The sequence below is a fragment of the Rhineura floridana genome, chromosome 9 (genome assembly GCF_030035675.1).
Source record: "Rhineura floridana isolate rRhiFlo1 chromosome 9, rRhiFlo1.hap2, whole genome shotgun sequence".
In the NCBI taxonomy this organism is placed as follows: domain Eukaryota; kingdom Metazoa; phylum Chordata; class Lepidosauria; order Squamata; family Rhineuridae; genus Rhineura; species Rhineura floridana.
In genome coordinates, this window is record NC_084488.1 from 100,578,759 (window position 1) to 100,983,751 (window position 404,993).

Consider the following 404,993-nt stretch of genomic DNA (forward strand, 5'->3'; position numbering starts at 1 on the left):
AATTTAGCATTTGCTATCATGTCAGTGAAAATGTGCATAGTGGTTTTAGCATCTGTTGCAGGTCACAGAGATATTAAGTCCCTTTTCCTAGAGGCCGGGCTAATTTTGTAATGGATGAATGCAGTTTTTCCAGATAAGGAAGCTACAGAGACAGCATCCTTATCTAATGATTCTGATTTTCTTTCCAGGTTTATTAAGCTAAATGTCACTTCCTTTGGCAATTCCGTTTGGCGCTGGTGGGATTGGAGTGGGGGGAATGTCCCTTTTATTAGGATAAAACATTGTTGCATTGTTTAGTTGAGCTTGTGTGGTCTCCACATGGCTATCCCACAAATATAAACCCAGGAGATTGGGGATGGAGAAAAATAATTCAAAGAAGTAAACAAGGTAATACAGAGCAAAGTTGCACAGTGCTTACTTTCATTCTCCCTCCATGGTTTTTGCAAATCATCCTTTCCAAAAATAAATCCCAAACCACACATCAACCTTTAACCCCTCTTTCTGTGAGAGAGCATTGAACACTATGAGCGCTGAGAAATACGAAGCTCCTGGGGCTAATATTACGGCATCTGTGTATTTGACTTCCTTCACTGAGAGATGCTCTTTCCATCTATCACTGAAGAGTAAGAGTAAGAAGACCAGGCATTTGATACCTGCCTAAAGCAAAGGCAAAGGCAAACCTGGCAGCAGGATGGGAGCAGGGAAACAGCAGGGAAAGAACTGCTGTCCAGTCTGTGCTTGGAAAGAGAATCTTGTTTCTCAATTTTTTGCATCTCGCAGCTGAACTATAGCTGTGTTACCTAGAGTTTGTGCTAGGGGTGGTCTTGGGGTCTTTGTCTTTTTTGTTTTGCTCATCAGCTATGGGAAAGTGTTTGGTTTTGATCTTATTGCTGTATCTTCTATGCAATTCCATTTTCTAATGAATTACTATGACTAACAGAGCAAAGTGCTAGCCATTGCATTTCTTTGTATTGCTGTACAGTGGAAGTGTAGTTTACTAGTTCAGAGTGTGCCTCTGTCCCTTTTCTTCCCTTTTTTTCTTCTACCCTCTGTTTGTAAATGCCTGCATTTATTATGTCAGCCTGACATGTACAAAGTGTAAGAAAGAATTTTTAAACAGGTTATAAATTATATTTATAAGCAAGTGAAAAAAAAATCCCATGTGTGTCCTTTCATTTAGTTACCAGAGAAAGCATATTCTGCTGCCTTTGTCTGCAGGAATTTCTCTTCCACACACAAAACTGTGCCTCAGCCTCCTTTCCAGCCTAAGGCTACCTTCAGACTGGCACTATCGTGGCAATGGAATTCAATCACACGTGAGTCGGGGAGGAAAGTTCCTTTATACATTGAAGCTCTAAAGAGCCATTGGCCTAGTTCAGCCTTTCCCAACTAGTGGGCCACCAGATGTTGTTGGACCACAATTCCCAACTTTCCTGACCATTGGCAATGCTGGCTGAGGCTGATGGGAGTTGTGGTCCAACAACATCTGGTGGCCCACTAGTTGGGAATGGCTGGCCTAGTTCCATAAACCCAAGTACTCTTGTAGTTTACAAGCAGCAGTACTTCCTGTGTAACAGGGTAAAGCACAGGGCTTATGAAGTGGCATAAGAATCCACTGTTCAAGGGGGGGTGTTAAATCCTACTGATCATGCTTTAGGCATTCCAAGCATTGCCCCACGCAGGGAGACATGGGATGTTTTCAGCCATGGTCAACTGGTGCTAAAAAAAAAAATCTTCCACTCCAAAGATGGTTGCTGGGTAAGGGCATAAATGGTGTCAAAAGTCAACAAAGAGTGGGCTTTTCTCGCTAAATGAATAAAGCCCCAAACACATCATTTCTAAGTATTCGGGATCCTGCCCCCCCCTTCAAATATTGAAAGGAAAAGAACCAATGAACCAGACCAAAATTAAAACTCAAATAATCATTCAGCTAAGCAAAACTTTGAGGAATAAGCCTGAAGTGTTCCCAGCTATGAAAGTTTCAGGCAAATGTAAGTAACACGCTGAGTGGCACAATGATGCCCAAGTCTCTTAAAGGCACATACAATATTTTACATAACATGTCAGTGGTTATACAAAGGAAGAAATGCAATAAAAGGCACACTTTTCTGCAAATGTGGCTGCCAACACAGTTCTTTTGACCTCCTTCCCCTGAAACTTGTTTGCAACTCAGAACATAAACAAGATCTGATTAAAGCTGGGGCAAAAATGACCAGCTGATTTAGACAGTAATGACTAAAGAAAGCCTTAGGCACTCTTTTTCCAAAAATGTGCTATTAAAAATTCTATTTTTATAAAACATTCAGTTCATAATCCTGCGCTGACTTACACATGAATAGATTACCATTGGGATGCAGAACATAGATGAAAAAGTCACACGTTAAAAAAAAAGCGAGTTGTGTCAACTTATTTTACACACACACACCCTTCCTGATCCCACTAGAGAATTAGACATTTGATTATCAGTCAGGTCAGCCCTCTGGAATCCCAAACAACACAGATTCTTTTGAACTCCTTAGAAATCTTTTTGCAACTTGAAAGACACCTGCTTTTTTATGCATTCAAATGTGTTGCTTTGTTCTGTTTAAATCAAAGGAGTATAAATCGGAGTTAAAAGTAATTGTTTTGCTATGCTGATCTGCAGCTGGCATCCTTATTATAGCATTACAAAACTTCAATTTTTCACTTGGCTCCATTTAAATGCAGTAAAACACTGGAACATGTGGCCTATTAGATGCAATGGAGGTACAGCCCCTATGGGATAGAATGTGGCTCACACCATACCTTTACAGCACATTTAAAGCACATGGTATTCCCCAGAGAATCCTGGGAACTGTAGTTTGCCTCACACAGCTACAATTCCCAACACCCTTAACAAGCTACACCTCCCAGGATTCTTTGAGAGGAGCCATGTCCTTTAATGTATGGTGTGGATGTGATTACTGCCAAGTTCCTATAAAATTGGGGTGGGGGGTGGAAGTTTATCAAGGTAGCAATGGCAGTGTGCTGGAGATGAAACTGCTTTCTGGCATCTGAACTGATTCCGTTTACTCTCATACACCATCTGCAGGAATCAAATGGACCTCTATGTTTTAATATGACAGAACAGAACAGCTCAACCTGGCAGGCCACAAGGGATGGCTGGTGAGTTACTGTGGACTTGGTGGGCCACACATTGGGCAGGACTGTGATTGATATATTATCCTGCCTATCACAGTGGGATCTTGCATTAATATTCGAGCAGGTCATGATTTGGACCAGGATGATCTACAACAGAATCTAGTGCTACTTTCAGCATTGAACTCTTGACCTTCAGAAGTGGTGATAATAGCGAACAGCATTCTTCCAATCAGTGCAGTGTCCTCATCTTTCAGTAGCTGGCCATCCCCACAAACAGGATGAGGAAGGATGAAGAGGCCCAACCCCTCCTGGTGGGTTTTGGACAACATTTTGGATTACAAAACCCATCAGCCACAACCAGCAATGCAAATGGTCAAGGGTGATGGGAGAGTTGTAGTCTGCAGCATCTGAGACTCAGAGGTGACATGTTGGCCATCCTTGTCAAATAATGTGGCTTTTAAGCAATATCACCTTTTCTTTTGTAGAGAAAGTTGTTGTGGCTCAGCTGCCTCAGATGGGATTACAAGGGGACAGCTAATGCACACACATTCATAGGTTTGCAGACCTGCACACACTATATGACATTACATGGTTTCAAAGTGGGGCACAGCCCTAAAATTTACTACCATTCCTAAGCTACAGAAACCTGTAATGGCAACAGCATTACCAGCAGAGCATGGTTTAGAAATGAGGACCTCCTTTACAATAACTTCTCATAAGGAGCAGCTTTTCCACGTGTGTCTAAATTCCATAGCCACCATTCTGCCTTACCCTATATTTTCCTGCTGTACTTCATGAAAGGGCTGATGTTCAAAACTGGTGTCCCATTATGTCCAAAGGCACCATTGAAAGCTCACAATGGACTACATTATAGATTACATTCTGACATTGATCTATATGAGGAACTTTCTCCCTCAATGCAATGGTGTTTGTACATGAAAATCAATGGAAGGATGCAGCCAATTTGAATGCAGATAAACCAATAAGCTGTTGTCTCTGGAGGCTGTATGTGTGTGTTAATTTGGACAGTGTGCAAGGGTGAAGTGAGTATGCAAAGATAAGGTTGGTACACAGTGAAAATCCAGTGTCAACCTCAAAAGAAATTGGGATAAGTACCTACTAACCTCTCTTACAGGGTTGTTGCCAGTGTTGATAAATGTAGATTATCACCATGGGGAACTACCATAGCACAGTGGTAGACTATGTGCTTGGCGTGTAGATGTCCCCCTAGCTTAATCCATGATAGCACCATCTGAAAGGATCGCCCCAGGAAGTGATATAAAACACCCACTGCCTGAGACTCTGGAGAGCTGCTGCCATTGAGTAGACAATACTGGGATAAATGGACAAATCATCTGACCTGGTATAAAGCAGCTTTCTTTGAGACAATGTTTGTAAAGTCACAGAAATGTATGATGATGATGATGACGACAACACTCTAAGTAAATGTGATAAATAGGACTGGCATCCATTTTTCCCTCTAACTAACAAGCTGTGTGACTTCAAAAGATGCATAACTGGCAAAAATGCAGCCAGTGAAGGATTTCTCATCATTGCATCTCCAGGAAAAGCCACATATGCTTTGGAAAGAAAAAGGCATCACCCTCAGGATGAATATTCCTCCCATCCCAGCACAGACACACAAGATTAAAAGTGGCTACAGCAGCAGAAGCATTGAAAAAGTCTGGGAAACTAGATCTCACTGCTTTGAGGGTTGCCTATGTTGATTTGGCATCAAAATAGTTTTGATGTTTTTCTTTGGCATCTTAGGCACTGTTTTGTCCACTGAGTAGACTGTGCTCCCATAAATCAGAAACGAAGCTCACAGGTTGTGGTCAAAGCACCAAGGGGACTGGCAGGATTAAATGCAATTGCAATAAAATATAGATGTAGAGGTTTGTGGGAAGCAGCAATCAATTAAAGATACACACATAAAAGATCCACTTAGAACCCAGTTTGAAATACATAAAACTCTAGTGTTATAACCTAATGCTAGCTTAACCCTGGCTTTCTCCTGTTTTGCACATTGGACTAAAACCAAACCATCCTACATGGGCCTAAACACAGTGTCTCCTTGCCAAGTTCTTTTATTTAGTTAGATGTCAAGTCTGTTCGTTCTAGTTAGGCTAGATTGACAAAATTGTGGAAAGGAACCAGGTAAGTCAGAGATCCCTTACTTGCCAACTAGTTGCCACACAGAGCAAGTTGGGAAGTATTAAAAGTGCTCCCAAAAGGTGCCATTCCAGTGGCCACTACGCTGTGCAGTGTTGATTATAGAAGGGCATATAACTCATGGAGTGAGCACCCTGCAGCATTGGTACCAGAAATGGCTCAGCTGGCTAGAGTCTGTGGCACCCTGGCCAAGAAACCTATAGCCCTGATCATGCCATAGAAAAGGGGTGGGAGACTTTTTTGGCCTGAGGGCCGCATTCCCTCATGGACAACATTCTGGGGGGCCACATGACAGTGGTGGGTGGGGTCAGACGCAAAAGGTAGGTGGAGCAAAGGATACAGTTCTTCCCTTTGTACAGTAGGTTACATTCCAATCACACAAATCAGAGATTTCACCTTCTATTCACCCACCCATGCATCTCTCCACCCAGTCCAAGGACATATTCCAGCAGGCAGATGCACTTGAGGATGGGGTGTGGCCTGGGAAGGGGGCATGGCCTGAGGACCCCAAGAACAGGCCTAGAGGACCAAATTTGATCCCCAAGCCTGAGGTTTCCCCATTCTCAAGAAGGGGACCTTGTGAGTCTGGAGATGTTGTTGGGACTCTACCTGCCATCAGCCCCAGCCAGCATTGCAAATGGTCAGAAATGATGGGAGCTGTAGTCCACCATCATCTGGGAGACCACAAGTTTCCATGCCTGCCACAGAATTAGGCCTACACACTTGCCTCTCCTGACCTGGCTCAGTAGACTAGAGGTAAAACCACTGTACTTCTTGGTACTTATTAAACCTGGCAAAAGTATTTGTGCAGTGTTCTGTCTGCTTGCTAAATGAGGGCAATTTTAATAAGGAATGTAGAGTCTGACATAGCCAACACACCTGGGGGTGCCAAATAATGCTGGGAATTTCAAACAAGCTAAACTATTTAAAAAGAAATTGTATTTTTTTAAAACAGGGCACTGAAAACATTTAGGGAATGTGAAGACAGACATATACCATTTTGAACAATTGCAACACAGGCTTGTTTTTACAATTACAGTATTTACAGACTGAATAAGGCACTGGTTCTCAAAAAAGAACACAAATCAGTATCAAGAAAAAATTACATTGTCAATCATTCTTCAAAAGAAATAGCTTGTGTTGTGCCAGCAAAGGGCTAACAGTTGCCAGATTATTGTTCTCCTTGAACTCTTCTCTTCCCAATATCACTGCCATTAAGATAACCTCATTAACTACACATTTTAGTACATCTTTCCCTGAAAAGTTCTCCTTTTAAAATTCTGTTAGAAGTTATTTCTCCCTCGACTAGTGTTTATATTGAACTATTAACTCTGACAGATATTTGAAGGCCTCAGATACGGCGAATTCTGAGAATAATGACCAACAAAGACATCATTTTTTAAGGTTCACAGCTCAATTCACTACTGGAACAGGACAATTACCACTTGGCAATCTTCGTGAATAACTATGTGGTAAAAATCAAATATTAGTGCTAAAACCAATTTGCAACATTGGCTAGGGATGTGTTCTGTCATCTTGAACAGCTACATTGCAGAATTTGATTTTAGAAGGGCTAACATAAGAGATGGGGGGGGGGAATGGCCCTTCAAGTCTCGTAGTAAAACTGAAGCCAACAAAAATGTTATTATGCCCTTTTTCATTCCAGTGCTAATGTTTCCTTTTTTCATATTCCACTGTCACTATGAATTGTCAGCAACATGTTTTCATAAATAAATGTTTCATTTAGTGCTTTATCATCTGTAATATTTTACTCTTATTCCACATAATGGAGTTTTTCTAATTCCCAACTGAAATACATATACTCTCTGAGACAAACACATTTATATATATATATATATACATATATATAAACCTGAACTTCTGAACAGATTTTTATACTAGGCTTATGAAAACTGGCATCTTAAAATCCCTTCAAGAACCATAAAAGAACAGCTTTGCATTTTGAAATTATTTGGAAATTCAGAAACTCAAAAATACTAAGACCTTTTTATTGAGGCATAGTGAAAGAATCCTCTTCATGTCTTCTGTGGAGTCAACCTCAAGTTAAAAAAGGCCTAAAACATAAGATAGGGTTCTAAAAGTAAAGAAAAGGAGGAAATTTTATTTTAATATACTGTAGCTTCTCCTTTTGTTGGAAAAATAGTACATGTTAAGACACTGAGCTGAATAATGGGAACTGCCTTGGTCCATATGTTGCTGTTCAGCTTGTAGTGATGTAATATGACTGGTTTCCTGCAATCTTAAATTAGCCTCACTGCACATTCATACTCTCCCTCTTTCCCCTTGTTAAATCACTTTTGGGAACGGTAGTAGTATCACAAACGTAAGCTGTGAACTGGGCAAATGCTTCACCACAGACTGAGCTGCACACATAACCTATCTAACCACATTTTTGTCACACTATCAGGATCCTATGACTTGGCTGCAAATATTGTATGAGAGAAAATATCCAGCTTTCCTCACAGGGATCTGATTTACATGATCTCCTCAGGCTACACCATCTTTAAATTTGCCACGATTAGCAGATCTTGTTATTTTGATAATTGTCAAATGCAAGAAAAACTTCCCAAAATATAAATGGGGATGCACATTGCAGAGGACGGGACATGGCAATATAGACTTGTACCCATCGTGTGATTTTTAATTTACCTCAGAGCAGGGATGGGGAACCTATGGTCCTCCAGATATTGCTGAATTACATTTCCCATCATATCTGACCATTGTCTATACTTACTGGGGTTTATGGGAGTTATAGCCTAACAACATCTGATTGGGCCACAGCTTCCCCATTCCTCCCTCAGAACATTTAATAATTCGTTTATTTTTATTTAAGCAACTCTTGTTATTTCCATTGGGCTTCATCTAACTAGTGCCTTTGCACAAGAGCATGGGTGTTTAATCCAATGGGAGGTTCCAATCTACTTATGGAAGAGGCCATTTTGCTAATTCCCTGCCTTGTCTGCAGCCCCCAGCACCCCAAAAAACTGTTCTGGAGGACTCTTAACCTTCCAGAACATTGGGTGGTGGTGCTGGGGGATGCAGGGAAGAGAGGGAACATGCAAAAATACACCCCTTCTCTATCAGTGGACACCTCCATTGGGGAAACAGCACTAGGAAGGCCAATTGGATTCTGCCCATTGCGTTCTATTTCTGTTGGGAAACCCCAGCTTCAACAAATTCCTATTGTCAGGTTGTGCTAGTGGGTATCAGGGCAACTTCATCGATTCAAATGAAAGTGCAGTTGGTTACAGCAACATCATGGGTTAGAATATGGCCTTCAATATTAAACTGAGTTTATATATTATACACAGTAATTTTTTTGAGATGGTATGTGAAGGGAGAACCTGTGGACTCTCATTTATAATACAGTGAGAGTTTAAATGGGCTTTCCCCCCTTCTTGGTCCCAGCCATGTCATAAACTCTTTAGTGCTATGCATTCTCAACTCCCATTAGCTAATCACCAGTCAAGGCAGAGGTGATTTGTGATGCCAGCTGTCAAGACACAAGGCACCCAAGAGAAAGAAGAGGACAGCTTTGGAAGAAACCAGGTTTGTGCATGATTGACTCTGCTTTGGAACAGAAATGTTCATGTAAAAACAACTAATGGCTTCAAAGTCAAATTGCTTTCAGAATAAATTACCCCAAATCAATGAGAATCACCCATGCTTACTGAATGCAGTAGTAAGCCTATTCAAGTTTTGAAGTATGTGGAGGGTTTACTACCAGAGGGATCAACGGCAGAAATTCTTTCGTATTAACCAAAACTGTCCTCTTAGGCTGCAGTCTTAAGGTGGTGGTGGTGATAGGGAGAAACCAAAGGCGGCTGAGCCATCTTATCCCAAACCTTACAGGTATGGCAGAAGTGAGGGAGGAGGAACACTCTTTTACAACTTTTTTCAAATTTAAAAAACAACGCTTTTCTGATTCCAAGGGAAGGAATCAGAGGAAGAATTTTAGATTAGCTCCTGAGTGGATCTGTATCTCTGCTCAGTTTCTGTGTGTCTCAAAGTGGCTGAGATGGCTTTGGATTCTTCAGTTCCAAGCTGTTTCATGGTCCTTTCCTGGAACATCCCCAGCCACCCCCAGCATGCTCCCTTTTTGGCCTAACAAGGTCAGAACTCCAACAGCAGTTCAGCCAGGGTGTTGGTGGTTTCCGTGGTGGCAGGGAGATGGGCTCCCACTTGCCAACACATTCTCTGGCCTCTGGGGCACTCTTCTTAAATTTTTATGTCTTAAACATTTACATCTACGAGGGTATATATCTCTCCATTGGTATTTCTCTCTCAGGTTCATGACTTTAAACTATTAGTCAATCTCCTCCAGCTGCAATATTTTGCACCAAATTATTAACTGCACACAGTATGCTCTTTCCACATTGTTTTAAAGTTCTTACATATATGAACCTTGCAGAGAGGGAAGCCTGATTGTTCTATCTGTGGAATCTAGCCTATTTTAATGAAGAGGGAGCAGTGTTATTTCAGCTTACAATGACTACTGACCCCATTGCTCTGAGAATCCAAAGGTGCACAGTGCCCTCTAGGGGCACAAACACTCAGCTCTTCAAATCTACAATTAATTTTCAAAGGTGAGAAACAACCCAGTACCACACAGCTTCATGGTCAAAATTCTATTGAGAGTTACAGAGTTTTGTCTAAAAATTCTCTATGAAGGATATATGTGTGCAACAAAAATTTCTAATTTTAGCTGCAATGCATATTTTGTTAGCTGTGACGCTACAAATTATATATATATTACCCCATTTATAGTTCTATTATTTTTAAATGTATTGCTTTAAAACAACAACAATGTAGTAGCTCTAAGGCTCCATCTACACTATACATTTAAACCAGTATGATGCCACTTTAAATAGTTACAGCCTGTTTAAACAATCCCAGGAACTGCAGTTTGTTAAGGTGCTGAGAGTTTTTAGGAAACCCCTGTCCCCCTTACAGAGCTACAGTTCCCAGAGTACCCTGGCAAGAGGACTGTTAAACCACTCTGAGAACTGTAGCTCTGTGGGGGGAATAGGGGTCTCCTAACAACTGTCGGGACCTTTAACAAACTACAGTTCCTTTGGGGGAAACCATGGCTGTTTAAAGTGGTGTAATACTTAAATGTATAGTGTAGATGAGGCCTGAGAAAGCACAAATTCAGGAGATCCAGGGAAGATTCTAGAGGAAGGACAGAACTGAAAGTGCCCATGTGGTGCACATACACCTGTTTTGGATGCACATGAAACTTTGTCAAATTTTGGAGGGCCTGGCAACTGTCTTTTTGGGAAACAGAAGAGCCCCAAAACTCCTTGTGTGTACACAAAACCTAACAATTCTCTCTAGCTGAGCTTAAAACATTAATAAAAACAAAAACATTGTCTTGATGCTTTGACCAGAATTGCAGAGGGGAAAAACTGAGGATTCAATACTTCACCGGTTGTTTTTTTTTAAGTAATAATAAAAAGAAAATGTTCTGCTCCCTTGGCTCTGTGGGACTTCTTCAAATTTGGGCAACAGCAGAATGAATCATCTAGCCAAATAATCCAATGCATAAAACTCTCTTCACAAACTTTCTCAATTTCTTCTCTACAGTAAAGGAAATTATATTTTTAAAGTTCACATAAAATAAGCCCTCTTTTTCAAAACAATGCTCACCTTCATGGATTTAAAGTTTTCTGAAAGATAGTTTTCTTTTACCCTTCCATTATAACTTACCATTTCCAGATACATCTCAAATACAGGTCAATATTCTTCATTTTCTTAATTATCTTAAGGAAAAAGGGTTGTAAATGCAACTTGGACAGAGGCTCCATTGATCAGGGACTTTGCTGGTAAATTAAAAGTTAGTAAGTGTAATTCCATATTTTACCAAACTCTAATTCACATTAATTTCAAAATTATTGTTTTGAGTGTAAAAAGCCAGGAAAAACCCCACAAATAATAGAATGCACAATTCTCCAGGAGCATCCCTATTAAATCAGGGATGGAGAAAATGTACCCCCCCCAGATGTTGTTCAACTCCAACTCCCATGAGCCCCAGCCAGTATTGTCCTTCCTTCAGGGATGATGGGAATTGTAGTCAAACATCGGGAGGGCCACAAGTTTCCCATTCCCACATTAAATGAATGATTATGCTGGCTGGAGCGGAGGGAAGCTGTAGTCCAAAACATCTGGAGGGCACGAGGTTGAGGAAGACTGCCCTAAGGCTTGTATTCACTGAAATTAATGACTATGTTAGGACCATTAATTTAATTGGGTCTATTTTGAGTAAAACCCAATGGCTTTGGACAGAGCCTACTGTTTCTGGAAAATGCCCCAAATCATAAATTATAGGTGGGGAACCTGCAGCTTTCTGGATGTTGCTGAACTTCAACTTCCATCATCCCTCACCTTTGACTATCCTGGCTGTGGCTGTTGGGAGTTGGAGTCCAACAAAATCCAGAAGGCCACAGGTTCCTCACCGCTGCCGTTAATGGCAAAAGGAGCTCGGTATTATTTGAGTTGGTTTGTTTTGACCTTTCTTCCTTGTTTTTTCACATTTCAGGTTCCTTAAGGAAATCCCTTTAACCTGAAATGGGAGGGCTTATGTAAGGGATACTCAGGGAGAATTGTGCCTTTTGTGTGCAAGGAACAGTTTGGCAGGAGTTTAAGTGATTTCCACCAGGAATGCAGCCTTCATATCAGATGCCAAAAATCAAACATGCCCAGATGATAACTTATATTTCTATTCTTTTTTCCTATCATTTCACAACATAGTGGGTTGTCTTGGAGTGCAACAGTCTTTTCTATCAACAGGAAATAATAGCCACTTTTATTCTTCAGATGCAACTTTGTTTCACTCTTCCCCCTTCAGAGCAACAATATAATTCTTTTCTTGTACTTTGTATTTGCAAAGGCTCATTTTTATGAAAATTAAACAGTCCAAATAATAATAATAATAGGGGCTTTCATAGAAAGCAGCATGCACAATCTTGAAGCAGTTATCGATTCTGTTTCTCCCACCACTTCCAAAAGAGGCCAAAGGTCTTCTCATCTGGTAGCAGAGGAGCCAAATGTGCTTGATTGAGCCACGTGTCCTCCTGGAAAGGTTTTTGCACCAGTGTGCAGTGTGCGTTCAAGGTTTATATTTGTGAAGGATTTGCAATTCCTCTTCCTGTCTCTTTGAAACATAAAGGAAAGTCCATTTTTCTGAGCTTAAGCAAAGAGGTGCCTTTTGTCAGCTGAATCAGAGTTTAATGTCCTGTGACTCTGACATTTTGGCAAGTGTTTTCTTTACACGCAGAGCTGTGAGCCGAGAAGCGGGGTTGTGAGCCCAGCACTCTGTCATGAGTTTGCCCATTTGTCTTAGGCACTACAGAAAGAAACATAGATAGATATATTACTCAATGGTCTCATGTTGGCTGAAAGTCAAGCTTGCACTTGAAAGACATATTAAAAACACAAAATTAAGGTTTATTTAACTGAGAACTCATACTGAGTCTGGAATGCTGGCCCCTTGTACTGTCAACACTCACAGACCCTACGTAAAGGAGGGCCATGCACAATCACACCGTCCCAAGGCACACTCCAGCTTGCTGCACATCCACTTGTTGGAATGGACAAGTACATGCATGTATAACTTCTGCTTGTTGTGCAGTAGTCAAAGCAACAAGAGCCTTGTCAGAAAGAAAAAAGTTGGTAACTTAGTACAGATGAGCTGCTCTCTTACTTGAGGTTGTGCTGCTCCACACTGCTCAACTTTGCCCATTTTGAAGTCTCACCGTCACTCCCCCCCCCCAAAAAAACCCCACATAAGGGCCTTACCTAAGGCCACTAAGGTGAAGTCCTGTTATTGGTGCAACTTTGGAGCCATTTCCATGAGACACAGTTCATCACTGCTCCAGTAGATCAAAATAAAGGAACTGAGCAGAGCTAACGACAGGGGAAGGTACTATCACTTGCCCCATCCATCTGGTTCCTCCATTGAGAAGTTCTTAGAGCTAAGTGCAGGCACCTGCACCAGAAGGAAGTAGCTTCCACACAATTAAAATAATCGGGGTCTAAATACAGAATGAACCAGGCTTTACATATAACTAGTCGGGATACAAGAAGAGCCCTGCTATAGCAGAGGAAAAGCAGATGGTGAGGAGAAGCCAGGGAGGCATCCTCTCAGCGTGCAGGCAGTCTGACTGGCAAGTGAGCCAATCAGACCGGAAGTGCCATCGTGGAGAGAGAGCACTGAGGATGCGGCACTGCTGAGCCCTACACACTCAAGGTAAAGGTGGGGCAAGAGATACATCAGGTGTGGGTCCCAGCCACCGAGAAAGGAAAGGGAAAACAGGAGCTGGCAAACCAACACACATGAAAGGAAGCAGGAGTGAAAGAGGTGGCAGCAGAGAGAGTGAGGATGGATGGAAGGCCATGAGCCTGGTGTGAAGGAGAGAGTACAGATGAGATAGTGAGAGCGGGTGGACTGGACTGGAGGACAGAAAGGGAGAGTGAATGTGTGAGTGGAACAAGTGGAGGAGAAGGAGGAGGAACAAGCAGAGAATCAGGTAGTAAACAGGCAAAACCCAGGGAAAATAATGAGACTGGAATAAGACACTGGCTAAAGCAGGAATAAAGGAAAGGAGCATCACCTGGGGTGAATAAAAGGGGATGGCAAGCTTTACCAAAGAGGGAGGAAACAGATAAAGGAGGAAAGAGATTTGTAATGTGGTCTAGTGGTTAAGGTATTGGACTAGGACCTGGGAGACAAGGGTTCGAATCCCCACACAGCCATGAAGCTCACTGGGTGACCTTAGACCAGTCACTGCCCTCAGCCTCATGAAAACCCTATTCATAGGGTTGCCATAAGTCGGAATCGACTTGAAGGCAGTACAGGGCAGCATACCTCAGTGGCAGGAGTATAAGTAAACATAGCTAAGCGTGTTTACCTACTGACGAGAAGAGCCCTCACCATGCAAGAGACACACTGGTGCTCTGAAGGCACTTGGGACCCACAAGGAATTAAGGCAGAAATCCTCACACTGATCTAGTCCAGCATCCTGTTTCCCACAGTGGCCCACTAGAGGCCTCCGCAGGTAGGATTCCAGCACTCTCCTACTGCTATTCAGCGGCATACTGACTCATGGAGAGAGATTTTAAAGCTGGCTTGAATGGCTATAAACAACCAGCAGCCTGCATTACAAAGAACAAACACACACCCCTCCAGGTTTTTCTCCTTTCCACACCACTAATGAAGGGAAGAGAGCCATGCATGTATAGCCAGCTCAGCAGCATTTCAGGTAGCCTGAGATGTGTGACTTCACCGTCATGCAATTTTAAATTCTGGGTGGAGGAAGTGTCCAAAATACCAAATTTTCTCAATCTGCGTTGGTATATCATTCTTTTCTCATTCTGTTTTTTTAAAAAAACATTCCCCTCTGCAGCCCTCCCCTAAACACTCAAGATTGTTTACAACTCTTGCCATTTAAGTCTTTTTTAAATCTAATTGCAGAATACTTAAGCTCACCGTCATGCAATTTTAAATTCTGGGTGGAGGAAGTGTCCAAAATACCAAATTTTCTCAATCTGCGTTGGTATATCATTCTTTTCTCATTCTGTTTTTTTAAAAAAACATTCCCCTCTGCAGCCCTCCCCTAAACACTCAAGATTGTTTACAACTCTTGCCATTTAAGTCTTTTTTAAATCTAATTGCAGAATACTTAAGCTCACCGTCATGCAATTTTAAATTCTGGGTGGAGGAAGTGTCCAAAATACCAAATTTTCTCAATCTGCGTTGGTATATCATTCTTTTCTCATTCTGTTTTTTTAAAAAAACATTCCCCTCTGCAGCCCTCCCCTAAACACTCAAGATTGTTTACAACTCTTGCCATTTAAGTCTTTTTTAAATCTAATTGCAGAATACTTAAGCTCACCGTCATGCAATTTTAAATTCTGGGTGGAGGAAGTGTCCAAAATACCAAATTTTCTCAATCTGCGTTGGTATATCATTCTTTTCTCATTCTGTTTTTTTAAAAAAACATTCCCCTCTGCAGCCCTCCCCTAAACACTCAAGATTGTTTACAACTCTTGCCATTTAAGTCTTTTTTAAATCTAATTGCAGAATACTTAAGCGAAGAGTGCTATTCCCAAATCACAGCTGTCTCCTATAATAATAGCATTACACTGTACCACTTAACAAGATTAATGATCTCTGCATAGCATCACCATAACTGTCGGCAGATTTGTCTGCGGTACATCAATTACTGGTCTACTGATTCCAAAACACAATTTTACTTCATTATAAATTCTCTATGGAAAGTGTTCAGGCAACTTCCTCCCTCCCCTTAAGAAAAATACCAGTACAGCTTTGAAAAGCAATTTCCTATATTAATTGACAAAAAGTGGGTATGAGAGACGAAGACTAACACATGCGCTTTCAAGACCCCTCCCCCTCAAAGATTTTTGCAGACACTAGTAGCCTATTGCTTGGGCTTGTAAAATACCATATAAAATATTTTTGCTGGGCTTTTATACACTACATTGTAGTGTGCTGGCATTCCACCAGCTCTTCAACAGTCACCTATTTAGATGAGCATGTCCCTGATCTGAGCCTACTGTTTTAATTGTTTAAATTAGAAGCTTGGCAATTCATCAGTATATAAACTAAATAATATAATGATAATGACATCAGGAGTGGTGAACCTGTGTCCTTCCAGATGCTGCTATACGACAATTCCCATAATACAGCCTTTCCCATCGTAATTCCCATCTTTCCTGACCATTGGCAATGCTGGCTGAGGCTGATGGGAGTTGTAGTCCAACAACATCTGGTGGCCCACTAGTTGGGAAAGGCTGCCATAATACAAGGGATGTGGAACAGGATCCGGCTAGTCAAATCCTGAGCTCCTCCATCCCTCCGCCCCCATGGGCTACTTTGACAGGAAGATGGAGCTTCTCACTTGCCAATCACCTGATGTCACCATGGCATCAGGTTATTTAAATTCAAAGGAAATAATTATTTCCTTTCTTCCTTTGCATGTGTGATTTGAATTCAAGAATTATCAAAGTGAAATTCTCATGGGTGGGGCACAGGGTTTTTGATACATGCACCTTACTTTTGAGGTGGCCAAGGAGTGTGTTGCCCTTTCTTTCATTCTTCAAATCCTCTCACCAATGACCTGCACTTCACAGCCTTCCTGGGTGCCCATGCTTCAGTTAAAGCCCAGGGGAAGAAATCATGATGTAAGTCTTCCTAAGGGGCCTTTTTCAGATCAGGAAACAACAGGCAGCCAGGGAGATTGCAGAGAGCTGCAGGAACATTGACTGGAAAGAAAAACACAAGCCACCAAACCACTCTCAGGCACCTCAAAACATTGCACCCACCATAGTTCTCAAGAAATTCTGAAGTGCTCTGAGCATGGCAGAAAAATGGAAGGTTCTTTCACAGAGGACAAAAACTTTTGAGAAACTGAGGAACAGACTTCAGCACAGCTGTGCTCCATATGCAATCCCATGCTCTCTTTAGATCAAGCTAGACCACGTTTTCTACAATCTAGTGCCCTTCAGATGTTGATGGACTGTAACATCCATCACAACTGATTATTGGCCATGCTGGCTGGTGATGATGGGAGTCATAGTCCAACAACATCTGTTGGCTCTATCTAGAACAGCCTTTCCTAACCTTTGGGTCCCCAGATGTTGCTGGACTACAACTCCTATCTGCCCCAGCCAGAATGGTCCAGCAACATCTGGGAACCAAAAGGTTGGGAAAGGCTGATCTAGAAGGTTACTGACAGGTCCTGAGAACAAATTAACATGTAAAAGAATGAGTTGTATACCCTGAGTGTGAGCCATAACTAGAGCTTGGAAAAGTTACTTTTTTGAACTGCAACTCCCATCAGCCCAATCCAGTGGCCATGCTGGCTAGGGCTGATGGGAGTTGTAGTTCAAAAAAAGTAACTTTTCCAAGCTCTGGCCATAACACATCCACAGAGCCTCTCTCACGAGGAAAAGGTATTTAGTGGAAGTTACTCCATCCAATAGCCTCTTGCAAATTGTGACAATCTTTGAGGTGGTGTATAAAGCAAAGAGCTGATGCACATTTAATATATTTAATGTGCGTTTAAAACATTTTAGTACTCTCACTAAGAAACTGTAGTTATAGATTAATATTTTGACATTTTTATCTGCTTTTTAATGATGCAGATTATAAATACTGGTCCTGGAGTATTTACTTCCTACATCAATAAAATGAAATCAATCAAAACTCTAACAGCCAAATTAGATGTAACATTTGTCTCATGCATCTATGTGGGGTGGAAAATTTTCTGTTTCGTAAGTTCATTAATAACAATGTACGGATGCCAACTGCAAATACAATATTAGGCAAACTTGGCAGCTTCAAGGTTTTCAGCTTTGTTTACTAAATACAATAAAATAAACATACAAATTAGATAAATTTCTAGGGCATCAGAAACTACTTTAATGCAGACTGAAAATTTCCTGAGGCAAATCACCCTAGGCAAATTAACCTAATTTGAACAGCAACAAAATTCCAGAAAGCCCACATCAATGGTTATGTGGTTTAGGCTTGCATGATTTTTATTTCTTTTATCAAATAGCTGGTGCGGATGGGGATCAGCACTATGGCACAGGGGTCGGGATGTATGTGACAGGCATGGCGGGGAGGACTGTGATAGCAGCATCCACCAACTATTTCTGCCAACTTTATCTGTACTGCCTGGTTTGCAACGGTTTTTAGTGCCACTTCTCCATGTGGTTTGGTACCCAGGAACGGAAAGGAATGCATGGAGAAAAACACACACCTCAAAACAGGCCAGCTTGCATGTGTGAGCTGCTCCTTGAATTTCATCTGCAAACTATTTTTAGCTTTCATTACATTATTGTGGAAGGTAATAACCTCAGGAACCCAAAACACATGTCAGTCACAGGCTCACATCTGGGTAACAGGTAACCTCCGTGTTTTCAAAAATGAGGAATAGCCACTGCTTCTTTGTCCCAGAATCCTAGGTGATGCCCAACATCTTGCAAACACTTGCTCAGTCTGCTGTCTCTGTCTTGGAACTGAGCCTAAAAGTTGACCTTGTGGGTATAACATTGACTAATTTTAAAACTTTTTGGGTTTCCCTCCCCACCTTCTGCTTCAACATCTTTCCTGATGAAGAGTTCTGAATCACTCAAAAGCTTGCCACTATTACGTTACACATTGGTTGGCCCTAATAAAGGAAGTGTCCAACTGGAGGGTTTCCCTCCCCCTTATGGACCAACATGGCTCTCCAAGGCTTCTCAAAACATTCCATTGTACATTGATGAAACAGCAATCAATATTTTCAAAAGTGTTTAGCAATGACTTGACTGAAGACAAAACATATTCCATCTGTAAAGGCAGCATCCTATAATATCATACCTTTTCCCTCCTTAAATGGCCTGATTCAGTTTTGACAAAACTAGGCTGAAGGGGGAACAATTCCCTGCCCAGCTTTGAAAGTGCTGTATCCTTACCTCATCACTGCTCCACCTGTTGGGAAATGAGGGCCGTAATTTCTTGAGACATACTATTTCCCTCATGTCTTCATAGGAGGGGTCACTGGGCACAAGGTCATGGTATGGAAGCTGATATTCTTCAACTATACCTGGAAAACGTACCATATCCCAGTTGTGTTAGTTATTGTAACATGTGGCTTTAAGAAATCTGTCAGAAATCCAAATGAAGAAGTGCATATTGGATGAAGCCCAGTGGAATGTGGTAGTGCGAAGCAGCCAAATGAGTGCTGAATCCATTTTAGCACAAAGTTCCACATACATTTCTACCACAAGGCAACTGAAAAATGCCCTCAAAAGCAAGTACCTTGAGATGTCACAGAATTGCCCCACAAATGTTCAACTGGCTTAAAACTCAGGCTACCTGTAGGTATCTTTCCCAACAATTTCTAGTGCTTAATTTATAAAACTCAAAAGCAGGCTGGAATTACACATGCTCGAGGGCACTTTCCTAATTACATTTTCCTAATGCTCATGGTTTAGTCTTGTCATTGAAAACCTTAATGACCTTAGTCTGTCCTCAGTTTCTCTGCTGTCAAGGTGCTGACAATAAAAACTAACTTTCTTCTTGAAGTACCTTGAGACTAGCAGATGAAATCTCTTTATTGTCATTCTTAGACAGATAACAGAAAGCTTTGCAAACAGTTACACAGCAAACAGCCACAGGAGATCTAGTGCAGGAAAATGAAAGAATGTGGAGGACCTGGGTTTAAAAGTGCCAATCTTCCCAGATCTGAAATTAATTTGATACAAACAGCATCACTCCACCCCCCTACAGTCCTCCTAATGCTACCTAACACCTGCTAATGCTGATCTTTCCACACTTAAATGTACGTGATGTCCTTTTTAATAATCATGGTACCTAAGCAAAATCAACCCCCTATTTTTCTACATAAACAACAGGAGCACTCCTATTTTTAACAGGAATGTTCATAACTCTGGAAGTGCCTACAAATGAGCTCCAAATTCCCATTACAATTATGAAACATTGTGTCTTTAAAAAAGACTATTAAAACAGAGAATAAATCTTTGCAGCTAAATGAGGACTTATAGGAACGGAAAAATAAGTCCCAGCAGAAGGAAATGGGAATAAATATGTTCAGTGCTACCAATTCTTTAAAATAGATGGTTGTATCTATTTTAGCACAGAAGTAGAGACATGTACCAGCGTGTAAGGTATTTACCTCCTGAAACACATCTCCTTGCTATTTCCCAAAGGATGAGCCCAAAGCTGTACATATCAGCCATGATATATGACTGGAAGTGATTCCGATTCAAGCTTTCATCCAGGACCTCAGGAGGCATGTAGCGCTTTGTACCTACTCTGGTGTTTGCAGGTATATCCACCTCATTTGTATCACTGAAAGATAAAAAAGTAGAGGGGTGTTGAAATACGCTGAGTTCGATATGAAGAGGGTTGTTGGGGGAGTGGAGATCCTAAAATTAAATCCATCTATGAGCAAAGTTAAAGAAAATCTTAATAGAAATTATTCTTAGAGAAAGCTTTTTAACTGTTAACCAAGAACTCTTAAAAAAAATCACAGCCTGGGGATATATTCAGCATTCAAATGCATACCGACAACAGTGATAAAATTCAGCAGGGGCTGCTGGTAACATCTGTGAGATTTAATTAGCATAAAGGTTAGACTCTGATGCCAAGGATAACAATCAAGTTTTCCTTAAAGGCTATTTTCTTAGAAGAATAGTGCGCGTGTGTATGTGTTTGTTTGTTTATTAGGTTCATTTTAGAAAATCCCAAATCGATTAACAGAGGCTTTTGTCCAGGGATAGCTAAGCCTTTTGCAGCCTGAGGGCTGCACTGATGGTCAGCCAGCCAGCTACCCCTCTGAAGGCCACATGCAACTGGCAAGGACAGTGTGTATACACATGTGTAAGCACACAGACTGCAGAAACAGCACACATCCACAGACTATGTACACTCACCACACATGCACATCCACCACACACAGAACACACCCAAACAGCATGCACACATGGAGTTACACACTCACACACCAGCAGATACTGTCTCTCATATAGACACACACACAATCAGCATTTCCAGCCCTCCCCGCACCAGCACTGGGGTGAAGATGGCTGGGAGCACTGCAGATCATTCTGCACAATGCAGTGCTGGGTGAGTGCAGGTGCAAATGCTGCCCTTTACTCTTAAAGAGTAGGCAGAAGTCGTTATCTCCCATCTTAGTGCTCTGGAGCTTAGTACTAAGATGAGATCCTGTCAAAGGAGCAAACAGAGGGATTTTATCTCCTGATGAGCTCAGAAGCTACAGGGGCGGCAGGCCACTCACAGTTATTTGGCAGGCCAGATGTGGCCCGTGGGCTCTGCCTTAGTCATTAAGTAAACCAAAAAAACGGGGCACTGAAATTAACTCTCTTGAGAGATGGACCTATACAGAAGAGACTTTATGTTCCTTAAGAACACAGGGAGAGCCCTGCTGGGTCAGCCCGAAGGCCTGTCTAGTCCAGCATTCTGTTGTCATGGGAAGCTCACAAGCAAGGCATGAGTGCAACATCACCCTCCAGCAAACTGGTATTCAGAGGCATATTGCTTCTGGTGCTGGAGATACTATATACTGTAGCTATCATTACTAGTAGCCATTGATAGCCTCATCCTCCATGAGCTAGAGGGAGCCCCAGCTGACAAAGCGTCAAGGCGAGTTAAGCAGCAGAGCGAGTTCGGCAGCAGGGCGAGGAGGCCAGGGCCCCCTACTCTGCCCGTCTGTTCCCTGACCTCAACTAAACCGCAGTCTCCAACCCATTGACGTAATAAACCTTAAACAAAACTATGCAGGTAAGAAGCCAGCAGGGGTGTGGGGGCTTTCCAGTGTTTTGCACCGCCTGCAGCATGTACGACTATCTGCCTGTTGGACAGAAGTCGTGGGTGTGCTCTCGGTGCAATGAGCTCCTGGCTCTCCGGGAACGACTTCATTTCCTTGAGGCCAAGGTGGCGGACCTGGAAAAGCTGAGAGAGGCAGAGAGGTGTGTGGAGGAGGCCTTCAGGGACGTTATAGCTGTGTCCCACTCCAACGATGATACCTCTCCTGCTATCATGGAGAACGATGGTCTCGGGGAAGGAGAGCATCCAGCTGAGGAAGAGGGAAACGATCCCCTAGAAGGGACCCATTCCTTGGGGGATGAGCAGCTATTCTCTCGGGCCGAGGATATATCTCCAGGGGGTGGAGGGATCCTTGTAGTGGGTGATTCGATCATTAGGAACATAGACAGTGGGGTGTCTGATGGGCGTGTAGACCGCAAGGTGTTTTGCCTGCCTGGTGCAAAGGTTGCGGATATCGCCCGTTGTTTAGATAGTTTGGTAGACAGTGCTGGGAAGGAGTCAGTGGTCGTGGTGCACGTTGGCACCAACGACATGGGGAAATGCAGCCGTGAGGTCCTGGAAGCAAAATTTAGGTTGCTAGGTAGGATGCTGAAAGCCAGGACCTCCAAGGTGGCTTTCTCTGAAATGCTACCGGTTCAGGACCAGCCAGGCAGGTGGAAGGGTTTGGATTTGTTAGGCACTGGGGAACATTTTGGGACAAGCCGGGCCTGTACAAAAGGGACGGGCTCCACTTGAACCAGAATGGAACCAGACTGCTGGCACTTAAAATTAAAAAGGTAGCAGAGCAGCTTTTAAACTGACTGAGGGGGGAAACCCGACAGGAGCTGAGAAAGGTCCGGTTCGGAATAAACCTCCCCCCTGGGATAAAAACCAAAGAAATGATGAAATTTTAAAAGGGGTAGGCCTAGAAGTAGGCATTGTGAGAGCAGGGGCACAGGATATAAATTCAGAAGAGCAAAATTACCACAGGCCTAACCACAAGTGCCAAAGACACTTGAAGAGAGACACTGCTTACAAGTGCCTGTACGCTAATGCTAGGAGCCTGCAAACCAAGATGGGAGAACTGGAGTGCTTGGTCTTAGAGGAGAGCATTGATATAGTGAGCATAACGGAGACCTGGTGGAATGGAGAAAACCAGTGGGATACGGTTATCCCTGGATATAAACTATATCGGAAGGACAGGGAAGGACGTATTGGTGGCGGAGTCGCTCTATACGTGAAAGAAGGCATTGAATCCAGCAAGCTCGAAACCCCAAAAGAGGCAGACTCCTCCACAGAATTGTTGTGGGTGGTGATACCATGCCCCAGGAGGGACTTAATACTGGGAACGATCTATCGTCCCCCTGATCAAAATGCTCAGGGAGACCTTGAGATGAGATATGAAATTGAGGAAGCATCCAAACTAGGAAATGTGGTAGTAATGGGTGACTTCAACTACCCGGACATAGACTGGCCGCATATGTGTTCCAGTCATGACAAAGAAGTTTCTAGATATTCTAAATGACTATTCCCTAGACCAGTTGGTCATGGAACCGACCAGAAGGACGGCAACCCTGGACTTAATCCTCAGTTGGGACCGGGACCTGGTGCGAGATGTAAGTGTTGTTGAACCGATTGGGAGCAGTGACCACAGTGCTATTAAATTAAACATACATGTAACTGGCCAATTGCCAAGAAAATCCAACACGGTCACATTTGACTTCAAAAGAGGAAACTTCACAAAAATGAGGGGATTGGTAAAAAGAAAGCTGAAAAACAAAGTCCAGAGGGTCACATCACTCGAAAATGCTTGGAAGTTGTTTAAAAACACTATATTAGAAGCTCAACTGGAGTGCATACCGCAGATCAGAAAAGGTACCGCCAGGGCCAAGAAGATGCCAGCATGGTTAACAAGCAAAGTCAAGGAAGCTCTTAGAGGCAAAAAGTCTTCCTTCAGAAAATGGAAGTCTTGTCCGAATGAAGAAAATAAAAAAGAACACAAACTCTGGCAAAAGAAATGCAAGAAGACAATAAGGGATGCTAAAAAAGAATTTGAGGAGCACATTGCTAAGAACATAAAAACCAACAACAAAAAATTCTATAAATACATTCAAAGCAGGAGACCATCTAGGGAGACAACTGGACCCTTGGATGATAAGGGAGTCAAAGGTGTACTAAAGAACGATAAGGAGATTGCAGAGAAGCTAAATGAATTCTTTGCATCTGTCTTCACAGTGGAAGATATAGGGCAGATCCCTGAACCTGAACTAACATTTGCAGGAAGGGATTCTGAGGAACTGAGACAAATAGTGGTAACGAGAGAGGAAGTTCTAAGCTTAATGGACAATATAAAAACTGACAAATCACCGGGCCCGGATGGCATCCACCCAAGAGTTCTCAAAGAACTCAAATGTGAAATTGCTGATCTGCTAACTAAAATATGTAATTTGTCCCTTGGGTCCTCCGTGCCTGAGGACTGGAAAATGGCAAATGTAACGCCAATCTTCAAAAAGGGATCCAGGGGGGATCCTGGAAATTACAGGCCAGTTAGCTTAACTTCTGTCCCTGGAAAAGTGGTAGAAAGTATTATTAAAGCTAGATGAACTAAGCACATAGAAGAACAAGCCTTGCTGAAGCAGAGCCAGCATGGCTTCTGCAAGGGAAAGTCCTGTCTCAGTAACCTATTAGAATTCTTTGAGAGTGTCAACAAGCATATAGATAGAGGTGATCCAGTGGACATAGTGTACTTAGACTTTCAAAAAGCGTTTGACAAGGTACCTCACCAAAGGCTTCTGAGGAAGCTTAGCAGTCATGGAATAAGAGAGGTCCTCTTGTGGATAAGGAATTGGTTAAGAAGCAGAAAGCAGAGAGTAGGAATAAACGGACAGTTCTCCCAATCGAGGGCTGTAGAAAGTGAAGTCCCTCAAGGATCGGTATTGGGACCTGTACTTTTCAACTTGTTCATTAATGACCTAGAATTAGGAGTGAGCAGTGAAGTGGCCAAGTTTGCTGACGACACTAAATTGTTCAGGGTTGTTAAAACAAAAAGGAATTGCGAAGAGCTCCAAAAAGACCTCTCCAAACTGAGTGAATGGGCGAAAAAATGGCAAATGCAATTCAATATAAACAAGTGTAAAATTATGCATATTGGAGCAAAAAATCTGAATTTCACATATACGCTCATGGGGTCTGAACTGGCGGTGACCGACCAGGAGAGAGACCTCGGGGTTGTAGTGGACAGCACGATGAAAATGTCGACCCAGTGTGCGGCAGCTGTGAAAAAGGCAAATTCCATGCTAGCGATAATTAGGAAAGGTATTGAAAATAAAACAGCCGATATCATAATGCCGTTGTATAAATCTATGGTGCGGCCGCATTTGGAATACTGTGTACAGTTCTGGTCGCCTCATCTCAAAAAGGATATTCTAGAGTTGGAAAAGGTTCAGAAGAGGGCAACCAGAATGATCAAGGGGATGGAGCGACTCCCTTACGAGGAAAGGTTGCAGCATTTGGGGCTTTTTAGTTTAGAGAAAAGGCGGGTCAGAGGAGACATGATAGAAGTGTATAAAATTATGCATGGCATTGAGAAAGTGGATAGAGAAAAGTTCTTCTCCCTCTCTCATAATACTAGAACTCGTGGACATTCAAAGAAGCTGAATGTTGGAAGATTCAGGACAGACAAAAGGAAGTACTTCTTTACTCAGCGCATAGTTAAACTATGGAATTTGCTCCCACAAGATGCAGTAATGGCCACCAGCTTGGATGGCTTTAAAAGAAGATTAGACAAATTCATGGAGGACAGGGCTATCAATGGCTACGAGCCATGATGGCTGTGCTCTGCCACCCTAGTCAGAGGCAGCATGCTTCTGAAAACCAGTTGCCGGAAGCCTCAGGAGGGGAGAGTGTTCTTGCACTCGGGTCCTGCTTGCGGGCTTCCCCCAGGCACCTGGTTGGCCACTGTGAGAACAGGATGCTGGACTAGATGGGCCACTGGCCTGATCCAGCAGGCTCTTCTTATGTTCTTATGCATTTATCTAAATCTGTCCAGGTTGATGGTGATCATGCCATCTTGTGCTAGTGACTTCCACAGTTTAATTATTCACTATGTGAATAATTCACAGGTTCAGAGGAGGGCAACAAGGATGATGAGGAGACTGGAAACAACGTCCTATGAGGAGAGACTGAAAGAACTGGGCATGTTTAGCCTGGAGAAGGGAAGACTGAGGGAAGACATGATAGCACTCTTCAAGTACATGAAAGGTTGCCACACAGAGGAGGGCCAGGATCTCTTCTTGATCGTCCCAGAGTGCAGGACATGGAATAATGGGCTCAAGTTGCAGAAAGCCAGATTTCGACTGGACATCAGGAAAAACTTCCTAACTGTTAGAGCCATACCACAATGGAAACAATTACCTAGAGAAGTAGTGGGCTCTCCGACACTGGAGGCATTCAAGAGGCAGCTGGACAGCCATCTGTCAGGAATGCTTTGATTTGGATCCCTGCATTGAGCAGGGGCTTGGACTCAATGGCCTTATAGGCCCCTTCCAACTCTACTATTCTATGATTCTATACTTCCTTTTGTCTGTCCTCAGTTTTCCAAATTCAGCTTCACTGGGATGACCCTGAGTTCTAGTATTATGGGAGAGGAAGAAAAACTTCTCTACCCGCTTTTTAATACACTTCCATCATGTCCCCTTTACTTGAGTTCCCCCCCCCACTAAATCACCCAAACCCTTCAACCTCTCATCTTATGGGATTTGTTCCAGCCCTTTGTCCATTTTGGTTGCCCTTGACACCACATTCCTTACATGAGCCTTAACTGAAAATCTCAAGGTCTCCCTCATTCATACTGCTCTATTTGTATATAATTGTATCTGATCCAGCTGCATCAGCTTCTAGGGCTGAAATGCAAAGGGCTGTGTTAGCCAAGTCCAAGGGCTTGCATCTCCCCAGCAGACCACAATTCTGTATCACTCCAGGGATCAGCAATCAACCATTTGACTCCCCCATGAAATTAATTGGATTTGAACATGTGCACAGACCATTACTCAAAAAATCTTGGGTTTCCCCCCCAAATGTTTTACTTGAACACTGTAGCAGCCCAATTCTACCCTGATGCCAGTCCTCTCCAATCCTCCCTGCCAGTTCTTCCCCATTCCCCAAGGAAGGGGAAAAATCCTTAGTTTAAGGAGCAGGGGATGAAGAGGCTCTGAAAAGAAGGAGAGGAGGGTGCAAAGTGTCAGGTGAAGTCAGCTAATATGTGCCTTGCCAGCCCCATGATCTCCACCTGCATATGGTAGAGGCAGGTCAGGGGTGCACAGGAACATAGGGTGTTGCCTTATGCGATGTCAGACTATTGGTCCATCTAGCTAAATATTGTCAACACTGACTGGCAGCAGCTCTCCAGAGTTTCAGTCACGAATCTCTCTCAGCCTTACCTGGAGATGTCGGGCATGGAACCTGGGACCTTCTGCATGCAAAGCATGTGCTCTACCAATTTGCTATGGTCCCTGAGCCAACAAGTTGCCCTCCATATGTCCTGGACTCTAAATTCCATTAGTCCCAACTAGCATGGCCAATGCTACCCCTGTTAGTAAATGTGCAGTCCAAAACTGTCAAACCCCTACTTCCTGAAAATGTATAGTATTTAAATTACATCCCCTCAAAAGTGGCAAAAGAGAGCTCCAGAGGACACAAATGAATACTGGGAAGCAGGGCTGGTACCAGGGGTGACTGGGCGCTGAGTCACCAGCCTGCCCCAGGCTCACAGTGTCCGCCTGTATACAGCACCTACCTCCGCCACTGTGGTGAATGCTGTGCACGCGTGCCTGCCATCAACCAAGATGGTGAGGAGAGCTTCCCTAAGGGGCTGATGCCTCTGCAGCTATCTTGATTGATGGCAGGCATGCACACACAGCGCACACAGCACTCACCGCAATGGGAGAGACAGGAGGGGCACCTGTGTGGTTGTATGGGGGGTCTAGGAGCTTCCTCTCTGCAATCCGCGGCAGGTTTGGGAGCTGATGCTGCCATGGATCACGGAACAGGAGCGTTACCCTCCCACTCTAAGGAGGGGCCCCTTGGGGCCCCTCTGGGCTGCAGGGGATCTTGTCCAGGGCCCAGCCTGGCCACCATCTGGAGTAGGCTCTGCTATGTAGGTGGATGGATATTTTCAGGCCAGTGTAGACATTACAGTTTAGACAAAACTGAATTCTTGCAGTTGATCTGCCTTTACATTCAAATCTAACAGTAGTTGATCCTAAGTCCCCAGCTCAATTTTCACTCATCAACTCTCAGATTTGTATTTTTACCCTCATTCCTTCACAATAAGGAGATTGCCTAAGTTTATTCTATTCATACCCCACCCTACTCTATCAAGTCAAGGTGGCTTACAGCAATCTCATCAATATCTGTCTTTAGAGCTCACATTACAGGATACATGGTAGAAGACATTCAGACTAATGATAATAAGATTCTGAATGATAACTAATGATTCTGAATAAGCATCTCAGTGAATACATGAAAAGGTCCTCAGCTTGGGTTGTATAAACTTTGTCCCCTTCTTGGCCAGTCTAGCAGAGATATAATTCCCAATTCCTTTTCTGTTGCAATAATCTATTGTTTCCTTTTCTATGGCAACATGTTCACAAACCTGGTTTCACTGAGAAGTCCAATATTTTGCTCACCTAATAAATTTAACTGCCAAACCCAGGTCTGCTATACAGCAAGTTCCATTTTTTTTCACCAGAATGTTTTTACTTTTGAGGTCCCGGTGGGCAATTGCTGGTTTGCCTTGAGTGCTGAAAATTTCAGTGTGCAAATGGCACAACCCACTGACAGAGGAATATGCCAACTTTAGCATGGCTTTCGTATCCAAGGTAGTAGATTTCAGGTAGTCATACAGGGATCCATTCTCATGGTAGTCCGTGATAAGATACAGCTGAGTCCAAGACCCTGTACCTTTAATGTCCGCAGCAATGAATCCTACAAGAAAAAATGAAGACAGGGCTGTTCAAGCATCACACGTGCTTTGAAAGAAGGTACAAAGTCAATTTCTTTTGCATTCCAAGGTGAAGATATTCATACAATTTACTTATAGCAAGTCTGATAAGTCCTCAGAACTGCTACAACTCCACATTCCTCTTCACATAACTGCCTCTGATGTTGTAGTGAACTGATAAGATCATGCTGATTGGGTACTTTCTGTGGCTGATCCAGAGTACCAAGCAAATCTTTACCCTGAGGGCATTAGTTATACTGCAAGGTCCCTCTTGTGGAATGCCGTCCCAGGGAGACATGCCTGGAGGCATCTTTATCTATTTTAGGTGCCAGGCAAAGACTTTCCTCTATACCCAAGGTTCTGGCACTTAATGTGTAGGGTATCAGCTATTGGTGGCCTCTTTTAGTGGGATGGGGCCTGTTAAGACCTGTCCTTTTTTATTGATGTGTTCTTAGATTTTTATTGGTTGTGTTTGTTTCAACTGGTTTTAATGTAAGTTGCCTTGGGTCATGTCTGTGAGGACAAGTGACTAACAAATATAATAAGCAATAATAAATAAATGCAAGGGACACTCCTGACAAAACCTGACCACACTCCTCAAGGCACATGAATTCAAACTGAAAGGCAGGGTCTGAAATCCACATCCAATTTTGAGAATCTGAACAAGGATTCAAAGTTCATTCCTATGTTTATAATTCTCTCAGCCTTTCCTTGAAATTGTGGAAATTAAAATGCAGAATGAAACTCATTCGCCAGGACTGAAAATTCAGGTATTTTGGAGTTTGAAGTTCAAGGCAATATCCAATGCACTCAACCTATTCATGCAAACAAACTCCCCCTCCTCCCACTGCACATGCCCTCAAACTCTTTCCAGATCTGCTCTGGAGGCTTAGGGAAACTCCCAGAACAGACTTAGGGTGTGCATGTGAGGGGGAGTTCTGCTGCACAGGTGAAAATTCTTGCACTAACAAATGACTAAGCTGTACTTTGGATACAAGCCTGAGTTTTTATAATTCAAATTAATTTCAGCACTGGGACAAAATAAATGCACTATAAATTTTAATGGAATTAGCATGCACTTGTTAAAGACCACACATGTGGTCCTAAAATTTGGATACATTGATTCCTTTAGGAAGACATCTCAGCTCAGTTTTTTATGAAAAGTCTAAGCTGGAATTTGGAGGAGAATTGCTATGCAGGGTGTTTTTTCATCTTGGTTATGAAAGGGCTAGGCAGCAACCAGGACTAAGAAGAAACCAGGTTGTTGTCACAGAGACGAAGCCATTCCTATCCTTGACTTGTGGTACATTCTTTTAAAACTCCAGAATAATCTGTGCTTAGTTAAAAAATACAGAAATCAAATGTGAGACACCTTAAATTGCTGGGACTCTTGTTTTTAGTTAGTGCCACTCACCCAAAATGTTTTCATGCCTCATCAGAACTGTCTGATAGATTTCCGTCTCTCGGAACCAACTGGCTTCCTCCGTGGTGAAGAATACTTTGACAGCCACCTTTTCTCCTCGCCACTTCCCCATCCAGACCTCTCCATAGCGACCTTTACCAATCTGCTTCACCATCTGAATCTGCTTTGCTATAGTCCTTTGCACCTGTCAGTGACAAGACAATGGTGTTATAATAAAGAATACCTGCAGCAAACAGTTCTCATGGATAGAAAGCATCCCCGAGGACTAGAAGATGTCAGCAGAGGGAGCCCAGGGCCTGTCCATACACCTGTATAATCTGCAATGTAATTGCTTTGTGTCCTCATTAATTCACCGTCGTCCATATGATGTTGCAAGCTAGTACAGATTTTCACGTTAACAAATCCGCATTAGAAATAACCCCCAAAAAACAATAAGCTTTTCTGAACTGATAATCAGTTGCATTAATGTCCGTGGGCTCGGACGCAATGCCGCAGACTTTCCTGCAATAGGCTGTCCATGGGCGTTCCTCCGTCATATACCAAGCCCCGTCTCCTTCCTCCCACCCTCTGTCCACGCCTCCTCCTCCTTTCTTACAGTTCAGTCCTGCTTCTGGTAGTGAACTTGGGGTACTTCTCCCTTTTGCGTCTGTATCTTTTTTTAAAAAAATACTACTATTTTACGATCAAACGTAAAATCAAATGTTTAACTAATAATGAAAAAATGGAAATGGTCTGCCTTCAAGTTGATTCCGATTTATGGCAACCCTTTGAATAGGGTTTTCATGGTAAGCGGTATTCAGAGGGGGTTTACCATTGCCTTCCTCTGAGGCTGAGAGGCAGTGACTGGCCCAAGGTCACCCAGTGAGCTTCATGGCTGAGTGGCGATTCGAACCCTGGTCCCCCAGGTCCTAGTCCAACACCTTTAACACTACACCACACTGGCTCTTTCATTCCTCCCCACCCCCCCACTTAAAAGCTGTTTTGCGATGTTACACAAATTCATAGAAAACACAGAGTTTAAAGGAGAAGGTTTTTAACTGAGCTTCCTTGGGCTGATAGGGGGAAAGAGGGGGAGGAAAGGAGCAAGCTCTAGTACTTTAACATGGCATTGATCTTGCAGCCGATCCAGCAGCAGGCAAAGCCTCTCTTTTCCTGCCTCAGCACTGCCTCTCCTTTAACGTTTAGCTTGATGAAGTGTTATGGAGACCTTGAAAGCTTGTTCAATCTCTTGCCACAACTTGGTCCATTCAAATAAAAGCATTGCATGATTGCTGGATTCTGGATTTTTTTTTCTTATGGACCACCAGGACTACCCTTATTTTCCTGCATATTAAGGTAAGATGCCACCCTAGTCAGAAGCAGGATGCTTCTGAAAACCAGTTGCCGGAAGCCTCAGGAGGGAAGAGTGTTCTTGCACTCAGGTCCTGCTTGCGGGCTTCCCAGGCACCTGGTTGGCCACTGTGAGAACAGGATGCTGGACTAGATGGGCCACTGGCCTGATCCAGCAGGCTCTTCTTATGTTCTTATATAGTGATAAGTTTACTAATTAGTCAGTACATTAGCAGAAAATGAGTTGTTGTCCTTAACTCTGAAAATCAAGCACCTCTTAGACATTAACCAGAGCAGTGTTCATGCAGACATTGACATTACAAATTTTAAGCATAGCTCAGAGGTTTTAGATCCCTGTTGCTTGCAGTTCCTCAAATGTTTACTGAGGTACCTCTATGAGAAAAAGGCAGAAAAAATGTCCCAAAAGAACAATGTGCATCTGCTGGAGAGAATTAAAATTAGAGTTGGAATTTCTTAGATGAGATTTTTCTGAGAAAATATATGAGATGTTGCTTTTTCTTACCTCCACCCCTCCTCCTAGCATAAAAAGATCACTTTGCAACATTTTCTCTGACTATTCTTCACCATTTCTTATGGTGGCTGCCATTCTCTACCACCACCATCACCACCACATGCCCCAGAACAAAGTTGTTAAGGATGCAACAGAGATGCTGCTGTTTCCCCTTCTAGAGGCAATAAGAAAACACTCTTAGGAATAAAGAAAGTTGTGGTGCTTAGTTGTCCTAAGGATATAGTTACACTGGGTGATAAGATGGTTTATGTGCTACATTTTTCAAGAAATAAAGCAATCTTGCTGACAACAGCTTATGCTCAATCAACTTCTGTTCCAACATTTCTGAGTTCAAATGTGAATATCCTTTGTTTTTATGCTGTAGCTTGAGGTGGCTAACCTGTGGCCCTCCAGATGTTGTTGGACTACAACTCCCGTCTCATCCATGACCGCTGCCCATGCTGTAGACAGAATACCTGCTGTAGATAGCAGTAAAGCTCTGTGCTTATATTTATATCTTAGTACTCTTTTCTCACCAGAAGAGGGAGCCCAGAACCACTTCCTGAGCTCTGAGACTGTTCAATAAGGTCTTTCAAGGATTCTCCAGGTGGAATGTAAGTCTCGTCTTGTTCAAGCCCGATACTGTACCGGGGTCTGCTTTCTTGCCTTTTATACCTGCAGTTTTATATGAAAACAAACATGGGTGACTCCATCACTGGGTGGTCGCAGACATTACTATTTGAGTCTGTTTAATTCTCCATTAGTGTAGCACGTTAAAACTCTCTAAAGCTTTTATGTTTCTCGTTTATTTTCAGCAACCTCAGTAACAAAGTACTACTTTCATCTCTGTGAATTTGTGCTCAGTCCATTCCAATTAGATATACAGCAGCAAGGGATTTTTTAAACACACACACACTTTTTCTGTACTTCAATGCATACTGAAACTAAGGCCCCATCTGTCCTATACATTTAAAGCAGTATCATATCACTTTAAATACTCATGGCTTCCCCCAAAGAATCCTGGTTTGTTAAAGGTGCTGAGAGTTGTTAGGAGATCCCTATTTCCCTCATGGAGCTGTAATTCCTAGAGTGGCTTAACAATCAATTCCTCTTCCAGGGAACTCTGGGAATTGTAGTTCTTTGTGGGGGGGGAATAGGAGTCTCCTAACAACTCTCAGCACCCTTCACAAACTACACTTCCCAGGATTCTTATATCTGTATAGTGCAGATGGGTCCAAAAAGTGCTGGTTGGATGTTTTTCCCGATCCCAACCACCGCAGTCTGTCACTTTATAATATCTAATATCCACCACCCTAACCTGGTGCCTGGTACATGTTTTGTTCAGCTACTGTAGCATTCTCCAACCTTTTGCCCTCCAGATGTTTTGGACTACAGCTGCCATCAGCCCCAGCCAGCATGGTCATGTTGGCTGAGACTGATGGGAGTTGTAGTCCAAAACACCTGGAGGACATCAGGATGGGAAGGCTGAGCTAGTAAGATGGGACCCCAAAACTAGTATGTATGTACCTGTGGCAGACCAGCACCACCATAGCCAGCGTGGACTGGACTGGCAACGTGAATTCCTTTCAACACTGGGCTCTGGGGGTGCCAGAGCCAACACCATGCAAAGGGCATGGCTGCCGAGTGGAGAGTTGCCCTGGTGCAGAGCGCTGATGTTAGCAAGGACTTCTACCTAGTCAGTCACTGTGCACTTACAGAATACTGGCTGTGGCACCTCACACACCCCTCTACTGAAATCTCCTCCTTCCTTTATCACCAAACAGCAGCTGCTGGTGGTTTTGCCTAGTGAATTGTATCACCAGCCACTTCTGACCACAACCATTTTAGGAAGACAGAACCATAGGAAGCTGCCTTATAACGAGTCAGACCCTTGGTCCATCTAGCTCAGCACTGTCTATGCTGACTGGCAGTGGCTCTCCAGGATTTTCAGGCAGGAGTCTCTCACCGCCTACCTGGAGATGCCAGGGATTGAACTTGGGTCCTTCTACATATAAGGCAGATGCTCTCCCACTGAGCTACAGCCCTTCCCCATAGTTTAGTTTGTTTAAGACAGGAGTGGACAACCCTTTTTCTGGGCAACGATGAGCATATTTCCTTGGGGGGTAATCTGTTGGGAGCCGCACGTCAACTGTAAGCAGGGCTGAAGTGATTGGTGGGGATGGCCAGAGCCAAAAGTGAGTAGTATCATTCCCTTTTCTCTCTTTCTGCCATCTCCCCCCAAAAACACACACATGGATCTTCATAAGAAGATCCCTCCATGATCAGGCCAGTGGCCCATCTAGTCCAGCATCCTGTTTTCACAATGGTGACCAGATGCCTGTGGGAAGCCTGAAAGCAGGACTTGAGGGCAACAGCACTCTCTTGCAATTTCCAGAAACTGGTATTTAGAAACATACACCCCCATCTAGGGGGATACCAGGACAGGGATGGGTTCTTGTTGCCAGAAGTATTGAACCAGTCACTTGGAGAGGGCTTTCGTTTTGAAAATAGGAGACCCCTATTCGCCTCACAAAGCTACAATTCTCAGACTGGTTTATCAATCAATCTATTCCCAGAGAAACTCTGGGAACTGTAACTCTGTGAAGGGATTAGGAGTGTCCTAACAAAGCACCCTTAACAAACTACAGTTCCCAGAATCCTTTGGATGAAGCCATGGCTATGTAAAGTGATATGATGCCACTTTAAATGTATAACGCAGATGGGGCCATAATGAAGTTCAAAGAGAGATGGAAAATTAAACAATGGAGCACCCACAACTTTGGAAACAAAATTATATTCTTTATGAATGAAACTATGGGCGTGTTTTTTAAAAAAAGCACACTGTGTTTAACATACGGTAGGGGTTTGGAGCCTACTGCATATGGCCTATCAGATGATGATGATATTTACATACCACCTTTCCTCCATGCAGCTCAAGCTGGTGCACATACATGGTTCTCCCCCATCCAATTATATTCTCACAACAGCCCTATGAGGTAGGTTAGACTGAGAGACAGTGACTGGCCCAAGGTCACCGAGTAGGCTTCATGCTGCAGAGATTTGAACCCTGGTCTCCCGGGTCACAGTCCAATACTCCAACCACTACATCACATTATCCCTGCTTTACTTTAAAACACCAGTCCAGCTCAATTTTTCTTTTTTCATTACTTTCTAATGGAAACCTCAGGCTGTGCCAAAGAAGCTATGAAAACAAAGCTCTTTTTCCCCATGTAGTAATCTCAAAGTTACTAGAATACAAAACATTTTCTAAAAAAAAAAAATCCCAAACCAATAATTTTATCTGTACAGGTCATAAACTCAAAATAGGGATGGCAGAAAGAAACAGCCTCCAGAAAAATGTTGAGCTTTGTCATACTTACCTGAAGTAACAGAATATGATGATAAGCACTAGAAGTACACTACAGACAGTTACTGAAATGAGTAGGGCCTTGTGGTGTATACTTCCTTCTGCCAAACCTAAAATAAAACAAAAACACTTTTAGCAGGTTGACATTAACTGCATTTATCCAGCTTAAGCATTTATACCCTGTGTCTCCAAATGTCTGAGGTGGCTCGCAAGCCTGATTCAAATAATAAAAACAGAGCAATTAAAAAAAAAAGAAAAAGCTATCATCAACAGCAGAATCTCACAAGGGGATCTGCCTTGGCTTGGAATGGCTTGAAAATTGTCAGGAGTGTCCAGGGCAGTGGGGCAGGGATGTAGAGGGTGGGACAGGGGGGCAAGGTTGAGAGTGTGTGGGCACACTAGTTTTGCAGTGCAGCTCTGCACTGTCCTGGTAAATGGTAGTGAGGGCACTGTCTTTAGGCCAGCTACACACACACACACATATCCTGCCCCAGCATGTTGTCCGCTCCTGTGGAATTTTGTATGCCAAACACAGTCAGGTACATCAATTTCTGAAATTAGCCAGCATGCCTAATGTGGATAAGACACCGGGATATTTGGGGGAAGCAAACTTCTCTGCCACAATTGTGAATTTCTATATCTGCTAATATATCCAACATGCATCTGGTTACTTGGGATCAGAAGCTACTCTTTTGGCCTGACCATCTTCCACGATAAAGATGACCAGACCTTAAGCTGTGAGAACTCTACTCTTATTGATTTCTCCTGGAATAGGAGCTATTGCATTTCAGCTTTACCAGAACGATACGACAAGGAAGTTCCTAGGGGACTCTTAGCTTTCCGCTATACACTTTTTATTTCCAAGCTCCGGTTTCTTCTTCTATTTTGGCCGCCAAACAGCAACATCTCCTTCTAGCTTGCTTCTAATATATGAGAGACTGGCAAACAATGTATCTCCTGTTTGCTTCAGGTTCAATGTTTTAACCTAACATTACCTGCTACTAGCGCATTAGTGGCATAAACATTCAAGAGACTGCTGTTGCTTTTTGTAATCCCTTTTGTAAGGGGACACTGGCAACTGGGAAAACACAATAGCGCTGTATTCTCGCTAGACCAGCAGATTTGTACCTGAGCTATCACTCCAAGTAAGGGGGTCTGGAAACTGAGAATCCACCAGGGAGATCACTTGTCCCTATGAAGCAAGAGACTGCTACTGGGGACAAACTAGACAGAGAACAAACGCTCCATATCATTGTTAATCAGGCCTATATTTTCCTAGTCATTTCTCTCCAACACACATGACTTGTGATAGTTTTAAATATGTTGCAGCCTATCTGCAAAAAGATAAAAAGAGCTTGAAGATGAGAGAATAAAGGGCACACACCTGAGAACAGAGTGGTGTTTTTTTTTCTTTTAATGTACAATTGCCATTAATTCATTGGATTAATGATGCAAAATTAGGACTGGGGAGGAATGAAGGAGAATTGCCTCCAACATTTCTCACAAACCTTTGGTACATTTCTGTGCTATAATCACACCCAATGTGATGATATTTTGATGAGGAGTTTGTCTAGTTTTGTTTCAAGCTGAAGTTGGAATTCCAAAGGGATGGAAAAATTCCTGGCCAAGGTTGCAACCCACTTGGAAGTTTTCTTCTGCAAATCCCAGCAAAATTAATAGGAACTTCTCCTGTGTAATCCTCATTCATTTCCTGGTACATTATGACCCCTTTGTTTCACCTTCCCCTAGATTCACAGCATTCAAGCTTACCACAGCAGCAACCTGAGGCCTGGTGACTCTGGGTTGTAGTGCACATATCAAACTCCATCCTTTCCTCAATCATCACTAACCAGCTCATTCAATCACCAGCTATAGAGGCTGGGAGCCAGACATGGTGGCACCAACACTTCTGCTTATAAGGGCGTTAAATCAGTAAAGACGGATTTCTCCTCTCATCTTCCTGTAGTCTGCCTTTTCATTCGGTTTTCCAGTAATATTTTTTATTGTTTAAAATGGCAATGGTTATATTAGGATCTGATTATTTTTCCTGCTTTCTTAATAAGCAGACTGCCTGACCTGTACAAGGTCTTCTCATACTCATCAGGACGTTTTATTTTATTTGCCAGGCTGGGTGGAAGCTATTTGGAATTGCGAACAGCGATTGTAGCTGAACTATTGCTGGGTATTTGTCTTCCTTCCTGAAAACTAAAACTTTCCTTGCCCCCCAGATGGGGTAGTTTTAGCTCCTTATTCTGAAATATCCAAGTCCACACAACTCCTTCATTCTTTCATGTTTCCGAAAGTGATCTTTCCCCTTTCTAGCACATTCTAGGCATAGAAAAGCATTTTCAGAGAACAATGTTCCCACTTTTGCTGGCATCACCCCTGTGCTTGGGTTAATTTGTAGTTCAGCCACCTCTGACCCATAGCTGGAGGGCCTCCTTAGACTCCAGCTTCCTGTGATATGTGACCCTGGTCACAAGACTCCTGAATCGGAAGAAAAGCTTATTCTATTTTTCACATGCCAACTGTAAGACAGTTGTGTTAAAGAACAATATTTGGAAAGGTAGTTTCCAAAATAAGGAAAGGGGTGACAATGAGATTTTCATTGTATCTTTTCAACTGCAGGCTCTTGGATAGTCGTCTGTCTTGAATTTATGTAGAATTGAGCCAAAACTACTAGCTGTTTCTCTTGTTAGCATCAGTGGCAGTGCTGAAAGTGACCTCTGTAGAGCAATTTTGCAAACTTTCCTTGATAAACTGAAAATTTATTAATTTAAGCTGCAATCCTAACAATGTCTACTCAGAAGTAATCCCACTGAATTCAATGGGGATTACTCCCAGTTAAGTGGGGTTAGGATTGCAGCCTTTTTCACATATATACAGCCAAATCAGATTAGCTATGACACATCATTTATTTATTTTATTTATTTATTATTTAATTTATATCGCACCTTTCCTCCCAGTAGGTGCCGAGGGCGGCACATCATTACATCACCCCATTTGCTGCATGATCCCTCATTGGGTAGATCCTGCATGTAACTGAGCCACCAGGGAGAAATAAGCTGCACTGGGCAGGGGGCAAAACCATGCCAATGCAGCAGCAAAAACCTTAAAAGAGCCCTCATGAATCTGACCAAAGGCTTATCTAGTCCAGATGCCTGTGGGAAACCAAGAAGCAGAACATGAGGTCTGTAGCAATCTCCTTTTGCTCTTAGCAACTGGTATTCAAAGGAATGCTGTCTCTCATGGAGGAGATAGGAAGATATTTTTTGACTTTTTTCCGCATTGCCCAACCAGATGCCTGTGGGAAACCCAAAAGCTGGACATGATAACTATAGCACTTTCCCAACTCTTGCTCTGCAACAACTGGAATTCAGAAGCATATCACATACAGCCATCCTGACTAGTAGCCACTGATAGCCTTATCTTCCATTGATTTAATCCCATTTTAAAGTCTTTCAAGTCAGCGCCATCACATCTTTAGGCAGCAGATTCTATAGTTTGATTAATGTGCTGTGTGAAGAAGTACATATTTTGTTCTGTCCTGAATCTCCAACCATTCATTTTATTAGATCTTTATTAGATAGCCCCAGGTTCTAGTATTATAAACAAGAGGGAGACAAACATCTCTCTATCAAGTAAACAAAAAGCACCAAACAGCATTTGTTTTGGGGGGGAAATCACAGTTCATGTGTTTTCAGGGGTAAATGTCAACCTCAAGAAAAAATAGTTTTCTATCAGAATTAGAAAATGTGTTATATTTAGATAAACTCAAATTCAAGCCTATTAACCAATCAGCTAACTGGATAAAATCAAGTACTAACATATCTCATGATCGTGCTTTTAGCGTATGTAATGGGAGGACATTTTTTTCTTGATTTTGTAGCATCAACAAACTGTTTATCTTTGAAAAAATCTTAGAAATGTTTTTGCTGAATAACAGCACACACAGAATGCTTACATTACAAATATTACCACTGGCATGGAAACACTTATTTGCAGTTTTTGGTTTTTTGAAAAAAGAGCAATATACAAATAGGAAATTAAGATCTGCCTCTTCTGTTACCTCCTTTTATCAGTGGTGGCAATGTAGGGTGAAGATCTTTGTTACAGTAATCCTGGTCTGTGCAGCATTCGATTAATCTTCTTGGCTGGGACAGTGGAGTGTCCTGCAATAGATAACAGTTATGAATAGCTTTGTCCACATCCAATATGCATTAGAAATGCTGAACACTTTCAAATGTGAAAAACCACGTGTGTGCTATACTTCAATGTGCATTTTAGAAATATGTGGACTAAATTCAAGGCACTTGTTTTTAACTAATATAAATCTAGACTTAGGATATAGTTTAAATAGATACAATTTTTACCATGGGTGGTATTTAATGCTAATCCTACTCAGAGTAGACCCACTGAAGTTAATGGGCACAGAAAACTTAGGTCCATTAATTTCAGTGGGTCTACTCTGAGTAGAGTTTGGCTGACTATAACCCCAAGTCTTTTTTGGATGGATGGCAAAGCTTAAATTTGGTATTTAGAGAAAGCAAATAGTGCTGTCCTTCTAGGGCAATACAGCTTCAGAATATAAGTGGGGAAAGTGCATTACTGAAAGCTTTTCCACTGAAACATCCTTGCACAAGGAAAGTTAGTATGTTAGGGACAACAGCTATAGCTTAATATACTTTCTGCTAGCTTTCTATGTGCATGGAAGTTTTTTAACAAAATGAAGAACTCCAATATATTACTTTTGAATCTGAAATGGTACAGTACTGTGTGCTTTTTCTGAACAAGTAAATTGCCTCTGAGCCAAATGTAGGAAAGGAATTTAGAAGAGGTGTGAGCAACATATGGTATAAAAGCTATATCCAGTCCTGCAAACTATTAACATCTAGAAAACTAATTTCTCCACTTTTTTTTAAGCATGCGGGCAAGTTGCCACAGGGTGGCAATATGGGACCACAATGGTAGGGACAAATGTCTTGGTAATCTGGGAATAGCATGTTGACCTCATGCTGACTATAGACTGACCTGGTACAAGGCAGCTGCCTATGTAATGGGGGTAGGAGGCTGGTAGTGGGAAGCTCCTGCACAAAAACCAGCAAGTGGGATAGGGAGGGAAGATGTAAAGAGTAGCTGAAAAGGGCTCACTACTGATCATATTTCACTTTTATTAAAACATTAAGGCTGCAGTCCTAAACATCTTACAAGAGAGTAATCATCACTGAACACAGTAGATGTACTTCTGAGTAAACATACATATGATTGTGCAGTAAATATTGGGCTGTAGTCAACTAAGTCCAACTCAGAGTTGACCCACTGAAATTAATGAACCTAAGTTAGTCATGTCTATTAACTTCAATGGGTCTACACTGAGTAGACCTAGCACTGAATGTACCTAAACTCTTGAGATGGGCATTGAAATAAGTAACATTGAAATAATTATGAACCCATTCTTAAAACAATGTCTTTATATGTGGGCCCCATTATTTGTGATGGAACCCTACTTCCAAGGAAGAGGGTGTGAAGTTGCAACCAGAGGAAAAGTTACAACCAGAGGATCACTGCTAGACTTTCTAATTTGTTAGTGTTCTTGTGATCTAATTTAACCTTTCCTCATGAGATGCATCACTTCTCAAACACAACAATTACACAGGGTTTTGCTTGTCTTTGTTGATGAGCCACTGGGAAGATTTACAAAGATATTGATAGCCTGACCTGCATTGTAGCAACAAACTAGCAAGTAACAAAGAGCCAGTGTGGTGTAGTGGTTAGGGTGTCAGACTAGGACTGGGACCAAGGATTGAATCCCCACTCGGCCATGAAGCTCACTGGGTGGCTTTGGGCCAGTCACACTCTCTCAACCCTATCTCACAGGGTTGTTGTGGGGATTAAATGAGGAAGGGGAGACCCATGTATGCCACCTTGAGCTCCTTGGAGAAAAGGTGGGATATAAATGCAATAAAATAAATAAAATAAAGTATATCTCTATTCCTAACTATATCTAAGCTAGGGATAGCCAATGAGGTGCCCTTGAGATGATGTTGGACCTCAACTCCCATAATCTCTGGGCACTGGCCAAGTTGGATGGGGGACCCCTGTTCTAGGCTGACTCTTAGCTAAAACAATCAAAAGACCAAATTTAGTTCAGAGCAAATTCTTACCCGACACTGGAAGTCAGAACCCTCTAACCCTATACAGCCCGTGGTGAAAGTCTGCCCTCCAGAGTCCTCATCTTCTACCATGGCAAAACAAAAGCCATCAGTACTGAATGGAGAGAGGAAAAAAGAGAAAATATTCATTTGACCAGAAATTCTCATCATTAGCTTTCTGTATCTTGTTTGTAATTCACAGATCATCCTACTTTGAAAATCACTCAATGAAAACCAACAAAAGCTTTATTAGATTTAATTGGCATGATACATGGTACATGCTATGTGGTTGAGCCATTATTTGTGGTCACCACTAACCCCTCCCCTTTTCCAAAACCTATGGCACACTTGGAGGACTTTTGGGATGAGTGTTCTGTATGGGTGCCACTGGCAGAGGCTCTTGTCTCACGGACAGCAAACAGCAAGCAAGACTATCTCTTTGCTCCAAAGCCCAGTTCAACATGAGATTAACTGATGAAATGCTATTTATAAGCCACTTTGAGCAACTACTTTGTTGAAAGGAACATTGCAGTATAAACTTTTAAATGAAAAATAAAAAATTAATAAGCTACACACATTCCTCCCATCTCTCCCACTATTGTGGGTGCTGTAATCCAACTCTGGCCAGTGTGGCACCACAGCTACCAAGTCCTTGTTGGTACACCATTACTGTATTTGCATATCACATTTAATCTCAGTTTAGTACAACATCAGCAAGCAAGCAAGAGTTGCAGCAAGCCTCAGGCCCATGTGCTCCCCTCTGCTCTCCTCCTCTCATGTGCCTAGGAGTAGTTCAGAAGCTTCCACTTTTGCTAAACTGTGGTTTGTCATGCTGTCTGGATCAACAAACAACATTAACTGTGGTTAGTTCAGACAAATCAGCTTAAAGCCACAGTTAATGAATCTGGCTAGTTTAACTAACCATAGTGAAGTAACTAAGCTGGACAGCCATCTGTCGGGAATGCTTTGATTTGGATTCCTGCATTAAGCAGGGGCTTGGACTTGATGGCCTTATAGGTCCCTTCCAACTCTACTATTCGATGATTCTAAGATGCTAAGATTAACCGCAGTCTGCATCTGGACAACATGTCAAGGTGAATCAAAAGAGCAAGCATCAAACTCCTCCATCTAGCTCAGGAAGGGGACGAGTCTGAGGCTCACTCTGGCTTGTTTCTGTTCATTAATGTGCTAAACTATGGTTTAGTGTGACATGTCAGGCAGTGAAAAAGCAGTTTTTAAATGTCAAGGTTTGGATCTGATTAGTTAAAGAGCAAACTGAGGAAGTATTTCCTCAGGGCTCAGCCAGCAGAGCCTATCACACAACACAACTGGACTGCAAACCCAGCCATCACACACTGTCTAGGGAAGAAGGTCGGGTTGCACACATTTCATCCAGTCCCTTCTCTTCTCCTATATGCATTTCCAACTATCCAGGTTGCAGAATGAGAGGAGGAATGACATGAGGGCCCCCTACATGTGCCAGAAAATCCGGGAGAATCAGTTTTCTTGTTGTACTGAATTTTGGAGGAAGCAGAAGCTTTCTGGAGCAGATACACTTCCTTTGGGAGCTCCTCATGGCTCTACTGCTCCTTATTTTTAGATGGACAAAGGCATCTTTATTCCAGCAAGACTTGCAGATAATGATGATGATTGGCATTTATTGCCAGCCCTTAACCCAGAGATTGCAGGGCAGGTTACAATAACCTTATAATAGTGTTAAAAACAATTTTAAACAACCAGACTCTCAAAATAGGGTGGTTCCTAAAAATATACGTCTCGGGTATCAAAGGCCAGGGTAAAGAGGTGCGTCTTCAGCATTCCCCTAAAGCTGTACAGTGAGGTTGTCAGTTGATCAAGTTGATAAACATGCTTTTTATGCTGCTATTGCTTTTTAGACCGATTATAATGTCCTTTAAGTATTGCTGCCCTTCTCATGTTTTATTATTGTTTTTATTCCTATTGTAAGCCATCTTGAATAGTTTATAGATAGTGTATATATTTAGAGAATAAATATTAATAAAATAAATACACATTAGCCTACTCCAAAAGTCACACATCAGAAACTTCACAGATAAGAGGGTATCTCTGTGTTCTGTGGAGCCTCATGAGAAGGCCAAGAGCACACGCACATGCACACGCACACACACACGGTAGTGGGATAACCAATAAAATAATTGTATGAGGTTTTTACATGTTGCATTCAACAAGTGTACAATTCACACCACTTTGTATACACAATAGTTGAGTTGTGCATTCATACAATTATTGATATGTAGTGTTGAACAAGTGCAAAGTCTGTGTCCCTGCATACGTGAACTGTACAAATCAACAAGTGACACTCATTCTTACTTGTACATGTGTAGGGGCAACTTGCTATCCAAATCCTATGCAGTTTATTCAGAAGAAAGTCCTGCTAAGTCAAACTGAACCATCTCCAGGTAAGTCTGCATAGGATTACAGCTCTACTGTATGTGATGATTGTACATTATTGAAGAGTTCAAATATAAAGATGGATGCTAATTTTTAAACACTGTGATCAGGTGAATTACATTCTAGGGATGTCTGTTTTCTGAGTTTTCTCTTGAAAAGATTATCCGTTTTCTGCATGATAATATCATAGTCCAGTTGCTGTTTCTGAGCCTGGGTAATTCCTCATGTTTACTACAATGCTGATAATTTCTCTTAAACTTTTAGTTTTTCCCTCCTCTAGCTTACCAACTGACAATTGTGCTTTTATCTTACACAATATATCTTGTGATGCAGCCACTCTTATCCTCAGTTCTAACTTGGGATTTATTTGTAATTATTGTCTGCATAAAAATGAAGGCATTCATATTTTTACCTTTTGTAAATACACCACACACTTCAATATGTATACTCAGAAGTAGTCAATTCCTAATTACTTCTACTGCACTCTAATGCAATGTATTTGGGTAATTCAAGTATGACAGTTGTTCTTCTGGGTACCAACCATTATGACTTCATTGCTCAAGAGCAGGAAAAGAATGATACGAAGCATTGCCAAGAAGAGACTGAAAGGCATCCATTAGAGTGGAATATTATATTATGTTACATTTTATTTATTTGTATGGTGCCATTCATCCATATCTGTCGGAAGGCAGAGCTGGGGTCCCAATCCTGGGGAGCTGGATCCCGGAGAGTTGGGAGAAGAGTATTCGGATGGATGGCAGAGGGAAGGGGGAGGAACTTCCCCCCTTTGGAGCGAAGACGAAACAGAGGAACTGCCAGTGATAAGGTCGCTTAGCAACGGGGAGCCTGAGCCCTCCCTGGACATTCTCACGCCTCCCCCTCTTTCAGGCTCAGAGCAAGAGGGGGAAGAGGGAGGGCTGCTCACAGCCGAAAAGCGGGGAGGCAGTTTACCATCAGCCCCTCCCCTATCCCCCATCCTGGAATCGGAAACTTCAGAAGAGGAGGGGGTGATGCTTCCCCCCTCACCGCGCACACGCAGACAGCTGAAAAGACAGGAGAGAAGGGGAGGAAGGCGGGCAGTACCTGAGGGGCAGTTAAGGAGGAGCGAAAGATTGCGTGCCTGTTTGGCCCCTTCTTAAAGAACAGGCGGGAAGAAGTCCCTTGCTCTGTCAACTTTCTCCCAATGCCGCAGGACCTGTATCCCTGTATTGATTCATGAGAAAACGCAGTCTTTGTTTGGACATTACCCTAATAAAACACGAATTAACTACAATCGTTGGTCTGGTTCCTGAGTCACATCCTGGGCCTGACAGCTTGACAGAGCCACCTAAATCACCCTCAACGCTCTCTTCACTTGACTGGGACAAGATGTCAAAGGGAGCAGCGGGGGGGACGAACCCCACTTCTGAGACGGAAGAAGTGGAACTCCTGAGGACTAAGGTAGCTGATTTGCAGACGGATGTTCAAGCCCTGCTAGCAGCAGTCAAGGCGCTGAAGACGGATAATCAAACCTTGAAGGCCACGATAGACCAGATGCGAACAGCCCCTCCAGCTGCCGTAGTAAAGGTTCCCATTGGATTGCCCTCAAAATACGCGGGACAAAGTGATCAGTTGGCTACCTTCGTGGCTCAATGTGAGTTATATCTGGATGTCAGGCACACGGAATTTCCAGACGATGGGGCTAAAGTAGCTTTCGTGATTAGCCTCCTGGAGGGAGAAGCTGCAAAATGGGTGACTCCGTATCTCGTGAGAAAGGATACTGTCTTAGGAAGGTACAGAGGATTTATACAGGAGATGACCGAGATGTTTCAAGACCCGCAAAGGGCTGAAACAGTAGCGCGGCAACTAGGCGCTCTGAAGCAAGCTAAAGGGACTGTTTCCGAGTACACTAACGCTTTTAAAATTCTGTCCCAGGAAATTGGTTACAATGACGCCGCCCTGATGTTTATGTACCGGAGTGGATTAAATGCTGAAATCCTGGATGAGTTGGCCAGGACCTCCCCCCCCCCCGCTGACCTACCAGGGCTCATCCGGCTATGCCTACAGATAGATCACCGGATGGAAGGAAGGCGCCTGGAAAGGAAGCAGGAGGTCCCGAGATATTCAGCCTCGGCATCCCGCAACAAGACCCTTCCCACTGCAGGGATGGCAGGTAATGAAACTGAGGGACAGGGAGGGGCTAGGCCAAGACTGTCGGAAGAAGAAAAGGAAAGACGACGCCGGGAACGTTTATGCTTTTATTGTTCAAAGCCGGGCCATGTGGCCAGAGACTGTGGACTGAAAGGGGGGAAAGCCGAGCCGTCGGGAAACTAGAACACCCAGTCCACGTGCAGGCCGGTGGAGTAGGGGCAGCGTTGTATAAAGGCCCCCCAACGATCCAACCTCCCTCAAAGGGGGTGTTGGTCTAGCCTATTCGGATTACAACTTCCAGAGGAGTGGTGTTTAATTCCACTGCCTTAATTGACAGTGGAGCCTCCGCAAATTTTATTGATGCAAAGTTAGACAAGCGTCATGGAATTTCCCGGTGGAAACTGGACGCTCCCCTAGCTGTGGAGACTATCGATGGGAGACCCCTGAAGTCAGGAGGGGTGACACAAGCCACGGAGGAAGTGAAACTTCAAATCCCTGGGCACGAAGAGTTCATTTCGCTATACGTGTCAGATCTCTCGAACTTTGAGGTGATTCTGGGAATGCCCTGGCTAGCAAAGCATGAACCCAAAATAAGTTGGAAGGAGGCGGTGGTGTGGTTCACCTCACAGTATTGCCAGGACAACTGTCAACCTGAAGGAATCAAGAACACCTTAGCGGGGGCAGTGCAAGAGATCAAGCAAGTGACCCTGCCGCCAAAGTATGAAGAATTCAAAGATGTGTTTGATGAAAAAGAGGCAGAGACTTTACCCCCCCCACCGCTCTTACGACTGTGCGATTGATCTAGTGCCAGGAGCCAGCATCCCATCAGGGAGAATCTACTCTCTCACAGAGAATGAGAGGGAGGCCCTGAAGGAATTCCTGGATAAAAACCTGAGGCGAGGATTCATACGCCCCTCACAATCCCCTGCTGGAGCGCCACTATTGTTTGTGAAAAAGAAGGGGGGGAACTCAGAACCTGTAACAACTATCGCGCATTGAACCAGATCACCATCCCCAACAGCTACCCGCTGCCCCTGATCTCAGAGTTGCTGGACCGACTGCGCTCTGCAAAAATCTTCACGAAGTTGGATTTGAGAGGAGCATACAATCTGATCAGAATGAAGGAGGGAGATGAATGGAAAACAGGATTCTTGACCGCTTACGGACAGTATGAATACCTGGTCATGCCGTTCGGGCTTTGTGGAAGTCCAGGAATTTTTCAAAAATTCATGAACGACGTGTTTAGAGACTTGTTGGACACGTATGTAATCTGTTACTTAGATGATATCCTGGTGTTCTCAAAGAACCAGGAAGACCACGACCAGCATGTGAAGACGGTGTTGAAGAGACTGAGAGAAAATCACCTGTATGCTAAATTAGAGAAATGTGGATTTGACCTCAAGTCTCTAGACTTCCTTGGATATCGAATCTCAGCGGAAGGCGTGGAGATGGACCCAGGGAAAGTAAGCTGCATATTGGACTGGGGCCAACCTGTCACCAAAAAGGATGTACAACGGTTTTTGGGGTTTGCCAATTATTACAGAAAGTTCATTCCAGGGTTTTCCAAATTAACAGCTCCTCTGACTGACTATTTAAGGGGGAAGAAGAAGTTTCAATGGACAGAGAACGCCACCAAGGCCTTTGAGGAGCTGAAGAGAAGGTTTGCTACTGAGCCCATTCTGCGCTTTGCTGATCCGAACCGCCCTTTCGTAGTGGAAGCAGATGCTTCAGATTTAGCCATCGGGGGGGTCCTGCTACAATTAGACCAAGAAGGGAAGGAGCTGCACCCCTGTGCATACTTCTCTCGGAAGTTAAAGCCTGCAGAGAAGAACTACACAGTTTGGGAGAAGGAGCTGCTGGCCATCAAGGACTCTTTTGAAAACTGGAGACAATACCTAGAGGGGACCTCTCATCGAATTGAAGTGCGCTCCGACCACAAGAATCTTGAAAGCCTCCAAACAGCCAGAAAGCTGAACCAGAGACAGATAAGATGGTCCCAGTTCTTCACTAGGTTTAACTTCCAGATTGCTTACCATGCCCAAGCCAAAAACCAGAGAGCGGATGCCTTATCCAGACAGCCACAATACAAAGAAAGTGAATCCGAGGACCAGCCTCAGTACGTAATCCCGCCAGAGAAATTAACGTTGGGAGTATGCCAGCCTTCATGGGAAGAGGAACTCAAAAAGGCACAACAAGAAGATGCAGACATGCTAAAATATCAGCAGGAGACGGGACAAGGTCAAGACTCAGAAGTAACCTTTCACTGGAGAAATGGACTGTTATGGTTCAAAACCACCAGATATGTGCCAGAAGGGGAATTAAGGCTCAGAATCCCACGCCAGTGTCATGATTCCATCACAGCGGGACACTTTGGGATTTACAAGACCATTCAGAACGTGGCCAAGGACTTCTGGTGGCCTAAAATGCGTCGGGATATTGAGAGTTATGTAAAGTCCTGCTCTGTCTGTCTGCGGACAAAAACACAAACAGGGACACCAGCAGGACTGTTACAACCGTTGCCTGTCCCACACGAACCCTGGAAGGACCTCTCCATGGATTTTATAACTGATCTACCCAAGTCCCAAGGAATGACAGCCATCTTAGTAGTGGTGGATCTACTTACCAAAATGGCACACTTTCTTCCTTGTGCAGGGGCCTTAGAGGCTAAAGAAACGGCCAAGTTATTCATAAAAGAAGTCTACCGGCTGCATGGATTGCCAAACAGCGTAGTCTCAGACCGAGGAACTCAGTTCACAGCCAAATTTTGGAGAGCAATGTGGAAACAGTTGCAGACGGAATTAAAACTCTCCTCCGCCCATCACCCCCAGACAGATGGGCAGACGGAACGCTTGAACGCCGTTTTGGAAAGATATTTACGAAGTTATGTGTCCTATCAACAGACTGACTGGGTATCATATTTGCATTTTGCAGAGTTCGCCTACAACAATTCTCTGCACTCCAGCACTCAACAAACCCCGTTCTTCGCTAATTATGGATTCCATCCTAAAGTCTTTCCAAGCAGCTCAGAAGGAATGCTGGTACCGGCAGCTGAGAACTTCCTTAAGGAATTGCAAGCGGCGCAACAGACACTGAAACAGCAGTTAAACGAAGCCAAAACGGAGTACAAGCGAGTTGCTGACCTGCACAGGAAGGAGGGCCCCCCCTTCAACCGGGAGACCAGGTATGGCTGTCCACCCGCTTCCTCCAGATGCCGGGCAAATGTAGAAAATTACAAGACAAGAGGGTGGGTCCTTTCGAAATAGAAACTCAAATCAATCCCGTGGCGTACCGACTGAAGCTGCCTGACACGTTTAAAATACATCCTGTGTTCCATCGATCCCTCTTAACGAAAGCTGCCCCTCCCAGTGAGTTACGGCCAGAGGAACCTCCCGGAGCTCCACTCCTGGTAAATGAGCAGCTTGAGTTTGAAGTTGAGGAGATCTTAGATTCCAGGATCAGACGCCACAAGCTGCAGTACTTGATTCACTGGAAAGGCTATGGGGTGGCTGACAGATCATGGGAAGATGCAGCTGATGTGCATGCTCCAGAATTGGTAAAACTTTTCCATCAACGTTTTCCCCACCGTCCCAAGCCAGACAAGGGGAGGGCGGCACAGCCTGGGAGGGGGGATGGTGTCAGAAGGCAGAGCTGGGGTCCCAATCCCGGGGAGCTGGATCCCGGAGAGTTGGGAGAAGAGTATTCGGATGGATGGCAGAGGGAAGGGGGAGGAACTTCCCCCCTTTGGAGCGAAGACGAAACAGAGGAACTGCCAGTGATAAGGTCGCTTAGCAACGGGGAGCCTGAGCCCTCCCTGGACATTCTCACGCCTCCCCCTCTTTCAGGCTCAGAGCAAGAGGGGGAAGAGGGAGGGCTGCTCACAGCCGAAAAGCGGGGAGGCAGTTTACCATCAGCCCCTCCCCTATCCACCATCCTGGAATCGGAAACTTCAGAAGAGGAGGGGGTGATGCTTCCCCCCACACCACGCACACGCAGACAGCTGAAAAGACAGGAGAGAAGGGGGAAAGGCGGGCAGTACCTGAGGGGCAGTTAAGGAGGAGCGAAAGATTGCGCGCCCGTTTGGCCCCTTCTTAAAGAACAGGCGGGAAGAAGTCCCTTGCTCTGTCAACTTTCTCCCAATGCCGCAGGACCTGTATCCCTGTATTGATTCATGAGAAAACACAGTCTTTGTTTGGACATTACCCCAATAAAACACGAATTAACTACAATCGTTGGTCTGGTTCCTGAGTCACATCCTGGGCCTGACAATATCAATGAACAAGGATAATTGCGGAACACAGCAAGAAATCCATGGATAGCAATTAACTTTAAAAACAAAAAAGATACAATCAACTAATGGTTGCCAGTGAAATCCTGAAAATGAGCTCCTCCAAGAGGAGAGAGAATACTTTCACACTATCAGACAAAGTAATGGAGTAGGCAACTTAGTGACAAGCAGATGCCCTAGACTACAATTTCCATCAATTCCATCCAGCATGACCAATGCTCAGGGGTGATGAGACTTGTAGTGTAGATCAACTGAAGAGGACCGGGTTGCCTATCCCTGAAGTCACACAGAGGAACAAACGATGGGCAGCAACCAGTCAAGGATAGGCGTTTTTGAGTTGCAATTATTTTAATGCAAATAAAGTTAGGCAGGAATTTAATACTTCCCATGTTGTCTGAACTAGGAAACTGAGGTACAAGAGATCCCAATAAACCAGGATCAGAGAGAAGGAGAAAGGAGAGGGGAAAGGAGTGAACATTCAGGCATTCACTCATTCTCAGATTAAAAAAAACATGGTTTATTGGACAGATTATTACATCTGAACTGAAATGTGTCTGATTTAAAGAAAAAAATGCCCACAATTTTTGATAGCTTGAACTGGGGGAGGTGGGGAGAGAGATAAAATATAAACATAAACTTAAACCTCAACCCATTTTGCATCATGTTCTATTACAGTCCACCTTTTGAATGTGATAATTAAGAAAACAGAGATTTGGTGTGTCATGTTTCCTCTGCTGAGAGTCATTTTTTGCAGCCAAGGCAAACACCTGAAAAATGTACTTTGTAACAGAAATGCTGAGAGATGGTGTTGCTGAAGATGCTGTTTTAATTAAAGATTACCTAGTCCAAGGAGTGATCTTACCGGAGACCTTTACAAAATGTCACAAGAGAAGGATGTGGGCCAGCCACTTTGCTTTGCAGCTGTTTAAGCAGATGTCCTTACTGGAGAAGGGCCCACTTTTCATATAAATCACAGCACCTTAACTACTAAATTTGGTTAAAGAACCTCTTTCTCAGCCTAGATATTCAAATGGAATCTCAGAGGGCATTTCTCCTTCCAAAAATACTTATACTAGCCTTGATGGCTCCCTCAAGTATCAAAGGTAGTATTCATCTGTATACCAGTCACTGGGAATCACAAGTGGGGAGTGTGCTGTTGCACTCAGATCTTGCTTGTGGCTTCCTATAGGCATCTGGTTAGCCACTGTGAGAAGACAATGCAGTACTAGATGAACCTTTGACCTGATCTAGTAGGGCTCTTATTATGTTCTTACTGTTCATACATTCATGCCTACTAAATAGCAGGTTTGTGCTGGACTGTCCTCCATTCTGATGTAGGGTATAAATGCCACATAACTTTATTCATTCCAATGTACATAAACTGTGCTTATGTGTAAACATACATACAATCACACCCATATATTGTGATGTCAGGATTACATATATCTAGAAAAATAAAAATAAATGGAATTAAAGCTCACATTACAAACTGTACACTAAATGCTGGAAGTGAGGAACAGCCATAAATGGTTTGAGTTGCATCCCAGTGCACCACTGCACATTCAGCATAAAGACTTTTATGAATGTGTGAAGAGGCACAGTGCAATGTCAAGCTCACTAGTTCTCCCCTTCCCCCTTTTAAATTCACACAAATAATTCTTAACTGAAACAAATGAATGACATTTATTTATTTTTTTAAAGCGAACATCTAAATTAATTTCCAATGGGAGAGATGTACAGCTGCAATTCAATCTGCTACAAGCATCAAAACATTACATGCACTAGCTAATGTTTGAAGAACACAATCACTCAGCCTTGTTAGTCATTCACATAATGAGACCTTCCATGAAGGTGGTTGCCAAGTCCAGTGCTCAGAAAACTCTGTGACACAATTGTATTTATTTATTTACCACTTTTATAATCAATTACTGCCACAAGTGACCTCGAAGCAGTTTACCCACATCAGTACAAAAACAATTAGAACATAAGTCACAAAACACAATTAAAACACCAAAAAGATCATTGTAATCAACATAAGAATATCAAGGGAGACAACAGCTGAAAATAATCTAATCATGGCATCCAAAGACTTGGGGAAACTGTAAAATCTTTACCCTGCAGTGAAATTCCAACAATGTTGTGACCATCCATGCCTCTAAGGACAGAGATTTCCATAGCAGAGGTGCAACTAGAGAGTCTGCTCTGAGTCACTACATAATATGGGCTATACCCACTGGTGGGGCTATAAGCAGAACCCCCTGGTCAGTCTTAGGGCTTGCATTGGTTGGTATGGGGACAGGTGCTCTGAGTAATAACATGGTTGATTCCCATATTATGGGCGATAGTCCTACTCATAGCAGACCCACTGAAATTAACAGACATGACTAATATAAGTTCATTAATTTCAATGGGTTTACTCTGAGTAGGCCTTAGTTGAATGACAACCCTAAGCATCCTCCTTTCACTTGGGATGGGAAACATTGTTGTGAGAAAAACGGCAACTAACTAAAAAGATTAAACCTAAACAAAGCCTAAACAAAAAAAGGTTAAAGCAAGTGCCAAAAGGAATATAGAATGATGCCATCTCCTATGACTAGAGAGGTGATCTGTTGACCTGTGATGGTTCAAAAGCATTCCGTCATCCCAACATGGTGGTATCAGTTCATGTTTGTTCTTTGTCCACTAGACACTGCTCTTACGGATCTGTTTTTTTACTTGCAAAAAATATTGATATTAATATTGATATTTTTAAAGGAATATTGATAATTTTAAAGGAAATATCAATATTTTGAAAGGAAATATTGATAAAGGAAATATCAATGAAGGAAAGGAAATATCAGTAAAATTATCATTAATATTGATATTTATTTTATTTTATTAGTTGATTTATTATTTGATTTATATCCCGCCCTTCCTCCCAGCAGGAACCCAGGGCGGCAAACAAAAGCACTAAAAACACATCAAAACATCATAAACACAGACCTTAAAATACATTAAAACAAAACAACTTTAAAAACATTTTTAAAAAGCTTTAAAAACATCTTTAAAAAAGGGTTAAGAACATTTTAAAAAAAACATATTAAAAGTAATTCCAACACAGACGCAGACTGGGATAGGTCTCTACTTAAAAGGCTTGTTGAAAGAGGAAAGTCTTCAAAGGTGCCGAAAAGATTAGAGATGGCGCCTGCGTAATATTTAAGGGGAGGGAATTCCACAGGGTAAGTGCCGCCACACTAAAGGTCCATTTCCTATGTTGTGCAGAACGGACCTCACCTGCAGAGCGCAGTGATCGACTGGGTATGTAAGGGATAAGACTGTCTTTCAGGTATCCTGGTCCCAAGCTGCATAGGGCTTTGTACACCAAAACTGGAACCTTGAGCTTGGCCTGGTAGCAAATGGGAAGCCAGTGCAATTCTTTCAGCAGCAGGGTGACATGTTGGCGATACCCTGCTCCAGTGAGCAGTCTTGCCGCCGCATTTTGCACCAGCTGCACCTTCCAGACTAACCTCAAGGGCAGCCCCACATAGAATGCATTACAGTAATCCAGCTTGGAGGTTACCATGTATGGACAACAGTGGTCAGGCTATCTCAGTCCAGAAATGGTCGCAGCTGTCTTACCAGCCGAAGCTGGTAAAAGGCACTTCTAGCCACAGAGGTCACCTGGGCCTCTAGCAACAAAGATGAATCCAGGAGCACCCACAGACTACGGACCTGCTCTTTCAGAGGAAGTACAACCCCATCCAAAGCAGGCAACTGACCAATTATCCGAACTCGGGAACCACCAACCCACAGTGCCTCCATCTTGCTAGGATTCAGACTCAGTTCATTGGCCCTCATCCAGTCCACCAACGAGTCCAGGCAGCGGTCAAGGGCTTGCACGGCCTCTCCCGATTCAGATGTTACAGAGAAACAGAAGCTGGGTATCGTCAGCATACTGTTGACACCACACCTCAAAGCTTCTGATGACTGTTCCCAAGGGCTTCATATAGATGTTAAACAGCATGGGGAACAAGATGGTATCCTGTGGCACCTCACAGCACAACTGCCGGGGGCGGAAAGATAGTAACCCAATGCTATTCTCTGAGAGCAACATTGGAGATAGGATCAGAACCACTGTAAAACAGTGCCTCCAATACCAAGCTCACCAAGTCGCCCCAGAAGGATACCATGGTCAATGGTATCAAAAGCCGCTGAGAGATCAAATAAGAATAACAGGGTCGCACTCCCCCGTCCTTCTCCCAATAAAGGTCATCCATCAGGGCGACCAAGGCCAATTCAGTCCCATAACCAGGCCTGAACCCAGACTGGGATGGGACAAGAGAACTTGAACTCAAGTTCACCCAAGAGAACTTGCAACTGCTGAGCCACAACCCTCTCAATCACCTTCCCGAAAAAGGGGGTATTTGCAACTGGTCAGTCATTGTCACAAACCAATGGGTCCAGGGTGAGCTTTTTCAGGAGTGGTCGGATCACCACCTCTTTCAAGGCACCCGGAACCACTCCCTCCCGCAATGATGCATTGACCACACCCTGGATCCACTCGGTCAAACCACCTCAGCAAGCTTTAATAAGCCAAAGAAATGCAAGGATCGAGAGGACACGTTGCTGGCCTCATCATGGCAAGCACCTTGTCCAAGTCATCAGGCCGCATCAACTGAAACCTTTCCCAAGTAGTTGCAGCAGACGTTGCCCTGGACACCTCATGGGGGACTACAGTAGATGTGGAGGGGGCATCAAGACTGCTACAGAGGCAAGCAACTTTGCCCTTGAAATGCCTTGCAAACAATTCACAGTGGGCCTCCGAATGGTCTAAAACTTCATTTCCATATTTGAGTGGTAAATTTTTTTTAAAAAGTTTCAAAAATAGCTGCAGAAAATCGCTACATAAAAACCTGATCCACAATAGAGAATAAGCGAATTGATGGAAAATCTGGTACCAAGTCCGAATTGGGCAGAATTCTAACACATCCCCACCTATGACTTAAGAACCAGATCCCAGAGAAAAGTCAAATGTTTATATCAGCCTAAGTCAATATAAGAAACCCATCTTGTCAACGTTGCACATGCAGGGAGCTTTTGTATTCTGAACTAGTACAGTACAGACACATATGACTCGTTATTGGCTTCCAGGCACCTCTTGAAGACCCTTTTATGCCAACAAGCCAATGCAGATATATAAACTTTCTTGATTAGCCGCTCACAAAATGATTGTTTTGCATTGCTTTTATGGTGTTCTGTGGTTTATTGTGCTTGGATATATTGTCGTGCACTGCCTTGATATTTTATGAGTTGACAGTATATAAATATTTGTATAAATACTAGGGATGTTGCCCACCAACCCCACCCCAACCCCTATACTCTTATATCTCACCGACTGCCCCAGACGAATTCATTAAACCAGGGATGGGGAACCTTTTTTGCTCCCACCCTGTGGGCCAACTTTAATAGGTAGGTGGGTGGGGCAACCACAATGTCAGTCACATGATATAACTGTAATGTGACATGATTGACACCTGTCAAATGTGGCCTACTGGGTGGGAGCACAAAAGGTTTCCCACTGCTGGTCTAATGAGTTAGTGTGTGGGGTTTAGACCTGGCTAAGCATCCCCCCACTTTTCCCCCTCCACTTTAGTGTGGTGTGGTGGTTACAGTGTCGGCCTACGACCTGGGAGACCAAGGTTTGAATCCCCATATAGCCATGAAGCTCACTGGGTGACCTTGGGCCAGTCACTGCCTCTCAGCTTCAGAGGACAGCAATGGTAAACCACCTCTGAATACCGCTTATCATGAAAACTCTATTCATAGGGTCGCCGTAAGTCGGAATCAACTTGAAGGCAGTCCAAGGCCCCTTCCAGCTCTCCCCTCTAGAGGTGGCTAAGCTCCCCCACTTTCCCCCTTCCCCTTTAGAGCTGGCTAAGGCCCCTACTCTCCTCCTCCCCTTTAAAGGTGACTAAGCCCCCCCCACTTTCCTCCCTCCTCTTTAGAGCTGTCTGAGGCCTTCCCCCACTTCCCCCTCCCCTTTCGGACTGGTCTGTCAGGAACGTTTTTCCACAACTTGCCTGAGCTGCTGCTCGCTGCCTCCTCCAGTGCTGCAATAGTCTGCAGCGCCCTCTATCTGTTGGGTTGCAAACTGCAGCGCGATGGATTCAGGGCTTACATTTTTATTTATATAGAAACAAATATGCCCTTGACTGTTTGAACCTGCTCTTAGTTTCAAGTATTCATGAATCAATGCTGTAAATCAGAATCCTGTTTTGCAACATTACACTATCTTAACTTGCAAAATATTGAAAGGGTATCAGGATAGTGAGAGAACGCACATTTCTTCACATCAGTTATGCACCCACAGTATGATACATAAGGTCAATTGTTCAAATTAGCTGACCTATTCTGCAAAGCAGGGGTGGGAAAGCTGTGGCCCTTCAGATGTTGCTGGACTACAGTTCCCATAATCCTTAACCATATTTCACCCTGGCTTGAGCTGATGAGAATGGATGGCCACAGGTTCTTAAATTGGCTCTTATGGTTTAGGTTTGCATGTTCATTAGGTTAAGAACCTTTTAGTTTCTCAGACCACTTTTGACCCAGATCTATGCATCCTACGTGTTGTTATATCACCACCATTCTGGAAATATGTAATAGAATCCCAACACAATGTAAAGCTTGTTGTGTATACGATCTAACAGCACAATACTAACCACATCTAGTCAGAAGTAAGTCCTATTCCAGGGGTTCCCAAAGAGTGGACCGAGCTGCACTCAGGTGGTCCATGGCAGAAAATTTTATTTTTAAAAAAACTTTAGCATCTAGCAGAGCACATTACAATTGCTAAAAAGAGGTTGGGAGGGGGGAGTTTGGGAACCACTGCCTTCTTGAATTCAATGGGACTTGCCCCAGGTAAGTAGGGTCAGGATTGCAGCCTAAACCTTCCAAACTCTACTTGTCTTATAAACCTATCCAATATACATTTATGGTGTATTGTTTGGGGGCAGGGTGGAGTGGGTAATTAGTCCACAGCAGAACAACACAGCTGCTGAACCCATAAAACCAAGTCAGAATAGGCTAAGCAGTCAAAATCTTTCTTTGGCTGTGCAGGCAACCATAACCCTTTGAAGTCTACAAGAACCATAGGAATGTAATAAAGCACACTGAGTCAAAGGCTAGTTGCTCAGTTTGGAAAAAACGTATCTGATTCAGTTCCTCTGCTTAGCTTAACCTTATCCTGTTTTCCATGAATGAGAAAACTCAGATAATCTGGATCTCCAATCTTACTATGCATGTTGTAGTTGGCATCCAAAAGGAAAGCAAAATCTACAATTCAATGCTCAAGATTCTACAACAAAGGCTCTTACCATATATGGAGCGAGAAATGCCAGATGTCCAAGCTGGATTTAGAAAGGGAAGAGGCAACAGAGATCATATTGCAAACATATGTTGGATAATGGAATGGAGCAAGGAATTTCAGAAGAAAATCACCCTGTGCTTTATAGATTATAGCAAAGCCTTTGACTGTGTAGATCATGAAAAACTATGGAATGCTTTAAAAGAAATGGGGGTACCACAGCATCTGATTGTCTTGATGCGCAACTTATACTCTGGACAAGAGGCTACTGTAAGGACAGAATATGGAGAAACCGATTGGTTCCCCCTAGGAAAGGGTGTGAGACAGGGGTTTGGACGAAGATGCAAGAGGTGTGAAAATTGGAAGGAGAAATAAGATATGCAGATGATATCATACTACTAGCAGAAACCAGTAACGATTTGAAACGAATGCTGATGAAAGTTAAAGAGGAAAGCACAAAAGCAGGACTACAGCTGAACGTCAAAAATACTAAAGTAATGACAACAGAAGATTTATGTAACTGTAAAGCTGACAATGAGGACATTGAACTTGTCAAGGATTATCAATACCTCGGCACAGTCATTAACCAAAACGGAGACAATAGTCAAGAAATCAGAAGAAGGCTAGGACTGGGGAGGACAGCTGTGAGAGAACTAGAAAAGGTCCTCAAATGCAAAGATGTATCACTGAACACCAAAGTCAGGATCATTCAGACCATTGTATTCCTGATCTCTATGTATGGATGTGAAAGTTGGACAGTGAAAAAGGCGGATAAGAGAAAAATCAACTCATTTGAAATGTGGTGTTGGAGGAGAGCTTTGTGGATACCATGGACTGTGAAAAAGACAAATAATTGGGTGTTAGAACAAATTAAACCAGAACTGTCACTAGAAGCTAAAATGATGAAACGGAGGTTATCATACTTTGGACACATAATGAGAAGACATGATTCATTAGAAAAGATAATAATGGTGGGAAAAACAGAAGGGAGTAGAAAAAGAGGAAGGCCAAACAAGAGATGGATTGATTCCATAAAGGAAGCCACAGACCTGAACTTACAGGATCTGAACAGGGCAGTTCATGACAGATGCTCTTGGAGGTTGCTGATTCATAGGGTCGCCATAAGTCGTAGTCGACTTGGAGGCACATAACAACAACAACAACAACAACAGAGGCTAACATTCTGTCAAATTTGATTCTCATCTAAAATAAACTCCAACTTAAAAAAATGAAAATCAGAGATAAAAAATAATCAGGAAAACAAAATCTAGTAAAGAGAGCTACAGGAAAACACAAATTAAGTTTTGGGCTGTATTCAATTAAGACCCACTGAAATTAATGACCCTAAATTAGACATGTCTATTAACTTCAATGGGTCTATTCTGAGTAGGACTAGCACTGACTACTACCCATTAAGATGTAGACACAGTGCAGAGCAATAAACATTTTGAGCAATCTGGAGTACAGTCTCAATGAAGATGAGACCATTTTAACCGCTCCTTTGGACAGCTCCTTGAAAGTTCAGACTAAAACCCAGAGGGGATTCTGCTGTCCCACTGACATGGGGCCACAAGCTGCCACTGCTTACTAGGTCAAAGCAAAACATTTCTTTGCAAGATAGTTAACTCACCACTGAGAAATCAGGGATTTGTGTTTGTTTCTGTTGTTTTTTTCAAAGATGTAAGCTGTTTGAAAAAAATCAGGCACAAGGCTTTACAAATGTAGAAGAAAGTTCGGGTTAGGAAGAAGGAAAAGTATTAAGTAGGAAAACCTACTAATGAATTAGCTAGTTTTAAAATAATGTGCCAGTGTAGTCTGACTGGGTGTGTCCCACCCCACCACAAAACACATTAGAAGCTGTTCAAGGCAGTGATGGAATACAACAAGTAAGAAATATTTGTCTTCATTTAAAGTCAGCACAGATGTATATTTGACTCTTTCTTCCCAAATTGAGAAATCAGGAGGTCAGCCTTCAAAATATGTACTCCTTCCATGAAGCCCTTGTATCTCCTGTCCATTTCCCCAGGTCATGCAGTCTAGACCTTGAATGAGAACTGCTGCTTCTACCATGAAGTAGTTGGAGTTGGAGTTGGAGGCTCCATTCCTTCCTGGCTCTCAGTCATGTTCTGAGCCAAGCAGGTGTTTCCCTGCACTTCCCACCCCTCCTGAGAAGCCTCATGGGCAGTTAGTTTGATGTTCCTGCCTGGCTTGCTGTCTCTTCTACTCCTGTGGCCCTGGGAGAGATGAGGTGAGGGTCTGAGAACTGACCAGCAACCCAAGCAGCTGCTGTGAAGACCTCCAGTCCTGGGACATGGATGTCCAGATCCAATTGCTTCTCAGGATCATTGGCAGTGTGGAGATTTTCTGGAGGGCCCTGCTTCCCTTGCTCTTTATATGAAGAGACTGCAGGTTTGACCATTACACTTTCCTCTAGTAACTTCCTTAACCCACCCTTACCAGAATTATGTGACTCACCCCACATTCAGAGTTTTGCCATGTGGCAAAGAATGTTAAAAAGATCCAAACTGAGTTTGCCACAAAGTGGGTAGATCCAGATGACAAAGTTAGTACAGTTCTGAAACTTTTAGATATACCTGAATAATAATTCAGATACATGCTTTATGACAAAGTAAAGAATGCAGCTAGCTCTCTAAAATGCATAATGCCATTGCTGAAATTCTACACATTTCAGTACTTTAAAGAGAATGTAGTATGTGTCTTGACAACATAAAAGCTTTCTTACAGAAAGATGTTCATAAAGGACTAGCAAATAAATGTTCCAGGTGCACAACATATTAATAGAAGCGGTTAAAGTTTCAAAAGGCTGAAGGCTAACATACCCTTTACAAGCCTAGGTTTAGGGAACCCTTTCAACAGCTTTCACCTCTCCTGGAGAAAGGTCCTTGTTAATCAATCAGTCCTCCAAACACCTGTGCACTCAGCCGCCACCTCCTTCAGATACACTGACAGTATTTACATATCCTTTGTGGTGATGTAAGGTAACAAGGAAACCCAACACCACCGCCCTGAAAAGCTACCAGAGTCCATGTCATTCATACTGAGCCCAAAATACACACATGAAACAAATCACTTCACCCTTCTTCTGAAATTCAAGGTGCAAAGCAACCATTTGGGGGACCAAATTACTAGCCAGCCACTTTGTGGCACTTGGAAAAGAGCCAGGTATATTATGTAACCAAGTAAATATTTGCAGTTGGATAACTTTTAATGTTTGCACTCTTCAGAGTATTTATTCCCCAGTTGTGCTATGAAGGATCACAAAAAGAATAGCTAAGGTTTACCACCTTATCTTACATGAGGGCTGGCAATTGCTTAGAGATCTAGAAAAAAGAGTGAACACCTTTTTAAGGCATTAAAAAGGTGAGATCAGAAATAAGTGATCCGCATTTTAAAGCACAATGGCATTCTAAATTTAACTAAATGTAGGCGTGTAGCCACAGTGAATTATGCAAGAAAATTATATAATGGTAATATCCAGCTAAGTCACACTCAAGAGTAGACACACGAATACATGGACTTAAGTACATTTATTTTGATGAGTGTGCTCTGAGTATGACTAACATTGGATATCATTCACAGACTGATAAGACAGTAAAAGATGAAGAACTCTCACACAAATAGATATTTCAAATTCTATGACACAAGTTTTGCAAGCTCTGTAAAGTTGTTTGCTTTTCGTAATTCCAGCCACAGATTTTGCTTTAACCATATAATTTCGAATGGCTTTTTTAAAATTATAATTGGCATGATGGTGTTACTTGTTGGGAGACAGACAAATGGGGCCATTTGAAAGGTCTCCTAACCAATATCTTAATGGAAGTAACAGCATTTATGAAAATTGTATGCTTAAAAGGTGTCCATGAAAAAATGGCCTTTTTAGCTTAGTAGTTAGTTAAATACACTCATGACCAATAGTAAAAAGAAAGGCATGTGATCTTATTTATTGACAGACTAGGGGATATGTAACTATGTATGTAGCACACATAGAATCCTTCCAATTGTCTGGATCTTAAGTGTGAAAAAGAATGGACTTTATGGACTTTTTGCATTCTCTGTCTGTGTGGAAACTTTATCTTGCATTCAGTGTGGGATATGCATGAACTGAGTATGGCTTTCAGAGATAAGAAGTGAGGAAGCAGCACTCTTAAAACCCCTAGAATCCCTACATCAGAATGGGAAAAGGTGTTTGTTTATTTCATTTCATTTACCCATTCTTCCATCATGGAACCCAGGGCAGTGTATGTGATTGCCTGTTGGTCACCCAACCAGCCACTGACCATACCCAGACATGCTTGGCTTTAGCAAGGTTGTAGCCTCATATGCCTTCAGACAATTTCAAAGGATCAGGCTACACGTTATGTTAAATGAATAACTTGGTAATAACTGATTCATTTTTTTAACTCTTAAAGTGGAGTGGAGAAGAGGAGAAGATAAGGATTGGGACTGCTTTTAACCTTTTTCTCCATGTCATGGTCCTAATCAACTGTCCCCAGCTGCTATGTGACACAGGAGAGAATATGTCATTGGCACCAATGGCATATTCTGTCTCATGCAAAGTATCGGGGGGGGGGATTTTCATTGAGATTATGGTGCAGGAAAGAGTTTGCTCCTCACGGACCTAATCCTGAATCCACCCTCCTACAGCTGTTCTTTAGAGTTAAAAATAATAATAGTGCAATATGTCGTAGTTTGATGTTGCATGATTATTATTTTGGTCTATTTGTAGTTTGGTCTAAAGGGTGCAACACTAAAAGGGTTTTGAGAAAAGTGTAAGGTTAATAATTGAAACAATGAAGGAATGAACATGGAATGGTGGTGCAGGAAATCTAGCTTGGCATCTTACCAACAGTCTATGTGGTCTACCATTTTGTTTCCAACAGTAGTCAACCCATGGAACATGAAAGTTTGTATCAATGGCTACTAGTCATGATGACTATGCTCTGCCTCCATAGTCAGGGACAGTATGCTTCCAAATACCAGTTGCTAGAAACCACAGGAGAGGAGAGTGCTTGTAGGCTTCTCACAGGCATCTGGTTGGCCACTTTGTAAACAGGATGCTCCACTAGATGGGCCACTGGCCTGATCCAGCAAGCTGTTCTTATGCTCTTATGGACAGTGAGTGACACCATTCAAGGGCTGTATCAGAAACACGCGATGAAGTCATGGAATTACCCAAGCTTGAGGTACCACATAATTAATGGGTGGGGAACCCATGTGTGCTACTCTGTATAAAATGTGCATACACTTTGTGTCAAAACCTCTCTTGCAGGTGTGGTGGAGGACCCAAAAATAAATCTGTGGCTTGTGGGCTTCCCATGGGCATCTGGCTGGCCACTGGGAGAACAGGATGCTGGACTAGATGGGCCACTGGCCTGATCCAGCAGGCTCTTCTAGTGTGCTTATGTACTTCAGTAACTGGTATCCATGTCACTGCAGCTTCAATTAGCTATCATGGCTAATAGCCTTTGAAAGATCTTTGCCTAATTTGTATTTTAAAACCATCTAAGCCAGGTGACCTTGGATGGCCACTGCATCTTGTGGCAGCAGATCCCATTGGCTGTGGAACTGTGTGAAGTATTACCCCCACTCACCTGCAGGTGTTGTTTTTTGACTCTTCAGGACAGTAGTGATGGCAATAACAAAACAGCTTCTTCTGGGGAGGAGCAGCTGCTGTGCTCCCACTATCTTCCTTCCTGGTTTCCATGTTCACTTTCCCGGAACTCCTCAAGGGCCTGCTGTCTAGGAAGTTTGCTGCACAAGAAATTGAATAAAATAAAAGTTAAGTTGGTAGGCAGGGATGCCAAGCTTTTCTTTCTTTTTTAAAAAAAATACTTTAAAACTGAGATGATCAACAACTATGCACTTGACCAAGTATGGGCTATTTTTTTGAACGAAGGGCGGGATACAAATTTAACAACAACAATGACGAAACATAACTTTATACCAAGTCAGCCTTATACCGAGTCAGACCACAGGTTCATGTAACTCACTCTTCTCTACAGTGACTAACACTGACTCTCCAGAGTTTCAGACAAGGGTCATTCTCAGAATCTGGGACCTTTTGCAGATGCTCCATCACATAATCCCCAGAAAAATCACATCAGAGCCAGAATATATTTGTAAAAAGAAAGAGAGTGGCTGCAGCTGATGGGAGTCGTAGTCCAAACATCTTAAGGGCACCAGGTTGCAAAGGCTGAGTTAGGTTATTAGTGCCATGAAGGACTACACGTGTACATTAGGCTGTCAGATGTGTTACTGAAGGATTTTTTAGGCTAGTAATGTCTGAATTTGGTAGCAAGATACTTTAAGACCAGGTGCACTCCAGATGTTTTGGACTGCAATCAGCCCCAGCCAGCAAGGCCAATGATCAGGGATTATGGTATTTATAGTCCAACAATATCTGGAGGGTCCCCAGTTGTCGAAGGCCGCTTTAAGGCTCTATTTCCATAAATTAGGTAATAAAACATTGTATATAAGGTTTTCCACCCACTGCTAATATGACTTCATACAAGAATCTGGTAAAATTTTCTTCCTGAATCTGAGATACTTTGGCACCATGATAATGATATCATTTAAGATATTTAAGTTTTTAAATTCTATTTTATTATAGATACAAATTATTACAACCCCTATAAACAGAACATTGTTGATATTCTCAAATTTTCAAGTTCATATTCTATAATAATTCTATCAAATGTGTCTAAATACATCAGTTTTTACATCTTGAATATATACTTGTTTTTAATACTCCATTAATTTTATCCAATTAAGATATCACTATATTGATCTTTTTGTTTTTCATAATAATTCATTTGGCAAAGTCCTTCTTGATTCTCTCCCCTTTTTTTAATCCAGTAAATTAGCTTTGCTAATTTGATCCATTTCCAGCATTTGATTTCCCATTTTAGTCTTGCTGAGGCTTCCTCCATTTTCCAAAACTGTGCAATTAGAACTTAGTCTGTCATTAATATATAAGAAGCTAATTCTTTTCCTCCTTCTGATCTAATATTGTCTAAGTAGCAGAGTAAAATTTTAACAGGTTTTGATTGAATCTGTAACTCCGTTTTATCATTAATTCTTTTAAAAAATCACTTTCCCCCCCAAAGATTCCAAAATCTTTGTAGTGCTGGACAACTCCACTAAAGAAGTAGCTTATCTAAGAACAAACCTTGGCTATAGCTCTGGGTTTGTCTGGAGTGAGACAAACCATGAGCTCTGGTTAAAGATGTAACATTAAGCCAAACTATGCCTTAGCACCAGGTTGAGTGGCAGCAGGAGGAATGGGGAAGGAGCAAAGCCGCCACAATTTTTGCTCTGAGTACCCATACGCTGAGGCTTAGCCATGGTTTAGATTAGTAATACATATGAACTGGTCCACTATAAAAGTTCAGGCTACAAGAAAAACATGTTAGTGTCAGAGGATCTAATTTCCAGTTTCCACACCTGGAAGAAGATATCAAATTTGTCCATGTTTTCACAGAAATCTAAAAGAATTCTCAGTATATATGGAATATGAACCATTAAATTGCATCTAGCATTTAGAATCCCTAGTTTCTGTTGAAATCAGCTCACATTTTTTGTATGTGTGGCCATGAGCAAGTTAGCATCCCACTAACTAGGACTAAAAGATCTAAAAGCAATAAATAATAGTATTTAGGTAGCAATCGTAGTACTAGATAATACAAAGCAATGCTAAAGTTCAGTTATGTACATCTGGAAATAATATATGTCAAGGCTGCAATTCTAAAGGGGTTTTTTGGGGGCGGGGGGGGGAAGAGAACCAAAGGTGCTTTTTCCATCTTACTAAATATTCAACTGAGCTTTTTTGCCATCAGAGCAAAAATGAGAGGGAAGGACATTCTCGTAACTGGCACCTTCTAGCCTTCCCATTAGGTTTAGCGGTGTATGGCTGGTCAGGGTGATTTGAAATGTCTTAGACTATTCCAATGTCTAAATACATCAGTTTTTACATCATGAATATATATGTAGTCTACAGAAGACAGAAAGGCCTTTAGGATGAGGTATTTCTGAACATATAGTTCAGTTTTTGCTGGAAACCTTCCCTTCCCCTACCCCCACTTGCACCAATACAGGGCACTGTAACAGGTGCACAATTCTACGTGTGTGTGTGTGGGGGGGGTTAATGTATAAAGTTTGGTATTTTAACGACTTTAGATGTTGAGTGCATATTATCTTCAGCCTACATGCAGTGCTATTTCTTTTGTAGTACCTCTTTTAGAAAATAGTTCTCTCTCACTAGTATTCTTGGATTAGGATATTTTAAAATCCACTTTACACAGGGCGATTTAGCATCAACAGATGTTCACTTTCTGGGTCAGTGGAACAGAGCCTTTTTAAACCAAGTCCCTCTTTTTTTCAGAAAACATGCACAAAGCTGGGATTGTGACTGTTATATAGTTATTCATGGACAGAGAATGATGTTTTAAAAATGTTCTAGAAAGAGGTTTCAGACATCTGTCTCAAGATGCAACGAAGTTAAATAACCAATATTAATAGCAAAGAAGAATAAAAATACCAGGCTGTTTTCATCTACCACAATACTTTTATAATAACGTTTTCCATCTTCTGTGGCTGAACGAATAAGCTACTTCAATTTTAGTTTCAATTTCTTTTTTCTCATTCTCAAACACACATCCATATACAGAAACTAAGGCTGCAATCCAAAACATACTTACCCCGGAGCTTACTTCTGAGTAGACATGTACTGGACTGCAGCCCAAGTTACTAAGTTCCTGTTCTTAAATTATTTAGTTACAGGGTTATTTTTAAAATGTTCCAAGCAGAAGCTGTGAATAATACACAATCACATGTAAATAAAATAATCTGGGACACAGTCTGGCCAATGTTAAGTCACGTTTAAGTCCCTTGAATTTAAATGGGAGAGTTTGAATTGTAAAGTAAATGTCTGCAATTTAAATTCATTTATTTATTTTAAAGCACTGATACACTGCTTAATATTTCAAAAATCTCTAGGCAGTGTACAGTCTAAAAAGCAAACAATATATCACACAACCTAAAAATAGTAAAACAGCAATATAAAAAACGCATAAAAGCATATGCAAGCAAATAAAACAGAAGATTCAAGACATGTAAAACAGGGTCCAGTCTTACAAGTTAGGGAAAGCATGGGCAAAATCAATGGCACTTAAATGTACTTAACTTTGGCTTAATCCTGCCCTATTATAATCGTATTCTTGATTATAATCCTAATGCTGAACACCTACGTTTCAGTCCCTGAAGTATTTCCTTTTATTGTACAACATCAGGAAATATCCCACTGTAGTGGTAAATGCACAACAGCACAATCAACAGCCTGATTATATCTGAACAAGTCAAATTACATCCTAAAAATGACTGTTTTTTATGGGAAAGGGAAATATTAACTGTTTTAACTCCCTATATTTTTCAGGCATCAGATAAAAGAACATCCACAGGATATTTTTGGCAAGCAATCAGTGACAGAACAGCAGCACTAAAAGGAAACTGCAATCAATTATGCCTCTGAAACCACAGCCCCAGCCTACTGTATAAAGCAGTTTTGAGAGGGACAGTAAAAGAAAAGGTTTTACTGATAATGTTTTACTGGCAAAGATTATGTGCTGAATGAGGTACAGAACAGCTACCTCTCTATAGCTAACAGAATGACAAAACTGGGAAAGGGTCTTAAGAAGCTCCTCTGTTTTCAATACTGTTGTTTTGGTTTTATTTGTATTTTTGTTTGAATGGATACAGATATTGTTTTTATATCCCAGATAGTGAACACCACTTAGAGATTTTTCAAATATTAAGCCGTTTAGAAATAAAGAGGGGCACTGCATGTTGCTATTCAGAGTGAAAGTGACCGAGATGAAATAAAAGGAAGATGGAAGCAATACAATGAAAAACTTTACAAAAGAGATGCAAAGATGACAGATTCATTCATGGAGGAACTGTATGATGAAGAACCAGAAATTTTAGAATGTGAGGTGAAAGCTGCTCTTAAAATACTTGGAAGAAACAAATTACCAGGAACAGACAGCATACCAATAGAGTTGCTACAAGCTACTGAGACTGAATCTGTCCAAATTTTAACAAAAATTTGTCAACAAATATGGAAAACTAAACAATGTCCCACAGACTGGAAGCGTTCAATATATATCCCAATTCCAAAGAAAGGGGATCCCAGGGAATGCAGTAATTATCAAACTATTGCCTTAATATCCCATGCAAGTAAAGTAATGCTCAAGATTCTACAACAAAGGCTCTTACCATATATGGAGCGAGAAATGCCAGATGTCCAAGCTGGATTTAGAAAGGAAGAGGTACCAGAGATCATATCACAAGCATATGTTGGAAAATGGATCAAGCAATTTCAGAAGGAAATCACCCTGTGCTTTATAAATAACAACAAAGCCTTTGATTGTGTGGATCACAAAAAAATACGGAATGATTTAAAAGAAATGGGGGTGCCACAGCATCTGATTGTCCTGATGGGCAACCTATACTCTGGACAAGAGCACTGTAATGACAGAATATGGAGAAACCGATTGGGTCCCCATCAGAAGGTGTGAGACAAGGGTGTATTTTATCACCCTATTTGTTTAATCTATATGAAGAATATATTACACGGAAAGCGGGATTGGACCAAGATGAAGGAGGTATGAAAACTGGAGGGAGAAATATCAATAATTTAACATATTCAGATGATACCATACTCTTAGCAGAAACCAGTAATGATTTGAAATGAATGCTGATGAAAGGTCGCCATAAGTCATAATCGACTTGAAGGCACGTAACTAACAACAAAATGTCGCAAGTGGGAAATCAGCAGTCAAGGATCTGCCATGCTTGTGGGGCAGTAAGAAAAAGTTCAATAAGAGAAAATCTTGATTAGAGTTGTGTTGCTCTATTGTAATAGGGATGAGGGAACTTTGGCCTTCCAGATATTGTTGGACTACCACTCCCATAATCACTTGACCATTGGCCATGCTGGCTGGAGCTAATAGGAGTTCAACAACATCAAGCGGGGCACAGTTTCCACATCGCTGAATATAGGATATAAAATAGAGCTATAAAGCAGAACATAGAGCTTTAGCCAACATTGCACAAGCAGAAGGTGTCCCGGTCAGAGCCGGAAGGACAAGGCTGGAGCATAGGTGCAAGTAAATCTCGTTTTATTAGAGTAATGGATACATCAAAGGCATTGCGCTTCATAGAAAACCCTGCGCTAACTCACTATAATAATAATAATAAAAAATTATTTCTAAGCCGCCTATCTGGCCGAATTAACGACCACTCTAGGCGGCATACATAAAAATTAAAATACAACATATAAATACAATTATAACATCAGTCTCTAATTAATCAACCCCCCCCACATCTTTACAAAATAAAACCAGATTACCCAGGAGTCCCATAGGCCCGCCTAAACAGCCAAGTTTTCAATCCTCGGCGGAAACCTACCAGGAAGGGAGCATGGTGAAGGTCATATGGCAGAGAATTCCAGAGGGTGGGGGCCACAATTGAAAATTCCCTCTCTCTGGTCCGCACCAGCCTAGCTGTTTTAACTGGTGGGACCGAGAGAAGGTCTTGTGAGGCTGATCTCATCAGGCGGCATATTTGGTGATGCTGGAGGCGCTCCTTTAGATAAACTGGACCGAAACCATGTAGGGCTTTAAAGGTTAACACCAACACCTTGAATTGGGTCCGGTAAACAACTGGTAGCCAGTGCAGGTCTTCTAGCAATGGAGTGATATGATCACGGCGGCGGCTGTTCTTAATCAACCGTGCCGCCGCATTCTGTACCAGCTGTAGTTTCCAGACCGTCTTCAAGGGTAACCCAACGTAGAGCGCATTACAGTAGTCTAAGCGAGAGGAGACCAGGGCATGTACCACCCGTGGGAGCAGATGGACAGGAAGGTAGGGTCGCAGCCTCTGTATCAGATGTAATTGATACCAAGCTGCCCGGCTCACTGCCAAAACCTGAGCCTCCATGGACAGCTGGGAGTCAAGAATGACCCCAAGGCTGCAAACCTGGTCCTTCAGGGGCAATCTTACCCCATTCAACACCAGGTCAATATCTCTAACCTTCTCTTGTCTCCCACAAGCAGTACCTCGGTCTTGTCGGGGTTCAGTTTCAGCCTATTACCTCCCATCCATTCGCTTACAGACTCCAGGCACTTGGAAATAGTATCCACAGCCAACTCTGGTGAGGACTTAAATGAGAGATAGAGCTGAGTGTCATCCGCATATTGGTGACACTGCAACCCAAATCTCCTGATGATGGCCCCCAGCAGCTTTACATAGATGTTAAATAGCATGGGAGAGAGGATAGAACCCTGTGACACACCACAATTGAGAGGCCAAGGGTCTGAAACCTCATCTCCCAATGCCACCCGTTGGTCCCTGTCTGAGAGATAGGAACGGAACCACCGTAAAACCGTGCCCCCTATTCCTAATCCCTCCAGGCGATCCAAGAGGATACACCATGGTCAACGGTATCGAAAGCCGCTGAGAGATCCAGGAGGATGAGGAATGAATGTTCTCCCCTATCCAACGCCCTCCTCAAATCATCCACCAGAGCGACCAAGGCTGTTTCAGTTCCATGTCCAGTCCTGAAGCCCGATTGGAATGGATCTAAATAATCTGCTTCGTCCAAGTGTGTCTGTAACTGTTTGGCCACCACTCGCTCGATCACCTTGCCCAAAAATGGTAGATTAGAGACTGGGCGAAAGTTGTTCAGCTCTTGGGGATCCAAGGAGGACTTTTTCAAGATGGGCTTTATTACCGCCTCCTTGAGGGCAGATGACAGTGCACCCTCTTCCAAGGAAGCATTTACCACTGCCTTGATCCCTTCTCTCAGTCTCTCTTTGCAGCCCACAATGAGCCACGTGGGGCAAGGATCAAACAGACAGGTGGTCGGCCTCACAGTAAAGAGCATCTTGTCCACTTCCTCAGAGGGAAGAGGCTGAAACCGATCCCACCAGACCGGATTGCAACTGGCCATCTCTGGCCCACTTCCTGTATCCACGGCATACGGAATCGTGCTCTTCAGGCACTCGATTTTATCAGCAAAGTGTTTGGCAAATGCGTCACAGGAGGCTTTAGAATGCTCCATGGGTTCCAGTGCAACTGGACCGACCAGGCTTCGGACCACTTGGAACAACCTCCTGGGACAACACTCTGTGGATGCAATAGAGGCAGCAAAGAAATACCTCTTTGTTGCCTTTGTTGCCACTTGGTAGGCAGCTATTGCTGCTCTAACCAGTGTCCGATCGTCTTCGGAGCGAGATTTCCGCCACCGGCGCTCTAGTCGTCTCACCTCCTGCCTCAGACCCCATAAGCGTGGTGTATACCTAACTACACTCTAGACATTCTCTGCAGCGTGTGAAGGAAGTTGACTCAACGACTCCCCACTTTAAGCGGCAAGCTTATGAAGGGAACGTTTTCGAACGTAATCTCTGACTCCTACGTAATTCCTGTCTTTGCCCTGTCCGTTTCTCGCGGCGGCGGGAAAGCGGGGACAGAGAGCGTGCTTCCAACGGCTCATCAGAAGACACCTGCTCCTGAGCAACAGGCTCAAGATCAGGGGGCTGTGCCACACTGGAATCCTCCTGGGAACTGCTTGGCAAGGGAGGAGCTGGCACTGTCTCTGGAGCTTCCCCCAACAAGTCTTCTGCATCAGCTGGGGGTGGCGCTCTCTGTTCCTCTGAGAGTGCGGTAACCGTGGGAATTGGCTGGTGTGCAGGCTGACCCCCTCCCGCAAGGTCCTGTCAACAATTCCCAACTCTGCTTCAACTCTGGCGGCGGAGGCACCTGAAACTCATGCCTCCCCCTTCCCTGTCCATTCTGGTTTAGCTGAGGCTCAACAGAAGGAAACTCATGCAACCAATCTTTTCCACACCCTCCTCATCTAAACAAAAGCTTCTCCTGAGCATCAAGGCGAGCTACGGAATTATTGTGTGTTATGTCTAATTAGGCAGTAGTGGGAGGCGGGATGGTTACAATTCTGCTGTTGCAAATTGGTTGCGTCAATTATGGTAGCTTTCTTTAACAGGATTTCTGGTTTATTAATGTTATTGTATTTGTGAACCATCTTATCTACTGTTTTTTCAGAAGCTAGGTAGGCTAAAAACATATGATCTGCAATTTGGGAGGGGGGGCAGAGCATGCACCAGAAAGAGAGTGAAGGTGTGTACCAGTTTGACATAGAACTTATTTCAATGGCAGAAAATGTATCAATAGCAAATAGCAATTAAATACATGAAACAATAATAATCAGCTTGAGGTCTAGCAGCTGCACTATATAATTTACTTGATTGATTCCAACCATTTACAACATTTACGCTTTCCCAAAATACATAGCACATGGTAAGCTTAGCTGTGGTGGAAGCATGTTGGGTTCTAAATCTTCTGACAAGAACACAGAGGAATCCAATTAGTCTTTTGGCAAGCCACAAATTCAGGGGAGGGAAACTTTGTCATTGATTAGAAAAAAAATGCTGTGTTATCTATTTACTAACAGCATACTTTGATGACCATGCAGTTATAAATGGGGTAGAAATCCAGGTTGGTTCACATTTTAATGTGAACCCACCTAATTTGCATCTCCCATAACAATATGCAAACTGAAATGCAGATATTGTAGAGAGCTGGAAAAAGTCCAGAAAAGGGGAACCAAAATGATCAAAGGGATGGAGCAACTCCCTTATGAGGAAAGGTTGCAGCATGAAAGCTTTTTAATTTAGAGAAGAAGTGAGTAAGAGGTGACATGATAGAAGTGTATAAAATTAGGAATGGCATGGAGAGAAAGGAAAAAGGTTTTCTCCTTCTCTCATAACACTAGAACTCAGGGACATCAAATGAAGCTGAATATTGGGGGATTCAGGACCGAGAAAAGACAGTATTTCTTCCCATAGCATATAGTAAAACTATGCTTGCGGGCTTAAAGTCTGCTTGCGGGCTTCCTATTGGTATCTGGTTGGCCACTGTGAGAACAGGATGCGGGACTACATGGGCCATTGGCCTGATCCAGCAGGCTCTTCTTATGTTCTTATCGTTCAAAATTCACACTTCTCCCAATTTTGCAATGCAGTTCTCCAATCAAAAAATGTCTGCAAGAATGCATATTAGGGGAAAGAGTGCATAAAATGCATATATTAGTGAAAGCAGCATACAAAATGTATGATATTACGTAAACCTGCTTGCAAAAATGTTTGTATTAGGCAAAATTAGATTAAAATGTGTACATGTACATACTGATTAATTCTTGTGAGGGCTTGATTTTTTAAAAAAAGATCACAGTGGAAATGTGAACCAACTGAACTTAAGATTGGAAAAATGAGAAAGTCAGAGAAATGACAGGTTAATCCATCCCTAGTAGTGGATGGGAAGAATCTATGGGAAAATGTATGTTTGCTTTTAGACACACAAAGTAGCACAAACCTTTCCCTTTTACTTTTAATATCCAGAACTGGAGGAAAGAAATCTCACAAATGAGATATGAAATCAGGCATAAAAATAGGAAGATATTAATGGCCTGATCTATAAAGCCAGCTGAGCCTGGCCACTTGGAAATTTAAGCTGATTCATGATGAGGACTGTTCAAGGCATTACTTTGTCCTTGTAATGAGGTCAAGTACTGAAACTGAGAGAAGATCTTGGGTTTCTATGTTCCCTTCTCCATCCCTCTATTCTTCCTCTTCCATTCCCTCAACACTGGGAAAAGGTAACTAATGAATAAGAAGAGCCTACTTTTGTTTGAACATGCAATCTTCTTCACCCCGCAAAGTAATATCTGAAATGGTCATCATGTTTCTTGTTCCCCAACTGTCCCTATCTGCTCTATTGCCAAGAAAATCACTAGCTCGCTTCAAACACTGGGCTTGATCACAGGAAGGATATTTTATTTATTTATTTGTTTGTTTTATTTATTAAATTTCTATACCGCCCCATAGCCGAAGCTCTCTGGGCGGTTCACAACAAGCAAGACAGCAAAATACAATTAAAACCACTTACAGAACAGGATAAATGTGTGAAGGAGCCTGGCCACAACCTCATGTCCCCTGCACACTGGGAACACTCTCTCCTTCTCCTGTCCTTCATGCAAGGAGCAAGGGGGCTTTTATCTGTGTCCAACAGAACATGGCTAGAAACCTCCATGGGACTGGAAAATCTGTCCTGTTATGGTTCCGCAATTTTGAGGAGGCTTCTAACTGCTCAGTGTGCAAAAGCCAGAGAGATGCCCACATCCCTGGGGACATTGTGGGTGCCAACTGTGTGACAATAACAGAAATGCAAGATCAATATGCTTAATAATGTCATCTTAGCCTCATAGCTCTTCAACATACTTCTGTTATATGTCATTCTCCAGACATGTGTCCATGCCTGATCTTTTTTGTAAAAAGCCACTGAACTTCTCCCCCTTCCCTGCAAAGAGGATAAACTCAAAAGCCCATTCTTCCTTTTTTTCCCCTTCCCTAAAGTATTTTGTTAAGATAAAAAAAAAGCTGACCTATTCTATTTACATTCAATTTCCGTAGGTTTGTGATATTTTTGCCAGATTCCTGCCATGGATGAGAATCATGTGACAAAGCACTAAACTACTGCTGCTAAGGGGCTTCCATTAACAAAACAGAGCACCGTATGTTGGGTTAATCCTGCACCTGTGATCTGTTATTCAGCACTTAAAGAAATGCAACTGAGGCTGCAGTTGCCCTAATACAACTCAGCTGTTGGCCCCCACTGCCCCCCTAGAATTCTTTTGGTTGTAAAGCTGGCAAGCAATAAACAGTCCAACAAGGCACACATGATCAATACAGAGCAAAAAGGTGAAAGGAAAAGGAAAGCCTAGATTAGAAAGAAAGACTGGCTCACTGCTCATACAGCATTTATTACCATTTCCAGATGGGTTAAAACTGCTCATTGAACCAGTATGTCATATATCACCCTACAGTCTTCCAAGTCCAGACCTCTTTTGTGCCAAAACTTTTTTGATTGTTTTTAAGTGACATTTTTATGGTGCTTATATATCAGTATGATATGCCAAGGTAAGTCGCAATATTAGCCTGTGCTGCAAATAGGTATTCAATAAGGGGAACATAAGAAATTACAAACAAGAGGTATATTTTCATCCTGTGTTCCAATATTGCATGAATATTTTCCAACCTATAATGCAGGATCTAACTCAAGCTGACTACTTCCTGCATTTAATACAGACTATGGACAGATCCTAATACCCAATACCAATGTGACTCTTTAGCAAAAAAATATAAGGTGAAGTAAGTGGAAATGCACATACAGGGCTGTTTTTGCTTCCACAATTGACCCGTTATGCCCTTCAAATGTAGCTGAACTCCCAGCTCCCACCAGCCCCAGCCAGTGTGTGAAAGGTCAGGGATGATGGGATTTATAGCGCAGCAGCATCTGGAGAGTCACAGGCTAGCCACCCCTGTTGCAAGTCACATCGGCAGGCAGTGAAGATTATTCTGTGTAGACCAGGTGTGGAATAGAAAAATATCCAACTGTATGTTAAAGCAAGTGTGGGGAACATTGTGCTGTCCAGATGTTGCTGAACTATAACTCCCATTAGACCCAGCAAGCATAGCCAGAAATGACTGAAGCTATAGTTCAGCAACATCTTGGGGAGGCATAGGTTCCCCACACCTGTTTTAAAGTATCACTGCATATGGGTCCTATTACTCTTATAACTAACTATATTGGTCTCTCCAACAGAAAATTTCAGCAGTATAATAAGCTATGCTACAGTTTTTCAAACAGTGTAAGGAAATATGACAGAGGCAGGGTTGCTTGTGGTTTATATAGTCATCTCACTGTTGTATTGACAAAACTTTTTTTTTCAAGGTTTTGTAATGCTTCGAAAGCATGCAAAATGTTTGACTAGAAATCACAGAGAAACAAAAGGGGAAAAATGTATGCCATTGAGATCAATGATGCTGTAAACTCCACTTTCAAGTACCTTTGAAAAATAGTGTTTGTCTCCAGCCTTGGGGTTTCTTTCTCAAAAAAGCTGATGTAGCTTCAGATGCATTCCCACATACTTCTGACCCATGGACCCTGTACATCTATCCACATTGCAGTTGGGAATAGGTACAGTTGGAGTAACAAAGGAAACAGTCAAGGGTGGTGTGACTGCAGAACTGAATCTAGAATCATGATTCTCGTTGCAGATCCACTTACACATTTTGTGTCCACACAGCCAACATCACAGTTTATCTGTGTCACTGGTACTTGTTAACACGTTCGTGCAGCATACACTCAAGTGTCACTAATCCCTTGTGTGCAAATGATGCGTGCAGATTTCAGAAACCCTGTTCAAACGTGTTGGTGGATGAATTGATCCCGTATGACAGGGGTTCCCAACCTATGGTCCACGAGCATCCTTCGGTGGTCCATGGCATGTCCGCATTAAATATTCATATTGATTTTAATTGTATTTTTATTGCATCTTTTGTTTCTTATACTGTAACTGTATTACCATTTGAATTAAATTTGCAATTAAAAATCTTGCAGCATCTAGCACAGCACATTACAATTGCTACCACAGGCAGAAAAATAATTAATTAATCTGCCAGAACCTTGAGCAATTTTAATGTGGTCCATGGTGGAAAAACTATGGGGACTATTGCTGTGCGAATAAGGCTGTGCATGCCCACTGCAAAGTTTAAACTAAGCCTTAGCCAAGGCAGAAGTCAGAGAGCCCTTCCTTCAAACACAATTGCAAATGGCAAAGCATCCACATCAGGTAATTTTTTTCCTGCTTTTATTGCATTAGCAATGCAAACTTAATACAGAGAGTGGGTGGTTGCAACATGCCACCATTTTAAAAAAGTATTTACAAGCTTAATTCATGAAGGATTTACAGCATTTTTTTTAACTAGAGGTCCACTGCATATACCATATTTACAAAACAACTACACCATGAAAATAATTTAAAATAGTTTTAAAAAACAATACAGACAACAACTAAAGATAAGGTTATTGAACCAGAAATGTCTTCTATTGTTTTTGAAAGTAGAGATAGTGGATGCCTGTTGTACATTAACAGGGATGCCATTCCACAAAACATGGGACAGGCACACTGAAAGCCCTGCTCCGAGTTGCATGGAAAAGGCTCTTGATAGTGTTATGCGTTTGGGGGTTGAGATGGATAATTTCTATGAGGCCCCTTCCAGACGCTGATTTGGAATCCTGTGCCTTGGGGTGAGAAACCTACTCTGCTGGTCAGATGAGTTTCTTTTGTTAATCTAATAAGAGTGGCCAGGTGGGTTAATGGGTCTATCAGGTGCCCATCAACTGGTGAATGGGCCAGAGAGATTCTTTTGTCATTGAAACTCTTCAGGAGAGCGTCCCCCCTCCTGGCCCCGAGGAGAGGCTTGTGTTTTGAGTTATGTCTGAGAAAGGCTAGGGCAGTGGTTCTCAACCTTTTTTGCTCCATTCCCCCCTTTCACCATTGTTCAGAATATAATTCCCCCCTTCCCAAGATAGTCTCTCATAGTGTGTTGACGTCGCAAGTGACACAGAATTTCTTGGAGCACTTTCTGGTCTTTAAATAATAATTTAATTTTGCAAATGAAAATAATGCTGCATGTTCAAGAATCGATTTTAATCTGTGACATTCAATAAACTTTATTGAATGTCGCAGATTAAATTAAAAACAAACTACAATTTTAAAGATTGTACATAATCTACAGGACATCACACTTTGCTGAATAGTGGTCCCAATTCCCCCCCCCGGAACCCTAAAATTCCCCCCGGGGGGGAATTCCCCCCTTGTTGAGAACCCATGGGCTAGGGACTGGAGGCAAGCAGAGAGACTGGCTTTCTGCACCATGGCTTTGGGGTGTCTCCTGTAAACCTGATGGAAAAGCTGAATATTGCACTGCTGATGCCTTGAACCCACCCATCCTAAGCTCAGGTTGGAATGTGTGTAAATAAATAAACCATATTTGATAAAGACACCACAGTCCTCACTGACCTTCTTCTCAAGGAAACCAAACCCTGGGCGATCATAGGGACATCTGGAAATCTCACCGCTCGGAGATTGGGGTGGCGCACAACACTGGTGTGAAAAGTGGGATTGAGTTTCCTGGAAGAAGCATTGGGAGCAAGGTGTGCCAGAGTCAAAATGGGGGAAGAAACAGCAACCCTCCTGGAACAGATAAAATTGATGTTCCAGCAGTATAGCCAAGGAGGACCAGCAGCAAAAGCAATGGGACCGGCAGCAAAGGCAACGGGAGCACCAAGAGGACCAGCAGCAAAGGCAACAAGAGTGCCAAGAGGAACGGGAGCACTGGCAATGAATGGGGAAGACCACTGGAAGCTTCTTGGGAGAGGAAAGGGAGACCCTATGTGAGGAGGTGAGAGCCCTGCCTGATCAACCACTACAAGGGGTCGAGAATGACCCAGGAGTCAAGCAGCAGAACACCCAGACTGGGGTGTCTAAAGAGATCCAGAAAGTTGATGGGCAGCTGGAGGGATTGGACTGTAAGGAGTTGCAGTCAGAAGCAGAAGAGGAAAAAGATCCCTTGATTGTCCAGGAGCCTGCCAGGGGGGAAGACAGCAGGAAGCTGGAAGTAAAGCCCCAAGAGTTGAAGGAGGACAGGCTGGAAAATGAAGAGGAAGAGGCCTCAAAAGAAAGTGGGGTAGAGGCTGGAGAAGAGATGCCACTAATAGTTAAAGAAGTAATGCAGGAGGAAGAAAAGGCCTTGGAGAAAGGTGAACTAGAGGATGGAGAAGAGCAGCTGTTAATGGATTTCTTCACCCCGTGTGTGCCAGCTGTGGAAGAGAAAGTGCATGAGGAAAGGTTGGAGGCGTGTGTGCAAGGAGCTACCAGAGCCTGGAGAAATGGCTGTGCAAGAAAAAGTGCAGGAGAAGCCTGAGGTGGGAGTGCAAGTCCAAGAGGAGCTCCCAGTGCCTGGAGAGAGGGTGAAATAAAATCCCCAAGTGACTTTGCCCCTTGGGTGCCCCATAATGGTCTTATAGGGTGGGATGCAGCTCCTATGATAGGTGCAGACCCTGGGTAAATTGCAGCAGTGAGAGGCACCCAGCAGGTTTGGAGGGCAAGAAGCACTAGAAGGGTTACCTGTCTCTGTATGGGCTCATGATTCACACTGGAGATGGCGAGGAAGGACAGAGAAGATTTCTTTCTGCCAACCTGGGTGGGCTAGGCCAGCTAATCCTGAAGAAGATGCCCCCAGATAAAGACTTGTGGCAGGACTTTGATTTGGAGTTTGGGGCAGGAGATGAAGTGGACTGGCTTAAAGACTTTTCCCAGAGCAGAGAGTAGGAGGAAAATGGCTACAGTCTGCCGTGTGTTGATGAGGAAACAAATCTGTTCCTGGAGATGAGTCCCAAGACCCTGCAGGCAGCAGCAGGGATCAGCTTGGACTGGCAACTCCATGAAATCCCAAGACAAAGGGCCATGTGGGCAACTGCATGGTTTGGGGGTGGGGGTTGTGCTTATGGGACTGTGTACTGATTTGCTGTAGGAATTCTTCTGATTGTTTTAGTATTGCCTTTTGAAATGCTGTTGATTTGTGCTTTTTGCATGCTTGTGGGGATATGAGCTGTTTAATGATTTTTTAGAAATTATGCCGATAGGTTTTTGCAATAAGATTTTCATGTTTAAGATTTACAATTCTGTGTCTGTTGGATTGTGGGTGTGTGTACAACTGTTTGGGGGAGCAAGGGAAAATGTGCATGTGGTTGCAGGCTGCTGTGCTGCAGTGGCACAAGGCAGAATAAAGGAGCTCCAGTACAGAGGCTGTAATATAGCTTAAACATGTCAGGAACTCACTATCTTGGGCACTGCCAAGGATGAGGACTGGGTGAGCGGTTTGGATGCAGAACTGTGACTGGGAGCTCCAAGAAAGAAGAGGAAACTAAAGAGAGAGCTGCTATTTGAAAACTTTCTGTAAAGGAATGGATTGTTTTGTACTTGTGTGGAAACGCAACTGTACTAGGACCATGCTTCTAATGATGTATATTTCAATGTCTTATTAACCTGTATCTGTTATTTCTTCGTAGGAAAAGCTGTTATTCTGTTGTTTGCAGGTCTGGGACAGACTTTTGTCAGGGAAGGGGGTAGTGTTATGGGTTTTGGGGTTGAGATGGATAATTACTATCGGGCCCCTTCCAGACGCTGATTTGGAATCCTGTGCCTTGGGATGAGAAACCCACTCTGCTGGTCAGATGAGTTACTTTTGTTAATCTAATAGAGTGGCCAGGTGGGTTAATGGGTCTATCAGGTGGGCCAGAGAGATCCTTTTGTCATTGAAACTCTTCAGGAGAGCGTCCCCCCTCCTGGCGCCGAGGAGAAGCTTGTGTTTTGAGTTGTGGCTGAGAAAAGCTGGGGACTGGAGGCAAGCAGAGAGACTGGCTTTCTGCACCATGGCTTTGGGGTGCCTCCTGTAACCCTGATGGAAAAGCTGGATATTGGACTACTGATGCCTTGAACCCCTCCATCCTAAGCTCAGGGTGGAATGTGTGTAAATAAACCATATTTCATAAAGACACCACAGTCTTCACTGACCTTCTTCCCAAGGAAACCGAACCCTGGGAGATCGCAGCGACCCCTGGAAACCTCACCGCTCGGAGACTGGGGTGGCGTACAACAATATTTTAGGGACTTCAAGTAGAAATTATCCTGCAGAACATTATGTCCTACTTGGTGTATAAGATGGTCTCTGAAGTATAGGCCCTTACTGTATATGTTTGTATCAAAACTCTGAATTTGGCCTTGCATGTAGCACACTGGCAGCAAATACAGATCCCACAGACAAATTGTTATATGCTGGTGGTAGTCTGCCACTGCAAGCAGCCTCACCACCACTTTCTACACTAGCTGCAGCCTTTGTACCAACATCAAGGGTAGCCCCACAGAAAGTGTTACAATTTATAGAATCACAGAACTGAAAAAGTACAAATAGCAGTCAATTATATCCCTGGCTGTGACGTATTCCTAAGCCTTCCTCCCCCAGGAATAAATCAAACAAGACCACAGTGGGCCACAAACAAAGTTCAGGTGCGGGGGTGCTCATAAAGCAAATACACAGAAACAAGTCAAGTTGACTTTGCAGAAGATGCATTGAATTACATCCAATGGTGTTGCTCAGTTGACGGTAAGGCTTTGTTCAGCAGAGCAGGGAAGGGAGTGATTTTCAGTTATGTTTCCTCCAGGCCCTCCTCCATACCCTGCCATATCTGTTCTGGGGGGTCCCCCAGCCTTTTGGGACAGATTTAGGAAGGATGGGGGGGCTGCAGGGGAGACAGGGAATCACTGAAAATTGCCTCCTTCCCTGTTTTATTGATGGAAGCCTTACCAACACTGTTGGATACAACCCAACATTGTTATTTTTTAAGGTCAGTGGTCAAAGTGAACTGGGGGGAAATGCCTTCCTGACTTCATATATATCAATCAATCAATCAAAAGCTGAGCATAAGCTAAAGAGTAATTTAATTGAGTACACTGTTAGGAGACTTAAATTCATGTTCCTTATTTTTCTGTTACTTATTTTTTATCTTTTAAAAAAATCTGCATAGTCTTTGACAGTAACCAACACAACGTCTGTTCCAGTCAAAGTCGAGCTTTTACCAGGCTCATTTGATTGTCGTGGAAACACTGATGTTTAAGTCTACTACTGAAATTGATGTGGCCTGAAGTCTGAAACTCTGGTCCAGTTGAGCACAGCAAATCAGTATTGTACCTATTTAAGCACTGGGGGGCTGTGCCCCCCTGCCTGCTCTGCTCGACATCCCCCTGCCAGCTCCACCAGGATATGTTCTACTCTGGTGGATGAATCAGGAATGGATCATTCTGATCAGAGCAGAGCAGAGGTGTAGCTGGGGCCAGAGTACTAGCTGGCAGGCAGGCAGGCTTGCTCTCTCACTCTTTTCTTGCTACTGAGACAGGATACCTCTGACAACTCCACTTTGATCAGTTCCCAGTCTCTGGGTGATGAGGGTTTTGCCCCTTCCCTTCTCAGAACTACCACTTGGAGGCCTTGGCCCGATGAAACCACCGCCGCATTGCAGAGAGGATGGAGAAGACTCCAAGTCTTGCCTAAATGGTTGCTCAATGACTGGCACGGCTGCCAGGAATCTATTCCAGAGAAGCTGCCTATCCTTTCAACCAACCTCCTTATCCTTATTATCCTTCCTCCTCTAATCTACTATATGGTGACTGCATACTCCCCTCACCCTATATATATATATATTTAAAAGATTCCTTGCACTACTTTGGTGAGGAAATTGCCACTTTTTCCTTCACTCCTTCCCTTCTTTGTCATTTGCTTCCCATGGGATCTGCCTTCTTCTCTAATCCTGGAGTGAGATCCCAGATCTGCTGCCTGAAGAGGAAAGACCCTCCCTCCCTGAGCCAAAGAGAAGAAAAGTTGCAACCTCATACCTGTTTCCTCTCCCCTTGCCTTCCGCCGCCACCACTGCCACCACCACCCCAAAAAAGCAGGAGCAAAAGGAAAAGAGGGTGTGTGTATATATGCAAGTGTGTGGTGGTGGATGAAGGGAAATGTTGGTGTCTCCGTCTCCATGGAAATGATGGAGGGACTAAAGAGAAAGTGAAGCAGCAGGAGAGAAAGTTTCCTTGCCAGAGCCTAGACTGAGTCACGAGTGATGCTCCTAGAGCAGCTGGGGTAGCAGGCTGTGCTGGTGCTTCATTTTGTTTGCTGAGATTCCTCCTGGGCAGTGGAGGCTCTGTAGCATCCCAGGAAAAGGAGGAGGAAGCAGAAAGAACAGCAACAAAGCAGCCTCTACTCGCCCACCTGCACCAATGTATTATTTTAGACAGGAGCTTGCCCTCATCTGTGGCCTCAGTGCCAAAGGGCGACACCCACTTCAGCTTCCTCCCTCATCTTACGTTCCCATAGTGATAACCAATATCATGTCCAAACTCAGAGCCATGGCCATGAAACATCCCACCCACCACCTTTAGAAAATCAGGAAACAGTGTGACGACAATCTAGGGCAAATATAATATAGAGATATGTTATGCTATGGTTTATTTTTAGGCTATCTTTTGGCCAAAAAGGCCCCCAAGGCGGCTTACACACAAATAGAACAACACAAATACAAAATACAAACAAAAACAGTACAATTTACAAAAATTAAAGCCAACAAAATCCTAGCATTTCTAAAAAGCAACAACAGCTAAAAACCAAAAGCATTCATCTTCCTGGTAAAGGACAGTCCCCAGAAAAATGTCACTAAGAGCAGGGGTGAGGAGGCAAAGCAGATGGAAAAATGTGCCCCCTGATGGTCCAGCACAGTCTCACCCCTGCAGCAGTACCTCCCAGTCTCCAGCTCCTCCTGATAAGGTCCAGGCAGAGGGGTGGGGCAAGGCAGGTGAAAAAGCTTGCCCCCAGACGGTCCCAGCACAGTCTCACCCCTGCAGCAGCAGGATATATATAATGTATATATTATAGTTTAATTACCCTGATGTGTACAGCTATTTTAGCAATGCTGGCTTGAACTCAGCCTTGCCTTCATGCTCATAAACTGAACAGTTCAGTGACAGTAAGTTAGATGTGACCAAGGACCTTATTCAGCTCCTAATTAACACAACAGAGCAATGAAAGCCCTGCCAAACAGGCGCCAACAAATACAAACTACTCTCATATTGTACGGAGGACTTTTTCTGCAGAGTTCACGGTCTCCTGACTTGTTCTAGCTGCAAACCAACAGATCAGTAGTTATGTCTAGAAGAGTCATGAACAAATGTGTTGACTCTTCTCTTAGGAACTATTAAACTACAAACAGTGCCCTGAAAGCTACTTATCTGCATTTTTAGAATAAACAGGAGAAGCCATTCACTTTAACAGACTGCAAGAAATAAGCTGCAGACTGTCAAATCATATAACATTTACATTTGTTTTAAAAAAAGAATATTATTTTTAATTAATGCAGTCTCAACCGACAAAAGCATAATCAACAAAAAAGATGCATATGCCATGACAATTTATTTAGGATATCTGGAACAAAAAGTGCAAATAGCAAAAGTACAGAATGGGTTTCAAGCAAACACTATGTCAAGGGCACTTAAAATGTACAAGAATCTGACATGCATATCTCAGTTTGGAAATGTTAAAATGTAAATGTACAGAGAGTTCACTATGCTCTATGACCTTGTTTGAAAATGGGGTCAAAATATAGGACCAGAAGATAAATGTCCATGCATTAATTTTCAGAAACAGTCTTGTCTAATCATTTGCACATACTTGTTTTGAAGACATCAACCATTTTTTCAATGCAACCTAGTAGTCTGAAATTTAACTCACTTTAGTCTGATTCTATTACACCTCAAAGACATCCAAAGCTGAGAGAAACACCCAACGCCTGGCCTTGGCCCTCTGATATCCATCATTCACACAACCACCTATCCATGACAAGCACTGAACTGTTTCTCCAGAGTGTGTGGAAGGTTAGGATGTCTCAAATGGAATGCTACATGTTTGTAAGAATCTTTGACTGAGTGCATAGGCCTATGGGAACCAGGAAGATGTAATGTGACAGCCACAAGATGGTATTGGCACTTTGACAGTAAAGTCACTCATCTCTGCCACAACCTGTTAGTACAGGTCCCACTCAGGTGCCCAATCCAGGTCTATGGGAGCAATTTCAGTTGTTGAGGCCTGAAGATGTAGACAAGACACTTTGACCGACCACATGCTCTAATCCCGCTTTCTGTATGATATGTTCTGCGTATAGATTAAATAACAAATTTAAGGTTCTTTTATTGATTTATAAACCCCTAAAAAACTCAGAACCAAGTCACCTAAGAAAACATCTTCTCCCATATGGATCTGCTCAGGCACTAAGATCTGCAGAGGAGGCTCTGTTAACCATGCCATGGCCTACAGAAGTTTTGTTTTTCTACTGTGTACATCAGATTATTATTATTATTATCATTATTGCCTGCTCTTCACCCAAAGGTCCCAGAGCGGGTCACAACAGTTTTAAAATACATCATTAAAAACACCACATCTAAAATCATCTAATATCACATCACAAAAAATAGGATAGGTCCTAAAAATATGCATCTGAGATGTCAAAGGCCAGGATAAAGAGGTGCATTTTCAGCATTTGCTGAAAACTGTACAGTGAAAGCACTAGATGCATCTCTGTGGTGAGGGAGTTCCACAACTTAGGGATCGCCACAGAGAATGTCCTTTCCTGGGCCAGCACTCCCGAGCTTCTGAGGGTTGAGGAACTACCAAAAGGGCCTCCTCTCTCAACACCTGAGAGGATCTGTAGGGAAGGAGGTGGTCTTTCAGTTATTTGGGACATAAGTCATTTAGCACTTTAAACGCTAACGTGAACACCTTGAATTTGGCAAGGAAATGAACTGGTAACTACTACAGCTGTTTTAAAACAAGGGTTATGAGATCCAAAGAGAACCCTAGCCAATAATCTGACTGCTGCATTTTGGACCAGCTGAAGTTTCTGAGTCACCTTCAAGGACAGCCCCACACAGAGCATGCTGCAGTAATCCAACCTGGAAGTTACCAGAGCATGGAGTCCTATGGCCAAGTCATCTCTGTCCATAAGGGGCTGAAGCTGATGAACCAGCTAGAGCTGGAAAAGGGCACTCCTACCCACTGAGGCCATCTGACCCTCCAGTGACAATGATATATTCAGGAGTACCACCCAGCTGCAAATCTACTCTTTCCAGGTAACAGCAAACCGATCCAAAACAGGCCATCTCCCCACCTCCCAGACAAGGGAACATAACACCTCTGTCTTTTCAGGATTCAGCCTCAATTTATTGGGCCACATGCAGCCCATCATTGCCTCCAAGCACCAGTTCAACATCTCAACTACCTCTCCTAATTCAGAAGGAAGAGAGTTAGAGCTGGATGTCATCTGCATATTAAAGGCACCTCTCTCCAAATCTACTAAATATAGCTCCCAGTGGCTTCATATAGATGTTAAATAGCATGGGGGACAAGATGGAACCCTGTGGAACACCACAGGATAGTTCCCATGCGGCTGAACAATAGCCTCCCACAACTACTTTTTTTGAAGTGGGGGTATCAGTGGAACCACTGAAGCACACAGCCCCCAACCCACACCTCCCTGAGACCCTCCAGAAGGATTATGCAGTCAATAGCATCGAAAGGGGCTAAGAGATCAAGGAGAACAAGCAGGGTTCAACCAGGTGACCAAGAGGGTTTCAGTGCCATGGCCAGGCCTGAAGCCTGGCTGGAACAGGATCCAGGTAGAAAAACAGGATCATCATGCTAACAATATTACCAAACATCTCCAATGAAACATCAGCACACAAACCCAATAATAAAACAGGGGGGAAAGCCAAACTTGCAACTGGAAGACCTACTTTTACAGTGACAAAAAAACTCAAAACATTTTTAAAAAATGATGTAACATACATCTTTTTAGCAATAAACAAACAAATAAAAACCCACACAAAGCCCCCTCTCTAATTTCAGGTGTCAGGGTCTTTTCAATGGAACATACAGGTTAGAAGAGAGAACACACAGGTGTGAATTTTGTCAGTAACTGAAAGCAACCAAGTTAAGTCTGGAATCTGATCCAGCCACCCACACATTCCGGTGGGCATTATAAAACACTCCCTGAAGGAATATTACACTAATACTGACTAATTTTCACAAACACCTCTGATCGCTTTAGACCTCCCCTCCCCATTTCTGTGCATTGTGCAAAGCTGGTTCGGCTGGTAAGGTGGTTCTCGGCTCTGCCTGCTCACATAAAAGCTTTTATGTTCTTTTCAGGTCAGCTCTTGTATACATACAATGCACAAAAAAAGGTCCATCCTACACTACTCTTTCTTACATCTCGAGACACAAAAATTCAAGAGTTATGTTCTCATAAATTAAAATGTATGAGAAAAAGGCTTCAGAAATGTTGCCATGTTGTCTGCAAACAATGACAGGTTCCAATGATATCCTTCACTGAACAGACTATGTTGGCCTGGGCAACAAGATTTTCAGTTGCAAACACACACATACACATGAAATTTGGGAAAGGGGGAGCAAGTGAAAAGCATTATGTGTAAAGGTCATTCTCCAAATTAGAGTCTGACACTGCTATCCTGTCCACATCTACTCAGAAGTAAGTACCACTGAGTTCAATGAGTCTTACTTCCAGGTTAGGTGTGTATAGGATTGAAGTTTGAGGTATTTATATATTGCAGCATCTTGAAAATCCAACAATACCAAAATACACCTGAAGTGGGCAAACAAAAATAGTCAAATAATGCATCATAAGGGAAGGGATGATGGAGAGAGAATAAAAACCCACAGCTTTGAGTCAACTTCACCTTGAGAATGGAAGATTCATTTCTGGTCTAAATGTTTTACCCATTCATGAATTTATCATGCCAAAACATATTTATCATGCCAATATTTCTCATGCCTAAACATGATACCACTGAAATAAACATGGCAGCCCTCTGACTTCTTTCCCTAGATCTGTATGTTATGCTACACAAAAAAATAAATAAAAAATTGATGGTCATTTGTGTCATATGCTACACTTTTCTTCCCTTCAAAATATATTCATTTCTTTGCCAGGTCTACTTTTCTATGGCTGCAATACTAACCCCATTCTCCTGAGAGTAAGACCCATTGATTTTAATGGCATTTACTTCTGAGCGGACACAGTTAGGATTGGAGCCTTATGTCCTCTCCCCCACCACCATTCCCAGTAGAATAAGCCAATCTGTATCATTATCATCATAACATATTAGCTGCTTGTTACACAAAAGTATCTCTAGGTGACTTACAATTTTTAGAGCATAAAGCATAGGTTGTTAAAAAATTATAATAAAAACATGTAACAGCTTAAACATGTAAAACATATAAAAATCCAAAAACAACCATCCAATAAATCATTAGATTTAACAGCCAACAACCACCATCATCAAAGTCCATTAAATGCCTGGGGAAAGAAAATTTTACCTGGTGCTAAAAATATGTTAGTGATGGTGCCAGGCAGACATCACTGGGCAGAACCTTCCATAAATGGGGAGCCACAACTGAAAACGCCCTCTCCCTTGCCATCACCTTCTGAGCCTCCCTCAGAGTGGGGACCAAGGGAAGGACCTCAGATAAAGATCTATCCATGTAAGTTCATATCAGGAGAGGCATTCCAAATTACAAACAATACACTCACCTCTCCACTTTATTTTTACATTGACTATTACTTTATTCAAACACAGTTTAAGGATTCCTATTTTATTAGTAACTATCCATTCTCAGGTTCTGGTGCTCCTTTTGTGTTGCAGGGATTAAAACATGCCATTTTCTACCCACACACTGCCAACCTGGCAAGGATTAAGGTGTCCCTAGCTTTCTGCTCTCTTTTAATGTGCCACCCATCATTCTTGTGCTGTGGGAAGAACCAGAGAGCTACAACTTGGCCCAGCTCTTTATAGCTGCCAGAGCTTTCTACATTTCACTTGTGGCTGGAACTTTCTAAACTCATCAATTGATGGGACGTATTTAGGGATGCTTCATGATGCCATTTTTTATTTTAAAAAATCAGTTAACAAATATATGCTTCAGTTTATTTCAGACAATGCACCATCAAATTGAATATAACTAAATATGGTAGTTATCACAATATGATAACTAAAATAACATATGGATTTGGCTTTCCATAACAGCAAATATTTAGTCCAAATGAAATAAAATGTAACTTATCCTGAGGTTCTGAATGGAAGTTATGATGCAATTGTTACTTCAAATGGAGGATTGTTTTTATTATTTTTAAAGCTTTATTTTTTCTCCAAACTCTGGCTTTTAGATTTTCTTCTGTTCTCCACAGAAAGATATTGTTCTGTGACAGTGATTTCCTTTAAAAACAGCTGGCTAGACCTTAAAATAAATACTGAATAATGAGAACTAAGTGACTAAAGCAAATGCACTTCATGGTGGCAGGTTGTATAATTTCAGAGAGAAAGAATAATATTTCCCAAAGCTTTAACATTTTCAAAATGAATAAAATACTTTATGCAACTGGTGAGCAAACCTTGTTAAAATTAGAGCAGTGTGCAAATGAAAGTGATATAATATGCATACTGTCACAGACAAATAAATGCAATAATTGTTGAACATTTTCCAACATATAGTGCAGCCTTCGCCAATCTCATGCCCTCCAGATGTTATCGACTTCAACATCTACCACCTGTGCTGGCTGAGGCTGATGGGAGTTGTAGCCCAAAACATCTGGAAGGCACCAAGTTGCCGAAGGTTGATATAATGAAAGAAGACTGGGAAAAGAAAGAGGATAGCATCACAGTAATAAATCAATTTATTAATGTTCCTAAAATGGATGATTAGCAGCTAGCTGCAGTAACAGTTGCACAGGATGGCTGCTTATGCCACTGAGAATCTATGCTATATGGGTGGGGGGGAAACAGGACCAAAATGGAGTAAAGCCTGTATGCAATCATTCCCTGTGAGTTAAAGCAGCGGGTGGAGAACATCCAGCTCCCAATTTGGGAGACTGTTTCCCACAAATTACACTAACCTGCCCTACAGGTGGAGCAGGTACAGACATGGCTACAAAGGAACAATTGGAAGCATGAAGTTAGCTTCTGATTGTTCTTTTGCAACCACCTGATTAGCACTGAAAGCAAGCCTTCAAAAGAGATTCCTTAAACTGTCAAGTGCCAATCAGCTGATTGATGGTTACAGTGACTTTCTTTGAACTTTGACAGGTGTCAGTCACCTGATGGAAGTGGGAAGGATTTAGGATTCAACCCACCAGCTGGATCCATATTCTCACCCCTGGTTTAAAGGAAAGAATATGTTAAATAATATGCAGGAAAACTGTGTTTAGGGGGTTGCCTATGAATTAGCAAAAGGTATAAGAGAAATCATAATCATGTATGTCCCTTCTGACATCCATTTTTTATATTGACCAATCTAATCTAAAAATACATATGGGAAATATACAAAAAGCAGACCTTTAGTGTTGTGGCACCTACCCTTTGGAATTCCCTCCCCTTGAATATTAGGCAGGCACCATCTCTGTTATATTTTCAGGGACCTACTTGCAACAAGCCTTTTAAGCAGAGACCTTATCCCAATCTGTGCCTGTGTTTATTATTTATTTATTTTATTAATTAGATTTTTATACCGCCCTATAGCCGAAGCTATATAGCCGGTTCACAACATATAAACATCCAATACAATTAAAACATTATTAAACAACTAAAAATGCAGAAAAATTATACCAAAAACCAAAACATAATTAAACACATAGACGAGTACAAAACTCAATACTAAAATATTAACTGTTAAAAAAGTATTAAACTGGTAAAGACGTTAAGATGTTAAATATTAAAATAATTATATATTAAATGTTAAAATGTTAACATGCCTGGGAGAAGAGGAAGGTTTTTACCTGACGCCGAAAAGATAGTAACGTTGGTGCCAGGCGTACCTCATCAGGGAGAGAATTCCATAGTTCGGGGGCCACCACTGAAAAGGCCCTTTTTCTCATTGCGACCTTCCGGGCTTCTCTCTGGGTCAGCACCCGGAGGAGGGCCTTTGATGTTGATCGCAGTGTACGGGTAGGTTCGTATCGGGAGAGACATTCCAACAGGTATTGTGGTCCCAGGCCGTGTAAGGCTTTATAGGTTAAAACCAGCACCTTGAATCGAGCCCGGAAGCATATAGGCAGCCAGTGCAAGCGGGCCAGAATCGGTGTAATATGATTGGACCTCCGAGTCCCTGTTAACATTCTGGCCGCTGCATTTTGCACGAGCTGTAGCTTCCGAACCATCTTCAAAGGCAGCCCCTTGTAGAGTGCATTGCAGTAGTCTAATCTAGAGGTTACCAGTGCGTGGACAACTGAAGCAAGGTTGTCCCTGTCCAGATAGGGACGTAGTTGGAATTGCTTTTTAAGATGTTTTAAAAGTACTTTTAAAATATGTTTTAATATGTTTTAAAGACATTTAATATCTTTTAAAGTCTGTTTTTTAAGATATTTTAGAGTGTTTTAGTGTTTTTGTTTGCTGCCCTAGACTCCTACTGGGAGGAAGAGTGGGATATAAATTTAATAAATAAATAAATGGATTTATAGGAATGGTTTTATGGGGGGGCTGGAATATATGGGTGGTATTCAATGCTAGTGCTACTCAGAGTAGATCCAGTGAAGTTAATGGACATAACTGTTTTTTTTTTTTACAATAATTTTTATTCAAATTTTCATAAAACAAACAAAACAAAATCATAAAACATTCAAAGACAAAAAACAAAACAAAACAAAAATGATTAAACAAAAAAATAAAATGTTGACTTCCCATTTGTCGCAGATCAAATCAGTTATAGGTCTACAATATATAACAATCCTGTCTCTTAAATTATATTATAAAATCACTTTCCTCCAGTAGTTATCTTAATTAATCATCAAATCTCATAAACATTACTTTATTCTTTCCACAAAAAGTCAAAGAGAGGTTTCAATTCTTTAAGAAATATATCTATCAATTTTTCTCCAAATAAACATGTCGATTAATCCATCTCGTTAATAATAATAATAATCTTATTGTCATAACCATAGTCCAAATAAACATATTGATTAATCCATCTCATCAAAATCTGTTAGGTCCAATAATTTCAATAGCCATTATTCCATTATCCCTATTAATTCCATCTTCCATCTTCAATAGTCCTGTTAAGTCCAGTAATTTCAGTGTCCAATCTTCCATTATCAGTATTCCATAATAATCTTGCTGTCATAGCCATAGTCATATAATAAGAGTCTGATGGGAATTTCCTCTATCCCAAATATTTTCTTGCCATCAATTCTGAATAAGTTGCTGAAATATTGTTGTAAAGTCATATCTCTGTTCTTCTTTTTTACAAAATGCACTGGCTCATCTCTTGAGAGTTTTTCCATTGTCACATGGCTGCAGTTAATTCCATAGATTTTCTCTATATCAAGCTCCATCACGTCATTCCAGTCCACAAGATTATCCAAGCCATTGATAACTTTATCTCTAATATCTTCATTAATTTCTTCAGAGATAACGTTAAATTCCAAACAGTAGATTTTATTTCTAATATCCATAAACTCCAGATCTTTTTCCAATTCCACATTTGTTCCAATCTCCAGGGCTTGTATCTTCCCTTTATTTTTTCTTTTCTCATCTCTGATCTCATTCTCCTCTCTCACAGGATCCCCTATTTCTTTAAGCTCCTGCGTCATTTTGCTCAGTTCCATTTTCAGCTCCTTACTGCCCTGTCACAGGGTTTGTTTCGTTATCTCAATCTCATCCATTATTTTCTGAAACATAATTACTTCCAGATTCTCAGCCACTTTCTTGATTGCCATTTTTAAAACCACGAAAACAAAACAAAACAAAAATAAAGAAGAACCACTTCTTATTTCAGCAACAATTGGGTTAATATTCCAGGCTTGATGACATCACAGTATAAACAGAGCAGCCTGCCTTATCTCTCTATGTTCAAGAATACAAAACAAATTTAGTTCCCAGCATCAAAACAGTTAGTGGCGTCGTGAAGAAGCAGATTCATCAAAATAAAATAGACCAAAAAGAGAATAGTCCCAGACAATATAATGTTCCTCGGAATAGAAATCCCTCTTCTGTTTATATCTTTAGAATGCACTTCCAGGACAGCTTTTTGCAATAGAAACAGAGATAAGCTGTTAATTTCGTGAATAACAGAGAAGAGTTATAGCTCACCCAGAAGTTCTTTAAAGCTGATTCATTTGACAAATCTCTTTTTGCTGCAACAATTTAAACCAAGTAAAAAAAAGAATAGAAAGAAGGGTGCTTGCCTGTTAGTCCGTTTTCTCTTTGAAGAAAAGATAAACGTATCGCATTAATCAGATAGAGCTTGTTCGGAAGTCCGTCCGGCATTGCTGGCTGGACCTTTTCTCATAAATTAATGAAATCCAGTCCTCCCAACAAAAACAGGCTTTTGAGGTTGATCTCTACGTTTCTCCCTGCCCGGGAGAAATTTCATCAGTCAAAAAAAAAATGTTCTGACTGATTTATATCTGAATAAGCTTCTTTTGAGGCGGGAGCCCGTCTCAAAAGCAGGCACAAGCGAAGTCACCCTTCCCGGAAGTCGTTAATGGACATAACTGTTGTAGGTTTCATCAATTTCAATGGATCTACTCTGACTAGGAATTAGTTTAATGCAACCTTGTGAAGGGAGGAGTAAATGGGAACAGGAGGCATGAGAGGCTGATGGCCAAACCTTGATCAATATGTCTGAGGCCAGAAACAACAAGAAATGAAAATGGCAACGAAAGGGCATAAATTTGTACTGAACAATGTATCTTTCTTATATGTGACTGGTGCACTTCCGAAGAGACTTATTCTGTGAAGTAGCCATGTCAAGGACATAGAAAAATGGAAATGGAAAATGGACTGCCTTCAAATCGATCCCGACTTATGGCTACCCTATGATTGGGTTTTCATGGTAAGCGGTATTCAGAGGGGGACATAGAAAGTGAAGATTAATTCCCTGTCCAAGCTGTGCAGACAGAAACTCTAGAGGGGTAAAAGCTGATTATTTAGTTAGCTCCAATCCAGAGAAAACCATATCCCCTCAGTTTGTTTTACCTATTCAAGTATGGTTTTGTATGGTCTTGACTGGCCCAGAACAGCAAATTGTTCTGCAAATATTCATTTCAGTTTGATCAGTGGTTTTCTCAAACGAATTAGCTATTTTAAAAATCAGTGACAGTGCTTTTATTCAACTTTGCCACCCTCAAGGGCATTAAAAGTTACTCTAAGTTCATATGGACCTGACTCTTCCTTGATTCTTTTTTACTTTTCCCAAGAGAAAAGAATGAATCCCACCAGTTAAGCCATCTTTTTAGGTTATCTTTTGGCAATCACAATCATTTCCCCACCACTACCTCACTATGCTTATCCTGACACAGTTTGAGAACAGTGAAGAGAGAGGAGGAGGAGGAGGAGAAGAAAAAGAAAGTTGTTTATTTTGTAAAATACATTTGTCTTCATGTTTCTAGTTACTTCTGGTTGATATTTACATCTTAACACAACTCCTTGCACAGATCACAGAGGTAGAATCAGAGTCTGTTTCATTTCAAAGCAAAATATGAAAAACAGATGGCTGAAGTAATAAGCACGACAATTCAAAAACCTGCAGCAAGTGTGACTAACCTTCAGCAAAATTATGGGGTTTTGCGATTCTGGACTCTTTTGAAAAGAGAACGGTGAATCACATCAAAGAGATGCTATACTTTCTGAAATGCAAAAATAAATCAATTGCAAGAAAGGTTTTTGGTAGCTACCTTTGTGGCTAGGTCATCTCTGTATTTTGCATACAAAGACCATTTGAGGCAATATACTTGTTTCACAGTATACTTAATGCAGTTATGTGATCACATGTTTGAATGTTCTGTGGTATGAAATGTTTGCTGCACATAGAAAACTACCACACCAGGGAGATTGTCAAGTTAAAACTCTTTTCCTCTAGCATACTGTCTTTCATGGGGCAAGGTTCAATTTCCTATCTCAATCCTGCAGTGGACGACTGTGCCACATTCTTTGTCCATATTTATCTGAGTAGTATTTACAGCAGGGGTGGGCAAAAGGCAGATTAGGATCTACTGGTAGATCTCTAGATGATCTGCAGTGAATCATCAGCAAGAATTTCTGAGTCCCAATTGTTTAACAATAGCAGTAACAAAATGAACACTCCCACCTAAATTAGCATTTGGATATGACCATTTTAGCATCATAAGCTTGGAAAACATAATGTTGGAACTAGCCTTTAGGTCAACTGGATCAGCCAACTTTATCATTCAATCAAGATCTACTACAAGTATGACTAAAAACCGTATTTCCTCGACACTGACCCAAATCATTAGGCATCTTATTAATAGATTATAAAAATCACTTACTGAAAATCTGGAATTAGGGATGAGGAAAAAATCAGTATTTCACTGAGTAATATTTGAGGAAGGTATTTTATCTCAACACAAAAAAGTAGAAGAGTTTATGAATCCACGATCCTTGACAGAACTGATACCTCATAATAAAAAAGTAATTGCCAGCACAACTGTCTGTCTTGATCCTCAATTCACCTGGTAGGAAAGACTAAAGCTCACTTTCATCACCCTTCCTTCTTCCTTGCTAAAAGAAGATATGTTATCATTAATGAGAATAATCAAGGTATCACTAATATTTGTCAGAAAGGGAAGAGATAAAGACTCTGAGGAATTCATGAAGGCTTTGGGGGATTTCCAGCTGGTATGGCTATTGTTTCTGTTGAAGCTCTGTGACACACAGGCATGACTTCAGAGACTGACACAATTGGTCCCTAGCACCTTCTCCACTGAACACAGCCTATATGACTCCCTGGTGTACATCTGAGATAGGGGTAGGAGACAGCTATAACACAGGAGAAGACTCATAATTAGTCTGATCAGAAAAATGAGCTCAGAATTGAGTTTATACTGGGGCAGAGAGAGCATTTCTTTACTTACCACCAATCTGCCTTTCTCAGTGTCATCCAGTGGAGATTTTCTTACGTGTTTCTTTTGGCTTTTGCAATCTGGCCCAGAACAGTAGATGATATGGAGGAATAATCATGTTTACGGGACAAGTTGAGGCCAAAATTGCTTGCATGCCATGGAGATGCCTAGAGCCCCATCTGGTCCAATTTTATTGGACAACTTTCCATTTTTAAGCCTGAGGACAAGGTGATTGGCAGCCTGGCTGACCACTTGCATGCTTGACCCATGATCCTCTTGGCTTGATACATATAGCAGTGTCCCAACTGTACCCTGCAGGTCGTAAATACCTGTCAGAGACAGGAAGGTCCCAGCTTCCTCATAGAAAGCTAAGATAACCTGAAAAAAATCTACCCTGGCCACAGGAGATATGGACAACTATCAGCCTGTGGCTAACATTCCATCCCTAGGCAGAATACTTGAATGGACAGGTGCTGGACAACTGCAAGCACTCCTGTATTAAACCACTTTTCTAGATTATTTCAACTAGGTTTCAGGCCTGGTTTTGGCATGGAAACTGCTTTGGTCACCGCATGAGATTACCTTTACCAGGAGAGAGACATGGTGAGTATGACCCTGTTAATTTTCTTGGACCTTCCAGTAGCCTCTCATTCTGGATCAGCTGCCCAAGATTTGTGTTGCAGGTACTGCTTTTCTGTGGCTCATGCCAAAAGTTTGTGCTGATGGATTTCTGTTCAACTTCTTGGCATTTACGCTTCAGGATCCTGAAGGATCCTATTTTGTTCCACTTGTTGTTTACTATCTGTATGAAGCCACTGAGTGAGTATATCAGTAGTTTTGAAGTGAGGTGTTATTAACATGTGGATGACACCCAATGGTATTTCTGCTATTCATCAAATTAAGGCAATGCAGAGGGAGGGCTAAATCAATGTCTGGACATAATGAGACAACAGATGAAGACTAATGAAATGAATCTCCATCCAGAAAAGACAGAGATGCTTTCAGTGGGTGGTTCATCTGCCTGGTTCAGTGATGTTCACTGATCAGGTTCGTAGTTTTAAAGTGCTTTTTAAAATCTGTTTTTGGCACAATTGACCCAAGTAATCTCTGTGACTTGGAGTGCCATTTATCAGCTTAGCCTGATGTGCCACCCAATTGTTCCTAGACAGTTATCCAGGCTCAGATATCCACTTTCCATTTGGATTACTGCATCATGTCATATGTGGAGCTGCCTTTGAATATGGCTGCAAGATTACTAACTGGGATAAGGCAATATTTTATTATGCCAGTGCTTTGCCATATTCACTGATTGTATTTCAGTGGACTGATGATCTTTTGTTAAAGCAATGGGTGATATCCAACTGTACTAGTCAATGGCTATGTTCCACCTTCACTGTCATAGGCAGTATGCTTCTGAATACCAGTGGCTGAGAATCACGGATGGCGAGAGCACTTTTGTGCTCAGGTTCCACTTCCAGGCTTTCTGTGGGCACCAGATTGGCCACTGTGAGGACAGAATGTTGGACTAGATGGGCCCTTGGCCTCTCCTTAAACCAAAAATTCACTTATTTCAATGGATCTATTTTGAGTATGACTAACATTGAATCTCAACCAATGTGCTTTATGAGATGAACGTAAGCTGTCTGAAGTAAACACTACTGAGTTAAATGAAGCTTATTCAAAGGAAACTATGCATAGGATTGCAGTCAAGCTGATCCTAATAACCTGGGAATTATGTTATGTACTGCTGTTCATGAGTGTGCATGTAATAATCAATCAACATAGCTGCCTGCCTTTTTGGACTTTTTTTTTGTAATGGGGCAATGGGGACTGTTATGAGCTCCAGCGCTTCACAACGATATCAGTCACACTCACTCACCTCACTCTGTCTTCACTCAAATTCTAGTAATCACTCTCCTAAGTAAGAGTAGATCAGAGTCATAATGATTTTATGCTGTAAGTCATTTTGGAATAATCTTTTGTGTGTGAAAAGCAACTAATAGAAATCTCTGCTGTGCCCTGCAATCTGGAAGGGAAATGATGTGAGCCAAAATATACTCTCTCGTCTGCATGCATGCTTGTGGGAAAATAAGCTAAGTGTTCTATGAAATGTGGGAAATGGGGGTAGGTTGATTTTTTTTTTAATATGTATCCATTTGTTTTTCAAAACGAAACATGCCTTTTGTGGCCCGTAAACTCTATATTCTCAGTTATTTGGTTAGCTTTAAATGAAGGCAGTGTATTTTATCATCATAATGCACTTCCATTCAGGCAGTGCCTTTGACACTCCTGAATGAAATAACAAATTTACTGTATGCCATTTGGTCAGCCTCTGAGCAAACCCAGCATGACATTTACAGATCTATTTGCTCGTAGACCAAGAGAAACTTTATGGAGCAAAACTATTGCTGTCCCAGAAACAACCTTGTGGCAGTTCAGAGAAGTGGGTGTTTTTAAAAGAGTAGTAGCTGGCTTCATTTGTCCCAGCCTCTGGTGCCATGATGCAACCCAGAGTACTAAAGAGAAGTAAACTATCCACATTGTTGTTGTAAATTTCTTTTTCAGACTAGCTTCCAAAATCCTTTTTTCCCTTTCGTTTTGTTTATCATTCAAATATTCTAGTGGTCCTGCAGGAACCCTTCACAGGAATGGTAGCTGAACATTTCTATTTGAGGAAAATCTCTCTGAGATTTATATCCTCAGAGTGGGAAAAGTCTTGTTGAATCTAAACAAGTGCTGCTTGAAGACAGCAACATCTAGCACAGTTAGTTTCAGGAGTTTCAGTGGCTTCCCCACCACAGCCCCATGCTTCAAGAACTTACTGTGTAAGTATGATGGGAAAGAAGTTCACTGCTACACTGTGCCATCCACTTAAAGTACAGATAGAGAACCTATGATCCTCCAGATGTTGTTGTACTACAGCTCTCATCATCCCTGACAATTGGCCATGCTGGCTTGGTCTGATGGGAGTTGAAGTCCAACAACTTCCAAGGATTCCCAATTTCTGACTTACTGCAGGCTTACCATAATTGGTTCCTCACAACCTGGAGGAGGGAAAATGGTTCCTATCTAACATAACATGACTATCACCAAAGTGGCTGCTTACTTTGTAATACCCATTTAAACTGAAGAAGTTCTTACGTAAATTGCAAACTAGACAAGATTCAGAAGCCATGTCACAGGATTTCCTGATATTTCCAGAAGAATAAGAAGAACTGGGGCCCCAGGGTTGATTGGGCATATGGTGCTGTGGTTGCAGAATTAACCCTTTCTCTTAGAATCATTTTCCTGAGCTAAATCACACATGCATGCAGCTGAATCCAAGTTGGTGCCCATTCCTACAGCTTTTGATAGCAAACTTCATAGTTCAACTATGCACCATGGCTTGTTCTGAAATGTTCCAATGTTTAGCTTCATTGGATGATCCCAGATTGTAGTATCATTAGAGAGGGAGAAAAACTCCTCTGTGTCCACTTTCTCACCATGCACAGATAAGACTAATTCACAGAGGATAAAGTTATCAATGGCTGCGGGCCATGATGGTTGTGTTTACTATCTCCAGTATTGGAGGCAGTATGCTTCTCAACGCCCCCACGAACACAAGTACGGAGAGTCAGGTCCTGCTTGTGAGTTTCCCATAGGCATCTAGTTAACCATGTGAGAACAGGATGCAGGACTAGATGGGCCTAGGAACATAGTAAGCGGCCTTATAATAAGTGTCCAAACAATGGTCCATCTAGTTCAGTATCGTCTATCCTGACTTGCAGCGGCTTTCCAGGTTTTCATGCAGGAGCCTCTCCTGGCCCTACCTGGAGATGCTGAGGACTGAACCTTTGCATGTACAGTAGATGGTCTACCACCAAGCTATGACCCTTCCCCCAAAGGGGGAAGATCCAAAAGGTGTGATCCAGCAGGGCTCCTATGTTATGTTATTATGTTAAATAAAGAGGTAGAACAAATGCCACCACAGAACACATACGTTTTGCGGAAAACTGGACGACGTTCTCAGAATATTGTCATGGGAAGTAAAATGAGTGATGTGGATCTAAAAAGACAGATGCTATGATCGAAGCTCAGGAGCCAGGAATTCTGATTCTCTCCTAGAAGGAAGCTCTAGTTCTTAATTCTATACATATGGAGACATTTGCTGCAGTTACTCAGTGGAGATAGGAGTGCTACTCTGTACACTCCTCAGAAGCACTTCATCATATATTACATCATATCTGTAAATACATAAAAGGGAAATGGCCAAAGATGGGCAGGTTCATGCTTAACGGATGTGGTTAAAAGAAAAGTGATGAGGCTACAAGACCAGTGATGCCTAAAAAGACTTTTTAAAAATACTTACAACATGGTTGCTGTGTAACTAAAATGTCATTGTGAGGAAAAGATGGCCATTTTTCTCTCATTTCTTTTCTCATACTGTGTTTTAAGAAAGCAACACAAAATAGCTCCAGACAGCTCCTGTGCACAACCATTTATCCACTCCAATACAATCATTAGATTTGTCCTTTTAATTTAACAAACATAATTACCCTTAAGATTTGTGTAGCGTAATTGGATTTGCATGGCATTGTATTTATTGGCCACCATTGCAATCTTCTGTGATTAATAGTGTTCACCATGGAAATAGTTTCCTCTTTACAGAATAGCTATGAGTGACTACATTTTAAAATTGTGATTGTGCAGTGCACAGGGGTAGTGAGCAAAAGTTAAAAGGGGGGGAAAGAGAGGGTCTGGGTTACAGGATTTGGTTTTATGGTGAAGAGATTTGCTAGAATGCATCTCCATGTGTGTAGGAAGGAGAACATTTTCAAGTACTAAGCATGTTACAGTCAAGTCAGATATCATGAATTGTTGCTCTTTTCACACTGGGTTGTATCTAATGTTAGTTCTACTCGGAGTAGACCCACTGAAGTTAATGGACACAACTAGCTTAAGCCTATTAATTTAAACTGACATACTCCGAGTGGATCTTAGTCAGATACAATCCACTGTTTTTCTGCCACCAAGAACTTTACATTCATATATGAAACAAATCAAGGATAACTACATGACTTGGAAAATGAGTTGCAAGCAACAATGGTCCCCACAGAAGCTTGTGGAACAGCAACTGTGGCAGAGAGAACCATGCCCTTTATAGTAATGGGACTTAACCTGTAGTAGACCAAATACATGGAAAAAGGCACTGCCAATTTTTTATGAGAAACATGGTGTTGCATTGAGTGCCACGCAGAAGCCCCTTTTTAATTCCATTTCCCACTGTCTGGAAAATGGTAAGAGCCCCTACTATGGAGGCAACCTCTATCTTACTGTGACATTGCTATCTGCTTTGAATAATACTCCTATTTATCCAAACATTTGAAAACTTCAAAAGCCTTTCAGAGGTTTCTTATTGAGCATTTTATTTATATGATTATTTACTGGGGAGATAGCTCTTAGTACAGGAGAAATTCCCATATCATTGTTCATTGATACTTAATGCATTAATTACAGAAGTGTCCTATCTGCTGGGGATGACACACACATAAATGGGCCACCCCTTCCATTTCATCCCGTGATGGCAACCCTGTGAAATAGGTTAGACTGAGAGATAGTGATGAGACCACATCACCTAGTAAGCTTTATGGCTGAGCAGGAATTTGAATCAGAGACTCCCCATTGGCAGTCACAGGAAAACAGGAAAATGTCTTATACTGAGTCAAGCCACTGGTTCATCAAGTTCAGTATTGTTGACAACAACTGAAGCAACTGAGAGGTTGAACCTGGGACCTTCTGCACACAAAGTAGATGTTCTACCACTGGGCTGTAGCCATTCTCTTAAAAGAAGTGCAGGTTGCACAGTACTGCAAGTTCCTTGCTATCTCAGAATGTTTATTTTTTGCAAGGTAGCTTCATTTGAAATGTGGTATTGGAGGAGAGTTTTGTGTATACCATGGACTGCGAAAAAGACAAATAATTGGGTGTTAGAACAAATTAAACCAGAACTATCACTAGAAGCTAAAATGATGAAACTTAGGTAATCATACTGTTGTACGCCTCCCCAATCTCTGAGCGGTAAGAACTCAGGGGTCCCTGCACTCATCCAGGGTTTGGTTTCCTTTAGGAAGAAGGTCAGCAGAGACTGTCTTTATGAAATATGGTTTATTTACATACATTCCAACCTGAGCTTAGGATGGAGGGGTTCAAGGCATCAGCAGTCCGATATCCAGTTTTCCCATCAGTATTACAGGAGGCATCCTATAGCCATGATGCAGAGAGCTAGCCTCTCTGCCTGCCTCCAGTTCCTGTCGTGTCCAGGACTGGACTCAGGAACCAGACCAGTGGGTGAAAGCAATTCAGTCTTTATTAAAGTAATATCCAAACAGAAACTACGTCTTCTCATGAAGCAACACAATAACACGTGTCCAGCAACATGCAAGAGAGTTGACAGAATAAGGAATCTCTGCTCCCCCTGACCCTTATAAAGGGGGCTTTCTGGCACGAATTCGCTCACTCCGCCTCAAGGTGCTCTCTTCCACATCCCTCTTCTCTCTCCCCCTTGCTCTCTTTTGTTTTCTCCGGGTTCGTGGTGAAGGGGGAAGCGCTGCCCCCTCCCCTTCTGAGGATTCTATCTCTGGTATTGGGGAAAGAGGGGGTGGAGGCCATGCCCATCAGGTGGGCTTTTCTCTGGCTGAGGAGGGAGTTGAATTCCCCCTCCTTCCGTTTCTAACTGCTCTGATTCGGGAAGGGGGGTGAGCGTGGGAAGTTCCTGGGAAGAGTCTGTGTCTGTGTCGGCTAGAGTTCCAAGGTCTCTACCGCTGGGCAACACCAACTCTGGGAAAATGATCTCCTCCCCCTCCTCATCCTCTGAAGTGCCAGGACCCCAATCCTGCATCCTGACAGTTCCCAGGCATTCTCTAGACAAATCTAAAAACACTCAAAGCACAAACTTCTGCTAGCCGCCAGGAGGGGGGGAAGGCTCTCCTGAAGAGTTTCAATGACAAAAGGGTCTTCCTGGCCCATTCACCAGTTGCTGGGCAACTGACAGACCCATTCTCCTACCTGGCCACTCTATTAGCTTAACTAAAGAGAGACTCATCTGACCAGCAGAGCAAGTTCCTCATTCCAAGGCACAAGATTCCAAATTAGAGGCTAGAAAGGGGACCCACAGGGATCATCCATTCCAACCCCGTACTCATAACAATACTTTGGTCACATAACGAGAAGACATGATTCACTAGAAAAGACAATAATGCTGGGAAAAGACCAAACAAGAGATGAGTTGATTCCATAAAGGAAACCACAAAACTGAACTTACAACTTCTGAACAGAGTGGATTACAACAGACGCTACTGGAGGTCGCTGATTCATAGGGTCACCATAAGTCGCAATCGACTTGAAGGCACATAACACACAGCTTCTTAATATTCTTCACTTGAGTATTTTAATATATTCGTATTTCCTAAATGCACTTATATTCTAAACAGTAGCATCTCTAGGACTTTCAAAATTATTCCACTCAGTATATAACATTTTAAAATAAATTACATATGTTATCAATCTGACTAGGGCAGTAGCTCTTCTACTACTCAAAATAATCCTCTACTCACAGTGGGTCACAAACCAAGATCAAGGTACATGTAATTTGCATTCATTAAGTGACACTCCTATCACTTTCACTCATAATTGCCTTGTCCAAGTATATGGCACATTGTACTTCTGTACCATTCAACAACTAAACAAACATTGTAGATTTTTGACTCCCCAGTGTTGGGCAAGAATGCAAATAGAGATTATCTCCCTATTATTCTAAGCAGAATAAGAGAATTCCTCTTTGATTCAGATATACTGTCTGCAAAGATCACATACCCAAGGGCTAAAGTAAATGCAGGCATGTAGGCTGAATAAGAAGTCTAATACTGTCAAGCACACTTGATTGGTCCAATACACCCAGGACAGCAACCAAAATAACCACTAGTTCAGGAAAGCAGCAGCAAATCATTTGTTACCAATTAAATGTGCAAATTATCTGTAGAGCAGCAAATTCCCATCCTAGCCAGCTGGCTCAGTAAGGAATGGTATCTGAGAATCCAAGACTTCAGAAAGAAAGGAGCAATTCCTCACTTAAGAAAAGTGTTTTGACTCCTTATTTATTTACTACATTTTTATTTCCCCTTTAGGATGCAAACATTAACATGGTGAGGGGTTTGAGAGTGGCGAAGAAGCTGAGAGCAATGCTGTCAGGAGTCAAGACCAAGAGGCTTTCTCTTACCATGAAAACCCTATGAATAGACTATCCAAAATGCAACATGAGATAGTGTGGTAGATGAGACCCCCAGGTCAGATGGAACTCAGCGAGCTACTGGGGAAGAACAATGGACATATACGAGTAGCACTGTAACTAATGATGCCACTGGCCTCAATGGATGACTGCCGAAACCCTTAAAATGGTTAAAGAGAGAAGGAAAGAACCCTAAATGCAACTATACAGTGACTAGTACGTAGGGACAAAGAGAACTATCACAATAGTTATTGTATAGAAATAAAAGAGGACAACAAAAAGGGTAGAACTAGAGCCCTATTCTAAAAGATCAGAAAGGGAAGAGGTACCAGAGTTCATATCGCAAACATACACTGGATAATGGAACAGACCAAGGAATTTCAGAAAAAAATCACCCTGTCCTTTATAGATTACAGCAAAGCATTTGATTGTGTAGATCACCAAAAATATGGAATGCTTTGGGGACTTCCGGGAAGGGTGACTTAGCCTGTGCCTGCTTTTGAGACGGGCTCCTGCCTCAAAAGAAGCTTATTCAGATATATCAGTCAGTTTTTTCTTTTTTTTTTTGACTGATTAAACTTCTCCCGGGTAGGGAGAAACGAAGAGATTAACCTCAAAGCCTATTTTTGTTGGGACGACCAGATCTCATTAATTTATGGGACGAGGTCCAGCCGACGAAGGTGGGACGGATTTTCAACAGCAAGCTCTATCTGTTAAAGCGAACGTTCATCTTATCTTCTAAGAGAGAACGCACTAACAGGCAAGCACCCTTCTTTCTATATTTTTCTTTTACTTGACTTAAATTGTTGCTGTTTAAAAGAGATTTGCCAGATTGATCGGTTTTTGACATCTCACTGGGGAGCCGTAACTTCTCTCTGCTACGCACTAATTAATAGCTTATCTCTGTTTTTGTTGCAAAAAGCTGTCCTGGATTTGCATTCTAAAGATACACACAGAAGAGGGATTTCTATTCCAGATTTTTATTTTGAAAAATATTATACTGTTTTGAGACTACTCTCTTTTTGGTCTATTTTATTTTGACGAATCTGTTTCTTGACGATTGCCATTAATTGCTTCGATCCTGGGAACTGCATTTTGTTTACTTAACTATTGGAGAGATAAGGCTGTCTGCTCTGTTTATACTGTGATGTCACCAAGTTTGGAGTATTAACCCAATTGTTGCTGAAATAAGAAGTGGTTTTCCTATATTTTTCTTTTAAAATGGCAATTAAGAAAGTGGCTGAGAATCTGGAAATAACTATGTTTCAGAGAATAATGAATGAGATTGAGATAACGAAAATTGAATTGAGTAAAATGAAGCAGGAGATTAAAGATATAAGGGTCCCTGTGAGAGAGGTGACCCTGGAAGGGGTCCCTGTGAGAGAGGAGACCCCGGAGATTGGAATAGGGGTCCCTGTGAGAGAGGAGACCCTGGAGACTGGAATAGGGGTCCCTGTGAGAGAGGAGATCCCGGAGATTGGAACAAACGTGGAACAGGAACAAGATTTGGAGTCTATGGACTTTAGAAATAAAATCTATTGTTTGGAACTCAATGTTATCTCTGAAGAAATTAATGAAGATTCTAGAGATAAAGTTATCAATGGCATGGATTATCTTCTGGACTGGAATGATGTGATGGAGCCCAATATAGAGAAAATCTATGGAATTAACTGCAGCCATGTGACAATGGAAAAACTTTTAAGAGATGACCCAGTGTATTTTGAAAAAAAGAACAGAGATATGATTTTACAGCAGTATTTCAGCAACTTATTCAGAATGGATGGCAAGAAAATATTTGGGATAGAGGTAATTCCCATCAGACTCTTATTATATGACTATGGCTTTGACAGCAAGATTATTATGGAATACTGATAATGGAAGATTGGATATTGAAATTACTGGACTTAACAAGACTACTGAAGATGGAAGATGGAAAATGGAACTAATAGAGATAATAGAACAATGGCTACTGAAATTACTGAACCTAACAGATTCTGATGTGATGGATTAATTGAAATGTTTATTTTGACTATGGTTATGACAATAAGATTATCATAATTAGTAATGAGATGGATTAATCGATATGCTTATCTAGAAAAAAAAAATTGATAGATATATTTCTTAAAGAATTGAAACCTCTCTTTGACTTTTTGTGGAAAGAATAAAGTAATGTTTATGAGATTTGATGATTAAGTAAGATAACTACTGGAGGAAAGTGATTTTATAATATGACTTAAGAGACAGGATTGCTATATATTATAGACTTATAACTGATTTGATCTTTGACAAATGGGAAGTCAATATTTTACTCTTTATTTTTTATTTTTGTTTTTTTTTTTTTTTCTTCTTTTCTTTTTTTTTTTTTTGTTTAACTATTTTTGATTTTGTTTTTTGTCTTTGAATGTTTTATGATTTTGTCTTGTATGTTTTATGAAAATCTGAATAAAAATTATTGAAAAAAAAAATATGGAATGCTTTAATAGAAATGGGGGTGCCACAGCACATCTGATCTGATGCAGAACCTATACTCTGGACAAGAGGTTACTGTAAGGACAGAATATGGAGAAACCAACTGGTTCCTCATCAGAACAGGGGTGAGACAGGGGTTTATTTTATCATCCTATTTGTTTAATCTATATGCAGAACATATCATACGGAAAGTGAGATTGGACCAAGATGAAAGAGGTATGAAAATTGGAGGGAGAAATATTAATAATTTAAGATATGCAGATGATACCATACTACAAGCAGAAACCAGTAATGATTTGAAACGAATGCGGAGAAAAGTTACAGAGGAAAGCACAAAAGCAGGACTACAGCTGAATGTCAAGAGGACTCAAGGAATGACAACAGAAGAGTTATGTAACTTTAACGTTGACAATGAGGGCATTGAACTTGTCAAGGATTATCAATACCTTGGCACAGTCATTAACCAAAAGGGAGACAATAGTCAAGAAATCATAAGAACGCTAGGACTGGCGAGGACAGCTATGAGAGAACTAGAAAAGGTCCTCAAATGCAAAGATGTATCACTGAACACCTAAATCAGTATCATTCAGACCATGGTATTCCGAATCTGTATATAAGGATGTGAAGGTTGGACAGTGAAAAAAGTGGATAAGAGAAAAATCAACTCATTTGAAATGTGGTGTTGGAGGAGAGCTTTGCAGATACCGTGGACCATGAAAAAGACAAATAATTGGGTGTACTGGTTTCTGCTAGTAGTATGGTATCATCTGCATATCTTAAATTATTGATATTTCTCCCTCCAATTTTCACACCTCCTTCACCTTGGTCCAATCCCACTTTCCATATATGTTCTGCGTATAGGTTAAACAAATAGGATAAAATACACCCCTGTCTCACACCCTTTCCAATTGGGAACCAATCGGTTTCTCCATATTCTGTCCTTAGACACATAATGAGAACGAAGGATTCATTAGAAAAGACAATAATGCTGGGAAAAACAGAAGGGAGTAGAAAAAGAGGAAGACCAAACAAGAGATAGATTGATTCCATAAAGGAAGCCACAGACCTGAACTTACAAGATCTGAACAGAGTGGTTTATGCAGACGCTACTGGAGGTTGCTGATTCATAGGGTCGCCATAAGTTGTAATCGACTTGAAGGCACATAACACACAAACATTTTTATTCTTCCAAGGAGCTCAGCAGCAACAAAATTGGTTTCCCACTAACAACTAGCCAGGTGGGATTTAAATATAATTCTCTTAGCTAGCCAGAGAAGTGCTGGCTGGCTCAAAATTATACAACAGAACTGGTTCAAATATAATATCCATGCCTTGAGCTGATGCGCTTCTCCACATGTGCTCAGACTCTCAGTGCAGAGTTCTCATCCAATCAGATAGTCAACTATGGTTTACTGAGAACTTGGAACAAAGGTAGAAACCCTGGAAGTGTGAGGGAATTAAGGCAAGGGAGAGCACAGGCATGAGGTGTTGAGGCAGGCTGCATTCAGACGGCAGTTTATTCCATTTTCCCAATGTTTCTTCACCTGATAATTTCTGCACTCTAGTTGATCTTTCACATAATGTAAAAGCCACTTCTGGAAATCCAGGAGAATATAATGGAAGTTTAGCACTCATTTCCGTTGTAATTGCTTCCAGGGGGAAAAATCTATTTGCAATCCCATTAACCCAGACAATTGTGGGAGTAAAGTGACAAAATCTGGGGTGCTATATTGGCATCCAGTACTTTCCCACTATTTTCATGGGAGAATCGTGGAGGAACAGGCGCACATGTATGGAAATTGTGGGGGAGTAGCAACATGTACAATGACGTTGTCATACCATGCCCACTGGTATGAATGAAATTTAGCATGATGTGTCAGGTATATTGGTCAAAAAGCCACAGTTTCATAATGCAACAGGTACAGCAGTGTGAATGGAATATTAGAAATTAGGACAGAAATACTCCCATTATAATCAGTACAACTAGCACAATAAGCCCCATGTCTGAATGCAGGCTGTGATTTAGTTTCATTTCAGTTTTTAAAAAATTAATGTGAGTTTATTGCGGATATTGGATTGAATCCAGTATTTCACATATGGACTGGATCTTTCCCTTCTCTTTCTCCCCACCCCTACTGCCCCCATAATCCTTGAAAATCCTGTCCAGGTACCAGCAGATTTTATAATCTGTGTTATCCAGGCCTGATATGTGAGGGGGAAGCCACCAAGAATTAAATGGAATACTCTTGTGCTTCGCTGTGTAAGTTTCCTCTGCCTGATTTTGGGCAATTCATCCCTGCCCCATGCAGCACCATGTGATACAGACCATAATGTTTTGTAGGTCCCTCTGACCACTAGGAGAGGCTTTCCAGGAGATATACAGGCCAGTAGGGGAATATCTGCCTTCCACTCATCACAACACTGGATGCAACTCTTTGTTTTTAAACTTGTTCCTAGTCCTTTGGGAATCTTTGATTAATAAGGGAGGAAGAAACATTTTAAATAAAGAAATAAGCTAAGAGGAATCTCATTCAACTCAGGCCTGTCCAGTCCACATTCACCACTGTATCACTATATCAGCTGGCTTTGCAAAATCATTTGTCATAAAATCACACACACAAAAAATTACTTAAGCAGCCAAAGATAGCCTGCAACACTAAGGAAGTCAGGAGCTGTACACAAATCACAATGAAATATAGCAAATCTATACGAAAAGAGATAAAATAGAAGCTGTGCCAGCCAATATTCCTTAAGATTTTTGGTTATAATAATTTCTTTTAAAGTTTCAGTACCAAGCATTTGAAGTTAAAGAAAATACTGTATCCAGAAACACTGTGTGATAAACATACAGCTTGCTTTGCAAAGAAATACAGCTGAATGGCTTGGGCCTTCTCCAAGGCTAATTTATTGCATGTCTAAATATAAAGTAGGTTCCCTTGACAGAGGACTGTGTAATGTCTACTAGACAAAAACCAGCACACACTGTTAGCTAGACAGACAGGGCGATGGACAGAAATGACTTATTCAGTGCCCTACTGGCTGGCTGCCATTCTGCAAATGGTACAATTATGAAATATTTGAGAACATGACTTCTCATAAGATTAAATCTGGAGTTGTTTGTGATAAATATACAATATTGACAATAACTCAGCTTGGATACCAAGACCATAGCCATGAGATGTTAAATTGCACATCTTTTGCAAGCACAAAAAGGTACAACTCATAATGCATAACTTAGCCAGGGATCTCTAACCTCTTGGGGCCTAGGGGCACACTGGGCACCACATAACACCAATTTCACAGAGGAAAACAAGCAGAACACCTACAGACACCCCAAAACAAACAGAGACAAAAAAACCCAAACTTCCCCCCAAAAAAACCCTCTCAATTAAACAAATAAAAAATTGAGAGTGGCCAGGGATCTTGGAAGGTGCCTAAGGATGTGATGGTGACAATGGGGGCATGTTGGGGACCCCAGGCTTAGGCTGCGTCTTATCCTCCAAAACCAGCAAATGGTTTAAGAGAAAATTAAATTCCTGAAATATTGGACGCAGGCTGCAATCTTTCAATTGGCTGTGCATGGACATCATACTGAACTATAGCTGACTCGCTTCAAACAAACCTGTCATTAACATTAACCAAACTTTGCTGATTTAGGTGACACAACAAGCTGTGGTTAAGCAATAGCAGACACAAAAGATTCTGAACTCCTCCCCACAGCTGTGCCAGAGAAGGAGAGGAGGAGTGTGCAAACCCAAGACTTACTGTAGATTATTTCAGCTTGCTGATGTCATATGAAACAATGGTCAAGTATGATGTCTGAATGCATCCATTGCCTTTCCCTATTGTTGATGATATAGACACTGATACTGAGTTCTATCCAACAAAATCATTTCATTAATGCAAGGACTACCACCTGTGTAAGAGGACTTTCTCACCCTGGGCACACCCCACACCTTCCCCAAATTTGTTCTGGGAGTTTCCCCAACCCTCCAGAGCAGATGCAGGGGGGCTTGAGGTTCATAGGGAGAGGAAGTCCCATTGCGCAGTCATACATGCTTGCATTAATAATAATAATAATAATAATAATAATAATAATAATAATTACATTTGTATACCACCCCATAGCCGAAGCATTCTGGGCAGTTTACAACAATTAAAACATTAAAAATATATATACAAATATACAAATTGAAAACACATTTTTTTAAAAATAATTTTAAAACACATGCTAAAATGCCTGGGAGAAGAGGAAAGTCTTGACCTGGCGCTGAAAAGATAACAGTGTTGGTGCCAGGCGCACCTCATCAAGGAAATCATTCCATAATTTGGGGGCCACCACTGAGAAGGCCCACTCCCTTGTTGCCAAACTCCCAGCTTCCCTCCAAGCAGGCACCCAGAGGAGGGCCTTCTATGTTGAGCGTAGTGTACGGGTGGGTTCATGTCGGGAGAGGCATTCCATCAGGTATTGTGGTCCTAAGCCATGTAAGGCTTTATAGGTTAAAACCAGCACTTTGAATTGAGCTCGGAAACATACAGGCAGCCAATGCAAGAGGGCCAGAATCGGTTTTATATGTTTGAACCGTCTGGTTCCTGTTACCAATCTGGCCGCTGCATTTTGCACAAGCTGCAGCTTCCGAACCGTCTTCAAAGGCAGTCCCACGTAGAGCGCATTGCACTAATGGAACAATTTTGTTGGATACAACCTTACATGAATGAAGAATACTAACAAAGTATTGCAACTGAAAACAGCCATATGGCAAGAGTTTTGCCTAGGACTATATAGACTGGGGCTGAATGCAGAACAATATGCTGAAAACAATTAACAAAACAAAAGCTCATGCAAAATCTTTCTGAATATATCTGAATCAAGGTGTAAATTCGTTAGCATCAGGAATATTACTACAGGATAGGATGTCAGATTATAAAACAAAGCCCTTCAGATCAATAGTGGAATTTATGAAGATTGCCATGTTATTCAACTGATGATTGCAGTCATCACATGATAGCTTGCTGATTTAAAGCTTTCATCACAGGGCAATTCACAACATATTGCTATGATCTTGTATAAGCAGAGACCATGCCAAGATGGCAAATAATGTTAAGACACAGACCTGTATTTTGTTCAGATCCATTCAGATGAATGGATAGATACAGAAGTAGAGCTGTTGCATTACAAGTAGACCTATAAGCCCCATCCCAGCAATGACAGAGAGTGGCTACTCAAATTTCAATCTCTTTTCTTTTTATGGTGGGCTTTTCTACTCTGAGAAATCAAAATTGCTTTTTTTTAATGTGTGGGATGGGAGCACAACAGAAACAAATACAATGCATTTTGAGCATTGCTGAAATGCTTTGAATATATTTATTTATTATTTAATTTATATCCCACCCTTCCTCCCAGCAGGAGCCCAGGGCGGATCATTTAATTTAATTGTAACATGTGTCTAAAAAGTTTCAGTGACAATAATCCTAAAGTGTAAACTCCTAGAGATTTTTCCTTGGTGTTTTCAAAGAGGACACTGCATTCAACATTATTCTTTGGAAGGAGAATACAGGTGTTTGAAACAAACAACCAGTCTAAACTTAGCACTGTAACGCTGATGGTTTTTGAAATCAGTTCTAGAGGCAATTCTGAGAAAAGGCTTCAGCTTTGTTTATATCTTTTAATCCACATTCTCCACTCCATCCCAAGCTGCTGACAGGAAGAGTCCATGTTTTGCTTAACCTCAAATTACTCCCACAGAAACAGTGAAAAGAAAATATGAAAAATACAGGAGGTGGCAAGATGAGGGTGGTTTTTCCTTTTTATATAAGATTAACAACACTGTGCAGATAAGAAGTGCAGTTTCATCCCTACTTCATTACTATTCATCTTCCTCCACAGAAAAAAAACTTTCCCACTTCTGAGCCATATATCAAAGCCAACAGCTCTTATATAATAGAAGTAAACATTGCACTTTTATGGGAAATGCATTCAACTAACAGCCTGTTCCTTCACAGGACCTATTTGTATATGTTCAAAACCCCATATACAGAATCACAGGAAGAGGGATAACCACTATGTTGTAGGAATAATTCCACAAGCCTCTTATAAGCTATTACTCTGAAACAAAAGTGAAAATCTTGACATAAGACAGCTTAAGAATTTTTCTTATTAGTTTATGAAACAGCTGCAGCACTGGGGGACTCGAGACCTGTCCTGGGAGCGAGTATCTGAGCATTTGGGTGCTTGCTTGCTCACTCCTCTGGGTTGCTGTCCCTTGAGACAACTGAAGTCCCTGGTAAGTGCTGCAAGGACTATGACCCCCTGCCCGGCCCTGACTCCAGACAGAGGGTGCAGTCTATCTTGCAGCCTCTTGCATCAGCTTCTGGCTGGGTCAGGGAGCATAAAAGCTTAGCTGTCCTTAGGGAGTCCTGAGGGCGAAGGTGCTACCCCTTTCTATTTTTTTTTTAACCAATCTAGAGGAGCTTGGTAGTGGGAAGGGTGTATGGCACATGTGTAGTTCCTGCGCAGGGTGAGAGCCTGTCCAGTGAACTGAACAATAGGAGAAAGTCGCCAGATGTCTTCAGAGTGACAGTCTGCAACTGGTAAAAGGCTGGCCCTCCTTGGGTGTGAGACGGGTAGATGTTCCCTGTGTGAAAGATATTGAGTGGGTCTGACTGTTCCCAATTCTCTAAGAGGCCTACTTGGATAGCTGGTTCAGGTAGGTTTTGTTGGTTGGCTCTTGTTGGGTCCGTATCGTGTTTAGGAGGAGACTTAGCAAGGAAGAACATGGGTGATGCCACCCCAATCTCACTAATCATGGGTAGAGGGAGGTATAGCCATGGGGAGGTGGTGAACTACCGTAGAAGACGAGGGCAAGGCTATCTACACCTTGTTCCTTGCTCCCACTCCTATCATGGATGGGTTCCTTGTTGTTCATCTCCTGTGCTCACTGGCCTGTGTGTGCTGTTGTTTAATGCCAGATTGGTACACAATAAGACCACACTCATCCATGATTTGATCATGAATAAAGGTGGCGATTTGGTGCGCATTACCGAAACCTGGTCCAACTTTGACCTGATCCAACTTTGCCCACCTGGATACTCAGTGCAACACCAGCACAGGCTGCAGGGATGGGGGGGGGAGGGAGGAGGAGTTGCTGTGGTCTACAGCACTTCCATCTCCGTCATCAGGAAACCACTCTGTCTTGGAGCTAGCTGTGAGGGCCTGCACCTAGTGTCGGGCCAAAGAGACAGTAAACTAGGGTTGCTGCTGGTGTACTGTCCACCCTGCTACCTGGCAGCTTCTCTGACTGAGCTGGCGGAGGCCGTCTCGGCTGTGGTGTTCGAGGAGCCAAGAATGATAGTCCTGGGTGATTTCAATGTCCATGCTGAGACTGCCTCTAGTGTTCCAGCTCAGGACTTCATGGCCTCCATGACGACCATGGGGCTGTCTCAAGTTGTCACTGGTCTGCCACATAGGGTAGGGCACACCCACAACATGGTTTTTGCTCCAGGTGGAGGAAGGGGTGGTCTGGAGATAGGGGGTGGATGTTACCCTATTGTCATGGTAAGACGACTTCCTGGTAAGGTTCAGACTTATGGCTCCAATCCACCCTTACAGGGGTGGTGAACAAATTAAGATGGCAGCCCCCAGAGACGAATGGAATCCACAGGATTTGTGAATGCCCTGGGGAAGTTCCCAGTATATAGAGCAGGTGATCCTGTTGAAGCCCTTGTCATGTTGTGGAACAGCGAGGCACATTGGGCTCTTGATACAGTTGCCCCCGAGTACCCTCTCCAGCACTGTGGAGGCCAGTTTACACCTTGGTACACCAGTGAGCTAAGGGCAATGAAACAGGCTGGACGACAGCTAGAGCACAAGTGGTGAAAGATCTGCTGCGAGGCTGATAGGGCATGAGTAAAACATCATAGCCATGCCTATTGTGTGGCAGTGAGGGTGGCAAAGAAGGCCAACTTCTCTGCCACCATCGCATCCTCAAGTAGCTGCCCAGTGGAGCTTTTCCATATTGCCAGGAGTCTGTTGACATCAGCTTCAGGAAATAGAGTTTTAGACCCTTCAGAGGCCCACTGTGAATTGTTTGCAAGGCACTTTGAGGGTAAAGTTGCTCTCCTCATAGCAATCCTGATGCCACATCCACATCTACTATAGTCCCAAGTGAGGTGTTCAGTACAGTGTCTGCTGCAACTTCTTAGGAACGGTTTATTAATGCCGCCTGATGATGTGGACAACATGCTTGTGATGATACAGTCAGCAACGTGTCCCCTCAAACCTTGCCCTTCTTGGTTTAATAAAGCTTCTAAGATTTAATCAGGAAACACGCATGCAATTTTCCAGCTTTTCTCTACAATTATGAAGACACAATGTGTAAAAATATGCCTTAATCCTCAGGATATTAAACTGTTAGGTATAAATCAGATGGAATCATATCTCCATGTCTTAGAGACATGCAAATTATAGGTCCCATCTGCACTATACGTTTAAAGCAGTATTATATCACTTTAAACAGTCATGGCTTCCCCCAAAGAATCCTGGGGACTGTAATTTGTTAAGGGCACTGAGAGTTGTTAGGAAACTCCTAATCCCCTCACAGAGCTATAGTTCTAAGAGTTCCCTGGGAAGAAGGACTGACTATTAAAGCAGTCTGGGAACTGTAGTTCCGTTAGAGGAATAGGGGTCTCCTAGCAAATCTCAGCACCCTTCTTCACAGTTCCCAGGATTCTTTGGGGGAAGCCATGACTGTTTAAAGTGGTATGATACTACTTTAAACGCATATTGCAAATGGGGCTATAACCAGTCCCAAATATAGAATACAGCCTGGTGATATAACGCTGGCTGTACTGCCTGAGGGCTTTCAATTCTATTAATTGAGATTGCAGTGAGAGGATTCCCCACCCCCACTCCACCTACTCTGTTGTATTCGTTTAATGAGGTCTCCCACTGGTGGCAGTACATTTGAAACCACAGAGACAGATTTTAGACACACACACACAGACACACACACCCCAACCAATCTTGAAGGCTGACAAGTCAGAAGTGAAAGGCAAATCTTGTCATTTCCACTAATAGCCTTGTAAAGACAAACCGCTGGACCATTTGCACCACATCTTTAATTAGCTCCTTAAACCCTTTCAAGTATTGAACACCAGACTTTAAAAGCTCAACCACAGAACTAGAGTGCACATGCATCCAAACCCATGGCTAAGATGTACACTCACACTACTAGTAAATGCACAGCTTGGAAATCATTGTACGAGCTCCGTGGTAGCAATCAGCTTGCTAAAACAATTTCTCCAGTGTTCACAAACAGATTTTATTTGGGGCGGGGGAGGAATAGCAGTGCTCATATGAAACCTAAGCAGGCCATTGTGGGCGATCCACATACCAAATTACCAAAGAGCGCAGGGGGAGGGGAGAACACATTAATAAAACACTGAAAATAATCAATGCTGCAGTTAAAAGAGTTTAATCTAAATAATATCTGATTAGGCAGAAATGGATTCCGCTAACAAAGGGAAAGAAAACACTTGCTTGGGTTTTATATTCTAGAAGGGGAGATCTGTATGCAAGTTAATTTTATACATTGCAATGCTCTAAGGAAAAAATCCTTCTTCTACTAATATGATGTTTAAAACAGTTGAAATGGTGAACTGTTGTGATTCTGGACAACTTGCTTGCTACCCCCCCGCACAACCCCAACCCCCCAAATATATGCATGGCCATAGTTTCTGAAAGCTGTTCAAGGCAGACTGCTACATGGACAAAGCTGTTAGGAATGCACAGACTAGGCTGTTTAAATGCCAACTGGGTATGTTCCTATTGGGAAATTATGTGACAAAGAGGAATACAGGAAGCTGCATTATACTGAATCAAACCACTGTCCACCCTGACCGGCAGCTGCTCTCCAGGGGTTCAGGCAGAAGTCTCTCCCAGCCCTACCAGAAGATACTGGGGACTGAACTTGGAACCTTCTGCATGCAAAGCAGATGCTCTACCACTGAGCTATGGACCTTTCCCAAAGATTTGAAGCAGCTACTCAGGAATGAATCCTTAAAAGATTTGAGCATAGGCAAAATGATGAGAATACCTTGTTAAACCCAAGCAGGCCAACTAGGTCTGGATGCAGTAATGAGGGGGCAGTAGAGGAACAGCACTATCCTCCCAGAGGCAGCAGTGCTGCTGCTTGCTAAAATGGGGATGAGATGGGGCAAGGCAAGGCTTGAGAGCCTTCTATTGGTGGTGGCCCTGCAGGGTTGCACACACACCTGCAGGACTACCAACCACCACCACCACCTAGAGCTCCCCTGATTTCCCCACTATCTCTTCCCTCCCCCTCCCCTTACCATCCTTCCAGCATCAACAGTGGCATCTTTCCAGCGGCAACAGCACTGCCGCTCCACCTCCGGTACTGCTACTGGGGTCTGGTCAGTGCCTGGATGGGATTCTGCCTAGAACATTCTGTATGCCACTCTGAGTTCCATGGAAAAAATATAAATATAATAAATATAATAATAATAAATAAATAATAAATAATTAAATAGATAATACATAAATATAATCAATTTGTTGCCTCTATTGGCCACACAAAGAAGGTTAAACCCAGTCTTGGTTACACTAGTCAAACAGCTGCCACCAGCTGTATTCGGACTTCTTTCTACCTCACTTCACAGAAGAACTGTTGTAAAGCCACCAAAACAACCACCAGTTGTTGGAAAGAAATAGACTTTTGCTTAGAGTAACGCTTTGCAAATGAAACCCAGCCAATTAGGCAAAATATCAGTTGGATCCACAGTGCATGGCTTTGATGGGCTAAATTAAGCAGAAGAAAGAGGGGACATAGTAATGAAAATTAAATTTGCTAGGAGGATGCCTTTAAGGGGGAAAAAGACACTTTTTTCTACTCAAACAGGTCAGATTATAATGGAGAGTTTCACATGTGTTTTCTGATTGCTTTAGTTTCATGTAACCGGCTTAAAGATTCCAGAAGTCGTAGTTACTGATACTAATCACTATTAGTGTTATAAACTATACCCACTATTAATTTATTGTTCAACAATACAGCATCTCAGAATCCAGCCTAATGCAGAAAATAATGGGATAATGGGATGCATAAATTAATGCTTAAACAGGATTTTGCAAGCTAAGTTGCCAAAGCATCTTTACCCCTTCTGGAGATCACCCCTTCCCCTCTGTCCATGAAGGCAAGCACAGAGACCTCTAGAGATCTCTTCAACCAAGAAGATGCTAGGCTCAGAACCAGGCATAAACTCTGGGGACCAAAAATATCCACCTCAAAGAAGCAGCAGGAATTGAAAATCACTGAAGCTTTCTCCAGCTTGGATTAAAATCTAAGCAGAAAAAGAATTCCTGCTTTATATCGCCTGCATCCATCCAGCCCCCACTCCTTGAAATAACAACTTCACCTCTCCTCTCCAGGGGACCTCTCCTGGCTAGAAGTAGTTGTGAATGGAAGCCAGTTGTCACAGATTCCTATGTATCAGAAAATCATAGAATAGTAGAGTTGGAAGGGACCTATAAGGCCATCAAGTCCAACCCTCTGCTCAACGCAGGAATCCAGATTAAAGCATGCCCGACTGGTGGCTGTCCAGCTGCCTCTTAAATGCCTCCAGTGTTGGAAAGCCCCTTACATCCCTAGGTTATTGGTTCCACTGTTGTACTGCTCTAACAGTTAGGAAGTTTTCCCTGATGTTCATTTGAAATCTGGGTTCCTGTAACTTGAGCCCATTACTGAACTCTGTTTGTCTTTGAAAGACTGCTTCAACCACAGTGGGAAAGAAACCAACCTCCCCGTCAAACTGTACTCTTGTCCCAAGGGTTCTCTATGGGGGGAGGGGATTCCCCACTACCAGACTCAGTTTAAATAAAGTGCAGTGGTCATCACAGCTTTCTTCAGACAGTTCTAATATGCGTAGGGAGACTTCATGGATACAAGAGGCTCTCCACTGTAGATATTCACTTTCCACCTCATGAAAAGCAATGAAAACAGGTATAGAAGGGAGAGGCAGAACTAGCACACTCATCAAGTCTGCCCCCCCCCGACAACCCATATCAAATATGTTATAACTAACCCACATACAGTAATACCTGAAGAGGGCTCACATGATGGGCCTTTTGATGCTTGCTCTGCCTTTGCTAAACACCAGCCACAGGGGTTCGGATCCCAATAGGGACTATAGAATGGTGGGGTCTAAATAAGCCCACCATGCCACAGTCCTGCTCCAGATCAGGAGCCCCAGAGGCTGTGATTTAGTAAAGAAAAAGGTAGCACACAAGGGGATGCTCCTGGTGGAGCCTACAGTGAAGCTGAAAACCTACCTGTCCCCCCATTAGAGGTAAAGTCTACACCAAGGCAAGCAGTGTTGCATATATATCTATGTTGACTGACTGATGAATTAATAAACAGAAGCTCCGTTCAAAGTTAGAATAACATATTTGGCCTTTTCTAGATGGTGTTCCATGCCCCCTAAAGCAGGTGTGGGGAACCTTTGGCCCTCCAGAGGTTATTGAAGTACACTTCTCATTATCCCTAGCCATTGCCAATGCATGCTGCGGCTGAAAGGAGTTGTAGTTCCAACAACCTCTGGAAGGCCAAAGATTCCCCACCCTGGTCCTAAAGGGCTAGGTTTGCAGCTTTGATGCTGCTACTAGATCTGGCCTTACCTTTGGAGGCTCAAGTTGCTTCTGTGGCATAAACTATTTTTCTTCTGGTACAGCTGGTGCATAAGTTACCACCCCTCCTAGATAGAGGTAGACTTGACCTCTGCTATTCACACTCTGGTAACATCTTGTTTGTGCATAGTACATGGGGCTGCATTTAAAACCTTCTTGGAAAATTCAATTAGTTCAAAATACAGCTGCTACATTACTGACTGGCAGCAGCTGAACAGATCACATATTCCTAGTTTGTGGTTGTACATTTCTGAACACAATTCAAAGTTCTGGTTTTGATATCTTTAAAGTCCTAGAAGGAGGCTGCTTAAGGACTGTTTCCTTTTACATTAATCTGACTGACCATCAGGGTCTGCTTCAGAAGCCTTTCTCTGGGTTCTCAGTCTTCAGAAATTAGGTGGGTGGCTCAGAACTGCCTGGTACTGAGCATGATGAGTTTTTCATGCCCAGTGAAAACCTTTTTATTTGCTCAAGGCTTTTGGATCTTTTCACTGCAGTTATTTTCTTCGGAGACTCTCAATGGGCTGATGCTTTTATCTTTCACACTTTTTATACATTTTATGGATTTTATTTGTTTTGTATTTTAAACGATTAGCAGCTCCAGAGTTTTTAGGACCAAAGGCTGGGATATTAAATTCCTGTGTTAAAGAACAAATAAATATACTGGAGTATGCACAAGAGTGGCACTACCTCGTATTTTGAAACTGAATTGTAGCACACTTGACAAAAAGAATAGCCAAGAGAAATAAATTAGCTAGTGTTTGAACCAATACAGAAGATTGGGCTATGGATGAGAGCAGGTTGTCCTATATAGGTAAGGCAAAATAGATTATACACAAGTACAGGACCACTCTATAACCTTTTGCTTTGTGCCATAAAGGGAAGCCTACAAGACACCTGCAAAAGGATAGCTAGGAATTAAATTCAGGAAAAGATAATGAGTTGATAGAACGTTAATTATAGCAGCATAACCTTGGAGCAAGCCCTTTGTGCTCTATACCTCCTCTTCTGGGAATTGTCTCCATCAGCTGAGATATGCAAAACATATTGCAGCTTCAGCTTCTAAACATTTTCCCCAAGGGGCATACAGTAACTTCCAACTACAGGAAGGAGTTATCGCTGTGTTAGCTGGGGGGGGGGGAGAGGTTTCCTTCATAGAGTCGCCATAAGTCGTAATCGACTTGAAGGCACATAACAAAGATAAGTACTTGGGGTTTCAGTGTAATTTACATTCATTACAAGTGACACATCAACACCTAACCAGCATCACAGAAAACAACATCTTTATTGAACTTTTTCTGAATTGCCATTGGAAAAAGACTTTCCAAATAATGTAGCTAGAGACATACTTCTAATAAAGTGTATAAATTAAAATATATCATTTTAATGTAGTCACTTAATACAATCCATACAAACTGATTAAATAAATACGTAGAGAAAAAAATGTTACATTTTGCTGAGCAGTTAAAATGCAGCAATTTGCAATTATTAGATTGTAAATATGCAGCTTAATTTTTTGTACAGTTACTATTTTTTTAGGTGCTTGATAAATAATAAATCTGATTCTTAACAAATATGGACAACTTCATTTTAAGGCTAAAAATCAGGGTGAAGGCACACATATTACTAGTTTGGAACATGTCTTTGGAATATACACTTTTTTCACAACAAAAGTGGGAGGGAGAGAGGGATGAAAAAGGATGCCAAGTTTGTGTCACTTGTCCCTCAGGTAAATCACAAAAGAGATAAAATTTCAAGCATCTGTAATGCTCACCACAAGCTGTATTTATAACTGGAAAATAACAGGAATGCCATGGAATAGGTATAGTGCAAAACCTTGGGGCTGCAGTCTTCAAGTCAATAACTGCAATCCCATTGTCTTTTCAGGGGACTGCTACATTAGAAGAGACTGCTGGATCATGCCAATGGTCCAGGTAGTCCAGCATCCTGTTCTCTTTGTGGCCAACCAGATGCCTGCGGGAAGCCCCCAAGCAGGACCTGAATACAAAAGCATTCTCTCCTTCTGCATTTTGCAGCAACTGGTATTCACAAGCATACTGCCTTCAACCATGAAGATAGAACATAACCATCACGGCCAGTAGCCTTTGATAGCCTTACTCTCCATGTTTTTGTCTAATCTTCTTTTAAAGTAATCCAAATTGGTGGCCATCACTGCTTCCTGTGGGAACAAATTCCAGTTTAACACAAGCTGTGTGATGAAGTACTTTCTTTTGTCTGCCCTGAATCTTGTCCTGAATCACCGTGCCTATCACGGTATTAAAAGCACACACATATCTGGTTCACACATCACAGTAAGCTAAACTATAGCTTGCTGGGACCACATGCATGTGTGGGCAATGTATTTCTCCGAACCCTGGGGCTCCCCCAAGCATGCTGAAAACTTACTTCTCTCTTGTATCTTAGTGGCCATTTTGGCCACAATCCTTATGGCATTCAACCCCGTAAAAATTGTTATTAGAAAAAGCAATACTCTGGACCACAGTGATGCCACTGCAAAATAGAGCCTATTGCATAATTTCTAGCTACGTGCTTGCTGGCATCCTCAAAAATTCTAGAAAGATTTGTGAAGGACGAACTCATAGAACCTTTTTGCCTAACCTATACCAAACATAATGGTGTTATAATTTCTCATGCTGTACCTATTAGCCTTTTGTTAAGTAATGCCAAATGAGATTTTATTTGATTTTTTGCTGATTGTTATGGAGGCTGCAGATCACTATAATTCACTTTGCTTACATATGTAGAGACTTCAGACCACTATAATTCATTTTAGATTTATCTTTGTTGAAATGAATTTTGTTATTTACAGTTCAAAGCTCTGGGTATATTCAAAGCTAGTCCTACTCAGAATAGTCCCATTGAAGTTAATGGACATTACTAACAGGTTCACTAATTTCAATGGATCTATTCTGAGTTGGACTTAGTTGAATACAACCCTCTAATTTATGAGTACACAATTTAATCCTGTCCTATGGTTGCAGTTCCTCCCATTTGAAATCATTTATGAATCAGAATTCATTTGTTTATTTATTAAATGTATATCCTGTCCTTCCTCCCAGAAGGAGCCCAGGTAGCATACCCAGGTAGCTCATTGTTACTCATACCTGTCCAACATGATCAGTTATTCCCTTGCCCCCTGACTTTTAATCAAGGAAATGTAGCAGGGAAGAGAGTTCATACCACCATAGGTCTGAGCCAATTCCCCACTCCATTTCCTAGAGCTGCTTTCAAAAGAAAGTAAGAGAGCCAGAAGAGGCAATCACAGACTTTATAGCATCTCAGTTACTATGGACCTTGAACTGTGTATGTACCAGATTTCAACTTTCTACCTGGTTTGAGAGGACCTAAACCAGGGGTAGCCAATGTAGTTCCCTCCAGATGTTGACTCCAACTCCCATCAGCCGCAGCCAGCATTGCCAATGGCAAGGGATGATGTGAGTTGTAGTCTAAAACATCTAGAGAGCATCATAGTGGCTACCCCTGGTCTAAAGCATTTCAGAGGAGGGAATTGTCTGGTTTGGACACTGGAATATTGTGTACAGTTCTGGTCGCCTCACATCAAAAAAGTTAAGAGAGTTGGAAAAGGTTCAGAAAAGGGGAACCAGAATGATCAAGTGGATGGAGCAACTCCACTATGAGGAAAGGTGGCAGCATTTGAGGCTTTTTAGTTTAGAGAAAAAGTGAGTCAGAGGCAACATGCTTGAAGTGTATAAAATTGTGCATGGCATGGACAAAGTGGATATAGAAAAGTTTTTTTCCCTATCTTATGTTAGAACTCATGGACATTCAATGAAGCTGTTGGAAGAATCAGGACAGACAAAATACCTCTTTATGCAGTGCATAGTTAAACTATGGAATTCACGAGAGGCAGCGATGGCCAACAACTTGGATGGCTTTAAAAGACAATTAGACAAATTCATGGAGGATAAGGCTATCAATGGCTACTAGTCATGATGGCTGTGCTCTGCCACCATAGTCAGAGGCATTATGCTTCTGAAAGCAGTTGCTAGAAGCCGCACGGGAGGAGAATGCTCTTGCACTCAGGTCCTGCTTTTAGGCTTCCCGTGGATATTTGGCTGGCCACTGTGAGAACAGGATGCTGGACTAGATGGGCCACTGGCCTCATCCAGCAGGCTCTTCATATGCTCTTAGCACACTAAGCTTTCAGTCCTGGCTTAATAAGAAAATACACCCAAGCTTCATGCAGCCTCTTTCCTGTTGCTTTGCTCTTCCCTTTATATGAGTGGTAAAACCACAATCTGTAATTATAGGATAAACTTTGTCCAAATATTGTGGTTAAGGAAAAGAGACCTTAACCATGATCCCGGCCCCATCTACATGATACATTTAAAGCAGTTTCATACTACTTTACAGTCATGGCTTCCCCCAAAGCATTCTGTGAGCTGTAGCTTGTTGAAGGTGCTGAGTTGTTAGGAGACCCCTGTTCATCTGAGAGAGCTACAATTCCCAGAGTTCCTTGGGAAGAGAGATTTATTGTTAAATCACACTGGGAATTGTATCTCTGTGAGGGGAACAGGAGTCTCTGAACACCTCTCAATACCCTTAACGAACTACAGTTCCCAGGATTCTCTGGGAGAAACCATGACAATTTAAACTGATATGATGATGCTTAAAATGTATAGCGCAGGTGGGGCCTCAGCAAACCTTGGCTTAGCTGCTGTGCCACACTATGTAAGAACAACCAGGAAGGAGCAAAGCAGTTAGCTCTTTGGGAGCCAGCACATTCATGAGGTCTCAGTAAGCAATAGTTTGTCTTACCATTACATGTGGCCTGGAAACCTATGTCCTCACTGTGGGAGGCTGTGTGGATCCAGAATTGGCCTCCACACTCCCTTACGGACCCACTGTTAAAGACCTTATATTAGAAGACAATCTTACTCGGCCACGAGTGATTGCCAATGAATGAATGAATAGTTTCATCCTTCTACCCCATGATTTCCTGCTGTAGAAGGGACACCTCTTCTTTTAATCTGAAAATGCCTTGGGGAATATTTTTAGTCTCTCATTTTGTTTTCTTTTTTGAGTGAAGCAAGTGAAAATATCTTAGCCTGTGCATGCACCAAATTTCAGGCTTCTATGTCACCAGGAAATGCCCTAACAAATTTGATAACCCCCTCTGCAAAGGAAAAAAACAAGTGGGAAAGATGTGTATGGTGGATGGACATAGATGTCTATTGTATGTTAGACAGAATTATTTCTACTTCAGATTTGATTTTGTATTCCTTTATATTTATTTTACTTTTACTCATATTTCCCACTTGGAATATCCTAATAAGACAACAAAATTCCATTTCTTTGGGTAGAGAGATCGTCAGTGTTTGTGTTTCAGCTGTCCACTGCAGGTTTCCTGCATAAATCTCTCCACGCCCTTACAGATGTTCATATCTTAGTACAGATCTGTTTCCCTTGAGGGTCAGCCAAACCATTAAGAATCCATGTTTTAAGGTGGGAGGAGCTGCTTAGCATCAGGCAGTGGAATATAATCTATATATTCAAAATTTGTTTAAAGCTTCTTTAATTTTTCCAAAGCCACTCCTCAACTTCCTCAGTAACATCAGAACATTTTCTTCCTAATAGGTCCTCTGAGATTAAAAAGGAGCACCTGTGCTTGTTCCATAAACTTTTCACACAGAATACGATCTATGCTTACTTTGAAAGAAGTTATGCAGTGAAGCTTACTTCCTGGAAAATGCTCTAGGACGTAAAAGGAACAAAACAAAGCAAAAACACTGAAAATTTAACATCTCTCAAACTAGCATCACATCCTTCAGAAGGGGCAACTGCAGACATATTTCCCAAATTACAGAAGCCCATGAAGGGGATTTGGGACACAATCCTACATTCAGTATCTGTTTGCAATAGGATTTGGTGAAAGCCAGTGCCATGCCAGCAGAATGCCAGACACACTGCTGCTACAAAATAAAATACATCAGCAGAACACTATGCTGGAGGAGCCTTTCCACCAGCAAAGATACACTAGCAGAATGGCTGAAATAGAGGGGAGTCATGTGTATGATAGGGGTGGCACAGGAGAGGCAAAATCCGATAACACCTTTAATCCACAACCACAGATTAGCATTAGTGAGCCTTGGTCTCTATGTCCCTTCACCCCCTCTCTTCCTCCAGCATGGCTGCAAGGAGATCAGAAGTTTCTACTGCTGTTTTAGATTATCCACAGTTTAGTGAGTCATCTCAACCGTAACCTGTGGTAAACGTAAGTACAGTTAGTTGAAGCAATTCGGATTAATAAACTATGGTTTATTTCAACAAACTATAGTGAACATTAACCACAGTTGTCTGAATTTTGGTAACATAACAAGCTACAGTTAATCTTAAACGGAAGAGGAAGCCTCTGAGCACCTCTAGCTGGCTGTGCCAGAGGAGGAGGGTGTGATTCAAAGGCTTACTGAGGCTCCTTCTTGTAACCATGGTTTAGAATGGGGTGGGCAACTTTTTTTCTGAAGAGTTGTATTTCTTTTTCCCCTTAGGTGTAACCTGTCAGGGGGCACATGGCAGCACTGAGCAGAGCCAGAGACAAAAATGCTCTGGATTAACTAATCTAGGATAAAGAAAGAATTAGATTAGAATTCCCAATCCTATGGCAGCATACTCAAAACTAAGCCCCACTGAGACTGATGGGGTTACCCTCAAATGTGTATACAGAGGATTTTTAAAAATAGAGTTATTTTCATGGAAAGCAAGTGAAAGTAACAGACTTTAGTATAAAGGTACACACATATATGACAGAAGCTTACCAATTTGTTCTCAAACATATGGCAGAAAACTCTTTTCCCCAAGCCATACAATCCTGATTTTTTTTAAAAAAATCATTCATCAATTTATTTTTATCAAATAAAATACTGCTCCTTCCAGTCGTGACACTGTATACCATGGATGGGAAACCTGCTCCCAGGGCAAAATGTGGCCCTTCAGGCCTCTTTATTTGGCCCTCAGCACTTTTCTTGGGCTATACCCTCCCACTGCCACCCTCTTTAAGTGCTTTTGCCTGGCTAGAACATGTCATTCAACTGTGATAATGCCTCTTGATTGTCTGGAAAGAAGAGGGAGAGGGAGAGGGAAGAAAATTCTTACTATTTGCATGGCTGGAATGTAACCCACTGTACATAAGGGTTGTATGCATTGCTCTGCCCACTTTTGCAACTGGCCCCACTAAGGATGGGGGAGAATATTCGCTAAATTGGATTTATTAAAATCCACATTGTTTTCGGACTGGCATTGATTTCTTGTGGCGGGTAGCGGCTGTCAGCAGAGAAATCCATTCCGAATTTTATGTTATTGTCTTTTTAATCAGCTTTCCTCTTAAGTTGATGCATTCTTAACTTAACTCAGTGGAACAAGTGCCTACAGCATAAGCATTTTCATTAGCATTTTTGCTGGCAACTATGTTATTGTTTTGCTGGAGGGAAAACCCGCAAATTGGCAACTACGCAAACAATCGGGAACAAAAAATGGCGGATCGGTATTGAAAGCCAGACTGTCAGAATTAAAATGGATAGGAACCAGCTACCAACCCCCATCCCTAGGCCCCTCCCAACACTGGTATGCAGCCCTCAGAAGGTTGCCCATGAGGGAATGCACCATTGGGCTGACAATGGTCCTTCTCCCCTGCTATATAGGAACAGGAGGAAAATGCTTCTAAAAGCCAGTAAAAAAGAGGAGAAAAGGAACAGGAAAGACATAACTCTAATGGGATGGGAGAAGGTAACAGCTTCATGTCTACTGGCAACCACATAAAATGAGGTTGGGGGCCACTGGTTGCCCACCTGTGGTTTAGCATTACCTGTGAATGCAGACATTTTGTGAGCTTTCACCTACATTCTCAAGAGGTATAGTCCAGATACCAGTTTACTATGTTATCTGACGATTATGAGAGGTAAGCCACAATAAGGCACACTTAACTCAATGATCTTAGCAGACTTGCATGTGTTTAAGAGTGGTCTAGATTTTTAAATCTAGGACCTTTAAAATAAAAAAAAAGATTACCAACATCATCTTCAACATCATTTGAAACAACAAGAAATGTCAGGTTAAGTTACCCATATATCTTGTTCTAGTTAATCAGCTAACTTTGAGTCACCTGACCTAAAATAGTTCACAAAAACCTAACAGTATAACAACTACCATTCTGTCACAAATATCCCCTTTTCAGCAAGATACTCAGGAGGGTTGTGGTGATGCAGTTGCAGACATTCTTGGGGAAAACAGATACAGCAGGGCCCCACTTTTCAGTGTTCCGCTAATAGGGCGGTTTTCAATTACAGTGGACCCCCACTCATAAGGCGCTTGTTCCGCTTTTTCAGCATGACACGCTCCAAGAAGGGCACCAGGTGCCATTTTATTGTCAGTGTTCCACTTTTTGGCAATTTTCGCTTTTCGGCGGGGGTCTGGAACCTAACCCACTGTATGAGTGGGGCCCTACTGTATCTAGATTCATTCCCATCTGGATTCAGACCTGGGTTTCGGACTTGCTTGGCCTTGGTTACCCTGATGGATTAACTTTATTGGGAGAGAGACAGGGGAAGTGAGACCCTGCTGCTGCTCTCAGTCTCTCATCGTCTTTTGATACTTTTGATTGATCATGGTATCCTTCCAGACCATCTATGGGAAATGGGTATCAGGGCATTGTTCTGCAGACAATCCTAGAAGATAGCACAGGAAGAGTGTTTCTGGCTTTTGAGCTATGGGGTGCCACAGGGCACTATATGGTCTCCAATGCTGCCACAGGGCACTATATGGTCTCCAATGCTACCTGACATCTATATGTTGTAATTGGAAGTAGTCATTAGAGATTTGGAGCAAGGTGTCATCAATACGGTGATGATACCCAAGTATATTTCTCTGTAGTATCTGAACCAGGAATAGCTAAGCAGGTCCTGAACCAGTGTCTGGATGCAGTGCTTGGCTGGATGAGGACTAATAAACTGAATTTGAATCCTGACAAGACAGAGGCTGTGTAGCTGGATGGTTCCCAGGTTCGGGAAGTTTGTAAACTGGCTGCCCTGGATGACATCACAGTCTTCCTGAAGGACTAGGTGCATCATCCAGAGGCGCAGGTGTCCTCAGTGGAAGGCTGCAGCTACTGCAGAACATTACTTGTGGGGGCAAACTACCAGCAGCATATAACACCTTGTTTTCAGGATTTGCACTGGCTGCTAATTTTTTACCAGACCAAGTTTAAGATTACACATAAGACCCTACACAGCTCAGGACCAGGTTGCTTGAGAAGCTGCCTTATCCCTTATATTACCAGTAGGTCACTCTGTTGTGTAGGAGAATTTCTTTTTAAAATCCCAAAAGTATCAGAAGCGACAGTAACTCATAGTAGGGCTTTCAGTGTGGCTGCCCCTACTTTGTGGAACAGCACCCCTGTTAAAATATAAGAAGCACTCACTATCTGTAGTTTCCAGAAACAACTGAAGACATTTTTGTTTTGACAAGCTTTCCAAATGGATGAAAAGAGTCTCTGCCTTAGGTGCTCATTTTGTATTGTTTTTAAACCAGTCATTAGATTTTTATTGTATTGCTTTTTAAACAATGTACCTGTTTTATGGTATGTTTGTAAATCGCCTTGAACTGAATGTAAAATAAGATTTATAAATTAATAAATAATAACTAGAAAGGTTCTGGCTTCTGTCAGAGCATACTTCATCCTCATAACTGAACTGTTATTAAACTTATTTCTTTATATCAGTTTCTCTTAAGTCCAAAAATCCCTCTGTATTACTCCTTCTGGTGAATGTCAATTTATACATTTTTTAAAAAATCTTGCCAAATACTTATTTCCTGTGCAGTTCAATAATTAATTTCTCTATTCACTTTCCCCTTTTTAAAGTGAGCACCTTTTCATTTCTTCTAAGCAAACAAAAAGTAATTATGCTGACTCATGTTTCTGAAACAATCATTTATATTCGACTCAGCACCCTTCTAAAAAAAGAAATCAAGTTATTAAAAAAAAGATACTGAAAATGACCTTCAATACATTTTTCTGCTTCTATGAACTTTAGAACATTATCACTCTATTCAAAGCAAACTGCAATGTTCATCAAAGGGAGTGAAAAGAAGAAAAATGCATAAGTAGGGGTAAGCTTAGCATACATCCACTTCTGAATTAAGTTTTCAATTCCTCTGCACTACCTAATGGTGTTGTACACACGGTATTAACTTACCAAACTTTTCTTTTACGCAAAGCACTGGTGGCTTTGCAAACTCCAAAACTCTTCTGCTATTCTGCCCTACACTCTTCCTTTCACAATAGAAAGCTAGATGCTATCTTCAGTTCATCAGCACCCTGTCAGAAAGAAGTACATTGCACAACATTTTATCTTCTTACCCCTGGTGTGCATTGAAAGCAGCATGAGCAGGGAAACGTGAAACTGCCAGTTTGGTTCTTCCAGCCAGTTCATTGCAAAAGCAACAGAAAGACTGATTTGCTTGTGGTTTAAATCTCCCGTTTCTTTCCTTTCCTTCTTTCACTTCCAGCCTTCTGCTCCCCCTTTTCTCAGATCATCGGATGAGTCTTGCCAGCAAAGCCTGGAGAGGGAAGGTGAAAGACAAGCCTGTTACAAACTGGTTCTGTCACCACATAGTCCTCAACTGATCACCCTCTTGGGGAGGACAACAAAAGGGCAGCGAGACTCCCAAACTGGACTGGATTCCTGAGACAGGAGCATGGACTGATTGCTGCCCACACAGGAAATTTGTGGAAACTTAGAAGCTGCAGCCAGAGAGAGAGAGAGATTTCAGCCCCTCTCTTATTTTTCACACGTGCACAAAACAAAGCCACTGGATTCTCAAGGTTCTCCCTGGATAGGAAGAAGCTACAAAACTGCCAGGCGTTATCAGGAAAACAAGAAGTGCAACTGTCATTTCTTCAGTTTGAATGATCTGGTTAACCATTATTAACACTGAGCAACAGAAGGTTGTGCAGCTTCAATATTCAATAACTGCATTAATTGTGGGGTTTTAAAAAGATGTTTAGTTGGCTTTTCATTTCAGCCTGTTCCTGAGGACCCAAGACAAAATAAAAACGTGGCATTTGAAATAAACCAAGACTTAAATCACTGTAGTCTGCTCAGCACCAGCCATAATATGGGGCAGAAGGCAGTGGCCACATCAATCTAGATCTGAAGTGAAATTAAAGGGTGATCAGTAATATATTTATTTTCTATTATGGGCTTTCTGAAAAACAAGATAATTTAGACTCAATGTGGATCAGGAGCAATTATTCATTTTAAGCACAGCCCACTGAAAGCTCAACCACACTCCTGAAGGTGCCACTGCCAACGCAAGATCTGGATGCCTGCCAACCTCTCCTGCAGAACATGATGGGCCTTGAAATTCTCACCATCATTTCTGCAAGCCTCCCTGTTCTTTTCCTTAAAACTCTGCATGAAAGGCTAGGGCAGCCCTGGTCCTTTCCTAAAGACCCAACATCAATTCCTATCCTGTTGTAAAGGACACATGCTGATGATTACTAAAAAAATGTACTTTTCAAGGACTCCTAGTCTTTACTAAAGATTCAGAAGTGCTAGGAAATTTCACATGGATTTGGGCACTCACAATTCCATTGCAGGGCCTAATGAAGGCTGCTGCAGCAGCCAGTCCCTTACATCGCAGCTGCCATAGCCAGGTAAGTTTCAGCAGTAAGGAGGCCACTAGGATAGCTGGTGTTGAGGCTGAGGTTGAACTAATTATGAGCCATTAAAGCTCCAGAGAAGTTTGAGCTTGGCACAAAACTAATCTGTAAATTCTAAACTTGGGAAGTTTGAACTTCACAGGTTTGATCTTCAGGTGCACCACTATTAGGCTATAATCCTATCATCTTTTACTGGGAGGAAGCCCTTTTAAACTCACTGGGACTTACTTCTGAACAGACATGCAGAAGATGGCATTGTTAGGTACTAAAAAGTCTTGGACCAAACCTAGTTCCACTTTGTAGGAGTGGCTACTAGGCTCTTACAGTTATCGCACGATAACACGTCCTTTTACTTCTGTAGCTTGAGCCAGGGCACCCACTGTGGCAGATTAACCATAATTCCAGTATGAAAATATGGTAGTACAGAAAGGGAAGAATTAAGCATTTCAAATAATAATTTATGAGAGAATACTACAAAGTTCTGCCCTATATTTCTGTCTGGAATGAGAACTATTATACAAAACTTTTGTTACATCCCACTAAAGCAGCAACGACAGACATAAACAGCAGGCCACTGTTAACAGCTTCACTCAAATTAAATTTCACTCGTTTTCTCTCCTTTCCCGTTTCCAAACACTGATCTCATATGGCCAATTAAAGCCACCCAAAATAGTTTGTAATTATACAGTAGATCAGCTAAACGTGGTATTTTGTTTCAAGAAATGATTGGCTTTGTCACACCATGAAATAATGATCCTCCCCACTTCCCTTAGTTATTCTTCTATGGTTATTATTTTATAAACACACATACACACAAAATATTATATTAACATTGCGTTGTATTTGAATGTATGTGTTCCTACATGACAAAAAGTTTACCCACTTTTTTTGCTCAGCTTAACTATATATTGCCATGTAGCCTGCGTGTCAAACCCAGGAAGTTTATGGCACAATAAATGAGGTCTGAGTTACAGCCTAAGTAGACTTTAAGGTGTCATAAGATTCTGTTGTTTTATCTTACATATTTACTGTATATTTTCATATCTTCTATGGATAACTTCCAGGTGATTTTTTATTTGATCAAAGAAAGGTTGGAAGCAGCCCTGTAGCCAGCCTTCCTTGTTAGGTGGGACAGCCACATTTCTAGGTGAAGCATTTTGGGGGGAGGGAAGTACCTCCCCCACACACACACTCACTATGGAGATATGTGAGGGCCAGGCCATGGGAAGGGAAAGGCAGTGACTTTCCCCTTCACTTCTTCTCCATCCAGAGAAAGTGTTAACTCGCATAATAGAAGTCTGTTTCTGTGATGGAATTGCTTTTTAATATGTTTGTAAACTTTTTTAAAAAACAATGTTTTTAAAACTTTTTTTAAGATGTCTTGAAAGCTTTTTAAAAAATGTTTTTAAAGTTGTTTTGTTTTAATGTATTCTAAAGTCTGTTTTTATGATGTTTTAAAGCGTTTTTAGTGCTTTTGTTTGCGGCCCTGGGCTCCTGCTGGGAGGAAGGGTGGGATAGAAATAAAATAATTAATTAATTAATAATAGGCTATGTAAAGGTCACATTAACTAAAAAAATTAGTATGAACAGCAAAAATGAAATGACTGGCGTATTTTTTGTTTCTTAAGAAAAAAGGATGTTAACAATACAGTGAAAAAAGTGATACCAAAAGGTGTAAAACAAAATAGTTTATGCTACAACTAAGAAGTTAAAAACTAGCACAGAGCTTGTTTTCTCAAAAAAAAAAAAGTTTTCATCTTGCATCATGACAACACCAGTACAAAAAAACAGGTTTAGAAACAAAGACCACATTACAATGAAACCATAGTGAAGCATTTAGGGAGAGTGGTGTTGAGCAAAATATGCAGAATTTTCTTGTTGAAGTCAATGAGACTCCTAATTTTGTAAAATATTCACCACACAATAGACTTCCTTTCATAAACTTATAAAAATGTTTGGTTAACATGCAAACAAGTTTTCTGAATGATGGATTCACAATACATCTTTTAAGAGAGAGAAAATGAGCTTTAGATATTCCTTCTTATCGGACAATCAAGGGAAAACTTTTTAACTGGTTGCTAACTAACCAATTGAAAACTAATTGTAGAAAGCAGTTAAAAACACCTCATGCTGAGCTGCACTGGAAAAATCAGAAATGAGGTCTGAGTTACAGCCTAAGTGTAGTGTACACGGCAGTGTTTCTAGGGCTGTTTTAATCCTTTGCCATCAAGAAAATGAAGAACCAAGAGCCACTATGATTGTGAGTATAGTGAGTGTTAAAACGTTAAAGGGTAACTGAGGGCAGGGTTTTTTTTCCAGATCACTTTATGTTATCTCTTTATTTCACCCTTTAGCAATCAGCACCCAATGCTGCTCTATTCATAATAATAACTGCAGAATAAACAAACGCTTACGTCTTACTGCAGGCAAACAAGCATGTTTTTCTATCGCTGGTTGGGCAGAGAACACAACTGAAACTGAAACTGAAAAGCAGAGCAAAGGAAAGTGCAAGGGGTCGAGTCTAATTCTGCTGTTTAGTTCTTCAAGGGTCAGGCAGTTTTTTCAGGATCACTGAAAACTGGGGTGATGTGATCATGAAAAATCCACCCACAGTCAGGGAAAGTCTTGGGTGAGAAGATTTTGGGGGGCTTTCAGATGAGGCTTTTGTTGTGCCCTCCCCCTGCCTTACTCACTGAATTTTTCAGAGGATCCCATTCTTAAATTGCCTCTGTTCTTAAAACATGCTTTCATTCTTTAAATGGAGACTGCATTTGTCTGTTATGTCACAAATTAAAAACACAAAAAACCTCTAATTCTCTCACAAGACTCTCAATATTTGATGTTGACTTAAAAAGCTTAAAAAGGTAAAAAAAGCAGCCAGCTTGAAAAGTTAAACCAGGTGGAAAGGGCAGCCCACACTGACCCAAAATACACCAGCCAACAACTGTATACTGATAGCCATAAAAGAGTATTCAAAAAACAAAATATATAGAATATATTTCTGTATATCACACAAACCAATATTTGCTATTTTATGCTTGTCGTGGTAACCTCTTCTTCAGGCACTTGTACCCCAAATTGCTTTACTGTTCCTAAGAACAATGGTTCCCTTTGTGAATAAGGTCTTATAAAAGAGCCTCCAATACCTTTCTTAGTATTATAGGAGAGACAACTTATTTTGAAGAAGAGCCAGCAAGAACCATGAATAATACAACTCTATTTTATTTATCTATCCCTAATACAGAAAATACTTTCCCTAAGAATGATTAAAAGAGCATTGATCAGGTCTTACAATATAAAAGTATACTTTACCAAGCCTGGGTCTCGAACTCGCAGCGAAGTTAGAGAATGAGCCCCCTTACATTATAAGAAGCTCCTTATATACCCCTCTCTCCTATCTAAAAACTACCTGAACATAATAACTTGTTACAACATAGGGCTAACAGCTTTCCTATATATACAAAATAATCAATAAGACGTTGGTTTTCCACCTAGTAGCCATTAAACCACTAAATTTAAAAAAGTTTTACTTCTTAGAGTGCGATCAAGCAATTGCTGCCATACAAAGTTCATCTTGCGATTTTTTGTGCAAAGCTAGCCTCATGCTAAACACCAGCTGTTTCCTGCCTTTCTAAAGAGTTGCTTCCTTAAGCTGGACCACATTATTTCTTCTTGTGTCTGGAGTTGCTGAAGCTGTTTTTTATATTTCTTAACACACCAACCCTTCGGGCAGGGGGAGGAGAAGACAATCTGGCTCGATTAAAGATCATGCCCGGGGTCATATATGCTCCAGCTACATATCTTCGAGATATGCCAAATCTGGGATTTGTATTGGGGAGAATCACAATAGATCCTGGGGCGGGGGGGGGTCTGATTAACCCACACCTGCATCTCTGATCTTTTTACTGGCTTATTTATTAAAGCAGGACAAGTTTCAGACATATTTTTACCACTCTCCCGTAACAATGCCATGTATACATTATGCGAAATAATATTTTAAAAACCACAGTTTTGCAGAATCACAGTACAAAAGGGCTGTGGCTCTGTCATAGGGCACATGCTTTGCATGCAAAAAGGCCCCAGATTCAATCCCTGGTGTCTCCAGGTAGGCCTGGTTAAGACTTCAGCCTGAAACCCTGGAGAGCTGCTGCTAGTCAGTATCAACAATACTGAGGTAGACCAATGGTCTGAGTATAAAACAGTATCCTATGTTCCAGGTAGTGGGCTCTCCGACACTGGAGGCATTCAAGAGGCAGCTGGACAGCCATCTGTCGGGAATGCTTTGATTTGGATTCCTGCATTGAGCAGGGGGGTTGGACTTGATGGCCTTATAGGCCCCTTCCAACTCTACTATTCTATGAATCACCAGGGCCCTAAAAAATAAACTTAACTGAAAGATCTCATTCTGAAGATGACTCCAAACATTTGACACAAAGAATAACGTAGCCATCATAAGAGTGGAAAAGAAAGAAAAAGGTAATGTGTGCAGGCATCTGATTGTCCTGATGTGCAACCAATACTCTGGACAAAAGGCTACTTGTAAGGACAGAATATGGAGAAATTGACTGGTTCCTGATCAGGAAGACAGTGTGAGACGGCTGTATTTTATTACCCTATTTGTTTGATCTATATGCAGAATACAGAAAGCAGGATTGGACCAAGATGAAGGAGGTGTGAAAACTGGAGGGAGAAATATCAATAATTTAAGATATGCGGACGATACCATACTACTAGCAGAAACCAATAATGATTTGAAATGAATGCTGATGAAAGTTAAAGAGGAAAGCACAAAAGCAGGACTGCAGCTGAACATCAAGGAGACTAAAGTAATGACGAAAGAAGAGTTAAGCAACTTTAAATTTGACAATGAGGACGCTGAACTTGTGAAGGATTATCAATACCTTGGCACAGTCATTAACCAAAATAGAGACAATAGTCAAGAAATCAGAAGAAGGCTAGGACTCGCGACAGCAGCTATGAGAGAACTAGAAAAGGTCCTCAAATGCAAAGGTGTATCACTGAACACTAAAGTCAGGATCATTCAGACCATGGTATTCCCGATCTCTATGTATGGATGTGAAAGTTGGACAGTGAAAAATGCAGTTAAGAGGAAAATAAACTCATATGAAATGTGGTGTTGGAGAGAGCTTTGCGCATACCATGGACTGTGAAAAAGACAATAATTGGGTGTTGGAACAAATTAAACCAGAAGGTAGAATGTTGAAACTGAGGTTATCATCCTTTGGACACAAAATGAAAAGACAGGATTCACTAGAAAATACAATAATGCTGGGAAAAACAGAAGGGGGTAGAAAAAGAGGAACGCCAAACAAGAGATGGATTGATTCCATAAAGGAAGCTGCAGACCTGAACTTACAAGATCTGAACAGGGTGGTTCATGACAGATGCAATTGGAGGTCACTGATTCATAGGGTCGCCATAAGCTGTAATCGACTTGAAGGCACATAACAACAACTACATGTTCTATTCATGTTTACTGAGGATTAAGTGTGCAGAGCTGTGAGGAGAGACCAATGGAGACAATCCAATGCTGCGGCTGTGCAGCCCTGATCTTGCAACCACTCTGCCCAGTCCCATTCCAATAATTGGCAATGACACTGCTGTTGGGAGGGCTGCTGCTCCTGTTCAAACATGTGGTGTAATGGCCGTCGTAAACCATTTCCACGGATGGCCACGATTAATGTTGCAGAGGTGACAATCATTAGGATCACCTCGAACAGCAGTTTGCAAACTTTTTTCCCCATGAACCACTTGAAATTTGCTGAAGGTCTCAGCAGACCACAGAAATGCTGTGGATCACCAGAATTAAAGCTCATAGACCACAGGTGGTCTGTGGACCATAGTTTGGGACCCCCTGAACTGGATCAAGCAGCTACTATCTACACCAGGGGTAGCCAATCTGGTGCCCTCCAGATGTTGTTGTACTTCAACCCCCATCAGCCCTAAATAGTATGGTCAATAGTAAGATGACGGGAGTTGTAGTCCAATAACATCTGGAGGGCACCAGGTTGGCTACCTGTGGCCTAACCAACACAACACCTCCTTTGGAGCTGTTAGGGATGTGGGATGTGGCTCTGACTGATGAGAGAAGTAACCATGCAGCCCCCATGATCAAACATGCATAGATTACCCCTAAATTATAGTAGCTATGATATAGTGAGCTTTCAACAACAACCACATTACAAGGATAATGTATGAACTGCCCCTAAAACTGAAAATTTAGTAAACAGATAAATCAATCATATAATGTAAAGTGAACACACACACACACACACACTGAGTGCTGTTCCTCAGGTCTGCCCTTTCTTTCTGAACAGGTGTAATTTGGCATGTTTGTACTAACTAGCTTAGGAACCTACTTGTGGCCCATCTTACAACATTTTTCATGTCACAAAACTGATTCTATTACAGTTCTTAATGTATCCTGAACATGTCTGCTTTGTTTCAATGTCATGTGAATGTTTCCTAACAGAACTTACTTGTCAGTATATGCAGTGCTAGCAAAAGGTTGGTTTATCAATCACTGACAAACTGATTTAAAGAAGGGGCAATATGCTCATGAGGACCGCTTATGCTTCTAGATCTAGACCCAGCCTAAAGTTTAAGACACAAGACTGGAATGAAACTTCATTTGGGTAGCAGCAATTTCTTATGGCATTAAACTTCTTACTTATGGGATTCCAGTAGCATGTAAAAAGGTAATGCCACTGAATCAGAACCTATGACAAAAAGCATGCTAAGACCACCTCTGAATCCATCTTTTCTCTGAGATAAGAAGGAACATATACAGATAGTTCTGACATGATACCAGTAAGCATCCTTGCCTCCTTGGTAAGGGAACTGAGGTTGCTGAGTTGCAAGATGTTAAGAGAATTCTGTTGGGAGGTTCAGATTTTACTCAGTTTTATTTCTGTTTTCATAGCATTGGTGCAATTAAAAAGTCAGATTGTATACAGTATCTAAGTGAGTATTGAGGGTCCTATATGAGTCAACAACAGTGCGATTCAAACTAACTAAAGTGTGAAACTACTATGATTATGCCAGATTTGTAAGCAGATCTCAAGGCTTTCAGTTTTCCATTTGATAAGTAAATTAATCCACATTACATTTTCCCACTGTATAAGGCTAGCACAAATACTATTAAACCCTGCATGGAGGTAAAGTGTTCAAGATAATATAAATATGAACAGAGAAGACTGTCACTTATTTCCATAGTTTGGAAAATGACATCATTGTTTCTATGCTTGTTAATCTAATCAGCCATGTAACTCTAGCTTTCTTTTTAATTGCTGATCATCTTCTCATGCACTTTCTTGTATTAGAACGCCACTGACGCCATTAGGTAAAAGCAGAAAACCAACAGCCACACATCATAGATACAAAAATAATAGGAACAATAAATGAAACAAGAAATTCTGCTTTGCTCACTTTTCAAGCCCAAACAAGCTACAGCAATACTAACTTTGGAAAGATGAACAGTTTATGATTCTCATCTAAAAGAAAAAAACCCTTCTCTTTAAGTAGATGTTAGGTATAAAGGAATAAATGGTTGGTTTTGGTTGTTTTAAAGAAAAAATATAAATGGCTGGAAAATGAGACACCGAGAAATGACTGTATGCCAAAAATTCCTCTAGACTATTATTATTATTATTATTATATTACAACATACAGTTCACTCCATATACATTAGCAGTGTTCAGAACAGCCCAGTCATTACAAGGCTAGTTGCATTATGTCAATGTTATCACAACCCACAGGTTGATATCCGTGTTATATACAGAAGAAAGCAAATTGCACAATATGTATATACTCTGGTTTGTTGGCCAGTTGCTTGTTTTAGCAGAAAGATGTAAACTTTTATTTTATTTTTATTTATTATTTGATTTATATCCCACCCTTCCTCCCAGGAGGAGCCCAGGGCGGCAAACAAAAGCGCTAAAAACACATCAAAACATCATAAAAACAGACCTTAAAATACATTAAAACACAACTTTAAGAACTTTTTTAAAAAAAAAAGCTTTAAAAACATCTTTTTAAAAGGGTTAAAAAACATATTGTTTAAAATAAAAAAAAACATATTATAAGCAATTCCAGCACAGACACAGAATGGGATAGGTCTCAACTTAAAAGACTTGTTGAAAGAGGAAAGTCTTCAAAAGGGGCTGAAAAGATAAGAGAGATGGCACCTGCCTAATATTTGAGGGGAGGGAATTCCACAGGGTAAGTGCCGCCACACTAAAGGTCCATTTCCTATGTTGTGCAGAACGAACCTCCTGATAAGACAGTATCTGCAGGAGGCCCTCACCTGCAGAGCGCAGTGATCGACTGGGTATGCAAGGGATAAGACTGTCTTTCAGGTATCCTGGTCCTAAGCTGTATAGGGCTTTGTAAACCAAAACTAGAACGTTGAACTTGGCCCAGTAGCAAATGGGTAGCCAGTACAATTCTTTCAGCAGCAGGGTGACATGTTGGCAATACCCTGCCCCAGTGAGCAATTTCGCTGCTGCATTTTGCACCAGCTGCAGCTTCCGGACCAACCTCAAGGGCAGCCCCACATAGAGTGCATTACAGTAATCCAGCCTAGAGGCTACCAGTGTGTGGACAACAGTGGTCAGGTTATCCTGGTCCAGAAACAGACACAGCTGTCTTACCAGCCAAAGCTGGTAAAAGGCACTCCTAGCCACAGAGGTCACCTGGGCCTCTAGCAACAAAGATGGATCCAGGAGCACCCACAGACTACAGACCTGCTCTTTCAGAGGGAGTACAACCCCATCCAAAGCAGGCAACTAATTATCCGAACTCGGGAACCACCAACCCACAGTGCCTCCATCTTGCTGGGATTCAGACTCAGTTCACTGGCCCTCATCCAGTACACCAACAAGTCCAGGCAGCAGTCCAGGGCTTGCACGGCCTCTCCCGATTCAGATGTTACAGAGAAATAGAGCTGGGTATTATCAGCATACTGCTGACACTTCGCCCCAAAGCTCCTGATGACTGCTCACAAGGGCTTCATATAGATGTTAAACAGCATGGGGGACAGGATGGTACCCTGCGGCATCCCACAGCACAATTGCCAGGGGGTCAAAAGACAGTAACCCAATGCTATTCTCTGAAAGCAACATTGGAGATAGGATCGGAACCACTGTAAAACAGTGCCTCCAATACCCAGCTCACCAAGTCACCCCAGAAGGATACCATGGTCAATGGTATCAAAAGCCGCTGAGAGATCAAGTAAGAATAACAGGGTCGCACTCCCCCGTCCTTCTCCCAATAAAGGTCATCCATCAGGGCGACCAAGGCCAATTCAGTCCCATAGCCAGGCCTGAACCCAGACTGGGATGGGACAAGATAATCCGTTTCATCCAAGAGAACTTGCAACTGCTGCGCCACAACCTTCTCAATCACCTTCCCTAAAAAGGGGGTATTTGCAACCGGGCGGTAGTTGTCACAAACCAATGCGTCCAGGGTGGGCTGTTTCAGGAGTGGTCAGATCACCACCTCTTTCAAGGTGGCTGGGACCACTCCCTCCCACAATGATGCATTGACCACACCCTGGATCCACTTGGTCAACCCCCCTCGCAAGCTTTAACAAGCCAAGAAAGGCAAGGATCGAGAGGACACGTTGCTGGCCGCATCATCGCAAGCACCTCATCTATATCATCAGGCCGCATCAGCTGAAACCGTTCCCAAGAAGTTGCAGCAGACGTTGCACTGGACACCTCACTGGGGACTACAGTAGATGTAGATGGGGCAATAAGACTACTACAGAGGTGAGCAACTTTACCCTTAAAGTGCCTTGCAAACAATTCACAGTGGGCCTTCGAAGGGTCTAAAACTCCATTTCCTGGAGTTGATGTCAACAGACCCCTGACAATACGGAAAAGCTCCACTGGATGGCTACTTAAGGATGTGATGGAGGCAGACAAGTGGGCAATGAAAAAAGCTAGCCCACTCCACAATCTAGTTAAACTGGAATACTTTACTTTCATTTCATGTGTTTGGAAGGACTCTGTGTGCTGCTGCAGCTGTCGCCATTTGCCCACAACTTTGCCATATTCTTTTCTTCTGCTCCAGGTATATAAAGGGGAGGGACTGCCTGAGGCAGCACCTCAGCATGCACCTCGGCATCGCGCAAAGTGAGTCGTCTTGGGGTCTGGAATCCATCACCCGCCAAGAAAAATCCAGCTATAAGTGCTGGAGAGAGAAGGTAAACCAATGAGTTGTTGTGATTGAAAGCCTGCCCTTCTTTAGGGTGAATATTTGAGACTTGAATGGTTTTTGTTCCTCACTTGAGGGATGAGGGAAGTGTCATTGCCTACTATGTTGGAAAAAGTGGTTTCTATACTCCCAGGGTGAGAGCCTGGTGGGCATAGTTTCTGCCCCCTTATTTGGCTGTATGTAGATTTGACTGGTTGTCATGGTGATGTTCATGGTATGTACATGTGAGTACGCTGTTTTTAGGATGTGAGGTTGAATTATGTGAGTGCTTGTAGAGTGTGATTTGAGGTATGTGTTGGTTTAGAATGCTGGTATGTTTAAATACGAATGTGCTGATCTTGTAAGGGTGTGTCTGAGTAAACTAAACTATTTTTTTATTTTTCCAACGGTAGTAAGACAACATTCTGTTATAATAGGGGCCGCCTGTTTTAATTGTTTTGTTTTTTTATTATACTGTGATTAAGAAATGAGCTGATTTGTTTAATCTATGATGTTTAAAAATAAGCTTGTTTTAACATGTTTGTTTTTCCTTGAAACTTAGGGAATATTCTGTTTAGTCCATTATGTATATTATGGTTTTTTATTTCTTGTACTTAATTTTATATGCAATGTTTATATTATGTTGATACTAAAGAGGATGTTTTGTTCAGTTAACTGTATTTTATTGATTTTTTTGTAGTTGCTGTTTTAAGATGTTTTGACTTCTTGTATACTGTTTAGAGTTTTATTTAAATATAAGCGGTATATAAATGGACTAAATAAATATCCTGCTCCTGAGCACATATCCTTGAAAGGAAAGGGCTAATTTAAATGGGATACTCTGTGTGTGCATATAAGGATTTTTAAAAAACCTTTTGTGTCAATCTGTGTGCCTGGCATCTCTTCTAAACCAGTCTGTCTTGCGTAACACATGACATTAGCACATGCCAGGAATCCGTGAACTGGGGCAGGCACTGGACTGCTGGGCTAATGTTGCACGTTAGTGGTCGAGGGACCATTGTATACATGAATGGATGCAATGGATGATAACTTGTCCTTGCGTGCCTGGCATCACTTTTAAATCAGGTCCACACAAGACAGTGGAACATCTTTCTGAGAACCTGAGATTAGGATCACAGTCTAAACAAAAAGTACTCTTAGTCTCTTCCTTTGTGGATCTGACTGAAACCATTCAGTAGTTACCCAATCATCATCAAAGCACTTTCATAGAGCTTTTTTCTTTTCTTCTTCAAGAAACCAATCTTTTCTCCCCAGTCCATTCCCAGCTTGCAACATTCCATATCACAGGCCAGGAGCAACCGGTAGCAGAAAACTCGCTTGAGACTCCCAATGAAAAGACTAACACTCTGTTACAAATAAACAATCCAATCACCCTCACCACTCCCAGAGCCCCCTTGAACGAGCAGTATTATATTCCAAGCACGTATTCCCTTGCCTTTCAGAACTGTGTCTCTCCCCCCCTCCGCCACCCTCAACCTTCCAAGATGAGGAGAGAAAATCCCATAACTTTTCCAAAGCCTGCAGAGGATGATTTGTGTTCTCGCTTATGGGGTATGACTGTCACTGTTGATCTGCTTTCAGGCCTAGATTACATGTGATAAGGGCTGACCTTATTTGAGTATTCACACATTATGCACTCATGGAGAGCAAGCTGGGGAAACAAAAGTCCCTCAGAAGTTCTGTGCATCAATCAAGCTCACAGCAGGGAAGCTGCCAAACGTTTCTTCCATTTAACTGACAAGAGGAAAGGAGAGTCCAAGGCAGACTTAATAAAGTTTAAAGCTGTGCCACAGTAGACTTGGGGCCCATTGTTCCCCCCCCCAAAAAAGTGTGTTTTCCAACAAATTTTCTATAGTTGCTATTGGCAACAATGTCTTCAAGAAATTTAGCATGGGGAAAGTAAAAGAATAGGCAGAAAGGTGTATGCATGCGCTTCTTCCTCTAGCAGTTTTCTTTAATATCAGCCAATTCCCCCCAAACCCACAACATACTATTATTAAAATGCTTTGACAATTAAAAACATTTTCATTGTTTTCCCAATATTCCATATTTCCAAGTTACAATGTGTCTGTATCCCTTTATCGTTTTCTCTGGCTCATCTCAATATTTCACTATTTTCTTTATAGGAAGCATACAGAAATCTCTTTTCTGACTCTCACAATCCAATCCAGTGCATCTTTACACAGAATGAAGACTTATTCCCATTAGAGTGTGGAAGTAAGCCTCACTGAATTCACTGGCACTTATGTCTGAGTTTCATTAAGTATATATTGATAAAACCATTTGGAGACCTACTTCTTTTATATATTTATATATTTGCTAGTATCTTCTCAACATATTTTCCCTCTTCTCAGATTCCATTGGACTTGTCCTTTGTAACAGGGCAGAATAAAGCGTCTGTTGTTATGACAATTGTTTATCACTGACAATTTCATCAGGCAGAGCTTATATTACCAAAGTGGCACTAATGGAAAAAGCTACACTAGCCAAAATTCTCATTCCTAGATTTTAAAAGCACAGGATCCCTGTCCAGACCTAACTTTCACACCTCCCAACAATTTAAAAGATGAAACCAGAAGATAAGTTTGTAACATACTTATTTTCACACAAATGATCTTCATCATTCTTTGGCCCCTTACACAATGCTGAAAGTTCTACACTATCAAGAGTAGCCTGTCTGTACAGTTTTAAAAACCAAGAAAGAGATGGGGACGGGGAGAGATAAAGGTATTTTTATAGGCTTCCTATCAAAGTTCTGTGAGTAGGGATATCAGTGAGGCAATACCTGGTCAGCCTTGTCACAAAAGACTTTTTGATAGCTTGTAACATTCAGGCAATGAACCTCCATGAGCACAAAGGATTGCCAGGGGAAGGGGATCAAGGTGTTTGTGCATGGAAAGAACAATATATTGCAGTTTAGACAGACAGGAGAAACACAGAGATCTACATTTTAAGATGTGTAAGCGTCTTAGGGTCCTGGCTGTCTCCTTACAGATTGACTTTGGCTGTCTCTTGGCTCCACCTATACACAAACTGTGCATTTTTAGAATAAATATTACAAACCAACATAAGCCTCCAGTGACTCCTCCCAAAGGCACCCAAGCCTGGGTAACCACAGCATTCCTGAAACTTTCCTGGAACTCAGAGAAGTGGGGTGACCATAACAGTATGTTAGAGAAAACATAATTTTCCTACAGTATCTTATCTACTATTATTATTACTGTAAGGTCTCCAAGTGACTTACAACAATTTTAAAAACAAAACAAATATATCATACTATATAAAAAAACCCAATAAAACAACAACACCCCCATACAGCCACAGGGTGTTGGCAGGGTACTAACAGCAGCTCACAATGCACAAATCTGATACATTATATAGCGGGATGTTTTCTGCATGACAATTTAGAGAGTTCATGAGCACGCTGCATTTACATGGATGCACATTACAGACAAGGTGTGTCTGTCACCCCCACTCACAGAGATGCTAAGTAGGGAATGACAAATCTAGTAATCACAGTAACAAATTTATAACAAGGCTTCCCCCAATAGGCAAAAATAGGGACTAAATAGGAATTTACTTATCACGGATTAGTTTTAAAAAAATTGTAAAAACAGAATATTGGAATGTACCTTTGCCAAACGTATGGCCCTGGACTGATATGAACTTGAGAATGTACCAAAAGCTTTACTGTGGGTCTGAAGCCAGAAGGAGGGTTTAAGTCTCTGGGAGAGGATTGACAGAACAAATATAGAAAACTTAGTCAACTGAAAACCAATCTAGGATGTAAAAGTACAATGTTTACAAAGAACACTTTAAAACACAACTGTAAAACAGTTTGTTGGGTTAGATATTAATTTTATACACCTGCAAAAGGAACACACTTTTTAAAATACCCTGTTCCTCTATTACACAATTTCTCTCGCCTGTCCTCAGTTAAACAGTGCAGCTGCTGGGTTTATGGGTTATTTTTTTTTTAAAAAAGTTATACATGTGTGTTTTTGTGAAGGAACAGCCTGTGATAATCTCATTTAATCCCTTTCTAACACTTTCCAGTTCATACAAAGATTTCCCTCAGCCTGAGTGAGTGCAGCCTACTTGGGCTGTTTAAACAATCTTCTAGGAAAAGAAGTTTTTAAAAAACTTGCAGAGCACAGCATCTCACTGTCTGACACAATGCAGAGAAAACAGGACTTAGTACAAAGTGTTAAGCTCAAACAAACAGTGATGCAAACACTCTCTTCACCAGCCTGACTTATAATACAGGATTAAATGTATAATCTGTAACATCGTGTGTGTCTGTGAAAATACATAGCAAGCAGTAAGTAAACCTGTGAATCATTTCTTTTCAATCAGGGTGCATTCCTAAAATTATTCAACATGGATTAGTTCCTCATTTAATGTATTTGCACTTTTGACTACATTCTACATAATCACAATGGTTAAAGAAAAACAAAAAAAGTACTCTTTCAAATGCTTATTTATATGCACCCTGATGAAGTGATTCTGTTAGGGGCCCTCCAGATTATCACTACTTTGAGTCATTCAAGTGCTTCTGTTGTTGTTGTGTGCCTTCCAGTCGACTTCAACGTATGGCGGACGTATGAATCAGCGACCTCCAATAGCATCTGTCATGAACCACCCTGCTCAGATCTTGTAAGTTCAGGTCTGCAGCTTCCATTATGGAATCAATCCATCTCTTGTTTGGCCTTCCCCTTTTTCTACTCCCTTCTGTTTTTCCCACCAATATTGTATTTTCTAGTAAATCATGTCTTCTCATTATGTGTCCAAAGTATGATAACCTCAGTTTCAACATTCTACCTTCTAGTGATCGTTCTGGTTTAATTTGTTCTAACAGCCAATTATTTGTCTTTTTTGCAGTCCATGGTATGCACAAAGCTCTCCTCCAACACACATTTCAAATGAGTTGATTTTTCTCTTATCCACTTTTTTCACTGTCCAACTTTCACATCCATACATAGAGATCGGGAATACCATGGTCTGAATGATCCTGACTTTAGTGTTCAGTGATACACCTTTGCATTTGAGGACCTTTTCTAGTTCTCTCATAGCTGCCGTCGCCAGTCCTAGCCTTCTTATGATTTCTTGACTATTGTGTCCATTTTGGTTAATGACTGTGCCAAGGTATTGATAATCCTTGACAAGTTCAGCATCCTCATTGTCAATTTTAAAGTTACATAAATCTTTTGTTGTCATCACTTTAGTATTTTTGATGTTCAGCCATAGCCCTGCTTTTGTGCTTTCCTCTTTTACTTTCATCAGCATTCATTTCAAATCATTACTGGTTTCTGCTGGTAGTATGGCATAGTCTGTAAATCTTAAATTATTGATATTTCTCCCTCCAGTTTTCATACCTCTTTCATCTTGGTCTAATCCCGCTTTCCGTATGAAATGTTCTGCATATAGATGTTAGGATTGAATTTAAAACCCCCAGTGCCTGAAAAAGTATAAGTTCACTTGTCTTACCTAAACCAGCTTGGGCATCATGGGAAATAGAACCAAAGTGGCCTTTATTTGACTTCTGATATAAAATGTCGGTTTATTTCCTGGTGACCTGACCCTTACCTACATTCCAGTGGCTCGTATAATAAAAGCCGGTTTAAGCTGGAAACTTCCCTACTATGCATTTCTTGTATCACATCTATGCCTATAACCTTGCTTAGTGTTACAAATGTGCCTTGCATAGAAATGTCAAAAGCTGTTCCACTGTCCCACAATCCTTGACTTGTAAAACCCTTTGATATGTAAGCAAAGTAATATCATGTCTGTCTCCAGTTTAAAGGGGCGCCCGGTTGCAGCTGGGCCTCCCCTCAATGGTTGCCTTTGTCTGTTGCTGCATAATGCTTATCTCAAGGACATGCGAAGTATGCAGACAGAGTCTGAGAGATAGTCTTAATGTTTCCACTTTTGTCCTTCCCCCTGTACCCCTTTACCTCCTTACATATGCCCCAAAGCTATAACATTTAGCAATTGCTTCTTTTGTATTTTATGACGTGAGACCGATATTGTAAACTTCGGGGTAAGCCTATATAAACCCTAGGACACCAATAAACGAGGTTCCCATGCTGGCCTGCTTCGGCTTGTAAGTATTGGGTCCCCTTTGCAAAGGAATTGTCTTGTGTTACTTGATCTCTGATAGTGGGTTCATTTGCACTCAACTCCGCACTACCGGGTGTAAGCGAGTTGGGGTTGACAGGACGACTTGCGTGTTGGGTTTGGACCTAACATAGATTAAACAGAGTGATAAAATACACACCTGTCTCACACCCTTTCTGATTGGAAACAAATCGGTTTCTCCATATTCTGTCTTTACAGTAGGTTGAGTATCAAAACAATCAGATGCTGTGGAACCCCCATTTCTTCTAAAGCATTCCATAGTTTTCCATGATCTACACAATCAAAGGCTTTGCTGTAATCTATAAAGTACAGGGTGATTTTCTTCTGAAATTCCTTGGTCCATTCCATTATCCAACGTATGTTGACAATATAATCTCTGGTACCTCTTCCCTTTCCAAATCCAGCTTGGACATCTGGTATTTCTCACTCCATATATAGTAAGAGCCTTTGTTGTAGAATCTTGAGCATTACTTTACTTGCATGGGATATTAAGGCAATAGTTCAGTAAGTACTGCATTCCCTGGGATCCCCTTTTTTGGAATTGGGATGTATATTGAAAGCTTCCAGCCTGTGGGCCATTGTTTAGTTCTCCATATTTGTTGATAAATTTGGTCAAAATTTAGACAGATTCAGTCTCAGCATCTTGTAGCAACTCTATTGGTATGCCATCTGTTCCTGGTGATTTGTTTCTTCCAAGCATTTCCATCTTCCAATTACTTCCATCTTCCTTTTATCTCAGTCAGTGTGTTCCCCTGTTGATTATTCAACATCCCTACTCTTGGTTTAAATTTCCCTTTCATTTCTCTAATCTTTTGGAATCGGGCTCGTGTTCTACCTTTTTTGTTGTCCTTGTCTATTTCTGTACTATCACTATTGTAATAGTTCTCTTTGTCCCTATGTACTAGTCGCTGTATTATTGCATTTAGTGTTCTGACCGTGTTTCTGTCTCCTTTTGCTTTCCTTCTATCTTTAACCATTTTAAGAGTTTTGTTACTCATCCATTAAAGTCCTTCTCTCTTTTTAACTAGAGCTATTGTCTTTTTGCATTCTTCCCTGATAATGTCTCTGACATCAGTCCATAGTACTTCTCATTCTCTGTCAACTAAGTTTAAAGTCTCAAATCTGTTCCTTATTTGATCTTTATATTCTTCTGGGATGTTATTTAAATTGTATTTTAGCATTATGATTACTTTGTCGTTCTTCTTTAGCTTTACTCTGATTTTTGATATTACCAGTTCATGATCTGTACCACAGTCTGCTCCTGGTCTTGTTTTTGCAGAAAGTATGGAATTTCTCCACCTTCTGTTATCAATTATATAATCAATTTGATTTCTATATTGACCATTTGGTGATGTCCACATGTACAGTCATCTTTTTGGTTGCTCAAAAAATGTGTTTGCAATAAATAAATTACTGGCTTCACAGAATTCAATAAACCTTTCTCCTGTTTCATTTCTACCTCCTAAGCCCCATTTTCCCACAATTTCTAGTTCTTCTCTGTTCCCTAATTTTGCATTCCAGTCCTCCATGCTTATCAGAACATCTTGTTTTGGTGTGTCATCAATTCCTGTACTTCTCCATAAATATCTCCAATTCCTCTTCTTCTGCGTTTGCCATTGCAACATAAACTTGTATGATGGTTATGTTAATAGGTTTCCTGTTAAATCTCATTGATATCACTTGCTTCAGACCTTGTGTTATATCTCCTAATTTCTTTTGCTACATCACTTCTCACTATCAGAGCAATCCCATTTATTCTTTATTTCTCATTTCCTGCATAAAATATTTTGTAGTTGCCTGATTGAAAATGTCCCATTCCCGTCCATCTTAATTCACTCACACAATGTTGATGCGTTCCATTTGCTTGACAATTTCTAACTTTCCCTGCTTCATGCTTCTCACATTTCATGTTCCTATTGTGTATGTCGTACAACCCTGGACTCTCCTTTCACATCTGTGCGCATCAGCCTCTGGGCTTCCTTTCGGCTTTGACCCAGGTGCGTCATTAGTCACAGCGCTACTCGCACTTGTCCGTTGTTCTTCCCCAGTAGCTCACTGAGCACCATCTGACCTGGGGATCTCATCTTCCAGCACCATCTCATGTTGCACTTTGGATACTCTGTTCATAGGGTTTTCATGGTCAGAGGTGGTTTACGCATTGCCTTCCTCTGAGTCTGGATGCATCTTAGTCTGGTGTCTCAGCTTTGACCATTCCGCCTTGGGTGACCCTGCTAGGAGTCTAGCCTCTTGGTGCACTTAAAGGGGATGAAAGCTAAAAAAAACAAACTCTGCACTTTTTGCAGTTAGGAAAGTAAGAGGAAATGCATTGAGAAGTATGGGATAGATGAGTAATTATTGGGTAGATGTGTAAATACCCATCAAGCAAATCAGGATGAATACAAGATAAATTATCACTGTTGCATAATCACCCCATAAAGAAATCAAAACAAAGTGCTCAATAAAAACCAACCACCCCGTAAACTTTATGCAACCAAATCAGGATGAATGTTCAAGAAACAGGTTATCTGGAGGAGCCCTCAGTAATTAGGAGAAAACCCTGGATGAGTACTTTGAGTACTTTATGGTGTAATCTTATGTATGTTTGTGCAACAATAAATCCCAATACAGTGTGTTCAATAGGATTAATCCCATGTAAGGGATGTTTAGGACTGCAGCCTTAGTCTGATCAATCATTCAAAATGATAACTCATATGCTGGTCACACAGAAGAGAAACACCTACAGCAAATGTGGAAATGCCTTTCATACTGCTGGAACAGCAAGGTTTTATTTATTTAGGTCCCACCTTTCCTAAAGGGATCTATGTTTAGGCTCTTAGGGTAGCGACTAACCCTAGGTTAGCCAGTGAGCTTCTTGGCTAAGTGAAGACTGGAACCTTAGTCATTCCTATTCCTAGTCCAACATTCTAATCACTACCCTACAACCGGCTCTCATGTTTTACAATATACTAGGTTATTGCATCCAGACACCGACACGGCTCCAATGCAAGTCATAATCCAAAACCCCACATACAAAACTCTTCTTCACAGGAAACCAGTCTGAAGGATATTTCAGTCTGACGCCAAAGCCTACACTTTAAACATTTTAAAATTTACTGGGCCCAGAAAAAAGTACTGGCTTGTTCTGTTTGTTTTATGTTTGTTTAAATCATTGAGAAAAGTGTGATGTGAATGTCTCTTCTCTATAAAAATCAACTTGCACCATTTGTTAAGCCACACACAGGAGGCAGGCCACCTTGTACAGGAAAAAACAGATAAATAGCTGCACTCTCTAAATAGAGGGGAAATATGCACAGAATATACTTTGGCAGCTGCTGCATGGTACAATCTGCTTGTAATATGTATACATATTTAAAATATGAACCCGAGTCAAAACAAGGCTCACTAAAGCCCTGCATCCTGTTATGTCCCAAAGTGGTTTTGCATCTGCATGCAATCTTTACAATCTGAACATTCAAGTGAAATCGATTTAGCTTCTGTCTACTGAACTGGGAGTGGAGTTACAGGTCCTGACCTGGAGAGTGCACCTCTTGTTTTAACAGCTCCAGTGTTGGGGAAATAGGAATGTTTGGAAACAACATATTCTGCTCTAATGAGGCAGGAGATCCGTCTGTCTGCCATGCTTCATTTCCCGCCATACCAAGCTGAACTTTACCTACTAGCACAGTAGGATGCATGAACAAACCGCTGCAGCATCAGGGTGGGAAACACTATCCCCAAATATAAGAACGTAAGAACATAAGAAGAGCCTGCTGGATCAGGCCAGTGGCCCATCTAGTCCAGCATCCTGTTCTCACAGTGGCCAGCCAGGTGCCTGGGGGAAGCCCGCAAGCAGGACCCGAGTGCAAGAACACTCTCCCCTCCTGAGGCTTCCAGCAACTGGTTTTCAGAAGCATGCTGCCTCTGACTAGGGTGGCAGAGCACAGCCATCACAGCTAGTAGCCATTGATAGCCCTGTCCTCCATGAATTTGTCTAATCTTCTTTTAAAGCCATCCAAGCTGGTGGCCATTACTGCATCTTGTGGGAGCAAATTCCATAGTTTAACTATGCGCTGAGTAAAGAAGTACTTCCTTTTGTCTGTCCTGAATCTTCCAACATTCAGCTTCTTTGAATGTCCACGAGTTCTAGTATTATGAGAGAGGGAGAAGAACTTTTCTCTATTCACTTTCTCAATGCCATGCATAATTTTATACACTTCTATCATGTCTCCTCTGACCCGCCTTTTCTCTAAACTAAAAAGCCCCAAATGCTGCAACCTTTCCTCATAAGGGAGTCGCTCCATCCCCTTGATCATTCTGGTTGCCCTCTTCTCAACCTTTTCCAACTCTAGAATATCCTTTTTGAGATGAGGCGACCAGAACTGTACACAGTATTCCAAATGCGGACGCACCATAGATTTATACAACGGCATTATGATATCGGCTGTTTTATTTTCAATACCTTTCCTAATTATCGCTAGCATGGAATTTGCCTTTTCCACAGCTGCCGCACACTGGGTCGACATTTTCATCGTGCTGTCCACTACAACCCCGAGGTCTCTCTCCTGGTCAGTCACCGCCAGTTCAGACCCCATGAGCGTATATGTGAAATTAAGATTTTTTGCTCCAATATGCATAATTTTACACTTGTTTATATTGAATTGCATTTGCCATTTTTCTGCCCATTCACTCAGTTTGGAGAGGTCTTTTTGGAGCTCTTCGCAATCCCAGTAGCTTTAATTATACTTTCTACCAGTTTTCCAGGGACAGAAGTTAAGCTAACTGGCCTGTAATTTCCGGGATCCCCTCTGGATCCCTTTTTGAAGATTGGCATTACATTTGCCACTTTCCAGTCCTCAGGCACGGAGGAGGACCCGAGGGACAAGTTACATATTTTAGTTAGCAGATCAGCAATTTCACCTTTGAGTTCTTTGAGAACTCTCGGGTGGATGCCATCCGCGCCCGGTGATTTGTCAGTTTTTATATTGTCCATTAAGCTTAGAACTTCCTCTCTCGTTACCACTATTTGTCTCAGTTCCTCAGAATCCCTTCCTGCAAATGTTAGTTCAGGTTCAGGGATCTGCCCTATATCTTCCACTGTGAAGACAGATGCAAAGAATTCATTTAGCTTCTCTGCAATCTCCTTATCGTTCTTTAGTACACCTTTGACTCCCTTATCATCCAAGGGTCCAATTGTCTCCCTAGATGGTCTCCTGCTTTGAATGTATTTATAGAATTTTTTGTTGTTGGTTTTTATGTTCTTAGCAATGTGCTCCTCAAAATCTTTTTTAGCATCCCTTATTGTCTTCTTGCATTTCTTTTGCCAGAGTTGATGTTCTTTTTTATTTTCTTCATTCGGACAAGACTTCCATTTTCTGAAGGAAGACTTTTTGCCTCTAAGAGCTTTCTTGACTTTGCTCGTTAACCATGCTGGCATCTTCTTGGCCCTGGTGGTACCTTTTCTGATCTGCGGTATGCACTCCAGTTGAGCTTCTAATATAGTGTTTTTAAACAACTTCCAAGCATTTTCGAGTGATGTGACCCTCTGGAATTTGTTTTTCAGCTATGTGTATATATACACATAGGCCATCTCTCTCTCTCTCTCTCTCTCTCTCTCTCACACACACACACACACACACACACACACACACAGGGTGGGAAACACTATCCCCAAATATACATACACATAGGCCATCTCTCTCCCTCCCTCTCTCTCTCTCCCTCCCTCTCTCTCTCTCTCTCCCTCCCTCCCTCTCTCCCTCCCTCCCTCTCTCCCTCTCTCCCTCCCTCCCTCTCTCCCTCCCTCCCTCTCTCCCTCCCTCCCTCCCTCCCTCCCTCTCCCTCCCTCCCTCCCTCCCTCTCCCTCCCTCCCTCCCTCCCTCTCCCTCCCTCCCTCTCTCTCCCTCCCTCCCTCTCTCCCTCCCTCCCTCCCTCCCTCCCTCCCTCTCCCTCCCTCCCTCCCTCCCTCCCTCTCCCTCCCTCCCTCTCTCTCCCTCCCTCCCTCTCTCCCTCCCTCCCTCCCTCTCTCCCTCCCTCCCTCTCCCTCTCCCTCCCTCCCCCTCTCCCTCCCTCCCTCTCCCTCCCTCCCCCTCCCCCCTCCCTCCCCCTCCCTCCCTCTCCCTCCCCCTCCCCCCCTCCCTCCCCCTCCCTCCCTCCCTCCCTCTCCCTCCCTCTCCCTCCCTCCCTCTCCCTCCCTCCCTCTCCCTCTCCCTCCCTTTCCCTCCCTCTCCCTCCCTCCCTCTCCCTCCCTCCCTCTCCCTCTCCCTCTCCCCCTCTCTCCCTCTACACATATAAAATAGCAATAACTCTTATGTGGTTGTTCCATTCTTCTCCCCTCCAGGATTACTTCCTTTTTCTCTAGTTTGCTTTTGATTGCATCCATGTATTCTGTAATAACTTGTCCATCTCTGATTTCTGTAGCAGGGCGATTAACACAGGGTTGTATTCAGCTTAACCCTACCTAAAGTAGACCCACTGAAATTAATGAAACTAAGTTAGTCATGTCTACTAACCTTAATGGGTCTTCTCTGAATAGGACTATCACCGAATACCACCCATAATATTTAACAAAAAACTCAAGTGAAATCCAGTAAAACTGGTGACTACTTATAGTACAGGTATAATTCATACACATTCTGTTAAGGCCAAACTCAATGTGATAAGGGCAACCATTTGGATTTTCTCCATGTGCATGACCCATTGAAGGCTAAGACAAAACCTTACCTTTACAACCAGTAGACCTTCCCTTGAGTTGTCATCCCCCCCCACCCCACCCCAAATGTCCTTACAACAATGTTATGTCATGATGTATCATCCTTCCAAGTTGGCTTCCAAGTGAGGAAAGAGCACCCCCCCCGGTAATCTTCATAATCTGGCCTTTCTTTCCTTATGCATGGAAATTCCTTACTATATCCTCTCTGTATAGTTTGGTGCTTTCATCCCACCCCTTCACCCCAACTAGCCTTAACAGTGTTATCACAGAGTCTGCCAGTACTATCACTTAAAAATAACAGTGCTTCCAGTTAAAAATAAGGGAGTCAAAGGTGTACTAACGAGATTGTACTAAAGATAAGGAGATTGTATAAAATTATGCATGGCATTGAGAAAGTGGATAGAGAAAAGTTCTTCTCCCTCTCTTATAATGCTAGAACTCGTGGACATTCAAAGAAGCTGAATGTTGGAAGATTCAGGACAGACAAAAGGAAGTACTTCTTTACTCAGCGCATAGTTAAACTATAGAATTTGCTCCCACAAGATGCAGTAATGGCCACCAACTTGGATGGCTTTAAAAGAAGATTAGACAAATTCATGGAGGACAGGGCTATCAATGGCTACTAGCCGTGATGGCTGTGCTCTGCCACCCTAGTCAGAGGCAGCATGCTTCTGAAAACCAGTTGCCAGAAGCCTCAGGAGGGGAGAGTGTTCTTGCACTCGGGTCCTGCTTGTGGGCTTCCCCCAGGCACCTGGTTGGCCACTGTGAGAACAGGATGCTGGACTACATGGGCCACTGGCCTGATCCAGCAGGCTCTTCTTATGTTCTTATGAGAAATTTGATTTAATTCACATTTAAAGCTGAATCTATTAAATTCGCACTTTCTGAAACAATATATGAACTGAAACAGAGCCATCCTTCAAAATTCACATTTATCCGGATTTTGCGAAGCAGTTCTGCAACCAAATAATGTTTACAAAAATGCACATATTAGGGGAAAGTATGCATAAAAATGGATATATTAGTGAAAAGAACATTAAAAATGCATTGTACTATGATAAATTGATTTCAGACATGAGCACAATAGTCAAAACTGCAACAAAATGTATGTGTTAAGAGAACATTCACACTAAAATGCTGAAGAATCTTCATGAGGATTTTTTTTAAAAGCAACTTGCTACAGAAATGTGGAGAACCACATTTAATATTGGAAAAATTAAAAACTGAGAAACAAAACTGAGAGATCCTTTCATCCCTACTACTACAATCAGTAGTAAATCTACATCTGCCTTTCTGTAATGTGTGAAATAGCCATAAGCCTCCTCAGTAACCCATTTAGCACCAGCTTCCCTCTGCCCAACTCTAGCATCTTTTCAGCACATCCATATACTGGATTCCCATTTATCACAGAAGGAATCTAAAATGGAGGGGAGAGGGAGGTCAGATGAGGAAATTTAAATCCCATCACTAATCCAGTCACTAATCCTTTGAGGACTGCATCTTTTGCCAGTGCTAATTTGGGGGATATTCTCCTGGTGATAGTTTGAGACAGGACGGTGAATAAAAGGTCAGGAATGCCATGCCTTGATGCTGCAGAATAGTTTTGCCAGCTGAATATCTTCCAAGGATTTATAGGATGTGCTCTCACGGCTGGTATGCAAAACTACCACTGGAAGTGCTTCCTTTTCTGCGAATTGCAGAGTCACTTTGTTAGGCTGGTGCTAATTCTGATCTCCTAGCAAACCCTAGGAATTATAATACTGGTTCTGCATGTGCAGTACAAAATGTTCTTATATCACGCAGATCTCCCCACATAAACCAACTATCTTCTCTAAGAAAAGAGTGGTTCCTGTTACACAGTGCCAATGCAAACAGAGAATAACTTCAGCAACAAACAATCCAAGGAAGAAAATCCAGTTTTAATCCTCTTCTTATAATACACCTGTGGATACTGAGTAACTTGCATTCTATATTTGTCCATTTTTGAACTTCTATAGCAAGATTCAGGAACGCCACTGGGATTAAGGACAGAGCCACATCATACGTTCCTGAAACATGGAACGTCTTGTCCAAATGAAGAAAATAAAAAAGAACATAAACTCTGGCAAAAGAAATGCAAGAAGACAATAAGGGATGCTAAAAAAGATTTGAGGAGCACATTGCTAAGAACATAAAAAACAACAACAACAATTCTATAAATACATTCAAAGCAGGAGACCATCTAGGGAGACAATTGGACCCTTGGATGATAAGAGAGTCAAAGGTGTACTAAAGAACGATAAGGAGATTGCAGAGAAGCTAAATGAATTCTTTGCATCTGTCTTCACAGTGGAAGATATAGGGCAGATCCCTGAACCTGAACTAACATTTGCAGGAAGGGATTCTGAGGAACTGAGACAAATAGTGGTAACGAGAGAGGAAGTTCTAAGCTTAATGGACAATATAAAAACTGACAAATCACCGGGCCCAGATGGCATCCACCCGAGAGTTCTCAAAGAACTCAAATGTGAAATTGCTGATCTGCTAACTAAAATATGTAACTTGTCCTTCGGGTCCTCCTCCGTGCCTGAGGACTGGAAAGTGGCAAATGTAATGCCAATCTTCAAAAAGGGATCCAGAAGGGATCCCGGAAATTACAGGCCAGTTAGCTAAACTTCTGTCCCTGGAAAACTGGTAGAAAGTATTATTAAAGCTAGATTAACTAAGCACATAGAAGAACAAGCCTTGCTGAAGCAGAGCCAGCATGGCTTCTGCAAGGGAAAGTCCTGTCTCAGTAACCTATTAGAATTCTTTGAGAGTGTCAACAAGCATATAGATAGAGGTGATCCAGTGGACATAGTGTACTTAGACTTTCAAAAAGCGTTTGACAAGGTACCTCACCAAAGGCTTCTGAGGAAGCTTAGCAGTCATGGAATAAGAGGAGAGGTCCTCTTGTGGATAAGGAATTGGTTAAGAAGCAGAAAGCAGAGAGTAGGAATAAACGGACAGTTCTCCCAATGGAGGGCTGTAGAAAGTGGAGTCCCTCAAGGATCGGTATTGGGACCTGTACTTTTCAACTTGCTCATTAATGACCTAGAATTAGGAGTGAGCAGTGAAGTGGCCAAGTTTGCTGACGACACTAAATTGTTCAGGGTTGTTAAAACAAAAAGGGATTGCGAAGAGCTCCAAAAAGACCTCTCCAAACTGAGTGAATGGGCGGAAAAATGGCAAATGCAATAAAATATAAACAAGTGTAAAATTATGCATATTGGAGCAAAAAATCTTAATTTCACATAAACGCTCATGGGGTCTGAACTGGCAGTGACCGACCAGGAGAGAGACCTCGGGGTTGTAGTGGACAGCACGATGAAAATGTCGACCCAGTGTGCGGCAGCTGTGAAAAAGGCAAATTCCATGGTAGCGATAATTAGGAAAGGTATTGAAAATAAAACAGCCGATATAATGCCGTTGTATAAATCTATGGTGCGGCCGCATTTGGAATACTGTGTACAGTTCTGGTCGCCTCATCTCAAAAAGGATATTCTAGAGTTGGAAAAGGTTCAGAAGAGGGCAACCAGAATGATGAAGGGGATGGAGCGACTCCCTTACAAGGAAAGGTTACATCATTTGGGGCTTTTTAGTTTAGAGAAAAGGCGGGTCAGAGGAGACATGATAGAAGTGTATAAAATGATGCATGGCATTGAGAAAGTGGATAGAGGAAAGTTCTTCTCCCTCTCTCATAATACTAGAACTCGTGGACATTCAAAGAAGCTGAATGTTGGAAGATTCAGGACAGACAAAAGGAAGTACTTCTTTACTCAGGGCATAGTTAAACTATGGAATTTGCTCCCACAAGATGCAGTAATGGCCACCAGCTTCGATGGCTTTAAAAGAAGATTAGACAAATTCATGGAGGACAGGGCTATCAATGGCTACTAGCCATGATGGCTGTGCTCTGCCACCCTAGTCAGAGGCAGCATGCTTCTGAAAACCAGTTGCCGGAAGCCTCAGGAGGGGAGAGTGTTCTTGCACTCAGGTCCTGCTTGCGGGCTTTCCCCAGGCACCTGGTTGGCCACTGTGAGAACAGGATGCTGGACTAGATGGGCCACTGGCCTGATCCAGCAGGCTCTTCTTATGTTCTTATGCACACTTGTGCAAATAGTTCAATGCAGTGAAAAGTCATTGCACATGCAATCTGCTCAGGACCTGATAGCAACATTTAGAATTGTAAACTGGGGTTCCCAAGCTGTGGCCTACAGACCACCAGCAAGCTTCATTCATATGGTTCATGACATATCTGTGGATCTGCAGCTGAAGACAGAAGATGGCACATCCACTGCATTAAATATTAAAATTGGTTTTAATTGCCTCTTTTATTTCTTAAATTGTGTTACAATCTGAATTCTATGGAATACAATGAAATACAATATTTAAGAAATAAAAGAAGCAATAAAAATACAATTAAAAACCATACACCATTTAGCACATTACAATTGCTACAACAGGCAGAAAAATCGTTTAAGTAGTCCAGCAAGACCTTCAGCAATTTTCAAGTGGTCCATGAAGAAAAAAAAAGTTTTGGAACCACTGTCCTAGACCAACAGTGCCTCTGAAAAGCCAGTGCCTGTTTGGTCTGGAGTGGTTACAAAATGGGCAATTCCATGGAGCTATCTTTCTTTTTAGAAAGAGGCTGCTTGCAAATACAGTTAAAGTTCCCAATTCAGAAACACACCATCACACATGCTGACTGTTTGATTTATTAAACAGAATTGACTAAGCTGAAAAAGTTTCATAGAGTACATATAAATTGCACTTTTAACACTTGGTATGCAAAATTAATACTAACATATACATGAAGAATATTATTAAATGATGTTAAAAGGCAAGGAAGTAAACCCAGAAATATCTGTGTTATACATTACACACAGATGAAATGTCCTTTAAGTTTACTTTTTAATTGATTCTGCTTTGGTTAACACATAATTCAAATCATTTGTTGTTGTACATTACATGTTTATATTTAATCTGTAATATAGCTTAAATGGAAAAGTCTAAATATGCTACTTTCAGACATTCAATACTGTAAAAGATTAAGATGGATCAGTGGTCTCCCTTGATGTAACACAGCTTCCTATGTTCCTATGCTTTCTAAATTAACATGGTTGTATTCTTTTTATAATCTTGGATAGCTTAGTTGTAAGAATTCATTTGAAGTGTTCTCAGCATTGAACTTACCGAGTGATATTCCTAAAAATAAATTATTTATATATTTGGGTACGTTTTAATGAATGAATATTTCTATACAGATTTTCTAGACAGCAACAGAATTTTCAGCATATTTGGCTGTGACAATTCCAAAATGGGTGATTAACCAGCAAACTCCTGAATGGTACAAACACAACAGCAATAACCTGTCAAAATTCATGAGCCCTTATTACGCATTACTTTTAATTAAACAAAGAGATTATACAGACGCTGCTGACAAGGATGATCAAAACATAATGGCACCACCTGCCCCTTGCAACCTCACTAATTAGTACAGAATCTGAGGTGCCAATTAACACAGAAAAAAGAGAGGGGTCAGCAAACACAGTTCAAGGCCACCAATTTCATGCAGAGCACAAATGCTGTTGCTGCATTACTTGGGGGGGGTATGTAGGGGTTAACGTTTCAGTCTGCTTAAGGGTTAAATATCTTCTGTGGCATAACACATTTTCTTTGCTTCTCCAATTTGCTTGGAGTATTCGAATCCCCACACAGCCATGAAGCTCACTGGGTGACATTGGGCCAGTCACTGCCTCTCAGCCTCAGAGGGAGGCAATGGTAAACCCCCTCTGAATACCGCTTACCATGGAAACCCTATTTGTAGGGTCGCCATAAATCGGGATTGACTTGAAGGCAATCCATTTCCATTTCAAGCAAGAAGAGTTACATTTTCCTTTCTTATCCATCCACCATTCCACTCTCATCTACCTTTTGGAATGAAAGCTCTTCACTGCATTTTGAATGTTTACCATTAAAAATTATTTTTAACAATAGTGTATCTCATGAACTGTCTGGATGCCGCAACTCCTTTCTGTCTTGGTTTAAACTGACCACTCCTCTTTAGATGGCATCCTGTTACAAGAAAAATAGTGCAACAGCAAATCATAGTCAATGAAGAGCAAAGCACCACTGAAAGCAACCAGCTCCCCTTTTCCATCTCCTCCCATGTTGATTTCTGGCTTTCAGTGTTGTTCCTTCCACTGTACCCTTTGGTTTCATTCAAGTGTTTGCTGCTATTCAGATGGGTTGGGCTGGGCATGTGTGACAACATCTTAAAAGATGTAAGCGCAGAGGTAGGAAGTGCAGTTGTGCTGTCAGAAATGGATGTTGAGCCTTCCCTTTCTGAAATGTCTGCTACTGTAGTAAAATAGTCCTTCAGTGATGCATCTGTAGGTCCAAAATATGTGATGGACGCAGTCCTGTGAATTGCTGTTAGTTACCAGCTCTTGGACCACTGCAAAAGATAAGGCTTCAGGAAGAAGATACCTTGAACTGATTGTTGCATTCTGGCATTTTTCTAAATTAGCAACCCTTGCACTTCCATGCCTTTCCCATTTATTAAGAGAGGACCTGGCATTCATATCTTTAATAAGTTAACAATTTTGTAAGTTAACAATAACAGCAGCAGCAACAACAGCATTACTAGTATGGGCTTATCTACACTGTGTGTTTGCTGCTAGTCACTTCTCTTAATCTACATCATTCACATGATGTTACTGGCAAACAGAAGCTATCACACAGTTTCCCCCCTGTAAATATGTATTAACCCAATCCGCTGATAATACAAAAGGTGGAGAAAAATACGTCTCCACTCCTCTTCACTAGTGGTTGCAGATGATTTGCTTGGAAGTGTTCAGGTAGTTGTTACTTTTTCATACACCCTTTTCCATGCCCACTATATCCTCCCCTTTCCATGCCCACTATATCCTTTCATTTTGTTCGCTGTGGGTTGACAAGCAATTTCTGGCTGTTCTCCTCAGTTCTGCCAGCTTTTTTATGTTACTGCAAACAGCCACAGGGGGCATTCTACTGACAGTGTCCTACAGCTAATTACTGCAACCTTGCAGCCCTGCTTCATAGTAAATGAACTACACCTTTTTTTTCCCCGTTTCCCCTAACTTGTGCACAAAGGTGTAATACTGCTCAAACAAAGGTTTGTACTTTCAGCTGTATCAAATCAAAATAAACTTGTCCAACTAATTTATTTGTAATTGCTATGCTGGGTACCCGTTTTAACATATCTGAAGGCAGATGATTATCTGGTGATGCATTAAGAGACTAGCCCTTCAACCTCAGCTTGCTGGGGCACTTAAGTAGCTTTTGTGTAGATGAAAGTTGAAAAATTATCAATACCTCATAAGCAGAAATAATAGCAGCAATATAAATAAATTTAAAAGTCACAGATGTTTAGCACAGCATATTACTATTGTTAAAATAGGAATAAAATCTCACAAAGACCATTGGCAATTCAGATGAGTACAGTAGGAGAAAAAGTTTCAGAACTCCTGATCTAGAGTGATTATGCTAATTTGGGGTCCTCCACCTTGGGGTGTAAATGGAAGGAGGTGTGTTCTTTCTCCACCCCCGTTTTGCCCACCATTTTTGGATTTTTTTCAGGGATTTTTTTTAAAGGAATCTACTGCAGCTGGTAAAATAAACTGAGCATGCTTGGTTCCCTAGCAATGAGAGGGAATGGAAATGTAAAATTAGAGGGAGTGGTAATTAGGAAATTGCATGATTAGTCCCTCATAGAGGAAGGACTGGTTGTTGAACACTCACTGCAGAGGTTCAAACAGACAACGGAGGTAAAAACAGTGTCTTTAGTATGAAGTAATGCTCCTGAGTGGATAAGCCAGAACTGTGAGAAAGCCTTTTTCATTTGGATTACTTGCCTAGAATTCTAGGAAGCTTATGAAATCAAGTGTTAAAGAAACCATGGTCAAACTTTGGGTCTAGATCTGTTAATGGTTTTATTCAATGTAATTAAGGAAAATGCATCTCAAAGGACAAAATCACTGGTAAAAAAACTTACTGACTGCTGCTAGGAACATATGGAGAAAACACTGAGGAAATCCCCATTCTCCCTCAGTTTTGGAACAGTTAATAAGATGTCTGTGTAGCTGAACTGGATAAACTGATTTCTCCAATTCACAGACCAGAGGCAGTGCTACAGGCACTGCAGACAAATGGACAAACTTTGTAGCTTGCTGGAATTTGTTCTTCTAAGGCTGTAATCTCAGTCAATTATTTTAATTTTTCATTCAAGAACATTTTTCCTTCAGTTTGTCTATTCTAATTATTGTCAAGAATAAATAAAAAACGGACCACCAAAACATGAAATGCCTCTTTTATTTATGTTCTCTTCTCTTCTAGGCACTATGTCTACATACACACATACCTCTAGAGCAGGGATGGGAAACCTATGGTCTTGCAACATGGCCAATGATAAGAAATGGTGGGAGTTGTAATACAGCAACATCTGCAGGGCCAAAGGTTCCCCATTCATGTTCTAGCAGCTTGGGAGCTGCTTCCCTGTGAGGTGATTCCATGCCACCAGATCTACTATATATGCTAAACTGGGCCAACTCAAACTAAGCATCATCTTCCCAGCAATGTGATGGTCATCTGGAATGAAATCATCTGAAGATGGCTGAAATAGGGATGCAGCAAGCAGGAAGGCATATTAACAAAAAATGAGTAGAAAGACTAAAAGAAAGAGACAGATAGACAGACACCTAGAAATGTCACAGAACCAGCTATTTCTCAGACAGTAATCCAAACAGGACTTGGAAGCATTTATTGCTGAGTTAGGGTGAACAAATGCCTTGCCTGAGGGTGGAGCCATGCTGGAGCATAGGTGTGCTCTTTGCCTTCCATTCTGCAGTTTTGAATGGCATACAACAGGAACTGCACAACCCAGAGGACTTCCAGTTCAAGTCCTGCAAGATCCTGACAGTTGGCTATCCTAACCATATCAACACATGAACTCATATATCTCAAAGGCCCATCCTATCACACCAATTTCTAATTACGTAACATCCAGGTTGCAGAAGGGAATGCAAAGAAGTCTACCTACACCCCCCCAATTCTGCTAACAAGGCACCTCCCTATGCAATATGGTGTACAAATTTATAGCATCACTGTGAAATTTACATCACTGTTATCCTCTGGATGAAACTCAGCCGATAATCACCAAGGTCTGGTTTATTATGAAGTATATGTTTATGCAACAATGAAACACAAACTTCTTTCAAGGGGTAATTATTAGCATGATTTGCACAACCTTCCAGCCAAAATCTAAGCCCACCTCATCGTTTCCTGAAGGTCATTCAACAGATGTTGAGGAAAGTAACGGCCTGCTTCCATTTTCCCAGTTAAGATCAGTGTTAATACCTGCCTTTTCCCCAATGTCAATAATTATTGCCCTGAAGGGTGATTTATTTAGGCACCTTTCAGCGGCTAGCCAAGCATATGTGCATAGAACTGAAATTCCCATTAAATTCTGCACAAAAAGTTAAACTTGCAGTCTTCATAACTGGTGTTGCCTCTATTTTGCATTTACTCCACTATCACATTTAAAGCCATTTAAATGTACCAAAGTCATTCCCCTAACTCATCTGCAACAGAAGACTCGTTAATCAGCTCTGGAAGTATTCTCCTTCAGAAAATGCACAGTTTAAGTGAATGAAGGCAGCTACTTAACATACAAAAATTTAAAAATTCTTAGGTCAATTTATTTGTTATTAACAGAAAAATCAACTCCAGGGATGCATTGTTGCAATTAAGAGTAACATCTGATAGTTAAGTCTACTTTTTTAAAAAGGCAATATGATGATGATGAAGCAAATAGGCACAATCCCCACAAATGTTGAATGGCCACTCAAATGAGAGTGAAGCATGTGTACTACAAACATTAGTAAAGTTAAGCACAGATAACTGTGGTCAGAACAGTAACCTAAAAAACAGATATTCACACTGCTTTGCAATGTACAAACACACCATAAAAAACCATCTTTGAGAAGATTGCAGTTTCAGCATCCATTGCCACACAACAACCCACTTTGGATAACTGTTCTTTGCTGGAAATGGCTAGCATGCTGAACACTGCAGAAAGCAGGACTGAACTCCCTATATATCAGCTGATGTATGGGAAGTTCAGTCCTGCTTTCTGCAGCTGCACCTCTATCTGCCCCACATCTGATGTCACATATTCATTCATTCAATTTGTTAGATGCTCATCTGGCTGGTTACCCAGCCACTCGGAGCGATGTACAATACAGCATATAAATAATCATAATAATAAATAGCCACAGGCTACTCACTCCCTCAACCAGGGGTGGTCAGTCACTTTTACTGTCCTCAGGTGTGGAACAGGCAGGCATGGCTTGGGGAAAATGGCATTGCAAGCCAAATATGCAAGTCTGGTGAGCCTAACTGTTAAAACTGTATGACAATTGAACTAATTACCTAGGGAGATAGTGGGTTCTCCAACACTGGAGGCATTCAAGAGGCAACTGGACAGGCACCTGTCAGGTATGCTTTAATTTAGATTCCTGCACTAAGCAGGGGGTTGGGTTAGATGGCCTTATGGTCCCATTTCAGCTCTACGATTCTATAAGGCTGGAAGTTCCCCTCCGCTGATAGAAAGTGTTATAGGACAACCTAAGAGGGTTGTCCTCTGCAAAATAAGAGATGGCCACACTATTGGGAGGCAAAGCATGTGTTGTCAGAAACAGGTCCTTCACTGAAATGGTACCATATATTCAAGTGGTGAGGAACCTGTGGCCCTCCAGATACTGGACTACGACTCCCATCAGCCACACCCCAGGGATGACAAATTGTCAGGAATGATTATGGTTGTAGTCTAACATCTAGACCACCACAGGTTCCTCACCCATGATATACACATTTCCCAATGAAATTTATCTGGCACCTACCATTGTTAATGTTAATAGCCAGCCAAAGGCTCTTCTAGTATCTCATGGCTTTGGTTTGATTTCTGCTTAAAAGCCTGATTATGCTCTAACTTGCTATGACTTTGCTGCCATCTTGGTGTATTGTTTTTTGCTCCTGTTGAATGTTATGCTTTCATCGCTTCATTTATAAGCTGTTTTAAATGTTGATATCGAATATTAATATTTTTAGTAAGCTACAATTATTTTAAAATTACCTAATTTATTACATAGTTATTGGAATGCTTGGAGTGATAAAATTAATCCCAAATGTTCATTAGAATCCAGAATCCTGTAGCTAAACAGAGCCTATTGGTATACTTCAGGATAGAATTCCTCTTATCAAATGGATCTTTGAGTGGATAATAAAATAATTTATCAAGTGAGAAATACTGATAACCATTTTCCAGTTCATTTGCTTCAAGAGTAGCTATGTGATGCTGGTGGCCTTCGACATTTAATTAGACACGCCATGTTTTTTATGCTCTACTAATTATATAAATTGCAACCGATTATTTTCTTCACAGTGAAACAAACTTTCAGCAGCTGTTAAAACTCTAATGGAGTGAATGCTTTGTATGATTGCCAAATGACTTTTCTTCTTCAGTGGTGAGGGGAAGGATTTTTATTTTTTTCACACTCCCACCATCATTTTATATCTTACCAGAACGGCAAACCCTGCATTGATCTGTATAGTGCATGGGAGCCTAGGAATGGGTTAAAATATTTGTTTTGGCTGTAGCTTTCTTTCAGACTCAACCGCATGTAGAATTCCAAGGCCTGCTGTGCCAGCACACAATTTTCTTAGAGAAAGGCCATTCAACTGTTGTACTAATGCAATGGCACACAACTAAATGTATTACTGCAAAATTTGGACAGGTATGGAGTATGTGGAGACAGGATTTACGTACTACAAGGTACCATGGTAGGGGGGTGAAGTGTATGTCTGAATAACCTGCACACAGAAGCAGACTCTACTGTGCCTTCCATAGTAGCCCTGCTGGTGGTGTCTGAACACCCAGTATTATGCTTTGTCCTCACTGCAACAGTGCATCACTTATTCCTCCAGGAGTGAATAGCAACAATTCACTTATATACAAAAAACATGGGGAAAGTTCAAGTTGAATGCTATAACTTCTCATTTCCCCCAGTGAACCCACCTGTCATAGCCCCAGTCTGGCTTCTGTTTCTTGTCCACATAAGAGTGTGACAGAGCATGGGCAACTTTTATAGTTTTCAGGCAGCTGTGCCAGAATTTGAATTGTAGGTGGCATCTTCATTTTCTCTTCTAAGATTTATTGTACAGTACACTAGTAAATGTAACTGGCATTCTACAAGCATACATGCACTCCTGACTTCCAGGAATCCCCTTACTATCAACATATTGTTAAAAATGTGAAGGAGAGAACACCACCCATATCAAGCTTTTCTAATTTGGAGGCTGGCTGCCTCTGCAAATCTGGCCTGGTTCACACATGTGTGAGCACCAGGAAAGGAGATTGCAACCATTTCACTACCCCATCCCGCCCCCAGTAATTTTGCTCCTGAAGTCATGGCTTAAGCTAGTGTATCATCTGAACTAAGGCCCATAGTTTAAACACTCCCAGACAAACCATGAGCCATAAACCATAGAACAAACCTTGGTGGTTTGCTCATGGTTTGTCTAGAGAGAGCTAAACCATGAGCTTGGGCTTGGGCGGCTTGCTAAGCCAAATCATGGCTCACAACACAACACAGTAGCTACCCAATCAGAGAGTAATGATACAGCTGTGATCTCGTCTCCAGGAGCCTGCATGCATGTGCTACGCCAGGCCACCTCCCTTAACTGGAAGCTGATCTGAAGCTCCTCAAATCAAATATTCTCTCCCCTACCTTGGGTTATTCTCTGATTAGGGGTGGGGTGCTGATGTTATGAGGTACGCTCCATCGCCCAAGTTTCAAGAGTCACAAAAATGTCAAATTTTCTGACTTTCTATAAGACACCACACATCATACAACAGCAACTTTAGCATGCAAAACTGCAGATTTGTGTGGATTGACCATGCTAAATCAGATCCAACTGTCAAATTTATTTTCATTTTTATCATGCGGGGGAGATGGACCCCTAACACGTTAATGAGGTCCTTTGGTGTAGTCTCAGGCATCTGTACTCAAAGTTCTGAAGCTGAACTGGAAAAGAGCTGTACTTGGGCCCTTGAAGGGTTATCGCCAGTTGGAGCAAATAGCACTTGATAGACTATTGATCTGACTCTATATAAGGCATGTCTTTATATTCTTAAGGGTGTACCCCTTATCTAAAAACTGTCCTATAAATGTCAAGCTGGCTTCATCACAGCATCCCACTCAATTCTAATTTGACACAGGATGTGTGGTAGAAAGACCCTGTTCAGGCCTCTGTCATCTATATTTACTTTTGAAAGCTTTCTTCCACCAGCAACATTAATATTCATATTTTCATTAATGTGTTCTTGGCAAGAGGAAGGGGCTCTTGTAAATTTGAACAAGATGGTCCCATATATTTGTGGGAGTGAGAGGGTCAATGACCCGTATCGTAAGTCTTGACATTTCCCTCTTTTCTCATAGAAATCTCAGTATGTGGTTTTTTTTGGGGGGGGGTACTTTATACTCAGTAGCTGAAGCAGCATCTTCACAGTGAATTTTATCCCACTATTCTGTGATGTCTATACTTAAAATATGCTAAATGATGGACAGATGACTGAAAGAGTGCTTCTACAATGAAAATTAAATACTGCTGGCATGACCACCACTTTAGTAGGCTAGTCAGTGTTTGTAATAAGCATATTTTCACAGCTGTATAAACACCCAAAAGTTACTAAACAAACTCCCCTCTCTTCTGCAATATTAATACAAAAATAAATGAAAATAAATGCAAAACTTCTCAACAGCTTGAGCTAGTGTAGTGCCGAAAAAATCCCACTTTTTTTTTTACCATTCTTCAACAATTAATGAGAAATTTAATTAAAAATTATCAAAGGAGAGAAAAATTAGGTCAAATTCTCATAGGTGGGGTGCAAGGTTTTGTTGTATGTGCCTTACTTTTGAGGTGGCCAAGGGGTGTTTGTGAGTACCTTTGTTTCCTTCTGCCTTTGGGGTTGGTATGGAAGCTGCAGCTGGTGCAAAATGCAGTGGCGAGACTGCTCACTGGGTCAGGGTATCGCCAACATGTCACCCTGCTGCTGAAAAATTGCACTGGCTGCCCATTAGCTACCAGGCCAAGTTCAAGGTTCTGGTTTTGGTGCACAAAGCCCAACACAGCTTGGGACCAGGATACCTGAAGGATTATCTTACCTCTTGTATACCCAGTCGATCATTGCGCTCTGCAGGTAAGCGACTCCTGCAGATACCATGTCCGTTCCACACCACATAGGAAATGGACCTCTAGTGTTGTGGCACCTACCCTTTGGAATTCTCTCCTCTTCAATATTAGACAGACTGTTATCTTTTCAGCACCTACTGAAGACCTTCCTCGTTCAACAAGCCTTTTAAGTAGAGACCTTACCTCAGTCTGCATCTGTGTGGGAATTGCTTTTTAAGATGTTTTTAAAGTTGTTTTTTAAAAAAATATTTTAAAGATATTTTGTTTTAATAAGTTCTTAAATATGTTTTGTTTTCATTTATTTTAAAGTGTTTTGTTTTTGGGAATGTTTTAAAGTGCTTTTGGGGGTTTTTGGTTGCTGCCCTAGGTTTCTTTTCGGAGGAGGGATGGGATATCAATTGAATGAATGAATGAATAAATAAATAAATAGATAGATAGATAAATAATCTCTCCAATGGAATTATTTCTATTCTGCAGCCTTCCTCAGTGCTCACCTTTCTTGCAAAATCCCATGAAGTTTTCTGCTGGGCTTTCCTGTAGGCACAGGAATCTGGGGAGGCAGCCTACTATGCACATGACAGCTCTCTGTTATTTTTTAAAGTGAAGTCTTAAAGAAATCCATATAGAAATATTGTTTTCAAAAATTAAAAAAATATAAGGACTTCTCTTAAAAACAAAATTAGAAATTACGCCAATCTCAGGCATTTGATAGCCCACGTCCTAGCTTCCTGCCCTTCAATTAAAGCTCAGAGGAGGATGTCTGAGGCAACTCTTTCAATGAGAAGAAGTCAGAGAAGGAAGGGCAATATGTTCCTGAAAGAAATAGGGACAGCTGTCTAAACTCTGACAAGCCTTGGACTGTGACACTGGCCTGGTTCACATGTAACGCTAAGCCAAACCATGGTTTAGAATGAATGAGTAAAAATGTGGGCTTCCAGAGACGTCATTGTGGCTATTCCACTCTCCCACCCAACATTTTGCTGCTGTGCACATTCTGCTATGGTTTAGCTAGTGTGTTGCTCACACCTGAGCTTGTGGTTTACCTATCTCTAGACTTTGGATACTATATCCAAAGTTTGTCCTATGGTTTATGGCTCATGGTTTGTCCAGGAGAACTAAACCATGAGCCTGGGTTTGGTTGACATGTGAAGCCAAACCATGCCTTAGCTCAGTGCAGCACAACAGCAGAACAACCGAGGAGCAAATCTCCTCTTCAGGAGCCCACTTTTTTGCACTAAACCATGGTTTAGGTTAGCGTGATATGCAAACCAGCTCATTGTCATTATTATAAAGTAAGCTTGCTTTCATAAAGGTTGTTACTGCCCTTAACCATTATGGATAAGGAGGACTGAAGCTTTAAACCAGTGGTCCCCAACCTTTATGAGCACGGGACCCCCTTTATAAGCTTAAAAAGATTCATGACAAATTCCCCCCCACCGCTAACTGTAATTTTAGTGAAAAAATGGTGCGTGGCAAAATAACATCTCCAAATATCCCTTTCCATAAAAAGCTCCCTGCAGACAGGGAGGTGTTGCTTTCTTTGTTTAATGCAAAGGTTTAACAAATTGGTCCAAAGGTCCAATCAAAGGTCCAATCCCCTCCCCCCACACATACACATAATCTGAAGATGTACAGTCCTGTCTCCCAACACCAGCGGGTTACAGTGTTGGACTAAGATCCAAGTTCAAATCCCCACCCAGCCATGAAGCCCACTGGGTGACCTTGAGCCAGACACAGTCTCTTAGCCTGACCTATCCCACAGGGTTGGTGTAAGGATAAAATGGAAAGGGGGGGGACTATGTGCACCACTTTGAGCAACTTGGAGGAAAGGTGGGATATAAATGCAATAACAATTAAATAAATAAATACATTTCAGCTGCAGTATATGGACCCCAGCCTCAGGCAAGTTGCTGAGCTTTTAACAACAACAACAACAACAATAAAAGGTGCAGCAATGTGGTAGTGGTGGGGATACTAGATTGTGAAGACAAAAGGGTGGATAGATTGAGTAGGGGTGTTAGTGCTTTTAGGCCTTGCGGTGATCATCAGAACTGATGACTTGGTTAGCATGCACTTGGGGAATGAGAATGGAGCAGAAGACAGATCAGTGTGCGCACACACACACACACACACACACACAAACACACCTGCCCCTCCATGTGTGCATGCATCCAGGCACATGGGAGGGGAGAAGCCCTCAACTGCCGCAGCATCTTGGAGAGAGAGATTGGGGAAGTGGATTGTAGATGGAAGAAGAGGGGGATGCTGGCACACACAGCCTCAGAGATGGGGGACAAGCAAGTCCTGAGCTTCCTCACTGTTCCTTGGCTCCGTCTGGGCCGAAAGCGAGATCTGTGAAGCAGTGAAGCAGGAGCCAAGAAAGGCAGGCAGGCTGGCTGCCAGAAAGGAAGGGGAAAAGCAGCGTTTTCTTGCAGCCTTGCTTCTTTTTGCTTCATGAGAAGCCCTCTCCTCTCGTTCTGAGTAAGGGCATCGCCAGCAGCAGCAGTGTGAGGAGACAGGAGTCAGTGATAGTAATTCCCTCTTCTTTCTGGTAGCTCTACCCTCAGCCTACTTTGTCATCTGCCCTGACATAGGTAGATGCCTGCACTTGGCGTGCCTGAAAGGCGCTCTGGCACTTCAGCAAAAGTCCTACCCAGCAAGGGGGAAATGTCGTCTGCAGTGGCACTGGGGAGCAGACAGTGTTCAGAGAGTGGAGACTTTTAAAAATAAATACATAAATAAATAATTCATTTCTTTAATGTTTGCGCCCCCCCCTCAAATAATGCAACATTTTCCTTGTTATACTGCAATATGCTTATTTTATCTCTTGGGGGCCTGTCAATATACACTTAGATTGTGAGGGGAGGGGGGGGAGAATGTAGAATTTGCTAATTTGTTTATTGAGATTTATTTATTTATTTTTGGCTGAAGAGCAGGATAAAAAGAAATAAGTAAATAAATAGAATTTCACCCAGCTATTCAGTTGGGATAAAAAAGGTGTACCTGGAAACCCCCTGCCAGATGCTTCAAGATAAGAAATTCAGCCAGAGTATTATATTAGTTTCTGCAAGTAATATAAAGAACAATGGAAAAAAGGTTTCAGATATTGAGATGGCCTTAAAATTATCATCATGCCATTCGTCTGAATAGTTCAGCATATATTTATTACTAAGCAGCCAGATGCAGTACTGAAAAGAGACCTTAATCCTTTTAAGCATTGGGTCTCTTCATTACAAATGATTTATGATAGCTAAGAATTAAAAAAGAATACCATACTGCATTTGCAGCATAAATAGTCACTGGCAGACAAGCAGATAGTATATACACTGTACCATGAAAAACACACTGTACCTAGAATTATTCTCATTTGAACTTCACCTTTTCTGTCCTGATGTATCAAATAACAGCTCTGTTACTATAGCAACCTTGGAATATCTGTATATGATCAGATTTATCCCAGTAATTGCCAGCACAGCCACTATATACGTAACCTCCCTGATAGTTTTCCAGAGACTTCTGAAAACCATCTTGTTCCGGAGAGCCTTTGGGAGAGACTGAAGGTAGAGCCTGTAACTGATTTTATTCCCCCCCTTTTTTTTAGTTTTTACCTCTTTAGTCCCTTTTAATATCGCTCCCCTATATTTTTAACTGTATTTTATCTATTTTTATCTGTTTTAATATTTTTGTGATTTTATTGGATATTATTTTATTGTGAGCCACCCTGAGTGACCTGTTGTAGGGTAGATGAGCAGGATAGAAATATTTTAAACAAATAAATAAAACATATCATATGAAACTCAAAAGCACTATGTGTGTGTTGGTTAATTCTAATATGCAGAAACAGAATCCAGCAACAGCTGTCCAGAGAAATGGACGGCAGCAAATACATTCTACAATGACTTGGAGATGGATTTTCCAAATTCAACACTGTGTTTTGCAGAAGGAAGTGTGCTTTTTGGTTCTCGAGTTTCACCACCCCTGGCTGGTCTAAACTCTCCTGCTCTCTTCAATGATTGTGCCCATTCTGCCTTGCTGTCTCTTACCCCTGGAACTCTGTCCCAGAAATATCTCTCTTTTCCTTAAATCCATCCCCAACCTCTACCTTTTCAGTGTTGCTTAACCCCCTTGCCCCTATCTTTCAGGCCCTGGCCTAGCTGTGAGAAAAGGTATACCTGGTCAGGGGTGGGATGACAAGATCAGAAGAACAACAGACATGGCCATGGAGAGGCTGGAGGTCAGGGACCAATTCAGGCAGACAAGGATCAAATGGCCAGAAGTAAGTACAGCCTCAAGTCAAATATAAGATCAGTTTCTAAGGCAGCAGTAGAAGATTGAGGGTCAGAAACAGATTCAGAGGCAGGTAAGGCTCACAATCCAAGGCAAGAAAATGCAACAGAAGTGAGACATAGACAACTGGAAACAAGAGGCAAGACTGAGGGAAGAGGAGAATACAATTTCCCAAGCAGGGAACTTTTGTGAACTTTTGATGCCACAGAGGCTAGGCCACTTTCTCTGCCTTAATTTGTCCTTCAAGCTCAATTATATGTAAAATAGAATTACCAGGAGTTCAATATTTGACTTTCAATGACTCCAAGGTAAACTTTCCCAAGTTAATTGGTGGCTCTTTCAACTGCTGCCTCTACAAACTCCAAAGTTAAGCTGTGTATACACCTTCTGGCTCACACTTAGAAGATCTTTAATTCACTTCATTTCTCTTAAATCTTTAGATATCATCTTTTCCACAGCTTTGTAGAGCCTATGTGAGGTAATAGCCATTTACATTTATTTTAAAAAATAAATAAAATGACAAGTTTTCACTTCAAATGCAGGCACAGGACAATGCACTAGAGAGAATGAGAAAAGATGGGCCTTCTACATGTGATCCCTGCTTGATCCCAATGAAATCACAACCCCCCTCTAGATTCCAAAGAAGCTAGGCTGAAATGGAATAACACTGAAATAACCTTTGGTTCTGACAACAGAAAATCCTGATATATATGTCAGAAAACCCTGATGTATATATATCAGAAAACCACAACAGATTAAAAATCCTCATTTACTAAACATTATATGCCATTTCCAAAGCTACACTAGCATGGTATAGTAGTTATAGGGCTGTGCACCAGATCTGGCCAAAACCCAAAGCAGCCCAATTCAGGGGATCCAGGTTTTGCATGAGTCAGGTGGAGATAGCCCAGATTGCTGAAGGTCACATCAGGTAGCCCAGAGTGATCCAAGGCTGTCAGAGGGCAGGGAGTCAGGCAGGAAGGAGAGGCAGGTATGCGGCAGGAAAAAGCAGAAGCAGCAAAACGGCCTAAGAGAGGAGAACCTACCTGCTGGCTGCGTCTTCCCTGGACAAGGCAGGATGGAGGAGTGGATGCCTTTGGATGCAGGATGCAGGGCAAGGCCAGGTGCTCCTTCACAGGCAGCTTTTCCACCCAACCTCTCCTTCTTTCCACCCAACACCGGCTTCTCCTTCCTGCTTGACACTCTGGCTCCTGAAGCAGCATCCTGCAGGACCAAATCCCCCCACTCAACATCTGTTGAGTGGAGGGTTCAATCCTGCAGGGTGGGGGTGTCATTCAGAAGCCCCCATCCTTGCAGGAAAGGTGCTTGTGAAGGAAGGTCCTGCAGATTCAGCTCCCCAAAAAACCAGGCCTTCCTGTGGCTCATTCTCAAATCAGGTTGCCACAGCAACCATCTGGGCCTGCTACTACCAACTGCAGCTGAGCTGCAGGAGGCCAGCAGTACTGGATGAACCAGGCTCTTGCCAGGGAGAAGAGAGGTAAGCCCAGGCAGTTGCCATAGCAACAGGGCCTTGGGAATGGGCTGCAAGGCCTGGCTGAGAGGTATTTGGGGAGGGGGAAGTTGGAATTCAATCCCAAGGAGCACTTCATCAGAAGCTCCTTCCCTGCAGAGACATCCTGCTCATAGTTGGAGCAGGGGGGCAGGAAATGCAGCATCTCTTTCTCCCCCCCCCAATTTGTATAATTTTACCACAAGTAAAGTTCAGATCCTACAGGGAAAGCAGCAAGGCTTGCAGCTCGAGCTGAGGCAGGTTGAAGGTTGCACAGAGAAAGTGGCAAGGCTGGAGACAAGGCAGGTTGCAGGTTGTTTTGGAATGGGAGACAACAATGCCTGTAGTTAGTTACCTGAACCAGTGCGGGGTGATAGACAGAAAATGTAATCCCTGTCTTCCTCTCACTGACTCGCTTGCGTAACTAGTTCGTGCGGGTGAGTCTGTGTGTGAGAGCCTCTCTTCCTCCTCCTTCTCAGACCACATTTTCTTTGTTCTCAGCCCACATGTAAAGATATGCCATCCTGAGCTCCCTCTCAGAGATGGTTTTGTATGCTAGAAGTAAATAAACCTTTAACTTTCTTTCTCACCTTTAGTAAACAGAAGTGTCAACAGACTGTTTTGCTGCAGCTGCTGTATAACTTTGCTGACTTTGAATAGGATGAAGGTTGCTGGCCTACAAAGAGTTCCAAGCCAGCAACTTGCTCCAATAAATGTTGGGAGCATACTGCGGCCTTTTAAGCCTCGTCTCCAGACAGGCTCCACCCCCTGAAGAGAACGTTTGGGCCTTAAAGGGCCAAACCTCTGGCCTGAAGATGGGCATTTCTCCATTTTCTTGCCTCCGTCCTGGTACACTCCCTGTATATTTGTTTTTTAAACGGTTGATTTTATCTATAAGTTTATTACACTTGCCTATTTTAAAGTTTGATTTTATTTATTGGTCTTTTCTGATGAATATTACAAACTGTTTTAAATGTTTTTTTTCAACTAAGCAATATATAAATATTGTTAAATAACTATAAATCAAGTTTTAAAGTACAGCATGTAGATGTGATATTAGCACAATTCGCAGAACGCTGGAGTTAAAAGGGCAAAAACTTAACTGGTAGGGAAACCACTACTGACTGGAATTACAGCTGATTTTTCAAACAGTAGTTTAGTTCAGCATTAACTTCAGCAATAAAGGAGTTCATTTTTGTAACTCAGGGAACATTCACTTCAGTAGAGATGAAACTATTTTTTTCAGGCTTAGGAGAAAATCAATTGTGTTCCTGTGCACTGTATAGAAATGCTGCATTTGAAAAAGATTCTCTACCCTGTGCACCAGGCTAACAGAAATAATCAGCAGTACTCTCTCAATTGCAGGAGAGGGGAAACTGTGGCCCTCCAGTCGCTGAACTACAACTTCCATCATCCCTGGCCATTGGCCATGCTTGTTGTAGTTCAGCAACATATGGAGGGCCAAAGGTTTCCCCACCTCTGCTCTATCGCATTTCTAGAATATCATTCTAGAATATTACACCTCTGCTGATCTGGTGCAAAAAGGCAGTACCACCAACAGGCCCAGAATTAAATCAGAATCAAACATCCAGTGCAAATGTATTCAAGGGCATAATTTTAATTTGGGGTCATGTTTTACCTTATTAATTCATACATTATTTTTGAAGTTTTGATACTGTAATCTCTCTCAAGCCTTTGGCAAACTAAGGTAAAATAATAACCTCCTTCCCCCACTCACAAAATAACTGATCAACATAAAAGATGGATTTAAAACAGAGTAGACCCATTAAAGTTAATAAACATGACTAACTTAGGTTCATTAATTTCCATGGGTCTACTCTCAGTAGGCTTTAGCTGAATACAACCTGAGTTTTCTGGCACCTTGAAAAAATGGAAATGAACTGCATTCAAGTTGATTCCAACTTATGGCAACCCTATGAATAGGGTTTTCATGGTAAGTGGTATTCAGAGGTGGTTTACCATTGCCTTCCTCTGAGGCTGAGAGGCAGCGACTGGTGCAAGGTCACTCAGTGAGCTTCATGGCTGTGTGGGGATTCAAACCCTGGTCTCCCAGGTCATAGTCCAACACATTAACCACTACGCTACACTGGCTCTCTCGTGAAACTTTCAAGACTAACAAATGTATTATATAAAATTGTCCTGGTTTGATAAATGCTCCCCCCCCTTTTTTCCCCCCAGTCTTAAGGTTTCCATATTGAGGGCTAAATCCACAATGGTAAAATGCCAAGGCACTTAGAAAATATCCTGCTGATTATTTTTTATTCTTGGGTGTGTGAAAATAAAAATTCATCAGTTCTGCAACTGGTTAGCCTTTTTCTAATTCTAGCCACTAGAGGGAGGGTGTAGAATTTGTTTAAGCCACAAATAAATACACTTTGCTTTGGGGTTTTTTAAAGAAGGTCAAATAAATGTCACCAAGTCTAAAACATTGCTTTGGACTTAAATTTAGCCTGCAATTCTAAGCACACTTAATTTCCATTAAAATCTAATTTGCCAAACAGCAAAAGCAAAACAGAAAACAAGGTAAAACAGCAAAACAGAGGAAGGAGCATGGAGGAAGGTAAACAAACAGACCAGGGCTGTACCCCAAAAACACCCACTTGGTTGCATGACAAGCAGCTCTTAAAACTAAATGAGCTTTACATACAGCCTTGGTAGCCCCTGCTCAGAGGCGAAGTAAGAAGCATCACAGCACTCATGAAAGCCCATGCAGGCTCATAAAGAAACTTTGTGGATAAGAACATAAGAAGAGCCTGCTGGATCAGGCCAGTGGCCCATCTAGTCCAGCATCCTGTTCTCACAGTGGCCAACCAGGTGCCTGGGGGAAGCCCGCAAGCAGGACCCGAGTGCAAGAACACTCTCCCCTCCTGAGGCTTCCGGCAACTGGTTTTCAGAAGCATGCTGCCTCTGACTAGGGTGGCAGAGCACAGCCATCATGGCTAGTAGCCATTGATAGCCCTGTCCTCCATGAATTTGTCTAATCTTCTTTTAAAGCCATCCAAGCTGGTGGCCATTACTGCATCTTGTGGGAGCAAATTCCATAGTTTAACTATGCGCTGAGTAAAGAAGTACTTCCTTTTGTCTGTCCTGAATCTTCCAACATTCAGCTTCTTTGAATGTCCACGAGTTCTAGTATTATGAGAGAGGGAGAAGAACTTTTCTCTATCCACTTTCTCAATGCCATGCATAATTTTATACACTTCTATCATGTCTCCTCTGACCCGCCTTTTCTCTAAACTAAAAAGCCCCAAATGCTGCAACCTTTCCTCGTAAGGGAGTCGCTCCATCCCCTTGATCATTCTGGTTGCCCTCTTCTGAACCTTTTCCAACTCTAGAATATCCTTTTTGAGATGAGGCGACCAGAACTGTACACAGTATTCCAAATGCGGCCGCACCATAGATTTATACAACGGCATTATGATATTGGCTGTTTTATTTTCAATACCTTTCCTAATTATCGCTAGCATGGAATTTGCCTTTTTCACAGCTGCTGCACACTGGGTCGACATTTTCATCGTGCTGTCCACTACAACCCCGAGGTCTCTCTCCTGGTCGGTCACCGCCAGTTCAGACCCCATGAGCATATATGTGAAATTAAGATTGTTTGCTCCAATATGCATAATTTTACACTTGTTTATATTGAATTGCATTTGCCATTTTTCTGCCCATTCACTCAGTTTGGAGAGGTCTTTTTGGAGCTCTTCGCAATCCCTTTTTGTTTTAACAACCCTGAACAATTTAGTGTCGTCAGCAAACTTGGCCACTTCACTGCTCACTCCTAATTCTAGGTCATTAATGAGCAAGTTGAAAAGTACAGGTCCCAATACCGATCCTTGAGGGACTCCACTTTCTACAGCCCTCCATTGGGAGAACTGTCCGTTTATTCCTACTCTCTGCTTTCTGCTTCTTAACCAATTCCTTATCCACAAGAGGACCTCTCCTCTTATTCCATGACTGCTAAGCTTCCTCAGAAGCCTTTGGTGAGGTACCTTGTCAAACGCTTTTTGAAAGTCTAAGTACACTATGTCCACTGGATCACCTCTATCTATATGCTTGTTGACACTCTCAAAGAATTCTAATAGGTTACTGAGACAGGACTTTCCCTTGCAGAAGCCATGCTGGCTCTGCTTCAGCAAGGCTTGTTCTTCTATGTGCTTAGTTCATCTAGCTTTAATAATACTTTCTACCAGTTTTCCAGGGACAGAAGTTAAGCTAACTGGCCTGTAATTTCCGGGATCCCCTCTGGATCCCTTTTTGAAGATTGGCGTTACATTTGCCACTTTCCAGTCCTCAGGCACGGAGGAGGACCCGAGGGACAAGTTACATATTTTAGTTAGCAGATCAGCAATTTCACATTTGAGATCTTTGAGAACTCTCGGGTGGATGCCATCCGGGCCCGGTGATTTGTCAGTTTTTATATTGTCCATTAAGCTTAGAACTTCCTCTCTTGTTACCACTATTTGTCTCAGTTCCTCAGAATCCCTTCCTGCAAATGTTAGTTCAGGTTCAGGGATCTGCCCTATATCTTCCACTGTGAAGACAGATGCAAAGAATTTATTTAGCTTCTCTGCAATCTCCTTATCGTTCTTTAGTACACCTTTGACTCCCTTATCATCCAAGGGTCCAATTGTCTCCCTAGATGGTCTCCTGCTTTGAATGTATTTATAGAATTTTTTGTTGTTGGTTTTTATGTTCTTAGCAATGTGCTCCTCAAATTCTTTTTTAGCATCCCTTATTGTCTTCTTGCATTTCTTTTGCCAGAGTTTGTGTTCTTTTTTATTTTCTTCATTTGGACAAGACTTCCATTTTCTGAAGGAAGACTTTTTGCCTCTAAGAGCTTCCTTGACTTTGCTCGTTAACCATGCTGGCATCTTCTTGGCCCTGGCGGTACCTTTTCTGATCTGCGGTATGCACTCCAGTTGATCACCATCAACATTTGTAGGAGCAAGGTGTTAGAGGTTTTACGTAAAAGTATTTGAGCTGGACTTGGGCTAAACAGCAAAGGCAGCATTCTCTTGGGGATAGTTTTTGCTTTTGCACTGTTACTGATTTGTAAGCCACCAGGAGAACCTATGGGTGGGCTAGGGCACAGAAGAGCATTTTGAAAAAATGAATACGTTTGGAGCCAGTAATGAATACTACCCCCAGCCACAGTCAGATTGGACATAAGGGACTGCCTTGTATTGAGTTAGACTATTCATCTGTCTGACAGTAGCTCCCCAAGGTCCTAGGCAGAGCTCTTTCCCATTTCTATTGCCCAAGATAATTTGGAATCATGAACATCAGGCCATGAAAAGTGTATGCTCTGTCTCTCTGCTACTGACAGCCAGTGTGGTGTAATGGTCTGATTGTTGGGCTAGGACCTGGGACACGAGGGTTCAAATCCCCACTCAGGAACTTCAGTAGGTGACCATGTGCCAGTCACTATCTGTTAGCCTAACCTAACTCATAGAGTTGTTGTGAGGAGAAAATGGGGAGAGGGGAGAGCCTTGAGCTCCATGCAAGAAAGGTGGGATAGAAACATACTATTAAATTAATCAAATGATCTTGAAATTCAATCTACAACTTCTGACATTGCTGTCTGCTCCCAAGTCACCTGGGAATATTATTTTTAAAACAACGCACACTCAAAAGAACTTTAAAGTCATCAAGACCAACAGGCTGCATTTTGGGAAATCCTCCATCTGCCCTCCCCAACAGATGTTTTACTCTATATAGTCAAATTAAAAGAGGCTCCAAAGAGGTGAAAAATAAATACCACACAAAACGTGCCTGCAGAACAGATAAACTCCAGGTGGCTTAACCTGAAGGACTTCCAACATGGTGTACATTGGCCAGTCTCTTACGCATCCTTTTTGTGACACACTGTAATCAGAAAAGTTTGAGCTAAATTTTTATGGCTGAGAGAGATCTGCCTGGGTGCCAAACCCTGAACTAGACGTCCATCAAATCCAGTGCTGCCCTGACATGGTATTATCTAATAACCAGTCAGGAGACAGAAATAACACTGTTTTTCTAAACTTTAGCTAACAAAGAACTATGGGGAAAGGGCACCCCCCTACTTTAAGGCTCACCTTGTCTCTCCCAATGCTTATGCTTCTACTTCCTCCCTCATCAATTCTTCATCTAGCTATTATTTTCGCTACTGTATTTTATATGCTTGGAACAAAACAAAATTCCTCAAAGACTTCCCATTAATAATTAGCTAACTAAATTGCTCACTTGGTAATGAGATTCATTATAAATTGGAGTGGGGGGGAACGGGGGGGATTAAATAGCCTTCAAAAGGTTTTAAGAGAACTCTGTGTCCCAGGTCGCTCTGTTTCTTCCAAACTATGGCTTGACTTGCCAGCAGAGTACAGACAATAAACATGTAAATCACGTTTCAAAAGATTGGTAAACATCAATAGCCATGCAAATGACTGCAATATGGAGAGGCACATAATAGAATATGGCTACTTCTCGTATTAACAGCACACAACTATCTTTGGTCCATTTGTCATACCTTGTTAATTAACAGTGCAGTGTGGAAAGCCAGAAAACAAATGATGGTGGAGAAGAAGGATATTATATAACAGCTGGGAAGGTAGGCATAGCCAGCTAACCATTATGGATACTGATATGTAATTTTCCAAGTCAAGGCACAGGGACAATGTGCTTGTTAATTAAAAGTCATACTTTACACTTCACACTTCTAGAAGTAGGGAGATATGTAATAAATAACTGCAACGCACTGGATTATTTCAGTTTTCCACAAAAGCAGAAGGTGCTGCTTCAGTGTTCTGGCACCGGGCAAAGGATATGCTGACCTTCAAGGGGCGGGGTGGGGGGAGGTTTTAAACATATGGTGTTATGGTAACATGATCTGGACTGTGAAGGATATAGAAAAATTAGTATAGTTAGACCCCTGCTGAGAGAGAAGGCTATTCTCACGGGGCAATTTATCATAAACAAGCCAAAGCCCTGGCCTTGTCAGAGTACTCATACTTTAAAGAAGAAAAGGTACCCTGTCAATTTTGTTTTCCTGGTTGCCTGTGTGAACTGAGCACCTTAAGAACACCTTCCTCAATTGCCTACCCTGCACCTTGAGAAACAAACAAACTTTCAAAAGTGAGCAGCAAATTAGAAGATAAAGTCATTTCCCAAAACCTTCTGCCTCTAAATTCAAACAAGATCAGATCAAAGAATTATTTATTTAATTATTTAATTTGTATCCTGCCCTTCCTCCCAGCAGGAGCCCAGGGCGGCAAACAAAGCACTACAACACTTTAAAACATCATATGTTCACCGCCCAGAGAGCTATTGCTAGTCGGGCGGTATATAAATTTAATAAATAAATAAATAAATAAATAAATAAAAGCAGAACTTAAAATACATTAAAACAAAACAGCATTAAAAACATTAAAAAAACAACCTTAAAAAGGGTTAAAAACATTATTTATTTATTTTATTTATTTATTGTACTTTTAGACCGCCCTTTAGCGACAAGCTCTCAGGGCGGTGTACAACAGAATAAAACCACATTAAATACAGGTGAGTGTGGGTACAATACAACTATAAAAACATTTTAAAAGCAAGGTTAAGACAAAGATTAAAATAAAATTACAATTAAAATTAAAATGCCTGGGCAAAGAGGTAGGTCTTTACCTGGTGCCGAAAAGATAACAAAGAAGGCGCCAGGCGTATCTCGTCAGGGAGGGCGTTCCATAATTCGGGGGCCACCACTGAGAAGGCCCTAGATCTAGTTATTGCTCTCCGGGCCTCCCTATGAGTTGGGACCCGGAGAAGGGCCTTCGACGTCGAGCGTAGCGAACGGGTAGGTACATAGTGGGAGAGGCGTTCCACCAGGTATTGCGGTCCGATGCCGTTAAGGGCTTTATAGGTAAGAACCAACACTTTGAATCTGGCCCGGAAACATATTGGTAGCCAGTGCAGTTGGGCCAGGACAGGTGTTATATGGTCAGATTTTTTAGTCCAAGTAAAACATATTAAACAATTCTGACACAGATGCAGACAGGGAGGCTTGTTGAAAGAGGAAAGTCTTCAAAAGGCGCCAAAAAGATAGCAGAGATGGTACCTGCCTAATATTCAAAGGGAGGGAATTCCACAGGGTTGATGCCGCCACACTAAAGGTCCGTTTCCTATATTGTGCAGAACGAACCTCCTGATAAGATGGTATCTGCAGGAGGCCCTCACCTGCAAAGCGCAGTGATCAACTGGATATATAAGGGGTAAGACAGTCTTTCAGGTATCCTGGTCCTAAGCTGTATAGGGCTTTGTATACCAAAACTAGAACCTTGAACTTGGCCCAGTAGCAAATGGGCAGCCAGTGCAATTCTTTCAGTAGCGGGGTGATATGTTGGCAATACCCTGCCCCAATGAGCAGTCTCGCTGCCGCATTTTGCACCAGCTGGAACTTCCGGACCAACCTCAAGGGCAGCCCCACATAGAGCGCATTACAGTAATCCAGCCTAGAGGTTACCAGTGCGTGGACAACAGTGGTCAGGCTATCCCAGTCCAGAAACGGCTGCCGCTATCTCACCAGCTGGAGCTGGTAAAAGGCACTCCTAGCCACGGAGGTCACCTGGGCCTCTAGCGACAAAGATGGATCCAGGAGCACCCCCAGGCTATGGACCTGCTCTTTCAGAGGACGTACAACCCCATCCAAAGCAGGCAACTGACCATTATCTTGGGAACTTGGGAACCACCAACCCACAGCACCTCCGTCTTGCTAGGATTCAGACTCAGTTTATTGGCCCTCATCCAGCCCACCACCGAGTCCAGGCACCGGTCCAGGGCTTGCACGGCCTCTCCCGATTCAGATGTTACGGAGAAATAGAGCTGGGTATCATCAGCATACTGCTGACACCTTGCCCCAAAGCTCCTGATGACTGCTCCCAAGGGCTTCATATAGATGTTAAACAGCATGGGGGACAAGATGGTACCCTGCAGCACCCCACAGCACAGCTGCCAGGGGGCTGAAAAACAGTCACCCAGTGCTATTCTCTGAGAATGACCCTGGAGATAGGATCGGAACCACTGTAAAACAGTGCCGCCAATACCCATCTCACCAAGTCGGCCCAGAAGGATACCATGGTCAATGGTATCAAAAGCCGCTGAGAGATCAAGTAAGAATAACAGGGTCGCACTCCCTGTCCTGCTCCCGATAAAGGTCATCCTCAGGGCGACCAAGGCCGATTCAGTCCCGTAACCAGGCCTGAACCCAGACTGCAATGGGTCAAGGATTGTGCCAAGCACTACTGGATGTTTATAAGTGATTATTTTTGGTAGCATTTGAAGTAGAAATGTAGTTAACACTTTTGACAGCTTCAGTTTCTTAATTCAATGGCTCTCAAAGCTATTGGGAAGGGCCTCCCTAGGAAAATCCAAATAGTTCTTGCTAGGAGAGATCTGACCCCCATCCCCAATTTCCTCCAATGTGGGCCTTGATTTGTCCATGCCAGAGTGACAGCAGTCTTTTTTTTAATAAGTACAATGCAAAAGGGATATTTCCTACCCGCTCCAGTGATATCTTAATGACAGGATCACTGAGATAGCCCTTTAACTTTTTTTTGCTCACCAATAACCACTGAGTTCTTGTGCCATGGTTGGTTAGTCTCTCTCTTTCCCTTTAATTTTCTTTTCCCTGAATTCATATAAAGAGGAAACTTCCAGTTGACTTTCTGTTGATCCATGCCAAAAGGGTCATTGCTATTTATAGTCCTCTCATAATCACCCACATGATTTGACATCATATCATGAGGTTTCCTGCCCGCCCCTCTTTTCCATCATTGGCTGAGGCCAGGGAAACCCATGATAACATCACATCAAGTGATAATTGCTACTATATGTTACCAGGGATCCGAGAAGAAATTGTCTTGGGGATACCAGTGTCAGCATCATCTCCATCTTCCTTGTAATTTGTAATTCTGCCCGAAAACATACCTTTGAGAAGAAGAAGAAATATGGAATAGGCAGAATGTGATATTTAATTACTGCCAAAACTGGTATCTCTAACTAGTACCACTTTCTACATGACTAGAAGGAAAGTGACATATAAGTTTTAAAACTGCTATAACTATACTCTTGCTTAAGGAAGATAGGCATTGTTATATACTGGCTAGTTTTTTGCCTATGTTATTTTAGGAAGCTGCCTCCTATTAGCTATTAATGGAGCTAAACATTTCTAATTTAAGATTCTGAGCTTGCTGACAGTCTTGGTCCTTCATTTTATCTCATTTAAAGACCTGCTTTTTGTGTGACAGAGAACAGCAAATTTATTTAGACATTGGAGTGAATGAATGAGGGCTCAAACTTCCCGCAACATCATATTAGGAGAACCAAAATTATTCCAATGGGTGAACAAGTGAGCACTTTTCACTGTTACGTGTGCTTTGGTTCCTTTGGAGTCGAAGGGGTGGCAAGGCCCTAGAGTATTCTGGACTACATTTCCCATGTAGGGTTAGTGTATTAATGATTAATGCTGCCACGCACCCATAATTTTGTAATGCTATTCTTTTCTTTTCTCTCAATAAATGAAAGCTTTGCTTTAGTCTGGTTCGGACCTGCATTTTTTGGGTTATACACATACTGTTTAGGCACATTTCAGGGCACAGTGCTTGTTTTATCTCTAGCAAAAGATCCCCCTCCTCTCAAGGAGGTGTGTTTAATGGGACACATGGGTGGTAGGTTCACACACTCAGGTTCCCAATAGACTCGTGTCTTAACATCACTTAATCAAATGCACATACAATTTCTGTGTGTAGGGAGGAACAGGACTGTGGCAGCAAGCCCTTTGCTTGACTTCTGAGTATTTATGGTCCTAACTTACATACAAACTGTGCATCTGTAGGCTTTATGCTCATGGCTCCTGACCAGGGCCGGCTCCAGGCATGCGGGGGCCCTTGGGCATCAGCTTGCCCTGGCCCCCCAGTCGGTGGGTGAGCGTACGCGTGCACGTGTGCGGCCCCTCCATGCGCCCCCCACAGCCCCCCACCTGTCTAGTCTTTACCATTGCCCTTAATGAAGATGGCGGCCGTGGTTTCCCTAAGGGGAATGAAGCCTCCGCTGCCATCTTTGTTGATGGCACACGTGCATGCTAAGCATGCACATCTCTGCCATCAATTAAGATGGCGGCAGCGGCTTCAGTACCTTAGGGAAACCATGGCCGCCATCTTCATTAAGGGCAATGCTAAAAAGCCGGCTGACAGGTAAGTGGGGGGCGTGGGGATGGGCGTGGATCGTGGAAGGGGAGTGGAGGGCCCCTCAGGGGCTCCTGTAGCTCTGGGGCCCTCAGGCCAGTGCCCAACCTGGCCACCCTTTAGAACCGGCCCTGCTCCTGACTGTGCATATACAACCTACATGTGTACACTACTAATGATCTACTGACTGTCAGTAGTCTGGTGAGTCTTGCTGTTGTAATTCCACTCCCCTCTATGCATGTTCAGAACATGTACATTTCATTGAATGAAAAGTGCTCATGATGTGTCCCAAGAATATATCTGATGCATCATCACTGACAGCCAAACTACTAGATATGATGTAAACTGCATGAATGCAATGAATATGCAGGTTTCTTAAAAAGATAAATAGCAGCTGCAGGGGAGCCAAAAATGGTGGCAATGGAGAATTGCTTCCCTATATCAGGACCACTGCAGTGGGAGATTCCTGAATTAAACTCCCTCTCTCCATCCCCTGCAGTCCAACTGCTGCTCAAACCCTACCCCCCAATTCCTGGTTTACAATTGTTTTTTATACTTAGAAGCCTATTTTGGCATTAAGCCAATTAATTAATTATAAAACATTACAAAACAAATATTCCCATTAATTGCATTCACACAATTAACAGCATCATCTTCATTTGTTGGTCGTTTCATACCCAACAGTCTCTAGGCGACTTACAATGTCTTGCCCAGCAGAGAGAAGCAGCTCAAAGGTGTTGTAAATAGTTTGGTGCCGAAGGTGCCTTTACAACCACTCCTAATCTTAACAAGAGACACAGGTATTCAGATATTTCTTGTCTTATCTGGTAGCTTCAGGAAAGCCCTTATTCATGCAATGATAACAGTCTCTGCAACCACACCTTATGTAATAATCTAATCTTACTAGCACCAAAAATGGAGTGTTACTGGTGGGCAGATTATAGATATACATACTTGGGACCTTGCATGCGGTAAGGATTTTTTAAATGTATTCTGCTGAGGGACAACACAAGTGACTTCCACATGCAGTTATGATGCCTAAACTTCATTTATTTATTTATTTATTAAATTTATATCCCACCCTTCCTTCCAGTAGGAGCCCAGGGTGGCAAACAAGAACACTAAAACACTCTAAAACATCATAAAAACAGACATTAAAATATACTAAAACAAAACATCTTTAAAAACATCTTTTAAAAAAAGCTTTAAAAAATCTTAAAAAGCATTTCTAACACAGACAGACTGGGATAAGGTCTCTACTTGGAATGTTTGTTGAAAGAGAAAGGTCTTCGGGAGGCACTGAAAATATAACAGAGATGGCGCCTGTCTAATATTTAAGAGGAGGGAATTCCTGTTAGAATAAACAAACTTACATGTTCCCTTGTAAAAAAGGGAGATGTTCCCTTTAAGGGATATTTTGGGGACTATCCCTATGTACCTGTTTACCATGATGTAACTTCCTAATGGGTGGGGTTAGTTACCTGGCTTCCTCCTCCTTTGTCTTGGATATTAGCAGATTCCTGCATATCCACCACTGCTACTATTTTTTACCTCCGGGAGAGGCAGCATGAAAGATGCTCTCTCCTGCGAGCATCATTACCAAAGACTAAAGGACTCCTAATCTTTCCATCTAAGCTAGAGCCTATGTTTCCTGAACATATGAAAGGTCGTGAGTAAACATTTTTTATCTTTTTACCTAAGAAGATTGTGTCTGTTGTTATTTGTGGCTGAGGAAAAAAGGCGGGCTGGTTGATTCTCACTCTACTGCTTGCGTTTATATCTCTGCTAAGAAATAGGACCATGAAACTGTTCCTATTTTATTTTTAAAATACCAAACAATTCCAATGGGATAAGATGATCTTTCAGATATCCTCGTCCCAGTCTGTTGTACACCAACCTCAAACATGGTACACTCCAATAGTGGGAATTGCTAGCATCCCCTCCAATTAGGCAATGGTCGGAGGACATGACTATCCTAGCTGCATATGAGAAAATTTTCACAAATGGAGCAAGATGGACAATTATCAGACTTATGGGCCCCTTATACAGACATGTTTGCATAAGGTGAAATGAAAGACAGCCTGTAAGTCAGGATAGTCCACTGAGGATACCTCCCCCCCACTCCCCATGCACACTGATTGTTCTCTTTCATTCGCCCCCCCCCCAATCAAGAACTTGTCAGAATGGTTCGGAATGGTTGCTGGTAACATGGCTCTGATGCAAAGAATTGTGGGGATTTCATCTTGTGCAGGAATGAGCCTCTGAGTGAGTGTAAAATCCTAGTTGTTTCTCAGCTACAGTTAATTAGGAGGCCTGGGAAGAGACATCTGATGAGAGCCTGATACCAAGGTCAAACTGGCCAGAGAGGAGGATGGGGCCTGTTAGGAGTGAAGACTGGAGAAGCGTTGAGAAGCATTACCTCACAAGAAAGCCCCCTGATTGACTAAATTAGTATGGTCTGTTACTAGGGATTTTTCCTTAAGTACAGGGGGTGAAACCTATAGCCTTTGTTCCCCTGGGTTCCATCTAGACGATTGATTACCTGAGTGGGGTTCCACTGCCTTTCACTACTCATGCTATGCCTCTCTGGGGAGAGGTGAGACTTTGCAACAACTACCTCTTCAGTAAGTAGAATAGGTTGGTTTTGTTATTTTGGTTCATGTCTGAACTCTGTATTTTACCTAGTCCCTAGGTTTTAAGGAACTGTTTTGCTGCTATTAATTGTGCACTTATATTTTATTCAATAAAGCTACTTCTTACCCATGTGTGTTCTTTGCAGGAGGGGAAATTTGGCTCTGAATCTTGTATCTTGGCCACTGAATACCGTGTGTTGGGTTTGCCTGGGGCTCCAGGACAAGGAGTGCCCGTTTGACTCTTTTCTTTTGGAATACCTGGCAGAACTATTTCTTGGCTCTGGGTTTCCCCTGACTCAGAGTGGCTAACTAGTTTAAGGGGTGGTGTCAGTCTACCTACACTGCAGGGTTTGTGTTGGCTTGCACAACCTTGGCAAGGGGAGATATTTTGCCAGGATTAATTGCCCTGGGTTAGGAATTGGGTCCTGAGATTGCACGGATGGCCTGTTTGGTGGCCATAGTGCATGACACACCCCCTCGGTATTGTTTTTCTGTATAAGTGTATAAAATGACAAAAAAACCATCAAAAACTATAAATAAAACATATTATGCCAACAGTAAAGATAATTCCTGTGGCCTACATACAAAGCAAGTAATATCTATACTATTGTTCATATTTGTAATTTTTATTGAAATTGTTTTAATGTGTTTTTTTTAAAACTTTGTTAACCAGTTGGAGATTTATTTGTACCGATATACAGTAGAAAAACATACTGTATTTCAATAAATAAAATAAATAAACCTGCCCCCATAAACAGACACCATTCCCAGAGCCACAATACAGGAGAACCTCACCATTATTATAAGGTTTTAAGGGAGGCTGTTCACACTCAGTTCAAATGTTTATGACAGTACAATTCTATACTTTTTTACTCACATGTAGGTCCCATTAAGTTCAATGGGGCTTATTCCTTGGTAAGAGGATGTAGGATTTCAGCATGAAACATCAATGTAAAAAAAAAGAAAAAGTTCCATCTTACTGATAAAAATGTGGCAAGGGACCATTAGAAACCACATATTTAATCTCCCTTCCTTAAAAGAAAGTAATGCATTCAGAGTAAATGACAGACACAAAATTAAGGAAAGCCACGCCAGTACCACCCCCAGAGCTATGCAGTTGGTACACAGGCACAGCAGCAACATAAGCGGCAGCCTTGGCACACAGTCTTGTTTGAGGTTTCTTAATTTCAATTTGCAGATAAAAATAGCCTTCACTTCATGGAATTTTTCTTATCAGACTATATAAACTAGCAATCACCCCTCACTCAAGCCAACATTTATTGTCTTTCCACTTTACACCATATGCATTTTCTGTTAAAACTCTCCAAGTCCAATTTTGTTCTTTTGGTTTAACAATCATAGGTTGCCTGAGGCAACCTTCTGTGGGCCAAATGAGACATAATGTCTAGATTTAGCATGCGGGGGGGGGTTAAAGTGCAAATTGCATCAGCTAGCATCTGTGGGCCAATCTGATCATTAACAGGAACACACCAGACATGGAGGAGGGCTTTAACCCTTCCCTATAGTAGTGGTAATGCTGATACCGATGGAGGATTTCTTACCAGGCAAGCACTACTTTCAGAGAATTCAGTTCCTTCTCCATGCGTGCTGTAGTCCGGTTAATTATATGCCTCCTCCCAACCCAAACTGATAAAATTTGCATTTTAAGATGCAGTTAATGTTAAGTCTACTTTGGCCCTGAGTTTATCACATTTTTGAAATAGTGGCTTCCTAGTTCACCCTGTTAGTCATAAATGACACCACATTTCAGATGCTAGAACCCCATTATCTGAAAGTAGATGCCATATACATTTCTGACTGGGAAGATACAAAAGCATCCCCTTGGCCACATATAGATGCATGAAAACGAGGAGCTCAAATCACTTCCTTTTCTTCTTTTTAAAGTAACTAATGAGTGTTGTGGCAAATGGAAACTGATAATTAAAAATACTTGAAAAGACATGCAATTTCTATGCTTGTGTATGTTGTCACTGGAAAGAAAAAGTTTAACAGTAATTATCATGCTTTCCCGGTATTCTTTATTTAGGGCTTTCCTAATATATACCCTGAATTGTGCACAAAAAAACTGCATGCATGGTGAAGGGATCCTAAAGGCTACATGGACATATATTACTATATATAAAATTTCATTTTATGTTTTACAAAGACCATTTCTACTGACTCATCTCCCACTCCTCCAGTGTCAATTTGTACAAGCAGCCTTGACAGACAGCACAAGGCAGAAGAAACTACACATGGTAAAAGCAGATCCATTTGTTTAAATCTGATTGTGCCCCCAAAATGTATTAAAATAGGGAGGCATGTGCCTAAACTTTAAAGGAGGAAGCTGAACCCTCCTTGCACCCATCACTTACAAATGTGAAGATATTTCCTCAACATGTTTCTCCCTATTAGGAACTTACTGGAGCTTCGCTGAGAATAAAAGGGCCTGGGGAGGACATTATGAGTTTAACACTATACTTAACTTGTTCCACATTTGCATTAAAAATCAAATAATAGATAACTCGCATTTATATGTGTTGTGTGTAGACCTGGCTTTAAGCAAACAGGCCACCATCACATGTAGCTTGAGTGGTACAAGTATACAGGCAGGCACGGACTCACACCCACTGTATTTCATTTCAACTCTAGGCTGTTTAAAATGGGTGTTAGAAACCACTTACAGGTACACCTGCACATATTCAGGCAAAGGACTGCCACTGCAGACACTTGAAAGCAGAAAATTACAAAGCACACATAAGTAAATGATTTTCAAAGATGACAGCTTTCATCTGTAGTAACATGATGGGGAGTCATCTCCTCTTCCTAGTGCCTTAATGAATGGAAGACTAATGTTTTATCCATCTTTATGTAACTTACTCACAAAGACAGCCACACTCATAACCCAACAGGCAGTGCTAACCATTGACCACCGGGCTTCAGTTTATTGCTGCACAGCTCTCAAAAGGGCACTGCATGTAACGAGGGAATGTGAAAGGTGAAACTGAAACTGCAGTTACGTACCTTTAAAATCCTTCTTTTACCCCGGGATTCTCCTTTGTCATTGGAACAAGACTGCTATGATTCACCATCCAAAGGCAGGTTAAACCTGGTAGGTGAAAACAATGACAACACTTTGTTGAAATGCAAACAAACTCAATTTAAAAAGAAATTCAAAACTCTGCCACCAGTCCAAGCTCCCTTTCAGCCCACGCTTGCTCTCCCTTCCCTTCTGCATATGTGTGTCTCTCTCTCCCCCTTTCCAGAATTGCTACGTAGTGGTCTATAAATATTGGCCCCGGCACTTGCCTGCTCCTTTACTTGCTCATGGCACAGGTCTGTGTTACTGTACACCATGGTATTACTGGGCTGAAGTCCTCAGCTGCTCAGACAAAGCCATGAATTGGCTCCTACCCTGCAGCTCTTTGCCTGCCTGGAAATACCATTTTGCTGCCAGCCTTACAGATGCTGTTGGTCTTTCCTGGAGGCTCTGATCAGGCACAGACGGGTAATAATGAGACTTGTCTGAAGAAACAGAGCTTTCTCCAAACAGGTGGAAAAGGGGGAGGAAGGGGAAAGAGGCGGGGGGGGAGGAAGGGGAAAGAGGAAGGGGGGGAGGAAGGGGAAAGAGGAGGGGGGGAGAACTACTTTTGTTTTGGCTAAATTGCCTGATCTCCAACCCCTTTTATGGCTTTATACATCTAAATATTATTCAGTTACTGAATAAAATGGATGTCAAAAAATTTCTGGAAGGGGATTCTTTAAAAGCAGCCCCTTAAAGAGGAAAGATGAGCTCTATAAGTGATTTAAAAAGCATGCAGACTTTCTTATTTATGTTTTTGTTTATTAGATATATATCCCACCCTTCCTCCCAGTAGGAGCTCAGGGTGGCATTCACTTTGTGAATGGCAGCAAGACACAATGACCGAGAATCAAGGGAATGGTAATAAATCCAGTGAAACCATGTTTAGCCATATTTGGGCACAGAAGACTAGAGCCATGGAAGACTGGATATCAGCAAGTGTTGTTGCCATTGTACAACAAAGACAAAAATACAGGCTGAATTTGGGTAACTGACAGCCCAGTCCAATGCATGTCCATTATTGAGTTCAATGGGACTTACTCTCCAGTTAATTGTACAGATAAGGGATTGTGCCCTCCAGATGTTGTGTATAACTCCCATGAGCCCTGTGAGGCCAATAGGCAAGGATGATGGGAGTTGCAGACCGAAACATCTAGAGGGCACCATAAGTCTGGCCTAGAGTTTCCAGTGACTTCACCACTATTCCAACGGTTACCCAAGACCTGGCTTGGGCTCCATCTGTTACACATTCTGGCCAGATTGAATAACACATCTTGCAATTAACTCTGAAACTGCAAGACAAATATTTCCCCTATTTCTTCCTGGCCACTATTTCAATCAATGATTGAAACGGGTCAAATGTCCTGTGTACTGAAGCTGCCTTGTACTGAGTCAGGCTTTTGGTTCATCTTGCCTACTGCTATCAGTTCTTCCTCGCAGAGATCTCTGTCACCTCCTACCTGATTCTTTTTAATTTGGGGAAGAGCCATAGCTCAGTGGCAGAGCATCTGGCTTGCATGTAGAAGGTCCCACATTCAATCCCCAGCATCTCCAGGAAGGGCTAGGAGAGATTCCTGTCTGACATCCTGGAGAGACACTGCCAGGAAGTATATACAGTACTGAGCTAGATAGACCATTGATCTGACTCAATATAAGGCTGTTTTCTACATTCCTAACTGGAAATGTCAAAGACGGAATCTGGGACCTTTTGCATTTAAGCATGAATCTGCTCCACAGAGTGAATTCTTTGGTTTCTTCACACTTACCAGCAAAGTTGAGAAACCTATGGTCCTTCAGATGATGCTGTGCTACAGTTCCCATCATTCCTGACCACTGATCAGGTTGACTCAGGCTGATGAGAGTTAGAGTCCAACAGCATCTGGAGATCATCATGTTGGCTACCCCTAGTCTAGATTAGGGATCAGGAAATGCCACTAAAAGAACTTACTATGAAAAGTGTTTCTCCACTGTCAAAATAACATCTTAAGTAGGCCTTGCTTTCACTGAAGCAAGCACTGGCAAAATTTCTATTTACTTCTGTAACAGAATTGGATACTTATTGCTTTATAGTAATTGGAAATCTTCAAATGAGTGCCAATAACTGACATGTTATTAATGAAGTATTGAAATCTGTCTATGAATACTACTCAATGACTCCACCGGAAAGGACTTTAAGACCAAAAATGCATGTATATTTATCACTGAGAAATAAAGTTTCAATTTTTAACAGCACATATATCAGGTTTAGTTGAAAGCAACCTGTATGATTAATTAAGTTACTGGCTTCACACTAAACTATGGCGTTACATGAACAAGCTGCATACAAACCAGGGATCATGGCTCATAACAAACTCTGGTTAGTTAAACAAGCCAGATCATAAACCAGATTTATAATCCAAAGTTTGAAGTTGACTTATTTTTAAACCTACCAGAGTTTGTTGTAAGGCAGGAGTCCTGTTTGCATGACACTACACTATAAGTCATCAGTCTTTGAAAGTGAACTTAAACCTTGATGAAGTCTTTTTCTCAGATGCACAGGGGGGAGGGGAAGCAGGCAAGCTTGGCACTATGATTGGGTTTGCTGCTGTCGCCCATGTAGCACTTAACAATGCATTATGTATGAATACAACCATTGCAACCCTTAGCTAGTATCTGTCCAGAGTTTTAGTGCAAATCCCATTATTTGTGGGTGAATAAACACAGTTCTTACAGCAACCAATGCTGCCAGAGGCATGAAGCATTTAATTTCACTCAACATCAAGGGTTTTTTTTCTTTTAAATAAAAGAACTGGAAAAGGTTGCTAGCTTGGATCTTAACTAACATACACTTCCAAATTTTATTATTTATTTAGAAAATGTATAAACCCCTTGATCAAAAAATTCTCCAAAAAAACAAGTAAAATTATAGATAAAGCATGTCTAAAATCCAATAATATCTGTGTTGTCTTATCTGTACCTAGGTTAATTTTTAGGTTAGTCAAAGACAGAGTGACTGGCCCCAGGTCACCCAGTGAGCTTCAGAGATACTGGTGATTTGAACCTGGGTCTTCCCTGTCCTAGTCTGATACTCTGACCACTACATCACATTGGAAAGTACTTGTGTCATGCCTTTGAGATCCTGTAGGTTTTGGCAAGGAAAGTACACATCTGTAACAACTGTGTAACAATCAAAGCCAGTCTTGTTCCATTGAACTTCACTGGGAATGAACCAGCATCAGTTAAGTATTTTGGCTAAATTATGTTGTAAAATGTATTGTTGTAATATCAAAGGGAGTATAATAAATACCCAAGTATCTCATATGGGAGTCTTTCTATAACATATTAAAGTAATTTAACTAAAGCTATAATACTACATTTTGGTTTGAGGCTTACTTCAACACACAACAGTAACAGAAAGTAAAATGCAGCTGAAGTAACATGAGGCAATTCTTTCTAATTTTTAATCAATACCTACAATATTGTTTTCACAAGATCAGGCCGTTAGTTCCAAGTGCTCTTGTTTGACCAGCCCAACTGAAAGCGGCCATTCTCACTTTCTTTCTCCTGAATGCTCTCATATTCCTCAAATGGTCTATACATCTTTGCTTCATCAGAGTACTTGGCTCTCTGTTGACAGTGTTGCCTCAGCAACAGGGCTTGTAGCTTTCTGGAAGTCAGGAGCCTTACGATAATGACTTCTCTTAAAGCAGCCTTTGCTGATCTGGTGCCATCCAGATGTTTTAGACTACAACACCCATCAGCCCCAGACAGGACAGCTGGCTGAGGCTGCTGAGAGTTGCAATTCCAAACACCTGTAGGGCCCCAGTTTGGCAAAGGCTGTCTTAAAGAGCTGGAGTAATAAGCCCAGAACAGTTGTCTATAAACTCTGTATCACTGGGTCGTGACTTGAACAGATTTACAAACTCAACTATAGTTTGTTAAGGGTGCTGAGTGTGATTAGGAGATCCTAATTCCCCTCACAGTTACAGTTCAGGGGGCGGGAGGGGAGGGGAGGGGAGGGGAGGGGGAGCACATCCCCTGAACTGTAACTCACCCCCCACCTATTTTGCCCACCTAGAAATATACTTTGCCCCTTCTGCCCCTCCCATTTTTTCTTGGTGCCATTGCCAGTTCAGAGTCCCCTGGGAAAAGGAATTAATTGTTAAAACACTCTGGGAACTATAGCTCTGTTGGGGGACTCCTAACCACTGTCAGCACCCTTAACAAATACAGTTCCCAATATGCTTTGGGGGATGACTGTTTCAAGTGGTATGATACTGCTTTAAATATATAGTGCAGATGGGGCGTGAGTCATACTTAAAATATATCCCATTCTGAGTGTGAAGCAAAAATAAGCAATTAACATTATACTGAAGATCAATCCAATCCAATTGAGGAGCCAAACACATATTAAACTTCCTTCCTCATCAGCCATCTACTGGCTTAATCCCATCCAATAAAAGCACCCTAAGATAAGAAAGTCTGAAGGATGCTGAAGTTCATCTGTTGTGAGTTTCCAGTAGGAAGGAGTCCCAAAATGTAGAGAAGCCAGAAGATTCGGCAGCCCCCACAGCCATGTTAACATTTATCTAGCCTACTTTATGAAGTGTTTTGTTTAAATTACAGTGTGCTTCTTTTACTTGAATTGGTTTTACTTGTTCTTATAATTGTATAAATGGTTTTACATGTTTTTAATTGTAAGAATCTATTGTTGTAAGCCATCCTGGGACTTTATGGTAAATGGTGGGGAAGAAAACTTACAAATAAAATAAAGTTTGAACCCAATTTAGATTCACTTCCTTGTCCCTCTTTTTAAATTGATAGCCACTAGTGATTTTTTTTTTAGGGGGGTGTACACACACATGCATCCATGTACGTGAGACAGAGATGCAATTTCATTCAAAGCCTCCCACAGGTAGTTCATTTTATTATGGAAATTTGATGTCCACTAGCAGCTGCATGTCTGCCTGCTCTCCCAGCTGCATAATTTTTGTGGGAAGTCACCGGACTTATGGCTAGGGATGGGGAGGAAAATTAAACAATGATATGCAGAGAATGGGTATCACTTAAAAGCAGACTAAACATTTCAGTTAGCATCAAATTCTTTCTAAGCACATATTGCCAGTCAGGCAGTCAAAGATGGATTCATCTGCAAGAGTAAAATAAAGCACAACTTAAGAGTCAGAATCCTTGTTAACCCATTAAAGAGTAGCAACACTCTTGAATGGTTATAATTTACAGAGTTCTCATAATAATTCAAGTTTTGCCAAGTTGTAACGCTCATCACTAAGAAATATATATACAGGACGTGCTATTACAGGACAATATGGGTTTAAGGGATATCTGCCTCAGTTTTGATATTTGTAATTCTTATATAAATTATCATGGAAACAATAATAGTATTGTCTTAATGGGTGAAGAGGTATGCAGATCACGCATGCACATTTATCACTTGACAAGTGCAACATCAATTGAAAAAAATACGTCAGAGATCAAACATTGCAGACATAAATTTCATAGCCCCTGAGACACATCACTCAACTACAAGTTGCCAAAAGTTGAGCAATTAGGTCATGTGCAAGCATGCAAGAACCAGTCTTTCATGTACTGGAGAAGATTTTTTAAAAAGAGGTTTTTTTAAAGGTGGAAGTCATGGGGGCATGAGAATTTTATACATATAATTATACACACATATACACACATGGCAATTCGACCCATGGATTTGCAAAAAAATGAGAAAAAGTTACTTTGAAACTTATTTAAAAAGAAAAAAGTGATGTTTCTGACTTAGGCAAGAGAAGCAGAAAAAGTACACTTTGTACAGTGTAAAAAGTAGGCTTGTGCATCCGTTCTGGACAAATCCTGGATCCAAAGCTGAATTAGGCTAACCTGGAATTTGTTCAGAGTGAATCATGGCAACCCTGGATTGGATTGGGTCAGGTCCACTTGGAGCAATCCAGAGCTATCAAAAGCGGGGAGGATATTAAGGTGCAGCTTCTGAGATTTCTCCTTAAAAAAGCTTGCATGCTTGGAGTAACCTATTTGCAGACGGAAATATAGTGTGCATTAATGCTTTTGACTAACTATATGAAAAAGGTTTTCAAGGCAAAGTCATATAATTTGAGACTTAGAAAGAACCTTGGAGGTGATCTAGTCCAACCCACTGCTCACTGCAGGAATTTTGCAACTACAGGATTCCTGCAGAGGGCTTGCAGCCACTGCTAAAATAACTCTAGTGCGAAATAACAGCCCACCACATCTCAAGGTAAGTTGTTCCACTATGAAACACGCTTACCTAGGAAATTTCTCTGTACTCTTAGCCAAAATGGACTTCCTTCCAATATCTACCTAATGTCCTCCGGAACAACAGAGAACAAGCCTGTCCTGTCTTGACATGACAGATATGACAGATATCTGGAGGCAACTATCAAGTCTCCCCTTCAATCTTCATTTCTCCAGGCCAAACATGGCCAGCTCTTTCAGCCATTCCTCACTTGACTTGGTTGGTTTTCAGACCCTTCCCTATCTTCTCCTCCTCTAGGTTGCCTATGTCCTTCTTAAAATATGGTGTCCAGAACTTGACACAGTACTCCATGTTATTCAAACAAGCACAAGAGAATGAAGGATCAGCAACTTGGGTCTTGCAGGTCATAGCTGGCTTGCCAAACTTTCTCTGTTTGCACAACACTATGACTATTAACTTCTTTGTGGGCCAAGTACTGAAAGGCCAAAGCTGTTCCAGGGGAGGGTAAAGGGGCTTATGGGCCACATGTTGCCAACCCTGAAGATTGACAGATGACATAAATAATACAATGTCTATCAAGCTTACAATAAGGGCCTTTAGTCTCAGCTTACACTGTCAGGAACTCACCAGGGAGGAGCTCTCCAAGTTCTTGCTATTGCTGAGACACAGCAGTGCAGCTACTGGTAGGGTGCTGGCCAGCTTTCCCATAGTGAAATGCTCAGTATGGCTATCTCCCTCTCAGACTAACAAATAATAATGCAATTATTTATGGTGTTATTTTGCCTAATTATAACACTAGAACCCAATTTCAAATGTTCCTTTCTGCTGTGTCACAGAACTGTGTTCTTTTCATCAATATACTGCCACGTCACACTCAATTTCATTCATATCAGTGGGTGTGGTGTGGCATAACAGTCAACGTCATCTGACATGTCATCCCCCATCCACCCTTTATGCACAGGCACACTTCTAAATTTTATTATGTGAGTGGTGGCGGTGGCATGATCCTAATAAAACCCCCAACTCCCAGGATTTTCCAGGTTAACGGGGTTGCAAATGGATTTTTTTCTGGAAACAATTAACACGGAAAGGAGCGTTAAACTTCCACTTGATTCCACTAGATATCGAGAAGTGGTTTTCACATATGAAAGATCACATAAAATGTGAAACGTAAGAGGTAAGGAAATGTCAGCAAAATGAAATAAAGTGAAATAAAAGTGCTGTGTGAATGCAGTCTTAAGACTGCATAGTACTGCATATGGGAGTAACTTAGGAAATGGCCTTATATATACCAGATAAGCCCATTTGTCTATCCATCCCACTATTGCCTAATCTGTCTGGCAGGGGCTCTCTAGAAAGACACACATCACATGCCACCAGAGATCCTTTTGACTGGAGATGTCAGAGACTGAACCTGGGGCATCCTACATGCTGAGTATGTGCTTTAGCAGTGAGTTACAGTCCCTCTCCAAAAGGTAACTACGAAAATACTTTAGAAGAAAGCCAAACTACTAGATGTTTAACATTAAGATCAAATGTTGTGATGTTCTGAATTAATACATTTACTATCATTCTAACATCCTTCCAGCAGGGGACTGGATTAGCAACTTCCATATCAACAGCGACCTTGGAAAAAAAGCCAGTCCCTATGGACCAAATAATATTACTATTGACCCTTTTTATGACTCCTTGGCCAAAAGCTTGCTGAGTCTTGAGGCAGTCTGAGTAGTTTTCTGCTAAACTGCTTAATTAAAAAAAAATCCAAAAGATAAAACATTGAACTTGAAATCATATTTCCATCATTATTTATTAGAAAGAACAAACCCAGAAGACTGCACTTCTGTTAAAACAATACGGCGTGCTTAGAACAAAAGCAGATCTCTATTAAGTAGGTGACATGGCACAGCAGATGGCTGACAAACTTTTCTCTTAACGTTAATACCTTTTCCATTTTCCAAGGTGGTCTCTGAAATTAGTAATAAAAATGCATAAACTGAGATTGACAGTAATTTCCACATTACATTTTTAATACTGAATATAAGCAAGTCACTTATAGCAGAACAAGAGAGTACAAAAAATGTAGGGTTACAGCCCAAACCAGGATCCTCATGTCTAGTTGTCCCCCATTCCCCCATAACATCTAGTGAAACTCACTATGTGAGTTTCATTCTGTGAGTTTCTCAGGGTCTAGGAGTGATAGCTAAATGCAGAAAATCTCACAGTGGGCTGGTTCACACAGTGTCTGCAGGAAGAAGGAGAACATCGCCACCCAGGGAAGGAGAGCCTGCTGTTGCTGCTGCTGTTGGAACACCACCTCCACCACCCTTCCCAGTGGGACTGCTGCCTGGCAGACGTGCCTCCTGCAGGACCAGGTCCCAGGTACCCAGCCAGCTGTGACTAATTTCCATCACCTGTCCCTCTTTGGAGGGATACATAAGCCGACTGGCTGAGGTGGCCTGGGAGACCCAGGGCCTGCAGGAAGAAGGAGAACATCGCCACCCAGGGAAGGAGAGCCTGCTGTTGCTGCTGCTGTTGGAACACCACCTCCACCACCCGTCCCAGTGGGACTGCTGCCTGGCAGACGTGCCTCCTGCAGGACCAGGTCCTAGGTACCCAGCCAGCTGTGACTAATTTCCATCACCTGTCCCTCTTTGGAGGGATACATAAGCCGGCTGGCTGAGGTGGCCTGGGTTTTTGTCTTTTGTTTTGTTTTGCTGCTTCTTTTTTTTTGGGCAGGGGGTTGTTTTACTGTTTTTACTGTACCGAAGGAGAAGGCCTGCCTGTCGGCGTACCGGAGGGAGCTATGTGTAGATCAGAGGGGGTTAGTGTGGGGGGGGATGGGGGGCCACAATATTGAAAGGCTAGGCGGCAGATTCTGTAGGGGCGTGGGTAGCAGGCCAAGCCAGCATCGGGAAACTAGGGACAGATGCTTAATATCCATCCCTTGTTCCGGGCCTGTTTACCACCAGAAGATAACTGGGGGAAGCAGAACTCCATCCAATCTTCGATTGCTGTTGTGTAACGCCAGGTCTGTGGTACAGAAAACATCACTCATCCAGGATATGATCCTGGATGAGGACGCAGACCTGGTGTGTATTACGGAGACATGACTGGATGAGGCCTCAGCTCCTATACTTGAGGCCATGTGTCCAGCCGGTTTCCGATATGCACAGCAGCCGAGGATTGGTAGGCGGGAAGGGGGAGTGGCAGTTATCTACCGGGAATCTTATTGTTTCGCCAGACCCCCTCTCCACGAGACCAAGTTTGTTGATTGCATGTACTGGAGGTTGGGCCCAAAGGGCAGTTTAGGGATTCTGCTTGTGTACCGCCCACCCCGCTGCGCAGCAGAATCCCTGACTGAGGTGCTCGAGGTAGTCTCGGCTGTGCGATTGCTCTCCCCCAATCTTGTGGTGATGGGGGATTTCAACGTACATGCCGAGGCTGTCCTCACAGGAGCCCTTCGGGATTTCATGGAAACCATGACTTCCTGGGATCTACACCTTAGTAATATAGGGCCTACCCATGTAGCCGGTCATGCTCTTGACCTTGTGTTTGTCTCGGGAGGGGAGGATAGTGCTCTGAAAATGGGGGTGAATTCTTCTAACCCCGTGTCATGGTCAGATCACTATCTGGTGAATATAGATCTCTCGATGCTGCACGCCCTCCGCAGGGGACAAGGACCTATTAGAATGGTCCGCCCCAGACGCCTGATGGAGCCCAAAGGATTCCTGAATGCGCTGGGGGATATGGAGCTGACTGAAGGTCGCCCGGTCGAATCCCTGGTGATGGAGTGGAATAAGGAGATCGCCAGGGCGGTGGACCGGGTGGCTCCGAAACGTCCTCTCCCCCTGAACAGAACTCAGACAGCACCTTGGTATACACCACGGCTGCGGGGTCTGAGACAGGAGGTGAGACGACTTGAGCGCCGGTGGCGGAAATCTTGCACTGAAGACGATCGGACATGGGTTGGAGCAGCAATAGCTACCTACCAGGTGGCAACAAAGCCAGCAAAGAAAAATTTCTTTGCTGCCTCTATTGCGTTGGCAGAGTGTTGTCCCAGGAGATTGTTCCAAGTGGTCCGAAGCCTGGTCGGTCCAGTTGCTCAGGAACCCATGGAACATTCTAAAATCTCCTGTGATACTTTTGCTAAACACTTTGCCGATAAAATCGAACGTCTGAAGAGCACGCTTCCGCTCGCCGTGGAGACAGGAAGTGGGCCAGAGTTGGCCAGTTGCATTCCGGTCTGTTGGGATCGGTTTCAGCCTCTTCTCTCTGAGGAAGTGGACAAGGTGCTCTGTACTGTGAAGCCGACCACCTGTCTGGTTGATCCTTGCCCATCATGGCTCATCATGAGCTGTAAAGAGAGACTGGGCGAAGGGATCAAGGCGGTGGTGAATGCATCCTTGCAAGAGGGTGCAATGCCATCAGTCCTCAAGGAAGTGGTAATAAAGCCCATCTTAAAAAGAGTTAAACAACTTTCACCCAGTCTCTAATTTACCATTCTTGGGCAAGGTGATTGAGAGGGTAGTGGCTGCGCAATTACAGACACACTTGGAGGAAACGGATTATTTAGATCCATACCAATCGGGTTTTAGGACTGGTCATGGTACGGAAACAGCCTTGGTCGCTCTGGTAGATGATATGCAGAGGGCATTGGATAGGGGTGAATACACCTTCCTTGTCCTCCTGGACCTCTCAGCGGCTTTCGATACCGTTGACCACGGTATCCTTTTAAACCGCCTAGAGGGATTAGGAATAGGAGGCACTGTCTTGCAGTGGTTCCGTTCCTATCTCTCGGATAGGCAGCAACGGGTGGCATTGGGAGATGAGGTTTCAGACCCTTGGCCTCTTCATTGTGGAGTGCCACAGGGTTCTATCCTCTCTCCCATGCTATTCAACATCTATGTGAAACCGCTGGGAGCAATCATCAGGAATTTTGGGTTGCAGTGCCATCAGTACGCAGATGACACCCAGCTCTATCTCTCCTTTAAATCCTCACCGGAGTTGGCTGTGAATACCATGTCCAAGTGCCTAGAATCTGTAAGTGGATGGATGGGAGAGAATAGGCTGAAGCTGAACCCCGACAAGACTGAGGTATTACTTGTGGGAGATAAAAGGAAGTTAGGAATTACTAACCTGATGCTTGATGGGGTAAGTCTACCCCTGAAGGACCAGGTCTGCAGTCTTGGGGTCATACTTGACTCCCAGCTGTCCATGGAGGCTTAGATTACAGCAGTGAGCCGGGCAGCTTGGTACCGATTACATCTGATACGGAGACTGCGTCCCTATCTTCCTGTTCACCTGTTCCCTCAGGTGATACATGCCCTGGTCTCCTCTCGCTTAGACTACTGCAATGCGCTCTACGTGGGGTTACCCTTGAAAACGGTCCGGAAATTACAGCTGGTACAGAACGCGGCGGCACGCTTGATTACGCATAGCTGTCGCTGGGATCATATCACCCCAGTGTTATTAGATCTTCACTGGCTACCAGTTGTCTACCAGGCCCAATTCAAGGTGTTGGTGTTGACCTTTAAAACCCTATACGGTTTCGGCCCAGTATATCTGAAGGAACGCCTCCAGAATCACCGATTGTGCCGCCTGACAAGATCAGCCTCGCAAGACCTTCTCTCGGTCCCACTGGTGAGAACAGCTAGGCTGGTACGGACCAGAGAGAGGGCATTCTCTGTTGTGGCCCCCACCCTCTGGAACTCTCTCCCTTTCGATCTCAGACATGCTCCCTCCCTGTCCAGCTATCGCCGAGCCTTGAAGACCTGGCTGTTCAGGCAGGCCTACAAGATTGGGACAGATTAATTTATGTTCTGAATTAATGAATGGTTTTTTAGCTTAAAATTTGATTATGTTGATCTATATGTATTGTTTTTATTCTTGTTGTTCGTCGCCTAGAGTGTCCCTAACCCGGACAGATAGGCGGCTGAAAAATAAAATTTATTATTTATTATTATCATGTTACCCCCACAGTTAGTAATGCATGGTGCTCAAGTTTCCACTTCTCAAAAGCCCCCACTTTGCTCCTCCCCTGCTCCTGGCCATATCTTGCTGGAAGCAACAAATCTGGACACACAGAAAGCAGAGAAAACATGAAGCCTTATATTACTATTGCGTCCACCTTTCATGTTTCAGAATCTTTATTGCACAGTGCTATTTTATGGGTTTTCTACTGTCACAGCCAGTCACCTTGTTGGCCAGGTTCAACCATAATGAGAAATCATGGTTTCCCACTATGTGAACAACCTGTGGTAAGCCTTAGGTTCACATCGTCTGTGCTCCCCTGTTTTTATTGTACACCAGGATATCAGAAGCATCTGCTGCTGATTTTACACTAATCACAGTTACCATGACATCGAAATTTGGGACACCATAATTTGCTGAAACTATGAGAACAAGCCAGGATCTGCACTAATGGACTAGAAAAAGACACTGAGGAAATGAGATATAATTATAAATAAGAGAAGTATATCTTACATATAGACTAAACATTGCCTGCCTGCTTGACACCTGTGAACCTTACTGGGTCTTACCTAACCTGTAATGATGTCATGGAATGTTCATGAACATTTTACATACCAAAGATGCAGGGTCAGAATGCTGGCAATTAGTTAAATGTTGTCAAGAAAATCTAGCCGATTGGGAAAGGCTTCACAAAGGCCTTACAGATGGGAGTATCATGTTCTTTTGAGAAGGGAATCAAACAGAAAAGGAGCAAAGTGATGGTCATCTGACTGGCAGCAGAGGGGGACCAAGCAAGCAGTAGAGGAGGTCTACCCTTGATGAATGGGAGGTCAAGAAGTCAAGGGAACAGGGACACCAAAGTATACACATCACATACTTGAAATAACTGCCCATATCTTCACTTGCACAACTCTAAAATTCACCTGGTCCATCTACATAAGCTAACAAGTTCCATAATGCCAAGTCAAAATAAACAATCCTGGCTTTTAGAATGGCAACTGTATTTTCCAGGTTTCAGGAGATATAATGTCCAAATAATCAATCCTTGCACACCAAATATTTATGACACACTTGACCATGGGCTTAAATCCAAAATAACGGACTCATTATTGAAAATTGCAAGTCCTGGGACCAAGCCCACAGTGTAGTAATTAAGTTGCAGCAATTGTATGGCCTCCACACAGAACCTCTCTCCCTAAATACAGAGGACTGATTTCGTTTGACCACAACTAGTTTAACCTGTGCAGACTCTAGTAAGAAATTCACTGAACTGTTTTGCCTTTGGTCAGTAGTAGTAAAACTGTACAACACTGTAAACAGTTTCCATATTTGACTCCAAGATATTTAGGATCTCTTCCTAGAAACACTTCTACTTTTGTTCTTTTTAGTTACGGCAGACCCCTTCAGACACCTTTCACCATCCTATTCCAAATAACTTTTGTACTCTGTTTAGCAGTTTCATTACACAGTTCTAAAATCATATTTTAAAAAATGAATGAGTACTGTAGCAAGCCTTTTGCAATCTGCTGATGGTCAGGACATGCATCAAAAGAAGTAAAAAAAAATTAACATCTATCTGCAAACTTTTAATGTTGGAACATACAATTTATATTATATTTATACCCCACCTTTTACAACAACTTCTAAAATCACAAATCCGGGTGATAGGTCTGGTTCACACATTGCTTTAAATCACAGTTAAGCTTAACTATGCTTTAAATATGAACGTGCAGCATGCTTGGGTACAGAACTAAAATCACAGCCACTTTGCTATTCCACTGCTCCTGCCACACTTGGCTTAGCACTGCATCCAAGCCAAGGCTCATGGTTTGCAACTCTCTAAACAGATCACAAACTTCAACAAAGGTTTGTTCTTGCCTTACTGCTTATGATTTGTTTGGGGAAAACAAACCGTGAACCCAGCAGTGCAGCAGGAGTGAGGGAGGAGCAAAGCACCCGTGATTTTAGACATTATTTTGTCTAATAATGATTAGATGTTATTTTGATATTATGTAACCGCAACTTAATGGCCTGGTTCGCACATCAGTTTAAACCACAGATAAACTAAATTATGGTTCAAAAGTGAACAAACAGTGTGAAGGTGCGTAAGGTGAAAAATCACTGCTGCTTCACTGCTCTTCTACTTGGGTGGCTGCTGGGAGGTAAGCCATGATTTAGCTGAGCATTACATGTGTACCTGGCCTAATGGTTTATGTTCCCACACAAATCACGAACAGTATGGAAAGAACAAACCTTAATAAAATATGTTTCAGGAGAAGCAAAGGCAGGTCTATGGTAGACATTAACACACGTTTAGTTTGGTAGAATCAGAATGTTAAAAAGAACTGACACACAAGCTAGAATTTAGCATAGGGTGGTCATGTGTCCTACTTTGTAGAGGACAGTCCTCTAATTGAAGGGCTGACAGAGACAGTCCTCCATTTGAAGGAGACGTCTAGTAAGAGCCATATGAAGGTAAACTAGGGATCCTTAACCGGACCATGAAGAGTTAGCACCTGGTAAGGTATTTATAAAGTGCATGACAGACTCCATGTGTCTATTCCAGTGAACAGACATATATGGGACTTGGGTCCACCATTCTGCCATAGACAGCAATCCAGCTCCAAGGTAGTGGTGAAGGTCCACCTAACTGCAGGATAAGAGACCATACTATACCATAGGAGTAGCCACCCTGGGAACTGCCAGCTGTTTTAGAATACAACTCCTATAATCCCTGACCACTGGCCATGCTGGCTGAGGCTGATGGAAGCTGTAGTCCAGTCAGGGCCAGTGCCAGGCATGAATGGACCCTTGGGAACTAGCCTGCCCCAGGCCTACAGCGCCCACCTGTCCACCCACCCTCCCTCCCTCTCTGTCACTTCACGAGAATGCTCTGCATGCTGCATGTATAGCTGCCATCAAACAAGATGGTGGTGGAGTCTTCCCCAAGGGGCTGATGTCCCTGCCACCATCTTGGTTGATGTCATGGATGCACACTGCACGTGCGCACATGCCTGCCATCAATGAAGATGGCGGTAGGGGCGTCAGAGAAGCCTCTGCCAACATCTTGGTTGATGGCAGGTATGCGAGCACAGCACGGACAGTATTCATGACAACAGGAGAGATAGGTGAGGTGTGTATACGGGCATAATGGGCCCATGTGGTCTGTATCAGGGGGCTGGGAGGTCCCTCTCTGCGATCTGTGGCAGGGTCGAGAATTGACACTGCTGTGGATAATGGAACAGGAGCACTACCTTCCCACCCTAAGGAGGGGCCTTTTAGGGGCCCTCTGGGCTGCAGGTCCCCTCAGCCAGAGCCTGACCTGGCCACCCTCTGGCACTAGCCATGAATCCAGAACACCTGGAAGACACCATGCTGAATACCACCACCATGCCACATCAATATTCTCTGTTAAAGGTGTGGCCCTTAACAGCTACAATTTTCCAGCATTTTGGAGCTTGAGTGAACACAGAAAGTGCTTAAGACAACATGTTAAACCAAAATGTCTTTTTGTTGTTGTTCAATATTATTATATTTTTATATACTTTATTATTTATACAGCGCTGTCAGCGTTCACAGGTGCTTACTTAGACAAAACAGGCAGGTCCTTGTGCCTACAGAGGTTACAAGATAAAAACTTTGAAGAAGTTCTGTGAAGAACAGAGGGAAAGGAAAATGGGTAAAATGGCATTGCACATCTTTAAAGCTTGGCTGTACTTGGGAATGAGGAATAAGGGATAGGCTAAAATATGGTGCCAGCTGTACATAAGCATCAAATGTAAAAGATGAAACCACATTCCAGCAACTGTTGATTAGTATCTGTATATTCATATTATATTGTTGCATGTTTAAGAACCCTTGCCTCTTTATTTTAGTGTCTTTGCTCTTTATTTGAGATATTTTATTTACAGTTAGTGATCTATAACCTGACTAAATAAGTTTTTAAAACTAAATTATTTATTCAAGGAATAAAAATACCGAGGCAGCAGAAATAGCACATCACACCAGGCTCCTCCAGCTGACCTATTTGCTTGCACAAAGCTTACATGGTAGACTACGTCCAGTCTTTATTGAGCATTCATCCTGATTTGTTTGCAGGGAAGGACAGTGAGCACTGATCCTGCATTTATCCTGATTTGCTTATGGGAGTCATCCTGTTAATCATTTGCTCATTCCACACTTTTCAATGCATTTCTCTGTCACGTCCCTAACAGCAAGAAGTCTGTTGGGTTTTTTTAAGTGGATTTATTGCACTAAGGTGACAGAATGCTTTAAATCCACTTTAATTGCACAAACTTAAATTTATGATATGCACTTAAACATAAGAACATAAGAACATAAGAAGAGCCTGCTGGATCAGGCCAGTGGCCCATCTAGTCCAGCATCCTGTTCTCACAGTGGCCAACCAGGTGCCTGGGGGAAGCCCGCAAGCAGGACCCGAGTGCAAGAACACTCTCCCCTCCTGAGGCTTCCGGCAACTGGTTTTCAGAAGCATGCTGCCTCTGACTAGGGTGGCAGAGCACAGCCATCATGGCTAGTAGCCATTGATAGCCCTGTCCTCCATGAATTTGTCTAATCTTCTTTTAAAGCCATCCAAGCTGGTGGCCATTACTGCATCTTGTGGGAGCAAATTCCATAGTTTCACTATGCGCTGAGTAAAGAAGTACTTCCTTTTGTCTGTCCTGAATCTTCCAACATTCAGCTTCTTTGAATGTCCACGAGTTCTAGTATTATGAGAGAGGGAGAAGAACTTTTCTCTATCCACTTTCTCAATGCCATGCATAATTTTATACACTTCTATCATGTCTCCTCTGACCCGCCTTTTCTCTAAACTAAAAAGCCCCAAATGCTGCAACCTTTCCTCGTAAGGGAGTCGCTCCATCCCCTTGATCATTCTGGTTGCCCTCTTCTGAACCTTTTCCAACTCTAGAATATCCTTTTTGAGATGAGGTGACCAGAACTGTACACAGTATTCCAAATGCGGTCGCACCATAGATTTATACAACGGCATTATGATATCGGCTGTTTTATTTTCAATACCTTTCCTAATTATCGCTAGCATGGAATTTGCCTTTTTCACAGCTGCCGCACACTGGGTCGACATTTTCATCGTGCTGTCCACCACAACCCCGAGGTCTCTCTCCTGGTCGGTCACCGCCAGTTCAGACCCCATGAGCGTATATGTGAAATTAAGATTTTTTGCTCCAATATGCATAATTTTACACTTGTTTATATTGAATTGCATTTGCCATTTTTCTGCCCATTCACTCAGTTTGGAGAGGTCTTTTTGGAGCTCTTCGCAATCCCTTTTTGTTTTAACAACCCTGAACAATTTAGTGTCGTCAGCAAACTTGGCCACTTCACTGCTCACTCCTAATTCTAGGTCATTAATGAACAAGTTGAAAAGTACAGGTCCCAATACCGATCCTTGAGGGACTCCACTTTCTACAGCCCTCCATTGGGAGAACTGTCCGTTTATTCCTACTCTCTGCTTTCTGCTTCTTAACCAATTCCTTATCCACAAGAGGACCTCTCCTCTTATTCCATGACTGCTAAGCTTCCTCAGAAGCCTTTGGTGAGGTACCTTGTCAAACGCTTTTTGAAAGTCTAAGTACACTATGTCCACTGGATCACCTCTATCTATATGCTTGTTGACACTCTCAAAGAATTCTAATAGGTTACTGAGACAGGACTTTCCCTTGCAGAAGCCATGCTGGCTCTGCTTCAGCAAGGCTTGTTCTTCTATGTGCTTAGTTAATCTAGCTTTAATCATACTTTCTACCAGTTTTCCAGGGACAGAAGTTAAGCTAACTGGCCTGTAATTTCCGGGATCCCTTCTGGATCCCTTTTTGAAGATTGGCGTTACATTTGCCACTTTCCAGTCCTCAGGCACGGAGGAGGACCCGAGGGACAAGTTACATATTTTAGTTAGCAGATCAGCAATTTCACCTTTGAGTTCTTTGAGAACTCTCGGGTGGATGCCATCCGGGCCCGGTGATTTGTCAGTTTTTATATTGTCCATTAAGCTTAGAACTTCCTCTCTCGTTACCACTATTTGTCTTAGTTCCTCAGAATCCCTTCCTGCAAATGTTAGTTCAGGTTCAGGGATCTGCCCTATATCTTCCACTGTGAAGACAGATGCAAAGAATTCATTTAGCTTCTCTGCAATCTCCTTATCGTTCTTTAGTACACTTTTGACTCCCTTATCATCCAAGGGTCCAATTGTCTCCCTAGATGGTCTCCTGCTTTGAATGTATTTATAGAATTTTTTGTTGTTGGTTTTTATGTTCTTAGCAATGTGCTCCTCAAATTCTTTTTTAGCATCCCTTATTGTCTTCTTGCATTTCTTTTGCCAGAGTTTGTGTTCTTTTTTATTTTCTTCATTTGGACAAGACTTCCATTTTCTGAAGGAAGACTTTTTGCCTCTAAGAGCTTCCTTGACTTTGCTCGTTAACCATGCTGGTATCTTCTTGGCCCTGGCGGTACCTTTTCTGATCTGCGGTATGCACTCCAGTTGAGCTTCTAATATAGTGTTTTTAAACAACTTCCAAGCATTTTCGAGTGATGTGTCCCTCTGGACTTTGTTTTTCAGCTTTCTTTTTACCAATCCCCTCATTTTTGTGAAGTTTCCTCTTGAATCTCTCGCACAAAATAGTGACAGTGTGGAGTCACGCACAAACTACACAAAAAGTTCTGCAGTATGTTAAACTCACCAAGTTTAACATTCCAAGTTTGTCATTGGATCTAGAAAACTGGCAAAAGTATTGTTCTTATCCTCCAAGTTGTATCTTAGCTGTTCAAATACATAACCAGCATTTGTTCAGTGTAGCTAATGAACCTGCATCATAACACATTTGCCTCTAATGCATTCCAGAGCTCTTCTGATAGAGACGCTCTTTTTTTAAAAAAATTGCAGGACCTACTAAACTCTTCTTGGCTCATCACTTGGCCCTAATCACTTTGCTGCATCAAAAGCTGTATCAGTGTCACTTGCATGGAGCAGGAAAGCTGCTACAATTTGTAACATAAAACATTCAAAAAGTACACAGCAGCTGTTCTTATTTTCAATAAAAATCTGTTATAGTAATGATGTCATGGAAAAAGTCTTGAATCAATTAAAATGTATCAGACAGGCAAACCATTCAATCCCTCGAAATAATACATGGTGACATATTGCGCTCTGTGCATTACAGTACAAGATAGCAAAGAATGGAGCCCTTTAAAAAAACCTCATCGAAACTGGGCAATTCACATGCTTTTGTAGTATTATTTAATAAAACTCTGCTCACTACTGCGGTGCAAAGCTACAAGACTAGCTGTCAAACAATTGGCGTGAGACCCACATTTCCTGCACCCCATCACAAAACAAGGGTCAAACAAGAGTCCTCTTAACAATGCATATATGTAGTACGTTCGGATAACAAAGACCTGTAGGGAGATGTTCTTGTTGGTTGTCTCAACTCTGTCAAAACACCGGGGAATAAAAATGTTAGTGATAGAAGAATTACAAATGTATAAACCAACTGGCTCATCTTTGAAAATGTCATTCTTTTGCGCTTCAGATGTTGCTTATACTAAAAGCTTTGTGTTAGCATGTCAATGGAATGTGTGTAACAAGCACCAAAACCAAGTTGTCTGCCCATTAGCTCCTGGGCCAAGTTCAAGGTTCTGGTTTTGGTGTACAAAGTCCTATGCAGCTTGTGACCAGGATACCTGAAATATCATCTTACCCCTAATACAGCAAGTCAATCACTGTGCCCTGCAGGTTAGGGCTTCCTGCAGATACCATCTTATCAGGAGGTCCGTTCCACACAACATAGGAAGTAGACCTTAAGTGCTCTGGAACCTATCCTTTGGAATTCCCTCCCCTTAAATATTAGACAGGCTCTTACCTTTTTGGCACTTACTTACTCTTTCAGCAAGCCTTTTAAGTAGAGACCTTATCCCAGTCTGCTCTGCTGGAATTGCTTTTTAAGATTTTTTTGAAGTTCTTTTTAAAAAAGATGTTCTTAAATATGCTTTGTTTTAATATGTTTTAAAGTCTGTTTTTAAGACATTTTAGAGTGCGTTTAGTGTTTTGTTTGCCATCCTGGACTTCTGGGAGGAAGAGTGAGTTATAAATTTAATAAATAATTATAATAAGTTTAGCATTTAACCCTACTTGTTTCAAGTTTTCATTGCCAGAGAGCTTGCTTGGTATGAACCCAGCAAGAGCCTCAGATCTGCAGCTCAAGCCAACTGAAGTCATATTTATTATACAAAACCATATGGTATAGATCTGCATGCATCCACAAGTGTATATTAGATAAATTCTTCTCCTTTCGTTGCTCTTTGGATGTTCAAAATTAATAGATTGAAGCATTCAAGTCTGATGAGAATGTAGATCAGCTTTCCATAACCTAGTGCCCTCCAGATATTTTGGACTACAACTCCCACCATCTTCAGCCAATGTAGATGAGCTGGCAGGGGATTATAGGAGTTGTAGTCCAAAACATCTGGACAGCACCATGTTGGGGAAAGCTGACAGAGATTGTAGGTTGGTCTGTTGCTTGAGGGGAAAAACACAATTGAAGTGTTCCACTTGAAGCAATACTGACAAGCTCTGTTCTCCAACTGTTAGCATGCTTTGTCCAGCTGTGGAAGAATTTATTGATTCCCCTGAGCACGCTACAAGAATTTGGAGGCCAAATATAGAAAAGGAATCAGGAGAGATGACTCTGTCAGAAAGCCGAGCTGATAGGTTGTAATCCAACTGGGCATGATCCTGAAAATGGCAGCTGGGTTGTGTCAATAAAATTAATTATTTACATCAGTTTTCAGGGGTGAAACAATTAGAGTGTCAAATAGGGCCTAGCTGAGGTCAACATCCAGAGAAGAAAATGTGTATTAGTTATCACACCGCATAGGCTGGAGCTGAGGTTAATATCCTAGCAGAAAAGCTTTACTACTTTGCTTGCTCCTTTAAACCACATGCAAGCACTAGGCTAAGAAAGGCAAGCAAAGAAAGTTGAGGAAATCTTGTTGGGTAGAGCAGTTTTGCTCCCTGCAGAGTGCCTATAGCACAGGGGGAAGGGGAGACTTTTCAAGCCTGAGAGCCGCATTCTCTTCTGGGCAACCTTCCAAGGGCCATATGCCAGTGATGCAAGGGGTCAGAGGCAAAAGTGGACAGAGCAATTAATGTACATTTTGCATTGGTACAGTAGGCTATTTTGTACATTCACTCACACAGCACTCTATCCTCCAACCAGACAGGCAAGAGATACTATCAGACATTCCAGCCACACAAAAACTCTCAGTGTGCAAAGCAGGGCTAGTGAGGGGTGCAGCCTGGGGACAGTTTCAAGGGCCAGACAGAGAGGCGGAGAGGGCCACATTTAGCTCCTAGGCTTGAGGTTCCCCAGATATGGCACACAGAATGCCGAGGTATAAGGCTGGCCTTATCAATGAAGGGTGTGTATAAAGTTCTCAGGCAATGGTAGAATTGAAAGCCATCCATGGTTTGAGAAACCCCTGAAATACTGTAATTCAAGAGTAGGAAACAATTCCAAAATGTTCTGGTTAAAACACTTACCATGTGAACAAAAGTTGGGAAGAAGGAACATTTTGGCCTAAAGACTGAAACTGGTACTGAGTGAAGAAATGCCATTCAATGATATCTATTATACAGACAGATGATGGGAGGCCATTAAGTCAAAATCTTTCCCCAGCCTGGACAAATAAGGATTTATTGGTTGCACACATCTTTAAATCAAAAGGTTGTTATTGCAAGGATATCATGTAAACTGTATGTAAACAAGTATCCTCAGAACTAAAAGCACCACCAGAATTCTTCTAGTTACAATGTGGTTAAAAGGAACTGCCAATCTCTTTTCAGGCTGCCACCATAAGGATTAGAAACACAGTTGGATTGTTGTTGTTTTTTAAAGTGAAAACTCAGGCCCCATTCCCATTTATCATCATCAGTGTGCAAACAGCCTTCCTGCAGCAAGATTCAGTACTGCTGCAGTAAGCATCCAAATAGACCATGTGAGCAGATCCAAATGCATGGGTCTGTCCCTCCCAGTCATTGTCCTCCTGATTATGTATGGGTTTGATTCCTAAAGCAAAATTTGTAGCTCCAGATAAGGAACATAGTAAATACAATGTACAACGTTGGTGAACTGGTCCTCCTATGCTACATTTTGTCCTTTTGAAAGAGCAAAGCATTTTCAGGGTCTCCAACTCAGTGGGGCCTAGAGTGCAAAGGAACAGGGAAAATACATGTTCCACATTTTATTTATTGTTTATTTATTTATTTAAAATATTTTTATCCCATTCTTCTGCCCTATAATAGGGCACTCAGGGCAGCTTACAAAAGTAAAATCAAACATGTACATAATAAAATTGTAAACAGTAAAATCACAAAAACATTAAAATAAATTAAAATACATAAAATACAATTAAAATACATAAAATACAATATATATATATATACACACACACACATATATACATATATATAGGGATTGTTACTAAAGGACTACAAAGGTAAAATTTAACGTAGAAGCCATAAAATCAGTGTCAGGGTCTACCTTTAGTCCCTCCCAAAGGTTCTCTGGAACAAGATCGTTTTCAGAAGTCTCCAGAAAACCAACAGAGAGGGAGCAAAGCGAACATTTTCCTATTTTAAAATCATACAAACACATGCTGAGAACCTAAAGCTGGTACTCATCATACAGGGGGAAATGTATGTGTACCCTTATTGCAAAGAATAAGGAGTAATGTGCAATAGTCTAGTCTTTTGAGAAACAGCCCAGCACTATACAAAAGCAAGTTTGTCAGCATTTTGACAGAACAAGAAGTAACAGCAAGGCAGTGAGCACTTTGATCAGGCAACGTTACTCTCATGCTAGGAAGTGAATAATGTTTCACCCTGCATTTATTTTGTAGATAGATTTCTTGGACATGCAACATCATTCTTCCACAAAGTGGAATATCTATGAAAATAATAGGGAAGGTTGTAGACATCCCTACGTTGGACCTTAAAAAATGCTATGTGAGCCTGCGAGACCCTCATTTCAATTTGTTAAGTGAGAAATGTATTGGTTTCTAATCAAAGAGTATGGAAGAGTAAAACAAATTCAAGGTATCCCATACCTTTTCAAAACATTTTCAGCAATAAATAGTAAAACCCATACAATACAGCATTTCTATAAATCCTTTGACTATAACAGCATCTCAGTTTGGCAAAACAGCAGCCTGCTGAAGCAAGTGCCATCAGGCACCACAGCTATAGTAAAAACTGAGCAGCCACTAAAATACTTCAAAGACAGAATTAGCTGAATAAAATATGGTTTATATTGAACTGAAGACATTTCAATAACTTTATATATCAAATCAATAATTTTAAATACTGAGTTCCAATGAATACGGTTTCACACACACCCTCTCACACACAAGCACCACATATGTGAATGAATGAATCATTTTATTACGGTCACAGACCACATATTAAAAAACATACAGTATAAAAGATTAAAATACTTAAAAGACAAAACCACCAGAATTCCTAAGGCCCATAGATAATTCTTTAAGGAGTGGGCTAGCAACATTTCCTAATTTGCATTGTAATGAGAAAAAACTTTGTAACATTAGTGGTGACATAAGATGACACATCACTTCTTAAACAGATCGACACATCCTTTAAATAGATTGTCTATGGCCATACTACCCTGAACACGCCCGATCTCGTCTGATCTTGGAAACTAAGCAGGGTCAGGCCTGGTTAATACTTGGATGGGAGACGGCCTGGGAATACCAGGTGCTGTAGGCACCACTTACGTTATTTTGCAAGTTATGGATAGACACACACATAAAGAAATACATAAAAGGTAGACAATATATGATACATTGTTTATAAATACATTGTTTACATTCTGGTCCTCAAGATACCATTGAAACATCCGAAGCTCGTTGTAACGACATTGCAGGGCACTTCCAAAATAAAATCGCATGCATCCGTAGGGACCTAGACTCTGATGTTATTACCGATGAATCCATTGTCCAGAACACGGTCTTGTCTTTCATTATTGGATGAGTTTCAGTTGGTGCAGCTTGAGGAAGTGGACAAGGTGCTTGGAATGGTGCAGGCGACCACGTCTGCTCTAGATCCTTGTCCATCTTGGCTAGTGAAGGCTAGCAGGACTGGTACCACCGGCTGGGCCAAGGAAGTGATAAATGCCTCCTTGAGTGAGGGAGTAGTCCCTAGTAGCCTCAAGGAGGCAGTAGTGAGACCTCTTTTAAAGAAACCTTCCTTAGACCCAGATAACTTGAACAATTATAGACCGGTGGCGAATGTCACCTTTTTGGGCAAGGTTCTGGAGCGGGTGGTTGCCGGTCAGCTCCAGGTGCTCTTGGATGAGACCGATTATCTGGATCCGTTTCAATCCGGTTTTAGGCCTGGTTTTGGCACTGAAACAGCCTTGGTCGCCCTGTACGATGACCTTTGTCGGGAGAGGGACAGAGGGAGTGTGACTCTGTTGATTCTCCTTGATCTCTCAGTGGCGTTTGATACCATCGACCATGGTATCCTTCTGGGGAGACTCGCGGAGTTGGGAGTTGGAGGCACTGCTTGGCAGTGGTTCCGCTCCTACTTGGCAGATCGTCGCCAGAAGGTAGTGCTTGGGGAACATTGCTCGACACCTTGGACTCTCCATTGTGGAGTCCCTCAGGGGTCGGTTTTGTCCCCCATGCTTTTCAACATCTACATGCAGCCTCTGGGTGCCATCATCAGGAGTTTTGGAGTGCGTTGCCATCAGTACACTGATGACACGCAGCTCTATTTCTCCTTTTCATCTTCTGCAGGTGAGTCTGTGGATGTGCTGAACCATTGCCTGACCGCAATAATGGACTGGATGAGAGCTAATAAACTGAGACTCAATCCAGACAAGACTGAGACGCTGTTGGTGAATGCCTTCCCTGCCCAGATGGTGGATGTTTACCCTGTTCTAGATGGGGTTACACTCCCCTTGAAGGAACAGGTTCGTAGTCTGGGGGTGCTTTTCGATCCTTCCTTGTCTCTTGAGGCGCAAGTGGCCTCGGTGGCAAGGAACGCGTTCTACCACCTTCGGCTGGTAGCCCAGCTATGCCCCTATCTGGACCGGGATGACCTCGCCTCAGTTGTTCATGCTCTGGTAACTTCTAGGCTGGATTACTGTAATGCGCTCTACGTAGGGCTGCCCTTGAAGACAGTTCGGAAGCTCCAGCTAGTGCAAAACGCAGCAGCCAGACTGCTGACGAGGACCAGCCGGTCAGCGCATATAACACCTGTTCTGGCCCATTTGCACTGGCTACCCATCTGTTTCCAAGCCAGATTCAAGGTGCTGGTTTTGACCTATAAAGCCTTACACGGTGTGGGACCGCAATATCTTGTGGAACGCCTCTCCCGCTATGAACCTACCCGGTCACTTCGCTCAGCATCTAAGGCCCTCCTCCGGGTACCAACCCATCGGGAAGCCCGGAGGACAGTTACTAGATCTAGGGCCTTTTCTGTAGTGGCCCCCGAACTGTGGAACAGCCTCCCCAAAGAAGTACGCCTGGCGCCTACGCTTCTATCTTTCCGGTGCCAGGTTAAGACCTGGCTATGCTCCCAGGCATTTTAAGCGTTTAATGTTATAATTTTAAATTTTCTACTTTCTTTTGTTGCTGCTTGTGTTCATTGTTTGTAGGCTGATTTTATTGTGATATTTTGTATTTTAACTTTTTTGTACACTGCCCAGAGAGCTACTCACTATGGGCGGTTTATAAATGAAACAAACAAACAAATAAATAAAATAAATAATTTTATCATTACTCTACTTATGTACACCTTGTACAGATTTGTTCCTATTATTTATTGGATTTCTTACCCACCTTCACCATAATATCCACAGCAGCTTACAACAATTAAAAAATACATTAAAACTGACAAGCAAAAGAATAGGGTGGATCCTGCAAAATGTATCTCAGGTATAAAAGGCCAGGGTAATAGCATGTGACATATAGCATTCAACAAAAACTATCAAATGAAGGTGCCAATGCACTTCTGTGGGAATTCCACGGCTTAGGGGCTGCCACAGGGAACTAGGCTAGGTGAAGGCTTACACAGCACTGATTTTCAGGAATACCCAAATAAATTTTCAGTAATCATCTCGGTTGCAATACATCTGTGGTTCTTTCACACTTATGACATTAAGGAGGCAGCAAAAGCAAAGGAAATAGCAGTGTTCACAATATTCAATGATGTTATTTTCACTTATATATGCATTTCTAGGCCCACTTTAGTATATGCATTTTTGTACACATTACTTGGCTAGAGAACTGCATTGCAAAATTTGGAGAAATGTAAATTTCAAAGGAAGGCTGTGTTTTGGTTTGCATATTGGTTCAGAAATTGCTGTATCTCTCCATAACACCCTGAAGAGTCACTCCTTATGCTCAGGAGGCAAGTAAGATTCAGTGGCCTGGTGTGAACCGAATTTTGCTAGTTTCACAAACCATGGTTTAGGAAGCCAGGAATGAATTACAAGTTTATGCCTTCCACCTTCATTCTTCCCTTCTTCTCCTTCCCTAATGTGTTGGCTTCTGCACAGAGATGCTGGTTTGTTTTAAACCAGAGACCCCCAGCATGTCTAACACAGGGAATTCCAGTTTAATGCCATTTAGGAAACCAGGATATTTTTACATCTGATCTTTACATTTGATTTCATATACAAAGATTGCTTCTTTCTATCTTTCCCTCCCCTTTTTTACTTTTTCTTTTTGCTATGAGAGAAAGCTCTGGGACATTTAACTTTAGAGAGTATTGAATCTGCAATCTTTGAGGTTGCAATTTCTATTAAATTCCATAGCATTTCATGCAAAAAGAACTTTTTTTTTACCTACTGATCCTATATATGAACCACTTATTGCAATTCTGAATTACAAGTGGAAAAAATGCTTACTGATTCAACTATATATAGAAATCAACAAGATCAGCCTCAGAAGACCTTCTCTCGATCCCACCGGTTAAAACAGCTAGACTGGTGAGGACTAGAGAGAGGGCTTTTTCAATAGTGGCCCCCACCCTGTGGAACTCTCTCCCAAATGATCTCCGCCATGCCCCTTCTATGATGAGCTTCCGCTGGGCCTTGAAGACCTGGCTCTTCAGGCAGGCTTTTGGGGTGGGTTAGGTTTTTACTGTTATGGTTTTAAATTTTAACGTTTTAATGTATTGTTTTTTATCTTGTACGTCGCCCAGAGTGGCTGGACAACCAGCCAGATGGGCGACTAATAAATTTAATAAATAAATAAATAAAATTGGGGGAGGGGGTTGGGAATCTAGCATATTTATATATTTTCTCACATTTATGTCTTCTATCATGGAACCCAAGGCACCTTATATTATTATATTATATGTGTTATTTCTTGTTTGGATTTACTTGGTATATTTTATATATTTTTATTTTTAGAAGTAGTGTAGTAGTAAATGCAACAACAACAACAACAACAATAATAAATGTAGTTCCCAAAGTGATCAACCATCTAGGCACTGACCAGACTTCACAAGGTGATAGCCTCATGTGAGCTTAATAGGTATATCTAATATACTAAGCAATTGTCTCCATAAGATATCTGTATAACTAGGATGCAAAGCATTCAGTTATTTCCTCCACAACTCAGAAATCTTACCCTCACAATAGGCTCATATGCTTTCCCTAAGTGGTAGTACCGTTCAGCCACTTAGTACTGAATGTACAGTAGTATATGGCTGCCTTCTCCCAGCATTTTTGTGGTGGACCTTAAATAATTGTCTGGCCAGCATAAAACATATGTCTATTATTTATTTGCAAATAAGATTATGGATGTATACAAAAGAGGAATGGAGAAATAACGTCTGGGAATAAAACAAATCCAGATATGTCTGGATACCATCTGATAATTTAGTGGTGGAAAATTGTTCACATTTTTGAAGTGTTCTCAGATGCAGAAGGCATCCCTCAACATGGGTGATCTGCTCTTTTTTCTGTCCCAACACATTGGAAAATGCTGGAACCCACAGTGGAAACAATCTCAATAGGCAGTTCTCCTGCACAAGAGACCAAACTGTGGGTTCCTTTGTTCCATCAAGCCTTGCAATGGACATATTTCTGTTGAAAGAACAGAACTTAATACATTACAGGAAAATATAGTAAGATTAAAGATAAACATACTTGAGAGTAAGCCCTAATGAACACAGGGAAAACTTGCTTTCAAGTAAACATGTCAATGATTGCAATCCTAAACAGACATACTTAGAAGTAAGGTCCATTGAAATAATTCCATATGCATGCATTTGGTTCAACATCAGATGTTAGATAGTATGCTGCAAGGCTACTATCTCCTGTCTCCAGTTGATCTCAAATGCATGCACATGGAATTATTCCATGCTAAAGATCATAATGTACAATAATAAAGGATCATTACAATGATACTGAAACAATCTGTATCAAAATGTATGCTAAACATTTCATTGTGAAGTGGAATGCCACAACTCCCTGCCAAGCCATAACTCATTTTGGTAGCAAGGTTGAAAATAATGTAGAAATATGCTGTTAACACCATGGCTGAAACTGTAAAATACTTCCAGAGGGCATTAAAAACTAAGGTCTTGAACACATTATAATAATTAAAAAAACAACACAGAAGACATTTCCCAGGTACAGAGGTGTGAATTCCAATGTTCCAGCCAAGTTTTGCCTCAGTTAATTACCTCTTAAATACACCTAGAATTCCCTTTACACTTACTATTGGGCACATTATTATCCACTTCCTGAATCCAATTACAACCTGCTACCACCAATATATACAAATTATTAGCAACAGTCTAAAAGTCCCATCAGGCAAGGATGGTTTCCATTTGCCAATCCCAAAGCATACTTCCAATAAATGTAGAGCATCTGCTAGTGAATTTCTCTCGCTTCTGGCTTGACTTTTTAACATCCAACTCTAACTGGACATTTGGGAGAAGTTGACCTGCACTACAGGTGTATACTCATTTGTAGGGACATTTGTGCTGACAATGCACATATAGATCAGATGAACAAAGCCAGCTCCACTGCTGATATGAGCAAGGGACCAATTCAGGCTCAGCTCAGGAACTATGTGGCTGAGGTGAACATATACAATTAATATTCTCTGTTTATTATTACAAGAAACGCATGCATCCAGTTTGCATCCACATCTAACCAGTTTGATTAAACACACATGCACACATTGAAAAGGATAATTAAAATGCAATGGATACACAGAAAAACAAATGCAAAAAAATCTATAAATGTAGTTTCTGTGCTATACCTATTTTTAAATATTTATTTATTTATTTATTTCATTTTTAAACCGCCCATAGCGAATAGCTCTCTGGGCGGTGAACAAAACAAGATTAAAATACAATATTACAATAAAATTACAATAAAATCAGCAACAAGTTAAACGGAAAAAAAAATTAAATGAAACACATTGAACATTAAAATGCCTGAGAGTATAGCCACCTGGCGCCTAAAAGAAAGTACCGAAGGCGCCAGGCGTATCTCCACAGGTAGGCTGTTCCACAGTTCGGGGGCCACCACAGAAAAGGCCCTAGATCTAATAACAATCCTCCGGGCATCCTGATGAGTTGGTACCCGGAGGAGAGCCTTGGATATTGAACGAAGTGAACGGGTAGGTTCATAGCGGGAGAGGCGTTCCACAAGGTATTGTGGTCCCACACCGTGTAAGGCTTTATAGGTCAAAACCAGCACCTTGAATCTGGCTCGGAAACAAATAGGCAGCCAGTGCAGGCGGGCCAGGACAGGTGTTATATGCGCAGACCAGCGGGTCCTCGTTAACAACCTGGCTGCCGCATTTTGCACTAGCTGAAGTTTCCGAACGGTCTTCAAGGGCAGCCCTACGTAGAGCGCATTACAGTAGTCCAGTCTAGAGGTTACCAGAGCGTGAACAACTGAGGCGAGATCGTCACTGTCCAGATAGGGGCGTAGTTGGGCTACTAAGCGAAGATAGTAAAACGCATTCCTTGCCACCGAGGCCACTTGAGCCTCAAGCGACAAGGAAGGGTCAAAAAGGACCCCCAAGCTACGAACCTGTTCCTTCAAGGGGAGTGTAACCCCATCTAGAACAGGATGAACATCCACCATCTGGGCAGGTAAAGAGCTCACCAACAGTGTCTCAGTCTTGTCTGGATTAAGTTTCAGTTTATTAGCTCTCATCCAATCCATTATCGCGGTCAGGCAACGGTTCAGCACATCCACAGCCTCACCTGAAGAAGGTGAAAAGGAGAAGAAGAGTTGCGTGTCATCAGCGTACTGATGGCAACGCACTCCAAAACTCCTGATGACCGCACCCAGAGGCTGCATGTAGATGTTAAAGAGCATGGGGGACAAGACCGACCCCTGAGGGACTCCACAATGGACAGTCCAGGGTGTCGAGCAATGTTCCCCAAGCACTACCTTCTGGCGACGATCCGCTAAGTAGGAGCGGAGCCACTGCCAAGCAGTGCCCCCAACTCCCAACTCCGCGAGCCTCCCCAGAAGGATACCATGGTCGATGGTATCAAACGCCACTGAGAGATCAAGGAGAATCAACAGGGTCACACTCCCCCTGTCCCTCTCCTGACAAAGGTCATCATACAGGGCGACCAAGGCTGTTTCAGTGCCAAAACCAGGCCTAAAACCGGACTGAAACAGATCCAGATAATCGGTTTCATCCAAGAGCGCCTGGAGCTGGCCGGTGACCACCCGCTCCAGGACCTTGCCCAAAAAAGGGACATTCGCCACCGGTCTATAGTTGTTCAAAATATCTGGGTCCAAAGAAGGTTTCTTTAGAAGAGGTCTCACTACTGCCTCCTTGAGACTACCAGGGACTACTCCCTCTCTCAAGGAGGCGTTTATCACCTCTTTGGCCCAGCCGGTGGTTACAGCCCTGCTGGCCTTCACCAGCCAAGATGGGCAAGGATCAAGGGCAGACGTGGTCGCCCGCACCATTCCAAGCACCTTGTCCACTTCCTCGAGCTGCACCAACTGAAACTCATCCAACAATGAAGGACAAGACCGCGCTCTGGACACTTCAATGGAGTCATCTGTCATAACATCAGAGTCTAAGTCCCGACGGATGCAAGCAATCTTATCCTGGAAGTGCTCCGCAAATTCGTTGGAGCGAGATTCCGATGTTTCCTTAGTATCAGGAGGGCCAGAATGTAAAAGCCCTCGTACCACCCTAAAAAGCTCCGCTGGGCGGCAAAGAGATGTTCTAATGGTGGCAGCAAAATATGACTTTTTTGCCGCCCTAACCGCTTTTACATACAACTTAGTGGAAGCACTCACCAAAGAATGACTACATCCGTCAGGAGTTCGCCTCCACCTGCACTCTAGCCTCCTTCTCTGTTGCTTCATCACTCTCAGCTCCGGGGTATACTACGGTGCTGTTTGAGTTCTGCACCGAAGGGGGCGTGCGGGAGCGATCATGTCAATGGCCCGGGTCATCTTCGCATTCCACAGATCGACCATGGCCTCGACAGGAGTGCCAGTGCTATCAGCCGGAAAAACTCCCAGAGCGCTCTGGAAAGCAACAGGATCCATAAGCCTCCGGGAGCGGACCAACTTAATAGGTCCCCCACCTCTGCAGAGGGAAATGGTTGCCGTGAGTCTAAAGCTCAGCAAGCGGTGATCTGTCCATGACAATGGAGTAGATGAAAAATACCCCACCCTCAGATCACCATCTCCATGACCAGTGGCGAAGATCAAATCAAGAGTATGTCCTGATACATGCGTCGGGCCAGTAGCAACTTGAGACAGCCCCATGGTTGTCATGGAGGCCATGAAGTCCTGAGCTGCCCCGAACAAGACAGCCTCGGCATGAATGTTGACATCCCCCAGTACCACAAGTCTGGGGGATCTCAACAATACCTCCGAGACTATCTCCGTCAGCTCAGCTAGGGAAGCCATTGGGCAGCAAGGTGGGCGGTACACCAATAGTATTCCCAATCTGTCTCCTTGGCCCAGCACAAGATGAAGACACTCCAAACCAGTCGCCATCTGGACAGGGTGCTTAGTGAGAGAGAAAGAACTCCGATAGACCACAGCAACCCCGCCTCCCCGGCCCTCAGATCTACCACAGTGCTGCACCGAATACCCAGGTGGGCAAAGCTGGGAAAGAGCAACTCCTCCCTGCTCACCCACCCAGGTTTCGGTAATACACACAAGGTCGGCACCCTTCTCCACAATCAAATCGTGGATAAGGGGTTTTTTATTAACGACCGACCTAGCATTTAAAAGCAGCACCTGGAGATCCGAGAGCTGGCTGACAGTACAACCAAAGTCCTGTGGATAGGAGGAGAACCGGAACAAGGCACAGACAGAACTTGTCTGGGACGAGTTCCCCTTACCTGGCACGTTCTCCTCCCAACGCCATACCTCCCATTACCCGTCACAACGTTAATTGGGGCCCCCGAAAATCTCCCTGCGAGGCCCAAGGCATGTTCTCCCAGGCACATCTTAAAATAAATCTAATACAGCAAAACACTTAAACAACATAAACACAAACACACATTCACTCAATCTCATCCACATGATTGTATATTGGTCAAAAAGTGATTTTTTTTGGCAGTCAGCTTGCGGTTTCAGGTACATGCCCACCTCTGCTCAAATTCAAGCTTGCCAGGTATCTGCTTGTGGGTCTGAGCACAAGTAGGCATTATGATAAAAAGGAGGCTACTGCCAGAAAAACAGCCCCTTGTCCCTCTAGAAATGTAACAAAACTTACCTATACCCTGACCATTGTGCTGTTGTTCCCCCAGTGATGTGGATGCAGGAAAGCAAATAAAATGATTGTATCAGAGAACAAAAATGTTCCTAACATGTAACAGAGGGAGTGAACGCAACAGAAGACTGCCATTTTCAGCAGGAGCCCTATGTGTCTTCCAACATCTAAAATTCTAACATGGATAACAGCAAAGGCAAAACAGCAAAAATACACGTTTTATTGAGTGAACAGTTGCAGAAGAGTTTAAAACCTTTTTTTTTTTAAAGATATTTTTAAAGCTTTTTAAAAAAAAGTTTTAAAAGATGTTTTGTTTTAATATATTTTAAAATCTGTTTTTATGATGTTTTAAAGTGTTTGTAGTGCTTTTGTTTACCGTCCTGGGCTCCTGCTGGGAAGAAGGGCAGGATATAAATCAAAGAATACATAAATAAATAAAGAGTTAGTACTGACACAATCATACTGTTATTGCTTGGGCAGATACTCATTTACCAAAAGCGATAAGAAATTCTATGCAGGTGAGCATGTGGGCTGGTGGAGTAGGAATGGATATCTCCATGTCCTCTGTGGTTCTCCTCCCCTGTGGGCAGCATAAAACATAGGACACCAGTTTCTCAGATGGTTCGGCAAGAAGTCTGCAGGTTACTAACTTTTGTGAGCTTGTTTACAAGGCTGTGGTATTGTCTTTATTGGTTTTTGTAAACCACGTTGTGCACTTTTTAAAATGTGGATGAGGTATATGTACCTTGACGAATAAATAAATGTGCAATTGCATGAGGTCAGCTGTTATGTGTCCATCATATTGTCCCTTCATTAAATGAAGGGCTGAACTTTTCAGACATGACTACCCAGCATGAAGGAATAAATGCCTTGGTCCTGTTACAATATTTGCAGCAGCATGAGGCCCTCTTGGGGCATTAACAAAAATGCCTTTGATACCCAGAGTCTCAGTACCACCGGAGCTGACGTCTTCCACCTCGTGTGTCAAACGCTTCAATGAGCAAAACACTTCCCAATTAAATAACTACTGAGGAAAAGATTTGCAGCCATTGTAAGACTTCATGTAACTGATTACACAGTATTACAAGCAAGAGAGTCACTCAGAGGTCAAATTCTAGCTTACATTCCTTGACTAATTAAAATCCAAAAAACCATACAGAAAATTTTGAGGCTAAAATTTGATAGCTAAATGCATGAAAAAAAATTTGAATGCCTCTGAATTAAAAGTAGAGTTTCCTTCACCCAATTTAATGGAAGCTGGCATACAGCCAAACTTACTAATTAAGACTGCTTAAAAGCATTCCCATTATAACTTTCCATCACCATTTTTCTTCTTCTGAAATACCTTAAATTTATAAAATCAAAAAAGTGGTGATGTATTCAGTACAAAAATAAGATACATATTTGCTTGTCTAGGCTAGTATCTTAAGAACTACTTAGACTAACACAAAGGAGCGTCCATTAGCCCACGAAATGTTGGCCTTTTTTTCCAAATCAGCTGATGACCAGTTGTACTCCTTTCAGTTTCAAAAGCTGTGTGTCATACCCATATCTTCACTGTTCTTTAGATCCTAACCTTAGAATGCAAGAACTATGACTCAAATTAAGATAATGTAATTAAAGGCAGTTCACTAAAGGAAAGTTTCCCACCCCTTCCTCCCTACTGCAGCTACCTGCACCCACCAAAAAAATCCACTTATAGGATCATGGACCCTCCTGAACCATGTCAGATAGGGTGTGCTGGCTTCTGGGGCAGGAGAATTGCTCTAAATTGCGGGGAGAGATCAGCCTAATTATGGGCAATCCTGCCATGCCCCCTCCCCCATCGTTCAACTAGGTGCTGATCCTTGGTGGGCACAGATGACTGAGGGAGGGACGCAGGGAGGGAATGGGGTTACTTTCCTTCTTTGAACTTTTCAAAATGATCTTATCCATTCTCTTATCAATTGGCCTAATATGCAATACAAATAACTTATCATAAATATTCTTTATTTATTTTGCTAATTGAATTAAGAATGCATATGGATGGATGACTTTTGAGTTTCAGTCTTTAGAAGTCAGAAAACAACTAATTATACTGATCGCAACATCCACTGCAACTTTAAGATACATTAATGTCTTAAGAAGTGCATTATAAACATCTGCTACGCAAGCAAGCAAAATGGCCTATCCTACATTATATCTTGTTGTTGTTATGTGCCTTCAAGTCGATTACTAGTTATGGTGATCCTGTGAATCAGTGATCTCCAAGAGCATCTGTCGTGAACCACCCTGTTCAGATCTTGTAAGTTCAGGTCTGTGGCTTCCTTTATGGAATCAATCCATCCCTTGTTTGGCTTTCCTCTTTTTCTACTCCCTTCTGTTTTTCCCAGCATTATTGTCTTTTCTAGTGAATCGTGTCTTCTCGTTATGTGTCCAAAGTAGGATAACCTCAGTTTCATCGTTTTAGCTTCTAGTGATAGTTCTGATTTAATTTTTTAGCCCATGGTATGTGCAAAGCTCTCCTCCAACACCACATTTCAGATGAGTTGATTTTTCTCTTATCTGCTTTTTTCACTGTCCAACTTTCACAACCATACATAGAGATCGGGAACACCATGATCTGAATGATCCTGACTTTGGTGTTCAGTGATACATCTTTGCATTTGATGGCCTTTTCTAGTTCTCTCATAGCTGCCCTCACCAGTCCTAGCCTTCTTCTGATTCCTTGACATTGCATCTATCTCACATTATATCTATATATTTCCTAAGATGGCAGCCAAGCTAGACATGCACACAACAGCCACATGCTCTGGGCTGTGTGTAGTTTACAACCCCCATGTTTGTAGGCTGAGAGGAGCAATATAGTTTTTACAAATTTTCATGTGGCATGAATAGGGATGGACAAATTTTTCAATTTCAGTTTCTCATTTTTTCCAGTCTTAAGTACAGTTTGTCACATCTCTGCATCAGTTTGTGATATATATCCTCATGAAAATTTGTCGGGATTTTAGTATATATGTTTTTTAATGTACACTTTCCCCTAATCTATGTATTTTTATACACATTTTTCAGCTGGAGCACTGCATCACAAAATTTGGAGAAGTGGCCATTTAAGAGGATAGCTGCATTTCAGTTCGTGAATTGTTTCAGGAAGTGGGAATTTGGTAGGTTGGCATTAAAATACAAACCAAACCAAACTTCTCCCTCATCTGTAGGCATTAATTTACTACTCATTCCCTATTTGTATCTTTAGAACAGAAGGATTCATGCTCAGGATGGGATTTGGGAGCATCCTGATGGCAAATTCAGAACTTTGGTGCTCATTGGCAACAGAGGATAGTTCTCAGCTCCTTTTCACATGCAATAAGGCAAGGCAAGCCTGGAGTGAGGATGTTATCTCCATATTCTGGAATGGTCTCCAGTGGAAACACTGTTTTTAGACATAGCACATCAATACAACCTAATAAAACTATATTTTAAAACAGCAGCTTACAATGTGTGGCCAATTAAGCACCATTCCAAGTAGTTTTCCTCCAAGTATAGAACAAAGGGACAACATATTTCATTAAATGTAACCTCTCTTTCTGGACAAAAGCTTCAGGTCTATGTAACACAGCTAGGTCATGCACAATAAACACGGAAGTACAGAAAGCTATTAATAGGGAAATTCCATACACAGTTTCTGGCCACTTGGGCCAACTGGGTAATTACTGTAGGTTTCCATAATGTAGGTCTTGGATGGCACTTGTCCTGAATCTCCCTTTAAAATTATGTTCCAGCGTTTAATAAGCATGGCATGTGCTGTGATGTCAAGAACAGCTGCAGGAAGGGAGCCCTTTTTAGTAAACTTCTTGTCATTAGTTTTAGCTTAAATACAACACCTGATTGTGTGGACTTTGAATCACAGTTGAATTGGCAAAGTTTATTTTCTTTAATAACGAAAACAGAACTTGTCCCTGGAAAAAGGACTGAGCTGTCCCATAACCTATTCAAAATATCATGAGGGGAAGCAATGGGTGCAGGAAAGTCTAGTGTTCTTTCCATGATTCGTAATGCTCATCATGAGCCAAGGGAATAAACAGGATGTGTCAACACTGTTTATTGGTATTTTCTTATGAATATTTTATATTATTTTATGCAGACCACTTAGAGGTTGCTGGGTTTTTTTTATTAAGCAGTGTATATATCTTGTTAAATAAATAAATCTTCACTAGATTGTACTACCCCATCCTTGCACATAATCCTGCTCCTTACCCTGGGACTTACTGGGTCACAGGATGAGCTTTGTGGCCATGGCCGAAGCCTGAGCCGCCATCTTGGGGAGGGGTGTGCTATCGTGCTGACATGGCATGCCGCAAGGAAGCGGGGGAGGGGCAAAGGGATTTAAACTCATGCCACCTGCTTCCTGCCCTCCCTTTGATTTCTCGGTGCCCACCCGACTCTCCCTCTGCTGCAGTGTGATTAATTTGGTCACCACAGGAATTAATTTGGTCGCTGCAGTCGACTAGGAATTTTTGGCCAGCCGGCCTCGCCTTGCCAGCACGTTTCTTTTGCCTACTCCACACTGTGGTTAGCAGAAATGGTCAAGGATTAGCATGGGTGCCTTCTTTGTTAATAGGTTGATTGGTTCATTTGGCTTTAATGTTGTTTAAACAGTCACTTGGGCAAAGAAATGAGGGAAAAGCTTAAAAGGGGAAGGGCAGCTAGGTGATACCTTTAGGCATCTTTGGGGGTGACAGGCAGCTCTGGAGGATATACAGGGCTATATAGGGCTATGCAGCCCAAGGGCAGAATATGGGCCACCTTTGGGGCCAATGTGATTCATCCGCTTGGAGTTTCACGGCACCAAGAGGTGGTGATGTGGGTTGGACCCCCTACGCACCTTCAGGGTGTGGCCTGAGCTGGGGTCTGGCACAGGGGCAGCCCCTGGCTCAGACCAGGGCTTGGTTGCCCTATAGCTACAAGCAGGCTTTGCCTGGTTCATCAGGATGCTCCCGCACTTAAGGTGCCTTTGCAGGTTCATTATGCTAATTGGATTTTAACCCAACAGCTGTTGTCTGTGTCTTATTTCGGCACTAGGCCGCAAAGGTTGTTTGCTGCCCCGTGTTAAAATCTCTTGGCATGTATCAAGCCAGTACAATGGGGAGGGGGAATCCTGATGTGCTACCTTTTATGGCATGAGGGAACTTTTGAACACACCAAACTCCATGCGAATTCTAAAACTTGTGAGATCTAGTGCTTACTTGCACAAATTTTGTGTGTGCACACTGTACAACTTATGCACTTTACATCCGTTTTACAAGAATTCACAAGTGGGAAAAACTGGATACTGGACCAGTTGGGCTTTTGGTCTGATCCAGCAGACCTCTTCTTATATTCTTACTTGAGTATCTGAACCCAGGTATAAAAAGACTAGCAAGACTTGTCCTTCAAATCCTCCAGACACAGTGCCTCCCATCCAGTTCATGAGTCTGCCTATAACATAGTACAGAACAGTCAAATCCACATTCCCAACTATATGCCCTGCCTTGAAAGTCACTATTTACGACATTTCTAAAAAGAAATTCAGAAAAGCCCTGGAGTCACAACATTTATAACTCAAACAATCCTCCTGGTGTCTACCAAAAAGTGGGTTATATTTAGGGTTTTTTTTAAAGTAAACAGAGTAATTCTGTAAGCCTTTAAATGGATTATTTAATTTAAAATGTTTTTTTTCTGGCATTCTGCTCCACACACGGTGCAGCTGTTTTGAGGCTGAGAAAAACAAATAAGAGGAAAATACACTTTTTCTAGTTCATTTTCCTTGACATTCCGCCCATTGGTACTAAGTGTTAATCTGTGAAGGAAAAGCAAACTAATTCTACAAAAGTGCCTTTGGTTTGAGGCCATGTAATGCCAATCTTATCATTCTCAAAGGTGTTAAACATTTCCAGACAGGCAAAATCATATTAGCTAATTGTACTGACAGAGTCTCATTTTAATAGTAAGTATGAGAAATTTAGATTTATTTTCAATTAATATTTTTGTCTACATATTTACATATACATATACATATTTACACATCAAAACATGCATCTTGGAATAGGGAGCCATTGCAATAATTGATTTAACAAAATTGCTTTTTTCTTTTTTGCTTTGCTTTTATGTCTTTTCTTGCTCTTTATTCCCCTCTAGGATGCACACCTTAACATGGTGAGGAGGTTTGAGAGGGCTGAAGAAGCTGAGAGCAATGCCATCAGGAGTCTAGACCAAGAGGCTAGACTTCTAGCAGGAGCACCCAAGGCGGAATGGTCAAAGCTGAGACACCAGACTAAGGTGCATCCAGACTCAGAGATGCAAGGATAACAGATTCATTCATGGAGGAACAGTATTATGAAGAACCAGAAATTTTAGAACGTCAGGTGAAAGCTGCTCTTAAAATACTTGAAAGAGACAAATCACCAGGAACAGATGGCATACCAATAGAGTTGCTGCAAGTTATTGAGACTTAATCTGTCCAAATTTTGACAAACATTTGTCAACAAATATGGAAAACTAAAACATGGCCCACAGACTGGTAGCATTCAAGATACATCCCAATTCCAAAGAAAGGGGATCCCAGGGAATGCAGTAACGATCAAACTATTTCCTTAATATCCCATGCAAGTAAAGTTACGCTCAAGATTCTACAACAAAGGCTCTTACCATATTTGGAGTGAGAAATGCCAGATGTGAAAGCTGAATTTAGAAAGGGAAGAGGCACCAGAGATCATATTGCAAACATACGTTGGATAATGGAACGGACCAAGGAATTTCAGAAGGGTATCACCCTGTGCTTTATAGATTACAACAAAGCCTTTGATTGTGTAGATCATGAAAAACTATGGAATGCCTCAAAAGAAATGGGGGTGCCACAGCATCTGATTGTTCTGATGTGCAACCTATACTCTAGACAAGAGGCTAGTGTAAGGATAGAATATGGAGAAACCGATTGGTTCCCAATCAGAAAGGGTGTGAGATGGGTGTATTTTATCACCCTACTTGTTTAATCTATATGCAGAACATATCATATGGAAAGCGAGATTGGACCAAGATGAAGGAGGTGTGAAAAATGGAGGGAGAAATAGCAATAATTTAAGATATGCAGATGATACTATACTACTAGCAGAAACCAGTAATGATTTGAAACAAATGCTGATAAAAGCATTTTATTTATTTATTTATTACATTTATATACCGCCCCATCGCTGAAGCTCTCTGGGCGGTTTACAGCAATTAAAAACATTAAAAACAAATATACAAATTTTAAAAAACAAAAAACAATTTAAAAACACAATTTAATTTTTTTAAAAAACAATTTAAAAACACAATTTAAATTTTTTAAAAAACAATTTAAAAACACATGCTAAAATGCCTGGGAGAAGAGGAAAGTCTTGACCTGGCATCAAAAAGATAATAGTGTTGGCGCCAGGCACGCCTCGTCAGATAGCTCATTCCATAATTTGGAGGCCACCACTGAGAAGGCCCACTCCCTAGTTACCAGACTTCCAGCTTCCCTCCAAGTAGGCACCCGGAGGAGGGCCTTCGATGTTGAGCATAGTGTACGGGTGGGTTCATGTCGGGAGAGGCATTCCATCAGGTATTTTGGTCCTAAGCCATGTAAGGCTTTATAGGTTAAAACCAGCACATTGAATCGAGCTTGGAAACATGCAGGCAGCCAATGCAAGCGGGCCAGAATCGGTTTTATATGTTCAAACCGTCTGGTCTCTGTTACCAATCTGGCTGCTGCATTTTGCACAAGCTGCATATTCCAAATCATCTTCAAAGGCAGCCCCACATAGACCGCATTGCAGTAATCTAACTTGGAGATTACCACAGCATGGACGACTGATGCCAGGTTATCCCTGTCCAGATAGGGGCGTAGCTGGGCCACCAACTGAAGTTGGCAGAAGGCACTCCGTGCCACCGAGGCTACCTGACCCTTAAGTGACAGAGATGGCTCTAGGAGAACCCCCAAGCTATGAACCTGCTCCTTCAGGGGGAGTGCAACCCCATCCAGGACAGGTTGGACATCCACCATCCTGTCAGAAGAACCACCAGTTGCACTTCCGGGAAGGGTGACTTAGCCTGTGCCTGCTTTTGAGACGGGCTCCTGCCTCAAAAGAAGCTTATTCAGATATATCAGTCAGATTTTTTCTTTTTTTTGACTGATTAAACTTCTCCCGGGTAGGGAGAAACGAAGAGATTAACCTCAAAGCCTATTTTTGTTGGGACGACCAGATCTCATTAATTTATGGGACGAGGTCCAGCCGACGAAGGTGGGACGGATTTTTAACAACAAGCTCTATCTGGAAAAGCGAACGTTCATCTTATCTTCTAAGAGAGAACGCACTAACAGGCAAGCACCCTTCTTTCTATATTTTTCTTTTACTTGACTTAAATTGTTGCTGTTTAAAAGAGATTTGCCAGATTGATCGGTTTTTGACATCTCACTGGGGAGCCATAACTTCTCTCTGCTACTCACTAATTAATAGCTTATCTCTGTTTTTGTTGCAAAAAGCTGTCCTGGATTTGCATTCTAAAGATATACACTGAAGAGGGATTTCTATTCCAGATTTTTATTTTGAAGAATATTATATTGCCTGAGACTACTCTCTTTTTGGTCTATTTTATTTTGACGAATCTGTTTTCTGACGACCGCCATTAATTGTTTCGATCCTGGGAACTGCATTTTGTTTACTTAAACATGGAGAGATAAGGCTGTCTGCTCTGTTTATACTGTGATGTCACCAAGTTTGGAGTATTAACCCAATTGTTGCTGAAATAAGAAGTGGTTTTCCTATATTTTTCTTTTAAAATGGCAATTAAGAAAGTGGCTGAGAAGCTGGAAATAACTATGTTTCAGAAAATAATGGATGAGATTGAGATAACGAAACAAAACCTGCGACAGGGTTGTAAGGAGCTGAAAATTGAATTGAGTAAAATGAAGCAGGAGATTAAAGATATAGGGGTCCCTGTGAGAGAGGTGACCCTGGAAGGGGTCCCTGTGAGAGAGGAGACCCCGGAGATTGGAACAAACGTGGAACAGGAAAAAGATTTGGAGTCTATGGACTTTAGAAACAAAATTTATTGTTTGGAGACACAGGAGATTAAAGACATAGGGGTTCTTGTGAGAGAGGAGACCCTGGAGACTGGAACAGGGGTCCCTGTGAGAGAGGAGACCCTGGAGACTGGAACAGGGGTCCCTGTGAGAGAGGAGATCCCGGAGATTGGAACAAACGTGGAACAGGAACAAGACTTGGAGTCTATGGACTTTAGAAATAAAATCTATTGTTTGGAACTCAATGTTATCTCTGAAGAAATTAATGAAGATTCTAGAGATAAAGTTATCAATGGCATGGATAATCTTCTGGACTGGAATGATGTGATGGAGCCCAATATAGAGAAAATCTATGGAATTAACTGCAGCCATGTGACAATGGAAAAACTTTCAAGAGATGACCCAGTGTATTTTGAAAAAAAGAACAGAGATATGATTTTACAGCAGTATTTCAGCAACCTATTCAGAATGGATGGCAAGAAAATATTTGGGATAGAGGTAATTCCCATCAGACTCTTACTATATGACTATGGCTTTGACAGCAAGATTATTATGGAATACTGATAATGGAAGATTGGATACTGAAATTACTGGACTTAACAAGACTACTGAAGATGGAAGATGGAAAATGGAACTAATAGGGATAATAGAACAATGGCTACTGAAATTACTGAACTTAACAGATTCTGATGTGATGGATTAATTGAAATGTTTATTTTGACTATGGTTATGACAATAAGATTATCATAATTAGTAATGAGATGGATTAATCGATATGCTTATCTGGAAAAAAAATTGATAGATATATTTCTTAAAGAATTGAAACCTCTCTTTGACTTTTTGTGGAAAGAATAAAGTAATGTTTATGAGATTTGATGATTAAGTAAGATAACTACTGGAGGAAAGTGATTTTATAATATGACTTAAGAGACAGGATTGTTATATATTATAGACTTATAACTGATTTGATCTTTGACAAATGGGAAGTCAATATTTTACTCTTTATTTTTTATTTTTGTTTTTTTTTTTTCTTTTTTTCTTTTTGTTTAACTATTTTTGATTTTGTTTTTTGTCTTTGAATGTCTTATGATTTTGTCTTGTATGTTTTATGAAAATCTGAATAAAAATTATTGAAAAAAAAAAAAAAAGAAGAACCACCAGTTAAAGAGGAAAACACAAAAGCAGGACTACAGCTGAATGGCAAGAAGACTAAAGTAATGACAACAGAAGATTTACGTAACTTTAAAGTTGACAACAAGGAGATTGAACCTCTCAAGGATTATCAGTACCTTGGCACAGTCATTAATGGAGACAATAATCATAAATCAGAAGAAGGCTAGGACAGGGGAGGGCAGCTATGAGAGAACTAGAAAAGGTCCTCAAATGCAAAGATGTATCACTGAACACTAAAGTCAGGATTATTCAGACCATGGTATTCCCAATCTCTATGTATGGATGTGAAAGCTGGACAGTGAAAAAAGTGGATAAGAGAAAAATCAACTCTTCTGAAATGTGGTGTTGGAGGAGAGCTTTGCGCATACCATGGACTGTGAAAAAGACAAATAATTGGGTGTTGGAACAAATTAAACCAGAATTATCACTAGAAGGTAAAATGATGAAACTGAGGCTACCATACTTTGGACACATAATGAGAAGACATAATTCACTAGAAAATGCAATAATGCTGGGAAAAACAGAAGGGAGTAGAAAAAGAGGAAGGCCAAAGAAGAGATGGATTGATTCCATAGAGGAAGCCACAGACCTGAACTTACAAGATCTGAACAGGGTGGTTCACGATAGATGCTATTGGAGATCACTGATTCATAGGGTTAGCATAATCAACTTGAAGGCACATAACAACAAAACTTGCTCTTTATTAAAGCCCTGCTTTCCTGAGGAAGAGAAATTCCTGAGAAGCATTTGGATTTTGTGATTTCCTTTGTAAATGTAATATTGGTTAATTATTATTATTCACTTGTTATCAAATCCAAGTAAAAAACCCTTAAATTTCAAATATATTATTTAATGAGATCTAGTCATAGGTTGACCCCCCTCAGTTGACTAGGGATTAGGTCAGCAATCAGAAGCATCATTAGAAAACTGTTGAAAAAAATGCTTATTTTTTTCCAGAACTCCTAAATGGATTCAATGTTGTTTATACCTTACTACACACAAGTTTTGAAACTGGTCAGGTTTGCTTAACTTTCTTATGCTGAACCTGTTAAGTTTTCATTATAAAAAATAATAAAGTGCCATTAAAATTTAGATCATCATAACAAACCTAATTGACTTGCTGGTGGCGGGTAGACACTTTGCCATTCTTCAAGGTGTTGCCCTCTGGCTGACCATACTATTTATTTATTGTCTTTGTATACCGCCCCATAGCCGAAGCTCTCTAGGCGGTTTACAGTACCTAAAAGCACATATACAAATGTAAAACACATATTTTAAAAAGAATTTAAATACAAATTAAACATTTAAAACAGTATAAAAACACATGTTAAAATGCCTGGGAGAAAAGGAAAGTCTTGACCTGGTGCCAAAAAGATAACAGTGATGGTGCCAGGCACACCTCGTCATGCACATCATTCCATAATTTTGGGGCCACCACTGAGAAGGCCCTCTCCCTTGTTGCCACCCTCCCAGATTCCCTCGGTGTAGACACCCGGAGGAGGGCCTTGGATGTTGAGCGTAGTGTACAGGTTGGTTCATATCGGGAGACACATTCCATAAGGTATTGTGGTCCCAAGCCATGTAAGGCTTTATAGGTTAAAACCAGCACCTTGAATTGAGCTTGGAAACATACAGGCAGCCAATGCAAGCGGGCCAGAATCGTTTTTATATGTTCGGACCGTCTGGTCTCTGTTAACAATCTGGTCGCGGCATTTTGCACAAGCTGCAGTTTCCAAACCGTCTTCAAAGGCAGCCCCACATAGAGTGCATTGCAGTAATCTAACTTGGAGGTTACCACAGCATGGACAACTGATGCCAGGCTATCCCTGTCCAGATAGGGGCGCAGCTGGGCCACCAACCGAAGTTGGTAGAAGGCACTCCGTGCCACCGAGGCTACCTGAGCCTCAAGTGACAGAGATGGTTCTAGGAGAACCCCCAAGCTACGAACCTGCTCCTTCAGGGGGAGTGCAACCCCATCCAGGACAGGTTGGACATTCACCATCCGGTCAGAAGAACCACCCAGTAGCAGCATCTCAGTATTGTCTGGATTGAGCCTCAGTTTATTAGCCCTCAACCAGTCCATTGTTGCAGCCAGGCACTGGTTCAGCACATTGACAGCCTCACCTGAAGAAGATGAAAAGGAGAAGAAGAGCTGTGTGTCATCAGCGTACTGATGGCAACGCACTCCAAAACTCCGGATGACTGAACCCAACGGTTTCATATAGATGTTGAACAGCATGGGGGACAGAACTGACCCCTGGGGAACCCCATACTGGAGAGTCCAGGGTGCCGAACAATGTTCCCCAAGCACCACCTTCTGCAGGCGACCTGCCAAGTAGGAGCGGAACCACTGCAATGCAGTACCTCCCACTCCCAACTCAGCCAGTCTCCCCAGAAGGATACCATGGTCGATGGTATCGAAAGCCGCTGAGAGATCAAGGAGAATCAACAGAGTCACACTCCCCCTGTCTCTCTCCCGACAAAGGTCATCATACAGGGCGACCAAGGCTGTTTCCGTGCCAAAACCAGGCCTGAAACCCGACTGAAATGGATCCAGATAATCGGTCTCATCCAAGAGTGTCTGGCTCTGGCCCGCAACCACTCGTTCAAGGACCTTGCCCAGGAATGGAACATTTGCCACAGGCCTATAGTTATTAAGATTTTCTGAGTCCGAGGAGGTTCTCTTCAGGAGTGGTCTCACTACTGCCTCTTTCAGGCAGCCAGGGACCACCCCCTCTCACAGAGAAGCATTAATCACTTCCCTGGCCCAGCCGGCTGTTCCATCCCTGCTATCTTTTATTAGCCAAGAAGGGCAAGGATCCAGCACAGAAGTGGTTGCACAAACCTGTCCAAGCACCTTGTCAACGTCCTCAAGCTGTACCAACGGAAACTCATCCAAGAAATTGGGACAAGGCTGTGCTCTGGATACCTCGCTTGATTCACCTGCTATAGCATTGGAGTCTAAGTCCTGGTGGAAGCTAAAGATTTTATCCTGGAAGTGCCTAGCAAATTCATTACAGCAGGCCTCAGATGATTCTACCATGTCCCTGGGGCCAGAGTGTAATAGCCCCCGGACAATTCTGGAGAGCTCCGCTGAGTGGCAAATTCATGATTTGATAGTGGCAGCAAAATACTGTCTTTTTGCTGCCCTCACTGCCCTTAAATACAGCTTACCATAGGCACTTACCAGTGAATAATTGCATTCACCAGGAGTTCATCTCCATCTGCACTCAAGCCGTCTCTGATATTGTTTCATCACTCTCAGCTCTGGGGTATACCATGGAGCCGTACTAGCTCTACACAGGAGAGGGCGCTCAGGAGCAATCATGTCAACCGCCCAGGTCATTTCTGTATTCCACAGTTCAACCAGGGTTTCGACAGGAGCGCCAGCCCTATCAGCCGGAAAACTCCTCAGAGCCCTTTGGAAACCATCCGGATCCATTAGTCTCTGGGTGAGGACCAACTTAATAGGTCCCCCACCCTTGCAGAGGGGAAAAGCTGCTGTAAGTCTAAACTTCAGCAAGCAGTGATCTGTCCATGACAGAGGGACTGATGTAAGGACCCCCACATTCAGATCACCAACTCCATGTCCAGTTGCAAAAACCAGATCTAGAGTATGCCCTGCTACATGTGTTGGGCCAATGGCATATTGGTATACATTGGTTCATGTCCAGACTAAGTGAGCTGCACTTGGATCCTCTTTAAATCAATGTGAAAAGCTAGTCATGACTTCAGTGGGAACAAAATACAATGTTCAGTGTAATTCTATAATTCATACACACAGAATTATGTCCCATTGTGATAAGATGGTCTTAATCTCACATAAATTGTGTTATGATTTATATACCACTTTTTGGCCCAATGGTAAAAAGGTAGGTAAGTGTGTGTAAGATTGCTGCCTAACTTAGTCTGGATCCAGTCCAATGCTTTTAACGGTTGCTTCTTAATTCTCTGGCTCTAGCTTTTTGTATAGTTTTTAGCTTACAATGTTTTGTTATTGTTTTCTCCTATTTTCCTTAGGAACACAGGAAGCTGTCTTATACCAAGTCATACCATTGGTCTGTTTAGTTAAGTACTGTCTATGCTAGCCTTCCCCAACTTGTGCCCTCCCAGCGTTTTCAACTACAACTCCCATCAACCCCAGTCACCATGAGCAACAGTCAGGATAACGGGAGCTGAAGTCCCTGGGACTGGAGGACACCAAGTTGGGGAAGGCTGGTCTACACTGAATAGCAGTACCTCTCCAGAGTTTCAAACAGGATTTTCCAGTCCTACCTGGAGATGTCAGGGACTGATCTGGGAACCTTTTGCATGCACATCATGTGCTTATTATTAAGCTATAAGCACCCTTTGCATGCCATTTTTGAGAGCAGAAGAGGAAATGGCTTATAAATACATGAAATAAATAAATAAAAATCATTTATTAGTCCTCAAACTAGTTCTCAAATTGCCATCTTGTGCACCAAAACAATTTAAATGTAAAACACATACACATCCACTGGCTCATTTTTCGTGTCATGGTTAATCGTTTACAGTAAACACACTGATCTGTGCCACTTTGCTCCTCTTTCCACTAGTATGTGGGAGAAACAAACCACAATCTCTGTCTTGGCATTATGTGCAAACCAGGAACTGTGATAGCCAAGTTTTTTTCTTAGCTTAACAATCCAAACAAACCATTATATTCAGTTTGGACATAATGCTAAACCAGGAATTATGGTTTGTTTCTCCTGTGCGGTAGTGGGGAGAAGCAAAGCAGGCATGATTGATACATTTCTGGTAAACCAGGGATGGCAAAGCTATGACCCATTGGTCCATTATCCCTGGCCACTGGTTATGCTGACTGGGACTGATAGAGTTGGAGTCCAACAACATCTGGAGGGCCACAAATTAAGCTAAACCTCATTAACCATGATGTGTGAACAAGGCCATTGTCAATTCAATTAACATCGGATGCATATATTTTGCACCTGAACAAAATATTATAGCCCATTATACCCGACTGGATCGCCTTTTCATTTCCACACATGTAGCTCAGGATGAAGTGTTGATCAAACGGAAAAATATCTTCTAATTTAAAACCTTGCTGTAATTTCAATCTTGTTTACTCAAAACTTCACAACAAAACACCTGGAAAGTTATGTCTAACCCTCTTCTTCTGATTCTGAATTCTTATCTCAACTCATGAATATTTATTTATTTATTTATTACATTTCTACCCTGCCTTTCTTTTCATGATTGAAACCCAAGGCGGCTTACATATGGTTCCCAGGCAGTCTCCCATCCAGGCACTGACCAGACCTGACCCTGCTTAGCTTCAGCTGGGAGTTGGCCTTATGTGCTTTCAGACCATAGCCTGGGAATATCTAGATTTCTAGAACCATCACACCCTTGAAATTACCCACCTCTCATATTCTGCTGCTGATCCAAGAAGATCTGCTAACAAATAACTGGTAGTATATTTCATAAATCATGTATTTTGGTAGAACAGGAAAATAGCTAATTTGTACTTAAGGTCTACTACAAGTCAATCTGACATAGTTTCTGGAGAGAGGAGAAGGAATGGTCACTCAGTTTGAGCATAGGGAAGGTTTGCAATAAATTAAAGTGACCTGTATCCAATATAAGTCATTGAACTTAACCCACTATGATATTGCAAAACAGTATGAAACATATAGCTGTTGTTGTTATGTGCCTTCAAGTCGATTACGACTTATGGCGACCCTATGTATCAGCAACCTCCAAGAGCATCTGTCATGAACCACCCTGCTCAGATCTTGTAAGTTCAGGTCTGTGGCTTCCTTTATAGAATCAATCCATCTCTTCTTTGGCCTTCCTCTTTTTCTACTCCCTGCTGTTTTTCCCAGCATTATTGTCTTTTCTAGTGAATCAGGTCTTCTCATGATCTGTCCAAAGTATGATAACCTCAGTTTCATCATTTTAGCTTCTAGTGACAGTTCTGGTTTAATTTGTTCTAACACCCAATTATTTGTCTTTTTCACAGTCCATGGTATGCGCAAAGCTCTCCTCCAGCACCACATTTCAAATGAGTTGATTTTTCTCTTATCCGCCTTGTTCAGTGTCCAACTTTCACATCCATACATAGAGATTGGGAATACCATGGTCTGAATGATCCTGACTTTGGTGTTCAGTGATACATCTTTGCATTTGAGGACCTTTTCTAGTTCTCTAGTGCCCTACCCAGTCCTAGCCTTTTTCTGATTCCTTGACTATTGTCTCCATTTTGGTTAATGACTGTGCCAAGGTATATTGACAATCCTTGACAAGTTCAATGTCCTCATTGTCAACTGTAAAGTTACATAAATCTTCTGTTGTCATTACTTTAGTCTTCTTGACGTTCAGCTGTAGTCCTGCTTTTGTGCTTTCCTCTTTAACTTTCATCAGCATTCGTTTCAAATCATTACTGGTTTCTGCTAAGAGTATGGTATCGTCTGCATATCTTAAATTATTGATGTTTCTCCCTCCAATTTTCACACCTCCTTCATCTTGGTCCAATCCCGTTTTCCGTATTATATGTTCTGCGTACAGATTAAACAAATAGGGTGATAAAATACAACCCTGTCTCATACCCTTTCCAATGTCTAGCTATAGCTAGTGGACATTTTTCTTAATATTCCCTCTTCCTAGACTGAAAGATACCATTTGTGGATTTTTTTTTTTGTTTAATCCAATGCAGCACAGCATGAGAATACATCCCAAGCACTTCCCAACAAATATTAAATATAAATAGATAGAAAGCAGGAATTTTATAGCTAGTTTCTGCACTGGCTCCTCCTTCGTGGCTACTTTTGTAATTCCAGTGATTGAATGCTATTTCTCTGAGGCCAAGCTCTGTAATGAGCACACGAGTACAGTTCATAGGGCTGGCTCCAAATCAAGCAGGTTCTAATTAAGCTTAATTTAGCATGACTTCTACTGGCTCGGCCAATGGAAGCCGTAATATTGCTAGGATCTTCAAACTGCTATTTCCAGGGTAGTGTCATAAAGACAGTAAGTCTACGTTTGAGTAAAGGAGCTAATTAACCAAATGTGTGAATGGGCATTTGAAATATCTCTTTCCCGTTTAGGGACAGAGTAGGAGATTTTAGAGGCTATACTATAAGCCACGAATGAACGAACTTCAAATACAAAGAGACTTCCAGCTGCCACTAAAAGCCTCATCAAGGATCTTTGGGCAACAGACAAGGCATCCTTTGGTCAGAAGTGGTTCCTTCAAGTGCCTGTCAGAAAAATTCCCGTACAGAGCATATTTGCCAACTATGGGATTGTTTGGAAGGTTTTATGGGGGGGGGGGGATCACGGTGGAAAGGTCAGAAAGATTTGTATTTTCCAGCAAGGCTGAAGGCTCTATCACTGGTATAGACCACAGCCTTGCCTGGACCAAATTACATATTGCCATAGCATAGAAATATGATATGCTAAATAGGATTCATGCATATCTGTTATAAGTAGTAGACAGAAATATTACTGATTACTGTATAAATAATGATCTTAAGGCAGGATCTTCTTTGATGTTCCAGTTACAATATTCTCCATGTCAGGAGCTGTCTAGCAAAGACTTAGCCCCAGGGCCATGAGAAGTTCTCAAACATGATTATAAGTAAAAAAAAATAGTGTTTGTGCAAAGTATACTGGATACAACTCTGGGCCACTATATGTGAACTAAGTTCCAAGGGAAATAGATTTCTCAGCTATGCACATATATACCAGTGAATGCTGACTGTCTCATTTAGATGACTTTCAGCACTTCAGCACCTCTTGAGACACATTCAACAACTAAGCTTTCACAACAGAAGAGTCTCTCTCCATTCACCAGTCACCTCACTTCAGAAGGTGAAGGCACTGAAAAAAGCACCACTGATGGAGATCTTAAAACTTTGGCAGGTTCAAGTGGGAGCAAGGAACCCTTCAAGTACCCAGGTTCCATGTCACATCAAACACCATGAATTGTACATAGAAGTTGCCCAGTGGAGCTATTTCAAGACTGGCAAGATATTTTTCTATTTGGCCAGTTCCTGCTATATTTTTTACCAATAGAAGTTGCCAAATGAAGGGCAGCCCCATGTACCATGCATTACAGAAGTCCAAAGTGAGAGTATAGATAACCATGGTCAGGCTCTCTCTGTCTAGGAGGGGCCATAGGTGCTCACTATCATAGCTAGCTGAAGGTACTTTGAGCAACAATGAAATGAAATGGACTGCCTTCAAGTTGATCCCAACTTATGGCGACCCTATGAATAGGGTTTTCATGGTAAGCAGTATTCAGAGGTGGTTTACTATTACCTTCTTCTGAGGCTGAGAGGCAGTGACTGGCTCAAGGTCACCCAGTGAGCTTCATGGCTGTGTGGGGATTCGATCCCTGGTCTTCCAGGGCATAGTCCAACACTCTAACCACTACACCACGCTGGCTCTCTTGAGCAACAATAGCCACTTGTATTTCCAAAAAAAAGGCCATCTAATAGCAACCCTAAGAGCTGCTCACCTAGCTCCTTAAGGGATTTGCACCCCTTCCAGAAAAGTTCGACATCCCTCAGTATGCCCTTTGTCTGCTACTTGCAACATTTATTTTGATGTTGCATCATGATGAAGACCACAGGCAGAAAAGTGGTATGTTGCCTGTCCAGAATTGGTTGTCTAAGGTAACTTCTTCATGCCTCTTCACGGTAAATCCAGTCCTGGCATTAAGCATTCCTATCATGTATACAGGTCACTATGCTTTACGGCAACCAGTGGTAGAGCTAAGCCAAAGAGAAAGGAGCTAGCAGCTAAAGAACAAAGTTAAATTGGTATTTCTTTCCAGCATTCCGCTATATGTACATACAGGGCTGCTTTTAGGCTCTCATTATTTTGAAAGTCAGCCCATACATATTAAGCATAAGCTGTACAGGAAAAAGCCAACTAGAGCTCCAAAAGTGGCTATGATTTCAAAACTTCTCTCTCTGTTTTTAAAGGCGCCATGCACTTATTAAAAGCCTACATTGATAAGAAGTCTGCTTCCCATTTCCCAAAAGAACTTTTTATGTTCCAAAATGCTAATCAAGCCAAGCACTCTGGCTCTTGCAAGGTGAAGGTGATTTATCACACACAGCTTTTTAATATATATATAACATGACTCAATGGTGCACATTATAAGAAGTCCCATTAATAAGTAGCCAGTCAGCCATATTGCATGTGAATTGGGAATAAAACAGTCACATATCTAGTTGTGCTGAAAATGCACAAATATTTTCAAGCCTCTAAACATAAACTTCAACCAGGATACTGGCCAGATAGTTCAAATCCATATGTAAAATTCAGGATCACACTCCACTCAATTTTTTTAAAAAAAGCATTAGGCTTAAGACTGCTTTTTAAAAGGTGCTTTATGGTTACCTTGTTGTTGTTTTAAGAGTTCCCAGAATGGTTTTATCAATCAATCCCTCTTCCAGGGAACTCTGGAAATTGTAGCTCTGTGAGGAGAATAGGGGTCTCCTAACAACTCTCCGCACCATTACCAAAGAGTTTGATCTTCTTTGACCTAGGCCAGCCTTTCCCAACTAGTGGGCCACCAGATGTTGTTGGACCACAATTCCCATCTGTCCTGACCATTGGCAATGCTGGCTGAGGCTGATGGGAGTTGTGGTCCAACAACATCTGGTGGCCCACTAGATGGGAAAGGCTGACCTAGGCTTAAGTTAGGGTTGGGGGAGAAATTTGGTTCACTTCATATTTTTAATGTAAACCTACCTAATTCACATTTTCAAAACAAGATGCAGGATGAAGCATAGCTAGCTTTCCAAATTTGCACTTCTCCAAATTTAGTGAAGCAGTTCTTCAATCAAAAAATGTATACATTGGGGGAAGTGTCCAATATAATATACATATATTGGTGAAAATAAAATACAAAAAGGCATTTTATTAGGGGAAATTGCCTGCAAATATGTGCATATTAGGAGAAATGTACACTAAAAGACCAATAAATTTTCCTGAGGATGTTTTTTAAAAAATCAAACTGTCGCAAAAATGTGACTAAGTTGGAAAAATGAGAAACCAAAATGGTCAGATTTGTCTCTCCCAAAGCTAAACCTAGAGAATGCTTTGAAAGCACACAGTACCCTTGTTTTACTGATGCTAAACAGGTCAGACTATGGAAGCTGTCCAGATGTGAAACCACTTGGGAACCACATGTAAGCTGTTCTGATATTGTCAGAGGAATTGAAAAAAGTTCTTACATTATGGAGGGAGAAAAATCAGGCAGCTGTTAAATCTTTTTGAGGCTCTCCAGGTGTTTTTTACCCTTTCACTTGGAGAAATGCTCATCATTAAAAGTTTTGCAGACACCTACCTTATGGAAAACCCCAAAACTCAGAAAAGCATCAACTAAGGAAACTCCAGCTTCCTGGATATCTGATTATTCCTTGATAAAGGGGATGAGCAATTATGTGCTTCACCATCTTGAAGAATGATTCAGGGCTGTTGCTTTAGTTGACTCCCCTTCCCCTGAGTACCACATTTCCCTTGGTTTTCCAGAGTAATGCTGCTGAACATGGGGCTAAGTGTACTAGAGATGGTTCATTGCACATGTTTGAGCTCAATGACTTTTGCAAATGGCTTCATCTGGGCTTGAACCTGCATTCACTGCTGACATGTGGGACGTACCTGACAAATGTTTCAGTGCTGTATCTAACCCCACAGGCCAGACAGATTTTTTCCCCATTATTCAAACTGGTAAGTGATGGGAATATCCCCATTTTAAAGGAAAGATGCAGGTGCATTACAAAGCAGTAATGTGACCTCTGCAAAAGTCTCTCTTTAGAGGGTTAGACAAGTTATGAAATATTAGTTACAATACATAACAAGCACTTAATTTACTAAACATGCAATCAGCCAGTAGAAGAAAAATACCCAGAAAATAACACAGGACTAGGTTGCCTGGGAAACAGCTCTCCATTGCATAGTATTTACGTGCATTTGAAGACTTGCTAAAATCCTGACATTAAACATTTAAATTTCTTTAACTGCCTACGTGATGCCACGTTAACATTGCTACAACAGTATAACAACAGGGGTTGATACTGCTGCTGTTGTGCAGCCTTGTCGTGCCCTGACAAAACATAGACTCAAAACTGCTAATCATATAACTGTGCTTTCTATGAGAAATCTTCACCACTCAGCGCCAAAAGAAATAAATGCCAAGTGAAATATATGGGATCTCATCACACCCACACCGAATACAACAGGCGTTACAGGACAGGCAGCTATGTCCTCATTTTCATCATATGAAGCTACAATTAATTAACTTAAATCCAGTCTCTTCTGCAAATATCACAATGGTTTACCTAGATGTGGATACTATTGAATACAGACATGGTATTCACAACATGCGATCAGCAGGGATCAGTGCTAGAAACAAGAATTTCTCCATTTCCTATTAAATGCTCACAATAAGCGGCGCCATGAAGTCTAGCACAATGGTATCCCCTGTCCCAGCCTCTGACAAACTGGGATCCTTTGGGAGGAAGAGCGAATATAAATTTAATAAATCAATAATTTGGTGTCCTCTGCACATTTTAGACTACAACACCCATCAGCCTCAGCCAGTATGGCTCTCCTGGCGGAGCCTGATGGGTGTTGTAGTCCAATACAGCTGGAAGGTACCAGGTTGGTGAAGGCTGCCTCTGTGATACTGCTGTACACCACAAAAACTTATCCCAGGCCTTTTCAAGCCATGCACTATTTTGTCAGGTATAACCTTTCATTTTGCTTTTTTTCTGATCAGTGGCACCTTGCCTTTTTTACTTCCTTAGCTATTGTTACTTAAAACTGCTGCACTTCTTCACATGTTAACCATCCATGAATGTTTTCTGTGCCATTTTATAACACACTGACTGCATGGATATACCCTGTGCCCACAGAATTATGGCAGAGAAAGGCATGAGGTCAGTAAGGGCTGATAACGCGGACCAGGCGGTCCGAACATATAACACCGATTCTGGCCCACTTGCATTGGCTGCCTATATGTTTCCGGGCCCGGTTCAAGGTGCTGGTTCTAACCTATAAAGCCTTACACGGTGCGGGACCACAATATCTGGTGGAACGCATCTCCCAATATGAACCTACCCGTACACTATGCTCAACATCGAAGACCCTCCTCTGAGTGCCTACTCATAGGGAAGCTCGGAGGGTGGCAACAAGAAAAAGGGCCTTCTCAGTGGTGGCCCCCGAATTGTGGAATAGTCTTCCTGATGAGGTACGCCTGGCGCCAACATTACTATCTTTTCGGCGCCAGGTTAAAACCTTCCTCTTCTCCCAGGCATTTTAATATGTGTTTTAATATGTGTTATAAACGTTTTAAATTTAATAATTTTTAAGGAAGCCCATTTTTACTGTTGTTCGAATTTGTTCTAAAATGTGTTTTATTGTATTTTGATATTGATTGTTGTGAACCGCCCAGGGAGCTTCGGCTATGGGGCGGTATATAAATTTAATAAAATAAAATAAATAAATAAATAAGGGCAAAAGTCACTGGGGTGCACTGGATTTACCCATTCAAAATGAACATATAGTCCGTATACCTTCCAGAAATCAGCAAATAGCTCCAATAATGGCAATAGCTGCAAGCACCAGGTTGGGGAAGGTTGCTTTTAACCATCTCAGAACGTTAAAAGTATCCTTCCCCAACCTAGTGCTCACCAGATGTTGTTGGACTCCAATTCCCATCAGTCCCAGCTGGCAGGATCAAGGGTCAGGAATGATGGAAGTTGGAGAACAACATCTTACAGGGCACTAAACTAAGAAAAGTTGCCCTACAGTGAAATGAAAGCTTCTCTTCAAGACAGGTGATGACTTCTGAAAATGTGAAGATAGACCATTATTGTCTGAGATTTGCATATTCATTTCTCTCTTTCTTTTCCTCTCAGGTCAAAAAGATTTTGAAGGTTTTTGAAGCAATTACAATCAATGCAAATCAAAGTCATTATAACGACCTGATAGCAGTATGACTGAGAGCCAGAGTGGTGTAATGGTTAAGGTGTTGGACTATGACCTGGGAGACCAGGATTTGAATCCCCACACAACCATGAAGCCCACTTGGCAACCTTGGGCCAGTCACTACTTCTCAGCCTCATGAAAACCCTATTCATAGGGTCGCCATAAGTCGGAATCGACTTGAAGGCAATACATTTACACCATGGGACAATTGGCTTTATGCTACTACTTTCTCTACTACTACTTTCTGTACAAATGTCTTTGGTCTCACTTGCATCATTTGGAAGTTCAAGGTTTGAACATTCACTTTCTTTATTCCCCATACATTAGAGAAATACACTCAATGCATTTGAACTTAACCCCAGAGCAGTTGGGATTAGTGGTACATCTGAATCAGTGCTTGTGGTTTCTCTCCATACAAACCAAAATCTAACGCCAAGGTTTATTCTTGGCTTCCTCATCATGATTTGCTGCCCTGGGCAGGATATCAATCAATCCATCAATCCATCAATCAATCAATCAATCTGGTTTGTTTGAGAGAAAAGAGCCATAAAAGCTGATTTGGACCCATAATACTAAGCCAGCCACTGTATCATTTGATTCTCTGCTTGACCAAAGGAGGAGTAAAACTAGAGCACTCTAACCTGACTACACCACCTCAAGCCAGGGAGCCAAATGAAATCCTTTGGGCTCTTCTATCTGGCTCTTGGAACTCTCCCCAGACCATCAGGCCTCACCCCTCACTGGCCCAACTATGCACCCCCTGGCTAGAATGCATATGTGAACTCTGATAGTGGCCCTTATTAGTCCGGAGGGAGGATAGAAGAGGATATGTGAATATGTGTAGAAACTAGCCTGTACAAAGGGGAAAAAATTACATCCATTGCTCTGCCCCCTTTTGTCTCTGGCTCTACCCACCACTGCCGTGTGGCTCTTGTAAGTTGCCCATTAAAGAATGTGACCCTCAGCCTGAAAAACATTTCTCACCTACGACTCCAAGGTCTATCTGGATATTATGAGAGACATGGAGCTCCTGCTGCACATCTTTTTTCCCTCTTCCTTGTAATGTCAGGTAAATACTAGGGATGTGTTCGAATTTTGCAAAATACAAATTTGACACCAGATTTCCTATTTTTTCACTTTTTTGTCCTTGCAGAGCAAGAGGTTTTTTTTAAGTAGTTTTTTTTAGTGGTTTTCCATGGCTGAAGTGGGTTTTTTTTTTAAAAAAAAATCACCTCAAAACTATTGATACTAATATTGAGATTTCATTTAAAATATCAGTATTTTTAAAAATCTATGAAAAAGTGATATTTAAAAAATATTATTATTAATGGTTTTCCAGAAAAAAACAAATTGGTATATATAGCAGATAGCGAACATTGATTCCTGATGAAGCAGTACTGGAAGGAAGTTCGACAGAGCAAAAATCGAACCAGCACCGACATGCAGATCCCATCCCTAGTAAATACAACATATGACATGATAGCATCATGCTGTACATTGCTTCCACTAACCTCACATCATTCGCCACAGGGGTAGGAGCAATGAACAGCACCATGACAACACACCAGATGTTGCATTTACTTAGCCCAGTGATGAGGAATCTGTGGCCCTCCATATGTTGTTGGGTTCCATCTCCTATAAGCCCCAGACAGCATAGTCAATGGTCAGGGATGATGGAATTTGCCCTTCAAGAACATCTGGAGGGCCACAGTTCCTCTTCCTTTACTAAGACAATATATGAAAAAGGGAGCAAAGAGATGCAGACTGGCAGTGCAAAAGTAAGATACAGTACTATTTGTCCAACCAGTTAGAGCTTCCTCCTGAATGGACATTTAAACCCATGTCTACCAGCTCCAAGGCAACTCTTTGTCAATCACACCACACTGATGTCATGGAATGCTTGCAAACATTCAAATTTCTCATAGTGACCATATCTGTAATAGACTATTAACAAATAGTGTAGGTTTCTCCAAAGGAAATGAAAGATCAGGGTAGATGAGAGAAAAAATTTGCAGCTGACTTAGGGTCAGGAAGGGCCACATTTGTTTCCGGAAAGCAAATGTAAATGAATTGGGAAGCTAAATAGACAGAGAAGCCAAGTAAGAAAAAGGAAGTAGGGAAGTTAAGAGAACGTGGGAAGATGTGGGGAACAGGATGCTGAACTAAACAGGCCTTCGGTCTGTAACACAGAAGCAAGCTTATTAAAGGAAAAATGCAGAGAACAACTAAAGAAAACAGGGACTAAGGAAAAGGATAGGTAGAAGGGGGGTTCAAGAAGGGGTAACCCACATGGAGCCCTCCAGACGTTGTGGACTACAGCTCCTGTCACCCTGACCATGGGCCATGCTGGCTGGGTCTGATGGGAGTTGTCATCCACAACATCTGGAGGGCTCCATATTGGCTACCCCTAGGCTAAAGAGTCACAAAACAGGAAGTTGTGAAAAGGAGAAGTGGAGGCTGAGAAAAGCCATTTTACAAAGGCCTAGAAATGGAAAGGGGATGATGTGATGCTTTTGGGGCAGGGGAGAGAATTTATTTGAGTTAACCAATCAAATATTTGGCTGCACTGCAGGTCTAGGTCATGCAGAAGAGCAGAAAGTTTGCCTCATTTGTCTTTTCAAATGTCAGCAGACCTATTTTTTTCTAACTCTGCACACAAGGCTCCACAGCTCCCATCAACTAGAGATGTCTTTTCACGGACAATAAAAAGCACACAGAGCACCCCTTTCATGAAGGTCCTTTTGTTACTAGTAGCATCTCAAGATGAACTGTATTGGTGATTCATTGAAAAGCCGTACCAGGAAGTATGTGCTCTGCACAAATGAAACATGAGAGCCCACTCTTCAGACAGCAAACATGTAAAGCTGCACTAGTGAACTTTTTACTTATACCCAATATAAAATGTGTAGTTACTTACAGATATTAAGCACTTCTATAATACTTTTCAGGTGTACAACCTTCCAAAGTGGTTTGCAAAACCAATAACAATCTCAGTAAAGATTTATAAAGTACAACCAACTTGTAAGTTGGTATAACTTGTGCAGCCTGATCATAGCTATGTTGACTTAGAAGTCCCCTTGATTCCAATGGGCATAACTTCCAACTCAGGGTGTTTGCAATTGCAGTCATTCAGATGCTTCCTGGAACTGACATGGTATAAGATATGTTCTTATGTGTATGTATCTGCAACACACACATACACACAGCTTGCCAATATTAAAATATTAATATTAAATATTAAAACATATAAAAAATTTCCAAGAGCATCTTGGATACATCTAAGCAGCAACAGATGTGGCTTTAAGAAGCCCTACGACTGGCTCCTAAATATGATTATCAAAAACAATGGATCCTGCTAGATCCAAATAATCACTTTAGAACTGTTGCTCTACAGAACTGGGTCCTTATTCTAAGCAATTCTAAGCAATGAGATAAATTCACTTGCCTTGCTTCCTTGTCAAATCTGCCCATTCCAGAAGCTGACTGCCAGCCTGTCTTCAGCCATGACATTTTACTGCTCCAGATTAGAATCCTTCTCTGCCTAGACCATATCCAGACCCCCAAGCCAGCCCTGGACCCAGGCCATTGAGCATGGCTGTGGCTCAACAGTAGATGGTGCCTGTTAATCCAGCTCTGCTAAATCCAAATAATCACTGAATTTGGCACACACCAGAACATGTATGATAGACTAAAATGGGTAACAGCAGTGGAAAATCCAACTCAGTGCAAGCTTCTTGTAATTTTTGCCCAAGTGAAGTGACAGCCAGTGTGAGACCTTGGGAAGGAGATTTGATAAGAATCCAAGAAGAGCATTGCCAGGCAGCAGAGCACAAGATGAAACCATAATGTATTTAAGCAATTTTGAAAAGAATTTGATATCAAATGTGTCTACATTACTTTTGTGACCTGCATAACTGTGGAAGGGGATGAAAAAATAGAGGGTCATTACCCTACGTCCAGAAAGTTTTCAGACATGCACGATAGGTGGGAAAGTTCTAGTGTCCCCCTATGCCCAGTTTCAAAATGACATAAAGGACTGCTTCCATGTTTAATCATTATAAGGGGAGGTTCACTTTCTATACTTGGGCCTTCCTACCTTCACCCCCTTTTCATTTTCAATCCAATTATTTTGTCTTCCCTTTCTGCTCCCTCCTTTTCTTCTTTTTTACATTCTTCTCACTAGAAACAGCAGGATCCCTGGGGCTCTTGATCCACTACACTGGATTAGTAGCCATGGGCATTTTGGAGGGGGGAGGGATCTCACAGGTGCCAATGAGGTTTTTTTTTTCTAAAGTCCCTAGCCACAGGTGAGAGATGCTTTGAATTCAGATCAGGACAGGGGAGGGTGGAGGTAAGCATCTCTCCACTGTACACTACATTTACGGAAGGAATTGCACTTCCCTATACCTGTAAAATAATTGACAAAAACCAAAGCCCCAGCTACAAGGTACACAGTAAGGGTAACATACCGCTTGGCCCCTTTCCATGCAATGGGTCTGAGCCTGTGGAACTGCCTCCCAGATGAGATTAGACAGGCACCCTCCTTGTTGAACTTCAGGCATATGACTGAACCTTCCTTCTTCCAGCAGGCATTTTAAGGTTGTGTTTGATTCTACAATGATTTTATTGCTTTATTGTTTATTTTACGTATGGTTTGTTTTTATATACACCAAATAGAAATGCAAATCGTTGTATACAAATTTTTATTAAATAAACACGTTTTAAATAAATAAATTACACTCTCTTGAACTGTTAGATCATGAAAAACTATGGAATGCTTTTAAAGAAATGGGGGTGCCACAGCATCTGATTGTCCTGATGCGCAACCTATACTCTGGACAAGAGGCTACTGTAAGGACAGAATGTGGAGAAACCGATTGGTTCCCAATTGGAAAGGGTGTAAAACAGGGTTGTATTTTATCACCCTGTTTGTTTAATCTATACGCAGAACATATCATACGGGAAGTGAGATTGGACCAAGAAGGAGGAGGTGTGAAAACTGGAGGGAGAAATATCAATAATTTAAGATATGCAGACTATACCATACTGCTAGCAGAAACCAGTAATTATTTGAAACGAATGCTGATGAAAGTTAAAGAGGAAAGCACAAAAGCAGGACTAAAAGCTGAACATCAAGAAGACTAAAGTAATGACAACAGAAGATTTATGCAACTTTAAAGTTGACAATGAGGACATTGAACTTGTCAAGGATTATCAGTACCTTGGCACAGCCTTTAAACTTAGTTGACAAAGAACCAGAAGAACTATGGAGTGAAGTCAGAGACATTATCAGGAAAGAATGCAAAAAGACAATACCTCTAGTTAAAAAGAGAGAAAGACCTCAATGGATGGCTGTTTGTTGTTGTTATGTGCCTTCAAGTTGTTCACAACTTATGGTGACCCTATGAATCAGTGACCTCCAATAGCATCTGTCATGAACTACCCTGTTCAGATCTTGTAAGTTCAGGTCTGTGCCTTCCTTTATGGAATCAATCCATAAATTGTTTGGTCTTCCCCTTTTTCTACTTGCTTCTGTTTTTCCCAGCATTAATGCATTTTCTAATGAATCATGTCTTCTCATTATGTGTCCAAAGTATGATAACCTCAGTTTCATCATTTTTGCTTCTAGTGACAGTTCTGGTTTAATTTGTTCTAAACACCCAATTATTTGTCTTTTTCGCAGTCCATGGTATGCGCAAAGCTCTCATCCAACACCACATTTCAAATGAGTTGACTTTGTTGTAGAATCTTGAGCATTACTTTACTTGCATGGGATATTAAGGCAATAGTTTGATAATTACTGGGATCCCCTTTCTTTGGAATTGGGATGTATATTGAATGCTTCCAGTCTGTGGGCGATTGTTTTATTGTCCATATTTGTTGACAAATATGTAGGGCCTGGTAAGATACATATATCAAGTTGCTTCATTAATAGTTATTTAATAAATTATCTTTATTCAAATTACTGATATCCTTTTTTTAACATTGCATGGCTTTGTTCATTACACTATACTTATGTTCTTATGTTGTCATTTAACTTTACATTATTAGTTCTGTTCCCGCACTGATCACTATGTATCAATGAACCACTTAATTCATTTCAGTTATAATCTTGAATCAGTAGTCCTTGTCCCTGGTTCAGCTCTACCAACTGGTGTGCAGTTTCAAACCAGATTAACACTGCCATCATGCCATATTTGTGAACCTAACCGAGGCATCCTTTGTCACACTTTGACTTCAGAGTCAGACAATACTATTCCTATTGGGCTCATCCAATATGGCAATCACCTTGTAATCATGACGGCAGCATTGCAATTGTCTTAACTATAGCTGAGGCAGCCCTGCCCACAGGCCTGTCACTAATCATTCTTTTAAGATGCACAGTGTGAAAAAGCATAGAGGTTTTCTCTGGAAGTTGAATGGTGAGAAATTCAGTGTAGACAAAAGGAAGTACTTCTTTACAGAAAGCATAATTAAACCATGTATAAGATGGAATGGTGGCCACCACCCTGGAATGTTTTAAAAACGTGGTGGCTAGTCATGATGGCTGTATGCATTACCTCCAATATTCTATGAGGTATGCTTCTGAACACCAGTTGCTGGGGCACACAAGTGGAAAGAATGCTCTTGAGCTCATGTCCTGCTTGTGAGCTTCCCACAGGCATCAGGTTGCCCAGTGTCAGAACAGAATGCTGAACTAGATAAGCCTATGGTCTCATCCAGCTGGGCTCTTCTTAATAGAGACAAAAGAATGCTATTACCCATAGAGGTAAAGAAGTCAACAGACTCCAGTTGTAAAGTCAGTATTAGCCATAAATACTTCTGATGCTCGTGCTTATACTTTGAGAGCTAGGACTGCCCACAGAGGAAAATGGAAATGGACTGCCTTCAAGTCGATCCCGACTTACGGCGACCCTATGAATAGGGTTTTCATGGTAAGCGGTATTCAGAGGGGGTTTACCATTGCCTTCCTCTGAGGTTAGTCCTCCCCAGCTGGCTAGGGCCTGCTCAGCTTGCCACAGCTGCACAAGTCAGCCTCTTCCTTATCCGCAACTGCCAGCTGGGGGGCAACTGGGCTCCTTGGGACTATGCAGCTTGCCCACGGCTGCACAGGTGGCAGGGCACGTAACCCCTGAGCCACTCCCTGTGGGGTGATCTTTAGCTGGCCCTTGACACCCAGGAGACACGAGCGGGGATTTGAACTTACAGACTCTGGACCCCCAGCCAGGCTATCCTCCCCACTGTGCTATACCAGACTACCCTAGGAATGTGACATCGACCTCTAAGGAGAATATGCAGAACATATCTTTCTTCAGGTGTGGCTGAAAGAGCATAGAGTAGCTAGATCAGGCAGCAAGAATCAGTGATAGTTCTATAAATACTCTTGCAAAGGGTGGTGGAAAAGGCAGAAGAAGGTAATCAACTGCTTTGTGCTTCTTTGACTGGTTACTAGTTGCTTGTACTAGCAAATATTTCAATAATGAATAGAAGGAACGATGTACACAAGAGGGTCTAACAAGCCTTTAAAATCCTCATAGCTTGTCAGTGGGCATACTTTAACAAACATTTGCTATTCTCTCCCTAAAACATAAGGTTCCTTTTAAAAAAAAAATTGCTTCCACTTTCTAAATTCCACTATAAATATCTGAAATAATAGCACTCTCTTAACAGTACACCTCTCCATATTGATCTTTTGTTCTTATGTGAGTGTGCTCAGATGGCAGATTGAGAACAGAAACATTTACTTACAGAGTTTGTGGTAAGAGATATCCCTCTTACCCTCGGCTTTTAAAGGGATGATGGTGGAAATATCCAAAATGCCACATTAAGGCATCAAGAAAACATGCAGTTCTGTTAAGGAGCTCATTAGCAACAAAGGCCTGACGTACCCGTATCCTCCTACACAAACCCTCCTTCAGTGATGTCAGAAATAGAATACTTGCAGCATTTGTCACCTCTAAGGTCTGAGTTTCCAGCACGCCTCTTGTTATACACAATTAGCTCCATGCCAAGATTTGGTACTTTTCATAATAAATCCCTTGACTGCATTTGCTGCAGGCTTGGCAGCCTTGGAAAGGCTCTATTCATTAAAGCAGAAAGTGTGCACAGATGCACACACACACACATACACACATTCTTACCAGACATCGTAGCTCATTTGCAGAACTCCAACTCACGCTACACATTTGAACGGCCATCACTTCCTTCTCTTCTTGCTTGCTTAAAGAACCCTACCATATGAATGTGATTAAGTAGTATATAAGAAAGCTCCAATCAACTTTTCTGATTCTCTATCTTTTGCCTCCCCCTTTTCACCTCTCACCTCCCCCCCCCACCACTCCCCGCTCCTCTCTCTCTGAGAGGTAAAGACTGGGTTATGCATGCATTTAAACAGTAACCATCTGTTACTTGCAGGAAAGCTCCTATCTCCTCAGGTTTCTTCTGTTTTTTTGGAACAGCCACATCGTGGCATGGTATAAAGCAAGCTCAAGGCTGAGAAAGTCCTGCCCGAGATGCACACAAAAGAACATCACAAGTTATTGCAGCAGCAGGAGCTCCTGTTGGCCACACGGCTGTGTATTCACAGATGAAGCAAAACAGAAAAACCTCACATTTTTCCAGCTGCTGCCTTCCAGCATTCCAACAGCTGCAACCACAAAAGCTGGTTGTGAAGACGGCATGTAAAATCTGCCTTGCCTATTATAAGGGTGGCAATAAAATATTCCTTCTTAAATTCTTATGCCATCCTTGAAACTAGGCCATCCTTTGTGTTTAGGAATACGCAAGAAGATTTCATTTCCAACGGCTTTGAACTGCATTATTAGCGAAGGAATCCCACCATTTGTGGGTACATGGTGGGACTTGGTCAGGCATTGATTAACAAAGCTGATACGAGAAAGGAGCAAGTCCTTGGTTCTCATCTATCCTCACCCCATCCCACTCTTTCCAGATAGAAAATACCATATGAACCAGCAAAATACTCATTTCTACCCATACCTGGGATCTCCTCGAACATGTATATTTTCACCAATCCAGAAATAGTAAGTGGGTTCATAGAGATCCCATGTACATAACCTTGCTATATGAACCAATGCAAATGTATCCTCCCTGCTTGGTAGAAAATGAGTGCTCAGTGCCATACTTGAGGCCAAACTCATTCCACTTTCACACCTGGTTCAGAAATGACCATCTTCCAACTATGCAAACTGAGTAATAATAAGGCTAGGCACAGACCTCTGGTAAGAATGAATTCTGTCATGTCTCTAGCCATGAGAACAAGGGACTATGGACTCATGCTGCTGACCCTAACACGGAGGGCAGGACCAGCAGCACAGCCCCTGCACTCACTAAGTGGACTTCTGCATTAGCAGTAGAGGAAACACCCCACATGCAGACAGAAGCATGACTTGCCCCAAGAGGAAGCTGATCACCGGAAGCCAAGATATCATGCAGACATATCACAGGCAGACTATGGACTTGTGGGCTTTAGTGATTTAGGACATTATCCAACAGAGTTGTTCTGCCAGTACAAGAACTTTTGACTGTGCAACAGTACTTCCCCTCCCTTTCCTCTCCCCACACCTCCTTTCCCAGATCTGTTCTCAAGTTTTCTCCAACCCTCCAGAGTAGATTTGGGGAGGGTACAGCGGTGTGCAGGGAGAGGAGAGGGAGAGGAAGTTCTATTACACATGTTGAAATCCTTGCTCTAGTGCAGCCTTTCAGTGTGCCTCCAGATGTTGTTGGACCACAATTCCCATCTTTCCTGACCATTGGCAATGCTGGCTGAGGCTGATGGGAGTTGTGGTCCAACAACATCTGGAGGCACACTGGTTGGGAAAGGCTGTTCTAGTGGAAGGACTTCACTGGAAACCAGCCTTAGTGTTTTTCTTCCTTGGAGCATGCTAGCAGACTTATGACAGGTAATTTACAGCATGCAGTTTGAAAATTAGTCATCTAGCTTCTTGGAGATGGAAGGAAAGGGCTATAACTGCAAGACAGAAGATATATCATTCTACCAAAAAGAAAAACAACACCATTTCCAGTTTTGGCCATTTTTTCCATCTGATCTCTGTCTTTTTGACTATCCCAGAAACATGCAAACTAAAATCAGGCATGAAAATGCTGCAAATATTTTATTTTAAAAAATACAAATCTATCAAGTTGCCTGCAATTTGTAGATTCTCAAGTCAGGAAACACAACTTAAGTGCAAGTTAAACCTTTGCTTCATTTTCTAATGTTATAATTGTGGAAGGAAGCACACAGAGAATGAGATGGTGAGTTTACAAAGATGTCAGGAAGCAGCAGTGAGAGATGACGGGTCACTGGTCTTTCTGCAAAAAAGCTATTTAAATTTGCAGACACTTGGCATAAAATCACAATGACTTTGTGTTCCTGTTATGTTATCTTTTGAAAGCAAAATAGTGGTACATTCTGAAGTGCCTGTATGAGGCTGAACAGCTGGACAATATGCATTCTCCTAAACAATCTAGACATCTTTTGTGACACAGAAGCCCGTCATCTTCTTGTGCTCTGCCACAGTTGCTCTTGCTAGCTGATGCAGTGTTTATCTTATCCTTCATATGGTTTTCCTGGACACTGGAAGCAGCTTAGTTGAGGCCACGGCAAAGACATATTGCTTACAAATCATTTATATCTATTAATTGAGAAAAACCTTTATGGCTTTCTGCTTTTCCATTATGCTATCAGCCAGCCTTGATCACTGATAACATCGATAAATAACCATCTCTGTCTTGCCAAAATGCAGTAGAGAATATTATGCTTTCTGCTGCGCCAAGAGAATTTTTTTTCAAGATATTTATAACAGATTATCATCATATTCATTTATATAGCATCATTCATTATATGAGTATGACTAAATATCATTATATAGCATCATCGTTATATAGCGCCATCAGATGCTATATCTAAAATAGATTTGTCACATGCTTGCTTGTCAAGGTACATAGGTCATTTGTTGGATTTCACTATTTGCAACAACTATCCAGAAAATAAGGCACAGATACATTGAATTGCTGTCAAGAGACTCTCCTAGTACAGAACCCAGAAATCTGTACTGTTTTCTTTAAATCTCTTTCTCTTGGCTTATGACTATTGACTAGTAAAATTTGTAATGCTTGATATTCTTTACAATAAGTAAAAGTTTTGTTATTTATTGTACTTTTATAATTTTATGACCTATAGTCTTAAGTAAGGCTTGCATACTGTCAGACTGCAGCATATGATTATGACTTCAGTTGATTTTCCCCATTGGCACCAGATCATCTTTTTACTTCTGTAAAATACTCTACAGAGAGCTTCGGCTATGGGGCGGTATACAAATGCAATAAATAAATAAATACATGAGTAAAGCAGATAGTTGCCTTTTCCCTGCTTCTGTGTACAGTGCCAAAATAATGGAACCACTGTGCTTGAAAAACAAGCAAACATCCTATCCACATGCTTCTTTGCATGGTATGCAGCACAAAGAAGAGACCACAGAAAATCAGCAATTATCTTGCAAAGACTGTTTGTATGAAAACTGGCTGTGAAGAATTTTACATGCATTTGAAATGTTTTGAGCATGTTACTAAACTCTTGTGTTTAAAGTTGAGCATGTCTGGTCTATCATTATAAAATGTCAATGTTTCATGTAATTTCCAACTTTGACACTAACAGTTCAGGTATCTGTGATGTCAAAGCAGCAGGACTGTAAACAATCATGCTAATACAGAACCCCAAATGCTGCTTAGCAGTAGCAGTTGGTGATGTTGCTCAGCTGGCTTCTCAATGCTGGTGTCTCTCCTGACCTTGACCCTCCTACCCCTGGACCCACACTTCAACAATCTCTCCACTGCCTCACCCCTCCTCCTCTCAGTAACTGGCAGCAACTCTGGCTTTGCGAAACCAGATAAGCAACACCACCTTGCCCTGCTACTGCTGTTTAAGTCTGTACATATTAGGTTCACCATGAAGTTTGCAGCTCCATACTGAGTTCTCCTCTCCCAGCCATAGCATGCACTGTGTAGTTTGAGCCCTTTACATCATGAGAATTTCCCTGTCTCTGCCAGCCACCCCAACTGATGCAGACTGGAAGTGGGAACAAATACAGCAGCCACAAATCACAGTGTGAGAGATGCTTGCTGTTACAGCTGGAGATGTCATTGTCTGGCCATCAGAAAGCTGAAGACACACTGGAATATGAACATAGCACAAGGGTGGAGGCATGCCAAGCCACATAGGAACATGGGGATGTCTCCCCTATGAAGCATATAAGGGCAATGGGAGCTGCAGGGAAAATATGATAGCAGGAGAATTCCTGTTGTTCTGGTTCTGTAGAGGAGCCCAAAGTGCAAGGCAGGCTGGTTCTCACAGACCAAGGAGAGCTCCTAGTGAGCAACTTGCCCTAACAATGGTTGAAGGTGAACTATGCACCTCCCCTGTTCTCCTGTTTTGGAGGCAATAAGAGTCTCTTAAATGGCAGCCCTCTGGCCTGAAGATTGCCACTTCTCCTGCCCACCATAGCCTCTCACCTGGTGCACTCCCTGCCCCACTGGACTGGTGTGGGAGGCACTCAGTTTCTCGAGCCCAGGAGAAGCCCAGGAGCATCCCAGCTCCAGTTCTACAGACCCTGATGCTGTGAGATCTGCCTGCCTCAGCTTCAGTTTTCACCAGATCAAAAACATCAGACTCAGAGCCAAGAAACTGGTCCTGATCCTTAGCTGGTGACACTATAGCCTTTGACTCAGTGTCCTACCACTGTTGGACTCCTGGCTCATAGCAATTCCTTAAGGTGCGTGGGGATTCACATCTAAAGGACAAGAATAAATCTCCAGCTTAAAAAGGACAGGACTTTTCCAAGAAAGTTTCCACAAAAGAACTCCAAGGAAGACTACAAAAGAGAAAGACAAGAGAAAGCAAACAAGCAATGTCCCTGTTAGGTTTCTGTAGAGGTGGCAAGAGGCATAAAATTAAGTTGTTGCTTTTAAGAACTGTCCATAAAACTCATTAAAGCAAATGAGATATTTAGGGCATAGTATGCGGGGGGGCTTGGACAAAGCTAACTCCATGAATCATTAAAGAAATAGGGGGGACTTCCTACGATTGACAAGTTGACAAAATAGCTTAAAGGAAGGTAATCAAAAAGGTGAGCTAGTTTCTATTTGTAACTTACAGAAAGTTGAGAGATGCAGTAAAAAAACTTGCTTTATTTCCTTTCATATGAACCCATAGTGATGTTCCCTGTTTGGCTCCATTGCCAGGGAGACTGGGGGGGGGAAGACAGAAAAGAAAGAGGAGGTGATGAAGAGCAAATGAATGTCAGATGGCTGTATATCCTGATTCTTATGAAATTACTAGATACCTGGTAGACTGGCAGCCATATAGTTTACAGTGTTAGATTTCATGGGGGGGTTTCACCCCTTTGGTATTGCATTTTCTTGAAAAATATCTGGTATCAGCAATAAATGCTTAAAAATGGTTAAACAAAACCTATTCATGGCAAAATAATCAATTCCTTCTAACAGCAGAACGGAAATCAATTCAGTGAATAAGATTAATATTTGCTGTTGTTGCTTTCAGTCCACAAACAATGCTTAATTGATCATGGTTCCCCCCCCCTCACATTTGCACTGAAATTAATAGGGTGGAATAACGTAATGACAATGCAGTTTGTGTAATTTAAGTAACTGATAATGTAAATTACATAAGTTATGTAATTTTGCTACAGCTGAGAGTTGAGTGAAGAATGCAGTTTTTGACAGAAGATGAACTGCAACAAAATGCAAACAGTGCATGTGATGAATACAGGGCGGAATAAAAGTCTTATTACATCCCTACCCAGGGGACTTCCTTGGCATGCAGAAACTTTGTTTGAAAATTTAAATTTAAAAATGAAAAATGCTAAAAGATCCAGACATGTATCCACAATGTTGATGGCATAAAGATTAAAACAACAAAAAAACCCACAGGAGTAACACATCTCAGTGTCTGGAAAGTATGGATCCAGATGAACACCAAAGACTTCTCTCCTTGTTGCAAAATTTGAGGGACACATGTTGTTGCTGAATCACTCTACAATCCTCAGTGTCTCAATTGCTTACCATGAACAGCTTTACTTTCTTCTCTGAGTGTGGGATGGCGAGAAGGATTTAAAGAAAATATACATTTGGCACCCTGAAACTTGGGAATTAAGGGGACACTCCTGCCTCAGACACTGACTTTATCACAATATCTGCAGCCACGTCCCCACCACCTTCTCCAAATTCAGTTTTCTTTTTCTCATATAAGTCAATGGTTCCCAATTATTCATACCATTCAAAGAGATGGTTCCAATCAGCATGACTTAGTGGGGGTAGAAAACATGCTCCTTCAGTCCTCCAGTCGCAAGGATCAAGAGCAGGTTAAGCCCATGCCCCAGAAGTGTCCTTGATTGCCCCCATCACTTGTATCCATATAAACAAATGGCTGCCATTCACAATTCTGGGAAAAGTAAAGAACTGCACTTGGAGACACCATTGTGAGAAGGAATATGTGTACACACACACACACACACACAAACACACACACCTGACATGGATTGTCTTTGCCTCCACTGAATGCAGAGATTGTCCAGGAGGATCCATCCAATCTCTCTGCAATATACTTTCTTTCTCCCATACATCATAATAACAGGCATTGTGCTGGTTTAATGCACACATTTAAATTACTTACTTAACAATATTATAGTATAAGGAACATAAGAACATAAGAAGAGTCTGCTAGATCAGGCCAATGGCCCATCTAGTCCAGCATCCTGTTCTCACAGTGGCCAATCAGATGCCCATTAGAAGCCCACAAGCAGGACCCGAGTGCAAGTGCACTCTCCCCTCCTGCAGCTACCAGCAACTGGTTTTCAGAAGCATACTGCATCTGACTTATGGTGGCAGAGCACAGCCATCATGGTTCATACCCATAACACTAAATTTCCCCTATACTATACAGGTGGGGAACATGCATCTCTCCAGATGTTGCTGAACTACAGCTCCCATCATCATTTACCACTGGCCTTGCTGTCTGGGGCTGATGGGAGTCAGAATCCAACAATATCTGGGGGACCACAGGACCCTCATCCCTGGTATAAAGTTATGGTAGAAAAAATGTGTGCCATGTTGCTGCTCTAGAAACATAGGAAGCTGCCTTATACCAAGGTCAGACCATTGGTTCATCTAGCTCAGTATTGTAGACATTGAGTGGCAATTAATCTCCAAAGTGTTTCAAGCAGGAATCTCTCCCAGCTCTACCTGGCAACACCAGAGATTGACCCGGGACCTTCTCCATACAAAGCATGTGCTCTCCCACTCAGTCCTCAGAATATCTCAAAGCGTCGTACAAAGGAGTCACAGTGAAGCTACTTAATCACAAATATTTGTATGCTTTCACCAACATTCTTATAATCAGATTGCACAGTGACAGCTAAGCTCCAAACTAAACACGCCAAGGACAAAACATGTATAATTCTGTAAAAATTATATCCCACAAAAAGAAAGCCCTTGGTTAGTAACAAATAGCTGCCAGAGCCTGGCCATCGTTTGGAATAATAAGGCCTCTGTTCTCGTTCTCTTTTCTTTGTTCTGCATTGGTTTTAACTAAGTGTGAAACCCAAAGATAAGAGGAATGCAAAGAACACATCCTGGTAGCTGGTGTGGAAACATGAATACAATACATAAGCCAAGCAGTTGCTGGAGCATCAAAGCAGGAATATTGCCTCCATATGGTGCCCATTTGGTATGCCAAATGGGAAGCAATTACTGTTTGTTATAACAGCACCTCCCATAACCCCGAGTCAGAGTCGGAGAAACAGCCTGACATTTGTGAGTGCATTCCACCTCTGCCGTTTTCCATTCCAATTGTCTCTTTGCAGGGGAATATTTTCTTCTCAATATTAGGGATTCTACACTTACAAATTACATAATTTAAAGCTGTTCATTTCAGTCCTACTAGTTACTGAAGTATAAGATTGTTTATTAATTGGTACTATCGTGGGTGCAGCATCTTCCAGTGCAAGGTCCTTCTCTACTTCATCTGTCCCTTTTAAAAGAAAAATACTGTATTTACCGTTCTTGCTCCTGATACAAATCTATCCTGCTGCTCTGGGATTAGGACATTTCAAAATCCTTTAGGAGGGCAGGTTTTGGGTGATCCCCACAAAACCCAACAGTGTCATGCTTATGTCACATAAGGGTTTTCTCCTTCTTTCTTTCTTTCTTTCTTTATCTATTTATTTATTTATTTATTTATTTAAAATATTTCTATTCCGCCCTTCTACCCTACAACAGGGCACTCAGGATGGCTAACAATAAAATCACACACATACGTAATAAAATTATACACAATAAAAACACAAAACATTACAGTAAAAAGTACAATTAAAACACATAAAATACAATATGCATATATATACATACCTACATACATACATATGCATAGATATGGGGGAGTGATACTAAAAGGACTCAAAAAATAAAAAATAAAAATAAAGAGAATAAAAATTCACTAATAGGCAAAAAACCTTGCAGTTTAAGAATGTACCTATACCCAACAAGTATTTCTATCAAACTTTAAAATGCAGGGAAATTGGGCAGCTATAGTGAATGCACCAGGGTAGCAGGAGACCTGACCTCCTCTCTGTGATATTGGACTGCCCTACACATTTGTCAAAATGCAAACACAATTTGGGTTGGTCTTTCACAGTCCAATCCATTTCCAATGTAGCTTGGAAGAATTTCGTAACATGTGCCTCTATAGGTACGTTCTTAAACCACAAGGTATTAGTAAATTTCTCTGCTTTTTAATCTGGGAGGTAAGAAATGGGATCCTGTGTAAATTTGCTGAGAATAGATTGATCATTTGCATGCTTATTGAGTTCAGTGAGATTTACTCCCCTGCAATCATGCTTAGGATAGGTGAAATTGACCACAGGGGATGGGGAAGGGAGGAAGAGGATGGAAGCAGGCAGAATGGGGAGGAGGAGGGCAGGTTTGATCATTTGCATGATATTGAGTTCAGTGGGATTTACTCCCGTGCAATCATGCTTAGGATAGGTAAAACTGAAGTGGGCAGGGGAGGAGGGGGAGGACAGGAAGAAGGGAGGAGGAAGAAAGGGAAAAGCAGGTCTGATCATTTGCATGTTTATTGAGTTCAGTGGGATTTACTCCCATGCAATCATGGTTAGGATAGGTAAAAGTGACCATGGGGGATGAGGAGAGGGAGGGGAGAGTAGAAGAAAGGAGGAGGTGGGAGCAGAAGGAGTGGGAGGGGAAAGGAGGAGATTGGAAGGGGAGGGAGAGGTGTGAGGGAAGGGGCAAAAGGGAGGTGATGGGAGGGGGGAGGAGGGGAGGGCAGGTTAGATCATTTGCATGCTTATTGAGTTCAATGGGATTTACTCCTGTGCCATCATGCTTAGGATAGGTAAAACTGACCATGGGGGAGGAGGGGGGGAGGAAGAGATTGGGAGGGAGTGAAGGAAAGAGGAAGGAAGGGGCAAGAGGGAGGGGATAGGAGGGAGGAGGAGGGGAGGGCATGTTTGATCATTTGTATGCTTTTTGAGTTCAGTGGGATTTACTCCTGTGCAATCATGCTTAGGATAGGTGAAACTGACCTGGGAGAGAGGCAGGGAGGGGGGAGGAGGAGGGCAGGAAGGGTGAGGGGAGGGAGGGGAAGAGATTTGGTAGGTGGCCATTGGGCAGAGGGGAAGCCCCTTTCCTTTCCAAAAGGAAAATTCTGTGAACAGTATCATTCTTTTTCAGGGTTTTCCCCACCTCTTTATTCTACAGATAGCACATGTAGCCTCCCACCCAAATTTAAACCAAAGCTGTCTCTGGCCACATCCACACCAGATCTTTATTTTACTTTAGACAGTCATGGCTTCTCCCAAAGAATCCTGGGAAGTGCAGTTAGTGAATAGTGGTAAATGTTGCTAGGAGACACCCTGTTCCCCTCACAGAGCTTCAGTCAGAGCGGCTGACTGTTAAACCACTATGGCCACTGGAGCTCTGTCAGTGGAATAAGAGGTTCCTCTCAGCACCCTTCATGAACTACACTTCCCAGGCTTCTTTGGGGGAAGCAATGACTGTCTAAAGTGAAATAAAGGTCTGGCATGGGTGTGGCCCCCTGATTAGGCAAGCCAAGCGGCTGTGAATCTGGCTTTTTGAATACTGACAGTGGGTTCTTACTGAGCATACCCGATGCTATAATAGACTTCAATGTAAAAATTCTTAAATTAATTAAAAACCAGTCAGGCATTTTTTTAATTTTTAAACTGCAGAAGATGAAAGTCAGAGTATGGGGCAAGGTCAGTAATAGGATTACAGGTACTCTGTGAACATGGCTGATTTTTAATTCATTTCAACAAATTATGAGAACTCTGACAGAAAAAAGTCCAAAAGGGGTCTTTTTTTCCCTCTCTCTTTTTACACTTTGAACTCTTGATTCTCTCTGACTATTTAGTGTGTCACCATGAAAATTTAGAGGGTTGTTAAGCAAGCATTTCTGAGTTCAGGACTATAAGTTTTGTAAGGTTTTGTTTTGAAATTAGCTTATAGGAAGCATCAGAATAGCATGGGGGGCATTTTCAATTTAACATTGAGGAATGCAAAAAATCCATGCTGACTATAGTATACAGCCACTCTCATGAGCATAAAATCAGTGTCAGGATCACCCGTCAGTCCCTCCCAAAGGCTCTCCGGAACAAGATAGTTTTTCACAAGTTTCTGGAAAACCATCAGGGAGGGAGCAGAGTGGGCTTCTTGAGGCAGGGAATTCCAGAGCCTAGGAGCCACAACTGAAAAGGCTTTCTCCCATGTGTCTGTCAGTCTAACATCTTTCAATCCAGGCACGCAGAGGAGACCAGAGGCAGATGATCTTAAATCCAGGGTAGGAACATATGGACATTATCACATCTACAGCAGCACCCATGTTTGCTGCAAGTAGATGAGGCTTCTCCTTACACTGGAAGTTCAAACACACAGTGCCTAGGAATTCTTGCATTAAGCTCTAGAGCAGAGGCTCAGACTTTCAGAGGCTCTTAACCCCTAAAGTGCCACAGCAATGTATCAATCAAATCCAGTAACTCAACACAATTATACTAGTGCTTGCAGATTTTGGTCATCTGTGCCCTTGGATTTGTAGTTTGGGGGTTCTGGATCCATTGCACAGGTGTCCTCAGTGGCACAGAATGCCTTCCATCAGCTTAGGCTGGTGGCCCAACAAGGGACAACTAGGCTACAGTAATCTACGTTCTAGTGACCTCATGACTGGACTACTGAAACATGCTTTAAGTGGGTCTGCCTTTAATTCAGAAACTCCAATTGGTGCAGAATGTAGTTGCCTGACTGTTGACAAGTTCAAGGCAAACAGATCATGTAACACCAATTCTGTTTCATCTACATTGACTGTATGCTTCCGAGACCAATTCAAAATGTTGCTTTTGACCTATAAAGCTTTTTATGGCTCAAGACCCCAAGCTCTTCTGAAACACCTCTCCTGATATAAACCTACCCAGACCCTTCTTCTGTGACCCTTCTCCAGGTCTCCCCTCTGCAGGAGGCTTGGATGGTGGTGAAAAAGAGGGCCTTTTCAGCTGTGGTTCTCTGTCTGTGGAATGCTCTCCCCAGTGAGGTCCACCTGGCACCATCACTGATGTCTTTTCAATGCCAGACTTACCTTTTCCCCAAGGTTTTTAATAGACTGAGATGATGCTGTCAAAGCTTCCTGTGGCTGTTATGGGAGCTGTTTAGTGACATACAGTGTATATATGCTAAGAGAAGGTGTTTGTATGGTTTTTAAAAATAGTATAATGTACTTATGTTTATGTTTTTAAATGTGTTTTTAAGTCAGTTGCAGCCTAATAAGTGCAGGAGCTTTTTCTGGGGAAAATTTCTGCCCAATTTCACTTTAGCCAAAGAATTCCAGTAATTGCAAACAGGTCCATAAACCCAAGCAGGTGGTTGAATTATTTTTATTGCACTGCAGACCACTATGCTGCATGGAAAACTGCTTGTAAGAGTAGTTTGGCAAAATTCTACAGGGCACAAGCCTGAAATAGCTGTTTACATCCTGGTCTACATCATTATCTGTCAACATCCTCAGAAACAAAATTAATTTTTATTCTGCCATCGCACTAATGAGCTTACATTCCTGTTCTCTTCATTTAAAGTATCTCAAAAGGTGCACAATATTTCTTAACAGCTCTCACCACCTGTGCAAATGTTTGATGAACAGCACACTAAATGGGTAAGCCAATATTTTAAATCAACCCAAGTGTGGGAAATACCACAAGTGACTGTGTAACAAATTTCTGTCCACTTTGTCATGCTGAACTACAGCCATTTACTTATCTCAAGAGATACCTCTCAAAGAATTACACCGTCTACTGATTGTACAAGCGATGTTATAATATGTTTAAATGTACAACTGAAAAGATGTTAAAAGTATCTGCTGATAATTCAACTACAAACTTACACAAAAAACAGTCTTACCTTTTCCAAGATGGAAGACGTATTTCTTTTTTGTGAATTTGGTACAGCAAAGAAATGGGATTATGTCCTATATAAAAAAAGAATATTTTAAAATCAACCGTGAACTACTATTTTCAACAGTCTATAATTATCTTCGCAAGAAACATGTTAGTATATAGTATAAACAGTGTCCAAAAAAGAGTGTAATTATTCACTAGAGTATTTCGCACTGAACTTTTACAGCTTGATCCCAAGACTTGTTGCATTTACATGTATGCATTATTGATTGGATCCAGAGATAAGTGAGCAGGAGAAAGTCTGGCAGTGGTTCTGTTCTGCAAACTGTTGCACATGAACTAGCTGAAGCTTTTCCACAAGCAGACTTAGCACAAACATGCAAGAGATTTCAAAATGCTCTGTGCTACTATAAGCATACTGCTCAGTTTCTGTACTCTTATCACACAAGGATCCAATGCTACATTCAGACAGGGCATCTGTGGGTGTTAGTGTATGCACACAAATAGCATTCTCAACTAAGAATGAAATGCTGCGATCTAGAGTGCTGTATCCTCACAAGTAGAATCATTAGCAGGAGCTATAACGCTGCCCTCCACGCAAAGGCACAAGTACATAGCCCCATTTACACCCCACAGTGATTATCTTAATACCTCAGTTAAGGAATCCTCCAGGAACAAAGCTCCTTTTCATGAAGGCCTTTTTAAAGCTGAAACTGACTATATTTGTTTTGCTGTGGATAAACTTTCAAGCCTGTGCCATTGCTTTAAGGTGGAACTGACCCGCCTGACTCTTTGCTTTTCTATCAACAAAATGATAAGTCTATGCCTTTGCTTCACTGGGGTGAAACTTACAAGCCTGTGCATTTGGTTTGCATCAATTTCTCCCAGGACTGGGGAGGGAAGGAGCCAATATGATTCAGAGAGGAAGGAAGAGGGTGCCGAGTAGGCACCCTTTAAAGTCCCTGTTGAAGCTGCCCCTACCATCTACAAGTGAGTGTAGGAACCTATCCCTATTCTTTCCATGTTATTCCTATCTCTGCTACCAAAGTTTCTGTTAAAGAAGTCATGTCCAGAAAAGCATCTACTTTGTTAACTGAGGTATTACTATATAGCCTTTGGGGGGGGGGGCAGGGGGAAGGTCAATAGAGCCTTCAAGAAGTCATTGCTAGGATAAGGAAAATGTACTGTGCCATCTTGCAAACCACAAACTGTCAATGGTACTGAGCTACCATAATTTCTGTATTATTTGCATCCAAACTACACACTACTATCCCCATCTATCAAACAGTACACATAGGAAGGTATCACATTAGAAGGTACCATCATCTTGAGCCAAGATGGTGTCAGGAAGGGGAAAGCCACTTCAGCCTCAAGCACCTGTCATGGCAAACTGCTATACACTGTCATACTCTAAGAACTGAGTTACACAAACAGCAAAATCATCAGCAATAGCTCTTGCTGAACTGCATCACTTCAGAGTGCACAGGAGGAATTGCATGTTTTCATGGTTCTGCATTTTAAAAAGTCACCTACACATATAAAACTAGTATGCCAGGTAGGTTGGTCCCAGCCTATCCTTCTGTGGGGCAAACATAACACAATTTTTATTTTCATTTGTTTAACAGAATTTATATAGCCCATAACTGTAAGAAACCTCTAAGTGGTATACATAATATCAGAACAACATCAGTACAAGACAAAGTAGATTAAAACATTTCAAAATATAAATAAAGTCAGCAGTTATATCTGAAATTTTAAAATTACACATTAAAATGCATGTCAGCTTTACGTATCTGGGTAGGCCTGCCTAAACAAAAATGTTTTAGCAGGTACTGAAAACAGTGTAGCGAAGATGCTTGCCTGATATCAACGGGCAGGGAGTTCCAGAGTGAAGGTGCTGCTACACTGAAAAATTGATTCCTTGCATGTGCGAAACATTGTGTAGCCCTTGCAAAAGTGCTGGTTCTATAGATCAAGTGGCCAAGTGGGCATATATGGGGTAAGTGATTCTCTTGATTGTGTAAGTTGAGCTCTAAGAGTTCCTCTTGCTAAAATTGGCCCAGCTCTTTCTGCACATGGTTGGTGGTAACAATCATTTACTTTACCTACTAGCTCATGATTTAATATAGAAATATATAAAGGAAGCTGAAGAAAGTCAATACCAAAGGTAGAAGGTTCCAGAAGTGAAAGGGTGACTTCACAAGTCTTAACTAAGAAATGGAGTTCAACAGATTATGAGTAAACTCTGAAGTAATCTGCAATGAACACTAATACCTCCATAGCAAACACTGAACCCATTGTATATGTGTTAATACAACTGTCAGTTTAGCCATATATCTTCAAATAAACCTTTAAAGGAGTGAATTTCTTCCACCTTTAGAAAAAAGGCAAATAAGAAACTAGATAGCTCACCTTGAGGTTGCTGGGGATTTTAAACAGGCCACTGGAAGAAAAATATGCCTTATGCAGAGAGAATTGAAATATATATATTTAAGTTTTAAAAAGATAAGCAGGTGCGAACACGTTTCTTGAATACTCTAGGTGAGCACTTATTCACTGATGAAGCTGAAAAGGGCTAACAGAGCAACCCAACCCCCCTTTGTGCCAGATTGGATCGGGCAAAGGTGTCCTTCTGCCCAGCCTTGTTGGCCACTGCCTGCAGAGTCAAAACCACATCACGCTACCGGTGTGGAGTTCCCTCTCCTATCCACCCAAAAACAGGGGGGCAAAGTGTCACTGGCAGGTTCCATGCCAGTGTTTAGTCAGCAGAAAGCCTTGAAATGGGCATTATGGGGGTGGGGAGGGATTGGGCTGAGCTGGCATCTGTTGGATTCGAACCCAGTCCCGCTAGTGTCACCTGATGGCATCAGGCCTGGCCACGGCTTCAGCTAAAGGCTGGCAAAGCAATCTGCTTCCCATCCATTCTGACCAGCATGTTCAGTAGACCTGCAAATATATCAGTGGCACTGCCACTCTCTTACGCCCTGCCAGGCAGTAGCTGGGGTTAAGACTGTATCCCTAAAAGAGTAATATCAGCATATCAGGGTGTTTCAACCTAGCCCTAAATACCCGTCCTCTGAACAATGCTAGTAAATTTGGAATAATTCTGAAGGAATAGAAAATATAGTTTAGGGCAGCTGTGTGGGAATAGTAGTCAAAAACATCTGGAGGGCACCAGATTGGCAAAGATGGGAGTGAGGCATGAATAAAAAATTCACAAGAGCTGGGTTTTTTTTAAAAAAAGTATAACCTCCTTGCCCCTTCTAGGATGCACATCTTAACGTGATGAGGGGGTTTGAGAGGGTTGAAGAAGCTGACAGCAATGCCGTCAGGAGGCTAGACCAAGAGGCTAGACTCCTAGCAGGGGCACCTATGGCAGAATGGTTAAAGCTGAGACACCAGACTAAGATGGATCCAAACTCAGAGGAAGGCAATAGTAAACCACCTCTGAATACCTCTTACTTCGGTGACAGAGAATGAGAACTATGAAATGAAGTCAGAGAAATTATCAGGGAAGAATGCAAAAAGACAATACCTCTAGTTAAAAAGAGAGAAAGACCTCAATGGACAACTGAAGAAACTCTTCAAATGGTTAAAGAGAGAAGGAAAGCAAAAGCAAAAGGAGATAGAAATACAGTTAGAACCCTAAATGCAACTATACAAACACTAGTATGTAAGGGACAAAGAAAACTATTACAATAGTTATTGTATAGAAATAGAAAAAGACAACAAAATGGGAAGAACAAGAGCCCTATTCCAAAAGATTAGAGAAATGAAAGGGAAATTTAAACGAAGAGTAGGGATGTTGAATAATCAACAGGGGAACACACTGACTGATTGAGATGAAATAAAAGGAAGATGGAAGCAATACACTAAAGAACTCTACAAAAGAGATGCAAGGATGACAGATTCATTCACGGAGGAACAGTATGATGAAGAACCAGAAATTTTAGAATGTGATTTGAAAGCTGCTCTTAAAATTCTTGGAAGAAACAAATCACCAGGAACAAATGGCATACCAAAGGTGTTGGTGTTGGAGGAGAGCTTTGTGCATACCATGGACTGCGAAAAAGAAAAATAATTGGGTGTTAGAACAAATTAAACCAGAACTATCACTAGAAGCTAAAATGATGAAACTGAGGTTATCATACTTTGGATACATCATGAGAAGACATGATTCACTAGAAAATGCAATAATGCTGGGAAAAACAGAAGGGAGTAGAAAAAGGGGAAGACCAAACAAGAGATGGGTTGATTCCATAATGGAAGCCACAGACCTGTCCTTACAAGATCTGAACAGGGTGGTTCATGACAGATGCTCTTGGAGGTCACTGATTCATAGGGTCACCATAAGTCGTGATCGACTTGAAGGCACATAACAACAACAACCTCCTTGGCGAATGGATGGGCTAATATCCATACTTATATTTCTCTGTGTCAAACACAGAGAAAACTGTGCAGTGAAGGTTCCAGACACACCTCTGTGGAGAGGGAATTTCATAACTAAGGGGCTGCCACAAAGAATGCCTTCTTCCGGACCACACACACACAAGCTTCCGTGGGCGGCGGAACTACCAAAAGGACACTTTCTGCTGATCTTAACACCCAAGAGGGTCTGTAGGGAAGGAGCTGGTCTCTCAGAAATTTGGGGCCCAAGTCTTTTATGGATTTAAACAATATCATGAGCACCTTGAACTGGGCCTGGAAATGATCTGGCAACCAATGCATCCATTTTAGAACAGAGGTTATAGTCTAAAAGCAACCCCAGCCAGTAATCTGGCCACTGCATTTTGGATCAGTTGAAGTTTCCATGTGGAGCAGATTGCAATAATCCAGTCTGTAAATTACGAGTGCATGGAGTACACGTCATCTCTATTCAAAAGGAGCCATTGCTGGCAAACCAGCCAATGCTGTAAACAGGCACTCCTAGCCACTTGGGCTTTAAGTGACAATGTTGGATCCAGTATCCCAACCTACAAACATTCTCCTTCCAGGGGAGTGCAACCTCATCCAGAACAGAGCATCCTCATCCAGAATAGAGCGTCCAGACTCCATTTCAATTTGTTAGCCCACATCCAGCCCGTCACTGCCTCCAAGCACCTGTCTAGCACCTCAGCTACATCTTCTCATTCAGATGGAACAGAGGGACAGAGCTGGGTGTCATCCACATATTGCTAACTCTTTGCTACAAAACTCCTGATGACAGCTCTCGGCGGCTTCGTATACATAGAATTGGACACAAGGAAAGCTCCCATGGTGTTGAACAATAGCCTCCCATAACTACTTTCCAGAAATTGTACTGGAGGTAGGCGTGGAACCACTGAAGCACACTGCCCCCAACCCCCATCTCTCTCAGCTGCTCCAGAAGGATACCTTGGTTAATGTTATCAAAAGCTACCCAGAAGTCAAGAAAAATGAGCAGGGTTGCACTCCCTCATCTCTCTCCTGACAAAAGTCATCAACCAGGGTGGCCAAGGCAGCTTCAGTGCCTGAAGCCATGACCAGGCCTAAAGCCAGACTGAAATGGATCCATATATTCAGTCTCCTCTAAGCATTCAGTCTCCTCTAAGCCTGTCTGAAGCTGGACCGCCACCACCTTCTCAAGCACCCTGCCCCCAAAAGGGGATATTCTCCAGCACATCAAAATTACTAAGAACATATGGCTCCTGATGATTCCAGCACTTTGACCTGGATCCTAACTTAAGAAAGTTTGTGAAAGATATGTTTCCCATTCCTCCTTTCCCCCCAAATCTCTCTGAAGGATTGAAAGTCTGTGGGAGAGGACTTGGGGGAAGGGGAGAAATCATCTTAAAGCCACTCTTGAGGATCAGGGGAAACCTCCAGAATGGTGTTACCCAAGCTTTTAGGGAGAGTATAAGGGGCTGCAGTGGAGAGGAAAGGGAAAGAAATCCCTCGCCACCAGCTTCTTTCTGTTCATGGTTCTCAGGACCCAACCTTTGTTTATTTTTAGCATTCTAAATTCTTGTATTTTGAAGAATAAGAAAGGCAAAGATATTCATACTAAGGTGAGATGGCTAAACCAAGCCCCTGAAGCTGCAAGAGCTCAGAGACGTGGGAAGGCCACTAGTTTGATCCTTCAGGTTCTACCACCTGGAACAAATTACTCAATTTACCTACTGGGTGGGCTGGATCATTCCTGTGAATTGCACCAGAAACAGGTTTAATCAATGACAGGTAAAACCAAAGATTTAGCAACATTAAAACAGAAATAGTTAAGGAGGCTTTTGTTATTAAACATGCTCTATCTCAAAATCATGGAACATAGTTACTCTTACTTTGCAGATAATCTGCAAAAGTTCTCAGTGAAGTACAACATTGTTGCAGTTTGCTTTGGGAACCTCACTGTGCAGAATTAAAAAAGAAAAGAAAAACCCAGCTGTTAAAACTTCATGCACTGTGAATAATTCTGCAGAAACAACATCATAGTAACTTAATAAAGCAAGTTGGTCTTTACCCTGCCATGCCAATTATATGCCCCACCAGGCAAATTCTGATTAAAAAAGGAACATCTTGGAATAATTACAGAGACAGCATTAGGGTAATTAAGGAAATTACTTAAACTCAATAGAGCTCAAAAACATTTGAGAAGATAAGGATCTATCATTAAAACCTCAGAGCGCAGCAAATTACAAGAAAAGTGTTACAATACAAAGAAGGTTATATTTCATTTGATGCCACTTCTACACAGTAAAATCAATGAGAATGCTTGCTTGAAGAAGGACTGAATGTAACACTGTGCGTAACTCCACAGCAATACGTCTGGGAGAAGTCAAGTTTATGGATGGGTGGGTGGGTGGGTGGGTGGGTGGGTGGGGAATACAACTGTGGAAACTAAGTCTACAGTACAGTGCTATTTGTTTTTATAAAGTGATCCTTCAGTAAAAATGTGTATGGTTCTTGACAGTATGTAAAAGAATTAGTTTCTACTATAAATATCTGAAGGCAAACAAAAATTCTAATTAGGAGAAGTAAAAGTAATAATTCTCCATTTGGAAGATACCAGTCCCTCTCTTCTAGAGATTTTGTTTCTTTCACAAAATTTCACAAAACTGAGTAGCCCAAACATGGATTAAAAAACACACACACATCAAGGGTGTTCAACTAAGGCTGCAATCCAACACACATTTATCAATACACATTTGAACCCAATGGAGCTTACTTTTGAGTAGACATATACTGGCTTGCAGCCTAAATCCTACTCAGGGTGGACTCACTGAAATCAATGAACCTAAGTTAGTCATGTCTAAACTTCAACAAGTCTACTATAATGTCCTCTAAGTGGACTTTTAAAACAGTCCAGAAACTTCAATTGTTCCAAAACTAGTGTCACCAGATTATTAACTGGGACCCAGAGATCAGAGGACATCACTATGATCTTACACTAGTTGTCTATTCCTTTCTTGGCTTAATGTTTAAAGTATTGATTCTAACCTTGGGACTAGTTTACCTCAGAAGGTTTTCCCTCTTACCAAAGCCTCCCCAGCCCTTAAGATCAGCATCAGAAACCTTGCTCTCAGTTCCATCATTATGAGAGAACATTATGAGAGATCAGCTCAAGAGCATGGCCCTTTCAGTGGCAATGCAAAGACTGTACAATACAATCACTAGGGACATCTGTCAGGCTTACTCTCTGTTTTTAATCAGATTTTGCAACCTTTTTTTATTTCAACAAGCTTTCAACATCCAAATAATCTGCTGTCTGTTGATTTGTTTCAGTACTACTATTTTGATATTTCATACAGTTTTACATCTAGATTGCATATTTCATCACATCTTTTTTCTTCCTAAGCCGTTTTGGTTTTGTTTTCATAGAAAAGCAAGATAGATATTGGGAGGAAGGGTGGGATATAAATTAAATAATTAATTAATTAATATGCATAAGAACATAAGAAGAGCCTGCTAGATCAGGCCATGGCCCATCTAGCCCAGCATCCCATTCACACAATGACCAACCAGATGCCTGTGAGAAGCCTGCAAGCATGACCTGAGTGCAGGAGTATTCTCCCCTCCTACAGTTTCCAGCAACTGGTATTCAGAAACATACTGCCTTCAATTATGGAGGCAGAGTATAGCTATCATGGCTAGTAGCCACTGACAGCCTTATCCTCCATGAATTTGTATAATTCTTTTTTGCCTCTTGTGGGAGCGAATGCCATAGTTTAACCATGCATGCACTGTGTGAATCAACTAACATTCAGTTTCACTGGATGTCCACGAGTTCTACTGTTTTGAGAAAGAGAGAAAACCATTTCACTAACCCCTTTCTCCTTCCATGCACAATTTTATACACTTCTATCATGCCACCCTTACTCACCTTTTCACTAAACTAAAATGCCCAAATACTACGATCTTTCCTCATAGGCAAGTCATTCCATCCCCTTGATCATTTTGATTGACTTTTTCTGAAACTTTTCCAGCTCTGCAATATCCTGTTTGAGGTGAGGCGACCAGAACTGTACCCACTATTCCAAATGCAGCCACACCATAGATTTATGATTACGATATTGGCAGTTTTATTTTCAGTACCTTTCCTAATGATTCCTAGCATGGAATTTAGCTTTTTCACAGCTGCTGCACACTGGGTTAACATCATCTAGCTATCCACTATAACCCCAAGGTCTCATTCTTGGTCAGTTTAGCTCCCACGAGCATATATGCAAAATTAAGATTTTTTCCTCAAATATGCATAATTTTACACTTGTTTGCACTGAACTGCATTTGTCATTTTACTGCCCATTCATTTAGTTTGGAGAGAGGTCTTTTTGGAGCTCTTCACAATCCCTTTTTGTTTAACCAACCTTGAAGAATTTAGTATCAAGAGCAAACTTGGCCACCTCGCTGCTCACCCCTAACTCTAAACTGTTTATGAACAAATTAAAAATAAAACACATGAAACAAATACAGTAGGAATTAAATTTTTGGAAGGCACTCTAATTCTATTTCTACAATAAAACAAGAGGAAAGAATGCTGTGGCCTCTACTTCAAAAAGCAACTAGGACTCCAACATAGAATAGGAGCAGCCAGCCAAGTCAGAAGCATCACTGGTGCAAGTTGCATGGCTGCTAGATTTGGGTCCCAACATTGAGCCTGAGAACCAAAATCCTTTTTGAGCTAAAGGTCCAAGCTTGTCACCCCCACCAGAGAGAACACATCCCAAGCCTTTATAAAGGTTGCTGTGCTTCAGGTGAGGGCAGAGCCTGGGAGAGGCCATTAGGAGCAGAAGGAATATATGGGCTCACCGGAGATAGAAACCTAGCTGAAAAAGTCATCTGCTCCCTGTGAACTGTCCAAGGTACTGAAGGACCTGTCTCTGACTGTCCTTGCTATCTGTCTTGATTTAAGCACGTAGTCCTTAACCTCTTTTGCCAGAGCTGCTGTCTCCCAACCCTTTTGTGGACTCAGACTCATTAGGCTGTAATAGGATGTAGATCTTTGTCCTTAGTGTATTGGACTTCATTTGAGATAAGACACAAATGAACAAAATCTCCCATGTCAGGTACTCACCATATCCCTTGTACCATGTAGAATTCTTCTCCTGTGTTGTGACATCTTTGCGTTGTGCATTTTTACACACTCACTCCACACATTGGCTGCTACTGGGTGTTTTCACAGTGGTAGTCAATATCTATTCAATGTAATCTATTCAATGACAACAGCAAGTTATTTTTATCTTGAAATGCACATGCACCATGACCTTGCTGTTGTTGTTTTACATGATCATTTGTATGCCTGACTCCACAGATATTTCTGTGTGCTAATAACATGGGCAAATAATACTATTAGTAACATTATCCATATGTTAAGACCTGGTAAAGAAAGTTCACTTTATCGTTCATTATTATTTTAAAAATCTCTTACTTCATGCATGGCTTTTCAACAAATAAGAAAGAGAGAGATTGATGAACACCACTGTCTCTAGAGATTATTAACAGTGCATTCACTATGGAGAGCTTGCATTGGTCATTACATAAATATTGCCCAAGCATAATCAATTAGCCCTGGATACCATTGTACTTACTCAGATAGCATGCCTACTTCCAGGCAAAATGCAAAGAGCAAATATAGATAAGAGATAAAATTCTAAAAGCAAAGTCACCTTTCAAAAAAACATTCCCAGAGGTCCTAAAGCTAACAGTAAATTAGCTAAAACAAGTACCACTGCATTCAGAAAGGTTCACTGAGTTTAAACCTACTAGAGTGCTCACCATTAAAATACAGTTTATCCACCATTATGATGGACTGATAAGCCAATATTCCATGCCCTTAAAGCAGTGCACACCTAAGCATTGGTTGTTAACAGAAAAGAGGGACATACATATATATAAAGGTCATTCCACTAAACTGACAACATAATATTTTTAAAGTTCAAACACTGCTTTAAATTCATGAACCATGAAGTCAAAGAGGCATCCGTATACCTGGTTTTATATGATTGGTGCAAGTTCAAGTTTTAAACACATAGCTCTATTGTCATCATGTCCAGTTCAACAATTAAGGTTGAAACAAAACAAAACAAAAAAGGCTAACACTTGCCAGCTTCTAGCTAAGTGAAGGCTGCCTGTGGCTGACCATCCCGGGCAAGAGCAAGGAGCCTTAAAAATGGTAGAATACTTTACACAAGAAAGGGAAGGAGAGGAACCCAAACAAAATATTCAAATTATATGAATATGGCCTGCATATCTATCTGTAAACACAAACAGATGCTGACTTGTTGGTCAGCAACTAGTTTTTCTGAATGGCCACTGAACATGAATGAGATCTGATGGGTTTAGTTGCCAACTCACAGTCCCAGTTGCCAACTCACACTCACAGTAGATACTCTCACTAGGCTACTCCCTCTCCCCAGGCGACACCCTTCACTGGCCCTGCTCTGTGCCCTTCTCCAATGGTTTTACCTGGCTGGAATGTGTCCTTGAAGTGTGGTCATGTCTCTTATTTGCCTCAATGGAGGATGGAGAGAGAGGCGAGTACGTTTGCGAGTGTGCCGAAACCCCTGGGTTTTGAGTGGTTGCAATGTAGCCTATTGTGAAAAAGGTAAGAACCCCATCCACTTTTGCTTCTGGCCTTGCCCACCACTGACTTGTGGCCCCAGGAGGGAGTGAAGCCCTTGGGCTGAGAAGGGTTCCCTACCCCTGATTTAAGGTGACCTGCTTGCAAATTCTGATCCCACGTTCCCCTCACCTATTTTGCTTCTTGGCTAGCAACTAAGGGTTAGGGTCAGATTTGGCTCATGGACTTCTAATTGCTGAAGCCAAGCATCATTTGATGCACAGTCCATGTAGGAAACACTGTGTGGCTATTAAAATGATTTGGCTCCATTCACTTGAATGGAACTAAACTGGCATAAGCACAAATATTTCATGGCAGTTGATTTGCAGCCTCAGGTGTTACTATAAAAAATCAGTTTATTTAGTTTACAGCAACCAATGGCCACTGTTATAGCAAGATCTTTCTAAGAGGGTATCTGGGATACCATTTTAAGGAACCTAGGATGTGCGAAATAAGAAATTAATGTACACTTTACTAACTATGTAAACTAGGGATTCCCAAAGACATCTTCCCCCACCAACATCACAATTACAAGAATATTTTAAAATATAAACTAGGAAACATTCCAAGACAGGCCAGGGACTCATAAGCAGCAAATATAACTCAGTATGTTTAGATATCTAGTTAAAATATGTTGTTTTGCTTCCAAGCAAATGAAACCTTAGAAACTGTTGCTGAAGGATTAGGTAGTTTAGCACATCAGTTGTTATTTAATATTTTATCTTTTTTAGGTATGTGGCACACATGTCAATGTAGCAAGATGAAAAAGTAAAGAATACAAGGACATAAAAGCAAGCTCTGCTAGATCACACCAAAGGTCAATCTAGTCCAGCATTCTGATTTCACCAGTGCCCAGATAGATTTCCTCACAAAGCCGATGTTCAGAGCAAAAGCCCTCTCCTGTAATTATTCTCAGCACCTGGTATTCACAGGTATATGACCTCTGAATATGAGTAGGGTTCATTGCTAGATCTATGTCAATTGCTAGATCTAGCCTCCTTGAATTTATCTAAGGAACCTAGTGGTCACCACTACATCTTGTGACAGTTAATTGCACAGAGTTGTATCCAGCAAAATCTTGCATCTGTAGAAGTTGTTCCATGAGCACAACAGAACTTCCCCTGCTGTTCCTGCTCCCACATCTATTCTGAGGGTTCCCCCAACCCTCTGGAGATCTGGGGCCAATGCAGGAGCATGGGTGAAGGAGAAGAGGGGATGATCCATTGTATTTGCAGAAGTCATTCCAAGTGCACAAGGATTTAGTTGAATACAGCCCACCATGTATGATGAAATATGACTTGTTTTTATGTTTGTTTGGTTTGCTACTTTGAGCACCTCCATTTTGATGGAGGGAAAAGGATGTAAATCTCTCTCTAAATAAAATAAATAGGTACTTTTACTTTCTGTCCTGAACCAAAAAGAACAAGAAAAGTTGGGATGCAAGAAGAAACAATGGGCTTTGCGATACAATTATAAACAGAGCCTTGAAGAACTATATTGCAAGTCAGATCGTGGCAGGAACTGCTGACCACTGCCCCATGTGGTGAGCCACATAATTGCAGTCTCTCAGGGACGAATCTTCCAGATCTGGCCTGTCTCCCCCACCCAGGCCATTGGCTCCTCCTACACAGGAAGGAGTACATAAGGACTTTCTTTTTTAACTAAGCCTTACTTGAGCAACACAATCTACTCAAGATCTAACATGTCTTGCACTTCAGTCCTGACTCTTGGTTTGCCTTTGAATCCTGGCTCTCAGCTCACTCCAGGCTGCTGCTGTGGCAGAGCAGACATATCCAGGGTTGCCATGTGTCTGGTTTGTGCCTGGAGACTCCAGTTTTTGGGGGTCCTCTCCAGGTCTCCGGGTGAGTCAACTTAATCTCCAAACTCTCAGCTTTCATTTTTTTAAAAAAATTAAGGTTCTAGGTGGTCTGGTTCAAAAGATACAAACTAAAATGTCGGCTGCAGCCCCCCCCCGCAACTGGTTAGTACTGGCTACTGTAATCCCTGCCCTTTCAGGGTTTTAGCCAATAAGTGAAGTCAGGGTTGTGATTGACAAGTTCTGTTGACCCCCCAGGCAATAGCTAAAACCCATTTCAAGTTCTGAGAACAGTTTCCTTTTCCTGCTTGTCTCACATCAGCAATTCAAGTAAATTTATAATCTATATATTTTAATTTCGAATTAGATTCTTTTTATTTGAATGGTATGCTCCAAGCAACTGTGGTTGATGCTTAATGTAGTATGCTTAATGACATCACTAGGGCCCACCCCCCTATGACATCACTAGAGACTGCCCCTGAAATCTCAGGGTTTGGGATGTTTCTGACTTGGCAACTCTAGACATATAGGTAGTAATTCTACTGCTATGGGCTCAGGACCAGATTTAGAAACAGAGGTTTTCTGCGGCCCAGCCTCTCTCTCTCTCTCTCTCTCTCTCTCTCGCATTAGTATACCACCCCATAGCTGAAGGTCTCTGGGCAGTTTACAACAATTAAAAACATTAAAAACAAATATACAAATTTAAAAACACATTTTTAAAAAGCAATTTAAAAACACATCCTAAAATGCCTGGGAGAAGAGGAAAGTCTTGACCTGGCGACAAAAAGATAACAGTGTTGGTGCCAGGCGCACCTCGTCAGGGATTTCATTCTATAATTTGGGGGCCACCACTGAGAACACCCTCTCCCTTGTTGCCAGACTCTGAGATTCCCTCCAAGTAGGCACCCGGAGGAGGGCCTTGGATATTGAGCGTAGTGTATGGGTGGATTCGCGTTGGGAGAGGCGTTCCATCAGGTATTGTGGTCCTAAGCCCTGTAAGGCTTTATAGGTTAAAACCAGCACCTTGAATCGAGCTCGGAAACATACAGGCAGCCAATGCAAGTGGGCCAGAATCAGTTTTATATGTTTGAACTGTCTGAGTCCCTGTTACCAATCTGGCCACTACATTTTGCACAAGCTGCAGCTTCCGAACCATCTTCAAAGGCAGCCCCACGTAGACTGCATTGGAGTAATCTAACTTGGAGGTTACCAGAGCATGGACAACTGAAGCTAGGTTATCCCTGTCCAGATAGGGGTGTAGCTGGGCCACCAACCGAAGTTGGTAGAAGGCACTCCGTGCCACCGAGGCTACCTGAGCCTCAAGTGACAGAGATGGTTCTAGGAGAACCCCCAAGCTACAAACCTGCTCCTTCAAGGGGAGTGCAACACCTTCCAGGACAGGTTGGACATCCACCATCCGGTCAGAAGAACCACCCACTAGCAGCATCTCAGTATTGTCTGGATTGAGCCTCAGTTTATTAGCCTTCATCCAATCCATTGTTGCAGCCAGGCACTGGTTCAGCACATTGACAGCCTCACCTGAAAAAGATGAAAAGGAGAAATAGAGCTGCGTGTCATCAGCATATTGATGGCAACGCACTCCAAAGCTCCGGATGACCGTACCTAATGCTTTCATGAAGATGTTGAACAGCATGGGGGACAGAACTGACCCCTGCGGAACCCCATACTGGAGAGTTCACAGTGCCAAGCAATGTTCCCCAAGCACCACCTTCTAGTAAAAGATAAAATGGATAATTACACGCTGCTTGATAATCAAAGCTGACTGTATTTCTGAAGAAATAGTTATATAAACTAATATTATCCTTAAGGGCACACCAGGATATTAATACCCTAATATGACAATGGACTGTTGTAGCAATGCACATTTTTAAAATGTGGATTATAGTTTCTAATGTAAAAACTGGCATTAGGACCCACTCATAACCTACATATAGGGATGTATCCAACATTGTGGCTCAGCTGATGGTAAGGCTTCAATCAATAGAATGGGAAGGAAACCAATTTTTAGCAATTCCCCATACTTCCCACGGCCAAATAAATCTACTCTAGAGGGTCTGCAACCCTCTGGAGCTGATTTGGGGTGAGGGCACTTCAAAGGAAAAGAGGATTGAGGAAAATTGCTTCCCTTTTCCTTCAGCTGAGCCACACCATTCAATACATGTAATGTACGGGTTGTATTGTTTAAATTAATCTATTTATTCTAGATCAAGAACAGGAGTAGGCAGACTCCAGGTCTGAGGGAATGAATTGCTTGTTGTTTTGTAGGACTCCAGTATTCACCATGCTAGAGCAAGCTACAAAACAGTGGTTCAGGGGGAAGACATAATGCTAAACTATATATTAGCATTATGAGAACAAACTTTGGTGAGCCTTAGGCTCATGTGCAACACCTCCTCATGCCTCCTCCAGCAGGAGAACAAGCATTTCCATCCATTTTACAACTTCTTGTGATGTCTGAACCTGGGCAAACTGTTTCATCTTAACTGTGGTTTGTTGAAAACTTCAAACCATAGTCTAAGAACCTGGCTTCGTTGACATTAACCACAGTTTAGGGCATGGCTGGGGAACCTGTGGCCCTCCAGATGTTGTTGAACTTTAGCTCCTGTTATTCCTGAGCATTGGCCATGCTGACTAGGGCTGATATGAACTGGAATTCAACAACATCTGGAGTGTGATAGGTATAGCATTTGGACACAATGCTGTGGTCAGTGTAAAATGGAAACAAAAGCTTTCAACCTTCTCCTTCTGGCTATACTAAAAAGAATATGGGGGGAGTGGTGTGTTTGTACCCAAGGATCAGTGTGCCTCATCTTCAAAATATGAAACTATGGTTTAGTATTATGTGAGAACCAGCTTATACAGTTATAATTAAGGAAAAGGATGTCTGACAAAATCCTAATCCAGGAATTTGCTTTCATTACCAGAACTGAGCTCACAGACTTTCCACCCTATATTCCACTCCCAAACCAGCCCCTCCAAAAAAACCTGTATTAGTTTGATGCTCAGCAGCTTGTTTGGAGGGGTAGGGGGACCCTTTATGCAGTTGCTATTGTTACCCAATTGGGAACTGCAAAATTCTGCTGATCTATTGCAAATGGCCCAAAACTACCCCAGTCTGAAGGATTTTCACAGACAGCACTAACAATATTCAGAATGGCTAAACAACAGGACGTGTTTTATATGCACCAAGGTTAATAATTATCGTTAGCTTTGCTGCCGTTAACATGTATCCTGCCTCTTTCTCATACTGTTTTAGAAATGGTGCCCAACAGACCGCAGGCATTAGCCTGCCAATTTATTTTCATGTATAGATGAAAGGAAAGATAATTTAGTACGTTATTTACCAAATGAAGGGTAACCATGCTCATATCTACCCTCCAAGAATACCACAAGATCTACAAATGTTATATAATAGCTAACTGTATCAAGCGACACACTGCTTTTCAAATTAACTAATTTTCCTACATTTTACATCAGTCAGCATTGTTTAATGTAGTTTTTTCAAAAACAAAATAAAATAAAATAATCCTTTGTATTCTAGAGCAGCAACTGCACTATGCAGTACCTGTGAACGTTAAGCAAATATCAAGGAACAGCCATTGTTCAAAATCATGCAAGTATAATAGAAAAATTAAGTCTGAGACCCCGTGTTGCTGCTGATGGGTTTTCTACACAAATACCAGTTTCTCGCTTGTTTAAGTATCTGCTGGTTGCAACAGGTCAGAGGCAGTAACCCAGCAGCAATAAAACTTTGTCTTTCTTGCTAAAGAAGTAAGCCAAATTAAGCCAGTAGATTTGTTGTAATGGCTCACCTACAGAAAAAGTACCTAGCGTTTGTAACAATAATCACCCAGATGCATGGATTATAATATAATGCTGGCACCAGATGTTCAGGTGAAGCATGTGGCAATTTTTGAGTTTCCTATGCTTAAGTTTTATTATATATACATTATCACTCATTCTGCAGAAATCATCTGGATTTAAATGCTAATTGGAAATAAATAATTATAGACAGTGTGATTTGTCATCTTGAAAGGCTTGTCATATGGATTTGTAACACAGGAAGCTGACTTATGCTGAGTCAGGATATTAATCCATCTAGCTCAGCACTATCTACAGTGATTGGCAGCAGCTCTCCAGGATTTCAGACAGGGGCTTCTCCCAGCCCTACTTGCAGATGCTGTGGACTGGCCATGGGACTTTCTGCATGCAAAGGAGATGTTTGACCACTGAGCTATGGTCTTCCCTCAGAGGAATACCCAGAAGGCATAACAGGATTTTATGCACACCTGGTGCTCCAGGCTATTCTAGGAGAAGAAACGCTTCCCTACTCTTTCCTGTCCACTCACATGAAGGACCACAACCTCCAAGCATGCTTCCTTGATTGGGTGGAGGCAAGTGGAGATACAGGAAGCAAGCAGACACCTCTCATTCCCTGTAATGGCCTTGTAAGGCACATCACATTGGTTGGGGAACCATGTACTATTTTGCACTATATGGATTCCTTTCACACAGATGCTGTGCCCTCAGAAGACTAGAACAGGCCCACAGTATGTGTTAGTTTGCACACACTACACCAGATGATGGCTTAGTTGTGAATGCATGAGCATGAGGGTTCCTAAAGAGGAGACTGCAACCACTGCACTCCTCCACTGTACAGCCATGAGCCAAGCCATAGTTTGGCTTAGAGTATCATCCAAACACGGGCTCATTATTTTCTTCTCCAGATAAACTATGTTCCTGGGTTCAGATGACATGCTAAGCCAAGCTATGGCTTAGCTCACAGCAGCAGAAGGAACAGAACAGTGCAGCAGTTGCAATTCCTCTCTGACAGCCTGCATGCTCATGCATTTCTGCTAAACCATAGTTTGTGAACCAACTCAATTATGTGACAAAAGTCCAATGGTATATTTACAAATATGTAAAAAGTGATAGCCAGTGTGACTCTTGAATGTTTAGGTTTGTGATTAAGTGAAAATTTGATGCAATTCTTATGGGTAAGCTGCAAAATTCTTATTTTTGAGGTGGCCAAGGAATGTTTATAACTGTAGTTTCTTTCATTCTACAAATCATCTATCCAGTCGTCAGCACTCTGCAGCCTACCTGTGTGCTCGTGCTTCAATTAAAGTCCATGGGAAAATGTCATAAGGTAACTCCTTCCACAGGCATTTTTCATATCAGGATGTGCAGGCACCTGGCGAGGCTGCAAAGTGCTGGAGAAATGTTCACTGGAAAGAGAAACATGTATACCACCATCTACCACTTCACAATGATAAGGTAAACTCAAAAACCCACACCCACCAACATTCTAAAGAAATTCTCTGAGAATGAGGCAGAGAAAAAAACCAGGGGAAAAACATTTGAGAAATTGGAGGAGATATTTTGGCAAAGCTCTAGGCTGCAATTAAAACAAATGGGAATACCATGGACAGCCATGAATTAACTTCACAACAACTCTGTTAAGATATGAAAAATATGTTGTACTCAACAATTAAATATTTTTATAGGACACTGAAAGCCTTTTGGTACAAATGCCTTTGTGGTTGGTCCTGGGAGCATCTAAACCCAGTACAGTGGTGAAGCTAAGGAAGTGTGGATTTATATAGTCCTCTAATTAGAGACCCCTAGGAGTCTATGGAAGAACTTTCTAAAGGAGGAGCAGTGTTTTCAGATAGATCAACCATCTATTGCTAATGTTAAAAACAACAAAGATTGTCCCAACACTATTTATTATAGGAAATTAAAGTCAATCTATCTTCATCTTATATTCTATATTTACCTACAAAATGAAATGGAGCTGGGTCTGAGTTTAATTTATGAAACTTTCCTATGTTAACAAAGTAATAATAGTTTTAGGCTAATTCCATTAATAACTATGAAAAAGCTTTTTAGTGGGTCTGTTTTCACATCCTGTAATCATTCAACAGGAAACAGCAGGTTAAAGGCTCAACTTGTGCTTTTACAAAAATGCCTGAAATTATAAATTAATCTGACCTTAGCCTGAGGCAGAAACTTCATAACCTCTGCAACCTTCAAACAAGCTGTAGCATCTGATATTTAAATCCTGTATGCGGCAGATGAAGATGTGGTCAACATTAAACAAAACAGTAGTGTCTGACAGCAAGACACAAACTGTAACAATTAAAATTGCTCTGATACAGTAGACTTTAGAGTGGGTGGAACATTTTTTTTTTTAAAAGCGCTTGGCAAAGTTACTTTTTTGAACTACAACTCCCATCAGCCCCAGACAGCATGGCCACTGAATTGGGCTGATGGGAGCTGTAGTTCAAAAAAGTAACTTTGCCAAACTGAGATATGTTTTGCTTTCTTGTAAACTTTAATGGTTCTCTTTCAGTCTCTTTCTTCATTTGGCCTGGTTCATACATAACACTAAATCATAGTTTATTAAAGCATGGCCTAGCGTTACTCGTGAACCCTGCCAGCAGTTTAACTATGGTTTGTTTATTGCCAACAATGTTTTGGAGCCCTGGGTGCTCTTGACTTACAGACCTTTGTTTGTTTTAACAACAGTGTTATGTGAGAACCCAGCACTCTTCCTTAACCATGGTTTACTTAACCTACAGAGGCACGAGACAATCAAACCTTGGTTGTTTCATCATCTGTGAGCCACAGTTGCTAAACAAACCATGGCATTAAAAAAAACCCAGAGTTTTACCATTATGTGCAAACCAGGCCTCTGTTAAACATTTCTACATTGTTTTAGAAAGTATTACCACTGTAATGTTGTCATGTTGAGGGGTGGACGAAGAAGCTGTACAAACACTATTTCTATTGCTAAGATCTATTACACTGATTTCCCGTAACAATTCTAGAAAGAAATCATCTTCATGAATCTTCCAGAATTCTTCACTGATAAAGGAAAGGGAGTAAATTCTGACATTTTAATAATATTTAATTATTAAAATTAAAATTAATTTATACCCCGCCTTTTGGCCAAAGGCCCTCAAGGTGGCTTACAAGAAAAATAAACACAGGTATAAATATACAATATAAACAATACTATAATTCTTGACATGGAAGGATGGTGTTTAAAAAAAAAAAAAAGCTGCTGTATTACTCGTTTCACTACCATTTGAGTCATTTCTCTTCCCCCAGGAACAGCAATCAAACAATCATATTTGGAAGATAAGTCTTGTCACCTTTTTGGATAGGTTTGTAAAAAAGAAGATCCTGGAAAATCCTGGATATAGTTGGAACTACTTTCCCTTTTGTCATCATGACCTTAGTCTTTATCAGTTAATTGGAGCCATTCTGCCATAACTTACTCCTTCCTCAAGTACGCCTTATTATTTCAGGCAACTGGTTTCAAGACCTAGTAAAAGCAGTCTCATCAAAGAAAAAGATTGCTTTCTTTCATTTGAAAGCTGACACCCACTTCAGTCATTTCTGGAAAGTGGGCTGATGAGTGGTAACAACAGGAGCCCAAATTGCCCAACTATAACTTCAGCCATAGCACAGAGCAAGTAACTAGATCCCCAGTTTTTCCATCTATGCAAATAGGAATACTGCTGGATCTATTTCACATTTTTACCATAAGAACAAGCAGGGGAAAATGTATTTTTGTACATTGCATGCAATATAATTTATATATTGAAGATATATTGAATTTATATTTCATGTGGGGTATGGATTAGGCATGCACTATTACAGCACAAGTATTTTTATTATTGTTGTTGTTATCATCATCATCATCACTTTACACAGTCAGTGTGTTTTCAGAATATCCACTGTATGCCTCAGGGTAGACACCATAACATTTAAAAGAGATAAATGCATGTGAAATCCCATGGAGACTCACAGTGCACACTCCATGGACACTGGTCTCAAACATGATGGTGATCACCATAAGACAGGGATAGATGATTGTACTCCTTCAGGCGCAACCTTCTAGGGGCCACCTGCCAGTAGTGAGTGGGGCCAGAGGCAAAAAGCAGATGGAACAATGGCAGGTTCTACTATCTTTGCATAGTAGGTTGTATTCCAGTCACAGAAAACACAGACGTTTCTATAACCCCCCATCCACACACACCCGTCTTCATCCTCCATCGCGGCAAGCAAGAGGCATTATCACAGTTCTGGGACACATTCCACTAAGGCAAAAGGACTCAAGGAGAGCACTGAGCAGGAAGAGGGAGATGTGTGGCCTGCGGAGCGTCCTGAGAGCCAAACAGAGGATTTTGAAGGGCCCTTTTTGGCCCCGGGCCTATGTTCACCACCTCGGCCTTAAAACATATGGTGGACATGATGGAGCTGTCTGCACAAAAGGCTTTAGTTACAAGAGCCTTATTTGGTAGGTATTGTATATGTAGCATGCCTAATAATATCTGCAAGGTCTCCTTGACCTTTACGGCAGTGGAGGACAACTCTTTGCATAAGCACAAAGTGTCCTCAGATAGTTTTTCCAATGCACAAGTCACCAATTTCTTTGTTGCTGCTTAGCATGCAGGTGTTCTTGTTGTACCTCATACTTCCTACACACACACACACACCACAGAATGAACTGTTTATTGTGGACAGAAGCCCAAACAGTGATACAGCGCAGTCAGTTGTTCAAATGCAAAGCTGTCATTGTGGATTTGCCAGGATGTGACTGACCAATACAGCTATTGTTCCAACATTAGAAATTTCCCCCTCTCAGTTTTAACACATGAAATTACACTATATACAACACCTGTTGCCTTTGTTGCAAATAAATGAAGCCCTTCAACTCAAGATTGTAAAAGCCAACTCCAGCAACAACAAACTGAAAAAGGACTACCCAATTCAGCATCAAAAGACATGACACGGAAAGAGAGGGCAGTAGAATAAATTCAGGCAAAGTCAGGTGATAAGCTAAATTGCATTATATTGGGAGCTCATGTGTTGAGCTACCAGAATTGCAGCTTGAAACATCTTCCTGGGCAGGAAACTATTCTCAGCTTATGGACTGACAAGAAAGGCTATAGAAGGCTTCCAATTTAAGTTGGGACTTTGCCTAAGCAACCATTGTCTTCTGCAGCTCAGATTTCTCACTTCATTCCTTTGCTATAACTCCTGTCCTGTCCTGTTCCCTTGACTTAACTCCGTGGTACAACTCTGTAGCCAGTTCCTCACTCTTGTCAGTCTACAACTACCCAATGGTATTTGCTCTGAGAAGTTTGTATACTTTGTTTACAAATGCAGGACTATTTGATTTGGTGGGGGTGGGGGTACAAGGGCAGCACTATTGGGTGATCTCCTAAGTAGTCAGGAGGACATATTTTTGTGAAATTATTAGTGAAGCAACAAAGTTACCAAGAATGTAAACAGTAAAAAAAAAAAAAAAACACCACTGTGTTATCATTAAGAGACCACAGCTTCCAAACAGAAGTTTGAAAAAGTCCATGCTTGGGCAACAGAAAGAACATAAGCCAATATTGACCTCATCTGCTAAGCCAATGTTCCCACTGGCTCAAAAAAAGTTGATGACCCCTGCAATAAAGACTTGCATTACAAATGTTTTGCTGTAGCAAATGATAATCATTTCAAGTTAAAATCTAGTGGATATGATTCAAAGGTTATTTATATATATTCTTGTTTCAACAATACTAAAATATGATGGGAAAAAAGAAACTCCATATCTTAAAATTATGAAGGAAAAGAATAAAGTTGTTACTCCAACAGACGTCAACAAGACATCTCAATGAGACTAATTTCTAAGTGTGTTTGCATTGTAGTCTAAACCAGCTTAAATCCCAGCACTTCAGCTGAAAAGGGACATGAAGCTGGCTATAATAGAAAAAGCAAATACACATTTTTCACGCTAATTAAGCATTCAAATTAAGCATTCAATTAAGAGGAAAATATATACTTTCAAAGAAATCATATTATACATTAGAGAAAGAAGCAACTGGTTTAATTAATTATTCAAAATGTATAAACACATAAAATTCATATGATAAATTGTTTTTTCCAACATATATACACACATTCCTAGCAGGTCTGTCCGTAATTCAAAAACACTGCAATACAGACTACCAATTTGCCTAGTCACTAAACTTAAACCAACCCTTGTTCTACACTGTGAGTCAGGAAGAGGTTTGCATCGGTCCTCCCCCCAATTTTAACTGGAGTTTCCATGCAACCCATTCCTGTATCAGGAATCCTGCCAAACTGAGCAGGATTTAAACCCCACTCATTAGCTGACAACCAGGGGTTAAATCCTACTCAGTTTGGCTGCACATACCTGTCATCAGCAGGAACAAAATTTAGCCCCAACTATCAGATGGTATCACAAGTGATATCAGTTGATGGCAGGTGGGCATGGTTTGGGAAAAATGGCCTTGTGAGCCAAATTGAACTCTTGCTGGTGGGCCAAGATTGCCCTACAGGCCAGACATTCCCCACCCCTGTTTTATAGGATTCAACTTATAATTTAACTAAGAAGCTAATTTTTATTGCAGAGATGGGGAACCTGGGGCTCTCCAGAAGCCACTGCACTCCAACTCCCATCAGCCCCAGGCAGCATGGCCAATGGTTGCAGTCCAACAACATCTGGACGGCACCAGGTTGGCAAAGGCTGATCTAGCATAACACAATCTTGTTTCAAGAATCTTGTAGAATAGTAGTTCTCTTTGTTGTACAGGTACTCTGCGTAGATCCCAGCCCAACAATATTTGGAAGGCCACAGGTACCAGATCTCTGCTTCACAGCACATACTGGTTACATACAAAATAATTAGACAAATGTATGTGGTAAGTTTTCAAAACATCAAATTATGAACTTTTCAAACTCTTAAAGCACTGAAATCATATTTCACTTCTCAATATTCAGGATGCAATCAACATCATGAAACATCCAATGGAAAGAACAATGGTTAGGGCCAAACTACACATTATGTTTAATACAAATGATGCATGTGTATATGCATGCACATTTTTCTTACTCAAAAGTAACTGCAAGGACCATTCTTAACTGAGATTTCAGCATGTGGGAAAGGTTTAATCCTAACTTCCCCACCCATAAATCTCTAACACGGTGGTCAGCTGGATGAGGGCCAATAAACTGACTGAATCCCAGCAAGACGCTGTGGGTTGGTGATTCCCAATTTCAGATAATTGGTCAATTGCCTGCTTTGGATGGGGTTGTACTCCCTCTGAAAGAGCAGAGTCTGGGGGCACTCCTGGATTCATCTTTGTCACTAGAGACACAGGTGACCTCTGTGGCTAGGAGTGCCTCTTACCAGCTTCAGCTAGTAAGACAGCTACGGCCATTTGTGAACCAGGATAGCCTGACCACCGTTGTCCACGCACTGATAACCTCTAGGCTAGATTACTGTAATGCACTCTATGTGGGGCTACCCTTGCGGTTGGTCCGGAAGCTGCAGCTGATGCAAAATGTGGCAGCAAGACTGTTCACTGGGGCAGGGTATCGCCAACATGCCATCCCACTGCTGAAAGAATTGCATTTGCTGCCTATTAGCTACCAGGCTAAGTTCAAGGTTCTAGTTTTGCTGTACAGCTTGGGACCAGGCTACCTGAAACACCGACTTATCCCTTATATACCCAGTCGATCACTGCGCTCTGCAGGTGAGGATACCATCTTATCAGGTCTGTTCCGCACAACATAGGAAGTAGACCTTTAGTGTAGCAGCACCTACCCTATGGAATTCCCTACCCTTAAATATTAGTCAGGCGCCATCTCTGTTATCTTTTCGGCTCCTACTGAAGACCTTCGTCTTCAACAAGAGACCTTATCCCAGTCTGTGTCTGTGTTGGAATTGCTTGTTAATATGTTTTTAAACTTCCTTTTTTTTAAAAAAGTGTTTCTAAACGTTTTTAAAAAAGATGTTTTTAAAGCTTTTTTAAAAAAATGTTTTTAAATATGTTTTGTTTTAATGTATTTTAAAGTCTGTTTTTATGATGTTTTAAAGTGCTTTTAGTGCTTATGTTTGCTGCCCTGGGCTCCTACTGGGAGAAAAGGCAGGATATAAATCAAATAATAAACAAACAAATAAATAATAAGCTAGAATCTGACATGCCAGTTATTTAGTTAGCCCAACAATAACTGTTGGCTCTCTCTTCCCCTCTCCTTTCAGTCAATGTGTAGGGACCAAGTGGCCAATCATAGTCCCTTAAGACTGTCAGGCATGACTCCACATAGTTTGAAATGGATGTTTTTCAAAATTAAAGACGCATATATTTTAAAAGTTATAAGAAGCAGGGATGCTTTGTCGATTATCGCTTTGTGGTACAAGAATGGGGAACCTGTGGCCCTCCAGATATTGTCAGACTACAAATCCCATCCTCCCTGACCATTGGGCATGCAAGCTGGGGCTGACTGGAGTTGGGTGGTCCAACAACATCTGGAGGGCCACAGGTTCCCCATTCCCATTATAGTAAGCAGAGTTGCCTTAACTGCACCAACTTCAGGGGGTATGAACATAAGAAAGACTGTGCTAGATAAGACCAAACACAACCCTGAAATTATTAGCCGTGAGAGTAGGTGGTTGTTTTTAGAAGTTTATTTATTTTTCATTACTGATGTGTTTGCAAGGAAGGGCAGGATATTATTTCTGCACTACCAGAAAACACCATGAAAGACAACAAAAGTCCAGCCAATCAGATACCCATGGAAAGCCCACAAACAGGATATGAGCACAACAGCACTCACACTTTCACAGATATCTCACTATGCTGCTATGTCAAGCAGTGTAAGTTCTGAGGTTTAACCCATGGTTTCACTTTGGCTGATTTCAGAATGAACAATGAGATGTGAGCATTCCCTCCATCCTCTTCCCTTAGTGTGCCTGGCCTGAGGGATGGCTTCCTGATTTCTTAATGTTTCCCATTATGTACATACATAATACATTTATGTAATGACATTTCAAGGAAAACAACCTCTTCCTACAAAAAATATACACCAAAACATAAACAATAATATTAAAACTAGCTAAAACAACCATCACATTTCAAAACACTACAAAAATCAGTACAAAACTCACAATAACTAAGCATAACACAGCCATACCAAAACCCAAACTCAGTGCATTGCAAGCTACAGTAAAAAGATGGGTCTTGTGGACATAATTAAATTCCACACCTGCTGAGAAGGCCCTATTCCATGTACCTGCCTGCCTAATAATTTTAGTAGGCGGGAACCTAAAAGAGATCTTACGGCATGGCAGGTTGATACAGGTGGAGGTGGTCCTTTAAGGACATCCAAATCGGAGAAGTGTTGTTTACGTGCTGCCTGCAAACCAGTATTGCAATCCATGGTTTAATCCTGGTTTTGTGCAAGAGCTAAATCTGAACCATGCCTTTATGCCCTGCTACAGATACAGAGACAGCACATTGGGCTCACTTATCTTGGAAGACTTATCCTCCCCTCCCCCTCCAAAAGCACGTGGCAATGCATTGTGCTGGAATAATGCTTTTCTAGCTTCCACAATAAGAGGCAGGGTGTTAGGCCTGTTGGTTCTTGAATGCATCTTGAAAGCCCTATAGATTTTCAGAGCTAAACAAGGTACTTGCTTCAAGTCATTAAGCAGTGGCCAGGTCACTAACCAAAGATTGTTCACGGTGATCAAAAGAGGGAAGCTATCCAGCAAGGAGAAGTACATTTCAAACCTTAGGCTATGAACAAACACAATAGGATAATTCTGTTGAAGAATGCCGTGTCAAATCAACTTCTGCCAGTGGAAAAGGCTTACAAAGAATATCCAAGGCCACGTTTACCCCATACAGAGTTTCTCTCCATAAGGAAAAAGTCCTCCAACACTTCTCCTCTGCACTAATTGTGCTTGAAATGATTTAGTACATCTACTTACGCTGCCAAAGTTACAGTATTTACATCAAGATGCTATTTTTAATGCCATACTCATTGCTTTTGATCTCTTGCCCTAACATGCCTTGCATTTGGAAATTAACTTTGCTTTTGCCTTCGACCCTCATGGCTGTCTGAACATGGCATCTCATCTGCAGATCCCTCCAATGCTGACCTTTGCTAGACTTTGGGCACATACCCCCATCACCTTCTATGAGAATATTCTACTTTGGAAACTTGATCTTCTGCTTGTTTTGACTTGCTCTGCCTCCAAATCTGCTCCAGTGACTCTTGCTTGCCCTGATGACATGTACAGGAGTGAAAACCTCTGCTTTTTTACTTGACAAACCAACATGTGTCTGAATTATCTCATTATTAGCTGGACACTAATTTGCAATGACAGAAAGGAATTTCTGTACAGATAGCTGTTTAACGCCTCTATGGACCAGTTCCAAAATTACATCCCTGTATGTGTATTCTTAAAACAAACGAACAGAAGAAGCCAGAATGGAGTATCAATTTAGTAATATGTAAATAGCAAGTCAGACACATTTGAAAAGCTCCTAGAAAAAATACAGTAACTAGAGATCACAGAGCCAAATCTGTCCCCCTGTGATGTATAAGCTGCACCCAGGTGGCCAACCAGAGATGTAAGGAGGGAGCATGGCTGTATGAATAGGGCTTGCTGGCAATGCATTTTGCATAACAGGACCAGAACCTGGATCCCCTCTCTGGCTCCTCCTCAGTGAGACACTCCTGCAAATCTAATTGCTAACTGAAAGCTTAAATGCTATTCTCATCTCTCACACTCACATTTGATCACCTGGGCATTTTCTTAGTCACTTTTTGGAAAAGCAGTCCTCCGCATATGGACTTCAATGGTGATCAGAATTAATAGCTTGGGGAATTTCCATGTTGCATAGGAAGGTGAGCCTATCAATAGAGAAGTGAATGTATGCAGTGGAAACACTTCTGTTTCAGCTCTGTGCCACACTTTATAAACCTTTCCATCACGATTAAATCTGGGCAGTTGATTAGAATTAGTGCTACTACATCTAGAGATGCAATTAAACAGTTTCTCCAATTCTATTTCACCACGAAGAGTTGCATTAAAACTGTTATGTGCTCACACATTTTCCACTTATCCTAATGAAATGAACAGAGCTTCTGGTCAGCATAATTTGGCACAATTAGTTTTAAAGGGTGTGCTACCTTTCCAACAGTGGTAGAGCAGGGCAGCAGCTAACTTTGCCAACATCATGCTTAAAACTGTGGTGTGGAAACAAGCCTCCTTGCTGACTCCAATATTGTGTGTGGTCTCTGCTGTTCTGATACCACCTTCAGAAAAATGAGAAGGAACTGCTAAGCAAGTTGGGAAAGTCAGTCCCAGAGAAGTATAGACTGCAAAAAAAAGGAGGGGGAAACAGGTGGTCTTGAGTGCCTATATTTTATTTTCCAGAACAGCCACTTGGGTGGTCCTCTTGAACAGCTTATATATGGGATCATAGCTATCTCAGCCACACTTAGAAACAGATGTGCTCCAGTTCCCAAGTCTGGGAACTCAAAAGGTTGCCAGCCATTTCTGCCAGGAACAGCAAGCCATAATGTTTAATTGTGGGACAAATGAAGGGGCATGGGGGCATACTGCAAGTTATTTAGTAGTGAAGCACTGTGGACTATACTTAAGAACATATGAAGAGCCCTGCTGGATCAGGCCAATGGCCCATCTAGTGCAGCATTATCTTGTCTTCTTTCAGCAATTTCCAGCAACTGGAATATAGAAGCATACTGCATCCAACAGTGGCGGTAGAACATCGCTGCAATGGCTAGTAGTCATAGATAGATTTATCCTTCCTGAACTTGTCTAAAGCCACCCAAGCTATCACTTCTTGTGTGAGCAAATTCCAAAGTTTACTGTGGAAAAACTCCAGCAAGACCCCCTTCTATAAACAAATGTCATAGTATAAGAGTTAGAAAATGGCCCCAAAGATCATCTAGTCCAACCACCTCTCAATACAAGAAATGCCCTACACAGAATAAAAATATTCATTGTTCTGCACCAACAACCAAAGGAAGGTTTTACCTAACTTATGCTTTTCAGTCCCAGGACTCAAATCTTCACCATAAAGTGCAAATAAAGAATAGAGCACCACAGACTGCTGAATTACCCTAACTAGCCAAAACGTATCTAGAATTTAGGGACAGGGCATCCAAATCAGCAAGTATGGCTATCAAAGGTGCTTCAGCCCAGCACTTAAAAAAAAGATCAACCCTGCATATTTGGTCAGAGTTCATTAAAATCTAACTTGCAAGCCCTACCGAAATCAAGCAGATATATGCAAGCAAGCCAACCAGGACTGAGAGTATGGCAAAACCTTTATATGGGCCAATCAAAAGGTCACAAAATAGTGATCAAACTTTTGAATTTCCCAGGACTCTTCATCCAGCTGGATGTTAAGCAGAGCTGGTGGGAGGGGGGGAAGTTGCCCAAGGCTGAAGTCACAATGTCTGCACTGGGCACAGTCTTACAGTGGCATGTAGGAAGAGGTGACAGACCTAGGGACCCTAGGATGAAGAAATTCACACTGGCCAATTCCCCATTTTTGCAAATATTAAAAAACCTGTTTCCAGCCTTAACTGAAACACACAGGGCCCTTGTTAAACAGAGAGAAGAAAAAAAAATTTTTTTTTTAAAATTGCAGTTTTTACATTAGCAAAGCTGTTGATTACTTGGAGGTAGGGTGCTAAGTAAAAACTGTAGTCAAATGGAATCACTTTACATAGCTGCAAAATCCTTGCTTACTATCAATCAATTAGATCAATTGAATGTATTCAACACTAAACACTGGGCCCTATATCCTGCCATATGTGGACATAATTCAGTAGCAAAACACCCACATTAATTTAAACAGATTTATTTCAATGTAAAGTTATTTGATTCCTTAAATATCCATTCTTTTAATGCCATGCTTCTTTCAATACCGTTGACTACGGCCCAATTCACACAACCATTTTCAATATAGTGTTTATGTTGGTAATTATCAAAGTTTATTTCCCCACCTTCCCAAGCAATTGTGATGCAGTGCCCACAACACGGTGGGCAAACATCCCAAAACACAGTGCAGCAAAACCTCACTGGATTTCCATATTTCTGAAGTGCAGACTGAGCCAAAAGATGGCAAGTTGCATCAAAAGATCAGTCCCCAAAACAATGTAAAGTAGGGATGGGGAAACTGTGGCCCTCCAAATGTTGCTTGACTCCAACTTCCATCAGCCCTAGTTAGCATGGCCAATGGTCAGGAATGATGGAAGTTGTAGTCTATCATTTGGAGGGCCACAAATTCTCTATCCCTGAAATAAGGATAGGAAACCCACTCAACTGACATTACCAAATGACAACATAAAACAGATGGTCAATTAAAAAAACAGAGCACGCCTAGAATTTTGCTAAAATACATTTCACCTCTCACTGTTTTATCTGATGCAACCTGAGACACTCCACTGGAGACTACTCTGAAGAATAGTCAGTGCCATTGTGCCACAATCATTTTTGGAGTTTTTTTAGTGTAAATTATGAAAAGTGTTGCTATACTTCACATATTCTCAGAAACAGAAGCAAAATAAAATAATTTACCATAGAAAACAAACATATTTAAAGAGAATATCTGAACTACATCAACTGCCTTAATATTGTTGCTTCCTCCCTGCTAAAACAACATCAGCACAAGCACAGCACATGCCTTGTTTCTGTTATTTGGGCTGATTGCAGGTGTTGCCACCACTCACCATATGCTCAGAGGCACATTTTATCAAATTCTCTGAAGTTACACAGGCAGTGGATTGGACTATGAAAGACCAACCCAAATTGTGTTTGCATTTTGACAAATTTGTAGGGCAGTACAATATCTCAGAGAAGAGATCAGGTTTCCTGCTCCCCTGGTGCATTCACTATAGCTGCCCAATTTCCCTGCTTTTTAAAGTTTGATAGAAATATACGTTGGCTACAGGTACATTCTTAAACTGCAAGGGGTTTTTTGCCTGTTTAGAAGACACAAGGTTGTAATCAAAAATATCACCTACATGGCAAATTCTCTCCCATCCCCACTATAATAATACTTAAATGTCAATATAATATCACAGATTTGGGCATTTCTATGCATCTTCCAGCCAATAATGGGGAACAGGAGAGGCAAACTCACAGCATGAAAATGTCACAAACCATCCATTTTCAGCGGCAAAACCATTTATTATTTATTTATTATTAAAATTAATATCTTGAACCCTAAGATTGTAGAGTAGGTTACACCATCAAATGGCATAAACTGGAAATTCAGTCATTAGTCACAAACTAAAATTACTACAGCCTCTAAAACCAGCAAATCCAATAATCCCACTCACAATATTTCCCACATCTGAAAAACTGTACAGTATCATTGACAGCTATTACGAATACTCATAGTCCTGGCAAAATAAAAATATTCCAACTATTGACAGAATTCACTCAGAGTGGTAGCCTGCCCAATTTCAAAGGAGAACTTATTCCAGAGCCAGGTTCTTTATCCATGGCATCTTGCTCCTCCTTTATGCTATCCCCTTCAAGAATTGAGCATTAAAGACCAAAGAAGTTGCATGCTACGGGAAGGTCATCATCATCATTAATTGATTTACATACTGGTTATATGCCAAAATGGCTTCTAAGTGGTTTACAACATTAAATCAATTATAAAATACATTCATAATTAAAAAACACAATTACAATTCAATCAGGCCACTAAAACATTCATAATTAAAATATACAATAAAACAAACCAGTTAAAATAATGGCCGTTAAAACAGTTAAAAACAGTCCAACCAGATAATAAAACCAGAAGTTCAAGTGCAGGGGAATGCTTGCCTAAACAGGTGTGTCTTCCGGAGCCAGTGGTATGCCAACACTGATTAGGGTTGCCAGGTGTCTGGTTTTCACCTGGAGACTCTGGATTTTTGGGATGCTCTCCGGGTCTCCAGATGAGTTACCTTAATCTCTGGACCCTCAGCTTTCATTTTAAAAAAATTAAGTTTCTAGGTAGTCTGGTTCCCAAGATATACACCAAAACGCCAGCCACCCCTGTAATCCCATCCTTTCAGGTTTGTAGCCAATAAGTGAAGTCAGGATTGTGATTTACAAGGCAGTAACTAGAGCCCTTTGCAAGTCAGAAAACTTGTTTTTTCCTCCTTTTCTGAAAATCTCATAAATTGAGTAAGTATATAACTTTCATTGTTTTTCTCTCTTGTGTGCAGAAGTCAAACAAGTTTAAATTTTCCTGGGCTATTGAAGAGGGCACTGTTTTGAAAACCTTCCCAATATGAAGCTTTAATCCAGTACTTGCTTTTCTGGGAGTAAACCTGCAATCCTAATCCCACATACCCAGAGTAAACCCCACTGAATTCAACAGGACTTACTTTTGAGTAGACATGGTTAGGATGGTGCTGTAAATTGATGGGACTTTTGAGTGAACATAGCAAAGAATTGTGTTTGTGTTGTAAATCTTTCTCTCCCCATCCAATCCTATTTTTCAAGCAATTAGGCAGGACTTACATAGGTATCACTGCTTTTATTGTGTAGGAAACAAATACTGATTTTTTTTAATGTTCTGCAGTGACCAACTGGTTTTGACAATAAGTGTGTGTGTGTGTGTGTGTGTTCGTTCAACCCTGTTGCAGACTGGAAACCAAGGCAGCTCACAATAAGAAATAAATCCCTTTAAAATCCAATAACCATTAAAACAAGTATAAACATTTGCAAAACAGCTTAAAGTGGCATGATTCTGAATTCTGGGTTGGGTGAATGAAGTTCCGAATCACTTGAGGATGCAGTTCTCTAAACGCTTCCCTGTTTGAGTAAGCCCCACTGAATACATTGGGATTTGCTTCTGAGTAAACATAGGATTGCACTATAAATATCTTTACAAGTTGTGTAAATAATAAACATATTTGATAGTCATGCTTATATAAATATTTCTTTATACTCATCCTGATAAGTATCTGATTTCACACTATGGTTGTACAGTGTTACTTCCTCTACATTTTCAGTGTGCCCTTCTTCCTTGGGGTGTTCATGGTTCTTGTTTTCACCCTGAGGGGCAGATTAGGCTGAGAGATGGTGAGTAGCCCACGGTCACCTAGTAAAATTTATTGCTCATTTCCATTAAAAAAAATTAATTAAAATGATTTACATGCAGGCAAAGTTTATTAAGTAGATCCACACAATACGTTTAAAGCACATCCAACTTGCATTTAAAGCACATGACTTCCCCTAAAGAATCCTGAGAAGTGTAGTTTCCCCTTCACATTTATAGTTCCCACCACCATTAACAAACTACAGTGCCCATAATTCTGTGGTGGGATTCATGTGCTTTAAATATGTGTTGAATGTGCTTTAAATGAATGGTGTGGATCTGCACTTGGTATGATATGCATTCATTAGTGAATTGAAAAGAACAATTTTAAAAGTTTTTTTTAAAACAGGGGAAGGGTTGTAGTTCAGTGGTAGGGCATATGCTTTGCATGCAAAGGTCCAAAATTCAATTTCTGGAAATGACTATTGCCTGGAATCCTGGAAAGCCAATGCTAGTCTATGTCATCAGTACTCAGCTAGATGGCACCAAATGGCCTGAGTAGGTATAAGGCTGATGGGATTATATCCATGTTAAAATGTAGGGGCAGGGCATTCCAGGCAGGGGGTTGCCAAGCCTATTTCGATATGGATATCTTTGCAGAGGATCTCCAAAACTAGGCTCCTTTCTTCCAACAATGGCCTTCTGGTGCCTGGCCTGGCCTGAGGGCACTTAAACTCTTTTTGCCAGAAGCAAGTTGGCTAGATTAAATGTTCCCTACCCAGGCTCCATCTTTTAGCTAAGATTTCTATCTTAATTTCCAATCAGAGAAATTTTGGTTTGAATTGTATGCATCAAGCAACTGTGGTTGATGCTTAATGTATCATGCTTAATGACATCACTCGGGCCTGCTCCATAACATCACTTGGCCTCCCCATGACATCACTCAGGCACACCCCTATGACATCACTAGGACCTGCCCCCAAAATCCCAGGGTTTGGGATGCTTCTGACATGGCAACCCTAACTCTGATAGAGCTTCTTGTATTTCAGCAGGGAGGACATTCCACAGCATTGGTGCTATCAGCGAAAACATGGATCAGCCATATACAGTCAGACTAAAGTTAACGTTAAAGAAAGTTGACCTTTTTAAAAAAGAAGACAGCTAGCACAAATCCTGAAGGATTTGGCAAAATGTGGCAGGAGTCTTGAGAAAGTAAGGTTACACTGGCAACAGCTGTGGATAGTTTGAAAAAAGAAGAAACAGCCTTCAGAGATTACATGTCAAAAAGTAACAAGTGAAATTCTACTAACACAAAAAAGGGAGGGGAATGTCAGTTTGCTGGCCAAATTACTATTCTACCCAGTGGTACTTAATTTCTGGGAAACATACATTACTTTTATTGTCAATTGGCTCCTGCTTTTAATGACTTCTTTAAACATTAATAGGCCCATGGATTGAGAACACTAGACTTTTTTCAAGAATATTCTACAGAACAGTTCCAAAATTGCTAAGGAAATAATAATCATTCACACATTTAAATTAAATAGACTGACACTTCATTTGACTCTTTCTTGAAAAGTTTTGAACTAGTAAATTTAATAATTAAGAAGAACAAACAGTTGTTGTGTAGTATTCCTAAAAGATGTGTAAGATGCAGATAAATATATAACAACACATAATTGTGAAATGCTTGAGCCATCCTAGTGGTATTCCTTGCTTTGCACATTATACTGCCAACATTGATTCATAGCAGTTACATTCCTTGGCCAAAATCCCCAAAATGTCAAACATAGGGTTAGGTATCTATGTTAAAATTCAGCATATTCTTTGGGAAAAGGATCTCATTAAATTCTTATCTCCAATTTATGAGCATAAATTCCATTAGATTTTTTTCATATATTAAACTTAAAATTTCATTGGGTCCAGAGTGTGGTTAACACTTCTTTATATGAGGGGGTGGTCCCTGAGGCCTTGAAAGAGGCAGTGGTGAGGCCACTCCTAAAGAAACTGGTCCTGTGCCCCTTGGATTGGAATAACTATTGACCAGTCACAAACACCCCTTCCTGGGGAAGGTGTTCTTGGATGACATGGATTACATAGATCCATCCCAATCTGGGTTGAAGCTTGGCCATGGGACTGAGTCAGCCTTGGTTGCTCTGACGGATAACTTCTATATAGGGCAAGACAAGAGGAATGCAACCTTGCTCCTGCTTCTCAATATCTCTAGAGCCTTTGATACCATTGACCACAGCATCCTTCTGGACCAGCTTTGCGGAATGGGAATTGAGGGCACCGTAATAAAAGCAGTTCCAGTCCTACCTGTAGGACCAAGTCCAGAGAGTAGCATTGGGTGATTGTTTTTGGGGGGCCTGGAGTTGTGCTGTGGGGTGCCACAGGGTACCATCTTATTTCCAATGCTATTTAGTATCTAGAGGAAGCCACTGGGAGTGGTCATTAGGGGTTTCAGGACAAATATGCTGATGACACTCAGTTCTGCTTCTACATAACCTCTGACTGAAGAGAAGCTGAGCGGGTCCTGGACCGATGTCTGGACACAGTGGTGGAATGGATGAAGCAAAATAAGCTGAGCTTGAATCCTGGCAAGAATGAGACACTGTGGGTGAGTGGTTCCCGTTTCTAAGAATTTGGTCAATTACCTACCCTGGATGGGGTTGCACTCCCCCTGAAGGAGCAGGTACACAGTCTGAGGGTGCTTCTGGATCCAGCTCTGTCACTGGAGGCCCAGGTAGTTTCAGTGGTTAGAAGTGTCTTTTATCAATTGCACCTGATGAGACAACTACGGCCATTCCTGGACCTTAGCCAGAGTACTTCAGGCACAGATGACTTCAAGACTGCAATGTACTCTATGTGGGGCTTCCCTTGCACTTGACCCGGAAACTACAATTAATGCAGAATGCTGCAGCCAGATCGCTGAGGGGAGTAAAACCCTTTCAGCATATGACACCTTTCCTCAGAGATCTGCACTGGTTGCCAATTTGTTACCAGGCCAAGTTCAAAGTGTCACTATTAGTATATAAAGCCCTTAACAGTTTGGCACCAGTTTTCTCGCACAACTGTTTTACCCCATGTGTGCCACTCAAGCACTTCACTCTGTGGAACAGGTACTGTCATGGGTGCCACGTAATACTCATTCCACATTTGTAAGAAATCACTCCTTCAGTGTGGCAGCACCTACTCTTTGGAACTCCCTGCCTATTGACCTAGGGGTCTTTACATTCATGTGATACATACATTTTGTTAAATAAAATAAATTTTAAAAAATTGAATACATGCCTAATTTAGCTTTCAGTGTCTGGCATGGCTGGATGAAAGTCCCATATGGACATGTTTAAATGTCAGTAGCTTCAGTACCTTCTTGGAATCTACACTTAAATAGAGAGAGATATGTTTCCCTTTCACTGATAGATCAGGAATATAACCTAGGCACTCTCTTGGACAAGGACTACTGGGCTAATCTTAGATTTCTATGGGGCACCTGTGGCTGCAATTGCAATTTGTACCATCTTGGTAGGCCTGCAATCCCATTTACAAATAACGGTGAAATCTTCCAAACTCTGTCTGTGTTGGATCAGACATAATGCTAAATCATGGCTTAACATTATGTGAATGAGCTGCAGAGAGTCTTGGACTTGTGTACTTCTCCCCCACTCTATCCTCCTCCTCTGCAGCTGAGATGAGGACTTTGGCAGTATCTGCTTTGTTTCCTTTAACCTTGTCTTCTTGTTTCAACCCAGAGTTGAAGTAGGCTTGCTTTGAAACAGTTAATGTTACGTTGAACATTCAGTCCAAATGTGGACAATGTAGCTCAGAATACTCAATCCCATAAGAAGCCTTCAACTATCAAAGGAGGCATGGGGGTTCAACTGACTTCACCGAAATACTTCTCACAGGGGCAAAATCTCCAGAACACACACAGACTCTCGCCCCAGTAAGTTCTTTTCTACTAATATAACTGAAGAAGTAGATCCACATGAACATTCTTGTGCATTTGCAGATCCACAAGGCTCTGGATCAGGGTGAGTGACTTTAACATAAATTCAGTTACACTGCCGAGAAAAGTTGACTGAAGAAACCCCAAAAGAGGCAGACTCCTCCACAGAATCGTTGTGGGTGGTGATACCATGCCCCAGGAGGGACTTAATACTGGGAATGATCTATCGTCCCCCTGAGCATTTTGATCAAGGCAGACCTTGAGATGAGATATGAAATTGAGGAAGCATCCAAACTAGGAAATGTGGTAGTAATGGGTGACTTCAACTACCCGGACATAGACTGGCCGCATATGTGTTCCAGTCATGACAAAGAAGCAAAGTTTCTAGATATTCTAAATGACTATTCCCTAGATCAGTTGATCATGGAACCGACCAGAGGGACGGCAACCCTGGACTTAATCCTCAGTGGGGACCGGGACCTGGTGCGAGATGTAAGTGTTGTTGAACCGATTGGGAGCAGTGACCACAGTGCTATTAAATTAAACATACATGTAACTGGCCAATTGCCAAGAAAATCCAACACGGTCACATTTGACTTCAAAAGAGGAAACTTCACAAAAATGAGGGGATTGGTAAAAAGAAAGCTGAAAAACAAAGTCCAGAGGGTCACATCACTCAAAAATGCCTGGAAGTTGTTTAAAAACACTATATTAGAAGCTCAACTGGAGTGCATACCGCAGATCAGAAAAGGTACCGCCAGGGCCAAGAAGATGCCAGCATGGTTAACAAGCAAAGTCAAGGAAGCTCTTAGAGGCAAAAAGTCTTCCTTCAGAAAATGGAAGTCTTGTCCGAATGAAGAAAATAAAAAAGAACACAAACTCTGGCAAAAGAAATGCAAGAAGACAATAAGGGATGCTAAAAAAGAATTTGAGGAGCACATTGCTAAGAACATAAAAACCAACAACAAAAAATTCTATAAATACATTTAAAGCAGGAGACCATCTAGGGAGGCGATTGGACCCTTGGATGATAAGGGAGTCAAAGGAGTACTAAAGAATGATAAGGAGATTGCAGAGAAGCTAAATGAATTCTTTGCATCTGTCTTCACAGTGGAAGATATAGGGCAGATCCCTGAACCTGAACTACCATTTGCAGGAAGGGATTCTGAGGAACTGAGACAAATAGTGGTAACGAGAGAGGAAGTTCTAGGCTTAATGGACAATATAAAAACTGACAAATCACCGGGCCCGGATGGCATCCACCCAAGAGTTCTCAAAGAACTCAAATGTGAAATTGCTGATCTGCTAACTAAAATATGTAACTTGTCCCTCGGGTCCTCCTCCGTGCCTGAGGACTGGAAAGTGGCAAATGTAACGCCAATCTTCAAAAAGGGATCCAGAGGGGATCCCGGAAATTACAGGCCAGTTAGCTTAACTTCTGCCCCTGGAAAACTGGTAGAAAGTATTATTAAAGCTAGATTAACGAAGCACATAGAAGAACAAGCCTTGCTGAAGCAGAGCTAGCATGGCTTCTGCAACGGAAAGTCCTGTCTCAGTAACCTATTAGAATTCTTTGAGAGTGTCAACAAGCATATAGATAGAGGTGATCCAGTGGACATAGTGTACTTAGACTTTCAAAGAGCGTTTGACAAGGTACCTCACCAAAGACTTCTGAGGAAGCTTAGCAGTCATGGAATAAGAGGAGAGGTCCTCTTGTGGATAAGGAATTGGTTAAGAAGCAGAAAGCAGAGAGTAGGAATAAACGGGACAGTTCTCCCAATGGAGGGCTGTAGAAAGTGGAGTCCCTCAAGGATCGGTATTGGGACCTGTACTTTTCAACTTGTTCATTAATGACCTAGAATTAGGAGTGAGCAGTGAAGTGGCCAAGTTTGCTGACGACACTAAATTGTTCAGGGTTGTTAAAACAAAAAGGGATTGCGAAGAGCTCCAAAAAGACCTCTCCAAACTGAGTGAATGGGCGGAAAAATGGCAAATGCAATTCAATATAAACAAGTGTGAAATTATGCATATTGGAGCAAAAAATCTGAATTTCACATATACGCTCATGGGGTCTGAACTGGCGGTGACCGACCAGGAGAGAGACCTCGGGGTTGTAGTGGACAGCACGATGAAAATGTCGACCCAGTGTGCGGCAGCTGTGAAAAAGGCAAATTCCATGCTAGCGATAATTAGGAAAGGTATTGAAAATAAAACAGCCGATATCATAATGCCGTTGTATAAATCTATGGTGCGGCCCCATTTGGAATACTGTGTACAGTTCTGGTCGCCTCATCTCAAAAAGGATATTCTAGAGTTGGAAAAGGTTCAGAAGAGGGCAACCAGAATGATCAAGGGGATGGAGCGACTCCCTTACGAGGAAAGGTTGCAGCATTTGGGGCTTTTTAGTTTAGAGAAAAGGCGGGTCAGAGGAGACATGATAGAAGTGTATAAAATTATGCATGGCATTGAGAAAGTGGATAGAGAAAAGTTCTTCTCCCTCTCTCATAATACTAGAACTCGTGGACATTCAAAGAAGCTGAATGTTGGAAGATTCAGGACAGACAAAAGGAAGTACTTCTTTACTCAGCGCATAGTTAAACTATGGAATTTGCTCCCACAAGATGCATTAATGGCCACCAGCTTGGATGGCTTTAAAAGAAGATAAGACAAATTAATGGAGGACAGGGCTATCAATGGCTACGAGCCGTGATGGCTGTGCTCTGCCACCCTAGTCAGAGGCAGCATGCTTCTGAAAACCAGTTGCCGGAAGCCTCAGGAGGGGAGAGTGTTCTTGCACTCGGGTCCTGCTTGCGGGCTTCCCCCAGGCACCTGGTTGGCCACTGTGAGAACAGGATGCTGGACTAGATGGGCCACTGGCCTGATCCAGCAGGCTCTTCTTATGTTCTTATGTTCTTAAGAACACAGATTGAATAGGAAATCTGATGACCCACCTCCAACCATCTCTGGCAGTTCTAAAATCAATAGAGTAAGTGTCTGTTTCACCTCCCTAGACATTTTGAGAGTGAAAATCAACTATGGCTAGGGTTGCCAACCGTACTCTTTTTAGAGTACATGTACTCTTTTTGAGATGGTGCAACAGCATACTCTTACTTTTCACTTATTGAAGCCAAATGTACTCTTTTTGAAATGACAAAATGATGGTAACCCTAACTATGGCCATAGTTCCAATGAAGTTAGCTTGAATTGCATATCTTGGAGGCCCCCTCTTGAAAATCCAAACTGAAACCAAAAATTAGAACAATTTTTCCCTAAATTCATTTGTTTCCCTTTGGCTACTTATTCCTAATATATACTGCAAAAGCTCAAATGACTGCATCCAACTAAAGCTACATTCCTAACTCCACTCACCTGGGAGTAAGCTCCATTGAATTCAAAGGGGCTTACTCCTGAGGAGGGATGGAGGGCTCTGTCAATTTTGGTTGTCTGATTAGGCTTTAAATGTGAACTGAATTGAAATCACCCCCCATCACTATTGACAGGCATAACTGTATTTACTCTGTAATAAATAATGGGATTATTTTTGTAGTGTCCATTTAATCAGATCTCCACCTCTGATCCAACTTGAGGTTTTTTTTTAAAAAAATTGAGAACTGTTTTCTGAATGCAGTTTTAGAAAAATGCATACCACATTCCTCACTTGTCTTCAACAACTGCCATGCTAGTTATTGGTAATGTGTAGGAGAATCCTAGCAGTCTTACTACACTTATATTTGTATATTAGGGTATCCAACTTGCTCTGCTGGACAACCGTTTTACAGATGGTCTATTTCAGAGTCCAAGGCCCACATCATACTTTAGGCACAGTAATTAATTTACATGTGCTTACTGGGATTGATGACATTATAGTTTCCAGGTGCGCTAAGTAACCAAACTGCTTTTGAAACCGTCCCCGTGCTTCAAAAGTTGTTTGCTGCATGGAATGAAGGGTGGCTGTACAAAAAAATGCAACGTCAAAGTCCCATTAGTCGTGAACTTAGTTGTGGAATTCTTTGGACTATGTGAAATAAATACTCTTTCAAGATCACATGATATCATCTGTCTTTTCAGTTTTATGACATCATATTTCTTTTCTGTTTTTCTGTCCTACCCCTTTGAATTTTGCTTGAATAGACAAACCAAAACTTAGCTCCTTCCACTTTATTTTCTAAGTTCTGTTTACTATTTTCTTCTTGTGTAGTTACCCACTTACTAAGCTGCTCTGACCTCCTGGAAGGAAGAACAGGATATAAAAGAAATAGCTAAAATAATATTTGGCATTGAGCTATTAAAAATCCACTCAATAAGCTTGTAAAAGCTGCATTTTGAATCTCTTCGAGGCCTGTTTATTAGGCACGGTATTTTTTTCTTCAGCGTTAGGAAATCTTACAAAAGCATCTAATAGATTCCTTTGGAATTAGAACTCAGGGGTGGGGGGAGATTTTACACTTTTTTCTTAAAAAGTGGCTTTGAAACAAATTGGAAGGGGCATAATAATGCATGCTGATGAGCAATGTCAAAATGTTCTTCTTCAAATTAAGATGGCCACTTTATAAAATTGTAAGCATATGTTGTGAAAGTACCAGTTTTTTTGCTCAGCCGGTACTGACATTCTCAACAGTGTGTAAATGTTGTAAATAGGAGCATTGCAGAAAATAGAAAAGGGTACATATTCACTACTCAAGAAATACACTGGGCTGATACCTTCTTTGGAACAGTAGTGACTAATCTGAGAAGAAATGAAAGGCCCTTCGTAAAGTAAACCATTTTGGGAAAACAAGCCCTAAGCCTATACAATGCTTAATTAACTCAGAGGCGGTTCTACTTGACCAGAGCCAATGGGTACTGAATTAAGTCCAGTGTGCTAACAATCTTGAAGCCTCCTCTACAAAAACTTTCCGTGCAGTTTCCAGATCCTGAAATACAGATTCTAAATAACAGCATAAATCACCAGGACTAAAATACATTTTTAGATTCCACGTTTATTTTCTGTGAAAGGAAACGCGTGCAGAATGAATACATGCTTTTTTAAACTGATTGCTCACCACGGCTATTGCAATTTCAATGTAAAATTTAAAGCAGCCGTATTCAGGGGAAAATAAGATTAATCATGCCAATTACATAATATATTTCAGTTTCTTAGAAGAAAACAAAAAGAATCAAACAAGATGGGCTAGATTTTATCTTCATTGTTTTTAGATTTTTAATGTCTAGGTATTGTATGCCTATTTTGTACGTCGCCCAGAGTGGCTGGACAGCCAGCCAGATGGGCAACTAATAAATCCAATAAATAATAATAATAAAATAATAAAACAATATGCACAATCAATACAACTTTGGTTTAGATAACCTTCTCCTATCCTTGTGGTCTGAAGAGCAAATTTAGTAACAGCCCTTGTATTTTTGTTCATCTTTTAATAAACAAAAATGACTAATTAACATGCCAAATAGGTTTGGAAAATCATGCTTGTATGACACAGTTGTATAATACTACCTGCATCGACACAATTTATTTTATTATTTTTTAAAAATTTAAAGCTGCTTTTTCTCTGGATAATGGGTTGTATTCAATGCTAGTCTTACTCAGAGTTGAGTACTAAAGTTAAAAGATATGACTAACTTGGGTTCATTCATTTCAATGGGCCTACTCTATTATCATTATCATCTGCCCTTCACCCAGAGTTCCCAATGGTGGGCTACAACAATTTTAAAATACGGCATTAAAAAACAATTAAAAACAACCCAAAATCACAAAATAGGGTGGGGTCCTAATAATATATGTCTCAGATGTCAAAATCCAGGACAAACAGGTGTGTGTCTTCAAGTAGGACCTAGTTGGAGGCAACCCAATGTTTTCACTTTCATGATCAACTTAGGTTCAGCAGGTCTGCTCTGAATATGACTAACAGCACAATCTTAACTATATTTACTCAGAAGTAGGGGTGGAGTGAAATTTCAATTCAGTTCACATTTAAAGTTGAATCTATCAAATTCACAGTTTCTAAAAGTGTAGTCATCAGGACTACAGCACATTAGGACGATTTGTTTAATCCTTCCCCCTTCAGCTATGACACTTCCCTTGGTATGACAATTAGCCTTAAGAAAAAAGCTCCCATTGGCACCAAGGAGAGAGATATTCATTGGGGTTGACCCTAATAGTCTGAGGACAAGTAGTATATGTGCATGTCCAGGTGTCGACAGCTTTCCTTCTACAACTCTGCTCCAGATCTGCTTTATTCTGTACTAAATTGATTTTTTTTAAAAAAAATGCATCGCTGCAACTAATAAGACAGTCTGGGTTACAGCTTGTTGGAGCTGGAGTAACATGTAAGGATCTCATCACTAAAATTAAGTTCCATTTACAGCACTTCTGAAAGTTTATAAACAAATACTTCTCCCAACCTTGCTCAAATTGTTCTAATACTTCAAACTACAGATACCAGAAATACATCAGTATTGGAAAGCAACAGTAGGATGGATTGGAAAGAAAGAGTTTTAGAATATTTAAATTCTAAATTTTATCTGAATTGCAGATTAGGTTGTCCCTACAGGAAATGTTTTTCCTAATCTGATATTATAAAGGTGATGTATAATAATATTATTCCTGTGTTTGACTGCTGTCAAGTTTGCAGCCATATTTCCATTCAAAAAAAAGAGCACAGCCTTTATGGGAGAATTCTGTAAATCAACGAGGCCCTGACTTGTGGTAGACCACCATACTAATCTGTCTGAGCAAAATGCGTATGAGCCACTTTTCTGCATGAAAAGGTCTTAATTTCTATTTAAACCGTTTTGAAATTACTGAAGCAATACATACAGGAGAACAATGCATACATTTCAGTAGCTGTGGGTTTTGGCTGCAGTTTCTTAAGGGAAACAGAAATGGGACTTCTTTTCGTTCTCTCATGTTTCCTGCCCTCTCAGTAAGCTCACTATTGGTGGTTTGTTTTAAAGTTAAATTTAGGACCCAATATTATATGTTGTGGATAAGGTGAGAAACTAGGGATGGAAGGATCATTTCGTATCTCTCCTTCTCTAATTTTTCCATTTAAATTCATTTTCCATATTTCTGCAGCAATATGCATTTTTTAAAAAAATCCTCATGAAAATTCTTCAGAATTTTAGTGTGAATGTTTTCTAGTAAACACATCTTTGTATGGAGTTTTGATTTTTGCAAGACTTTCTCCAAATACAATGCATTTTTGTATGTTATTTTCATGCATATGCACACTTTCCCCGACAGCATGCATTTTTGTAAACATTGGTTGGAGAACTGCATTGCAAAATTTGGATAAGTGTGAATTTCAAAAGATGGTCATGTTTCAGTTCTCATATTGTTTCAGAAAGTGTGGATTTGATAGATTTGGTTTCAAATGTGAACCGAACTGAATTTCTGCAACCACTGGTTGTCACAGAACACCTGGCTCCACCTTCCACAAGTCTATGGTTTGAGAACTAACTTGTGACACAGCAAACAATGCAGAAAGGAAAATGGATACAAAAGACACTATGGTGGTATTTATCCATTTATACTGAGAAAGAGAGAAGGGGACCCCAGAGTTTGGGGAGGGAGCCAAATTATCACCCAGAGAGCATCAGCTTACAGGGCAGTGGCAAACAGGCCCCACATCAGCACATGGGCATTCTGGAGCGCACCAAAGCTGAAGCCGGTCACCACACCATCCTTTCTTTCTTATTTTTAAAAACATTTTATCGCCAGGGGATGTTTTTAGTTTTACAGGCTAAAACAGTTACAGATACTCATTCTATTTTTTACTTTAAAATATATACAGTAGGGGCCCACTCATACGGCAGGTTATGTTCCAGACCCCCACTTAAAAGCGAAACCCACTGAAAAGTAGAACTCCAGTAATAAAATGGTGCCCAATGCCCAAAAAACACCATAAAGGTGGAACAAGCGCCACATGAGTGGGGCCTTACTCTAATTGAAAGCCGCCGCATTAGCGCAATGCCGAAAAGCGGGGCCCTACTGTATTATCACTTTCTACCAAAACAAATTGTGCTTTTTTCCTAAGTAACACTGCAATCCAATCCCTGGATGTGCCAGGATGGGGTTGTTTTGGGCCAAGTATTCTCCACCTAGCCCTGTGGCCTCTGACTGCAGAGTAACACCAGCATGAGCTCCCCATTCTGCCTGCGGGATCCCTGCTGCCATCACATGACAGCATCAGGCCAGATACGGACCCCACTGCTGTGTCATCTCCAGGCTGACTCAATTGCTAGCCTCCCCTTTCCCCATTCCACCCTACGGAGCATGAGCAGCAGGACTGTAGCTGCCCCATCACTCCATTAAGCCCTGCCAGGCAGCACCAGGGTTTGGAGTGCACCCTAAGGCTCCATTCCTAACCCCACCTACCTGAGAGTAAGCCCCACTGAATTCAACAGGACCGCTCAGTAGACTTTGTCAGGATTGCATTGTAAATATATTGAGCACTGCAGCAGCATTTTTTTATTCCTGCAGTCATTATGGTTTTAAAGTGAATTTAAAATGTGAAGCTGCACATGCTCAGAGCATTTTTTTTTTTTAATCAAGGCTGGCAAACTGTTTTGTGTTTGTTGCTCAAAGATATCAAGAATGGAGAAGCAGGTGTAAAGATGGTGGCAAGGCAGCTGGGAGTGGAGGGTTGCATGATTCACAACTGAACACAAGCCCCCCCCAACCCACCCCCAGGCATAAGACCATTTAGTCTATTACCTAGCTGCATCGCTGGGCTTATGAGTTTTGTTTACAGACTAAAATATCTTCTGAATAAACAGCAAGATCACACATTTCTTACTCACATTCAAGGGTATATTAATTCTGCAACCCTATGTAAACTTACTTGGTGTTCACTTTGGCTAGACATGTATAGGATGTGGGTGTCAACTGGACCGACAGGATGACTGAATCAATCTGAACCGTGATCTCTGAAACATTATGCAAGAACTGTTGTGCTCCTCTTGCAACAGAATTAACCTCACCACAAGAACATTAATTTATCAGCACCCTTCAGATTATTTAAATTTGCATTTATTCTAAGAAGAGAGTTGGTATATGATTAAGAGAGGCATTGTGTTAGCTTGAAAATTCCACTGTAAATAAGGTAAAGTGTAGAACAAAATAGTGGCTTTGTATGTACAAATATATAACAGAATTTTAGCTTGCTGGGAAGGACCTTACACAGCAAAGAATATGTGCACCGCATTTAAAAAGCACCCTCTGAGAAGATTATACATGCATAAATAGACACAAACATTGGAAGAAATTGTTAGTCAAGTTTAGTCAATGTAATCCCTCTCAGTGGCCGGTTGCATGAATTCTACCTAAATGCTCCATTTTTTCCCAGTTCTCTGGAGGAGGTCATTTATTCACTTGTATGCATAAGTAAGAACGGCACAACATTTTCCTTTTCCATAATGGCTGGTACAATGATGTCTTTGTTGCCATGCTGATCCCAAAGAACGAGCAAAACAGGAAGGCAATACTTTTTTTATTGGATGCCCTTCTGGTGGGGAAGGAGTATGCAAGCTTTCAATTCATATACATCCAAAATGGAGAGGGAGTTGCTTTTCAGCTGTACTTGGAGAAGACTCTCTGAAACCTTAAGTGCATCCAGAATTTCTTCTTGGCACAGCACATATCTAGAGGAGAGTTTTAGAGTCCATTCTGTGGCTGTTTGCTGCATTGTGTTTTATTGCTGCATTGTCATTATTATAAATAGGTTGTAACTCTTGTTTTATGTTTGTTTTATTTGTTTGATCTTTGTTAGCTGCCCTAGGCTCCTTTTGGAGGAAGGATGGGATAGAGGAACAAACAACAACAACATTATTATTATTATTATTATTTAAAGCCAGGATTCAAATTGCTGTAAACTGCCCAGAGAGCTTCGGCTATGGGGCGGTATATAAATGTTATAAATAAATACATAAATAAATGAAGAACCACACATCAGGATTAGGCAAATTTATGGAGGATAGGGCTATAAATGGCTATTAGCCATGATGACTATGCTCTCCACAGCTTGCTTCTGAATACCAGTTGCTGGAAACCACAGAAGAGGAGAGTGCCCTTGCACTTGGGTCCTGCTTGCAAGTGTCCCAGAGGCATCTGCTTGGCCACTGTGAGAAGAGGATGCTGGATAAGATGGGCCAATGGGGCATTTGGTTGTTTTTCCTGAAGAGCAACTCTCATACCACCTGGCAAATCTGAGGAGTCTTTCAAAAGCAATTTGTGATAAAGTAGAGGAGGAATGGGTATTTCTTCCAAGAAAAATCCCTATGGCATGATCAAATCCTTGGGTGTCCCTAAAATAAATCTTTGGATCCTGGCCACAGTTCAGTGGAGGCTTCTCCATTAGGACTAATAACTAAATTGCCTCACCAACCTCTAGTCTGCCCTCAGCCATCCCCCATCTGCCTGCCTTCTTCCTTACAAGCAGTCAACAGAGTAGCACTATGTATCAGCCACCTCCTTCTCCTCCGTCTCATTTTTGGCCTTGTAGAACTCAGCAGAGACGAGGACGGGGACAAAACTAGAATTAGATGGCTCTGCTGACACTGGGTCTGGCTGCACCTACTGTTGGTCCCCCTGCCTTCCACTCTACCAATCCCAACAGGCACCAGCCACTATTGATGGAGTTATTAAACCTTGATTACTAATTCAGGCTCAACATGTGCGGTAAAGATTTATTCAACAGGGATCTATACACTGGTTTCCTCTAGTTCAAGGGAAGAGGAAAGGAGGCGGTTGGGTTGTCCTTAATGGGAAAATGCACAGTTAATTCACTTTATCTGAATACACCTGAACCACAGTGTTGCTTTCAATACAGAATGCGATCTGGCATTAGAAGCAGATATACCAGCACCAATAGCTAGATATAACAGGGAACATTTTCCCATTCTGCAACTTCTTCTTTGTCTTCCATACCCTGCTAGACAATAGAGGTACTGACTTCTGAATTAATGCACCAACTTCTGGGCACTTCTTAGGCATTAATTCAGGAGGCATAGCACACGACCTGGAATATTCACAGTTCTATTTCTTTACTGAAGACCAAGAAAAAGGAGACCTGTTTGAGATATATAGCCAAGTTAAACATTTTGGAGTCTCCCATTCGGTCAATGGAGAAAATTCTAATTGGATCAAATGCAAGGTTCACCACTTAGGTCCATGTGCAAGAAAATAGTTTCCACATTGCATAAACTGTAATACTAAGCAAGACACATATATTTAGCTCAGTTTTTGAACATACAGGCTTTAAGTGGTTGAAGAACTGGTTATTGGAGAAGGTAAGCAATTTAGTGGTATACCTCCATGTTTGTTAATACTTCTACACTTGAACTGTGCCAGTTAGAATATAGACAATATCAATTCATAAAAAACAACCATATAGCATTGCCTTTTTTCTGCCGAGGGCCACATTCATAAGAAGGCAAGAAGAGTCCTGCTGGATCAGACCAAAGCCCACCTAGCCTGGCACCCTGTTCTCACAGTTGCCAACAAGATGCTCATGGGCAGTCCACAGACAGACACATCCACAAACAAAAAGAAGATGTGACAACAGTACTTGAGATTTAGAATAGCAACACATTTTGTTTAATAAATGGAAATGATCTGCAAACAGGTAACAATTGCTATGTGAACTCTTTTTACTTAGGGTGGGAGACTATAAATCTGAGGCATAGCAGCATAACACCCCTGCCTTAGATTTTGGGCCAAGTCCATTAAATCAGGGCCTCCCAGTTCCTAGCCCTTCACTGTTGGCCCATTAATTGTGCCAAGGGAATTCTGTCCACCTCACACACACCACTCCTGCCTTGGAACACTGGGTGGGTGAGTTGGCCAGTCTTCAAGGAGGCGTTCCTGTCTCTAGCCTTGTGCCACTGATGGGCAGATATGAAGATGCACTTCTTTATTTCCTAGAAAATGCTTCAAGGTGCTCACCAGTTTTTTCTTCTGCATTCACATTTTATCTAACCCTACAGTATATATCTGTGGAAAGACAAACAAAACCCGCAGTGCCTGAATTAACCCACCCTGACAAGGCCCAAGCATCCAAAGCCAATCAGAACATAAGTAGGAAAAATTTCTACATAGTTCCAAACAAAACCGGTACCCAGTAAAACTCACAGTGAACCAAGGGCAGGGGTTGGGCACCAGCTGAAACTGGAAAGGGGAGGAAAGAGAGCTGTGCTATCAAGCCAGCTCCAGCAACATCTTCCCCAGCCAAAACATGGCTTTGCAGCAAGTCTCAAAATCACATCTCTCAAATATGGGGCCAGAGGCAGAAGGTGTTCCTCCACTGACCAGCTGCAATGGGAGAGAAGGGAATGAACACAACAACTTTCCCCACAGGGGTAATCTGTTGGGCTGTTCTCTCTCACACACACCCCTTTTTCTCCCTGCCACCCCTTTTCTCCCTACTCAGCACCTGCATAAAATTAAGCCAAGTACTTCAAGACCTCAGACTACAGCTGGAAGAAGTGGCTGAATTCCTAGCCAACTGGAGCATCTCCAATCCCCCTCAAGAGGCACAAAAAGCCATGAGATAGCAAGGCATTGCTATTTCCCGTGCTCTGACCCCAAAGCAGACATTAAGTGAAACCCATGCCCTAAACTCTCCCCTGGATTAACTTAATTAGGAGTCCAAGGCTAACTCACCAACAGCAGAGGAGGTATTAAACCTCTCCCAGGCTGTACCACTTCAGACTACAGATATGCGCTCACATGATGGAATACCCACTCATACAAATTAGCTCCTTGCTCATTAGGAAAAAAACCTTGCATGTCAAGGGAAAAATTAAGTCTAGAACCTTATTCTTCCCAACATCTAGCTCACTCTGTGCAGGGATTTTGGGGGGGGGGAATCTGTAATCTGGAGTGATACAGTATATCAGCCCAACTGTCTGAGACAACCAGGCCCAAATGTCGGTTCAGGACATCTTCTGAAATAAGGATAGCGGCGATGGAACCTACAATAACCCTGCGCCCTAGAAATGAAACTAGTAAATGTTGTAACCTGCTTTTCTCTCTTTTGTTTAGATAAAACTGACCATTTTTCCTTGTTTTGCATTCACCCTCTCCAACAGAGAGCAATTTCTTCCAGTATTATTCTCACTTACAGGTGCATGCACATACACATGTGCGTGCACACACACAGAGACAGAGAGCAAACTTCTGGCATATACAAAGGCAGCCTTGTACCCAGTCTGAGCATTCCTTGAAAATGTATAAGCACTATCATATGGCATGAAACCTCTGTTAGTCATTCTTATTTGCTTTAAATTCTCAGAAGAAAGGGAGGGATGAAATGACAATGTGTTCTTTATGTGTCTAGCTATTAACTTGTTATAACGTTTGGTCTCAAGCCTTGCCAAACCAAAATGTCTGTGAAGGCAACGGGAGAGGTCAAGATCCAACATAAGAAACAGCGACTCTAGTGACTGCCCAAAGTATGAAGGCCATGCAGTGCAAGAGGATAGGAACTGGAATGGTTTCATTCCAATTAGGCCAGGCTCAAGAACATTTGTTGGAAAGAAGTGGGATCCTTTAAGGCCCACCTAAAAAGAACTCCAATGGTATTCCCTCACTTCAAGCACTGGGGAAATGGGGAAACCAAGTGCAGCAGAGCCTGTGTGAAGTAAGAAAAACCGACACTGGAATGTATGCTAAAATCAGCAATTATTTTTGCTTCCGTGCCAGGCTAGAAAGTGCCATTGACTCATTAAAAGGTAGATGCATAGCCCATACAGTGAAATTACTGAAGATGTGCCCAGCACTCATCATTTGTAGCCATCACTGGTATGTGGATGATGTGAACACACACAGGACAGTTGATTTGCATGATGCTGGAAACCACATCAGAAATCTTTTCTTCTGGCTCTGGAAAAGGATGCTGGCCTTACTAATTAATCAGTTCCCTGGCTGCCAGTACCTCTTCTCTTGTCAGCACCACAGGCCACCAGCTGCCTTGCTCACATTCCTCTTGTGCCATCACCGTTCTTACTGGCTGGCACATGTCACTAAAAAGCAAGCACTTAGCAAAAGCAGAGGCAGCTAAATATGTCAAAAGCAAATAAGTAGATAAAAACATGTGCAGTGATGTGGGCAAGTTCCTTTCAGAAAATTCCTTTCAGAACAACTGTAACTGTAATGGTAATTTATTCCGTTTTGGGGTCCATGTAACAGTAATTGTAATTTATTCCTTTTTAAAAGTAATCTTCCAAGCTCTGTGAATGCCTGCAAAATGTAGTGTTTGAAGAAACCAGACAAAGAGTTTGAATAGCAGAGTGTAGCACACTTTCTGTGACCACAGTAGTGGCTAGAGAATGTGACGATAAGAAACAGTCTCTTTTTGCACAGTTGATTCTGAATTTGAGGAATGGGGATTAGAACAATACCAACATAAGAGCCCCGTTTGATCAGGCTAAAGGCCCATTTAGTCCAGCATCCTGTTCTCATAGTGGCCAACCAGATGCCCATGGGAAGCCCACAAGCAGGACCTTCATTTTTTAAAAAATTAAAAATTAAAAAACAACCTCAGGACAAATCTCAGAAAGATGTAAGCAGCTGAGATACCAGCTTGGGATGTAAGAGGGTCGATGGCATACAGCAGTGCTAATACCAGCCAGACACTTGGTGGCTCCCAAGCAATCACCAATGGGGACATGGAGGCTGGCAACAAGGATCTCATGGGCACTCTGACTGTCTAAACTGGCACTTTCATGTAGAGTCTATATACTTTCCCAAAATAATCTGTATAATTATGATGGTGCTTTCTCAAAATGCAACAAATGCTATCTTATCTTCACCAGGTAGAGGTCCCCAAATGTAGCCATTGTGTTATACAACACTCCCATGAGATTCTCTGCCAAGGCATGAACCCTCCACAGGAAATCATGGAGAAGTGCATGTAGGAAGCTGCCTTATACCATGACAGATCATTGGTCTATCAAGCTTAGTACTAGCTACACTGACTGGCAGTGGCTCTCTGGGGTTTCAGAGAGGAGTCTTTCCCAGTCCTACCTGGAAATGCAGGGGATTCAACCTTGGACGTTGCACAAGCAAAGCAGTTGCTCTACCACACAGCTGTGGTCCTTCCCCTGAATGGATCTTATGTTATCAGAAAGAGAAACTCAGACTATAAACCAAGAGGTTTGCTAATTTAGATCAGGGGCAACACATTCGGACCCAGACCCTCATGCAATATTATATGGCTCTTGTGAGCCTTAGTAAATGTTGCCCATACTTTCATTTGTAAGGGGAAATAGTTGCAAGATATTCCATGTGTTATTGGTGCATTTTTCCCTTTGGGTTTCACATATAATGTATACTCAGGGCACTATTTAAATTACTTCCCTTTGCAGATTTTTGAGAGTTAAATTTTAAAGTAAGCTACAGGTGATAGGAGAAGCGGAAAACTGTTTACCCTAACTGCCAAAAGCAGCAGCAGCAGCAGCAGCAGCATGAAGCCGCTTGTAGGAAGATTTAGATTAAACATTAGGAAGAACTTCTGAACTGGAAGAACATTGAGTTGCCATGGTTGTGGATGTCTCTTCTTCAGACATTTACAAGAAAAGGTTGGCAAGGGATCTGTTGAAAGGGTACATATACACACATACCTCAGATATAAAATGTCCTGTAGAAAGCTGAACTAGGTGCCCACTGATTTTTAACTACTCCCAATGACTGTTGTCTATGATCAAGTGATTGCATATACTTTCAACTCTTTAAGTGTTACACTGTTTTCACTTTGCAGGATTTTTGCAACTGGTTGAAAGCCTGGCAATGAAATCCATCACACACTGTTAGATCCTTTCAAATGATAGCTCGTTTTATGCATATCCAACCACATCAGGAAAGTAAGTATCTGAATCAAATCTAAACTAGAAAATAAAGGGGCATGAGCCATATGGAATTCAGCTCTTTTCAGTCTCATTGATTTAATGAGAGAAAATGAATGAGAATATACTGATATCAATGGAATTTTAATGTATTTAACTTTGACTATAGTTTATCCATAGTTATCACCGAATTTTTAATTCTTAAAACAGAAGCAGACAAAACAAAATAGGTTGGATTTGGGGCTTGTCAAACTGGGCGATACCTTGGAAAAAACCATTCTCAATACAAATAACATGAATCCACTGAAACAACAAATGTCGTACAACCTTTTGTAATAGATTAAAGGAGTTTCTCAAATGAACTCTTAAAACAACAGCAACACACCCAAGACACACCTTCACTAAAGGCAGTCTTAAACTTAATACTTAAAAAAAAGTTCCCTAAAGAAAACACCTGAACAGGGATTCCACAAAGAAAGGTCACATCTTAAGAAAACAAAATTGATAGCAAGCCCTTTAAGGTTGCAATGAAACACCATTTGATGGTAACATTAGCTGGGGATCTGATTGTATTGCTGAACATTTCTCCCAAGACAGAACCTGATTCTTGTGCACAACTCTCTCAACCTTTAGTTTTCCATTTTTTAAAAAATAAAGCAAAGTTTTAATTCTCATAATTGTAGATGTATGAGAAGGTGTGGTCCTGGAAATGCTTGTTGATCTCTAGCCCGCCCTTCATCATACAATCCCAGGGCAGGGCACAATACAATAAAAACTCTAAAACAATTCACATACAATCTATAAAGAGCAAGTAAAAATATGGCACATACATCTCCTTACTTTACAGCAGCAGCACTAACACTAATCTCCTACAAAAATCCCAGACAAACAAGTGGGTCTTTATCTGGTGCCAGGATGACAAAAGTGTCAAGCAGATCATTACTGAACTAGTACCATTTTAAAAGAAAAGCAATGTTTCTTCCCCCCAACCCCCCCCAATTCATTTAGGGTTGTATCCAACAAAGTCATCCAGTTCATGCAAGGACTTCCATGTGCACAATAGAACTTTCTCTCCCTCTCCTCTCTCTGTGTGTGCACCACAAATATGCTCCAAAGAGTTGGGGAAACTCCTAGAACAGATTTGGGGGCACATGGGGAGAAGATATAGAGGGCAAGTCCCACTGCACAAGCGGAAGTCCTTGTGTGAACAGGACGACTTTATTGGCTATTAATGATTATTAATAAAATGCCAAAAATACCTTTTTTGAAGAGTCTAACAAACAATGTTTTTTTATCATATGGAATTGTCAAACTTTATAGAAAAATAATCAGTGTCCGAATTCCACTGGAAATACTAGCCTTTAAATTTGACACCACCACCACTTTTGGTTTAGTGAACTTCTAAACAGCAGATGCTGACTCTGGATTTCCCAGTTTCTTTTTACAAAACCACATATTATACCTGGCCTACACAACTGAGATTTCCCCTTTCCCAAGCCAAATGTAGCCTACTATCTAGGTATCATATTGAGTCCAACAGGGCCTCAATAAACTTCAGAGTTTTGCTGTTTACCTGGGACTAGAAAAATAGATGTCTGACAAATTGCAGTCTTATATAGTTTATTTATTTATTTATTAGATTTATATCCTGCCCTTTCTCCCAATAGGAGCCCAGGGCAGCACTATATATAATAGGAAACAAATTGTGGATCCTTTTGCAGCTAAAACAGCACCACCCACACACAAGAGGAAGGTATCAGCAATCCCGGAAACACCAGGAACTGGTGGCGACTGACCAGGAACGAGACCTTGGGGTCGTAGTGGATAGCTCGATGACAATGTCGACCCCGTGTACAGAAGCTGTGAAAAAGGTAAATTTCATGCTAGGCATCATTAGGAAAGGTACTGCAAATAAAACTGTCAATATCATAATGCCGTTGTATAAATCTATGGAATTGGAATACTGTGTACAGTTCTGGTCACCTCACCTCAAAAAGGATATTACAGAGGTGGAAAAGGTTCAGAAAAGGGGAACCAGAATGATCAAGGGGATAGAGCGACTCCCCTATGAGGAACGGTTACAGCATTTGGGGTGTTTTAGTTTAGAGAAAAGGCGGAAAAGAGGTGACATGGCAGAAATGTATACAATTATGCATGGCTTGGAAAAATTGAAAGAGAAAAGGTTTTCTCCCTCTCTCATAACACTAGAACTCACAGACATTCAATGAAGCTGAATGTTGGAAGATTCAGGACAGCACATAGTTAAACTGTGGAATTCACTCCCACAAGAGGCAGTGATGCCCACCAACTTGGATGGCTTTATAAAAAGGTTAGACAAATTCATGGAGGATAAGGCTATCAACGGCTACTAACCATGACGGCTGTGCTTTGCCACCATAGTCAGAGGCATTATGCTTCTGAAAACCAGTTGCTGGAAGCTGCAGGAGGGGAGAGTGCTCCTTGCACTCAGGTCCTGCTTGGGGGCTTCCCACAGGCATCTGCTTGGCTGTTGTGAGAATAGGATGCTGGACTAGATGGGCCATTGGCCTGATCCACCAGGCTCTTCTTATGTTCTCAAGGTTTGCAGGGGGGGGGGGAACAACAGCTCAAAACAGTCCAATGAGGGTTGAGCATGTCAGTGGCTATGGAATGCTAAGTGATTATTGGGGGAGGGACAGAAAGCCCCAATAGAACTGGAATTCCAATCTGAATGGAATACCTGGAAGCGGACATGACTGACTGGCTGGAAGAAACCCTGAACAGGACCACTCCAAACTGCAGTCCCACCTGTACAGCTGTTTACTCTCATTTTAATTGATTTTAAGAAATATTTTAATTACTTATTTTAACTGTTTTCATTCATCATATTTATGTTTTTTGTAAACAGCTTAGAGTTTTTTCCACAATCAAGCAGTATATACATTTTGTTATATATATATATATATATATATATATATATATATATAAATGCCTCACATGCTGCATTTTGCTGGGGTGGACAAGCAATCCTGAGTTACATAGGTCAGACATATTCCAACTTATTTCTTAAATTCTCATATTGGAATCCTCCCCTATTAACCTGCTTGCGGATATTGCTCTGCTTCTGAAGCTCTGCCTGCTTTCCCACCTCCCACGGATGTGTAGATTGCAGAAATGCTGGGGTGGGGTGCTTCTTGCTTGTGGCTGTAGAATGGCCTCCCAAGAGAGGCGATTCTGGTCTGCAAGTGTCTGCTTTTAAGCTTGTGCTATTAGGCGATTATCTCTCAGCATGCACGTGAGAAAGGACTTTTAAAGTGTTCTGCTTTTACATGATGCATTCCTCTTCTTGTTTTCATAAATGTAAGTTCCAGAATAAAAAACAGAATCAGTCATGAGCCATGCAACAAAATGTGGGGCAAAATGTGTGGCACAGAGGGGGGCCTCCTTACCCATTTTCTATCTCACCCAATTCCTAGTGTGCTTCTTAGATTAATAGGGATTTCATGTTCCTGCATCATTAAATTCTTTGCAGACTTCAATAATTGCTGCAGTTAACACAGAACATTGTTTTGCTGTTATTGTTTTGCTGGTTGCAGGTTGTACTGGATTATAAGCAATGGGATTATACAGTAATTATACTTTAAAAAGGTAAAGGTGTGCCCACACTTATAGCGCGAGTCGTTTCCGACTCTCAGGGTGCCGTCTTGCAACATTTACTAAGCAGACCGTATATATGGGGTGGGTTTGCCAGTTCCTTCCCCGGCCTTTATTTACCCCCCAGCATGTGCCAGGTACTCATTTTACTGACCACAGATGGATGGAAGGCTGAGTGGACCTCGACCCCTTTTACCGGAGATTCGACTTCCTCCTTCCATTGGAATCGAACTCCGGCCGTGAGCAGAGCTTTGGCTGTGTTACCGTCACTTACCACTCTCACTCTTACTTTTAAAGTATAATTACTGTAAACTTTTGCCTCTAAAATTTTGTAAGTCACGTTGAGTGCAAATGTGTACAAAATGAGAAAAAATTAAGAACAAACAAACAAGAAATACTGGAAACCAAGAGACGCTTAAACTTGATATTCCTAAAAATGGGACCCAAATGTGGAAAAGCACATAAAGAAAACTAAATCAGATATCTAGAACAAGGGTATGGAAATCTGTTCAGACCAAGACCACATTCCCTCTTGAGCAACCTTCCAGCCACTCATGCCAGTGGTGATACAAAGCAAGGGATATAAAGCAAGGATACTGAGGGGTGTGGCCTGAGAAGAAGAGGTGTGGCCTGGGGAAAGTCCCAGAGAGCCCTGACAGACAGAGAGCCCTGGAGGCAGACATTTGGCCCATGAGCCTAAGGCTCCCCACTAAGAACATAAGAACATAAGAAGAGCCTGCTGGATCAGGCCAGTGGCCCATCTAGTCCAGCATCCTGTTCTCACAGTGGCCAACCAGGTGCCTGGGGGAAGCCCGCAAGCAGGACCCGAGTGCAACAACACTCTCCCCTCCTGAGGCTTCCGGCAACTGGTTTTCACTTTCTCAATGCCATGCATAATTTTATACACTTCTATCATGTCACCTCTGACCCGTCTTTTCTCTAAACTAAAAAGCCCCAAATGCTGCAACCTTTCCTCGTAAGGGAGTCGCTCCATCCCCTTGATCATTCTGGTTGCCCTCTTCTGAACCTTTTCCAACTCTAGAATATCCTTTTTGAGATGAGGCGACCAGAACTGTACACAGTATTCCAAATGCGGCCGCACCATAGATTTATACAATGGCATTATGATATCGGCTGTTTTATTTTCAATACCTTTCCTAATTAGCATGGAATTTGCCTTTTTCACAGCTGCCGCACACTGGGTCGACATTTTCATCGTGCTGTCCACTATAACCCCGAGGTCTCTCTCCTGGTCGGTCACCGCCAGTTCAGACCCCATGAGCGTATATGTGAAATTCAGATTTTTTGCTCCAATATGCATAATTTTACACTTGTTTATATTGAATTGCATTTGCCATTTTTCCGCCCATTCACTCAGTTTGGAGAGGTCTTTTTGGAGCCCTTCGCAATCCTTCTTTGTTTTAACAACCCTGAACAATTTAGTGTCGTCAGCAAACTTGGCCACTTCACTGCTCACTCCTAATTCTAGGTCATTAATGAACAAGTTGAAAAGTACAGGTCCCAATACCGATCCTTGAGGGACTCCACTTTCTACAGCCCTCCATTGGGAGAACTGTCCCGTTTATTTCTACTCTCTGCTTTCTGCTTCTTAACCAATTCCTTATCCACAAGAGGACCTCTCCTCTTATTCCATGACTGCTAAGCTTCCTCAGAAGTATTTGGTGAGGTACCTTGTCAAACGCTTTTTGAAAGTCTAAGTACACTATGTCCACTGGATCACCTCTATCTATATGCTTGTTGACACTCTCAAAGAATTCTAATAGGTTACTGAGACAGGACTTTCCCTTGCAGAAGTCATGCTGGCTCTGCTTCAGCAAGGCTTGTTCTTCTATGTGCTTAGTTAATCTAGCTTTAATAATACTTTCTACCAGTTTTCCAGGGGCAGAAGTTAAGCTAACTGGCCTGTAATTTCCGGGATCCCCTCTGGATCCCTTTTTGAAGATTGGTGTTACATTTGCCACTTTCCAGTCCTCAGGCACGGAGGAGGACCCGAGGGACAAGTTACATATTTTAGTTAGCAGATCAGCAATTTCACATTTGAGTTCTTTCAGAACTCTCGGGTGGATGCCATCCGGGCCCGGTGATTTGTCAGTTTTTATATTGTTCATTAAGCCTAGAGCTTCCTCTCTTGTTACCACTATTTGTCTTAGTTCCTCAGAATCCCTTCCTGCAAATGGTAGTTCAGGTTCAGGGATCTGCCCTATATCTTCCACTGTGAAGACAGATGCAAAGAATTCATTTAGCTTCTCTGCAATCTCCTTATCGTTCTTTAGTACACCTTTGACTCCCTTATCATCCAAGGGTCCAATCACCTCCCTAGATGGTCTCCTGCTTTGAATGTATTTATAGAATTTTTTGTTGTTGGTTTTTATGTTCTTAGCAATGTGCTCTTCAAATTCTTTTTTAGCATCCCTTATTGTCTTCTTGCATTTCTTTTGCCAGAGTTTGTGTTCTTTTTTATTTTCTTCATTCGGACAAGACTTCCATTTTCTGAAGGAAGACTTTTTGCCTCTAAGAGCTTCCTTGACTTTGCTCGTTAACCATGCTGGCATCTTCTTGGCCCTGGCGGTACCTTTTCTGATCTGCGGTATGCACTCCAGTTGAGCTTCTAATATAGTGTTTTTAAACAACTTCCAAGCATCTTCGAGTGATGTGACCCTCTGGACTTTGTTTTTCAGCTTTCTTTTTACCAATCCCCTCATTTTTGTGAAGTTTCCTCTTTTGAAGTCAAATGTGACCGTGTTGGATTTTCTTGGCAATTGGCCAGTTACATGTATGTTTAATTTAATAGCACTGTGGTCACTGCTCCCAATCGGTTCAACAACACTTACATCTCGCACCAGGTCCCGGTCCCCACTGAGGATTAAGTCCAGGGTTGCCGTCCCTCTGGTCGGTTCCATGACCAACTGGTCTAGGGAATAGTCATTTAGAATATCTAGAAACTTTGCTTCTTTGTCATGACTGGAACACATATGCGGCCAGTCTATGTCCGGGTAGTTGAAGTTACCCATTACTACCACATTTCCTAGTTTGGATGCTTCCTCAATTTCATATCTCATCTCAAGGTCTGCCTGAGCATTTTGATCAGGGGGACGATAGATCGTTCCCAGTATTAAGTCCCTCCTGGGGCATGGTATCACCACCCACTCCTACTCTGGAAATTATTTGTAGTGTTATACAACCATCGTATTTATATTTTACTGCATTTTTTTCATTACTGCCAACTTTAAGAAAAATATGGCAGTGTACAGCATAAAACCAACAACAAAATTACTTTCATAAAACAAACACTAAATAAATTACAGATCATTAAATGAAAAGAATGTATAAACATAGCTGGATAACCCCTGAGAGAAAAGTGAATTTTTAAGCAGGCACCTAAATGCCAATGCTCTAATTGCCTGCCTTACCAACTCAACTGAAATTGATCCCAGTAGGATATATAATATTGGAGGCCTCACTGGGAACTTCCATAACCATGGAATCAAGATTGTTCTGAAGATGAGTTACTATCCTCAATGTGATAATGGGGTCACTCTGAACCTCCATTTTATGTATTTACATCCCACCCTTCCTCCCAGCAGGAGCCCAGGGCAGCATTTTACTGGACCACCAGCCATGCTACCTGGAACAAAGACCAAATCAAGGGTAATTCCCATTTTGTGTGCCAGACCAACGACAACTGGAGTCAGCCCCATGATTGTCATTTCTCTCCCATGCTTGCTCCAGTGAGGTCGGGGTATGTACATTATTCCCCACTTTACCTTCACACTGACTTCCAGAAAGAGAGTAACTGGGCAAAGGTCACCCTGTGGTTTTTACAGCTGAGTGGGAATTTGAACCAAGGTCTCTCTGGACCAAGCCCAACACTTTACATGGCACTGGTGTGATAAGAACCAATGAATCATTTGCCGCACATACCCCAAAGATCAAATTACAGAAGGGGGGTGGTGCAGAAGAGCTTGGCTTCTTATCTTTTGACAGCTCTCTTAGCTACTATTTCTAGAAGACTTCAGGGCAGGTAATGATTTAGCTAACATGTGGAGGGTAGGAGTCAGGAGGTAGGAATTCTTATTTTCATTAAATTTGTTTCCTTCTGTCTCTAGTTCGAAAATGCACATACTCTCTTCTTTAAAAAAAATGCATCCCCATTATCTGAACTTGTCCACACAGCTGCAGTACAATCACTTCGGAATATTGTGTGTTAGTGAGTCAAGTGAAAACAAAACACACAGATCACACCCATACCCACAAATTCACTGATTCAAGCAGAGTCACATTTGATTACAAAATATGCAAGGTGAATTTGTGTAAGGTTCTTCTATAGGGAAATGGAAACTCCCGAGGGCACACAAACATAATCCACTAAGAAATGTGATGGTACTTATCTCCACACCACTCAGCATGCTGTGCCTAGATGCAGAAAAGTCAAGCAATTCAAATGTTTAATAATATTTTTCACAGCACACTTTTTGAAGAAGATCCTGCTGCTGCAAGCATACGCAAGGCAATTGTTCCCAGTAGTCTGAACAGCTAATATCTTACATGAGTCAGTCATAGGAAAAGCATGGATATGAACAGCCTCTCCCATCTTCATGAATGCAATACAACATCTTTGCCATTAAATCACAAGATCCCAGGCTATGGTCTGAAGGCACATAAGGCCAGCTCCCTACTGAAGCTAAGCAGAGTCAGGTCTGGTCACTGCTTGGAAGGGAGACCGCCTGGGAACCATATGTAAGCAGCCTTGGGTTTCTATCATGAAAAGAAAGGCGGAGTGTAAATGTAATAAATAAATAAAGATTTCATCATCCCACTCCTAGTATGTTTTTGTCACAATCTGTCAGCTTGGGTTTTAATCCCTCTTTCAAAGGGGATTCAGCTGAGAACAAACTCTTCACAATTCCCTAAGTTTTCAAAAGGTGCTGAGTCCTCACAATTTGTAATGGTTTCATCTTTGAAAATTAGGCCAAAGGATCAAGCAGAATGTCAACAGCAAAGGAAAAAAAAGAAGAGTATGAAATCTTTCATAAGCAACTCCCTTATGAGGAAAGGTTGCAGCATTTGGGGCTTTAGTCTAGAGAAAAGGCGGGTCAGAGGAGACATGATAGAAGTGTATAAAATTATGCATGGCATTGAGAAAGTGGATAGAGAAAAGTTTTTCTCCCTCTCTCATAATACTAGAACTCGTGGACATTCAAAGAAGCTGAATGTTGGAAGATTCAGGACAGACAAAAGGAAGTACTTCTTGACTCAGCGCATAGTTAAACTATGGGATTTGCTCCCACAAGATGCAGTAATGGCCACCAGCTTGGATGGCTTTAAAAGAAGATTAGACAAATTAATGGAGGACAGGGCTATCAATGGCTACGAGCCGTGATGGCTGTGCTCTGCCACCCTAGTCAGAGGCAGCATGCTTCTGAAAACCAGTTGCTGGAAGCCTCAGGAGGGGAGAGTGTTGTTGCACTCGGGTCCTGCTTGCGGGCTTCCCCCAGGCACCTGGTTGGCCACTGTGAGAACAGGATGCTGGACTAGATGGGCCACTGGCCTGATCCGGCAGGATTCTTTTATGTTCTTATCTTCGTGGGGAAATAGAAGTATGAAATCTTGCCTTTGCTAACTTGATATGCTTCTGTGCTTCCAGGGGATCAAAGACTTGTGGAAGGATCTGCGGATGCACTATTGTCCTAAGCAACGGTGCATATGGATAAACAAATCGTAGCTGAGATTGATCAGCTGCCTTCCTTGCTGGCACACTGTGCTGGGAAAGCTGAATATAGACTTGTTCTAACATCTAGGATCCACTTAGCACAAATAAACCATGTTTAACCAGGCAGCTGTTATGGCTAGGTGAGTTAGGAAAAAGAAGAAAGACCTGAACAGAGTTAAGTCCAATTCACCTTTTGCAGAACCAGGTGTGTTTGCCAAGTTGACACTGGTGTGGGTCTCCAAATATTCAGTACTCGTGCCAGGGAACTACAGACAAACAGCTCCTCGTACATCTCTACCATGTGTCCCTTGGTGTTTGGGTACATGAATCTCCCCAACACGTTACATATTACACTTGTTCCCACAGTTCCTTTAAAGAGTTCAGAACGGTTTTGAGTACTCTCAATGAAATGGGGAAACAACACAAATCTATTTAATTTAAGAATATATCTGTAGCATCCAAGCCGTGTTAAGCTGAAGTATAATTCTCCATACATATTGTGCTAATGTGAGAAGCAGAAGACAAAGCTAGCTTCTTATTTTGTTTTTCACATTTTCAGCACTATATATTCTAAGCGTGTATATATGACCTGGACCATTGAGGAAAAGGATGATGTAATTAGTAAATGAACACTTTTCAAGCTATTACCACATTTCCCACCAAATATTGCTACATGAACTCACCCAGACAGTGACTCAATGGTTCAATAGCTCTATTCACACATGGAACAAGACCAAGACTTCATGCTTTAAACATTTAAAATTCATGGCAGCAATGCAATTAAAAAGGGCAAATCCTATCTACCTGAGTCAAGAAATTATATTTTGCTTGGTGCTGCTGTTTCATACCACAACCACATACCACTAGAATACAAGGCAACAACCTGCAGCAAGGCAGGTTTCAGGAGAGGAAAGGCTGCATTCTTCATTTAAAATGACCTGCTCTGTGACAAAGCTAAGCTTTGCTAGGAAGGAATCCAGAAAACCTCTACAAATGCATTTCCTCATGAGGTTTATAGTGGGCTCATGTAAGTTTTAAACTGCTCCAACTAATGTTTCCCATGATGTGTCCCTTTGTTTATTTCATGAGATCCAAATCAAACCACTTGATACTGCATACACCAAGGAGCTGGTACAGACATTATGGTTAGGCACAAGGGCAAAAGCTCAAATGACTTGTGATGCCACTAGACAACTGAGCCAACTGACAAGCAAAGGAAGGGCTCCCTTAAGCAAAATAGTAAGTCAGTGAGGAAGCTTACATTTAAAAGCCCAGCTTTGGAGATCTTAGTGACCAGCAGCCTTCCCCAAGTCCACTGCTCACCTGGGAACATTCCACACTCCTTGCTAAGAACTGAACTAGGAAAACATTGTACCAACTTCATTGTATCTTCTCTTCTCACACATTGCCTGGGAAAAGGCATTGGCACCTCTTTCTGCCCATTAACTCTAATGGGCTTTCATCTAGCCATATATTTTACAATCAGATGCCTAATTTGTTTTTTGTTTTGTTTTGTTATTTGACAAAGCTGTCCTTCCAGTGGAGGGCATGTTGCTATCTTCAAGATTGGGCGGCATAATGGAAGGGTTAGCATGAGCAGCACAAAGTATACACCCTAGGAGGAAAGGAGAGGAAGGTTCCCTTCACTCTTGATGCAACACTGGCAATGCCAGACTTGAGAAGAACCCAGTTAATGGCACTGCCACCATGGGGAGGAAACATAGCTCATTGATTCCCCACATACACTTAGGGATGGGTAAGAATTTCAATAGAGTTCACATTTTAAGCAGAATTTATCAAATTCCCACTTTCCAAATCAGTATGAGAACCAAAACACAACCATCCTTAGAAATTAGCATTTATTAGAATTTTGTGGTGCAGTTCACCTACTAAACAATATTTACAAAAATGCATATATGAGGGGGAAATGTGCATAAAATGAATATATGAATGAAAATAACATGCAAAAATGCATTAGATAATGATAAATTGCTCACAAAAATGTGTACCTTTGTTAAAATTGCTTACAAAAATGTGTTTATTAGGAAAAATTCACACTAAAATGTTGGAGAATTTTCTTTTTTTTTTAAATAATTTTTATTCAAAATTTCAAAAAACAAAACAAAACAAAGTCAAAAAACAAAAACGTAATAATACAATAAAAAACTGGACTTCCGATTTGTCGCAGATCAGCTATACGTATATAATATATATCAAACCTGTCTCTTAGTACATTACAAAATCACTTTCCTCCATAGGCATCTTAATTAATCGTCAAATCCCATTATCATCATTTCATTGTAGTCTTTTCGCAAAAAGTCCAAAAGAGGCTTCCATTCCTTAAGAAATGTACCTATCGATTTTTCTCTAAGTAAACATGTCAATTTATCCATCTCAACTAATTCCATTAGTTTCAATACCCATTCTTCCATTATTGGTGTTAATTCCATTTTCCACTTTTGTGCATATAATAATCTTGCTGCCGTAATCATATATAATATTATTCTTCCAGATTTCTTTTCTAATTGTTTATCCATAAAACCCAATAAAAAAAATTCCGGCTTTAATTGAATATTTATCTTTAAAAATTTTTGCATCATCCTACCTATCTGTGCCCAAAATGATTTCGCCTGTTTACACAACCACCACATATGATAAAATGATCCTACTTGGTGTTTGCATTTCCAACAAACATTAGGAACATTGTTATACATTTTCGACAACTTTTCTGGAGTCATGTACCAATGATACATCATTTTATAGAATTTTTCTTTAAGATTATAGCATAATGTAAATTTCAATCCTTTTTTCCACATATTTTCCCATTGTTCCATTTGTATGTTATAGCCAAATTTTTTTGCCCATTTTACCATACACTCTTTTACTTGTTCTTCTTCCATTTCCATTTTTAACAAAAGTTTATACATTTTTGCAATTATACATTCATCATTTGTACACAGACATATTTCAAAATCAGATTTACTTATTTTGAAACCATACATAAAATGTTGGAGAATTTTCATGAGTTTTTTTTTTAATGCAAACTGCTACAGAAATGGGGACAACTGAAGATTGGAAAAATGAGAAATTGACAGAACTGAAATTGACAGATCTTTCCATCCCTACATACACTTCATGCATAAATCAAAATTATGCCTGGAATGTGCAACCTTTATTACTCTAATAACACACACACACACACACACACACACACACAGAGAGAGAGAGAGAGAGAGAGAGAGAGAGAGAGAGAGAGAGATGTGAACACCTGGAAAAAATGATTTTTTAAAAAAAATCGGGGGGTTGAATTTTTGGGGGGGAAGTCAAAAAAGTTCGAGCAGAAACTGGGTTTTTCTGGGCCGTCACATCTCTACATATATATGGACATAGCCTGCATTTCCTGTTTGCTTGTTTTGAAAGATAATAAGTACAAAAACAATGTTGTTTCTTAACAAAAGATTGTCAGCGATGACAAGATGAAGGTGGGAGAAATGGAACAGGTGTCCACCTGACCTACACTGTGTCAGTTAATCCCCTTTAGGAAGGGATCTGAAATAAGAGCAGACATTATAAATTCATCACCAGCCATGAAGCAGCTGACCACTTGCAGCCTACGGAATAATTCTGAACTAGTTGACCCTGTACGGAATGGAATTCGAGGCATATATCAGCTAGAAAACAGAAATGTTACAGATGTTTGGTAACTTCTCCTTCTCCCTTTTAGTTGGGTCTGTGTAAAACTGAAAATAATTATATGATTTACATTCTGATCCTGTGCATGTTTATTTAAAACTAAATACAAAAAAGTTCAATAGGACAGACTGCAATTGAAAACACATCTTACCACAGAGTAAGCCCCAATGGATTTATTTCTGAGTAATAGGTTTGGATTATGCTGCTACACTCAAGCAAGCATGCATCAGATCAAAATCCTAGACTGATATCTTTGTGCAGAGCAATGCCATGGAAATTTGAAAAAAAAGAGTAAAATTCAGGTCCAGATAGTGTTTAAACAAAGTGGTCTGCCAACCCCCCCCCCATCTTTTACTGAACCTGCCACATATCCATCAAATGAGAATGCAGGAGGTTTTCTACATTTTTGTGCTTTAGAATGTGAACACGCCTGATGCATTCTCCTGACATGCGTATTCTCAAACTCAGCTGAACATGCACATAATTTAAACGCCACAATGCAGTGGCTCAGGACTGCATCAATACTTGGGAGGTTCCAAAATAGATACACTTATTTATAATTAGGTGAGAATTTTGATTCAGTTCGCATTTCAAGCAGAATGTATCAAGTTTGCAATTTCTGAAACACTATCAGAACCAAAACACAGCCATCCTTCGAAATTTGCATTTATTAGAATTTTGGGATGCAGTTTGCCAACTAAACAACATTTACAAAAATGCACATATTAAGGGAAAATATGTATAAAAATGAATACATGAGTGAAACACGCAAAAAGGCATGAAATGATGACAAAGGTATGCAAAAATGTGTACCTTTGTCAACACTGCCTACAAAAATGTGTTTATTTAGAGAAATTCACACTAATTTGTTTTAAAAAGATGTCTTCAAAGCCTTTTTTTAAAAAGTTTTTAAAGATGTTTTGTTTTAATGTATTTTAAAGTCTGCTTTTATTATGTTTTAAACTGTTTTTAGTGCTTTTGTTTGCCGCCCTGGGCTCCTGCTGGAGGAAGGGTGGGATATAAATCAAATAATAAATAAATAAATAAATAAAATGGTGGAGGATTTTCATGAGGAAATTTAAAGAAAAACATTTCGCAGATTGCTGTAGAAATGTAAAGAACTGAATTTATCATTGGAAAAATGAGAAATGGCAAGAACCAAAACAGACAGATCTTTCTATCCCTATTTGTAGTACAGGGAAGGGGAACTTGTGACCTTCCAGATGTTAGACTACAGCTGTCATCATCCCTGACCAGTAGCTATGCTGGCTGGGCTGATGTGATATGAAGTCCAACAATATCGAGAGGGCCGTAAATTCCCTATCACTGTTCCCATATAATCTGAAGATTCCAAAAATAAAAATCTTTTTCCTTATTGTGGACTGTTGTTGTATGCCTTCAAGTCAATTACAACTTATGGCGTCCCTATGAATCTTTTTGGATATATCCATAGGGTTTTCATGGTAAGAGGTATTCAGAGGTGGTTTACCACTGCCTTCCTCTAAGCCTACGGCATCCGGTATTCCCAAGCAGTCTCCCATCCAAGTACTAACCAGGCCTGACCCTACTTAGCTTCCGAGATCAGACAAGATCCAGCATAGACTAGGAACAATAAAAAAGAAGTATGGGGAAGAGAGGAAATGGTTTGGAGAGCCAACCTCCCCTCCATCTACATGGCTTTACCATCTATTGGGCGTGTTGACCATAACCAAGGCACTTTATACAGGAAAAAGGATTTATTTGTTTGTTTGTTTGTTTGTTTGTTTGCTGCCCCATAGCCGAAGTTCTCTGGGCGGTTTACAGTAACTAAAAACATTAAAAACAAATATACAAATTTAAAACACACCTTTTACAAACAATTTAAAACACAATTTAAAAATATTAGAAATGTTAGCTTTATGAGCGTGAACTTAATGTAATGAAGTTCTACCAGACTATAAATATGCTGCACTGTATAAGAAGTGAATGGGTTTTCCCATTAGCTCTTCAGCGCATTTCATTTAAATCAGAATTATTTCTTTCTATCAGCTATTTACTTTATCCCCCTAATGAAAGCACACACACAATTCTGATTCTTGGGTAAAATACATATTTGTGATAGTATGGAAGGATGAGCACATTGCTAGTTGGCAAAATAGAACTTTCATCCATTTAATTGTGGGATTAGAGCTCCACTCATAAGTGGTGTTTCTGTGTCTAGTTAGTGAAAGGAACTGAAGGAGCATTTGGCTTCTTGTTAAACCCCTTAGGAAAAAAATGGTTACCAGCTGAAAACACTGCATTGCTTCTTCAAATTTATCATTCCTTTATTTTCAAAGTTCAGGCTGTGAACACTGTTGCTTATGTCACCAAAATGGCAGACTCCCACCTTCCCACCAAAAAGAATCATAGAACAGTAGAGTTGGAAGGGGTCCAATCCCCTGCTCACTGCAGTAATCCATGTTAAAACACATCCAACAGGTGGTTGTCCAGCTGCCTCTTGAATGCCTCCAGGGTTGGAGAGCCCACCATCTCCCTAAGTAATTGGTTCCATCATCATACTGCTCTAACAGTTAGGAAGTTTTTCCTGATGTTTAGTCGAAATCTGGCTTCCTGAAACTTGAGCCCATTATTCCACGTCCTGCATTTTGGGATGATCAAGAAGAGATCTTGGCCCTTCTCTATGTGACAACCTTTAAAGTAATTGAAGAGTGCTATCATATCTCTCTTCAGTCTTCTCTTCTCAAGGCTAAACACGCCTAATCCTTTCAGTCTCATAGGGCTTTGTTTCCAGTCCCCTGATCATCCTCGTTGCCCGCCTCTGAATCTGTTCCAGTTTGTCTGCATCCTTCTGAAAGTATGGTGTCCAGAATTTGATGCAGTTTTCAATATGAAGTCTAACCAGTACAGAATATAGACATGATTCACTAGAAAAGATAATAATGCTGGGGAAAACAGAAGGGAGTAGAAAAAGAAAAAGGCCAAACAAGAGATGGATTGATTCCATAAAGAAAGCCACAGACCTGAACTTACAAGATCTGAACAGGGTGGTTCATGACACATGCTCTTGGAGGTCGCTGATTCATAGGGTCGCCATAAGTGGTCGTCGACTTGGAGGCACATAACAAGAACAAGTACCTCACACAATTTGGAAACTATGCTTCTATTAATGCAGCCTAAAATAGCATTTGCCTTTTTTGCAGCTGTATCGCACTGTTGGTTCATATTCAGCTTGTGATCAACAACAATTCCAGGATTCTCCTCACCTGTAATATTGCTGAGCCACGTATCCCCAATCTGATAATTGCATTTGGTTTCTTTTTCAGGTGTAGAACTTTGCACAAGAAGTAGATATCACCAGGCTTTGGAGAACCCCGCGGTTTGCAGAAGTACAAATGCTGACTGATTGGACCAGGGAGGCAGATGAGAGAAAGCCCAGTGGGTGGCATGGCTAGAATCCTGAGCAGCAGCACTCTAATCTGCAAATTTTATTGCAGATCCCATTTGTTTCACCAAATTTCCGATAGGGGTGTGCAATGGTTAAGGACATAAGAGCAGTCTGCTGGATCAGGCCAAAGGGTTATCTAATCCATGCAGTATATGCAGTACAACATGTGAGAAGGATCTTGGCATTGTCGTTGATCACAAGCTGAATATGAGCCAACAGTGCGATGTGGCTGCAAAAAAGGCAAATGCTACATTAGCCTGCATTAACAGAAGTATAGTTTCCAAATCGCATGAAGTACTAGTTCCCCTCTATTCAGCACTGGTTAGGCCTCATCTTGAATACTGCGTCCAGTTCTGGTCTCCGCACTTCAAGAAGGATGCAGACAAACTGGAATGGGTTCAGAGGAGGGCAACAAAGATGATCAGGGGACTGGAAACAAAGCCCTATGAGGAGAGACTGAAAGAACTGGGCATGTTTAGCCTGGAGAAGAGAAGACTGAGGGGAGATATGATAGCCCTCTTCAAGTACATGAAAGGTTGTCACTTAGAGGAGGGCAGGGATCTCTTCTCGATCGTCCCAGAGTGCAGAACACGGAATAATGGGCTCATGTTGCAGGAAGCCAGATTTCGACCGGACATCAGGAAAAACTTCCTAACTATTAGAGCCATACGACAATGGAACCAATTACCTAGAGAGGTAGTGGGCTCTCTGACACTGGAGGCATTCAGGAGGCAGCTGGACAGTCATCTGTCGGGAATGCTTTGATTTGGATTCCTGCACTGAGCAGGGGGTTGGACTCGATGGCCTTGTAGGCCCCTTCCAACTCTACTATTCTATGATTCTATGATAATCCAACATCCTGTTCTCACAGAGGACAAATCAGTAGCTCTGTGTGTACCCCAAATTAACAAGGCAACTGGGCCGGTTTGGGTCATGATGTCACATTCCCAAGTCAGATCACACCATTAACAAGGCATCTCAAGGAGGATCAGGGACACCCCTAAGCTTCCAAGTTATTCTGTGGCCATGGTTTAACTACACAAGCTGTTTTCTTTTCTTTTCTTTTCTGAAATATGAAACAAGCTGACTTAATAAATGGTGAGAGCTTGAGAGAGGAAGGGTGAAGATGAGAAGAGAGGGGTGGGGAGGCCTTTTTTTTACATACAGGTTGAGTTTTTAATCACAGAGAATTGTTTTCCAAGGTCACATCAGTCATAGTGATTTGGTGGAGTGATGCTGAAGTAAATACAGTTGTTCTTTATGTGGGTCCTTTTTCTTCATGGAAGAGAACTCAAGGAAGAGGGGGAAGTGGTTAGAAAAAAAGTATGAATTTTCCAGTTTTTAACAATAAAAGTAAAATCACCTAGCACAATAGCTCCTGGACCTATTTGTCTGAAATTTGGCCAGTTTCCTACCCAGAGGCAACTTTATCGTATTTCCAGTTTTTAAGCTAATTCTTCCCCCTGCAAAAAAAAAAAACTAGGGGAGGCAAGGCGATTTCTATTTTCCCACTCCAAAATGGTAGTCTGCCTTTGTGGGAGAACTACTGCACCTATCTTTGGCAGGCATCATCCCTTCAGAAGGTGTTCCCATCCCTGCAATTTCCATCCAGTTTGGCAAAAAATAAACAGGTTAGAGACTTTGTCTTCTTTTTTTGGATTTTTTTAAATCCCTGCATAGAAATCCTTAAAATTTGGCAGACTTAATTCACACTGGAGGAATTGCTTTGTCTACAAATTTCATCCACTTATGTGAAAAGGGGGAGGGAGTTATAGCCATTTTTAGTCAACGGGGAGCTTCGGATTTGGACCCAAAGATGAACTGAACCGGAATGACACAGAACAGATTCAAAATAGACCACTCCGCTTCTAAATACTATAAAGACATCACAAATCTTGTGGTTGCTGCAAACCCCTCATTTCTGATATCGAGACATAATCTAGATGTTTAGGAATGCAATAACACCAGCAGTAGCAGCAACAGAACCATCTGGGAGCTGGGGAAGTGGACTTACCATCATTACACTCCCCAGCACTTCCCTTGCTGTTGCTATCCTGTTGTTGCTATTAACCTTCTAGCCTGATGAGAAGACCTCACACCCTGAACGGTGATATTATTCATCCATAGTCTGCCTTATATTACTACATTCTTCGCATCTGGCTTTTCCACACAAGCACTTTTGTCTATCCCAAATGGTATTTATTTTTATAAACCAGGCAACAGCCTGCCTTATTAAGTCCTTTATCTAATATTTGTTATTGTTGTTGTTGTTGTTTTGTTTTACACACACACACATACACTCATGCTACTGCCTATTACTGGACTACAATATTGTGTGCATGAACAGTCACTATTGCAAGCTGCAAAGCATCACACAATGCACACTTTGTCATTTATCATCATTATCATCACACATTCACACCCCTATTCTTACAATCTGTTACTGTGTCTGATCTTGAGGCATGTAAATGGTGCTGGCAGCAAACCTTGTGGTCCCCCCCCCCCCAAGAACAGAGTTGGGAGCAATGGCAGAAGCGGCAACAGCACTGACCATTTGAGTTCTCCCCTCCCCCTCCACACTCAAATGCACCTTTATTGTTGCAGACAGGAGCAGTAATGATAAGCAGAAGTTGGAGGCTCACCCCAACCCCCATGTCCTGAGACTGGCAGCTCTAGTACTGGGAGGAGACAGCAGATCATAGTCTAAGATCGCTTTGGGTTGGCAGCAGATGCAAGCTATGCCATCTGCCCACACTGCAGGAAGCAGCTAAGCAGGGGGAAGGCTCCAAGGCACTGCACCACCAACAGCCTCAACATGCACCTGCACCAGTGCCTCTTGCTCAAGGAAGGCAGAGTCAGAGAAGAGGTTGCAAGTCCTCCTCTCCATCTCAAGCTTCTCCCCACTCATGAAGCAAAGGCGAGGTAACGACGGAGGAAGTGTCTAATGCCTGTACCAGCCTACTCCTCAAATCAAAACACTTTGCTCGCAGCTTTGTATGCAGTATCACCTCGGGTCTCCTACTTAACGCAACTGAATCAGTGCACACAGGGAAGGAAGCAAATCCCTTTTAATTTTCTCCTCAACTTATATCAAAATTTAAAGATGCTCAGCGCACATGCACATACGCACGCACACACAGAGAACCCATCTGCCCAACCCTTGGCAGGCTTCATCAACTCTGGAGGGGCTTCTGTGTCGGCACAGTTCATCCACTTCTGTCAAAACGGGAGGGGGGATTACAGTTGTTGTATTTCCCAATAGTGAGCAGGCAGGAATGAAGCTTCATTTTGTTCAAATAATTGAACCCCAAGCCAACTGAAGCCAACTAAAGGTCCAAAATCAGAGTCCAAACTGAATCTTGTAGTTGGTGCATGTGACGTTCCCACCTTTGGCTCCACCTGTCAGGTTTCCACCTGCTTGTGGCTACCCCCTTTCACTAGGCACCACCTCAGGACACCACCAGTCAGGATCGTCGTTTTTATTTTTTTCTCACTCTGCTCTAGCACAGATCACAAGATCCCACTGCTAAGCAGCACCACTAGCCACTCCCTGTAAACAATACTGCTAGAGACTTTTCCTTAGTCTCCCTATGGCTTGTTACTTTGTGTCTGGGTGCACTTGCTGTTCACAACCCCCTTGTATCTTTGTCTATATAGCATACAATCCTGGGTTGCTCTGGATACTTGATGATGTTACAATGTCTTCCTTCACCGCTGCCACCATTAGATACAGTTTCCCTTCAGCCTTGGTAATTACTCTGCCCTCCCTTCTGGTCTGTATATCCCCAGCCAAGGATCAGGCTTTTGGTAAACCAATAAAAGTATTTATTTGATAACACTAGGAAATAACAAGATTACTTTAGGAATGTTTAACAAGCGTATGGTTTCATACAGTGTCACTCTTATGTTTCCAGTTATATATATTCTGTCCAAATACCAGCCTAATAGAATCCAAACTTCCCTCAGAACTCTGTCAACTCAATCCCAACTGCCTCCCACTTCAACTCCTTTCCAATCACTCTCCTCTCAACTCCCCCCTGCTCAACTGTCATCCTCTCATTTATACCTTCAGCAATTCAAAACACTCAGCCAATAATCATCCAACATTCTCCCGCATTCTAGCCCATGTACTCCCCCTCTTACTCAATTCACTTACCATATATCCCTATATAAACCCGCACTTACCATATTTACAGTTTTTAACATATAAAGACATCACAGTGCACACCCCTACTTTCTACTTTGCAAAGTCTAACTTTGCACTGTTAAACACATGAAGCTCAATGATACTGACTATTAGCCCATCCATCCTGGTAGTGTCTAGCTCTGACTCACTGATAGCTCCTTGCCCTGGTAGCTAGTAATCCCAGGGACTGAACTTGGAACATTCTGTGTGCAAAGCATATGCCTTATGAATTTATGTATTTATTTATTTATTTATTGTACTTATATACCGCCCCATAGCCAAAGCTCTCTCGGCTGTTTACAGTAATGAATGAACTACAGCCCCTCTCTTAAGCAGGTTTGTAGTGCTCAGACTGTAATCTTTCTCACAGATTCATCCCTACGAAATTATGAATATGGAATCAATTATTTCTTTACCATCATGTTCTTCCATCAAGAGCTGACCTTGTCCCAATAATAGCTCTTGCTATTACCAAAATGCACTATTATTCCTCTGATACAGTAGTTCAAAAAGACAGATGCAGTCTAATCAAGTCAGATTAGAAAGTATTTATGCAAAATATTATACCTTGTTCTTCAGAGTGGAAAAATGCAAAGCAATGCAGGTGCAATGAATAGCATATTTATTTATTTATTTATTTTATTTTATTTCATTTTTAAACCGCCCATAGTGAATAGCTCTCTGGGCGGTATACAAAAGATTAAAAGTACAGAAATACAAAATATCACAATAAATAAACTGAAACAAAGAGATTTAAAATTGTAACATTAAACGCTTTAAAATGCCTGGGAGCATAGTCAGGTCTTAACCTGGCACCGAAAAGATAGAAGCGTCGGCGCCAGGCGTATTTCTTCGGGGAGGCTATTCCACAATTCGGGGGCCACTACAGAAAAGGCCCTAGATCGAGTAACTGTCCTCCGGGCTTCCCGATGGGTTGGTACCCGGAGGAGGGCCTTAGACGCTGAGCGAAGTGACCGGGTCGGTTCATAGCGGGAGAGGCGTTCCATAAGATACTGCGGTCCCACGCTGTGTAAGGCTTTATAGGTCAAAACCAGCACCTTGAATCTGGCTCGGAAGCAAATAGGTAGCCAGTGCAAACGGGCCAGAACAGGTGTTATATGCGCTGACCGGCTGGTCCTCATCAGCAGTCTGGCTGCTGCGTTTTGCACTAGCTGAAGCTTCCGAACTGTCTTCAAGGGCAGCCCTACGTAGAGCGCATTACAGTAATCCAACCTAGAAGTTACCAGAATTAACCAGAATATGAATTAATGTCCTGTCTGAGACTTCGTTAACCAGACAGGAGTTCCCAGTAACTGGTGATTCATCTTACCAGCAGGAATGGAAAATTATAGCGGACAGGGAACACCTGTTAGAACAAGGAGCTTGCAGTTGTTGCTAGTACAGTTCTTGGATAAACGACACTCAACACAAAGTTGACTCTGAATGAACAGAACCATCTTTTGCCTTTCACTTTAAAATACCTTCACTTCATAAGACCACACATGGGGCTCATTTGTTCTGCAAGCAAACTGATCAACTACAGGCCAAGCGTGCAGCATCGGTTCACATGGCTTGTGTAACTTTTGGATTTGACTCGCTGTTAACTGATGTCAAATCAGAAACAAATGTGGAATCTACAGCAACAGGCTATCTTGCATGTATCAAAAAGATTCCTCCTCCCGCCTCCAACATTTTGCCACTGTAAGGTTTCTACCACCACAATGAAGAGGAGGGGGATTGGCTGTCCCAATGCCTCTGTGTTGTCTTGCTCTAGTTTCTTTCTTTAATCTTACAGAGAAACGTATGGCCGTGTGCAGTTAATCAGATAGACAGATGAATTTGCTGCAGAACTTCCAGACGGGTTTGCATGTATTCGTCTCAAACACACACACACAATGCCTGCAATCCCCATGGAGACTGTTTCCAATCACTGTCTTGGCTACTGCACTCCAAGCCAAAGGAACAGCAACCGTGGCTCAAAATGAGTGACTACACCAGCATTTCCCTCTCCCTAAAGACTGCTAATTCGACAGCAGCAGAAGTCTGTTGCCCTCATGCCCTACTTTGGGCCTTCCTATAGGCATCTAGTTGACCATTGCGGACAACCTTTGTCTGATCTACCAGGGATCTTTTTGGGATCTTCAGGCGCCTCTTGTTTCAATTCATGATTTTGTGTTACTATCCTGGAGAAAGCTAGGAAAAGCTGTCTTTTGCTGATATTTTTAATTTAATGATCCCCTAATTTGGCGTAATGGTTGGATTTGTGTTTTTTGTTGGGGGGGCAGATGTCCCTTTTAGTACTCAAACTCTGTTACCAATCCGTTGTCTCTTCCAAATTTATGGTGCCAGCTATAAAAGAGCTTGCATACAGGGATGCTAACTTTTTTTTGTAACATCCAAGTAATGATATTTCACATCTATCCACGTGTGAAAATGAAGATTAAGCCATTTCTTACCACATTCTCACTTTCAAGTCCCCAGCCTATCACTATTTTGCAGAAGGGATTCAATTGCACGACAGCAAATTTGAGCATTAAACGTGATTTGGCACTCTTGCGCCACAAACCTGCTCTCTCCCCCCCCCAAATCACACCTTTTACAGTAAGGAAAGCGACAGGAAAATGCACTACAAAAGTGTGGGTTAACACTTGCTAGAGGCAACATCATATAACCTGGTCCCAGGCTATGGTCTGAAGGTACATGAGGCCACCACCTTGCTGAAGCTAAGCAGGTATGGGTCTGGTCAGTTCCTGGATGCGAGACCACCTGGGAACCACATGTATGCCGCCTTGGGTTCCATAGTGAAAGAAAGGCGGGGTATAAATGTAACAAACAAACAAACAATAACCTCTCCACACAAACAAATCAGAGGGCTATAGCCAATATTAGCCCTATTCAGAGGAGATTCATTGACATTAACAGACATGACTAACTTAAGTCCATTAATTTCAGCGGGCCTACTCTGAGCAAAACCCAGAGTGAATGCTCAACAAATAGCCACCGCTGTCTAATTTCCCCACAAGTTTTGTGCAAACAAATCAGGATGAGTGCTTACTTAACAGGTTATCTGGAAGCAACCACATACATTCTTTTTTTACCTAAACAGGTCAACACTGTACTAAAGGTTGACCCTATGGCTACAACATTGGGCCTATCTTAATTCTTTTGTTGTTCATTTCTCCTCAAGCCCGCTTCCTGCATTGCGTTAATGCACTTTGCCTGATGAAGGGTTCTGGTGCACCCAAAAGCTTGCAACTACTTTGTGACAGCTTGTTGTTGTGTGCCTTCAAGTCGATTACGACTTATGGCGACCCTATGAATCAGAGACCTCCAAGAGCATCTGTAGTGAACTGCCCTGTTCAGATCTTGTAAGTTCAGGTCTTTGGCTTCCTTGATGGAATCAATCCATCTCTTGTTTGGCCTTCCTCTTTTTCTGCTCCCTGCTGTTTTTCCCAGCATTATTGTCTTTACTAGTGAATCATGTCTTCTCATGAAGAGTCTAAATCTAAAGTATGATAACCTCAGTTCCATCGTTTTAGCTTCTAGTGACAGTACTGGTTTAATTTGTTCTAACACCCAATTATTTGTCTTATTCGCAGTCCATGGTGCGCGCAAAGCTCTCCTCCAACACCACATTTCAAATGAGTTGATTTTTCTCAAATCTGCTTTTTTCACTGCCCAACGTTCAACATGCATACATAGAGATCGGGAATACTATGGTCTGAACGATCCTGATTTTCAGTGATACATCTTTGCATTTGAGGACCTTTTCTAGTTCTCTCATAGCTGCCCTCCCCAGTCCTAGCCTTGTGATTTCTCATCTTTGCTTCTGATTGTACTGCTTGACACGGCAACCGCGAGGAAGGAGGTGCAAAGGAGGTGCTCGAGGTCGTCCCTGCGTTCAGAAGCCCCGCCGGACGCTCCCCCAGCGCCCAAGGAACGGTCGTTCGGAAGGAAGGGGGGGCGGAACGTTCCGCCGAAGATACATGTAGGCACCAACTCTGAACCTCCCCAAACGGGAAGACTTTGCCAGGAATCCGCGCCTCTCGCTCAGAGACCCCTCGACGCACACGCCACCCTATTCAAGCCCACCACCGTCAGTAGCGCCCCGTCTCGCGTGGAAAGGCGCCTCAAAGGAGAGTAGGGGGCGGGAAAGTGGGAGCGGGGGGCGCGGAGAAACCCAAGATACACGCGGTCCAACAAGCGAGAGAAGAAGAAACACTCCGCGAGGTTTGTCCCGCACCAGCAATCTCATCACCCCGGCGCTCGCTCGCTCTCCCTCTTTCCCCGCCCCCTCGCAGGCTTCCAAACTCACTCGCCAAGTCCTGCAGCACCGGAGTCAGGATCCTAGCAGTCTGCAGTCTCGCCGGGCTTCCCTTCCCGAGCCGGGAGAGCGTCGTCCGACCCCCGCCCCGCCCCTTGCGCCGGCTGAAGCTTCTCCCCTGTGAGCTACGGCGGCCTCTCTTCGCACCGCTTCTCGCTTCCCCTGAAGGCTCTCCAAGCCACTGGTCTCCGCTCCCGCAGCCGGATCTGCTCGATTTGCTTTTGCTTGCCCTCTCCAGCTCCCACTAGTGATTGTAGAGAGGCTTTAAAGAGAAGGGATTCTCTGGGGCAGCTCCTTCGCCTCTCTCTCTCTCTCTTTCCTCTCCGCCCACATGAATGCAAGAGCGCGCCTTCGCTAGGACCGATTCACACGTTATGACCCGTGCTGCGTGTAGGAGAGGACGTATCGCTTGCGTACGTTGCGTCACGGACAACGATTTCTGTTGTTTTATTGAATTTTACTCTGCCCTGTGGCGTTTAGAACCCACGTTGGCTTGTTGCAAGGTTGGGGGACTTGTCCGGCTCTCCAGACGTTACTGGGCTCCAACTTCCAACAGCCTCAACCAACACCGCCAGTGGGTCATCATGGATGATAGGAGTTGTAGTCCAGCAACGTTTGCAGGACGACGGGTTCCCCAACAGAGGAGGAGCCACAGAATTAACAGAGTCATCCAAGGTTGCTTCCAGACCACCCCTTTCCTGCGTATCCGTCCCGATTTCTTTGAACAAAGTTTGCAAGGAAGGTGATATTATTTTATTGATTGGTTATTATTTATTAGATGTGTTAAGTCGCTTATTACCGGAAGGTCTTCAAGCGACTTACAACCATGTTAAAAACACAAATATATCATGCAATCAAAACAACAATAAAACAGCAACAACTCCTCCCATACAGCCGCAGGAAGCTTTGTCAGCACACTAATAGCATATGAGTTATATATGATTTTGGCATTTTATTAATACATCATGTCAAGCAATTTTCCTGTCTCCTTAATTGCAAGAAGTCCATTTTTTTCTTTCTTGGAAGTAGGTTTGCGATGCAAGAGTGCCAAATCCTACACTGGTGCTCATCTTTTAGTGGGGTAGGTAGGACCTGGTCCTTATTAACATTCTGCTTTTTATGGGCATTTTATGGATTTTGTATTATCATTTTTAAAATTTTCTGGTTTTGTTTTTGTTTTTATGTACTGTATTTTATTTTGTCAAATTGCTTTGAGATTTTTATTGTATAAAGCAACTGATACAGTTTTGTTCTTTTTTTTTATCCAACCTATGGTTATTGGCAGGGCAGTATTTTGTTCACATTGTATGTAGCCTGTATTCTCAATTTTGAGACTGTAGCACTATTTCTTTTTGGTGCATTTGGAAAATAATAAAATTAACATTAAAACAAATAAAAATAACAATTCACTTTTTATGCACCCTGAATTTGCCAGTGTGTGATTGAATCTCGCACACATAATGGTGACCCTATGGAAACACCATGTGGCATTTTTTACTCAGAAGTAAGCTCCACTGCCCTTGACGGAGACTGCTGCCAGGTAGGGGTCCACAAGATTACAGGTTTAGGCTGCAATCCAGTATATACTCAGAAGTAAGTGCTATTGGGTTCAATGGAACTTACTCCCAGGTAAGTGTGTACTGGATTGCAGCCAAAGGCAACAATTCAAATTTACACAATACTGAATGCCAAACAGATAGGCTTGGTCTACTCCTGCAGCAAAATAAGTGGTGCAAGGTTGAAATGGTAGAATGAACTATACCACTTTGAACTACGAGGAAGGGATGTATCTCAGGGGCAGAGCATCTGTTTTGCATGTGAAAGCTCTCACATTCTATCCCAGCATCTCCAGGTAGGGCTAGGAGAGAACCCTTCCTGAAATCCTGGAGAGCTGCTGCCAATCAGTGTAAACAATACTGAGCTAGATGGAACAATGGTCTGACTCAGTATAAGGCAGCTTTGTATGTTCCTTCCTACTAAAGGTGATGGTTGCTCGTTTTGAGTGCCCTCCTAATCAAAAATCATAACTTTATTATTATTATTATTATTATTAAGAACATAAGAAGACCCTGCTGGATCAGGCCAGTGGCCCATCTAGTCCAGCATCCTGTTCTCACAGTGGCCAACCAGGTGCCTGGGGGAAGCCCGCAAGCAGGACCCGAGTGCAAGAACACTCTCCCCTCCTGAGGCTTCCGGCAACTGGTTTTCAGAAGCATGCTGCCTCTGACTAGGGTGGCAGAGCACAGCCATCACGGCTCGTAGCCATTGATAGCCCTGTCCTCCATTAATTTGTCTTATCTTCTTTTAAAGCCATCCAAGCTGGTGGCCATTACTGCGTCTTGTGGGAGCAAATCCCATAGTTTAACTATGCGCTGAGTAAAGAAGTACTTCCTTTTGTCTGTCCTGAATCTTCCAACATTCAGCTTCTTTGAATGTCCACGAGTTCCAGTATTGTGAGAGAGGGAGAAGAACTTTTCTCTATCCACTTTCTCAATGCCATGCATAATTTTATACACTTCTATCATGTCTCCTCTGACCCGTCTTTTCTCTAAACTAAAAAGCCCCAAATGCTGCAACCTTTCCTCGTAAGGGAGTCACTCCATCCCCTTGATCATTCTGGTTGCCCTCTTCTGAACCTTTTCCAACTCTAGAATATCCTTTTTGAGATGAGGCGACCAGAACTGTACACAGTATTCCAAATGGGGCCGCACCATAGATTTATACAACGGCATTATGATATCGGCTGTTTTATTTTCAATACCTTTCCTAACTATCCCTAGCATGGAATTTGCCTTTTTCACAGCTGCCGTACACTGGGTTGACATTTTCATCGTGCTGTCCACTACAACCCCGAGGTCTCTCTCCTGGTCGGTCACCGCCAGTTCAGACCCCATGAGCGTATATGTGAAATTAAGATTTTTTGCTCCAATATGCATAATTTTACACTTGTTTATATTGAATTGCATTTGCCATTTTTCTGCCCATTCACTCAGTTTGGAGAGGTCTTTTCGGAGCTCTTTGCAATCCCTTTTTGTTTTAACAACCCTGAACAATTTAGTATCGTCAGCAAACTTGGCCACTTCACTGCTCACTCCTAATTCTAGGTCATTAATGAACAAGTTGAAAAGTACAGGTCCCAATACCGATCCTTGAGGGACTCCACTTTCTACAGCCCTCCATTGGGAGAACTGTCCGTTTATTCCTACTCTCTGCTTTCTGCTTCTTAACCAATTCCTTATCCACAAGAGGACCTCTCCTCTTATTCCATGACTGCTAAGCTTCCTCAGAAGTCTTTGGTGAGGTACCTTGTCAAACACTTTTTGAAAGTCTAAGTACACTATGTCCACTGGATCACCTTGTTATTAATTGCATTTATATACCGCCCCATAGCCAAAGTGCTCTGGGTAGTTTATTTATTTATTACATTTATATACTGCCCCATAGCTGAAGCTCTCTGGGCGGTTTACAGCAATTAAAACAATAAAAACAAATATACAAATTTAAAAAACACATTTTAAAAAAACAATTTAAAAACACATGCCTTTTCAGCCTGAGAGCCGCATTCCCTTGTCAGCAATCTTCTGGGAGCTGCATGCCTTGATGGGTGGGGCCAGAGGCAAAAAGTGGATGGAGCAACAGGTGGGACTCTTAACTTTTATACAGCAGATTATATTTCAGTCCAGGGTTTCTACATATACATATACCTCCATCAAGCAAACAAGAGACACCACTACATTTGAAGGATGCATGCTTGTTGGAGTCAGCATGCCTCTGAATACCAGCTGCTGAGAATCACAAGCAGGGAGAGTGCTGTTTCCCCCTAGGACATCTGGCTGGCCACAGGATGGGCCAGCCAGGACTAGATGGGCCCCCGTTGGCCTGATCCAGCAGGGCTCTTCAATTTGTCAAAATCTGGACAGATTCAGTCTCAGTAGCTTGTAGCAACTCTATTGGTATGCCGTCTGTTCCTGGTGATAAATCAGGGAGAAATGTACTAGACCATCTTTTGCCTGATGTACAGGCTTTCTATTTGCGCTGAGTTTTGTTTTGTTCCATTTTAAATGTAGATGATTACATCTATATTTATTAATGCCCTGCACCAATGCTATTTTGGGACATTGTGGCAGGACCTGATGCTGCTTAAGGTGTTGCTGCTGTCTGTCACCACTGCTAGCTAAGCCCACTAGGCTGTCACGATAAGTTCTCCAGAAATGGGATGGGGAAAAGCCTTCAGAGCCCAAACTTAAGAGACGAAAGTATGCACTTTTGACTCATGTACACATTTTTGCAAGCAGTTGTCCCTCGTATTATGCACGGTTGTATGTTATATTCTCTAATATATTGATTTGTAGGTACACTTTCCCCCAATATATGCATTTTTGCAAACATTGGTTGGTTGGAGAACTGCATCACAAAATTCAGATAAGTTTGAATTCTGAAGGATGGCTATATTTTGTTCTCATCTTGTTTTGGAAGGTATGGATTTGACCAATTCATCTTCAAATTTCTGATCAAATTTCTCCCCCATCCCTAGCCAGAGCATTCTGCTCCCTCCAAGTCAGCTCAGGCTCACCTGGGCTCTACTTCCCCCATAACTACCAGCTCACGCAGACCCAGTTTGCATGTGACGCTAAACCACACCAAGGCTTAGCCAAATTAGGAAATGTGTAGGCTTCCAGAGTAAAGACTGCGGCAGCTTTGCTCCTCTTCCAGTCGTGCTACTGCTGTGCTGCTGCACACTAAGCCATGGTTTGTTTGGCTTAGTATTATGTCCAAGCCTGGGCTCATGGGTTATCTTGTTGCAGACAAACCAGGAGCTCTACCCAACATTTTCTCTATGGCTTACCACTCATGATTTGTCTGGGGGAGATAAATCACAAACCTGGTTTGGCTTAGTAGTTCACAGCAATACAGCAGCAGCAGGAGGACCAGAGGAGGAGCAAAGGAGCCACGATCGTCTCCCTGGGGAACGTGCACATTTGCTCATTCATTCTAAACCATGGTTTGTGTTAGCATTATGTGTTAACCAGTTCACAGAGTGACCTTCTACCCAGCCAGGTCACCGGTTGCCAGCTGCCCCATAGAATATACAAGCAGAGGTAAATTTTGACCTATCACAGTGATCAAATCCAAACTATTTTGCTTTCTAAAGATATCCCTCACACAGATTTCAGAGAATTGCCCCCTCCTTGTCGCCTTTCCATTCTAATTTCTAATTCTACCCCTCCCTGATATTCATTCTGCCTGCTATCTCAACTTGTCCCCATTGTTCACCAAAGTTGTAGCTGTCTGAAAGGGCTCAGATGATGATGGTGATGTTGTTGTTGTTGATGATGATGATGATTAGCACTGGTTTAAACACTGCTAGCAGTGATGACCTAAGACATTTTGCTGCCTGAGGCAAAGGGCAAGATGGTGCACCCACCCTCATTCCATGTCCAGAAGCTGACTAGACTGGCAGTTGAATACTGGGAACAGGATAGTGTCCTTCACCATGCCGGAGGACAGCAGGCTAGTTATGGGAGTGTAGGACAGGCCACATGGCACACACAGTTCTGTCCTCCAACAGAAGGGTACAGCCAGGGAATTTAGGGGAAACCAGACTGTGCTGACACCAGAATCTGTCACTTGAGGCACTTGCCGCACTCTGTCTAATCGTAGGGTCAGCCCTGGCTGCTAAAGACTTCCTCCTGTAAGCCCCCCCCCTCTTGAAGTGTTTCTGAAGCACCTGCACCATGGACAGAGCTTTTGTTTTTCATATTGAAGAATATTTTAGAAGAAAGCAAAGAAGCACTCCCAAGATTTTGGGAAACTGAAACATACCGAGGAGTGTGCAAACCAGTTCAAAAGCAAACAGGCCATAACAAAAAGTTCCTCCACCTGACCTGTCACCCACTTCGAGGACTGAACCTTTGATTAAGTTCTTGACATGCTGAGTGAGATCTTGTTTGCCTTTTTCCTTTCATGCGCCTTTGCACTTGTGGGCCCTGCCTGGGACCCAAGCCAGGACTGCTCAAAGCGTGCAAGGAAAGGTTTAAGACTGACTGAGCCTGGAAGCGGAAATATTGGAGACTTTACAAGAAAGCTTGCTCTTGTTTAATTTTTATGGTCTGTGTTAGCAAAAGTTATCTTCAAATATTATCCTCACCCATTGAAAACCTCTGGTTCTTTTTGGCAATTCTCCTGCTCATAGCACTGAGGGGTTTAAATTCTGGCAGGTTGCAGATTTTGGGGGTTGAATGTCTGAGTTTTAATTTCATTTCAAATTTTTAGGATTTTAGTATTCTGATTGTCTATATGGATTGTACTTGTGTTTGGTTGTAAGTTGCCCAGAGTGGCAGATTAACCTCTGCCAGATGGGCTTCTAACAAACCTCGTAAATAAATAAATAAATAAATAAATACCTTCATAGGAGTTTGCCAATTCCCACTGCCTATCAACCACTTTGTTGCCTCATGTTGAACTGTTCTCTTAGCTTTTACACACACACACACACACACACACACACACAGAGAGAGAGAGAGAGAGAGAGAGAGACAGAGACAGAGACAGAGAGTAGTGAGCAGAATGATGCTCAGGAAAAAGCACATGAAGCATGCACATACTATAAGATGGATGGATCAGGAAATGAAAAGATAAACAAAATCAGCTGTGTAATTAGAGTTTGCAGGGGGGTGTTTTGATGGCTATTACGTCCTTCATGATTGGGGAAAAAGGCAAATAGCAGACAACATGTGATCTGTATTTGGTTACTGTGATACTGTTAAACTGGAGCAGTAACAAAATGGAAGTCATTAAGATGTCATAAATAACTAAGGCCAAAAAGCTTTGTCTTGCAGTTTCTATACGTAAGGTAAACTGGAAGGACTAGGGCTGAGGAACCTGTGGCCCTCCAGATTATTGGACTCCAATTCCCCTCAGCCCCAATCATCACAGCCAATGGTCAGACATGACGGAAGTTGTAGTCTAACAACATCTGGAGGGTCACAGGTTCCCCACCAGTGGTCTAGGTCCTTAAGATCTAGAGCCTTGAAATTTTATTTCAACACACACACACCAAAAAAGTCAGTTAATTTATTTTAAAAATAACTTTAGATCACTTTAAAATCCTAACAATCAACAATCAAATAAAAATGAGATAAATCACCTTTTACCAGTGTCAGTGTCTTTCTGTCTTGTCTTAGCCATAATGGTTATGTCTACATCTAGTGTCAGAGATAGTATGCTTCTGAATACTAGTTGCTGGAAACCACAGGCGTAGAGAGTGCTCTTGCACTCGGGTCCTGCTTGCAGGCTTCGCAAAGGCATCTGGTTGGCCACTGTGAGAATAGGATGCTGGACTAGATGGGTCACTGGCCTGATCCGGCAGGATTCTTTTATGTTCTCAGGTTCCCTCTGCTTGGTGCAAGTCTCAGTGTTTGATTTCTCTTCCCCTCCCTCCTGTCCTTTTTGTTTCCCTTATGCATAAGAAATCTGTCCTTTATTGTGTCTTATACTATAGCCAGCATGGGTTTTTCACATTCCACCATGTTAAATTGAAAATACCCCCCATGCCATTCTGCTGCTTCCCATAAGTTCATTTCAAAACAAAATCTTACAAAACGTATAGTGCTGAACTCAGAAATGTTTTCTTAAGAACCCTCTAAATTTTCATGGCAATCCACGAAACACTCAAGAGAGAATCTAGTTAATACTAAAAATTGTTGAAACAGTTACCAGGTTTCTTTCTGATTCTCTGTCTTGTTTTGTTTTTCCTGAGGAGAGTACTACATGCATAATTCACTGGTTAACAGTTTCTCTGAGCTTTTTCTTCTTTGAAACAGCACTTATAACAATTCTTGGCTCCCAACACTGATGTTTCAAATAAGAGATAGAGTTATCTGACAATATGCTGTTTGGAGTTGTCAGCTGCAACACCAGTCGGTAAGTCATTGCCTAAATCTGATATTACCTCCAAAGCAAACAGACAGCAACCACAAAAATGTTGCAAATGTTGACCACTTGCTATAGTCTGCATGATATCACCTCCCAGACCCTCAGTGAGTTGAACAGCACACTGATCCTTCTTCAAATGCTCTGTGTCAGTGTAAGAGACAGGCCCCTATAATCATATACAAAGACTATCAAGGGGACAAAAATCATCACTTGCAGAAGACAACATAACCTTCACTTCTCTTAAAAGCTTTGACAACTTTGTTAAACAATTCATTTAAAATATTTATTATATTCCAGTCTAATGTGGTTCTTGCAGCATTCATAGGAAGAGCCTGCTGGATCAGGACAATGGCCCATCTAGTCCAACAACCTGTCCACACAGTGGCCAATCAGCAGGGCCAGCACTACACTGCAGTGGGAGCTCCATCCTCCCAAGCACAGGGCCCCTCAGCCAGTGCCCAACCTGGCTGCCTGCTAGCGCCGGGCCTACCAACCAGATGCCTATGAAAAGGCTAAAAGCAGGACCTTAGCACTCTCCACTCCTGTGGTTTCCAGCAACTGGTATTCAGAAGCATGCTGTCCCTGACTATGGAGACAGATCATAGGCATCATGGCTAGCAGCCATATATAGCCTTATCCTCCATTAATTTGTCTAATGCTCTTTAAAATCTATCCCTGCCTCCTTTGGGAGTGAATTCCAGAGTTCTGCTATGTGCTGGATAAAGAAATACTTTCTTTTGTATGTCCTGAATTTTCCAACATTCATATTTTTATGTGTGTAATAATACAGATCAAATGACAACATGATGTCCTTGAGGACACAGGCTTCTGTGTTCTTTACGTGCCTCAACTCTGGAAGACAAGCCAGCTGATGACCCTGTTTTCTCCTGAATGATTTCACAAAGATGGTGCATTTTCAGTTCTATGAGTGCTGTTTCTATAAATCAAAACTCTTCAGTCTTAATCATGCTTTACTGCACAGAAGCCTCCAAGCAGGTTCAAAACAAAAAATGTAAAAACAAATAATTGCATCCATGGCAATGGGCCTCCACACAAACACAGTGCCTTAGGGTAAAAATAGTCTCCTAATACACCTACCCTCCCAGTGGACAAAAAAAATCCCACAACTAAATTGGTTCACCTCGCAAAAATGTATGGCCACAAGCTGATTTACTAACAGAGTAGCACATTAGCTTTGAGCTTCGTAGCATTGCTCACATGAGCAAAGCTGTTCACATTTCCTAAATGTCTCAAAGATCATTTGTCTCCATCTCATTTTCCTGGGGCTGTATTTGATTTCTTTTTGTTCTCTGAACCACTCATTACTCAAATAATGTAGACTAATCCCATTTTTAGCTTCGTGTTCGATGGCTTTAATTGGTTTAATCTAATGGTATTTCTTTAGCAGTCCTGACTCCTTCAGTCCAATACCAGTGTAATATTTAATGGTCCCCCCCTTTCTAATTTATACATTTGGCTTTTGTGACTTAGTGTAGAGAGAGTTAGGTTTTGTGTAATGCCGCACTCTTTGACAATCCATTTTTAACTAGTCAATATATAAAAATTTTAGATATACACACACTGTTACAAAAAGTCCAGCATTAATTCTATGATGATGATGATGATCCAGCACTTTGAAGTGCTGAAATACAGAATCCTTTGCAACATCCTTGTAAGATTGGTCAGTATTTTTCCACATTACTCACAGAAGTTCAGATAATAAGAAACTGCAGTGCACCCTGATTGGTCTGATACTCTCATTAAGCCTCAGTACAAGCTACTATCTAGCTTCTTATCTACCACCATCCAGATCTAGCTATTCTGTAATACCCATTTTACACCCCTATCCAGGAAGTGTTAAATACACCAACCCCTATTACTCTCCACTCTGGTTATATTACTGAGCTCTACCCAGGGTTTCTTATCTATTACATATTTTGGAAAGTTGTTTGTTTGTCTGTTCTCTAAGCATTTGGACACCTCTTAAGATAGAGTGACCACATTGTGCCTGATGGTTCCTGAGATCCTGTTTTGGTCTATGTTTAGATACAATTGGATGCCATTTTGAATCAAGATGGCAGACTGAAGCTTTAAAAACTGTACTGTTTTTAAAGACTGATTTCAAAACTACGCTGATTTTTAACAATGTTCTTAGCATTCCTGAGCAACACTGGGTATGAGGCTGCTGTTGGCAAATATTATGAGAAATTTAAAGTGTCTTATTTGTCACTTTAAGACCTTTTCCCCAAAAAGGAGAAAACATACCCTTTTAGCAAGAAATTGGTTTATAAGAAAGTTAAAAAGCAATGCACTAGAAAAATCAATAATCCTGACATCTATGAGGGCCATCTCAGACATAATGCAACCTTTTGTTTCCTGCATGTTATTGTATAGAGGGGAGCATGACTGTATGGAGACTCTTTAGTATGAGTAGAGGTAGAAAGCCAGAGCTGGCATCAGCATCTGCCAGGGACTCAGCACCCCAGTAGGTCCCATCAGTAGGACCATGGTTCAGTGGTAGAGCATCTGCACTGCATGCAAGAGGTTCTAGGTTCAATCCCTGGCATCTGCAGGTAGGACAGAAACTGCCTTATACCATTTGCCCATCTAGCTCAATACTGTCTATGCTTACAGGCATCAGTTTTCTGCGATTTCAGACAGGAGAGATTCCCAGTCCTACCTGGAGATGCTGGGAATGAAACTGGAACCTTCAGCATGCAAAGCAGAGGCTGTAACATTGAGCTGTGGCCATCCAGTACCTCCATGTATTCTCAACCTGTTTATAACAGAAATATTATAAAACATCATAACCCTGCAGAGAGCACCTTCCAAAGTCTCTGGAAGGTTCCACCACTCAGAGAATTGGGGAGACCTAATGGGGACTGTTCCTGTGAAAGGTCACGTGCCCACCAAAAAAAATGTAAGCACTCTTATTATTATTTATTGCATTTATTGTGTTTGTATACCACCCCATAGCCGAAGCTCTCTGGGCGGTTTACAACAATTAAAAACATTAAAAACAAATATACAAATTTAAAAACACATTTTTAAAAAAGCAATTTAAAAACACATGCTAAAATGCCAAGCACCACCTTCTGGAGCCGACCTGCCAAGTAGGAGCGGAACCACTGCCATGCAGTCCCTCCCACTCACAATTCAACCAGTCTTCCCAGAAGGATATCATGGTTGATGGTATCAAAACCGCTGAGAGATCAAGGAGAATCAACAGAATCACACTCCCCCCGTCTCCCTCCCGACAGAGGTCATCATACAGGGCAACCAAGGCTGTTTCCGTGCCAAAGCCAGGCCTGAAACTCAGCTGAAAGGGATCCAGATAATTGGTCTCATTCAAGAGTGTATGGTGTGGAACCTGTGCCCATTCTATCATCCCCAACGAACATGCCTGATGGCCAGGCCTGGTGAAAGCTGAAGTCCAATAACATCTGAAGAACCACAGATTCCCCATCCCTTGCATCCTGAATAAGACACTAACAAATGTCCCAGGAGGGACTTAATACTGGGAACGATCTATCGTCCCCCTGATCAAAATGCTCAGGGAGACCTTGAGATGAGATATGAAATTGAGGAAGCATCCAAACTAGGAAATGTGGTAGTAATGGGTGACTTCAACTACCCGGACATAGACTGGCTGCATATGTGTTCCAGTCATGACAAAGAAGCAAAGTTTCTAGATATTCTAAATGACTATTCCCTAGATCAGTTGGTCATGGAACCGACCAGAGGGACGGCAACCCTGGACTTAATCCTCAGTGGGGACCGGGACCTGGTGCGAGATGTAAGTGTTGTTGAACCGATTGGGAGCAGTGACCACAGTGCTATTAAATTAAACATACATGTAAATGGCCAATTGCCAAGAAAATCCAACACGGTCACATTTGACTTCAAAAGAGGAAACTTCACAAAAATGAGGGGATTGGTAAAAAGAAAGCTGAAAAACAAAGTCCAGAGGGTCACATCACTCGAAGATGCTTGGAAGTTGTTTAAAAGCACTATATTAGAAGCTCAACTGGAGTGCATACCGCAGATCAGAAAAGGTACCGCCAGGGCCAAGAAGATGCCAGCATGGTTAACGAGCAAAGTCAAGGAAGCTCTTAGAGGCAAAAAGTCTTCCTTCAGAAAATGGAAGTCTTGTCCGAATGAAGAAAATAAAAAAGAACACAAACTCTGGCAAAAGAAATGCAAGAAGACAATAAGGGATGCTAAAAAAGAATTTGAGGAGCACATTGCTAAGAACATAAAAACCAACAACAAAAAATTCTATAAATACATTCAAAGCAGGAGACCATCTAGGGAGACAATTGGACCCTTGGATGATAAGGGAGTCAAAGGTGTACTAAAGAACGATAAGGAGATTGCAGAGAAGCTAAATGAATTCTTTGCATCTGTCTTCACAGTGGAAGATATAGGGCAGATCCCTGAACCTGAACTAACATTTGCAGGAAGGGATTCTGAGGAACTAAGACAAATAGTGGTAACGAGAGAAGAAGTTCTAAGCTTAATGGACAATATAAAAACTGACAAATCACCGGGCCCGGATGGCATCCACCTGAGAGTTCTCAAAGAACTCAAATGTGAAATTGCTGATCTGCTAACTAAAATATGTAACTTGTCCCTCGGGTCCTCCTCCGTGCCTGAGGACTGGAAAGTGGCAAATGTAACGCCAATCTTCAAAAAGGGATCCAGAGGGGATCCCGGAAATTACAGGCCAGTTAGCTTAACTTCTGTCCCTGGAAAACTGGTAGAAAGTATTATTAAAGCTAGATTAACTAAGCACATAGAAGAACAAGCCTTGCTGAAGCAGAGCCAGCATGGCTTCTGCAAGGGAAAGTCCTGTCTCAGTAACCTATTAGAATTCTTTGAGAGTGTCAACAAGCATATAGATAGAGGTGATCCAGTGGACATAGTGTACTTAGACTTTCAAAAAGCGTTTCACAAGGTACCTCACCAAAGGTTTCTGAGGAAGCTTAGCAGTCATGGAATAAGAGGAGAGGTCCTCTTGTGGATAAGGAATTGGTTAAGAAGCAGAAAGCAGAGAGTAGGAATAAACGGACAGTTCTCCCAATGGAGGGCTGTAGAAAGTGGAGTCCCTCAAGGATCGGTATTGGGACCTGTACTTTTCAACTTGTTCATTAATGACCTAGAATTAGGAGTGAGCAGTGAAGTGGCCAAGTTTGCTGACGATACTAAATTGTTCAGGGTTGTTAAAACAAAAAGGGATTGCAAAGAGCTCCAAAAAGACCTCTCCAAACTGAGTGAATGGGCGGGAAAACGGCAAATGCAATTCAATATAAACAAGTGTAAAATTATGCATATTGGAGCAAAAAATCTTAATTTCACATATATGCTCATGGGGTCTGAACTGGCGGTGACCGACCAGGAGAGAGACCTCGGGGTTGTAGTGGACAGCACAATGAAAATGTCAACCCAGTGTGCGGCAGCTGTGAAAAAGGCAAATTCCATGCTAGCGATAATTAGGAAAGGTATTGAAAATAAAACAGCCGATATCATAATGCCGTTGTATAAATCTATGGTGCGGCCACATTTGGAATACTGTGTACAGTTCTGGTCGCCTCATCTCAAAAAGGATATTATAGAGTTGGAAAAGGTTCAGAAGAGGGCAACCAGAATGATCAAGGGGATGGAGCGACTCCCTTACGAGGAAAGGTTACAGCATTTGGGGCTTTTTAGTTTAGAGAAAAGGCGGGTCAGAGGAGACATGATAGAAGTGTATAAAATTATGCATGGCATTGAGAAAGTGGATAGAGAAAAGTTCTTCTCCCTCTCTCATAATACTAGAACTCGTGGACATTCAAAGAAGCTGAATGTTGGAAGGTTCAGGACAGACAAAAGGAAGTACTTCTTTACTCAGCGCATAGTTAAACTATGGAATTTGCTCCCACAAGATGCAGTAATGGCCACCAGCTTGGATGGCTTTAAAAGAAGATTAGATAAATTCATGGAGGACAGGGCTATCAATGGCTACTAGCCATGATGGCTGTGCTCTGCCACCCTAGTCAGAGGCAGCATGCTTCTGAAAACCAGTTGCCGGAAGCCTCAGGAGGGGAGAGTGTTCTTGCACTCGGGTCCTGCTTGCGGGCTTCCCCCAGGCACCTGGTTGGCCACTGTGAGAACAGGATGCTGGACTAGATGGGCCACTGGCCTGATCCAGCAGGCTCTTCTTATGTTCTTATGTTATGTTATGTAAATGATTAGGGTACCTGCCTACAAGAGCCTATGAAGAAAATAAGATGCAAGGTACACATTATGTTAACTGGGTACTGTTCCCCTCAACTTTTTTTAAAAAAATCAAAAGCAGCACCCTAGACTTCAGTCTCCCACTGGACACACTGCAGGGGACTTCATGAGGAAATCAGTCTTGTGCTTCACAGAAATCTTTGGCAGCGAATTTTTGTTTTCCCTTTGATTTTGCATTTCCACTCAGAATGAGGTTAGGCAAAATCTTAAGTTTCTATGCCTGTACACTTAGAAAAACATGTCAGTTGTATTTCAAATGCATTGGCGCATGAAAGCAGGAACTCACTATTTCCTTTTGCATTTCAATCCAGGTCACCTTCGGACAGAACTCCCCCCACCTCAGCCCACACAGCTATTTAAAGTCATAAGGTTCTCCAGAAACCTTTTATTTTTAATAATCCGCAAAGCACAAAACAGCAAAAACACAGCAAGATGGTTGTCTTCATTAAAACCTTTAAGTAATGCTTCAGTCATGCAAATATCAGACAACCCAATCTTCAGTAATTTTTTGCTTGGAAGTATCAGTGGAATATCCAAGTAAGCACATTTAGGATTTGCAGTCAGGTAATTTCCTTGTTTTCTTGAGAACGGCAACCTTACTTTTTAATATAAAAATATCAGTAGGAGGGTATAAAAAATGCTCCCTTGTATATATCCAAAGTATGATACACTCTGTAGTGCTGTCCACAAGTGTCTAACTATAATGTAAATGTACATATTTCACAGAAACATAATAGTACCTTTTACATTTAGTTATTACTATGCCTTTTAGAAACAACAGCTAAGAACGCTTAAAAGACGGACCCTCAAAATTTTGATTTAAGAAAAATATGTTATGCAGAGCATAGAGTATCACTACACAGAGCAAGAACATTTTCATCATATGGCAAAGACTAACCTGTCCAGTGCTGTTTCATTGCATCTTCCAATGCACAGCATCACCCCATAGTTATCTGTCAGCTGACCAGTTCTAAAAATAAGAGCTCAGTGACATTATGGTGACAAAGTACTCCTCAATACTTTTATACATTGCTCTTTCATGTTACACAATTTGTTATACCAATTCTCCTACCCCAGGGAGGATTTCCAACCAGGCTTCCAGTCCACTATTATTCTGGCTAGGTCCAAGAAAAGGGTCATGGTATGCGATTCATCTCTTCTATCTAGGAGGGAAGAAAACAGATCTATAAACACAATCTATCATTTGCAATCCATTTGGGAATCCATGATGGAAAGAATCCATCATGACTTTCTCATAGGAATTGTGTGAAAGCACAGCTCTGGTCTACCGTGCACATTTCATGTTAGTGGAACATGTGCAGGAGTTGTTCATGGTGGATTATACACACTCTCTGCATCATGAATTCCAAATTGCTTAGATATGGTAGATGGTTTTAATTTGGGTTCAGGATTGGAACCAACCAACAGGTGGTTTCCAATTAAAGATACAGTTCTATGGACAGGTCCCTTTAGTAAACCTTTTAAGAACCATTGGTCTGTATCTTTACAACAGTTAACGAAAGCATTCTATTTTTTCTCAAGAAATGTTATCAAGTGACTGACACATGCAGAGTTTCCTCCACTGCTATCTTAAAAAGGGGGGAAAGGAAGAACTGGGACGGGTGGGGAAGGCCTCCAACAACACATTCAGGCACTTTTGCTGGTATTCCGGCTTCCACGGGTGGAGTTACATTTCCAGATCATGGTAATTAATTCAGAAACTTGACATGTTAAAAAAGGCAATGAAAACTGTTAAAAGGAATGTGGTCCTTTTGTTCTTGTTTCCCCCCCCCCTTATGTGGTGGGCCTTTCCCTTGGTCTCTCAGTTCTGGACAAAGGTCTTCAATAAATTGGACAAACAACAAACCAAACTGTTCAACCAAACCCCCAAACCACTCTCCCTCCATTTTGAACTTTGAAGGCTGAGATTTGATGTACAAAGAACCAGTGGAGACTGGTGGCTCCAAAAGCTTCTTGGAAGCTCCTTGAAAGTTCGGACTACACCCGCGAGCACATTCACTGCCCCGCTGACATTGGAGCTACCAGTCTTCACTGCAAACTTATTATCTTATAACAGTAGCTAGAACAACCATTGCCAGACACTGGAGACCTTGGAACATGGATTTAATAATGGACTGCAACAGCCAGTTGTGGAACCTGGCTCTTATGAAGAAATTGATCTGTCAACATTGTGCATGTGGGGAAAAAACCTACTGACAGCTTTTTTTGCTACTTGGTCTTGTTTTATTAATTATGTGGTAACAAAAGAACATGGCCTTCATCCACAAGGAAACACATGGACATTTATGGAAATATATTTTGGGAAAAAGATACGTGGGTTTGTTGGATTGATTGTGGGTGAGCGGTTGTTTTCCTCTTGTGGGTTTTTTTGTTCTGTTTTCTGAAAAATGAAGAAAAAAACTTAATATGCTACCTTCTCTGAATCTCTGACATACATTGCATAAAATGACAAGAGAAATATGTAAACCAAACAGAAAATAGTAATCCTAGTCAGGATGCAAAGAACTGTTCACTTTGTGCCATGCATCCAATGGGGCCGCTGACTGTACATGCCGCAAACAACAGCCCTCCATCATAACCAAATGAGCATTTCTAAAAAAGCTCACATTATAGCATGGGAGTCCCACTGGGTTCACATGATCATGCTTAAAATAGCTTAAAATAGTCCACACCTATATAGAATAACTTGTCTGCCTTGATACGTGCTGCATGGTATATCACACCAGCCCTCTGTAGTCATTAATGGGTCTCCCCGCTGCCTTTATCCTCACAACTGCTCCATGAGGTAGATTAAGCTGAATAATGCCTGTTCCAAGGGCACATTCAGCAAGTTTCATGGCTAACAGGGATCTGAATCCAGTTCTTCCCAGCCACACAAAATGTGAAAATGGATGATCTGTTATGTGCAGCAGACCAGTAGTGTAGTGGCAAATTTAGAAGTACAGGGTCCATTCATAATGGTTACACCACACCCCCTCACACCCACGTCGTCTTCTAAGGTTATGCAACCTTCTAAGATTTTACCATTATTGCTTTTAGATTTTAATGTTTATTGTATTGGTGTGTCATTTTGTGTTATTTTGTTCATTTTGTATGTCACCCAGAGTGGCTGGATGGCCAGCCAGATGGGCAACTAAGAAATCCAATAAATAGATAAATAAATTTTATTGATTGAATTTATATCCTGCACTTCCTTCCAAAGAAGCCCAGGGTGGCAATACAATAAAATTGTATAAAAATTAAAATAAGCTTCTAGTCTCTGTGATTGATAAGTGAGTTGTTTGGACACCAGGAATACCTTTGGTCCTCAAGAGCTGCTGTTTTCCCCTCCCCTGACCAAGCTACTGGCTTCTGTCTCCTTGCAATCTCCATTTGAGATCAGGTACACCTTATACATTATTTTCTGCAGATTCTACTACACAGTGAGTGTGGGTGGATGTTTAAAAATCCCATGGTATACATGTTTATTCAGAGAAGCAAGTATCTTTGTGTTTAATAGGGCTTACTCCCAGGTAAGTGAGTACAGGATTATAGCCTAGGCTATCTTGTGAGGAAGGGACAGAGAAGAGTTCATGCCCCTTGTGCACACCAACCTGGGGGTTATATTTGAATACAATTGGGACTTATGAATACATCTAAACACACAATAATCATGCCAGATTGGTTGAAGCCTGGAGGTGTACTGAGGGTAGGGAGTGGGGTGGAGACAAAAACGTGTCCCTTCCTTTATAAAGGGAGGTTTACAGTTAGTTACTGTAAACCGCCCAGAGAGCTTCGGCTATGGGGCGGTATATAAATACAATAAATAAATAAATAAGATGAATCATTTTGGTTAAGGGAAGCAAAGTTCGATGCCTATTACACAAGCGTTAAGGCCGCTGTCCAACATATGTCTACTCGGAAGTAAGCTCCATTAGGTTCAGTGGGATTTACTCCCATGTAAGTATGTACTGGATTGCAGCCTAAGTCCCTCTTTGCAGCCATTTTACATCTCCTTATATATCTTCACAACATGCCTGTGAGGTACTTTGGGCCCAAGAGCACCAAACGAGTTTCATGGCTGAGTGGGGATTTTAAATCCTTTTTGCTCAAAAATGAAAAAAAAATATCTGTAGTTATTATGAAGTATTAATGCTCAACTTGATTGGCTGTAGAGACAGAGGGACTCTAGGAGGAGGTCGGGAGGGGGCTATGTGCAAAAATAGCACTTCTGGAAAAGCTCACGAACAAAATGAAATTATTAAGGGACCAAGGTAAATAAGATTCACCTTGTCGTCCCAGAGATGGGGAGTAAGTCACTATGTTTCTTCTTCCTAGTAGGCCTTGGTGCCACCTGATACCTGCACAACACCTAGACTCAGTTGAATGACTCCTGCCTCCTCCCACATTCCATCTGAAGACTTTAACCAAATGTGGAGTCATGCCATTAACACCAACAACATTTTCTTTCTCTCCCCATCCACCCCACCTTGCTTGGTTTACCACCTAACCTGATGAAGAGAACTGAAAAGCATGCACATTGTTTTGTGATAATTTGGTTGGCCAACGAAGGTATTTCAGTAATATGGATTTTGGAATTATGGGCCAACATGGCTACATTTACTCTTTGAATGACTTGGAAAATATCAAATTTAGCTATGCAACAGCATGATCTTAAACTGGAAGACATTCCCTCCAACTCAAGCTACCCGATTTGGCTTCTGCTTACTTCTTTTTTTAAAAAGTCTAGCACACCACCTAAAACAAATTTCTACTTCTGATAATATAAAGAGTGCCTCATTTCTCCTTATTCCTATTTTATACCTACTAAGGTACCCGGCATATGCTGGGGGGTAAAGAAAGGCCAGGGAAGGAACTGGCAATCCCACCCCATATATATGGTCTGCCTAGTAAACGTCGCAAGACGTCACCCTAAGAGTTGGAAACGACTCGCACTATAAGTGCAGGGACACCTTTAAGGAACTTCTATGTTTAATGATGGAGACAAATTTCAGGAACAGCTGACTTTTGTAATTCTAGAGATGGAGAATCAGCCATTGTTATGTTTCTTTTTCTCAACAACCTGTGGTGTAACCTGATACCTGCACAGCAGCTAAAACAATGTCTGCTACCTCCTCCCACATTATTTCTTAAGACTCTTACCAGATACAGACTTTTGGTGTCAGGCAAGGATTTCACTAACCCATTTGTTTTGTTTACCATTTAGCTTGACTAAAAGTTCTGGAGAACTCAAAATCTTTAACACTATTGGGCGATATTCTGGTTGACCCAATATGCATTTTGAAATTCTACTGTATACAAGTTCTACTGTATACAATTTTACCCAATAGGCAAGAAAATTATATAAATACTTGTATGGCATACACCCACACACACACCCCTAATTACCATATCATTATATATAGAAAAATACATAGACTAACTAAATATATATAGCCACCAAGATTGTAACCAAACCAAAATGAATATAAACATAGGATTTGCATATATGGAAATATATAATAAAGGTGGTAGGTGAACATATATGCACAGATGAGTACAGATACACAATTTTAATGTTCATATCAATTTTAAATATGCTTGGATTGGAATTTATTTATTTATTTTTATTTATTATTAAATTTGTTAGTCGCCCATCTGGCTGGTTGTCCAGCCACTCTGGGCGACGTACAAGATAAAACAGTATATCAAACAATTAAAATTTAAAAACAGTAGAAAACTAGGCCATCTCAAACACCCGCCTAAAAAGCCAAGTCTTCAGGGTCCTGTGGAAGCTCATTATAAATGGGGCATGGCGTAGGTCACTAGGGAGAGAGTTCCAAAGGGCGGGGGCCACTATTGAGAAGGCCCTCTCTCGAGTCCTCACCAGCCTAGCTGTCTTGACTGGTGGGATCCAGAGAAGGCCCTCTGAGGTTGATCTTGTTGAGCGGCAACCCTGTCGATGCTGGAGGCGCTCCTTCAGATAGGCTGGGCCACAACCGTATAGGGTTTTAAAGGTTAAAACCAACACCTTGAATTGGGTTCGGTACACAACCGGTAACCAATGCAAATCCTTCAACACAGGAGTGATGTGATCTCTACGGCGGCTGCCTGCAATCAGATGCGCCGCTGCATTCTGCACCAATTGTAACTTCCGAACCGTTTTCAAGGGTAACCCCACATAGAGCGCATTACAGTAGTCTAGGCGAGTGGTGATCAGGGCATGTACCACCGGTGGGAGCAGATGATTGGGAAGGTAGGGGCGTAGCCTCCGTATCAGATGGAGTTGATACAGTGCTGCCCGGCTTACAGCTGAAACTTGAGCCTCCATAGACAGCTGGGAGTCAAGAATGACCCCCAGGCTACGGACCTGGTCTTTCAAGGGCAGTCGTACCCCGTTAAGCACCAGGTCTATATCTCCCAACCTTCCCTTGTCTCCCACAAACAGCACCTCGGTTTTGTCAGGATTCAGCTTCAGCTTATTCCTTCCCATCCAGTCACTCACCAACCCCAGACACTTGGACAGGGTTTCCACAGCCAACCTTGGTGAAGATTTAAATGAGAGATAGAGCTGCTTGTCATCCGCATACTGATGACATTGCAGCCCAAATCTCCTGATGATTTCTCCCAGCGGCTTTATATAGATGTTAAAGAGCATTGGAGAAAGGATAGAACCCTGTGGCACCCCACAAGTGAGGGACCAGGGATCTGAAACCTCCTCCTCCAATTCTACTCTTTGGTATCTCCCAGAGAGGAAGGAATGGAACCACTGCAATACAGTGCCCCCAATACCTAACCTCTGCAGGCGGTCCAAGAGGATAACGTGGTCAACGGTATCAAAAGCCGCTGAGAGATCAAGGAGGACAAGGAAGGTGCCTTTGCCTCTATCCCACGCCCTTCTCATATCATCTACCAAGGCGACCAAGGCTGTTTCAGTCCCATGTCCCGGTCTGAAGCCCGACTGAAATGGATCCAGATAATCCGCTTCTTCCAAGTGTGCTTGCAACTGTTTAGCCACCACCCGCTCAACTGCCTTGCCTAAGAATGGCACATTTGAGACTGGGCGAATCTTGGTAGTTATATACATTTAGTTACAATCTTTATTGTATTTTTCCTTATATGTTGTTATATATATATTTGAAATGTAATTATTTATATGACCATTTTTGTTGTTGGTCTTGCTCATCGGCCAAACATTTATAAGGGAGTTTTCTGTGTTTGGAGTTACACTTAGAATCACAGAACAATAGAACAGTTTAGTTGGACTTTTCCCAACATTTTGTAAAAACGTATTTCATGAGCATTTTATGATGTTTTTAGTTTTGTTTTTAATGTTGTAAGTTGCTTTGAGATTCTTTTGGGGAGGAAATAAACCAATACATATAATAAAACTCAAAATATTTGGGAGCATCTGAACTGATTGAGGTGACAGAAAGCTTTGGTAACAGTCAATATCCCTCTCCAATGAAATCATGACATATATATAATATTTGGTAGTGGTTTTAAAACAGGCTTGATACCTGAATGGATTATAAATATAATTCACTGAATTAGAAGGTATTAGGCTTGTTCACACATTACACTGAACGCAGGTACAAGTTGTCACTATAAATCAGAGCTGGGGAACCTCCAGCCTGTGGGCCAAACGTGGCCTGCCAGGCTTCCCCATTCAGCCCATGGGGCTGTTTTATGGAAGCCTCACCCACCTGCCCTACATGTGACATCATAAATCATCAGGTGTGGGGTAGACAAAGGCAGGGCTTCAAAGGAGCTTAAAGCAGGTGCCTGCTTCTTCCTTTGCTTGAGCAAGGCCATGATGGCTATGCTCTGCCTCCATAGGCAGAAGCAGTATGCTTCCAAATGCCAATTGCTGGAAACCGCAGCAGGGAGAGTGCACCCTGGTCCTGTGTGCAGGTTTCCCATGGGCATCTGGTTGGCCACTGTGAGGACAGCATGCTGGACTATATGGGCCATTGGACTGATCCAGCAGGTTCTTCCCATGTTCTGAAGGCACACTGCCAAACTTGTTCAAGGAGGAGGAAGTGGTTTCTATTTAATGGAAATAATTTCTCCTTCCCATGCTGCTCTTTAAACCTCTGATTTTGGTGGCTTCATGCTGCTCTTTGAAACCTCCAACACTTGCACTGAATGTTTTCCCCACCTTGAGCAAGTGTGAAGCTGCTTCCAAAGGGCTTTCAAACAGCCCAGCACTGCACTATGAAGTCCCAACAATCAAGGCTTCAAAGCACAGCATCACCTGACATCACTATAGCATCAGGTAGTTTTGGAGGGGAGATAACAATCTGGCCTATTGGTCAAAAAAGGTTCCCCATCCCTGCTATATATTTTCAAATGTTTGTGTGAAAGAGTATATACTTGTTGATTTGTACAGCTCAACTATTGTGTACACAGGTACACAGATTGTACTCTTGTTTAATGTTACATGTGAATAACTGTGTGAATATATAATTATTTAGGGTTTTCACGTGTTACACAGAACACAGCAACAAGTGATCGCTATAGATATACAAGTGTTTGTGTGAAAGAGCATACACATCTTCATTTGTACAGCTCAACTGTTTGTGTACATGGGTACACAGACTGTGCACTCATTGAATACAATGTGTGAACACAACTTTTGTGTACATGGGTGTACAGATTGTACACTGTACACCCTCATCTCCTTTGCTCTCTTTGTCATTTCCAAGTCCACACTCCACTACGATAGATGTCCCTAGGAGCCAATCAGCATGAAAGGGGAGGCTGTGTGTTAGCTACTGAGAAAAGCCTTCTCAGTGATTGACTCACCTCCTTTCATTCTGATTGGTTCCAATCTGCATCAAAAGACAAGGACTCTTCTAAGTGGCTAACACACTCCCCTTTCATGCTGATTGGCTCATACATAGGGACCTGCTCCCCAAAAGTAAGGGGTCTATGACTCCCCATGACCCAGATGACTATACCCCTTCTCTCAAGCATGCCATCAAGTCCCTGATTTCCACATATTGGGAAGGAAGAAGGAGGGAGGCTGCCCTACATGGAATGCAAATACTCCCCCTTGAGGTTATATTCACACATGAAGAGCCTATGCATGGAAAACCAGCTTCCTCCTTCTTCAGACCTTCCCTCTCAGGTTGTTGTTACTTGTGGGAGCTGCCATGGCAAGGGCAGGGCCCTGCTCTTCATACAGAGGAGTGGCCCCACATGAAAAGCGCCCCTACTATCCCCTTCAAACATGAGATTGAATGCCTGGTGGGTGTTAGTCATGAGATTGCATGCCTGATGGGTGCTGTGTTTAAGAAAACCTCCACTGATGGCTGGATTTCATGGAATTGCCCAAGTAGTAACATAATCAGACTCCAAAATTACACTATTAGTTTAAAGGGAAAATATGGTGTGTTTTATTTAGGCACAGTGTCTCCTTGTCCCCTAACCTAGTTGCTGGGCTCCTTCCCATTGGACTAGTTTATAAGATACTTTTCCACCCCAAAATGGCTTCCAGAAAGAAAGAAAAAAGGACCATTTTAATTCAGCAAAGCATCCATAATCAAAATGTTAAAACAAAAGAGCAGAGAAAAAGAACAAACAGGAGGAAATTCAACCGCAAATGTCAGCAGCATCTAAGACAAATCCTGCAGCAGGCCTGTGCTTAAGAATCCTGCCAGGGAGCTGTATGTAACCCTCATAGCCTTCCTCTTTGCCCAGGCATTTTAATATTTTTAGTATTTTAGTATTTGTATTTAATGTTTGTAAAGATAGTTATATATTTCATCTTTTTTTCCCTCTAATTACTTTTGATTTTTATTTAATATGGGTTTATTATGTTAATCTCACTTTTGTTGTATGTTTAAATTGTTGATTTGATGATCAGGTGGTTTTTAAATTGAATGTAAATATATATTTTTTATCCAATGTACACCGCCCAGAGAGCCTTGCTATGGGCGGTATAAAAATTGAATTAAATAAATAAATAAATAATAGCAAGCCAGTTAAGTTACCTATGCCTGTGTGGAGCCTGGAATCTGTAGTCAAGGTGTTACATACATGAAAATAGTTGAATGGAAAGAGTCAAGGATTCAAGTGAGCCCGCAGGGCAGAGTCCTGGAACCATATTTTTTAATTCCGAAGGTCAGCCTTGTAGCATATGTTTATCTTAATTATATAGTGATGTGGTTCTCACCTTGTGCATTACTCTCATCAGTGTGTAATCAGAATAAGCCCTGACACATATGGGATTACATAAAAGGCTTCCAAGTATATCACATCCCAGCAGGTTTAGGACCTAGTTCCTCTCAGGTTAGATATTAACCACTGGAAATAACCTTAACAGTGTATTATGACAACCTTTTAAATCCTGCAAATCCCTACCTGACAGGTGAACAGGAGGATGAAGAATCTCCCGTCTTAGATTAAGAGAACAGAATGTTCATTTTCTGCTGAGTAACTCTTTAGAACAATAAACAAACGTTCTTGCTTATTTTTAGGACTTTAAGGTTGTCTCTCCCGACAAAGACAGGGCATAGACCTTTCATGTAATTTTTTAAATGACAATTTATAAACATACTGACAGCCATTTTCAAGGCCAGCCCAACAATCCAAGTGATGACAGAAAAATAGGTTATTTTTTAATAAAATAGTATAGGAGCACTTACCTAAATATTCTTTGTCTTTGTTCTGGCAATATATATATACATACTGAGACAGGCAGGATTGCTGGCGTCCTGAACAGGGATTAGTTCTGCTAGGCTAATTCCTAGCCTAGACATGCTGCCTTAATGCATACCACTCCTACTTCTACCTACTCCCATACAGGGATGGGCAAATTGGTCAGTTTCATTTTTCCTCTCTTAAATTCAGTTCTTCAAATCTCCACATCAGTTTGCATTAAAAAAAACCCTCATGAAAATTCATGAGCATTTTAATGTGAATTTCTCCCAACATATGCATTGTTGTATGCAGTTTTGCCTAATATACACAATTTTGCAAAGCAATGTCCCCTAACACAATGTAGTTCTGTATGTTATTTTCACCAAAATGTGCTTATTTATACATACTTTACTCAAGCACAGTGGTTCCTAAACTTTTCCCCCCAGAAACCATTTGAAAATTGCTGAGGGTCTTGGTGGACAGCTTAAATATTTTTTCTGACTGTCATAGCAGTTGTGATCTGCCTTGCATCTATGCTGTACAATTTTAATTGTGTTTTTTACACACATGTTGCAGACCACCTGAATGAAGCTCGCAGACTACCAAGGGTCTATGGGCCACAGTTTAGAACCCCCCTGCTCTAGTATTTGCATTATTGTACACATGATTTGGCTGAAGAACTGCATTGCAACACTCAGAGTAGTGCCAAGGTCAAAGATTGGCTGTGTTTCTGTTCTGTTCTATTGTCTTGAAAAGTGTGAGTTAGGTACTTTCATTTTTAAATGATAATTGAATTTAATTTCTCTCCCCTACCAGCCGCTTCCTCTCAGACTTTTCATTCAATTATTCTGTTCATCCACCCCTTCAGAGTGCATACACTGTGCTGCTTTGTTCTGAAACATGTGTTGCAGATGGTATCCAATTCCCTTCATCTCCTCATCCCACTGTACACTTGGCTGTGCTGCCTCCTCTTCTCCACCAGGAACCTGTACTATGCCAACACCAGTCTCTCACTCAACAAACCCTAGCTTCTACATGGCAAACCAACGTCTGCAGCGGTGAGAGCAAGAGAACAAGTCACCATCTGAATCTGGAGGGACTATCTCCAGGAACCAACCCGTGATTACTGTAGCTCTGTGTCACACTTCTGAATCTGCTTTGTAGTGAGGCGTCATTGACTGTAATAAACTGATTGATCAATATCAACCAAATTGGCAGCCCAGGCTGGAGATTGAAGTTGGAACTAGGTAGCAGCAGCAGAAGGGGATATTATTATCATTATTATTAATAATAAACTGGCTCCTGGGTATCCACTGATGAACTAGTTCTAGAGACAAAAGTCTCATTTGGTCAGTGGATAAGCCAACACTGCAGGAGAGAATAGCATAATTTCTCAGACTATCAAGATGCTCAATTCAAAAGAAAATGAATCTATCCCCTGAGTGTATAATAAGCTGTACGGATCAGAGACAAGCTCATAGCAATAGCTACAAGCCACAGCTATTCATTCATCAATACTTAAATCCAATCCTAATTAACTAACCTCTTGGTCTTGTAACTTGCAGCTACAAAAGCCAATACATACCACCATTCACCAAAAATTGTCCGCAAAAGGATTCCTTGTTCCCACTCAGCAACAACCAAGCTCATCTAAACTTCTTCATACCACTCCCAACACACACAAGCCCCTTGAAGCTTGGAAAACATTGTGATAATTGTATAATATTCAACTAGGTTCTGTTCAGAGTAGACCCACTGAAATTGATAGGCATAACTAATTTTATATCTGTTAATTTTGATGTGTCTACTCTGAGTAAAACTTAGTTGGCGAGAACCATTTATTTATATCCCACTTTTGTTGGCCCAAATGTCCCCAAAACAGCAAACAGCATATTAAAATAAAATATACAATAGAGTTCTTTAAACTGTAATAAATCAATCAGCAAGAGATATACTAAGACAACAAAATTACAACAACTAGATAAGTTAAGGGTGGTCTCAAACACCCCACCGCATTCTAGTTATTCAGAGGTTCAAGGTGAATAAGTAACCCAATGTGATTAACTGCCAAGAACACCCCCCCAGCTTTTAAATAAACAAAAATAAAACTAGGAGTAATTTAAACAGTAACAGTTGCCACACAAAGAAAGAGTCCAACAACCTTCCCCATGCTTTCTATTGCAGAAAAAATGTGACTGATACGGAAAAGTCAGCAGTAGGAGTCAATATTGGCAGAAAAGAGCCTTTATGGGAGAGGGTTAGTTGCAAACTACAATTCATTGAGTAGAAAGGAAAAGGTGTTCCCACTTTTGCCAATTCCCATCTCCTCCCACCTGTGAAAATTGTGTATTTTCTACTGGTTTTCCTTTTCCCCCTCTGTTCCAGCCCATACGTCATGCACTGATCTGCCCATCTGCTGAAGGGCAGATGGGAGAGAGCCTTCAAATGCCCACCCTCACTAGTTACATCAGCAGGAAGGTGGATGGGCATGGTTTGGGAAGAATGGACTCTGGGGTCAAATTGTACCCCACCCCACAATTTCTGCTATATAGCAATGTACTATAGCAATGTAGTGAAGCCTTGGCTTTGAGTCTAAAAGTATCTAAACCCAATGAAGTTATTAATTATTTATTAACTATTTATTATTTATTGAATTTATATCCTGCCCTTCCTCACAAATGAACCCAGGGTGGCAAACATCAACAAAAACATTTTAACAAAAAGATGAAAAACATATTCAAACAGTTCAAAACATTCCAAAGCACAATTACAATTAAAAACATTCTAAAACACAGTTAAAAATATTATAAACCAGAGTTAAAATATTATCAAACACAGCTAAAAACATTCTTCTTCAGTAATCTTCAGGTTGCCAAGAACGGTCCTCTTCAGCCATCAAAAGCCTGGGTAAAAAGGAATGTTTTCAAATTCCTCCTGAAAGTTAATAATGATGGCACATCACTAGGGAGGGCATTCCACAAATGGGGAACCACCACTGAAAAAGCCCTGGCATGGGTCATCCTAACTGGGCAGCATTTACTGTTGTACAATTGTAGGATCTGAGATGGTCGATATTGGGGAAAGTGCTTTTTCAGATATTTGGATCCCAAGCCATTTAAACCATTACATACTAGTACTAACACCTTGAATTGGGCCGGTAGCTCACTGGCAGCCAGTAGTGCTTTCAGGACCAGTGACACATAGTCCCATCAGGGTTCCCCCACTTACCAGCACAGCAGCCGCATTCTGCACTAGCTGCAGCCTCCAGACCATCTTCAAGTGTAGCCACACATATGGTGCATTATAGTAGTCCAAATGGGAAGTCACCAGAACATGAACAACTGAAGCTAGACTATCCTAGTCCAGGAACAGCTGTAGCTGATGAATCAGCCTCACCTGGGCATATTCCAAGCCACAGAAACCACTTGGGACTCTAGTGAGCATTTGGAATCTAGGAGTACTCCCAGACTACAAACCTGTTCCTTTAGGGGGAGTACACTAGGGTTGCCAGGTTCAGGGCCTGAGACTGATCCTGTATCTTTAGGAGAAGAGAAAGTCAGCCAAGAGCAGGTGTTCTGGTAACACTATAATGGGAAAATCCACAAGGTGGAATTCTCCCTTCCCCTGTACAACTTTTAAAGATACAGAAGACCTGTTGGAGATGGGCCTGGCAACCAAGAGGTCTTCTGTATCTTTAGAAGTTGTGCAGGGGAAAGGGAGAATTCCACCTTGTGGTTTTCCCCATTACAGTGTTGCAAGAACACCTGCTCTTGGCTTACTTTCTCTTCTCCTAAAGATACAGGATCAGGATCAGGCCATGAGCCTGGCAACCCTAAGTACAACCTCTCCCAGAATAGGTCGTATACCCAATTCCTGGACATGTGAATTAACAGAGACACCACAATCCAGAAAGACAAACGCGATTAGCAATGCAATGTTAGACATGTCTGATCATAAGTAACTCATTGGGTTGTATTCAGCTAAATCCTACTCAGAGTAGATCCATTGAAATTAACGAACCTAAGTTAGTATCAACTTCATTGAGTCTACTCTGAGCAGGATTAGCATTGAATACCACCCATTAACAGGGCTTACTCCCAAGAAAGTATGTGCAGGTTTGCAGCCTAAACTTATTTATTTCAATAAGCCTAAGTGTACCTAAGTCTGGGCTGGATTGTGGTCAAAGAGACTGTTTGGTATCAGTAAGCCTGGGTAACTGGAAAACCTAAACTTAGAGCTAATTCTGTTTCCATCAATAATATGCCACATTAAAACACTTTCTTATTCTTTTATCATTATGTACTGGCTGATAGATATAAGACAGATGGGGGAAAGAATGGCATTTCATACATGCTGGCACAGATGAGGAAAAGATGCCAGAGAACACAAATTGTGCATCAGTCCTTCTGAATGACCACCTGCAATATGCAGAAGATAGTAAACTGACAGCTCAGGAATTGCCAAGGCCAATATCTCCATAAACATTTGATCTTACTGTTTTGCTTGCTCAAAAGTAGAGTTGTTATATTTTCTTATACAATGTTGCAGAGAATAGTACTGATTCACAAGATACAACTTTCACCAGTGGCTAAAAGGTAAAAAAAAATCAATATATGTATTAAAGTTTGAAGCAAGGAGACAGATTGTAAATAACAAAGATCAGTTTGCACCTAGGAGAATGTTTATGAATTTGCATGAACAAAGACCTCATCTGGATTGTATGATACTGTTTCCTGAGAAAGTAGCCCTACAGATCCCCATCAGAACTTGTGGGCTATAATGCTTTTGTGGAATTGAAGCAGATGGGAACGCTCTGCGTGAGGTATTGATTTCATCCAGAACAAGCAGCACTAATTACCACTACCCACCTCACCAGCAAAACATTTGAAACAAGCTGTTTTGTTGTTGATTGAGTGTTTCCTTCCCTTTGAGCCAATGGATGCTAAACACCAGCATGCTTGAAAGGAAAAGAAAAATTAGAAGATACTCTAGTAATAATTTATTCCCCCCCCCCAATGGTGTGTGTTTTGCTTTGAAGGCATTTTTCACAGTTCCTTTTGGAAAGGGAAAGTGCTGGTATTCCATCTCCTTCCTCTTCCTCCTCTTCTTCATAAATCTCTCTGTATGCTAACAAGAATATGGGGGTGTGAATTCAGCGATGATTCTACACTGTACAAACTGCCCAGCCAGAATTTACACAGAGTCCTGGAAATTAATGACTGGTTGCTATTTGGCATAAAAGGAGTGTCTTTCTTTGCATGGCCTAGTGCTTAAAGGCCTTCGAAGAAGAAGAAGTGGTTACACAAGGGCACTTCCAGTTAAGCTGTTTATTGAGCATTCATCCAAAATTGTTTGCAGGGAGATTAGACAACATTGGCTATTAATGAGCATTCATTCTGAGTTGTTTGCAGGGAGGTTAGATGACACTGCATCTATGTAAGTGTCATCCCACACTTTCCAGTGCATTTTACCATCAATTTATCACAAAAAATCCAGTCTTTTGGGAAAGCGAGTTTGTTGCTGAAGACCTCCCATAATTGCACAATATGAATTTGGCAGTACATAATTGAATCCCACCTGAAAATAGTGACAAGTGTGAAAGCATCCCAATTCAACATTTATGGATATGGATTACAGGAACACTACTGTCAAGTATCCTTTTAAAAGGTGGCAACACGTCAATGAGATGTGACTTTATTTATTCAACAAACTTTTTGTCTGGCTCCCTGAGATCCTTTTGTTATCAAATGTAATAAAACCTAACCTTGCTTTATCCAAACTTCTTTAATGACCAATCTGGAATATCCCAGCCATAAAATATAAATTGGTGTCTGCAATCCTGTTTGAATGTATCATCAGGAGGCCGTTAGCCATGGCTCAACCCTCGACTTGTGTAATCCTTTGATTATAACCTCTCACATTCTTTTCAAATGAGATGATATGCAACTGAGATTTCTGCCTGGTATTTTAAAGTCCAATTGCTAAATTCCAAACAGGAGTTCTTCCTTGACCATTTAACTCCAGACATATTCATTTAATTAAATAGTTTTTGAAACCTGCAAAAATCATTCTTCTTTCATGATGGAAAAACAATTATCTTCAGGAGTTGTTTTTTTTTTAAAGTCGCATGTCTTCGAGATCCTTCTCAAAGATCTGATCTCCAGGGGTGGTAGAATCAGTCTGTTCAGCAAACATGCACACAGCTTTTTTTTAAAGACACAGTTAAAAACCTGAGGAGGTTGACAGGTGCTTGCAAATGTTCACCCAGCATTATAATACAGGATTATATTTTGAAAGGATGCTAAATCTGCTTGATCAATAAGTAAGAGGGAATAATAAATAAATAATAAAATTTTATTTTTAGGCCGCCTATCTGGCCGAATGAACGGCCACTCTAGGCGGCGTACATAATTAAAAATACAACATATAATACAGTTTTAACATATAAAACAATTATAATCCACCAACCTACATCTATACACTGTAAACTAAAATTATCTAGGAGACTTGTATGCCCGCTGAAACAACCAAGTTTTCAATCCTTGGCGGAAACCTGCCAGGGAGGGGGCATGGCGAAGGTCGTATGGCAGAGAGTTCCAGAGGGTGGGGGCCACAACTGAGAATGCCCTCTCTCTGGTCCGCACCAGCCTAGCTGTCTTAACTGGTGGGACCGAGAGAAGGTCTTGTGAGGCAGATCTCATCAGGCGGCATATTTGGTGATGCTGGAGGCGCTCCTTTAGATAAACTGGACCGACACCGTATAGGGCTTTAAAGGTTAACACCAACACCTTGAATTGGGCTCGGTACACAACTGGTACCCAGTGCAGATCTTCCAGCACTGGGGTGATATGATCCCGGCGGCGGCTGTTTTTAATCAACCGTGCCGCCGCATTCTGTACCAGCTGTAATTTCCGGACCATCTTCAAGGGTAGCCCCACATAGAGCGCATTACAGTAGTCTAAGCGAGAGGAGACCAGGGCATGCACCACCCGTGGGAGCAGATGAACCGGAAGGTAGGGTCGCAGCCTCTGTATCAGACGTAATTGATACCAAGCTGCCCAGCTCACCACTGACACCTGAGCCTCCATGGACAGCTGGGAGTCAAGAATGACCCCGAGGCTGTGAACCTGGTCCTTCAGGGGCAATCTAACCCCTTTCAGCGTCAGGTCAATATCTCCTATCCTTCTCTTATCTCCCACAAGCAGTACCTCGGTCTTGTCAGGGTTCAGTTTCAGCCTGTTTCCTCCCATCCATTCACTTAGAGACTCCAGGCACTTGGAAATAGTCTCCACAGCCAACTCCGGTGAGAACTTAAATGAGAGATAGAGCTGAGTGTCATCCGCATATTGGTGACACTGCAACCCAAATCTCCTGATGATAGCCCCCAGCGGCTTTACATAGATGTTAAACAGCATGGGAGAGAGGATAGAACCCTGTGGCACACCACAATTGAGAGGCCAAGGGTCTGAAACCTCCTCTCCCAATGCCACCCTCTGGTGCCTGTCAGAGAGATAGGAACGGAACCACCGTAAAACAGTGCCCCCAATTCCCATTCCCTCCAGGCGATCCAGGAGGATACCGTGGTCAACGGTATCAAAAGCCGCTGAGAGATCCAGGAGGACGAGGAAGGAGTGTTCTCCCCTATCCAACGCCCTCCTTAAATCATCCACCAGAGCGACCAAGGCTGTTTCAGTTCCATATCCAGTCCTGAAGCCTGATTGGAATGGATCTAAGTAATCTGTTTCCTCCAAGTGTGTCTGTAGCTGTTTGGCCACCACACGTTCGATCACCTTGCCCAAGAATGGTAAATTGGAGACTGGGCGAAAGTCGTTTAAATCTTGGGGATCCAAGGAGGGTTTTTTCAAGATGGGCATTATTACCGCCTCCTTGAGGGCAGATGGCAATGCACCCTCTTCCAAGGAAGCATTTACCACCGCCATGATCCCTTCACTCAGTCTCTCTTTGCAGCCCACAATGAGCCACGTGGGGCAAGGGTCAAACAAACAAGTGGTCGGTCTCACAGTAGAGAGCACCTTGTCCACTTCCTCAGAGGGAAGAGGCTGAAACCGATCCCACCGGACCGGATTGCAACTGGACATCTCTGGCCCGCTTCCTGTGTCCACGGCGTGTGGAATTATGCTCTTCAGGCGATCGATTTTATCAGCAAAATGTTTTGCAAATGCGTCACAGGAGGCTTTAGAGTGCTCCATGGGTTCCTGGGCAGCTGGACCGACCAGGCTTCGGACCACTTGGAACAACCTCCTGGGACAACATTCTGCGGATGCAATAGAGGCAGCAAAGAAGCCCTTCTTTGCTGCCTTTGTTGCCACTTGGTAGGCTGCTATTGCTGCTCTAACCAGTGTCCGATCATCCTCGGAGCGAGACTTCTGCCACCGGCGTTCTAGCCGTCTCACCTCCTGCCTCAAACCCCGCAACCGTGGTGTATACCATGGTGCGGTCTGAGTTCTATTCAGGGGGAGAGGACATTTCGGAGCCACCCGGTCTATTGCCCCCGTGAGCTCCCTATTCCACTCTGTCACCAAGGTTTCGACTGGGCGGCCTTCAGACAGCTCCAAATCTCCCAGCGCATTAAGGAATCCAATTGGCTCCATCAGGCGTCTGGGGCGGACCATCCGAATCGGTCCCTGTCCCCTGCGGAGGGTGTGTGGCAATAAGAGGTCCATTTTCACCAGATAGTGATCTGACCATGACACGGGGTTCGAAGAAATAGCCCCCATTTTCAGAGCACTACCACCCCCTCCAGAGACAAATACAAGGTCAAGAGCGTGACCAGCTACATGGGTGGGCCCACAATTACTAAGGTGCAGTTCCCAGGAAGTCATGGTTTCCATGAAATCCCGAGGGGCTCCTATGAGATCCGCCTCGGCATGCAGGTTAAAATCCCCCAGAACCAAAAGGTTGGGGGAGAGAACCCGCACAGCCAAGATAACCTCCAGCACCTCGGTCAGGGAGTCAGCTGTGCAGCGGGGTGGGCGGTACACAAGAAGAATCCCTAAACTGCCCTTAGGGCCCAACCTCCAGTACATGCAATCAACAAACTTGGTCTCGTGGAGAGGGGGTCTGGCAAAAATCAAGGCCCCCCAATAGATAACTGCCACTCCCCCTCCCCGCCTACCAAACCTCGGCTGCTGCGCGTACTGGAAACCGGCTGGACACATGGCCCCAAGTACAGGAGCTGAGGCCTCGTCCAGCCATGTCTCCGTAATGCATATCAGGTCTGCGTTCTCATCCATGATCATGTCATGGATGAGAGATGTTTTCTGTACCACAGACCTGGCATTACACAACAGCAGTCGAAGATTGGTTGGAGCTGTACATCCCCCAGTTTACTCCGGGTCATGAGCAGGCCAGAGCTTGGAAAAGTTACTTTTTTGAACTACAACGCCCATCAGCCCAGCCAGCATGGCCACTGGATTGGGCTGATGGGAGTTGTAGTTCAAAAAAGTAACTTTTCCAAGCTCTGGAGCAGGCCTGGAACAGGGGATGGATATTATGCATCTATCTCTTGTTCCCCGAAACTGGCCTGGCCTGCCCCTAGCACCTTTCCGGCATCTGCCACCTAGCCTCTGAATGTCGTGGCCTCCCACCCTCCCCACCGGAACTCTCTCTGCTATGCACATAGCCCCCTCCCGTCCGGGCCTCAACAGAATCACCCAGCCCTAATGGCCCACACAGAATTCTAAAACTGTTATTAACCCCTCCCTTCCCAACTCCGTTCCACCAGGCGCTCCAGTCAAGCGCACCGGCTCACTGGGCCACTCCTCGGCGGTGTTCTCTCGTCGCTGCCACCGCCGTCGCCGCTGGGCTGCTCCTCCTCAGCGGCCTCACTCCTTGGGTCACTCCTCGGTGGCGCTTCCACAACTCCGCCGCCGCCGCCACCGCCGAAAGCTCAGAAAGCCGAAAAGATCCATACACATCCTACATTTAAAGTATATGACTTCCCCCCAAAATCCTGGGAACTATACTTTGTTAAGGGTGCTGAGAATGGTAGCTGTCTGAGGGGTAAATGACAGTTCCCTAGATTCTTTGGGGGGGAAGTCATGTGCTTTAAATGCAGAGTGTGTATGCAGCCAAATACCATCCTTGTATTTATTTGAGATCTGACATTTATTTTTAAATCCAAGGTTGGCCCGAGACATTTTGTTTCCTGAGGTAAAAAACAAGACCACACGCCCCGCTATTCCATGCCCAGAAGCTGACTGGACAGAGAGTTGAATCTTACTTAAACACTGGCAATGGGATAGCATCCTTCAGTGCACCTGAGGGCAGCAGGCTGGTTTAGGGAGTGCATGGCAGGCCTCTGGACATAGGAACACAGAAAGCTGCCTTATTCTGAGTCAGACCATGGGACCACCTAGTTAGTATTGTCTACACTGACTGGCAGCAGCTCTCCAGGGTTTCAGAGAGGGATCTCTGCCAGCCCTATGTAGGGATGCCAGCGACTGAGACCTTCTCTTATGCCAAGCAGATGCTCTACCACTGAGCTATCTCTGAGGAGAATAGCTGGAGGGGTCTCGGAAGGAATGGCTGAGGCTAGGGCTGCTTCTGCTGCAGCCTAATATCACCCACCTAATGGGAGAGCTGACCCTGTTCATGCCCAATGTGCTCTGTCAAATGCAGGTAAAAACAGTTCAAAAATAATTCAGGGAATGTAACATATTGTTGGGCACACCCCAATCTCCGAGCAGTCTGAGCCTTCCAGGGGTTCCTCTGCTTACCCAGGGTTTGGTTTCATTGGAATGAAGGTAGGTGGAGACTGTGGTGTCTTTATGATATATGGTTTATTTATACATACATACATACAACCTGAGTGTAAGATAGAGGGGTTCTCAGCATTAACAGATCTTGCTTCCCCGTCAGGCTTCCAGGGAGGCACCTTAAAGCCATGGCTTGGGATTCAGCACAGAGAGTGAAGCCTCACTCTGTGACTTTCCAGTTCCCTGTTCCACACCAGACTAATTCAAAATCTACCTCCTTCCCCAGCCAGGTGAGGGATGCCCCTGTTACTCTGGCAACATATTGTTCTCCTGGGCATATCTTTGACATACAGATTAGACACTTGACAGACCCGTTAACCTAAAGAAACTTGCATTACCAGTACAGCAGTTTTTTCCCCACTGCAGATCCCAACTTCCAGATACAGGATTACAGGCTTGAAGGGTACCCATAGAAATCATCCATCCTGACCCCACAATCCTGTAACAATATTATTGAACACATTGGAATTACGTGCAGCCACCCATGCCGTTTAAAAATGCTACCATGCCATTTCTGTGGCAAAAGCTGCTGCCCATCCCATCCCAGCATTATGGAACATCCTTGGGCAGCTTCAAGGGCCATTGCTTGATTTACTGAATTTATTTTTATGTTGCCTTTCCACTGTGAGTTGTGGCCAAAGCTGCTTACAACAAGCATTCAAAAGCACAAAATACAAGGCACTGGGGTAGGGGAGAGCTAGTGTGATGTAGTGATTAGAGTGTTGGACTACGACCTGGGAGACCAGGCTTCGAATCCCCACATAGCCATGAAGCTCACTGGGTGACCGTGGGCCAGTCACTGCCTCTCAGCCTCAGAGAAAGGCAATGATAAACTGCTGAATACCGCTAAACTCTGAATACTGCTTACCATGAAAACCCCATGCACATGGTCGCCGTAAGTCAGGATCGACTTGAAGGCAGTCCATTTCCATTTTGGGGGTGGGTGGGGAGGAGAGCAAAGTCAGTTTTCAAAACCCAATTAATTAAAACTGTGTAAAATCAATTTAGCAACCATTCAATTCAAATTCAGTATTACAAAAGGAATCATCTAAACTTAAACACATACATACAAAGCAACAAGAAAGCTAACAGACAATAGAGCTCCAGGTGCTAATCATGCTGGGTTCCAAGGAGCCTCAGCAGCCTGGCTTAAAGACAGTTTGGAGGGGAGGTGTCTTCTCCCCAGGCTAGGTGACTTACAGTTGGCTCCTTCTTCTTTCCTCCAGAGAACACTAACAGCAGCAAAAGGGAAATGCTGGGGAGGGCAAAGGTGGTAAGTTCTTTTCCTCAGCTGCCTGGAAAGTCCCACTGCTCGTGCAGGTCTCATGGCCAATGTCTGACCTAGGCCTACCTTTTACATTTTCCTCTTGGGGCTCAATAGTTTGTGACTGGACAGCTGCCATTTTAATTCCCATAATGCCCTGGAGTGGTGCTATGATAACAGCCCTGTGGCAACATTGAAATGGCGGCCACCTGGATTTAAGCAAAAGAGCAAAAAAAAAAGTTCCACCCAAAGGAGCATCATTAGCAGGGTAAGGCTACTAGGGAGACACTGGTACTGAAGGGAAACTGCCTTTTAATATATAGATTCAAAAGTGAAAGCTGTAAACCAGTAGCGATCAATGTAGTCCTTATTTAGAGGTTGGAATGGACTTGGAAAGCTAGGTAACAAATCCAAGTCCTCTTGATTTCATCTCCTTTTGGCTCTCCTTACAGCTTTTGCCATCTGTGCCAGTTTAGAGAAATCAGGAGTCTTAGTTAATCAATTAACATCCTAAGATTTTACAGCTTTTCCCACATGTAACAGGAGGGTTAAATTATGGTTGTATCAAGTATGTGGCTTCTCCACAAGCAGATTAACAATGAATATCTTAAAGCACGTATGACTCATTTATGACCTTTTCTGACAAATTCCATGGTATTTTCCATATAGAATCACCCTGGATCAGAAAATGCACTTACTTGAAATAACATCATGTACCCGTATAATGCTGGCAACAATATAATGCCCCTAATTCCAGATTTTAAAGCTTGAAAAATGTGGAACTTTCTTCTGTTTCCATATCCCTTGCTATTGTTGCAAGTGAAACAAACACTGAAAATTTTGAGTAAAGGCTCACAGAGCCAGCCTGGCCATGTGTGATACAAGACAGTATTAGCATGCAAGAAATAATAACCCAAAATAATATTAGCATTTATAATATGCTACTGTAATACTTGCAGTATTCAAAGCCATTCACATAGATTAAGAGAAGAGACCACAGCTTAGTGGTGGAGTACATGATTTGCATGCAGGCCCATAGTCAACCACTGTTAGGGATGGAAGGATCTGTCAATTTCTCCATTTCTATTTTTTCTGATCTTGAATTTGGTTCTCCACATTTCTGCAGCAATTTGCAATTAAAAAAAAATCTTCATCAAACTTTTATTTTGTAACAAGTTTCTCCTAATAAATACATCTTTGTATGTAGTTTTGACTAATGCACTCATTTTTGCAAGCAATGTACCCTAATATAATGCATTTTTGTATGTTATTTTCACCAATATATTCATTTTGTGCACACTTTAATACATGCATTTTTGTAAACACTGCTTGGTTGGAGAACCACATCACAAAATTCAGTGCCAATTTCAAAGGATGGTTGTGTTTCAGTTTTCATATTGTTTCAGAAAGTGCAAATTTGGCTTTAAATGCAAACAATCAAATTTCTTCTCCATTGCTAGTCACTGGCATTTTTAGGCAGTAAAGACGCTTACCTGAGCCTCTGGAAAGCTGCTGTCATTCAACAATTTGTGAGCTAGCAGGTGAAGCATAATTTGAGTAGGCAGAGGTTCTCTCCTGCCAACATTACTGCATATCTTAGGATGATCACATGCACATCATCAAAAAAGAAGAATTGCATCACCAAAGAGAGGGCTTGTAGATTTACACACATGCACATTTCTATATGTGCATCTATATTAACAATTATTATAATTTAAATGGAAAGACATTGCATCATGGTGTGAGATCTCATGCCATCATTTGACTGGAGAAGCAGCTTGCCAAGTGGGATGGAGCTGTTGAGGTAACTTCTTGACAGGTGGGTCCCTGTTGCTTACTAGGAGGAAGGTGGAAGTAGCAGGGAGGTTAACATAAGAACATAAGAAGAGCCTGCTGGATCAGGCCAGTGGCCCATCTAGTCCAGCATCCTGTTCTCACAGTGGCCAACCAGGTGCTTGGGGGAAGCCCGCAAGCAGGACCCGAGTGCAAGAACACTCTCCCCTCCTGAGGCTTCCGGCAACTGGTTTTCAGAAGCATGCTGCCTCTGACTAGGGTGGCACAGCACAGCCATCAAGGCTAGTAGCCATTGATAGCCCTGTCCTCCATGAATTTGTCTAATCTTCTTTTAAAGCCATCCAAGCTGGTGGCCATTACTGCATCTTGTGGGAGCAAATTCCATAGTTTCACTATGCGCTGAGTCAAGAAGGACTTCCTTTTGTCTGTCCTGAATCTTCCAACATTCAGCTTCTTTGAATGTCCATGAGTTCTAGTATTATGAGAGAGGGAGAAGAACTTTTCTCTATCCACTTTCTCAATGCCATGCATAATTTTATACACTTCTATCATGTCTCCTCTGACCCGCCTTTTCTCTAAACTAAAAAGCCCCAAATGCTGCAACCTTTCCTCGTAAGGGAGTCGCTCCATCCCCTTGATCATTCTGGTTGCCCTCTTCTGAACCTTTTCCAACTCTATAATATCCTTTTTGAGATGAGACGACCAGAACTGTACACAGTATTCCAAATGTGGCCGCACCATAGATTTATACAATGGCATTATGATATCGGCTGTTTTATTTTCAATACCTTTCCTAATTATCGTTAGCATGGAATTTGCCTTTTTCACAGCTGCCGCACACTGGGTCGACATTTTCATCGTGCTGTCCACTACAACCCCGAGGTCTCTCTCCTGGTCGGTCACTGCCAGTTCAGACCCCATGAGCGTATATGTGAAATTCAGATTTTTTGCTCCAATATGCATAATTTCACACTTGTTTATATTGAATTGCATTTGCCATTTTTCTGCCCATTCAGTCAGTTTGGAGAGGTCTTTTTGGAGCTCTTCGCAATCCCTTTTTGTTTTAACAACCCTGAACAATTTAGTGTCGTCAGCAAACTTGGCCACTTCACTGCTCACTCCTAATTCTAGGTCATTAATGAACAAGTTGAAAAGTACAGGTCCCAATACCGATCCTTGAGGGACTCCACTTTCTACAGCCCTCCATTGGGAGAACTGTCCGTTTATTCCTACTCTCTGCTTTCTGCTTCTTAACCAATTCCTTATCCACAAGAGGACCTCTCCTCTTATTCCATGACTGCTAAGCTTCCTCAGAAACCTTTGGTGAGGTACCTTGTCAAACGCTTTTTGAAAGTCTAAGTACACTATGTCCACTGGATCACCTCTATCTATATGCTTGTTGACACTCTCAAAGAATTCTAATAGGTTACTGAGATAGGACTTTCCCTTGTCTCAGTAACCTATTAGAATTCTTTGAGAGTGTCAACAAGCATATAGATAGATAGAGGTGATCCAGTGGACATAGTGTACTTAGACTTTCAAGCAGCAGGAGCACCATATTGGATCTGCTGGTGTGTGTGCACCATGTCCAGTGAATCTGCTGTGGATTAAAACCTGGAGTAGTATCACTACCCCACTGACCATGCTAACTTCTCCACCACCTTGCCTCTCCCCCTCTCCCTTCAGGGACGCATCAGTGACCCACCTGCCAGGAAGCTAGTGTATTGGATCCACCTCATCCAGTGAGCCACTTCTGATTGATTGCTCACAGTCAGTTACAGAAATACAATTCATATCACTATCATGAGGAAGACTGTGACCACGTGGCCTGTATACCTGCTCAATGTACTGGCTAGCTGCTGTCAGTTGATGGGCAAGTTCAAGTCCCCTCCTTTTGTATAGTTCTTTAACCTTAAACTGGACTTGGATCAGGGAGTCCATCAAATAGAGGACTGTCCTCTGTAAGGTAGGACACATGGCCACTTTAGCATGAAAAATGCACTAGTGCTACTTGTGGATGATAGGCAAGGACACTGCAAGTAAAAAAAGAAGGCAATCTCCCACAATTATACCACAACTGAACCACTACACTAAGTTCAATAGAAAAATATCTTCCCTAAAGAAGGTAATACACAGTATGTTCTCCAATATTTTCTCTTCCCCCAATTTCAGCATAATTTCAATACTTTGTCTCCTTCCCCCCCTTTCAGTTTTCATGGTGATGCCCCTTCCAGAACATATGGGCAGAAACCCAAGGGCCCAGTCACCAGAATGGGTACCTGGGCCCCCAAATGCATTACCATTAAATGAGCCTCCTCCTCCCCTCCCCAAGACCTTTGGATTGTATCCAATGTTGCATGCACAACACAATGCTAGCACAACAGGATCTCCTCACATGTACCCTGTGCCATCCCCAAATCTGCTCCGGATGGTTGAGAGACAACCCAAATTAGGTTTAGGGGGTGCATGGTGGGAGGAGAGGGGAAAACATTCCATGGCACAAGGAGAAATCCTTGCGCTAATGGAACATTCACCTTAGGGCTATGTGAACTTTCCATTATAAGTGATTGTGGTTGCAATGATATCATCAGGCTGAGGAAACTGAGTACTGTAGTGTCCATTGACAATAACAACATAGCTGTGATTTCCAGAATATTCTGACTGGACAGCAAGTACTTTCTGATAGAAGACTGGTGATTCACCTAAATCACCTTCTGAGTTTCCTTGGCAAAAATGGCAGACATGTAAGGGAGAAAGGGAAACTAACACCTTGAATAATTATATAGCCACAAGAGTTGCTGTGTACTATAACCAGCATGGAGTTTTTGCATGTTAAATTGAAAATACCCCCCATGCCTTTCTGCTGCTTCCCATAAGCTCATTTCAAAACAAAATCTAACAAGAGTAAAAAAAAAAAAATCCAGACCTCTGCTGGACTTTTTTCTGTCAGTGGTCTCATATAATAATAATATAATAATAAATTTTATTTGTTGGTCGCCTATCTGTCCAGGTTAGTGGACACTCTAGGCGACTTACAATAATAGAGAGCAGTACATAATACAAAATAAAATACAAGCAAACACAATCATAATCAATTTAAAGCCAATTCTATTTAAAACCTTATAAAATTAATCCTCCCTAATCCCATAGGCCCGCCTGAATAGCCAGGCTTTTAAGGCTTGGCGAAAACCCATCAGGGAGGAGGCATGTCGGAGATCAAAAGGAAGGGAATTCCAGAGGGTGGGGGCCACAATCGAAAATGCCCTCTCTCTGGTCCGCACCAGCCTAGCTGTTTTAACTGGTGGGACCGAGAGAAGGTCTTGTGAGGCTGATCTTGTCAGGCGGCATAATTGGTGATTCTGTAGGCGCTCCTTCAGATAGACTGGGCCGAAACCATATAGGGTTTTAAAGGTCAGCACCAACACCTTGAATTGGGCCCGGTAAACAACTGGTAACCAGTGAAGATCTATTAACACTGGCGTGATATGGTCATGGCGATGGCTGTGCTTAATCAAGCGTGCCGCCGCATTATGTACCAGCTGTAACTTCCGGACTGTGTTCAAGGGTAACCCCACGTAGAGCGCATTACAGTAGTCTAAGCGAGAGGAGACCGGGGCATGTATCACCCGTGGGAGCAGATGAACAGGAAGGTAGGGTCGCAGCCTCCGTATCAGATGTAACTGATACCAAGCTGCCCGACTCACCGCCGAGACCTGAGCCTCCATGGACAGCCTGGAGTCAAGAATGACCCCGAGGCTGCAGACCTGGTCCTTCAGGGGTAATCTCACCCCATTAAGCATCAGGTCCGTAATACCCAGCCTTCCTCTGTCTCCCACAAGCAACACCTCGGTCTTGTCGGGATTCAGCTTCAGCCTGTTCTCTCCCATCCATCCACTTACGGATTCCAGGCACTTGGACATGGTATCCACAGCCAACTCTGGTGAGGACTTAAATGAGAGATAGAGCTGAGTGTCATCCGCATATTGGTGACACTTCAGCCCAAAACTCCTGATGATGGCCCCCAGCGGTAACTTGTTGAAATTAATTAAACATAAGCCATGTTCACAGGGTATCTGTAATCCTATTATTCACCTTGCTTCATACTCACCTTCACCTTCCGCCATTTAAAAGTTTAAAAATGCATGGCTGATTTTTAATTAATTTAAGAAAAATAACATTGGAGTCTATGACAGTCAGGGATGCTCAGTAAGAACCGTCAGTGTTCTAAAAACCTAGCAGCTGTTTGGTTTGGCTAATCAGGAGACTCTTGTCTCCAATGGCCAGAGTGGTTTAACAGTCAGCTCCACTTCCCAGAGAATTCTGGGAATTGTAGCTGAGTGAGGGGAACAGGGCGTCTCTTTACAGCTCTCAGCACCCTTCACAAACTACACTTTCCAGGATTCTTTGGGGAAAACCATGACTGTTTAGAGTGGAATGAATGTCTGGTGTGGATGTGGCCAGTGTCAACTTTGGTTTAAATTTGGGTGGGAGGCTACATGTATAGGGAAAACGCTGAAAAATAATGATACTGTTTAGAATGTTTTCCTTTTGGAAAGCGGCTTCCCCTCTGCCCAGTGGCTATTATATCTGTTGGCTATAGATATGTTCTTAAACCAGTGTTTTTTGTTTGTTTGTTTTGCCTTTTAGTGAATACTGTCTTCAGGGTGAGAAATATGATTGACTTCAAACTAGATGAATGACGAGGTTCAGGAACTACTGAATGAAGATATGGAGGACAGCTTTTACAGCTGTAAGCATGGGTTATCTGTGAACCAACATGTACCTTCAAAGTAATAATGGCATTTATAGTAACCATGGTATTCAGGTATTAGTATGCTAAAGGGAAATATTTTTTAAAAAAGGAACACATTTGGCCATTATAAAATCACAGCATTTAGATTCCTCTCCTTTTTGTTCCCTGGGAAAAGTAATTTGATAAGCCACAGATTTTGGCATGAATGCTTTACCTGCTTTAATACACCACATGGGAATCTGTCTTATGTCTTTTGTAAAATGTGCATGAATATTTATGCCGGTTCTAACTGTACATTCTGTTCTTTTTTACTTTTCCCGAATAATGTGTCTGCCTGTTTTCAAATTCTGTCACTTCCACCCACAGTATGTCCAAAATACCACTAGTGCTTTCACCCACACTAGTCTAACATAAACTTCCTGAAGCTCTAAAAGGCCAACAATTTAATAGCTGTCTTGTTTTAAATATTCCAAGAGGAAAAATAGCATTGCCCTGCTATCGTCTGTGAACCTTTGGAAAGGGTTCTTTGTAGGGAGGGCGGTAAAAATAATTCAAACCCATTCATGTATTGTTCCAATGTTCAATTAAAAGAATGCTAATCTAATGTGTTAGCCTTGCCACTAAGAACCATTTCCCCCAAATATAGGTTTCAAAATGATATCCCTGGAAAAGTTTATTTATTTATTAAATATATATCCCGCCCTTCCTCCTAAAGAAAACAATGGGTGGCAAACAATGAGCAATAAACCATTATAAAAACTTTGAAACAATTCAAGTACAGATGCAGACTGGGATAAAGTTGTAATCAGAGAGACCAAGACGACATGGTCTCTGACTCAATTCCTCCTTCAATCTCAGAGGAAGAATGGGATTCAGGAACTTCAAGCTGTAGGATGTTATAGGGTGCTCAGAGTGCCAAAGTCATATCTTGTCTTGGTAGAATCTTGTTGGCTATCACCATTTAGCCTCCAGTCTGATCTAGCATTAAATTCCAATCCCATCTGCCTTAACAGTGGTTACCCAAGGCCATCCCAAGTAGGTAGTGCTGGACATAGCACACACCCCATTTCTTTGTCACAATGGTAACCCAGCATGACCCTTGGATTCATTGAAGCATCCAGAGAGACTTTTCTTATCCCATGATACTGCTGGCACAACTATCTAGGAAAAGAGTGGTCCAGGCTGCTGCCATATCGGCCCCCAACCTGATCCCTGTGAGCTCTCTAAACTGCATGGACTTCCAGAATGTATTTATCTCTGCTGAAATATGTTATCTTCAAATTGCTCCTAGATATGCTACCTTCTCATTGCCCTATGATCTAATTCCCAGGAAGTGGCTGCCCTCTGTGAATTTCTGGACAAGAATTTGTGGCAGGAGTTCATTTGACCCTTAATGGTTCCAGCAAGGCACCCACCTTCTTTGTAAAAATAATTCAGGCAATTTATGGGACTGTAACAGCTATTGGACATTAAACAATCACAGGTAACATGTATCCACTGCCCCTCATCCCAGAGCTATTTGGCCAACCATAGACTGCTGCTATACATACCAAACTAGACCTCTGAGGATTTTGTAATCTGTTATGGATTAGGGTAAGGGACAAGTGGAAATAAGCTTTTCAAACTCACTGTGACCACTTTGAATATCATTTGGTCATGCCATTTGGCCTGAGTAACATTTCTACAGTATCCGAGCGCTTGGTAAATGGCATCTTCCAGTATTTATTTGATTGCTTTGCCATTCTTTATTTGGACAACATCCTGATATAGTTGGACACGCCAGAACAGATGTAGTGCATCATCCAGCACATGTGGTTCCTCTTCTGCTTCAGCACCTTGGACAGCTCCTTGAAAGTTTAGACTAAAATCCAGAATGGATTCCACTGCCCCACTGACATGGAGCCGCCAGCCGCCACTACTAGAAGGGCTACGGGCCAAAAAAGCACTTATGGAATTGGCTGCTCCATTGGTTTCACCAGCACGATTATGCCAGAACAGTACACATAATGCTCCCAAGCAGAAGGGATGATGGTGTTCTCTGGTCTTGATCCTCCCTCAAGCTTGGTGAAGGATATTGGTGCCAGGGGTGGTGGAGGCACTGCTCAGGGAGGTATCATCTCCCATTCCAGAACCTTCCAGACTGGAAGACATAAACATTTGGAGGACCAGACATATTCAAAAACGAACTAACCAACTCTGATCCAATGGAAAAATATAAAAAGATGGTGTGTCATAGTAGGTGTTTTGGGTCTCTCTGGTCATGTTGCTATGTCAACATAGAGAGATAACATACATTGCCAGAGCATTGGTCCACCTGTTGCCTTCACTGACTGTGTTCTCCAGAGTTTCAGGCAGGAGTCACCCCTGGAGATGCCAAGTAATGCCAGAAGATTACCTGTTGCAGGTAACGTTGTGCTCTCCAATTGTGCTAATGGCCTTCCCCATGCCACTCCTGCCTCCAACTCTCTTCTCCTTTTTGCATTCTGCTATTCTAAATCTTGGCTAACACATTTCCGGGCCAGATTCAAAGTGTTGGCATTAACCTATAAAGCCTTATATGGCGCGGGACCACGATACTTGTCGGAACGCCTCTCCAGATACGAACCGGCCCGTATTCTACGTTCTTCTACGAAGGCCCTCCTCTGGGTTCCAACTCATAGGGAGGCCCGGAGGGTGGTGACAAGATCTAGGGCCTTCTCAGTGGTGGCCCCCGAACTGTGGAATGGTCTCCCCGAGGAGGTGCGCTTGGCACCGACATTGTTATCCTTTCGGCGCCAAGTTAAAACCTTCCTCTTCTCCGAGGCATACTAATTTAAGTTAATTTAATTTAAAATCTGCTGTGATTGTTATAATTTGTTAATTTGGTTTGTTCTATTGCTTTAAAAACATTGTTATATTGGATCCTTAAAAAAACTACAACAGAAAACCAGAATATAAACTATAACTAGTCTGACATATCCATATGAGTCTCTATGCTGGACATTCCACGGACTCATTCTGCACACTTCTTTCAAAGGCTGGGGATTCCTAATGCTTGCTTTTCTGTTTCCACAGCTTTCCTCCTGGAAAAGCTTGTCCGCATCCCAGACTTTTATTTTCTAGCCAACATGAAACCCTTTTATAGGCTTAAAGTATAATAGTGTGTTTCATGTTGCTGGAGTCTAAAGCTTCTATGAAAGAGCTTTCTGCTGCAAAAAGTTTTTGACTGACAGTCAAGCTTTTGCAATTTGTCTCAGTGTGCACAACTCTAGGGCAGTAATTCCTGAATTCTATGCTCAGCCTTCATTATGAACTCCAAATATGCACCTGTTGAAGAGGCTTCCTGCTGTGTCTCTGTATGATTAGGAAGCTATTCCATACTGGGTTCAGATATCTAACCCAGTACTGTCTACTCTGGCAGCAGCTTTACAGGATCTCAGCCAGAGATCTTCTCCATCTCTTGTTGCCAGATCCTTCAACCTGGAAATCCTAGGGACTTTTTCTGGGACCTTCTGCATGCACAGCGGGTACTCTGCCACCAAACAGTCCCTTCTCACTGCTCTGACCTTGCCTCCTCATAATTAACCTTTTGCTGGGGATACAGACATTTTTTGTCTGGTGTGATTGCACCACTCAATAATTTCCAATGTACAGATGCAGCAGGTACTGAAAGGAGGCTGCCAGGTTGCTATGGCTCTGGTTGTGGTTCCCATAAATAATTTCATTTTGTTTTTTTACTTGCTTGGAGACAAATCCTTGGTGTTACTTGCCCTGAGGCTTAGGGGTACAGCATAACTGGATCCCCTCCCTTGGCCAGTGAAGATATGGGGACAATGTTTTCATTTTGGTTCCAAGCTATGGGGAATTTGGGGATCAAGCAATGTATCAAATCAACCAAAACATGAATCAAAGCATATTCCTTTTTTGTTGAGTCTATCTAATTTTTCACCATCAACAATATTTTTTTCCAGGAACCTGGAAGACTTCTTTCAGTGTGGACTTTCATTATCAAACCAATTGGACAATAGAAGAAAACTTATGAAATTGCCCTCAAAAGCACGCCTGGCGCCAGCAAGCAGCCAGCTTGGGCACTGGCTGAGGGTCCTTGTGGCTGAGAGGGGCCTCTGCTGCTGGGTCTGGGCAGGTGTAGCTCCTACTCCATGATCTGCACTAGCTTTGCACCACAGAGTGTGTGCCCTGTGACCCAATGCTGGTGCTGATCATGGAGTGGGAGCCACCCTCCCCCCACTGCCAGTGCGGGCTGGCTCTACTACTTCCTGCTAGTGCACTGTGCGTACATGCTTACCATTATCCAAGATGGTGTCGGGCATCAACACCCTCCTGCTGCCATCCTGGCTGATGGTGGGTGTGCACACGTAGCACACTAGTGTGCTGATGCAGCCAGGCCTATTTAAGCCCATGGTGGGGGCAGTAGTGCCGCTGCATCACCACTTCTGCCACCTTCGAGGGTCTGGTGCCAGCTCTGCCCAAAAGTAATTGCAGCCACTTTTCAATGTTTAATGTTCTGTCCATTTAAATTTTTTGCAAGATGTTAATGGCAATAAAATCACACTATTTGCTAACTGGTTGCCTGTTATTGTTGTTTCCTCCTACAGTACTTATTAAGTCAGTACATTTGCTGAACTCAAGGGAGGCAACGCTAAGAACTCTAGATCAAATTTTTGCTTTGCATAGAAAATATGGTGAGTTGCAAAAGTGCACAAGGGTACCGGACAATAGTTGCCATCTTAATGTTTAAAAATTAACCAAATTATTTTCTTATAAACTTCATTTTGAAAGAAGAATAAATCAGTGGCAGTGATAAAAACATAAATGTAGGGATTCAGCTCTATGTCCAGGTCATAAACCCCTCAAAACAAGAGCTTATAATGGAAATTTTGACGCAGCCTCAACTATGGGGGTGGGTTGAGGGGGGTCCCTGACAGCGCCAAGGCCATAAAATCCAACACCACCAAGTTACAACTTTGTACCAAAAATAACCAAAAAGGAAACAAATAAGAACACATTAAGAAATTAGACACATACTCTGTTAAAACGGTTAAGGCTAATAAAAATCCTTTGCCCCATTAAAGAGTATTCTGTGAGTACAGTAATAGGCGCCAAAAAGAGCTTCCAGTCTAAGTGAAAATTGACTGCCTATTCTCAGGACGATGTCAGACCATGCAAGAATTTTTTTTTCCTGGACAGCTTTCGGTCTAGCCTAGCATATGCCAAGCCTATTGTGTGTACTCTCATGCCCTGTACTATGTCAGACTTTTGGCATGCTTGTGATACCCCATACTGGGAAATCTTGACAGAGCAAGGGACCGCTTTCCCGCCTGTCTCTTAAGAGGGGGGCAAACGGGCGCGAAGCCTTTCGCTCCTCCTTACCGGACCCTCGGTCACCACCCTCCTGCCCCCCCTTCCTTTCCTGTCTTTTCAACTGTCTTCGCATACGTGGCGACGGGGGAAGCACGGGCCCCTCCTGAAGTCTCTGACTCCGGTATGGGGGAGAGAGGGGGGTCAAGCTTCAAACTGTCTTGCAATCTCTCACTGCTTTTCTCTGGCTCAGGAGGCAGCGTGGGAACTTCGAGGGAAGACTCCAGTTCTGTGAGACCGTCAAGGTCTCCGTTGCTATGCAATGCTATCTCTGGAATTTCCTCTCCTTCTCCAGTCCGCTCTAACGAACTGGGCCCCTCCTCCTCCATTTCTGAATCCTCATACCCCCAACCTGGCACCTGGACGTCTGACGCCCTGACACCCTGCAACTGCAACAGGCTGAAATGGTCTGACTCAGCACTAAGTAAGATGAGATCCACACCTGACTGTGGTCATGCACCTGACTGTGAGCTCCGTCTCACAGCCTTTAGCAGTGATGGGGACCTGCAGCCTTCCAGGTGTTGCTGCACCGTCAATTCTCATAATTCCTTACTATTGGCTACGTTGACTAGGGCTGATGGGAGTTGGAGATCAACTGCTCTGGATAGCTACAGGTTACTCTCCAATGCTTTAACGGCTACAAATGACAATTGCCTGGATCACCCGGATCATGTGGTTAGTTCCCCTATCAAACCAAGAATGCACCAGGCTGTGAGTAGCTCACTTTTACATTTCTTAAATAAGTATGTCAGTGGTCTGTCTTCCATCTCTTGGCTTGACAAGATATATCCGAGACAACCCAGTTTAATTTCCATCTTCAATGGGTAAAATGTATCTACTGTACAGACATCCATGCAAAAATAGCTATAGGCATCTCACTGGTGCTTGTCCTTCCTTATATTTGAACAAGTCAAGGATAGGTTTGTTGGTAAAACGTTTTTCCTCACAGCATGCAAATACTGTATCTTTGAATATCACTAACAAGCATCTCTTGGGACAAGCAACAAGTGTCAAATGTTCATGACAGCCTTCATGGCTTTACACAGGCAATACCTTTCAGCTCTTTTTGACTTTGGTGCCTGAGCGTTTTAAAAAAAATATTGTTTGCATAAAGTGCTGCTCCAGTAGACTAAACAAACGGAGTGGCATGGAGACTAGGTTATAGGTAGACGTGCCAAAATATACAATATTGAAGCTGTAGTAAAGCAGAACGGTTAAGCCAATATTTTGGAGAAATCATATTGCCTATTTTCTGCTGCTGCAACATTAATACATCTTAACAGTATTAAGGCAACTCCATTGGTGTTCCAAGCATTGCAAGCACACTTCAAAGTGGTGGTGCTTGAGACCAGGAGATCTCAAAGAAACCTGCCCCCATATGACCCTGCCCATATTTTCAGATATTCTGATAGGTCGTTTCTCACCAGTTGCAGGGGTGGAGAGCTTGTGACCACCCAGGTGATGTTGGGGTCCCAGTTCCCATCAGCTTCAACAAACTTGGACAAAAGTCACAGACAATGGGAGTCTATCTGGAGGACCACAAGACTCATCTTGAGTAGCCTCACATGCAGCTAGCTGGACACTTCACTTAAGGCCCTGGAGCTCCAGCTTGGCTTGCCACCCCCTCTGTCGCTCTGGATGTGATAAGGGGAATCTGAGAGCTAGCCAGGAACTTGGTGACTGGCACTGGGACCTCTGGACCTGGCACAGTGGTGTCTGGATCTTACAACTCCCCAAGGTCACTGACAGTACAGAGATCTGCTTCACTGTCCTGCTCCTCCCTTTAAGGCTTCCCCAGGTTCCAGGTCTGGGCAGGGCTGAACCTGGACTCACACTTCTAGCCTCGTTGGTTCAGGTGCATCTTCTCACATGTGTACACATGGCAGGACATAGACTGCAAGGAATAAGGGGTGGATTTATTTGATTCAATATGCATACACCACATTTTCTTCCACGAAGGTCGCACTTGGAGTAGAACATGGTAAAACAACACAGCATAATGCATGCCTCCTTTTCATCCATCCACACACCATCACCACCTTCTTCTGGACTTTTGTACCCATAAGTCCTGCAAGGGAGCCTTATAGAAAAATTTGTATGCGCATATAAAAAAACAATAAATACAAAGCATTTTTTAAAGCAAAGGGTTTGGATTCTGTTGAGAAGTGTCTTTCACTCACCAGTGTAAACTATTGTGAAAATAAGGTGACATCAGGCAGCTAGAGGAGGAAAATTGAAAGTGACTGTCTTACACCATGCATATTATGGTTTTTTAAGTACTGAATAAGGCATGTAGATAGTTTGAAATCCCATTACATACAATACAATGACAAAGAAGGGAACAGTGGTGCAGTTAGATACTTTTGGACTCTGAATTTAATGGGGCTTTTTCAATGGTTATTATATTATTTCACTTTATTCAAAATCTGGCAAGCCAGCCCTGCTGTGTGTTGGAGCCCTCCTGCACCTTCTGTTGAGTAGGAGCCTGGACTTCTGATGACACTGCTGCACTCTGGCCCCTGCTGTTTCCATTAGTTTTTTCCTTTGACCTTGGTTATATACCTTGTGATGCAAACTGATTCAGCTCAGAGGGAGTCTGATGCCCATAATTTACCCCTTGAACGTTAGACCTTCTAAAACAGGGGTGGGGAACTTGTGGTCCTCCAGATGTTGTTGGACGACAACTCCCATAATCGCTTGACCATTAGCCATGCTGGTAGGGCTAAGTGGGAATTGGAGTCCATCAGCATTTGAAAGGCCACAGGTTTCCCACTCCTGTTCTAAAAGCAGGTGGGACCTTGGCTAACTATGTCACATTTTCAGAAAGACCTATGTTGAGCTAACCAGTTGTAAGACAGCACAATGTTTTGTGATTACACAGCCAGGCAAATATGACATCATGTGTGAGATCTTTCTAAATTGTAACTCATGGGTCAGCTTGAATCCAAAGGACAGGACAGGAAAGTAGAACTATGTTATTTATTTTATTTATTACATTTATATCCCATCTTTCTTTTCATCATAGAAACCCAAGGCGGCAGTCTCCCGTCCAGGCACTGACCAGACCTAATCCTGCTTAGCTTCAGCAGGGTGCTGGCCTCATGTGCCTTCAGAGTATAGCCTGGATAGCTTTAATGTTCCACATTAAAAAGTAAAAGTAATGATACCGGTCCATGATTGGGGGGCCCCCTGCAAAATTCACAGTTGGGCAAGACCAAGCAATAATGCCCCCAAATAGTGATATTTAGTGAGATTTAGGACACAATGCATAGTTAAAACTGTGGAATTCGCTCCCCAAACACAGTGATGGCCATCAACTTGGATGGCTTTGAAAGATTAGACAAATTAATGGGGGATAAGGCTATCAATGGCTACGTGCCATGATGGCTATGCTGTGCCTCCATGGTCGGGAACAGCATGTTTCTGTATACCAGTTACTGGAAACTGCAGGAGTAGAGAGTGTGCTTGTTTGTGGGCTTCCCAGAGGCATCTGGTACTGTGACAAGACGATGCTGGACTAAATGAGCCACAGTCCTGATCCAGTAGGCTCTTCTTATGTTCTTACGGCTGTTACCAGAACTTTCCCCACCTTAAAGGAAGCACACAGGACACTTTCACATAAGTTGTTTATTGACCTTTCATTCTGATTTGTTTACTGGGTAGTTAGATGGCATGGCATCAAAACAAGTGTTATCCCACATTTTCCCGCGCATTTTCCCATCACTTTCCTTATCACAAAAAGTCCTATTTTGGGGGAGGGGGAAATGGACTCACTGTGCAAGGCCTACCAATAAACTATAATTGTGCAACCTGAATTTGCCACTATGTGATTGAATCCCAACCCAAAATAGGGACAGTTTGGAAGTGCCCACTGATTCCTAGTTAGCAAGAGCATGTATTCTACTTTGTCACTCCCATGACTGAATCTCAAAGAGATTAAGAGGAGCCATTACAGGGATTCTTTAAATATTCACTCATACCACACAGCACCCTGTGAAGAGATCAAGCTGAGAGCCGGGTTACTGCCATGTGGTTAAAGTTACTAGCAAATTTCCAAACATGTCTGCCCTTTTTTATATACATTTTACTTCCAAGATAGACAGCAGCCACCCAACATTCACAAAGACAGCATAGTCTTCATCAGAGCTATTATTCATTTAACTTGATCGTTTTTGTCATCTTCCTTTTCTTACTGAGCATCTATGGATGACCAAAGATCTTGTGTAAAATGACAAGCGCGTTAAGAGTGTAATTTTCACAATGGATATCTAACATTTATAGCCAGATGTCCTGTATGAAAGTGACCCTAGCAGCTGTGGTTACTTTCTCTCACTAAGTAAATGACTGACATTATCTGTAACCAGATCTGTGTTTTGATTGAAAATGTTCCAGAAATAGCAGCTAGCAGCTATGGCCCAATATGATCCAAAAGATATGCCTGGAAACTAGAGTTTACTAGAAGAAATATGACAATGAAGAAATGCAAACTCCTAATACTAGAGTAATCTAGCAGTTTCATGCTTGTAACCCAAAACAGTGGAGCTGTTCAGAAACACCACCATACTATGGTTGGGTGTTTCAAGGAGCCCTGGAAATAACTCCCTCTCCCACTCCTCTGGAAGAGAAATCTCCCCATTCCCCCACCTCTTCAAATCTTTCTGATAGCAAGCCGTGGGAGAACCCCACACTTTATTTCTGGCATTTCCAATTAAGAGGATCAGGTAGACCTTGGGCCAAGATCCTGGAAAACTTCCACCTACCAGAGTTGACAATACTAGGCTAGATTGAGAAATAGTCTAACCTGGTATAAAGTCAGTTTTCTGTTTCTGCACACCTAGAGATGTAAAATTTCCACAAACTTTGAAGCCATGGGGGAAAAACCATTTTTTTTCCAGAAAAAAATGGATTTTTTTTGGAAAAATAAAAAAATGCAATATTAGCACTTTTTACAGATTGAAAGTCACTTTGTTACTTCAGGAACATCAAATGCAATTATGTACAAGTTGGTTTGGCATAAATGTATCACATTTGGTATATTAAAAGTACATTTTATTCAAACAATTATTACAAATTGAATATTTTTTTTTACTTTTTTAGTAACAAATGGATCTACAAGATCCTGAACTGTAAGGAACACCTGAACTGTAAGGAATCTTTTTCGTTTTGCCAGTTTATGAGGAGCAGGCAAAAAATAATTTAAAACCCCCCAGAAGAAACGATCAACATTAATAACAAAGAAAATTATTTATGTCTCTGCTAGTCCTCCACAGCATCAAACAGACATAAAGTATCCATTCCCATAAAAAGGACTGAGAAAAAGGGGAGGAACCAAGATTTAATGAAACATTTTATTCATCCTGCTAAAATGAAACATTCCATAATCCATTTTTTCTTCATTTTTTTCAATTTTTGAGGAAAAAAACAAAAAAAGCTTTGGGGAAAAAATGGGAAAACTGGTTTTTTTTCTTATTTTTTCCGGTTTTGTTCTGGGCCTTCACATCTCTATGTACACCCACAACCCAGGGTTTAATCCTGGTTTACAGGCAAGCACAAATCACAGCTTGGCCAACACAGCAAATGATAGCTTACTACAAAATAAGGTTATAAAGTTGCATCACCACACACAAGGGGATAAAAGAGCTAGGTTTCAAGTTCTTTCTTATAATGCCAGACCATGGCTTGTTACCTATCAAGTCTGAATAGTCCTGGTTTTCCCCCTCTTAAGATTTTCCACATGGTTTTTGTTGTTATGTGCCTTCAAGTCATTACGACTTATGGTGACCCTATGAATCAACGACCTCCAATAGTATCTGTCATGAACCAACCTGTTCAGATTTTGTAAGGTTGGGTGTATGGCTTCCTTTATGGAATCAATCCATCTCTTGTTTGGCCTTTCTCTTTTTCTACTCCCTTCTGTTTTTCCCAGCATTATTGTATCTTCTAGTGAATCATGTATTCAAATTATGTGTCCAAAGTATGATAACCTCAGTTTCATCATCTTAGCTTCTAGTGATAGTTCAGGTTTAATTTGTTCTAGCACTGTACCCCATACCCCCATTTCTTTTAAAGCATTCCATAGTTTTTCATGATCTACACAATCAAAGGCTTTGCTGTAATCTATAAAGCACGGGTGATTTTCTTCTGAAATTCCTTGGTCTGTCCCATTATCCAACATATGTTTGCGGTATGATCTCTGGTGCCTCTTCCCTTTCTAAATCCAGCTTGGACGTCTGGCATTTCTCGCTCCATATATAGCAAGAGCCTTTGTTGTAGAATATTGAGCATTACTTTACTTGCATGGGATATTAAGGCAATAGTTCGATAATTACTGCATTCCCTGGAATCCCCTTTCTCTGGAATTGGGATATATATTGAATGTTTCCAGTCTGTGGGCCATTGTTTAGTTTTCCATATTTGTTGACAAATTTGTCAAAATTTGGACAGATTCAGTCTCAGTAGATTGTAGCAACTCTGTTGGTATGCCACCTGTTCCTGGTGATTTGTTTCTTCCAAGTATTTTATCAGCAGCTTTCACCTCACATTCTAAAATTTTTGGTTCTTCATCATACGGTCCCTCCGTGAATGAATCTGTCATCCTTGCATTTCTTTCACATAGTTCTTCAGTGTATTGCTTCCATGTTCTTTTTATTTCATCTTGGCCAGTCAGTGTGTTCCCTTGTTGTATTACGGAGACTTGGTTGGACGAGGCCTCTGCTCCCATTCTTGAGGCCATGTGTCCACCAGGTTTCCGTTGCGCAGAGCAGCCGAGGGTAGGAAGGCGGGGAGGGGGAGTGGCAGTCATCTATCGAGAGCCTTTGGTTTTTGCCAGACTCCCTCTCCATAGGACTTAATTCGTTGATTGTATGTACTGGAGGTTGGGCCCGAAGGGCAGTTTAGGGATCCTGCTAGTGTACCGCCCACCCCGCTGCACGGCAGACTCCCTGGCCGAGGTGCTGGAGGTGGTCTCGGCTGTACGGGCGTTGTCCCCAGAATTGTTAGTGCTGGGTGACTTCAACGTGCATGCCGAGACCACTCTCACTGGAGCCCCTCGGGATTTCCTCGAAACCATGGCTTCCTGGGAACTGCACCTTAGTAATAATGGGCCCACCCATGTAGCCGGTCATGCTCTCGACCTTGTGTTTGTCCTGGAAGAGGAGAGCAGTGCTCTGAAGTTGGGAGTAGCTTCTTCCACTCCTGTGTCATGGTCAGACCACTACCTGGTAAACATGGACTTCTCAATGCCGCGCCCCCTCTGCAGGGGCGAAGGACTTATTAGAATGGTCCGCCCCAGGCGCCTGATGGATCCGAATGGATTCCTAACTGCGCTAGGGGAATTGGAACCTGCTGAAGGTCGCCCGGTCGAAACCCTGGTGAAGGAGTGGAATGATGAGATCACCAGGGCATTAGACCGGGTGGCTCCGAAACGTCCTCTCCCCCTGAATAGAACTCAGTTAGCACCGTGGTATACACCACGGTTGCATACTCTGAGACAGGAGGTGAGACGACTAGAGCGCTGGTGGCGGAAATCCCACTCCGAAGATGTCCGGACACAGGTTAGAGCAGCAGTAGCTGCCTACCAAGTGGCAATAAAGGCAGGAAAGAAGGCTTTCTTTGCTGCCTCTATTGCGTCTGCGGAGTGCTGTCCCAGGAGGCTGTTCCAGGTGGTCCGAAGCCTGGTCGGTCCAGTTGCTCAGGAACCCTTGGAACAGTCAAGGGCCTCCTGTGACCTATTGGCAAAGCACTTCGCCGATAAAATCGAACACTTACGGAGCTCGATCCCGTGCGCCGTGGACACAGTAAGTGAACCAGAGTTGGCCAGTTGCATACCGGTAAGTTGGGATCGGTTTCGGCTTCTCCCTTCTGAGGATGTGGACAAGGTGCTTTCGACTGTGAAGCCTACCACTTGCCTAACTGACCCTTGCCCATCGTGGCTCCTTGTGAGCTGCAAAGAGAAACTGGGCATGGGGATTAAAGTGGTGGTAAACGTATCCTTGCAAGAGGGTGTGATGCCATTAGCTTTCAAGGAGGCAATTGTAAAGCCCATCTTAAAGAAGCCCTCCTTGGATCCCCAAGTTTTTAATAACTTTCGCCCAATTTCGAACCTACCATTCTTGGGCAAGGTCATTGAGCGAGTGGTGGCCAACCAGTTGACAGCACACTTGGATGAAACGGATTACTTGGATCCATACCAATCGGGTTTCAGGACTGGTCACGGAACTGAAACAGCCTTGGTCGCTCTGGTAGATGATATGAGGAGGGCATTAGATAGGGGAGAATTCACCTTTCTTGTCCTCCTCGATCTCTCAGCGGCTTTTGATACTGTCAACCACAGTATCCTTTTACATTGCCTGGAGGAATTGGGAATTGGAGGCACTGTGTTACGGTGGTTCCGTTCCTTTCTCTCCGATAGGTACCAACAGGTAGCACTGGGGGAGGAGGTTTCAGACCCTTGGCCTCTCAATTGTGGTGTGCCACAGGGCTCTATCCTCTCTCCCATGCTATTTAATATTTACATGAAGCCGCTGGGGACAATCATTAGGAGATTTGGGCTGCAGTGTCACCAATATGCGGACGACACTCAGCTCTATCTCTCGTTTAAATCTTCACCAGAGTTGGCTGTGGAGACCTTGTCCAAGTGCCTGGAATCCGTGAGTGGATGGATGGGAAGGAACAAGCTGAAGTTGAACCCCGATAAGACCGAGGTGCTACTCGTGGGGGACAAAAGAAGGTTGGGAGATGTTGACCTGAAATTCAATGGGGTGAGTTTACCCCTGAAGGATCAGGTCCGCAGCCTTGGGGTTGTACTTGATTCCAGGCTGTCCATGGAGGCTCAAATTTCGGCAGTGAGCCGGGCAGCCTGGTATCAACTACACCTCATACAAAGACTGCAGCCCTACCTTCCTGTTCATCAGCTTCCACTAGTAGTACACGACCTGGTCACCTCTCGATTGGATTACTGCAATGCGCTCTACGTGGGGTTACCCTTGAAAATGGTCCGGAAATTACAACTTATACAAAACGCGGCGGCTTGACTACTTACGAATAGTCGCCGCCGGGATCATATCACACCAGTGTTGTTCGATCTACACTGGCTTCCAGTTGTTTTCCGGGCCCAATTCAAGGTGTTGGTATTAACCTTTAAATCCCTATACGGTCTCGGCCCAGTTTATCTAAAGGAGCGCCTTCAACGCCACCAATTATGCCGCACGACACAATCAGCCACACAGGGCCTTCTCTCAATCCCGCCGACCAAAACAGCTAGATTGGCGGGAACTAGAGGGAGGGCATTCTCAGTGGCGGCCCCCACTCTATGGAACTCCCTCCCACAAGATCTACGGCACGCCTCTTCCCTAAATGTATTTCGTAAAGCCATAAAGACCTGGCTCTTTCAACAGGCCTTTGGGATTTCCGGGGAGGGTTAACCGTTGTGACTGAAATGCCTCTAACCCTGTATTGATATTGTTCTTGCTGCTGTATTGTTTTTGCATTGCATTATTGTATTTATTGTATTTTGTTTTAATTGTTACATGTACGTCGTCTAGAGTGGCCAATGGCCAGATAGGCGACACATAAATTAAATTTTATTATTTATTATTATGATTATGATTATTCAACATCCCTACTCTTGGTTTAAATTTCCCTTTAATTTCTCTAATCTTTCAGAATAGGGCTCTTGTTCTACCCTGTTTGTTATCCTCTTCTATTTCTATACAATAACCATTGTAATAGTTCTCTTTGTCCCTACAGACTCGTCTCTGTATTGTTGCATTTAGGGTTCTGAGCATATTTCTATCTCTTTTTGCTTTTGCTTTCCTTCTCTCTTTAACCACTTTAAGAGCTTCTTCAATCATCCATTGAGGTCTTTCTCTCTTTTTAACAGGAGGTATTGTCTTTTTTATTCTTTTTTATCCTTTTAGATCGCCTGGAGGGATTAAGAATAGGGGGCACTGTTTTACGGTGGTTCCGTTCCTATCTCTCAGACAGGTATCAACGGGTGGCATTGGGGGATGAGATGTCAGACCCTTGGACCCTCAACTGTGGAGTGCCACAGGGTTCTATCCTCTCCCCCATGCTATTCAACATCTATATAAAGCTGCTGGGGGCTATCATCAGGAGATTTGGGCTGCAGTGTCACCAACATGCAGATGACACTCAGCTCTATCTCTCGTTTAAGTCCTCACCAGAGTTGGCTGTGGACACCATGTCCAAGTGCCTGGAATCAGTAAGTGGATGGATGGAGGGGAATAGGCTGAAGCTGAATCCCGATAAGACCGAGGTGTTGCTCGTGGGAGATAAGAGGAGGTTGGGAAATATAGACCTGGTGCTTAATGGGGTGAGGTTATCCCTGAAGGAACAGGTCCGCAGCCTTGGGGTCATTCTTGACTCCCAGCTGTCCATGGAGGCTCAGGTTTCAGCAGTGAGCCGGGCAGCTTGGTATCAACTCCATCTGATACGGAGGCTGCGACCCTACCTTCCTGTCCATCTACTCCCACGGGTGATACATGCCCTGGTCTCCTCCCGCTTAGACTACTGTAATGCGCTCTACGTGGGGCTACCCTTGAAAACGGTCCAGAAATTACAGCTGATACAGAATGCGGCGGCACGTCTGATTAAGAACAGCCGTTGCCATGATCATATCACTCCGGTGTTAGTAGATCTACACTGGCTACCAGTTGCTTACCGAGCCCAATTCAAGGTGTTGGTGTTGACCTTTAATGCCCTATACGGTTTCGGCCCAGTTTATCTGAAGGAGCGCCTCCAGCATCATCAGTTATGCCGCCTGACGAGATCAGCCACACAAGACCTTCTCTCAGTCCCGCCAGTTAAAACTGCTAGACTGGTGCGGACCAGAGAGAGAGCATTTTAAATTGTGGCTCCCACCCTCTGGAATTCCCTGCCTTCTGACCTTTGCCATGCCCCCTCCCTGATGGGGTTCCGCCGGGCCTTGAAGACCTGGCTATTCAGGCAGGCTTACAGGATCTCTGGAGTGGATTAATTTTTATGCTGCTATTAACTGGAAGGGTTTTTTTTTATTTATTTTTTTTTTCAATAATTTTTATTCAGATTTTCATAAAACATACAAGACAAAATCATAAAACATTCAAAGACAAAAAACAAAATCAAAAATAGTTAAACAAAAAGAAAAAAAAGAAAAAAAAAACAAAAATAAAAAATAAAGAGTAAAATATTGACTTCCCATTTGTCAAAGATCAAATCAGTTATAAGTCTATAATATATAACAATCCTGTCTCTTAAGTCATATTATAAAATCACTTTCCTCCAGTAGTTATCTTACTTAATCATCAAATCTCATAAACATTACTTTATTCTTTCCACAAAAAGTCAAAGAGAGGTTTCAATTCTTTAAGAAATATATCTATCAATTTTTTTTTTCCAGATAAGCATATCGATTAATCCATCTCATTACTAATTATGATAATCTTATTGTCATAACC

At 41.9% G+C, this 404,993-nt stretch overlaps 1 protein-coding gene, 1 non-coding gene and 1 pseudogene across 10 annotated transcripts; 1 reads left to right on the forward strand and 2 right to left on the reverse strand.

The window, feature by feature from the left end:
• Positions 1-6,133: 6,133 nt before the first annotated feature.
• Positions 6,134-345,036, reverse strand: BMPR1B (bone morphogenetic protein receptor type 1B). Of its 9 annotated transcripts, none has more exons than XM_061582987.1 (17): positions 344,724-345,036; positions 267,142-267,208; positions 190,366-190,450; positions 188,219-188,252; positions 185,409-185,486; positions 183,363-183,452; positions 128,986-129,185; positions 63,252-63,411; positions 41,465-41,567; positions 39,370-39,472; positions 35,314-35,410; positions 32,470-32,608; positions 30,085-30,277; positions 28,357-28,654; positions 20,019-20,194; positions 18,796-18,926; positions 6,134-12,658 (listed from the first exon to the last, which is right to left on the reverse strand). In XM_061582987.1, exons 7-17 carry the CDS (start codon positions 129,056-129,058, stop codon positions 12,533-12,535), a joined length of 1,599 nt encoding a protein of 532 aa, XP_061438971.1. In that variant the 5' UTR covers positions 129,059-129,185; positions 183,363-183,452; positions 185,409-185,486; positions 188,219-188,252; positions 190,366-190,450; positions 267,142-267,208; positions 344,724-345,036; the 3' UTR covers positions 6,134-12,532. The 9 variants fall into 9 exon arrangements, with proteins under 9 accessions (XP_061438971.1, XP_061438969.1, XP_061438975.1 ...); XM_061582985.1 differs by having other exon boundaries at positions 185,409-185,491; XM_061582991.1 differs by lacking the exon at positions 267,142-267,208 and having other exon boundaries at positions 185,409-185,491.
• Positions 33,908-33,976, reverse strand: TRNAI-UAU (transfer RNA isoleucine (anticodon UAU)). The gene has a single exon. It is a non-coding gene; the product is annotated as a tRNA-Ile (tRNA).
• On the forward strand, positions 214,310-214,428 carry LOC133364736 (5S ribosomal RNA; annotated as a pseudogene).
• Positions 345,037-404,993: the final 59,957 nt, after the last annotated feature.

Coding starts and splice junctions, on each gene's coding strand:
- BMPR1B (XM_061582991.1), bottom strand. CDS start 129,058: ATGAACTGGCTGGAAGAACCAAACTGGCAGTTTCACGTTTCCCTGCTC. Junction 41,568..63,251: donor TCAAAAAACAACACCTGCAG/GTGAGTGGGGGT, acceptor CTCTCCATTCAG/TACTGATGGCTTTTGTTTTG. Junction 12,659..18,795: donor ACAGGTGGAGCAGTGATGAG/GTAAGGATACAG, acceptor TTCTTTCTGTAG/TGCCTAAGACAAATGGGCAA.